Source organism: Agelaius tricolor, unplaced genomic scaffold (assembly GCF_023055355.1).
Source record: "Agelaius tricolor isolate 1412-34295 unplaced genomic scaffold, bAgeTri1.0.p SCAF_2, whole genome shotgun sequence".
Taxonomy (NCBI): Eukaryota; Metazoa; Chordata; class Aves; order Passeriformes; family Icteridae; genus Agelaius; species Agelaius tricolor.
This window is the reverse complement of record NW_027269262.1, coordinates 94,725,590-95,203,623: the sequence shown is the minus strand read 5'-3', so window position 1 is coordinate 95,203,623 and position 478,034 is coordinate 94,725,590. Positions and strand designations below refer to the sequence as shown.

At 49.7% G+C, this 478,034-nt stretch overlaps 36 protein-coding genes, 1 long non-coding RNA gene and 3 pseudogenes across 49 annotated transcripts; 33 read left to right on the top strand and 7 right to left on the bottom strand.

Moving 5' to 3' along the window:
* Positions 1–1,282: 1,282 nt before the first annotated feature.
* Positions 1,283–1,661, bottom strand: LOC139601079 (feather beta keratin-like). The gene has a single exon (XM_071449810.1). It carries the CDS (start codon positions 1,628–1,630, stop codon positions 1,283–1,285), a length of 348 nt encoding a protein of 115 aa, XP_071305911.1. The 5' UTR covers positions 1,631–1,661.
* A 3,917-nt stretch (positions 1,662–5,578) lies between these two features.
* LOC139601074 (feather beta keratin-like) lies at positions 5,579–5,923 on the top strand. The gene has a single exon (XM_071449797.1). The coding sequence runs from the start codon at positions 5,579–5,581 to the stop codon at positions 5,921–5,923; it is 345 nt and encodes a 114-aa protein (XP_071305898.1).
* Positions 5,924–9,301: 3,378 nt separating this feature from the next.
* LOC139601069 (feather beta keratin-like) lies at positions 9,302–10,409 on the bottom strand. The gene is made up of 2 exons (XM_071449784.1): positions 9,850–10,409; positions 9,302–9,657 (listed from the first exon to the last, which is right to left on the bottom strand). Exons 1-2 carry the CDS (start codon positions 9,974–9,976, stop codon positions 9,302–9,304), a joined length of 483 nt encoding a protein of 160 aa, XP_071305885.1. The 5' UTR covers positions 9,977–10,409.
* A 1,550-nt stretch (positions 10,410–11,959) lies between these two features.
* Positions 11,960–12,601, top strand: LOC139601063 (feather beta keratin-like). Its single transcript, XM_071449775.1, has 2 exons — positions 11,960–12,086; positions 12,258–12,601. The coding sequence occupies exons 1-2, from the start codon at positions 11,960–11,962 to the stop codon at positions 12,599–12,601; spliced, it is 471 nt and encodes a 156-aa protein (XP_071305876.1).
* Positions 12,602–15,590: 2,989 nt separating this feature from the next.
* On the bottom strand, positions 15,591–16,267 carry LOC139601054 (feather beta keratin-like; annotated as a pseudogene).
* A 1,559-nt stretch (positions 16,268–17,826) lies between these two features.
* On the top strand, positions 17,827–18,497 carry LOC139601047 (feather beta keratin-like; annotated as a pseudogene).
* A 2,529-nt stretch (positions 18,498–21,026) lies between these two features.
* LOC139601039 (feather beta keratin-like) lies at positions 21,027–21,854 on the top strand. The gene is made up of 2 exons (XM_071449743.1): positions 21,027–21,368; positions 21,496–21,854. The coding sequence occupies exons 1-2, from the start codon at positions 21,191–21,193 to the stop codon at positions 21,852–21,854; spliced, it is 537 nt and encodes a 178-aa protein (XP_071305844.1). The 5' UTR covers positions 21,027–21,190.
* A 1,952-nt stretch (positions 21,855–23,806) lies between these two features.
* LOC139601031 (feather beta keratin-like) lies at positions 23,807–24,437 on the top strand (annotated as a pseudogene).
* A 2,864-nt stretch (positions 24,438–27,301) lies between these two features.
* LOC139601026 (feather beta keratin-like) lies at positions 27,302–27,680 on the top strand. The gene has a single exon (XM_071449725.1). It carries the CDS (start codon positions 27,302–27,304, stop codon positions 27,638–27,640), a length of 339 nt encoding a protein of 112 aa, XP_071305826.1. The 3' UTR covers positions 27,641–27,680.
* A 1,581-nt stretch (positions 27,681–29,261) lies between these two features.
* Positions 29,262–30,816, top strand: LOC139587566 (feather beta keratin-like). Its single transcript, XM_071422004.1, has 2 exons — positions 29,262–29,268; positions 30,488–30,816. Exons 1-2 carry the CDS (start codon positions 29,262–29,264, stop codon positions 30,814–30,816), a joined length of 336 nt encoding a protein of 111 aa, XP_071278105.1.
* A 2,808-nt stretch (positions 30,817–33,624) lies between these two features.
* Positions 33,625–33,933, top strand: LOC139587565 (feather beta keratin-like). Its single transcript, XM_071422003.1, has one exon. The coding sequence runs from the start codon at positions 33,625–33,627 to the stop codon at positions 33,931–33,933; it is 309 nt and encodes a 102-aa protein (XP_071278104.1).
* Positions 33,934–36,672: 2,739 nt separating this feature from the next.
* LOC139587564 (feather beta keratin-like) lies at positions 36,673–36,981 on the top strand. Its single transcript, XM_071422002.1, has one exon. The coding sequence runs from the start codon at positions 36,673–36,675 to the stop codon at positions 36,979–36,981; it is 309 nt and encodes a 102-aa protein (XP_071278103.1).
* Positions 36,982–40,093: 3,112 nt separating this feature from the next.
* LOC139587563 (feather beta keratin-like) lies at positions 40,094–40,402 on the top strand. Its single transcript, XM_071422001.1, has one exon. The coding sequence runs from the start codon at positions 40,094–40,096 to the stop codon at positions 40,400–40,402; it is 309 nt and encodes a 102-aa protein (XP_071278102.1).
* Positions 40,403–43,177: 2,775 nt separating this feature from the next.
* On the top strand, positions 43,178–43,486 carry LOC139587562 (feather keratin-like). Its single transcript, XM_071422000.1, has one exon. The coding sequence runs from the start codon at positions 43,178–43,180 to the stop codon at positions 43,484–43,486; it is 309 nt and encodes a 102-aa protein (XP_071278101.1).
* A 2,746-nt stretch (positions 43,487–46,232) lies between these two features.
* Positions 46,233–46,541, top strand: LOC139587561 (feather beta keratin-like). Its single transcript, XM_071421999.1, has one exon. It carries the CDS (start codon positions 46,233–46,235, stop codon positions 46,539–46,541), a length of 309 nt encoding a protein of 102 aa, XP_071278100.1.
* Positions 46,542–49,508: 2,967 nt separating this feature from the next.
* On the top strand, positions 49,509–49,817 carry LOC139587560 (feather beta keratin-like). The gene has a single exon (XM_071421998.1). It carries the CDS (start codon positions 49,509–49,511, stop codon positions 49,815–49,817), a length of 309 nt encoding a protein of 102 aa, XP_071278099.1.
* Positions 49,818–52,809: 2,992 nt separating this feature from the next.
* On the top strand, positions 52,810–53,118 carry LOC139587559 (feather beta keratin-like). Its single transcript, XM_071421996.1, has one exon. The coding sequence runs from the start codon at positions 52,810–52,812 to the stop codon at positions 53,116–53,118; it is 309 nt and encodes a 102-aa protein (XP_071278097.1).
* A 2,938-nt stretch (positions 53,119–56,056) lies between these two features.
* On the top strand, positions 56,057–56,365 carry LOC139587558 (feather beta keratin-like). Its single transcript, XM_071421995.1, has one exon. The coding sequence runs from the start codon at positions 56,057–56,059 to the stop codon at positions 56,363–56,365; it is 309 nt and encodes a 102-aa protein (XP_071278096.1).
* Positions 56,366–59,164: 2,799 nt separating this feature from the next.
* On the top strand, positions 59,165–59,473 carry LOC139587557 (feather beta keratin-like). Its single transcript, XM_071421994.1, has one exon. It carries the CDS (start codon positions 59,165–59,167, stop codon positions 59,471–59,473), a length of 309 nt encoding a protein of 102 aa, XP_071278095.1.
* Positions 59,474–62,427: 2,954 nt separating this feature from the next.
* LOC139601022 (feather beta keratin-like) lies at positions 62,428–62,736 on the top strand. Its single transcript, XM_071449710.1, has one exon. It carries the CDS (start codon positions 62,428–62,430, stop codon positions 62,734–62,736), a length of 309 nt encoding a protein of 102 aa, XP_071305811.1.
* Positions 62,737–65,470: 2,734 nt separating this feature from the next.
* LOC139587556 (feather beta keratin-like) lies at positions 65,471–65,779 on the top strand. The gene has a single exon (XM_071421993.1). The coding sequence runs from the start codon at positions 65,471–65,473 to the stop codon at positions 65,777–65,779; it is 309 nt and encodes a 102-aa protein (XP_071278094.1).
* A 2,732-nt stretch (positions 65,780–68,511) lies between these two features.
* LOC139587555 (feather beta keratin-like) lies at positions 68,512–68,820 on the top strand. The gene has a single exon (XM_071421992.1). The coding sequence runs from the start codon at positions 68,512–68,514 to the stop codon at positions 68,818–68,820; it is 309 nt and encodes a 102-aa protein (XP_071278093.1).
* Positions 68,821–71,551: 2,731 nt separating this feature from the next.
* On the top strand, positions 71,552–71,860 carry LOC139587554 (feather beta keratin-like). The gene has a single exon (XM_071421991.1). It carries the CDS (start codon positions 71,552–71,554, stop codon positions 71,858–71,860), a length of 309 nt encoding a protein of 102 aa, XP_071278092.1.
* Positions 71,861–74,341: 2,481 nt separating this feature from the next.
* On the top strand, positions 74,342–75,088 carry LOC139587553 (feather beta keratin-like). Its single transcript, XM_071421990.1, has 2 exons — positions 74,342–74,366; positions 74,760–75,088. The coding sequence occupies exons 1-2, from the start codon at positions 74,342–74,344 to the stop codon at positions 75,086–75,088; spliced, it is 354 nt and encodes a 117-aa protein (XP_071278091.1).
* Positions 75,089–77,886: 2,798 nt separating this feature from the next.
* On the top strand, positions 77,887–78,195 carry LOC139587552 (feather beta keratin-like). Its single transcript, XM_071421988.1, has one exon. The coding sequence runs from the start codon at positions 77,887–77,889 to the stop codon at positions 78,193–78,195; it is 309 nt and encodes a 102-aa protein (XP_071278089.1).
* Positions 78,196–81,147: 2,952 nt separating this feature from the next.
* On the top strand, positions 81,148–81,456 carry LOC139587551 (feather beta keratin-like). Its single transcript, XM_071421987.1, has one exon. It carries the CDS (start codon positions 81,148–81,150, stop codon positions 81,454–81,456), a length of 309 nt encoding a protein of 102 aa, XP_071278088.1.
* A 2,730-nt stretch (positions 81,457–84,186) lies between these two features.
* Positions 84,187–84,495, top strand: LOC139587550 (feather beta keratin-like). The gene has a single exon (XM_071421986.1). The coding sequence runs from the start codon at positions 84,187–84,189 to the stop codon at positions 84,493–84,495; it is 309 nt and encodes a 102-aa protein (XP_071278087.1).
* Positions 84,496–87,217: 2,722 nt separating this feature from the next.
* On the top strand, positions 87,218–87,526 carry LOC139601017 (feather beta keratin-like). The gene has a single exon (XM_071449697.1). The coding sequence runs from the start codon at positions 87,218–87,220 to the stop codon at positions 87,524–87,526; it is 309 nt and encodes a 102-aa protein (XP_071305798.1).
* A 2,834-nt stretch (positions 87,527–90,360) lies between these two features.
* LOC139587549 (feather beta keratin-like) lies at positions 90,361–90,669 on the top strand. The gene has a single exon (XM_071421985.1). It carries the CDS (start codon positions 90,361–90,363, stop codon positions 90,667–90,669), a length of 309 nt encoding a protein of 102 aa, XP_071278086.1.
* A 3,950-nt stretch (positions 90,670–94,619) lies between these two features.
* On the top strand, positions 94,620–99,987 carry GFUS (GDP-L-fucose synthase). Of its 3 annotated transcripts, none has more exons than XM_071421948.1 (11): positions 94,620–95,096; positions 95,938–96,087; positions 96,783–96,897; positions 97,102–97,230; positions 97,307–97,380; positions 97,576–97,715; positions 97,834–97,898; positions 98,072–98,138; positions 98,210–98,289; positions 98,420–98,519; positions 99,444–99,987. In XM_071421948.1, the coding sequence occupies exons 2-11, from the start codon at positions 95,948–95,950 to the stop codon at positions 99,497–99,499; spliced, it is 966 nt and encodes a 321-aa protein (XP_071278049.1). In that variant the 5' UTR covers positions 94,620–95,096; positions 95,938–95,947; the 3' UTR covers positions 99,500–99,987. The 3 variants fall into 3 exon arrangements, with proteins under 3 accessions (XP_071278049.1, XP_071278050.1, XP_071278051.1); XM_071421949.1 differs by having other exon boundaries at positions 94,620–95,157; XM_071421950.1 differs by having other exon boundaries at positions 94,680–95,096; positions 97,576–97,709.
* LOC139587548 (protein brambleberry-like) lies at positions 99,945–103,567 on the bottom strand. Its single transcript, XM_071421984.1, has 11 exons — positions 103,506–103,567; positions 103,201–103,309; positions 102,724–102,808; positions 102,537–102,644; positions 102,297–102,440; positions 102,049–102,219; positions 101,862–101,961; positions 100,975–101,054; positions 100,684–100,793; positions 100,349–100,419; positions 99,945–100,239 (listed from the first exon to the last, which is right to left on the bottom strand). The coding sequence occupies exons 1-11, from the start codon at positions 103,565–103,567 to the stop codon at positions 100,113–100,115; spliced, it is 1,167 nt and encodes a 388-aa protein (XP_071278085.1). The 3' UTR covers positions 99,945–100,112.
* Positions 103,568–103,832: 265 nt separating this feature from the next.
* PYCR3 (pyrroline-5-carboxylate reductase 3) lies at positions 103,833–107,509 on the top strand. Of its 2 annotated transcripts, none has more exons than XM_071421946.1 (6): positions 103,833–103,979; positions 104,845–104,909; positions 105,174–105,353; positions 106,166–106,318; positions 106,409–106,501; positions 107,161–107,509. In XM_071421946.1, exons 1-6 carry the CDS (start codon positions 103,847–103,849, stop codon positions 107,341–107,343), a joined length of 807 nt encoding a protein of 268 aa, XP_071278047.1. In that variant the 5' UTR covers positions 103,833–103,846; the 3' UTR covers positions 107,344–107,509. The 2 variants fall into 2 exon arrangements, with proteins under 2 accessions (XP_071278047.1, XP_071278046.1); XM_071421945.1 differs by having other exon boundaries at positions 106,106–106,318.
* A 1,196-nt stretch (positions 107,510–108,705) lies between these two features.
* Positions 108,706–111,790, bottom strand: TIGD5 (tigger transposable element derived 5). Its single transcript, XM_071421944.1, has one exon. It carries the CDS (start codon positions 111,481–111,483, stop codon positions 109,738–109,740), a length of 1,746 nt encoding a protein of 581 aa, XP_071278045.1. The 5' UTR covers positions 111,484–111,790; the 3' UTR covers positions 108,706–109,737.
* A 338-nt stretch (positions 111,791–112,128) lies between these two features.
* Positions 112,129–127,340, top strand: EEF1D (eukaryotic translation elongation factor 1 delta). Of its 4 annotated transcripts, XM_071421940.1 has the most exons (9): positions 114,961–115,117; positions 116,633–117,789; positions 119,491–119,614; positions 121,296–121,367; positions 125,622–125,718; positions 125,812–125,915; positions 126,130–126,366; positions 126,933–127,127; positions 127,239–127,340. In XM_071421940.1, the coding sequence occupies exons 2-9, from the start codon at positions 116,633–116,635 to the stop codon at positions 127,275–127,277; spliced, it is 2,025 nt and encodes a 674-aa protein (XP_071278041.1). In that variant the 5' UTR covers positions 114,961–115,117; the 3' UTR covers positions 127,278–127,340. The 4 variants fall into 4 exon arrangements, with proteins under 4 accessions (XP_071278043.1, XP_071278044.1, XP_071278041.1 ...); XM_071421942.1 differs by lacking the exons at positions 114,961–115,117; positions 116,633–117,789 and adding an exon at positions 112,129–112,270; XM_071421941.1 differs by lacking the exon at positions 121,296–121,367.
* A 139-nt stretch (positions 127,341–127,479) lies between these two features.
* On the top strand, positions 127,480–135,231 carry NAPRT (nicotinate phosphoribosyltransferase). Of its 2 annotated transcripts, none has more exons than XM_071421939.1 (13): positions 127,480–128,998; positions 129,960–130,042; positions 130,574–130,656; positions 131,111–131,241; positions 131,319–131,434; positions 131,985–132,178; positions 132,315–132,455; positions 132,595–132,679; positions 132,809–132,889; positions 133,716–133,818; positions 133,896–134,053; positions 134,217–134,324; positions 134,489–135,231. In XM_071421939.1, the coding sequence occupies exons 1-13, from the start codon at positions 128,173–128,175 to the stop codon at positions 134,546–134,548; spliced, it is 2,169 nt and encodes a 722-aa protein (XP_071278040.1). In that variant the 5' UTR covers positions 127,480–128,172; the 3' UTR covers positions 134,549–135,231. The 2 variants fall into 2 exon arrangements, with proteins under 2 accessions (XP_071278040.1, XP_071278039.1); XM_071421938.1 differs by having other exon boundaries at positions 129,960–130,087.
* Positions 135,232–135,395: 164 nt separating this feature from the next.
* LOC139587508 (ubiquitin carboxyl-terminal hydrolase CYLD-like) lies at positions 135,396–147,743 on the bottom strand. 3 transcript variants are annotated; one of them, XM_071421936.1, is made up of 15 exons: positions 147,586–147,743; positions 145,262–145,728; positions 144,887–145,171; positions 144,614–144,683; positions 143,759–143,979; positions 143,079–143,232; positions 142,593–142,731; positions 141,866–141,976; positions 141,372–141,463; positions 140,573–140,639; positions 139,411–139,540; positions 139,064–139,172; positions 138,794–138,912; positions 137,970–138,189; positions 135,396–137,226 (listed from the first exon to the last, which is right to left on the bottom strand). In XM_071421936.1, exons 2-15 carry the CDS (start codon positions 145,715–145,717, stop codon positions 137,042–137,044), a joined length of 2,358 nt encoding a protein of 785 aa, XP_071278037.1. In that variant the 5' UTR covers positions 145,718–145,728; positions 147,586–147,743; the 3' UTR covers positions 135,396–137,041. The 3 variants fall into 3 exon arrangements, with proteins under 3 accessions (XP_071278037.1, XP_071278036.1, XP_071278038.1); XM_071421935.1 differs by lacking the exon at positions 147,586–147,743 and adding an exon at positions 147,400–147,573; XM_071421937.1 differs by lacking the exon at positions 147,586–147,743 and adding an exon at positions 147,400–147,573 and having other exon boundaries at positions 143,759–143,949.
* Positions 147,744–149,452: 1,709 nt separating this feature from the next.
* On the bottom strand, positions 149,453–168,114 carry LOC139587507 (1-phosphatidylinositol 4,5-bisphosphate phosphodiesterase gamma-1-like). The gene is made up of 32 exons (XM_071421934.1): positions 167,895–168,114; positions 161,967–162,116; positions 161,772–161,865; positions 161,611–161,658; positions 160,805–160,889; positions 160,594–160,674; positions 160,468–160,502; positions 159,867–159,939; positions 159,671–159,772; positions 159,472–159,590; positions 159,309–159,394; positions 159,003–159,123; positions 158,744–158,912; positions 158,441–158,560; positions 158,155–158,262; positions 157,873–158,060; positions 157,491–157,691; positions 157,253–157,372; positions 156,798–156,981; positions 156,451–156,528; positions 155,182–155,285; positions 154,881–154,977; positions 153,868–153,934; positions 153,421–153,584; positions 153,209–153,305; positions 152,879–153,103; positions 152,115–152,263; positions 151,808–151,922; positions 151,529–151,690; positions 150,809–150,897; positions 150,524–150,708; positions 149,453–150,444 (listed from the first exon to the last, which is right to left on the bottom strand). The coding sequence occupies exons 1-32, from the start codon at positions 168,112–168,114 to the stop codon at positions 150,393–150,395; spliced, it is 3,888 nt and encodes a 1,295-aa protein (XP_071278035.1). The 3' UTR covers positions 149,453–150,392.
* A 69-nt stretch (positions 168,115–168,183) lies between these two features.
* LOC139587515 (uncharacterized) lies at positions 168,184–176,255 on the top strand. Of its 2 annotated transcripts, XR_011678418.1 has the most exons (3): positions 168,184–168,322; positions 170,531–171,184; positions 176,241–176,255. It is a non-coding gene; the product is annotated as an uncharacterized lncRNA (long non-coding RNA). The 2 variants fall into 2 exon arrangements; XR_011678417.1 differs by lacking the exon at positions 176,241–176,255 and having other exon boundaries at positions 170,531–174,193.
* Positions 176,256–178,308: 2,053 nt separating this feature from the next.
* Positions 178,309–305,617, top strand: ZC3H3 (zinc finger CCCH-type containing 3). 3 transcript variants are annotated; one of them, XM_071421932.1, is made up of 13 exons: positions 178,309–178,416; positions 180,117–181,419; positions 183,076–183,269; positions 228,578–228,728; positions 262,948–263,141; positions 273,826–273,907; positions 275,493–275,648; positions 277,348–277,417; positions 282,204–282,335; positions 294,193–294,371; positions 295,935–296,143; positions 304,115–304,189; positions 304,346–305,617. In XM_071421932.1, exons 1-13 carry the CDS (start codon positions 178,371–178,373, stop codon positions 304,375–304,377), a joined length of 2,823 nt encoding a protein of 940 aa, XP_071278033.1. In that variant the 5' UTR covers positions 178,309–178,370; the 3' UTR covers positions 304,378–305,617. The 3 variants fall into 3 exon arrangements, with proteins under 3 accessions (XP_071278033.1, XP_071278032.1, XP_071278034.1); XM_071421931.1 differs by having other exon boundaries at positions 304,115–304,198; XM_071421933.1 differs by lacking the exon at positions 178,309–178,416 and adding an exon at positions 178,506–178,562 and having other exon boundaries at positions 304,115–304,198.
* Positions 305,618–308,633: 3,016 nt separating this feature from the next.
* On the top strand, positions 308,634–311,049 carry MAFA (MAF bZIP transcription factor A). The gene has a single exon (XM_071421930.1). The coding sequence runs from the start codon at positions 309,397–309,399 to the stop codon at positions 310,261–310,263; it is 867 nt and encodes a 288-aa protein (XP_071278031.1). The 5' UTR covers positions 308,634–309,396; the 3' UTR covers positions 310,264–311,049.
* The last annotated feature ends 166,985 nt before the right edge of the window (positions 311,050–478,034 follow it).

Genomic DNA, 478,034 nt, shown 5'->3' with positions numbered 1-478,034 from the left:
GCTGTAATTGGACAATTAACTCCAATAGGGAAATGGACCAGAACTTTTATAAGTGTGAGACCCCGTGACCTGTCATGCATTTTGTGACCATTTTGGGTTTATCTTGGGTGTAGCCCTGTCTGGGCTCTTGTGCTGCCCAAGGTGTGTCCATTGAGGCCTTCCTATAAATCCCTACTTTATTTTTTAACTTCATGTAGTCTCGGTTCTAGGTCAGCCTTCACAACGCATCAGTCCCAAACATGCAGGATACAGGATGGGTGATGAGGGGATTGAGAGCAGCCCCAAAGAGGAGGACTTTGGGTGTTGGTGGATGAAGATTTGGATGTGCCCCAGCCATGTGCACTCACTGACCAGAAACTCCTCCTGTATCCTGGGCTCATCCCAACAGCGTGGGCAGCACAAGAGAGTGGGGGAATCTCACCCTCTGCTCTCCTAAAAGCAGAACTCTGCATTGAGCTCTGAGCCCACAAAGACAAGGAAGACGTGGACCTGCTTGAGCAGATGGAGGCCTGGAAGATGATGAGAGTCAGCCTAGTTGGTGTCCAGCCAAAGGGAACACACAGCCTGGAGGAGGATGAGGGGCTTGTGTCAGAGGCAGGGATAGATCTCCATTGGTGTATCCAAGCCTGTGATTCAGTAGCTGAAGGTTTGATGGAATGCACTGGAAGAATCAAATGTGCCAGTGGGTAGTAGAACTGGGGAAGTAACACATGAAAGGGGTGTTGGAGCATGTTTTCACCTACCCCCACTGGTCTCTACAACCCTGGTACAGAATTGAGCAGGGATTGGAAGCATCTTGGGAGAAGAAAGAAGATGGACTCATCTGAAGCTATGATGCAGGAAAACTTTATTGAGGTAGAACAGTGAAAACTCAGGAGCAGCCAGAGGAAGGGAGCTGGTCTGAGGTGCAAGTAGGGCAACCATCAGCCGAGCTGCTTTGTTTGCAGGAGTTTGTGTCAGAATTTCTGCCTTACAGAAGGAGCAGCCCAGCAGAGGTGCTCAATGGTCTCTGGCTTGGGAGAAGGGGTTTGCAGCAGAGGAGACAGCCCACAGACAAAGGGGCAATGCAGAGCAGGGAATGGAGGAAGAGGAGGAGGCAGATGGGCCATGTTTGCAGGCAGCCTGCGCTGGGCCCTTGGCTGCTGCCTTGCTTGGTGCCCGGAGAGCAGGAGCTGAAAATGCTGAGCCCCATTTGAGAGCCTTGGCACAGGGATGTGTCTTCAATGCCTGAGATGTGTTCCAGGGAGTGGGTGGTTGGTGTCAGGGGTGGTGCTGAGGGCCCTTAGCAGTTGTAGCCATAGCCCCTTCTGCCATAGCAGCCCAGGCCTCCCAGGCCATAGCCAAATCCACGGCCATAGCCAAGGCCGTAGCCAAAGCCACCAAAGCCACCAAATCCGCCAGAGATGGGCTGTCCCTGCACACTGAGCTCAGTGCCCACGGCAGCCGAGGAGGTGGATCCGACGGCGGTGCTCTGGGGGAAGGAGGTCATGATGGGTCCTGGCAGGGTGACCAGCACAGGGGAAGGGTCGATGATGACGCGGGAATCCTGGCATTGCAGGGCACAGGGCTCGTTGCAGCTGTTGGCCAGCGGGGTGGGTCCGCAGGGACTGCAGCGGTTGTAGCAGGCCATGGGTGTGGTGTGGAGGGTGCCTGGAAGAGAGGGGGGTGAGGCAGGGCAGGGGTGTGGGAGTGCGAGGCGTGGTGATGGGAGAGGGTGAGGGAGTGTGGAGGCTGTTGTGGGGCCGTGGGGAGGCGTGAGGGCAGCCAAGGTTGGGGCTGAGCATGATGGAAGAGTGAGGCGAGAGGTGCAGGAGCAGGAGGGTTGGGGGTTTGAGACTCACCTGGTTGTCGGCAGGAGCAGGAGGAGAAGGATTGAGGAGAAGTGTGTGAGTGTGAGAGGCTCTGGGACAGCTTTTATGCTGCTCCTGGAAGGGTGGGACATCCTTGTCCTATGGCCTTGGGGCATTCACCAGCCAACAGGTCTTGCCTGGCCTGGTGAGTCATGAGGTGTGGAGTGTTTTCATTCCCACAACACTTCAGTGTCATATCCAGCTCTTGAGGCCATACCCATCTGACCTTGTCGGCAGCTTTAGGAGATGGCATTTGGGCGGATTTGATTGTTAGATGTGTGTCAGGAAGGGCTGAATAAACAACCAGAGCCCAGCAGAAACGCGATGTCATCAGCAAGGTAATTTTGTAGCACTCGTGTTCTGTGGTTTGTGGGTGCCTTGTGAAGACTGGGATTCTGTTCTGTGCCTCTGGATGTCCATCAGTCACTGTGCTGCACCCAGGAATGCTGAGGGAGCTGCTGATGTCCGGGGGAGGTCACTGTGTAATATCTAGGAAAGGTTCTGGTGCCTGGGAGCTGCTCCTGATTTCTGAAATATTCTTTGTTCTCTTGTGTCTTCAATGTGAGCAAGAGGGAGAACCTGGAAAACAAGAGGGTGTTTAGGCTGAACGTGTTCCATCATTATGGTCCATTTGGATTTCTGAAATTTACTCAACCATGTACTCTGTCAATTAAAGTGTATTCCATGGCCTCATTAAGAGATCCCATAAATAAAAACAAACCAGTCTTGATCCCTTTCTTCCCCAAACTGATCTGTGACATCAATTCACTTATTCCACATTCAAGCCACAAGGTGTCATAACTTATAATCATTAGTCCTAATGTTTTGTTCCTGTAAGCAAAACCCAATAATTAGTAATGGACACCCAGCAAGCTCCTCTTTCCTTCTTTGCATGGTTTGGCTGTTCCTTTTGTGGAATTGTGCAATTTCACGTTCTGCTCCTGAGGCCATCTCCACCTGACCTTGGTGATACTTTTTAGTTGCAAGAATTAAAGACCAAGGTGTTGTTGTTGATGGTGCATGCCAGGATATGTAGAAGATTCAAGCAAAGCTTACAAGCACTGAGGTGTCATCAGTGAGGTCATTCCATGGCATATTGACAACATGTCCCATTTGCATTCTTGCCTCCTGCCTGGAAGAACTCCCAGCTCTCTCAGCTTCTCCTCATCTCAAGGATCCTCCACTCCCATCAGTGTCATGGTGGGCCTGCACTGCTCTTGGTCGACCATGTTTGTGCCCATGCAGCCTCACCTGTGGTGGGGAACAGGATGTTTAACTCCCTCAGTCTGCTTTATTTCTGTTCCTAATCCTGTCCTGGTAACTGCTGGATTTTTTTTTACCATAAATGGTACATGGTCACCTCAAGATCCATTTATGCTCCACCAGGAACAGAAGGTCCTTCCCTGCTGGAATGCTTTGGTTGCCAAGGGAAGGGCAACTGGTGTTGTCCTGAACTTCTGTCAGGGCTTTTACACAGTCCCACATAACATCTTTATCTCTAAATTGCAGGTATGTGGGTTTCAAAGGTGGTCTAATGAATGGATGAGGAACAGACAGAGAGTGATGGTCAATGGCTCTCTGTACTGGTGGAGAGCAGTGATGAGGTCTCCAGGCCCCTGCCTTGGACTGGTGATTTTGAATGTTTTATCATGGAGATGAGCAGTGAGATTGAGACCACCCTCAGCATGTTTGCGGATGCCACAAAGCTGAGCGTTGCAGTTGACACAAGAACATGGAGGGATGCCAGCAGGAGGGACACTGGGAATGTTGGGAACATAAGAACCTCTTGTGGTTCAACAACTCCAAGTTCAAGGTCCTGCACATGGGTTGGGACAGTCCCAGACGTGAGCACATCTTTGGAGAGGGAATCCTCAAGAGCAGTTCCACCAGAGAATGACCTGGGAGTCTGGTGGACCAAAATCTTCAAAGGAAACAGCAACGTGAATTTTCAGCCCAGGCCACCAGCCATTTCCTGGGCTGCATAGAAAGAAGTGTGGCCAGCTGGAATAGCTGGAGGTTAATTGGAGATGTGAGAATGTCATTATTGTCACCAATAGGTGACAATAAAATAGGGACCAAAACAGGGACACCAATAGAGACCAAAATGTTCAAGAGATGGCCATGCATCCTTGCAGCAAAAGAACTTGTGGAAAAGGGTTTCTAGCAGATTGATACTTCCTCTCTCCTCAGAGATAAGGATATGGATAAGGATATCTGATTTGGGGTGATGAGCTGGGCTTTACAGTAGAAGAAAGACTTGGACTTAGTGAAGCAAGAAGAGTGCAGAAACAGGAAGAGGTTGAGGCGACCAAAGAATCCTTGTGATTAGAAATGGGAGACGTGCGAGGTTTATTTTTGTGAGAAGGGAAGAATGGATAAAGGAGATGTTGCGAGTGTTCCATGGCATGACCTCACTCATAACACCCCAATTCTTGTAGGCTTTGTTGTTGTCTTCTACGTGCCTGACACAAACCAATAATGCCATATTCCAATACCAATACCAATATTTGGCCTCTACTCCTCAAAATTACAACCTGCTGTGAAGGTCAGATGGACACAGCCTGTAGAGAAGGACACAGAATCAGAGAATTCCACAAAGACAAACCTGCACCATGACAGAGGAGGAAATAGGCTCACAGTGACCACCCAGTAGCAATTAGTGCTTTTTCATAATAGCAACAAAATATTACAACTGACAGGATATAAGTTGTGAAACCATAGGGTTTGAATGCCAAATAAACAAATTCACATCAAAGACCAGCCAGGGCAAAACCTGATCAAGCATCATTGGTTACTTGTTTATTGGATTTCTTAAAGAGATAAAGAAATACCTTAAATGAACACTTTAAAGGACAGAGTATATTTCCACGTAAAGTTGAGAAATCCAAATGGACCGCAGCATTGGAACAACAAAGTTCAACCTATTAAGGCTTTATTTTCCAGATCCTTTCTCTTGAACCTAAACAAGAAAAAACTGCATGGGGTCGCTTTCATCCATCAGGAAGAACTCCCAGGCCCTGGGACCTTTCCAAGCTCTCGCAGAATGACCTTCCCAGGACATCAGCAGCTCCCTCAGCATTCCTGGGTGCAACACAGTGACTGATGGACATCCAGTGGAACAGAACAGAGTCCCAGTCTTCACAAGGCACCCACAAACCACAGGATGTGTGCCACAAAATTACCTCACTGATGACATCGCATTTCTGCTGGGCTCTGGTTGTTTATTCAGTCCTCCCTGACTCACATGGAACAATCAAATCCACCCAAATACAAATGCAATGAAGTTGCCTCCAAGGTCAGATGGAAATGGTTTCAAGAGAAGGACATGGAATTGAAAAACTACATGAAAGAAAACATTCCCCAGCTCATGACTCCCTAAGCTGGCCCAGGCAAGAGCTGCTGCCTGCAAAATGCCCAAGGCCATGGGACAAGGCTGTCCCACCCCTCCAGAACCAGCATAAAAGCCGGGCCAGCACCTCTCTCCCTCACACACTTCTCCTCAAGCCTTCTCCTCCTGCTGAAAATCAGGTGAGCCTCAAAGCCCTGATCCTCCTGCTCTGGCACCCCTGAACCCTCTCTTCCAGCATGCTCTGCCCCAGCTGCAGGAGCCCTAATGCCTCCCCACAGCCCCACAATAGCCTCCACACTCCCTCACCATCCTGCACCCCTGCTCATACCCCTGCCCTCCCTCACCCCTCTGTCTTCCAGGCACCCTCCACACCACACCCATGGCCTGCTACAACCGCTGCAGTCCCTGCGGACCCACCCCGCTGGCCAACAGCTGCAACGAGCCCTGTGCCCTGCAATGCCAGGATTCCCGCGTCATCATCGACCCTTCCCCTGTGCTGGTCACCCTGCCAGGACCCATCATGACCTCCTTCCCCCAGAACACCGCCGTCGGATCCACCTCCTCGGCTGCCGTGGGCACTGAGCTCAGTGTGCAGGGACAGCCCATCTCTGGTGGCTTTGGTGGCTTTGGTGGCTTTGGCTACGGCCTTGGCTATGGCCGTGGATTTGGCTATGGGCTGGGAGGCCTGGGCTGCTATGGCAGGAGGGGCGGCTACATCTGCTAAGGGGCCAGCCCAGGCTGCCTGCAAACATTGCCCATCTGCCTCCCATTCTCCCACTCCCTGCTCTGCATTGCCCCTTTGGCTCTGTTCAGCCTCCTCTGCTGCAAACCCCTTCTCCCAAGCCGGACATCATTGGTCCCCTCTGGTGGGCATTGGTCCCACTGTGGGGCAGAATATTCTTGGTGCTCTGGAAAAACCTCCTGAGAGCGAAGGACCTTGGCTGATGGTCACCCTACTTCCTCCTCAGCCTGCTCCTTCCTACTGGATGCTCATGACCTTTTCTTCTTCATCCTCAATAAAGTTTTCCTTCATCATAGCCTCAGATGACTCCTCCTTTTTTCTTCTCCCAAGACTTTTCCAGTCTCACTCAGCAATAAGCCAGGGTTGTAGACATCACTGGGGCTAAAAAGTGCACCAATACCTCTTTTAGCATTTATCTCCCCACTTCTACCACCCACTGGCATGCTTTGGTCTTGCATCCAGTGCATCCCACAAACCTTTCTGTTTCTAGAACACAGGCCTGGATACATTAATGAAGGTCTATCCTTGCTGCTGGCACAAGCCCCTCTAGGTGGTGTGTTCCCTTTGGGTGGACACCAGTTGCTCCAGCCCCTCATCATCTCCTCAGCCCACTAAGAGATCTGCTTGAGCAGGTCTGTGTCTTTCTTATAATGGCTATGCATCCTTGCAGCAAAAGAACTTCTGGAAAAGGGTTTCTAGCAGACTGACACTTCCTGTCTCCTCACAGATAAGGATATATGATTTGGGGTGATAAGCTGGGCTTTACAGTAGAAGAAAGACATGGACTTAGTGAAGCAATAACAGTGCAGGAACAACAAGAGCTTGAAGGCACCAAAGAATTCTTGTTGTGATTAGAAATGGGAGACATGCAAGGTTGATTTATTGCGGGGGTCCTACACTTGAACAAACAATTCCAGTCTCCCCAGAGATGAGTAGAGACTATGAATCCCCTGCTCATCTGCCGCCCACACTGTGGGGAAGAGCACAGGACACAGGGGGTTTCTGGTCTGCGAGTGCACATGGTCTGGGCATGTCCTATTTTTCCATCCATCAACACCTCAAATCCTTCCCTTTTGGGACTGCTCTCAATCCCCTCATGACCCAGCCTTTATCCTGCATGTTTGGAATTGCTCCAGTCCAGGTGCAGCAGATTCTGCCCCTCTGCTCCTCTCTGGTGGTATTGGAGAACTCTTAATCTGTAGGTTACTGGGAACAAGGAAGACAAGATTCTGGTTTAGAGGATACAGGGCACAGCCTTGAGGACGATCTAAGGCTGGAGGTTTGGGACAGCCTTGGCCGGTTATCCCCAGGGCATTTTTCCAGGCAGCAGATTTTGTCTGGCACAGCCTGGCAAATCATAAGGTTGGAGGATTTTTCTTCCCACAGCTCTGCATTGTCATGTCCTGCTTTTGAGGCTGTGTCCATCTGACCTTGGCAGCAGATTTGATGAGTTTGTTTTGGTTCCAGCACTGCTGGATGAGGGAAGAGGGACCAACAACATGTACCTGAACCTGTGCACAGTATTTGTTCCTTTGCCAGAAAACATCCTTGTCTCTAGGCTGGAGAGACGTGGATGTTAGTTGGACCATTTGGTTAAGAAGGAAATGGGTGGGATGGTTGCACTGAAAAAAAGTTATGAAAGAGTCAATGGCTCCATGTGTGGGTGGAGAAGAGGGATGAGTGGTGATCCTCAGAGACTCATGATCAACCATTATCAATTCCCATTTTTGTGAGGGACATGGAGAGTGCAATTGTGTGTCCCATCAGCGAAAATGTGAATAACAGCAGGATGAGTGGTATGCTTGATTGTCTGGAAGGAGGGGATGGCATCCAGAGTGTTCCGGACAGGCTGTGGAGATGGGCTGGTGTGAAGCTCATGAAGGTCAACATGGCCAAAAGGAAGGTCCTGCACCTGGATTGGATTGATCTCAGTAATGGGTGTTGGATGGGCAATGAGTTAATTCACAGCATCCCTGAGGAGAAGGACTTACACAGTTACACACCCATATAAATAAACTAAGCCACCCTAAAACTCCAAAAATAATTACAAATTAACCAAAAATAAAAACTTTATTCTCACTAATAAAAAAAACCCCAAAATAAACAGGTACTAAAAACCCAGCACCATATAACCAACTACCAACCAAAACTCCACAATATATTCTTTTTACTACTAATTCTAACAACTTTATAAAAATAAAAAATTAAAAAACATAAAACCCCATACAACAAATCATAAAAACCACTAAAAAAAAAAATCAAACCAACTTACTAAACTCAAAACTATTCGACTAACCCGAAACATTACTAAAAAAAAAAATAACCAAAACTCTACCTCTACACTAATTATTAAATAATAATCAATACACTATAAAAATAACTAAAATAATTTTAAAAATCCAAAGGATGAAGAATTGGACATGTCCTGGCCACATGAATGAGCTGAGCAAAATCCCCCATGTCCTGGGGTTATCCCCACAGTGAGGGCAGAGCATTCTGCCCCTCTGCTGCACTCTGATGAGACTGGGCGTGTGTGTTCCACTCTGAGGACACAACAAAAGGGAAGACATGGACCTCCTCGAGCAGATCTGTAAATGGCCTTGGGAGATGATGAGGGTCTGCAGGAACTGGTGCCCAGCCAAAGTGAGCCCACCAGCCAGGAGGGCCTTGTGTCAGAGTCATGGATAGACCTGCATTGGGGGATCCAGGCTTGTGTTCAAGCAACTGAAAGGTTGCTGTGGTGCACTGGAAGAACAAAGTGTACCAGTGGGGAGTGGAATTGGGGAAATAAACCCTACAAGAGGTCTTAGAGCACTTTTTCAACAATCCAAATAGCCTCAACAACACTGGCTTAATCTCATAGTGTCTGGGGAGAAGAATGAAGAAGGAGTCTTGTGAGGTTATGATGCAGAAAACTTTATTGAGGTAGAACAATGAAAACTCAGGAGCAGCCAGTGGAAAGGAGCTGGTCTGAGGTACAAGTAGGGCAACCATCAGCCAAGGCCCCTTGCTTGCAGATGGTTTGGTCAGAGCACCAAGGTCTTCCTGGCCCACAGTGGGAGCAGCCAGGCAGAGGCACCCAATGGTGACTGGCTTGGGAGAAGGGGTTTTCAGCAGAGGAGCTGGGCAGAGCCAAAGGGGCAATGCAGAGCACAGAGAGGGAGAAGAGGAGGAGGCAGATGGGCCATGTTTGCAGGCAGCGTGGGCTGGGCCCTTGGCTGCTGCCTTGCTTGGTGCCTGGAGAGCAGGAGCCGGAAGAGCTGAGCCCGTTTGAGAGCCTTGGCCCAGAGATGTGTCCTCAATGCCTGAGATGAGTTCCAGGGAGTGGGTGGTTGGTGTCAAGAGTGATGCTCAGTGCCCTTAGCAGATGTAGCCGCCCCTTCTGCCATAGCAGCCCAGGCCTCCCAGGCCGTAGCCAAATCCACGGCCATAGCCAAGGCCGTAGCCAAAGCCACCAAATCCTCCAGAGATGGGCTGTCCCTGCACACTGAGCTCAGTGCCCACGGCAGCCGAGGAGGTGGATCCGACGGCGGTGTTCTGGGGGAAGGAGGTCATGATGGGTCCTGGCAGGGTGACCAGCACAGGGGAAGGGTTGATGATGACGTGGGAGTCCTGGCATTGCAGGGCACAGGGCTCGTTGCAGCTGTTGGCCAGCGGGGTGGGTCCGCAGGGACGGCAGAGGCTGTTGCAGGCCATGGGGGTGGTGTGGAGGGTGCCTGGAAGAGAGAGGGGTGAGGGAGGGCAGGGGTGTGGGGGTGTGAGGGGCAGTGATGCGGGAGGGTGAGGGAGTGTGGAGGCTGTTGTGAGGGCTGTGTGGAGCCATGAGGGCTGCTGAGGCTGGCGCTGAGCATGCTGGAAGAGAGGGATCAGGCGTGCAGAAGCAGGAGGGTCGGGGGATTGAGGCTCACCTGGTTGCTGGTGCAGGAGCAGGAGCAGATGGAGTCTGGAGAAGTGTGTGAGGGAGAGAGACTCTGGGCTGCCTTTTATGCTGGTCCTGAAGGGGTGGGACAGCCTTGTCCCATGGCCTTGGGGCATTTTTGAAGCATCAGCTCTTGCTTGGCCCAGCCTGCTGAGTCATAAGTGGGTCATGTTTTCCTTCCTGATGTTCTGTGATTCCATGCCCTCTCCTTGAGGCTGTGTCCATGTGACCTTGGCAGCAGCTTTTAATTGGGATCAATACAGGCCAAGGTTTTGGTCTTGTTTTGTCTCAGGAATGTAGAAGGTGCAAACAAAGCCCAAAAGAATTTGGGTGTTTTCTCCTGTCTTCAACTGACCTTCAGCCGTTCCTGTTGGCCACACCTATTTTTATGCAGCCCAGGATATGATTGCTTTTCTGGGCTAAAAATTCATATTGTTGTGTCATTTTGGTCCACCAGAACCTGCAGTTCTGCTCTGTGGAACTGCTCTCAAGGAGTTTTCTCCAAAGCCATGCTTATGTCTGGGACTCTCCCAACCCATGTGCAGAACCTTGAACTTGGAGTTGTTGAACCACAAGAGGTTCTTATGCTCTCAACATTCCCAGTAACCCTCCTTCTCAGGTTTTGTGGTGCTGAAATGGCTCCTGAGGTATTAAAGAGTCCTTTTTCCCAGCCACACAACCACAGAAGAAGTCAGGATTCCTCGGCTCTGATTTTCAAGGTTGTTTATTTTCTCTTATCTAATACATTCTTTTTCAGACCCACTGAGGTCTGTCTGGCAGGTTGCTTTGCAGCACACTGAACTCCCTTGGGGTGGTGTTAGTTTTTTATACTAAGAACTACGTGTACTTTATTTACAATAATTTTCCAATACCTATCACCTATGTTAGACAGACTGTCTCTACTCTAAACCAACCCAGAAGTGTCACTATCACAACAGAAGATGGAGGGGAAGAAGAAGGAGGACAGGACAGCCTCAGATTCCTCCATCTTGCCTCTTCAACCCCCATTCTAAATCCCCAAAATTCTACTTTTTCACCCTGTGACAAGTTAGCTATCTTTCTACTCAAAATCTTGTGGCTTGTAAATCCTCACACAATGTTGGTAATTGTTTCCATGGGTTAAAATCCAAGGCACAGGTGCCTTTGACTCCTGTCAGAGGAATATCCTGGGTTCCGACACCTCCTGATGGCATCCTTCATTGTTCTTGTGTCGAACACAAAACTCAGCTTCCTGGCACCTGCAAACATGCTGAGGGTGTTCTCGATCTCACTGCTCATCTCCTTCATAAAATCTTCAAAATCATCAGTCCAAGGCAGAGGCCTGGAGGCCTCATCACTGGCCTCTACCTGTACAGAGAGCCATTGACCATCACTCTCTGTCTGTTCCTCATCCATTCATTAGACCTCCTTTGAAACCCTTCTGTCTGCAGTTTAGAGACAAGGGTGTCCTGTAGGACGATGTTAAAGCCCTGACAGAACTTCAGGGTGACACCAGTTGTCCTTTCCTTGGCAACCAAACCATTTGAGAAGGGAAGGTCCTTGTAGTCCTGCTGGAGCTTAAGTGGATCATGAAGTAGACATGCACTCTTTGGAATAAAAATCTCCAGCAGTTACCAGGATAGGTAATGTAGGAGAAGAAATACAAGCAGGCTGAAGGAGTTGACCCTCCAGCCCCCACCACTGTTGGGGCTCCAGAGTGGAACAAGGACATGGACATGCTTAACCAAGAGCACTGGAGCGAGGCCATGACATTGACAATACTGGAGTATCATCAAAATGAGGCGAAGCTGAAAATTTGGGGAGTTTCTTGAGGCAGGAGGCAAGAATGCAAATGGGACATGTTGTCAATATGGCATGACCTCACTGATGACTCCCCACTTCTCCTTAGCTTTGGTTGCAGTTGCATCTTATACATGTCTTGATAGATACCATCAAAAAAACCCCATGCTGGTCTTTAATTCTCGAGTTATGAACCGCTGTCAATGTCACATGGATACAAACAGAAGAAGAAGACATGACACTGCAGAACATCAGGAAGGAAAACACTCCCCAACTCATGACTCACCAGGCTGAGCAAGGCAAGAGCTGCTGCCTCAAAAATGCCCCAAGGCCAAGGGAGAAGGCTGTCCCGCCCCCCCTTGGACCAGCATAAAAGCCGGCCCAGAGCCTCTCTCCCTCACACACTTCTCCTCAAGTCTTCTACTCCAGCTCCTGCAGACAACCAGGTGAGCCTAAAGGCCCAAACCTCCTGCTCCCGCACCCTTGAACCCTCTCTTCCAGCATGCTCAGCCCCAGCCTCTGCAGGCCTCATGCCTCCCCACTGCCCCACAACAGCCTCCTCATTCCCGCACCCTCCCAACCCATCACCCCTGCCCTCTCTTCCAGGCACCCTCCACACCACACCCATGGCCTGCTACAACCGCTGCAGTCCCTGCGGACCCACCCCGCTGGCCAACAGCTGCAACGAGCCCTGTGCCCTGCAATGCCAGGATTCCCGCGTCATCATCAACCCTTCCCCTGTGCTGGTCACCCTGCCAGGACCCATCATGACCTCCTTCCCCCAGAACACTGCCGTCGGATCCACCTCCTCCGCTGCTCTGGGCACTGAGCTCAGTGTGCAGGGACAGCCCATCTCTGGCGGATTTGGTGGCTTTGGCTACGGCCTTGGCTATGGCCGTGGATTTGGCTACGGCCTGGGAGGCCTGGGCTGCTATGGCAGGAGGGGCGGCTACATCTGCTAAGGGCCCTGAGCACCACCCCTGACACCAACCACCCACTCCCTGGAACACATCTCAGGCATTGAAGACACATCTCTGGGCCAAGACTCTCAAATGGGCTCAGCATTTTCAGTTCCTGCTCTCCAGGCACCAAGCAAGGCAGCAGCCAAGGGGCCAGCCCACGCTGCCTGCAAACATGGCCCATCTGCCTCCTCCTCTTCTCCCTCTCTGTGCTCTGCATCGCCCCTTTGGCTCTGCCCAGCTCCTCTGCTGAAAACCCCTTCTCCCAAGCCAGTCACCGTTGGGTGCCTCTGCCTGGCTGCTCCCACTGTGGGGCAGGAAGACCTTGGTGCTCTGGCCAAACCATCTGCAAGCAAGGGGCCTTGGCTGATGGTTGCCCTACTTGTACCTCAGACCAGCTCCTTTCCACTTGCTGCTCCTGAGTTTTCATTGTTCTACCTCAATAAAGTTTTTCTGTATCATAACATCACAAGACTCTCTTCATTCTTCTCCTGAGACACTTTGAGATTAAGCCAATGTTGTTGAGGCTATTGGGATTATTGAAAAAGTTCTCCAAGACCTCTTGGAGGAATTATTTCCCCATTTCCACTCCCCACTGGTACACTTTGTTCTTCCAGTGCACCACAGCAACCTTTCAGTTGCTTGAACACACGCCTGGATCCCCCAATTCAGGTCTATCCGTGACTCTGACACAAGGCCCTCCTGGCTGGTGGGCTCACTTTGGCTGGGCACCAGTTCCTGCAGACCCTCATCATCTCCCAAGGCCATTTACAGATCTGCTCGAGGAGGTCCATGTCTTCCCTTTTTTTGCATCCTCAGAGTGGAACACACACGCCCAGTCTCATCAGAGTGCAGCAGAGGGGCAGAATGCTCTGCCTTCACTGTGGGGATATCCCCAGGGCATGCGAGATTTTTTTTCAGCATATTCATGTGGCCAGGACACATCCAATTCTTCATCCTTCAGGTTTTTCAAAATTTTTTAGTTATTTTTATAGAGTATTTATTATTTATTAATTAGTGTAGAGCTAGAGCATTGGGGTTTTTTTTTAGTAATGTTTCGGGTTAGTCGAATAGTTTTGAGTTTAGTAAGTTGGTTTGATTTTTTTTAGTGGTTTTTATGATTTGTTGTTTGGGGTTTTATATGGTTGTTTTTTATTTTTGATTTAGTTTTATATTGTGGTAAGAATTATTAGTAAAAAGTGTATACTGTTGTTTTTTGTTGGTTGTTGGTTATATGGTGTTGTTTTTTTAGTGTGTGGGATTTTTTGGTCTTTTTTTATTAGTGAGATTAAAGTTTTTATTTTTTGGTTAGTTTGTAATTATTTTTTGAATTTTAGTGTGATTTATTTATATGAGTGTGTAAGTGTGTAATTCTTTCTCCTCAGGGATGCTGAATTAACTCATTGCCCATCCAACACCCATTACTAAGATTGATCCAATGCAGGTGCAGGACCTTCCTCTTGGCCCTGCTGACCTTCACAAGCTTCACACCAGCCCATCTCCACAGCCTGTCCGGAACGCTCTGGATGCCATTCCTTCCCTCTGACCATAAACCACACCACTCACGTTGGTGTCATCTCCAGTCTTGCCAAGGGGGCACTCAAACCCACTCTCCATGTCCCTGATAAAGATGGAAGTGACAATGGTTCCATTATCAGTCCCTGTGGATCACCACTAATCCATGTCCTCCACACTGGGACATGGATTGACCACAACGTTTGAGTGAGACCATCCCGCCCATTTTTTATCCAGCCAGAGGTCCAACTATCAACTCCAGCTTAGAGACAACCCTGTTGTCAGGCACAGGAACAAGTTTTGCACAAGTCCAGCTACAGGATACTGTTTCTCCCTCTCTTCATCCATCCATAGTGGAAGCAATACCAATCCACTAAAGCTGTCACCAAGGTCAGATGGACACGGCCTCAAGAGCAGATCGTGGAATTTCAGAGCTGCTTGAAATAAAACATTCCCAATCTCGTGCCACACCAGGCTGTGCCAGGCAACAGCTTCTGCCTGGAAAATGTCCCAATGTCATGGGCCAAGGCTGTCCCAAACCTTCACGCATAGATCATCCTCAAGGCCATACTCTTGATCTTATCCAGCAGAGTCTTGTCTTCCCTGATCCCAGTAACCCAGTAATCCAGAGATTAAGAGTTCTCCAATAGCACCAGAACAGAGCGGCAGAACCTGCTGCACCTGGATTGGAGCAATCCCAAACATGCAGGAAAAAGGAGGGGTGATGAGGGGAGAGAGCAACCCCAAGGAGGAACACTTGGGGTGTTGGTGGATGAAGAATTGGATGTGCCCCAGCCATGTGCACTCACTGACCAGGATATCCTCCTGCGTCCTGGGCTCATCCTACAGGGTGTGCAGCACAAGAGAGCGGTGGGGATCTCACCCTCTGTTCTCCTGTACTAAAATCCGAGTTCTGTATTGAACTCTGAGCCCACAAAGACAAGGAAGACGTGGATGTGCTTCACAGGATCTGTAGAAGGGCATGGAGGATGATGAGGGACAGAAGTAACTGCTGTCCAGCAAAAGTCAACACACCACCCAGAGAGGCGTGGGCCAGAGGCATTGATAGATCTGCCTTAGGGTATCCAGGTATGTGATTCAGTAACTGAAGGATTTGTGGGATGAACTGGAAGAGCAAATTGTGCCAGTTGGTAGTAGAATAGGGAAATAAATGCTAAAAGAGGTCTTGGAGCACTTTTTCAGCCAACCCAGCGGATTCTGGAAGCCTGGCTGAGAGAATTAATTTGCATGAGACTGGAAGGGTCTTGGCATCAGAAAGAAGAACTCAACTTAAAATGCAATGCAGGAAAACTTTATTGAGGTAGAAGACTGAGAGGCAATAAGCAGCAAATGGAAGGGAGCCAGGCTGAAGTGCAAGTAGGGTGAACATCAGCCGAGGTCCTTTGCTAGGAGGAAGCTTTGGCAGATCATCAGATCCTTCCTGCCCCACAGAGGGAGCGTGGTGTGCCAAGGGCCCTTAGCAGATGTAGCCGCCCCTTCTGCCATAGCAGCCCAGGCCTCCCAGCCCATAGCCAAATCCACGGCCATAGCCAAGGCCAAAGCCACCAAAGCCACCAAATCCGCCAGAGATGGGCTGTCCCTGGGCATTGAGCTCAGTGCCCACGGCAGCCGAGGAGGTGGATCCGACGGCGGTGCTCTGGGGGAAGGAGGTCATGATGGGTCCTGGCAGGGTGACCAGCACAGGGGAAGGGTTGATGATGACGTGGGAATCCTGGCATTGCAGGGCACAGGGCTCGTTGCAGCTGTTGGCCAGCGGGGTGGGTCCGCAGGGACGGCAGAGGCTGTTGCAGGCCATGGGTGTGGTGTGGAGGGTGCCTGGAAGAGAGAGGGGGGTGAGGGAGGGCAGAGATGTGGGGGTGTGAGGGGCAGTGATGTGAGAGGTTGAGGGATTGTGGAGGCTGTTGTGGGGCTGTGGGGAGGTGTGAGGGCTGCTGAGGCTGGGGCTGAGCGTGATGGTAAAGAGGGGCCAAGGGGACAGGAGCAGGAGGGTCATGGGCTTGAGACTCACCTGGTTGTCTGCAGGAGCAGGAGGAGAAGGAGTCAGGAGAAGTGTGTGAGGGAGAGAGGCTCTGGGCCGGCTTTTATGCTGGTCCTGGAGGGGTGGGACAGCCTTGTCCCATGGCCTTGAGGCATGTTGAGGCAGCATCTCTTGCCTGGCCCAGTCTGGTGAGTCATGAGGGAGTGTTCTTCTTCATCCCTCCTACAATTTCATGTTCTGCTCTTGAAGCTGTGTCCATCTGACCTTGGCAGCAGCTTCTAATTGGGAGTTGGTTTTTGGGAGTATTTGACTGTTCCATGTGTGTTGGGGAGGGGTGAATAAACAGCCAGCACCGAGGAAAGGTGCAACGTCATCAGTGAGGTCATTTTGTGGCAATTGTGTTCTTTGGTTTGTGGGTGCCTTGTGAAGACTGGGACTCTGTTCTGTGCCACTGCATGTCCATCAGTCATTGTGTTGCACCCAGGAATGCTGAGGGAGCTGCTGATGTCCTGAGTAGGTCACTCTGCAATGACTTGGAAAGGTCACTGTGCCTGAGAGCCCTTCATGATAGAGGAAAGAAAGCTCCTCCATTCTGTGTTTTCAGTGATATCAAGAAAGAGGATCTGGGAAAGAAGACACAATTCAGGGCTGAACATGTTCCATTCTACTTGTATTTTGAAATTTACACAATTTACACAACAATATACTCTGTCATTTCAAGTGCATTTCTTGACCTCATTCAGGAATCCAATAAACAACAAACGGGGCCCGATCCTTTTTTTCCCAGGCTGCTCTGTGACATCAATTCCTTTTTTCCGCATTCAAGCCACATGTTTTCATAACTTATAATTAGCAAGTCTTAATGTGTTGTTCCTATGAGCAAAACCCAATAATTACTAACGGACAGCCAGTAAGCTTCTCTTTCCTTTTGTGTCATTGAGCAGTTGTTCCTCTGCGGAATTGTGCAATTCCATGTTCTGCTCCTGAGGCCATCTCCATCTGACCTTGCTGGTAGGTTTAAGTTGCAAAAATTAGAGACCAAGGTCTTGTTGATTGTGAGTGTCACGACTCGTAGAAGATTCAACCACAGCTTAGGAGATTTGGGGTGTCACCGCTGAGGTCATTCTATGGCATATTGGCAATGTGTCCCATTTGCATTCTTGCCTCCTGCCTGAAAGAAATTCCAGCTCTCTCAGCTTCTCATCTTAAGGATCCTCCACTCCCACCAGTGTCATGGTCTCTTGGCCAACCATGTCCATTGCCTTGTTCTACTGAGCAGCCCCAACAGTGGTGTGGAACAGGATGTTCAACTCCCTTAACCTGCTTGTATTTCTTTTCCTAATCCTGTCCAAGTGACTGCTGGAGCTTTTCACAGCCAAGGGTACATGGCCACCTCATGATTAATTTACGGAATTTCACTCCAGACCAACAACCAGGCTGCAGAGAAGTAGGTTTGGACAGAAAGAATGGCTGGGGGTTAGGTGAAGACATGAAATAACACCCAAATTCCTGTAGGCTTTGTTTGCCTCTTCAACATTCAAAACAAACCAGCTCCAATCCATTGACCTCTGTTTCTCTCAATTGAAATACGCAGTCAAGGTCAAACGGACACAGACTTGATGGAAGAACGCAGAATGGCAGAAAATCAGGAAGGAAAACACTCCCCACCTCATGACTCAACAGGCTGGGCCAGGCAAGACCTGCTGCCTCAAAAATGCCCCAAGGCCATGGGACAAGGCTGTCCCAGCCCTCCAGAACCAGCATAAAAGCCGGCCCAGAGCCCCTTGCCCTCACACACTTCTCCTCAAGCCTTCTCCTCCTGCTCCTGCAGACAACAAGGTGAGTCAAGCTTCTCACCCTCCTGCTCCTGCACCCCTGGCCCCTCTCTTCCAGCATGCTCATCCCCAGCCTCAGCAGCCCTCACGCCTCCCTACAGCCCCACAACAGCCTCCTCACTACTCCCTCACCCGGCTGACACTTCACCCCTCGTGCACTCCCACACCCCGGCCCTGCCTCACGCTTTTTCTCTTCCAGGCACCCTCCACAGCCATGGCCTGCTACGACCGCTGCAGTCCCTGTGGACCCACCCCGCTGGCCAACAGCTGCAACGAGCCCTGTGCCCTGCAATGCCAGGATTCCCGCGTCATCATCAACCCTTCCCCTGTGCTGGTCACCCTGCCAGGACCCATCATGACCTCCTTCCCCCAGAACACCGCCGTCGGATCCACCTCCTCGGCTGCTGTGGGCACTGAGCTCAATGTGCAGGGACAGCCCATCTCTGGCGGATTTGGTGGCTTTGGCTACGGCCTCGGCTATGGCCGTGGATTTGGCTACGGCCTGGGAGGCCTGGACTGCTATGGCAGAAGGGGCGGCTACATCTGCTAAAGGATCTCAGCGCCACCCCTGACCACCAGCTCTGGCCTCTGCAAAAACTCCTGCAAGCAAAGCACCTTGGCTGATGGTCGCTGTACTTGCATCTTACACTGGCTCCCTTCCACTTTTTTCTCCTGCCTCTTCATTCCTATGCCTCAATAAACTTTTCCTGTTTTGAAACCTGAGATGCCTCCTATTCTTTTTTAATTCAAAGGGTCTGACATCCTCACTGAGTACATTCCACAGCTCAGCAGGACATTGGGGTACATGGATTGGACCAAAAATACCTTCCCTTACAAATATGTCAAAATAACCAATAACAGAGTCTTGCATGGGAAGCAGAGGAGGGAACACCTTCCACAATCTGCCACACACGTCTTAGATGATACACCAAAGCCTTGGACACATCAATGCTCTCCTGGGTACAGCTCTGGTAAAGCCTTTCCATGCCAGTGAACAGTTGTGAAATTCTCACCAGCAGGTCTCTTGAACCCTTGCAGCAAACTGAGGAACTACATCAACCACTCTGGCAGGAAATCTGGAGCGCAAGTGCTTGAACTCCCCCACTCCAGCAGAGCCAGCAAGAGCAGGATTTACAGCACCATGGACAGTTCAGCATTCGCCCTCTCATGACAGACGCTCCAACACCTCTCCACTCTGTGGCCACCCTCACAATCAAAGATTCTTGTATTCTTTGCCCAGGAATTCCATTTGTTTTCACTTATGCCCTTGCTGTGAGCAAGCCCTGCATGTGAGCACTGCTGTGAACAGCCAGGCTCCTTCACTTCATTGCTGCCATCAGGGATTTGCACACACTGACAACACCCTCCATTCATCCTTGTCCACTGTGAGTCCCAGCTGTCTCAGACTATCCTCTAGGAATGATTCTCCAACCCTTTTGGGGTCTTGCTGTCCTGAACTGGTCTGGATTCACTAAATCTACTTCATTTTCACACTGGGGAGCCCAGGACTGCCCACAACACCTCATGTGGGACCTCACCAGTGCTTAGCACACAGATCACTTCTCTCTGCTTGGTCATACACTTTTCCCAATCTTTACCTGGACACTTGGGTTCCCTTTTCCCACACAGGGACACCTGCTGTTCCATTTCTTTGCAACCACAACCACAAAACAAAGGCTTTTTCATAGAAGAAAACAATTGTTCTGACAGATACCCAGGCATTCCTTCTTACCTGGGCTGACTCCTCCCAACAAACAGCCCTTGGCAGAACTCCATTCTGCCCTGGCAGAACTCCATCAGATGTCCAGCACCTGTCAGGTTTTCTGTGTTGGCCCAATGGATGCAACTCCTGGACTACAGCACTGGGGGCTTGCTGCCATCTGGACTTTGGGACCCTGACCACAAGCCTGTGGGTCCAGCCCTTCAGACCTTTCTCAGATGTCCACGTTGGGCACTGACACAACCTGGACTTGCCTGGGTTGTTTTTGAGGATCATGCAATGCTTGCCTCCAACAATCCTGGGCAGCCTTCAAATCCTCCTTCTGATAATCACAAGCGGCCTCATGTTTTGGCAGACAGCCCACATAAAAATCCAAAAGGCCCCAGATATCGAAAGCTTAAAAATAAGAGGAGCACCAAGACACGCACAGAGCACAGTCAACAGGAAAGGCCAGGTTTAGTGTCAGGCTTAGCCAGATGGGATCAATGTGGGGAGGGATGAAATGTGAGGGAAGGGGCAGCACCTCCAGCACAGCTGCAAGTTCCAAAGCAGCCTGGCAGGGTTGGGAGGGAATGGGGCCCCTCTTCAAAACACATCCACAAACCACAGCACAGGAATGTCACGCAGTGACCTCGCTGATGACACCCCAGCGCTCCAATGCTTTGGTTGTGTACTCTGCCTTCCCTGACATGAACCTTCCATGCACATCCCCACTCACACTTAAAAGCATCTTCCAAGGTGAGAAGGAAAAGGAGTCAAGAGCAGGACATGGAATCATAGAATTCCATAAAGAAATACCTACATCATGACAGAAAAGGAAAAATGAGTTTGCTGAGCATCAGTTAGTAATTATTGGGTTTTGCTCACAGGAATAAAATATAAAGACTTACAAGTTATACATCATGCCTTGAATGTGGAACAGGTGAAGTCATGTCACAGAACAAGCTGGGGGAAAAAGCGATCAGGCCAGGTTTACTGATTGGGTTTTTTTTATTTCTGAATGAGGTCAAGACATAGACTTTAATTGGCTGAGTACATTGTCATGTAAAGTTAAGAATTCCAAATGGACTTGAAAAATGGAACAAGTTCAGCCTGAACAGCCTCTCCTTTTCCAGATGCTGTCACTTTACCCCATTGAAGGCACAAGGGGATGGGCTCCCTTTCATCCATCAGAAACTGCTCCTAGGTATGAGGACCTTTCCAAACTCTTGCAGAGTGACATTCTGAGGACATCAGCAGCTCCCTCAGCATTCCTGGGTGCAACACAATGACTGATGGACACCCAGTGGCAAAGAATAGGGGCCCAGTCATCAGAAAGAACCCACAAACCACACAGCACATCAGAGCCACAAAATTACCATTCCTGATGACATTGCAGTTCTCTGTGGTTCTGGTCATTTATTTATTCCTCCCTAACACACATGAAACAATCACATCCTCCCAAATACTAACTCTCCCTTTAAGCAGCCACCAAGGTCAGATGGACACAGCCCCAAGGGAAGGACACAGAACTGCAGAATTGCATGAAGGAAAACACTCCCCACCTCAGGACTCAACAGGCAAGAGCTGTGGCCTGCAAAATGCCCCAAGGCCATGGGACAAGACTGTCCCACCCACCCAAGATCAGCATAAAAGCCAACCCAGAGCCTCTCTCCCTCACACACTTCTCCTCAAGCCTTCTCCTCCTGCTCCTGCAGACTACCAGGTGAGTCTCAAGACCTGACCAGCCTCAGCAGCCCTCACACCTTCCCAGAGCCCCACAACAGCCTCCACACTCCACCACCCCCGGCACCCCCACATCCCTGCCCTGCCTCACCCCTCTCTCTTCCAGGCACCCTCCACACCACACCCATGGCCTGCAACAGCCTCTGCAGTCCCTGTGGACCCACCCCGCTGGCCAACAGCTGCAATGAGCCCTGTGCCCTGCAATGCCAGGATTCCCACGTCATCATCAACCCTTCCCCTGTGCTGGTCACCCTGCCAGGACCCATCATGACCTCCTTCCCCCAGAACACCGCCGTCGGATCCACCTCCTCCGCTGCTCTGGGCACTGAGCTCAATGCCCAGGGACAGCCCATCTCTGGTGGCTTTGGTGGCTTTGGCTATGGCCTTGGCTATGGCCGTGGATTTGGCTATGGGCTGGGAGGCCTGGGCTGCTATGGCAGAAGGGGCGGCTACATCTGCTAAGGACTGGTTCACCACCTTCGTGCTCTGCCAACAGCTCCTGCAAGCAAAGCAACTTGGCTGATGTTCGCCCTACTTGATACTTGCACCAGATGCCTTACATAATTTTCTCCTTTTTCTTCAGTCTTTTACCTCAATAAAGTTTCTTGCATCAAAGCCTGAGAAGTCTCTTCTTCTTTTTGATTTCAAATTATCTCATGTCCTCACCCAGCGGGGTGTGAGGCCTTAACAGGCTGTTGGCATAGGGGGAAAAGGGCTGGAACAACTTTCTTAGGACATACCTTCCCACCAGTAATCACAAGAATTGCACAGGAAGCAGGGTTGAAGCAGGACCTTCCAGAATGTGTCACAAGCCCATCACCTGCTACACCTAAGGCTTTGACACACCAATGCTCTCCTGCTCATGGCTCTTAAAAAGCTACTACATGCCAGTAGACACTCAACAAACTGTCTTCCTCAGCTGGATCTTCAAACCTTCCCAGTAAACAGTCACAAAATCATACATTTTGGGAGGAACACTGGAGAGCAAGTGCTTCATTCCCTTTTGCTCAAGTCAGACCAACAAGAGCAGGAATTCCAGGACCATGGGCAGTTCCAGTTCTGGATATCCCATCACAGACTCCCAACACCTTTTCCATTCTGCGACCACCCTCACACCAAAACATGCTTCTCTTCCTTGCCCATAGAATTACATCTGTTTTCACTTGTGTGGTTGCCCTGTTATCCTTCACATGTGCACTGCTGAGGACAGCTGTGATCCCTCATCTTCATTCCCTGCCATCAGGGATTTGCACTCACTGATGACAAGCTTCTCTCCATCCTTGTCTCTGGGAGTCACAGATCCCTCATTCTCATCTGTGAACAATCTCCCAGCCCCTTTAGAACCTTGTTGGCCACAAACTGGTTTTGTTTCTAAGTCCATGATTATTTTCCACTGGGGAGCCCAGAACTGCCCAAACCACACCACATGGGACCCAGTTAGTGCTCTAAAGAGAGGATGGGCCACCTCTCCCAGCTTCATGGCAAGAATTGCCTGAAATCTATCTTGGACACTGATGATGCCTTTTGAACTAAAGCTTCATTGAGATCCTGTGGTCTCTTTGTTCTCCACCAGCCCCACAGGGTCCTGCTCAGCAAAGCAGCATTCCAGATTCTCAGGCCACAGCATGACCCAGGGCCAAGTCCAGATGCAGAACTTCTCATTTTCTGCTCTTGAAATGCAGGAGATCCCTTTTACCCTCAGTCTCCAGGACTCTCTGACTGGTGGCACAACCAAGTGGTGCCTCAGACACTCCATCACCTGCCAGCTTGCTGAGGTGGCAACTCTCCAACTGCCCACATGGAATGGAAGAGTCCAGGCACTCACACCTGGCACAGATGCAAAGCAAAGACCAGCCTGACTGACCTGGGGTAATTTGGGGCCCCTCTTCACAATGCACCCACAAACACAAAACCATGAGTTCCACAGGCTGACTTCACTGATGACACACACATCTACAAAATATTGCAATTGTCTTCAGTCCCCTTTGACACGTACCATCAACACCAGCCTTTGGTCTCAAATACTGACACTTTAAAGGAGGAATGATCGTGATGGAAGGGGCAGTTCCTCATGCACAGCACAGCTGCAAATCCCACGCCAGCCAGAAAGGGCTGGGAGGGAAAGGAGGCCCTCTTCACAACACACCCACAAATTAAACCACACAAGTGCCACAAAATGACCTCACTGATGACACCCATTGTTTTCCAAGGCTTTTTTTTTCATATTCTGGTTTCTCTGACACACATTTTCCATGCCAATGCTCCCAAATACCAACTCTCACTTTAAAGAAGCTGCTAAGATCAGATGGGCATGGTCTCCGTAAAGGACATGACACAGCAGAGTTGTGGGGAGGAAAACACATCTCACATCATGACTTGCCAGGCTGGGCCTGGCAGAACCTGCTACCTCCAAAATGCCCCAAGGCCATGGGACAAGGCTGTCCCACCCCCTCCTGGACCAGCATAAAAGCCAGCCCAGAGCCTCTCTCCCTCACACACTTCTCCCGAAGCCTTCTCCTCCTGCTCCTGCAGACTACCAGGTGAGCCTCAAGCCCCTGAACCCCCCTCCTGCTCCTGCACCCCTGGCCCCTCTCTTCCAACGTGCTTGGTCCCAGCCTCCACACCCCCACAACAGCCTCCACACTTCTTCATCCCTCAGATCCCCACACCCCTTCCCTGTCTCACCCCCTCTCTTCCAGGACCCTCCACACCACACCCATGGCCTGCTACAACCGCTGCAGTCCCTGCGGACCCACCCCGCTGGCCAACAGCTGCAACGAGCCCTGTGCCCTGCAATGCCAGGATTCCCGCGTCATCATCGACCCTTCCCCTGTGCTGGTCACCCTGCCAGGACCCATCATGACCTCCTTCCCCCAGAGCACCGCCGTCGGATCCACCTCCTCGGCTGCCGTGGGCACTGAGCTCAGTGTGCAGGGACAGCCCATCTCTGGCGGATTTGGTGGCTTTGGCTACGGCTTTGGCTATGGCCGTGGATTTGGCTATGGGCTGGGCTGCTATGGCAGAAGGGGTGGCTACACCTGCTAAAGGCACCGCCTTAGGGTTCTGGCATCAGCTCCTGCAGCAAAGCACCTCGGCTGATGATCTTTCTACTTGCACTTCACACTGGATCACTTCCACTTCTTTCTCCTGCCTTTTAATTCTTTTTAATTAATAAATAAAGTTTTCCTGCATCAGAGCCTGACATGTCTCCTCATCTTTGCAAATTCCAGTGGTGTCACATCTTCACCTCACACAGTGTCAGACAGGGCATTGGGGTCAATGGAAAAGGGGCACAACACATTTCTTAGTAAATATGTCACCACCATTAACAACCAAGACTGGCACAGGAAGTAAAGGATTGGGAGGACTCTCCAGAACATGGCATAAGCCCATCACCTACTACACCAAAATCTTTTGTCACTTTGATGGTCTCCTGAGCACAGCTCTGATAGAGTGTCTCCATGCCAGCACACACTTGACAAACTCTCTTCCCGGCAGAACTCGAACCCTCACAGCAGAATCACAAAATCATCCACTTGGCCAGGAACTCTGGGATGCAAGTGCTTCGTTCCCCTCTGCTCAAGAAAGACTAACAAGTGTGGGATTTCCAGAACCATGGACAGTTCAGGTTTGACTCTCCTAGGACAGACACCCCACCATGTCTTCCATTCTCTGTCCACCCTCACACTGAAAAATTTTTCCCTTATTTGCACATTGAATTGCATCTGTTTTCACCTGTGTCTTTGCCCTCTTTTCCTGCATGGTTGCACCACTGTGGATAAATGGACTCCCTTGACTTCATTCCCTACCATCTGGGATTTTCATACATTGACGACACCCCGCTGTCCATCCTTGTCTCCTGGAAGTCCCAGCTCTCCCAGCCTCTCTTCTATGACAGATTCTCCAGCCCTTTCAGTATGTTGGTTGCCCTGAATTTTTGTGAAGTAAATTTCCCTAATAGGAAACTAAACCTCCACTAGGGAAACTAAAATTCATTCCCTCTTCTCCACAGCTTGGTGAAAGGGAGACAAGACTGGTGTTAAAAAATTTCCATTCTGACAATTTCAGAAAGCAATAAGGTCAATCTTCTTCCTCTGAAAATTGAATATCCCTGTTTTTTTAGCTTCTCCTCACCTGTCTTGTTCTCCTTATCCTTCAGCTGCTTTCCTTTCCATGTGTCAGTCAGAACCTGGCACTGTGACCCCATAGAGTGACCTTGCTGGGCCCAGCTGAGACGACTGCTATGGATCAACCAGCACTGGACTTTGGGGAGTTTGGGTGACCTTCATAAATCTCAGAAATTGATTTCCCATCTCCATCGAGAAAGGCCTGGCATATAGACTGGGCAGGAGAGATGGAGCCAAGGCAGGCAGGAATGCAGTGGAAGGAGCAGCCCCTCAGCCCCAGAACGCCTGCAAAGCCCAGACCAGCCTGATATGGCTGGCAGGAATGCACTGGAAAGAGCAGCCCCTCAGCCCCAGAACGCCTGCAAAGCTCAGACCAGCCTGACATGGCTGGCAGGGAATGGGGCCCCTCTTCACCACACACACAAAAACCACAGCACACCAGTATCCCAGGGTGACATCAGTGATGCCACCCCACCTCTCCCAAGCTTTGGGAATGTCTTCACCCCACCCTGACATGCACCATCAACACCAGTTTTTAACCTCTAATAATCACAGTTAAAAGCTGATGCCAAGGTCAGATGGACACAGACTCAAGAGAAGGACATGGAATAACAGAATTCCAAAAACAAACACCTGCACCATGACGGGGAAAGGAAGATGATGTTGCTGACCAGAGCTAGTAATTATTGGGTTTTGCTCACAGGAACACAATGTTAAGCCTTAAAGGATACAAATTATGAAACTATATGACCTTAATGTGGAATAAGACAACTGATGTCACAGACCTGCCTGGGCACCCGTTTCTTGTTTGCTTAATGGGTTTCTTAATGAGGTCGAGGAATACAATTTAAATGACAGAGTACATTATCAGGTACAGTTGAGGATTCCAAAAGGACAATAACACTGGAACAAGTTCGTCCCGAAGAGCCTCTCCTTTTCCAGATGTTCTCCCTTCATTGCATTCTCCTCCTGCTCCTGCTGACAACCAGGTGAGCTTCAAGGCAGAATGTCACAAGGTCTCTTTAATCCTTCAGGCACTCCCAGGCACTGTGACATTTCCAAGCTATAACACAGTGAATGCTCCAGGACATCAGCAGCTTCCTCAACATTCCTGGGTGCAACACAATGACTGATGGACTTTCAGTGGCACAGAATAGAGTCCCAGTCTTCATAAGGCACCGACAAAGCACAGCACACAAATGCCACAAAATTACTTCACTGATGACATTGTAGTTCTGCAGTGTTATGGTTGTTTATTCTGTCCTCCCTTACAAACATTTAATAAATAAATACTCCCAAATACCAACCCCTGATTGAAAGCTGCTGCCAAGGTCACATGGACACTGACTCAAGAGCAGGACATGGAATTGCAGAGCTGTGGGAAGAAAAACACTCTGCACCTCATGACTCAGCAGGCTGGGTCAGCGAAGAGCAGCTGCCTCAAAAAGCCCCAAGGCCATGGGACAAGGCTGTCCCACCCCTCCAGAACCAGCATAAAAGCCGGCCCAGAGCCTCTCTCCCTCACACACTTCTCCTCACGCCTTCTCCTGCTGCTCCTGCTGACAACCAGGTGAGCTTCAATCCCTGACCCTCCTGCTCCTGCACCTCTCACCCCTCTCATCCATTACACTCAGCCTCAGCCTCAGCAACCCTCAAGCCTCCCCACAGCCCCACAACAGCCTCCACACTCCCTCACCCTCCTGCATCCCTGCCCCTCGCACCCCCACACCCCTGCCCTGCCTCACCCCCCTCTCTCTTCCAGGCACCCTCCACACCACCCCCATGGCCTGCTACAACCGCTGCAGTCCCTGCAGACCCACCCCGCTGGCCAACAGCTGCAACGAGCCCTGTGCCCTGCAATGCCAGGATTCCCGCGTCATCATCGACCCTTCCCCTGTGCTGGTCACCCTGCCAGGACCCATCATGACCTCCTTCCCCCAGAGCACCGCTGTCGGATCCACCTCCTCGGCTGCCGTGGGCACTGAGCTCAGTGTGCAGGGACAGCCCATCTCTGGCGGATTTGGTGGCTTTGGTGGCTTTGGCCTTGGCTATGGCCGTGGATTTGGCTACGGCCTGGGAGGCCTGGGCTGCTATGGCAGAAGGGGCGGCTACATCTGCTAAGAGCCCTCAGCACCACCCTTGACACCACCAGCTCTGGGCTCTGCCAACAGCTCCTGCAAGCAAAGCACCTCGGCTGCTGGTCTTCCTACTTCTACCTCAGGCTGTTCTTTCAAATACTTTGATCTATTCTTTTTCTTTTTTTTTAACTTAGTAAAGATTTCCTGCATCAAAGCCTGACATGTCTCCTCATCTTTCTGAATTCCCGTGGTGTCACCTCCTTACACAACACAGTGCCGGGAATAAACAGACTATTGGACTGAATGGAAAAAGGTCTCAAACCTTTCTTAGAAAATAGATCACCACCAGCAGCAATCAAGCCTGGTATGGGAACCAGGGATTGGGGGGAGGCACAAACCCTTCACCTACTACAACAAAGGCTTTGACGCTGCAAATCTCTCTTGCTCATGGCTCTCTTCACGTCTCTCTGGCCCAGTACACACTTGACAAACTCTCTTCCCAGCAGGACTCCCTAACCCTCCTCTAAAAAATAGGAACAACATCATCCAATTAGGCAGGGACTTTGAAGCAATTGCTTCATTCTCTTCTGCTCAATCATAGTCAGCAAGACGCAGATTTCCAGGACCTTGGACAGTTCAGAGTTGGCTCTCCCAGAACAGATACTCGACCACCTCTTGTACTCTGAGACAAACCTCGTATTGAAAAAGGCTTTTCTGCCTTTCCCAGGGAATTCCATCTGTTTTCACTTGTGCCTTGCCCTCTTGTCCTGCATGTGCGCACTGCTGAGAGCAGCTGGGCTCCTTTGACTTCATCCTCTGCAATCAGGAATTTGTGCACACTGATGACACCAGCCTTGTCCTCTGGGAGTCCCACCTCTCACAGCCTCTCCTCTGGGAAAGATCCTCCAGGCCCTTTAGAATCTTTTTGGCCCTGAACTGGTGTCAATTCACTAAATCTACTTCATTTACATGTGGGAAGCCCAAAACTGCTCAGAACACCTCACATGGGATCTCACCAATGCTCAGGAGACATCAAGAGTCACCTCCCCCTGCTTCATCACAACACTTCTCCCAATCCTGACCTGAAGACTCATAGTCCCTTTTCCCACAATGATACAGGGACACTTCCTACTCCATTTCTTTACCCAGAAAAAACAAGGGCAATTTCTCAGAAGAAAATTCTTCTTACCTTTGATATTCATACATTCCTTCCTACCCGGGATGATTCCTACCAACAAACAGCTCTTGGCAAATGCCCTTGCTGAGCTTCAGCACCAGATTTTCAGGGTTACCCCAATGGATCCAACTCCTGGCCTACAGCACTGGGGGCTTGCTGCCATCTGGACTTTGGGACACTGACCACAAGCCTCCAGGTCCAGCCCTTCTCAGGCCACCCTGCTGGGCCCTGACACAACCTGGACTTGCCTGGTTGTCAAAGATCATGAAATGCTCACATGCAACAACCCTGGCTGACTTCCCAAACCTCTTTCTGACAACCACAAGTGGTCTGAGCCCATTGCACCCAGCCCAAGTTGGGAACTAAATCACCCTGGATAGCAAAAGCTTAAAAGCAAGAGGATCACCAAGATATCCACAGAGTAGAGTGAACAGGAAGAGTCAGGTCTAGTGTCAGGCTTAGCCAGGTGGGATCAAAGTGGGGAGCAATGGAATGTGAGGGAAGGGGCAACACCTTCAGCACATCTGCAAATCCCAGAGCAGTGAGACAGGGCTGGGAGGGAATGGGGCTCCTCATCACAGCACACCCACAAACCACAGCACAAGAGCATCACGGTGTCATTTCACTGATGACACCATGCCTCTTCTAAATTTCAGCTGTTTATTGAGCCCAGCCTAACACCCGTCTTCCATGCAAACCGTCTCAAATAGCAACTTGAGCTTAAAAGCTGCTGTCAAGATTAGATGGACAAGGCCTCAAGAGAATGACATGGAATCAGAATTTAATGCAGAAATGCCCATACCATGACAAAGAAGGAAAGAGGAGCATGCTAACAATCAGGCAGTAATTATTGGTTTTTGGTCATAGGAACACAACTCAATTAAGACTTAAGGGATGTAACACAATATTAAGACTGAAGGGATGTAAAATATGAAACCTTAAAGATTGAATGAAGAATAACAGAACTGGAGTCACAGACCAGCCATGATAAAAAAAAGATCAGACACTGTTGACATGCAATTTTCTGAAATCGAAAGGGACCTTAAAAATGAAGCAAATCCATCCTGACCAGGACCTGGTTTTCCAGTTAGTCTCTCTTGATCTCATTCAAGACACAAAGGCATGAGTCCAGTCTTCACAAGCACACAAGTGACACAAAATTACTTCACTGATGACATCACAGCTCTCCTGGGCTCTGGCTGTTTATTCAGCTCTCCCTGACACACACGGAACAATCACATCGTCCCAAACACCAACTCTCACTCTAAAGCTGCCGCCAAGGTCAGATGGACACTGACTCAAGGGAAGAACACAGAATTGCAGAACTGCAGAAAGGAAAACACTCCCCACCTCATGACTCATCAGGCTGGGGCAGGCAAGGGCTGCTGCCTCAAAAATGCCCCAAGGCCATGGGACAAGGCTGTCCCACCCCTCCAGGACCAGCATAAAAGCCGGCCCAGAGCCTCTCTCCCTCACACACTTCTCCTCAAGCCTTCTCCTGCTGCTCCTGCCAACAACCAGGTGAGCTTAAATCCCTGACCCTCCTGCTCCTGCACCTCTCACCCCTCTCATCCATTACACTCAGCCTCAGCCTCAGCAACCCTCAAGCCTCCCCACAGCCCCACAACAGCCTCCACACTCCCTCACCCTCCTGCATCCCTGCCCCTCGCACCCCCACACCCCTGCCCTCCCTTACCCCCCTCTCTCTTCCAGGCATCCTCCACACCACCCCCATGGCCTGCTACAACCGCTGCAGTCCCTGCGGACCCACCCCGCTGGCCAACAGCTGCAACGAGCCCTGTGCCCTGCAATGCCAGGATTCCCACGTCATCATCAACCCTTCCCCTGTGCTGGTCACCCTGCCAGGACCCATCATGACCTCCTTCCCCCAGAACACCGCCGTCGGATCCACCTCCTCCGCTGCTCTGGGCACTGAGCTCAATGCCCAGGGACAGCCCATCTCTGGCGGATTTGGCTTTGGCCTTGGCTACGGCCTGGGAGGCCTGGGCTGCTATGGCAGAAGGGGCGGCTACATCTGCTAAGGGCCCTCAGCACCACCCCTGACACCACCAGCTCTGGCCGCTGCCAACAGCTCCTGCAAGCAAAGCACTTCAGCTGATGGTTGCCCTGCTTGCATCTCACACCACCTCCTTTCTCACTTCTTTCTCCTGCCTTTTAATTCTTTTGCTTCAATAAAGTTTTCCTGGAATATACCATCACACGTCTCCTCCTTTGTTTTGCCATGGCTCTTGCAACTTCCCCTAGCTCAAAGTCAAGGGTCAACAGCCCATCAGTGTGTCTGGAAAAGGGGCCACAAGACCTCTCTTGGGATGTCTGTCAACAGCAGAACCATCCACTGGGCTTCCAGAATGCAGCACAGGCCCTTCCTTTTCCTAAAGCCTTGGACACACTGATGCACTTGTGCCCATATCCCCAGCACAACCTCCCGATGGCAGCACACATTTGTCCAACTGTTCCCCACCGGGACTTTGTGAACATCCCAGCACTGGAATCCAGGAGTGCACAAGGAACATGGGGAAATCCATTAGTTCAAGCCAACCTAGTCCCCAGACAAAGCAACCACCCTTCCCTCAGCAGCTGCTCACAGAAATGGTTCTGTAGATTCTTCACCAACATCCTTATTCTTTTTTGGACCTCCTCAAGCACCTCAATGTCTTTCTTGCTGTGAGGGGTCTAAAACTGAACTCAGATTCAGGGTGTGGCCTCACCAGTACCCAATGCAGTGGGACAGTCACTGTAGTGGTCTTGCTGGCCCCACTACAGGGAATACAAGCCAGGATGCCACTGGTTTTTGTGGCTACCTGGGAACACATTGGATCATGTTCAGCTACTGTCAACCAGCACCCCCAGATCCTTTTCCCACAGGCACCTTCCTAGTCACTCCTTCCCAAACCTGAAGATTTAAGTCTTTACCAAATTCCAAGTAAAAATCACCCACAGCCTTTTCCTCACTTACTAAGGAGGTCACATTGACACCTCAGGTGATGAGATAGGTCAAGCAGGACCTGATTTTCCTAAAGACAGGTAGGCTGGGCCTGATCACCTGCTGGTCCTGCAGGGGCCATTCAATACTCTCAAGATGATCTGCTCCAGCAGCTTCTGCAGGACTGGACTCAGATTGACAGGCCTGGAGTTGCCCAGACCCTTTCTCTGACCCCTCTTCTAGGGAAGAGTCCCATTTTCAAGGCTACATCAACTGGGACCTCCCCAGTTAGCCAGGACTGCTGGCAAAAGATAGCAAGTGGTTTGGGAGCACTTTCACCAGCTCCCTCAGAGCCCTTAGGTGGATCAATTCAAGTCTGTCACTGACTATCCTCACTGGATTAGGAGGGATTGAACTTTGCTCCCTGGGAAGGAGCTTCCTCCCTCAATAGGATGCTGTGCCCATCCCAGGAAGCAGAATCACAGCAAAGGCAATCATTGGTGCTCAAGGAACCTCTTGGAGGTGACCAAAGACTCATTGTAGAATGGTTTTGCTTGGGAAGGACCTTGAAGATTCTCTTGTCCAAACCCCTGCAGTGGACAAAGACACCTTCCACTATCCCAGGTTGCTTGAAGCCCTGACCAACCTGGCCTTGATCATTACCAGGGTTGGGGCAGTCACAGCTTCTCTGGGTGACCTGTGCCAGGCCCTCATCACTCACACACAGAAGAATTTCATCACAATATCCCATCTAACTCTACCCTCTGGCAGTGGAAAGGCATTTCCCCCTGTCCCATCACTCTCTGTTTGTGTAGGAGATCATGGAGTTAAACCCAACCTGCTCAAGGAAGGACAGCTCAACAAGGCTGCCCATGACTTTTTGTCAACTTGAGGTTTAGTAACTTGAGGCCATTTCCACTTGTCCCATCACTTGCTAAAAGGGAGGAAAGAGCAACAATAGTCTTGCAAAAGAATTCCTTTCAGACAGCTGAGGAAAGGGAGATGATTTCTTCTTTGGCTGCCTTGTCTGCATCTAAAAATCTGCAGTTCCTAAAACTACTCAAAATCTTGTTCTCCAGATCCCTCAGCAGCATTTCCTAGGGTGTGTCACACCACAGGAGAACCATTGTAACACTAGGGGGGCAAAGCCAGGGCAGAACCAAGGAGAAAGGCAAGTCTGAAAGACAGGTCTGGTGACCAGGTGGTGATGTGAGGAAGAATGACCATGATGGAAAGATCAGCTCCTCACTCATGGCACAGCTGTAAAGACCAGATCATCCTGACAGCGCCCCTTTGCACAACACACACACAAACTGAACCACATGAGAGCAATAGGGTGGGGACTCCGATGACACCTCTAACTTATTGCCTTCTATTCTTCATTCTTGGACACACATCTGAAATGCAAATGCTCCCAAAATAAAAACTGTCACTTTAAAGCTGCCGCCAAGGTCAGATGAACATGGACTCAAGAACAGGACATGACACCGCAGAGGTGGGGGAAAGAAAACACTCCCCACCTCATGACTCACCAGGCTGGGCCAGCCAAGAGCTGCTGCCTGCAAAATGCCCCAAGGCCATGGGACAAGGCTGGACCGCCCCTTCAGAACCAGCATAAAAGCCAGCCCAGAGCCTCTCTCCCTCACACACTTCTCAATCCTTCTGCTCCAGTGCTGACAACCCAACCAGGTGAGCCTCAAGCCCCTGACGCTCCCTCTTTCCCTGTGGCCCTGCTCTTCCAGCAAGCTTAACCCCAGCCTCAGCAGCCCTCATGCCTCTACACAGCCCCACAACAGACTCCTCACTCTCTTGCCTCCCTTGCCCTGCAGACAAACCACACCTTGAATTCCCCCACCCCTGCCCTGCCTCACCCTCTTCTCTTCCAGGCACCCTCCACACCACACCCATGGCCTGCAACAACATCTGCAGTCCCTGCGGACCCACCCCGCTGGCCAACAGCTGCAACGAGCCCTGTGCCCTGCAATGCCAGGATTCCCGCGTCATCATCAACCCTTCCCCTGTGCTGGTCACCCTGCCAGGACCCATCATGACCTCCTTCCCCCAGAACACCGCCGTCGGATCCACCTCCTCCGCTGCTCTGGGCACTGAGCTCAATGCCCAGGGACAGCCCATCTCTGGCGGATTTGGCTTTGGCCTTGGCTACGGCCTGGGAGGCCTGGGCTGCTATGGCAGAAGGGCCGGCTACATCTGCTAAGGGCCCTCAGCACCACCCCTGACACCACCAGCTCTGGCCTCTGCCAACAGCTCCTGCAAGCAAAGCACATTGGCTAGTGTTTGCCCCACCTGCTCTGCCAACCCTCTCCCTTCAATCTCTTTCTCCTTTCTCTTCCATTTTATTCCCTCAATAAAGTTCTGTTGCATCAAAAGCTGAGATGCCTTCTCTTGTGTTTGAATCCCAGTGGTCTCACCTCCTTACTCAGTACAGTGCCAGGAGTGAACAGGCCATTGGATAGATGGAAAAGGGGAAAAACATCTTTCTTAGCAAAGATGTCACCACCTGTACCAAGCAAGACTGGCAAGAGATGTGAGGGAGAAGGGGGACAAACTTCCAGAACATGAGACACAACCCAATCACCTGATAACACCAAAGGCTTTGACACATCAATGCTCTCCTGTGCATGGCTCTGGCAAAGATGCTCCATGCTGGAACATTCTGGACAAATTCTCTGTTCCCAGCTGGACTCTCAAACCCTCACTGCAAACACAAAAACATCCACTTTGGCAGGAACCCTGGGGAAACTTCCTGCCCAAGTAAGAGCAGCATTTCCAGAACCATGGACAGGTCAGCTTTGGATTGCCAAGGACAGAGACTCCATCATATCTTCCCCACTCTGACTGCCCTCACAATGAGAAGTTATTTCTTTCTTTGACGAGGAAATTCAATCTCTTTTCATTTCTGCCCCCTGCACTCTTCTCCTTCATGATTGAGCAGCTGAGATCAGCCAGGCTCCCTCGATTTCATTCCATGCCATTAGGGATTTGCACACACTGATGACGCTCCCTGGTCCATCCCTGCCTCCTGGGAGCCCCAGGTATCTCAATCCTCTGTAAAACAGCCCTTAGAATATCTTGGTGGCCTTGTGCTTGGTTTTGTTTCAGCAAGCCCATGAGGTTCTTCTGCTGGGGAGCCCAGAAATGCCCACAGCAACCCACCTAAGTGCAACCCACCTAAGTGTTGAGGATGTTGAACAATGTTGGCTCCATGGATACAACTCTTTAACTACTTCTCTTGAGACTTGACTTCACCTGGACTTTGGAGCTTACCCAGAATGTTATATATGATAAAACTCTAGCAGTCCAATCCACTGACCCTTTACAAAACCCGTTGATTCTGGGATAGTCTGGGATGATGCCGTAGGAGACACAGTAAATATCCTAGGTGAAAAATAGAGGTTAACACCAGCCATGTCTCTCTCCTAATCCCCAGTTTGCTGTTCTTCTCTGTAGCTAACACTGAGGTCACTAATTTTTGATTTTGCCTCCCAAAACTAATCCTAATGTTTTCCTCATTATCCTCTTGTCCGATCTGCTCTTGGTAGTGCTTTACAGTACTATTTACAAAATTGTCCCATACGTGTCTGCGGGAACAAGGTCCCTGGAAAGCCATTAGCAAAGTCAGAGGGAGAACAGAGGGAGCACCTGTCAAGGGGCAGGTGCTAATGCCCAGCACAGCTGCAAAGCCCAGAGCAGCCTGACAGGGTGAAGAGGGCTTCTCTTCACAACACACCCACAAACTGAACCACACAGGTACCACAAAATGACCTCACTGATGACACCCATATTATTCTTAGGTATTCTTGGATATTCTGGTTTCCCTGACACACACGTTCCCAGCAAATCTTCCCAAATACCAGCTCTCACTGAAAAGCTGCTGCCTAGGACAGATGGATACAGACTCAAGGGCAGGACTTGGAGTTGTACAGCTGCTGGAAGGAAAACACTCCCCACCACCCCATCACTGGCACAGCTGCAACAAGCAGAACTGATGTTATGATTTCCATCCAGGTGCCTCTAGAGAGTAACAAGGTTACTCTCTTTTTCTGAAAATTCAACATCTCCAGTTCCTTCAACAGCTCCTCACATGCCTTGTTCTCCTTATCTTTCACCAGCTACGATGAACCAACACAAGACTTTGGGGAGCATTTGGGCATCCCTAAACACCTAAATGGGAGAGCCTGCCCATTTCCAGTGGATAAATCATGGCATATGGACAGGTTTAGAAAGCTGGAAACATGGTAGGAGAGAGAGAATGTAATGGAAGGGGAGACTCCTCACTGCCAAAAGAGCCGCAAAGCCCAGACCAGCCTGATGTGGCTGTGGGGGGAATGATGCACCTCTTCTCAAGACACCAACACAGCACAGCACACTGAGTGACTTCACTGATGACACCCCAGTGTCCAAAGCTTTGGTCATGACTTCAGCCTTTCCTGAAAAGCATCATCACCACCAAACTTTGGTTTCTTAAACTCACACATTAAAGCTGCCGCCAAGGACAGATGGACACGGAGGAGTGAGTAGGATATGACATTGAAGAGTTGTGGGAAGGAAAACATTCCCCTCCTGAAGATTCACCAGGAGGGGCCAGCTAAAAACGGCAGGCTCCAAAATGCCTCAGGGTCAATGGTAGTGCTTTCCACGCATCCAGGATGAATATAAAAGCCGTCCCAGAGCCTCTCTCCCTCACACGCTTCTCCTGACTCCTCCTGCTCCTGCTGACAACCAGGTGAGCATCAAGCCTTGACCCTCCTGCTCCTGCACCCCTGACCCCTCTCTTTCAACATCCTCTGCCCCAGACTCTGCAGCCTTCATCCCTCCCCATGGCCCCACAACAGCCTCCACACTCTCTCACCCTCCTGCACGAGCGCCCCTCACACCCCCACAGCCCTGCCCTGCCTCACCCCTCTCTCTTCCAGGCACCCTCCACACCACAACAATGGCCTGCAACAACATCTGCAGTCCCTGCGGACCCACCCCGCTGGCCAACAGCTGCAACGAGCCCTGTGCCCTGCAATGCCAGGATTCCCGCGTCATCATCAACCCTTCCCCTGTGCTGGTCACCCTGCCAGGACCCATCATGACCTCCTTCCCCCAGAACACCGCCGTCGGATCCACCTCCTCCGCTGCTCTGGGCACTGAGCTCAATGCCCAGGGACAGCCCATCTCTGGCGGATTTGGCTTTGGCCTTGGCTACGGCCTGGGGGGCCTGGGCTGCTATGGCAGAAGGGGCGGCTACATCTGCTAAGGGCCCTCAGCACCACTCCTGACACCACCAGCTCTGGCCTCTGCCAACAGCTCATGCAAGCAAAGCACATCCGCTGATGGGAGTCAGCCTCGCACATCAGACCAGCTCTCCTCAATGTCTTCACCTTCCCTCATCATTCTTTTGCCTCAATAAACTTCTCCTGCATCAAATCCTTACATGCCTTCTCTCCTTTTTGAATTCTGTCTCACATGCATACCCAGCACAGCGCCAGAAATGTCATTGGAGTAGATGGAAAACGGCACAACACATTTGTTTGGAAATATATCCCTACCCGAGGGGAGGGATATATTTCCAAGACTGATGCAGGAAAATAGGTTGAGGGGGGACCTTCCAAAACATGACACAGAGCCATCACTTGCTACACCAAAGGCTTTGACACATCAGTGCTCTTGAGTTCATCAATGATTCTGCTTAAGTCTCTCCATGCCAGCACACACTTGTACAAAGTCTCTTCCCAGCAGGAATCGCAAGCCTTGCCAGCAAAGAGGGGAAACTATTTCACATCCATTTAGGCACAAACTCTGCAGTGCAAGCGCTTCAACTCCCCTGTTCAAGTAGATTCAGCAAGAGCAGGATTCCCAGAACCATGGACAGTGCAGATTTGGATCACCCAGCCCAGGGACTCCACCGCCTCTTCCCCTCTGTGACCACCCACACAATGACAAATTCTTTCCTTCTTTGCCCAAGGAATTCCATCTCTTTTCCCTTTTGCCGTTGTGTCTCTGTCCTGGACATGCACACTGCTGAGAACAGCCAGGCTCCCTCACTTCTTTCCCTGCCAGCAAAAATTTGCACACACTGATAACACCCCCGTCAATCCCTGTCTCCTGGGAGTCCCAGCTTTCTCAGCCTCTCCTCTATGAAAGATCTTCCAGCTGCTTTAGAATCATTCTGGACCTAAATTTGATTTGCTTTGCTGAGTCTGGATTTCTTCCAACAATTTTCTGAAACCTATCTTGAACACTGGTGACACCTTATTGAACTGAGGCTTGATTGAGACCTTGTGGGCCCTTTATTCTCCACCAGCACCACAGGATCAGGCTCTGCCAAGCTCCTACCCACCCAATCAGCCCCCAGCATGACCTGGGGCCCATTGCCATTCCTGCCCAGATGCAGAACTTCACATTTTCCCCTCCTGAACCTCAGGAGAGGCCTTTAACCCCCAGTCTCCAGCTCCCTCTGACCAGTGGCACAACCAAGTGGTGCCTCAGCCACTCCATCTGCTGCCAACTTGCTGAGGGGACAACAGTCTCACTGCCCACATCCTTCTTGAGGAGGTTGGAGAGGGTTGGCCTCATGGATACAACTCTTGATCTACTTCCCTTGAGACCTTACTCCATCTGGAGTTTGGGCCACTGATTAACAATCTCTGAGCCCAGCCCCTCAGCCACTCTCAGGCCACTCATGCTTTCTTAGCAAACACAGACACTCTGGGAGCATGGAATGGGAAGGAGCCTCAAGGGCTTCACAAAAGCCTGGAGTTCAACAGCACCCACAGCTCTCTCCTCATGCCCAGGCTGAGTCACTGCGACAGAGCAGACACACAGCTCAAACACCATTTTCTCATGGAAAACCTCCATGAGAAGTAGCTTCACCCCTTGGCACTTGACACAACCCAAGACCACAAAGCCCAGGCTCTCTTCTGTCCTGCTGCTGCTCCACTTTGGCCTCTGCTGCATTGCACAGCAGCCACCAACACTTGTGGAGTTGGTTCAGCTGGAAAACATTTTGGACATATAATCCGGATGTTAACCAAGCAAAGCCAATGCCACCAATGTTTAAAAATTTCATTTGGTAAAGACCTAAATGTAAAATATCAAGTACAACCCTTCCTAACAGCATTGCCAAGGTCACCTCTTGGCCTGTTCCCAAATGACACAGCTCTAAGACATATAAATCCCTCCTGGCATGCTGACTGCACTACTATCCTGGGAAGTCAGTGCCAGAGATGGAAAACAGAGTCCTGAAGGAATTTTCCCCACTTCCAAACTCAACCTCCATTCGGGCAACTTGACTCAATTCCCTCTTCTCCTATGGCTAGATAAAAGGAAGGCAAGAATAATGTAGAATTATTTCCATTCAGGTAACTCCAGAAGGCAACAAAGACAACCCTTCTCTGAAAAACTAAACACCCCAGTTCCCTCAACTTCTCCTCATTTGTCTTGTTCTCCTTTCCCTTCACCACTTTCCTTTCCCTTGTGTAAGAGCGCAGCTCTGTGATCCCACAATGTGACCTTCCTGGGCTCAGGTAAGATGAGCGCTATGAATGAACTAACACAAGGCTTTGGGGAGCTTGGGAGGCCATCCCTAAATCACAGGGATTGGTTTCCCATGTCCAAGAGGAAAGGAAAGACATGGAGACAGGCCTGCCGGCACGCAGCCCAGGTGGGGAGGGAGCGAACATGATGAAACATCCAGATCTATCACCCTGAGTACACCTGCAAATCCCAGAGCATCCTAACAGAGCTGGGAGGGAATGAAGCCCATCTTCACAAGACAGCCACAAACCACAGCACACCAGTGTTCTGGAGTGACTTCATGGATGACACCTCACTGTCCAAAGCTTTACTCATGTTGTCAGACCTCCCTGAAAAACAACATCATCACCAAACTTTGGGCTTTATAACTCGCATTTAAAAGCTGCCGCCAGGGTCAGATTGACACAGACTCAAGAAGAGGACATAGAATTGGAGAAATGTGGAAAGGGAAACATTCCCCACCTCACCACTCACCAGGCTGCGTCAGCAAAGAGCTGCTGCCTGGAAAAAGCCCCAAGGCCATGGGACAGGGCTGTCCCGCCCCTCCAGGACCAGCATAAAAGCCGAGCCAGAGCCTCTCTCCCTCACACACTTCTCCTCAAGCCTTCTCCTCCTGCTCCTGCCAACAACCAGGTGAGTCTCAAGCTCCAACCCTCCTGCTCCTGCACCCTTGGCCCCTCCCTTTCAGCACGCTCAGCCACAGCCTCAGCACCTTCACACCTACCCACAGCCCCACAACAGCCTCCACACTCCCTCACTCTCCTGCCCCTCAGACCCCCACACCCTTCTCGTACCTCATCCCTTCTCTTCCAGGCACCCTCCACACCACACCCATGGCCTGCTACAACCGCTGCAGTCCCTGCGGACCCACCCCGCTGGCCAACAGCTGCAACGAGCCCTGTGCCCTGCAATGCCAGGATTCCCGCGTCATCATCAACCCTTCCCCTGTGCTGGTCACCCTGCCAGGACCCATCATGACCTCCTTCCCCCAGAACACCGCCGTCGGATCCACCTCCTCCGCTGCTCTGGGCACTGAGCTCAATGCCCAGGGACAGCCCATCTCTGGCGGATTTGGCTTTGGCCTTGGCTATGGCCTGGGAGGCCTGGGCTGCTATGGCAGAAGGGCCGGCTACATCTGCTAAGGGCCCTCAGCACCACCCCTGACACTGGAAATTGGACACAGAGCAACAGCTCCTGCAAGCAAAGCACCTCAGCAGATGGTTGCCCTACTTGCACCTCACATGGTCCCTTCCACTTGTTTCTTTTGTCTTTTCAATCTTTTGCCTCAATAAAGTTTTCTTGCATCAAAGCCTGAGACAACTCTGCTTCTTTTTGAATTCCAACACTCTCACATCCTCCCCCAGAACATTTCTAGGAATGAACAGGCCACTGGGGCTAGATGGAAAAGGGGAACAAAATATTCTTAGCAAATACCTCACCAACAAGAACCACCACGATTATTATGTGAAGCAGAGACTGGCGGGGACACCTCCTAAAACATGACACAAGCCCACTCCCTGATACAAAAAAGCATTTGACGAAATCCTCTCCTGGGCATAAAACTGGAAGAGTCACTCCGTGCCAGCACACACTTCACAAATCTCTTCCCAGCAAGACTCTTGAATCCTCACCACAAAAACAAAAACAAAAAAACCCAAAAACCATCATTCACTTGGGCACAAACTCTAGAGTGCAAGTGCTTCCACTCCACTGATCAAGCAGAGTCAAGCAACTGCGACATTTCCAGCACAATGGACAGATCAGTTTTGGATATACCAGGACAGACTCCATCACCTCCTCCACTTTCCGACCACTCGAAGAATGAAAAATTCTTTCTTTCTTTGCCTATAGAATGGCATCCATTTTCATTTGTGCCCTCCTCCATTTTCCTTCACTGCTGAGAACAGCCGGGCTCCCTGCACCTCATTCCCTGCCATCAGATATTTACACACACTCATGATACCCCCATCCATCCTTGTCTCCTGGGAATCCCAGCTCTCTCAGCTCTCCTCCAGGAAAGCTTCTCCAGCCCTTTCAGGATCTTGCTGGTCCTCCACTGCTCTTCTTTCACACTCCACTGCCCCCATCATTGCTGAGGATCTTGAGCAGGGTCAGCCTCATGGATACAACTCTTAACATCCTTCCCTTGAGACTTGACTCCATCTGGAATTCATGCCACTGATCCCCAGCCTCTGGGACCAGCCTCTCAGCCACTCTCAGGCCACAAACTGCTTTCCCTGGCCACTTGGGCTTGTTCGGATGATATGGGATTGTAGAATAGGAAGGAGAATCCAGGACTTCACAAAAGGGTTGAGTTCAACAGCAGCCACAGCTCTCCCCTCATGCCCAGGCTGAGTCACTGGCACAGGGCAGACACACAGCTCAGCCAAGCACCATTTCCTCAAGGGAAATCCTCCAAGAGAACTGGCCTCATCCTTTGGCACTTGAAAAACCTCAAGACCCCAAAGGCCTGGCTCACCCCTCCCCTGCTGCTGCTCCCATCTACACTCTGCTGCCTTGCACAGCTGCCCCCAACCCCCATGGAATCCCTTCAGCTGGAAAAGATGCTTGACATTCGATCCAAATGTAAACCAAATCTGTTAATGCCACAAATCTCAGAAATGTTTCATTTGTAGAAGACCTAAATGTAAAACGGCATCAAGTCCAACCATTCTAACATCACTTCTAAGGCCACCATGAAACATCCCTAAAGTCCAAATCTCCATGGCTTCCAAATTCCTCCAGAAATGCTGACTAAACCACTGTCCTGGAGAGCCATGGACATGGCTTGAAAATCCATCTTCCAAACTCAACCTCCCCTGGGGTAAGTTGACTCCATTCCCTCTTCTCTGATAGTTGGATAAAAGGGAAACAAGACTAATATAAAATTATTTCCTTTTAGGTAACACCAGAAGGCAAAAGGGCCAACCTATTTCTGAAAATTGAACATCCCCAGTTCCCTCACCTGTTCCTCATGTTTCTTTTTCTTATCCATTACCACTTTCCTTTCCCTTGTGTAAGAGCCCTGCTCTGTGACCCCACAGTGTGACCTTCCTGGGCCCAGGTAAGATGAGAGCTATGGATGAACCAACACAAGGCTTTGGGGAGCTTGGGAGGCCATCCCTAAATCTCGGGAGCACTTGCCCATGTCAAAGAGGAAGGAAAAGGCATGGAGACAGGCCTGAAGACATGGAGCCATGGCGGGGAGGGAGAGAACATAATGAAAGATCCAGATCTGTAACCCCAAGCACACCTTCAAATCCCAGATCATCCTAACAGAGCTGGGAGGGAACTGGGGCCGTCTTCACAAGACAGCCACAAACCACAGCACACCAGTGTTGTGGAGTGACTTCACGGATGACACTTCACTGTCCAAAGCTTTGCTCATGTTGTCAGCCCTCCCTGAAAAAAAACATCATCATCAAATTTTGGTCTTCATTTAAAAGCTAACCACAAATGTCAAATAGACATAGACTCAAGAACTGTACACATTTCTGACACTGCAGAAATGTTGGAAGGAAAGCATTCCCCACCTCATCAGTCACCAGGCTAGGTAAGCAAAGAGCTGCTGCCTGCAAAATGCCCCAAGGCCATGGGACAAGGCAGTCCCGCCCCTCCAGAACCAGCATAAAAGCCGGCCCAGAGCCTCTCTCCCTCACACACTTCTACTCACAGCTTCACCACCTGCTCCTGCCCAAAACCAGGTAAGCCGCAGGCCGCTGACCCTCCTACTTCAGCACCCCTGGCCCATCTCTTGCAGCACAATCTGCCCCAGCTTCAGCAGCCCTCATGCCTCCACACAGCCCCACAACAGCCTCCACACTCTCTTGCCCTCCTGCCTCACCGACACTGACACCCCCACACCCCTGCCCTGCCTCACCCCTCTCTCTTTACCAGGCACCCTCCACACCACACCCATGGCCTGCAATACCCGCTGCAGTCCCTGCGGACCCACCCCGCTGGCCAACAGCTGCAACGAGCCCTGTGCCCTGCAATGCCAGGATTCCCGCGTCATCATCAACCCTTCCCCTGTGCTGGTCACCCTGCCAGGACCCATCATGACCTCCTTCCCCCAGAGCACCGCCGTCGGATCCACCTCCTCCGCTGCTCTGGGCACTGAGCTCAATGCCCAGGGACAGCCCATCTCTGGCGGATTTGGCTTTGGCCTTGGCTACGGCCTGGGAGGCCTGGGCTGCTATGGCAGAAGGGGCAGCTACATCTGCTAAGGGCCCTCAGCACCACCCCTGACACCACCAGCTCTGGCCTCTGCCCACAGCTCCTGCAAGCAAAGCACCTCCGCTGATGGCCACTCTACTTCCACCTCAGTCTGGATCCCTTCAAGTTCTCACTCTTGCCTTTTAATTCTTTTGCCTCAATAAACTTTTCCTGCATCAAAGTCTCACATGTCTCCTCTTCTTTTTGAATTTCATAGCTCTCACACCCTCACCCATGGGCTGGATAGCAAAGGGGCACAACACCTTCCTAAACAAGTAGAGACCCACCAGGAACAACCAAGACTGGAACAGGAAACAGGGTTGAATGCTGACCATCCAGAACATGACAAAATCACACGGCCTGCCATACCAAAGGCATTGATACAACAATGCTCTCCTGCTCATTCGTCCGGCAAAACCTCTCCATGCCAGCATTCCCTTGACAAGACCCCCTCCCATCACAACTCTCAAACCACACAAACAATCACAATAACATCCACTCTCACAGAAACTCAGGAGGTGCTGCAAGCCCTTCCATTCTGTCTCAAGAGGATCAAGTATGCCTCCCCAGAGAAGGATTTCCAGAACCATGGAGAGGTCAGGTTTTCATCTCCCTTAACAGAGAAAGTCCTGCACCTCTTCCACTCTGTGACCATCCTCACAATAAAAAAGCCTTGTCTGCCCATCCCATGGAATTTCATCTCTTTTCACTTGTGCCATTGCTTACTTGGAACAACCCCCCCATCCAGCCATGTCTCCTGGAAGTCCCAGCTTGCTCAGTCCTCCCTGAAAAATCCTTCCAGCCCTTTAAAGATCTTGGTGGCTCTAAACTAAACAATGGCCTTGATTCACTGATTCTGTGGTCTTCCTCCCCTGGGGAGCCCAGAACTGTTCACACCTACTTACGTCAGTTTTGAGGATGTTGAACAGTTTTGGCCTCATGGATACGACTCTTGAGCTACTTCATTTGAAGTTTGACTTCAGCTTGACTTTGCATCACAAGGCTCCAGGTCATGTTGTTTAAATATTATATAAATAGAGCAGTCCACCTCACTGACCCTTCACACCACCTGTACATCCTTGCATAGTCTGCAATGATGCAGTAGGAGAAAGTGCCAAAGACATTGCTAAGAGGTGGAGGTAAACACCAACCATGGCTCCCTCATCACCCACAGGAAGATTCTTTTTTTCTGTAGGCAACACAGAGGTCACTAAGACATGATTTTCCCCTCCATAATCAACTCTAACTGCTCCTACTCACCTTGTATGAGCTGAACTTGGAAATGCTTTGTAGGGGAAAAATTGTCCCATCCTTGTCTACAGGAACAAGCTCCCTGGAAATCCATGGGCAGGGTGGGAGGGAGTAAATGCACTGGAAGGGGCAGGACCTGATGCCCAGCACAGCCACAAAGCCCAGCACAGCCTGACAGGGCTGTAAAGGAATGGGATCTCTCTCTCAAATGCAGCCACAAACCAAAACACACCTGCTGTCCAATGGGTTGAACTCATTGCTGACATCTCGATTTTCATAGGCTTTATTGGTTTATTCTGGTTTCTCTGACACGCACCTACCAAGCAAATCCTCCCAAACACCAACTCTCACTTTAAAGCTGCTGCCAAGGTCAGATGGACACAGTCACAGCAGCAGGATTTCACATTTTAGAGTTGCAGGAAGGAAAACAGTCCCCAGCTCATGACTCGTCAGGCCTGGCCAGGTAAAACTGATGTCATGATTTCCATTCAGGTACCTTGAGAGAGTAAAAAGGTCAACACAGTGGTTCTGAAAATTGAATGCATTCAGGTTCTTCAAGGGCTCCACAGACATCTTCTTATCCTTCACCAGTTTTCCTTTCCAGGTGTCACTCAGAGTCCAGCAGTGGGACCTCACAGCATGAACTAGCTGGGGCCACCTGAGATGAGTGCTATGAATGAAAAAATCACAAGAATTTGCAGGACCTGAGAAGAGTGACCAAACCACAAGGATTGCTTTCCCATGCCCAGCAGGAAAGACTTGATACATAAACAGGTTTAGAACTTTGGCAATGGGACAGAGAGTGAGAGAATGTGATGGAAAGGGACACCCATGACCTCCAGAAGAGCTGCAAACCCCAGATGAATCTGACATTACTGTAGGGGAATGAGGACCCTCTCCACAAGACACCCACAAACCACAGCACACCAGGGACATTGCGTGACTTCATTGTTGACAGCCCACAGTCCAAAGCTCACATCCACAGCCCTCCACAAAAAACATCATCATCAACATGCCTTGGTCTCTAATACTTGCATTTAAAAGCTGCCGCCAATGTCAGATGGACATGGATTCAAAAGTAGGACATGACACTGCAGAGTTGAGGGATGGAAATCACTCCTCACCTCAGCACTCACCACTCTGAGTAAACCAGGAACTGTGGCCTGCAAAATGCCCCAAGGCCATGGGGCAAGGCTGTCCCACCCCTTCAGGACCAGCATAAAAGCCGGCCCAGAGCCTCTCTCCCTCACACACTTCTCCTCAAGCCTTCTCCTCCTGCTCCTGCCCAACAACAAGGTAAGCCTCAAGCCCTGACCCTCCTGCTCCTGCACCCCTGATCCCTCTCTTCCAGCATGCTCAGATCCATCCTCAGCAGCCCTCACACATCCCCACAGCCCCACAACAGCCTCCACACTCACTTGCCCTTCTGACACTTCACTCCTTGTACCACCATGTCCCTGCCCTGCCTCACCCCTCTCTCTTCCAGGCATCCTCCACACCACAGCCATGGCCTGCAACAGCCGCTGCAGTCCCTGCGGACCCACCCCGCTGGCCAACAGCTGCAACGAGCCCTGTGCCCTGCAATGCCAGGATTCCCGCGTCATCATCAACCCTTCCCCTGTGCTGGTCACCCTGCCAGGACCCATCATGACCTCCTTCCCCCAGAACACCGCCGTCGGATCCACCTCCTCCGCTGCTCTGGGCACTGAGCTCAATGCCCAGGGACAGCCCATCTCTGGCGGATTTGGCTTTGGCCTTGGCTACGGCCTGGGAGGCCTGGGCTGCTCTGGCAGAAGGGGTGGCTACATCTGCTAAGGGCCCTCAGCACCACCCCTGACACCACCAGCTCTGGCCGCTGCCAACAGCTCCTGCAAGCAAAGCACCTTGGCTGATGGTTTCTCTACTTCCACCTCACACCTGATTCCTCCAGCTTCTTCTTTCCCATCATTCTTTCACTTCAATAAATTTTTCTTGCATCACAAACTGAGTTGCTTTCTGTTCTTTTCGAATTCCAAGAATCTCACCTCCTCATCCTGTGCAATGCCAGCACTTAACCATTATGTGGGATGGAAAGGGAGCAAAGAACATTTCTTAGCAAATATGTCCTCACCAGGAATAACCAATGTTGACATGGGAAACAGGGGAGAGGGGAAACCTTCCAGAACATGACACAAAGCCATCATCTCATCTGCCAAAAGCTTTGACAAACCAATTGTCTCATGGGCACTGCTCTGCCACAGTCACTCTATGCCAGCATACACTTGAAAAACTCCCTTCACACCAGCACTCAAGTCTTCCCCGTCAACAGAGGAACAAGAACATCCACTTGGACAGGAACTCCATAGTCCAAATGCTTCCATCCCCCTTACTCAAGCAGGCCCATAGCAAGAGAAGAATTTCCAGGATTATGGCCAGTGCAATTTTTGACCACCAAGAAGAGGCACTCCGTTCTCTCTTACAGTCTAGGACCATCCACACACACAGAGAAATTATTCCCTTCTTTGCCCATGGTATTTGCTTTACTTTCTAATGTGCATGTGCCTTCTATTCCATCATGTGTGCAGTGCTGAGAACAGCTGGGCTCCCACACACTCGTCTCACCACCCTGCCCAGCCTTGTCTCCTCAGAGTCTCTGCTCTCTCACCTTGTCCTCGAGTAAAGATCCACCAGCCCCTTTAAGTGTCTGGTGGCCCTCAACAAGTCTCTGTCCACTACCCCCTTCTGCTTCTTCACATCTCGAGGCCAGAACTGTCCACATCACTGCACATGGGATCTCACCAGTGCTCTAAAGAGAGGAAGGGCCACCTCTCACAATTTCATAGCAACAATTTCCTGAAATCTCTCTTGTACACAGGTGACGCCCCACTGAAGTAATGCCCCACTGCAACCTATTGAGCACTCTGTTCTTGATCAGCACCACAGGGTCCCGCTCACAAAAGCCACTTCTCAGACTCTCAATCCACAGCATTATCCCGGGCCCAGTGCAATTCCTATCCAGTTGCAGAACTTCACATTTCTCTTGTTTGAACTTTGGGAGGTTCCTTTAAACCCTTAGTCTTGAGGTCCTTCTGAATGGTGGAACCGAAAAGTGGTGATCTAGACACTCCATCACCTGCCAGCGGGCTGAAGGGGCAATACTCCCACTGCTGACATGGAATGGAAGAGTCAGGGCACCCACACCTGGCACAGATGCAAAGCCCAGACCAGCCTGACTGACCTGGGATACTTTGGGGCGCCTCTTCACAAGACACACAAAACAAAAACACAGGAGTTCTACAGGCTGCCTTCACTGATGACTCCCCACCTCTCGAAATCTTGGTCTCGTCTTCAGTCCTCTTTGACACACACCATCAACACCAGCCTTTGGTCTCAAATACTCACACTTTAAAGGAGGAAAGGCCACAATGGAAGGGGCAGCTCCTCATGCACAGCACAGCTGCAAAGCCCAAACCAGCCTGACATGACTCTGGTGGTGTCAGGCCCCACTTCACAACACACCCACAAAGAAACCGATACGAGTACCACAGAATGACCTCAGTAATGACACCCATATAATTCCAAGGCATTTCTTGTATATTTTGGTTATTCAGACACACATATTCCAAGTAAATCCCCCAAATACCAAATCTCACTTAAAAGCTGACACCAAGTTCAGATGGAAACGGCCTCAAGAGCAGGACATGACACTGACGAATTGTGGGAAGAAAAACATTCCCCACATCACAACACACAAATCTATGACACACAAAACCGATGTTAAAACTTCTGTTCAAGTACCTCTAGTGGGGAATAAGGTCAACCAATTTTTTTTTTGAAAAATAAAATCCACAGTTCCTTCAATTGAACATCAAGTCTTTCTATAGCCTTCAAACATTTTTCTTTCCATGTTTCTCTCAGATCCACGTAACAGGACCGCACAGTGTGACCATGCTGGGCCTAGCTGAGACGAGCATTACGGATGAACCCACACAAGACATTGGACAGCAGGGAAGGTGACACAGGGATTGTTCTTCCATATCCAGCAAGAAAGGCCGGGAATATGCACAGGTTTAGAATGTCAGAAATGGGACAGGGAGGGAGAGAACATGATCAAAGGGGACATCCTTCATCTCCAGTACAGCTGCAAAGCCCAGATGAGCCTGACATGGCTGTGGGGGAATGAGGACCCTCTCCACAAGACACCCACAAACCACAGCACGCCAGGGACATTGTGTGACTTCACTGTTGACACCCCACAGTCCAAAGCTCTGGTCACATCCACATCCTGCCAAAAAAACATCTTCATCAACAGCCATTGGTCTCTAACACCTGCATTTAAAAGCTGCTGAGAAGGACAGATGGACATGGATGCAAAAATAGAACATGACACTGCAGAGGTGGGGGATGGAAAACATTCCCCACCTCAGGACTCACAACACTGATTCAACCAGGAACTGTGGCCTGCAAAATGCCCCAAAGCCATGGGACAAGGCTGGACCGCCCCTTCAGAACCAGCATAAAAGCCGGCCCAGAGCCTCTCTCCCTCACACACTTCTCCTCAAGCCTTCTCCTCCTGCTCCTGCCCAACAACCAGGTAAGCCTCAAGCCCTGACCCTCCTGCTCCTGCAACCCCTGGCCCCTCTCTTCCAGCATGCTCAGATCCATCCTCAGCAGCCCTCACGCCTACCCACAGCCCCACAACAGCCTCCACAATACCTCACTCTCCTGCATCCCTGCCCCACGCTCATCCACACCCCAGTCTAACCTCATCCCATCTCTTCCAGGCACCTCCAAACCACACTCATGGCCTGCAATACCCGCTGCAGTCCCTGTGGACCCACCCCGCTGGCCAACAGCTGCAACGAGCCCTGTGCCCTGCAATGCCAGGATTCCCGCGTCATCATCAACCCTTCCCCTGTGCTGGTCACCCTGCCAGGACCCATCATGACCTCCTTCCCCCAGAACACCGCCGTCGGATCCACCTCCTCCGCTGCTCTGGGCACTGAGCTCAATGCCCAGGGACAGCCCATCTCTGGCGGATTTGGCTTTGGCCTTGGCTACGGCCTGGGAGGCCTGGGCTGCTCTGGCAGAAGGGGCGGCTACATCTGCTAAGGGCCCTCAGCACCACCCGTGACACCACCAGCTCTGGCCTCTGCCAACAGCTCCTCCAAGCAAAGCAAATTAGCTGACGGCCTCTATACTTTTACCTCACACCTGATTCCTTCAGCTCCTTCCTTCTCATCCCTATTTCAATTAAATAAATTTTTCTTGCATCAAAACATGAGTTGCTTCCTCTTCATTTGTATTCCAATTGTTTCACATCCTCACCCTTTGCAATGCCAGCGCTCAACCATTATGTGGCATGGAAAGGGAGAAAAGAACATTTCTTAGCAAACATGTCTCCACCAGGAACAACCAGTGCTGACATGGAAAACAGGGGAGATGGGAGACCTTCCAGAACATGACACCAGGGCATTACCTCAATCTACCAAAGGCTTGGACACAAAAATTCTCTCCTGGGCACTACTCTGCCAAAGTCACTCTATTCTAGCATCACTTGGAAAATTTTCCGAAGCACTCTTGAGTCTAGCCTGTGAAAAGAGGAATAACATGCTCTATTAGGGCAGGAAGCCCTAATAACATACTGTATTAGGGCTGAGTGAAAATGATTCATCCCCCTTGCCCAACGAGGCCAAACAGGAGCAGGATTTCCAGGATTATGGCCAGTTCAGTTTTGGACCTCCAAGAAGAGCTTCTCATTGCCTCTTACATCTGGGACAATCCACACACACTGAAAAATTCTTTCTTCCTTTGCTCATGGAATTCCATCTATTTTCACTCATGCAAGTGCCCACTTTCTCTCCATGTGTGCAGTGCTGAGAACAGATGGGCTCCCAGACACTGGTGACAGCCCCTGCCCAGCCTTGTCTCCTGAGAGTCCCAGCTCTCTCAGACTCTCATCTAGCAAAGATCTACCAGCCCATTTAAGTATCTGGTGGCCCTCAACAGGTCTTTGTCTACTGCCCTCTTGTGCTTCTTCACCAATCAAGGCCAGAATTGTCTACACCACCTCACCCAGGATCTCACCAGTGCTCTAAAGAGACGAAGGGCCAACTCTCATGACTTCATGGATACAATTTTCTGGAACCTGTCTTAGAAACAGGTGATGCCCCACTAAAGTGATGCCCCACTAAAATAATGCCCCACTGCAACCTGCTGGTCTGTGTTCTCGATCAGCACCACAGGATCCTGCTCACAAAAGCCACTTCTCAGACTCTCACCCCACAACATGACCCAGGGTCAAGTGCTACTCCTGTCCAGATGCAGAACTTCTCATTTCCCTTGTTTGAGCATTGGGAGATATCTTTAACCCTTCGTCTTGAGGTCCTTCTGAGATGTGGAACAGCCAAGTGAGGCCTCAGATATGCCATCACCTGCCAGCTTGCTGAAGGGGCAAATCTCCCACTGCTGACAAGGAATGGAAGAGTCCAGGCACTCACACCTGGCACAGATGTAAAGCCCAGACCAGCCTGACACACCTAGGATAGTTTTGGGTCCCTCTTCACAACACACACATAAACCCAAAACCAGGAGTTCTACAGGCTGACGTCAATGATGACTCCCCACCTCTCCAAATCCTGGTCACGTTTTCAGCCCTTTTAGACACACACCATCAACACCAGCCTTTCATCACAAATACTCACACTTTAAAGGAGGAATGGCCACAATGGAAGGGGCAGCTCCTCATGCACAGCTCAGCTGCAAAGCCAGACCAGTATGACATGGCTTTGGTGGAATGGGACCCATATTCACAGCACACACACAAACTAAACTATGTAAGTGCCACAGAATGGCCTCACTGACGACACCCATATAATTCTTTGGGCTTTTGTTGCATATTTTTGTCTTTGTGACACACATCTTCCAAGTAAATCGTCCCAAATACCCACTCTCACTTAAAAGCTGTGGCCAAGGCGAGGTGGACACAGTCTCAAGGGCAAGACATGACACAGCAGAATTGTGCGCAGGAAAACATTCCCATCATCACAAATCACAAATCCATACCACACAAAAGAGATGTTACAATTTCCATACAAGTACCTCTAGAGTGGAATAAGGTCCACCCTTGTTTTTTCAAAGATAAATGTCCACAGTTCCTTCAACTGCTCCTCAAGTCTACTTATCCTGCACCAGTTTTCCTTTCCAGGTTTCACTCAGAGCCCAGCAATGGGACCCCACAGTGTGACCTTGCTGGGCGCAGTTGAGATGAGTGCTACTCGATGAATCAACAGAAGACATTGGAAAGCAGGAGAGGGATCACAGGATTGTTCCCCCATATCCAGCAGGAAAGGCCTGGCATATACACAGGTTTAGAATGTTAGCAATGGGACAGGGAGGGAGATAATGTGATCCAAGGGGAAGCCCGTCATCTCCAGTAGAGCTGCAAAGCCCAGATGAGTCTGAGGTGGCTATGGGGGAATGAGGAGCCTCTCCACATGACACCCACAAACCAAACAACACGAGGGCCAGGGGGTGACTTCATGTTGAAACTGCATTGTCCAAAGCTCTGGTCACATCCACAGCCCTCCACAAAAAAACATCTTCATCAACAGACTTTGGTCTCTACTACTTGCATTTAAAAGCTGCTGCCAATGTCAGATGGATACAGATGCAAAAGCAGGACATGACACAGCAGAGTTGTGGGATGGAAAACACTCCACACCACAGGACTCACCACTCTGAGTAAACCAGGAACTGTGGCCTGCAAAATGCCCCAAGGCCATGGGACAAGGCTGTCCCACCCCTCCAGAACCAGCATAAAAGCCGGCCCAGAGCCTCTCTCCCTCACACACTTCTCCTCAAGCCTTCTCCTCCTGCTCCTGCCAACAACAAGGTAAGCCTCAAGCCCTGACCCTCCTGCTCCTGCACTCCTGGCCCCTCTCTTCCAGCATGCTCAGCTCCATCCTCAGCAGCCCTCATCCCTCCCCACAGCCCCACAACAGCCTCCACACTCACTTGCCCTTCTGCCACTTCACTCCTTGCACCCCCATGTCCCTGCCCTGCCTCACCCCTCTCTCTTCCAGGCACCCTCCACACCACATCCATGGCCTGCAACAGCCGCTGCAGTCCCTGCGGACCCACCCCGCTGGCCAACAGCTGCAACGAGCCCTGTGCCCTGCAATGCCAGGATTCCCGCGTCATCATCAACCCTTCCCCTGTGCTGGTCACCCTGCCAGGACCCATCATGACCTCCTTCCCCCAGAACACCGCCGTCGGATCCACCTCCTCCGCTGCTCTGGGCACTGAGCTCAATGCCCAGGGACAGCCCATCTCCGGCGGATTTGGCTTTGGCCTTGGCTACGGCCTGGGAGGCCTGGGCTGCTATGGCAGAAGGGCCGGCTACATCTGCTAAGGGCCCTCAGCACCACCCCTGACACCACCAGCTCTGGCCGCTGCCAACAGCTCCTGCAAGCAAAGCAAATTAGCTGACGGCCTCTATACTTTTACCTCACACCTGATTCCTTCAGCTCCTTCCTTCTCATCCCTATTTCTATTCAATAAATTGTTCTTGCATCAAAACCTGAGTTGCTTCCTCTTCTTTTTGAATTCCAATGGTCTCACATCCTCACCCTGTACCATGCCAGCACTCAACCATTATGTGGGATGGAAAGGGAGCAAAGAACATTTCTTACCAAATATGTCCCCACCAGGAATAACCAACGCTGACATGGGAAACAGGGGAGAGTAGTGGACCTTCCTGAACATGACACAAGTCCATCCCCTCATCTACCAAAGGCTTGGACACAGCAATTCTCTCCTGGGCACTGCTATGACAAAGTCACTCTATGCCAGCAGACACTTGAAAAATTCTCTTCCCAGCAGCACTCTTGAGTCCTCCCCGTGGACAGAGGAACAAGAGCATCCACTTGGGCAGGAAATCTCGAGAGCAAGTGCTTCCATTACCTATGCTCAAGCAGACCTGGCAGGAGCAGGATTTCCAGGATTATGGCCAGTTCAATTTTGGACCTCCAAGAAGATGGACGCCTTTGTCTCTTACACTCTGGGACAATCCACACATACTGAACAATCCTTCCTTCCTCTGCCCATGGAATTCCATCTATTTTCACTCGTGCACGGACCCCCTTTCCCTTCATGTGTGCACTGTTGAGAACAGCTGGGCTCCCGGACACTGGTGACAGTCCTCTGCCCAGCCTTGTCTCCTGAGAGTCCCAGCACTCTCAGCCTCTCCTCTAGTAAAGATTCTCCAGCCCTTGCACTACATGATGGCCCTCAACCTCTCTTCGTTCACTACCCCCTTGTGCTTCTTCAGCTGTTGAGGCCAGAACTGTCCATAGCACTCCTCACAGAAGCTCACCAGTGCTCTAAAGAGAGGAAGGGCCACCTCTCACGACTTCATGGCAACAATTTCCTGAAATCTGTCTTGGACACAGGTGATACCCCACTAAAGTAACTCCCCACTGCAACCTTCTGGTCTGTGTTCTTGATCAGCACCACAGGCTCCTGCTCACAAAAGCCACTTTTCAGACTCTCTGCCCACAGCATGAGCCAGGGCACAATGGAATTCCTGTCCAGATGCAGAACTTCACATATTCCGCTCTTGAAATGCAGGACTTTCCTGTAACCCTTAGTCTTAAGGTCCTGCTAACTTGTGGAATAACCAAGTGGGGGCTCAGAGACTCCATCATCTGCCAGCTCACTGAGGAGGCAACTCAAATCTCCAACTGCCAACATGCAATGGAAGAGTCCAGGTGCTCACACCTGGCACAGATGCACAGCCCAGACCACCCTGACACACCTGGGAAAGTTTAGGGCCCCTCTTCACAACACAAACAAAACCCCAAAACCATGAGTTCCATGGGATGACCTCACTGATGACAACCCACCTCTCCACATCTTGGTCACATCTTCAGTCTCTTTTACACACACCATCAACACGTTACAGGAGGAATGGCTGTGATGGAAGGAGCAGCTCCTCATGCAAAGCACAGCTGCAAAGGCCAGACCAGTCTGACATGACTGTGGTGGAATGGGGCCCATATTCACAACACACACACAAAGTAAACAACACGAGTGCCACAGAATGACCTCACTGATGACACCCATATTGTTCCTAGGCTTTTGTTGTATATTCTGGTTTCTCTGACACACATCTTGCAAGAAAATCCTCCCAAATTCCAACTCACTTAAACGCTGCTGTCAAGGTCAGATGAAAACAGCCTCAAGAGCAGGATCTGACACTGAAGGATTATGGGAAAGAAAACACTCCCCACATCACAACGTGCAAGTCTATGCCAGGCAAAACCAATGTTAAAATTTTTCTTCTACGACTTCTAGAGAGTAACAAGGTCGACCATCTTTTTCTGAAAAGTGAAAGCCTGTAGTTCCTCCAACTGCTCCTCAGATCTTCTTCTTATCCTTCACCACGTTTCCTTTCCAGGTTTCACTCAGAGCCCAGCAATGGGATCCCACAGTGTGACCGTGTTGGATCCTGCTAAGACAAGTGCCACAGGAAGAACAAACAAAAGACATCGGAGAGCAGAACAGGGATCACAGGGATTGTTCTCCCATATGCAGCAGGAAAGGCCTGGCATATACACAGGTTTAGAATGTTGGCAAAGGGACAGGGAGGGAGAGAATGGGATGGAAGGGGACACCCTTCATCTCCAGTACAGCTGCAAAGCCCAGATGAGCCTGACATGGCTGTGGGGAAATGAGGACCCTCTCCACAAGACACACACAAACCACAGCACACATGGGATATTGCGTGACTTCACTGTTGGCACCCCACTGCCCAAAGCTCACGTACACAGCCCTCCACAAAAAACATCCTCATGCACCGCCCTTGGTCTCTAATACTTGCATTTAAAAGCTGCCGCCAATGTCAGATGGACGTGGAGTCAAAAGTAGGACATGACATTGCTGAGCTGTGGGATGAAAAACACTCCTCACCTCATGACTCACCACTATGAGCTAACCAGGAACTGTGGCCTGCAAAATGCCCCAAGGCCAAGGGACAAGGCTGTCCCGCCCCTCCAGAACCAGCATAAAAGACAGCCCAGAGTCTCTCTCCCTCACACACTTCTCCTCACGCCTTCTCCTCCTGCTCCTGCCAACAACAAGGTAAGCCTCAAGCCCTGACCCTCCTGCTCCTGCACCCCTGGCCCCTCTCTTCCAGCACGCAAAGCCCCAGGCTCAGATGACCTCATGCCTCCCCACAGCCCCACAACAGCCTCCACACTCCCTCACTCTCCAGCATCACTGCCCCTCGCATGCCCACAACCCTGTCGAAATTCATTCTTTCTCTTCCAGGCATCCTCCAAACCACACTCATGGCCTGCAATACCCGCTGCAGTCCCTGCGGACCCACCCCGCTGGCCAACAGCTGCAACGAGCCCTGTGCCCTGCAATGCCAGGATTCCCGCGTCATCATCAACCCTTCCCCTGTGCTGGTCACCCTGCCAGGACCCATCATGACCTCCTTCCCCCAGAACACCGCCGTCGGATCCACCTCCTCCGCTGCTCTGGGCACTGAGCTCAATGCCCAGGGACAGCCCATCTCTGGCGGATTTGGCTTTGGCCTTGGCTACGGCCTGGGAGGCCTGGGCTGCTATGGCAGAAGGGGCGGCTACATCTGCTAAGGGCCCTCAGCACCACCCCTGACACCACCAGCTCTGGCCTCTGCCAACAGTTCCTGCAAGCAAAGCACCTCGGCTGATGGTCCTTCTACTTCCACCACACTCTGGATCCCTTTAATTCTCTCCCGTGCCTTTTAATGCTTTTTCATTAATAAAGTTTTCCTGCATCAAAGCCTCACATGTCTCCTCTTCATTTGAATTCCAAAACTCTCATACCCTCACCCTTGGCTGGATGGCAAAGGGGCACAACACCTTCCTCAACAAGTAGAACCCCAACAGTAACAACCAGGACTGCCACAGGAAGCTGGGTTGAATCATAATCATCCAGAACATGACAAAATCACATCTCCTGCCATTCCAAAGGCTTTGACAAAACAATGCTCTCCTGCTCATTGCTCTGGTTAAGTCTCTCCATGCAAGCATATGCTGGACAAAATCTCCTCCCATCACAACTCTCAAACCACACAAACAATCACAATATCCTTCACTCTCAGAGAAACTCAGAAAGTGCTGCAAGGGTTTCCATCCCCTCTGCTCAAGGAAGGCTACCCAGGGAAGGATTTCCAGAACCATGGACACTTCAGGTTTTCATCTCTCTGGACAAATAAACTCCTGCACCTCTTCCACTTTGTGACCAACCTCACACGAAGAAAGGCTTGTCTGCTCAGCCCTTGGAATTCCATCTGTTTTTACTTGTGCCATTGCTGACTTTTCCTTCACATGTGCGGCACTGAGAAGAGATGTAATCCCTCGGCTTCATTCCCTGCCATCCGGGATTTACACACACTGGTAACAAGCCCCATCCAGTCTGGTTTCCTGGAAGTCCCAGCTATTTAAGTTCAATATGAAAAATCCTTTCAGCCCTTTATTATTAATATTTTGGTAGTCCTGAACTGACCTTGATTCCCTAAGTCTGTGGGCGTCCGCCTCTGGGGAGCCCCAGAACTTCTCACACTGACTCATGTCATTTTTGAGGATGTTGAAAAGAGTTAGCCACAGGGATACAACTATTGAGCCACTTCATTTGGATTTTGACTCCAGCTTGACTTTGCATCACAAGGCTCCAGGTCACATTGTTTCAATATTATATAAATAGAGCAGTCCACATCACTGACCCTTTACACCATATGTATGTACATCCTTGCATGGTCTGGGATGATGAAGGAGGAGACACTGCCAAAGACATTGCTAAGAGGTGGAGGTAAACACCAGCCATGGCTCCCTCATCACCCACAGTAAAATTCTTTCTTTCTCTATGGAAAACAGAGGTCACTAACACAGGATTTTGCCCTCCAAATTCAACTCTAACTGCCCAACATCACCTTGTATGATCTGCACGAGGAAACACTTTGTAGGGGAAAAAATTGTCCCATCCTTGAGTTCAGGAACAGGGTCCCTGGAAAGCCATGGGCAAGGAGGGAGGGAGTAAATGTACTGGAAGGGGCACGACCTGATGCCCAGCACAGCCACCAAGCCCAGAGCAGCCTGACAGGGCTGTAAAGAAATGGGGTCCCTCTCTCAAATGCAGCCACAAACCAAAACACACCTGTCCCATTGGTTGAACTCATTGATGACATCCCAACTTTCAGAGGCATTTGTGGTTTATTTGGGTTTCTCTGACAGGCATCCACCAAGTAAATCCTTCCAAATACCAACTCTCACTTTAAAGCTGATGCCAAGGTGAGATGGACATGCTCACAAGAGCAGGATTTGGAATTGTAGAGTTGCAGAAGGAACTCATGACTCGTCAGGCTGGGCTACAAAAAACTGATATCCTGATTTCCATTCAGTAACCTTGAGAGAGTAAAAAGGTCAATACATTTCTTCTGAAAACTGAATGTATTCAGGTCCTTCAAGGGCTCCACAGACATCATCTTCTTATCCTTCACTAGGTTTCCTTTCAAGGTGTCACTCAGAGCACAGCAGTGGGACCTCACAGAGTAACCTACCTGGGACCAGCTGAGATGAGCGCTAATGATGAATTAACACAAGATATTACAGGACCAGACAAGAGACCTCAGACCACAGGGATTGTTTTCCAATATCCAGCAGGAAAGGCCTGATACATAAACAGGTTTAGAATGTTGGCAATGGACAGGGAGGGAGAGATGACATGGAAGGGGACACCTGTCAGCCGCAGAAGAGCTGCAAAACCCAGACGGTCCTAACGTGGCTGTGGGGGAATGAGGACCCGCTCCACAAGACACCCACAAACCACAGCAAACATGGGACATTGGGTGACCTCACTGTTGACACTTCATTATCCAAAGCTTTGGTCACATCCACACCACTCCACAAAAAACATCACCATCAACATCCTTTGGTCTCTAATACTTGCATTTAAAGTTTCTGAGGTCAGATAGACACACACTAAAAAGCTGGACATGACAGTGTAGAGCTACAGGATGAAAAACACTCCCCACCTCATGACTCACCACTCTGAGCCAACCAGAAACTGTGACCTGCAAAATGCCCCAAGGCCATGGAACAAGGCTGACCCACCCCTCCTGAACCAGCATAAAAGCCAGCCCAGAGCCTCTCTCCCTCACACACTTCTCCTCACGCCTTCTCCTCCTGCTCCTGCCAACAACAAGGTAAGCCTCAAGCCCCGACCCTCCTGCTCCTGCACTCCTGGCCCCTCGCTTCCAGCATGCTCAGCCCCAGCCACAGCAGACCTCATGCCTCCCCACACCCCCACAACAGCCTCCACAATACCTCACTTCCTGCATCACTGCCCCTCGCATGCCCACAACCCTGTCTAAACTCATTCCTTCTCTTCCAGGCACCCTCCACACCACACCCATGGCCTGCAACAACATCTGCAGTCCCTGCGGACCCACCCCGCTGGCCAACAGCTGCAACGAGCCCTGTGCCCTGCAATGCCAGGATTCCCGCGTCATCATCAACCCTTCCCCTGTGCTGGTCACCCTGCCAGGACCCATCATGACCTCCTTCCCCCAGAGCACCGCCGTCGGATCCACCTCCTCCGCTGCTCTGGGCACTGAGCTCAATGCCCAGGGACAGCCCATCTCTGGCGGATTTGGCTTTGGCCTTGGCTACGGCCTGGGAGGCCTGGGCTGCTATGGCAGAAGGGGCGGCTACATCTGCTAAGGGCCCTCAGCACCACCCCTGACACCACCAGCTCTGGCCTCTGCCAACAGCTCCTGCAAGCAAAGCACCTGGGCTGATGGTCTCTCTACTTGCACCTCACACCTGATACATTCAGCTTCTTCTTTCCCATCATTCTTTCACTTCAATAAATTTTTCTTGCACCACAAACTGAGTTGCTTTCTGTCCGTTTTGAATTCCAATGGTCTCACATCCTCACCCTGTGCCATGCCAGCACTCAGCCATTGTGTTGGATGGAAAGGGAGCAATGAACATTTCTTAGCAAATATGTCCTCACCAGGAATAACCAATGCTGACATGGGAAACGGGAGAAGGGTGAAGTTTACAGACCATGACACAAGGCAATCCCCTCATCTACCAAAGGCTTTGACACAATAATTGTCTCCTGGGCACTGCTCCACCAAAATCACACTAGGCCAGCATACACTTGAAACATTCTCTTCCCAGCAGCACTCTTAAGTCTTCCCTGTGAACAGAGGAATAACATCATGCACTTGGGCAGGAACTCCACAGTTCAAATGCTTCCATCCCCATTACTTGAGCAGGCCCAGCAGGAGCAGTATTTCCAGCATTATGTCCAGTTCAGTTTTGGACCTCCAAGAAGAGGGACCCCAATGCCTCGTACACTCTGGAACCATCCACACACACTGAAAAACTCTTGCGTCCCTTGCCTATGGAATTCCACCTAATTTCAATGGTGCATGTGCCTTCTATTCCTCCATGTGTGCAGTGCTGAGAACTGCTGCGTTCCCACACAGGGGTGACACCACCCTGCCCAGCCTTGTCTTCTGAGAGTCCCAGCTCGCTCAGTCTCTCCACTAGCAAGGATCCACCAGGCCCTTGAGTATCTGCTGGCCCTCAACTGCTCTTTGTCCACTAACCCCTTGTGCTTCTTCCCATGTGGAGGCCAGAACTGTCTACACCACTGCACAGTAGGGATCTCACCAGTGCTCCAAAGAGAGGAAGGGCCACTATTCCTGACTTCATGGCAACAAGTTTCTGAAATCTTTCTTGGACACAGGTGACACCCCACTGATGGAATTCCCCATCACAACCTGCTGTTCACTCTGTTCTCAATCAGCACCACAGGGTCCTGCTCACAAAAGACACTTTTCAGAATCTCTGCCCACAGCATGAGTCAGGGTCAAGTGCAATTCCTGTCCAGATGCAGACCTTCTCATTTCTCTTGCCTAAACTTTGGGAGATTCCTTTAAACCTCAGTCTTGAGGCCCCTCTGAGTGGTTGAACAGCCAAGAGAAGCCTCAGACCCACCATCATCTGCCAACACGCTGAGGAGGCAACTCTCCCACTGCTGACAAGGAATGGAAATGTCCAGGCACTCACACCTGGCATAGATGCAAAGCCCAGACCAGCCTGACTGAACTGGGAGAGTTTGGGGCCCCACTGAATAACACACCCACATACCCAATACCATGAGTTCTACGGGCTGACTTCACACATGACACCCCACCTCTCCAAATCTTGGTCACGTCTTCAGTGCTCATTGACAGACACCATCAACACCAGACTTTCGTTTCAAGCACTCACACTTTAAAGGAGGAATGACCATGATGGAAGGGGCAGCTCCTCATGCACAGCACAGCTGCAAAGCCCACACCAGCCTGACACGTCTACAGTCAGGAATGGGGCCCCTCTTCATAACGTACCCAGAAATTAAAGGACAAAAGTGCCATAAAATTACCTCACTGATGACATCCATAATTTTCCTGAGCTTTTGTTGTGTATTTTGGTTCCTCTGACACACATCTTCCAAGAAACCATCCCAAATATCCACACATTTAAAACCTGACACTAAGCTCAAATGGACACGGCCTCAAGAGCAGGACATGACAATCAAGGATTGTGGGAAGGAAAACATTCCCCACATCAAGGCTAAAAAGTCCAAGACAGACAAAGACGATGTTACAATTTCCATTCAATTACCTCTCGAGTGGAATAAGTTCAACCCTTGCCATTTAAAAAAAATTTCCAGAGTTCCTTTAACTGCTCCTCAAGTCTACTTTTCCTGCACCAGTTTTCCTTTCTAGGTTTCACTCAGAGCCCAGCAATGGGACCCCACAGTGTGACCTCATTGAGGCCAGCTCAGATGAATGCTACAGATGAACCAACACAAGACACTGGGCAGCAGGTGAGGTGTCACAGGGACTGTTTTGCTATACCCAGCAGGAAAGGCTTGGCATATAGAAAGGTTTAGAATGTTAGCAATGGGACAGGGAGGGAGAGAATGTGATTGAAGAGGACACATGTCACCCCCAGAAGAGCTGCAAAGCCCAGATGAGGCTGACGTGGCAGTGGGGGAATGAGGAGCCTCTCCACAAGACACCCACAAACCACAGCACACCAGGGCCAGGAGGTGACTTCACTGTTAACACCCCAATGTCCTAAGCTTTTGTCACATCTACATCCCTCTACAAAAAAAACATCATCATCAACATCCATTGGTCTCTAATACTCACATTTTAAAGCTGCCACCAAGGTGAGATGGACATAGACTCAAAAGCAGAACATGACACAGCAGAGTCGTGGGATGCAAAACTCTCCCCACCTCAGGACTCACCACGCTGAGACAAGCAGGAACTGTGGCCTGCAAAATGCCCCAAGGCCATGGGACAAGGCTGTCCCACCCCTTCAGGACCAGCATAAAAGCCAGCCCAGAGCCTCTCTCCCTCACACACTTCTCCTCAAGCCTTCTCCTCCTGCTCCTGCAGACTACAAGGTGAGTCTCAAGCCAGGACCCTCCTGCTCCTGCACCCCTGGCCCCTCTCTTCCAGCCTGCTCAGCTCCAGCCTCAGCAGAGCTCACGCCTCCCCACAGCCCCCACACTCTCTTGCCCTTCTCAAACTTCACACCTCAAACTCCCCCAAACCTGCCCTTCTTCACCCCTCTCTCTTCCAGGCACCCTCCACACCGCACCCATGGCCTGCAACAACATCTGCAGTCCCTGCGGACCCACCCCGCTGGCCAACAGCTGCAACGAGCCCTGTGCCCTGCAATGCCAGGATTCCCGCGTCATCATCAACCCTTCCCCTGTGCTGGTCACCCTGCCAGGACCCATCATGACCTCCTTCCCCCAGAGCACCGCCGTCGGATCCACCTCCTCGGCTGCTCTGGGCACTGAGCTCAATGCCCAGGGACAGCCCATCTCTGGCGGATTTGGCTTTGGCCTTGGCTACGGCCTGGGAGGCCTGGGCTGCTATGGCAGAAGGGCCGGCTACATCTGCTAAGGGCCCTCAGCACCACCCCTGACACCACCAGCTCTGGCCTCTGCCAACAGCTCCTGCAAGCAAAGCACCTTGGCTCATATTTGCCCTACTTCCGCCTCACTCTGGATCCCTTCAAGTTCTCTCTCTTGCCTTTTTATTCTTTTGCCTCAATAAAGTTTTCCTGCATCAAAGTCTCATGGCTCCTCATCTTCTTGAATTTGAACGCTCTCACACCCTCACCCATAACGTGGATGGCAAAGGGTCTCAACAGCTTCCTTAACAAGTAGAACCTCACCAGTAACAACCAAGACTGTCACAGGAAGCAGGGTTGAATTCTGGCCATCCAGAACATGGCAAAATCCCATCTTCTGCAATACCAACGGTTTTGACAAAACAATGCTCTCCTGCTCATTGCTTTGGCAAAATCTCTCCATGCCAGCATACCCTTGACAAGATCTCCTCCCATCAGAACTCAAAGCACACAAACAATCACAATAACTCCCACTCTCAGAGATACTCAGGTAGTGGTGCAAGCGCTTCCATCCCCTCTGCTCAAGGAAGCCTTTCCAGGGAAGGATTTCCAGATTCACAGACAGTTCAGGTTTTCATCTCCTGGGACAGAGAGACTCCTGCACCTCTCCTACTCTCTGACCACCCTAACACTAAATAAAGTTTGTCTGCTCTGCCCTTAGAATTCCATCTGTTTTCACTTGCCCTTGCTGACTTGTAAAACCTGCCACCAATCCAGCCTTGTCACCTGAAAGTCCCAGCTCTCTCACTCCTCTCTGAACAATCTTCCAGCCCTTTAAATATCTTACTGCCCCTGGACAGAACAATGGCCTTGATTCACTACCTTTTTGGGCTTCCTCCCCTCGGCACGCCAGAACTTTTCCCACTGATTCATATCATTTTTCAGGATGTTGAAGAGTGTCGGCCTCATGGATATGACTCTGGAGTTACTTCATTTGACCCTTGATTCCAGCACGACTTTGCATCATAAGGCTCCAGGTCATGTTGTTTTAATATGATATAAATAGAGCAGTCCAACTCACTGACCCTTTACACCATCTCTACATCCTTGCATAGTTTGCGATGATGCAGTAGGAGACAGTGCCAAAGACATTGCTACAAATGGAGGCAAACACCAGCCATGGCTTCCTCATAAGCCACAGTACAAATTTTCTTTCTGTATGTAACACAGAGGTCACTAAGACAGGATTTTGCCCTCCAAATTCAACTCTCACTGTCTCACATCATCTTGTATGACCTGCACTAGAAAATGCCTTGGAGGGGAAAAATTGTCCCATCCTTGTCTGCAGGAACAAGCTCCCTGGAAATCCATGGGCAAGGTGGGAATGAGTAAATGCACTGCAACGGGAAGGTCCTGATGCCCAGCACAGCCACAAAGCCCAGTGCAGCCTGACAAGGCTGTAAAGGAATGGGATCTCTCTCTCAAATGCAACCACAAACCAAAGCACACGTGTCCCATGGGTTGACTTCACACATGACACCCAATTTTCAGAGGCATTTGTGGTTTATTCTGGTTTCTGTGACATGTACCTTCCAAGTAAATCCTTCCAAACACCAACTCTCACTTTAAAGCTGCTGCCAAGGTCAGATGAACACAAGCACAGGATGAGGACATGGAATTGCAGAGCTGCAGGAAGGAAAACAGTCCCCAGCTCATGACTCGCCAGGCTGGGCTTGGAAAAATTGAGGATTTTCATTCACGTCACTTGAGAGAGTAAAAAGATCAACACGTTTGTTCTAAAAACGGAATGTACCAGGTCCTCCAGCTGCCCTTCTCATGTCGTCTTCTTATCCTTCACCAGTTTTCATTCTAGGTTTCACTCAGAGCACAGCAATGGGACCCCACAGTATGACCCAGCTGGGGCCAGCTGAGAAACACACAACAGATGAAAATACCACAAGACATTGCAGAGCATAAGAGGAATCCCCCAATCACAGGGATTGACCGGCCATATCCAGCAGGAAAGGCCGGGTATATAGACAGGTTTAGAAAGTTGGCAGCGTGACAGGGTGGGAGAGAATGTGATGGAAGGGGACACCCATCATCCCCAGAAGAGCTGCAAGGCCCAGATGGGCCTGACATGGCTGTGGGGGAATGAGGAGCCTCTCCACAAGACACCCACAAACCACAGCACCTATGGGACATTGGGTGGCTTCACTGTTCTCAACCAATGGTCCAAAGCTTTGGTCACATCTACATTCTCCAAAAAAACCATGGTCATCACCATCAACAGCCTTTGTTCTCTAATACTCACATTTTAAAGCTGCTGTCAATGTCAGATGGACACAGAATAAAAAGTAGGACATGACACAGCAGAGTTGTGGGATGGAAAATACTCCCCACCTCAGGACTCACCCCTCTGAGCCAGCCAGGAACTGTGGCCTGCAAAATGTCCCAAGGCCATGGGACAGGGCTGACCCGCCCATCCAGAACCAGCATAAAAGGCAGCCCAGAGCCTCTCTCCCTCATACACTTTTCCTCGCACCTTCGCCTCCTGCTCCTGCCAACAACAAGGTAAGCCTCAAGCCCTTGACTGTCCTCCGCCTGCAACACTGGCCCCTCTCTTCCAGCACGCAAAGCCCCGGACTCAGATGACCTCATGCCTCCCCAAAGCCCCACAACAGCCTCCACACTACCTCACTGTCCTGCATCACTGCCCCTCGCATGCCCACAACCCTGTCTAAACTCATTCCTTCTCTTCCAGGCACCCTCCACACCGCACCCATGGCCTGCAACAACATCTGCAGTCCCTGCGGACCCACCCCGCTGGCCAACAGCTGCAACGAGCCCTGTGCCCTGCAATGCCAGGATTCCCGCGTCATCATCAACCCTTCCCCTGTGCTGGTCACCCTGCCAGGACCCATCATGACCTCCTTCCCCCAGAACACCGCCGTCGGATCCACCTCCTCGGCTGCTCTGGGCACTGAGCTCAATGCCCAGGGACAGTCCATCTCTGGCGGATTTGGCTTTGGCCTTGGCTACGGCCTGGGAGGCCTGGGCTGCTATGGCAGAAGGGGCGGCTACATCTGCTAAGGGCCCTCAGCACCACCCCTGACACCACCAGCTCTGGCCTCTGCCAACAGCTCCTGCAAGCAAAGCACCTTGGCTGATGGTCTCTCTACTTCCACCTCACTCTGGATCCCTTCAAATTCTCTCTCTTGCCTTTAAAGTCTTATGCCTCAATAAAGTTTTCCTGCATCAAAGTCTTACATGTCTCCTCCTCTTTTTGAATTTGAAACCTCTCACACCCTCACCCATAACGTGGATGGCAAAGGGGCAGAACACCTTCCTAAACAAGTAGAACCCCAACAGTGACAACCAGGACTGCCACAGGAAGCTGGGTTGAATCATAATCATCCAGAACATGACAAAATCACATCTTCTGCCATACCAAAGCATTGACACAACAATGCTCTCCTGCTCCCTGCTCTGGTTAAGTCTCTCCATGCAAGCATATGCTGGACAAGATCTCCTCCCATCAGAACTCTCAAACCACACAAACAATCACATTATCATCCACCCTCAGAGAAACTCAGGAAGTGCTGCAAGGGCCTCCATCCTCTGTGCTCAAGGAATACTAACCAGAGAAGGATTTCCAGAACCATGGACACTTCAGGTTTTCATCTCCCTGCACACAGACACTCCAGCAGCTCTTCCACTCTGTGACCAACCTCACATTAAGAAAGGCTTCTCTGTTCTGCCCATGGAATTCCACCTTTTTTCACCTGTGCCATTGCTGACTTGTAACAACCCCATTCAGCCATGTCTCCTGGAAGTCCCAGCTCTCTGAGTCCTCTCTGAAAAATCCTTCCAGCCCTTTAAATATCTTGGTAGCCCTGAATTGGCCATGGTTTACTAAGTCTGTGATCTTCCTCCCCGAGGGACCCCAGACCACCTCACAGCAACTCATTTATGAGGATGTTGAAGAGTGGTGGACTCATGGAAATTACTCTAGAGTTACTTGATTTTAAGTTTGACTCCAGCTGGACAATTGGATCACAAGGCTCCAGATCATGTTGTTTCAATATTATATAAATAGAGCAGTCCACCTCACTCACCCTTTACACCACCTGTACATCCTTGCTTAGTCTGCGATGATGAAGTAGGGAGACACTGCCAAAGACATTGCTAAGAAATGGAGATAAACACCAGCCATGGCTCCCTCCCCATCTACAGTGAGATTCTTTTTTCTTTCTGTATGTAACATAGAGGTCACTAAGACATGGATTTTGCCTTTTAAAAGGCAAACTCTAAGTGCTCCTCATCATCTTCTAGGACCTGAACTCGGAAATGCTTTGTAGAGCAAAAAATTCACCCATCCTTGTGGGTCCCTGGAAATCCATGGGCAAGGTGGGAGAGAGTAAATGCACTGGAAGGCTCAGGTCCAAATGCAAGGCACAGCCACAAAGGCCCAACCAGCCTGACAGGGCTGTAATGGAATGAGATCCCTCCCTGAAAAACAGCCCCAAACAAAAGCACACCTATTCCATGGGCTGAACAGATTGATGACATCCCAATTTTCCTAGGTATTTGTGGTTTATTCTGGTTTCTCTGACATGCAACTTCCAAGCAAATCCTCCCAAATACCAACTCACTTTAAAGCTGCTGCCAAGATCAGATGGACTCGAGCACAAGAATAGGACATGGAATTGCAGAGTTGGAGGAAGGAAAACAGTCGCCAGTTCATGACTTGCCAGGTTGGGTTCAGAAAAACTGAAGTAATGACATTCATACATGTACCTTGAGAGAGTAAAAAAGTCAACACTATTATTCTGAAGACTGAATGGACCCAGGTGCTCCAAATACTGATCACATGCAATCTTCTTATCCTTCACTAGTTTTCCTTTCTAGGTTTCACTCAGAGCACAGCAATGGGACCCCACAGTGTGACCTAGCTGGGGCAAGCTGAGATGAGCACTAGAGATGAATAAAACACAAGACATTGCAGAGCATAACAGCAGACACCAAATAAAAGGGATTGTTTTCCCATATCCAGCAGGAAAGGCCTACATAAAGACAGGTTCAGAATGTTGCCAATGTGACAGGGAGGGGGGGAATGCAATGCAAGGGGACACCCGTCATACCCTTGAGGAGCTGCAGAGCCCAGACGAGACTGACATGGCTGTGGGGGAATGAGGAGCCTCTCCACAAGACACCCACAAACCACAGCACATATGGGACATTGGGTGGCTTCACTGTTGCCAACCAATGGTCCAAACCTTTGGTCACGTCTACAGTTTCCAAAAAAACCATCGTCATCATCATCATCAACAGCCTTTGGTCTCTAATACCTGCATTTTAAACCTGCCGCCAATGTCAGATGGACACGGACTCAAAAGTAGGACATGACACAGCAGAGTTGTGGGATGAAAAACACTCCCCACCTCAGGACTCACCACTCTGAGTAAACCAGGAACTGTGGCCTGCAAAATGCCCCAAGGCCATGGGACAAGGCTGTCCCACCCCTCCAGAACCAGCATAAAAGCCGGCCCAGAGCCTCTCTCCCTCACACACTTCTCCTCAAGCCTTCTCCTCCTGCTCCAGCAGACTACAAGGTGAGCCTCAAGCCCTGACCCTACTGCTGCTGATACCCCTGGCCCTCTCTTGCAGCACGCTCAGCCCCAGCCTCAGCAGCCCTCACACCTCCCCACAGCCCCACAACAGCCTCCACACACTCTTGCCCTTCCTACACTTCACCACCTGTACCCCAACGAAACCTGCCCGCTCACAAGCCTTCTCTTCCAGGCACCCTCCACACCACACCCATGGCCTGCAACAACCGCTGCAGTCCCTGCGGACCCACCCCGCTGGCCAACAGCTGCAACGAGCCCTGTGCCCTGCAATGCCAGGATTCCCGCGTCATCATCAACCCTTCCCCTGTGCTGGTCACCCTGCCAGGACCCATCATGACCTCCTTCCCCCAGAACACCGCCGTCGGATCCACCTCCTCCGCTGCTCTGGGCACTGAGCTCAATGCCCAGGGACAGCCCATCTCTGGCGGATTTGGCTTTGGCCTTGGCTACGGCCTGGGAGGCCTGGGCTGCTCTGGCAGAAGGGGCGGCTACATCTGCTAAGGGCCCTCAGCACCACCCCTGACACCACCAGCTCTGGCCTCTGCCAACAGCTCCTGCAAGCAAAGCACCTTGGCTCATATTTGCCCTACTTCCACCTCACTCTGGATCCATTCAAGTCTCTCTCTTGCCTTTTTATTCTTTTCCTCAATAAAGTTTTCCTGCATCAAAGTCTCACGGCTCCTCATCTTCTTGAATTTCAAAGCTCTCAAATCCTCGCCCTTGGGGGAGATGGCAAAGGGGCTCAACAGCTTCCTTAAAAAGTAGAACCCCACCAGTAACAACCAAAACTGTCACCGGAAGCAGAGTTGAATGCTCACCACCTAGAACATGAAAAAATCACATGGCCTGCCATACCAAAAGTTTTGACAAAACAATGCTCTCCTGCTCATTGCTCTGGCAAAATCTCTCCATGCCAGCATACCCTTGACAAGATCTCCTCCCATCAGAACTCAAAGCACACAAACAATCACAATAACTTCCACTCTCAGAGATACTCAGGTAGTGGCGCAAGCGCTTCCATCCCCTCTGCTCAAGGAAGCCTTTCCAGGGAAGGATTTCCAGATTCACAGACAGTTCAGGTTTTCATCTCCTGGGACAGAGAGACTCCTGCACCTCTCCTACTCTCTGACCACCCTAACACTAAATAAAGTTTGTCTGCTCTGCCCTTAGAATTCCATCTGTTTTCACTTGCCCTTGCTGACTTGTAAAACCTGCCACCAATCCAGCCTTGTCACCTGAAAGTCCCAGCTCTCTCACTCCTCTCTGAACAATCTTCCAGCCCTTTAAATATCTTGGTACCCCTGGACAGAACAACAGCCTTGATTCACTACCTTTTTGGGCTTCCTCCCCTCGGCACGCCAGAACTTTTCCCACTGATTCACATCATTTTTCAGGATGTTGAAGAGTGTCGGCCTCATGGATATGACTCTGGAGTTACTTCATTTGACCCTTGATTCCAGCACGACTTTGCATCATAAGGCTCCAGGTCATGTTGTTTTAATATGATATAAATAGAGCAGTCCAACTCACTGACCCTTTACACCATCTCTACATCCTTGCATAGTTTGCGATGATGCAGTAGGAGACAGTGCCAAAGACATTGCTACAAATGGAGGCAAACACCAGCCATGGCTTCCTCATAAGCCACAGTACAAATTTTCTTTCTGTATGTAACACAGAGGTCACTAAGACAGGATTTTGCCCTCCAAATTCAACTCTCACTGTCTCACATCATCTTGTATGACCTGCACTAGAAAATGCCTTGGAGGGGAAAAATTGTCCCATCCTTGTCTGCAGGAACAAGCTCCCTGGAAATCCATGGGCAAGGTGGGAATGAGTAAATGCACTGCAACGGGAAGGTCCTGATGCCCAGCACAGCCACAAAGCCCAGTGCAGCCTGACAAGGCTGTAAAGGAATGGGATCTCTCTCTCAAATGCAACCACAAACCAAAGCACACGTGTCCCATGGGTTGACTTCACACATGACACCCAATTTTCAGAGGCATTTGTGGTTTATTCTGGTTTCTGTGACATGTACCTTCCAAGTAAATCCTTCCAAACACCAACTCTCACTTTAAAGCTGCTGCCAAGGTCAGATGAACACAAGCACAGGATGAGGACATGGAATTGCAGAGCTGCAGGAAGGAAAACAGTCCCCAGCTCATGACTCGCCAGGCTGGGCTTGGAAAAATTGAGGATTTTCATTCACGTCACTTGAGAGAGTAAAAAGATCAACACGTTTGTTCTAAAAACGGAATGTACCAGGTCCTCCAGCTGCCCTTCTCATGTCGTCTTCTTATCCTTCACCAGTTTTCATTCTAGGTTTCACTCAGAGCACAGCAATGGGACCCCACAGTATGACCCAGCTGGGGCCAGCTGAGAAACACACAACAGATGAAAATACCACAAGACATTGCAGAGCATAAGAGGAATCCCCCAATCACAGGGATTGACCGGCCATATCCAGCAGGAAAGGCTTGGCATATAGACAGGTTTAGAAAGTTGGCAGCGTGACAGGGTGGGAGAGAATGTGGTGGAAGGGGACACCCATCATCCCCAGAAGAGCTGCAAGGCCCAGATGGGCCTGACATGGCTGTGGGGGAATGAGGAGCCTCTCCACAAACATACAAAAACCACAGCACCTATGGGACATTGGGTGGCTTCACTGTTAACACCCCACTCTCCAAAGCTTTGGTCACATCTGTAGCCTCCAAAAAACCATGGTCATCATCATTATCAACATCCTTTGGTCTCTAATATTTGCATTTAAATCTGCCATCGATGTCAGATGGACATGGAGTCAAAAGTAGGACATGACACAGCAGAGTTGTGGGATGCAAAACACTCCCCACCTCAGGACTCACCACTCTGAGTAAACCAGGAACTGTGGCCTGCAAAATGCCCCAAGGCCATGGGACAAGGCTGTCCCGCCCATCCAGAACCAGCATAAAAGCCAGCCCAGAGCCTCTCTCCCTCACACACTTCTCCTCAAGCCTTCTCCTCCTGCTCCTGCCAACAACCAGGTGAGCTTCAAGCCCCTGACCCTCCTGCACCTGCACCCCTGGCCCCTCTCTTCCAGCAGGCTCAGCGCCAGCCTCAGCAGCCCTCACGCCCCCCCACAGCCCCACAACAGCCTCCACACTCCCTCACGTGGGATACACTTTGCTTCCTGCAATCCCACACCCCTGCCCTGCCTCACCCCTCTCTTCCAGGCACCCTCCACACCACACCCATGGCCTGCAACAACATCTGCAGTCCCTGCGGACCCACCCCGCTGGCCAACAGCTGCAACGAGCCCTGTGCCCTGCAATGCCAGGATTCCCGCGTCATCATCAACCCTTCCCCTGTGCTGATCACCCTGCCAGGACCCATCATGACCTCCTTCCCCCAGAACACCGCCGTCGGATCCACCTCCTCCGCTGCTCTGGGCACTGAGCTCAATGCCCAGGGACAGCCCATCTCTGGCGGATTTGGCTTTGGCCTTGGCTACGGCCTGGGAGGCCTGGGCTGCTATGGCAGAAGGGGCGGCTACATCTGCTAAGGGCCCTCAGCACCACCCCTGACACCACCAGCTCTGGCCGCTGCCAACAGCTCCTGCAAGCAAAGCACCTTGGCTGATGGTCTCTCTACTTCCACCTCATACCTGATTCCTTCAGCTCCTTCCTTCTCAGCATTCTTTCACTTCAATAAAGTTTTCTTGCATCACAAACTGAGTTGCTACCTATTGTTTTTGAATTCCAATGGTCTCACATCCTCACCCTGTGCAATGCCAGCACTCAACAATTATGTGGAATGGAAAGGGAATAAAGAACATTTCTTAGCAAATATGTCCCCACCAGGAATACCCAATGCTGACATGGAAAACAGGGGAGAGTAGTGGACCTTCCTGAACATGACACAAGTCCATCCCCTCATCTACCAATGGCTTGGACACAACAACTCTCTCCTGGGCACTGCTCTGCCACAGTCACTCTATGCCAGCAGACACTTGAAAAATTCTCTTCCTAGCAGCACTTTTGAGTCCTCCCCATGGACAGAGGAACAAGAGCATCCATTTGGGCAGGAAATCTCGAGAGCAAGTGCTTCCATTACCTATGCTCAAGCAGACCTGGCAGGAGCAGGATTTCCACAATTATGGCCAGTTCAATTTTGGACCTCCAAGAAGATGGACCCCTTTGTCTCTTACACTCTGGGACAATCCACACATACTGAACAATCCTTCCTTCCTCTGCCCATGGAATTCCATCTATTTTCACTCGTGCACGGACCCCCTTTCCCTTCATGTGTGCACTGTTGAGAACAGCTGGGCTCCCGGACACTGGTGACAGTCCTCTGCCCAGCCTTGTCTCCTGAGAGTCCCAGCACTCTCAGCCTCTCCTCTAGTAAAGATTCTCCAGCCCTTGCACTACATGATGGCCCTCAACCTCTCTTCGTTCACTACCCCCTTGTGCTTCTTCAGCTGTTGAGGCCAGAACTGTCCATACCACTCCTCACAGAAGCTCACCAGTGCTCTAAAGAGAGGAGGGGCCACCTCTCACGACTTCATGGCCACAATTCCCTGAAATCTGTCTTGGACACAGGTGATACCCCACTAAAGTAACTCCCCACTGCAACCTTCTGGTCTGAGTTCTTGATCAGCACCACAGGATCCTGCTCACAAAAGCCACTTTTCAGACTCTCTGCCCACAGCATGAGCCAGGGCACAATGGAATTCATGTCCAGATCCAGAACTTCACATATTCCGCTCTTGAAATGCAGGACATTCCTTTAACCCTTAGTCTTAAGGTGCTTCTAACTTGTGGAATAGCCAAGTGGGGGCTCAGAGACTCCATCATCTGCCAGCTCACTGAGGAGGCAACTCAAATCTCCAACTGCCAACATGGAATGGAGGAGTCCAGGCACTCACACCTGGCACAGATGCACAGCCCAGACCAGCCTGACTGACCTGGGATACTTTGGGGCCCCTCTTCACAACACACACACAAAACCATGAGTTCCATGGGATGACCTCACTGATGACAACCCACCTCTCCAAATCTTGGTCATGTCTTCAGTCTCTTTTACACACACCATCAACACGTTACAGGAGGAATGGTTGTGATGGAAGGGGCAGCTCCTCATGCAAAGCACAGCTGCAAAGGCCAGACCAGTCTGACATGACTGTGGTGGAATGGGGCCCAAATTCACAGCACACACACAAAGTAAACAACACGAGTGCCACAGAATGACCTCACTGATGACACCCATATTGTTCCTAGGATTTTGTTGTGTATTCTGGTTTCTCTGACACACATCTTGCAAGAAAATCCTCCCAAATTCCAGCTCACTTAAACACTGCTGTCAAGGTCAGATGGAAATGGCATCAAGACCAGGACCTGACACTGAAGGATTATGGGAAAGAAAACACTCCCCACATCACAACGTGAAAGTCTATGTCAGGCAAAACCAATGTTAAAATTTTTCTTCTAGTACCTCTACTGAGTAACAAGGTCGGCCATCTTTTTCTGAAAAGTGAAAGCCTGTAGTTCCTCCAACTGCTCCTCAGATCTTCTTCTTATCCTTCACCACGTTTCCTTTCCAGGTTTCACTCAGAGCCCAGCAATGGGATCCCACAGTGTGACCGTGTTGGATCCTGCTAAGACAAGTGCCACAGGAAGAACAAACAAAAGACATCGGAGAGCAGAAAAGGGATCACAGGGATTGTTCTCCCATATGCAGCAGGAAAGGCCTGGCATATACACAGGTTGAGAATGTTGGCAAAGGGACAGGGAGGGAGAGAATGGGATGGAAGGGGACACCCTTCATCTCCGGAAGAGCTGCAAAGCCCAGATGAGCCTGACATGGCTGTGGGGAAATGAGGACCTTCTCCACAAGACACACACAAACCACAGCACACATGGGATATTGCGTGACTTCACTGTGGGCACCCCACTGCCCAAAGCTCACGTACACAGCCCTCCACAAAAAACATCCTCATGCACCGCCCTTGGTCTCTAATACTTGCATTTAAAAGCTGCCGCCAATGTCAGATGGACATGGAGTCAAAAGTAGGACATGACATTGCAGAGCTGTGGGATGAAAAACACTCCTCACCTCATGACTCACCACTATGAGCTAACCAGGAACTGTGGCCTGCAAAATGCCCCAAGGCTGTCCCGCCCCTCCAGAACCAGCATAAAAGAGAGCCCAGAGACTCTCTCCCTCACACACTTCTCCTCAAGCCTTCTCCTCCTGCTCCAACAGACTACAAGGTAAGCCTCAAGCCCTGACCCTCCTGCTCCTGTAACACTGGCCCCTCTCTTCCAGCATGCAAAGCCCCAGGCTCAGCAGACCTCATACCTCCCCAAAGCCCCACAACAGCCTCCACACTCCCTCACCCTCCTGCATCACTGCCCCTCGCATGCCCACAACCCTGTCTAAACTCATCCCTTCTCTTCCAGGCATCCTCCAAACCACACTCATGGCCTGCAACAACCGCTGCAGTCCCTGCGGACCTACCCCGCTGGCCAACAGCTGCAACGAGCCCTGTGCCCTGCAATGCCAGGATTCCCGCGTCATCATCAACCCTTCCCCTGTGCTGGTCACCCTGCCAGGACCCATCATGACCTCCTTCCCCCAGAGCACCGCCGTCGGATCCACCTCCTCCGCTGCTCTGGGCACTGAGCTCAATGCCCAGGGACAGCCCATCTCTGGCGGATTTGGCTTTGGCCTTGGCTACGGCCTGGGAGGCCTGGGCTGCTATGGCAGAAGGGCCGGCTACATCTGCTAAGGGCCCTCAGCACCACCCCTGACACCACCAGCTCTGGCCTCTGCCAACAGTTCCTGCAAGCAAAGCACCTCGGCTGATGGTCCTTCTACTTCCACCACACTCTGGATCCCTTCAAATTCTCTCCCGTGCCTTTTAATGCTTTTTCGTTAATAAAGTTTTCCTGCATCAAAGCCTCACATGTCTCCTCTTCATTTGAATTCCAAAACTCTCACACCCTCACCCTTGGCTGGATGGCAAAGGGGCACAACACCTTCCTAAACAAGTAGAACCCCAACAGTAACAATCAGGAGTGCCACAGGAAGCTGGGTTGAATCATAATCATCCAGAATATGACAAAATCACATCTCCTGCCATTCCAAAGGCTTTGACACAACAATGCTCTCCTGCTCTCTGCTCTGGTTAAGTCTCTCCATGCAAGCATATGTTTGACAAAATCCCCTCCCATCACAACTCTCAAACCACACAATCAATCACAATATCATTCACTCTCAGAGAAACTCAGAAAGTGCTGCAAGGGTTTCCATCCCCTCTGCTCAAGGAAGGCTACCCAGGGAAGGATTTCCAGAACCATGGACACTTCAGGTTTTCATCTCTCTGGACAAATAAACTCCTCCACCTCTTCCACTCTGTGACCAACCTCAAACTAAGAAAGGCTTGTCTGCTCAGCCCTTGGAATTCCATCTGTTTTTACTTGTGCCATTGCTGACTTTTCCTTCACATGTGCGGCACTGAGAAGAGATGTCATCCCTCGGCTTCATTCCCTGCCATCCGGGATTTACACACACTGGTAACAAGCCCCATCTAGTCTGGTTTCCTGGAAGTCCCAGCTATTTAAGTTCAATATGAAAAATCCTTTCAGCCCTTTATTATTAATATTTTGGTAGTCCTGAACTGACCTTGATTCCCTAAGTCTGTGGGCGTCCGCCTCTGGGGAGCCCCAGAACTTCTCACACTGACTCATGTCATTTTTGAGGATGTTGAAAAGAGTTAGCCACAGGGATACAACTATTGAGCTACTTCATTTGGATTTTGACTCCAGCTTGACTTTGCATCACAAGGCTCCAGGTCACATTGTTTCAATATTATATAAATAGAGCAGTCCACATCACTGACCCTTTACACCATCTGTACATCCTTGCATGGTCTGGGATGATGAAGGAGGAGACACTGCCAAAGACATTGCTAAGAGGTGGAGGTAAACACCAGCCATGGCTCCCTCATCACCCACAGTAAAATTCTTTCTTTCTCTATGGAAAACAGAGGTCACTAACACAGGATTTTGCCCTCCAAATTCAACTCTAACTGCCCAACATCACCTTGTATGATCTGCACGAGGAAACGCTTTGTAGGGGAAAAAATTGTCCCATCCTTGAGTTCAGGAACAGGGCCCCTGGAAAGCCATGGGAAGGTGGGAGGGAGTAAATGCACTGGAAAGGGCAGGTCTACTGCCTTGCACAGCCACAAAGCCCAAAGTAGCCTGACAGGGCTGTAAAGAAATGGGGTCCCTCTCTCAAATGCAGCCACAAACCAAAGCACACCTGTCCCATGGGTTGAACTCATTGCTGACATCCCAACTTTCAGAGGCATTTGTGGTTTATTTTGGTTTCTCTTACAGGCATCCACCAAGTAAATCCTTCCAAATACCAACTCACACTTTAAAGCTGATGCCAAGGTGAGATGGACATGCTCACAAGAGCAGGATTTGGAATTGTAGAGTTGCAGGAAGGAACTCGTGACTCGTCAGGCTGGGCTACGAAAAACTGATGTCCTGATTTCCATTCAGGTACCTTGAGAGAGTAAAAAAGTCAATACATTTCTTCTGAAAATTGAATGTATTCAGGTCCTTCAAGGGTTCCACACACATCATCTTCTTATCCTTCACTAGGTTTCCTTTCAAGGTGCCACTCAGAGCGCAGCAATGGGACCCCCACAGTGTAACCTACCTGAGACCAGCTGAGATGAGCACTAATGATGAAGTAACACAAGATATTCCAGGGCCAGACAAGAGACCACAAACCACAGGAATTGTTTTCCAATATCCAGCAGGAAAGGCCTGATACATAAACAAGTTTAGAATGTTGGCACTGGGACAGGGAGGGAGAGATGTGATTGAAGGGGACACCTGTCAGCCGCAGAAGAGCTGCAAAGCCCAGAAGGTCCTAATATGGCTGTGGGGGAATGAGGACCCACTCCACAAGACACCCACAAGCCACAGCACACATGGGACATTGCGTGACTTCACTGTTGACACTTCATTATCCAAAGCTTTGGTCACATCCACGCCACTCCACAAAAAACATCATCATCAACATCGTTTGGTCTCTAATACTTGCATTTAAAGTTTCTGAGGTCAGATAGACACACATTAAAAAGCAGTTCATGACAGTGTAGAGTTACAGGATGAAAAACACTCCCCACCTCAGGACTCACCACTTAGCCAGCAAGGAACTCTGGCCTGCAAAATGCCCGAAGGCCATGGGACAAGGTTGTCCCACCCCTCCAGAACCAGCATATAAGCCAGCCCAGAGCCTCTCTCCCTCACACACTTCTCCTGATACCTTTGCCTCTTGCACCTGCCAGCAACAAGGTGAGCCTCATACTCCTTACCCTCCTGCTCCTGCACCCCTGGCCCCTCTCTTCCAGCACACACAGCCCAAGGCTCAGCAGCCCTCACACATCCCCACAGCTCAACAACAGCCTCCACACTCCCTCACCCTCCTGCATCCCTGCCCCTCGCACCCCCACACCCCTGCCCTGCCTCACCCCTCTCTCTTCCAGGCACCCTCCACACCACACCCATGGCCTGCAACAACATCTGCAGTCCCTGCGGACCCACCCCGCTGGCCAACAGCTGCAACGAGCCCTGTGCCCTGCAATGCCAGGATTCCCGCGTCATCATCAACCCTTCCCCTGTGCTGGTCACCCTGCCAGGACCCATCATGACCTCCTTCCCCCAGAGCACCGCCGTCGGATCCACCTCCTCCGCTGCTCTGGGCACTGAGCTCAATGCCCAGGGACAGCCCATCTCTGGCGGATTTGGCTTTGGCCTTGGCTACGGCCTGGGAGGCCTGGGCTGCTATGGCAGAAGGGCCGGCTACATCTGCTAAGGGCCCTCAGCACTACCCCTGACACCACCAGCTCTGGCCTCTGCCAACAGCTCCTGCAGGTAAAGCACCTGGGCTGATGGTCTCTCTACTTCTACCTCACACCTGATACATTCAGCTTCTTCTTTCCCATCATTCTTTCACTTCAATAAATTTTTCTTGCACCACAAACTGAGTTGCTTCCTCATCTTTTTGAATTCCAATGGTCTCACATCCTCACCCTGTGCAATGCCAGCACTCAGCCATTGTGTTGGATGGAATGGGAGTAAAGAACATTTTTTAGCAAATATGTCCTCACCAGGAATAACCAATGCTGACATGGGAAACAGGGGAGAAGGGTGAAGTTTCCAGAACATGACACAAAGCAATCATCTCATCTACCAGAGGCTTGGACACAATCATTCTCTCCTGGGCACTGCTCCACCAAAATCACACTAGGCCACCATACACTTGAAATATTCTCTTCCCAGCAGCACTCTTAAGTCTTCCCTGTGAACAGAGGAATAACATCATGCACTTGGGCAGGAACTCCACAGTTCAAATGCTTCCATCCCCATTACTTAAGCAGGCCCACCAGGAGCAGTATTTCCAGCATTATGTCCAGTTCAGTTTTGGACCTCCAAGAAGAGGGACCCCAATGCCTCGTACACTCTGGAACCATCCACACACACTGAAAAATTCTTGCGTCCCTTGCCTATGGAATTCCACCTAATTTCCATTGTGCATGTGCCTTCTATCCCTTCATGTGTGCAGTGCTGAGAACAGCTGCGTTCCCACACAGTGGTGACACCACCCTGCCCTGCCTTGTCTTCTGAGAGGCCCAGCTCGCTCAGTCTCTCCACTAGCAAGGATCCACCAGGCCCTTGAGTATCTGCTGGCCCTCATCTGCTCTTTGTCCACTAACCCCTTGTGCTTCTTCCCATGTGGAGGCCAGAACTGTCTACACCACTGCACAGTAGGGATCTGACCAGTGCTCCAAAGAGAGGAAGGGCCACTATTCCTGACTTCATGGCAACAAGTTTCTGAAATCTGTCTTGGACACAGGTGACACCCCACTGATGGAATTCCCCATCGCAACCTGCTCTTCACTCTGTTCTCAATCAGCACCACAGGGTCTTACTCACAAAAGCCACTTTTCAGAATCTCTGCCCACAGCATGAGTCAGGGTCAAGTGCAATTCCTGTCCAGATGCAGACCTTCTCATTTCTCTTGCCTAAACTTTTGGAGATTCCTTTAACCCTCAGTCTTGAGGCCCCTCTGAGTCGTTGAAGAGCCAAGAGAAGCCTCAGACCCTCCATCATTTGCCAACACGCTGACGAGGCAACTCTCCCACTGCTGACAAGGAATGGAAATGTCCAGGCGCTCACACCTGGCACAGATGCAAAGCCCAGACCAGCCTGACTGACCTGGGATACTTTGGGGCCCCACTGAATAACACACCCACATACCCAATACCATGAGTTCTACGGGCTGACTTCACTCATGACACCCCACCTCTCCAAATCTTGGTCACATCTTCAGCCCTCATTGACAGACACCATCAACACCAGACTTTCGAGTACTCACACTTTAAAGGAGGAATGACCATGATGGAAGGGGCAGCTCCTCATGCACAGCACAGCTGCAAAGCCCACACCAGCCTGACACGTCTACAGTCAGGAATGGGGCCCCTCTTCATAACGTACCCAGAAATTAAAGAACAAAAGTGCCATAAAATTACCTCACTGATGACATCCATAATTTTCTTGAGCTTTTGGTCTATATTTTGGTTCCTCTGACACACATCTTCCAAGCAAACCATCCCAAATATCCACACACTTAAAACCTGACACCAAGCTCAAATGGACATGGCCTCAAGAGCAGGACATGACACTCAAGGATTCTGGAAAGGAAAACATTCCCCACATCAACGCTAAAAAGTCCAAGACAGACAAAAACGATGTTACAATTTCCATTCAAGGACCTCTAGAGTGGAATAAATTCAACCCTTGCCATATAAAAATAAATGTCCACAGTTCCTTTAACTGCTCCTCAAGTATACTTTTCCTGCAAAAGTTTTCCTTTCCAGATTTCACTCAGAGCCCAGCAATGGGACCCCACAGTGTGACCATGCTGGGCCCAGTTGAGATGAGTGCTACAGATGAACCAACACAAGACACTGGGCAGCAGGTGAGGTGTCACAGGGATTGTTTTGCTATACCCAGCAGGAAAGGCTTGGCAGATAAAAAGGATCAGAATGTTAGCAATGGGACAGGGAGGGAGAGAATGTGATTGAAGAGGACACATGTCACCCCCAGAAGAGCTGCAAAGCCCAGATGAGCCTGACGTGGCAGTGGGGGAATGAGGAGCCTCTCCACAAGACACCCACAAACCACAGCACACCAGGGCCAGGAGGTGACTTCACTGTTAACACCCCAATGTCCTAAGCTTTTGTCACATCTACATCCCTCTACAAAAAAACATCATCATCAACATCCTTTGGTCTCTAATACTTGCATGTTAAAGCTGCTGACAAGGACAGATGGACACGGACTCAAAAGCAGAACATGACACAGCAGAGTCGTGGGATGCAAAACTCTCCCCACCTCAGGACTCACCACTCTGAGTAAACCAGGAATTGTGGCCTGCAAAATGCCCCAAGGCCATGGGACAAGGCTGTCCCACTCCTCCAGGACCAGCATAAAAGCCGGCCCAGAGCCTCTCTCCCTCACACACTTCTCCTCAAGCCTTCTCCTCCTGCTCCTGCTGACTACAAGGTGAGACTCAAGCCCTGACCCTCCTGCTCCTGCACCCCTGGCTCCTCTCTTCCAGGCTGCTCAGCTCCAGCCTCAGCAGCCCTCACGCCTCTCCACAGCCCCCACACTCGCTTGCCCTTCTCAAACTTCACACCTCAAACTCCCCCAAACCTGCCCTTCCTCAACCCTCTCTCTTCCAGGCATCCTCCACACCACACTCATGGCCTGCAACAACATCTGCAGTCCCTGCGGACCCACCCCGCTGGCCAACAGCTGCAACGAGCCCTGTGCCCTGCAATGCCAGGATTCCCGCGTCATCATCAACCCTTCCCCTGTGCTGGTCACCCTGCCAGGACCCATCATGACCTCCTTCCCCCAGAACACCGCCGTCGGATCCACCTCCTCCGCTGCTCTGGGCACTGAGCTCAATGCCCAGGGACAGCCCATCTCTGGCGGATTTGGCTTTGGCCTTGGCTACGGCCTGGGAGGCCTGGGCTGCTATGGCAGAAGGGCCGGCTACATCTGCTAAGGGCCCTCAGCACCACCCCTGACACCACCAGCTCTGGCCTCTGCCAACAGCTCCTGCAAGCAAAGCACCTTGGCTGATGGTCCTTCTACTTCCACCTCACTCTGGATCCCTTCAAATTCTCTCCCTTGCCCTTGAAGTCTTATGCCTCAATAAAGTTTTCCTGCATCAAAGTCTCACATGTCTCTTCCTCTTTCTGAATTTGAAACCTCTCACACCCTCACCCATAACGTGGATGGCAAAGGGGCACAACACCTTCCTCAACAAGTAGAACCCCAATAGTGACAACCAGGACTGCCACAGGAAGCTGGCTTGAATGGTGATCATCCAGAACATGACAAAATCCCATCTTCTGCCATACCAAAGGCTTTGACACAACAATGCTCTACTACTCACTGCTCTGGTTAAGTCTCTCCATGCAAGCATATGCTTGACAAGATCTCCTCCCATCACAACTCTCAAACCACACAAACAATCACAATATCATTCACTCTCAGAGAAACTCAGGAAGTGCTGCAACGGCCTCCATCCTCTGTGCTCAAGGAATGCTAACCAGAGAAGGATTTCCAGAACCATGGACACTTCAGGTTTTCATCTCCCTGCACACAGACACTCCAGCAGCTCTTCCACTCTGTGACCAACCTCACATTAAGAAAGGCTTGTCTGTTCTGCCCATGGAATTCCACCTTTTTTCACCTGTGCCATTGCTGACTTGTAACAACCCCACATTCAGCCTTGTCTCCTGGAAGTCCCAGCTCTCTGAGTCCTCTCTGAAAAATCCTTCCAGCCTTTTAAATATCTTGGTAGCCCTGAACTGGCCATGGTTTAGTAAGTCTATGAGTTTCCTCTCCTGGGGACCCCAGACCACCTCACAGCAACTCATATAATTTATGAGGATGTTGAAGAGTGTTGGAGTCATGGAAATGACTCTAGAGTTACTTGATTTAAAGTTGACTCCAGCTGGACAATTGGATCACAAGGCTCCAGATCATGTTGTTTAAGTATTTATGAATAGAGCAGTCCACCTCACTGACCCTTTACACCACCTGTACATCCTTGCTTAGTCTGCGATGATGAAGTAGGGAGACAGTGCCAAAGACATTGCTAAGAAGTGAAGGTAAATACCAGCCATGGCTCCCTCCCCATCTACAGTGAGATTCTTTTGTCCTGTGTCTAACAGAGAGGTCACTAAGACATGGATTTTGCCTTTTAAAATCAACTCTAATTGCTCCTCATCATCTTCTAGGACCTGAACTTGGAAATGTTTTGAAGAGGAAAAAATTGACCTATCCTTGTGGGTCCCTGGAAATCCATAGGCAAGGTGGGAGGGAGTAAATGCACTGGAAGGCTCAGGTCCTAATTCCTGGCACAGCCACAAAGCTCCAACCAGCCTGACAAGGCTGCAAATGAAAGAGATCCCTCTCTCAAACGCAGCCCCAAACAAAAGCACACCTATTCCATGGGCTGAACAGATTGATGACATCCCAATTTTCCTAGGTATGTCTGGTTTATTCTGGTTTCTCTGACAGGCAACTTCCAAGCAAATCCTCCCAAAAACCAACTCTCACTTTAAAACTGCTGCCAAGATCAGATGGACTCGAGCACAAGAATAGGACATGGAATTGCAGATCTGCAGGAAGGAAAACAGTCACCAGCTCATGACTCGCCAGGCTGGGCTCAGAAAAACTGAAGTAATGACATTCATACATGTACCTTGAGAGAGTAAAAAAGTCAACACTATTATTCTGGAAACTGAACGTACCCAGTAGGTGCTCCAACTACTGATCACATGCAATCTTCTTATCCTCACTAGTTTTCCTTTCTAGGTTTCACTCAGAGCACAGCAATGGGACCCCAAAGTGTGACCTAGCTGGGGCCAGCTAAAATGAGCACTAGAGATGAATAAAACAAAAGACATTGCAGAGCATAACAGCAGACACCAAATAAAAGGGATTGTTTTCCCATATCCAGCAGGGAAGGCCTACATAAAGACAGGTTCAGTATGTTGCCAATGGGACAGGGAGGGGGGGAATGCAATGCAAGGGGACACCCGTCATACCCTTGAGGAGCTGCAGAGCCCAGACGAGACTGACATGGCTGTGGGGGAATGAGGAGCCTCTCCACAAGACACCCACAAACCACAGCACATATGGGACATTGGGTGGCTTCACTGTTGCCAACCAATGGTCCAAAGCTTTGGTCACGTCTACATTCTCCAAAAAAACCATCAACATCATCATCAACAGCCTTTGGTCTCTATTACTTGCATTTTAAAGCTGCCGCCAATGTCAGATGGACACGGACTCAAAAGTAGGACATGACAAAGCAGAGTTGTGGGATGAAAAACACTCCCCACCTCAGGACTCACCACTCTGAGTAAACCAGGAACTGTGGCCTGCAAAATGCCCCAAGGCCATGGGACAAGGCTGTCCCGCCCCTCCAGAACCAGCATAAAAGCCGGCCCAGAGCCTCTTCCCTCACACACTTCTCCTCAAGCCCTCTCCTCCTGCTCGTGCTGACAACCAGGTGAGCTTCAAGCCCTGACCCTCCTGCTCCTGCACGCCTGGCCCCTCCCTCCAGCACACATCCCCAGCCTCAGCAGCCCTCACACCTCCCCACAGCCCCACAAAAACCTCCACACTCCCTCACTCTCCTGCATCACTGCCCCACGCACACCCACATCCCTGTCTAACCTCATCCCTCTCTCTTCCAGGCACCCTCCACACCACACCCATGGCCTGCAACAACATCTGCAGTCCCTGCGGACCCACCCCGCTGGCCAACAGCTGCAACGAGCCCTGTGCCCTGCAATGCCAGGATTCCCGCGTCATCATCAACCCTTCCCCTGTGCTGGTCACCCTGCCAGGACCCATCATGACCTCCTTCCCCCAGAACACCGCCGTCGGATCCACCTCCTCCGCTGCTCTGGGCACTGAGCTCAATGCCCAGGGACAGCCCATCTCTGGCGGATTTGGCTTTGGCCTTGGCTACGGCCTGGGAGGCCTGGGCTGCTATGGCAGGAGGGGCGGCTACATCTGCTAAGGGCCCTCAGCACCACCCCTGACACCACCAGCTCTGGCCTCTGCCAACAGCTCCTGCAAGCAAAGCACCTCGGCTCATATTTGCCCTCCTTCCACCTCACCCTGGATCCCTTCAAGTCCTCTACCTTGCCTTTTTATTCTTTGCCTCAATAAAGTTTTTCTGCATCAAATCCTCACGTCTCCTCTTCTTTTTGAATTTCTAAACTCTCACACCTTCCCACATGGGGTGGATGGCAAAGGGGCACAACACCATCCTAAACATGTAGGGCCCCAAGAGTAACAACCAAGACAGCCACAGGAAGCAGGGTGGAATGGTGATCATCCAGAACATGACAAAATCACATCTCCTGCCATACCAATGTTTTTGACACAACAATGCTCTCCTGCTCATTCCTCTGCTAAAATCTCTCTATGCCAGCATTCACTTGACAAGATCCCCTCCCATCAGAACTCTCAAACCACACAAACAATCACAATATTATCCACCCCCAGAGAAACTCAGGAAGTGCTGCAAGGGCTTCCATCCTCTGTGCTCAAGGACGGCCACCCAGAGAAGGATTTCCAGAACTATGGACACTTCAGGTTTTCCTCTCTCTCAACAGAGAGACTCCTGCAACTCTTCTACTCTGTGACCAACCTCACACTACAAAAGTCTTGTCTGCTCAGCCCATGGAATTCTATCTGTTTTCATTTTGCCATTTCCAACTTCTAAAACCCCACATTCAGCCCTGTCTTCCAGAAGTCCCAGCTCTCTCAGTCCCTTGTGAAAAATCCTCCAGGCCTTTAAATATCTTGGTGGCCCCTTAACTGGCCTTCATTCACTAAGTCTGTGGGCCCCCTTGCCTGAGGACCCCGAACCTGCTCACACCAACTCACATCATTTTAGAGGATGTTGAACAGTTTTGGCCTCATGGACGCGACTCTTGAGCTGCTTCATTTGAAGTTTGACTCAGCCTTAACTTTGGATCACAAGGCTCCAGGTCATGGTGTTTCAATATTATATAAATGGAGCAGTCCACATCACTGACCCTTCACACCACCTGTACATCCTTGCATAGTCTGCAATGATGCAGTAGGCAACAGTGCCAAAGACATTGCTACAAGGTGGAGGTAAACACCAGCCATGGCTCCCTCATCATCCACAGTAAGATTCTTTTTTTCTGTAGGCAACACAGAGGTCACTAAGACAGGATTTTGCCCTCCATAATCAACTCTAACTGCTCCTCATCACCTTGGACAAGCTCAACAAAGAAAACAAAAAATTGTCCCATCCTTGTGTGCAGGAACAAGGTTCCTGGAAATCCATGGGCAAGGTGGGAGGGAGTAAATGCACTGGAAGGGGCAGGACCTGATGCCCAGCATAGCCACAATGCCCAGTGCAGCCGGACAGGGCTGTAAAGGAATGGGATCTCTCTCTCAAATGCAGCTACAAACCAAAACACACCTGTCCCATGGGCTGACTTCATTGATGACACCCCAATTCTCATAGGCATTTGTGGTTTATTCTCGTTTCTTTGAGACGCACCCTCTAAGTAAATCCTCTTAAATACCAACTCTCACTCTTAAGCTGCTGCCAAGATCAGATGGACATGCTCACAAGAGCAGGACATGGAAATGTAGAGTTGCCAGAAGGAAAACAGTCTCCAGCTCATGACTTGTCAGGCTGGTCTTGGAAAAACTGATGTTAAGATTTTCATTCAGGTACCTTGAGAGAGTAAAATGGTCAAGACATTTCTTCTGAAAAATGAATGCATCCATGTTTTTCAACTGCTCCACAGACATCACCTTCTTATCCTTCACTAGTTTTCCTTTCCAAGTGTCACACAGAGTCCAGCAATGGGACTCAACAGTATGACTAAGCAGGGGCCAGCTGAAATCAGTGCTACAGATGAATAAACCCAAGATATTTCAGGGCCTGATAAGTGTCCCCAAACCACAGGGATTGTTTTCCCATCTCCATCAGGAAAGGCCTGACATATAGACAGATATAGAATGTTGGCAATGGGACAGGGAGGAACAGAATGCAATGGAAATGGACACCCATCATCCCTTAGAAGAGCTGCAAAGCCCAGATGAATCTGACGTGGCTGTGGGGGAATGAGGACCCTCCCCATAAGACATCCACAAACCACAGCACACATGGGACATTGGGTGGCTTCACTGTTGACACGCAACTCTCCAAACCCTTGGTCACATCTGTAGCCTCCAAAAAACCATCATCATCATCATCATCATCATCATCAACAACAGCCTTTGGTCTCTAATACTTGCATTTAAATCTGCCATCAATGTCAGATGGACATGGAGTCAAAAGTAGGACATGACACTGCAGAGTTGTGGGATGCAAAACACTCCCCACCTCAGGACTCACCCCTCTGAGTAAACCAGGAATTGTGGCCTGCAAAATGCCCCAAGGCTGTCCCGCCCCTCCAGAACCAGCATAAAAGCCGGCCCAGAGCCTCTCTCCCTCACACACTTCTCCTCAAGCCTTCTCCTCCTGCTCCTGCCAACAACCAGGTGAGCTTCAAGCCCTGACCCTCCTGCTCCTGCACCCCTGGCCCCTCCCTGCAGCACACAGCCCCAGACTCAGCAGCCCTCACACATCCCCACAGACCCAGAACAACCTCCACGCTCATTCACTCTCTTGAATCATTGCCCCACGCACACCCACACCCCTGTCTAACGAGATCCCTTCTCTTCCAGGCACCCTCCACACCGCACCCATGGCCTGCAACAACATCTGCAGTCCCTGCGGACCCACCCCGCTGGCCAACAGCTGCAACGAGCCCTGTGCCCTGCAATGCCAGGATTCCCGCGTCATCATCAACCCTTCCCCTGTGCTGGTCACCATGCCAGGACCCATCATGACCTCCTTCCCCCAGAACACCGCCGTCGGATCCACCTCCTCCGCTGCTCTGGGCACTGAGCTCAATGCCCAGGGACAGCCCATCTCTGGCGGATTTGGCTTTGGCCTTGGCTACGGCCTGGGAGGCCTGGGCTGCTATGGCAGAAGGGGCGGCTACATCTGCTAAGGGCCCTCAGCACCACCCCTGACACCACCAGCTCTGGCCTCTGCCAACAGCTCCTGCAAGCAAAGCACCTCGGCTGATGGTCTCTCTACTTCCACCTCACACCTGATTCCTTCAGCTCCTTCCTTCTCATCCTTATTTGTATTCAATAAATTGTTCTAGCATCAAAATCTGAGTTGCTTCCTCGTCTTTTTGAATTCCAATGGTCTCACATCCTCACCCTGTGCAATGCCAGCACTCAACCAGGATCTTGGCTGGAAAGAGACCAAAGAACATTTCTCAGAAAATATGTCCCCACCAGGAACAACCAACACTGACATGGGAAACAGGGGAGAGAGGAGACTTTCCAGAACATAACACAAAGCCATCATCTCATCTAGCAAAGACTTTGACACAACACTTCTCTCCTGAGCACTGCTCTGACAAAGTCACTCTATGCCAGCAGACACTTGAAAAATTCTCTTCCCAGCAGCACTCTTGAGTCCTCCCTGTGAACAGAGGAAAAAGAGTATCCACTTGGGCAGGAAATCTGGAAAGCAACTGCTTCCATCCGCCTTCCTCAAGCAGGCCCAGGAAGAAAAGGTTTTCCAGGATTATGGTCAGTTCACTTTTAGACCTCCAAGAAAAGGGACCCCATTCTCTCTTCGACTCTTTGATCATCCACACACTGAAAAATTCTTCCCCCCTTTGCCCATGGTATTCACTTTATTTTCAAATGTGCATGTGCCTTCTATTCCATCATGTGCGCAGTGCTGGGCTCCCACACACTTGTGACACCCCCTGCCCAGCCTTGTCTCCTCAGAGTCTCAGCTCTCTCAGACTGTCCTCAGGCAAAGATCCACCAGCCCCTTTAAGTGTCTGGTGGCCCTCAACAGGTCTCTGTCCACTACCCCCTTGTGCTTCTTCACATCTCGAGGACAGAACTGTCCACATCACTGCACATGAGATCTCACCAGTGCTCTAAAGAGAGGAAGGGTCACCTCTCACAATTTCATAGCAACAATTTCCTGAAATCTGTCTTGTACACAGGTGTCCCACAACTGAAGTAATGCCCCACTGCAACCTATTGAGCACTCTGTTCTTGATCAGCACCACAGGGTCCTGCTCACAAAAGCCACTTCTCAGACTCTCAGTACACAGCATGACCCAGGGCCCAGTGCAATTCCTATCCAGATGCAGAACTTCACATTTCCCTTGCTTGAAATTTGGGAAATTTGATTAACCCTTAGTCTTTAGGTTCTTCTGAGTGGTTGAACAGCCAAGTGGGCCTCAGACTCACCACAATCTGCCAGCTCCCTGAAGGGGCATCTCTCCCACTGCTGACACGGAATGGAAGAGTCCAGGCACTCACACCTGGCACAGAGGCAAAGCCCAGACCAGCCTGACACACCGAGGATACTTTGGGGCCCCTCTTCACAACAACTCTCAGAAACACAAAACCATGAGTTCTACAGGATGACCTCACTGATGACTCCCCACCTCTGCAAATCGTGGGTCACATCTTCAGTCCTCTTTGACACACACCATCAACACCAGACTTGGGTCTCAAATACTCACACTTTAAAGGAGGAATGACCACAATGGAAGGGGAAGCTCCTCATGCACATCATGCAAAGCCCACACCAGCCTGACATGGCTGCAGTGGAATGGGGCCCCTCTTCACAACACACCCACAAACTAAACAACACAAGTGCCACAGAATTACCTCACTGATGACACCCATAATCTCCTTAGGCTTTTGTTGTATATTCTGCTTTTTCTGACACACATCTTCCAAACAAATCCTCCCAAATACCAACTCTCACTTAAAAGCTGACACCAATGTCAGATGGACACTTCCTCAACAGAAGGACATGACGCTGCAGACTTGTGTGCAGGAAAACATTCCCCACATCATGACTTGTAAGGCTGTTGCAGACAAAACTGGTATTATGACTTCAATTCAGGTACCTCTAGAGAGTAACAAGGTCAATCCACTTTTTCTGAAAAGTGAATGTCTATAGCAACATCAGTTGCTCCTCAAACAAGTTCTTCCCCTTATCCCTCACCACCTATGGATGGACCAGCACATGACCTTGGGGAGTATGGGAGGCAGCCGTAAATCACAGTAATTGCTTTCCCATCACTAGGGGAAAAGGCCTGAACTATAGGGATGTTTAGGAATTTTGCAACATGGTAGGGTGACAAAAAATGTGATGGAAGGGGAGCAGTCCCGTGTTACCCGCAGAAGAACTGCAAAGCCCAAATGAGCCTGACGTGGCTGTGGTGGAATGAGGCCCCTCTTCACCACACACCAACAAACCACAGCACACCACTGCCACGATGATGACATCCCACTTCTCCAAAGCTCTGGTCATGTCTTCAGCCCTCCCAGAGAAAAAACACTAACAGCAGCCTTTGGTGTCTAATACCTGCATTTAAAAGCTGCCGCCAAGGTCATGTCCTCAAGAGTAGGATATGACACTGCAGAGTTGTGGGGAGCAAAATACTCCCCACCTCAGCACTCAGCAGGCCTGCAAAATGCCCCAAGGCCAAGGGACAAGGTTGTCCCGCCCCTCCTGAACCAGCATAAAAGCCAGCCCAGAGCCTCTCTCCCTCACACACTTCTCCTCAAGCCTTCTCCTCCTGCTCCTGCCCAAAACCAGGTGAGCCTCAATCCCCTGACCCTCCTGCTCCTGCACCCCTGGCTCCTCTCTCCCCACACGCTCAGCCCCAGCAGCCCTCATGCCTCCCCACAGCTCCACAACACCTTCCACACTCCATCACTGCCCCTTGCTCCCCCATGCCCCTGCCCTGCCTCAGCCTTCTCTCTTCCAGGCACCTTCCACACCGCACCCATGGCCTGCAACAGCCTCTGCAGTCCCTGCGGACCCACCCCGCTGGCCAACAGCTGCAACGAGCCCTGTGCCCTGCAATGCCAGGATTCCCGCGTCATCATCAACCCTTCCCCTGTGCTGGTCACCCTGCCAGGACCCATCATGACCTCCTTCCCCCAGAACACCGCCGTCGGATCCACCTCCTCCGCTGCTCTGGGCACTGAGCTCAATGCCCAGGGACAGCCCATCTCTGGCGGATTTGGCTTTGGCCTTGGCTACGGCCTGGGAGGCCTGGGCTGCTCTGGCAGAAGGGGCGGCTACATCTGCTAAGGGCCCTCAGCACCACCCCTGACACCACCAGCTCTGGCCTCTGCCAACAGCTCCTGCAAGCAAAGCACCTCGGCTGATGGGTGCCAACTTGCACCTCACCTTGGATCCCTTCCACTTGCTGCTCCTGTCTATTCATTCTTTTGCCTCAATAAAATTTTCCTGCAGCAAAGCCTAAGATGCCTCCTGTTCTTGCAGCTACATCCAGATACTTTGCTCCCAGTCTAAATAGCTGCAGTCTTCCTGACACCATCTTCACTTTCAGAGGGTGCCAGGACCACCCAAGGAAGGTCCCATTTCCTTGTCCCCTTTTCCTGCAAGGGGCTTGGTTTACCAGGGTTTCCAGGCTGTCACACTCCTTTCTGTGAGTTCCTCAGTGGACCCAGGTGATGGTCATTTTTGCATTGTCCACCTGGCTGGACTGTCCTCATTCCACCTCCCTGGGAGTCTCCAGGCCAGAATCTCACCTTGTTACGAGGTCCTCAACTGATCCCTGATGGAGATCCCCCTTTCCCTCTTCACTGCAGGGTCCCATTAAGGGAGCCTCCAGGGCACCTTCCTCCCTTTTCAGGGTCTCTGGATCATCTGTGCTGGTGATCCCAAGCCACCAACCCTCTGCTCTGAGGTCACACATCTCATCCCCATTATGACTTGACTCCCACCAAGTCACTGTGGATTCCTGAGGTGCAGCATGGAGACCTGGCAACAAAGTACAGGAACGAGCCTGGGACCCTGCTGAGAAGATGTTGCCCCTTGTGCCACCTTCCTGCCTCTTTGCCTCCCAGTTTTGACACTCCAACCTGGATTTTTGGATCATAAAGATCTTTGGTCTCCCCAAATTGCTCCTCACCAGTGACGTTCACTCTTTCTTCTCCTTTGATGTGTTTTTTTTTCTCTGTACAAAGGCTCCCGGCAAACAGGTGAGCTCTGGGCTGACACACGAGTTCAAAGTCTCCAGGGCTATTGGCAGTACTAAAATATTCATCAAAAGCAAATTAAAATAACATCTCTGGAGCAGCTGGAGCCCAGAGAGGCAGAGAACTCCATGTACAGCTGGATTCAGATTTGGTTCAAAGAGGAAGAGTTTGCTGAGGAACAAAGCCCTTCCTTAAAACCAAAACTATACAGCCCCTGCAGCTGAGCTGGGAAACGAGAGAGGGAATAGGTTTGGAACTGTTTGGCCTTTTTATTTCTCTAGTTAAATAGTGCATCTCCCCTGGGTGGCCTTGAGGCACCAACTTCAGCTCATCTTAAAATAAAGTCGAACCCATAAAAAGACAAATTTAAGTAATCCCTGCTCTTATACTCATTCGCCTTGGAGTTAATCCAGCTTGACATCAACACTTGGACTGAAACAAGAGCAGGATTTCACCTTCCCAAGGTCCTTGGACATGCCCAAGCAGCCAGGCCCAGCGGGATGTCTGCCTCATCCCAAACCTGCGCCAGAGACGCTCTTTTTGGGCACAGTCAGCTCACGTGGGTTCCAGGGAACACTGGGAGGAGGCTCAGATCCACGTCCACAGTGCCCTGTGCCCACATTCCTCTCTCCCATCCACCCTGGGATGGGATCTTGGGTCCTGCCCAGTTCTCTGCACTCCATCCCGAGGAGACCCCAAACAGATGGGAAGGGCTGGAAAAGGTGGCATCTCTTCCAGTGCTTCTCCTGATGGGATTCACACCCACCTAGCCAAGATCCCACTCCCAGAATAATCCCAAGCCCCATTATGGAGCAGTGGCAGGTTCATCTCCCTCCTCCAGAGGACTGGGCTCGACAAGACCAAATCCAAAATGATGGTGGAAAGGACATTCTTGTGCAGCAGCTGCTCCCAGTCCCATGAACGGGATTTCTTGGAATATCTGTGGCCACCACCCCCATCCCAGTCTTCCCCCTCCGTGCTTTTGGATCATTCCCACTCCCAAAGGGCTGCACATTGTGGGGAGCAACCCCCAATCCCTATGGAAACTGGCACAGGCCATCCTGTGGGACAAGGCCTGGAAAAAAAGTTCACTGCTGGTGTGCTGCTCCCTAAAAAAGAGCCACAAAGCTGGAATTTTAGCAGGGAAGGGATGCTTAGAGCTGTCTCACCTGAGCTCCTGGAGCTTGGCTGCAGCCATAAAGCATCATCCTCGGACAGCTTCCACCTGGGATAGGCTGTACCTGGGAATCTCATACCCATCTGCCCCGCTTTCCTGGGAGGCATGGGGAGGGCAGAGCAGGGAGTGGGGCTGGACCCAGAACCGGGCCCATTCCAGAGAAATAGGTCACCCAACAAGGAAGCTTCGTTACGGAAACGACGCCTCACACCAAGCAGCGGTTCTCCGACAGGACCTGGCCAAGCCACCCAAGCTTTATCCTGCCGGCTGGAAGGTCCTGGGATGTCCTCTGGATCGTGTCACGCAGACGCCCTGCCCAGATGAGCTAATGGGCCTGCTGCAGGCTTTGATCCTCAAATCCCAAAGGCCTTGTTAGATAACATCAGGAGCCTGGGTGATATTTCATTAACAAACGAGTCCGTCCCATGTGGTCGCCGCAGCTTTATCCCTTTCCCCTGTGATCTTCCCTCATGCTCCAACATTTCTTTCGTAATTAGACCCAGAATTAGCATATTTAAGCTCCAAAATTACTGCATTTAATGCAACACCGTGGTTATTCGAGTGCTGTCACAGCAGCTCTTGGGCTGCGCCACCTCCCAGCAATTCCTTGGCTAAAGCATGGTTTTATCCCTAATTAGTCTCCCAAAACTTGCAGAAGGCAGCAGGAAGACCTTATTCTCCCACCAGCACGTGGAAAATATTCCTTGGCTTTTCCCCCTAATCCCTGAGAGTGTTCAAGGCCACGTTGGAGCAACTTGATCTAGTGGAAAGTGTCCCTGCCCATGGCAAGGGATTGGAATGGGATGATTTTTATTTATGGGAATGATTTTATTCCAGCCCAAACCTTTTTATTCTATAATTTCACTGTGGAGTGAGGTGGAAGCGTGGACGCAGCTGGATCTGACTCATCCCAACATCAGCGTGAGGTTTCTTCTTGCCAAACCTAAATGTCTCGTGGAGGATGCAGGGCAGACATGGAATTATCTGGCATGGAGAAGGAGCTCCAGTGTCCATCCCTGGCTCCGTGGGTGAGATCAGCCAGGGAATCCTGTAAAACATCAGGTGGGAACAACACCAAGACCCTTGGGAGTGGGATTCTGGAGCTGGGAAAGGCTTGGAAGGGCTGGGCACATGCTGGGACTCAGCCAGCTGGGAGAGGGGATGGGCACTTCCAGGGGACAGAGGCACAAGGACACATCTTTAAATATGCAAATGACCCCCCCCCAACTCTCAGCGAGGAGGTCCCCAAGGATCCAGCATTCCCTGGGACTTTCCCAAAGGAAAAGGACACATTTCCAGGTCTCAGCCAGAAGAGGAAAGAAAAACTGACATTCTATTGCTCCTCGACACTGGGGCTACCCAGGGCTTTAGCAGGAGGAATGTGGGAATTCCTGGCTGGGTCGCCCTTAATTCCACTTTCAAAATTTTAATTTAGAGCAAAGCCCTGCCTTTGCCTCGCAAAAATCCCGAGGGAAAAGCCAGCTGGATGTGGGGGTGGAGGGGGTGCCTTCAAAACCATCCCCCACACGCAGTAAAGCTCTGCTCATTTTTAATCTCAGCTTAAGTGTATTAAAAGTGATTAAAACGTTTTCACATCGAAATCCCTTTTGATGAGCCCCTTTGAGGGGGCTACACCTAAGAAACCCCTTTCCTTGTCCCCCTTCCTTTCCTGCACCCCTTTCCTTGCTTTTGTAGCCCTTCCCATGAACCCCCTTAAAACCCCTGCACCCTCTTCCCTTCTCCTTTCCTTTCCCTTGCACCCCCTTCTTATACACCCCCATTCCCTTCCCTGCACCCCCATTCCCTTCCCCCTTCCTTTTCTATGCACCTCATTTCCCCACCCGCACCCACTTCTATTCCCTGCACCTCTTCCTTCCTTGCACCCCTTTCCCTTGTCCCTCTTCCCTTCCCAAAATCTTCTCCCCTGCGCCCTCTCCTTTCCCCTGCTCCCGGGAATGGACTACATTTCCCGACGAGCCAAGCGGCAGCGCCCGGTGACGGCAGCGGAAGAAGCCGAGCGCAGCCGAGCCCTCACCAGGCCGAGACGAACGAAGCCGAACTCAGCCGAGCCTCCAACGAGCTGACCCGAGTGATTCCGAATCCAGCCGAGCTGCCAACGAGCCGAGAGCAACCGAACCTAGACGAGTCGCCACGAAGCACCGCCGAGCAGGACCGAGCACAGCCGAACTTAGCCGAGCCCATACCGAACCGAGCCGCGCGAAACCGAACACAGCCGAGCCCCTACCGACCCAACCCGAACTCGCACCGAGCCGAGAGCAGCCGAACTCAACCGAGCGACTCCGAGCGCACCCGAGTGGCCCCGAATCCAGCTGAGGGTGAGACGCGCCCCTCATCCCATTAAGGGACATTTGTGGGAACCGGAGCCACCCCAGACCGGTGGGGAGGAGAACCGGGGGATCCCCAAAGTGGGGGGACAGGACGGTGGGGAGGGCAGGGGGGCGGGAGGTTGTGGGTTGGGAGAGGGGACGCGCTACGGGACGGGAGGGGGTGAGGGGAGATGAGGGAGCAAGAGAGAGATTTGGGGTGCAGAGGAGGTGGGCGGGTTAGGACTGGATTCAGAGCTGGGATTTGGGGTGCAGTGCTGGGGTTTGAGGGGCAGGGAGGCGTGGGATTCAATCCTGGGTGCAGAGCTGGGATTTGGGGTGCAGGGAAGGTTTAGGTTGCAAACAGAGGATTTGAGGTGCAGGGGGGAAATTTGGGGTACAGAGGAATAACTGGGGTGCAGAGGGAGATTTGGGGTACAGAAGGAGATCTGGGGTGCAGGAGGAGATATGGGGTGCAGACACAAGACTTGGGGTTCAGGAGTAGATCTGAGGTGCAGCCCCTGAGGTGCAGGGGGAGATTTGGGGTGTGGGAGGCGATTTTGGGGTGCAGAAGGAGATTTGGGGCACACACCTGGGGGTGCAGGTGCACCTCCCTTTCCAGAGGCTGGGCAGTGCCACGTGGCAGGTCTGGCCCTGGCCCAGGTGGCCTCCAGGTGAGGAGTTTCAGCCCTGTCACAGCCAAACACGCCCCTTTTTGCCCAGAAACGCAGAAATTTCCCCCCAAAACCCCGATCCCACCTGCATGGGGTGTGGGGGATCCTCATGGGTGCCCACACCAGGGTGGTCCATCCTGAGGTGATCCCAGCTTGTCCCCCCCGGCTCCTCCCTGCAGGGTTTTGGCCATGACGGAGGTGACCAAGCGCATCCTGGTGACAGGAGGCACTGGCCTGGTGGGCAGAGCCATCGAGAAGGTGGTGGCCGATGGAGAGGGGCAGCCGGACGAGGAGTGGATCTTCGTGTCCTCCCGGGACGCCGACTTGACGTGAGTTGGGGTTTTTCCTTGGAAACCCTGGAATTTGCTCTATTAACCCCAAAAAAACCCCATCCCCAGACTTTGTTTTTCCTTGGAAACACCCCACTCTGCTCTGGTGACCCCAAAATTTCCCTTCTTGGGATTTTGCTTTTCCTTGGAAATGCCTCAATTTGCTCTGTCAACCCCACCAAATCCCAAATTTTCCCATTCCCATGTTTGATTTTTCCTTGGAAACAGCCCAATCTCCTCTGTTGACCCTTACAAACCCCAAAATTTCCCATCTCAGGGTTGAGTTGTTTCCAAGGAAAATCCCAGTCTCCTCTGTGGACCCTGACAAACCCCAAAATTTGCTATCCCAGGATTGGGTTTTTCCTCAGAAACACCCCAATGTGCTCTGTTGACCACACTGAATCCCAAAATTTCCCATCCCAGGACTGTTTTTTTCCCTCAGAAACACCCCAATGTGCTCTGTCGACCCCACTGAATCCCAAATTTTTTGATTTTTCCTTGGAAACAGCCCAATCTGCTCCGTTGGCCCTGACAAACCCCAAAATTTTCCATCCCAAGATTGGGTTTTTCCTTAGAAACTCCCCAGTCTGCCCCCACCGAACCCCAACATTTCCTCTCCTAGGATTGGGTTTTTCCTTGGAAATACCTCAATTTGCTCTGCTGACCCCACTGAATCCCAAAATTTCCCATTCCAGGAGCAGCTCCGAGACCAAAGCCCTGTTTGAGAGGCACAAGCCCACCCACGTCATCCACCTGGCCGCCATGGTCGGAGGCCTCTTCAAAAACATCCGCTCCAACCTGGATTTTTGGGTGAGCACCCACGGAATTGGCACTGCCGGGATCCCTGTGGGTGCTGCACTCCCTAAATTGGGATATGGGCACACAGGGATGTGGTTTGCTCTGCTCCCAGTGCCAAACCAGAGCTCCAGTGGTTTCTGGAGTCATTATGAGGTGTTGGTGAAGGAATCTGGGGATCCCTGACCCCACGATCCTGATAAATGTCCCTTTTCCCAGAGGACAAACATCCACATCAACGACAACGTCCTGCACTGTGCCCACGAGTCAGGGGTGCAGAAGGTGGTCTCCTGCCTCTCCACCTGCATCTTCCCAGACAAGACCACCTATCCCATCGATGAGACCATGGTGAGAGTCCCCATTCCCACACAAAATCCAGGCAAAGTCCCTCCCCTGCTTAATTTATCTGCTCTGATATTCCCAGATCCACAACGGGCCACCTCACAGCTCCAACTTTGGCTACTCCTACGCCAAGAGGATGATTGATGTCCAAAATAGGTGAGCTGGGGACATGGGAGCAGCCACTGAATTTCAAGGCAAGGGGAATCGAGTGGGAATTCCAGGTGGAAACTGGGGAGATACCTGGGCTCAGCAGGTGAAGGTGCTGCTGGCTGGGGTTTTTTGGGGGCACACCAGTGCTGGAGGAAGGGGCTTGACAGCCCACCCACCATCCCCTTCCCTGCTCTCATCCAGGGGTTATTCCGAGCAGCATGGCCGACACTTCACCGCCGTCATTCCCACCAATGTCTTCGGGCCACACGACAACTTCAACATCGAGGACGGCCACGTCCTGCCAGGGCTCATCCACAAGGTCTACCTGGCCAAACGTGAGGGTGGCAGGACTTCCTGGGATTTTTTCTGGGGAGAAATGAGGGTTTTTTTTTTCTTTCCCACCTGCTCTGTGGGGTGGTTGGAGGTGGCTCTGGTGGTCATGGCTCCTTCCTCCTTCAGAATCTGGCTCTGCTCTGACCGTCTGGGGAACAGGCAAGCCCAGGAGACAGTTCATCTATTCCCTGGTAGGTGTGGCCTTGGGAAGCAGGGAATGGGGCTGGAGGACCCACTGGCAGGACCCCAGAGGGCTCTGAACCCCCCTGGCTTCTCCTGGGACATTCCCAGAGTTGTGTCCCCTTGGGATGGGAGGGTTGGGGGACATCAGTGACCCTTCCAAGAGTTTTCTGCTCTTCCACAGGACCTGGCCCGTCTTTTCATTTGGGTGCTGCGGGAATATGATGAGGTGGAACCAATCATTTTGTCAGGTAGGCCCTGGCTGTCCCCCAGGATCCCCCTCTCCATGAGGGAACAGCCATGATCCTTCCCTTCTCCACAGTGGGAGAAGAAGATGAAGTCTCCATCCGGGAAGCAGCAGAGGCCATCGCAGAGGCCATGGAATTCAGGGGAGAGCTCGTTGTATCCTTTACAAAAGACTAAGCCCCTCTTCCCACCAGCTCCCCATGGAGATTCCATGATCCAGAGGATCCTTCCCACCAAAGGAGCAAAAGCAAGACGTGTTTTTCCTCCTTAATCCTTCCCGTCCCAGTTTGACACCACCAAGTCTGACGGGCAGTTCAAGAAGACGGCCAGCAATGCCAAGCTCCGGCGGTACCTGCCCGAATTCCAGTTCACACCTTTCAGGAAAGGTGAGATGGGGGAGTCTCCAGGAGACACCAGGGGTCCTACCCCGTGCCATCAGCCGTGGTGGCATCAAGGTGGTCCATCTTTTCCGGATGAGGAATGAGGGTGGTGAAACACTGGCATGTGTTATCCAGGGAGATGGTGGTTTCTCCATCACTGGAAATGTGCAAGGTCAGGTTGGATGGGGCATGGAGCAACCTGGTCTCTTGGGAGGTGTCTCCTTGCATGATGGTTGGATGAGAAGACCTAAAAAAGTCCCTTCCAACCCAACCTATCCTATGATTCTCTGACCAAAATCCATTCCCAATCCCAAAACTCGTTCCATGATTCTCTGACCAAAATCCATTCCCAAAATCAATTCCCAATTCCAAAACCTGTCCCATGATTCTCTGACCAAAATCCATTCCCAATTCCCCAATTGTCCCATGATTCTTTGACCAAAATCCATTCCCAATCCCAAAACTTGTTCCATGATTCTAACCCATCCCATGATTCTCTGACCAAAATCCATTCCCAATCCCCAAACCCATCCTGTGATTCTGTGACCAAAATCCATTCCCAATCCCCAAACACATCCTGTGATTCTGTGACCAAAATCCATTCCCAATCCCATCCTGTGATTCTGTGACCAAAATCCATTTCCAGTCCCCAAACCCATCCCGTGATTCTCTGACCAAAATCCATTCCCAAAATCCATTCCCAATCCCCAAACCAATCCCGTGATTCTCTGACCAAAATCCATTCCCAGTCCCCAAACCTGTCCCGTGATCCTGTGACCAAAATCAATTCCCAATTCCAAAACCTGTCCTATGATTCTCTGACCAAAATCGATTCCCAAAATCCATTCCCAATCCCCAAACCCATCCTGTGATTCTGTGACCAAAATCCATTCCCAATGCCCAAACCCATCCCATGTTCTCCCTCCGCAGCCGTGAAGGAAACCTGTGCCTGGTTCAACGCCAACTATGCCAACGCCAGGAAGTGACAGCACCGGGACCGCCTGGCACCGGGATCATCCTCTTCAACTCAGGGTTGTCCTTTGCTGGGGCAGAGGACGGGGCTGGGGGGGTGACAGTGACATTTCCAAAGTAAAAATGGGAGCGTGGGGAGCAGCTCCCACATTCCTGCCCCACTGCTGGGAGCGGCGCAGGACGCCCAGGGCAGGGGGGAGGGAAGTTGGGGCATCCCAAAAAGATCCCAAATCAAGTGGTAGGAGCCAACTGGAGCCATCGCCGTGGCTGTGTCCAAGAGGGTGGTGGCTCTGAGCTGTTAATGAGCTACATTAATTACCTGCAATTAGGTGTAATAAAGGGAAGGCAATCAGGAATCCAGGGCATGGAAATGGCAGCAGGGAATTTGCTGCTGCTCTTGGCACATGGGGATGATCCTACAGCCCCCTATCTCAGGATAGGAATGGGAAAGACTCCAGCTGTAATTGTGGCATTTATTAAAATATATGCAAATAGCATAAAACTGGTGGGATAATGAACATTTGCCCTGTACCCACATCCAGTGGCATCCTTAGGGTCCATGTTCTCCACCAGGATCTGGAACAGCCATAAAAAGGGGTTAAAACCCCTTAGGGAGGGGGTAGAGGGTCAAAAATGGGGGGATGAATCCATGGCCAAGCTACTGCTGGTGGTGTGGATGTGGCAGAATTCCAGCCCGGGAATCGCTTTCTTCCGGCACCGCTGCCCAGCCCTGGTGAGGCCCTGGCACAGGGAACTACAGAGGAGACACCCATCAGCACCCCAGGAAGCCACCAGCACCTTGGTGTCCCCCTGAGGTGACACCAAGCCATGGAGAAGGGACATTCTGGGTGGTTGGTGCTCACATGTTGGCCCTCGGGCTGCAGAGTTTGGGCTCACGGAGCTTCCCAGCATCCATGACCGGCTCCGGTGTCACCTGGTTTGGGAAGAAGGCGGTTCCTGCAGATGTCCCTTGTCCCCTGGGGTGCCTTGGCAACCTTCAGGACACCCTCTTCCACCCCAAATTCCTCCCTGTATGTCATGTCCCCAGCCCTGTCTGTCTGCCCCATACACAGGGGTGCCACCATGGTGAGGACACCCCAGCCTTGGAGGACTTGACCCTCAGTGAGACCCAGCTGGCCCCCAAGAGCAGGTTTTGGGGGACAACACCAACGTGGGGACATCCCACCCAGCACCTTACCCCACACGAGCTCCGTGTTGTCCTCTGGACATCTGGGTCAGGTGACACCTGCCCTGTGAATTTGGGAATGTCCCCGACCACCTCTTGGGGCTGCTCCAGGTGTGAAGGCTCTGCAAGAACATGGCAGGGGTGGAGATACCCTCCAAGGCGGAGGATGGGGACACTCTGGGGTGGTGGCACATGCCCTGGCAGAGCTTGGGGGCACTGGGATAACACACATGTCCCAGCACAAGATGGGGATGTGGATCTGTGGACTTTGGATCTTTGTCCTACAGCCACCACGCCTCCCACCTTGTGGGCACCTCTCATTTTGCAGGCAGCTCATCTCCATCCTGTCCAACTCCTCTTGCAGCAGCTCCATATCGCATTCCCTGTGTGGGAAGAAGGAAAATCTGACTCCTGTCACCTTGGTGGCTTCTGTGTCACCACCACCATGGAGATATGCACCTCTCCAGCCTCTCCACACCCTTCTCTGAGCAGAAATAGATCAGGGAGTTGGTCAGGGAGTTGGGAAGAGGTGCCCAAAAGCCATAGGAAAGCCACCAGGATGTGTCCTGTCCTTTCCTGGAGACGTCTGCCAGATGGCTTCAGGATGGGACACCCAGGGATGGGACATTGACCAGAAACAGGACATGGAGTGGGGATGAAATGCCCAAAATCTGTAGAAAAGCCATCCAAGATGTGTCCTGTCCTTCCCTGGAGACCTCTGCCAGATGGCTCCAGGGTGGAACATCCAGGACGGGAAATTCAGGATGAGGCACCAAGGATGGGACATCCAAGATGGAGCATCTGAACAAAAATGGTGCAAGGAGTTGGGATGAGGTATCCAAAAGCTACGTGTGTCCTATCTAGGGAAGCTACCAAGATGTGTCTTGTCCCTTCCTGAGACCTCTGACAGATGGCTCTAGGGTGGAAAATCCAGGATGGGAAATTCAGGATGAGGCACCAAGGATGGGACATCCCAGATGGAACATATGAACAGAAATGGTGCCAGGAGTTGGGATGAGGTATCCAAAAGCCATAGGGAAGCCACCAAGGTGTGTCCTGTCCCTTCCTGAGAACTTGTGCCAGATGGCTCCAGGGTGGGACATCCAGGGTGGGACATCCAGGGTGGGACATCCAGGGTGGGACCCAGCAGCTCCCAAGGTTTCCATGCCACCTCCTCAACCATCTCCTACCTCTCCGGGGTGGAGGTGAGACGGTACCGAGCCTTTTCCCAGGAAACCCCTGGCCGGATCCTTCTGGCACCACGGCAGCCGGATGCCAGCAGCCAATGCCCTGTGGGACAAGGAGAGGGTTGGAGAGGACAGACCCTCCCCCCCAGGGTGGTGTGTCCCCAGCCACTGTCCCCACACTTGTCCCCACCTGCTGCAGCAAGGACCAGGAGAATGGAGATGGCTGGAATGCCGAGGGCGCTGGAAGCGAGGAAGAGGAGGAGAAAGATGGCCTGGAATGATGCTGGCACCAGTGGGAGAGCCAGGAGCGTGAAGTATGAGCTGTGTGGGATGCAGGAGGAGGTGACACTTTGGCTCTGACCTGTGGGACAGGGAAGAAGAGCCTGGTGTTGGCATCCATCAGCTCCCATTGATCCTCCAGCCCCCATTCCCGCTCACCACCCAGGTCAGGGATGGCTTTGAGGTGCTCCAGGTGCTTTTCCAGATGGCTTTGTGCGTCTTCCAAGGCTGTCAGCATCTGCTCCAAGCTCTGGTTGACCTTCTGCAGCTTCTCCATCACCTCCTGAAGGACCAGGATGCTCTCTGCATATGGAAAAGATAGAAACAACAGTGGAAAGAGCTGGGGAAGATGCACCCCAGTGTGAAAAAACCTGTGAATGGGATTTGCTGTGTTCCCACCTGGTTGGGAATGAATATCCTGACGTCTTTCCTGCTCCTGATGGAGGTTGGATGGGACAGCTTGGTGTCCTCCCTGGACCTCTGCAGCCCCACGGCTGCTCACATTCCCTGTGGGGTGGGAAAAGATGTTGGATCAGTCCCAAAGTGGGATATGGGAATGTTGCAGCATCCCAGCCCTGGCTCATACCCATCCGGTGGGCGATGTCCTGCATGAGCTGGGCCACGGGGGTCTCATTCAGAGGCGACCTCATCCAGGCCTCCCAGAGCTCCTCCTGAGGTGAATATTTGGGGGGGTGATGATGGGGGAATGCTGGTTTTCCCCATGGACACCCCAAATGCACCCCTGGGTGCTCCCAGCACAGGATGGGGGGATGGAGGAGGGGATTTGAGGATGTAAAATATGGAAAAAGGTGGTGTAACCCCAGAATTTGGCCTTCACCCCCCCCCCCCAAACCATCCCTACACCAAGCAAAGAGGCTGCCCAGAATGGGGGATCCCAGAATCCAAATTTCCCAGCCAGAGGGAGTCCCACAGCCACCAGACAGTAACAGGAGTCCAGGTGTGACATCTCCTGGGATGTGGCTTCATCCTGGAACCGGCTGTCACCCGTGGTTGTCTTGAGGGGGATTTGTGGGGGAACCCCAGCTCTGGGGGGGGTCCCCACCTTCTCTGGGGGGACGGCAAGGCCCAGCCACCCCAAAAACCCAGCAGTGGTGCAGAGGAGCAGCACAGCCCAGGAGCTCTGGAGCAGCATGATGGGAATGGAGAGGGTCCTGCGGGGAAAAGAGGGTGGGGAAAAGCCCCCCATACTCATGGAAAAATTGCAGGATCCCCCTCCCCAAATTTCAGGGTCCCCCTCCCACCAGGGGAACCTCCCCTAGTCCCAGGAATGCTGGTGGGTGTGGAGCACCATGGAATGGGAAGCAGCTCCCACATCCACCGACAAATTAGGGGACACCCCCCACAAACCCGTGGACGCCGGCGGGTGGGGGGACCTGTGGGGCCAAGAGAGTGGGAAGCACCTCCCACATCCACGGACAACTTTGGGGACCTCCCCCACGCCAAATTTAGTCCCCACCCCCGCGATGGGGACCCCCTCGTGGCCCTAGGGGTGCCGGGGCTCCGAGGAGCGCCGCGGGGAAGGTTCGGAAAGGTTTTGGGAATGGTTTGGGAATTCCCTCCAGGACCCCCACGCGTGGACCTGCGCGAACCACGTGGCCCCGGCGCCTGCGCAGTTTCCCCTCTTTACGCCGTTCACCCCGCCCCTTAGGGGCGGATCCACCAATAGGAAAACGGGGTGTGGCTGCCCGATGCCAATCAGCACCGGGGGTGTGGCTCTGGGGGCGTGGCCTCGCGTAGCGATGGAGGCGTCCGAGCTCTGGGTCGGGTTCGTGGGCGCCGGGCGCATGGCTGGGGGGCTCGTCCGGGGGCTGCTGCAGGCGGGTACGGCACGGGGGGCGACCGGAGGCTCCGTGACACACGGGCAGGGGAGGGGACACGGCGACAGTCCTGGTCTGGCGCCTTCCCGGCGTCCCTGCGCGTCCTGTGGCGAGGGGAAGTGCGGGGGGACATGGGGACAGCGCTGCTCTGGACGCTCCATGCACTCCTTTCCCTGCTGTCCTGACCCGTTCCTAAAGTGCCAGCCCGCCCCCGGGGTCCCTGTCCTCCAGTGCAGGGACGTGGGGACAGCCCTGTCCTGGCTTCTTCCCAAGGTCCCAGCCCTTCCCCAGGTCCCTGTGCTCTATTGGAGGGACATGGGGACAGCCCTGTCTTGGCCTGTTCCAAAGGTCCCAGCCCCTCCCCGGGTTCCTGTCCTACACTGGAAGGACATGGGGACAACCCTTTCCTGCCACTCTTCCCCAGGGACCGTTCTGTTCTCTGGTGTCCCTGTCCCACAGATAAGTGTGGGGACATGGGGACAGCCCTGTCCTATTCCAGTCCCCCAGGGTTCTTGTTTCCCAGATCAGTGTGGGGACATTGGGACAGCCCTGTCCTGCCTCTCTCCCTGACATCCCAGTCCCACAGACAGTGAGGGCACAGCCCTGTCCCTGCTCCCCGTGTGTCCTGGATTATCCCTGTCCCATAGCACAGTGTGGGGACAGCCCTGCCCATTAGGGCCACCTCCATTGTCATTGCACCCTGACACAACTGGTGCCGGCCACACTTGCTCCATGTCCCCCTTTGGGATCGTGCTGGGATTGGAGGAATCACATCCCAGTGGAAATTGGAGTGTCTGGGCTGTGCTGGGGTGTCCCCCACAACCCTGGGGCCACCCTGGCCACTCACCCCATTCCCTGTGTCCCCAAAGGAAAGGTTCCAGCCAGCAACGTCCTGGCCAGCGCTCCCTCAGACAAAAACCTGGATGCTTGGCGGGTGAGTGGGGCCAAGGGAGTGGGAGATTTTGGGGTGTCCCTCACTGTGGGCTCAGAGCACCCTTTCCCCCATACTCAGGAGGGGTTTGGCTCATCCTTCCCAGATCTGGGTGAGAGCCAGGCAGAGCCTCAGTGGCTTTGTGACCAGAGCAGGTCCCCAGGCCATGTCCCTGTCTCTGGACGTGCCGTTACCGTGGGGGTGCTGGTTTTGGGATGATGTTTTTGGGGGTGCTGGGCTGTGATCCCTCTCCCTGTCCCTGGGCAGGAGTTGGGCTGCCGGACCACGCACTGCAACCTGGAAGTGGTGTACAGGAGCACCCTGGTCTTCCTGGCCACCAAACCCCACATCCTGCCGGGTGTCCTGGAGGAGATCCGTCCTGCTGTGGGGTCCCAGCACATCGTCGTGTCACTGGTGGCTGGTGTCACCATCCAGACACTGCAGCGGGTGAGACTCCTCCTTTTCCTTCTCCTTTTCCTTCTCCTGTTCCTTCTCCTTTTCCTTCTCCTTTTCCTTTTCCTTCTTTTCTCCTTCTCTTCTGCTCCTCCTTTTCTCCTTCTCCTCCTCTCCTTTTGCTTGTTTCCTCTTCCTCTCCTCCTTCTCTCCTCCTCCTCTCCTTTCTTTTTCCTCTTCCTCCTTCTCCTCCTCCTTTTCCTCTTCATCCTCCTCCTCCTTCTCTCCTCCTTTTTCCTTGTCCTCATCCTGGTCCTCCTTCTCCTTCTCCTCCTCCTCCTCTCCTTTTGCTTGTTTCCCCTTCCTCTCCTCCTTCTTCTCTCCTCCTCCTCCTCTCCTTTCTTTTTCCTCTTCCTCCTTCTCCTCCTTCTTTTCCTCTTCATCCACCTCCTCCTCCTTCTCTTCTCCTTTTTCCTTGTCCTCATCCTGGTCCTCCTTCTCCTTCCTTCTCCTCTTCTCTTTCCTCCCTCTCCTTCTCTCCTTCTCCTTCTCCTTCTCTTCTCTCTTCTTTTCCATCTCGCATTCTCCTCTTCCTCCTTTCCTCCTCTCTTTTCTCCTCCATTTGCACCCAGGCCCATGCAGGACACACCTCTGTGGCCTTGTCCCCTCCCAGCTGCCCCTCCAGCTCCCTCCCCGTGCTCCTCCTTTCTCCGCCAGCCTGATGGGTGACACCCCCTGGTGTCTCTGGTCACCCTTGGCTTCTTCCCATGGCTGGCACCCCTTCTCCCATCCCCATCTTTCCCCAGCTCCTCCCGCCCGGGACCAAAGTGCTGCGGATCATGCCCAACCTGCCCTGCGTGGTGCAGGCAGGGGCCATGGTCTTTTCCCGGGGCAGCAACGCGGGTGACGAGGAAGCCGCGCTCCTCAAGAGCCTCCTGTCCTCCTGCGGCCTCTGTGAGGAGGTCCCCGAATCCTACATCGACATCCACACCGGGCTCAGCGGCAGCGGCGTGGCCTACGTAAGCCAGAGGGACAGGGGATGCTGTCCTGGGATTTGGGGCTCCCTTTCCTTGCTCCAGGCTCACCCCTGGATGCTCCCCTCTTCCCAGGTGTACCTGTTTGCCGAGGCGCTGGCCGAGGGCGCGGTGAAGATGGGAATGCCGGGTGCCTTGGCCAGCAGGATCGCGGCACAGACGCTGCTGGTGAGTCCTTGGCATATACTGGAATCTCCCCCCTTTCCTCCTGCCCCTGGGCTCCATTCCTCCCTTGGGATGAGGGAGGAGGTGCTGGAAGCCACTCTGCCTCAGTTTCCCCTTTTGGAACCAAAAATGAAGCCACCAGAAGGACGAAGGGCATGGCGGTGGGACAGTCCCTTGCCATGGGGGTGTTGGGATGGTGATGCCATCTGTAGCCATACTATTTTCTGAAAAATCCTTTCCTTAGGATTTTTGCTCCTGAGAAGCTGAGAGGCCTCAGGAACAAAATGTAGACAATGATTATCTGCTGCTGTGGAATGCAACGGGTGGATCTGTGATTGGTCTCATGTTGTTTCTAATTAATGGCCAATCACAGTCAGCTGGCTCAGACAGAGAGTCCAAAACACAAGCCTTTGTTATTCATTCCTTCTTTTTTTATTCTTAGCTAGCCTTCTGATTAAATCCTTTCTTCTATTCTTTTAGTATAGTTTTAATATAATATATATCATAAGATAATAAATCAAGCCTTCTGAAACATGGAGTCAGATCCTCGTCTCTTCCCTCATCCTCAGACCCCTGTGAACACTGTCACAGCCATCCAACCGTGGAAAGGGGAATTTGGCAAGTCCCAAATCTGACCTTCTTGGTGTCCTGGTGTCCCGTAGGGTGCAGCCAAGATGCTGTTGGAGACAGGGGAGCACCCGGCGAAGCTGCGGGGGGACGTCTGCACACCTGGGGGCACCACGATCTACGCCCTGCACCAGCTGGAGAAGGGAGCGCTCCGGGCCACCATCATGGATGCCGTGGAGGCGGCCACCAACCGGGCCTGTGACATGGCCAAGGACTAGTGGACGAACCCCTTCTGGGACAGGAGGGGTGATGGGGACCAAAGCAAGCTCCTCTGAGGAGTAGGGGGATCCTGAGGTCTTCAGGAGAACGTGGGTGAGGGTGGGAGGTGGTGTGGACACGTGTTACCTCTGCAGGGCTGGAACCAAATAAACGTGGCCAGAGCAACGGGGGGTGTGGCTTGTTGTGGTCCCTGTGGCCCTGGGAGGCCACCACAGGGTCACTCTCATGGGGAGGTGACATCCATGATGTCCAGGGATGGAGCTGGTGCCACGCTGGCTCCGTGCTCACTGGGGATGGTGCTGGCACCGAGGATGAAGCTGATGTGGGATGTGCAGCACTGGGAAGAGACTTTTGGGAATGAGGTGATCCCAATTTAACCCTTCTGGGGCTGGGAGAATGGCTGCATCCCTATGGTCAGAGCCACATCCATGAGGATGCTGCACACATTCCAGAACTGTGGGCAAGAGCTCAACCAGCCAAAAAAACTGCACCATGATCCCTCCCTGGTGCCAGGGAATGGGATGGAAGCCCTGATTTCCTCCCATCTCTAGGAATATTAAGGGGATAGAAACTCAAACTTGCCCATCAGGAGAGGATCTGAGCCTTTTCCATGCCCTAATTAAGCTCTGCTTGCCTCCCCGCACCTGCACAGATGCAATTAGAGATGATTTGGGAACTGCTCTGAGGATGAAAAGGTTTTTTCCGGACAAAACATCGCTGGTGGGAACATCTGAATGCTGAGCCCTGACTTTGGACAGGGGCCTGGAATGCCAGAACACAGGGAATGGCTTCCCACTGCCAGAGGACAGGGTTAGATGGGATATTGGGAAGGAATTCCTCCCTGTGAGGGTGGTGAGGGGCTGGGATGGAATTCCCAGAGAAGCTGTGGCTGCCCCTTCCCTGGAAGTGTCCAAGGCCAGGCTGGACTGAGCTTGGACCAACCCGGGATAGTGTAAGGTGTCCCTGACCACAGTAGAGGTTTGGAATTTGGTGGCCTTGCAGGTCCCTTCCAACCCAAACCATTCCATAATTTTATATTCTCACCCCCACAAACCAGTTCAAAGACCTCCAGCCCAGCACCCTCTGCTGATCTTTGCAACATTTTTGTCACACAGCTGAAACTTTCTTTCATTCACAAACTCCTGTTTGAAATGAGCCACGTTCCCAAGCTCCAGAATCTTTTCATGGGGTGATTTTGGTGTAAAAGATGATAAAGAGAAATGTGATTTTACATTATTACAGCCCACTGGTGTGGAGAAAGCCACACGGAGAGGACACAACCCCATGAAGATCCCCCTGGTGCCACCCCAAATCCCTCTGGGATGGCTCCACCTGACAGTTGACAGACGACAACCTCCATGTGGGAATAAAAATCCATTTAATTTCCATAAACTCTGCAGCAAGGAAACAAAGAACCAACAAGTAAAAACCCCCACCCACCCGCTGACATGGGGCACGGCAGCATTGAGGAGATAACTTCATTTCCCTCTTCCAGTAATTCGGCTAAACATCCTAAAATGTCATCCAAATCAGGTCAGGAGCTGCTAAATTCCCATCAGATGTCTCAAATATTCCAAGGCAGTGCCAGGAGCCCAACCTCAACTCACCCAGATGTGTCCTCCAGCCCTGACCACCCCACAAACCCCCTGAGGAACACCTCGACCCCCATTCCTGGAGCCTTCAGCTCCACAGGGATGCTTGGATGATGGTACCTGGATCAGCAGGTCTCTGTGGTCCAGGTGTTCCCAGCTGTGATGGGAATGATGGAGGTGCCTCCTTCTCATGGATGCCACCCAAGTGTCCCTTTCCCAATCCAGTGCCTGAAGGAAATTGTCTTAAACCAGCCCCAAACCATCCTGATGTAACAGGATTCTGTTTTGGCAGCGGGAAGGGCGTCACCAGCCTCTTCCAAGATGGAATATTTCCCCTGCAGCACCTCAGGAGTGGCCCATGTCCAGCTGGCGGTGCCCACCTCAACCCTGTTCTGGGATGTGGGGATTTTTCAGTGTAACATCCCCCAATTATCTCATGGACACTGAGCAGGTCCTTCCCTCATCCCTTCTCCCCATGGAATTGGGGAAACTGGGCAATTTTGGGGGGGGGGGGGGGCATCCACCCCTTTCTGGCAGTGCCAGTGACCAGGGGCCACAAGGGATGTAAAAAATAGCACCTCCTAAATATATTTAGGTAAGGAACAACCCTGGAATTCGAGTTGTTGCACAAAAATCCCCTGAATTGTGACCCACAGGCATCTGGGCTTCCTGATCCCCAGGGAGCCACGGTCACAGAGGGGCAAGTGGCACCTCTACCACCCCCTGGGACAACCGGGGTGTCCCCACCTCTGTGGCCAACCAGGGGTGGTTGGTAGCCAAAAAGTGGCAGCTGCCCCTGCCCTAGGATTGGGGGCTGTGGCCACGGCGCAGCCGCTGGGCCATGGAGATGAGGGAGCGGAGCTGCACCAGCTTCAGCGGCCCCACTTCCCGCGGGTCCTGTCCCTCCAGCCAGCGCAGCGCCGTCTCCAGACCCTGGATGGCTTCCCCAGCCGTGGGCAGCAAAGGATCTCCTCCTTCCCCACCCCTTTTGCCACCAGCTGCTTCCTCCTCCTCATCCTCCTCCGCCCCGCAGCCCTCGGCGCCTTCCTCCTCGGCATCATCGTCCTCCTCCGCACCTGGAGCAGCATCATCCAAGTGCAACCAGTCGGACACTTCCTCGGGAGCCAAGCACTTGAAGGCCAAGGCGGCCAGGTGGGTCAGGTCACTGAAGACCTTGCTGTCCCCTCCGCCTTCCTCCCCTCCGGGTGTGTCCCCATGCTCTTCCTCGCCGGGCTGAGGCTCGAAGGCGGCGCGCAGCCCCAGCAGCCAGCACTTCTCGATGGATCCGGGCGGGATGAGATCCCAGGAGAGCCCAGCCAGGTACAACATGTCCTTGAGGAGGAAGGAGCGCACGAAATCCGCGGGACTGCCGGGGCCGCCGCAGGACACGGCCAAGCGCAGCAATTCCCGCTTGTAGAGCTGCTTGAAGGCCGACACCACCCCTTGCTCCAGCGGCGCCGGGATTCGGCCTCCTGCTCCGGCCAAGCCGCTCCCAGAGGGACCCTTGGAGAGGAACAGCGCACGGATGGACCCATCCGGAGTCTGGAGCGGCGGAGAATCCTCAGTTCCTGCTCCAGAGCGCGATGGAGCGGAGCTGAGCAGCAGCACGGCCTTCTGCTGCAGGCAGCTCCGCCGCAGGTACCGCTTCACCCCCGGCACGAAGTCCTCAAAGAACCAAGCCCGCAGAAGCGCCGGCGCCAGCCGGGCCTCGGGGCTGTAGCGGTAGCAAGCCGGGAATTTCTCCTGGTTGTGATGCCGGAGGCTGGCGGGGTCACGGAGACCCCCGACCACCAAAGGCTTGAGTTTGTGGGAGCCGGTCAAGTTGGCGGCCAGCAGCACCGTGACGCGCTCGCCGCGGGCTGGGCGCCTCGCCGTGATTCCAGCACTGGGGAGAAGCTTCCAGAAGAGCCTGGTGATGTTGGCGTTGTAGATCTGCTCATCCCCGTAGCCGCCGGCATCGGGCAGGACCTCGGCGCGGGTGGCCGGGGTGCGCTCGGGCTCGGCGGGGAGGCCGCCCTCGCCGTAGATGCGCTGGCTGGAGATGCCGTGGCGCTTCTGCCAGCGCCAGAACCAGCCGTGGCTCGCCTTGAAGGTGCATTCAGGCCCGTAGATCTGCCGGGCGAAGGCTTCCGCCTGCGCTTGGATAAGGGGTCCGGAGAGCGGCACGCCGTGCTGGCGCAGGGCGAGGAACCAGGCGTAGACGGCGCGGTCGATCTCCTCCTCGTTGGCCAAGCGCATCTTCTTGCGCTGGGTGCCCACCTCGCCGCCGAGCTGCTCCAGGAACCAGCGGAGCTTCGCCTCGTCCTTCAGCCACCCCCGGAGAGTGCCCCCTGGCACCCCGAAAGCACGGCACACCGACGCCTGGCGCTCGCCCTTCTTCACCCTCTCGATGGCCTGGAGCTTGTCCTTGATGGAGTAGGCGCGGCGAAGCGACATCTTCACCGACACCCCCCCGGGTGATGCGCTGCTGCCTCCACCACCTCCTCCTCCTCCTGCCCGCCGCCCTCCCGCCATTCCCCTGCCCTCCTCCGGCTCCCCCCCGGGCATGGAGCGACGCCCGCATCCATGGGTCTGGGGGGCGCGTTATAACCGGGGAGGAATGCGGGGATGGGGTGGGGGGGGCGCGGCGGCGCCTTTGTCTCCGCTCCGGTCCCCCGCATGCGCGCACCCCACCGCAGCCACTAAGTTGCGCCGCTCCCCCTCCCCCTTTTCCTCGCCAGGTTGGATTCTTCCTCCTATCTCCAGCAGCTCCTGTGGGTTGTACCACTTTGCGAAAAGGGGGGTGAGCGCCTGCCTCCTCCCCTCACGGCGCTTGCCCCTTTGAGCTGTTCCACTTGGCTTTCACGGGAGGAAGAAGTGCGCGGAGGGAGACAACGTGCCGCACGCACAGCGCGGGGATTCCTCCTCCCCGTAACACCCCCCGTAAAATACAGGGGATCATCCTGTGGGAGGCAGGGAAGTAGCGTGGGGGTGTCGCATCCCCCTTTTCTCAGAGTGGTACAACCCACGGGCGCTAGCGGAGGCACTAGGACGACTCCAACTTGGCAAGGAAAAGGGGGGGCAGCGCATCCTAATAGTTACAGAGGAGTGATTCGCGCATCCCGCTTCCATCCCTCCGTGATGTTCCACATGTCTCTTTTGTTGTGAGGGGGACAGGCCCCGCTCTATGCGTGTGACACGTTGTCTCCCCACAGCGCACCCCCTTTGCCACCCCCCCGCGCGCCACGTGTGGTACGCGCCTCCCCCATAAGCCTCCGCGCGGCGCACGCCGCCCCTCTCTATCCCGGCGGCGGCCAAAGGGAGCGGAGGGGCCCTGAAGGGGTCAAAGCTGCTGGTGAGTCCTGGTTTCCAGCCCCTAGGAAGCCTTATGTCCCCAGTTAGGGTCCTTTATCCCTCTCCCTGAGCCTCGGTAGGGGGAGTTTCGGGGGTCTCCGGGGCGTCCTTTATCCCTCTAGGGCGGGAGGTGGGGGGCCGCCTCATGATATATGGGGGGAAGGGACTTAGGGGGCCTATCAGGGTGTGTAAGGTTCCTTTATCATCTAAGAATCCCCAAGAAGGAGGTTGTAGTCACCCCTTTTGTTCTCTTTAGGGCACTTTTCATGCAGAAAGAGGGATTTGGGGGTTTCCTCATAGGGGATGGGGCTCCGTCCCTCACAGTGGTGGGAAGAGGGGAATTTTGGGGGTCCTTCCTTGGATGTGGGTAGGGGGTCTCTTTCCCTGTTAAAGCCTCAGAAAAGGGAGTTTGGAGGGATTCTCCCCGTGTCTTTAGGGTCCATTCCATTCCCCCAGAGTCCTGAGGGAGAGGATTTGGGGTGCTTGACTTTTGGGATAACTTTTCCATGCCTAGCATCCTATGGAATATTAGAGTGATCCCCCTTTCCCCATGTTCAGTCCCTTTTCCCTTAGAAGGTCTGAAAAAAGGGGGTCATGGGAGTCCCTGACAGTCCTGAAGGAAAGGATTTGGGGATGCCCTTGTTTCTTGGGATTACTTTCCCCACTTAAAATCCCGGGGAATCTTGTGGTGTCACTCCCCACTCCCAATGTTTTAGGTTCCTTTTCCCTTAAAAGTTCTGGGAAGGGTCATGTGGAAATCCCTTCCACATTCCCTGTGGGGTCTCTCCTCCCCTCACACCCCCAAAAAAGAGGATGTGGGAGATCCCCTCATTATCTGGGGAATCCCTTTCCCCTTGCCAGGCTCAGGGAAGGGGGGGATTTTAGGATTCTCCATGTCATTGTGGTCGCTTTCCTTTCCCAGGATTTAGGAACTCTCTGTTACAGGTAAGGGGTGGGTGGGGGTCTCCCTAAACCTTTGTGGTTTTCCACACAATGTGGGGGCATATTCCTTGTTTTTTGGCAATATTCCTCATGTATTAAAGCCTCACCTCTTCAAGTCTGGATTGGGCGTGGTGGGGAAAGGGATCAATGTTATTCCTGCCCTGGTAAGGAAGAGAATTTAGGGATCCCACACTTCCCCAGCTGCTCCAGGTGCCTCGAGGATCTGCTCCTCCCCCAATTCCTGGGGTTTTTTTTTGTCCAGTCACTTGCTGCAAAGGGAAACTGGAGCTGCTGCCGTGTCCTGGCACAGAGCAGCCAATCCATCCCATATCCCAACCCCCTTGGCTGCTTTTCCAAACTTATCCCGGAGCTGGGAAACCTGGAAAATCAACTCCAGGTGCACCTGGGCTCTGCTTATCTCACCCATCCCTCTTTCCTCCTGCTGCTGTTCCCGGATTTCCGTCACCTTGGCGGGGTTTGTCCTCTCCCTGTTTTTTGGATCTCGATGCTCAGGAGGGAGGGATCTATTTCCAAACTATTTTGGGAACGGGCAGAGGCTGCTGCTGTTGTGCTCCATGGGGTTTTTGAAGGATTACATCCCTGACTAAACTTGCTGAGGCTGCCGCATCGGCGTTCCCAGAAATCCCCGATGGATTTGTTCTGTCGCATCCAGGTCAGCGACGATTCGTGATTGATTGGGATCCTGATAATCACAACCCTTAGGGATGAGGAATTCCCTTTTCTGAGCTGTTTTGCTGGAATTCTTTCCTCTCCTTATCCAGGTTTGTCCCATTTCTCCCTGACCTTCAGGTAGGATTTTTCCTCACCCGAGCTGTTCATTCCCAACTCCTTATTTTTCCCTATTTTTCTTGAAGGTGACACTTTCCAAGTCTTTCCTTTCTGCTGATTTCCCATATCCATGATTGTCTCATTAGGAATTTTCAGCTTGGAGCGGAAAGCTGTGGTTTTTAGGTGATCAGGGATGGGAATTGTGGTGTTTTCCTGGAATGTGGAGCTTTGTCTCATAGCAAAGGTGATGATGAGATGATGATGATGATAAGGATCTGACTTAGGGAAGAGCCAATTTTAGGGAATGAAATCAGCAGGAATTTAGGAACAGCCAAATTCCAGCTGAATTGGAAAAACCAGCAGAAGACCTAGTTTTAAATGGATAAAATATTAGATACAAGTGTTAATATTTTGATTTATTTTGATTTTCCTGTTGTTGAACTCATCCTGAATTTCTGGGCTGTGACTTTTCCCAGTGGAGAACATTCCCAACGCCACAGCATGGTTTTTAATCCCAAAACTTGGTGTGTGTGGAGGTAAAAATGGCAATTTTGAGTGGAAAATGTTGAAAGTTGATGGTTTGTATGATTAAAATTCCTTTTCCCAGGTTCTTCCAGGAATACTGATGGACACAGAAGAGAAGTTACTTTTTTTTTCCCCTAATTTTTCCTTGTTTAGAAGCTTTATTTCCTTGGAAATTTAGGGTTTTTCAGGACTGGACAAAAGGTTTGGCTGCTCATGGAAGCAAAAAGGTGCTGCAGGAATGTTTGGAATCACCCAAAAATTTGGGATCCTGAATTCCATCAACACGTGCCAGGACTGGGATGGCAGGTTGGGAATTCTCAGGCTGCTGGGATGGGAAAATCCTTTTAGGTAACATCACAATAATGTTCCTTTCCTTGTTACTAAAATGAAAATAAACTCATTTTCTGTGGTGTTGGTTCACAAACTTCATGGAGTTCTGAAAAGTTAATGAGCTCAAATTAATAATTAATTAATGCATTAATTATTAATTTAATTTTTTTGGCTGAGGAGCCACTGCATCCACAGAAATTGGAATTTTTCTCTAAATTTATCCTGTGTTTCTCTTTTTAATGCTGTCATAGGAGCAAAAAAAGTAAGTACCTTCTAATTATTGTGTGGTTTTTTGGGAATTCTGGAAAATCCGGGAGTATCAGCACCCGTGGGATATTTATTAGACAAATTCCTGCAGAGTTTTCTTGAAAGGAATTAATTTTGAAGAGTTTTTTAAAATTAATTTCAGCTCTGTCAGTGGGAGGGAATCTCCTGGGAGTTCCTCATTATGGAATTCCTACTCCATAATTCACCTCATCCATGAAGGCTGCAATTCCAGGGCTTGGAGCTGCTTAAAAACTGGAGCAAAATCATTTAAAAATTAAAACAAAACAAAATTAATTTTTTAATTTAATTAAAAAATATCGAATTTTAAATTTAGTTTAAAAAAAAAGAAATTGTAGGAATTTTTTGTGCCAAATCCTACAAATTTATTATTTTACTCATTATTACTATAATAAATTTAATTCTATGTAGAGGTCCTAACAAGAGTTTATTGCTCCATAAAAGAGAAAAACATAAAATTCCAAATTAAAGATTATTTTGAATTTATTTTTTCTTTAAATTCAGAATTGAAATCTTAATTTTTAAGTGGTTTTAGCTGTATCAAAGTTTCCCAACTCCAGGGGGAAAAAAGAAAAATCTCCTTTTTCCATTCCTATTAATTTGTCTAATTGGAATCTAATCAATATTTTAAACTCTATCAATTTAAATGTTTGAAGGCAAAACTTGAATTTAGTAATATATAAATTTAAATGGAAGTATTCAAGACCCGAAAAAAGCATTTATGTGTAAATTTTAAATTCAAATCAATAAATTTTAAATTAAATTTTAAATTAAAAGCAATAATTTTTAAATTAAATTTAAATGACAATTGAGAATTAAATTGAAATTTAAAATTAAGCCGTGGACTTGAGGCTTCCAAAATCTTCCAGGAATTATTGGAATTATAAACTTCTGAGGATATTTCATCTTTCTGGGAATTTTATTTGGCAATCTGCCACAGGTCAATTGTTATTAATTAATTATTGAATTAATCATGAGATTCCCTGCTCCTGGACAAGTTTAATTTGCCAATAACTTGGATTTTATCCCAAAATTAAATCTCAGTTTTTCAGCAGCTGCCTTTTACTATGAAGGCCCAATCAGGAGTAAACAACAACCTCCAAAAACTCAAAAATTTGAGCCAGTTTTCCCAAAATTTTGCCTAATTGGCAATAAGTAACATTTAATTAATGACTAATCCACTAACTTGGAATAATATCCCCTAATTCCCAAGGATTTGAACAAAATCCTGTGGGGTTTTTTTTTCCTGCCTTAAAATTTCAAATAACGGGGGGAATTCTTGGCAGGAATATTTTAGGAGGAAGGCGGTTTTGGCCGCGTTGAATTCCTTGGAATTCAAACTTACCCCAGCAGGGAGAAATAAATGGAATATTTGTGCCTTTTCCCGGGAATATTAATGGATAAAAACATCTCCTGCATGCCCTTGCTTTGCTGTGCTGCCGCTACATTTGTTGTGCTTATCTCTCCATGCTGCCCGTTTATTTTCGGGAAGATGAGGACACGGAAAAATCCCTGCTCCGCCGACAAAGTTTGGCTGGAAAAGCCCCGGAACGACGAAGCCGAGCGGGAAGCGCCGGAGCGGGAAGCGCCGGAGCCCGAGGCCGTCAACGGGATCTGCCACGAGGATTCCATCGAGGGGGAGCTCAGGGGGGACCCGAAAAAGCCCAGGAATGGCAAAAAGCAGCGGAAGCGGAAGCGCTCGCCGAAACCCAAAGCGCAGGATTCCAAGCTGGAGGCGATCCTGGCGGGAATGTCGGCGGAGCACGTGTGGTTTGACAAGCCCTTGTACGACCGCGCCGAGAGCGCCTACAGGATAAGACTGGCGGGTTCCCAGAGCTGGGAATCACCTGAGACTGGGAAAACGGCTCAGGAATCTCCTGCCGTGGCCAGGTCGAAATCCAGCCAAGACATTCCCAAGGTGAGGATGCTCCCGGCGTGTTCCCATGGAAGCCTGGCTGCCTGTCACCACATTGTCCAAGGGGTTTGGATCAACAAGCTTGACTTCGATAAGGCCGAGAGGGCGTTCATGGAGAAATCCCAGTTTTTCCTTCCTCCCAACGTCCTGGCCATCCCATCCGTGTGGGCAAATTCCAGGCTGGGAACGCCGGACGAGGGCTACGGCACAGCCTTGCCCACTCCTGCCACTCCAGGCTTGGCTCCCGGCATTCCCAACTCTCCCGTGGCCTCTGTTCCCAGTTTGCCCAGCTCTGACCAGCAGACGGTCAATGGGAAGCCGCAGATTTCCAACTGGGAAGTTCTGGCATCCGAGGTGTGGCTGGAAAAGCCTCTCTACGATGATGCGGAGAAGAATTTTTATGAGAAGATGTTGGATGGGCACCCCTTGGATAAAACCCAACAGCAGCAACGTGGCTGCCCGGAAGCATCCAAGGACCACAACCCTGGGAAACAAACAGGAATCGCCTCCACCAACCCTGAGCTCCCTGATATTCCCAAGGAAAATCCCACCTGCTTTTTCCTGCACAAGGACAGCGAATCCGTGTGGCTGAATAAGGTGACCTACGACAGGGCTGAATCCAGATATTTTGCCCTGGAAGCGGCCAGAGCAGCAGAGAAAACAGGGATCCAGGAATCTGCTGCAGAAAATCCCTCCCATCCAGCTGCTCCAAGCATTCCTGCTCCAGAAACGAAGTAGGAGAAGTTTCTTTGGGGGTAACACCCATGGAAAAAAAAAACAAAAAAAAAAACCAAAAAACCAAAACCACAAAACAGCCAGGTCGGGATTGAGCTGGAAGGAATTTGCATGTGGAGAAGACTGGGTGGACTTGGAGATAATCCTGGTGGGCAGGGAGCAGGGGGGAAAATCCTTCAAGGAATTTCCCCTTCTCCTGAGGAATTCTGGTGGATAAAGGCTATGTTTGTGTGGAGCTAGAGGTTGAATGTTTAAAGGCAGGGCTGGGAAGTGAGCTCATTATCCCCCCTTTTTGCATGGATTCAGCACCATCCTCCTTTCCATCCTCTCATTCCATGTGAAAATCAGCATCATAACCAGGATCCAGCTTGAAGAAGGTTTGGAAGCGACCGGAATACAATTTAGGGAATCAGTCTGGAGCATGTGCTGTAGTTTGGTTTTTTAAGGGAATTTATGTTAAGGTTGTTGATTTTTGGAATGCCCTTGGATCTTCTCCAAAGGCAGAGCTAAGGTAGAGACGGATATTCCGGGAAAAAAAGACTCTTGGAGCATCCATCCTTATTTCTGACACTTCTAATCCATTAATTTTATTGGGATTTATTGGAAAGCTTTTAGGATCTTTGTGTCAAGGGATTTAGGGGTCAAACACCTTTTCACCTGGTCCTGTTTGGGATCATTTCCTCTTTAGTTGGTCATAACTGGGTATTTGGGAAAATCCACATGTCTCTGTAAAGAAGTGGGATAAATTTGTCTGTATTTGAGATTTTCTGCGAGTGATCCTGGTTGGAATTCCAGCAGGTCCTGGAGATTTGAGTGTGGAAATTGGTTTTGGTGCAGCTCCTGTGTCTGGTAGCCTCTGGTCTCTTCCAAGTGGGTAGATAAGATAAGGAGGGATTTGATTTTGGGAAAATCATCTCTGGCTTCCCTGGAAGTGTTTTATGGGGTTTGGGATGATGAGGAAAGTTTTCTTGTGCTGTGGTTTTCTTGTGCTGCTCTCCACCTCTTCAAACTTCTGCTGGCTCTGTCCCTGTCCCTTTCTGGAATTCAGGGCACTTCCTCTTTTCCTCTTTTTTGAGGGCTCTGTTTCCCTTTGAATTAAGAATTTAACCCACCTTTGCTCCATAAAAATCCCCCGTTTCCCAGCAGGATTTGGAGGTTTTTGCTGTTTTTCCATGTGGCGCCAGGTCTGTCCCCTCCAAGTGTTGCTGATTTTTAATCAGGATTTCCCAGTGAACTTGTGGATGTCCCATCCCTTGAAGTATCCAGGGAAAAGTTGGATGAGGCTTGGAGCAACCTGGGATAGTGGAAGGTGTCCCATGGCAGGGGGGTGGAACTAAATGATCTTTATGGTCTTTTCCAACCCAAACCATTCCATTATTTCAATTCCCTTTCTGTCCTCCTACACAAGACATTTTCTTTAGCATAAACAAGAAAATCCTGGGGTTTTTTGATTTTTTTTTTTTTTTTTTTTTTTTTTTTTTTTTTTTTTTGTGGAATAAAGTCAGGATCAGCTGATTCATCCCATCCCCACTCCACACCAGGTCAGGCAGGTGGGTGATTAATCTGTCCTGCTTTTTTAAGAGGATCCCGGATACTTAAATCCGCAGCCAAGCCCGAGCTGCAGGCACAGAACCCGCTCCTGGCGAGCTGTTAACCTTCAATCCTTGCAGGAATTCACTTTTTGTGGATATTTTTCCCAGGAAAATGGCTGTGGATTACTTCCTGCATGACAAGATCTGGTTCGAGAAGTTCAAATACGACGACGCCGAGCGAAGGTTCTACGAGCAGATGAACGGCCCCGTGGGTGGCTCCTCCCGCCAGCAGGTAATTCCCAATCCCAGGAATTCCAGAGTAAGTCAAAGTACATGATCCACCTGGATTTTTTTGGGGATTTCTGCTCTTTTTTCCCTGTTTTTTTTTTTTCCCCAAGTCTTCCTGGAGCTCTCTAAGCTGTTTAAGACCCATTTGGGGTTTTGGTTTTTTCCCACTGTTTTCTGTGGAATTTGAAGGATTTGATTCCAAGGAACTGGGAGATGAAGTGCCTTTCTAACAGATTAATCAGTCCCAGCTTCCAGCAGTTATCCTTAATTTTTCCAGGCTACTGGGATCTGTGGGGGCACAGTTTGAGCTGGAATCCCCAAATCCCCAATTTTATTGGCAAAGAGCATCCCTGCCCCTCTTCATCCAGGGAAAATTCTGCTTTGCTTCCATTTTGGGGCAGTCCTTTGGAATATTCCAAGGGAATACAAACCTAAAGTTTGAACAGAGGCACCACAGCTGCAAAGATTTTGGGGGGGATTTTTTTATCCTTTTCTTTGTGCTCCTGGAAATATTCCAGGTGTTCCAGTGGAAGACTCTGTTCATGGTACCGGTGAGTTGGGGAGGGGAAGGTGGAGGGGGAAGCATGATCCTGCTGAGCTGAAATATTCCCAGCTTCAATATTATCCCAAAATTATTCCTGTTCCAAGGTTCAGAGCTTTCCTAACCTCTTCCTGCTCCTAACTGCTTGTGCCTTTGGAATGCTGAGTGTTCAGTGCCTCTTTCCAAGTGTTCACGGGGAAGCTTTTTGCTGAAATTATAACTTTTAGGCACATTCCAGCTATTCCTGCTGCCCATCCTGGCTTAGGTGCTGGCACAGCACCTGGGAGACTGGGAATAAAAAAAATTGGGAGCTCTGGATGAGTGCTGGAAGTAGGATTTGGAGTGAAAACCTCTTGGAACAGTTCAACTGTTTCAGGGCACATCAGGAGCTTGCAGTGAAGGAGTTTGGCCTGGGAGAGGTGGTTTGAAGGATGTTTTGGGGGAATTTATCAGCCACTTCCCCCATGGAAAAATATTCTTAAAACCTCCTTGGACGTAGCAGGAAGTGGAACCCACCTGGATGTGTCCAGGCTGTTTCTCCTTTATTTTCTGTTTAACTCCGGATTTGGGGGTTTGTGGGAAATTTCACATCTTGGGTCTTGCTGGTGTGGGGGGGGTGTTGCAGTCTGGCAAAGGCAAGGAGTGAATGGATGATGGAATTTCCAGGGAGGGAAATTTGAAATCCAGGCTAAGGCATGGCAGCAGGAGCACAGGGAGAAAATTCCTGGTGTGCTGGGTCCCACCTCTCTGGATAGAGCAGAGTCAGGGTTGTCACTTCCTGCTTGAGCTCAGGTAATAATATGGAAAAATCCTGCCAGAGGCTGGGTTTCTAAGGAGTTCTGGAGTCACTCCAACCTTCTGGCAGCATCCCAAACTTTTCAGGGTAATTATAGGGAATTTAAAAGCTCTTTGACTGGATGATCCTTCTGAACACGTGACCAGGGATTGCCCGATTTAGCCCAAATCCTTACGGCAAAAATCACTGAATCATGAAAAGGACAATTCCCAATTTTCCCAATTCCCTTTCTCCTCCTTCCTTTCATTGTTTTTTTTTTTAACTTCCCTGATGATTTTTTTTTCCTCCCCATGTTTTAATATTTTTTTTTAAAAAAGAAACTCTTGGTTCTTTCTGCGCTGTTTGCAGGAGAACGGAGCCAGCACGATCCTCCGCGACATTGCCAGAGCCAGGGAGAATATCCAGAAATCGCTGGCCGGAGTGAGTACCCAAGCTCTCACCAGCTGGCTGCCTGCATCCCATTTTTTTTTTTTTTTTTTTTTTTTTTTACTTTTTATGGAATTCTAAATCCCATAAATCATTTGCCTTCTTGGTTGGGAGCTAGAGGAGAAGACCAAGGTTTGCAGCGCCGTGTGCCACCAGCTCCGCCCCATCCCCACACGCTGCTCACCTGCAGCGCTGCCAAAACTGGATTTGGGTTAAAAGAATTCCCTGAATTGGGCTTTTCCTTCCCTTTTTTTTTATTTTTTTTCCCCCTTTTTGTTTTTTTTTTTTTCCTGGTGGGATGTTCCCATGGGTCTTAACTAACAGGTTCCATCTTGCTGAGCGTGTGGCTCTTTTTTGGGATACACTGGGCTGCCACCTTCTCTTCCCTGTTTTGCTTCCAGTTTAGGGGATGTGCAAAAAAAAAAAACCACCAAAAAAGTTGTGTTTTCCATCTGCTGCATCCAGGGAATTCAGCTTGGCTACAAGCTCTGAGGCTGGAGCATCCTGGAGGAGCTCAGGAATGCACTTTGTGGAGGTGTTTTTGTGCTGAGTGCAGACAAGAGCATTTAAAAAAAAAATCTTCATTTTTGTAAAAGGAAGTTAAAATACTAATGAGTGGTTTTATGGGAAAGGAAAATCCGTGGAATACAGCCCAGGTGTCTTTGATTTCCTGCCTCTACAGTGGGACTCCCAAAGTCATCCATCCATTATTTGGCCTCAAAATTCCCAAGCACCCTCAGTTTCTATCTTTGATCAGTCCAATATCAGGCAGTAACAAGGAATTCCCCTTTCCCAAAGGGAATATTCCATATTCCTCCTTACACCCACAGAAAGGAGCCAGACATTTGGGATGAATATAAGGAATCAGGATTTCAATCAACAGTTTAAGGAAAAATTTTCCAGAACTGGCTCATTTTATTTAAAAAAAAAATATGGCTAAAGGAGGCCACCATCCCAAACAGGGTAAAAAGTTCCTTTGGGAGGAACTTTTGGAATTGGGCAAGGGGCAGGGAATCTAAACCCAAACCACCTGGAAGTGCTGCTCATCCTCACCTTCCAGAGTGTTTTGCCAAAATGAGGAATTTCTTTCCTGACTCCTGTTAAAGAGCTTTTTTTGGGAGAGAATCCCAGAAGTTTGGATCATCCAGGTGCCTGTAACAGGGAATTGGTAAAGCAACAGCCCAAAGCTAGGATAGGAATTTTGGGATATAAATTGTTTGGAGATGTTTTTGGAGATTAGTGCTGGATGTAAAAAATTGCTGGATATTTTTTGTTCCTGGGAAAGGGGTTGGATCTTCCACGTGGCTGAAAAATAGTTGGAATATCCCTCAAGGATTATCATTAATGTTGGATAATCAGGCTGGACTTTAGGACATCCCTAAACTTCTTCCTTGCGTTCCCAAACCCCAAATTTACACTGTGAGAAAAGTGGGAAGAGCAGAAATCCCAGGATTTTTGTCTTTCCTTCCTCCATAATTATTGTCAGGGGTCTTAGGATGTGGCAAGGGAAGAGCTGGCTGTGAAAAACTGGGAAAATGGGAGTTTAGTGCTTTTTTGCTGGGAATTTCAGGCTGGGATTGTGTCATAAAACATAGGAATGAGCACTTGGAATATGATGGGAGTCTGGAGTTCCTTGATTATGAGGAAAAGCAGGAAGTAGAACAGGAAATTCCACCTGAATATGAGAAAAAAATTTACTGTCTCTGATATTTAAAATGTATTTTAGGGATTCAAGCTTCAGGGAATAAGTTTATGTACCAAGGTGTTCTGCCAAAGTCCTGTTTTGTACCCTTCGTAATTCCCAGGGATTTTATTTGTTTGGATAATTAAGTTTATGCACAATTCCAGCTTTCCCAAGCACTCCAGCTGTCCAGAATATTTGAGATAGGCTGCAGCTTTAAGGTGGGTTTAGCACAAAAATTATGGCTTAAAAATAAAGGATTTGAGGGCTTTATACAAGAGTGCAGAGGAAGGGAGGGAAGTGGAACTCCCCACCTTGGGAATTTTGAATTCTTATCCCTGATAAAATTCATGGATGCTTGTGTGGAGCTGGAAGAAGGAAGAGGGTTGGAAGAGGGAATGGGTTTTGTCTGCCATAATGGAGGTATGGTGTCCACATTCCCAAAGCTTGGAGCATCTTCTCCTCAGGGAAGATCTCACAGTCTTACAAAGGCAAATTTTCCATAATTTTTGAGGATCTGGGACGTGGTTGTGCCTCTTGCATTGTCTTATGGTGGGTTCCAATTAAGATAAATTAAGATCTCGTGGTTGCTTCAGCTTGGGACAGGTATCCCTTGCTCTTCCCTCTTTTTTTTTTTTTTCCTTTGAGGAATTTTTATTGACAGGGAAGGGGAATCTCCTCTCCCTGTGCTGGCACTGCTGGGGCACCTCCAATCCTGGGATCAGTTTTGGGTCCTCGTGACAAGAAGGACATTGAGGGACTGGAGTGTTTCCAAGGAAGGGAATGGATTGGGAAGGGTCTGGGAGCAGCTGTGGGAGCTGGGAGAGCTCAGCCTGGAAAAAACCATGAGGTTCAGGGGGGACCTTCTCACTTCCACAAATCCATGACAGGATTTCCAGGTGGGAATACTCGTAGGGAATGACAGGATGAGAGGAAACCACCAGAGGGGAAATTTAGCTGGAATATTAGGAAAATTCCTCATGGAAAGGGCTGTCCAGCCCTGGCACAGAGGTGGAGTCCCCATCCCTGGAGGGATTTGACATCCCTGTGGATTTGGCACTTGGGGACGCGCTCAGTGGTGGCCTCGGGGGAACCGTTGGACTCCCATGGGCTCAGAGGGATTTTCCCACCTCTGCAATTCCATGATTTCCATCCTTGGAGCGTCAGGGCTGGCATGGTGTGATGAGCCCACAGCGCTGCACGAGCTCCCTGCACGCACCAAGATGTTCGTGGAGAAGGCCCCAGAATTCCTGGGGGAATGTTTGCAGTGCGAGGCTGTTTCCCACCGCTCCCTAACTTCCCCTTGCATGCGGCTCTTCCCTGTGCTTGAGTTCCCTCTGGAACTGAGAAACCTTTTCCCATCTTCCCAACCTTTTTCCCACCCTGCAGCAGAAGACCCCTGCTCGGAGCAAGGAAGCTCCTTGTGCCCGTCCCAAGAAACAGTCGGGACGCTCCTCTGTAAGTGAGCTGTGCATGGATGGAGCCTGTGGAAAAACGGGAGAGGATCTGGTGGGATGAGGATAATGGAGCAAGTTCTCCTTCCTCAGGGTTTGTCCCTTGGCACTGGGATAAACCTGGATAATGGGATCTCATCCCAGCTCAGTGTCCTGGGATCTGCACTCTCCTTCCTGAGCCTGAATCCACAGCCAAGGTGTCGGAGATGGAATTTTTTCCTGTCCCTTTGATATTTTCCAGCCTCATCCCTGGAAGTGTCCAAGGCCAGGTTGGACAGCTCTTGGACAGCTTGGGATAGTGGGACATTGTCTGGATGATCCTTAAAATCCCAACCTAAACCATTCCATGATTCAGACCTTTCCTTGTGCCTTGTATTCTTCATCTTATCCCTGCTTTTCCCTCTTTCCATCTTATGTGGCTGCTAAGATTCCACACTGGAATAAAAGAGAATAAATTATTCTCTCTTCACTTAGAAATGACAACTCAGGGGCAAATCCTGTCATTTTCTTTCCCTTTGTTGCCTGAAGCTGATGGATAAGGAACCTCCTTAGCATTAAAAAAAAAAAAGAAAAGAAAAAGCTCTTTTCTTTTTGCTGTCAAAAAATCCATTGAAACCAGAGTTGGAATGATTATTCCCTCAGGATGTGTTAAAGCAGATTGAAATTGTTAGGAATTTTTGGCTGGGCTGGGGAAGGTGGGAGTGTAGAATTCCTGGGATCTTTCCAGCTTTCCCAGTGTTACCTTAGGCAGGTCATTCCTGTCCCTCAGTGGGTTGGGAGAGGAGACCAAGGGTCTCCAAGATTTTTAAGGGACTTGGTGTGAAATTTTATATAAATTTTATGTGGTTTTAGTGGCATTTTGGGATCTGAGAGTGGGAGAAGTGATTTTATCCTTTGCTCCTTGGTGCCAGCTGAAATTCCTTGGGATTTAGTCCATGCTTCATTTTATAGATCTGCTCCATTAGTTTCTATCCTAATTTAGAGAAAATATCCTTGGTTTTAGTTCAGCTCCTGAACTTCCTCTCTCCCTGAAGACACGACTCTGCTTTGCTTCATGGATTTCTCAGGAGGAGGGGAAACAACTCAGTTTCATCCTGGTTTTCCTCGTTGCAGAGTGCAAGCACAACCTCCCCTGGAGCTGCTGGTGACCAAAATGAGCTCCTGTCCCGAATTTCCCACCTGGAAGTGGAAAACCAGAACCTCCGCAGTGGTGAGTGGGAGAATTCCTTGTCCTGGCTGGAGACCTGACATGCAACTGGGAATTTAAGGTCATTTTTCCTATTTTTCCCTCTTTTTTTCCCAGTTGTTGCAGACCTCCAGATGGCCATTTTCAAGCTGGAAAGCCGCCTGAACGCTCTGGAGAAATCCTCAACTTCCCACCAGCCCTCATCTGTTCCTCCAACCCAGGTGAGCCTTGGAAAAATGCTGGAATTTTTCTCTAGGAATTACAGCCTAAGATCCATGTGGACAAACATCCTGTTTTGATAAATCCATGTAAATTCCACAGTGTGTCCTGAGCAGTGGAGATCCCCATTCCTGAGCTTTTCTTGGCTGCTCTGCTCCATCTCCAGGTTAATCTTTTCCCTCTTTTTCCCTTAAAAAAACCTCGGATCCGGTGAAGAAAGTGGAACCGTTCAGCATTCCCTCCAAAAAAGTGGAGCTCCCGGCCAAGAAAGCTGAGCCAGCTGCTGCTGAGGAGGATGAGGATGATGACATTGACCTTTTTGGGAGCGATGATGAGGAGGAAGACCAGGAAGCTGCCAAAGTCCGGGAGGAGCGGCTCCGGCAGTACGCGGAGAAGAAGGCCAAGAAGCCGGGACTCATTGCCAAGTCTTCCATCCTGCTGGATGTGAAGCCAGTGAGTGGCTTTGGGAATTTGGGAGCTCTGGGAGTGGGGCTGGGAATCCTCTCTTGGTGGTGGCACCTGTGGAATTACAAACAAGGCTCGGAGCCAGGTGGGATTTGTTGCCGTGGAAGCCTGGGATGGGTTTGGATGGATGGGACCTTAAATCCCATCTCATTCCATAGGTAGGGATACTTTCCACTATCCCAGGTTGCTCCAACCTGGCCTTGGATACTTCCAGGGATGGGGCAGCCAAAGCTTCTATGGGAATTCCATTCCAGGGCCTCACCACCCTCCCAGGGAGGGATTTCTTCCCAATATCCCATCTAATCTTGCCCTATTCCAGTTTAAAACCATTCCCACTTCTCCTGTCACTCCACCCTGGTCCAAAGTCCCTCTCCAGCTTTCTTGGATCTCCTTGAAGCACTGGAAGGGGCTCTGAGGTCTTCTGGAGCCTTCTCCAGCCAAGAAAGGGCACTTTGTTCAGTTGTGACATTCCCAGAGGTGTCACCTGGATACCCCTTGGAGCTGCTGATGATCTCCAGGAAAACCCTAAAACCTCCCAATTCCCACTTTTCCAGTGGGACGACGAGACCGACATGGCCAAGATGGAGGAGTGTGTCCGGTCCATCCACATGGACGGGTTGGTGTGGGGAGCCTCCAAACTGGTCCCAGTCGGATATGGCATCAAGAAACTCCAAATCCAGTGCGTGGTGGAGGACGAGAAAGTCGGGACAGACATCCTGGAGGAGGAGATCACCAAGTTTGAGGACTACGTAAGTCTTGGAATGGGATGTGGGAAGGGCCTGGAAGCCATGGGAGGGGGTTTAACTCAGGTGTGTTTTCCTGGGAACACCTGGATGACTCCAGCTTTTGTCCCCTTCCAGGTGCAGAGCGTGGATATTGCTGCTTTTAACAAGATTTAGAAGGGAAAACTGTATCCCCCTCAACTGAACCTGGAATTAATAAAGATGAACATTGGGAGTGCACGTTGGGTCGTGGGTTTTTCCCTCAGATGCAGCTTCTCCAGGGGGATTTGATGGGAGATTTTGGGATATTGGAGCAACCTGGGCTGGTGGAAGGTGTCCCTGCCCATTTCAGGGAATTGGAATGAGAGATAGTTAAGATCTCTTCCAACCTAAACCATTCCATGATTTCCCCATCCTTCATGGAAGGAGCAATCTCAGGACATGGACTTTAATTTTAGGGCTGGAATGAAGGTCTCAGGGTGTTTCCAGCCACCTTTCCCAAGGTTTAGAGATCCCAGTCACTCCCTACAAAAAACCAGGATGCATAATCCAGGAATTGCTGATTTGAGATGGATTTCATCCCTCTTTTCCCACTGACTCCCTGCCCAGGTCACTTTAGCTGAGTGTGGCCTGGCAAGGGGACAGGTAACATTCCTGAGCATGGTCTGGTGAGGCCACTCCTGACTTTGGGAACACGAGGTCTGTCCCAGTGCCAGAGTCCAAGGTCTGGGGCCACCAAGGGACACTGGAAGCTCCATGGGACTGTGCTGCGAGGGGACAGGTGACATTCCTGGCTTAGGGAACACGAGGTCTGTCCCAGTGCCAGAGTCCAAGGGCCACCAAGGGCCACGGGAAGCTCCCTGGGATTGTGCTGCCAGCCTGTCCCTTGTCCTGCTGGGGCCAGTCATTTGATATGTGACACGTGTCCCTCGCAGGGTCCTGCCACTGCCTGAGCGCTGCTAGGAGTGCCCCTTGTCCCCTCTGCTGCCATCCTGAGTCCCTGCTGGTCCAGGCGGTGCCACGTGTGCCTTCTGTGTCCCATTTCTGTCATGTCACCACCCCTGTGTCCCCCATGGGCCACCATCCCTGTGCCATGTCCCCCATGTGCTGCCACCCCCTGTGCCCAGTGTCCTGCATCTGTCGCCATCCCAGTGTCACCAGTGTGCTGCCATCCCTGCTGCCGTGTCCCAGTGTCCCTGTATCCTCCCTCTGCTGCCATCTCGGTGTCCCCCTTTGTGCTGCCATCCCGGTGTCCCCCTTGTGCTGCCATCCCCGTGTCCCCCTTGTGTTGCCATCCCTGCGCCAATGTCCACTGTGCGCTGCCACCCCGCGTGTCCAGCTGTGTCGCCAAACCTGCCCCGTGTCCCCTTTGTGCTGCCATCCCTGCTGCCCTGCCCTTGTCCCCCGTGTCCCTCTGTCCCTGTATCCTCCCTCTGCTGCTATCCCGGTGTCGCCCTTGTGCTGCCATCCCTGCGCCAATGTCCACTGTGCGCTGCCACCCCGCGTGTCCAGAGAGAGATTTAAGGTCTCGTGTGTCACCAACCCTGCCCCGTGTCCCCCTTGTGCTGCCATGCCCGCGTCCCCCTTGTGCTGCCATCCCTGCTGCCCCGTGTCGCCATCCCCGCGTGCTCCCACCCCGCGCTTCCGTATCCCTCCTATTTCCCCGCTCCTCCCCGTGTCCCCACCCCTGTCCCCTTGTCCCCGCCCCGCCATGGCGCCGCTGGCGGACCTGTACCAGGTGTCCATGGCCTACGGGCACTGGCGGGCCGGGCGACACCGCGCCCCGGCCGCCGCCGAGCTCTTCTTCCGCCGCCCTCCCTTCCGCGGCTCTTTCGCGCTCGGCGCCGGCCTGGCCGAGGGGCTGCGGGGGCTCCGAGCCTTCCGCTTCTCCGCTGCCGGTGCGTGGTGACAGCGAGGGACAAGAGGGGGACACGTGTTGGGGTTGTGGGGAGGAGTGGTGGGCGAGGGGAGCGTCCCAGTGGGACTTGGAGGGACAGGGGAGCAACTCCAGGGGGGCAGGGCGGGATGGAGGAGAGGGTGAAGAAGGGACGGGAGAGGGTCAAGGGGGAGGGAGGGGGGAACAACTCAAAGGGGCAGTGGGGACAGGAGGGGACAGGGGGGAGAAGCGTTGTGGGGAGCGGTGGTGGCAGAGGGAGAAGGGGAACCTTCCCAGGGAGGCTTTGGAACAGCTCCAGGGGATAGGAGGGGAAAGGGCAGGGGATGAAGGTGAGAGGGACGTGGGGGAAGGAGGGGAAATTCCCCTCGGAGGAGGATGGGAGAACAACTCAAGGAGGCTTGTAAGCCATGGGACAGCATCCAGGGATTTCTGGGGACGTTTCAGGGGGACTTAAGGGGGGCAGAGACATTTCTCAGAGTGATCTGGGGATGGGGAATCCCTCAGGGGGACTTGGGGAGGACTGGAATCCCTCAGGAGAACTTGATGGGGACAGGGACACCTCTCAGAGGGACCTGGGGGGCCTGGGAACCTGTGGTGGGGGAGAGGGACGGCATTTAAGGGGGACTTAGGGGACAGGGGAGCCCCCCTGGGGCACTGCAGGGGATCAGGACAACTCATAAAGGGACGGGGACTTCTCTCAGATGAACTTGGGGGACAGAGAGACTCTTCAGGGGACACAGGGCAGGGGTGGACACAAAGAGCCCTCAGGGAAACTTGGGCGGACACTGGGACACCCTCCAGAGATGTCCCTCAGAGGGACTTGGGCCACCCCACCCTGTCACACTCCGTGCTGGGGGTGCTGTCACCCACCTGCTGTCACTCACCTGTCCATGGGAGGCTCGGTGTTCCCCCCACCTCCCCCTGTGCCCCTTGTCCCTGGTGTCACCGTGCTGTCCCCACAGATGTCGCGTACCTGCGCTCTGTCCTGCCCAGCACCATCGACGACGCCTTCTTTGACTACCTGGCCACCCTGGACGCCTCCGAGGTGACCGTCACCGCCATTCCCGAGGGCTCCGTCGTCTTTGCCAGGGTGGGAGCCCCCCTCCATCTTCTTTCCTGACCATCCCACCAGCTCCCAGACCTCCCCTCTTCCCTGACCCTGGGAGCCCCTGGACCGCCATTCCTGCCTTCCCACCCCCCAGCCTCCTGCCTCTTTCCTCAACACCATGGACCCCTTGAACCCCCATCTTGGCCATCCTTGTGTCCCCATCCTGTGGGCCCCCTTTTCCTTCACTCTGGGAACCCCTGGAATGCCTTTCCTGGGCACAGGGACAATCTGGACCCTCATTCCTGGGCAACAGTATCCCCCTGCGTGCCCTTCCCTGGCACTGGAATCCCCTTGTACCCCCTTTTCCTTCACCAATATCCCTCTTCAACCCCTTTCCTGACCACCCCACCTCTCCCAGGCCCAGGCCTTCCCTTTTCCTTCACTCTGGGATCCACTGGACCCCCATTCCTGCGTTTCCCAGCTCCTCCCTGCTCCAGAGGGACCAGGATGTCACTTCTCTTCCCTCAGGTGCCGTTCCTGCAGGTGAAGGGGCCGCTCCTGGTGGTGCAGCTGCTGGAGACCACCTTGCTGTGCCTGATCAACTACGCCAGGTATTTTGTCATGGGGATGATCCCAAAGCTCCCCTGGAAGATGGAGAGGGGCAGGGAAGGGAGTGCAGCACCCCCCAGTCCAGAGGCACACCCCAGTCCTGGGGGTACCATGACCCCACGAGTCCCCTACTGGGATTTAACTGCTGGAATTCTACCAGTTGAATTTAACTACTGGAGGGTGTCCCAGTGTCCCCCCAAGTTTTCCTGAGGGCTTCCTGTGTCCAGCCCGCCCTGAAGAGTCTCCCTATCCCTCAGGTTCTCCTGAGAGATGTCCTGGTCCCCCACAGGTCACCTTTAGGATCTCCCTGTCCCCCAAGTCCCCTCGGTCAACTCCACCACATCCCTGTCCACCGAGTCCTGTGGTAATCCCTGCCTTGTCCAAACAGGGAGGGTCCTGGAGCCCATTCCCCTTGGCTGTGCTGGCTCTGTGTCACCTGTCCCCTTTGTCCCCCAGCCTGGTGGCCACCAACGCTGCCAGATTCCGTCTCCTGGCCGGCCCGGACATGAAGCTCATAGAGATGGGGCTCCGCCGTGCGCAGGGGCCGGATGGAGCCCTCTCGGCATCCAAATATTCCTACATTGGGGGTGAGTCCCACCCCACGGTGCCCAGTGCCACCGCGGCCCTGCCATCACCTGGGTGTCCCCCCTGTCCCTCCTTGCAGGCTTCGACTGCACCAGCAACATCCTGGCGGGAAAACTCTACGGAATTCCCGTGCGTGGCACCATCGCCCACTCCTTCATCATGTCCTTCAGGTGCCTGGAGGAGGTGCAGCCACGGGTGAGCAGGGCCTGGGATGGGATGGGAATGGAGAAGAATATTGGATGGGGACGGGATGGGATGGGATAGGGATCTCATGGGGATGGGGATGTAGAGGGGGATAGGAATGGAGATGGGAATGGGTTGGGAGGGGAGAGGGATTGAGTGGGGTTGGGGATGGGATGTGGATGAAGATGGGATATGGGTGTAATTGGGATGGGCAGAGGGAAGTGGGATGAGGATGGAGTTTGTATGGAGTTAGGGATGGGAGGAGATGGAATGGAGATGGGATACGGATGAGGTGGGAATTGGGCTAAGGTGGGATGGAGATGGGGATGGGATGAGAATGAGGATGTGGATAGGGGTGGGAATGGGATGTGGGATGAGATAGGGGTGGGATGGAAATGCAGACAGGGATGAGAGTGGGATGGATGGGGAATGGAACACTCCACCTGTTCCCACACTCCTGGAACCTCGGATGATGCCACGGGCTGTGCAAATCCCATGTTCCCACACTCCTGGCACCTTGGACGATGCCACGGGCTGTGCAAATCCCATGTTCCCCTGGCAGGAGCTGCCGCCTCGGGCCGGAGGAGATCCCGTGGATCTGGCAGACCTGGCTGTGTCCTGGCTGCAGAGGGTTTGTGACCTGCTCCAGACTCCTCCCAGCAAGGCCAACCAGGGCGAGCTGGCCGCCTTCGTGTCCTACGCTGTCACCTTCCCTTGTGACTTCCAGGGATTGCTGGACACCTATTGTGTCAGGAGGTGGGGACACCATGGCATAGGGGATGGATGTGGCCCTGAAGTAGAAATGTTGGCTGGTGCAGGGCTTGGAAATAATGCTGGATCCACCCTGGATCAGTTTGGCACATGTCATTAATGCTTTCCTTGCCCATGCCAGGAGTGGTTTGCCCAATTTCTGTGCCGTGGCCTTGGCACTGCACCAGCTGGGATACCAGGCCATCGGAGTGCGCCTGGACAGTGGGGACCTGGCCCAGCAATCCAAGGAAATCCGGGGAGTGTTCCAAGCCTGCGGAGCTCAGTGAGTCCTACACCAGCTCTGGGATGGATGTCACTGATCCCTGTCATCCTCACCAGCATCCAGCCAGGATTTGGGAGCCCTCATGGCTCTGGGTGCTGTGGGTGGATCCGTGGATCCTCCCAAATCCTGCTCCTTGCAGCTTCCAGGTGCCCTGGTTTGGGACCATACCCATCGCTGTCAGCAATGACATCAGCGAGCAGAGCCTGGAGGAGTTCAGGAGGGAGGTGAGGAATCTGCTGGCACGGCTGGGATGTCACCTGGATGGTGCTGGCAGGGCTGGGATGTCACCTGGGCTGTCCCTGGTGCTGGCAGGGCTGGGATGTTGATGGTCTCTGTCTTCTGTGCTGCCTCAGGGGAGCGAGATCGACATGATCGGCATCGGGACCCACCTGGTGACGTGTCCCCTGCAGCCATCACTGGGCTGTGTCTACAAGGTAAAGGTGGCACCTAAATCCCAAATATCCCTCTGAGTCCTCACTGAGCCACTTCCAGATGGTCCATGCCTCCTCCATGGCCATCCAGCCCCAGTGGAGTCAGAGTCACAAAGAGTTTGCCTTGGAAGGGAGTTTTGAAGGTCCTCCACCACCATGGACAGGGACACCTTCCATTATCCTAGGTTGCTCCAAGCCCCATCCAATCTGGGCTTGGACACTTTCAGGGATGGGACAACCACACATTCTCTGGGAATTCCATTCCAGCCCCTCACCACCCTCACAGGGTGGAATTCCTTCCCAGTATCCAATCCAGCCCTGCATTCTGGCAGTGGGAAACCATTCCTCCTCATCCTGTCACTCCATCCCTTGTCCCAAGTCCCTCTCCAGCTCTCCTGGAGCCCCTTCAGGCAGAGGTCATTCCCAGGCTGGTCATTCCCAGCTCTCCCAGCCTGGCTCCAGAGTAGAGGGGCTCCAGCCCTTGCAGTATCTCTGTGGCCTCCTCTGGACCTTTTCCAGCAGCTCCACATTCTCCTGATGTTGGATCCTAGGGCTGGAGCAGCTCTGCAGGTGGGGTCTCTGAGAGGGACAGGAGCAGAATTCCCCCCTCTCCTGCTGCCCACACTGTGGGATCAGCCCAGGACCCAGGGAAGTTCTGGGTGCCAACGCTGGGTCATGGCCCGGCAGAAGCCCCAAGTCCTCCACAGGCAAGAGGAGGCAGAATGCCCAACTTTGGGAGGTTTTAGGGTTTTTTAATTGTCTTTTTTCAGCTGATTTGCATCAGTTGCCCCCTCAGAGGGGTCACAGGTTCCCTTCCCTTCTCCCACAGCTGGTGGAGGTCAATGGCTGCCCATGCCTGAAGCTCACGGAGGATGAGGAGAAGATGACAATCCCAGGGATGAAGGCAATCTATCGGCTCTATGATGCTGCTGGTGAGTCTGGAGACCCTTCCCAGAGTCCTGGGGGAATGTCCTGCTCCATAATTCTCTCCCTGATGTCCTCCTGGCAGGTCACCCCTTCATGGATCTCATGGCCTTGGAGGAGGAGCCATCACCCAGTGCGGGGCAGGAGCTTGGGATCCGTGTCCTGGGGCGGCTTGAGGAGACCACCAAGGTCATTCCCAGCACCGTGGAGGCCCTCCATCGCACCTACTTCAGGGATGGCCAGGTCAGGGGTGGTCCCATCTCCTGGGAGGGCTCCTCTTCCATGCAGGAGGATGGATCCAGGGCAGCGCTGGCTTCTGCCAACAACTCTGGTGCCAACCCAGATGTGGTGGCTCGGGTGGTGGCTTCCCACATGGATCTTCCCACCTGGATCTCCATCCCTGCAGGTGTGTGAGCCCCTGCCCAGCCTGCCCGAGGTGAGGAGCCACGCCCAGGTGTCCCTCAACCTGCTCAGCCCTGCTCACCGCCGGCTCCACGAGCCACAGCCCTACCCGGTACGTCCAGCGCTTCCCACATCCCACCGGCACACACCTGGGAATGCCGCTGGATCTGGTGGCCTGAGCAAATCCATTGGCATTCCACTGGATGCTGCTCAGGCCACCAAACCCAGTGGCATTCCCAGGAGCTGCTCCCTGAGCCCTCCTGTTCCCATTCCCAGGTGGCCGTGACGGAACGGCTGCACCAGCTCTTCCTGGAGCTGCGCCAGGGCAGCCTCTGAGGGGCTCCCTGATCATCCCCAGCTCCTGCTCTGCTCTTTTTTGGGAAGCCCAGGTGCCGCGTTAGGAATTAATGGCTCTAATTTAGACCTTTCCACTGCCTGATGCTAACCTGAGGAACCTGCAGGAACTGGGAGAGAGCCCTGGGCTCCCAATAGGGAAGCTGGGAACACAGGGATGGGGAAGGCAGAGCTGTGCCTGCATCCCCTGGAAGTGACTGTCCTGTGGTGGCCCTGCCAGCCTTGTGCCTTCCTTGGTGGCCCTGCCACTCCTGTGCCTTCCTTGGTGGCCCTGCCACTCCTGTGTCCAACTTGGTGGCCCTGCCAGCCTTGTGCCTTCCTTGGTGGCCCTTCCACTCCTGTGCCCAAGTTGGTGGCACTAGACCAAAGTCTGGAGTGCCACCAAAAGGGTGACAAGGGACACGCGTGGGGTACCCATGGCAGACGCTCTTTGCTTTGGCAATTCTAAGCTTCATCTCTGTGGCCACATTCCAACTCTTTCCACTCTGGCCGAATTCCCTGGGATGTGGAGGCTGGCTCCAGGTTGATCCCAGCTCCAGGTTGATCCCAGCTCCAGGTTGCCACCTGCACTCTCTAACCCCTGTTCCCACAGGAAACGTGGCTCTAACCCACACTGAGCTTCACACTAAGCAAAAAATTTCAAATAAAGGCCTTTTCCCACCATGGCTCTGACCCTAATTCCAGTGAAAAACCCTTTGGAGCTCCATTGGGAATGGGAAGGTGAGAGGGAAATCCCCAAGGATAAAACCTGTGGCTTTGCTGTCCTCTCCATGGTTTGGATCTTGGCAGAAATTACAGGGAAGAAAACAATTAAGAGCTTAACAAAGCATGGCCTGATGGTGTTGTATTTCTGGGAATTCCAACAGCATTGTATCCCATTTTAAGACAGGAAAAAAATACTCCAGGAAGTCCAGGATCAGTTTGCTAAAAATTAGATTTTTTTTTTAAGCAAAGCACCAAAGATAAGGAGTCCATTGTACCTGAGTAGAGATTTTCCTCAGTTTTTGGGAGAGGAGGAATGAAGAACAAGGAGAGTGACCTGGGCCAGCATTTGTCACCCTCAAAGATGCAATTCCTGACGTTTAGGAACCATTTTGGTGGGCAGAGAAGCTCCTGGGTGGCTCTGCACATTCTCCTCAGGTATTTATGGACATTGAGGAGATTTCCTGAGCCTTTTCTTCTCCAGGCTGGGCAATTCCAGCTCCCTCAGCATCTCCTCACAGGAGATGCTGCAGTCCCTTCATCATCTCTGTTTTTCCATCTCCATCTCCAAGGTTTTTCCTTGGATTTTGTCTCTGATGTACTGGGGAGCCCCAAATTGGACCCCAATATTCCAGGTGTGACCTATCAGAGCTGAGCAGAGGGAAAGAATCCCTCCAGGACCTGCTGGCAACACCTGGAATGATGCCAGAAAGATCCCAAACCACGCATCCCAAGCCACCAGGACCGATCCAAAGCTCCAGGCTTTGTTAAAATTACTTCACTCCGCGTTAAAGAGGGGAGGAAAAGAGAGGGACAGGGTTAAACCTGCACATCCGGGACTCCTGGATGCTTTCCTTGAGGTTTTTTTATGGAATTTGGGCATCCCACTGACTCAACTTCCCACTTAATAGCAGGGAACCCCCAAGTGTAGAAGTTTATTTAACTTGAGGAACACCAGTTCCCACCCAAATCCTAAACCCTCCTGCAGAAAATCCCAGAGTGCTCTTTTTTTTTTTTCTTTTTTTCTATTTTTGCCCTTGGAATTCTGGTGTTTACCCCAGAACTTGGAAGTGGATGCAAAGATGGGACAGAAAGTGCTGAAAGTGAGGTTGTAATAACACTGAATTCTGTGCAGACTTTGCCAAAAAGAGGAAGCAGCAGGAGCCCAGATGATGTTCCTCTGCTCCCATCCTCCTTCCAGTTTTGTTCTTGGAAAAATACCTGTTTTTAAAGCATAGCTTCAGCTCAGGATATCCATGATTGGAAATAAGGGATGGTGGGTAAAAGTGCCAGTTAGTGCCGGATAAGGGAAGTGCAGGGAATTTAGGGACACAGGTGAGGAAAATCAATCCTGACCTGATTTTCCTCACTCCACAAATCTGGGTGAGGATCTCTGAGGAAAGGTTGTGGTTTCTTGGTAGACCTGTGGATAGTTCCTTGTGTTTTGATTTCTGCTGGTCCCCAGCTTTGGAGGGAAGGGAAACAAGAATGTGGGGATGCTCCAGCTGCAGAGTACCCAGAGAGGGAGAATTGTGGAATGTGGGGAATGAGAATGAATTTGAGCATCAGTAATTCCAAGTCCAGCTGTGCCCAAGGACCAACTACCACTGGATAAAGCCAGGATTTAACAAACCCAGCCTGGCTTGGATAAATTGACACCAAGAGAGGCGAGAAGAGGCAGCTCAGAGCATCCAGACTTGGCTGCTTCCACCTTCTGGGACGATCCAAGCTCCCATTCCTGACGTTGCTCCTTGCCATCAGCTCTGGATGGTGTCATTTGTAAAGTGCCATTTTCCTGCTCTGGTACAGGTACATGTAGGCGTCACAAAAGAGGCGTTTGGCCACCCCATCCATGTCCCGAGGCTGCTCCAGGGCCAGCACAGCCAGGGGCAAGTCCAGGTATTTGGCAACTTCTGGACACAGCATCACCGTGGGAATGTTGAAGCCATTTTCGCCACCTGAGGTGGAAAGGAGGAGAAAAGTCCCAAACCAGATCCCAAAGGGATGAGTTCCTACAGCTCCAGCAGATCCCAGCACACTCAGGAGTCATGCAGAGCCTCAGCTGGGAGATGTGGAGGCCAAAAGCACTGGAAGAGGCTGGATTAGGGGAGCCCATCCAACCTAAAGGGGATTCAGGAGAGCTGGAGAAGGGTTTTGGACAAGATATGGAGGGACAGGACACAGGGAATGGCTTCCCAGTGCCAGAGGGCAGGGACAGATGGGGTTTTGGGAAGGAATTCCTGCCTGTGAGGGTGGTGAGGAGCTGGAATGGAATTTCCAGAGGAGCTGTGGCTGCCCCACTCTTGGAATTGTCCCAAGTCCGTGTTGGATGAGGCTTGGAGCAGCCTGGGATAGTGGAAGGTGCCCATGGCAGGGGTTGGAACTGGATGGGTTTAAAGGTCCCTTCCAACCCAAACCATTCCACGATTCTGTGATAAAAGCACAGTGGGGAAGGACAGGAGAACCAATCTGTGCCCACAGGCTGAGCCAGCTGGGATAGGATCCCAAATCCCTTGTTTGACCCCAACCAGAAGCTGGAACCACCTGGAAAAACCCCCTTGCAATCTAATTAAAAGAAAACCAAATCCACAGAAAGCCCAATAGGGGGACTTGAGAGGAAGAGGTGGACTGAGCAGGCCCAGGCAGCTTCCCACATCCCATTCCCAAATCCCATTCCCACATCCCATTCCCATTCCCTCACCGTGCCGGTCGGCCATGCTGTCGAAGAACATCCAGTGCTCGTTGCCAGGGCCGTATTTCACGAAGGACACGTAGTGACTGGTCTCGATGCAGAGCACTGCAAACAGCTCCAGCTTCTCCCGTGGCACCTGCTGGCAGCCCCGGGCGCTCCAGCTCTGGAATTCCTCTGGAACGTGCAGCCTCCGGGGTTTGTGCGCTTTGCGCCGGTGATGGGAGTGAACCTGAGGAGAGGGGACAGGGTGGCATTGGCAGAACTGGCCTTGACGTGCCAGGAAGGGGGGACAGAGGTCACATTCCCAATTTATTCCCAACTGATGTGATTCCCGTGCTCCCTGCTTGCCTGGGAATGGCGTTGTGGGAGCAGCCTGGCAGCAGGAAGCTGAGGTGGGAGATTGTCACCCTGCAAGAGGCAGAAACTGTGGGAATGCTCATGGAGAAACAGCAGGGAGGGATCAGCACTCAGTTCCTGCAGGATTACACCTTATTTATGGAACAGGTTGTTCAGGGAAGCTGTGGATGTCCCATCTCTGGAATTGTCCAAGGCCAGGCAGGACAGAGCTTGGAGCAACGTGGGATAGTGAGCAGCATCCAGGGGGAGGAACTGGAATGAGCTCCAAGGTCCTTTCCAATCAAAGTTTTTCTAAGATTCCATTATTATTTAGGCTCTGTGCAAGCAGAGGGTTCACAACCTCTGGCTCCTGGTGGGAATGACCCTCGGGAAAGGGCTGAGCAGCTGCAGGGACAGCCAGGGGAATGTGAGGATTTTGGGAGGGTTTGTCCCACTGACAGCTTCCAAGGGGAATTTTGGGAATAGCCATGGAATACCTGTTTGGAGCAGGAGCTGCAGAACTGCTTCAGGCCTGTGGCTGCAAACACTTTGTCCTTGAAACACTCTGAGCATTCCAGAGTGGCAACATCCCCACACAGGCAGCATTCCCTGGGACCTGCCAGGGAAAAAAAAGAGCTCAGAGGGACTGTCTCCTCCAGATCCCACCTAAAATCCAGCTTGTCCTGCCAAAATTGGGATTCAAGGAAGAAGAATCCCACTCCAGAGAGCCCAGAGCTGGTTGCTCACAGCCCATCATCATCACTCACTGTCCAGCAGCAGATCTGTTATATCCAGCTCCAAGGAAGGGATGATTTTGCTGAACATTTTATATTCCTTCCCAAAACGTGGCATTTGGATAATGAAGCAAGATGGGATCTGGGAAAAAAAAAAATAAAGGAGAAAGGAGTCACCCTGCCAGAAGAGCCAAATCTCAGAGATTTTTTTGCTCTGTCTCAATTTGCTGTCATTATCCACAGGACAAAAGGGAAACAGGGAAAGCAGAGGCCTTTTCCTAAGTCATGCTGGGATTCAGTGTTGGATATAAAACATCCAAGGCCTCACAGGTATCTTGGGAATCAAGAAAAGCAGGAAAGCAGAAGGAAACTGGACTCACCTCCACCAGCTTCAAATCTGAGGAGAGGAAGGAGCGTTCCACCAACTGCTGCACGTCAGGAACCACCAAATCCTCCTGTTTATCCATAAATATCTGGTAGCAGTAACATTCCTGCTCCTGGCCTCCTGACCTGCAAGGAGAACTCATGGGATTGGGGATGTGATGACACAAAAATTGGAGTTTCCCAAAGTTTGTCCTGGGAGAGCTCCTGGGCTCAAGGCACCGAGGGTGGTTTGGTGCAACACAAAGCCCTTTTTCCACCCAAAAATACCAAATTTATGCCAGGGGAGCAGTAGATAAGTAGGAGTTTTGGCTTCATTATCCCTTTGGAGCAGCACATCCTATAAGCAAAATTCCATTTCCCCTCGATATAAATCTAAAAGATAATTTAGTATTAGCAAATTTAGTATTTAAATTGACAAACGGATGCTTCGATGAAGGATTAAGTAAAAAAAAAAAAAAAAAGCATCCAAAACTCAAGGTGAGTTGTGTACAGATCTCCCACAATTCCTAAAGAAAGCAGGGAAAGGATTTCCTTGGGATGACCCCGTGCAGGGGAGCTGCAGCACAGAGTCCTCTTTGTGCTCGGCTCTCCCAGCACTCCACGATCCACGGCTCGAGCGGCGGCTCCACAAAGGAGCCACAGAAATCCAACAATTCCCTTTCTGTGCTCACAAACAGCACAGTTATTTTTGGCTTCCTCCAGCCTCTCATCCTTTTTGTAGAGTCCCCAAAAAAAACTGGGACTGCATCCATGGGCTGCCTGTTTTGAGAGGCTGTGGGAGCTGAGCCAGCCTGGCAGCCTGGACACATCCCAAATTCATCCAAAGGCTGTCGGATAACTTCTGGATCTGCCCCAAAGTCGGACATCGCCTTTCTCAAACCCCTTCTGGCTCTCCCTGAGGATGGCAAAAGGTTTTTATCCCAATTTTCTGAAGGCAGCACCCTCCAGGGAGGGCTAAGAAGTGTCTTTGCCCAGATGGGAAGATCACAACAAGTAGGATCAGAGTCTGTTCCTAAGGAGCTGCGAAAAACTCAGAGCTGTGATTCCAAAGAACTTTGGTGGAAAGGGACAAGTGACCCTCATCTGCCCAGGGATTCTGAGGTGGAAAATTAATGAGCCTGGCTCTGGGAATTGTATCCCTCAGCTGTGGAAACTTACTGGAGTTTCAGTAGTGGCTCAATTCCCAGGATCTGCTGCATTATGAGATTGAGGAACTCCTCAGGATCTGGAAAATTAGAGGAAAGGATGGATCAGACCACACCAGGAACTGCCTTGTCCCACTGCATCCAAGAGCTGCCAGGTAAACATGAGCCAGTGTTCCAGGGGCCTGGAATTCGCTCTTCAGGTTAGGGATAAAGGCTGAGAGCACATGGGTAAGGCAAAAATCCCAAAGGGAACATGGAAAATGCCAAGCAGCCTTCAGAGACTGCACTTCCATGGAATTCCAAGATGGTTTGGGTGGGAAAAGACCATCAAGATCATGAAATTACAGCCATTGCCATGGGCAGGGACACCTTCCACTGTGCCAGGTTGCTCCAAGCCTCATCCAACATGGACTTGGACAATTCCAGGGATCCAGGAGCAGCCACAGCTTCTCTGGGAATTCCATTCCAGCTCCTCACCACCCTCCCAGGGAGGAATTCCTTCCCAAAACCCCATCTGTCCCTGCTCTCTGGCAGTGGGAAGCCATTCCCTGTGTCCTGTCCCTCCATATCTTGTCCAAAATCTTCCTCCAGCTCTCCTGGAGCCCCTTTAGGCACTGGATGGGGCTCTGAGGGTACTGAAAGAGAGATTTAAAAACTGAAAGAATTCTACAAGTGAATTTCTACACCAATCAACATCAGCACCTAATTAAAGCACATTCCTGGGAGAAGCACAGAGGGAAGTTGCCAGCTGGTGCCTGGAGGAGGCGAAACACAGGGAATCAGCTGGGGAAGGGCCCCAGGGAGCTCCTTACCTTTCTCAGCGTTGGTAAAGCTGGAGCACTGGCCCTTGTCCGTGAGCTGCTCCCGGAGGTGCATCACACTGCTGGCCCTGACAAAGCCGGTCCTGGGAACAACAACCAGCTCCAGGTGAGGGAAATCATGGAATGGCTGGGCTTGGAAGGGATCTTCAACTTCATCCAGGTCAACCCCCTGCCATGGGCAGAGATGCCACCAACAAGGCCAGGTTGCTCCAAGCCCCATCCAACAGGGCTTGGGACACTTCCAGGGATGGGGCAGCCAAAGCTTCTCTGGGAATTCCATTCCACCCCCTCAGCGCCCCCACACGGAAAATTCCTTCCCAGTATCCCATCCCAATCCATGCTCTGTCAGTTTAAAACCGTTCCTCCTTGTCCTGAACACCTTTGGATGTGGCTGCCAGGTTTCCCTGAGTGCCAGGTACCACCTTTAGGGCAGCAGGGAAGGAATGAAGGCAAATGGGACAGATTCCAGCATTCCCTACACTCACCTACGGAGGGGATTGACGATCTCATCCCGCAGAATTCCCTGGACATTCCTGTCACACAGCGGGTAGGGCATGAAGAGCATGGAGTCCAGCACGGAGGTACAGGAGAAGAGGCTGTGGGAAGAGTGGGATGGGTTTGAGTTTGAGGGTTTGGAAGCAACAGCTGGAACCAAAAATGTGGTGGCTGGTGACAGTCAATGGCTTTGATGCCCAACAATCCATGCATGGAATTACAGGGAGGTGAGGGAAGCACATCTGCACAGTGAGGCACATCTGGAACAATGAACACTTGGATAAAGCAAGGGAACAGCTCAGGGAGAAGGAAATTCCTACTTTGCAGCCAAAACTGCTCAGAGAAGGGCACCACTGAATCTTTTTCCTCTCCAAGCAGGGAAGTTGGGACCTCCTGGGTGGGTTCTTTGGAATGATTCCAGCCAGAACTTCCAGGGACAGAATCAGCACAGTCCAAATCCGGGAAACTACGAGCTCTCAGCACCCTGAATGACAGACACAGGGGTACAGGGGGTCTTCAGGGCTGAAAAATCTGCTGGATTTGGGAAGGAGATCCAAAAGCACCATGGAGGTTGCATCTCCACACAGTAACACCTTGCTCTACACCAGGTAAACTTCCACCCACCTTGGAAATCCAGGGAAGTGCTGCAATTTGGGGCTTAGCTTAATTAAAAAGCCATTCATTTGAGGAGCCTGCACCACCCAAGCAGGTCCTTACCTGAAGAGAGCTGCATCCATGTAGCAGGAATTACAATGGCCTTGGATGCCCTTCATCCGCCCTTGGAGAACACGGACTGCTGCCTCATTCCTGAGGGGAGGAAAACTCTCTGGACCCTCTGGAAGAACTTCTTGTCCTCCTGCAAGAAAAGGAATTGCCTTCACCTTCTCATCTGGGTCAACTCTGCCCTTTCTTGATGTCTCAAAAGTCTGAGGCGAGTCTACGACTCTCAGACCTAAGGTGGCTTCTCAATCCAGCTTTTCATAAATCACAATCTTTCAGACTTGAGGGATATTCCCTCAGGAACCACTTAAGCTGGAAAACACCTCTAGGACTGAGTCCAACTGTTAATCCAGCCAAAGATGCGGCGTGGGATAAACACCAAAAAACAACGCTCGAAGGAAGGGAAGAAACGCTGCCCACGGGGTTTTTCCACATCCTTCTCCCATCACAGCCCCATTTTTTCCTGCTTCCCAGAAGACTCACTGTAATCCTCCAGGGATAGGTCAGAGTTGGGGAAGCTCTGGAAGCGCACGTCGGGCTGGCAGGAGTTCAGCCTCACGAAGAGGCCGCGCTTCGGGGCGCAGTGGAAGTAGGACTTGCCCAGCCACTCTCCAGCTGTGACCCCCTTGTCTTCATCCTGGGAAAACAGCACCAGAGACGAGCCTGAGAGCGGGATTTATGGAATTATGGGTGGAAAAGAGGCCTGAGATACAGTCTAGCTATGCAATGCTGCTGAGGCCACCATTGGATCGTGTTCCCAAGTGCCACATCCACAGGGATGGGGACCTCACCCCTGCCCTGGGCAGCTGTGCTAGGGCTGGACAACCCCATCCATAAAGGAATTTCCCCAATATCCAACCTAAACTCCCACTGGAGCAGTTTGAGGCTGTTTCCTGTTGTTCTGTCCCTTGTTTCCTAGGAGCAGAGCCCAATTCCCACCTGGCCCCACGTTCCTGTTAGGGAATTGCAGGGATCCAGAAGGTTCTCCCTGAGCCTCCATTTCTCCAGGACGAGCCCTCCCAGCTGCTCCTGGTGCTCCAGACCCTTCCCAGCTCCATTCCAGCCCCTCAATATCCTGTGCCTGGGGATCCCAAAACTCCACCCTCCATATCCAGCCACTGCTACCAGCACTCCCAGGTCCTTTCCCAGCTTTCCAGCCTCACCAGTTCAACTCCAGCCATTTTGTCCTTGATTTGGGGCAGGTAGCCCAGCCAGCGGATGATTCCTGAAACTTGATTCCCCTTGTCCAAGGTAATCTGGACCATGGAATTCACTTCCAGGGGTGAATTCCCACCTTCCCCTTCCTCGCCACTCTCGCTGATCTCTCGTTTCATTTGGTTTGGTTTTCCAAAGCCTGCGTCAGAGTTGAACATTGGGAAAAGACCTGATGGGCAACACGAAACATCGGGAGAGCTGGGAATTGGATCCTCTGGATCTAATTCCAGGTCTATTTTGGAAATTCCAGGCTACACACACAAGCAGGAAGCTGAGCACCAGGGACACAAGGTGTAATTCCCAGTGTGTCCAAGCTGGTCTGACAGGATGAGAGGGAATGATCCTGCTCCTTGTTTCCCTGCTCAAAGCTTCACATTCCAACTCCTGGCTGGCCATGGAGCTAATCCAGCCCTTCCCAGGATACTGGAATAGCAGCAAGGGGCTTATTTCCTAGTTTTTCCACTAATTCCTTGTCTAGTCCAACAATTCCCACCATTGCTGCTGGCACCTGAGCCTTTCCCACCAGGATGAAGCTCCTGCTCCATATTTTACAGCTGAGTTAAAGACTTTTAACCAATGGTGCCTCTTCCCTGAGGGAATTCTCTGCTACCATCAGCCTCTCCTTCCTGACAAATGGGATTCAGCTTTAGCTTTGTGTGGAACTTGAGATTTTTCCATAAATCCTGGCCCATTAAGACAAGCTGTAGGTTTTATTGGAATTTCAGCTCCTCAGTGCAGAGAGGGACTAAATTCCGAATTCCCCCAGAAGAGGATCAGGAGAGACACATCCAAAGATCACCTACTTTGCAAGCTCTCCTTCACAACATATTCCATGGGGATTTCCCTGAAAATGTCAGTCGTTCCTTCTTCTTCCTGAAAGGAGTGAAAAATCCATCAGCTAGGGAAAAACCCATCAGCTAAACACTGGAATATGAAGGACTTTTTTAAACAAAGTTTGCACAGAACCTCACGTCCCTTTTGGATATTCCTTCTACTTCTCTTGCACATCCAACCATAATGTGATTTTTTTTTCTTTAAAATCCCAAAAAAAAACCCCATGGAAAAGCTGCTCTTACCGGGCAAACCTTCACAAACCATTGGCTCCCTTCCCTGTAAACTGCCATGGCAATTCCTTTGGTGGGGATCTCATCCACGAAGAAGCTGACGGCGTCTCCCACTTTCACGGGAACCACCTCTTCTGTGTCCTGTTTTCCCAGCTTCTGCTTCCCATAATCGTTGCCTGATGTGGGGATAAACTGGATTTTGCTGAAGGGCAGGAAGATCCCGCAGTTCCTCTTGCACTTGAAGTACTCGGTGCCATGGTAGGACCCGTCGCTTCTCCCTCTGTTTTCCCCCTCTCCCTGGAAACACACCAGGAAGGGATGTCACACACACAGAGAAATTTCATGGGAAAAAACGAGGAATTCTCTGCTTTGGGCCCCGCCCCTTACCTGCAATTCCACCCCAAAAAACACCGGAGTCAGCACAGCCAAGCTGGGCTTGTAGATGCTCCCGACGTAGCGCACGACTCCCGGGAAAAATTCCCTCTCCACCTCCACCATCACATTTTGACCCGGCACGGCTCGGAGAGCTCCTTCCAGGCTCTGCCTCTCCAGGAAAAAATGCAAGCGCTCGCTGTGGCTCCCGATGGCCAGGAGGAATCCGGCGGCTTCCTGGCGCACGGGCTGCAGGATTTCCAGGTTGATGGTGACCGTGGAGCTGTCGTCCAGCATGACAACCTTCAGGAAGCAAGCTGGAGGCCCATCCTCGGAAAAATTCCGCAGGTAGCTCCTCTCGCTGCAGAAGCACAAGTTCCCAGCTTGGAAGTACTTGTTTCCATAGGCACAGTCCTCTGTCAGGATGTAGAAGCAATTCCTGTCGGCTGCCAGAGGCGGGAGGTTGGACATGGCAGATTCCCCTGGGTTGGGAGAGTCACAGCAATGGGGATTTGTGAGTGATGGCGAAGAATTCCTGAAGAGTCCGGGGGTTGGAAGAGGTTTTGGACCAAACCCTGCACTCAAAGCCTCACCCAGGTGAGTTTGAGCCTCTCCCAGAGCTTCCCTGCTCCCTTTTCCCAGGTGTTTAATCACCCTCGTGGTGATTCAAAATTCCATCTAACCCGGTTTCCCACATTCCTGCTCATCCCTGTTCCCTCACTGTGTTTCCATGGGAAAAGTCCAGCTCTGCCTTCTCCACTAAACCCTCCCGGGATGAGATTTCACAAAAAAACCCCCAAAGACATGGAATAATTTGGGTTGGGAGGAACCTTAAAATCATCTCATTCCATGAGCAGGGACACCTTTCCCTACCCCAGGTTGCCCCAAGCTCCATCCAGCCGCACCTGGAATAATTCCAGGGATGGAGAGGCTGCTCTAGCTGGTCCAACCTGTTCTGACCCTGTCCAGCCTCATTAAATTCCATGTTTTCTTTCCTTACTCACAGGACTAAAGCAAAGGATCAATCCTGCCTTTTAAAATTCCTTGGAAAAGGGATTCCCGTGCCTCTGTGTTGCTACAGCTCATGAATATTCACAGATATTTTGAATATTCATTCTGAACACATGCAAATCACCCCTTGAGATATCAAAGATCTCCAGCTTTCCTAGCAAATATTTATTTATTATATATTTTATATTAAAAGAAATACAAGTATCTGGAAGCTGGAATATATTTTGGTGCTTATTTTTTAGTTCAATTCTGACAAGTGAAAATTCACATGGTTAAAATTCCAGTGTGGAATTCCATTTAAATTCCAGTGGTTACATTCTAATATTTAAATTCCAGTAGTAATTAAAATCTAGTCATTGAATTACACTTTTTATCCTCCCTTATCTTCTCCTTTGATTATCCATGGAAAATCAGGATCCAAAAATTTTTGTTTCAACATGAAGAAAGGGTGAATAAAAAAATAAAAAATAAACCATTTTCCTCACTAAAAGCCCAAAATAAATTGATTTTTCTCATGAAATTCCTAATAATAAACTATTTAATTATCCAAAAACCCAAGAATAAATTTTCTCATAAATTAACCAAGAATATAAATAAAATATAAGAATATAAGAATATAAAATAACCAAGAATAAACTTTCCTTATTGAGCCCATTTTCCTCACGAAAACTCCAGAATAAACCACATAAGTAAACCATTTTCCTCATAAAAAGCAAAAAACAAACACATATTTATCACAAAACCCACAAGACTAAACAATTTTCCTCATCAAAAAGCAAGAATAAACAATTTTATTAATCAAACCCCAAGAATAAACCATTTTCCTCATCAAAATCCTCTGACAATAAGTAATTTTCCTCATAAAAACCCACAAACAAACAATTTTCTTCCTTAAAAGCCGAAAATGAACTTTTTTTTCAAGAAAAACGCAAAAATAAACCACTTTCCTCATCAAAAGCTACGAATAAATCATGTTCCTCATTTTCAAAAGAACCAGAACTAATTTCTTTTCCTTATCAAAACGTCGGAATAGACCCTTTTTCTCATTAAAAAACCCAGAGAATAAACAATTTTATTCGCCAAACCCCGAGAATAAATAGCTTTTCTCACAAAAATAAACAAGAATAAACTAATTTCCTCACCAAATCCGCCAAATAAACCATTTTCCTGACGGAAACACAGCAATAAACCCTTTTCCTCATCAAACCCAAGGGCAACACAGGTATTTAAACCAGAATATTCCCAATTTCCTCCGATTTATGGGAATAAATGCCCGTTCCCAGAGCTCCGAGAGGGACTTGGGCTCGACCCCTCCCCCCTCCCCTCACCGTCTCCGCCGCCGCTCCGGCCCCGGCACTTCCGCGTCCGAGCGCGCGCGGCCCGCCAACCAATGGGAAGCGGCAGGGAGAGGAGGACGACCAATAGGAGTGAGGGGGCGTGATCACAAGATGGGAGGGGGCGTGGCGCCGCAGCAGGCTCCGCCCCCTCCCGGCTGGCCTGGGGGGAAGGCGGGAACTGCGTGAGGGGCGGTGGGCAGGGGTGTGCCCATGGGCCCAAATCCCTGTGGATTTGCCTATTTTTCCACGGTCCCAAAGCCCTGTGGATGCTGGAGTGTGTGTCCCCATGGACCCAAATCCCTATGGATCCCTGAATCTGTGTCCCTGAATCTGATCCATGAATTGTGAATACACAAGTCCCTGTGTATCTGGGGTGTGTGTCCCCATAGACCCAAATCCCAATGGATTCACATGTGTTTCCATGGACCAAAAATCCCTATGGATCTGTGTCCTAATGGGCCCAAATTCTACTGAGTTCACGTGTTTCCATGGGCCCAAATCCCTTGGAATTCACGTGTGTTTCCACAGACCCAAAGCCCTATGGATCCTGGAGTGTGTGTCCCCATGGACCCAAATCCCAATGGACTCGTGTGTATCATAACGGACCTAAATTCTAATGGGTCTAATGGGTTTTTCCATGGGCCCTCTGTGGATTTGTGGTTTTTTTCCACTGTCCCAAAGCCCTATGGATCCCTGAATCTGTGTCCTCATGGACTCAAGTCCCTGTGTATCCGTGGTGTGTGTCACCATGGATCAAAATCCCAATGGATTCACATGTGTTTCCATGGACCCAAATCCCAATGGATTTATGTGTATCATAATGGACCCAAATTCTAATGGTTCTTTCCATGGGCCCAGATCCCTGTGGATTTGTGTGTGTTTCCATGGGCCCAAATCCCTATGGATCCCTGAATCTGTGTCCTCATGGACTCAAGTCCTTGTGTATCTGTGGTGTGTGGCCCCATGGACCCAAATCCCAGTAGATTCACATGTATTTCCATCAGCTCATGTCCCTATGGATCTGTGTGTGTTGCCATGGACCCAAATTGCTATGGATCTGTGAATTTGTGTCCCCATGGACCTATGGTCTGTGTGTGTGTCCCCATGGACCCAAATCCCAATGGATTCATGTGTGCATCCCCATGGACCCAAATCCTAGTAGATTCACATGTATTTCCATCGCCCCATGTCCCTGTAGATCTCTGTGTGTATCCCCATGCACCAAAATCCCCATGGATCTGTGAATTTGTGTCCCCATGGACCCAAACCCCCATGGATTCATGTGTGTCCTAATGGACCTATATCCCAATGGATTCACATGTGTTTCCATGGACCCATGTCCCTGTGTCCTTACAGATCCATGTGTGTGTCCCCATGGACCCAAATCCCTGTGGATCCACGTATGTGTGTGTGTCCCCATTGCCCCATGTCGCTGTGTCTCTATGGATCCATGTGTGTCCCCGTGTCCTTATGTCCCTATGGATCCATGTGTGCGTTCCCAAGGACCCAAATCCCTATGGACCCATATGTGTCCCCATGGCATGGCCCTGTGATCCTACATAGCTGTGTGTCCCCAGGGTCCTCTGACCCCATGGGCTCATGCCCCTATGGCCCTGTGTCCCCACAACCTTGTACCCATTGTCCTGGTGTCCCTCTGCCTTGTGTCCTGTGTCCCTCTGCCTTGGGTCCTTCCTGGGTGGCCCTGCCTGCCACAACACACCCCCAAGTGTCCCCATTGCTGCTGGGACAAGGGTGACACACTGGATCTGGGACTACCAAGCCGCCTCCCCCACCCTGGGGACCTTGAGGTGGCAGCAGAGCTGGAAGGGGACACCAGGTCACAGCAGCAGGGTATAAATATTGGCTAAATAGATTTATTTTCATACAAAGAATACACAGGTCCCCCCTGCTGGGACACCCCAACTCCAGGGGACACCCCAAGATGTCCCCAGCCACCATCAGGCTGGCCACTACCTCAGCTGGCTTTACTGTCAGGATCTGTCCCCACTCCCAGAGTTTGGTGACAACTCTGGGTCACCTTGGGGACATCCCTGTCCCCTCTGGGGCCACCTTGCTGCCTGTATTTATTTACCAGGTGCCTACTCAGGGCACCCTGTCACAGGCCACTCTGCTTTGCTGGACAGCCCCAGACATGGTCCCCTGCTCCCTTGGTCCCATGCTGGGACATCTCTGGACATTTTGGGGTCCCCTTTGTGCCCTAATACTGTGGCTGGTACAGACACTCCCTCCCCCCACGCCATATGTACACGCTGGATAAAAGAAGAAAATACAGGTATTTATAGCAGGGGAGCAAAATACTCCCCTAACCCCCCCAAAAGTGTCCCCTGTGTCCCCATCCTGGTGCCTCACCACCAGCCAGTCCTGACACCTGTGCCCAGGACGGAGGTGACTGGTCCTGCCCCATCCTGGGCCAGCTGGGCCCCTGTGCCTCAGTTTCCCCATCGGTCATGGGGCTGCCATGGGATGGTGGGACATTGAGAACATTGGGTGAGGAAGAGCCACTGCGGCCACCTCGTGGGGACAAGGATGCGGCCATGAGCCCCAGGGAATGTGGGATGAAGCTGGAGGCACCTGGGATTGAAGCCAGAGCATCCCACCTCCCGCCTCACCCCCGTCACAGGCACAGCTACCCAAGGCCCCCTTTCATCCCCGAATTTGTCACGCTGCTGTCACCCAGCCCTGGGCGTGGTGGGAGGTCCAGATGTGGCCACCCCACCTCCCTTTGTGGCAGGAGAGGAGGTGGCTGGGGGAGCTCCTCAGCTCTGAGTCCCTCCAGCTCAGCTGCGTTTGGTGACCATCTGCCGGTCCCTCTTCTTCTTCTCCATCAACCTGGTGGGGAGCAGGGTGGTGGCCTTAGAGACCCTCCCCAAGAGGGACCTCCTGAAACCACAGGGAGGGGACAACTCACTTGCGGTTGCGGACTTCAGTGAGCTCCATGAGCCGCTCCTGGGCCGCCCGGAGCTCGTCCAGGCGCTGCTGGTAGCGGGAATCGCAGCCGTTGGTGCGCTCGTAGCTGGAGACCTGGCTGGAGAGCTCGCTGGCACGGTCCCGGAGCTGCTGGATGGACGAGTAGAGGTTCTCCTCATCTTCCTCCTGCTCCAAAACAAGCGTGTGAGGATGGTGTGGTGGGCAGGACGCACCAAAGATTTGGTTCCCCTTGTTCCAGGTTTCCCAAACTGCCTGGGCCACCTGCCTTGGCATTGATGATTTCGATGTGGATGAGTAGGGAGGCGAGCTCCAGGTCCTCGGTGTAGCTGTTCTTCAACGGCACCGACCGATAGCCTGGACACAACATCACAACACGAGCTCAGCACCACAGCAGGGTCCAAGCCCCTCACCATGGCCAGGACCCCAGGGAGATAACGATGATGATTACAGGGGTTTGCACTAGAAGAACTTTAGAGGTTCTTTCAACCCAAACCCTTCTATGACTCCATGACTTAATGATGGAGGTCATGATGATGACAATGCAGGAGAGTTGGACTCAATGACTTTTAGAGGTCCCTTCTAACCCAAACCCTTCTATGTTTCCGTGATCTATGACGGAGATGATGAAGGTGATGGTTGAAAGGGATTTGGACTGGATGACCTTTAAAAGCCCCTTCCTGCCCAAACCCTTCCATGATTCCATGACTCAGTGATGGAGACCACGATGATGACAATTGCAGGAGGGTTGCACTAGAAGATCTTTAAAGGTCCCTTCCAAACCAAACCCTTTTATGACTCCGTGACTTAATCATGGAGATCATGATGATGATAATGATGGAGATAATGATGATTGCAGGGGGGTTTGGACGAGATGACCTTTAAAGTCCCCTTTCAACCCAAACCCTTCTGTGATTCCATGACTATGAAGGAGATGATGATGATGATGATGATGATGATGATGATGATGATGATGGAAAGACCATACCTGTTTTGAGGCCCTTGACAGGGAAGGTGGCTTGTGCCAAGAAGTTGGGGTCACTGAACATGTCCTCCTCATACACCACGAAGCGGAGGAAGGCAAACTCAGGGTTGTTGATATCGAAGACGAACTGCTTGAAGAGCCAGACGGGGTTGAAGCCGTTGTCAGCTGTGGGAGAGAGCACAAAATCCGGCCCCATCACTCACATGTCCTCTCAAGAGGATGACAGAAGGCAGAGTCAGGGCTGTCCCTGAGGGTGGGGACATCACCTGTGTGGTCTCTCACCTACGACATCTGTCTTGTTCTTGCTGTTGTCATACTCAGAGCCGCAAACCTCCACCTCCACAAAGGGGCACACGATGCTCCTCCCGTTCTTGGGCAGGTGCCGGGCACCAAGGATCTGTGGGAGAAAGAGGAGGAAGAAGAGGATGAGGTCTGGATGAAGAAGATCTCCCAAGAGTAACAAGCTCTATGGAGCAAATATGTAGCTGGAAAAAGTAAAAACTGCCCCTGGTTGACCCAAAAATAAGGAAGGAGTTCCCATCTTGATGGTGACCTCCTCAAGGTGGTCTTGCTATCCTTGCACACTTGCCTGCAGCTGGACTGTGATGGGCTCCACAATCTTCAGGCTGTTCTTGTCGAAGGGGTCGAAGGTCTCGTCCCTCATGATGTCTGGCTGCAGGACGTAGCCGCTGCGGCCACCGAGCATGAAGAGAGCCTGGTTCAGCTGCATCGGTTTGTCTGTGGCCGTGGGGACAGAGCAGATCTGAGTGTGGGGCTCAGGGACCTCCCCCAGGTTCTTGGTTAGAAGGTCCTACCCTGCAAACCCAACTAAGAGCCCCTGGCTGTGGTTGGAGGAGGGATGCAGCTGAATTTTGCATGAATCACCCAAGGATTGCATGGAGATAGCCCCATCAGGATGAGGACAAAGACTTGAGAGAATCCAAACCACCTTTGTCCCCACCAGGATAAGGACAAAGGTTTGAGAGATCTTTCAAACCACCCCCTGCATCCCCATCAGGATGAGACACGGGATGGAGAGCATCCAAACCACCTCCTTTCCATCAGGATGAGGACAAAGCTTGGAAAGATCATCCAAGCCACTTCCTCTATCTCTATCAGGATGAGGACAAAGCTTGGAGAGATCATCCAAACCACCTCCTGTGTTCCCATCAGGATGAGGAAAAGGTTGAAGAGCCTCCAAACCACTCATGTCCCCACGAGGATGGAGACAAAGCTTGGAGAGATCACACAACCACCTCCAACAAGACGACCCAGGGCAGAAGCATTGGGAATGGGAATTTTGAGACAACCTTTGGGAATGAGCTCAACAACAACCCCAGGAGCAGGATTTACCGGGCGTCTGGAAATTGAGGGCCACGAGTTGGCTCCCACAGATCCACATGGGCAGTGGGTCATAGTTGGAGGAGTCCAGGCGCTGTCCCTTGGGGTAGATGCGGCTCAGCTGCCGGCGGTTGTACTGCAGGAACTTCTTGCCCTTGCTGCGGTTGGCGTATTTCTCCGCCTTGGTCTCGGGGAAGGAGGACATGTCCCGGTAACATGCCTTGTCTGTGCCAATCTCTGCAAGCACCAAGTGGCCATCAGGGAAGGAATGAGACCTGGATAGTTTTTCCCACCTGTCTCTTTCCACGCTTTATGCCTTTATACCATTTCTCCAGGACTTACTGTCCTCATCAAATGGCACCGGGCGGCAATACACGACCAGCTCCGAGAGCTCCAGGGCGATCTTCTTCCTCCGTTCCATGATCTTCCCCTCTTGCATCTGCACCAGGAAAAACAGGAGCTGCAAGTCTTCCCCCAGACTCTTCCTTTGGAGATATGAGGAACAATCTCCAAGAGAAAGGGACCATCCAGCCCCATCCTCTGCATCCCCTCACCCTGGCGTCGGCGTTCTGTGTGGCCTCCCGGATCTTGGCCACCCACTCGCTGAGTTCCTCCTGCGTGTCTGCGGCCACGTCCAGTGACTGGGCTGCGTGGGACATCTGCTGGGAATGGATGGTGAAGACAAATGGTTTGGAGCTCCTCCCGTCTTTGGAGATAACTATAAGGACATCAGAGGGGGGCTTTACTCGAAGACATTCCCAATGGATGGCTCTGTGGAGCAAACGAAACCTCAGCGGTCCCGCTCCCGGGCCCCCACCAGCCCCTCCTGGCACCCCACCATCCATCAGGATGCTCCTGTGTGGATCCCATTTTTTCCAATGTGTGGCTTCAGCTTTCCATGCTGAAACATGCCCTTGGAATCAAGGGAAAATGTCCCCTGAATCATCTGGACATCCCAATTCCTCCAAATTCCCCCCAAATCCATAAGTAGGGACACTCACCGACATGGCAGGATGGGACATCGATGAAGCCCTTCAGGAAGTTCCCCAGGGGGCTGTTTTCTGATGACTGCAAGAGAGGAAGGAAGAGGTAAAATGGGAGAGACCTGTGGGTTATAGGCAGCCACCACCCAGCCCTCCGAGCTGGACAAATCTGAGGAAAAGAAGGAAAAAAACATCCAGGAGCATCACCCCAAGAGCTGGGTTGGAGTACGACCAGGAGCATCCCTCAGCCTCTGGATAAGGGTCATGGCTGGTACAGGGCTGGGAGCATCCCCTAGATTCTGGATAAAGGTCTGGGTTGGAGCAGGACCAAGAGCATCCCCTGACTCTGTGGGACCAGGAGCATCCCCCAGATTCTGGATAAGGGTCTGGGCTGGTGCAAGGCTGGGAGCATCCTCCAGTTTCCAGGCAAGGATCCAAGCTGGAGTGTGGCCAAGATTATTACCCAGCCTCCAGACAGAGATCAGGGCTGGAACAGGACTGGGAGCATCCTCCAGCTCCTAATAAATTGTCTAAGTGGGAATGGGGCCAAGAACATCCCTCAGTCTCCAGATAAGAATCTGGACTGGAGCAGGAGCACAATCATTCCCCAGCCTCAGGGTAAGGGTCTGGCTGGAGAGGACCAGGAGCATTCTTCAGCCACTGGATAAAGATCTGGGCTTGTACAAGATTTAGAGTATCCTGCACCTTTCAGAAAAGGGTCCAAGCTGGAGTGGGGCTGGGAGCATCCCACAGCCTCTGGATAAAGATATGGGCTGTAAAAGGACCAGGGGCATTTCCTAAGTCCCAGAAATAGGTCCAAGTTGGACTAGGGCCGGGAATATTCCCCAGACTCTGGATAAGGGTCTAGGCTGGAGCAGAACCATGAGCATCCCCTAGCCGGTGGCTAAGAATCCAAGCTGGATCAGGATTGTGAGCATCTCCCAGCCTCAGAATAAGGGTCTGGATTTTGTCAAGGCTCTTGGGAGCCTCCAATGTCCTCGCTCCCAGGATCCCAGAGAGGTGACACTCACAGCCTCATCCTGCTCCTGCGCCTGGGTGCCGACGATCTCCTCCACATAGTTGGCCGGGAACCAGAGCTGCTTCTTGCCCCCGTAGTCCCCCCGCCACCTGCAAGGGGTGAGAGGATCAAGGCGAGCGGACAGATTTTGGGGAGGGGGGGACAGGGGTGTCCCTGCTGCATGCGGTGCCAGGGGGTGGTTGGAGAAAGGGTGGGGGGACAAAGAAGGAGGCTGAGTTAAAACCCGCTGTGGGAATACCCGGGGTGTCCCCTCCATCTCCCGCCCACGGTGACACCCAAGTGACAGCCCTCACCAGCCACCGTCCTGCTTGTCCACGTTGTGGATGATGGCCTGCTTGCAGAATGACAGCTCGTCCTCCCGTTGTGCTTTGTAGTCATACAGAGCCTTCACCGTGCACTGGGGACACCGGGAAGAGGGACACGTGTGTCACCACCCAGCCCCTGGTGACACACTCAGCCCAGCCCCTCGAGCCCCCATTGTGGAGTGTGAGGGATCCTGACCCCAATTCATGGCATCACAGAATGTTAAGGGGCTGGAATAGACCTTAAAGGTGATCACATTCCAACCCATCCCACCATGGGCAGAGACACGTTCCACTAGATGCTCCAAGCTCCGTCCAACCTGGCCTTGGGCACTTCCAGGGAGGGACCATCCACAACTTCTCCATTCCAGTGTCTCACCACCCTCACAGTAAAAAATTTCTTCCTAACATCTAACCTGAATTTCCTCCATTTTGTATCTATTACTGCTTGACCTATCTGCCGTTCCTGACAAAAAGTGCCTCTCCAGCTTTCACTGGATAGGTTAGAGGGGACAGGAGGGCTGGAGGTGCCTGTGGTCCTTCAGGATCACCACATTCAGAGCCGATCAGGTTCCTTTTTTGGGATCCCCAGTTGTCTCACCTGGTGCACTGAAGGGTTAATCCTCTGATATTACCACATTCCCTGGAAAAAACCCCTCTGGGTTAAGTTTTCCTCTGTGTGGTCATACCTTGCAGCAAAGGGACAATTAAGGCAGCAGCAGTGCTGGACCATGGGATTGTAGGATCACAGGAAAGGAACCTTAGGGCTCCAGACCAGCCTCTTCCAAGATTAACTCCAAAATATGTCCAGTTACAAAACCCCACAAGGGTGGAGACTTAGACAACTCCAAGAACAACCAAGTCTCAAAAACCTCTGAGGATGGAGACTGTACTACCTGGGAGCTGACCCTAGAACTGCTTTTTAAGGGTTTCCCAGTGCAAAGGGACTTCCTTGCTGTTGGGGCAAACTTCTATGAGGTCCCTGCTCCAGGCTGGGGTCTCTCCAGCCCTGTCCTCCACCACACTGTGACAATGCTGTCACTGGATCTCAGACTGTCCCCAGGTGATGGTGATGTTGGCTGGGTCCAGCTCCAGCATCACTTGAGGGTCAAAGAAACGGAGCACAACTCAACCATTTCTCTGGTCAGCGAGATGCTGGGAGGTGTGGATGTGAGGAGGGACCATCCAGGAACCCTGGCACTCGGAATTGCCATATCCCACCACCCACCACCTCCCCAGGACACCAGCTTGGCCCCTTACCCTGGCCATTGGCATCTTGTTGGCCTCTACGTAGAAATGAGGGGTCCGCACCTCATACAGGGCTCCATAGTCCAGTTCCTGCAAGGAGAAATACCTGAGGGGGTCACCTGGCTGTGGGCAGGGCTATGAAGAGATGAGAGGAGGTTGAGTGGGATGTAATATCCCCTTGCAACTTGTTGGAAAAAGGAATTATGGTGGAGTTTTAATGCTGGGTGATGACAGTGTAACGAGCTTGGCTGGTTCTGGCTGGGCTCCAACCAAAATTCTGGAAGATGGTGGAGCTGAGGAGGGGGCTTGGTTTCCTATGGCACAGAACCCCCACCATCCCCACTGCTGGGAGAACTCACAGTGGTGCCCATCTTCTCGAGGGTCTCCTCGTTGATGGGGTAGCGCAGCTTCATCTTGCGGTACAGTGGGTGCTTCTCGTAGTAGCTGATGAGGTCCACGAGGCTCTCAAACTCAGCCGAGCTGCCCAGCATGAAGAGCCGCCCTTCCTGCTGGATGCGGCAGTGCTTGATCTTCCCCTCCGCCCTGGGGCCAGGAGAGATGGGAATGGGATGGGTGAGGGGTGGCCGAATCCTGGCTCCATGATGGGGATGGGCAGGAACTGATGCTTGGGGATGCCACCAAGGTGAACACCCCGAGGACGTCACAGAGAGGGTTTCCCCTTCATGACACCATCACGTGTCCCACTGTGTCACCCACAGCAAACCCCTGCCACCTAGCTCGGGGTCACAACAGACAAATTATCACAAATCCTCAGCTTAGCCAAGCCCAAGTGGCCTCGTGTGGCCCCACTCACCGGAAGGAGATGGCATAGGAGTTGGGCTCGCTGCGCTTCCGCACCAGGAATGCTCCATCCCGTGGGACCCGCATCAGCATGTGCTCGGCCTGGAGACGCGTCAAACTGGCGTGGTACCACCTGCCCAGGGAGAACATGGAGACAGGGGGCTGGCATCGGCATCTCCACACCCTGCTGGGGCTGGAGGAGGCCGGTGGACCCATGGGATTGAGGGGATGGGGATTGGAAGGATCCTCACTCTTTGCTCTCGTGGGCGTTGGGTTGGGGGACGGGGTCGGTGAGGCGCATCTCGAACTCGTTGCAGCGCAGCGGCACCTCCCGGTAGTGGCAGATGAGGCTGTAGAGGCTGTCGAAGACCAGGTTGTCTGTCAGGTAGAACTTGGTGGCGCCAGCCTCCTGCCTCGAGTGGATCCGGCAGTGCTGCACCCGGCTGGACCTCCTGCCATGGGGGTGGGAGAAAGCCAAGTCAATCTGGGTCCACATCTCCACCATCCCACACTTTGGGGTCTGCACAAAAAGGTGACATTTCCCCAAAAAAGCCATTCCAGCCACCAAACCAGGCACTGACTGGAGGGTCACCCAGGGAAGGTGGGATCCTGCCTCCCTGATGGAGCTCCTACCAGAAGGAGAGGGTGTAGTCGCCCACGAAGGTCTCGCTCTCGCGCACCAGGAAGGTGCCGTCTTTGCCGCCCGTCTCGGTGCAGTACTCGTGCAGCAGCTTCTCTGCAATCTGTCGCCCGTCACGGCCACCCCCGAGCTTGCCGTGGAACCACTTCTCCGTGAAGTGCAGCTCGTTGTTGTTGAACTCCTGCAAGTTCATCCCAAAGTGGGTGTTGTCACCCTGTCACCCTCCCCACAGAGTTGTCACCTCGCCCTGTGGGCGTGTCCTGCCCCTCACGCACCTCCTTCTGCTCCACCTCCTCTTCATCCTCGTTGAACTGGTAGCGGGATGTCTCCTCTGAGTAGTAAATCTTGTTGCTTGTCAGGACAAAATAATGAGGGCTCCAGGTCTGGGAAGGAGGAAGAGCATTGGTGGGGTGAGGAAGAGTATGACACGAAGGGATGGAGCTTTGGGATGGGGTTTTTAATCCCTTTCTTCCCCTTTACAGCATAGCAGTGGTCTAGGAGAGCCCATCCCAAACCCCACTGTCTGACAGATCCCACTCAGCCCCTGAGGGCCTTCCTTACATGGTCGATGGGGTCTTCAAGGTAGAGAATTCCATTCTTGATGGAGTTGCTGATGTCGTTCTCTGAGTAACTGGCGGTGGAGACCTCCTCATACAGGTTCCCTTCAACCAGTTTCTTGTGCTGGGGGACACCAAGGGAGGGGAGCTCAGTGGTGGCCATGGGTCACACTGACCTCCCAACCCTCAGGATCAACTTCCCACAGGTGCCTTCCCACCATCCCTTGCTCCCCTTGACCATCTCTTGGTGCAGAACCCAACACAATCTGTGTCCCTCCTGCAAAGAGGGGTTTTGCCTGCTCCACACCTTGATTAGGATTTTTTTCTTGAGCTGGGTGGGTGAGGGCAACTCATCGGCGTTGATGTCCACTGGCTTGGTGAGGAGCATGTCCCCAAAAACCTTCTTGAAGTGACAGGCCATGTTCCTCTGCTGGACAATGCTGCAGTGGTCTTCAATGGAGAGAATGATGGGGAACCTGGAGCAAGCAGGTGGGAATGGTGGCCTCAGATGAAGGTGAGGGAGATTTTCCCAGAATTTAGAGATCACTGGGGGAGCTGGGGCTTACTCAGAAGTGACGAAGGCGTGCTCCTTGATGGTGTGCAGCACATCCAGGAATTTGATCTTGGAGGTCAGTGTGTGGCCGTGGTAGATGATGGGGAGATCGTCCGGGCCGTCCCAGCAATCCACTGAGTAGGAAAACACCTTGGTTAATTCATGTTTGCCATCAACTACATGCTGAGAACTATTTTTTGAGCACCCAAATTACAGGGAAAGTTCCTGTGCCCTGGTGGCATGGGATGGGACAGGGAATAGTCTGTTTGATGGGACATGAGGGGTTCCAGCATCCCTGTGAAGGGCTGGTGGGACTCACACTCGATACAGCGGCAGCCCATCCGCAGGCACCGGGCGTACGCCTCCAGGGAGGACTCACTGGAGAACTGGTCTCCTGTCAGGTACCTACAGAGGAGAGACAAGGATGATGGGATGCTCACGGATGTCCCTGAGGAACGCCCACGAGAGGGAAAATTCCTTACGTGTTGTGGGATGAGGAGATCCAGTACTGGGACAAAGGGTGGTTCATCTCCTCAGGCACCACACGCTCGTACTTAGCATCCATCACCATGTTTTCCTTGGAGAAGAGGTATGTGAGGAACTAGGTGGGGAGAAGCAGAGAGGTCAGAGCCTGATGGTGCCGGGGAGATCCCTGTGGGGACACTGTGTGGGGCCACCCACCTCATCCAGCTGGAAGGAGGGCTCCGACGCGTCGTTGGAGCTCTCCTTGAGGTAGGAGCACATGTAGTCCCGCACCACGCCCACGTCACTGGCCCAGGATTCCTGGGATACAAACACGGCTGTTGTTAGGGGGGGAACTGGGCTGGAGCATCCCATGTGGGCTCCTTAGGCTGCAGAGTTCTCAGGGAAGCCCCACCTTCTGGTCATGCAGCAGGAACTTCTGGAAGTCGTAGAGGGACACTTGGCACAGCTCAGGGCGGTCCACATTCCTGGGACAAGGAGCAGCCACCAGTGAGGAGCAGGAGAAGGATTTGGGATAGATCCCATGGCAGAGTTGAGGCCATCAGTGCCCATCTGCAGCTCAGCCTCCCCATGACCCCCATTCCCACCAGTCCCTCCACCCTGTGACTGGGAGAGGCTGGCACCAGCTGGAACGTGCAGTGTTGTCCAAGGATACTGGGAGAAGGGGAGGGTGAAATGTCCCTACATCCCTGGCAGCTGCTCCATCTCCCATCCCTTCCCACCCCTTCTCCCATTTCTGCTCCTATCCTTGCTTCTATCCCAGCTCCCATCATTGCTCCCATCCCTTCTGCACCCATATTCCCATTCCTTCTCCCACCCCGGCTCCCATCATTGCTCCCATCCCTTCTGCACCCATATTCCCATTCCTTCCCCCCTACCCTCTCCAATCCCTTCTCCCATTCCCATTCTCTGCTCTGCCCCACAGCCTGGCTGTATTTCCCACTCTATGGATCCAACTCTTGGAATATTGACTGGGGTGGGAGCTGGGAACTCACCGCAAGGGGAAGGAGAGCTCCAGCTGCTCAATGACCTGGAAGGCAGAGAAGGAGTCTGGGCTTAGCTGGAGGGGGACACATCCCTCCAGAATGAGGACATTTGGGAGGCCAAAACATGGATCTTACCGATTTCTGGGCATCAAACATCAGGTTTTTGTAGAACTGGATGAAGTGGGAGAAAGTCATCTCATTCCTGGCTTCCACTTCCTGTGGGAAACGGGGCTGGATGAGAGTGGGTCCACTCAATTGGAACCAGGGACACCATGGTGGCCCCAGCCCATGTGGGGCAGGTTGAAGAGCATGTCCCTCCTAGCTGGGGTGTCCAGAGGGTCCTTACCACGAGTTTATCCCGCAGGAATCTCATGTTGGGAACGCGGTAGTTGACCTGGGGTAGCATTGCCTTCAGGTCCTTCACTGTGATGCTGAAAACCAGAGGGAAAACCAGAGTCAGGGTACTGCCAGATCCCTGGATGAGTCTCAGCTCCCAACACCAAGGGTCCCACCCCAAATCTTGGTGCCTGGCATAGGGATCCCACCCTCCTGGCCTGTGGATCCCTGCTATGGCACAGGACCCAGGGAAACTGTAGATGTCTCATTCTGGGAGGTATCCAAGGCCAGGCTGGATGGGGCTTGGAGCAACCTGGTCTAGTGGAAGGTGGAACTAGATGATTTTTAATGTCCTTTCCAACTCAAACCATTCCATGATTCCATGTTTCTGAGATTAATTACGTGGTGTCTGGCATGAGTGTGAGCAGAGGGACAAGGAGAGGAAGTGCATCCAAGAACCAAATGGGCATTCTTAAGACATCATCCCACTTGGAGGTGATGCCCATTCCCATTCCCATAATAATTTAAGTCCAAATTCTCTTGGTTTGGGAAGATAATTATGGGCTGCATTAATGGCCTGGCCCCTCTGGCACTGGTGAAAATGTGTAACTGGGGATGGATCCCAGTGGTCCTCACAGTCACAAGGATGTGACCTGCACCCAATCTCTGATTTTTGGTGCCCTCAAGCATCTGAAAAACCCTGGTGCTCCCTTGTCCCACAGACCTCTCCCCCAGCCTGGCTCAACTCCAGATTTGGGATGCAACAGGGGGAATATGGTTCTGTCCAGCTGAACTCACTGTGCTGGTGGCACTCACCTGCCTTCCCTGGCCCGGTCCATCCCATCAAACTGTTTCCGTAGCCACCTGGGAAGAAAAGGATGGACAGACAGTGCTCAATCCCAAAGAGGCCCAAGCCCAGGGCAGGTTTTCTTCCCAAAACAGGGACCAGGAAATGGGATCTGCTGGTCCTTCCTCACCTCTCAATCTGCAGTGGGGTCTGGGCTCTCTGGGTGTCAGCCACCAGCCAGTTGAGCCCTGTTATCCATAGGTTGATGTCCTCCTCGCAGAAAGCTGTTGGAGGAAGAGGAGGGCGATGAGGTTAGGATAGGGATGATGGGATGTTGGGAAGGGGGTGGGACAGGACACAGGAAATGGAGAAGGATTCAACTCACCAGCCACGCTGAGTGTCCGCAGCCTGAAGTCCATCCCATAGAGGATGATGAAGCACATGGTGAAGTCCAGCTTGCGAGCATCCTCTGGGTAGCGCTCGAAATCCCGGGAATTCTTCCCCAGGCGGATCTCCTTGATCTCCCGAATGTCGACTGCAGGGAGAGAGGAACGTGAAACTGTCCCCTGCCACCACAGCCTCATGTGAGTGGTTCAGGGAAGTGGGAATTCCAGGAGGACATGAGTCCTCTGGAGAACCTTGTTGCCAGGATGGGATACCCTCAGGAGTGTGTGATGGAATTACGGGTGCTGTGGCCACGTGTCTTTGAGGGTGACACGTCCCCAGTGTCCTCTAGTGATGTGCAATGGCATCATGGGTATGGCATGTCCATTAAGGGAACCATGATCCCAAGATGGGATGTCCCTGTGGCACTGCCTGCTGGAGTGGGACAGCACCAGGGTGTCATGGCCTTGTGTCCTCCAGGGATCAGTATCCCAGGATGTCCCCAGGACGGGGTGTCCCAGGATGTCCCCGGTATGGGGTGTCCCTGGAGTGCTGCTGCAGCTGAGTGCACCACCATGGATGCCACGGCCACATGTCCTCCAGGGAACTGTGTCCCCAGGATGGGGTGTCTCCATGGCACTGCCCATTGGAGTGGGATGGCACCAAGGTGTCATGGCCTTGTGTCCTCCAAGGATCCATGTCCCAGGATGTCCCCAGGATGGGGTCCTTGCAGTGTTGCTTCAGCTGTGTGAGAGGACCAGGATGACACAGCCACGTGTCTTCCAGGGATCCGTGTCACAGGATGTACCCAGGATGAGGTCCCTGCAGTGCTACTACAGCTATGAGAGGACCAGGATGACACAGCCACATGTCCTCCAGGGATCTGTGTCCCAGGATGTCCCCAAGATGGGGTCCCTGCAGTGTTGCTACAGCTGTGTGAGAGGACCAGCATGACATAGCCACATGTCCTCCAGGGATCCGTGTCCCAGGATGTCCCCAGGATGAGGTCCCTGCAATGCTCCTGCAGCTGAGTGACAACACCATGGATGTCACAGAAAGGTCTCATCCAGGGATCTGTGTCCCAAGGACAGGGTGTCCCTGCAGCCCTGCCTCCACGTGCTTGATGGCCCCCATCCCTGTGTGTCCTCCAGGAACTCATGTCCCCAGGACGTGGCATCCCAGCAGCGCTGCCCACTCTTTTCCCAGCTTTGTGGCTGCCACGCATCCTCCAGGCTCATCCCACCCCATCCCAACCAGCAAACCTCCAGCCACCTTGTCCTCCCCAAGCCAGACCCTGCGCTGGGATAGGCTGAGCTCATGTTTTCCTTGGAGAACTCTTCCCAAAAGTGGCAATTTGGAGCCCCAGCAGCCGGGACCGCAGGGCGTTGCTTTCCTGCTGCTCTGCTCCCTCATTATCCCGCTAAATAAAGCTCCAACAGCGGCGGCAGGGCCGGGTTTCCGGACCACGCTCTTCCTCACTGCTACTCCACCAAGGGACATTTCCAATTTTCCCAGTGGACACATCCCACTGGGAGCAAGAATAATAACATAATATTAGGAACAACACACAAAGTTGTTCTTGATCCCACAACCGTCACCCCCCAGGCAGATTTGTCCTCTGGGAAAGAGCCACCGACACCGGAAAGGGCTTTGTGTGACCCAGGGCGGCCGGACCACCCCGCCAGGGGTATTGTCCTGCCGAGGAAATGGGTCATTTCCCGGAGAATTTCCAGCCCGGCTGCGTTTCCGATGTGGTGGTGGGGAAGGCTGCAGACGTGCCTTGGTGGAAACCCTCAGCCGAATCCAAAGAGGGGATCCAAAGGGGAAAGAAAAGCTGAATGCAGGGAGGAATAAGGGATGGGGGGAGGAATTGGGCTGATTAAGCAAGAAAAGAGGGGAAGAATAGTTTTTCTTGGCGGAAAAGCTCCAGAAAACAGTGGAGGCTTTATCCAGCCTTCTTTTGCTGGATGACTGCAAGCCAAATTTCACGGATCAGGGTGGGATTTTAGCACAAGTGACACACAGGAGCTCTGCACTCCAGCACGAGCTTTGTTTTGGGACAAGATCTCAAGGAAAGAAACTCTGTTGTCACTGGTGGCTCTGGTGGCTTGGAGCAAAGTCTCTTCCATAAGAACAGGCAGATTTTGGGGATAAAAACGGGTTTATAGGTTAAAAAGCAGCCACTCGACCCCAAACCTGCCCATCCACAGGATGCCAGGGAGTGGTGAGAAGCCAGTGGCTACCATGGCTTTGCTAACAAGTTGCAATGCTGCTACTCCTTGGATTTAACTCCTCCAGGATCTGGCCTTGCACCTGAACTCTGAGAGCTGTTCCTAATTCCAGGAATGGTTTGTATCAGAAGGGACCTTAAAGATCATCTCATTCCAACCCCTGCCTTGGGTAGGGACACCTTCCGCTAGACCAGGTTGTTCCAAGCCCTGGCCTTGGACACTTCCAGGGATCCAGGAGCACCCACAGCTCCTCTGAGCAATCTCTGCCAGGGTCTCACCACCCTCACAGGGAAGAATTCCTTCCCAATATCCCATCTATCCCTGCCCTCTGCCAGTGGGAAGCCATTCCCTGTGTCCTCTCCCTTCATCCCTTGTCCCAAGTCCCTCTCCAGCTCTCCTGGAGCCCCTTTAGGCCCTGGAAGGGGTCCTGAGGTCTCCCTGGAGCCTTCCCTTCTCCAGTATGGACATTCCCAGCTTTCCAGAGCAGAGGGGCTCCAACCCTTGGAGCATCTCCATGGCTTCCTCTGGACTCACTCCAGCATCTCCATCCTGCTCTTGGACCCCAGAGCTGGAGGCAGCTCTGCAGGTCTCAGGGGCAGAGGACAGAATTCCCATTTTCCTGCTGCCTATGCTGTGGGATGAACCGAAGACATGGGGAATTTCTGGGCTGCCAGCAGCAGTTTTTCATTCACCAACACCCCAAAATCCTTTTCCCCCCTAGGGCAAACAGCCCATTTCCATGGAAAACCAGGGGAAAAGGGAGCGGCGAGGGGCTGCACAATGCACCCGAGCAGCAGCTTCCTGGAAACCACATCTGCAGCGGATTTGCCTCGATCCTGTCAGAACTCTGTCTCCAAACTCCTCCCCGCATTGTCTCCATTGTCCTGGGCGATTAAAACACTCTGGAAGTCGGTTCCAGCTGCGAAAATCCCTTTTCTTTTCTAATGCAAAGCGAGCAGCGTGGTGCAAAAAAAGATTTGGAATGGTGGGGAGATGATGGAGGAGCAGGTTCTGCCCAGTGGGATTTTAGGGATGCTGAGAGCCTGGGAGATTTTTTTTCAGGCATTAGGAGGGAAGCAAAGGGGTTGGAGGGAATGGCTGTGCTGGGAATTCCTGTTGGCCTGGGCTGGGGTCATCCCTTTTTGCAGGATGCGGCAGCTCAGACCCTCCTGGACAGGGGAAATTGGAAGACCATATCCTGCCGGGATCCTGTGGTGTGGTTTAAAACCTGGAATAAAATATTTCCTCCTTGTCCAACAGTGATAAATCCCAACGGGATTTTCTCCTCCCAAAAAAGTCCTGACCCTAATTATTTGCCATTAACTAGGCTGGAGGTGTCATCAAACTACCTCTCCAAAATCCTCTTGGATTTTTCACACTGCCTTCATCCCCCTTTCTTTTAATTTCTTGTAAAGATCCCATTTTGGGGCTGTTTTTCACCAGATTCCTTGCACTGGGAACTGGGGTCTGCTGAGGGTGACTAGCTGGAAGCCCTCCAGGATAAAGTTAATTTTGGAGGCCACACTCCAGGCATTCCCAGGCATGGACACGATCCCAGGCATGGGCACATGGACACGTGTCCAGAGGCTGCTTAACAAAGCGTGTAATTATCCTGGGGGTCCAGGGGAGAGCCAGGATCCGTGTCCTGCCCCTGACAGTCCCTAACAGAGACATCAGCACTTCCCACTAATCCCTCTCCAAGCAGGATGCTGGCTTGAAGGGGGGGATTTAAAATGGTCTGGGCAGGCATGAGGTCTGGGAGATCCTGGTACTTCCATAAAATCACAGAGAGTGGGAAGAGAGGGATGGACCAGGGGTTGAGGATGCTCCAGTCCAGCACCAGGATGGGGATTTCTCCCACTCCAGACGAGGAAAAGTGAATGGTGGGATGGGATGGCCGGATTGCACATTTCCAGAAGGATTTTCATCCTTTTTTCATCCTTCTGGATGACCTTGGAGGATGCCTAGTCATTCCCATGGGCGAGATTGAGCTGTCGTATGGGAAAAGACAGATCCTAAGGCTCCAGAGGGGAAACTGAGGCACAGCATCTGAGCAACCCAAGATCCTGACCTGGCAGTGCAGAGAGCTTCCGGAAAAAACAAGGAGCTGGAAATGCATTATTCCGTGACTGGATAACAAGTTCCTCTCCATGAGGACCTAAAATACCTCTCCAAAACTGGGTGCCTTCCTCCCATCACCTGCTCCCACAGATCTGCTCCTGTATCCAGAAAGTCTGGACAAGCACGGATCCTGCTCATGCCTGTGCTCAGCTCTGAGTGCCACCCTCCTTTTCCTGGCTCAAAGCTGGAATTCCACCTTGGGATCAGCACCTCCAAGCAGGAGCTGAAGCTTCCTGGGGATTTTCCTGGATCTTGCAGATAATCAGCAGTGGGTGGTGATTTTAGGGGGGGGGTCATTGGTGATTTTGGAGGAGCCTCTCCAGGAAAAAGGTACCGCCCAAACCTCTGGGGTGGGTTTTGCCATCATGCAGGTGAGGTGATATCCCAAAACTGATTTCCTTCCCTGCACAGAGATGTGGGATGAGGTGATGGTGTAGCTCCATGGCACCCCAATCCCAGCTTCCTTCAACTGGATTTTTTTAGCTCAAAGCTTTGAGGTAATGAGCACCAAGACATGGAGCCCCAACAATTCCCACTGTTGGGAGAACATCCCAACAACCTCCTAACCACTGGTGAATCCACATGGAAGGGTGATTTTTATGGATGCTCCAGTGGGGTTTTGGGGTTAAAAAAGCACCATGAGCAGGAACAGGGATGGCCATTCTTTTCCCTCCTTGCCAGGGAGGATATAAATCCGTGGGGATGAAACAGAAGCAGCTTGATCCCACAGAACAACTTCCAAGGTGGGATGGAGGAGGTGAGGGATGCTCAGCCCCAGCAGCTCCTGCTTTTATGGGAATCACCCCGTGGCCAGGCACCCTGACAAAGTAGGACATTCCACAGGGGTGGGTATCCCACCGTGGTAGGACATTCCATAGGGGGAGCATCCCACCGTGGTAGGACATCCCCCTGTGGCCAGGAATTCCACAGCCAGTCACCCCACCATGGTAGAACACACCACCACATCCAGGAACCCCCACAAACAGTCACCCCACCACTGTAGGACATCCCATCAAGACCAAGCACCCTATAACCAGTTACCCCACCATGGAAGGACATCCCACCACAGCCAGGAACCCCACAACCAGTTACCCCACCACTGCAGGACACCCCAACACAGTCAGGCACCCCACAAACAGTTACCCCATCATGGCTGGGAAACCCAGCATGCCCAGAAACCCCCCCAGCCAGTCACCCCACCACTGTAGCACACCCCAACAGACCCAGGCACCCCACAACCAACTACCCCACCACCGTAGGACATGCCACAAAACCCAGGCACCCCAACACATCCAGCACCCCACAATCAGCCCCCCACTACATCAGGACATCCCAACACATCCAAGCACCCCACAACCACTTACCCCACTGTGGCAGGACACCCCAACATGTCCAGAACACCCCCAGCCAGTCACCCCAATACAGCTCAGCATCCCACCAGCACATCCCCAGCCCCCCAACACCGCTGCCACTGATACTCGCCAGTTCTCCCCAATCCTCCCAGTTCCCCCCCAAACCTCCCTGTCCTCCCAATCCTCCATGTCCCCCCCAATCCTCTTTGTCCCCCCGATACTCACTGTCCCCCTCCACCTTCTCGGGCGTCCGGCTCCAGATGATCTGGCGCGTCTCCAGCTTCACCTGGAAGGTCCTTCTCTCCGGCCTCTGCGACTTCTTCTGGTAGAACAAGGTGAGGACGGTGCCCATCTCCAGGCAGCGCAGGATCCTGCCCATGTCCCCCGGCTCCATCCTGGTGTCCTCCAAGAAGCCATTGACGCTGTTGAGCCTGGCCATGGACATCTTCACTGCTCGGCCATCGCCCGGCGGAGCCGCACAGCCGGGATTGTCTCATGCAGGAGAGGACGGAACCAAAGGGCCGAAAGCTTCCCCTGGGGATTTTTCTGGGATCGCCCCGGGCGTGGGTTTTCCTCTACGGACGAGCGGAGCACGGCCAGGACACGCAGCCTCCGGGATTGGCGACAGCGGGGAGGAAAAGGCCGGGCTGGAGGTACCGTGACCTTCGTGTCACCAAGGCTGGATCCGGCCCTGGCGCTGGCATCCAGTGGCGGTGGGAAAAGACAACGCCGGCCTTGCTTGCGGATGAGTTTTTGGATGTGGGGAGGAGGAAAAAAATCCAGCCCCAGAAAAAAAAAAAAAAAAGGAAAAAAAAAAAAAGCCAAGTCACCCCAAAAGTGATGGTGGTGAGGTGGCAAAAATCCTCCTCCTCCTCCTCCCTCTCTCCCCGGCCTCCGGGCCGAGCGGGGCCGGGGTTTGGGAATGGGGTGTCGGAAGGTGTTTGGGAAGGTTTGGGGAGCAAGCGGGATGGCGGTGGGAAGGGATGTGGGATGCGGGGTTGGGGTGGTCGGTGGTGGGTGGGGAGGTGGGATGGGGGGGAGAAGGGGAGGGGGTTCCCACCGCCCGCCCGCCCGCCCGCCGCCCCTTTTTTTTTTTCCCTGCTGCTCCTTAATTTCGGGCTGATGAAATGGACGCCCGGAGGAAACTGCAATCACACATGGCCGGAAAGAGATCAGAAAGGAATTTAAAAAAAAAAAAAAAAAAAAAAAAAGATCTTGGAGAAAGGAAAATGCGAGCCGGGGGAGGAGGGGGGGGGGGGGTGTTTGTGTGGAAAAGATGGCTGAGGGTGACATCTAGAGGAATTCCAGATGGGAATCGCATTTGGGGGTGGGGGGGTTATCCCGGCACAGGGGGCACCCTGGGATGGGACTGGCACCCTTTTCCTGGGTGGAAAAGTGGGGGTTTTTTTTGGGAAAAAAAGGGGTTAAAGGAAAGCAGCTGCCGTGGGTTTAGTTCCTGGCTGTCCCTTAGCTGATCTGGGAATGAAGCTCCAGGAGGGATCGGGATTGGAATCACTTCTGTCATGAGTTTTGTCCAGCCTCAGCTCGATGGGAAGGGGGTGGGAAGTGCAAGGTGGGGAAGGAACATATGGGAGGCGGGGGGGGGGGGGGAAGGCAGCAGGGCACAGGGATTGGTGTCACAGCCCCTGTTTTGTCCCTTTGATGGATTCTGGGTGGGAAAAGACCAGCTGGTGCTCTGGGAATTGCGCAGGGATTTGGGGGAGGCAGAGGGTGAGAGGGGATCAGGGTTGACAGGGGATTCTTTCCTGGCTCCACCCTTTGGGAATTTGGACCAGAAGGGGATTTTGTGGTGCTGGCTCTCCCTGGGGAATATTTGGGATCCTAGTGATGGATGCTATAGGAGTGCCAGTGATGGATGCTCAAGAACTTGGGGATCCCAGTGATGGAGGCTCAGGAACCCAGAGATCCATGTCCCAGGCTCATCCCACAGTGTGGGCAGGAGGAAAAGGGGGAATTCTGCCCCTCTGCCTCGCTCAGGTGAGACCCCACTTGAAGAGCTTCCTCCAGCCCTGGGTTCCAAGAGCAGAAGGATGTGGAGCTGTTGGAGCAAGTCTAGAGGAGGCCACAGAGATGCTCTGAGGGCTGGAGCTCCTCTGCTCTGGAGCCAGGCTGGGAAAGCTGGGAATGTCCAGCCTGGAGAAGGCTCCAGGTAGACCTTGGAGCCCCTTCCAGTGCCTGAAGGGGCTCCAGATGAGCTGGAGAGGGATTTGGGACAAAGGATGGAGGGACAGGACACAGGGAATGGCTTCCCACTGCCAGAGGTCAGGAATAGATGGGATATTGGGAAGGAATTCTTCCCTGTGAGGGTGGTGAGGGGCTGGAATGGAATTTCCAGAGCAGCTGTGGCTGCTCCTGGATCCCTGGAAGTGTCCAAAGCCAGGTTGGATGGGGCTTGGAGCACCCTGGGATAGTGGAAGGTATCCCTGCCTGTGGCAGGAGGTTGGAACTGGATGCCCTTCAAAAATCCCTTCTAATCCAAATTGTTTTGTGATTCCATGACTCCAGTGGGGCTGGATGGCCATGGAGCAGGTTTGCACCACCTGGCAGTAGCTCAGTGAGGATTGGGATATTTAGGATTTTACCTCCATGAGGATTGGAATTGCAGAGAGACAGAGAAAAATATCTCCATCTTTCTACTGTCTGCCTGCAAATCTCCACTTCCCCAAAGAACTTGTGGACATACAGGGTGGAAAGGAGATCGTGAAGGGATTTTATTTTCCTTGCTTTATCCATGAATTAACTTCTGTTTCCCCCTCCTCCTCTGGAGCAGAATAAGCTTTTGTTCAGGGCAATAAGCTGCAGAGATAGTGGCTGCTTGTGTTTATGTTTTCCATTTCCAGGCAAATCCCATTTCAGAGCCCCCCTGAACGCCAGGCTGGGAACTGAACATCCCGATCGGAGCGAGCTGCGGTGGATGGAGGATCAGAATAGAAGATTGTTTTTCCACATGGGGCTGAGCAGCCAGGGTTTGGCTTCTGATGTCCATCCAAAACACGTGGGTGGGGAAGGAATGCTCTGTTTTCAGTCAGCAATGGAATCACTGGTTTAATTTTAGCCTCTCCGGAGCAAAGCTTGAAGAAAGGAGTTCCCAGAGCAAAGCACCCTACGGAGGCTGGAGGGGGAAGAGGAGCTGGAGTCTCCATGAGGCCCCCAGGAACAGTGGTGTGCCCCCAAGCTGGTGCTGCTGAGCACCCAAAATTCATGGATCTTCTTAAAAACCTGGATGTGACTCATCTGTGCAGGTCAGGAGAAGCGCTGGGACATCCTGGAGCTGTTGGGAGGACAAGGAGAAGCCATGGATGTGCCAAGCTCCATCAAAAGGTGCCCCACCAATACACAGGGAGCTTCAGTGGGTGAAATGTCAGGAAAAATTGGTCCCAGGAGGAATCTAGCAAATTTCATTCCCTCTGTGACTTTTGGATGTGCATCGACCTCTGTTTTGCTGAGTGGTGCTGCCCACAGAACTCCAGAGATCCAGCTGGGAGAGGAATCAGGTAAAAAAAATGCCAGGAAGGTCTGGAAAATTCACTTCCTTCTTCCTGAACATCCTTCCCTCTCATCCAGGGCTTGCAAAGGAGCATCTGATGCCACTTTGCCCTCAGCTTTTCCAGCAAAAGCCACGGCTCAGATTGTCAGGAAGTTTGCTTCCCCTCTCTTTCGTGCTGTTGTGAAATTTCCTTAAACCAAAAGGATTTGCAAATGTTTTTTGACAGGAACACTGGAGCAGCAGGTCCTGCAAGGTGGGAATTTTGCAATGGCAGCTGGTGGTGTAACTGCATTAAATTGGGATAAAACCAGATCCCTGGATGGCCACATGCTCCTGGAAGAGTTCTGCTGGGCAATGCTGACCATCCAAACCATATTCCCAATCCAAATATTTACAATTGGCAGTGTATGGATTTTTTTCCCAACCTTTCCAAGCAGGGAAAAGTCCAAGGCCCAAGCACTTGGGGAGCAAAGTCCTCTCCCCTTCACAGCTGAAGTTGGATCAATACAAATGTTTTCACATGAACAAATATTTTTGGGAATTCTGCCACGGTTTCCTGTTGGATTGATTCTATCCCTCTGAATTGGCAAGGGAAAAGCCATGATTCCATTGCCAGGCTATGGTGGAGTCATATCACAATCATGGAATGGTTTGGGTTGGAATGGACCTTCAAATTCACCCAGTTCCACCCCTTGCCATGGGCAGGGACACCTTCCCCTGTCCCAGGTTGCTCCAAGCCTCATCCAACCTGGCTTTGGACACTTCCAGGGATGGGGCAGCCACAGATTTTCTAGGAATTCAATCCCAGCCCCTCACCACCCTCACAGGGAGGAATTTCTTCCCAGTATCTCAGCTATCCCTGCTCTCTGGCAGTGGGAAGCCATTCCCTGTGTCCTATCACTCCATCCCTTGTCCCAGGTCCCTCTCCAGCTCACCTGGAGCGCCTTCAGGCACTGGAAGGGGCTCCAAGGTCTCCCTGGAGCCTTCTCTTCTCCAGGCTGTACATTCCCAGCTTTCCCAGCCTGGTTCCAGAGCAGAGGGGCTCCATCCCTTGGAGCATCTCCATGGCCTCCTCTGGATCTGCTCCAGCAGCTCCACATCCTTTTACTGTTGGGGACCCCAGAGCTGGGTCCTGTGAATCTCTGTGGGTTCCTTTCCTCACTCAGTAAGGGAAACTCATTTTGCCATTGGATGTCACAGCCCCCACGATCCCATTCCCAAAGAGCAGAGGATTTAGGATATTTTTGGATTAATTGATTTGTAGCTGAGGTTTTTGATCCATGGTTGGTCCTTCTGCCTCCATGGAATTGCCAAATGAGCCATCCAGGATTCAGTGGTTGAACAAAGAGGAGAAAGAAGAGGATTTGCTCTCTCTCCCCACTTGAAATACCTTGGAAGAGAATTCCTACTGGGAATGACAATGACATGGAAGCACAGAGATCATGCCTCTGGTCTCTCCCTTTCCCAAACATGTGGATTCAGGTCTGCGTGCAGCTCCTGCCTTGGCAGTGCCACTGGAGGCAAGAAACATGCCCAGAAAACAGACACCACAACACAAAACCAGCACCCACTCAATAAATGACAGCAGCTTTTCCTTTAGGATCCTGCAGCCATTTCTTCTCCCATTCCTGACATTCTCCTCTCTGTTTTCCATCTAACTCAGGAGACATCTCCTTCCCTTGAGCCCTACTCTGGAGTCTTGCTGTTATCAGCAAAAAAATGTGAGTCGAGAGTTTGTTTGCCCTTGGGAAGCACTTTTTTTTTTCCCCATTGGAGTTAAAATAGGAAAAACATTTTGTAGAAGAAGCAGATTTCTTCAGTGTTAAATAATTGCTGAGCTCCTCTCAGAGCTGGGGCTGTGTCCATGGATTTCTGCAGGAGTGGGAGGAAGGGTTTTTAGTAGGGCCTGGAGCGACAGGATGAGGGGTGATGGATTTAAACAGAGAGGGGAGAGGTTTAGATTGGAGATGAAGAAGAAATTGTTCACTGCAAGGATGGTGAGAGGCTGGATCAGGCTGCTCAGGGAATTTGTGCATGCCCCATCCCTGGAAATGTTGAGAAGAAGAAAGGGGAGAAGGGGAAGGAGAAAGAAACAAAGAAAAGGAGAAGGAAAAGGAGGATGGGGAGGAAGAGGAGGAGAGAAAGACGGGAGGGAGAAATAAAAAGGAGAGGGAGAAGGACGGGAGGAAGAGGAGGAGAAGGAGAAGAAGGAAGAGGAAGAGGAAGAGGAAGAGGAAGAGGAAGAGGAAGAGGAAGAGGAAGAGGAAGAGGAAGAGGAAGAGGAAGAGGAAGAGGAAGAGGAGGAAAAGTCCTGCAGCCAGATCACATCCCATGAGTCCATGCCATGGATGGTGCTGGCACAGCAGGGAATGGGTCACTCACCTCCAGACTCTTCCCAATCCTTCAGGAAAAGGATGCAGGGAACAACCACTGACCTTGGGACTACGCAGGTTTTAAACCTTCGGTCTCTTGATTTCCCACTTCCTCCTGAATTCTCTCCCATTTTTTTTACACTTTAATTAAGGCATCTCCCTGAAATCTTGACACAACAATCACAGAGACTCAAGAGTGCTGGAAGACATTCCAGGAAATCTGTGGCTGCCCCATCCCTGGAATTGTTCCAGGCTGGGTTGGACAGGGCTTGGAGCAGCCTGGGATAGTGGAAGGTGTCCCTGCCCATGGAAGGGGGTGGAATTCCATGACTCTGAAGGTCCCTCCCAACCCAAACCATTCCATGATTCCATGATGTCCCACACATGCTGTTCCTGCAAATGGATCCCTGGGTGTTTCAGGATCCAGGGATCCTCTGGCACACTTGTCACTGGATCTGCACTGGGATAATATTTGAGGACATTGAAAGGATTTATTTTTGGGCTAAATTAGATAATTTAATTCCTCTTCCCTGTGTTCCCTTCCCTGGGATGTTTACTCACTCAAAACCCTGCACTTGTGTTTTTTTGGGTTTTTTTTCCCTCTTTAAAAAAAATTAAATTAAACTTCCAAAGTGTCATAGAAACTTAGTGCTGTGAATTAAAAGTGCCATGAATTCTTTTTGAATATCTTGCTTGTGACAGGAATGGGTTGGAAAGCCAGAAAAAAAAAAAAAAAAAGAAGAAGTTTCTTTTAATATTTTAACATCTTCATCTGTCCTTTGCCCTCTGCACAAATCCCAGGGGAGATTTCTGCCAGCTGCTTGTCCCGAGGCAGGATGCTCCTCTTTATTCCCTGGAGAAGATCCAGTTCATGCTTAAAATGCTGTTTCTCCTCTGGATACCCCCATCCCAAAGCTCTCCCGATGGAAAACATCCAAAGGATGACCCCAAGTGGTCCAAGATCCTCCAAAGTTTGCATTTTCTCCTTACAAATTTTGGTGTAATTGGTAAAACAGCTTTGAGTTTGCCTTTTCTCAAGGCTGGATTTTGTGGGAGTGGTGGATCCACGGCTTCCCTGGGTTAAAAATGAGCTTTTCCTCCACGTGTGCTGAATTAATTTCAATTCAGAGCAGCTCGTTCTGAGCTCTTTTATGCAAAGCACTCGACTCCCTGTGCCAGCACAAGGGAGGGAAGGAGCAGCTGGGAGTGGAGGAGGATTTTTTTTGGTACAAGTGCCAATTCCTGTCAGTTTAAAGCCATTATGAAACTCTGGGTGGGATTTGGGATCAATTGAAGCTGATCTGAGGCCGCCCAAAGGGAGGAGATCTGTCATTCCTGCCTGCCTGGCTCCCAGCCTGTTCCCATGTGTGCAAGGCTTGGAAAAAAGAGAGGATTTGGAGTATTTTTTAGCAGTTTTAGGGTCAGACTCCCTAAATTCTTTGTACTTTAAAGCCTTTTCTCCCAGAATAGTTTATCCCAACAAGCTGGTTCTTCCTATATTCCACTTTAAAACATCACAAAACACCAAAAATTATTTACTTAATCTCCCTTTTCAAGCAGGGAAAATGTGGGCTCATCCCAGAGATGTGATTTGATCAGAGCTGGGACAGGCAGAACTCCCTGGCTGCATTAGGAGGTGAGATATCCCAAGGGACAGTGTCTGATTTAAAGGATTTGAGGCTGATAATGGGTTGCTTTTCCAAATGTTCCATCCTGGTGTCGTGTTTCTCCAGCTCCTTGGCTCGGCTTTTTGTTCCCTGAATAATTTTAGGCTGGAGTTTTATCTCCTTTACACACTTGAGGCTCTGCTGCTCTTTGTTTATGGGCTTTATTCCCTCGGGGAAGAATGAAATTATTTGGAAAATCAGCTCCTTAAGGATTTTCTTCACTTCCACAGTAAATTTGAAGTTTTGAGACTGGTTTTCCTGTGAAATATTTTATAAATGACAGCCAAAGTGTGGGAAATAGGGAATCACGAGGCTGATGGGTGGAATTAACATTTCCTCGCTGGAGATTTTCCTTTGGATCAACAGGAAAATCTTCCCCTCATGCCTGGCTGCGGGAGGACATTGGTGAGGGGAGAGGGGTCAGGGAGTGGGGACAGGGAATGGATGGGGACAGCTGGGAGAGCTGGATAAGGCTGAAAGGAGGACAGGGAACAGGAGTCAGGGAGTGGGGAGAGGGGCTGGGGACAGGTGGACCGGGTTAACCTCAATACAGGAGATCCCAGAATCTGGGAATGGTTTATGTTGGAAGAAACCTTGAAGATCATCCCATTCAAATCCCTGCCACGGGCAGGGACACATTCCACACTCCCAGGTTGCTCCAAGCTCTACCCAACTGGCCTTGGGCACTTCCAAGCCCCATCCAACCTTCCTTGGGCAGCCACAGCTTCTCTGGGAATTCTATTCCAGAACCTCACCACCCTCCCGGGGAAGAATTTTTTCCGATATCCCATTTAACCCTGTCTTTTGTCAGTTTGAAGCCATCCCCTGTGTCCTGTCCCTCCATCCCTTGTCTCAAGGCCCTCTCCAGCTCTCTTGGAGTCCCTTTAGGCACTGGAAGGAGCTCTGAGGTCTCCCTGGAGCTTTCTGTTTTCCAGGCTGAACATTCCCAGCTCTCCCAGGCTGGCTCCAAGATTTCCAGTTTCCAAGTAGATAAATTGTGTTTCACACGTTTTGGTAATTGCAGCCTTACTGAAGCCTTGGGAGCTGCAGACATGGAGAAAGGAGAGAAGAAGAAACTTGGGATAAAATATCACCCAAACCCCAACCCAACTGAACATGGAAGCAAAGGACCAGGGAGAGGTGGAGAAACAACCAAGGCCGGGAGAAGGAAAAACTGGCTCCCCCTTTTCTGTGCAGAACTGTAAATAATTCCAGTATTTTGGCTCAGTTTATGGGTCAGGCTCTTGCCTGAAGGTGTAAAGAACCTTGTTTGAGACAACAGTCATGGGAGAAATGCTTTAGCCATCTGATTGTGAAAAATGCCAATCACTTGTTTTTAAAATTTTAGAAGTTTAATAGTAATAAAATGGTTATAAAAATAGTGATATAATTAGAGTAATAATAATTTGGACAATTTGGATTAGGACAATATTAGACAATAGAAACAAAGAGTTACGGACATCCGGGTACCTTTTTCTGGGCAAAATAAGCCTGAAAAAGGACACACGTTAACAGAGGATTAAAAACCTTAAAAAACCCTTAAAAACATAACTTGTTGCATATTCATATACCTCATACATGATGCATAAATTCCATTTAAACAAAGGAGTCTCTCTGGTCAGCATCAACTTCTTCCTCTTAATCTTAACGGCGTCTTCAAGACTGAGCAAGGCGGGAAGTTGTTAATTTCTTCTGATAATGGAGCAATAAATTCTCTTTCTCTGAAAGATTTAGGTGTCCTGTGACTGCTATCTTGCTGCGAATCCTTTCTTTCAAAAGTATCTTACATAGCATAGTTTCTATTTTAACATTATGTTATAACCTAAAACTATATTTAACACACTACTTAAGAAAAATAATACAGCACAACTTTCTAACATAACACATATAATATTCATTTTAATATTTGCGAAAAAATCAATCATAAAATATGCATTTTTCACATGATCATTGGAGATGGAGACAGCTGGACCAAACAGGCAGGGATGGGGACAGGAGAAATGGGGACAACTGGGCCGGGCTGGGATGGGGACAGGAGAAATGGGGACAACTGGACCAGGCTGGGATGGGGACAAGAGAAATGGGGACAACTGGGCCAGGCTGGGATGGGGACAGGAGATGGCTGGGTGAAGTTGTGGAAGGAACAGAGGCTGGGAACGAGGAGAGCCATGGTGGCACAGGCTGAGGACAGGAGCTGGGGACAGCTGGTTCAGAATAAGATAGTGTGAAAAATGTGTATTTTGTGATTGGCTTTTAGCAAATATTAAAATGAATATTATATGTGTTATGTTAGAAAGTTATGCTGTATTAATTTTCTTAAGTAGTGTGTTAAATATAGTTTTAGGTTATAACATAATGTTAAAAGAGAAACTATGCTATGTAAGATACTTTTTTTAAAAGGACTTGCAGCGACATAGAAGCCGCAGGACACCTAAATCTTTCAGAGAAAGAGAATTTATTGCTGTCTTATCAGAAGAAACAAACTTCTTCCTGCTTCGCTCAGTCCTGAAGAAGCTGTTAGGATTAAGAGGAAGAAGCTGCCGCTGGCCAGACAGACTCCTTTGTTTAAATTGGATTTATGCACCATGAATGAGATGTATGAATATGCAACAGGCTATTGGTTTTTAAGGGTTAATCCTCTGTTAACGTGTGTCCTTTTTCGGGCTTATTTTGCCCAGAAAAAGGTATCCGGACGTCTGTAGCTCTTTGTTTCTATTGTCTCATATTGTCCTAATCCAAATTGACCAAATTATTATTACTCTAATTATATTACTATTTTTGTAACCATTTTATTACTATTAAACTTTAAGTTTAAAAAAAAAGTGATTGGCGTTTTTCACAATAGGAACAGGGGACAGGGTCTGATGACAGCTGGACCAGGCTGAGTTGGGAACAGGGGACAACGGGGGTTCTATCCCAGGCCGGGGACAGAGGCCGGGGACAGAGGCCGGGATCAGCCAGGCCAGGCTAGGTTACCCCCAATCCCAGGCCTAGGCCCGGGCTCAGTTTAGGCCGCGCTGTCTCGTCCCCGTTGCCTGGCGACGGTCGCGGAGTCACGTGACCGCTCAAGACCGCTCACGTGGGTCCGTTGGCGTCGGGCGGCGCCGGTTGATGACGTCACAGCGCCGTGGAGCCGTCCGGGAGCTCTGCGGGAATGGAGGAACGGGAGCGGCTGTGCCGGGAGATCCGAGTGCTCCAGGGTGCGGGAATTGGGGGGGAATTGGGGGGAATTGGGAACGGGAGCGGCTGTGTCGGGAGATCCGAGTGCTCCAGGGTGCGGGAATTGGGGGGAATCGGGAGAATGGGTAATGGGAGAGGCTGTGCCGGGAGATCCGAGTGCTCCAGGGTGTGAAGGGATTGGGGAGACACCGGGAAATGAGAGGATATGGGGAAAAAAGGGAGGGAAGGACGAGGAAAAGAGGCCGGGGTCTGGAAACTGGGAGCGGCTGGGAGCAATGTGAGAGGACCTGGAGTAGGGATGAGGGGAAATCTGGGCATCTTGGAGGACAGCATGGTATTTTAAGGGAGTTTTGGGAATCTGCTTTGGGGCAGGGACAGGTTGTGATGGGACCTGGGGAGTTTTTGGTGGAGGTGGGACGTTGGATTTTAGGGGGGGGGGGGTGGGCAGTTGAGGGGAATGTGAGTAGGACGGGGATGGAGAAGATTCCAGAGTGTTGGGAGAAAGAAGGAAAAGGGGAGAAGAGAGGAGTCAGGAGTTTTGGGAGAAGACGGAAGTGATCCAGGGAGTGCTGGGAAAAGGGGAAAGGGAAAAGACTCAGGAAAGCTGAGTGGGCCAAGGCAGGGAGGGAACAGAGCTCATGGAGTGCTGGGGGATTTTGGGGTCCACACACCAGGGAATTCCCACAATTCTGCTCTCAGCAGGATCTGGAACTCTCCTGGCTTCGGGAAGGGGCTTTTCCCTGTCCCACAGCCCTGGGCTGGGAGCACAGAGGTGGGATGTGGATCCATGTGCCTTTCCCAAGCTCTGGAAAGCACCAGAGCTTATTTTAGCACTGAATCTCTCTATTTTTGTCCTTCAAAGTAAATTTTCCTCATTAGTGAGGCCACAACCTCCACTCAGGACTTGAGATTTACCTCTCCAGGAGTTCCTACATGTGGGAATGATGAGAGGGAGGAAAACAATCCCTGCTTTTCCACGAGGAATGTGCTGACTCAGCTCTCCTGGCAGCACCGTGACCCCGGTGAAGGAAAAGCTCTTCCTGAAATACCAGGCTCCAAATTCCTCTGGGAATCACTCATGGGAAAGGTTTTCTAAACACTGAGGCTGGACAAGGGCAGGAATTCCCAAATTAACAAGGATGTTGCCTTCCAGAGGGACACAACAGCAAAGCCTTGGAGTATCCTTGTTGCTGCTTTGGAGGGAAGCAAGGAAGGGTACTTGGGAAGGGTCTGGAGCAGCTGAGGGAGATTGGGGGCTCATCCTGGAGAAAAGGAGGCTCAGGGGGAACCTTCTGGCTCCCTAAAGTTCCCTCACAGGAGGGTGAAGTCAGGTGGGATTGAGATCTGCTGGGACACAGGGAAAGGCTTCCCACGGCCAGAGTGCAGGGATAGATGGGATTTTAGGAAGGAATTCGTCCCTGTGAGGGTGGTGAGGGGCTGGGATGGAATTCCCAGAGAATCTGTGGCTGCTCCTGGATCCCTGGAAGTGTCCAAGGCCAAATTGGATGGGGCTCAGAGCAACCTGAACCGGATATTCTTGAAGGTCCCTTCCAACACTGACCATCTCTGGACGCTGTGATTCCATGACTTTTCCATCCACCCTGGCTCATCATCCAAACCCCAAGTGATGGTGTAATTCCAGCACAAGGAAGAGCAGCTCTGTGTTGCTCTCAGATTCCTGTGGGATCAGGGAATTAATGCTCTGTCTTCTCTGCCACAGGTCTCATAAACAGCCACAGGAACATGCACGGGAATGTCCCACGTCCGGCGCCTCCGAGGTGGAACAACCCCCGCCAGCCTGGCTACACCAGGAGAGGAGCTTTTTCCACCAGGTACCCCCAGCAGGCTCCCAGGAATTTCCACCCACACCAGACTCACTCCTGGAGGAAAAAATACTCCCTGGACAACCGGCTGCCGGGATCGGGGTATGACTCTGGAAGTGCTTCCAGCACTTCCCAGGGTTTTGGGAGCCTTGGGGACAGCCAGACTCCTGAGGCACCGGAATCATCCCCAGAGAGACACGTGGACTTCACCACGGATGGGAACATCGTTGTGGATATCCAGGTGCCACAAAGGGCCGGCCAGGAAAATGTGGGTCCTTACGGAGAGTTTTCCAGGCGGGAAGTGGCGGTGGCTCCTTCGGCGGATGGAAACATCCAGAAATCTCTTCTCCAGGAGGAAGAGAGAAGACCTTCCCTATCCATTTCCTTCAGTTCCACCTCAAGGACTGTGTGCCTGCCTGGTAGCGGAGCCGGGAGCTCCTTTTCTGTCTCTGGAAGCACCAGTGAAAGTGCCGTGGCACTGAAATCAGAGCCACAAAAACCTTTGGAATTTCCAGGTCAGGAGCCAGCGCAGCACTCGGTACGGATCAGGGCAGAACCACTCTCTCCAGGGCAGCCGAATGGTGAGGAAGTCCAGGATGCTTCCCTACATCCCAAACTCTTTGGGAACGCCGAGACGCTCTCTCGACCTGCTCAGGCTGGGGTGACTCTGGTGAAGAGCAGATTTCCCGTAATTCCCAAAGCTCCCGCTCTCCAAAAAGCTGCCTCAGCACCCATCTCCAGCAAATCTCAGAAATTCAGGAAAAACAACTACACCTGGGTGGCAAACCCTGGGAAAAGCTCCCGGATTGTGAAGAGGTGGGCGAGCCCTCGAGCCGAAAATTCCAAGAAGGGCATTGGGGGAGTGGACAAAGGTGCTAAAATCTCCCCCAAAGCGGATTTGGGAGCAAAGATAAAGAAATTGGGATTGCAATCCAAGCTGGGGGTTTCTCCCAGTAAATATAAGTGGAAAGCCTCCAGCTTGCAGACTTTGCCTTCCACCTCCAAGTCAGCATTCCAGTGGAGATCTGAGGACCAGAAGAAGGCTCCAGCCCCAAATATCCCTCGAACTGTCTCTGTCCCACCGGCTCCGAGCGCGGCGTCCGTTGTTCCCAGTGGGATGAAATCCTTTGGAGAGGCTGCACTGTCCAGTTACAAAGTGAAGAGTCGGACAAAAATCATCAAGAGGAAAGGGAATGTGGGGTAAGTTGTTGCTTTGGATTTTGTGTTTTGGATTTTGTGGGTTTCACGTCAATTTGTGGCTATGGGAGAAATTCCAGTGAGGACTGTTGTGTGCTGGAGGATTTATGGAATCATGGAGTGGTTTGGGCTGGAAGACCTTAAAAATCATGGAATTACATACCTCTGCTATGAACAGGGACACCTTCCACTAGACCAGGCTGCTCCAAGCCCCATCCAACCTGGCCTTGGACACTTCAGGGATGGGGCAGCCACAGCTTCTCTGGGAATTCCATCCCAGCCCCTCACCACCCTCACAGGGAGGAATTTCTTCCCAGTATCCCATCTATCCCTGCCCTCTGGCAGTAGGAAGCCATTCCCTGTGTCCTGTCCCTCCCCTGCATCCCTTGTCCTAGATCCTTCTCCAGCTCTCCTGGAGCGCCTTCAGGCACTGGAAGGGGCTCTGAGGTCTCTCTGGATCCTTCCCTTCTCCAGGCTGGACATTCCCAGCTCTGCCAGCCTGGCTCCAGAGCAGAGGGACTCCATCCCTTGGAGCATCTCCATGGCCTCCTCTAGATTTGCTTCAGCAGTTCCATGGTCTCCTTTGGATGTTGTGTGATCTAGAGCTGGATCCTTTGAATCCCTGTGATCACTGAAACTTCCTCACTCAGCAAAGGAAGCTGCATTTTCCTTTATTTTGTATCAAATTCTCATAATTGTTGTGTTGATTCCTGCTTCTGTTTCCCACATCCTTTCAGTGCTTCCCAGCAGGTTTCCATCCTTGCTTTGCCTGGAAAACTATCAGTGGGCGGATTGTGCTGGGAAAATCACTCTCGAGCAGCCTGGAGAAGCTGGGAATGTTTGGGATTTTTTTGGCAGTTCAGGGAGACCTCCCACACCTTGGTAAATTCCAGCAGAACCAGGGAAGGGATCATCCCCCTGTTCTGGGCACTACTAAGGCTCCTCAAATCCTGGGGGAAAATTATTGAGGGTCTGGAGCATGTCCAGAGTTGAGAATGGAGCTGGGGAAGGGTCTGGAGCACCAGGAGCAGCTGAGGGAGCTGGGAGAACTCAGCCTGGAGAAAAGGAGGCTCAGCGGGGACCTTTTGGCTCCCTAAATTCCCTGACAGGAGGGTGAACTCAGGAAGGATCAGGATCTCCCAGGGAACAAGGGACAGGGTGTGAGGAAACAGCCTTAAACTTCTCCAGGGGAGGTTTAGTTTGGATATTGGGAAAATTCCTTCCTATATAGGATGGTCAGGAATTAGGAATCCCCGTCCCTGGAAGGATTTAAGATCCCTGTGGATGTGGAACTTGGGGACATGGTCAGTGGTGTCCATGGCACTGCTGGGAAATGCTTGGACTTGATGCTCTCAGAGATCTTTTTCAACCTATACCATTCCATGATTCCATGATTCAATCCCTCACATCTGTTGAGCAGAAGGCAGTGAGTAAGTTTGGCTGTCAAACACCTCATTCTCCATCTGTTCCTTGCCAGGAACTCCTCACATTTGCCCATTTCCTTGATTTGCTTGGAATTTTCAGAGCTTCTCCTCCCTCCCTCACCCAGAGGAGAATCCTGGTGGGATTTGACTCCTCTTGGAGCCCTGGAGAAGAACACCAGGAGCATTTGGGTCACTTCCCTGCTCCCTCCTAACCATGTGACGTTCCCTTTCCCAGTTCCCCCACGGATAAGAAGAACATCTCCCCCACCACAGCTCTCAAGAGCCTCTTCCACCTCCGGAGGAAAAATTCCACGCGGGGAAAACCTTTGGTGACGGTGAAGCGCTCCTCGCCCCGGGGCCTGGTGCAGATTTCCAAGCACTGCCTCTGCCGGGTGCCAGCAACCAGGACACAGGCAGCCACCAAGGAAGGTAGGAACGGGCATTCCAAGGGCTCACTGGACTCAGTGGAGTGATTCCAAGGGTTCTTGGATTTGGGGATGTGTTGCTGAGTCCTCCTGGAGCAAACACTGAGGAGAACTTTGACTCCACATCAGTGTTGTGCTTTTGGTATTTCCACAAAAAAATCTGTTTCCTGCTTTTCCTGGAGTTTCCCTGGATTTTCAGGAAGGTTTTCCCAGGAGGAAGAGGTTGGCAGAGGCAGGAATACACAAATCTCTCACCTGTATCCCAGTGTGGTGTCCAGTTTTGGATCTAATTTGCTTAAAACACCAGTAATTAGTGGAATACTGAATCCATCACGTTTGGGAACAGGAAATTTGCATCCATGTCCTGCTGCCTTGGAGCAGAACTCAGAGCTCAGAGTGTCACCACCACGTGTCTGGAATGTTGTTGGGCTGTTGGTGGCTCCAAGTCTGGTTCTTCTGTTCCCTAGGGATATTTTTGTGGATAAAAGGCTTCCCCCACCTGGGATTCAGTTGTTTTAGGTGGATATGAGGCACATTTTCTCCATGGCCCTGTGAAATTCCCTGTGGAAATTGCTGGAGCTGAGAGAGGAGTTTGGATCACATTTAGCTGGGATTTGTCTCCCGTTTTATTTTGGGATTATTTGGTGTTCAGCAGTTGAGATGTTGAGTTTTCCTGTGTGAGGGATTTTGGACAAGCGGCTGGAGTGCCAGGACAAGGGGGAATGGCTTCCCACTGCCAGAGGGCAGGGTTAGATGGGAAATTGGAAAGGAATTCTTCCCTAGGAGGGTGGTAAGGCCCTGGAATGGAGTTCCCAGAGAAGCTGTGGCTGTCCCTGGATCCCTGGAAGTGACCATGGCTGGCTGGGATGGGGATTAGAGCAACCTGGGATAGTGGAAGGTGTTCCTGTTCATAGCAGGAGTGTGGAATTCCATGATCTTTGAGTTCTTCCAACCCAAATCATTCCATGATTTCATGAAAAGACAGAAAGCTCTGGAGACACGGGACAATTTAGGATTGCTACAGCATTTTGATCTCGGAGGGAATTGAGGCAGTGATGATCCCAGGGATATCAGCTTGTTTGGAATCCCAGTTCCTTGATTGAAGGGAATGTTCCTGCACTGAAATCTTTATTTTAGCTGGATAGGAATGAGAAAATAAAGCAGGAATGTGGTTTTGCTCCAGGCTTTGGGAATTTGGCAAATAGAAAAGGTTGGAAGTATGGAAGAAAAAAAAGGGAATAGGTCTGGAAGTGACCTTGGGAAAGCAGGGAGTTCATTTTCCCCTCCAAAAGTGGATCCAATTATCCAGCCTTTCCTGGCAGATGCTTCTCTTTGTGGCACCTTCTCCTTTGCAGAGAAATTCAGGAAGAGCCTGGATTTCCTTGAAATTCCCTCGGTGAATTTTGGATTTGCTCCCTTTGATTAAAATTGACTTTCTGGATTTGAATCCTTTTGTACTTCAAGATTTTTCTTGGAGAGCTTCAATCCCAGGCAGAGGATTTACAGCTTCATGTGTTGGAATAGTCTTAAACTCTGGGTTTGGAAAGCTGTGGAATTATTCCAGGGCTGTTCCTCTGTGTACTTCAGGACTCCTGTGTTTTTTTTTTCCCCCCAGGTTTAGTAGGTGAAGATTATTGGGTGGTGGATGGGGCAGGGATATTCCCAAGTCTGGAATGCTCACAGGGATTGGGACAACTCCCATGCTCCCTGTAAATGTATAATGATGGATGTGGTGCCAGTGTTTTTGGTTCCACAGGGAGCTGGGAATAAGTGAAGTCTTGTGGATTCAATTCCTGGCTCCCAGGTTATCCAAGAGGTTTTGGAAAGGTTGTTTTGGTTTCTTTTGGGGTGAAGTGTGGATATTAATCCCAGCAAAAATATTGTGGATATTAATCACCACAAAGGGATGGCATTTCCAGTCTTTTCCATTTCTCCTTGGGCAGGTGTGAGGGAAGTAAATGGGGTTACTGGGATGCACTGGGAGCAGAGTGGAGTAGGAATGGAGCAGGGACATGGAGGGAAAGACAGAGGAGAGGAATGTTCCCAACTTCCTGCATGGCAGTGTGGCTGGAAAAGCTGGATCAGCCCCTTCCGTCCCCATGGATGTGGGGCTTGTGGTGACACAGCCTGGCTGGTTTCCTGTTTGTCCTGTTCCACAGGATTTTGGGAGCTGTGGCACAGCTCTGTGGGCTGTACAGAGACATTGCTCCTGCTTTTCCCAAGTCCTGGTCTGTCTCCTGACTTTCCAATTCCCTTCTTGGACCCAAATGGATCTGTTTGGTCTTATCAGTAGGGAAGCTCTTATAGCCATTGCTGAGTCTTGAACTGGGATTGGTGTTTTCCAGTGCTCTGTTTACTTCTCTCCGTGGGAATTGCTGTTTTTTAGGGATCAGAGAGCCAGTGGAAAGTGGCAGATTGGCAGGAATTTTCTTGGGATTATTTGGGCTGTTCTGTGAGAGATCCAGCTGCAGCTCTTATCAATTAATTCCAAAATACTTGATTAAGTGGGATGTTTAATAACAGCTCAGATATTGGAGCGTGTCCCAAATGGAAGTTTTTCCAATGGGATGGTGGAGCAGGGAGAAAGTTCCAGGTCAGGCTGCCTCCCTCGCCTCTGGGATCCTCGGGGAAGTGATGGAAGAGGGATAAAAGGTGTTGGTTGTTTCTCTTCTTATCCAGGAAAAAGCTGGAGGACCAGCAAGGATCATCAAGGTCTTGGGTGCCACTGTGTTGGATAAAACCATGGAATGATTTGGGTGGGAAGGGACATTGGAGATCATGGAATTCCAATCCCCACCATGGGAAGGAACACCTTTCACTATCCCAAGTTGTTCCAAGCTCCATCCAAGCTGGTCTTGGACACTTACAGGGATAGGGCAGCCACAGCTTCTCTGGGAATTTCATTCCAGCACCTTCCCAATCTCACAGGCAGAAATTCCTTCCCAAATCCCATCTGTCCCTGTCCTCTGGCAGTAGGAAGCCATTCCCTGTGTCCTGGCACTTCAGGTTCTTATCCAAAGTCCCCCTCCAGCTCTCCTGGAGCCCCTTTAGGCACTGGAAGAGGCTCTGAGGTTTCCCTGGATCCTTCCCTTCTCCAGGCTGGACATTCCCAGCTCTCCCAGCCAGTCTAAATGCCCAAAGAGCTTTTTGTCCATGTCCTGTCCCATCACCTTGGGAATCCTTTATTGGCTTTCTCCAGACTGAAGATGGAATATTCCCAAAAGTTCAAGGATGGCATCTTTTTCTCACCAGTTTTGGGGGAAAATGTCAAGTTTTAAGTGAGGTTTGACTGATCCAGGTGTGATGACAGCAGGATATTCCTGCTTTTCCCATCTAAAAATCCCATGCCAGAGGATGTGGGAATCCCACACTTTCCCAACAGTGTTTTCCTATCTTTATCTGGGATTTCTTGCAGGATGAGGCTTATTCCCAACCTATTTTTTGTCAACAGACAAGTGAGTTCTGGTAGTTGGGAACTTTTCCTCAACATTCCTTGGCTCATCCTGCTTGGGCATCTGAGCTGTCATTTCTTATTTCCTGGATTTTTTCCTTGGAAAAAACTAGTAATAAGTGCTTCAAAGGAAGATTTCTTGATTTTTTTCTCATTCATTTTAATGTCAGAGATGTGGAAAATGTATGGACAAGGAGAACGGGAGTGACAACTGCGTGGTCCATGTGGGAAAACTGGGATTTTTGCAGGAGAGTCGGGGGCTTTTCCAGGAGAACTGGGGATTTTGGGAAGCACACACAGCCCTGCAGAGGGCACTCGTGCCTCTCCCATCTCCTCAGTCCACCTTTTTCTGGTTATTGATGGCCTAATTTCGTCTTTATGTGAAAGAAAGCAGATCTGGAGTAATTTGCAGCAATAACCTGCTAATGCCGGGCCAGTATCAAAATTCCCATGTTCATTCCCGGTGGCAGATAAAACACTAATATATAATTATCCTTGCAAATTGGATTGTTTTAAATAACCAAAAGGCTACGGCCGGGGAGAAAACCATCCCATTTCCCTGGAGTTCGTATTGCGGGGTAATTGCTGCGTTCAATCAATTTCCTTGGCATTAGAAATTCCATCACAATCAACATTAAGCTTTATTCATTGTGATGGCAAAGAGCCGGATCATTTCTCCTCTTTTCCTTAACTGGCAAAATTAATCAGGGAAAAGATTTTAAACATTTACCCGTGCGAAAGAGGTCAGCTCTGCCACTATATTGCTCAGCAGATAAGGGGGCTAATAAAAAGAAAATTGAATTACTAATGATCGCCAGGAACAGAGTATATAAAACCTGGCAATCGCCCGGTGCAGGAAAAAAAGGGAATCAATTTTCTCCGGACAAGGTGCGCTCGTTTTTTATTTTGGCTCATATTATCAGCAATTTAATTGGAGAGAGCATAAACAGGAGGAAACAGTTAGGGAATAATGAGGCTGGAGGTGTAAAATCCTGCAGGATAGATGCTGGACACAATTTATTTGGCACAACAGATAATCACTTTAATTGAATCCAAAAGTGCAGCGTTCAGCAGCGCCGGCTCTGCGCCTTGCCCGGGGGGATCATGGAATATTACAAAGAGGCTCCTCCGTGTCTTTTCCACCTCTGTAATGTCCCCTTCCAGGCAGGACTGCTCCGGGATTGCTTCGGCACAGTCACAGCTGGCTGGAAGCAGGAGATGGAGAAAGCAGGAGGGAGATTCTCCGGGGAATTTTCCTTATTTATGTTGTGTTTGTTCCTTAAATAATTCGGTGCTTGCCGGGTTGGATGGCTCCATGTGAGAGCAGTTGTGTCCTGCTTGAGGTGAACTTGGAATCGTGGAATGGTTTGGGCTGGAGGGGATCTCAAAGATCAACTTATTTTGCCGTGTCCTGAGTTCAAAGCCTGGCTCCCTCTTCCCGCTGTGACCTCCAGTTGTGGATATTAAAGGAACTTGTAAAGAGCTTTTGGATTTTTTTTCCTGGGAGAGGTGGGTGGTTCATTGTGGAATTTAGATCCCAGAATGGTTTGGGTTGGAAGGGACCTTGAAGTTCCACCCCCCTGCCATGGGCAGGGACACCATTACCCAGGTTACTCCAAGCCCTGTCCAGCCTGGCCTTGGACATTTCCAGGGATCCAGAGGCAGCCATAGCTTCTCTGGGAATTCTGTTCCAGTTCCTCACCATCCTCCCAGGGAAGAATTCCTTCCCAATATCCCACTAAACCTTCCCTCCTTCAGTTTAAGTAGATGTGGAATTGTTGCAATTCCCCATCTGTGGCTGTGCAAGTCCAAGGCCAGAGGAGTAATTTGGGAGCACATCCTTGTCAGATCCCCTACATCCAACCTGGATTCGTGTTGCTTTCCTTGGAAATATTCCTTCCCTGCTTATCTTCCCCTTTCTCCTGCTACAAACTGAGATAAGCCAGTGGTTTGTGTTGTCAGCTTCCTGCTTTTCCTGTGTTGCAACCCCGCTGTTGAAACTGCCAAACAGAAGGAATCCTGTTTGCTTTCCCATCTTCCTAAATAGAAATTCCATAGAATTCAGGAAACCTGCTTCAGTCTGCATCTGCAGATGAAGCCTTTCCAACTCTTTCCTGCCAGAATCACCCTCCAAAAAATTCCCTAAACCCTCATTTCTCTCCTTGCTCCATAGGGTGTGACATGAGGGGCTTAGGATGGGCAAGGAGTGTTTGCTTGGAAAAACGCTGGAGGCAAAAGTGGCAGGAGCTGCTTTGCATTACTTGGGCGAGTAAAGGGGGTGTAAATGGTGAGGAGCAAGTTATGGGTGGCATCCAAATGCTCAGCTGCTGATAATTTTATTGACACCGGGTGTTCGGATCCATCTGGCAGCTCTGAAAATCTCAGCCCTGGATTATATAGCCTCTCCTATTTTTTTTTTTTTCTTGAAGCTTCCAGCAGGTTGATTCCCAGTGGGACAGCAATTGAGGGAATTTTGGAGGGTTTTTTTCCTTGTTTGGTGTTTTATTGTATAATTATTTTATTTTATTTTTCTTCTGAGGTTTTGCGTGAGGTTTTGCCGCTCTTCGAGGCGACGCCTCTGATCACGTTACAGCCAAGTTAAGCTCTTGATCCCTTCCCTCAGGGAAGCCCTTGGATCACACACGGAACTCCTCGGAGTTCATCACATCTTTTTCTTTGCTCCATCATCACTCTCGTTTTCCCGAGTTCCTTCCAGCTGATCCAAACCCTCCCAAGATCGCCGCTCTCTGTTGTTCCTCTGTCCCACCTAGGTTTGACCTTGCTTGGAAATCATTCCATTGCCAGCTCTCTCTTCCCTCTGGCTTGTCCTTGGGAGCCAGGGGTGGAGCGTGGCTGACGAGGTGGCTCCTCACTCCTTCAGGAATTGGGAAAAGTTCACATTCTTGGCTCTTTGCCGGGCCCGGTTACGTCAGTGGTCGTAAGTAACGGTTTTGGGTTTCCGCCTTGACTTGGCATTTCCAGGTGACTTGTCCCGAGCTGCAAGAGGAGCTGCAGGCCTGGAGCCAGGATTGGGAATTCTCATTGCAGAGCCCTCTTTTAAAAATAACAGCCTGCTGGGAGCGAGGGGATGGGCCTTGCTCAAGGAAGTGTTCCCGTGTAGACATTGGATTTGGGATCGGGGAAATCGACGACTGTGACAGAGGGACATCTAGAGGGAAGTGGGGATCCTGAAGGTGACAATTCCTGGGTGTCTCTTTCCCTGTGGAATTCGACCTCAATTTGTACACTCAACTTGTTGTGAAAGCCACATCCCTGGAAGTATTCCAGGCCAGGTTGGATGGGACTTGGAGCAGGCTGGTCCAGTGGAATGTGTCCCATGGAAGGAGATGACCTTGAAGGTCCCTTCCCACGCAAACCATTCCATGTTTTAATGAAAGTCACCTCTCAATCCCTATTTTAGGTAGTTTTACTTCAATATTTTTGCCTCAGTCCCTATTTTAGAGCCTCTCCTGTGCAGGTCCAGCTCTGTTGGATTGGGAAATTCCATTGGTAGCCAGCAGCACTTTGGGGAATAGTCTGTTTATACACTAACAGGAGAAATATTTGGCTTTGGGGATGGATGGGATCCTTCCATTGGTCTGACCCTTGATATTTCCAGGTCTGTGGGGGGCTTTGTGTAAGACTCCAAACCTTTCAGGGATGGCACAGTGTGGAACTAAAATAGACAGGGAAAAAAAATCAGAAAAAAAAATGGGAAACAGAGCAATAGGTCCTAGACTCCTCATTTTGCCTCCTGGGGCTTGGCTGGCCTTAAATATTTCCAGGGATGGAGCATCCACAAATTCTCTGAGCAACCAGGACCTCACCACCCTTACAGGGAAGAATTTCTACCCAATATCCCACCTGAACTTACTCCCAGTTTGAAGCAAATCCCCCTTATCCTGTCATTCCATGCTCTTGGAAATAGATCTTTATCTTGGAAATAGATATTTATTTGTCCATGGAATGCTTTGGCTTGGAAGGGACCTCTAGGAGTGTCCTAATCCAACCAAAAAGGAAGCTTTTAAACCAGCTTTGGACCTGCTGCTTGGAATTGGGTGGAATTTCAGTGCTGATCCCTCTTATCCCTCTACTTGTCTTTTCTTGGGCTCCTAAATAAAAATAAGGAAAATAAAAGTGGGTTAAGGCACTTGTAAAATCCCATAACCTGAGAAGTGACAATGAGTCCCCTTTCCCTGTTTTATTTTCCCTTCCTTTTGCTATTTTCTCCCACTTAATGAACTGTCTGATGGTATTCCCAGCACGGTCACAGTTGGAATTACTGATGCCGGTGTGGATGATCGGAGTATCCTCCACTGCTCTGTCAGGATTCCCAAAATCCCCCCCTGGCAGATGCTCAATTCCCCGTAAAACCTGTGTAGGTTTCTCTGTTCTGCTTTCTGCTTCCAGTTCTTTCCCAAATCCCGGTTCACACCCTTAGTTTTTAAATTTTCTCATGGAGATCTTCCCATTTGATTTTCCTTGTAACGACTCAGAAGCGTCGGAGGGAAATTCCTCTCCCTGGCTGCTGAGTCGAGTTAAGGCGTTCATTCCAAGACTTGCTGGATCGCTCCGTGTGCTCTACAAAGCCCTGAAAATGAGCAAAAACCCCTTGGAATACGGAACAGATGCCAGAGTGCACCTGGAATAAGGGATTTGTGGACTCGGCAGCATCTCCCGAGTCCTACAAAACTCTGCTGTTCCAGCAGCTTTGCTGGAGTTTCTGCTTCAGCCTGAGGGGTGGGGAAAAATGCCTTGACTTCGCTTGTCAACGGGAATTTTGCTGTCATCCCTCAGGAAATCTGAGTTCAAGGAACGTTTCCTCCTCCCCCGTGCCTCTGGATAATCCCCACTCGTGCGGTTTTCGGGGGGCTGTTTCTATTTTCGATTGTTTGGAGCGGTGTCAAGTGGGGATTTCGTGTGGAGGTGTGGACGGGATCGGCTCCAAAGCTGATCCCACATGTTATCAGCCCTTAAGCTGCCCTCAGGGGCTCTCTGTTGGAAAAGGGCAGGGGAATTCTTGGAGGTTTAGTGTGGGCTGTAAACTCCAGTGTTGGTTGCGATGGGAAACCCCATGTTGTTCCTCACGGCACCAGCAAATGTCCTGGGACATCTTGTCCTTGGATTGGGGCAGAGGGAGCCCAGGGAGGGGTGAGAGGGTGGGATGTGCCATCAAACTATTTATTTTTCCCCCCACGGAGTCATGGAATAGTTTGGGAAGGATCTTGAATATCATCCAGCTCCAATCCCCTGCCATGGGCAGGGACATCTTCCACTATCCCAGATTGCTCCAAGCCCCATTTAACCTGGGCTTGGACACTTCCAAGGATAGGGCAGCCACAGTTTCTCTGAGAATTCCATTCCAGGGCCTCCCCACTCTCCCAGGGAAGAATTCCTTCCCAATATCCCATCTGTCCCTGCTCTCTGGCAGTGGGAAGCCATTCCCTGTGTCCTGTCCCTCCATCCCTTGTCCCAAGTCCCTCTCCAGCTCTCCTGGAGCTGCTTTAGGCACTGGAAGGGGCTCTGAGGTCTCCCTGGATCCTTCCCTTCTCCAGCCTGGACATTCCAAGCTCTCCCAGCCTGTCTCCAGCCCTTGGAGCATCTCTGTGGCCTCCTCTGGATCTGCTCCAGCAGCTCCACATCCTCCTGATGTTGGATCCTGGAGCTGGGTGCAGAATTCCAGGTGGAATCTCACCTGAGCAGGGCAGAGGGGCAGAATTCCCCCCTCTCCTCCTGCCCATGCTGTGGGATGAGCCCAGGATATGGGGAATTTCTGGGATGTGAGCACACATGGATGGGGCACATCCAGTTTTTCATCCACCAAAAACCCCAATCCTTCTCCTTGGAGCTGCTCCCAGTCCATTCTTTATCCAGCTTTGGGGTGGGAAAATCCCAGGGCTCAGGTGGATCAGTGTCAAACGTTCCTTTTGGGATTTAAAAAAGCAAGGAATTCTTTCCTTTTGACGAAGAGCCCAACCTGCCACCCAAATAATATTGGTTCCTGGCTGGGTCGAGGTGTTTGCAGTGATTGGTGACCTTAATTTGGCAGTGATGACTTCCAAATGCTTTCCCTGTTATCAGGAATTAGGGAGTGGAGCCCTCCCTTATCAGGAAGCAAATCAAAAGGGAATTTGATGGGGTGAAACGAGTCCATCAGAGATCCCTCTCTGTTTTTAAAACAAGATTTACTCTGCTCTCTCCACATTAACTGGGGCATTTTACAGTGCTCCCCTTTCTGTGAGCTTCCGTGATCCATCATTTCCCGGCTCGCCTGCCGGAGTGGCTGTTAGATTTTACTACAGCAAACACTGTAAAAGGGCATTAGAGCAGTTAAATCTGGAGTCTTGCTTCCATAAGGAAAAAGAAAATGCTGAATTAGGCACCAGAAAAGGCAACCACAGCGATACTTTAATCTTGCATAAATTATCAGAAGAGTCAGAGGCGAGTGATTTTATGTATTGTTAGAGCTTTGCTAATTAATTATTCCGGAATAATTGATGTTTGGAAGCACCAAAGTTGGGTCCTTTCCTGGCTTAATGGACTTTCAATATGGCAGCTGGATTTTTATTTCTTTCTTAATTTTAACACTCCCGTCCGTGGGGTTAATGAAGTTGCTTTCCTAAATATGAAGAGTCTAAATAATAATTAATCAAGGAAATATCGCTCCACAAATTGTGGGTCTAAGTCAATGGTGGTTTTGGGGACATTCCTGACATCCAGGGAAGCTGAGTCCCCAGTGGGAATATTTGAAGAAGGAAATGCCCTAAAGAAATGGATAAATGTAAATAAGCTGAAGAAGAGCAGGATTAGATGGGATATTGGGAAGGAATTCTTCCCTGGGAGGGTGGTGAAGAACAGGAATGGAATTCCCAGAGAAGCTGTGGCTGTCCCTGGATCCCTGGAATTGTCCAAGGCCAGGTTAGATTTGGCTTGGAGCGGCTTGGGATAGTGGAAGGTGTTCCTGCCCATGGCAGGGGGTGGAACTGGATGGGCTTTAAGGTCCTTTCCAGCCCAAACCATTCCATGATTCCCTTTGACAGGAAAGGATGGCCTTCCTTGGATCTCTGGGATTGGAATGACCTTCTCATCTATTTCTTCATCTCTTTTTGGAGAGTTTGGATTCATTGTTTCCAAAGGATTTCAGATCCTGGTAAACCCAGAGCCCCGAAATGGGGCTTAGGGATCACAGAATTCCAGCTGGCTCTTTGTGGCACTGGTGGGGCCATGCTGGTAACCAGTGGCTGCTTTGGGCCCTCCCAGTTCAAGAAGGATACAAAGAGATGATCCCAGTGGATTTTGGGATTCCCTTGGGAATGTGACATGGGATGCAGTGACAGGATGCAGGGAATGGCTTCCCACTGCCAGAGGGTGGGGATAGATGGGATACTTAGGAAGGAATTCTTCCTTGTGAGGGTGGTGAGGGGCTGGAATGGAATTCCCAGAGAAGCTGTGTCTGCCCTATCTCTGGAATTGTCCAAGGCCAGGTTGGATGGGAATTTGAGCACCCTGGGATAGTGAAAGGTGTCCCTGCCCCATGGCAGGGAGTTGGAATGTGATGATCTTTAAGGTCCTTTCCAACCCAAACCATTCTGTGATTCCATGATCATGACCCCACAGGGATCCTGCCCCTTCCTGCTGCCTCTGGACATGGAGGAATGAGTGATAAAATCCAGCCAGGCAGATTGGACTTGGCAGTTTGTTTCCAGAGCTTGGGAATCATCTTCTCCTTCTTCTTCTTGGCCTCCATCTTCTGCTGTGATGTTGGCACTTTTCGATTGATTTTGAATAGAAGCTCACTGTCTAACATAGGTGATAGGTATTGGAAAGTAATTGTAAATATTGTACACGTAGTTTTTTAGTATAAAAAGATAACACCACCATGGGGGCAGGCAGAGTGCCTCTGACTGTCTTGCTGAGTGGACCTCAGCAGGACAGGAGAAAGAATTTTATAGATAAGATACAATAAACAACCTTGAGACCGAGAAATGAAGAGCCCTGACTCCTTCTTCAAGCACCGGGCTGGGCAAAGAGACTTTCTAACTTTTCTCAGGGTCACTCTGACCAGCTAGACACCCTGACACATCCAGTTTTTTGGGATCAGGGAAGATGGGGCCTGCAAAGGACAGGTGAGGACAGGGCATGAAGTGAACAAACACTTGCTGAGCCAAAGGGGTTTAGGAAAACAATGTTGTTTAGGACATACAATGCCGGTAAAGCGATCCCTGCTCCTGAGCAATTCCAGCCCCCGGAGCAGGGGGATGCCCAGCCCCAGCGACTCTCCCACTGTCACCACTCTCCTTGTGGGGCCGGGCAGGGCGTGGGTGACAGACATTCCATGGCCTGGACACAACGTGGGGGAAGCAGCTTTGTGGAAAAGCGTCCTAAACTTGATATCCTTGTTTATCTCTTCCCAGGCCCTGCCTGGCCCCTCGAGATAAACAGGTGCCAGTGCTTGCGATTCCCAACAGCCGCTCCGCTGCCTCAATAATTCCAGAAGGAGCTTGTGTTTACGTGGGGAGTTATTCCTGCCTCCCTTCAGGCCTGGAGCATCCCTGTAGCAAATGGGCTGGGAGTGGACACAGCCCCAGGACCTGGAGTTGCTCCAGCCTGGCCTTGGGTGCTTCCAGAGATGGGGCAGCCGCAGCTTCTCTGGGAATCCTGTGCCAAGGCCTCACCACCCTCACAGGGAAGGATTTCTTCCCAATATCCCATCTAATGCTGCCCTCTGGCAGTGGGAAGCCATTCCCTGTGTCCTGGCATTCTATCCTTTATCCAAAGTCCCTCTCCAGCTCTCTTGGAGCTCCTTTAGGCACTGGAAGGGGCTCTGAGGTCTCCACAGAGTTTTCCCTTTTCTCCCAGCCTGTCTCCATCCCCTGGAGCAACTCCTTGGCTTTGTTTGTTTCCCTCACTTTCTGGACACATCCATGACATTCCAGCCCCTTGGACTCATCGATAACTTAAACCTCAGGGTCCCGTGCCTGGATTTTTTTTCATTTATTTCCCTTTTTCCGCTCTCTCCCTGCCTAGTGGGATCCCTGCTCCTTCTCCCTGCCCTGGCCCAGCTCTCTCGTGCCTTGGCTTAGCACAGGGAATCCTCAGCTCCTCTCCTGGGAGCTCCCAGCATTGCTGTCATTCCCTGTGGGAACACTGTGCCTTGCTCCAGGGCTGTTTAGTGTCTCGAGTTAGAGACATTATTGAATGGAACGTCCTTAATTCCCACACAGATGCTGAAGGAACAGCATCAAGCCCAGCAGTAAAATGTAGTGAAGAATTCCAGAGTGAAATCGAGATGGGAAACCTCTGCTGCTGCCAGACTGGAAATCTCCAGCCTGGAGTTTCCCTGGGCTTTTTAATGGAAGCAGGAGCTTGTTTTATGTTGTTTTATGTCATGGGCTCTGAAGTGAAGCTGGGATCGGTTCTGGAATTCTGGGATCAGTTCTGGCCCCTCATAACAAGAAAAACATTGAGGGTTTGGAGCATATCCAGAGAAGGGAATGGAGCTGGGGAAGGGTCTGGAGCAAGCAGGAGCAGCTGAGGGAACTGGGGAGGCTCAGCCTGGAGAAAAGGAAGCTCAGGGAGGACCTTTTCACTCTCCACAATTCCCTGAGGGTGGAATCAGGTGGGGATTGGGCTCTGCTTCCAGGGAATAAGGGACAGGACCACAGGAAACAGCGTCAAGTTGTGCCAGGGAAGCTTTAGTTTGGATATCGGGAAAATGGTTTTCATGGAAAGGGTTGTAAAGCATTGGAATGGGCTTCTTGGGGGAGTGGGGGAGTCACATCCTTGGAAGTGTCCAAAAAATGTGTGGATGTGTGGATTTGGCACTTGAGGACAGGGATTAGTGGTGGACTTGGTGGTGGTGCTGGGCTGAGGTTTGGACTCGATGGTCTTGGAGCTCCTTTCCAGCTTTCAATTCCATGATTCCAGACTTTGCTCTGTGTTGTTCCTCTTGCTCTCACTCTCTGCCTTGACCCTGTGCCTGACAGCAAAGGTTGGGAATTTGGACAATGAATTTGATTTCTTTTTTGGAGTATCCCGGAATCCCAGGATGGTGTGAACTGGGAGGGACCTTCAAGACCATCCAATCCCACCCCTTGCCATGGGCAGGGACACCTTCCACTATCCCAGATTGCTCCAATCCCCATCCAGACTTGCCTTGGACACTTCCAGGGATCCAGGGTCAGCCACAGCTTCTCTGGGAATTCCATTCCAGCTCCTCACCACCCTCAAAGGGAAGAATTCCTTCCCAGTAGTCCATCTGTCCCTGCCCTCTGGCAGTGGAAAGCCATTCCCTGTGTCCTGTCCCTCCAGACCTCATCCAAAGTCCCTCTCCAGCTTTCTTGGAGCCCCTTTAGGGCACTCGAAGGAGTAATTCAGATTTATTCCTGTTTGCTTTGTTTGTTTTTTTTTTTTAAATTTAATTCCTTAACACATTCCCAGATATTTCTAGTAATACATGGCAGGAAACATCAATTCCAGTTTGTTTTTTTTTTGCCATGTTATTCCATCCCCACAATTCCCAGCCAGTTTTCCCTTTCAACTGAAAGGACATTTTCCTCTTTGTTGCATTTCCATTAATGGATTCTCACCATGGATCCACTTCCCATCGTGTGTCAGTCACTGCCTGTTCCGAAGGGCTCATTCCACACTAAGTGGTGTCAGAAAAGACTTTTCCCTTCCCATTCCATCCTCTTAAAACCCAATCCTGGACATCACAGCGGCCACTTCGGCTGCGCTGACACTTCCTTTGTCCTGTCCCCTCTTCACAGGGATCTTAGTGCACATTCCAGGCTGCCTCGTTCCCTAATGCTTTGCTTTTCCTCCTTTAAATATTCATGGGAGCAGAGTGGCCGGGTTACTTAATGGAGCAGCATTATCCTTGGAAGTCAAAGCAGGAGTGTGCTTGTTGTCAATAGGTTTTAAAAACTTTTCCCAAATCTTGAATCCTTTAGGATTGAGGTATTTTCCCAATTTTTAAGTGAATTCTGGAGTTGATGGTTGTGAATGTGCTGTGTTGGGAGGAGGAGAAATTCCATAAACTTCCAGTTTCTCACTAGACAAGGATGTATTATCCTGACATTCCTGAGGGATTTTTAGTGGTTGGCTTTTCCTGTAAGCTTGGATAAGAAGTACTCAGAAGGAATTTAGAATCACAGAGTAACGGTATGGTTTGGATTGGAAGGGACCTTAAAGATGATGGAATTCCAACCCCTGCCATGGGCAGGGACACCTTCCACTATCCCGGGTTGCTCTGCGCCTCATCCGGCTTGGAATTTTGGCTCAAGTCAGGATTTGCAGCTCCAGATGCTCCTGGATATCCTGTGGATTACTGCAGAGTAAAATAAAGGAATGCCAGAGATTTTTCAGGGAATGATTTTTTCCTTCCAGCTTTGCCAACCAGTCAGCTCCCAGTTCATTCAGGTCACTCATGGGATGAGGGCTGGAAGTTTGGCTCTCCTGGTGCTTCAATATTCCATGTATTTAGGAGATGGTTCCTGACACATTGCCTAGAGAGAATAATTGGATGTGGCAGCTGAATGAAAAAGGCTGGATGGGATTTTTCCTTCCAGTGCATAAGGATGGATGAAGTTTGGGGTGATTTGTTTTATTTTTATTTATGGAAAAAATAAAGGGAAATGAAACAAATAGCCGCAAAACCACCAACAAAACCTTTTATGTTCAAATCAACTGGGATCCAATGGGGATTCAGCCAAGACAGTGGGAGACAGGAGGGATTTCTTTTCCCAGTTCTCGAATTTCTGGTAGCCTAGAAAGGGGTTTACCATTTGGAAATAATTTTAAATTGGAATACCAGCAATCCCTGGAATACCTGGGGAATGTCCTTCAAATCCATTTGGAGTTGATTGAAATCAAAGAATCTTTACTGTTGCTGGACCTCTGTAACCTTGGGACAAATGATTTTACTGCTGTCCCTGTGGTTTTTTTGCTTGAAGATGGGAGCAGATCTGGGAAAAAGAGATCTGGGGAAAAAAATCTTTGGCAGATCCCAGTGCTGTGGGATCTGGGCAAAAATCCCACCTATTGGGCAGGAATTCTTCCCTGTGAGGGTGAGGAGGCCCTGGCTCAGGTTTTGCAGAGAAGCTGTGGTTGTCTCATTTCTGGAAGTGTTCCAGGCCAGGTTGGATGGGTCTTGGAGAAATCTGGGATAGTGGAAGGTGTCCCTGACCATGTCAGGGGGGTGGAATGGGATGAACTTTAAGGTCCCTTTCAAAGCATTCCAAGATTCTGTTCTCTGTGCTCTCACTCCCTCCTGGATGTGGCTGGTGATCCTTTAGGTCCCCATTCCTGTAGGATCAGAGTGGTATGGGGAGATCAAGCAAAAGAAAATGAGGAGAAAAATCAAAAGGGTTTGGAGATGTCAGAGGGAAGTGGATGAGGGCCAAAGAAATAATGGAATCATTGAGGGTGGAAAAGGCCTCTAAGATCATCAAGTCCAGCCATTAACCCAGCACCAGCCCATGTTCCAAATTCCACATCCACATGTTTTTTGAACCTTCCAGGGACTGTGATTCCACCACTGCCCCGGGGATGCCATGCCACGGCTTGTCAACTCTTCCCGTGGAAAATTTTTTCCCTGATATCCAAGCTGGACCTCCTCTGGTGCAACTTGAGATCATTCCCTCCCATCCTTGTTCCCTGGGAGCAGATCCCAACTCCCACCTGGCTCCACCTTCCTGTCAGGGAATTGCAGAGTGAAAAGGTCCTTCCAAAGCCTCCTTTTCTCCAGGCTGAGCCCCTTTCCCAGCTCCCCTCAGCTGCTCCTGGTGCTCCAGACCCTTCCCAGCTCCATTCCCTTCTCTTGGACTCACTGACCTTAGAGAGCTTTTCCAACCTTATTGATTCCATAAAAAGGAGGGACTCAGGATCAGTGCTGGGAAGAGCTGGGTCAGTGAGAAAGATGCTGAGGATATTTTGTGACCAGGATTTTAAGGAATGAGAGGAAACCTGGAGTTGCCACCCTTTTCCCTCAGGAGTGATGGAGGGATCCAGGTGAAAAGGAAAAGCATCAAAGCCTGGCTTGTTTCTCCTCCCCTCCAGTTTTCTCCGAGTTTGGAAAGTTTATTTCTGAGGGAGAAGAGTGGAGCAGCTTTTTTCCAGCCTGGAGTGGTGTTAATTGGTTTTTGTTTGAAATATTTACGGGATGGGAACATCAGGGATGAAGTGCTCTCCCTCTAAGTGGCCTTGACAGGTGACATTCCCTGGCAGCTCCAAGTCCCCACGGTGCAATCGGGTGGATTTGAAAAGTGCTGACTCTCCAAATAAACCAGGTTTATGGATTGGCCTCGGTCTTGTCCTAAATCCTGTTTTCTTCTGGATTTCATGAGAATTTTGTGTGGACTGGTTGTGGTTTGGGATCTTTGGAAGTTTTTTTGTTCAAGTTGGTTCATCTAAAATACGGGACTAAATCATAGAATTTAGGGAAAGGTTTTAATCTGGGAAGTTGAATCTGAGGATTGGTGGTGGGATCTCACTATCCCAGCACAAGGAGAAGGTGTGGTTTTAGGGACTGGAATGTGTTTGGAATGTGGGGTGGCCCTGGAAACAGCTGGGAAGTACCAGAGGACCACAGTGAGCCAGAGCTATGTCTGTGACAGCAAATCTGCACCTGAAAATGTGGGAATCTTCTGGAAAAGGATGTTAAAGGAATCTCTGCTCTATCATTTATCCTTTTTTGGCCTTTTTCTGGCCAGGTTGGACAGGACTTGGAGCATCCTGGGATAGTGCAAGGTGTTGCTGCCCATGGCACAGGAATTGGAATGTGATGGTCTTGGGGCTGCCTTCCAACCCAAAGCCATTCCATGATTCTGTGAATTTTAAATTTTTTTTTTCTGTGGAATATTTTCGTCCTGGAGTCTCCAGAGGAAGTGTGTCCCTTCTCCAAGGGAAGTGTGTCCCTTCTCCCAGAAATCTGAAAATTGAGAGGCTTGGCTGGAGGGATATCCTTGGAGCAAACTTCCCTGTGTGTCCACCAGGATATTTCTTTCCTGTGCTCTTGTGCTGCCCGCGTTGTTTCCAGCCCTGGGAAGCTGCTGTGTGTATCCAGCACGTTCCTCTGGAATGTGGCAACCCCATTCCTTGGGAATACAATTTGAGCTATGACATAATCCCTGGCACAAGTGAGGAGCCATTAGCAGCTTCTTCCTTACGGCAGTTGGTGGAGCGGAGCTGTGCCTTGGGATTCTGCTCATTCCTGGGTATTTTCTCAGGCTCCAAACTCCGACAGGTGGCACCCGGGAATGACTGGGCAGGGAATTCTGTTTTAAATCATTCAGCACCTTGGAATGGCTTCCCCTGTTTGTCTGAATTATAGCATTGACCTCCAGAATTTCCTAGGAATATGCCCTTAATCAGCTCCGTGCAATGGGGGAATCCCAATCCGGAGCATGGCCTTAGGTGTATCCCATCCCCTATCCAAAGGATCCCATCTTGGGAAAGGGAAAATTGGGATAGATGAGAAGGAAAAGGAGCTTGAGGTGGTCCCAGCTTGGATTACAGCTGGGTCACAAGTGTTGGAAAGCATTTACGGAGAAGATCGGGACCATGTGGAGTTCAGCACATTCTGGGGCCTATCTCCCAAGATGACACATCCTCAATCTTTAACATCTGTTGAGATGTGGATGTGATCTGTGGCTGATCATCTCCTCTCTCTGCCCAGCTTTCCCTTTGAAAATTGGAGGTAAAAATTAAATAATTAGGGATGTTAACGAGGGATCTTGGAGCACTTAATGGGAAAAGCTGCTGGTGTGGGAGTGGGAAAAAAGGACTGGAAGGAGCAACGCTGGCATTTCGCTTTCTAACTGTGAATTAGGGAACTGTTGGATTGATGTGGCCAAAATGCTGCTTTTCCCAGCTGTCCCTGCTGCCAGCCAGTCTCTTTCCTGGGATTTTCTCTGAATTTCCATGTCTGGAAGGAAATGCACATTTGAATTCCATGAAAATCTGTGCTCAGTCCTTCATCATCCCGTTCCTGTGGGATTTTTGGTGGCTTCTTCCACAGCTCCAGAGAAAGGGACAAGATGAGGTGGTGGTTTGGAAGTTTATCCCTGAAGTTCTTGAATGTTGAGTCCTGAGAGAATGGGAATTGCATGTGGGAAGTAAAAAGCTTAAGGTGAAAGTCAGGGAAGAGAGAAAAATGAGATATCCAACTGTGGGATGTTCCTGGCATCCTGGTCATGGAGCATCACTTGGAGCCAGCATGGAAAGCAAGAGTTGGGAAGTGGCAACATCTCCACTTTTCTCCCTCCTTGCTGTCTCCAGGAGCTCCTTCCACGGGTGAAACAAGAGGGAATGGATTAAAAATTCCATAATTAGCACAGCCAGGGCTCTGCTCCAGGCTGCAGCCGGCATTAATTAGTTATCCGAACAATTATGGCATTGTTTGGAAAAATCAACTCATTCAAGCTCTTTGTTTTGGGTTTGTTTGGCACCTCCTGGGATGGGATCCTGGACAGTGACTGCGGGATGCTGAGCAGCTGCCAGTGGAGTGATCCCATTAAAATACAGAGATCTCATCTCCGATTCAATTCTGGCTCCAAAGAATATCCTGGGAAGTCGTTTTGTTGCTCCCAAGAGCATCTCCAGTTCCAGCGTCACGTTGTCACCCCTTGGAATAGGCTGAGTTATTGCTGTTGTTATTTAAGGAGAAATATTAATGGAGCATTTCCTTTTAATCCCATAACTCTTCCTTATTTTCCCTACCGTAAACCTGCTTTTCCTTCTGCTCTTCCTTGCAGCATTCCCTGCTGGATTTCAGTGCAGGAGCAGGAAATTCACCCCTCTAAAATGCACTTTATTATCTTTATTTGCTCTCAGATTCTGGGTCACTGCTCCCTTCCCTCCCTGATATTTCCTGGGGACAAATGAATCCTTTTGTTGTTCAGCAGCTCTTGGGAATTGTTGGGAATGCTCCAAGTATTTTTTACCTGTAGTGGAAAATAATAAGTGCTACTTTCCTGGGTTTTTGTGGAATTTCAGGGAATTTTTATGCAGTGGAGGAGCAGAGGTTAAAGTAGTGATTCCTGTGATTCCTTGGAATGCTGCTGATTGCATTGCAGCCAAGCTTTGACATTGGGAATACTCAGCATTTGTGGGAATATTTGTGTCCGGATTTGGTCCTGTAAACAAACCTCCTGTGAATAATTGTCCTGATTTAGTAAAATTTAGGGTTTATTTCCAAGTGTCAGTTTATCAATCCAGGAAAATAAAGCCCTTCCTCATCCACGGGATGGACAGAGGATGGTTTGGGAATTTTGAAGGTTATCCAGTTCCAACCCCTGCAGGGACACCTTCCACTATCCCAGGTTGCTCCAAGCCCTACCCAGCCTGGCCTTGGATACTTCCAGGGATCCGGGAGCAGCCACAGCTTCTCTGGGAATTCCATGCAAGCTTCTCAACACCCTCATAAGGAAGAATTCCTTCCCAAATCCCATCTATCCCTGTCTGCTGGCAGTGGGAAGCCATTCCCTGTGTCCTGTCCCTCCATCCCTTGTCCCAAATCCCTCTCCAGCTGTCCTGGAGCCCATTTAGGTACTGGAATGTGCTCCAAGGTCTCCCTGGAGGTTTCCCTTTACCAGGCTGTACATTCCCAGCTCTCCCAGCCTGGCTCCAGCCCTTGGAGCATCTCTGTGGTGTCCTCTGGATTTGCTCCAGGATACCCACGGATTGGGATAGAGCTGGAATTAGAACCAAGGTTATGACCCCACATCCCATGGTCCTGGCAGGTCCTTGGGCTCAGTGGGCCCAGAAAGGTCTGGAATGATCCACCTCCATGGCTGTCATGCTCCAGGATATTCTTCCATCCAATTTTCCCATGTAACGGGAATATTTGCACGTGTGAAGTGCCAGAGTGCAGGTACAGGAAAGTGTAGGAGAGGAAAGATTACTCTCTTTTCTCTAGGATTACTTAGAGGAGTTAGAATTCCTGCTAATAAAGACTTATTTCCCCCCTGTGCTATTCCATATATTATTATTTTCCAATGGAGGAAAATTAATGGATTTTTTCTGTATCTGCGAACAGAAAAGAACATTCCAAAAGCATCCCACGGATTTGTGAGGAGACGCTTGTGGTTCTTATTCCTTTTAGTGACATTTGCACATCTCCAGAGATTGTCTCATCCCTCAGCTCCAGAATCAGCCCATGGAAAAGGAACCAGGAATGTCCTGAGCTGCTCCTTTCCAGTGCTGTGCCTTGGGTTTTTACTCCTGGAAGTTGGTTTTGGCAGGCTGCGGAAATATTCCCGCTGAAATCCTTAACGAAAACGCCTGTTCCAAGTCATCATCTTTTCCCTTTTCCATCTCTTGTGTCCATATATAACAGCGGGAGTGATGAAAATTCCCAATTTGCTGCCTGTGAGAAAACGAGGCAGTGCCAGCTGTGAGCAAGCCACTTCTCCCTCCCTGGGGATAGAGTAACCTTATCCCATTCCCAACTTTCCCCCCAACACTCCCAAGCGGGAGGGGTCACTTGTGAGGGAGAACAGGGAGATGGCGCATGAGGAAAAAGGGGGAAAACTGGGAACAAGAGGAACTCCAACCACGGGTTTGTCCTGGTGTGCCGGATCTATCTTTACCCTCCTTGGCTCGGGACAGCCCTAGGATTTGTCGAGTCCCTACGGAAACATCCAGTTTGGCATCCGACTCCCGCCAGGAACGTCGGCCCTGGCTCGGCCCGCGCTCCGCGGCCTCGGGAAGCTCCTCGCTCCTTTCACAGGTGCCTTTCCAATTTTAAGATTTGGTTCGAATGTGTCGGATTGATGGGATTCGTCATGGAAAGCTCCGGGCAAGATGTGATTCCCGTAAATTAAAAAAGCATCCCGAGCTGGAGAGGGTGGGAGATCAGGGGCTCTTGAGGCCAACAGGGAATAGTGTGGGATTTGATTCCCGACACCTCCCGGGGTAATTTTTGTGGATGATCTCATCCTGATTCTGTTGTTGATTTGCCACTTGGCTCCTCTGATTCCTTGTGGATTGACCCCCCTTCCCTCATCATCTGTCATTCCATGAGGGCTGGGAAGGAGTTGAGGAGGTGATGGGAAAAAGGTGTTGTTGCTGTGCTCCCTTCTCCTTTTCCTGGGATAAAACCCCTGCTCACTGTCAGCCCTCACCTTCCTAAAATCCTGGAATAGTTTGGGTTGGAAAGCACCTTAAAGCTCATCCAGTTTCACCCCCTGCCATGGGCAGGGACGCCTTCCACTATCCCAGGTGCTCCAAGCCCCATCCAACCTGGCCTGGAAAATTCCAGGGATGAGGGGTCCACAACTTCTCCAGGTTCCTGTGTATCTCCCTCAAAAAGCACAGCTGGCTTTGGGGAAAATCCATGGAAGTTGTGTCACCATTGTATCCAATCCCAGAGCTCCTTTTTCCTTTCTTCCCCTTGAATGTAGTGGCAGGACACAGGGAATGGCTTCCCACTGCCAGAAGGCAGGGGTTAGATGGGAAATTGGGAAGGAATTCCTCCCTGGAGGCTGGTGAGGGGCTGGAATGGGATTCCCAGAGAAGCTGCCCCATCCCTGGAAGTATCCAAGGCCAAATTGGATTTGGCTTGGATCAACCTGGGATAGTGGAAGGTGTCCCTGCCCATGGCAGGTGTTGAAATTCCATGATCTTGAAGGTCCCTTCCAACCCAAACCATTCCATAATCCTGCAATTTGGAGTCTGGATGTTCCAGTCTGGCTCTGGTACCACCTTGCTCCCTGCAGTGCCAAGAACTTCCCAGGTGCCACTTCCCAAAGGTGTTATTCCAATACACACCCACAGCTGCAAATCCCCTTTTCCCTTTTTTTTTTTCCCCTTGGACCTTTCCCAAAGCTCCCAAACAAATGGGAAGCTCTCGGTCAGAATCTGCAGCTGTCCCTGAGCTCAGGCTGGTGGTGAAACAAGTGGGGTGGGGTTTATTTCCCCTCCCTTTTTCCTGCTGGGAATGCCACAGGGCTGGATAATTCCAGGTGTCTGATTAGCCACGCTTAATTAAGAACCAGGGATCTTGGAACGAGCCTGATGGAGTCAGCTGAAGGAAGCCTGGAGGGAAGGCTCAGCTTGTTCCCTGTGGGAATGTCAGCTCCAGGCTACCCAGTGCTTTAGGATTGCTGTGTCCTCATCTTCCCAGTTCCATGGTTTTCTTGGAATAAACCGTTGGGAAAGGTGTCCTGAGAGCTTGGGGAAGTAGCAGAGTTGGAGGAGGACATTCCTGTGCCCCATGGGAAGCACGGTTTGGGATTTGGGATAAACCAGGGCTGCTGCCTTGTGCAAAATCTGGGGTTTTTGGCTCCTTAAATTCCACCAGGAAAACACTCCCCCCCACTTCCAGACAGTACATTAAAGGAGGAGCAAACATCCCCCTCCTCATCTGTGGATGCTCCTCGAGCTCTATCCCCTGTTGGGATATTCCCTTTCCATCCCTTTCCCGGCATGGATCCTTCACCTTGGCAGCTCCCTGAGGCAGGAGCAGCCTTTTCCTTGTATTTCTGTGCCTCATTGACTCCCATCTGTTCCCATTCTCCAGCTTCAAACCTATTCCTTTTGGCTTTTCCCTGTTTTTCCCCTTCCACTTTCCCGTTTAATCGTAGCTGTGTTGTTGGACTCAGCATTTTCCCAGCGCTGAAATGTGGGAAGAGACTTGGGAATGGGAGATGGGTGGGTGAGTAAACCCCCCCTGACGCTTTGAGCAAGACCACATCCCAAAGGGATCCTTTTGGGATGATTTTTAGGGATAACTGGACTCAGCCCAGCTTCCCCGGAGAGCTGAATTCCATGTGTGTCGCTCCAGCGAAACAAGAAGGGATCTCTTCCCTGTATTCCTCGGTTTGGGATAGATTTTTTTTCCCCTATATTCCTTGGTTTGGGGTTTAATTACACCAATTTCCCAGCTGGAAAGGAAAATGTGGGGGGATAAAATTTGAAGCCTGTACTGCAAAGTTTAAAATTCCTGGATGCATTTCTCCCTTTCTTTTCCAATTCTTTATAAAACATATTCAGACACAGGTGTGGAAATCTGTGGGAATAAATTGATTTTTCCTTCCATCTTTTTCCCGTTGGGATACTGAGAAGCAGGATCTGACACCAGGACCTGCTCTGGTACCCTCTAGGGGGCACGATGCCTCTGCTGTTTTTCTGGAGAAAGGATTTTTTTCCCATAGGGAAAAACGAACTGAGAGTTACAAGAACCAGCAAAATATCCGTGTGTTCAGCAGGAATTGTAGCCAGGCCGGAGCTGCTTGGAATTTCCCCGGCAGTGTTGCCCTGCCTTCATTTTTGTGGAACTTTCAGGGTAAATTTGGGTTTAATCCCTAATTCTGCCCTTCAGCCCCAAATAAAATGAGGCGTATCCCGGCTCCTCTTTAGTTAAAACCTCTGGAGTCTTCATGAATCCTGGATAATTTGGGATATCCTGGATGAGCTGTGAGGTGCAAGAATTGAATTTAAACACTGTGTTCATTTTTTTAACTCCTTCATTTCCCCTATTCCTGAACCATCGGGAGTGAGAGTGGAATAAGACGCCGAGAAAATTATGCTCTGTAAAAAACCCCTTTGGGAATAAATCCTGTTTTCCAGTGCTCCTGTAATTACCTTTTCCCACTCCGTGTGGGATTCCTGCCTTAGGGACAGAGCTGGGGTTGCTTTTTTGCTGCCTCTGGGATGTTTCCCACATGGAGCCGATTCCTGTCTCATTAATTGATTCCCAAGAACGGTGAGTTAACCGGGAATTTTTTATTGGATCAGATTATTTTATTTCCCTGCCTTCCCAAAACTTTCACCCTGTCCTTAGCCACAATTAATTAATTAATCGCTGCTTTAATTGCTCCACAAGGGGAGGGAGCGGGGTGCCATCACCTCCGGACCCTCTGGAGCAGAACAAGAGCGCAAAAGGCTCCGCCGGAAAATCAAATCTACCTTTTCCAATCGGTCCCTGCTGACCTGGATTGTCTTGGATTTTCTGGCAAAGAGCTTTGTGCCAGAGTGACCAAATTAAGGAGTGAGGGCATCCCTGTAAAGGATAAAAATGGGGTGTGCATCCCTGGCTTTTCATGGACAAAAATTCGGGATTTAAAAAAAAATCCCAAACCACCTTCAGTTATAATTTGAGTAAATGGGAAAATTCCCCTTTTTTATGACATAAAATTCCTGCAAAATAAAAAAACAACCTCCAAACCTATAACCTCATTTTTCCATTAAATATCCTCATGCTGGGAATTTTTTTTTCTCCTCTTTTTTCCCCTCTTTTATACATCTCCAGAAGGATTTTGTTCCAGGGAGGGGAATGTTGAGGCACAAGCTCCGTGCTGGAACTCCGCTCCAGCCCGATCCTGCTGCATCTGCTTCCCTCTGCCTCATCCTTCTCCACTTTTCCTGCTGGGTCAGGATTTTTCCAGCTCGTAATCATTCCAGCAGATGGTGGGATAAAGGGATGCTGACCAGGAAATTACCTGGGAGCCGGGAGCAGCGGCACCTTTATGTCACAGAGTGCCAAAAATCCGTTTTCAGCGTGGCTGGGCTTGTCCAGGGAGGGCATGGAATTATGGAAAAGAGTGGGAAAAGCTCTCCAGCTCTTTTCTGGGGATCAGGATAAGGGTTTTTTTTTGGGAGAAGGCTGAATTGGTAATTTAAACCTTCTGTGATGGTTATTTAAGGTGGGGTTTGTTGATGTCCTGCAAAGTTTCCACTGGGAGAATCGACTGCTCCTGTGACGTGAGACTCCTGAAATTTCGTGGGGGAGAGTGGGATCTCCAGGAAATTCCTGGTGGAGCAGGGCAGAACCTTTGGGATTTGTTGTCCAGTCAGGAAAATTGGGCTATCCTGTGGATTCAGGCATTTGGTGTTCGGTGTAAGAGGGTGGGATCTCCAGAAGATTCCCATAAAAGTAGGGCAGACCCTTTGGGATGTATCATCCTGCCAGGAAAACTGCATTCTCCCGTGTTTTGAGGCTCCTGGTGTTTGATTTAGGGGAATTGGATTTCTAGGAGATTCCTGGAAAAGCAGGCAGAGCCTTTGGGATGTGTTGTCCAGCCAGGAAAACTGAGCTGTCCTTGGATCCTGGGATTCAGGCATTTGGTGTAGAAGAACAGGATCTGCAGGAGATTCCCAGAGGAGCAACACAGACCCTTTGGGATGTGTTGTCCTTCCAGGGAGCACATTTCTCCCAGGATTTTACCACCCAAAAAGAGGAAAGTGTGAAACCATATAATTCCATAAGATGAATCCCTTTTTTCCTCCTGCCTGTGCCCCTTTTTAAGGAATATCAACGAGGCAGGTGCTGCTTTGGGAATACAAAGCTCCGCTCCCATTTTCCCGGTGCCTTCCCCGGAGCTCAGGAAGTATCCGGTAAATCAGACACTCCCGGCTCGCTCCATCCAGTAATGAAGTGGGAATGAACTCTGGAAAAGGGAAGGGGGAGCAGGGGGGGATGAACTCCCCGGAGATTGATGGGATGTGCTGACGTCGGGGCCCAAACACGACCATCTCACTTTTCCAAGCAATCCATCTGGAGCTTCGGTGATCTGTCATCCCGGCGAGCCGGGAAATTCGTTAGGAGACTTGGAAAAGAGCTCCCACCTTTGCGGTTTTTCCGGCCGCTCCCTCCCTCCCTCCCTTCGGGAAAGAGTTGAGGGGGGGATGCAAAGGAATCTTGGGAGCTTTTTCCCGGGATTCTTGAGGGTGTTAATTTTGTGGCACGGGAGTTTAATTGTGCTTAAACACTTGGATAAATCAAGGAATTCCTTGATATTTGGTTTATTAAAAATTGGTTTATTCCCGATTTTTTTTTTTTAAGCAGAGCCAGAATGGAGAATGGGAAGGAGATTCCTTAGGATTTAGGGCAGTCAAGGAAGTGTTCAGGCAGCTTTGGAAGGAAAGGTGATTTGGGAATTTTTTTTTAATTTTATCCTTGTTTTTGTTGTTGATCATTCTGTCTGCTCTAGGAAGAATCTATTTGTCATTCTGCTTCCTGGTTTTCTTGCTTTTAAATGAGGAAAATTGGGATGTTGAGGGCTGTGTTAAAAAATTCCTCTGAGGTATCCTAAGGGAAGAGCAAAGTATTCCCCATTGTGCTCATTCCTGCCTGGATTTGCATCAGAATTAATCCCAAATTCCATGTAATGATCCAGATTAACCACCTCTTAAATGGAGAGAGAACAATTCCTTGAATCTGAGACCTGGGATGTGACAGGGTCTAAAACCCTTTTAAAACTGAATTTGAGATTTTCCTACAAGGATTCGCAGGAGAATTAATCCCAAATTTTGTGTAAAAAATGATCCAGATTTTTAAGGATGAATCTCTGGAAGTGAAGGGCAGAATGATCCCTGGAATCTGAGACCTGGGATGTGACAGAGGATAAAGCTCCTTTAAACCTCATCTTGAGAATTTCCTGCAGGCATTTGCAGCAGAATTAACCCCAAATTCCATGTAAGGATCCAGATTAACCACTTATAAAGCATGAAATTTTGGGAAGTGGAGAGCAGAGCAGTCCCTGGATCCTGAGACCCGTCCCTTGATTCTGACACTTGGAATCTGGCCAGGGCTAAAGCTCTTTTAGACTTCAGCTTGAGGTTTTTCTGCATGGATTTAGTGAAATTCCATGTAATGATGCAGATTATTAACCACTTTTTAAGGATGAATTTTGGGAATTGGAGGGCAGAGTTACCCCTGGATCAGTGATGATCAGTGGGATCAGTGCTGGGGCTGGGACTGGTTTTATGGAAAGGGCCACACAGTCCTTGGTCCAGACTTCCAGCACGCAGTTGTTCCCAATCCAGAGGCACAGCTGGCATGCCATGGCCCTGTCCCAGCATCCCAGGATGTATTAATAGCCCCACAATTTGGGAATTCACGGCTGGACCGAAACCTGACTCCAGCCACTTTCCCACCCTGCACATGGACACAATTATCTTGGAGACTCCAACCATTTCCAGCACCCCTGCTGGAAAAGCGCAGCTCTTTGGTTGACATCCTGCTTTTATCCTCTCTCCTGAATTCCTGGAGAAGGGATCAGGTGTTAATTGAAGGGAGGGAAATCCTGGGAAGTCAGGGCAGCACTGATGTCTCCTTTGCTTTTCCAGCAAAGTATCCTGGACACTGCCTCAGTTTCCCTACATGATTCTCTCCCTCCTAATCCTCCCACTTGGTTGCTCCCAGGAAGCTGCATGGGGAAAGGAATTTCTCCTTCCTTCCATGAAAAGTGGTGGCTGGAGCCCTCAGGGACAAATCTATGTGGAGATGGGTGCAAATATCAGGTGGCAAAGTGCAAAGTCCACAAGATAAAATCATGGAATCATTAAGGTTGGAAAAAAACCTCGGAGCCCACCGAGTCCAGGTGTTCCCTCAGCATTTCCAAGGCTACCACTGACCATGTCCCTAAGTGCCTCAGCCACATGGATTTTAAATTCTTCCAGGGATGGGGACTCCACCACTGCCCTGGGCAGCTGTGCCAGTGCCTGACCACCTTTTCCATGAGGAAATTTTCCTAATATCTGACTTAAACCTCTCCTAGTGCTTCTTGAGGCTGTTTCCTCTCATCCTGTCTCTTCTTCCCTGAGAGCAGAGCCTGATCCCACCTGGCTCCACCTTCCTGTCAGGGAGTTGCAGAGTGAGAAGGTCCCTCCTGAGCCTCCTTTTCTTCAGGCTGAGCCCCTCTCCCAGCTCCTGTTTGTATTCCAGAGGTTTTCCACAGAAATTATCCCTGCAAATCCACCCTCATTCTCCTTATTTTTCCCCTGCAAATCCTGTTAATACCTTGAATCCCAGAATGGTTTGGAATGCTTTTGGAAGGGACTTTAAAGACCACCTCATTCCAACCCTTTCCATGGACAGGGACAGCTTCCACTAGAGCAGGTTTCTGGGATTCCCTTTTGTGGGAGCAGGAATTAGAATATTTATGGAATAAACACACCCATGGTGTCTTTTGGTAGTGGTGCTGTCATTCCTTTGCATTCAGTTTGCTGCAAATTCCTGATCCCTGTATCAATAATCACTTCCCAGCTCGTTATAAATTTCCATCAGATAAATATTGATATTCCACTCCAACTTTATGGATAAACAACCTCCCTGGCTTCCATATTGTCCCAGGTTTTATGGATAGGAAAAAAATAAAAGGTGGTTAATGATTTGAAACAGCCTCGAGTTGGTTTGGGTTGTTTTATGTCCACTTGTGTTAATCAAGGGGGAGGTTTGGGATTTGTTCCAAGAGAGGTTTTGGTGACATTTGAGGTATTGGATGGTGTTATCCATGAGGGAATCCAGAGGAATTCTGGGAAGAGGCAAGTTAACAGAGAAGTTTTGGAGTTTTGAGCAGGACATGGATATTTTTTCCCACCTGAGAGCCACTTTGGGAACTTCCCGGGAGCCTGCGGTGCTGCTCGGTGTTAGCGTCGCCCTCGGATCCGGAGGAGCTCCTGGAGGGGCTGGAAAATCTCTGGCTGCAAATGAAGCTCTGATGGAAGGTGCTGCTCCCGGGGTGCCTCTTCCCGTGTTCCTTGGGGTGGGAAGCAGATCCCACAGGCACCTCCTGTGCGATGTCTGTGCCCAGCAGGAAGGGAAAAAACTGGAGACAAAGGAGAAGAGGAGGTGTGCCATGTGCTGCTCCTCTGGCTCTCCCCAGCCTCAAATTGCTTGGAGACACACGGCACTGGCTCCGTGGATTCCTGGGAGCCACCACCCTGAGGGAAGCACTTTTCTTCCCCTAAGAGCTGAAGGATGTCTGGGGACTTTTCCTGCCACTTGTGGGACGTGCACAGGTACATCAAGAGGAGAAAATCTGCCTGGAGAAGCCTCTTCCTGAGGTTTGTGCTGAGCTTGGAGGAAGATTTTGCTTAGCTGATTGGCTTTTGTTATCCTTGAGGGTATTTAGCCCCCTCTGGAAGACACATTCCTTGTGCTGGAGCTGGTGGGAGGAGGAGTTGGGGGGACACTGGGGACAGCACGTGTTGAACTCCTGGTGAAAAACAGCTGGAATGTGTAATCCCAGAAATAAGGATCTAAAGCTGTCCCAAAGGCACATGATGAAGGGCCTGGAGGGGAAAAACCTGGAGGAGAAGAGGGAAGAATCATTGGGATCTTGAGTTTCTTCAGGAGTGGCAGCTCCAATCTCTGCTCTCTGTGACCACGGCCAGGACCTGAGGGAATGGCTGGAAATGTGTCAGGGAAGGTTTATGTTGGGTATCAGGAAAAGGTTCTTTCTCCAGAGGGTGATGGGGTGCTGGGACAGGATCCTTAGGGAATGGTCATGGCCCCAAGGCTGCCAGAGCCATTGGAAAAGGCTCTCTTGCACAGAGGGGGATTTTTAGGGATGTCCTGGAGGCCAGGAGTTGGACTCGTTAATCCTCGTGGTTCCCTTCCAACTCAGGATATCCTATGAATCCAGAGGGTGTTTTGGCTGGTGGACAAATCCTTTTGACCCTTAAGTCCATTCCCTGTCAGGCACAGCTATCCCAGGAATATTTTAACGTGAGATTCAGTCATTTTCTGCCTTGAACACCTTAAAACCCATGGTAAAATCACCACCTGCTCAGCTATTTTCTCCTCAAGCCCATCTTTTCTACGAGCATCTGATTCCCAAGTTCTCAGCTTTTTTTCCCTCCTGTTAATTATTATAATTACTTTTAAAACCTGGCCCCTGATTAGGCACTAGGTGGACACGGTGGCTGGGTTTTATTGCAGAACCTGCTCCTGCTCAAGGAGTTATTTTTGCTGAAGGCTTCCCCGGAATTGCTGAGTCAAGACAACGCTTTGATGGGATAAACATCTTCCCGCTCCCTTCTGTTCAGACCCTGGAGCCCCATTTGCCTGAGTAAAGACGTTGAGTTTCTTGGAATGCAGTTCCTGTTAAAGGAGCCCTGGAGCAAACACGGCGAGCTCTTGCTGTAATTTAAGAGTTTATCCCAAATCCATGAACCATGGGCCCAAATTTGGGGGCTGGAAGTTGCTTCCTTGTCTTGACCCTGTCCCTCCCAAGACCTGCAGGTGGGATTGAATTCCCACTGATCTTGGAGCTGGTCAGTGCTTTCCTCATGGACACACCACCTTGGAGCCACTGGTGGTCACCTGCTCCTAATGTGGCTTTTCCAGAAGGGTTTGGCCAAAAGGTCAGCGCTCAACTGCTCAATGGAACCATTCCTGATGGATGCACAGAGAGGCTTCCAGGGGGGAGCACGTGGGGTTTACACAGAAATAGTCGCTCATCTGACTGAATCGTTAATGCCCGTTGCCCGCGGAGACTAATTAAGGAGAGCTGCAGCTGTTTTGGGAAGCACTTTGTGGGGATTACAGCACGGGCTGGAGGAGCTCTCGGAGTGTGAAACATTAGGAAAGGCGTTTTGTGCCGCTGCGCTCCGAGGAGTTAAGGGAAGGAGGGGGTTGTGGGGACAGAGTTTTCCAAACTGTTTTGTTGGAGATGGTTTCAGTTTGGCCAAACAACGGGATGTGAGTGGTGACAGCCTGGCTTTGGTGGGGACATGTCAGGAACCCTGGGAGAGAAAGGTTAATAGGGTGTTCCTGCTGCCTTTCCCTAAAATCCTGCTGCCTTTTCCATGTGCTCCTTTGGGAATTGGGGCAGCTGAGGGGGGGGGGGGGGGGGGCAGGGGCGTTGGTGCTTTCCTCTGTCACTTTGGTGGCTCTGAAGAGCTCATGGGAAAGACCTCAGGTTTTTTGTTGTCCAGAGAAGAGAGGGGAGCTGGGAAGGGTCTGGAGCACCATGAGCAGCTGAGGGAGCTGGGGGGCTCAGCCTGGAGAAAAGGAGGCTCAGGGGGGACCTTTTGGCTCTCTACAACATCCTGCTCCAAGCCCCATGTCCAACCTGGACTTCAACAAGTCAGCCACAGCTTCTTGGGAATTCCATCCCAGCACTTCCCCACCCTCCCAGGGAAGAATTCTTTCCCAATATCCCGTCTAACCCTGCACTCTGGCAGTGGAAACCCTCTACCCCATTGTGCTAAATTTGTGTGATACAAGACTTCCTTTATTCGTCCTTTTGAATTTTCCAGTGGTTTTATTTGGCCATTTAATTTATGTATCTTCATTAACATAAGAACAAGTTTTCCTGCACATGGGACATAAATTCTCCAAGACCATGGAGCACTTTGGGTTAATGTAAAAGAAAATATTGGGACACTTTGTAAAACCTTGATTTTGTGGAACTCCTGAGCCATCCTGCAAATCTTTGATTCCTTGGTCGTAAACCCTCCTGAAGGGTTTGCTGTACTGGATTAAATCCTAAGGCCCTGAGAAGCAGCCAGTGCATGGATCTTCTGGGAGCCAACGGGAAAACTTTGGGAGGCATTACTGCAGTTGAGATTCAGGCTGGGAGTCTGTCTGTTCACACTCCCAGTGGCATGTGCAGAATCCCTGGAGCTCCAGGGATTACGGCTTTATGGTTCGCACGTGGGATTTGCTGTGAGCTCCTGGTTCTTTTTATAGAGACTCTATTCCGGGGGGATTTCGGAGAGGGAATTTCTGACCTTTGGACAAGAAGCCATCACGCTGTGAACCAGCAGGAAATCCAAAGTGATTTAGCCCATGGTCCTTTTTAAAATCCAGCTGTTTCCTGGTTTAGGATGTTGTTTGTTGGGTGATTGTTGTTGCCAGGGGCTGGAGCTGTGCTGAGGCAGGGTCTTGGTGCCCTTGCCTTGTGTCTTCATGGAATCTGGGAATGGTTTGAGTGGGAAGGGATCTTTTAAGACCATCTCATTCCATCCCCTGCCATGGGCAGGGGCACCTTCCACTATCCCAGGGTGCTCCAAGCCTCATCCAGCCTGGCCTTGAATTTTTCCAGGAATGAGGCAGCCACAGCTTTTTCTCTGGAAAACCTGTGCCTCACCACCCTCACAGAGAATTCCTTCCCAATATCCCTTCTATCCCTGCCCTCTGGCAGTAGAAAGCCATTCCCCCTTTTCCTGGCACTCAATCCCTTGTTCCAAGTCTCTCTCCAGCTCTCCTGGAGCCCCTTTAGGCATTGGAAGGGGTTCTGAGGTCTCCCTGGATCCTTCTCTTCTCCAGGCTGGACATTCCCAGCTCTCCCAGCCTGGCTCCAGAGCAGAGGGGCTCCATCCCTTGGAGCATGGTGATGGAGTCACCATCCCTGGAAGTGTTGAACAAATGTGTGGATGTGGCACTTGGGGACGTAGTTTAGTGGTGAACATGGCAATTCTGAGTTAACAGTTGGACTTGATGTTCTTGGATGTATTTTCCAACTTCAACAATTCCATGATTCTGGGTTTATCTTCCCTCCATTGTCCCTCCTGGGTCAGGGGGCATGAACCGGGCTCCCACCCGGCTTGTGAGATGTATGGAATTCTGCAGGACTCATACCTGGAGGATTTTTTTGGAGGAGGGGATGGATTGTAGCCTTTTCTCCATCCAAAATATGTATTTGGTTTAATAACAAGCAAGCAAGAGTACGTGCCCTTTTCCCTGACACTATGGGAAAAACCCTGGAGCGCTGTCAACAAAAAGATTCCCTGATAGCTTCGGAAAGGAAATTAAAATTTATCAAATATTTCCCCCCCTGTCTGGAGCAGCTTGTCAGATGTGGAGGCTGGAAAAGGGAGATTTGTTGTTCTTTCCCTCTCCCACACTGACACCCCTGGGCAATCCCAAGGGTGTGACAAAGGGAATGCTCTGCTCACCTATCACTCAGCCTTTGGAAAATTAATTTTTTGTTGGAATAGAATCCAGGTGCCTCTGGAGGTTTGGAGTCACAGGAAAGGCTTGAAGGAAAGTGATTTGGGTTGAGAGAGGCCTCAAAGATCATCTCATTCCAGCCCTCTTCTACGGGCAGGGACACCTTCCATGAATCCAGGTTGCTCCAAGCCCAGTCCAACCTGGCCTTGGCCAGATGCCGTTTCCTTCAAGCTGTGCTGTTGGAGAGCCACATGCTCCAGGATGATGCTCAGGGATGCAGGAGTAGCAACCTGAATGTAAAGCACTGGATCAGATGGTAGAGATTGGGATTATGGACATTTTGAGTAAAAGAGCTTTTGCTTTACACCAAAATTAGAATTTTTTCTTTGTTTTGCTCCCTTCTTGGTTAGCAGCCTTGGATGTAGTGAAGTTGATCGGAATCAGGTGACTTGCAGGTCTGAGCTTTCCTTACTATGATGTTGTTGACCTTGGGAGCTGAGGAGCCACCAAAGCCAAAGCTTTCTTCTTTTCCTTTTCCTAAGAAATTGATGCAAGCTCATCTTTCTACCTTTATACTTCAAAACCATGTCTGAAAGGAATAATGGAATATCCTGAGTTGGAAGGGACCCACATGGATCATCCAGTCCAACTCCTGGCCCTGCACAGGACACCCCATGAATTCCACCATGTGCCTGAGAGGACCTTGAATCAAAATTATTCCGAAGTTTTGTGGTGTGCTGCTTACTTGGGATTTTCTAGGGAGGATTGGCTCTCCTGAGCCATCCAGGTAGCCAATGGGAATTTCCTTCTTGTAATGCTGTTTTCCACATCATAAATTTCAGTGACCCTCGTCCCCATGTGGATTTGATCCAAGAGAAAGTCTTGGCATTGTGTTTCCATGATTTAAGATCCCTCTCACTGCACCCCATCCTGAAGAGGATGTTTTTTAGGATCAGACCTATGAGAAAATTCCATCTCTGGTGCAGGAATGGTGGTTTTGGGTCATCTGGTCCCATCTGAGCCCTAGTGGTCAATTCCTTAAGTTCTGCCCATAGAATGGGGTAGTGGGTAGGGTTTGGGTGCCTCTTGTTGCCATCCAACCCCATGCTGAGCATGGAATGCTGTTGGATTCTTTCTCCTCCAGCACAGCTGAAGCCGTGGTCTTCAGGGAGGTGGGAGAGGTGGCTGAGTGCCAAACCCATCCAGCTGGATCACCCAAATGGGCAATCCAAGGAAATCAACCACATGCCCTGATGCTCATGCACAGCTTAGGCTGTGAAATTCCTTATTTATAGGAACTTAACGGATGCTGTAACAGCTTCAAGCAGATGAACACATTTCTTTAAAGCAACAGCAACGTTCTTCCTCCTCGAGGGGGAAAGTTTTAACTGAAAGAGGGAAGATTTAGAGCAGAAATAAGGAAGGAATTCTTCCTTGGGAGGGTGGGGAGGCCTTGGCACAGATTGACCAGAGAAGCTGTGGCTGCCCCATCCCTGGAAGTGTTCAAGGCCAGGTTGGACAGGGCTTGGAGCAACCTGGGATAGTGGAAGGTGTCCCTGCCTGTGCTGGGGCTTCGGAACTGGATGATCTTCAAGGTCTCTTCCCACCCAAACCATTCTGGGATTCTCTGAAGTTCCTTTGAAGGGAAAGAGCTGGGATAGAAACAGCACTGAAAAGACCGCACACGTTTTCCTCTTCTTCCTTCCCATCCATCCCGAGCTTTGTCGAGCGACGGATAAAAAGGGGGGAAAAAAAACAACCAACCCACCCACAATAATCTATAGCAACTGTCAGCCAGCAAACTACTCCCATTTCATAGGGATAGGTTGGATGTCAGCGCGGGATCGATGGCTCTCGCGCCGTAATTATAAAAACTCGTGGGTTGTGTTGCTTGAGTGAGTTTGGGAAGAGTAGGGTCTCAATCTTCCCTCTAATGGGGCTTTGGCAGTCGGTGGCGCAGCGGCTTTGTCTTAGTCTGACAGTGTTGTCATTAAACACCAGGTAGTGTGGAACAACAGGGAACACGGCTCCGGAGCGGCCGGGAACACGCGGCTTTGACAGGAGTGATTTGTCATCGAGGAGCTGCCCAAACTCCTGAGCCTGGAGTACGGGCGGCTGCTTAAAGTGACTTATTGCCCCTGTCGGCGGCTGCAGTTGTGATTTGATAATCGGTAAATGTTTGTCAAAGATGAATTCCCTCCTTGATGCAGTGCAGTGCTGGAAAAGCAAATGAAAAGCAGGAGAAAAGAACGTATTGGATGGATTAAAGACTAGGGCAGGATAAGGGTGATGGAAACAACAGGTTTCCCTGTTAACTTGGCATCCTTCCTTCAGGGAGGTGAAGTGTTGAGGTTTGGGATACTGAGATGGGGACTCACTGTCAACACGGGTGCTGGGGGATTGGGAGTGCTGCAACATTAACTCAATTTCAGGAAAAATTTTGTCATGGAAAGGGTTATTAAGCATTGGAAGGGGCTGCCCAGGGAGATGGTGGAGTCGCCATCCCTAGAGGTGTTGGAGGAATAACTGGATGTGGCACTCAGGACTCTGGTCTGGGTGACAAGGTGAGGACCGATCACAAATTGGACTCGATGATTTTGAAGGTCTTTCCCAACCTTAATGATACTATGATTATAAGGAGTGGGTTTTTTTCCAAATTTCAAAGATCCTGGAGCTGTGCTTGGTCTTGAGGGGCTGTAGAGTGATGTGGAGCAATGGTTCTCCTTTTCTTAAGCACAGGGAATCATGGAATGGTTTGAATTGGAAGAGACCTTGAAGATCATCTCATTCCATGGTCGGGGAGCCATTGTGGTGTGTCTGACTTCAGCTCTGTTCTCTTCTCTCTGGGAAGTTTCAAGAGTTTTTTTGCTAAGGAAAACAACATCCTGGTTCTTTCTTTCCATGGATGTGATGCTTTTCTGGCTTTTTGGCAAATAGTTCCCTCGGCAAACCCGTGTGCACCTACTCAGTGGTTACAACTTGTAGTAGAATCCCTTTGTTTCTTGTAGGGATGGATTTTGAACCTGTCTATTGCCTGCTTTATATCAAAGTTTAGAAAGGAGAATTAAAAGAATCTTAATGAACCTTCTGCCTGCAAAGTTTTCCTCCCATCTCCCTGAGTTTATCCAAGTTCCTCTGCTGAATGCCAGAGTCGGGTCAGGTTCTTTTTAAGTGGATGCTTAGAAATCTAAAAGCTGGCCTTCTGTTGGATAAGTGGCTTTGAGGGTGGGGAATACCTAAGAGATTCAAATTTTTCCTTGTTAAATTTAAATAAAATAAAATAAAATAAAATAAAAAAAAAATGAAGTCAATCCTAAAGCATGAATGCAAATGGAATTCCAGCCCGCCGAGGGCTCCCGTCGTTTCCCGAGGCAGAGCCACCTCTCCCCGTGCCACGGTGAGGCGTGAACACGAGATCCCTGAACCCATTTGATTATAGCCGGGGTTTTTCTGGTGTCTGAAGTGCTGGAAACGATCAAGAGCAGGAAAAGTGGAGTGATTTATTAGACTCATAAAAATTCATACTTTGTTATTCCAGTTGTCTTCCATCTGCAGCTTGTTAGAACGAGCACCCCTGGCAGCTCCCGCCGTGAGGCCGGGGGGGAGGAGGGCATTTATCAGCTTTCCTCCTGCCATCCCGCTCTCATTTAGAGGAATGGATCCAGCTCCTGGAAACACATTAATAATCATTCACCGAGGGAAGGGGGGAAGGAAAACCCACCACCCTCTTTTGTTATAATAATAAGGGTTGTGTTTGAACAAGGGCCGATGCTCCAGAGACCCATTCAGGCTCTTTAGCACGGGCTGGAGCTGGGAAAACGGTGTTCAGAGCCTTCCGTGTGACCTCTTCTTGCCAATCCTGGTGGATAATGTTGGGTCTCCTCATCCTTGGAAGGCTCTTCTGCTCCTGTGACGTTCGGAAGGGCCGTCCTGGGGCTTTTTGGCACTGGGGATGGGAATATGACAGAGCTTGTGGGGTTACTGGGGTTACTGGGAGGTTGGTGATGTGTCCTCCTGTCCCCACCAAGACCTTGTTGGACCCCTCTGTCTCTGCCTCTCTCTATATTTTGGGATTTGAGGGAATAAACCAAGATACTTGCTGGTGTTTCTGTTGCACTTGGAATATTGGTGTTGGAATTGTAGGGCTGAGTCAAAGGCATGGTTCTTCCCGTTATTTTCTAAGGCTTCCCAAATCACCTTCTGCCAGGGGCTGGTGGAGCTGAAGTGACCCAGACCCCTTTGGAAAATGATACAGATTTGGATAAATGTAGGATGGCTTTGATTGGGAAAGACCTCTGAGATCATTGAGTCCCAGACATTCCCCCAGCACTGCCAGGGCTACCACTGATCCATGTCCCCAAATGCCACATCCACACATTCTTGAACACTTCAGGGATGGTATTCCACAAGGAATGGGAAGGGTCTGGAGCACCAGGAGCAGCTGAGAGTGCTGGAGGGGTTCAACCTGGAGAAAAGGAGGCTCGGGGGGACCTTCTGACTCTGCACAACTCCCTGACAGGAGGGTGCAGCCAGATGGGGGTCAGGCTCAAGGGAAAGGACAAGAGGAAAGGACCTCAGGTTGTGCCAGGAGAGGTTTAGATTGGATATTGGAGAAAAAAATTCTTAATGGAAAGGTGGTCAGGTGTTGGAATAGCCTCCCTTGGCAGTGATGGAGTTACCATCCCTAGAAGGCTTCAGAAAATGTGTGGATGTGGCACCTGGGGACATGGTTTAGCAGTGGCATTGGCAGTGCTGAACAGTTTGACTCAATGGTCCTAGTGCTTTTTTTCAATCTAAACCATTCCATGATTCCATGCTGGATATTGTGGTATCCTGGGAACACCCAAACCCCAAAGACACCACATCCACTGAACCAGATCCACTAAAATCCATCCTGTGCAGCATCCCAGCTGCAGATTGAAGTTGGGATTGCACCAGTGGGCTGGAAAGGGAGAACAGGTCCTCAGCCTTTAGGGAGGCTGATCCTGAGTGTCTCCTGCAGCAGCATTTTTCCAGGGAGTTTCTTGTAGCTCCGTGACTTTCACGTCTGCTGCTTTTCTTTTCCTGTCACGCTTGCTGCCAGTGTTTCCTCGCTGTCGGATTTCTCCTGGCTCTGCTATCCCCAGCTTTTCCAGATGCTCTTCTCCTCGCTCCCCTTCTTTCTTCTCAACAGCTCAGGCATCACTTTGTTCCCCCATGACATCTCCATGCATCGTGGGGCTTTCCTAAACATTTGGATTTTTGAAAGGCTCTAATAAGGTCTGCTTGGAACCTTCCCTTCTCCAGGCTGGACATTCCCAACTCTCCCAGCTGTCTCCAGAGCATAGAGGGTCCAGCCCTTGGAGCATCTCCATGGCCTCCTCTGGACTCACTCCAGCAGCTCCACATCCACATCCATCCACTCCAGAGCTGGGTGTAGAATTCCAGGTAGAGTCTCACCTGAGTGGAGCAGAGGGGCAGAATCCCTCCCTTTCCTGCTACTGGAATTTTTCTCTTCAGGTTGGGAGATGTTTTCCCACTCTGTATTTCCTGGGAACAAAAGTTCTGTATTTTTCACCTTAACGCAGGAATTCTGGATGCAGACCCAGACCCATGGAATTTATTTGAGCAGGATATGTGGATTTGCCCAGAGAGGTTGTGAATCCTCACACCTGGAAGTGTCCAAGGCCAGGTTGGAGAGGGCTTGGAGCAATCTGTTCTAGTGACAGGTGTCCCTGCCCGTGGCAAGGGTTTTGGAATAAGGTGGTCTTAAAGGCCCCTTCCAAGCCAAACAATTCCATGAATTTAATACTTTGCCTGATAAAATGAGTGTTTCTTTACAGTTCATCTCCAAGTGCCAGTGCCCAACGCAGCCTCGCTCCTGGTGGATTCCATGAACTTCCTCTTTTCCTGTGGTCCAATTGAAATAACGGAATTAGCCAAGCAGATTTGGTATTAATTTCCCAAATATTCCCAGCTGAAAGCAGCTGCCATGCTGAGCAAATTTTCCAATGAGTTTGGAGCTCTCTAAAATATTCCAACTCCAAATCCTGCCCTTCTCCCATCCTCTCAAAATGTGACAACCAGAGCAGCTGTCGTGCTCTGGGTCCCAGGTAAAGCAGTTTGGATCAATTGGATTTATTTCCTATTAAGCAGCAGTTCGTGATCATAAAGCATCGTTTACACGCTGGCATAAAGAGCCGTCGCTCTTGAAAGAGCTCGGAACTGAATGAGTGTGAAAATTAAATTCCCCTCTTAAACCCAAGGATGGTCCTTTTGGAAGCTGATTCCAGTCGCAACATAATTAACCTCTTGCTGTGCCATTCTGTGGGAACATATTGAACCTGCTCCGGGATAATCATCCCTAATACTGGTGTCTGCTTTCACACTGAATTCCTAACAGCATTACAGTAATCCCAAAGCTTTTGTTGACTCCAGGGACTTGGCCAAGTTGGCAGCCAGGACAAAAGGTGTCAGAGCCACGTGGCTCAGGGGTGATGCCATCGAGGTGTGATGGGATGGGAAACACCAGAACCATTTGCTTTTGGCTGGAGGAGCTGTAGTGGAACTTTATTCAGGTTTTCCATGGGTTTATCCCTGTTGAAGGTCTTTTCCATTTGCTTGGAGCAACCTAGTCTAGTGGAAGCTGTCCCTGCCCATGGCAGAAGGTTGGAACTTGATGGTGTTAAAGGCCCCTTCCAACCCAAACCATTCCATGATTCTTGTTTTAGTCCTTGTTTTTTTCTCTCCATCTTTCTCAGTTTTTCCCTCCATTGCTCTTCCCTTCCCATCTACAGTTTTTCTCATCCAGAGAAGCAAGTGGTGTTGGGGATAATCCCCAGGAGGTTTGGGTGTATTCCCACCTCTGCACCCAATGATGAGCTGAAATCTGAGACTGGAGAAGAGGAGGATTCAGGGAGACCTTTGAGCCCCTTCCAGTGCCTGAAGGGGCTCCAAGAGAGCCAGAGAGTGACTTTGGACAAGCAAATGGAGTGACAGGACAAGAGGGAATGGCTTCCCACTGCCAGAGGGCAGGGACAGATGGGATATTGGGAGGGAACTCTTCACTGGGAAAGTGGGGATGCCCTGGAATGGAATTCCTAGAGAAGCTATGGCTGCTCCATCCCTGGAAGTGTCCAAGGCCAAGTTGGATGGGGCTTGGAGCATCCTGGCTCTCAGCTGATGTGAAGGGCAGTGATTGGGATTCCCAATCCCTGTAATCTGCTGTAGCAGCAGGAGTGAGGCTGATCCATCCTGGCCATCAGAGCTTCCCATGGTGCTTTTGCTGTCAAGGTTGCTCCTGGCTGCAAACTCCTCTGCTGCCCCCAAATTTGCCCTTGGACCTTCTTACTAAAATCCTGAAAAGCTCCTACACCACCTTCCCTTCATCCACGAGGTGGGAGACAGTGCGGAAGGATCAAATCCATTAGGAAGTGGTCTTGCAGGGATTTTACAAGGATCTGATGTGGGGGCCTCATTCCATGCCTTGACATTGGTGATCCCAAAATCCACATAATAGAAGCCAGCAAATTATTTTTAGTCAGGGATGCCTTTTCCCATGGAAAAGAGGGAAGTTTGATCCCATACCATGCCACAGCATCAGTGGATGTGTATGATGGTCCTGCTGTAGCCTGGGATATCTGGTTGAGTGTCCTCTTCCTTCTGGGATTTGAGGGTAACAGTATGTTTTGCTGAATCTTCCCTTCCTGACCTGGAGCAAATCCCATGGCAAGGGATTCATCTTCATGTCGGAAAGGGTCTGCTTCCAGAAAATCCTTTGGCAGAGATTTTCAATTCTTTTTGGAGATGCTTTGGGTTCCAAGTGGGAGTTTTTTACCCCCTGTCAGGAGCTGGAACATGCTGGTGGCTCCTTCACTCATGTCCTAATAGTCCTTAACCCTTTTAATTTTTTCCCTCATGCCTGTTTGGAAAGAGCAGTTTGGTTTTATCAGAGTTTTTTGGTCTCTGCTTTGCTTTTTTCCTTGGGATAGTTCTGCTTCACCCTTTGATCTCTGAGGTTTTCCCTGGCACTGGGGACAATCCTGGCTGTGAATCCAAGATTCAGCTTCTGCTCCCCAATTTGCATTCGTCCCTGCTCCCGTCTCGCTTCCAAGTGCTGGAAGATCAATGTACCTGTCACTCACTGCTTCCCATCTCGCCTCCGATCGGGATTAATGGCACAGCTCGGCGCTGAGCCCCGATGGAGACACACGGGAGGGGTCCTGGTGGCAAAGGATTGACAATGGGTGACCTTGTGGTGCCCAGGTTATGACTTAATTTAATTCTTTTCTCCATGCCTGCCCCCATACAGGAAGCTTTTCTATCCCATATCCTGTTCCTAAAGCAGCAGTAATCTCTTGGATTTGGGAATGTCCGCTCCTGAAGTTCCCCTTGCTTATTTAACTTCCTTTTTCCCATCAGTGTCTGAACAGGATTTACTTTGCCATTATTGTCGTTTCCCTAATCCATCCTGAGCAGCATCATCTTCCTCTTGCCTCATGGATTTAGAATCACATAATCATGGAATAGTCATTAAGGAAAAGAGCTCTGAGATCATGAAGTCCAAATGTTAATTCAGCACTTCCAAGGCCACCACTAAATTCTGTCCCCAAGTGCCACATCAACACGGCTTTTTGGGACATGTTTCACTAGACCAGGTTGCTCCAAGCCCCATCCAATCCATGGATGGGGCAAGCACAACTTCTCTGGGCAACCTGTACCAGGGCTCCCCACCCTCACATAGAAGAGTTCCTTCCCAATATTCCATCTAACTCTACCCTCTGGCAGTGGGAAGCCATTCCCCCTTGTCCTGTCACTCCAGGACCTTGTCCAAAGTAATTTCTCACCTTTCTTTTAAGCCTCTTTTAAAAGCAGGTTTCTCCAGACTCTTCTCCAGGTGAAATATTCCAGGAGCAAACTCTTTTTGTGCCCTCCCTGCTTCAACTTCCCCAGGGGGCCAATTCCTGGTACTTCTCTCAGGAAAATAAGAGAAGAAATAAGGACCCTTGCATCCATCCCCTTTCCTAAGGGATGCATGTGTGGTGGCTCCTGGATCCTACCTGCGTGAAGCACCCTTGTGGGATAATTTGGCAACAAATTCACCATCTCAAGGTCAGCATTGGATAAGAGGAAACAGCTTTAAGTTGTACCTGGGGAAGTTTTGTTTGGATACGAGGAAAAATTTCTTCACTGAAGGGATTGCTTGAGCTGCCCAGGGAAGTGGTGGAATCATCATTCCTTGAGGGGTTTAAAAGCCTGTGTGGATGTGGCACTTGGGGACATGGTTTAGGGGTGGCCTTGGCAGCACTGGGTTGATGACCTTAGAGGTCTTTTCCAACCTTAACAATTCTACATTTAGAGTTTACACCAGGATTTTTTTTTCTTTTCCCTGGGAACAGGAGGCGCGAGTAGCGCCCGCGGGATTCGCGGCTCTGCAGAAAGCCCCGAGCTCAGCAGCGTGCGGCCCTGGCTGATAAATGATGCTCATATCCCATTCGAATATGATGCAAGCAGTTTTTTTGTAGTTTGTCTTCCATGGCGGTAGTAAAGTTTTTAATTAGGAAAGCTAATGAGATCGATTAGTCATTAGAAGTGACCTCTGGATCGCGGCGAGGAGTGGGGATGTGTGCGCCGGGCTGATAACGGGGGACGCTGGGGTATTGTTTGTAATAAAAGCGTGAAGTGTTTGATTTGAGTGAAATGTGCCACGGGGAATACATCACGCGGAGAGGAAAAAATTACAACCCTGGGAGCCTGTAATGAAGGGAATTAAACCAACATCCTGTCTAAATAACATGATTATCTACACAAAACCCCTCAGCTAGCAAGTAATAATAGAAAACGGAGCTCTTCGGAGAGGCTCTTTGAGGAGGTGGTTAATGCTGGAGTCGCGCATCAGGCACTTTCCAAGGAGCAGCTTCGGAATGAATACACCATCCAATTACCTCTGGGAATAGAGTTTACCAGGTGCCAGCCTGTTTTGGGGAAGGAGGAGGAGGAGGGGGATGCCTGCAATAATTTGGGATCTCTCTTTCTTGTCAGGCAGGAGTTTGATGCAATTCTGGGTTGATTGGTGGCCGCTCAAGCTTGTGTGGGGGGCAAAAAGATGTTAATTATGTATTCAGCAAATTCCCAGCTTAGTTATTCTGTGAGGTTGGAGTGGAGGAGGGAAAGGGGCAATTTGTGCTGTTGCTGGCTGGGGAGGATGTAGGATTGTGGCTCTCATCCCTTCCCCAGTGGGGTGGAAGTGATTTGGGTATGTGGTTGGTGCAGTATCCGTGCGAGGTTGGGTGTGTCCACATGTTCTGGGTGACAAAAGTGACAGAAGGTAGATTTAGGTGGGATACTAGGGAGAAATTCTTCCCTGCAAGTGTGGTGAGGCCCTGGCAGACATTACCCGGAGAAGCTGTGGCTGCTCCATCCCTGGATGTGTCCGAGATCAGGTTGGAAAGGATTTGGAGCAGTCTGGGGTAGTAAAAGATGTCCTTGCCCATGGCAGGGGGTTGAACTGGATGGTCTTTAAGGTCTTTTCCAACCCAAAGCATTCCATGAGTCCATGATTTCAGGTCAGTCCCACCATTACCATAGCTGGGGTTTCATCATGTGTGTGGTGTTGGTCCCTGCAGGAGTTAGCACCTCTGTTGTTTTGTTGTCCCCATTTTCCTGTCCTAAATGCAGTTCCCTGAAGGAAAAAACTCCAAGTTTGCTGGTACTTGGGAGCAATTTTAATTGTAATTGGAGCTTCAACTCTGCAAAGGCTTTAAAAGCCCACGCAGAGGTTTGGTCACTGCGCTGAAGAATTTGATCTGCTACCAAAAAAATCCTGAGATAGGAAAAGAGCAGTGAGATCCCATTTGCTTTCCATGTTCTTTCCTCTCTCCTTTCTTGCCTCACCTCTAAAGTGACCTCTGAAGTGCCTCACCTCTAAAGTGGCTGCAGTTCCTCTAAGTCATTGAAACATCAGATGGTTTCTACTGGAAGAGAACTTGGAAGATCCTTTAGTTCCATGATTTATCCCATGGGTTCAGATTGCGGAATGTTGCAAGCATCATCTTTACCACAAAAAATTCCAGTGATTTTTCTGTCATGGCAGAGCCTGGTTTTTGCCTTTTTCCACCACCAGGGGTTATAACTTTTTTTTTCTGAATTTCTGAATGGAAATCTGTGTTGCCTGATCCCTCCCAAAGCCAACACAAGTCATCAACTTGTTGGGAATGCTCGAGAAGGAAAATATTCCCTGTATGAAACTGTAAAGCTGTGAGTTGATGTTGCCACTGTTGCAGGGCAATGGGGGAGCTGTTCCCTCCTTTCTAGGAAATGGTGTCAGATCTAAAATGTATTTCCTTATTTTTCCTAGTTTACCTGGCAATCCACCTTATTTTCCCTCCTGTCATAGAGACAAACATGGGGATGGGTGGAACGCTTTCAGTGAAAATAATGCTCCCACTTTTCCCCTCCCAACCTCTCCATAATTTTAATGAGAGGATCTCCAAGAAAAACAGCCAGCCCTTTAAATCAGTTATAAAACCCAGAGACCGAGGCTCAGCATGGAGTGTCAGCTTTAATTATCTGGGCAGTTACAGCTGTATGTTATAAAAGTCGGGCAATTAGGTGCATTCCTGAAAGCTTGGGAAAAAAAAAAAAGGCTCATGGAGGAAAACCACAGTCAAACATAGAACTGTTAATTGCACGAAACATTCTGCAGAATAACCCGGGATGTAGATCATCCTGCAACATAGAGAATCCAGGAATGGGTAGGGTTGGAAGGGAGCTTAAAGCTCATCCACTTCCCGTCCATGGAAGGGATTTTTCATTATCCCAGGTTGCTCCAAGTCTTGTCCAACCTGGACTTCAACACTTCTTGGGATTAAAAGTATTATGAAAACGCCAAGGATTAAAGTCATACATTTATTTCCAGTGTGGATGTTGGGATCAAGGTGTTGTTGGTGAATCCATGATTCCTGTGGTAGTGTTTTGCTGATGGGCTGGTGAAGCCAGTTCCAAGCACATCAATACCTTTCTGTTACCATCAGCTATACTGGTCCCATTCCTGAAACTTCACCCCTTTTTTCAGGGACTAAAATGTTGGATATAGGACTTAAGTTGGATGTGGGACCAATGGCCATTGAACTTGATGATCTTAAATGTCTTTTCCAACCTTAAAAATTCCATGATTCTGTCAGAATGTCGGTGAGATCCCCACTGTGCCCATCCACACCTGAATTTCAAGCCTGTTTTTCCATGTTTTTTCTCCTAGGATCCAACTTCCACGATGTAAGGAGCCCCCCAGCCAACAAGGTGATAAAGACGCGCTACAGGATCGTGAAGAAGAACATGGTGCCTCCAGCCTTATCATCCTTCACCAGCCCCATTCCCACCTGGAAAACCAGGCGTCCCATTACATCCAGGTAATTCTGCCATCCCTGGAATGAGCTGCTTGGCATGTGGGAGCCATGGGAACTCCCATGTTGGCTCAGTGTTTTTCTGTCGCATCTTCACTGTTTAATTTCTCTTTGTTTGGCCTACTCTGAGTTTATTGACTTAAAGTGTAAAATCATATTAGGAATTGTGTTATCCTGAGCTGGTGCCAGCAGCTTACGCCTTTGGCTTCCTATGTATTCCCTCTTGGAATTAATTGTTTCCATGGAGCAGTTAAATAAGCTGAAAAGAGGATGAATAAACGTGTGGATGTTGGTGATGAAGGGGACCATGCTGAATGCTCCAAACTTCCACTAGGATATAGGTGCTGTCCCAAACTCATTTATTCCCAACTATCTGGATGGGTGAAACATCCAGAAATATTTTGTCACTGCCTAGAGAAGGCACTGAAGGTGCCATAACCTTGAGTTGGAATATTCCTAAATCCTTAGAAGTGGAGATGTTTCCAGGGAGTGTCTCAGAGACCAAGAAAAGACCTGGAGCTTAAAGCAGAAAGGTTGTTAAAATAATCGATTCTTTAGAACAAGGTGCATTTAGAAGCAATGGGTTTGGTGAAAATACAGATTTTGGCTATTTTTAGGTCAGGAATAGCTTGTCCTCCCACTGGAATGTCAGGAGTCATGGGCAGTATTTTGGGCAAAGAGAGTCTGTTCTGCTCTTCTCCGACTTTGTTCTCCCTACTCCAGGTGGATTCCTCCAAAAGTCATTCCCCAGCAATGCCCTGAGGATTGGTGGCTTTTATGGTAGAGCTGTGGAGGGACAAAAATGGTGGTGATTGTTTTTAAAGCCTGATTTTGCCTGATATTTCCCTTTAAAAGTGAATTTTGGGATTCCCAAATTGGTATCTGAAGGGACGGTTGGTTTTGGAAGAGTTCAGGGTGATGAAGCAAAGTATGGGATGAAGAGAGTGATTGGTAAAAAAGGTTGGGTCAATTATTTTGTGTATTTTCCAAGCTCTTGGTTGAGAAACTCCTCCTCTCCTGTGTTCTACTGGTCTCAAAGTATGAAACCATTCCACTCTTCCAGTATGGAAACTGGGATCCTTTTGGGCTCATGGTCAACCTTACCTACACCACCTCCTCCTTTGTCTTCACATTCTGCTTTTGCCTGTGATATTTTCCCACCTGGGCATCATCCCTGAGATCCACAGGTTTTGTTCTGGGTTACCACCTCCATTTGCACATCCTTGGGATCAAATTCTTGCATTTCCCTGTCCAGAAACAAACCATGTACTTTTTGTCTGCTCCACAGCTTCTCTGGAAAACCTGTGCTAGGGCCTTACCACCCTGGAACTGTCCAGGGCCAGGTTGGATGGGGCTTGGAGCAAGCTGGGATAGTAGAAAGTGTCCCTGCCCATGGCAGAGGGTCCCTTCCAACTCAAATGGTTCTGTGACTTTCAGCCTTAATTAACAGAAAACAGCTCATCCTCCAGCTGTTGGGGTCAGCCTCTTCCCTCACACCTTGTTACTCCAGATCTGGATGTTTGATGGATGGAGGATCCATGCTTAGAATCAAGGCAGGGATTAGCTTTGGGCATGGAATTCAGAGCAGGAGTGTCTGGGATCTGTGTGGTGGCTCTTGCTCAACCCAGTAGTGATTTTCCACGGAATGACCTCGTTCTGCTGCGATTGGCTGAGAGCTCCCACTTGTAGGATCATTTTCTCTGTATTAATCTCTGACTTCATTAAATTGGTGTAGTTTAGATCTTACAGCTGCTTCAGACAAATCTTGATAAAATGCCATCAGCAAATTAAAACAATTATGTTTTAAAGAAGCCATAAATCTCCATCTCCCAATTACCTTTGTTGGGGGTGATCAATCATCTGGCCTGTCTGGAGAAAGCACATGGCAAATGCTTCTCCTGGAATTTTTACGGGATTTTTTGCTTCATCGTTCTTATCTTGGATCTGTCACAAGCAAGATGCCAGGATCTGCTTTTTTCCTGATTTTCTTTGCTCTTCCCAAAACAAGGAGAAGCTCTGACAACTGTGGGACACCCCTTTAGTCACCTCAGTTTTATTTTTCATACTGAGTAGTCAATAATTTTTAATATTTCTGGTTTTTATTGTAATAACTGCAATGTTTTTACAATAATTTGGTATTTTTAATATCCTCATCCCCTTAAGCCAGCAGTGGGATGTCAACTGGTGGTGCTGCCCTCCAGTCCTACTCCCAAACTGGTTCCCAGCTAGCACCAAGGAGCAATTACTTCCATGAAGTCCAGTTTTTTGGGTATCTGGAAGTAATGTGCCAGGGTTTTATTTTGCTGGGACATCCAGGATGTCACCCTTTTTGCCAGTAAATCCTCAAATCACCAGACTAAGATGCAGAGGGATGTGGCTTTGAGAAATGAGTGACAGGGAGAGTTGCTGGAGGTACCTGATGTCAGTCCCTTGGGAATGAATTCCATCCTCCCCTTTTTGCTGGGTTGCATAAAACTGGGCCCTGCTGCTGACTTTTCTTTGAGGCGATAGGTGGGAGTATATTTTAAATTAATTTTACTCCACTTTTTGTAATATTTTTGTTTTAAATAGATTTATAAGCAACTGGGGGCCTATTTCTCCAAATTTATGAAGATAATTTTCACTCTCTTGATAAGGTGAAATTTACACCTGCTATTTCCATATTAATTCACATTGCTAAGTGGATCTAATTTTCTTCCGTTCTTCTATCTGGTGAGTGTGGCCTTTCCTAATGCAATTTCCCCCTCACTAAATCACTGTGATCGGGAGTCATGATCGAGTTAAATTAACTTAAATTAATTTACTTAATAAGAGCTCCAGATCATTGTGAATGAGGTTAAGATTTATTGATTCTCCTTTTCACTCCTCCCCCTTATCTCCCGCAGCTTTGCTGGGAGCGCAGCTCACAAGGTCTGTGATTTGCTGGCTTTAAATTTTGGTCGCTCCTGGTGACATTGAGGTTGATCATCTCTTAAAAATCCTGGAGGGAGATGTCCTCTCTCCTCACAGCCTCCCTCTGCCTGGAAAGGGATGAGGGATTTGCCATGGAGGAGTTGGGATGGATGAAATGTTGTGCTGAGATTGGAGAGTGATGCTTCTCCTGCTTCCAACATCTTTCCATGGTCCATGTGGATGTGGCTACCAAAAAAATGGGATGTCCACATGTTATAGACCTTGCACAGAGGCAGCAGAAGTCTTCTGGGGTTGGTGGTCAGAGGGATGGACCACCTTTCCTACAAGGAAAGGCTGAGAGGATTGAGATTGTTCAGCCTGGAGAAGAGAAGCTTCAGGGTGACCTCAGTGCAACCTTCCAGTGCCTGAAGGGGCTGACAGGAAAGATGGAGAGGGAATTTTTGTAAGGAGTGACTGGAGAAGGGGGAATGGCTTCTCACTGAAAGTAAGTAGTGTTAGACTGGATATTAGGAAGAAATTCTTCCCTGCGAGAGTGGCGGGGCCCTTGCACAGGTTTCCCAGAGAAGCTGGATCCCCAGGGAAGAGGTCACAAAGCTTTTAGAGCTCAAGGAGCATTTGGACAACACTCTCAGGCACAGGGTGGGATTTTTGAGGTGTCCTGTGCAGGACCAGGAGTTGGACTAGATGATCCTTGTGTGTGTCCCTTCCAACTCAGAATATTCTAGGATTCTATAAACTCCTTCAGGAGACTCCAGTTCTCCCTCTGGAGAGCCAGAGCCACTTTTAAGACATTTTTGGGAGCAGAGAGCCCTTTGAGTTGAGTTTATAGACCCCCAGTGGGGGAATGAAACACTGACCCACTTTGAAGAGTTTTCTTCTCAAATCCTGCTGCAAGTGTGGAAAACAAAAGTCACCTGTCTGCAAATAATGAGTTGTGTCTGGCACTGCTGGGGAAACTCTGATATTTCTTCCTGAAAACTTTGCAGCGCCTCTTGAGGGAGAATCCTACCCCTCCAGCACTATAAATAAGTAAAGAACAAGATAATCCAACATTTGTCAGAGAAATGCCAGCTCAGGAGAAAGGAGCTCGTCAGTGGAGGATTCGCTCATGTAGTTTAGTTTAGTTTTATTTTTTCCTTTTATTTTCTTCTCTTTTGTTCTATTCGTGGCCTGGAGCGCATTGAGCAGATTAAGATGGAAACAGTTGTCACCATCACTGGGGGTGTTCAAGAAATGACTGGATGTGATACTCAGCACTCTGGTCTGGTTGACAGGGTGGTGATTGGTCAAAGTTTGGACTTGATGGTCTTTTCCAGCCTAAATGATTCTGTGATACGGTGATTACAAGGATTTTTCCTGCAGGTTTCAAAGATCTGAAGCCTTTAGGGATTCAAGCTGAAAGATAAAGAGGATGATGCAGGTTTTGAAATGGGGCTCAGCCACACTGGTGGTGCAATGACCGCTTCCCTGGGAAAGGGGAGGTACAGCTGGGCATCCAAGAGGAAGAGGAGCCACCATCCCTTCCAGTCGTCCTCTGCAGGAGGTTGGGATATTGTGTTCCAGGTCACTTGGAAACACCAGCCTCCTTGTCCCATTCTTTCCTTTCCTTCACAGTGGGTGGTTTTGGGTTTCCAATTTCCTTTTGCTCCCCTGACAACGTCTTTTAGACACCCAGCTCATGATCCAGTTCAAAAAATCATGGAATGGTTTGGCTTAGAAGGGACCTTGGAAGAGCATCTGGTCCAACCCCCCTGCCATAGGCAGAGATGCCTTCCACTAGACCAGGTTTTTCCAATCTCTATCCAGCCTGGCCTTGAACACTTCCATAGAATGGGATGATCCATTCCATGCAGCCCCTGTCATCCATTCCCAGAGAAGCCTTCCTGATTTTCCTTTCCATTTTTCTGGCATTCCTTAAGTGCTGTTACAAGTTTCCCTGTGGAAGTGATTTCACTGTCTTGAGATAATGGGATGGCACCAGGTGCCAGTCCTGGTGTGCTGTTAGTGTGTAATTAACCCTTTCTCCCTAAATCCATGGGAATCTAGTGCGAATGGGAATCTTGGTTATGGATTAGAGTCATGGGTTTCCCCATTGGATGCATTCCAGTTCCTGTGCCTCATTCCTGCAGAACGGTGTGGTTGACTTGCCATGGATGAAATGAGTGCTAAAACTCAATATATCCCCTCTCTTTTGGGGAGGAGAACGTATCCTTGGGAATGCCAGGGAAGCTTTCTCATCCTTTCCATCTTCCTCTTGTTGTGTTGGAGACTGGGGCAATCAGGGTCCGCACCGACTCATCCACCATAATCCCACTGATGGACAGTAATGGGTTAAACCAGACTAAATCCATCACTTCTGAGCTTTTTGGTTGCACTCTGAGGGTCCCTAAGAAGTCAGTCCATTCAGGAAACAGGATGGGGTCACCCAACATCTGTGACTCCTCTGGGAGCGGTTGGGAAGTGCTTGGGATACGTTGGTTGCTCATTGTGCAACCCAACAATTTTTGGGTTGGGGTGGTGGTGAGACCCTGGCACAAGGTCCCCAGGAAAGTTGTAACTACCCCATCCCTGGAAGTATTCCAGGGTCAGGTTGGATGGGGCTTGGAGCAACCTGGGACAGTGGAAGGTGTCCCCTGTCCATGGCTGGAACTCGATGGTTTTTAATGCTCGTTCCAGCCCAAACTGTTCCGGGATTCTTTGTTCACGATCCTGGAAGGTCAGCAGCTGGAGCTCAGAACAGAGAGCAGAGTGTGGGGCTGTAATTCACAGTGGATGGAGCAAATCCACATTTTCTGGGGTGTCATCTCAAAAGTTGCAGAGAAAACAGGGAAAACTGTTAACGTCGGCTTCCACGGCAGAAAATTGCCGAGCGCTCCGACGGGAGAGGCTTTAATCGACGTTCCCATATATTGTGAGCAGACAGGGATGGGCATTTTAAAGATCTCAGCAAATGCTGTATTTTCTCCTTGATCCATTTCTTTTTTCCACCAGCCTATACTTTCTAGGGTCCAAGAGGTGGGATCCCAACCTCCCAAAACCAGTTTGGAGCACAAACTGGACAGATGTTCTGAACCAGATGCTGCTTTAAGTAGTGCAAGTGGTTCAGTCTCCCAGTTTTGGGGGATTTCAAGCACAGCTTTTTACGTTGTTTATTGAATTGGGATGATGCTCCAGTGGGATTTTACCTCTGGGTGCTGATTGCTCTGGGATATTCCCGAACAGAGGTGAGGGAATCGTGAGCAGAGGGCAGAGGTTGGGACACCGGGAGTTAATTTCCTTTTATCAAGATGATAAAATCCCCCCTCCGCCTTCCCGGCTTTTGCCGCGTTAATCTGCGAACGGAGTCGGAATGTGACGAATGGCCTTAAAGTTCCTGTCAATTTTTTTCTTCCCAAATTCATTTGACATGAAAGTGAGAAGTAAACAGAAAGCCTGTGGTTAAGCAGATAACTTGGAAAGCCTTTTCCATCACATTTAAAAACGGCCGTGTCATGGATTCTGCGAATTGGCGGCTCCTATTTTGTTTGATTTTATTTTGTCTGTGTGGTAAATTTTCTTTTAATAATCCCGACGTGGTTTGACGAGGTTTTAGGCCTCGGATTTTTTTTGAAGGGATGTTAAACCATTCTCCAAAATGACATCTCATTAAAGTGAAATTCATCTGCTGGGATTGGAGCTGTTACAGGCAGGAGGGAACAGTAACTCCCATTTGGAAATCCATATTTTTTGTTTCTATAGGAAATACTTTTAATCCTTTTAATGAGGCTGGGATGAGATGCACAACCCGGATTGTTTCGGAGCAGCCCTGACATCTGGCCCAGCATAATCCAGTTTCTGTTCTGAACTGGTTTAGAGGCTTTAAAAAACAATGGCACCTCTTTGGGGCAAAGCTGAGGATTAATCCTCCCTGTTACTGGTGCTCCCTCCTTCCCAAGAGACAGACACTGGGGAAAAGTCACTCCTCTCTTCTGTCTTCCTTTGCTTTTTATTTATTTCTTATTTCTTTTTTCTGTTTCTTCTTCCCCATTTTTATTTTCTTTTCTCTTTTTCCTCTTTCCCTTTTTCTTGTTATTTTCTCTTTCTTCTTCCTTTCCCCCTTTTCCTTTTCTTGTTTTCCTTTTTAAATTGTTTTGCCTTTGCTATCTTTTCTTTTCATTTTTTCTAGATTTTCCCCTCTTTTACTTTTCATCTTTTTCTTTCTCCTTTTTTTGTCTTCTTCCTTTTTCACCTTCTTGCCTTTTTTCTCTTTTCCTTTTCCCTCTTTCCTTTTCTCCTTTTTCCTTTTTTCCCTTTTCCCTTTACTCCTTTTATCTCCTGCCCTCCTTTCCCTTTTTTCATTTTCCTTGTGTTTTCTCCTTTGCTTTATTTCTTTTTTCTTTTTTATTTCTTTTTTATTTTCTTTTTTGCTTTATTTTTTTTCTTTTCCCTCTTTCCTCTTTCCTTTTTTCTTTTTCCAATTGCATCCTTTTTACCTTTTTTCCTTTTTCTCTTTTTTCTTTTCCTCTTTCTTCCTTTTTTTTCTTTTTCATTATTCGTTTGCCTTCTCCCTGTTTTTTCATTTCCTTTTTTCCTTTATTTCCCTCTTTTAACTTTTTCTTTTTCCTTTTTTCCCATTTTATCTCCTTCTTTCCTTTTCTTTTTCCCTTTTCTTCTTGTTTTTCTTTTTCTTTTCCTTTTTTTCTTCTTCTTTTTCCTTTTTTCCTCTCCCCTTTTTCCCTTTTCCCATTTCTTCCTTTTTTTCCTTTCTCTTTCTCCTTTTCTTATTTTCCCTTTTTCTCATTTTTCCCTTTTCCCCTTTCCCGTTTTCCCATTTCCCCTTTTCTCATTTTCATTTTTTCTATATTTTCCAGCCTCCCCTTTAAATATTTTTCATATTTTCTTTAATTTCTTTTTTTTCTCCCTCTTCTTTTTTCCTTCTTCTTCCACTTTCTTTCCCTCTTTTTTTCCCTTGTCCTTCTCCCAAGCATCCCTCCCAGCCGGTTGCTTTCCCACCTGGCAAACTCAGCAGCAAATCCAAGTTATGCAGCTTCCAGCAGGATTCAGGGACTCCACCACTCCTACTTCCTCCCCTGACCACCCCCATCCTCCCAGTCTCCCCAGTCCTGCCCCGTTCCTGGGCAACCTTATGCTGGGAGGTTGGATTTTTCCTGCTTTTCCACGAATTCCAGGCTGCTGGCGCTGGGGGGAAGCGCTCCCGTTTCCCTCCTCCTGGGTCAGCCACAGTAATCGAGCTCCACTTCGGAGGAAGTAATGAAACCAAAATAAAAGCGGGACTCAGGGGTTAATGACCAGCTCTAAATGCACATGAACATCCTTAGGAATAATGGGATTTTCCTTTTTTAATTTTGGTTAATGGAGTCGTCGCGTTTCGAATGGATTCCATTAAAAAGAAAACTGCCACATCCGATCCCGGGGACAGTGAGGGGTTATTTACTCGGCAGGGTGTTGTGTGGATCTTGGATCAGCTCTTCCCTGGAGCCTGGAGCATCCTTGTTGGGAAGCACAGCATTCCATAAACTGGATCTTCCTGGGAAATCTTTCAGCTTCATCCCGTGCTGGAGCTGTGTTGGATTTGATGATCTGGAAAAGCTTTTCCAGCTCAATCCATTGAGAGCCCCCAGCATGGCACTGGTTTCCTGCTGCGTGAAATACTGGATTTGCTGCACCCTTTGGCATGAGATCACAAAATCCTAGGATCTTTTAGGTTGGAAAAGACCTCCAAGATCATCAAGTCCAACCTGAGTCTGATCTCCACCTTGTTACCCAGACCAGAGCACTGAGTGACACCTCCAGCTGTTCCTTGGACACCTCCAGGCATGGTTCATTTCACCACCTCCCTGGTGGTCCATTTCAATTTTACTCTTTTTTTGTGAAAAAATTCCTTCTAAGATGCCCAAGTTGGGTGGAAATCATCTGGAAGTCCTCTAGTCCATAACTTGGATGACATAATTGGAGTGTCTTTCTTCTGCCTCATTTCCCCCCATCCCAAACCAACTTTGATGGTGCAAAATCACTGTTGGAGAGCACGGCGCCACCATTCCCAACTGGAATTGGTGGCATCCTCAGTAGGATTTTCACCTGGGTCAGGACAGAGTTTCGAAATTGGTCTCCTGAGTGAGACATCTTCAGTTGTTGGGCTTCACAGATCAGTCTTGGAGGTTCAAATCAACTCCTGGTAGATAAAACCATTCCTGAAGATATTCAGCAGCTCCTGGTGGACTTTGGATTATCAAGGCCAGGCGGGAGCAAAGCAAGGGATGTGGTTTTGTTAGAATGTGTTTGATTTGCAGTGTGAATTTCAGATCCTCAGCACCAGGTTGGCTCTCTAGATCTACTCTGAAGGGTCCCCACTACATTTGGGATGCTATGGGTCAGGGACAAGGAGATTCTGGAACCCTGATGGAATTAGCAACGAGAGGATCCTAGGAAAAAGATAAACTGAGATGATAAATGAGATAAAAAAAAGGAGACTCTGCATTCCAGGAAATGCTTGTTTGGAGTGGTGCAGGGACTCATGAGTGGTTTGGGATGAGGAACTGTGTCCCAGTTCCTTCAGGGTGCTCCACAAGCATTCCCAGCCCCCAGGGTTGGACAAACCAAGTGGAAGGAGATCCCACAGGGCCTAAAACCAGGCTGGAGGTCATCACCTCTGTTGTGTCACAGAGCAGAGGTGGTCACGGTGGTGCCACTTCTCAATGAGCTTCTGGGCAACTCTTCCTGCCTGGCTGCTCCCACCATTCCATCCCATGGAATTTTGGGTTAATATGTTTTCCTTAGTGTTTCTAGTAGGCTGAGAGCACCTGCAGGGGTGGCTCGAGGAGGATTTTCTCAGGAGCAGTTTTCCTTAGCCAGGATTTCTTTTCCTCTGCTTTCATGAGGCCTTTCTGTGTTCTCAGAGTCCAGCAGCTGTCAGAGAAAAGCTGAACATCCTTAGCAAGGAGCTTTAGAGGGATTAAAAGTTGGGAGTTTGCAGCTGTGGATCAGCAGTTCTGGGTTGGGGAGGGATCATCTGGTGCAGGAATTCAGGTGGGAGAGGTAAAAATGTTGGCTCAGGTGACTCAAGAGGTCTTCTCCAATGTTGGGTGCCATCTCCAGGTGCTGGGACACCAGACTGGAGATGGTCCTGCCCATCCTATGGTGGAAAAAGTCAAAAACTCTCTTGAGTGTTCTGGAGCCGGGCTGGGAGACCTGGGTGTGTCCAACCTGGGGAAGAGAAGGCTCCAGGGAGACTTTAGAACCCCCTCCAGTGCCTGAAGGGCTCCGGGAGAGCTGGAGAGTGACTTTGGACAAGGGATGGAGGGACAGGACACAGGGAATGGCTTCCCACTGCCAGAGGGCAGGGACAGATGGGATATTGGTAAGGAATTCTTCCCTGGGAGTGCGGTGAAGGGCTGGGATGGAATTCTCAAAGAAGCTGTGGCTGCCTGATCCCTGGAAGTATCCAAGGCCAGATTGAACCTGGTTTGGAGCAACCTGGGATAGTGGAAGATGTCCCTGCCCATGGCAGGGGTTGGAACTGGGTGGTGTTGAAGGTCTCTTCCCACCCAAAGCATTCCACAATTCCATAAAAAAAGTTAATTATGTCTGTAATGCTATTTTATGTGAATTTTTGCTCAGGGTCTGGGATGGACTTTGGGCAGTTGGGGCAGATGCCCCAGGAAGGAAGCAGAGGATTGATCCTTCCCCTTCCAGTCTTGGGATTCATCTTGTTCAAGGTCCCCCAGGGACTGAGCGTGGTTCTGTTGGGATTTGGAGCCTTTCTCTAAAATCCTTTAACCCTCTTGGTGCTGCTCCCTCTGTCCCAAGGCATCCATTTATTCTACCCAGGTACTCCAGGATGAAATCTCTCATGGGTCCATGAAGTTCCAAGTTCAGCTCTTCGTTTTCTCTATCCAAATTTACCAAACACCAGCTGTAATTTTAAATAAGATAAATTTCATGGGATATTATTCACCTTTTCTAACCGAGGCTTCAACAGCAATGGAGTAGCTTGGCCAGATGAAATTTCCCTGTGGATAAAGTTTTCCAAATTGGCCACATGCTGTATTTAAAACTAATTTTGAAGTTGTTTGGACCCTTTGGAAGTGTTTTTTTTAAGGCTAATTATGCCTGCTAACAGCATCCCATTCAGAATATATTTTCCAGTGCTGTATATTTACACACTCCCTGTTTTTTCACCTGACAGGGACAGCTGTGGGAGTGAGGAATGTATTTAATTCCTAAATATCTACTCTAATAAGAGATTAGTAATGGCAGAGCTGCTTTTTTTCCACCCTTTTCCCAGATGGTTTTCCCTACAAAGGGTCGTAACTTCTCCAAGCTTTCAGCAGATCGAACCCCGATGTTTTCCTGTGCCAATTCCAGTGTGAAAGTTGGGATTTAAAAGAAAAAGCACCCAAAAAAGGAGGAAGAGGGATGCAGACCATGGCTGAATGGCAGCTCCACCAGGCACAAATTCCCTGAATTACTTCTTATCCTGATAAAATTGGGATAAATTCCTTTAAACTTTTCTGTGAGCTGTTGCACTGAGCTGTGTCCAACTGGTGCCAGCATCTGGGCTGAGCTCCGGGCTGTGCCCGGGCAGGTCTCATAGCTCAGGAATGAGCAATCCGGTTTTTGGGGGCAAAAAAGGTCACCTGGCAAGTGCTGGAGCATCGTTCTCCGCTGATTAATTCTGTCCAGGCTAAGTAAACATTTAGGTTTCTTTCAGGCCGAAGGATGGATCCATCTGTTTCATCCTGGTGGGAGAAATCAGGGAGTATCCTGAACTGGGAGGATCATCAAATCCAACTCCTGGTCCTGCATGGGAACATCCCAAAAAATAAAAAGTATAAAATACTCTAAAAAATCTGGAGAAGACTCCTGGATTGACAAATGCAGAGGGATCCTAAATAAGATCTCTGAGAGCTTCACTGGGCATCAGGATCCGTTTTCCAGGAGCTGGAAAGGGCTTCATGCAATGGAGGGAAGGAAAGGAAGGAAGGAATTTGTACATTTCTCCCATGGGTCAAATTTCACCCTTGGGCTCAGTTAATGAAATTTCCTGTTGAGTTTGTGTCTGTTGTAATAAACATGGTGAAAAAAATCATAAATAATTATTTATTCATATCCAAAACCTACATAATGTTTGGAAGATCTACTGGAAGGTTCCCTGCCCGTGGCAGGGGGTTGGAATGAGATGATCTTTAAGGTCCCTTCCAACTCAAATTATTCTGGGATTATGTAATCAGTTTTCTCAGTCCCTGTGTGTTTATTTCCTTCTGCTGCCTTGGAAATAATTGGAATTAGCTCGTTAATACCAACTAATATCCCTCCTACCAGGTCTGGTCTCTCCCCAGCAGAGCACTGAGATTTCCTCTTTCTACACCCAAATTCTCTGTCTGACGGAGCTTCCTTTGGGATGAAGCCGTTGTGTTCACTTCCAAACCTTGGTTTTATTCCATCAGGGAATGTGTGGATGATGCAGGACCATCCAGCCTCTCCTTGGCTCTTCCCGGGCTGGATCCTGGCACCTCTGTGTGGATTTCAGCCTGAGGCCGGATCTGCCGCCGCCCTTGGCATCGGCAAAGCCGACCATCTGCATCCGGCAGCTTCCCTGCTCCCGGTCCATCCATCCATCCATCCCCAGGTGCCAGTCGGGCTCCGCAGCATCTGCAGCTCCTGCTGCCCTCTGGGCTGGCCTGGAAGGAGGATTTGCAGGAGGATACGGGGAGGTCTGAGAGGTCACAGCTGTTAAAGCTGGGAAAGTGGGAAAAAAAGAGCAGAGGGATTCCTGAAGTTGGCACGGATCCCGTGGCCACCTGTCTGTGAGCAGGAATAGTTTTCTGAGCTGAAATTATGTTTTGATTGCAGATAATTTCCTTTAATGCTGCCCCCCCAAATTAGTGGTGATTTAATAATTGCTTCTGGAATTGTTGGTAGTGAATCCAGGTCTGTGTTCCTGCCATCCTCTGGTGTGGAAAGGAGGATGTAAACATAGGCAGTGAGGGGTGAATCTCCAGGGAAACCCCAAAGCTATTCCAGTTCAGGATATTTTATACGGAAAAAGGTTTTATGGCTCAATAAGGAGGAGCAGGGAGTGTTGAAGGTGATGTCTCTGCTGCTTTAAATTCCTTTTTAAACACAGGGATAAAAGAGGGCAAAGGGAAAACATTATTTGTGTCACGGGAAGGAACTTTGTGGGAGTTGTGGGAGACAGAGGGAATGTTTTTCTGTCCCCTCCCTCTAACAAATTCCTGGTCTCTTCTGCATCTAAAATAATTCTGTTTCAACTCAAATCAGGGTGTGGAATCATGGAATCATTGAGGCTGGGTAAGCCCTCATTGAGTCGAACCATTCATTCAGCACTGCCAATATCATCACTAAACCACGTCCCCAAGTGCCACATCCACATGGCTTTTAAATCCTTCCAGGAATGGTGATTCCACCCCTGCTGGGGGCAGCTGTGCCAGGGCTTGATAACTCTTTCCATGAAAAAATTCATCCTTATGTCCATCCCAAACCTCTCCTGGCACAGCTTTGAGGCCATTTCCACTTGTCCTGTCCCTTGTTTCCTGGGAACAGATCCCAAACCCCACCTGGCTGTCAGGGAGTTGTGGAGAGCCAGAAGGTCCCCCCTGAGCCTCCTTTTCTCCAGGGTGAGCCTCCCCAGCTCCCTCAGCACTTCCCAGTGCTCCAGACCCTTCTCCAGCTCAGTTCCTTTCTCTGGACACGCTCCAGCCCCTCTATGTCTGTTTTTCTGAACTCACAGATTTTTTAAGAGTAAAAAGCTGAGGATAAGGAGGAAGGGAAAAGGACTTCTTTGTACAATGTGTGAAGATGTGGGATTAGAATTGTGGAATCATGGAATGGTTTTGGTTTGAAGGGACCTTTAAGACCATCCAGTTTCACCTCCTGCCAAGGGCAGGGACACCTTCTACTATCCCATGTTGCTCCAAGCCCTGTCTAACCTGGCCTTGGAAACTTCCAGGGATGGGGAAGTCCACACCCTCTCTGGGCAATCTGTTTCAATCCAATAGGATTGACTGGATGTGCTGCCCCTGTTTGTAATCCCTGACATTAATCCTGTGTCATCCATGAGTTTGTGGATGGACAGGGAATTAGGCAGGACCTTTTTGGTCCCAGGGTGGGCAGCTCCTCATGGATCTGCATCATTCCCACCTGTGCACAGATGACACCAACCAACTTGCAAACATGAGGGAGGGCAGGGGTTGCATTCGCCACATCCAGAGCTGTGACAAAATCCTGTGGAGGCTGGGATCCATGTGGGAGAGCATCTTGGCAAATCCTCTGTGTGAAATCCAGTAGAAAGCACTTTGTGGAGCATCCAGGAATGCTCTGCTTGCCCAGCTTTGGGAGCCTTTTTGCCTGAGTTGGTGAAACTCTCGCCTCCTATTTTTCCCCTCTTTTTTTTCCCGTCGGCGCTGCTGAAGTGAGGCTTCCTCAGGCAGGTTTTTTACAATTTGGATTTGATGAGAACAGTCGGTTACAACTCCCCGAGTGCCGTAAAAGTTGATGCGATGGTCGCTCCGAGCCTGTGCTCATTTTTATAATTTTTTATTTTATGAAACAGGACAGGGAGCTTAGTGACTTATTACTATTCATTTCGTTTCAATGCAGTAAATATTGATTCAGTTGGGGCTTTTCAATTTAAACCACTTGCCGATTATATAAAATATTACCAGCCTGTGGAATTATGCTTACGGATCCCTTCGGCTGCTCATTAGCGAAGGAGTGCAATTTTTAGATCCCTTTGCTTTCATCATCCAAATAAATGGGCTGAGCTCCCTCTTCCCAGGGAAGGTGCTGTAGACTCAGCTCGCAGGGGCTTGACAGCCTCGATGGAGCTCTTAATTTGGAGCCGCTTTCAAAGGATTTTGTACGTGGGGATTTTTTTTCATTTTGAGACATTCAGGTCTCTTCCTCTGATTTTTCAGAAACAGAATGACAGCTGGGATAAATGGAGCTGGTTCATCCTGCTCAAAGCAGCTTCTCCTACCTGTGGGTTGTTGGATGTTGCTTGAGCTCCAAGGATCTGTTTACATGAATTGAGAGAAGCAGGATCAGAGGTCTGGGAAGAGGGAGATGGGTGAAATTCCACTGGTGGAAAGGTCTTGTTAGCTGTGGTCACTTGGGGTCATCTGTGATGGACATTCCCATGGCAAAACTTCCCACAGAACCAGGTCGGACAACTCACAAAGTGTTGCTTCAACATTGTGGGAAGGTGTTGGAGCCCATCCGTGTAGGGATGGGGTTAAATAAGCTTTGGGAAAATGCTGTTGCTGCCACCAGAGCTCACGGTGGTTGGGATGGCCACCGTGGGCTTGGGATGTTGCCCATCCACAGATGAGCCCATTTCAGGTGTTTTCCCTTCCCATTGTTGGACCTTTCCATCCCCACTGTCTCCTATTGAGCCCTTTGGAGTGTGAGCTCCTTGCCATGCTCCTCCTGGCATCTCCTCATGGAAGGACATGTGGGCAGGATCATGAAAATCAGGACAAGCTCCTTCTCCGACCTGTTTGTCCTGAGGACACAGAGAGTGGGACATGGGCAGATCCAGGATATTCTGATGGGATTTGAAAGAAATAAAACAAGTCATACCTGAGGGAGCATCCTCACAGTTGAGAATTGTCACTTTTGGGGGTTAATTATTGGGGAAGGGACCACCTGCAAGTGGTTTTAGGCACCATCAAGATGAAAAGAGAGAAGAGTTGGGATTGACCTCAACTTCTTGGCCACTTTTAAACCCAACCAAGAACACGCAATGCTCAGGAGGAGACTCAGAAATTGTCTGGTTTAGCAAGAGCTGTATTAATTGGATCAATGTTAAAATGTGATTTAAAGCACATTGTCAGTGCAGCAGGGGATTTGGCCGAGGACCTGGTTCCAAGGGTGAGTTATGACGCTGGATCTCGGGGGCCAAGATGTTCTTCATGTTATTCTTTGTGCAGCACTTAACCCGTGGTGGATTTCCCCCAAAATAACTAATGATGTGACCAGAAAGAACCTGGATGAGGCTTCAGACTGGAAAAGGAAGAGCTAAAAACTGCACTGCTGTGGAGCCAACTTACATAATTAAATACTGGTTTAAATACCGCTTTTAGGCCAGGTTTAAGGGTGGTAGTAAACCAACTTTGCAATAATCAATAGTTTTTAGTCTGCCTGCATAATTCAAACTCATCAGCCCCTTTCCCTGCAGTGGTTCAGAGCTAATCTCACCAATTGGTTGCAGTAGGATGTCATGGTGAAGGTGACCTGGAATCCCTTTGTGTGAGTGGGTTTTTGTCAGCTAAATTCAAGGAATTTATCCTTTTTAATGCAAAACCTTCGTGTAATGTATTCATCAGGTTGCTGGCTCACCTATTGCTGGAGATGAATGTGTATTATTTTAATGCTAAGATTAATAAGGACTTTCTGAAGTCCTGCTTGAAGTATTCCCTGATGGTATTTGAGGACTTAATTTGAGTGTAAAGCTGGGATAATTGTGTGGCATCGCAGCTCATGGAAAGCACTGGGAGTTGTGGAGCAGGGCAGAGCTTCCATGGGAGACTGGCACAAATTGGGTAAAGGCTTCCCCAGATCCCCTTGGAGTCCCTGTGTACACTTCAACCACTCTGGGATTTTTAATTGCTTTGAAAAATCATAGAATCATCAGATGATATGGGTTGGGAAGGACTTTCTTAGATCATCTCTTTCCAAGCCCCTACCATGGGCAGGGATTCCCTTCCACTATCCCAGGTTGCTTCCAGCCTCATCCAACCTGGCCTTGGACACTTCCAGGGATGGGGCAACCACTGCTTCTCTGGGCAACCTGTGCCAGGGCCCCACCACCCTGACAGCAAAGAATTTATTCTCAATATCCCATCTAACTCTGCCCTCTGGCAGTGGGAAGCCATTCCCTGTGTCCTGGCACTCCATCCCTGTCCCTCTTCTGTTCTCCTGGAGCCCCTTCAGGCACTGGAAGAGGCTCTAAGCTCTCCCTGAATCCTTCCCTTCCCCAGGCTTGACATTCCCAGCTCTCCCAGCCTGGGTCTAGAGCAGAGGGACTCCATCCCTTGGAACATTTCTGCAGCCTTCTGCAGCTGGAGGCAGCTCTGCAGGTGGGGCCTCACCTGAGTGGGGCAGAGGGGCAGAATTCTTCCCTCCCTTTCCAAACTGTGGGATGAGCCCAGGACATGGGGGAATTTCCAGGTTCCAGCACACATAGCCAAATACTGGGGTTTGTAGTATCATCCCATTCCCATCACTGCATTCTGGTGGTGTGGGTTGTCTCATATGCTAAGGAGCCACTTTGGGGTTCCCAAGGCAAAGCAGAAAGCTGGAGATTTTCCTGCATTGCCAAGCCAGGTGGTTGCTCCCATTGTGCCACCTAGGAGAATTTCTTCCCAATATTCCCTCTAACCCTGGCAGTGGGAAGCCATTCCCTGTGTCCTGTCACTCCATCCCTTGTCCAAAGTCCCTCTCCAGCTCTCTTGGAGCCCCTTCAAGCACTGGAAGGGCTCTGAGGTCTTCCTGGAGCCTTCTCTTCTTCAGGGACAATTCCTTTTATTGCGATGGAGATGCAGAGTCATTTGTCCTTGTTGACTGAGTATTTATGATGGGAGCTCTGGATGGCGTTTCCCTCAGATTGGATTTCTGCAGCTGGCAGCTGCTCCCGTCCTCCCCAAAGGTCCCTTTTCACCTGTCAGGACATACTGCAGCCTTTTACCTGTTTATTCTTGTCCTTTGATTTAATCCCTGGCCATTGGTGTGGCTGTAACACCGTGATCTTCAGAATTTTCATTCTGCCCTGTATGTATAGGTTGGATTTCTCCTACTCTTTTTTTTTTATTATTTTTTAAAATCCTGCTCAATATTCAAGGACTGTAAAAATGTTCCCCACTTATCATGAGCTGTTATCTCAACGACTCCTCACCATTATTAATAATCACTCTCAGTGTCGTGTATTGCTCTTCCTTATGGCTCCCGAGGCAAATCACGGATGCAGGGAAGGATTTTTAACGGTCAAGTCGCAGGCTGGGGAGGAGCAGAGCTCTTTTGCCTCTTTCTGAAAGCAGGACAACAGGTTTGGAGTAATTTCTGTGGTTCCTGGTGGCCACCTGCTGAAGGGGAACCTCCTGAATGTGGTCATGCTCTGTCCTCCTGCAGACGGTGACATCCATGGAGATGCTCCATGGGCATTTTGGTACCTTCCTGGCATAGGGATGTGCAAATGTGAGCTGGTGTCCAAGATGCATCCGAGGTGATGGAGCCTAGCCAGTCCCACCAAGATACTGGGGAACCCCAGAACCTCTCAAGCTTTGGTGTGAGATCTTCCCCCTTAAGGTATTTGAAAAACCATAGAAGAGTTTGGGTGGGAAGGGACTTTCAAGATCATTGAGTTCCACTCCCTGCCATGGGCAGGGACACCTCCCATTATCCCAGGTTGCTCCAAGCCCTGTCCAACCTGGCCTTGGACACTTCCAAGGATGGGGAAGCCACAGCTTCTTTGGGAATCCCATTTCAGGGCCTCACCACCTGCCCTGGGAACAATTCCTTCCCAATATCCCATCTAATCCTTCCCTCTGCCAGTTTAAAGCCATGATCTAGACCTGGTGGTTGGCAACTGGTTCTGGAGGGCCCTGCTTGAGCATTGGGTCAGACTTCCAGGGATTCCTTCCAGCCTCACACATTCTGTGATCTCTCCTGAAAACCTTTGGGCATTGCTGTTGTTGATCATTGCACATCCTGTCTTGGGACACTGGGACATCCAGAGGAATTTGAGATTTGTCCAGAGAAGCTTTGGCTGTCCCATCCCTGGAAGCGTCCAGGGTCAGTTTGGATGAGGCTGTGAGCAACAGCCTGGTCTAGTGGAAGGTATCCCTGTCCATGGCAGAGGGGTTGGAATGAGATGGTCTTTAAGGTCTCTTCCAACCCAAACCATTCCTGGATTTTATGATTTCACATCAAAAATTAACCCTGGGCAGGTGGTTTGACTCTCCTACAAACCTGGAGACAACTTGATCTTGCATGAACTCTGGGATACCTGGAGCTGCTGGTCAAAGAGCTCCCATTCCCACCTTCAGTCTGCCAGATAGATATTTCCAAACCCACTCTTGAATTCCCAATCCAAACCAGGCAGCTCCTCCTTCTGCCTGGTTTTCATTGCTGGGTGATGGCCTGAAAGCAATGACCCCCCCCCCCAAAACTTGACTGATGAGCACCATCCCACTGGGAAAGGCGACTTCCTTCTTTCCTTCTCCAAGTCAGTGGCGGATTTTATTTTTCCCCGTTGTTTTGGGGGTTGTTTTTGTTTTCTGTTTTCCCAGCTCGGCACGGCTCAGCGCTTCGGCCTTGCGAACTTGAACGCCCGGATTAATTTGTGGTTAGATCTCTGTTAAGATTGCATCCACTTCCCCAGTCAGCACTTAATTGGCAGTCGCTTGATTTAACAGCGTGGGAGCCGGCTCCGGAAAAATGGCCTGGATAAATCACTGCCTGACGCCAGAAAATAGATATAATCTCAACATTAACTACATTAATAGTAGCAGGAGCCGAATTAAGAAAGCCATAAAGTAGAGGCAGGAGAGTATAAATTACGGCCATCTCGCTGTCTTCTTCTCCAGGCTCTGCTTTCCGTCCTCTCCCTGCCGGTGGGATGGGGTCGGTGCCGGTCTTGGGTCCAGTTGGGTTGCATTCAGCTCTACTGGGGACAGGGAGAAGAGCAATTCCCACAATTCACACCATTCCCAGCTCATGGGATAGCACCAGAGCGGGTCTAATCAGTTTTAGTGGCTTAGTTGATTACAGGGATCCAGAATGTTCAAGTCATGGATTTGATTTCTTCCCTCCGGAGTCCTGACCTGGGATATGGGGTCTTTTATGGCCCTCTTGTCACAGGAATTTATTTGGGGTTGGATAAGGGGAGAGAAGACGTTTCCTAATGATATGGATGGAAATCTATGCAGGCCATGTAGTGAGGTGGCCAACTCCCAGCGCCTGGAGAACCCTCAGCAGATTCCCCGCTTGTGGGTGTCCATGCTGTTCTTCCCAGGAAAAGCTTTGCCTTTATTTCCTGTCTGTGAAAACCAGGGAAATCAACTCAGGATAAATGCTGTGAGGGCATGTTTTTCCCCATGCTCTGGATAATGGTGAACTTCACAACTTCTCCTGCCCTTCAGGAGCCCAGGAAAAGTGTTCCTCCAGCTTTGGTGTGCCATGGGATGACAAAAACTTTCCCAGCTCTTCTAGCTGTTGCTTTATCCATTTGTGCTGGTGTTGACTGTTTATAAATTCAGAAGCTCATCTGGTTGGTTGTTCCTCTTTTCCCTTCAGTCAGGTGTTAGATCCAACTTTGGTTCAGAAAGTGACAGTTTAGGATTTGCTGTGGACATATTGGAGTAGAGTTGCTCCACATGGAGATATTTGGGAGTCCTGGGATGGAGGTGGAGGCTGAACAGCTTTGTGAGGACCAAACCCTCAGTGGGAACTGAGGTGCTGGTGGTACCTCCCTGCTGGTGAGAGGGGTTCCAGAGCACATAATGATGGCCTAGACCATCATAAAAATCCTTTTCCATCCACTTCTCCATGGAAAAATGAGAAGAGGGGAATGATAATGCCAAGGAAGTCACCTTGGAAGTTGCGACTCACCATCTGGAGGGTTGGGTCAGTACTATAAGCTGGAGGCAAGTTTTGGGTTCATTTAGGAAGGTTTCCCCATTTTTTTGGTTGTCCTGGAGATTTTTGGGAGTTTGGGGATTGCTCTGGCTCTGGTGTCAGCAGAGTGAGACAGCTCTGTATGAGTCTGGTGTGGGAAAGGCTAATTTGAATTTAATGACAGAGCAAGAATTAATTTGTTTGGTCTTTGGGCACATGTTGAACACAATATGCCAAATTTTGATGGAGCCATCAGAATCCTATAAAACCCAAACCTTACCCAAATTTTCCCCCACAATCCCTGATTAAAAGCATCTCTGGTCTGTTTGGAAGTGCAAATGCTGCCAGGGCTTTTATTTTATTTATTTTTTTAATTATTATTTTATTTCTTGATAAATTAATTTTCTTACTGATAAATTATTTTATTTATTTATATTTATTTTATAAACGTAACTTGTTGTCCATCTCAACGAGGCATCCACATTATAAAATCATGGAATAGTTTGGGTTGGCAGGGAATACCATCTCATTCCAAACCCCAGCCATGGTCAGGGACACTTTCCACTGTCCCAGGTTGCTCCAAGTCCCATCCCACCCACCCCAAACATTTCCAGGGATGGGGCTACCACAGATTCTCTGGGCATCCTGTGCAAGAGCCTCACCACGCTCACAAGGAAGGATTTCCTCCCAATATCCCATCTAATTCTGCCCTCTAGCAGCGGGAAGCCATTCTCTGTGTCCTGGCTTTCCGTTATTTGTCCCAAGTCCCTCTCCAGCTCTCTTGGAGCCCCTTCAGGCACTGGAAGTGGCTCTGAGGTGTCCCTGGAACCTTCCCTTCTCCAGGCTGGACATTCCCAGCTCTCCCAGCCTGGCTCCAGAGCAGGGGGGCTCCAGCCCTTGGAGCATCTCCATGGCCTCCTCTGGACTTGCTCCAGCAGCTCCACATCCTCCTGATGTTAGCCCCAGTGCTGGATGCAGAATTTCAGGTGGGATCTCACCTGAGCAGGGCAGAGGGGCAGAATTCCCTTTTTTTCTCAGGTTTATCCTGACCTTTTCAACTTTATTTCCAGCTTTTTGGTTCAGTTGCACCCCCCTTCACCACGTCCCGTTTTCTCCCCTGGAAATGGATTTTTAAAAGCGTCATCTTCCAGTGAATTTTCCTTTCCATCTTGTTGTTTATTAGGCTCTTAAAGGCAAAGCTTGTAATGCATCCATTGATCCAAATTCCAATTGAAGAGATGTGAGCACATAAAATGGTCTCGACCCTTTAATAATGGAGTGATATCCTTTGGAATGTAGGCGATGCAATTAGGACAAGGAACCAACCCCCTGCCCCTTGATGGGGGCCTTTGAATCATTTTTATCCTTTGAATATATTGTTCCATATATTCAGAGTCGGAGCTGAGTTCCTTTAAGTGTCTTCCTGGTGAGTATCTGATGGACTGGCGCTCTCAGAAGTGTTGGGCCTTTTTTTTTTTTTTATTCCTCCTTCTCTTGGAAGCAGATCCAAATTTTTATAGATCTGTGTTTATTAATTATGCATGTCTACATTTATAAAATATATATAATATGTATTTTATATGTGTATAGAAATTGCGTGGATGGGCCGAGTCCAGCGGTGTGAAGGTCAACAAAGCCAAGTGTTGGATCCAGCACTTGGATCACAACAATTTCATGGAATGCTCCAGTCTTGTGGATAAAGGGCTGGAGAGATGGAAATGGACTTGGAGGTGCTGGTGGCAGTGTCTAAACATGAGTCCAGGTGGGCAAGGAGGCCACTGGCACCTGGCTTGTAGTAGCCATGTTGTGTCCACAGACCCAGGGCAGTGTCCAACCCCCTGTTCTGGTAGTGCTGGGACACCTTCAGTCCTGGAGGGAATTTTGGGTCCCTCAGAAGGCAGACATGGAAGGGTTGGAATGTGTTCAGGAAAGGAAATGGAGGTGGGAAGAATCTGGGGCACCAAGGAGTGGCTGAGGGAGCTGGGAGGGCTCAGCCTGGAGAAAAGGAGGCTCAGGAGGGACCTTCTGGCTCTCCACAGCTCCCTGAGAAGAGGTGGATCCAGCTGGGAATGGGAATCTGCTCCCAGGGAACAACAGACAAGACCAGAGGAAATGGCCTCAAACTACACCAGGAGAGGTTCAGGTTGGACATCAAGAGGAATTTCTTCATGGAAAGGGTTGGAATATGCTGCCCAAGGAGGTGGTAGAGTCCTCCTCCCTGGAGTGTTCAAGGAATGCCCGGATGTGGCACTCAGTGCTCTGGTCTGGGTGACAAGTTTGGGACCAGTCACAGGTTAGACTGTGATCATGATCTTGGAGTTCATGATCTTCACGATCTTTTCCAATGTAAATGATTCCATGATTCCATATGTGTTATGTATACACTTATCCAGGTATAGACAGTGTTGACATTGAATATTTACTGGATCATGGAATTACAGGGATGCCGAGAATTCACACCAAGGAATCAGAGCTGACAACACTGCTCCAGTTGTTTTGTGGGTCAGCTTATAAATGGTAAGGAAACCACCAGACAGATATACAACCACCTGCTTAAAATTTGGAGAAATAAGTTTGAGTCAACATCAGAATTTCTTATTTACTCCTTAAGTTTAATATAATGTCAGGCAAACCAATTCTTTAAGGGGAAAAAAATAATTTTTTCACTGTTTTCTCTGCCTTTGTAGCTAAATTTAATTTAAATTTTAATTAATTAATCAAATTTAAATTTAGTTTTCAAAATGCATCACCCGTGCATGTATCCATCCTCAGTCCAAGCTGTGGGCATGGGGTTTTCCAGAGGCAGACAGTAGCTGGTGTTTTCCCAGCGGATAATTCCCTTTAGCACAGCGCCACTGAACTTCTTAACCTCTTCCATGCTGAGTTCCTGCTTTTCCATGGAATCCTGCTCTTTGTCCGAGATATTTGCTTTAATTAAAATGTATCAGCTGTTCTGGCTCTTCATAATATTATTGCTGTTTCCTGCGTGAGGAAAGGAGCATTTAAAGGGAAAATATCTTTGGAAAAAGCAATTATCCCAGGTATTTTTGGAAAGCAGGCAGAAGGGAAAGCCTCCAGTGGGATTTGGCTCCGTGTCTGAGTGATTATTGTGATAAATATTCAGAGTTGGAACCGTTTGGGTAGGGATACGGACGCAGCATTGGAATGATCCTCGGCAATTAGCCTTCCTGGGATATTCCAGTGCTTGGAGCACATCCAGAGCTCTGAAATGGGATTTACAGGGATGAGCAGAGGGAGGAATATCACTTCTGTGCCAGGACAGGGGAAGGTCTAGGAGCTGCTCTCGCTTTCCCTCTGGTTTTAGCCCATCACTGAGGGTGGTAGGACACTGTCTGGGAGGGATTAAGGATTAATCCACGTGGACACAGGTCCTGGAGCTTCCCAAAACGGAGCCACTGAATCCGGCAACACCTGCGTGGAGTGCCACGAGCTCCATTTCAGCTAATCAGAGTTAAACCCTAATGAACTTTGTCCAATCGCCTGAGCTAATGGGGGTAAAAGGAATCTAATTAACGGGACAATAGTTCCTGGTCTTCCCGGTGTAATCACTGATCCGCCGCCAGCATTAGAGCAGCGGGATGGAAAGCTGAGTATTAGGGACCGTCAGCATTTCCATTCTCAGGCTCAGCCTAAGCGGTTTAACGGGACCTTGGCAGGGGGGTTTGGGCTGAGACTTGACCTACCTTGAAAACAGCTTTATGTTGGGAAATTGTCTTCTCCAGAGGGGGCTTTTGTCTCATCTCCAGGGAGGTGCTCTCATAGCGCAAACTTTGCTGGAGAAGTTGGAATTGTTTCCGAGGATCCTCCTGTGGCTTGCTGTTGGTGGGATCAGGCCCAGGGCTGGAGGGAAATCCAAGGAGATGGTTTGGAGTTGGGCTGTCAGGGACTGGGGAGGACAAGAGGAAATGACCTGAAGTTGTGCCAAGGGAGGTTTAGATTGGATATCAGGGGGAATTTCTTCATGGAAAGGGCTGTCAAGCCCTGGAACAGGGCAGTGGTGGAGGAAGGAAGGCAGGATTAGGTGGGATACTGGGGAAGAGTTCATCCCTGTGAGTGTGGGGAGGCCCTGGCACAGACTTAAAGAATTGTTTGGGTTGGAAGGCATTTTGAAGGTCCCAACCCCCTGTCATGGTCAGAGACACCTTCCTCCATCCCAGGCTGCTCCATACCCTATCCTAACTGGCCTTGGACTCTTCCAGGAATGAGACAGCCACAGCTCCTCTGGACAACCTGTGCCAGGGCCTCCCCACCCTCAAAGCCAAGAATTCCATCCCAATATCCCATCTTTCCTTGCCCTCTGGCAGTGGGAAGCCATTCCCTGTCCCTCCATCCCTTGTCCCAAGTCCCTCTCCAGCTCTCTTGGAGTCTCTTTAGGCACCGGAAGAGGCTCTGAGGTCTTCCTAGGTACTTCTTTCCTCCAGGCTGGACATTCCCAGCTCTCCCAGGACAGTTCCATCCCTGCTCTCCTTACCTGGCCACACCAATCCTTCAGCACGGCTGGTCACAAGGCAAATTCTTTCCCTGTTTTTCGTGCTTGGCACATGGAGCTGGGTTTGTATCCAGGCTCTCCATCTCCCGCAGGAATGAATTGGGTTACAAACAATAGTAAGGATTTAGGAAACAGGGGCAGGGAAAAGAGCTCTCCTCTCCCACTGCTCTGAGCTCCTCGAGGTGTTTCTGGATCTTGTGTGTTTTTTGAGAGGTTTTGGCAGGATTTTAGGGCTTTCTCTGGCCTGAAGTGGGATCATGAGCCCTGCAGGAGCTGCCAGGTTCCATCTGGAGCTTTGGCTTTTCATGGACACAGTGGAGAGATGAAAGGGGATGGCAGCTTGGGGATGAATGGCTTTCAGAGGGAAATGGCAGTAAATCCAGTGGGAGGGAATAATGACATTTGAGGGAAGAGATGGCATCCAGAGAGACTGTTACAGGCTGGGCCAGTGCAAACCTTGGGAAGGCCAAGGCCAACATCCTGCAAGTAGATAGGACAATCCCAAGGACAGACCCAGGCTGGATGGGGAATGGATTGAGAGCAGCCCTGAGAAGGATTTGGGGGTGTTGGTGGATGAAAAACTGAATGTGTCTCATCCACGTGTGCTGGAACCCAAAAATTCCCTGTGTCCTGGGCTCATCCCACAGCAGGAGAGGAGGAATTGCTGCCCCTCCACCCTGCTCAGGTGAGATCCCACCTGCAGAGCTGCCTCAGCTCTGGAGTCTAAGAGCAAAGGGATGTGGGGCTGCTGGAGCAAATTCAAAGGAGGCCATGGAGATGCTCCAAGGGCTGGAGCCCCTCTGCTCTGGAGCCAGGCTGGGAGAGGTGGGAATGTCCAGCCTGGAGAAGGGAAGGTTCCAGGGAGTCCTCAGAGCCACTTCCAGTGCCTGAAGGGGCTCCAGGAGAGCTGGAAAGGGGTGTGGGACAAGGGATGGAATGCCAGGACACAGAGAATGGCTTCCCACTGCCAGAGGTCAAGGTTAGATGGAATATTAGGAAGAAATTCTTCCCTGTGAGAGTGGGGAGGAGTTGGAATGGAATTCCCAGAGAAGCTGTGGCTGTCCCATCCCTAGAAGTGTCCAAGGCCAGGTTGGGTGGGGCTTGAAGCAACCTGGGATAGAGGAAGGTGTCCTGCCCATGGGGTCAGGGGGGTGGACTGGATGATCTTGAAGGTCCCTTCCCACCCAAACCATCCCATGATTCTGTGGAATGCCCCCCCTCGGTTTAGTCCACAGTTGCCTGTAAATTTTGCAGCCCTTTGAGAAGCCACTACAAGGAGATCAGGCAGGATATTTTGTTCATACCTGGGTCTTTCCAAGCGGAGTTATTTGAAAAGTTATCCAGTCTACGTAAGGACTGGCAAGAGACTTCCTGCTATGGGATCTGGAAACTGGGGAAAACCATGCAAATCTCCTCCACAACACTTCATTGCAGGTGTAATGCCATGTTTCTATTTTTTTGGTTTTTTTTTTTGTGGAGGAATCTCTGTTCTCATTGGTTGATAACCATTAAATTTATTTGCAACTATTTTCCTTTCCAGGTCAGGGGGATTTATTGGGAAGGTACGTCTTTATTTAGGTAATTAGGGGCTTAATAGGTGCTCATTGAAATTCATAATTTTTCCCAGGTTTTGAAAATGCTAAATGAGATCTGGGCTGGATTATTATTTTTTTTTTCCTTGAGATTAACATTAAGCTGCATTTGAATGGAAATTCAGATTCAATTGAACCAAATTAAAATAGGGGTTTTTTTTAAGTGTTTGTTTCATAATTAGAACTAATTATTGAAAGGAGGGAATTGTTTATGGGTAAATTAATGCATTTTTGCCCATCACTGTGTATTTTAAACTAGTGGATCCTCTGTATTTATGGATGTATGTGGGGAAAAGACATATCCCTTTCTATTTTTAATTTCCAATCACTTTTCCAACCTCAAATATCATCAACAATGGACTGAATGATTTGAATTATCCCAATCAGGTTCTTCAAATAAATTAAATCTTAATGTAGAAAGTGTTTATTTGAGGTTTGACCTTTATTATTTTAAAGAGAAAACATCAATGTTGATAAAAATGCCATAAATCAAACATTTTAGTGGAATTACTTGCTTTTAGCTGTAGGTTTGGGGTCTTCAGGCATCTGATGGGTGAGGATAGAGATGGAGAAGCTTACAAGGGGCATCTTGGAGCATTCCTGGTGTGTTTGAGGAACACTTCTAGCCCTAAATCCTGTGTTGTTTGCTAAGGAATGATGAATGACTGAGGAAAATGCGATTTTTGGTTTTTTTTTTTTTTTCCCTCCTGAATGAGGATTTTCCATTGCCACTTTCCAGGCTTGTGGCAGACAAGCTCCCTCCTTCCTCACCTCTCTCCCTGTTGCTTTCCGTAACCATTGCCCCCGCGATGATCCGCTCTTTCCTCGGGATTCAAATGCCAGCATGCAAATGTGATTTCTGACTATGTAAGGATTACTTTAAAAAAAAAAATATATATATATATAAGCTAAGCCCAAAGAAGAAATCCAGTAGTAAAAGAAAACCATTCTTTAAGAGCCACTTGTATTGCCGCCAGTGCCAGGAAATCCTCTCCGTTTCAGCCGGCTGGAAACGCCGCTGGGGTGTTCCTGCTCTGCTGGTGGGGTTGTGTTTGACTTAGAGACATCAAATACTCTAAAAATGTTACATTTCAAGTGTAGGGAAATTTTGGTGGGAGTTTGGGTGGGGTTTTTGGATCACATGGTCTTGTGTTGATGAGGGGTGGGGGTGTTAAATCTGAGCAGGCTGGAGCGACTCATCCTTGTTTTTAACCTTCATTTTCCATGTTGGCTTGGAAATCTCCCAGTTTTTTTTCTTTTCTTTTTTATTTAGATTACTATATAAAATAATAATCTTAAATATAGATTATTTGAAGAGGGAATGTATTTTCCCTCTTACTAGCTCCTTGCTGAAGTTTTGGTCGTTTTACTCCATTCTGAACAGGTTTGGAGCTCCATTCTGAGAAGGGAATGGAGCTGGGGATGGGTCTGGAGCACCAAGAGCTGCTGAGGGATGTGGGGAAGCTCAGCCTGGAGAAAAGGAGACTCAGAAGGGGACCTTCTGGCTCTCAGCAACTCCCTGACAGGGTGGTGGATCCAGGTGGGGTTCAGGATGTATTCCCAGGGAACAAGAGACAAGAAAAGAGGAAACAGCCTCAGGTTGTGCCACGAGAGGTTTAGTTTGGATATTGGGAAGCTTTTTTCATGGAAAGGTTGGGCAGGCTGCCCAAAGCAGTGGTGGAATCCCCATCCCGGTAGTTTGGAATGTGGCTTAGTGGTGGCCTTGGCTGTGCTGGGGGAATGGTTGGGCTGGATGATCTTTGAAAATTTTTCCCACCTAAATGCCTCCGGAATTCTCTGAAGGACACAGCTGGGTGGTGCTTAATCATGGGAAATCAGACTTGGTCAACACAAGCACGTACTAAGCAACAGCATGAAATGTTCTGAGTGAGGCAAAGTTGCTGCTGCTTCAAGAGATGCACTGGAAAAGCCTGAACCTCATCCTACAGAAACATGGAATGTTTTAGGTTGGAAGGGACCTTAGAGATCATCTTGTCCAAACCCCTGCCATGGACAGGGACACCTTCCACTAGCCCAGGTTGCTCCAAGCCCCATCCAACCTGGCATTAAGAGTTCTATCAGCCTGGAACCTCCCTTTGTAACATTTTTAGCATCGGGCTCTGATTTTCCCGTAGTTGACGTTGAACCTGCACCAGCTACGCTGCCGTTTTTAAACATTTTTATATCGTTCCTCCACCCCCTCTTCATTAAAAATTTTTCTTCCGCTGTCCACCCTGGGGGTGGGGGAAAGACAACCCTCAACCTTGTGTAGTCAAGGTTATGGCGATAAATTCCAGAGCATTGTCACTTCTATTCGGAGTAAATTGGCCGGCCGCTCTTGGGCTGAAGGGGAGATAATTTGCTGTAGTATTTCAAATGGATTAGAAATGGATTTGAAGGGAAAGTTCATGCCTCCCATTACAAAGGCTAGAAAGAAGACTATCTTAAGGCACTGTTCACACTCTAGCCTTCATTATCCACGCTTAATACCTTTCCTATTTTCCAGCGTTAATGAAATTTCCTGCCAGAGCGGGGCCTTGTGGACGGACGGGAGGACTCTTTAGATCCGCGGGATGCGCAGCAGAAAGGGAATTACAAGGCCCTCGTGTCGAGGGGCCCAGTGTATTCTTCAGATCCTTGGCCCAGCTATTATCTCGTTAATTTTATCCTCTTTTGTCAATACAGTTCATTTCCAAAGGCCGTCCTTTCCATTAGGGTAACAATTCCACGGAGAGCTGGGATCCCGCCGCCGATGAAAAGCGGTGGGCGTTCGGCTCCGTGCCCTCGCCGGTGGCTTTTCCCTGCCACCACCAGCTTGGATGTCACTAAGAGGGAGGGGGACACACACAGTGGTGGCTGTGTTGGGGCCACACAAGCACTTGGGAGCAACAACTTGGATTCAGAGGGAAATAAAGGGTTCCTGTAGGTGAAGTTTAAGGGAAGTTTGGGAAGTTGAGTTCCCTCCCCGCTCTTCTGTGTGGACGCAGTTTTTCCATATAAAGCATAACTTGCCTTAAATTTTAAACCTCTTAATCTCCTATAATATAATAAATGTCCTGCCTAATATAATAAATAATAAATACAGTAAATATTCTAATAAGTATTACTTTATATATATATAAAAGAATGAGGAGACATCACTGCTTGGACATTTGCACTGCCCACAAGTTGGAAATGGAGGTAGCCAAGCCTCCAGTGAGTTCAAACTGAGCTCCTGGTTGGGACTCCCTATCCCTGGAAGTGTTCAAGGTTGAATGGGGCTTGGAGTGACCTGTTCTACTGGAAGGTGGCCCTGCCCATGGAGGGGGATTGGAACTTGGTTTCCAGCTGATTTTGAAGATGCCTTTCAACCCAAAGAATTCTGTGATGATTCCATGGCTTCAGTTTGGTGACCCTTGGGGCTTCGGCAGCCTGAGCAGATGTTCTGCAGAAGCTTTGCTTGAAGACCACCCAGAGGTCACTTGTCTCCTCAAAAATACAACAACTTTAAATTAGAGGAGGTTCAGCCCCACTCCCTTTGGGGAATGAGATGAGTTTTGATGTTGTTCATCAAAATCCTTGAAAAAAATCATAGATTTGTGGAATGGATTGGAAGGAACCTTAACAATCATCCTGTTCCAACTCCCTGCCTCAGTGGGGATGTTCGGATGCTGCGTCTGCATTTGGAGGCTCCCTCAGTTTGGAGCTTGGCCATCCCTAGGGAATTCTAAAGATGAGAGAGGTGTGTGACCACTTTGGTGATCTGAGAGCAGGAAGGCAGGAAAATAAATATCCTGAGGATTTGAGGGATTCAACCAACTGGGTGTTAAAATGGCTTAAACCAGTGAGTCAGGCCTAGGGGGTGTGAGCAGCCCCTGGGGCTGTGCAGTGTTTGGGTGGGTTGAATTTTATTGACATTGCAGCCAAAAAAGATTTAATTTAATGTATTAGCTCATATATGTGTGTCTATGTGATAATATAATGTATTAGGGCATACATGTAAATTTATATTCAATAGATATTGAATGTATCTCTAAAGATATAGAATATTTTTATCTATATGAATATATCTACATATAATATATAGATATAATTATATAGATACAATATCTATTTAAATACATATATCTATTTAAATATGTTTATCCTTTATGTATATATATGTCTGCATGTAGTTTGTATATATCTACAGTGTATCTATAGATCTATAGATCTGTATATCTGTGTATCCATGCCCTGATTGCTTCCACAGCTGTGCCACATCCCAACCTTTCCCTACAAACCATAGTGTGGAATGTTGGATGAAACCCTGACTTCTTCCCTCCTCTCTACTAGAGTTAAGAAAAATATGAAATGTATAATATATAGAAAACAATATCTATATATTATATGTATTACCTATGTATTAGTGAATATATGTAATTCAACATATATTCTATATATTCAATAATATATGAATAATATAAAGTGCTAAGAATAAAAACAGTATCTGGGCCTCATATAAATTATCTCTAAGTATTAATAAATATATATATTGAACATATCTAGATGTCATTGAATATATATAATTCAATATATGCATTCAGTGCATATATTCAATAGTATCTAGAGATAATTGATGGATATAGGAGGCCCAGAGAATACAGGTGATAATATATAGATTTGTGTATGAAAGTATCAATATTTGTTATTCTATATAATATATAGATCTTGTATTTCAATACATACACTCAGGGTATATATATTCAATTTTGCGTGTATCTATATGGAAATAGATGTGTGTGGATATCTCTATGTATTACCCAGAGATAACATACAGGGAATATATATGGAATTACAGAAGTCCTTAAAGGGACTGATTCAACTGGGAAAAAGGAGCCCCAAATCCACTGGCACTACAGCCCCTGTGAATGGAGGAATGGAGCATCCTGGGATCCCCCCAGGGATGTGTCTCTGTGGAGGAAGAGGAGATGGATGGAGCTGGGATGGGTCTTGTCACAATCATGGTGGTGTTTTGCAATACCTTCGTTAGAATCCCAGAATGACTTGGGTTGGAAGTTTAAAGCTCATCCAGCAGGGACACCGTGACACCTTCCAGTATCCCACGTTGCTCCAAGCCCCATCCAACTTGTCCTTGGACACTTCTAGGGATGGAGCAGCTGCAGCTTCTCTGGGAATTCCATTCCAGCACCTCACCACCCTCCCTGGGAAGAATTCTTTCCCAGTATCTTACCTAATTCTGCCCTCTGGCAGTGGGAAGCCAATTCCCTGTGTCCTGTCACTCCATCCCTTTTCCACAGTCTCTCTCCAGCTCTCCTGGAGTCCTTTTAGGTACGGACAGGTCTCCCTGGATCCTTCCCTTCTCCAGGTTGAACACCCCCAGCTCTCCCAGCCTGGCTCCAGAGCAGAGGGGCTCCAGCCCTCGGAGCATCTCCATGGCTTCCTCTGGATCTGCTCCAGCAGATCCACATCCTTATACTGCTGGGACCCCAGAGCTGGACACAGAACTCCAGATGGAATCTCAGAAAAGCAGAGTAGAGGGTGAGAATCATCTCTGTCACCCTCCCGGCTGTTTGATATTTGATATTATTTTTATTGCCCCTGCTACGGCCACATGGCCGTTCTTCAGGTCCTGCAGCCACTGCTGGATATCCTTGGCCTTGCTAGAGTTTTCTGGGATGTGCTGGGTGATCCACGAGTGACCCAAGTGTCCCTCATGCCATCACCCCCTTCACCCAACAACACCACCACCGTGACTCCTTTGCAAGTCAGTAAGATGTGATGCTCCTCTCTGGAGCAGTGCCATGAGGAGGAAACCCTGGGGGAACTAAAATGAGGAATTTATCCAATTCCCATCCCCTTCCACAAAAACTAGGCAGCAAATTTTCCGAGCTCGGTAGCCAGTGGCAACAGCCCTCCGGAATGAATAGGCTGTCACGCTCAGCATTAGGAAATGTAACTATTCCATTTTCCAGCTCTCTTTTTCTTTGGAGCACATGTTCATTTAAAGGAAATGCTCATCGGGGTTTGCATTCCGCTGATAGGATAGCGGGATCTTAATTTACGGATATTCTCCGGTAATGCGCGGTTTATATACGTTCTGCTAATAGCATTATGAGCATAGTTTGGGCTAATACAAAATTAGAGCTCTAATTTGCATAAACAAATTACTGTTTGGATTAGCGCTAAATGAGGAAGGCGACTGATATTGGAGGAGATTTGATTTGGCTGCAGTGGCTCTGTTTGGATAATGGAGGATGGATAGGAATGAGCTGGGAGGCTGCGTTGCAGATTGGGAGGGGTGGGATGATGCAGGAGGTATCAGGTCATGGAGTGGACAAGATTTTGGGTGACAGAGGAGCCTCTCTGAGACATGTGGCAAGGTGGGGGTTGGCCTCTTTTCCCTGTCAACCAGCAACAGGATGAGAGGAAATGGCCCCAAGCTGTGCCAGGGGAGGTTCAGGTTGGGCATCAGAAGGAATTTTTTCATGGAAAGGGTTGTTAAACATTGGGATGAGCTGTCCAGCGAGGTGGAATGGAGTCCCCATCCCTGGAGGTGCTCAAGGAATTCCTGGATGTGGCACTCAGTGCTCTGGTCTAATTGACAAAGTGGTGATCGGTCGGTCACATGTTGGACTTCATGGCCTTGGAGGTCTTTTCAGACCTAAAAGATTTGGGGATTCTCTGACATTTATCCCTCAGGTGTCACTTCAGAACTTACTGGGGCCTTCAGAATAACGTTATGGGCAACAGTAACTGGATTGTGATTCCTGATCCGTTTCCATCCCACTGACTCAATACTGGGTTTGTGAATTTAGGGAGAGTTGAGGAGGTGGGAACAGGTCCCCAGCCCCACCCACTAGACCCTGCTGAGGTCCAGCATCAGCTCCAGGTGACTGGTGGGGGATAGAAATGCTCTTGGGTGATTTATCCCATGCATGGATTGAGGAAAATCCTTCCAAGAGCCAAATTTGGGGTCAGAATATAAATATTAAAGTTGTGGTATCTGATTCATAACAGGAATAATGATAGCAAAGATACAGACTCATGGAATGTTTCGGTTGGAAAGGACCATAAATACCATATAGTTCCAAATCCCTGCCATGGACAGGGATGCCACCCACTGGATCAGGTTGCTCAGAGTCCCAACCCACCTGGCTTTGATGTACTTCCAGGGATGTCAAAGTTTGTAGAGCTCCATAAAACTTGGCTAAGCTCAGTGAAGGTCTCATCTTGCTGATTCTCTCATGGGATTGCATCCACATTTCCTTGTTTCTTCTGGGAATAGAGGTGCAAGCAAGCGTGGGAGAAGTTGGGGGAGAGTCCCTGAAGGTAATTTTTTTGGTATTAGTCATGAGGAATCAGAGCTTTTCCTCTGTCAACAGGAAGAACATCCCTGCTTCTTCCATACATCTCCTTAATTCTAGTGGGAACTGTCCCTGCTCTTGGGAATGGGGTTGAAATGAGATGATCTTGAAGGTCCCTTTGAACCCAAACCGTTCCATGACTCTCTGATCCCATGGTTCACTCATGAAGTAACACCTCTTTGTGACATGATCCCAAATTTGGGCTGACCTTGAATTTATTTTTCCTGCAGATCCCCATTGTTAAACCAGATCCGACCCTCACTCCAAGGTGACAAATCCCAGCTCGCCCAGCAGCGCTGGAGGAACAAAGGCTTCCGCTGCATCGGCGGCGTCATGTACCAGGTGTCAGCCAACAAACTCTCCAAAACTTCCAGCAGCCCTGTCCGGGCCAGGGACCTGGGCACCAAAACTCCCATCAGAGCAGGTGAGCAGGAATTTGTCCCAGTTCATGTCCAAAATCCATTGAGTTCGGTTTTTCGTTGTTTATTCCAAGCCTGTGGGTTGTGACTCATCCTCTGGCCTCATAGAATTCCAGATGTGAAGGTGGTGGACATCCCATGGTGGCAAGTGCTGTTCTTGCTTTATAGTAGCTCTGAAGGGGAAATTAAAAGTTTAGGAGAATTGGAGAAATTAAAAGTTTAGGAGAATTGAGGTTTTCTTAAGTCAGACTTAATTCAAGCTTGTGGAGATGCGCCGTTAAACTTGGTTTAACAGGCAAAGTCTTGGATAACTTCAAACAGCACCACAAGGTTGAATGTGCTTGAGATGCTCATCAAATTACGTTCAATATGGACCTAAAAATTTGGGAGGATCATTCTGCAAATAACTGTGGAATGATGCCCCATTTTGATGAATTCCCAGCTTTACATCGTGGCTTTGATTAAATCTGTGCTTCAGTTCCTCCTGTGTTTGACGTCTCAAGTGTGACTCTTAAAAAAAAGCAGATTTTAACTGTGTTTAAAGTATTTTTAAAACGTCTTGGTCTCAAATTAGGGAGCAAATATTTTTGCTCCCTAACTGGTTTTTCGAGAATTTTTGGGAATAGTTAAACTGGAGAAGGTGGATCAGAGTTTGGAGACTCATAAAAAGTAGCCATAAAACAGCTCAGAGGTTTGTAGGAAAAAATTTTGGATTTTTTCCAAGAGCTTTGCTACTGGTACTGGATCAGGATAATTGGCTGCACAAAACCAGCTCGAGGGTGGTTCTGCCTTAAGCACCATCTCTGGACATTGAAGATGTCACTAAAGACAGAAAATATCCTGCAGGAATGGAAGAAAAGGGGTGAAACCCCAGGACATGGACAGGGATGTTGTTGGATGGAGCAGGGGATGTATTTCAGGACAGAGTTGGATCACTAGGAAGAGTCCTGGGGAAAAGTGATGGCTGGAAGGACTGGAAAAGTGGAAGATCTGGAGCTGCCAGGCTAAGGAAGGATATCTCTCCATGGCCAGGTGGAGCAGCCAAAAACCAAAGGGCGTAAATTGGTGGGAGAGCTTTCCAAGGACAAGGATGATGAAATGCTGGACTCATTTGGCTCTAAAATCACCATTATTTTAAAGATTTTTTTTTTAAGAACAGGCCTAATGACCTTCTTCTTGGGGAGGACATGGTGGAAAAGGTCCTGCCTCCCAGCAAGAAGGTGAATTTTTTTATTTATCCAAGTGCAAGGAAGTCTCTAAATTTGTCTGGAAATAGACAAATGAGCAAAGTCTCATTTGGGCAACTCAGCAAAGGCTGATAGATTCGGCCTGTCCATGAATATCCATCACTGGATTGGGACCAAGCAGAGAAACACCAACTTAGAGGCAAATTTCTGGAAGAGGGATGAAGGCAAAGGTATCATGGGAGGATTTCTGCTGATTCGGGCCTTGGAATTGCTTGTGGGGGGTACCTGAGGGGATTTGGGGTGACAGGGCATGGAAGAGATGTGATTCCCGTGTTTTTCCTTTCTCACTGAAACCACGTCTTCTAGTGAGGTCTTATTCAGAGAACTGGGTTTAATTAGTCCCACTTAGGAGGGATATCTGTTCCAGGGTTATTCCCTCATAAATACAGTCCCATCTAATTATTGTTTTGAAGGTGTTCCTTATTTTGCTGTTGCCCCTTTCCCCCTTCCACATAGGAAGTTGGCTTTGTAACCACAAAACCTGAGGAGCTGCTGTGAATCAGTATTTTCATGTCATCTTTCATCTCTCCCCACAATTCATCCTCCTTCCCAAGGATGGATTCCACAGATTCCTCTTGCCTTAGGATAACTGGGCCTGGCAGGGCGGAAGATTTGTGTGTTCTCATCGGCTGCGAACGTTTGCTCAACGTTCTGTGTTTTCAACACTTGACAAAGTTTATTTAAAAGATGGAAAAAAACGGCTTTTCCTTTCCCTTTCAGTGCCAGGCACCGTGTGTTTGGAATAGGGGAGAGATGGGAAATGCTCCTGACAGTTTAATAGCTTGGAGTTTACTTCCAGTGGGTTATAATTCTGCTCTTTCCCCGGATTTATAGGGTTGGGGATTTTTATCTCTACTGTACAAAATCTGATGCCAGGCACTGGGGCCGATCCATCCACACCATCGTAGCATTCCCAAGTGATTTATTGATGGATGCTGGTGGTGAGTTAGATTTGATCCTGGACTGCATTTCCTGCATCCTTGTGCTGTATTGGGATCAATCTTGAGGCTACCCGGAGCAATGGGAAGAGCAGTTTTCCATGGCTCTTCTGGAATCAGCTTTGTTGGTGCTGGAGAGGCGAGGAGGGTACATGGCTTGAGGACAAGGAAAGTGTCACTGCAGTACCAGAAAAAATTTTTGGAGGTGGTTTGAACATAAAAAATCTCCCTGGAGCAATCACAGCATCACCACAGCCTGTGCAGCTGCTGAGAACTTTGCTCTCATCCCATATGTGGCTCTGCTCCCAAAGGATTTCTGCACCTTCCACACTTGTGTCTGGAAAACTGCAATTAAAATATAGAAGTAAGAAGACATTTTTTTTTTGTCTTTCCAGCTGGATAGGGATCTTGCATGTGGCTTAATTCATTGCTCAAGCAAGGATGGAGAAGAAAACCCAGAGCTTAAACACTCTCTGCTCATCCCTGGGCAAGACAAAAATGTGGAATCACACATGGAAAGGCTCTTTCCCTTTGGGATAACTGGTATTTCAGCACCCATGTATTTTTTCACTTTGCAGAAGTCTTGGAAAATCATCAGTGGGATGTTGTGGAAAGCATTGGCTACTTGACAATTAATTAAACAACCAGAATAATTAGGTTTCTCCTCTCACAAGGAACTTTTCCTTCATTTCTTTCTCCAGCTGCTAAGGCATTTTCCAGACTCTTGAGGAATTTCCATGAAATCAGGGAGAGAAGCAAAAGGTCCTGGGCGATGTAGTGTTTCACAAAGAAATACAGAAGGGGAAATACAAGATTGAAAGTAGCAGAAAGCAAATTAAGGTTTGACATTGTCCGGAAACCAGCCCTGACCCCAATCTCTGCACGAGCCGCCGCTGCTGCTGAGAGAGGAATTGCACTCTGTGAGCTGGGGCTGACTCCAGCAGGGTTTTCCAGGAGTCCAGGCTATTTTTCTATGGGCAAATCATCACCTGCATGATTTCTTCATGCTGAGGTTTTAGCTCTTGTTTGGAGAAAGGCTGTTGGCTTTGGGGACTCCAGAGGTGACAGCCGGACCCTTAAACAACGTGATTTTATTTATTGGGAGTTTCAAATTGTCTCCATGACCATAGATTCCAGAGCCTCAGAGATAACCAGGAGTTTGAGCTCCCAAAGGTGGAGGCTTAAGAGGAGTTTCAAGTCCTCTCAAGCTGAGGCGTCTCCCACACATTGTGTTGGTGGCTCTGATCCCAGAGAAACAAATTATTAATTAAAACGTGGCTGAGTTCAGCCTTCCAGAACTGGGAGGGACTTTCCCTGCATCTGGATGCACTTCCTATCTCCATCCTGCTGTGTAGCATCCCCTCCTACCTCAGTTTCCCCTCTCTGCTGCAAAGGTAATCAGCTGCGGAGATGGAAGGTCATGGAATCATGGAATAGTTTGGGTTGGAAAGGAGCTTAAAGAATCTCATTCCAACCCCCTGCCATGGGCAGGGACACCTTCCACTATCCCAGGTTGATCCAAGCCCCACCCAATCTTGCCTTGGACACTTCCAGGGATAAGACTACCACAGCTTCTCTGGGTAACATGTGCCAGTGCCTCCCCACCCTCACAGGGAAGGATTTCTTCACAGTATCCCATCTATCCCTGCCCTCTGGCAGTGGGAAGCCATTCCCTGTGTCCTGTCACTCCATCCCTTGTCCCAAGTCCCTCTCCAGCTCTCCTGGAGCCCCTTCAGGCACTGGAAGGGGCTCTCAGTTCTCCCCAGAGCCTTCTCTGCTCCAAGCTGGACATTCCTCACTCTCCCAGCCTGGCTCCATCCCTTGTAGCATCTCTGGACTCCCTCCTCCACTGCATCAGGCTGGGGACAGGTGACGGATGCTCCTGAACACAATTTGGGCTGCAGTGGGAGAACTCCACACTCCACAGAGCTGGAAGAAAGTGCTCTCTGGCCTCCCTGTTTATCAACTAATTTTGGAAGTGCTGAATGTCATGGAATCATGCTTCCAACTTTTTCAGGGATGATGAAATGCTCAGCGCTGCCGTTGGCCCAGTGCTTGTGAGAATGCTCCTTCCACTGAGCCACTCTTTTTTACAGAAGGAAAAGAGGGATTCTGGACTGGAATGTTTCCACCATCCATCACCTGTCTCTGCTTTTAATTTTAAGAGGAATTAGGGAGGATTTGTTCCGCTGTGCCAGGCTTTGTCTTTTCCCCATGTCCATGGTAACATCCCAAACTTCTTGTTTGTTCATCATGACCCTGTCTTCTGTCTTCAACGCATGTTGAGTGTGTTGGGATCATACTGGAGGGATAAGGAAGACTTTGGTGGAGGAGAGACCAGCCCAATGCACCGAGGTGTGAGAGCAGGGAAATTTGGAATGTTGCTGTCCTCAGGTTTCCACTGGTTTTGGTGTTGCTGGTGCCAGGATCCCTTTGTGCTCATTCCCTTGGAGGTGAATTCCTTGGGTTTGGGATTGCTCAGTCTGTTGCCTCTTTTTGAGCTCAATTCCTTGGCTTCTCCAGGATCAGTCCCTTGTTTTGGGATTGCTTAATCCCTCGGACACTTCAATCTCAATCTCTTGGTTTTGGGATTGCTCTGTCCCTTACCCATCTTGAATTAAATCCCTTGTCCTCTTTGGAAGTCATTCCCTTGGTTTTGGGATTGCTCAGTCCCTTACCTCTTCTGATCTCAGTTCCCTGGCTCTCTCAATCTCAGTGCTTTTTCTTTGGGATTATGGGATCCCTTGGTCCCTTTTGATCTCAGTCCCATTGCTCCTTTTTTACTCAGTCCTTTGCCTTTGGGATTCCTCAATTCTTTCCTCTTTTCAGATTAGTTCTTTCTCTCTGGGGTTGCTCAATGCCTTGGCCACTTTTGAGCTCAGTTTCATGGTCCCTTCAATCTCAAGGCTTTTTCTTTGGGATTGGGGAATCCTTTAAATCTCAATCCATTCAATCTCAATCCCATGGTTTTGGGATTTTTCAATCCCTTACCCATTTTGAGCTCAATTCCTTTGCACCTTCATTCTCAAAGCTTTCCTTTGGGATTAAGGGATCCCTTGGCCCCTTCAATCTCAATCCCTTGTTTGTGGAATTGTTCGGTGTCTTTGAGCTCAGTCCCTTAATTTCTTTAAACTCAATCCCTTGTTTTTGGGATTCCTCAATCCCTTACCCTTTTTCACATCAGCTCCATGGCCCCCTCAGTCTCCGTGCCTTGTCTTTGGGATTGTGGGATCCCTTGGCCCCTTTGATCTCAATCCCTTGATTTTGGGATTGTTCAATCCCTCACCCCCTTTGAGCTCAATCTCTTGGCCCCTTTTGAGCTCTATCCCTTGGTTTTGGGATTGTTCAATCCCTTTGACATCTTCACTCTCAATCCCTTGATTTTGGGATTGTTCAATCCTTTTATCCCTCTGGAGCTCAATCCTTTGGCCCCTTCAATCTCACTGCCTTGGCTTTGGGGTTGCTCAATCCCTTTCACTTTATGAGCTCAATTCCTCAACTCTGGAATTGCAGGGATCAGATCCTGCTCCTGGCCCACATCTGCTCAGACAACATCCAACCCAGGGCTGCTTCAATAATTGAAGCCGATTCATTAATTGAAGTTGCTTTGTTAATAAAACACTTGTGACCATCTGACTCAGGGACATTCATAGGATGTGGGGACAGTCAGGCAGGAAAACAGGAAAATCTCTGATTGTTTAGAGGCAGCTCATCCCTTCCTTTTCTGTTGTCTTCTCTGGAATGAGGACTTGTGCTGTCCAGTGAAGGAAATAAATGACCCCCAGCAGCTGCGAGTGCTGATCCTCGAAATCCGCGGAACCCACTTAAATGAATAATAATTAAAGAAATAAATTTCCCCAAGTGCAGCCTCAAAACTTTCGGTTCAGCAATAAAGCCAAGGAGAGACTCGGAAAATGAATCGCTCGGCTCTTTCCGAAGGAGGCTGTGGTGGGAGAGGTGGGATGATAATGGAAACTATTAAAGGAGCCAGTGTGGTTTAAGGAAGCCTTTTCCAGGTCGTGTGGGAACAGGCTGAGGAGAGGTTGTGCGGTGATGCTGACACCTGAGGGATAAAAGGATTGAGCAATCCCAAAATCATGGAATTAAGGGGGAAGGAGCCAAGGGATTGAGGAATCCCAAAACTAAGGGATTGAGCTCAAAAGGGACTAAGGATATAAGAAACTGAGTAATCCCAAAGAAAAGGCACTGAGATTCAAGGGGCCATGGAATTGAGCTCAAAAGGGATAAGAGATTGAGGAATCCCAAACCCAAGGAATTGTACTCAATGAGCCAAAGGACTGAGCTCAAAAGGGATAAGGGACTGAACAATTCAAAACCATGGGATTGGTGAGCAAAAAATGGGATGACCCTGCTGTGCTCATCCCCAATTTGGAGCACTGGCCATCAGAGCTGACCACCTGCCTGTCGTTGCTTGGGCAAACCCCTGGTTGGTTCCCTCTGTGTGTAAGATTTCCATAAATTTTCCTTTACTTGGGATGGTGGAAGTACATGGGAAGCAATGGGCTTGAGACTCAACACTCATCATTCTAACAATGTTCCCACCCATGCCTTGGCCCTACCACACCCCAGCTCTGAATTTCTTCCTTTTTCTCTGCCTATTTCAGTTTTGTACTGATTTTTTTCCCTCTGTGGGGAAGATTTCCACAAATTATCCTTGATTTGGGATTGTGGAAGTAGATGGGACGCAATGGGCTTAATACTCAATACTCATCATTCTAACAGTGTTCTCACCTTCTTACCCATCACCCCTTGGTCCCAGCTCACCCTAACTCTGGATTTCTCCCTTTTCTGGATTTCTCCTTTTTTTTTTTTTTCAGTTTTTTACAGCTTTTCCACCATTTAAAAAAAGTAAATTATTGGATAAGATGCTCCAACAGACTTTCCATGAGATGAGGTCCTGATCCTTGAGCTGCACCTCAGAGCAATAAAGTCCTTCCTAAATAATTAAGCAGGTGATAATTAACTGTGATATTTGCAGCCAATTTTTAACTCACAGGAATATTTGGAATATTGTTTTTGGGGTGTTTTTTGCATCCCAAGCTCCTGGGTGATGGGGAGCTGAGCAGGAGTGTTGGGTTGGATAGGAGCATCCTGATACCCATGTGGGAATGCTGGAAAGCACTGAGTGTTGCTCCTGAATGCAGTTCCTGGGCTGCTAAGGAAATCTCTGCCAACCTTTCCCTGGAGGAGAAGGACCTTGAGTCTTGAGCTGTGTTTTGGGGTTATGGAAAAAAAAACCACCCAGGATGCTGGAGATGGACCTGGATCTGCTTGAGCTGAGTTTTAGGATTAAGGATATGAAAAGGTCCTAATAAACCTATAGTTGGTGCAGGGGTGCAGCATCCAACCCGCTCGTTTTAAACATTTTTTTTCTTTGACAAGGATAAATTGTGCCTTTTCCCCCTTTTCCGTCAAAAGCTGGAATTCCAAACATCAAGCCAAACACTGCGGAAAACACCGCGGGACTGCTTGGCTGTGGATTCCTTCCTAGGAGCAGGGGAAAAAAAAAAAAGAAAAAAAAAAAAGGAGTTAGGCTGTAGCCCCCGCTATTAATCATAGCTGTAATCATGCATTTAATGAACATGACAGCTCCCGCTCCCTCCGGAGAGACGCGCCGAGTCTCCCGGCTGGATTGGGAACAACAATCACTTCTCACCGCGAGCCACCGGAGCCGCCAGCGTCGGGCTGGGATGATGCATTAAGAGGAACAGCCCTGTTTGCACGGGCTGTGGGTTTCCTTACGGATGATGCTCTTGCAAGTGACTGAATCATCAGGAAAGGGGGAGAGAAATTCACCTGTCCCTTCCACTGGGTGGAAAATATCCCGGCTGACTCCGCTGTGCTAGGTGTAATCACTTCAAAAGCCCTCAGTGTGCAGTTCTTGATGCTCTCTGTGGCAGCTTTTCTTACTTTCTTGTTTTTTTCCCCCCTCTCTGTTCTGTTCCCACTGCTTTGGAGCATACACATGGAAAGAATTTACCATGGCACCACTTTAAATTTCCATAGTGAAGGACTTGGGCAATGCCAAGGATGTGGGAGTCACTTTCCTGATCCGACAGCACTGCTGTGTCCCGATGTTCTCCCCGGCTGGGAAGTGATTGAGGAGAAAAACGGGACAGATCTGGTACTGGGATGTGCCCAGTGTTTTGTCTGGACCAAATGAGACTCCCAAAGTCAAGCCCTGGGGGCATCATTTCAGCTTTTTGTTTAATTTAGGCCAGACTGCAGCAAATTTTGGCTCCTGATGTTGGAATTTAACCCTTATCCCATTTTTCAGTGTCTTTTGATGTCCCAGTTTCACCCCAGTTTCAATAATACACTCTCCAATGCCAGGAATATTTATTCATTAATGTATTTATTAATACAAATCTCTTGTCGTGACCAGTTGGGAATTCCAAGTTGAAAACTACCCTAAAAATCCAAATTTAGGCTCCTTGGACCTCCTGAAAAGTCAGGAACATCCAATCCCCTCTCCTGCACCCCCTTCTTGTTACTTGTATGTACACAAAGCTTTTATTTTTATTTAAACTTTTTTTCCACGATGCAGCAGCTTCAAAAAATATCCTCATGACAGAGCCTGAGTTTTCTCTGTAAATCCCAATGGATGGGGAAATGTTTAATTACAGAGCTTTCTTGGCTTGGCTCCTCCTGGAGAAATATTTGGGCGATTTTCTAATAGTTTGGGGAGGATTTGCACATGGGATAAATAATTAGGGAATGGGAAAATGTGGATGGGGATTTTATTTGCCAGCTTCCAGGTGCTTTGCCAGACCTGGATGGATTTCACATGGATTTTGTCATGGATGGGACAAGCTCTTGGGTAGTTAAACTCCCTCTGGGATGCAAGTTAATTCCTGGAATGGGAGATGCACATCACGTTATTGCATGGCTTCTTGCTGGCAAAAGAAAACTGAGGAAAAAAAGCCCAATAAAATAATTCCATTGATGTATTTTTGCTGCATAAAAATTCCAGCCCACGGGCAGGAGGCTGTTGAGCCTTTTATTTATCCTCTATCTCTTTAGTGATTCCTCCTTTCTGGCCAAGATGACCTTTAAGGGCCCTTCCAGCTCTAACCATTCCATGATTCTGTGATTCCAAACTTGTTCATCCCTGTGTATCTGCTTTTATCCCCAAATATTGAATATTTAGAAGGACTGTGTGCTGCCTTCAGGAGCTGATTCCTGGTGTAGGTTTAAGGAATATTAAACACAATTCCAGAGGGCTGAGGATGCTCCAGCCCTATCCTAATGGATTTTCATTTGGGGCTTTCTCCCCACATTGTTTGGGAAGTCAACCTTGCCCTTTATGGAGGTTCTTCAGCAGAGTCTTCGGAGCATCCCAGAGTTGGCAAATGTTTATTCTAGCACAAAAAAAAAAAAGATGCTCCTACAGCTTGGGATGAGAAGGAATTTTAAAAAAACAGGGGAAAAAAACCCATCTCAGTGGTGGCTCAAACGCCCTGTTGATGGAATTTGATGTGCAGAGGGAACAGATGGGGCTTTGCCGACGCCGGCAGCCGAGTGACAGCTCGCGGTGCCGCGCAATCAAATTCCACTCGCTCAACTTCCCAACACGCCCGGGCTGGCAGGTGAGTGACTGAGCCGCTCTCATCCCACCTGGAAGACTCAAATCCAGCCTTTCTTTCCCATTCATTCTTCCCTGCACCAGTCAAGGATGATTTAATTCCATGCGTGCATGGATGGGAGCGGGCGCTGGGCTTCCCTGTCCAGCTGCGGGGAGCGGCCAAGCCAAGCGTGGAAATTTGTTGGATTGATGGTGGAAGCGTGGGATTTGCTTGGAGAAGTGTTCTGGCATGTTTGGGTGCTGAGGGGAAAAATTCCTGCTGTGTTTGGGGCTGGAAAAGGAGCACTTCTGCTGGGGCTGCTCCAGAAGTGGGAAGTCCCTGAAGGGCTTCTTTGTCCTTTGGTTCTCTGGGAGCTCTGTGCTTTGGGTTAAATAAGATCATGGAATCATGGAATGGTTTGGGTTGGAAAGGAGCTTGAAGATCGTCCGGTTCCAACCCTCTGCAAGGGCCAGGGACACCTTCCACTATTCCAGGTTGCTCCAAGCCCTGTCCAGCTTGGCCTTGGACACTTCCAGGGATGCGGCATCCATAGTTCCGCTGGGCAATTTGTGCCAGGGCCTCCCCACTCTCCCAGGGAAGGATTTCTTCCCCATATCCCATCTGTCCCTGCCCTCTGGCAGTGGGAAGCCATTCCCTCTGTTTTGCCACTCGAGGTTCTTGTCCAAAGTTCCTTTCCAGCTCTCCTGGAGCCCCTTTAGGCATTAGAGGAGGCTCCAAGTTCTCCCTGGAGCCTTTTCTTTTTCAGTCCAAATAACCCCAGGTTTCCCAGCTTTTCCTCACAGCAAAGGGTCTCCATCCCTCCAATCATTTTTGTGGACCTGAGGTACTTAGGGCTGTGTGAATTCCTGTGAAATTTCTCTATTCCAAGCAGTGATCCATGTTTTTCTCTCTCTCCAGCACTGAGATTGCACTCCACACCCAGTCCTGGGGTCTTTACACCCAGCCTGAGCAGATCCTCAACGTGCCGATACATCGCCAGGTCTGTACTCACGGGAAGCAGGAATGACGTGCTGCATCTTTGGAATTATGCTCATGAGGGAATCAGGAGCTTCAGGAGCAGCTGTTGAACTGGAGGATAATTTGGTGAAGCTCAGACTTCTGCTTTTCTGCAGCTTCTACTTCGAGGTGGTTTTAAGCTCAGCCAGAGCCTCCACACCCTCACAGGGAAGAATTTCTTCCCAATATCCCATCTGTCCCTGCTCTCTGGCAATGGGAAACCATTCCCCCTTTTCCTGGGACTCCATCCCTTGTCCCAAGTCCCTCTCCAGCTCTCCTGGAGCCCCTTTAGGCACTGGAAGGGGCTCCAAGGTTTGCCTGGACAGCCAGGCTGGACATTCCCGGCTTTCCCAGCCTGGCTCCAGAGCAGAGGGGCTCCAGCTACTGGAACATCTCCAGGGCCTCCTCTGGATCTGCTCCAGCAGCTCCACATCCCTCTACTGTTGGACCCTAGAGCTGGAGGCAGCTCTGCAGGTGGGATCTCACCTGAGTGGGGCTGAGGGGCAGAAATTCCCCATCTCCTCCTGCCTACACTGTGGGATGAGCCCGGGACATTCTGGGCTCCCATGGCTGGATCATGTGGAGCTTCTCATCCACCAACTGCCCTGAGTTCTTCTCCTCAGGGCTGCTCTCAATCTATTCCCCAGCCTGCCTGGATTTGTGCTTGGGATTACCCACTACACATCCAGGACCTTACACTTGGCCTTGCACCTCCTTTTAATTCAGGAGCTGCAGACAACCAACAATTACAGAGGTTAAAATGTGCATTTCCTCTGAAAATAATTTCCTTGAACCTGTGTTTTTCATGGATAATGCACTGCATCCTCATCAAACTGGATCTTACTGTGCCCTACCACTGAATTATCCACTTGGAGAGATCTGATGTGCCCCCCATGGTTTGTCTTCACCTGGATCTCAACACTTCCCCTCTCCCACCTGGTCCCACACATCCCAAGAGCTGCTGGGTAATTCCCTCTCCAGCTGGAAGCTCATGGAAAACATGTGCTTAGCAACTTCTGAGCTCCTTAAGTAGCTTCTAGTGGGACCAGGCAATTAAAAAGGAGCTTTTCTGCTCATTGGTGGTACTTTTTGTTCCTATGGCCATCACGTAGGTGCTCATTCTTTGAGGTTCATGAGCAGGTGCCCACTTGAAGGCCATGAATACCATCAGGCCCAGATGGTGGGACATGTGCTGAAGAGCCCTCCAAGTCATTCAGCCTTGGCATCCTGTGCTGCACAAGGAGAGGATGTTTCCTTCCTCACCATATTCCCCAAAAATGTGGGAAACCCTCTCCATGCTCATAAATCTGAGGAGAGAATCAGAGTTATGGGAGTGGGAAGGGATCTTACTGGTGACTTTGGTGTAACCTTGCAGATATTTAATGATTTGGGGTAAAGTCAACCAAAAATTGAAAATATTTAAGGACTTATGAGCATGAACTTCCTAAATTTCACTCTGCAAAGATGGGCTCCTCTGTGGTTTCAGGTATTGTTGAGGTGTCTTCTCCATGCCATTGTGGTGTTGGAGCTGGAGGTTCTCCCTGACCTTGTCCCTCTTTCTCCCTCAGCCGTGCTGTGCAGAGGAGCTTGGCCATCATCCGTCAAGCCAAGCAGAAGAAGAAAAAGAAGGAATATTGTATGTACTACAACCGCTTTGGGAAGTGCAATCGGGGTGACAGCTGCCCCTACATCCATGATCCAGAGAAGGTGGCCGTCTGCACCAGGTAGGGATGGACACGGAATTGTGGTGAACTGGGACATTGGGTGGCTTGGGTGCTTTCTTGTGGGGTATTGCTAAGGGAAACAAACTGATAACAGAGCTGTAGAACAACAGGAATGGGAGCTCTGGGTCAGGTGTAGGTTCTGCACTGTTGGGTTGGAAGGAGGAGGATGAGAAGAGGCCAGAGAATCATGGAATTGTTTTGGTTAGAAGGGGCATCAAGGATCATTGAATTCCAAACCCCTGACATGGGCAGGGACGCCTTCCACTGTCCCAGGTTGCTCCAAGTCCTGTCCAGCCTGGCCTGGAACACTTTCAAGGATGGGGCAGCCACAGTTTCTCTGGGAATTCCATTCCAGGGCCTCACCAGCCTCACAGGGAAAAGTATCTTCCTAATATCCTATCTGTCCCTCTGGCAGTGGGAAGCCATTCTCTTTCTCCTGGCACTCCATCCCTTGTCCCAAGTCTCTCTTTGGCTCTCTTGGAGCCCGTTTAGGCACTGGAAGGGGCTCTAAAGTCCCTTTAGAACCCTTTTTTTCTGGGCTGGGTGACTTTAGCCCCTGCCCTGACCACACTCCAGGTTATTCCTTCGGGAGCATTCCTCAGATCCATTTAGATCAGTCCAGCAGATTTGAATCCCTCAGCCTGTGACGTTGTGCAGCTCCGAGACTTGGTGATTTATTCCAGGAGAACTGATCTGTGTTGGCAGTTCATTAGACCTGCCCAAGAGTTGATTAAACTCTATTATGAGTCATTTAAAAAGTGCAGAAGAGCCAACTCCACTGATGAACTCCTGGAGTAATTTTTCCATAAAATTGCTGCTGTGCTGGAATCACTTGGAAGTTGCTCAAAGCTCAGTGGAAGACGATAGAGGAGGGGAATGTGATTTATTGGTTTTTTAACTGATTTTACTCCTTCTCACTCATGCTCCCATAACAAATCCCATAACTCCTTGCCTACTTTAGGAATTGTGCTCCTTGAAGTCTTTTGGGTCTCCAACCTGTCTCATTTCCATCAATCATTGGAGGACAGCACTGATTTCTCCCAGTTTTGTGTCTCCTTATCCTTGTTCATTTATCTCTAATTCTATTCTTTAGCTTTCCTTTATAATTTTGTTAATCTGATCTCAGAGTGGTCAATCCTAGGAAAACTCTTGACATCCTCATGTGCTCTGGGATCTTGGTTCCAGTTCTGGGCCTGTCTTTGCTCCTCCTGGTCATTGGCCACTCCCACCTGGAGCTTCATCCAGCATCTCTTGGAATGGGATCATAGAACCCTGGAATGGTTTGGATTGGAAAGGACCTTCAAGATCATCCAATCCACCCCCCTGCCATGGGCAAGGACACCTTCCACTATCCCAAGTTGCTCCAAGCCTTGTCCAGCCTGAGCTTGAACACTTCCAGGGATGGGGAATCCACAGCTTTTCTTAGCAACTTGGAATAATCAGGGCTCTAAAAAGGACCTTTCTTCTTCTGGGAGCATCATGTCTGAATTTTGGGATACAAGCCTTGCTCTACCTACTAATGAGCAGCCAAATGTGATGAAAGAACAAAATCTAGTAGGAATCATCATCTGCTCTTCTGACAGGGGGGATCTGTACTAATTTAGGATGTGAAATGGGTTTATGGATGAGCTCGGCAGCAATTGTGTGGTTTTTTGTGACCCACCTCGTGTCCAACCTGCTCCATCTGCTTTATCTCCAGGTTTCTCCGTGGCACGTGCAAGAAGACGGATGGGACCTGTCCATTTTCCCACAAGGTGTCCAAGGACAAGGTCTGTGTGACTTCCCAATGGGAATATGGCTCTGTGTGCAAAGGGGTGGTTGTAGGAAGGTTCTTCCTTACTGAGTGCTTCCAACTGAGTTTGGAGTTTCCTTACTGAGCTCTCCAGGCTCCTGAATCATGACAGAGGGATGGTGGAATGGTTTGGGATGGATGGGACCTTCAGGATCGTCTCATTCCTACCCCTCTGCCATGGGCAGGGGCACCTTCCACTATCCCAGGTTGCTCCAAGCCCTGTCCAACCTGGCCTTGAATTTTTCCAGGGATGGGGCATCCACAGCTTCCCTGGGAAACCTGTGCCAGGGCCTCACCACCCTATGGTTGAGGTCTAAAAAAGACCTATGAGGTCTTAGAGATCTAAAAAGGACCTCCAAGATCATCAAGTCCATTTAGATGCGTCTAATTCTTCCCTACTTCCTTAAGATCACATTTCCCTGGAAATCCCTCTGTGCTGGGGTTGGAGGATGTTTTAACAAACATAACTTGGAGGTATAAATTAATAAACATCAATTCTAAAATGCCAATCAGCAAAATCAGGTTGAAACCATGGCAAAATAATTCTGGAGTTCATTGCTTTCCACCTTCTTGATGTATCTGGAGCTCTGTGGTTTTATTACACAAGGTGGAAAAATAATCCAGAGTTTTTATTTTGGGTTTATCAGTGATGATTTAGCACCTCAGCCTGTATTTAGTGGCTGGGATCTCTACTTGGATGTAGCTTTGGAGACTCCAGCACGGAAGCTGAGGTGCCTGAAGCACGTTCCTTGTCCATGGGGAGCTCATAAGTTATCTGGGAAGTCGCTCCCAGTGAGACACGGAGCACCAGATGTTTTTTACATGGATTTCTCTTCAGAGTCACTTAATCACGAGTACATAAAACAGGGATGGGGACAGCTGCATTCCCTGGCTCGTGGCACGTCAGAGTAGGAATGGGGATGAGGATTGATAGATGGAAAAAAAGTTTGGGTTTTTTTTTTTCATCCTGTAACAGCGTCATGCTTCAGAAGTAAAGAAGCTAAGAACGAAGGAAGCTTTACAGGTGGATTGGCTGTTGGTTTATCCAAAATTATTGTAATTAGCACTGCCAGCTACTTCTTGTCATCCAAGTGAATGAAGTGTAACCCTGTGTCTGCATCCCTGAGGTGAAGGATTGAAATTCATCCACAGAACCATGAACTCCAAATTAAATGGAATTTCAGGAGATGGTGAAGTCTTTTTTGGACCTAGGGCAAAAAAATCTAGATGAAACTTGGGAATTGGACATGTCCCAGGAGCTGTTGCAGTTGGTGGTTTATCCACCAAAGAATGTGATGGTTGGATGTGGATGAATTTGTGGTCTCTCTACCCAGGAATATTCATCGACATGTTCAAATTCCTGATGGAAATGTGGCCTCAGTTTCCCCTCTAGGAACACTTGGTCCCTCAAGGAGGACCTCTAGATTTGGCTTCTGGGCTCTGTTTTGGGTGAATAAATGGAGAATGAGGGAAAACTCAACCTTTAGCAGCACCTCTCCAGTTTGAGAAGAATAACAGTGATATTGTGGTAATAAAACTGAATTGAAAAGGAGTGACCATAGGAGCTGTTTGCCAATAGCATTTTGGGGACAGAATCCATGGGATGCAGTGACCTCACCTTTATCCTGAGCTACTGAAGCATCACCTAAACTCAAGATGAATCATTAATTAACAAACCAAAATCATAGCAGGCAGTACCAGCTCTGAAAAGCTTTCGGAGCACATTTTTCCTGCCATGCTCTGTTGGGAAGGGGAATTATTTTTCACAGGATTAACCAACCTGAGGGTGGTTCAAAGGTCTCCCTGTTTGCCACCTTGTCATCAGCAAGGGCTGGAAGAGAAACAACCTCCTCCATGGAGTTCAGACTTGTTCCAGGGTGATTTATTGCCATGGGAATGCTGCTTCCTAAAGCGGGAAGCAACTTCACTTTCCAAGTCCTGGAGCTCCCCATTAACCTGAGTGGTTCTTGGCAAAGGTGGCATTTCCCTCATTTATCAGGGCTGGGAAAAGCAGGTGGAGGCACTCAGCAGAGGAAGGAAGCAGTTTTCCTCTTGCTTGTGGAGTTTTTGGAGTAAATCCCATCTTTTCCTCAGGTGAAGGATTGTGCCTCGTTGGTTTTTGTCTGTTTGAGTTGAGGTTTTAGTGCAATCCCTGTTTTTTTTTTTTCCATGTGGTTTGGGAATTCCTGATTTCGTTGGTCCCGTCGATTTCACTGTGTGGTTATTGGAGAGGGACACCCCAAAACCTCCTGATCAGAGAAAGTTCAGGTTGTTGTGTGTCTCAGCTCGGTGGGATTTCAGTGGGATGGGATATCCAGTCCAGGAGGTGAAGGATCAAAGGCTGGCAGGGCTTGGCTCTTGGTTTCAGGACAAAACTGTTTCTCAGCCTTTGTTCACTCCCATGCCTTAGTTTCCCCACTGAAAAATGGGAATAATCACTATGTTCTATGGGAAAAATTACTGTTTTCTATGGAAAACTGCATGGATTCAGCTGTCACAGCAGCAGGGAGCTTTTCTCCATCCTAGAGTAGCAAACTCCTTGCTCCAAGCAGGGAATGGTCTCCAGGATGGAGGATGGCTCCATATTGTCCCTGAGCTTTGCAGATCCAAACTCCAGTGCTTTCCATCACCCTCTGGTAATGGAAGAAAGAGCCTGGGGAAGAGGGAAAGCTCTTCTTGTTCTGCCATGGGCAGGAACATCTTTCACTATCCCAGGTTGCTCCAAGCCCTGTCCAACCTGGCCTTGGGCACTTCCAGGGATGGGGCAGCCACAGCTTCTCTGGGCAACAGCTTCTCTGTGCCAGAGCCTCACAGTTTAAAGAATTTTGCTCCACAGGAGATTCAGGCAGAGCCTTTGGTGAGAAGCACCTGCTGAAGTGACACACAGGGAATTTTTCCACCGTGGATCAGAGCCACTGACACATCCCAGCAATGGGGAGAAACCAGGAAATCTGAAGGAAGCGGAGGTTGCGAGAGGCCGGGACTCGAGAAGCCGCCCGCTGCTGTTCCAACAGCTTTTCCCCTTGAGGAACTCGGAAAGAATCAGCATTTTTCTCCCTAATAGAGCTTCAAAACTCAGTTGTGAGCAATTTGGAGGCTCACGTGGAGTTTCGGGTTCATTTAGCTGCTGCCTCCAGAGCTTGGAGAGAGTCAAAGCTGTCGAAGGCGGCCGCAGCGCCCCAGTGCCTTGAATTAATGTTATTGTTATTTGTGTGGACGTGCTGGGGTGCAAACAAGGTTAATTGAAATGAGAGCGCTGCTTCCTCTTGATAATGGCTCGGGCTTGACAGCGAGGAGGAGTTTATTTTTGTCGGAGAGCTGCCTTTATTATCCCTTTTTATTAGAGCTAATTTGGGCTCTATATCAAAAACTACATTAAGGGAATCGTTTACGGTCACACCACCAGCACTGCCAAAGATCGCCCCAGAGCCCTGTCCTTTATGTTAATGTCTGCAGTTAAAAGACAATTAAAAATAAACTCTCCTCTTTTAAAGCACCCTTTGTTTTCTTTCCTCTCGGCCTCCAGCGAGGCAATTTAGTTCAACCCTTAATGTGCCCTTCAGGGATAAGGGATTTTTCCGGATAGCCCCGGCCGTGGTTATTGCAGGATTGTAAATATTACTTGGGGATGCTTGAACTGGTGGGACCAGGATGCTGCTGGTGAATGGGGTGATCAATACCACGCCAAGCAGTGAGGAAATTCGGGATGTAGGAGCAGGAGGAGCCGGACCTTTGGGAAGTGCACATTCCAGGTGGCAGCTGCCTGGTCGGGGCGGGAAGCGGGAAGCTGACGGCGGTTGCCGGTGAGTTAAGTATGCTGAAATATGGCAGCAGGCTGGTAATTTGTTTTTAATGATAACAGCTGGCAGAAGGTGAAGTTTGTGCTTTGAGGACGATGAGGAGAATCCTTGCTCCGTCGGTTTTCCCCATCGGCTGTCGCGCTGCAGAAACTCGGGAATGCGGGAGCGCGGGATCAGGGATCTGCTCCATGTATCCCTCTGCTCTCCTTCTCCAATGCTCAGGGCAGGAGCTGCTCTCCTCCTCATTTCACTCCCTCCTGGAGCGTCCCCGCCTGCCCCAGTGTGCAGGGACAGGCATCACAGCCCTGGGGAATTCCAGGATAATGCCTTGGAATGATGCAGCCTCCCCAAAATCCTTGTGGAGGGGCTTTTTCCCCCCTTTCTAGGAGCCACCTTTTGGAGCCTTTATCAAACCCCCTTCCAGCCAGCTCTGTATCCATGGAAGAGCCAAATGGGAAGCACCCCAGGATGCTGTTTTGGCCTTTGTGATGGCCAAAATTTCCTCTGGGATGTTGGGATTCCCTCTGAGAATTCCTTGTGGGATGTTGCAGCCGGGCTGGGTGTGTTCCCTGCAGCAATGTTCCCATCTTCATCACTGCATCATTCCTTGCAAAAGGTGTTCCCAGAATTTATGACATTTTCCCATCCCTTCCCTACACTGTCCAGAGGGAATTTTCTTCCTGGTGGCAGTTTCCATCTTTTCACCCTTTTCTCCAGCATCCTGAAGGATGCTGAGGGAAGCGCCTTCGCTCCCTGCGTATCCAAACACCGGGAACACGTAATACCAGGGAGCTGCCTTGCAGGAGACCAATGGAAGAGCTAAAAACACTTCTGGGATTGGTGGCTGGCAAAAGATTTCTATTTATTTTATGCTTGTCACGCTTTCATTTCAGGTCTGGGGGTTGCAGTGATTCCGAGTCACGGGTTTAGGGAATTGCTGACGGATTTCTCCTCCTCTTGCAGATGCCGGTGTGTTCCTACTACCTGAAGGGGATCTGCAGCAACAGCAATTGCCCCTACAGCCACGTCTACGTGTCCAGGAAGGCAGAAGTGTGCCAGGATTTCCTCAAAGGATATTGTCCCATGGGAGAAAAGGTAAAGAGGGATTTATCCCAGCTGTTGTGGGCCAAAGCCAAAGCCATGAGCAGCGTCCTGCACCAGCTACGGCACCACAGGGAAGAGCTGGAAGCTGCTCAGCACCCGGATGTGATGAAGAACAGTCCTGTGCTTTTCCAAAGGGTTTTGGCGAAGTGGTTTGGTTGGGAGAAAAGGGAAAGAAATCAAAGGCTTTGGCTCATCATGCTGGTGTTTCCCTGGTAAGAGCCTCCATGGGGTGTTCCTGTTATCAGTGTCTGAGCTAGAAGCACCTCCCCTGAAAACCCCTCACTGAAACAGATGAAAAATGCAGGAAAATATTTAGGATTCCCTGTTTTACCTAGAAAATCCATAGGCATTAATGCTTGTTTTCCACTCTGGCTCCGTGACGGGTTTAAACTTGAGCCTAAATCCTGTGGCTTAGTTTTAGGAGCAAGACCAGCCTTGTTCAGCATCCAGCTGTGCCTGGGGGATTCATGAAGCCACCTCCAGGTCCTGGGGATGGTTTGGATCTGTGCAGTGAAGTCCCTCATGGACTTCATGTGCACCCTGGGGAGAGTTGCAACCTCATCCATGAGCTTTTGGTACCTGATGTAACGTGGAGATTGTGGGAGCAGTTTTCCTGGAGCAGGGCTTGGAGCCAGCTGCCATTTGCTGTTCCAAAGGAATTTGGAACACACAGGATCTCACCTTTCTGTGTCGTGGCTAAGGGAGAGGAGTTGGCTCTGCTGGTGTTCCCTTGAGAATCCAAGTGACTGTCCTGACTCCTCTTAGCTGTTTTCCAAATGGGTATGGGTTATGGTATGGGATTTCTGCTCATATTTGGACAATTGTGACCAGCAGGAAAGGGAATTCTGCCCCTCTGCCCCACTCAGATAAGACCCCACCTGCAGAGCTGCCTCCAGCTCAGGATCCAACAGAAGAAGGAAGATGTGTAGCTGCTGGAGTGAGTCCAAATGAGGCCATGGAGATGCTCCAGTGGCTGGAGCCCCTCTGCTCTGCAGCCAGGCTGGGAGAGCTGGAAATGTCCAGTCTGGAAAAGGGAAGGCTCTGAGGAGACCTTAGAACCATTTCTAAGGGGCTAAAGGGGCTCCAGGAGAGCTGGAGAGGGTCTTAAGACGAGGGATAGAGTGCCAGGACACAGGGAATGGCTTCCCACTGCCAGAGGGCAGGGATAAATGAGATATTAGGAAGAAGTTCTTCCCTGTGAGGGTGGTGAGGCCCTGGCACAGGCAGTCCAGAGGAGTTGTGGGTGCCTCAGAGGGCTCTTCTTCTCCTTTTCTCCATCCTGGTAGCACTTGTTTGCAGAAGTACAACCCATCAGGAGAAGTCGTAGGTGCTCAGATCCCACCAGTGTGGCCACCAGCCTGTCCCAGAATCCAAACACAACGCTGGATGGAATCCTAGGATCATTTAGGCTGGAAAAGACCTCTAAGATCATTGAGCCCAGCTTTGAACCCAGTACTGTCAAGTTCCACTAAACCCCATCTGGTCTTTTCTCCATCCTTTCCCCAGGAGAAACCACCAAAGAGCAAAAACCAGGGAAAAAAAAGCCAAAAGTGAGAGTTTTAAGGAAAGCAGGACATCAGCAGCAGCAGAGGGAAGCTCTAATAAATTAGTCTGGGCCTAATTACTTTTTGTGGCAGCGCGTGGAGGGGGACTTGATGCAGGATAAACATTCCCTCAGAAGGAAAACACAGGCATCCTGCCACCTCCCTCCAGCGCAGCGCCAGCCACGCAGGCAGGGTCCCGACAATTATTTTTAAAATATTCCAATTTAAATGAAAATATAAAAGAGATATTTAGAATATTTATTCTATTAGGAAAAGTGCTTACGGCGTCACTTTTGGAATGTCGGGAAAGCATTCTCCTCCAGATGATGGATAGCAGCCTGTAATTATATATGGGGAGAAATTGCTGAGCGGGCCATATTTAACTGGGGAGGAGAAATTCCAGCTTGGGCCATTAAGGGTTAATTTTATTCTCTAAATAATATAAAAAGTGCTGAGTCCGTGCCTTTGCTCCAAGTAGAAAGTCCTCAAATGGACCCCGGAGAGTTTATAATATTCTACTGAATCAAGGAAAAATGTTAACCTTGCTTCATAAAACGATGGCTTGTTAAAGATGCGCAGTCCCTTTTCTTGTGAATTATTTAGGATGGGAGTAAATCTTCCCTCGTTCTGCCTTTCCCTGTCCGAGCAATGTTGGTTTGAAGCACAAAGAGCACGGAATGTGAAGGTGTGCGACTCTGGTGGAGCATCCTGGGTGGATAAACTCTGATGAGGCTGGTCCATAATTAGGAATTGAAGTTGTTTTGTGATGATTTTTGGCACGCTGGGCTCTTCTTCCAGTTGCATTTTCCTATTTGTGCCCTCCCAGACAAACACAATTCCTGATTTTTAGTAGACCTCCATCAAAAATGTCCATTATTATCCATAATTTATGACATGTCGTTGGCAGTGTTGTCTCTTAAGGACTTCCTAGGATGTGTTGCAGGATTCTCAGGATAAGTTGATCCACCTTTGACCCATTCCATGGACTGTAATTCCAGCTGCTCTTTGTAAAGATGACGCCAGGACTGACCTGCTCTGGCTTCACCAGGAATTTAGAATTAAGTGAGAAAGCTTTAATTTTGCATTCCCAAGTCCTTTTTTCGGGAATGTGGATTGTAGAGGGTCTAAATCCACCCTTGAGGAAGGGGACAGCTCCTGTACAAGACCATGATCACATCCTTCTTAAAGGGAATGTTACCCCCAATATTAATTAATTAGTCTAAAGTTGGACCTGATGATTTTGGAGAGCATTTCCAACCTAAATGATTCCAGGATTCTGTTTCCAGGAGGGAGCTGATGGCAGAGCTAGGACCTTGGTTTCCAGCATTCCTACAGGTTCCTTGGTCATGGGTTGGGAAGTTCATCCACCATTTGTGCTTCCTAAAGGGATCATCCCTAAACACAACATCATACGAGTCCCTTAAAGCCATGGAGTGACTCCCACCTCAGAGATCTCTGTCCCAGTTTTCCTGGAGCTCCCTGCCCTTCCCTGGCACCCTGACCTGGTCATGCTGGGATGTCCCTCTGGGCTTGGCCACCTGCACTGGAGGAAGCCTCAAGAGGGAAGTGGGGAGAGAGGGAGAAATGGGGCCTCTTGCAGGTTCTTCCCAGGGCTTTTTGGAGATGTTTTCATGAGCTGCTCTACAGTCAGAGCTCCTCTGTGCTTCTACATCCCTCCTCCCATATGGGGCCTTGTGCAGGGGCTTGGAGGAGGAATTATCTAGGAGAGATGAGGTTGGTGGGTGTGAGGGATGAGCCAGCAGCAGTGGGTGAAGTGTCTGTGGTGAAGACCCCAGAGCAAGGGACAAGCAAGAGGAGACATTGGGTGGAGACACTGTGGATGGCCCATCCCTGGGAGTGTTCAAGGCCAGGTTGAATGGGGCTTGGAGCAACCAGGGATAGTGGAAAGTGTCCTTGCCTGTGCCAGGGGGTTGGAGCAGCATAGGCTTTAAGGACCTTTCCAACCCAAACCAGATGTGATGGCAAACCATGAGCTGGGATTTCTGTGAGGCCAAGAGCCTGGAGCTGGGAGCTCATCCATAGATGGTCCCAAAGAGCACCTGCCTTGGGATTTGCTTTCCAGGCACAAAAGATGAAGAAGGAAAGATTTAGATGGGATATTGGGAAGAATTCCTTCCTCTGAGGGTGGTGAGGTCCTGGCAGAGGCTGTCCAGTGAAGCTGTGGCTGCCCCATCCCTGGAAGTGTCCAAGGCCAGGTTGAGCAGGGCTTGGAGCAACCTGGAATACTGGAAGGTGTCCCTGCCCACAGCAGGGGTTTGAAATGAAATCATTAAGGTCCCTTCCAACTCAAACCACTCAATGATTCCATTGCTGCATCTGGAAGATTGTTTTGTATTAAATAATCTTCCCCCCTCTGTGCCCATTAGCGCCAGAGCCGCATTAAATCCCTCTCTCCGGATTGTTTCCATCGCCTGCCTTGGAGCCTGTGGGTAAATTGTTCCCTCATGAGAGCTGTTAAACAGTGAGACACAGTGAGATTAAACAACGAAGCTTCCCTGGAAAGGCACGGGGAGATGTGCTGGAATAAATCATGGGTAAGAGGAGAATCTGTTCCCATCCCTCTGGAGTCCCAACTGGCACAACCAGCCCTTGTGATGGTTAGGCTTGACATGGGGACATGCCATGGCAGGAGGGTTGAGCTGTGCTGGGATTGCTCATCCCAGCTCATCTTATTCCTAAAATCCATCTTTTTATTGGACCAACAGCTTTCACTAAAGCTCTAATTTCTGCCTTATCTGTGTAAAAAATATGGGACAGGGGCAGCACTGCCTGAGGAAGTGCTGCTTCCTTGGGAAGAATAATTTTCCTCCCCCAGGTGGAGCTTGGTGTTTTTTTGCAGTGGCAGCTGCTGCATTTTGCTGTAGAAAATCAAAATGTGGGGATTTTTTCTCGGCTGAAACCTCGTTCTTGTATGGTTTTTTATGTTTGGTTGGTTATTTTTTCTTTTTCTGGTGGAAGTTCAGCAATTTCCCACCAGAAATGTAATGTTTTTGTGTGTCTGATACATTCAATTTAATACATTTCTTTAGAAAAAGCCACATGAGCTGTGTTACAACAGTAAATATTAAATGTCTATGGTGTTTTCTCTTAATTATCCAGTGATGGAGAGCAGCAGCCTGGGATCCTTGTTTTCCTTCATCTTTTATCATGGAAAGGTGAAGTTCAACACTGTTCATGCTTTCTGCTCTCAGCTGACTTTTCTGGTTGAACCAGCATTTTTCTTTCCTCACAGCCATCAGATCTTGGTGTTTCTGGGGTTTTTTTGCTCCTTCTTTGATCCCAGGTTGACTCCCAACCAACTTGGCTTTTCCTTGAAGAACTCTCTAACAAAAGGTTGTCCAACCCTGGCACAGGCTGACCTGGCAAGTTGTGGAATACTCATTCCTGGAGGGATTTAACAGCCCTGTGGAAGTGGCACTTGTGGACATAGTGGTGACCTTAACAGTGCTGAGGGAATGGGATTTTCCCACCTAAATGAGTCCCTGATTCTGTAATAATTTGGAAATAGCTGATGGTGAGCTTTGCCTTTGATAGCTCTTTTATAGTCCACTGCAGCTGTATGAAAATCAACTACAAAAGCAACTTAATTTTGTTTATCCTTAATTTTGGCTCTGGCTGACAGATGTTTTCTGGGAGCTTGATTTGGGATTTTTTCCCCCATAATGTGTAGCAGAAATCTTCAGTCACCAAACTGATGAGCAAGTGGAATTTTTATTTAAAATAAAGTATGTGTAGGATTGGTAATGAGGCTGTTTTTAAGGTCATCAGTAGTGTCCAGGATGGATTTGAGCTGGCTGAAATCTCTCCAGGTTCATCCCATTGGTTTACTGGGGATATTGAGTCCTTGTCCACATCCTCTAGCAACGAATGCTGCTGATAATGAATGATAAATCCCAGTTGTGGCAATGGGATCTTCCCTTTGGAAGCACTTTGTAGCCTTCAGAAGAGGTTTAAAACCGATCAAGATTCTTCCATGGCCAATCCTATCTTCGTATCTCTATGGAAATCTTGTGGGTTTCCAGTTGTATCTCTTGGTTTGTAATGGGATAATGAGGGTTCTTATTGCCTCTTTAATTTAACTGTAGCATCTCCAATGGAATTCTGATCCTTACATTAAAGATGGGGCTTATCAGGATGCACTGGAACTGTTTAATAGTCTGGGATTGTTGATAACAGCACCAAGATAAATCCCAGGCTGAGATTTTCTCTTTCTTACACTTTAATATCTTTGTAGAAGGAGGTGGGGCACAAAATGTGTAAATTGGGAAGTTTGGGAGAAGAGCAGCCACAGAATCACAGCTCTAAAGTGGGAGTGTAGTGATGAGGCAGAGACTTCCTGGTTTCAACCTGAACTTCTGTAGAGATGAACACAAAACCTGGCAGATTGGGGTTTCGCTTCTTGTCTGGAATCTCCCCTTGATCTGATCTGTTCTCTGTCAGAAAATCCCCACATCCTGTGAACAGTAGGTGATTCCCAGGGTCACAGAATGGCTCAGGTTGGAAGGGACCACAATGGGGCATCTGGTCCAAGCAGGGACATCCCAGAGCACATGGATTGTGTCCAGAAGGCTCTGGAATATCTCCAGTGAGGGAGACTCCATGCCCTTCTCTGATCTCTGCTCAGGGCTTGGTCACTGCACAGGGAAGAAGTTCTGCCTCATGTCCAGGTGGAATTTCCTGGGATCAGTCCCTGCTGTTCCTCTTGTGCCACTGCTGGGCCCCCCAGAGCAGAGCCTGGGCCCTGCTCTGAGCCCTCCCTGCAGACAGGGACAGACAGGGATGAGGTCCCCTCTCAGCTGTGTCTCCTCTTGAGGCTGAACAGCCCCAGCTCCCTCAGCCTTTCCTTGGCAGAGATGCTCCAGACCCTTCATCATCCTTGTTGTCCTCCTCTGGAGCTGCTCCAGGAGCTCCATGTCTCCAGCGCTGGACAGAGCACTCCAGATGTGCCCCATCTGTGCTGAGGAGAGGGGCAGCATCACCTCCCTCAACTTGCTCTTCCTAATGCACCCCAGGATCCCATTGGTGGTGCCCTGAGCCACCTGGAACCAGGCATGTGGTGGAGCCCCAGGATCCCTGATGGAAATGACACCATTGGGAATGTCCAGTGAGTGTCTGCCTCACTCCACACCCAGCAGTGATGATTTGGGGTTGGGAATTACCATTGATGGGTAGGCCATGTGAAAGTGGCTCTGTTGTAGCTTTAGTGTGGGATGGATGGGATCGTGGAGGTAGGTCCCTGATGGAAATGGGGTTCCTCAAAGCATTTGAGGGGATGGTTGAATTCCATAGGCATTGCCACAAGAGGATGAATGCCGGGTTCAGAATTCACCTTCTGGATGTGCAAAAAGGCAATGACTCCATTTCCAGTGGAAACCAGTGACAGATGGTGGCCCTCAAGGGTCTGTACTTGCCCCCTTGGCAAGTTTGCAGATGACACCAAGTGGGTGTTCTCGTTGTTTCACAGAATCCTGGGATTGCAGACTGGTTTGGGTTGGAAGAGGCCTTAAAGACCATCCAGTTCCAACCTCCTGCTATGAGCAGGGATTCCCTCCCGTCTCCTTTGCTGCCTCTTAAATATGATTTTCCCAATGATTTTCAAAACACCATCTTTGTCTTCTCCAGCTTGAGAGGTATTTTAGCTCAAATGTTGTTTTATTTCCTGAAAATACCAAGTGAGAGGGTTTATGGATTTGCAGTGGATTCTGGAGAGCTTTTAGATCCCAAATTCCTCTAATCATTTGGAGATGACCATCAGGAATCATCCCTTCACTACAGGCATTTTGCTGGGCAAACTGTTTTGAGGGCAGAAACTTGTTTTGGAGCAAATTCCTTCAGATAACCACATCGGTTAAATTTCTCCATCATTATTCCAGTCTGGATGATGTTTGGATGTATTGTCCTCCAGGTTTTAATGACAGGGGGCTGAGATTTTTTTTTTTAAAGGCTGTTTCCATCTGCACCCAATTATAAAAAAGCAATCGGAAAAACCATTTACTGGCTGTCACTTCGGAGCGGCGTCAAAACAGCTCCAGCACCTCCAGCCATCACATCCCAACAACCACTTAGACAGACATTAAAACAGCCTGACATCCATCCAGTCCATTAATCCCACTGCTTGGCCATGGGGATACCTGGAATAGCTTCGGCAAAAGCTGCGTGGATGCTCAAGAGGGCTTTAAAAAGTAGGGAACAGTGGAGTTGAGGCAGTTGAGTTTTGGGGATGTTAATGCTTCCCTTCCCCTGAAGGTCTGGTTGGTGGGATTTGTGTCTGTCATGATGGATGGACATAGAGGGATGGACATAGATCCCAAGGAGATGGGAAGAGTGCTTCAGCACTTTGTCATCTCTTCACAGAATTACTGAATGTTTTGAGTTGGAAGGGACCCACAAGGATCATCCAAGTTCAGCCCTTGTCACCTGCTGTCCTGCAGCACTGGGAAAGGATTAAGTCTGGAGATACTTGAGAAGTTCAACCTGGCCAAACTGCTGCCCAGGAGCCAGGAATGGGAGGCTGGGTGGGATCTCTCCTCCCCACCCCATACGGTCAGTGGGTTGGTTGTTGGTTGGCCCAGTGACCCAGCTTCACCTTCCTCCCACCCTCCATCCCTTCCTGCCAAGCTTATTCATGGAAAATGTTCATTAACATCATTCCCAAGACTGAGCCAGGACTTTCCACCAGTTGCTGCCTCCTCCTTTGCCAGCTTTGTGCTAAAGAAGGCTGGGCTCTGCAAATCTCCTCATCCCTGTCTCACTCCTGGAGCACACTGGGCTCCGTTGGACCATTTAAGGCCTTGTGGATGCTTGACAGCACCTGGAATTTCACCCAAGGCTGTCCTGGCAGCCAAGGAGGAGTCCTGGATATGAGATCTGCCAGCTGGGCACCATCCCAACCCTGGGCACCATTGCTGGACAGGCTGTGGGGGGAACCCCACAGCGGGGAGACTGGGACTGGGACATGCCCATGGGGATGTTGGCAAGGAGCCAGAGTGGGGTGAGATTCCTCCCTGCGGCTTTTTAGGGATTCTCTGGGGTTTTCTCATCTCTCTGGTGGAAGGGACCAGAGTTTTTTCCCTTTTTATGGCCCAACCTGTGGTCTGGCGGGGGTCCCGGGGGGGGTATAATTAGCCACCCCAACAGGTGTCAGGGATCAGATGACCCCCAGCACCACCCCACAGCCCCGCTCGGCTTCACCCCAGCTGACGCGTGGCCGGCAGCAAAATTCCCTGTGGAAACCCAGCCCCGGCACGTCGGATCTGGCAGGAGCAGGAGAGCTACTGTAAATAAACAGAAGGGGCTTTTCCAGCCTCCAGAGGCAATTCCAGCCTCACCAGCCCAGCTGTGGGACAGCGAGGATGGACGGGGCCTTGCGGAAGAAGGGACGGAGCGCTGGGAACGGTGTGGAAAAGCCATTAGAAACCCGAGCTGGGGAAGCAGCCCCGGGATTAGTCGCACACGGTTTGTTTTCTTTATTAAGTATCTTTTTACCATGGAGCCAATAAACATGGGCTGCTCCAAGGATTCACTTGGAGGTTGGGGCTGGGTGGAGCACTGGGGACATGGCACATCCTGATCCCGGTGCCCAGTTGGGATCATGGCACTGTCCCACCCTGTAATTGGTGCCCTGCTGGGAAGGAACAGTCTTGGCCTTTTCCCAAAATAGCATAATTCCTCGATGTAGCAGGGATGCATCCATGTGGCTTTTTGAGGTCAGGGCTCTTTTTTTCCTGCTCTTCTCCTTTTCAAGTCGATTTTGTGCTGGAAACCCCTTTACAGAAGAGGATTTCACATCCTTTTCAGGGATCATGCAGGGCAGAGATGGAATTTGGACTTGATGATCCCTGGGAGTCCCTTTCAACTCAGGATATTCTGTGATTCCAGGAACTGTGGATGGTCAGACCAGGACCTGGCACCAAGGACCATCCCACAATCTTGTGCTCCACTGGGATTGTCCCTTCCAGGTGGGCTTGGAAGGTCTGCCCACGCATTCATCCCAGTCTTCAATCCCTAATAGGGTGTTCCTTTATTTTTTTCTCTTCCCTAATTTTGTCTCATTTATTTTAAAAGAGGTTATCAGATTGAGGGATTTGCTTTTCTTCTTGCTAATATTTTGGGAGAAATTCCTGTGTTTGAATTCCTGTCTGGTTGCTGCCTTTTCCAAATGTTCCAGAATGTATCCTGTCTGCAGGTAAAATGAGAAAATGAAGAAAATATCTTGTGGAGACAGTCTGGGAGAGCTGGGAATGTCCAGCCTAGAGACAAGAAGGTTCCAGGGGGACCTTAGAGTCTCTGCCAGTGTCTAAATGGGCTCCAAGAGAGCTGTAGAGGGACTTTGGACGAGGGATGGGGTACCAGGAAAAGGGACAATGGTTTCCCACTGCCAGAGGGCAGGGTTAGATGGGATATTGGGAAGAAATCCTTCCCTATGAGGGTGATGAGGCACTGGCACCGGTTTCCTATAGAAGCTGTGGCTGCCCCATCCCTGGAAGTGCCCAAGGCCAGGTTGGACAGGGCTGGGAGCAAAATCTGGGATAGGGAAGGTGTTCCTGCCCATGGCAGGGGGGTGGAACGAGATGATTTCTAAGTCCCTTCCAACCCGAAGCCTTCCACATTCCTATAAAACACAGGATCTGGGAGTAATGGCAAAGCCAGGCACTGTTCAGACCCAACTCTACTTCCAGGTTGCCCGTTGGTTGTAGAGTTACTTCCCATTCCAGCTCCTTGAAATAAGAGGTGCAAAATCATAGGAATGGGAGTTTTAAATGTCTTTTTTATGGAAAAGCAGCACTATCACTGAGCTGTCCCCCACATTGAGCCCATATCCGTGTGTCCATGTGGATCCCAGCCCTCCTGCTGCTCAGCACCATCCCCAACCTCCAGCACACGAGCTCCTTGCTCCGCCGCCGACTTCAGCGCTCAGCCTCGGGTGATGGAGCTGCCAAATCCTTCTGCTTTTCAAGGAGAGAGCTCGGCAGGAATCCTGCTTAATCCCAAAGGTCAGCACGGGGAGCTGCTCCTGTGTCCCCAAAGAAAAGTTGCATTAAAAGGGCAGGAATTGACCTCCATCCCCCATTGTCAGCAGGATGGATTTTTATAAGCAGGCCAGAACGGTGGTGCTGAAACCCTCCCTGTGTTTGTTTCCCCATGGATTTATCTCGTTTTCCCCAAAATTTGAGTGTCTGTAGCATGAAGGAATGGGATGCTTGGGCATCTGAATGTGGAAGGACCCACATTTCTCCTGGAGGTCTACAAGGGAATGGATCTTGGAGTTGGGAATTTTTGGTTGCGCCACGTGTGTTGGGTTGTCTCTCCATGGATGTCACAATGTGATGCAAAAGCCAAACTGGTTAGGATGGAGCATCCTGGGTGGGAGTGGGTCCACATGGGACTAAGAAGGGCCCAGGACTTGCTCCCACCTTTCATCCCTTGGGATATGCTGGGATGAGCTCTCTGGATTGCTGGGAACAGAGATTAGAGAGAGTCTGTTCTTTTTCCTTCCTCCCACCTTCATTCCCAAGAACCCAGATAGAAATCCCAGCTGAAGGCATCTCCTCTTCCCTGCCTGCCTTTCCCACTGCCAAAAAGTGCCATTTCCCAGCAGAAAACCTTGTGGGAAAGCTCTGGGACACTGATGACACCTTGCTCTCACCAGAACCACTGGTGGCTGCTGGGAGCTGCCAAAATCCAGAGCTGGGAGTGCAGGAGCATTTTTAGGGATGAACATCTCAATGCTGCTGTTTTAACAGCCCCATTCCATGGGCACACTGAGCTTCCCTGGATGGGGACCATCAACCAAGCCTTGGGAAGAGCAGGTTCAGCTCCAGCCCTCATCCATCCTCCTCAGAAAGCTGGTCCAGGCAGCAATCCTTTGGGATAAGTCCTAAAAGGATTTTGTTCCAGCTCTTTCCTGCTCTTTCCCAAGTCCCAAGCATGTCTGGGACAATAAAATCCTGTGTTGTCTCCAAAACCAGCTTCTCCAGCCCAAATAACCTCCTTGGGACTTCTTCAGGGGTAAATCACTGCTGTTAAGGCTTTGGTGGTTTGAATCCGTAAAATCAAGCACTTGGAAAACCGTGGGCAGGTGTGGAATGTACGAGACTAGAATATTATTTTTAGTAGTATTTTTTCTTGGAATATTGTTTTGATATGGAGAAGGAAACGCCAACACATCCCTCTCTCCCTTTAGCAAGGTGTTGGTGCCACCTGAAGGAGCTCAGCTGTGGATTCCTGTGCTCCCACAGGGTTTTCTCTGCCTTTTCCAACTCTGCTTCCTCTTTCCTTGGTAGTGCAAGAAGAAGCACACGCTGGTTTGTCCCGACTTTGCCAAGAAAGGGGTCTGCCCCAAGGGTGCCCGGTGCAAACTCCTGCACCCCCAGAAGAGACGTCACCCACAGCAGGTTGGAGGTGATGGAGACCACAACAATCCCCCTTCCAAGTGGAGACGGATCCAGGAGGCATCAGGCAGGTAGGAAAGAGCTCATTTTGCTTCATTTAACAGTTTGCTTCCCAACCTGCTCCATATTTTTCCTCTTCCAGGCGTGTTCTGTCTGTATCCTGGTTTATTTTAAGATGCGTTGGTGTGGGTCACTGTGGTGTTTTCTGATGGAGCCACCTCTGGGATGGGCAGTGTCCATACTTGAGGAAGAGCTGATGGAGAGGAAAGAGGGAATTCACACTTAGGAATGTGCCATCCAGGGCTTTAGCACCTCCAGGAACCCTTGAGGCTTTTGTAGACCTTCCTCTTGGAGATGGAGGAGTCCTGATGGAGATTCCACTGCTGAAAGTGGGTCCAGGTTATCCATAGTTATGTGGGAAACTGGAAAACATCATCCCTCTTACTTACATCCATGTTGGAGAGCAGAGCTGAGCCCTCTCCATGGCATGGAGGGGCTGGAGAATCAGAAATGGGGATGGACATGGAGATAAGCGGCTTTGGAAAAGTTTAGTGCTGAGCTGGGCCCTTGGTTAATCCTTGGAAGCTCTCTCAGCTCTTCCTGATGTTTTTGGGTGCTGGGATGGAGCCACAGGCTGATGATGGATGTGTCCATCCTCATCCTCACAGGGAGATGGATTTTCCTGAGCTTGGCACACCCTCTGCCCTCACTCTCAAGTCCTGCGTGCAGGACAACAACATCCCAATGGAATTAAAACTAAAGCCAAATGGAAATTTGGCTTTAAAAGCCAAAATCTCCAAGTTCTGCTCAGTGGGAGGAGGAAAAATGGATTTGGGTGTGTGGCTTCTCCATGGCTTTTTGCAGTGGGAGATGGTAGTGAAGGTGGGATGGAAAGGGAGGGACCTGGGAGCTTTGCCAGGCTGGTCCATGCTCCTGGAATCCTCCATGGTCTGGGCCTGGGCCTCATCCTGGCCCTGCCTTGTAAGGTAGCAGAGGGGGACGAGCAGCTCCGCGGGTTCTCCGAACTTATCCCTGGTGACAGAAGAGCCTTGGAATGACACCCAGCTCACGTTCCCGGTGTGAACGAGGTGTAAAATAGCTCCTTGCTCTTTTTAGGGAAGGAGGAATGAGTGCAGGCCTGCCTGGTTGGGAGGCTCCTGGCGTCCTCCGCTGGGAAGGGAGCACGCCCCAGCTTGGAAGCTGCTCCAGAGGGTTTTTTTTTCCTTTATTGGCACCGTCATGGGAGATGTCAAAGGAGCTGGAGTGTCAAGTTAGCTTGGAAGAGAGTGGCAGGGCTGGGAATGAGCCAAGCCCAGCAGGACACCTCCAAGCCATCCCAGCTCCCCACGCCTTCCATCTCCCCTTCCCTCTGCTTGATCACAAACAGGAGCTCAGCACCTCCACAAGAAACTGAGGAGCTGGGAACCTTGCAGGGAAGTGCAGGACAGGGAATCCAGGTGGGGAGGGAGAAACTCCAGCTGAATCTGTGCTGGCTTCAGGGAAATCAGGGATACAGCATGGCCTTGGATGGGGACCTGGGAGCTCCAAGCCTCTTCCATTGCATATGATGCCCTGTCCAGCATTGCCAAGTGGGATTGTTTTACTTTTCCTTATTGTTTTTCCCATTCCTGCAGGAATGATCCAGCTCAGCTCCAGGATGATGGGGAAATTCCTGGACCCTCCAGTGCAGAGCAAGAGGTGAAGTTGTGGAAAGAGGAGGAGCCCAAGCCAAGTAGCTGCCTGCAAAAGCTGCCATCCTTCATCTCCCTCCGATCCCCAGAATCTCCTGGTTCCCTGGGCTGCAAAGAGGAGGGGGATGAGGACGAGCCAGAGGATGAACCAGGTAGGAATCACATCCTCTGCTTGGAGCTGCTCTGGTTTTCCAAGAAAAAAAAAGTTATTCTCTGTTGTTCTCCATGGATTTTGATGGGATCCATGTTCTTTGTGAGTCACCAAACCAGTTAAGACTGGGAGTCCAAACTGGGATGGCAGTCAGGATTCCCATCTGGGCACAAATCCTTGTGTCTGTTCCCAAAATTGTGTATCAGGACTTTGTCCCCTTATTTTATCAACTCCTTCCTTATCGTGTAAATTATCCAATGATGAATCTGCTCTCATTTCCATGATGGAATCGCATCACTGCCCTATAGAGAAGGCGTTTAGTGGGATGCAAGGATACTCTGCCTCTGGAGGACCTCTGGACCATCCATCACACCTGTTTCCCAGCAGGAAATAGCTTGGAAGTTTTCCAATAAAAAAACATTCCAGTGGGAGGTGAGGAGGAGTGTTTGCAGGTTGGAAATTTGAAAGAAGAGCTGTTAGTCTGAGATTATTCACTTTGGAAGTCAGTAAAATTTTTGGAAAATGTGGTTTAGGATGAGCAGAACTTTTTAGGAATTCTGCCACGTGAGAGCAAGTAGCTTCTGCTTCTCCAGTGTTCTCCTTGGTTCCTTCTCTCCTCTTTCAGCTCTTCCATGGGAAAATCCCTAAAGGGATGGGATTTTGGGGTCCAGGGATATACCCCCAGCAGCAGAGGTGATGGAGATGGTGAGGCCGGGATTGTGCCTGATTCTTCCCAGCTCTGAGTGGGAGGTTTTTGGCTGGATGATGCTCCACATTTCCCTTTTCCTCTCCCATCCTTCTCCAGAGAGATGTGCAGCTTCATCTCAGAGCACCATCCAGGAATGGTCTCAGAAATCACAATATTTTGTGGGAGTAACGATGAAATTCCCGTTGCCAGCTCTGCTGGCACAAGATTTGGTTCAGTGTGAGCCTTTCCCATCTTTGATCCCTGCTTTCCATGCAGCCGGAGCAGGATCCCACTGGGGTAAGGGATGAATTCCATTGCAAAAGCCAGGCTGAAGCATTTACAGGATCATCCATAAGGATCTGCGAGGCTGTGCCTGGCTCAGCCGCTTCAAGCCAGGGAGGGCTGAGATGCCTTAATGCTGTTGGAAAGAGAATTCCCAGGATTAGCAACATATTCCCGAAGTCAGAGACGAGCGCGGGTGCTGTTGAGCCACAGTGTGGTGGACACAGCGAGGGGACCATCCCAGCTGGGAATGTTCCTCTCCACAACACGGAGTGAAACACTCAGCTTCCCTTTCCAGGGATTTCTTCTCCCCTTCTTCCTCTTCCTTAGCCCTGGTTCAACTCCTTTTTGATCTCAGGAAGTATTCCCAAAGCAGCAACTTAACCAGGATTTTTGTCTCCATGATGAAGTTGGAACAATTAATTAATGGACAAGAAGACTGTTAAAATGCCTTGGAATACACTTGGCAGCCAGGAGTAACTCAGGAGCAAGGGCATCCTTTTCTTCTTAATTCTAGTGTGTGCATCCAAGGGAGGATGATTTCCAGGCGTTTTGGGTGGGAGAATGAGGAGGAGGACCTGGTTCATTTGGAAATGTCATCAGGAAGGCTGGCTGAAGCTGGCAGCTACGAGGTCTGGGCACTCATCCCTCTGTGCTCCTTTGCCCAGGGAGGCTCATGGAATTGGGAAAACAGATGCTGGAGGATCCATTAGAAAGGAAAACCAAAGAAATTGCAGATGGCTGTAAAATCATCTGATAATGAAGCAATTTCCCTGCCAAAGAGATGACGTGCTGAGTCTGGACATGGGAATGTTGATCCATGGGTTTTGCCCATCCTTGGGGTTTCATCTTAATCCCAGCCAAGGGATTTCAGGTCACAGCAGCCCCCAGAAACACCCAAATCCAATGGGATAAGAGGAGCCCTGGCCACCATCCTAAGAGAACATGGGACTGATGCTTCTAAAGGACCAAATGCTTTGTTGTGGCCATGTCACTTGGACTGGACTCCATGATCCTTGTGGATCCCTTCCAATATTCCTGTATTCCTTCAGAATATTTGGTGATCCTGAGATTGAGTTTGGAGCTGAGAGGGTGGTCAGGATGAGTCCTTGCGTAGCTCTTTTCTTCTAGAAAATAGCTGGAGTCTGTGGTGGGATTTGGGGGTGGGATCTGGGCAGCTGTGCCAGCGATAACATTGGGTTTGTGCTTGTGAAGCCTGAAGTTGACACACAAATTATGGGGATGGTAAATAAGGAAGAGGACAGGTTGTCATTAAGGAATGAGATTAATTCCTTGGTTAAACGGTCACAATTGGAGAAAATGCCCTTTTAATCCTGGGAAATGCAAGAGGAACGAGTAAAAACACGGGAGGGGAAGGGAGGGAGTTTGGAGATGACCTTTAAGGACCAGCGTGGGCAATAGCATGTGCTTGCAGGGTCTCAGTGGGGGTCTGGGTTCAGGATATAGGGAAAGGGGACTGGAAAGGAGGGATGTGTTCTGCGTGCATGGAGCAGAGCCACTGGCGTGTTCCCAACCCTCCAGAGGAGCCTGGAAATCGGGGTTGGAAGAGTGATTTGTTGACAAGGTAGCGATTGGGTAAAGGTTGATCTCGGAGGTCTTTTCCAATCGAAATGATTCTGGGATTCTGTAATTTGAGGGCGCTGGTACTTTCCAAGCATCCTCCAAAAAGCCAATCTGTGCAGCACGGGGACAGCCAACTGCTCCCAGCCGAGCATCCCAAATGGGAAGAGTGGGTTTGGTGGCATCCCATCCTTCACCTTGTGTTATCCACCCAGGAGCATGGAGCTGGAGGGAGAACAGGCTTCCCTGCCCCTCCAACTCCTGTTTTCCAGGTAATGGGCTTTTCCATATTTCACCTTCCAGTTAAATCGCCTGTGCTGGAGCCTAACTGGCCTCCTCGCGCTAATTGCACCAATGCAAACCATTCCAATCGAGTGCTAATTTAATTAGAAAGCACCCATTTTAGTTAATTTGTTCGAGAAGATCACTGCAAACTCCTGGAGAGAACAGATGTTCCCCTCTCCCCCGATGAACATTCCGGGCTTTGTAAATGGCTCCGCTCAGCCTTGTTTAGGAGAGAAAAGAGGATTTTATAGCCGCAAACGACCCTTTCTGTAAACATTTTACAGCTCTCTGCACGTTTGAGTGACGATAAACCCCGAGCAGCTCGGCGGGCTGCAAATTTGGGACCATACGGCCGTCATTTTATTGTCATATTTCACGGTCGTAACGTTAATGGAAGATGCTCGCTCCAGTCTTTTTTAACGGCTCCGCTGAGCACGCTCAACCGCCTCGGCTTCCGAGGAATTCGGGGAGGTGTGGCGGCGGCTTCTGGGTTTGTTTACGGCTTCTACTTCAGGAGGGATAAGTTTGGGGATTTTGTGGATTTTCACCTCTTTCCTCACTGTGGTTGAGATGATCCCAGCACGGAACTGCCACTGTCCCCGCTGCCTTGGTGGTGGGGCTTGATCCAACCACTCCCAGCTCCAGGAATCTGAGAATTGGAGAATATCTCAGTTTAGAAGGGACTGTCAAGTCCCACTCCTGGTCCTGCACAGGACAATCCCAATTTAATTTGGGAGATATCCAGAGCTGCCGCTATCCATGTGGATGTGGCCAGTCCCCCTGGGATCTTCATCGCCATGATGCATCTCCTTTGGTGCTTCTTCTGCCAGCAGATCTTTGCTCCAGGACTTTTTTTTGGTAGCCAGGTGAGGCAACCAAGCCTTTGATCAGTTGAGTCAGTGGCAGAAGATGCCCTGGAGCTTTCCCTGCATGGTTGGGGTTGGAGGGCTTGTGCATGAGGGGATTGTCCTGGAATAACAGGAGCTGGCATCACTTTGACCCCAGCAGGACTTGGTGCAGTTTGTTCCTTTTGGGAGGAAGCAATGGGGATAAAAAACAGGGAATTGATTTCTCTGTGTGGTCACAAACATCTCCAGGGTGGTGAGGCCTTGACACAGATTTTCCAGAGAAGTTGTGGATGCCTCATCCCTGGACGTGTTCAAGGCCAGTTTGGATGAGGCTTGGAGCAACCCGGACTAGTGGAAGATGTCCCTGCCCATGGGAATTGGTCCTTAAGGTCCCTTCCAACATAAACCCTTTTAGGATTCCATGAAAAATTGGGCAAAAAATCAATATGGAAGAAAATTACTGCAGTTTCTGGTAAAGGAGTGAGACTTGGTAGGTCCTAAATTGGACACTTTGCAATGAGGAAATTAAATCACAGTGAAGTTTCTAACTTTGGGAGCTACTCAGGGCCACCAGGACATGAGGAGATGCAGTCCCAGCCTCCAGCAACACTTGAGTCATCTGTGGCACTCCAAAGGCTGTAGGTATCCCAAGCCCAGAGGTGTCTGGTGGATGTAGGGGATGGAGCTGGAGGGATCACAGAATCATTAAGGTTGGAAAAGACCTCTAAGATCATCAAGTTCAACTTGTGACCAATCCTCACTTTGTCACCAGACCAGAGCCCTGAGTGCCACATCCAGCCAATCCTTGGACATCTCCAGGGACAGGGAGTCCAAACCTCCCTGGACAGCCCCTTCCAATGTCTGACAACCCTTTTCCATGAAGAAATTTGATGGATCTGTGTTGTCCTGTTTGAGGGATGGGTGCATTTAGACTCAGTTTTTAGGGTCTCATTCACCTGTGGCAGAAGGTTGGGGTGGAAGAGCAGCAGGATGAGTTTCTAGTGCAGGTTGTCACCACATGGATTCAGTGCAGGATGGAGCCAAGGAGATCCAACCCTCCCCATATGCTTTTTCCACATGAAAAACCATTTGTGAGAAATTCTGGGATGCAGCCCTTGCTGCTGGGCTTTCCATCCCATCTTCTGTTGTCAAGTTTTATTTAATTAAAAAAAATTAAAAAAAAATATATATATAAAGGCATCTCCCAGCTCAGGTTTCTCCAGGAGACTTTGGCAATGAAAGGAAAAGACCTTTCCAAGGCAGATTCAGCCTCTGGACTCCCCTAAGGTGTCCCGGAAAGGGTTAAGGGATATTTTTCTTGGAATAAGTAGGGAAAGTGTGTTGGAAGGGAATTTCTCCTCATGGTGTTAAACCTTGAGCATCCAGCAGGGAAATACTGGGGTTCATCTCGGTGCTCTGGACCTTCCTGGAGGAAGATGAAGGACAGGATGAAACCCTTTGGTGGCATCAGGAGAACAATGGAGACCAAACATTCCATCAGGCCGGAGGTCGTTGAGGAAAGGAAACCAACAAAAATTCCAGCTTTTCTCCTGCTGGGTGGTAAAGTTTGGAAAGCTGCAAGGGAGTTGTCTTTCCCTATATCTCACTGATTTGGGGTTTGGGAATCTTCACCCCTGAGGTGGGGCATCTCCAGCTGCCTTCCACCTCGCCACCTTGTGGAGAAACCCAATTTTTAATCCCTCATGGATCAGGAATGATGAGCAGGGAGAGGATTTCGGCCCCAGGCCCAGACCCACCTCCTTTCACCCTTCATCCAAGCGGATTCCCCACCTTGAAATCCCTTTCAATCCCTCTCGGATCAGCATCTGGATGAAACAAATTTGGTTTTAACTTCCCTGTTGGATGCAGCTGGAGCCTCTCGGCTCCGGCTGGGGGAAAACCAGGTTTTATTGAAAAATCTAATGGTGCCACCTGAAGTGTGATTTACTGCACTGTCCACTCCTCAGACTTGATAATATATTTCTATTAGATTTCCTCCTTTCCCCTCTTTTTTCCTGGAGAAGAGTGGCAAGTTTCTCCATCTGCCTGACACCTTCTTAGGCTTAGGCAAAATAAATGTTGATTTCTATCAGGAGGAAGAGCGCTGGAAGTCCTAATTCTCCGACGAGCCTGACAAGCTCAGCGAAAACCGCCTGGGTTTCGATGGAAAACTCGTGATCCAGCTTCAGTTCCTCTCCTTCGGAAGCCGTTCAATCTTTGGAATGAAAAAGGGGTTGCTTTCACTAACTAGAAATTATATACCTGGTTCCTTGGAAGATGGATTGTGCCGCTCCCAGAATGCCGGGAAAGGCGGCACGGGGGGAGAGAGTGAAGGAGCTGGAGATGCGACCCAAGATTGATCACGCCATTTGCAGGATCTCCCAAGCAAAAAACTGGAAAAATATCTTTTCCTTTGCCAGGGTTGAGTGGAGTGACACCCCCGTTTGGTCCAGGTTTTCCCTCCCGGGGGTTTTTTGGGATGTGGTGTTCACCCCTTGGCTGCGCCATCCTTCCTCCATCTCCTTCCATCCAAGGGGAAAAAAGGAACCAGTTTAGCCCTCTCAGGACCTATTTTGGGTTCATTTTCTCATTCCTGCCTTGATTTTTTTGAGGAATCTGTTGGAAATCAAGCATGGATACTTTGGAAGTATCTTGGCCCCGTGCGCTCTGTACCAAAGTCAGGAAGTTAATTATGGTCAATTTAAAAAGCACCTTTTTCCTTCTTCTCCCAAAGAAATAAATCCATATTTCTACTTCTGTAATCAAACCTGCTTTGAGCTGCCTCACGGATATCAGCTAAGGAAGTTTTCCCTGGCTCATCCAAAGGGAATTCAGCCTTTCCCACCATTCCTATTGAACTCACACCATGGGGCAGGAATGTGGAGTTGTTGATTTTGACCCCTTGAGGTGACAACCAGCAGCTCCGGACCCTCATTCCAGCAACCAGCCTGGGACTCACAGATCCCAGGCTGGAAAAACCACCTGGCTGGATGCCAAAGGGAAAAATTAGGAGGGTGGGGATGCAAGGGTGTTTTGCTCCATGTCACCATTCCCAAATCCCAGCCAGATTCGGCTGCGTTGCCGGTGAGGAATATCCTGATCCGCCGTGTCTGCCATGCATCCCGCTGATGTATGGGAGTTATATTAAGGGTGGAAAGGTGCTAAATGAGCCCTCTTTATTTTCCATAAATTAACTCCAGAGCGATGAATCACTGCCAGCGCGGCTTCGACTCCCGGCAAGTTTGTTTATCCAAGTTGGAAAGCGAAGGAAAACTCTTGGAGACTCCCTGTTGTTGGGTCGTCACCTGTCCTGCCTCCCCTGCCCCAAAAACTTTCTCCTTTGGGCTCTCAAGGTTGCTTGAAGGTGTCCTTGGTCCCACCTCCAGGTTGGGTTCATTGTTTGGGAAGTGCCATGCAGAATTTTGCAGGAGCACGAGCAACAGAACATCTGGAGGGGGTTTGGGCTGGCTTCCCTCCATCTTCTCCACGACCTTCTCCATCTCCATTAGTCCCAAATGAAGGGGAACTTTTCCCACTAAACCTGTGGGTCCTTTTTCTTCTGGGAAACCTCCACTTTTTTCCACCCTCATTCATCTTGGTGGCCAAGTGGCCACCACTTTCCTTTCCACCCATCACTCTGGTACGTGGAAGCCCATAAACACCTCTCCAAACCCTTTGGAGAGGGAAAATAGGAGAACCTGCAGAAAGGTACTCCCAACGTTGTGGTTGAAATGGAGAAGGATTTCACTCTGTCCACCTTGGTCCATGGGACAGTGCTGGACTTGTCCTACATGGAGGTCACCTCCCAGAGGCACTTCATGGTGTTTTGGCTCTACATGAGCATCCAGAACCCTCTTTGGAGGAAGCACCATGTTCCAGCAAGCAGTAGACATCACCTGGATCATCCTAAATGGATGCTGGGAATGCTTGGGGTGATGACTGCTGACGCTCAGCTCTTTACAGCTCCATCCCAGCACCAAAGCAGGTCCTGATGTTCACCAGTGGGAAGGTTTGGATCCTTTTTAATTCTCTTTTTCACCCATAACTTGGGAATTTTGCAGCAGATTTGCTGCTCCATGGTGGGAAGCGACCTCTGAGTGCCACTTGCAGGGAGCTGAGGATGCTCAGGGATTTGGGGAATGAGCCACCTCCATCCTTGACATGGCCAAGGGGGATGTGAAGCACAAGAGGAACTTAGGACACTCCTCCACCTGCATTCCAAGGTATTCCCAAGGTGACCTGAGTCAGCCTCAATGACTTTCTCCTCTTTTCTTCCTTTTCTTTCCAGGCAACGCCAAAAGGAGGAGAATGTTCCCCAGGGCATCCCTGCAGGATTCCGAGAGCTCCCTTGTGGGTGGCAGCGGTGAGTCCAGTGAGTGCTGCCAGGGTGGAAAACCACCCACATTCCCGATTTCCCAGCGGTTTAACCCCCTCCCATGACCAGGCAAGGGGAAGCCTGGGAATATCCAGCTGTGTTCCCCCCCTTTCCCACCATCACCATTCCCTTCCCTCCCTCCAGGGAAACGGCTGCAGATCAAGCCCCGGCTGTGAGTCCATCCCAATCCTGTGACAGCCGACCAGCTCAGGAACTGGAGAGCCAGGGAACGACCTGGCACCTACCTCAGGATGCCATGTCCAGACATGGCACCCCTCTCCTCCTCCTCCTCTTGCTTTCCCGGGATGTCACTGGGACACGGAGCCGTGCGGCAGCGTGGGAATGCACCGCTCGTTCCTGCAGGGGAGCAGCTTTGTTTGGAACCTTTGAATTGACCAATAAATGACCTTTTCAGATAGTTTGTTGAAGGAAAGTCCTGCCACCTCCTTGGATGCTTGTGGGGCTGGGAAGAGGTTCCCATCCCCATCCATCCTCGGGTGCTGTCCCAGCCACAAGGACAGGACAGGGGGACCTGGGGTGGTTTAATGCCATCAGGTGACATTTCCACATCCAGGCTGGGATGTATCAGGGACAAGTCACTGTGATGGGATGTAATGGGTGTAAAGCCCCCACAGCCTTGATCCCACCATTCCAAGAGCCCATCCCTCTCCATCCCCTTGCTTTTGGGAGGAGATTTCCTGGAGCTGAGAGCATCCCTTGTGGAAATGTGTTTGGAGTGGTGCTGAGATCACAATCTGCATTTTGGGGTCTCCCTGAATTGCACCCAACCCCCTCCTCTCCCTATCCTAGCAGGGATTGGGGCTCCATTGGGAAAGCCAAGCCAACTCCTCCAGGGTTTGGGGGTTTTTGGGGACTCTCCAAATCCAAGCAGGAACAGAGTGAAGGAACACTGGAACAATGGGGTTTTGCATCCATAGGTAAAATTTCCAAGGGATTTTGTTGTGGCAGGTGCTGTTCTCCCACACAGATGTGATTCGTGGGATTTGCTCATCTACAGCCCCTCAGGCAAAATCCTGTGGGGAAAAGGAATCAGAGGGAATTGGGAAGGACTGGGGCTCCCTGGGGATGCAGGATCCAGGTATGATCAGAGACAGGGTAGGAAATGCCAATGGGCGGTGGCTTTGCCCCCCAAACAGGTCCCCACAGGGGGGTTCCCTTCACCAAGTGACCCCTGTGGAGGGGTTTTGTCACCATCCCAAATTCACAACATCCCCCAGGCACTGGAGGACCAGCAGATCCTCACCCTGGGATGTCACTTGTGCCCCAGGGTGTGTCCAACGAGTTGATTTTTAATAAAAACATCGTGGTTTTTGTTGATATGAAAATGTCTTTTGTTAACTCCTGTGTTTTGATATGTAAATAAAAGAGTTTCCTCCCCTGGGATGGAAAAGCCTCCCTGTGGCTTTCCTCTTTTTTCAGCAGTGCATGAACATCCCATCAAATATCCATACAAATCCAGTAGAGGAGTCACTCTGATCCCTAAATCCTTAGGTTTTTTAATCATTAAAACTTTTCATCCAGAAACAATGATTCCTCATGTGGTGGTATCCTAAAAAAACCCAACTAAATTCCCTAAAAACCATCCTGGAGGAGACGGTGCTGTTGTGAATCCTCAGGGATGTCCAGCGGTGGCCGGGAGCTTTGGTTTTCCCTGGATCCCTAACGAGGATAATCCTTGTGTTGCACTAATTAAAGGAGGCAATGAGGAGCGGTGGCTCCTCCGCCCACCGGCACCGCTGCTCCCTTCCCGGGGAGGACTGGAATTTCCAGCCGGCTGTCGTTAAAGCTCTGCTTGGGGGTGATTAATTTCCAAGCAGGGATAAACGCGGCCCCTGGAGAGGTGTCACTGAACTCCGGTGGGTTCCCCCCTCTGTCTCCAACATCCTCAATTCCCCGGCAATGGGTTCCAATGGGATTTATCCCTCCGCGCTGTGAAGCCGGGGGTGCGCTCTTTGGCTCGGGGACATTGCCCGCCAAGGGCATTCCCTGGGGGGTGCCACGACTGGGAGGTTGGCACAGGGTGGCGTTTCTGGAGGGCTCCATAAACATTTCCCGGAAAAACCTTCCCGTGGCGGGTGCTGCTGGCAGCGCTCTTGGTCCCCTGCCGGGGAAGCAGGTGCCGGGTGAACGTCACCCGCCAGGATCAGTTTTCTGCCTGTCATCGGGGTGGCTGTTCCCTGCCCTCCTCCTTCTCCACCTTCTCCTCCTCCTCAGCCTCATCCTCATCCTCCTCCCAATGCGATTTCCCCCCCTCCGCCCCAAAATTCCTGAGCCTGCAGCAGCACTGGGTAGTGAGGCAGGTGCTGGTGGAGCATCACCAGGATGGTCCCACCCTCTCTCCATGGGGTGCATTGTGGTGGATAACACCCTCCCGCGGGGTGAGGTCACTGTCCCCAAGCCAACAACACCTCAAGTGGGAGCCGTGTGCCATCCAGGGAAACTGAGGCAGCCCCAGGTGGGCACCCAGCCCTGCTCTAAGGAGTGATGGGGCACACGAGCTCTAAAAGTGAAAGGTGACGCCATCCTGCCACCATCCCGAGGCCACCAACCTGGTTATGTCACTTGACCGCCTGTGAGTAAACTTAGCTGACGGGCCCGGCGTGGCCGGGAGGGTTGGGGACATGCCATGGGCATTTCCTAAAAATACCCCGGGGGTGTCACCGGGGAGCCACGGCCCCATTGGAGCCCGGCCCGGTCCTAATCCCTTGGTGGCTCCTGTCCCAGCTTGGGTGGCAGCTGCTGGTGGGGGCCAGGTGCCCCCAGGGTGGAGCAGCTCTGGGGAGGATCATAGTGCCAGGAGAAAGGAGGTGGCACCCCATCTTTTCCCAGTGTGGGATCCCGGTATCCTGCTACACAGGTGGGATGATGATGGATTTAGGGTGACACAGTGAAGCAAAAAGGGTTAAAACCACCCCACAAAAAAGGATTTTTGTTGTCCACTTCTTTGCCCCCTCCCTCAAGTCATGCCCAAGTTTGGGGACTCCAAAGTGGCATGTCTGTGTCCAATATGGGATAACATCCAGGATCACCAGGGAATGGGGGTCATGTTTGGGGCTTTGGTTGCATCCATGACCCTTCCCAAGGGGAATAAATGCCCCCTCTGCCCTGACCCACTTAGCAGCAGAAAGATGGACCCTCCCCAGAGGCCAGATCCAGCAAAAGCAACAATTTTAATTGCTGGAGTTGCATCAGGATAAAGGTTTTCATCCTCAAAAAACACCTTTTTTTGCATTAATTTGATCCTATATCCAAAGAGTCAGTTAGCAGTCATGGAGAGCAGTGTCTCCTGTCCCCAAATCCTCATTCAGGATTGGCTGGATGAGGAGAATGTCACCCCCCACATCCCGAGGAGCTGCCTGTGGGTTCCAGTAGGGTGGGATGCAGCTGGGTTGGGATGCAGTGGGACCCAGGATGCATCCTGTAGGTGACAGAGACAATCCTGAACCCCCAGGGGATGAGTGGGTGGGTGTTTCCAGACTCTGTGGGATGGACCTGCTCATCCCTTGGGATTAGGTGGGACCACTCCATGGCAACTCCCCCGTGCCTCAGTTTCCCTGTTCCCACCAGGCTGCAGCAGCTGTGAGGTTGCAGATGGAGCAGCACGGCCACATCCCAACCAGGACCTCATCCAGGGGTGGCATGAGCACCCCAAAAACCCCCTGACCTGCTGCCTCTGTGTGCCATTGACACCTTTTCCAGGAGCTGGGCTGGCAGTCCTGGTCCTCCATCTGGTGACACTCCCGTTCATGTGTCAGGTGTGGATGTCACCTGTGCTAGGTGCGATGCCACCTCCGAAACCAGGTGCAGCCTGACCACCAATAGCTTATGGAAAATCGAAAAATCCCCAAAATTATATTTATTTTACTTTCTGCAAGGATGGAAGTGCTCCGGGAAGGATCCTGGTCTGTTCCTGAGGTGGGGAAGGGGCTGAATTCCGATGCTGTGATCCCTCAGCGAGGTGGCACCAAACCCGATTTTAGGGTCAGTAACTCCTTTTCGGATATTTCCCCTTTTTGGGGAGTTGGAAATCAGGATTTCTAGGATGTTTCTCCCGACTCCACACTCAGTTCGGGGCGGAGGGTGGGAGCTGAAGCCCCACCTTGGGATGCGCAGGCCGAGAGGGTCCAGGGGGTACCGGGAGCCTTCCCCCCCTCCGGAGATTGACAGCTGCCCCGGGGGCGTTGCCATGGGGATATGAAAATCCAAGCGAGCTCTCGGGATGCTGATAGGCTGGAAGCGCTTAGCCTCGCCTCAGTAGGCGTGGCCGTGCCTCGTTTTCCCCGTATAAAAAGCGGCGAGTTCCATTGAGCTCCCGGCGGCGGCGGCGCCGGTCGCGGGCAGGGGCGGGCAGGGGAGCGGCCCCCGCCCCCAGGGCGCCGTGTCCCGGCGGGAGGAGGAGGAGGCAGGAGAAGGCTCGGAGCCCGGGGAGGTGGGGCCGGGGCAGGTGCCAGGGGAGGCAGGAAGGGGCGGGCAGGGCGCTGCCCGCTCCTCGCCATTGGGAACCGGCCGCAGGCAGCGGCGGAGCCCGCCCGGCCCGAGCGCAGAGCCGTGGCGGTCGGAGGAGGGTCCCGGAGAGCAGCAGCAGAACCGAGCCCCGACGGAGAGAGGTGGCTGCCCCGCAGCCCTCAGCGGAGCCCCGGCTGGGGGTCCCGGAGCCCGGCTGAACCGCAGCGCAAAGTCCGTCGGAGGCGAGCACCGGAGCCCGGCTGAGCCCCGCAGCAGAGCCCCGGTGGAGGGTCCCGGAGCCCCGCAGCAAAGCCCCATCTCGGACGCCGCTGAACCTCCCCGCAAAGTCCCCGGAGCCCGGCTGAGCCCCGCAGCGGATCCCGGTCGGAGCGTCCCGGAGCCCCGCTGAACGCCGCCGCAGAGCTCCGTCAGAAGGTCCCGTAGCCCGGCTGAATCCCACCGCAAAGTCCCGCCGGGAGTTCCCGGTCCCCGGCTGAGCCCCGCAGCGGAGCCCCGCCGGAGGGTCCCAGTGCCCGGCAGCAGATCCCCGTCCGAAGGTCCCGGAGCCCCGCTGAACCCCACGGCAAAGCCCCATCGGAGGGTCCCGGAGCCCGGTCTGGGCAGCCGCTTGCGCCGGAGCCCGCTCGGAGGAGGCTCCCGGAGCCCGCGGGACCCTCGGTGAGCGGCGGTGCCCGGGGGATCCCCCCCCGGTCCCTCCATGGACTGAGATGGCCTCGGAGCTGGCCATGAGCGCGGAGCTGCCCACGAGCCCCCTCGCCATCGAGTACGTGAACGATTTCGACCTGATGAAGTTCGAGGTGAAGAAGGAGCCGGCGGAGGCGGAGCGGCTGTGCCACCGCCTGCCCGCCGGGTCCCTGTCGTCCACCCCGCTCAGCACGCCCTGCTCCTCCGTGCCTTCCTCGCCCAGCTTCTGCGCTCCCAGCCCCGGTGGGCAACCGGCCCCTGGCCCCCCGGCTACCACCGCCGCTTCCCTGGGCTCCAAACAGCAGCTGGAGGAGCTGTACTGGATGTCGGGTTACCAGCATCACCTCAACCCCGAAGCTCTCAACCTGACGCCGGAGGACGCGGTGGAGGCGTTGATCGGTGCCCCTCACCATCATCATCATCACCACCAAGGGTACGAGCCCTTCCGACCTCAGCCCTTCGGGGGTGAGGAGCTGCCGCCGGCCGCGCATCACCATCCCGGCCATCACCATCATCATCATCACCACCTACGCCTGGAGGACCGGTTCTCCGACGATCAGCTGGTGAGTATGTCCGTGCGGGAGCTGAACCGGCAGCTGCGGGGCTTCAGCAAGGAGGAGGTGATCCGCCTCAAGCAGAAGAGGAGGACCTTGAAGAACCGGGGCTACGCTCAATCCTGCCGCTACAAGCGGGTCCAGCAACGGCACATCTTGGAGAACGAGAAATGCCAACTGCAGAGCCAGGTGGAGCAGCTCAAGCAGGAGGTGACCCGCTTGGCCAAGGAAAGGGATCTGTACAAAGAAAAATATGAGAAGTTGGCCGGCCGGGGCTTCCCGCGGGAGCCCTCCCCATCCGCCGCCCCGAAAGCCACCGCTGACTTCTTCATGTGAGCCGGGCTGGTGGGATGGGGTGGGATCCCCTTTTTTTGGTTTTTTTTTTCCTCATGCGGGGAGAGAGCAAACCCGCCGCTTATATTTAAAAAGAGAAAAAAAAAAATATTATGAAGTCCCCACTGAAATTTTGGGGAGGGGAAGTTGAAACTCCCTCCCTCCCACCACGCACCCACCCATCGGGACTCGGGGTGGGGGTCCCGGGGTGGGGGAGTGGGGGGCAGCCCTGCATGCGGGACGTGTACGGCCACCCGCCCCCCTTCCCGGGAGCATCGGCGCCATCCAGGTGGCTTCTCCCCACCTTTTCCTGCGGGTTTTCCCCTCCATTGGGATTTTTATTCTTCGAGGGATCCCCGCGGATCGGCCGGGGGGTCCCCGGCAGCGCTGCGCCCTGCCCGGCCCCTCCGCCCACCCCCCATTCCCGGCCGGCAAACCTGAGCCACATTTAACTTATTCACCCTTGTAAATATGTAGAAAATTAGTTCGTTTTTTGCCTTTTTTGTTTTTCTTTCTTTTTTTTTTTTTCCTTGAGCCTATATTTTGCTTGGTGATTTACGAGAAAAAGAAAACGAACAAAAAAAAGAAAAACCAACAAAAAAACCCTAAAATCCTTTAGAAAAGAGAAAAAAAAATTACACGAGTCTTAAAAGTTTGTATGTAATAGCATGCAAATAATATCCGAGTTAATTTAATGATGTTGGGAAGAAGCCGAATGCACTATATACAGGAATCGATTGGGTGAAATAATACTGTTTTATAGAGATTTAAAATTATCTATGCTCTTAAAAATAGTGGGGAGGGGCGGGAGGGGAAGAGGTAACAATTTTAGGGCGACCTGAAAGGCAATATAGTAATATATGGACTGCAAACGGTTGGCTGCTATCTCACTATGCACCAGATTTATTTATTAACCCTCGGGAAACGGAAAATCTTATTTTAACCTCGATGTTTGGAGAAAAAGAAAAAAAAAAACAGACGGCAAGAAAATGCACATTATTTGTTGTGGAAACAAGAGGAAAAAAAAAGGATTAAGAATTCGTGCAATCGTTGGAGCGAAAGCGGGACCGATCCTGCGCGGAGGAGCGGGGCGGGTTTGTTTGTTTGTTTTTTTTAAACGAGTTGCTTATTTAAAAAAGGAGAAAAAAATTTAAAAAAAACAAATTTTGGGGGGGAAACAAAAGGGTCCTGCGGACAAAGCGAGCTTGGGAACCTGGTGCATTTTAGGGACTGATCGTGCGAAGCGTTTTTAACGACCTGTTGTTTCGATTTGTGACGGTTTTAATGATGTTGCATCAAGATAAAAACTTATATTCAACTAGAGCCTGGGTCGGGTTTTCTCTCAACTTTTGGGGGGAGTCCCCGCATCGTCGGGGTTTTGTTTGGGGGTTGTTTATTATCCCTTTGATTCCCGGTGCTGGTGCAAAACCTTCCCTGAGCTCCCGCTGAGATAAGTCCGGTGTTGAGCGTCGCCTCTGCCTCATTGAACTCTGGCTTTTCACTTTTCCTGCCTTTTTTTTGTTTTGTTTTTGTTTTGTTTTGGTTTTTTTTTAGCCGGGTTCTGAGTGTTTTTGGTTTTCTTTCCCGGCTGGAGGGTCCTGGAGACCTTCATCCCTGCAGCTGCTGGGAAGTCACCGGATCCAGTTTGGTTCCAGCTTGCCCGACACCGTCCCGATGAGCCGCTGGCTTGATTTTCAACGGTAATAAATTATTTTTCTTTCCTCCTTTGGCTTCTCCCGCTTGAAATTTTAATTAAAGAAGGACCCCTTAACAAACCAAGCCCACACCTTCCCTAATCCAAGCTTTTGGGCTGGTATTTTACTGAGATTTTGTGGGTTTTTGGGACTGTTTTAAAGGATGTTTCTCCCTTTGCCGCAAACCCCAAGCGCTGGTGCAGCTTTTCCTGGACTCAGTGGGACAAATTCCAACACAACCCTTGGTACAACACATTTTTTCGGCATTCTATGTGCTTTTTAAATACTTTGGTGTATTTTCTGTCCTGTGTTTTTGCCCAGGCTCAGCTGTGGCAGGTCCCCAAGCTGTGGCGTGTTCCCTCCTGCTACTTCCATAAATCTCTGCCGTGCTCATGTAACCCCCTGGCTTTTCCTTGGATTTGTGGGGTGCCCGCAACTCCACAACCCTCTGGTCATGCCTTTTCTGCACACCCAAACCTCACTCCCCTTTTTCTTCATCTTTTTATGGCTTTTTGGTGTCTTACTGTGTGACCAGAGGATTTTTGAGCAGCCTGAGCTTGGCTCAATATCAGACTTGGATTTTGGGATGGGAGCTGGGATGCAAAGAGGGAGATTTGTCCCAGGGCTGGACAAAAGGGGGTGTTTGAAGGGTGGGGGATTCACCCCTTATTCCTGTATTTATTTAGATCCAGGGAAACTTTGCAAACCTGGCTCTAAATAAAATGAACCCATGCAGCCACTTGCGGGACGTGGCGTCCTTGAATTTTTTGGAGGTGAATCACAGCTTTCTGGTGGGTAATTCCCTAATTTTCCTCCCAATATCCCTTTCTCTTGGCATATATTTTTGGGGGGAGAACACATCCAGCTGCGTGGTCATGATCAAACAAGAATTTGGGGAGGAAAAAGTATTTGGGGCTGGTACCTTCCCCAAACCAGCCTGGAGATCTCAGTCCCCGCTGTCTAAATCCTCACTCCTGGATCTTTCTGTGATCCCCATTCCCTGTTAGCACATCCTGGGGGTCACTGCCCCTTTTCCCAGCTGGGCTGGGGCTGGCTGGGGAAGCAGAGCTGACTTTGGGGTCTGTGTGGGGTTTTGTGGGAGCGCTGTCCCATGGGGTGTCACCCCAGGACACGGCGCGATGCCCGTGAGGTGGCCGCGATCGTCTCCAGCTCTGGAATCCTTTCCCTGCTTCCATGGCAGAGCGAAGGCAGCAATTTAGGATTCCAAATTTTCCCCTTTGCCCTCTCCTTTTGCTTTTGTTTTGGGGTGCAACAACCTGGGAAAGATCCCAGATTATTTTGGCAATCCAGGCATTATCCCTTCCTCTTTATCCCAGAGGGATCCCCAATTCCATGTGCCACTTTGATTTATTTTTTTAGTTCCTTGTTGATTTATTTTTTTCTCCAAACCCTCCTTGAAATCGCCTAATAGCTGGAGCAGGACACAGGGTGTTGCTGCCACCCATTAATGTTGGTCCTCCATTGGGGGACCCCATCCCACAATTTTTCTGGGAGATTTGGGGGTGGAATTGCACCTTTCTGCCCCATCATCCTGAATTTCTCCATGCTCCTGAAGCTCCCAGCTTTCTGAGATTTGGGTTTGCTGAATAAATAATAAAACCTAAAGTATTTTAAGCCTAAATTTGGCTGGTTTATGACTTGTCTCCTTTTTGGGGCTGAGCCCCTCCTGCACCCCGGGCTCTGGGGGCTGTCTAGGTGGTCCCTGCTTGGGTTTGCAGCTTTTTTTGGGATGGCTGCAATATTTGCAGTGTCATGTGTGTGCATTCCAAGCATGTTGGCACATGTTTTGGGATGGGGATGTGGCGGGACAGGGTCGTGTGTCACCCGTGTGCCGCAGGACTGCGACATCCGCAGGTGCCACCACGTCTGCTGCAGGAGGACGTGTGGTGCTTGGGGTCACTCTGACCTGGTTTCAAAGCTTTCCCCTCACTTTTCCCGATCCCTGAGCAGGGCTGGAGCCTCCTTCTCCATCTTCCTGCTGCTTTTCGGGGGTTGCAGCAGGACCTCCGGACACCACGCTGTCCCTCCTGTGAGGATCTGCAGTCCCTCTGCTCATCCTGGGCATCTCCTGCATCCTCAGCTCCATACTCAGCCTTTTCCAGGGGTGGAAACAGCAGCCCAGTCCAAAAGGATGCTCCAAGGGCTGCCTGGCACTTGGGATGGGGACATGGGGACAAGCCCCGGGGGTCCTCTTCATGTCCCCCTCCTGCAGAGCTCCTTAATCCCGTTTCCAAGCTTTACTTGCCCGCTCAGTGGGCATCGCTGAGCTGGGAAATGACTGGAATTCTTCCAGCTTCCCAGCCTGTGGGTTTCCCACAGGGCAGAGGGGTGATTTTGGGGGGTGCTCACCCCCAAACACAGCAGTACCCTGGAGCACCTTATCCATGGATGCTTGGGATTGGGCACAGCCCCTGGCAAAGTCCCCTTGAAGCGGTGCAGGGTGCTCCGTGCCGCCTCCAAGCAGGAATTACCGGGATCGCCGGAATTGGGTGGAACACCACAAGAAGATGATCAGTGCGGCATCTCCAAAGTGTCCCCTCGCTCCCTCCTCCTCAGTTACTGATGCTCCCACACCACAGGTTTGTCCCAAAACTGCTCTGGTGTTCACACAAATCCCGACATCTCCACAGATCCTGACATCTCCGTAAGGTGAGAACTCCAGTCCTGGAGTTCAGTCCTGGGGTGGAAGCAGGTTGGGCTGCTGGGCATGGAGGAATCTGGGGTAATGTTCACTTAAAAAGCAGGAATTAATTCAAATCTCAGCCAAATTAATCCTGGACCAAAAAAAAAAAAAAAATCTTGGATTTGGCTCCAAGCTCAGGGCTGAGCCACTGTGAGCAGAGCCTGGGCTCAGTTTGGAGCTGGAATTTTTTGGCTCGAGTGGATCTTTATATTCTGGCTCGGCCAGAGTTTGATTTTTGCACATTCCTTCCTTTCCATGCTCTGTGTCGGCCTGCCTCCTCAATATTCCTGCATCCCTGGGACACAAACACTGCCCTGCCCATGTTATGTAAAAATATATTTATATAAAATAAATTTATCTCCATTTATCACCTTGGTAGAACAGAGCTCTGCCATGGGATCATGACTTTGGCACTGCACAGCTCATCCTGGGGGCTGGAATTTTTTCCAGCTCTCCGCCTTCCCCCAGCCAGCACATCCCAGTTCCACTGATGTAATCCCTAAAGTCAGCAGGAAGTGAGGTCCTTCCCAAAATCCAGGACACGGAAAACCCCCCTGCATAGCATGTACAGCACCACAGGTGGGATTTTATCCCAAATTCCTCGGGTTTGGGTGGGTTTGCTCCATCCAGGCATGCTGCTGCTGCTGTGGGAATTAGGATGCAGGTAGTTGGATCTGGAATATGGGTGTGGGATGCAGGAGGTGGGATATGGGATACAGGAGGTGGGATGCAGGATGCACAGATACAGGACAGCAGGTGTGGGATGAAGGGGATACAGGGATACAGGACATTGGGTGTGGGATGGAGGTTGTGGGATGCAGGAGGTGGGATGGAGGAAGTAGGATGCGGGATTTAAAATGTGGGATGCCAGATATGAGGATACAGGACAGTGAGTATGGGATGCAGGAGGTGGGATGAGGGATGCAGGTATTGGGATGCAGGATGCAAGGATACAGGATTTATCATTGGATGTGCGATGCAGATGGTGGGATATAGGGTACAGGATGCAAGGATGGAGAATATTGGATGTGGGATGCCGGATAAAGGACATGACAAATAGGATATGAGAATTGGGATGCAGGCTATGAGGCATGGGAGATGGGATATGGGATGCTCCCTGCAGCAGGCTGTGTGCTGGTTGTCACTGCCCCTTGATCCAGGAGGAAAGGGAAGCTCTGGATTGTGAGGATCAAGAAGGAGCCCGGCACTGCCCAGCCCACCCTTCCCTGACTGGATAAACTCCATCGAGGATGCAACACCAGCAAATCCCAGGAATTCCAGCTCATGCCCATCACTGCCTGTGTGTGTGCAGGTGGTGGGACAAAGCAGGTGGGATATGGGATGCAAGCTGTGGGATGCAGGACGCAAATCCATGTGTGTGCAGGGAGAACAGCTCACTGCCAAGTGGGAAACATTCCAGGACAGCGTCAGTCCTCAGATCCAGACGTGATCAGATCCTGCCAGCCAATGCCCTTTGCTATCTCAGCTGTCTGGGAAGTGCTGTTTTCCTTGGAGTCGCCATCCCCAATGCCTGGGGATGCCCTTGTTCCCCTCTCCATCCCCACAACTCCGTATCCCTCCTTGCCAAGCTCCCAATTAAATCATCTGCTCAGTGTTTAATTACCCACACCATAAAACCCAAAGGTTCCCTGGGTTTTCACCCCCCTCCAATCCTCCCTTTCCATGGATGAGAGTGGAGGGAAAGCAGAGGGAGCATCTTCCCACCCCCACCAGGTTATTTATTCATGGAAAAGGCCGAGGCTGGAGCGCAGCTCCGGCACAGCCCTGGCAGCTGGCGGCTCCCTGGGAGCTGTAATTTGCACAAGCAAAAATAAACTAATTGTTATTTTCCATTTACATAAAGGGAAGGGAAGAGAGGTTGGAAGAGAGGGGGAAGGAGGCCGGGAATGTAAAGGGAATGTGCTGCCAACTCCTTCTGGGAGGGCTGTGCCAAAGTACTGGCTCATTCCCTGCTCCCGTGGGGCTCATCCTGCCTGTCTGGTTTGCTGGAGGAGTTGAAATTTATGGAAATGATGGCACTGGACCATCATCTTCCTCACCACAGAGTCAGAGCCCACTTCCAGAGGTGTGAAGCCCATCCTGATAAAGGTGCAACACAACAGGAGAGAGAGGACAGCCACTTCCATCAGCTGGATGGGAGGAAAAACCTACTGGCATCAGGACAGATTTGAGGGATGGATGGATGGAGATTTATTTGCAGTTTTCACTTTGGCCATGCTGTGTGGATCCAGAAGAAGGGCCTGGGCACAGAATCATGGAATGGTTTGGGTTGGGAGGGAACTTAAAGATCATCCAGTTCCAACATCCTGCCATGGGTGGGGACACCTTCCACTATTCCAAGTTGCTCCAAGCCCTGTCCAACCTGGCCTTGGACACTTCCAGGGATGGGGACAGCCACAGCTTTTCTGGGCAACCTGTGCCAGGGCCTCCCCACCCTCCCAGGGAAGAATTTCTTCCCCATATCCCATCTAACCCTGTCCTGTGGCAGTGGGAAGCCTCAGACCTTTGAGACTTTAACCCTTTTCCCAAGTGACTATTGCTGAAGGTCACCTGGTGGAGATGTGTTTGTGGATCTGGGCTTGGGATGGAGGTGGGAGTGAGGATAAACAGCAGAGGGGGATGGGAGTGCTCCTCTCTCATCAACTCTGCGCAGCCCAATGATTCCTTGGACCAGGGAGGAAGAAGAAGAAGAGGTTTCCCAGCGAGGCTGTGGATTCCCCATCCTGGGAAGTGTCCAAAGCCAGATTGGATGAGATTGGAGAAACCTGATCTAGTGCAAGGTGTCCCTGCCCATGGCAGTGTGGTTTGAACAAGAGGATCTTTAAGGTCCATTCCAACCCAAGCCATTCCAACAATTTTATGAGGAACACATCCACAACCTCACGCACTGGATGGAGTGGAGACTGGAGATACTGTTGCCAGCAGTGTCAGCATGGGAGAGACCCCTTCCATGCTGCCACATCTTGGGAACCTTTGTCATAACACTTGGAACGAGACGTCGCGGGCGTTTAATTCCGATTTACGCCGACAGGTTCTGTCCGTTAATTAAATATCCATTGATTGTTCGGAGAACACTTCCTTGGGTTTATCGCGTTTCTCCGAGACAAATCAAATTGCCACGTCATTAACTTCCAGCTCTCCAATCCATACATAATTACTACCTTATTAATACCTCCGAGTTACGAGGAAGTTTGAGGCAATTAATATTTGTGGGATAGTTTGTATCAAGTTAATTCCGTCAGGGTTATGTTAATAACGCGGACATCTAATAAGCTGGATAATTAACGTCTTTCTCGTTAGCATCTTCTCAGGTGCCAGTTAAATGTCAGGACAGGCTTTGCGGCCGGGCTGTGTTTAATTAAACTCGTTATTACAGAGGGATTCATGGCTGTTACATGTGAACAGAGCCAGGTAGGACCAGCATGTGATTCCTGCCCTGTCTGGGCTTTGGATACAAAATGAGTTTGGGGATGGATTGGAAATGGGATTTAGGGGCTGTTCCAAGGCTGGACACAGGAGAGTTTTTTGCTTGGCAGGAAGATCAGGATCTGGTCCTGGTCAGTGTTGGTCTTGCTTGACTCAGAGCAGGGTTTGGATTTAAGGGATGTTCTTCCAAGAAAGTGGAAAAAACCATGGGCTCCCTGATGTGGACACAATAAGTGGAGTGGGGAAACTGCTGGGAGCATCTGTGACCACATTCCCCAGCAAGCCCAAAAATGGTCCAAAACCCATCGCCATATGAAAATTCAGGCAAATTTTAGGCTCAGCTTTAGACCAAATTTGAAGCTTTGGGTTGGGTTTCTTCCTGAGCTGGCAGGAGTTTTTCCAGTGCACCCCAGCCCTGGGATCATCTCACTCCATGCTGCTTCCCTGGGTTTTTCCTGCTGCCTCATCCCTGGAGCCGGTGCCATGGAGTTCTTGGCCATAAGAACTTCTCCACGACCTGACTGAGCCTGCATCTCCCTGCCCACAGCTTTCCCTCCCCTGCTGCTCATGAATAAAAAATGGACCCCGTCTACCTGGCCTGTTTGTCCTTGTGAAAAATTCATTGGCTGCTGATTAAGTTTTAAGGAAGGGCCGTGTTGCTCAGGTGGGTCGATGTTCTCCGGCTGCCCAGAGGGGTGGGAAGCCGTGGAGTTGGGATTTGCCCCGTCTGCTTGCTCTGGAAAAGGAGTGGGGGAGAGTTTTGCTCCTTCCCTGCTTCTGGCTGGGATCCCGGCAAGAAATCCTGGAATAGTGGGAAGAGAAAGACCCAGGCTGGGCTCGGCTCATATTTGGGAAGGTGATGATCCAGAGCAGCTCCAGAGCACACCAGAAATTGTGGAATTTGGGAAAGGAGACACACGCCATGACCACAGAGAGGAAGAAGGCCCCAGGTGACCTGAACAAGGTCTTCCATCCTTGGAGAGTGTGGTGACCACTGAGGTTCTGCCTCAACAGAGGGACAACATTTGCACTGGAAAAAAGAGAGAATTAACCAAAATTAAAATACTTTTCCTTTCTGATTATCCATAATCCCTAAAATAAAGGCTCTGCTGCTTAATTTCTCCCTCCCCTCCTCTTGTCTCACTCCAAGGGCCCAGAGGAGATGCTCAGGAGCTCATTTTTAATTGTATTTAGGAGCTCATTTAATGTTATCCCTAAAAATGTTCCTGCTGGAGATGGCTCCTCATGTTCCCTCTTCAGGGACAGGCTGGGGAAGGAGACGAGGGAAGGATCCTTCACCACTCCATGTGTGGGGGCTGTTCTCATGCTGGCACCACAAAATTGCCTCCCTGGTCAAAGGTTCCTGCACCGTAAATATTTCAGGAAGCAGCGTGGGGGTCCCAGGGGTCTCCTGGGATGGGTCATTAGTGCAGGATGAGGAAGCATCGGACAGAGAGCAGAGGAGGAGGGGAAGAAACAGCAATGAAAACCAAGCAAAAGCTGCCAAAGCCACAAGGTCAGGGATGAAATATTGATGGAGCCATCCGTGCTGGAAGACAGGTGTGGAGGTCCTGGGGAGGCTACGGAAACCCCGCTCTGGCTTCCTTCTCTCTCGTCATCAATGCTCAGCTGGCAGAGTTTGGGGCAGTGGTTAAAGATGTATGAGCCCAGTTGTGCAACAGCTGGACACATCTGGCACCTCATCCCCCTGGTGCTCCTCTCCCGTGCTCTGTAAAAGGTGTGTGGGGGGATTGGGAGGGGACACTTGGTGGCCACAGTGTGGGCTGGGCCCTTTGGGAATCACAAGGAGAAATGGAATTTGGGATGGAGGTGGTTGGATGGGAGGGATGGGGAGTGGGATGGAGGTGGTTGGATGGGAGGGATGGGCAGTGAGATGGAAGTGGTTGGATGGGAAAGATGGGATTTGGGATGGAGGTGGTTGGATAGGAGGGATGGGTTTTGGGATGGAGGTGGTTGGATGGGAGGAATGGGCAGTGAGATGGAGATGTTTGGGTGGGAGGGACGGGCTTTGGGATGGAGATGGTTGGATGAGAGGGATGGAAGATTTACCAGAAGGGATGAGCAATGGGAGGGATGAATGTGGTTGAGTTGGAGAGATGGGCAAAGTGTTGGGGTTGGCTGTTCTGCAATGGATAGATGGATAGATAGATGGATGGATGGATGGATGGATGGATGGATGGATGGATGGATGGAAGTGGTTGTGGTGCAGTATGAATTGGCAATGGAATTTAGGAGTTTGGATTGGAGGGATGAGCAATGGGAGGCAGGTGGGCTGTGGGAGGAATGGGTAATGGGATGGAGGTCGCTGGATGGGAAGGATGGAGCCTTGGAGGTTTTTCCCCACATTTCCCTTTTTGGGAAAGTTGTGTGTCCTGCTTGGCCCCTCCATCTCCTGTCAGAGCATCCCACAGGCTCTACACCAGGCAGCCTTCCCAAATCCCATCTCCAGCTGGGAATTCAGCCCCATGCCCATGGACCATCACCTTCCTTCCTGGTCACCACATCTCCTGCCAGACCCCGACCACCCTAGAGATGAAATTCCTGAGCCAGGTGTTTCTTCCTAGAAATAACACCCCATTTTCTTGCACAAATTATTTCCTTTTGCCTCCGTGGAAGCTCATTAGAATTCCTGAATGCGACCACACGGATCGATGACGTGCCAGGCCAGCACACGGCAGTCGATTCCTGTTTTCCAGGAGACTTTTCCTCCCTGTCTAATCAGAAAAGGCAACGTCTTTCTCCCTGATTTTTGCTCTGGTATTGGTCCCCCGCTGATTAATTTCCAATGGGTCACCTCAGCAGGGAAGGAGGCTCTCCGGTTTAATTAGGAATGGGTAATATGAGTGTGGATTATCCCGCAGCTGTCCAGTGTTATTGTGGATGAGTGCCAGGAGTTTCAGCCTCTCCTAAAATAAAATTCAAAAAGAAAATACTTGAAATAAAAGTATTTTATTTGTGCTTATCAGGACAGTGTCCGGCTCAGGAGCTGATTAAGCGGCTTCATTGCCACCTGCCTGAGCCCACAGGCAGCTTATCCCAGGCCTTTCCACAGGGAACTGAGGTCGGGATGCTGTTCCCAATACGGTGAGTGCCACCTTATAGTAGAGGATGGAACAACTCTTTGCCTTATGGGAATTTACGGGATGGGAGAGCAACATCCTTGCCTTTCCCGTGTGCTTTGTTGTCCCCCAGGAGCACTGTGGCACTCGGATCCGTGCACACACACTTGCTCCCGTCAGTTTTCCCGGCTCCAGGTCTCCTTGCTGGGAGCTGCCGAGTCAGCAGGCCGCACATCTGCGGCGCGGGATCCACCGGAGGACGATATTAATCAGGATTTTTTCCTCTTGGACTTTGGCAGCTTCCCGGCGCTCGCAGCTGTGCCTGCGCCCTGGGAAATCAGCTCTGGTGATTCCCGCGCTGCCGGCTGGGAATGTTCCTCATCCCCAGGAGGTTTTGGGGCTGTGGGGACAGATGTGTCCCCTGCTGTGGATGAGCAGGGAAGAGGGGAGGAGCTGTTAATTCCCTAATCCTAGCAGTGCTGTCCTGGCACCCTTTTCCATGCAGCTTCATCCCTATCCCTTCTCCTTGGTGCTCTTGGAACATCTTTGGGTTTTGTTTCCATCATGGAGAATATTCTGCACCAAGCAGCATCATCCTGGTCCCAAACCCTCCCTGTGATGCTCAGAGGGGGGAATAAGGTGTTATGGAATATGGGAAACCCGTTAGGATGGGGACCTCCCTTCCAAGCGTGGGATCCCGTGTGCCACTCCTGACATCCCACATTCCTCATCCAGAAGCTGGATGAGGCCTGTCAGGCGGATAATTAGGATAATGAATTGCCCTAAGGAAGTGCTTAGCCTCGGTGGGAACAGTGGGAAGGCTGGAGGAGAATCTCCTCCCACTAAGAACCTCTGATTCCATCCTGGGAGAATAAATTGTCCCAGTGCCTCAGTTTCCCCCCTAATAGGGATGTGTGGGGTGGATTGGTGATCCCTGATGGTCAAATTACATTTTCCAGGGGATTTTTGAGGCAGGGACTGACATTTTCCTGTTCTTTCATCCCTATTTTCCATCACCTGGATCTCCAACCTCCTTTCCCTGACATCCTAACAGCACTTGTGATTAGGGGCAGATGGGAAAATGGGATCTGGGAAGGGATTTTGCTCAACCCTTGCTGGCCCTGCTTGTTTTGTTTTTGTGCTGTGTTCCCTTCCCCATGGACATGGGTTCTCCACAGGGGTTGGAAGCAGGAAAGGTGCAGGGAAGGGGGGGAATTCTCTCTCTCTTGTGATCCCTTTGTGTCCCGGTGTAATCAGCTCTGGTTTATTCTCTTTGATTTTTTTTTTTTGGTCCTTTTTGTTGTTATTTTTAATTTTTCCTCAGTGTCAGCATTTTTCCCCCCAATCTCTCCCTTCCCCTGGGATTCACCAGAAACCTGAGACTGGGAATTATTCAGGATGCAAAGGGCTGTTAGTGGGTCACTGGTTTCCTTCTGTGGCATCTCCCAACTTCCAAACCCTTAACCCTTCCCAAGCCACAAAAGGAATCCTCCACACATCCCCCTTTCCCCCACACAGATCCCCATGGAAAAATCCCCATCGAGCCTGAAATCCTACAGGCAGAAGGGCCAGATGGGATAGGTTTGGGTGAATTTGGGCTGGAAAAAAAAAAAGACTTTGTGGCCATTGGAATGCTGGATACTCTGCTGGGACATGGCATGGAGAATTATCACACCTTTGGGAATTTGGAATACCAGTTGTGTGTGGAATGGGGTTGGGATGGGGATGGGGCATTGGAAGATGCTTGGATAGGTTTGCAGGCAGCACAGCCCTATGGGCAAAGCCAGAGCAACAGGAAATTTTGGGGCTTTGGGAAGAGTTTTGAGCACTTAAAAACTGGGATAATGGGGAAATTTGTGCTGCCAGCAGCAAATCCTCCTGGGATGTTGGGGACAGACTCGAGGGCACGAACAGAGTGGGGAATATTGGAGCAGGATTTGGGGCAGAAGTCTTTCCAGGGATGGAGATCTGAGGATCTGAGCATCAGGGAGGTGTTGAGGGGTTGGATCATGTCCAGAGAAGGAGCTGGGAAGGGTCTGGAGCACCAGGAGGGGCTGAGGGAGATGGAGCTGGAGGAAAGGAGGCTCAGGAGGGACCTTCTCCCTCTCTGAAATTCCTGGAAAGGAGAGCGGAGCCAGGTGGGGATCAGGATCTGTTCCCAGGGAACAAGGGACAGGACAACAAGAATTGGCCTCAAGTGATGTCAAGGCAGGTCTAGGTTGGATATCAGGGAAAATTTCTTCATGAAAAGCATTTTCCAGCCTTGGCACAGCTGCCCAGGGCAGTGGTGTCACCGCCCTGGAGGGATTTAACATCCATGTGGACGTGGCACTTGGGGCATGGTCAGTGGTGGCCTTGGCAGAGCTGGACTCGATCTTGGAGAGCTTTTCCAGCCTAAATCATTCCATGATTCCATGATGGATGGACGACTGTGAGCTGTTGGCCACCACGTGTCCCCACCAAGCTCCTCTTGTCCCTCAATCCTCACTACTCCTCCTGCCCACGTCCATTCCTTACAGTTTTGTCACCACTTCCCAAAATGAGAAGGAATAAATCTATGAGGATATGGAAAAGCAGGAAAAAAAATTCATCACTTTCAAAGGCAGCCTGGATGTTTTCCCAGCATTTGGGATGTGTGTGTTTCTCTCCCGACTTGTTTGGCACCCAAGGCTATCGGGAGCACTCAATCTCAACCTTTTTGATCTGCTCCCAAAAAATTCATCAGAGGATGCAGAAAAGTGGATCAGCTCTTAAGCGCTGCATCAAGAAAGTTGCAGTTTAAACAGGTTTTATATTATTTTTATTTTTTTTCATCACCAGAGTTTCTAGGAAATTAAAAAAAAAAAAATCCATGGAAGTGAAGAACAAGGCAGATCTCCTGATAAACAAATAAAATGATATGAGATAAGCCCCCAAGGCCTCTTTAGCCACCGCAGCTGAAATATCAAATTTTTAGGCTTCCCTAGCCTGGATTGTGAGGAAAACAGAGGTGGAGGGACTGGAATATTTGCTGGTGGTTTTAAAAGCAGCCACTTTTTATACTGAAGGCTTCTGTGCACCTGGTGGTGACACAAGTGGTGTGTGGCTAAAAAGTCACTGGGGTTGCCACTCTAATGGAGCTAAATTTGCTTGGAAAAAAAGAATGAAAATAAAAATAGCCATGAAAATATTTAAGAAAAAAAAAAAAAAAGAAAAGCAAACCTGGCCAGAGTCCATAAAGCAAAGAGCTGAGCAAATTGGGGCAATTGTCAAGGGAGGTCAAAGCTGTCACCTGTCAAGGCTGGCAGTTTCCTCTAGAAAGGACTTGATGTGAATCCTCCCCCCAGAACATGGGCAGTGTCCAGGGGCAGCTCTGCTCTCCTGATGTGCGTCTTTTCTGTGGGATGAGTTTTGCCTACGCAGCCGTGGCCGATTTTACATCACAGTGAGCATCCAGCAGCTCCTCTCCTGCTCCTTTTCCTGGTTTTGTTTGGATCCAGTTTGGGTGATCTTTGCTGGCGGGGTGAGAACGAGGAATATGGGATATAGGATCAGCAGCTGGCTCTGTTCCAATGTGCCAGAGAGAGGCAGGGATTAAAACAATCTCCACCCCCAAAAGGAGCCATGTAGCTCCTAAGGGCACCTAAAACTTCCCCAAAAAGGAATTTTTGAGGAGACCACGGAGATGCTCCAAGGGATGGAGCCCCCTCTGCTCTGGAGGCAGGCTGGGGGTGTTCACCTGGAGAAGGGAAGGCTCCAGGAGACCTCAGAGCCCCTTCCAGCGCTTAAAAGTGCTCCAAGAGAGCTGGAGATGAGACTTGGAGTGGAAAGAAAAGAGGGAATGGCTTCCCACTGCCAGAGGGCAGGGTTGGATGGGATATTGGGAAGGAACAACCCCTCCTGGCAACCTCAGCAGAGAGGTGGAGGGAGGAGGAGGAGGAGGAGGAGGAGGAGGAGGAGGAGGAGGAGGAGGAGGAGGAGGAGGAGGAGGAGGAGGAGGAGGAGGAGGAGGAAGGAAACAATTCCCCAACTGCTGGAGACATTTCCTCCACGTGAACACTGCCGTGGCTCCAGGGATTTGTCTGGCATGTCATTTTCCTTGGCACTGGAATGACCTCAGCTCCCTCTTGGCTGGTGCTCCAAACCCACTGCTGGTCTGTGAGAAAATAATAAAGAATTAATTAAGACCCAGCTCTCATCAGTGTTAATGCTTCAGAGCCCCTTTAGCCACCGTTCCAGGGCATTCCAGGTGCTTTTGCCTTATGAAATAATCAGGATGGAGATGCAGCCAGAGCAGTGGCCTCAGCCCTGAGCACTGGTCACAAAAAGGGTCCGGAAAAAATGGATTTCAAAGATTTCAGTCCTCCATTTTCCTCATCACCCTGCTCTTCTCCCTTCCCTGCCAACATTTCCTCTTCCTCTTCCTCTCCCCCAAGGAATTCTGGTGTTTCCCTGCTGTTTAAACTCCCACAGCACAAATCTTCTCCAGCACAGACCTCAAGGGTGTGACAGCTCCAGTGACATCCTCTGGGAGACATTCCCAAGCTCTGATAACCCTGCAAACCTGCTTCAGAAGGTCACAGCATTCCCATGGCATCTCTATCCACAGGACCCCCACCACAGGGAAATCTCATCCCAACAGATCCCACCCATCACTGGGAGAAGCACCAAACCTTTGGACCATCAGGACAACTCTGGATTCATGGCTGACCCACCACGCCTGAGCCCCTGGAGCATGTTTGTGGCTCTCTGCTTCCATGAGGTCACTGGAGAAGGCCTGAAGGATTAGTTTAAGGGAATGTGAATTCCTGGTGGATAAAAACTCCTAAAAGATGTGGGAAATTGTTGGCTGTGGATCCAAGGGGTGCCAGTGTGAGTAACCACCAGGAGCATGGGAAGGGGTTCTTTTTCTCCTTGGTGGTTGTTGTCCAAGGTTTCCAGTTCTTCTCAGAAGAGGCCATGCTGCTCCAAAGGGTTTTCTGACTGAAAAAAATCCCTCTTTTTTTTTTTTTTTTTTTTTTTTTTTTTCCTATTGGGAATTTTAAGGGTTCTGCTCCATGATGAGGCTTCCCACGGGCTCTTTCAGAGGGCTGGAGGGGATGTGGGCTGGGGAACATGGATTTTCTTTCCATCAGGGATAGCAAGATAACTCTTGGATTAAAGAGTTGTCTGGACTTGAAGTCCCCATGTCCTTATCATGGACTGAGAGGGAATGAGGACTGGGACTGAGAAGGTCAGGAATTCAAAACTGTAAGGCAAAGCCTTAAGACCCAGTGCAGCCAGAGCTGGTTTCTCATCCCAGCAGAGCAAAAAGGGCTCGAGGACCTTTCTTATTCCCACCAGGGACTCCAAGAATGAGGATGGAATCAGGCTGTATCCTCAGAAATGGCTGTGTCCGCAAGATCTTTGGGAATATTCAGTGCAGCAACTGCTGGTGGCAAGAGGCAGCACAAAGAAACTCCATGGGGCATCACGGAACAAGCTGAGCTGGGGGAAATTTCTGAATCCCTCTCCTTACTCAAAGGCTGGATTTTGCCATCTCCATCACTCCGGAGAAAGGAGCCCGAGTGCTGCTGGCTTGGGATGGGACTTGGAGCCAGAGCCTGGTCTCTGAACACGAGCTCAGCTTTGAGGAGGAGAAACTGAGAGCTGGGAAATGCTAAAAGAGCCATTTAATCATCTGCTCCATCCCCAGCAGGGCCGGCGGGATTGTCCCCCCGAGGTGGCTGGCATGGAAATGCTGCTGGGGTTTTCATGGAGATCCTCCGGGAACGGCTCCCTGCCAGTGTTGGAAACTCTGTGAAATCTCTACCTTTTGCTTCTCGTTAGTGCAGCCTAATCATCCCCCTTTCCCCAGGGGGATTTCTGCCCTCCAGGCACACGAGACCTTTTTTCCATCTGCCTTCCCAGCTGTCTGCCTGCCCAGGTCCCTGCAGGTCGGTGCTTACCTGGAAGGGATTTTTTCCCAAGCCTTTGGGTCCTGGCAGCCCCCAGGGCAGGACAAGAGGCAGGAACAGCAGTTGAATGATCGAGCAGGATGCAAACAAAGGGAAATGGTGCCCAAGGAGGATTGTCCTGGAATTCCCCTGGAACAGACCAGGCAGTTTCATGTCTTGATGCCTGTGAGGCTGTGTCCTCCAGAGGCCCGGCACTGCCTTTCCCAGGCTGTGCAGGAACTGGAAGCCAGGATTGTCTCATTCCCTGTGGGACAGCAGAGGTGTTCATGTATTTCCTTCCCAATGGGCAGCTCCTGCCACTAAAGGCATCAGGATGCAGAGCCTGTGTCAAAGTGGAGGGCTGGGAATGGGGACTGGAAGGTTCAACCCAATTTCCAGTGGGGAAATTTGGGATGAGAAGGTTTGTGGCTCCTCTGGATGAGCAGGAATAATGGATTCTGTGTAAAAGAGGAGGGAGAGGAGCTGTGAGGACTCAGGTGAGACGCGATGGGTCTGCAGTGGGTTTGCCAGAGGGTTTGGAAAGCTGTGCAGAGCCAGAGAAACAGGGAAAGGGATGTTGGTGCAACACCTCTGGTTATGGGCTCACCATGACTGGAAATAATCCAGTAGCCACCCCCGTCTGGGAGAAAATTTTCTTCTAATCATACCCAGAGCTGGCAGAGCTGGCAGGGGTCTCTCCTCTGAGGGAAAAGCTGCTCCCATCACACCTCCTTCCACCTGGGAAATGACCCATATTCCTCGGAGCATTGCTTTGCTTGGGCATAGGAACCATCCCCTGGTCCAGCAGCTCCTGTGCTGAACAAAACCAGGAGTGAAAGCTCCAGTTATGGAGTCTGGCAATAAAAACACAATCCAGAAATAACCAAGGTGGATTTAGACTGTGAACGTGTGCTGTGAATCCAATTTAAATTGTAAAATGTTTAGGAAGCTGCCTGCTGGTGACAAGGACCTGCCCTGCCCTGCTGCACGGGGAGCACTCCAGGGGATGGCCAGGTGCTGTCACTCCACCTGTGACAAGGACAGCAAGAACTGACCAAAACACTCATGAAAAAATCAGAATGGTAGCTCTGAGGGGTCCAGAGGCTGTTTATGTCCTGGAGAATGTGTATCCAACATGGGGCAACAGGGAGATGCAGAAAACAAGATTTGGCTGTGCCCCAAATCCCTGGAGCCACTTCCTCCTGCTGGTTTGGATCCTGCTCCATCACCTGCTGGCACCACATTTATCCCTTCCCATATCCCACAGCAGGGGAGTTGGAACTGGATTCTCTTTCAGGTCCCTTCCAACCCAATCCACTCTGCAATTCTGGGATCACTTCACAGGCCCACAAGGGGTGAGGTGAGGCCAGGACGCCGCGGTTCCAATCCCAGAGGACTCCCCACGGCTCCCAATCCCTTTATCTCGGGATCAAGAAGCTTTGGGGCCGCATCTGCCAGCCTTGTGCTGGTGGCATCACTCTGCTGCTGAAGCAGCAGGATGGGGCCGCCCGTGGGAGTGGGACAGCACTGATCGTCCACCCCGAAAAAAACATCCTGGGATCAAACACGCTGATGTTCCTCCCTGTCCCGTGGGGTGCGGTCCCCACGGCTTCCACCATCCCACGCCAGCATTTTCCAGCCTTGCAGCCCCCCCGGGTTAACCCGGGAGCATCCTCCTCCCTTCCTTTGCCTCCCTCCCTTCCCTCCCCTCCTCTCCCCGTCTCGGCGCTCGCCCCCGCCGGCATCCACCAGCCTCTTTCAGGTACCTCGGAGCTTTTAATTGAAAGCAGCCGCCGCTGCTCACAAAACACGCCGAGACCCGGGAGCCACTCTGAAGCCTGACTCAGGATGGGGACCCTGCCGGCGCGACGCGGGGCGACAGATAATTAAAGTGACAATCGCGGGGGATGCAGCGATGCCTCCCCCGAGGATGGCGCGGCAGCATCGGGCGAGTCGTGCCGGGCCGGTGGCTCCTTTTTTGGCCACCTCCAGCCCGGCTACGCGGCCACCTCCACCTCCCGAGCCGGGTTTGAAGTCCCTCGGGTGCCGTCGGTGCGGGACAAACAGGCAGGGCTTGATCGCTGGAGGCTCGGGGTGTTTAAACGCGGGAGTAGAATCGAGAGCCGTGTGGGAGCGTGAAGACAGATGGGCTAAAATTTCTGAATGCTCATGAAAGATTCAGGGGCGTCACTTGTTAAATTTAATTGGGAGAAACCCGACTCGGCGCCTGACTGCACGGTTTGGTGGCTTTTGCTTAAGAAGTCAAGTGACAAGCTTGTCGTCTGTGTTTTTCCCCTTCTTTCCTTCCCTTCTCTTCCTCCCGCCTGCTTTTCCCAGCTCCTGCCGCCGTGAATAATTTGGGGAGGATTATCTCCTGTCTCCTGTTGGGGCGAGCATCACTCCAGGGAGGAGAGAGGTGGGATTTTGGTGATGCTGTCAGCTTGGGATGCAGGAGGTGGGAGTTCAGGTGCTGCTGGGTTTTGATCCAGATCCAGGAAGGGAAGTAGGGTCTTCAATAAATGTCATTTTCCAGCAAAAATTTGGGATTCAATCCCTCTGCCATGGGGCTGGGACACTTTTCTTCCCCACATGAAGACCTGGTGGAAGAGGGAGAGGTGACAAAACCCCTCTCCTAGGCAGGATCTCCTCTGGAGCTGAGTTTTCCAGAGGCTGGAGGAAAGTTGTGTGCGAACAGGGGTGACAATAAAATTTAATGGCTTCTTCTCCTGGGGGATTTTCAAAGTGATGGGTGTTTTCAGTGACTGATTCTTCTTTTTTAAAAAAGGAGATTCCAGGAGGGAATCATCCCTCCAAAAGCCGATTTCTGTGCTCGTCGTGGCTGCCTCTGCTTCCAAAGAGAAAAGCAGTCCCTGCTGGGGGGTCAATTCATCTCCTGTGAACTTTGATGTCTGCAGGAAAGCAGATGAATCACACTTGAAAATTCCTGCTTCTCCCAGATGACTCCAAGAGAAGCTGGAGTGACTCCCCAAGGTGTTCTCCTGCTCCACAGATATCCTCGGAGAGGTGATGTGGACCCTCCCCACTCAGCTGTGTGGCATCCCGGTTGTCACCCCTGTTTGCACACAACTTTCCTCCAGCCTCTGGAAAACTCAGCTCCAGAGGAGATCCTGCCTAGGAGAGGGGTTTTGTCACCTCCGCCTCTCCCACCAGGTCTTCATGTGGGGAAGAAAAGCATCCCAGCCCCATGGCAGAAGGATTGAATCCCAAATTTTTGCTGGCAAATGACATTTATTGAAGCCCCTACTTCCCTTCCTGGATCTGGATCAAAACCCAGCAGCACCTGAACTCCCACCTCCTGCATCCCAAGCTGACAGCATCACCAAAATCACACCTCTCTCCTCTCTGGCTGGGTGGGAATGGGAGCTCCTGGATAAATGATGGGAGCAGTTTGGACCCTGCCAAGTGGCCTGGTTATCGCTTCAAATGCACCAACCATGTGGGCCTTTTTAATGGGATTTGACCCATATCCCTTTTAATGGGATATGACCCTTTTTAATGGGATTTGTCTGGTGGGATCTTTGAGCCTAAAGGGGAATTATTCCTGGTGTTTTATGCTTTGAAAAGTACAAAATACACTCATCTTTCCATGTAACTGTCCGTCCATCCATCCATCCATCCATCCACAGAATCATGGAATGCTTTGGGTTGGAAGATACCTTCAAGATCACCCAGTTCCAACCTCCTGACACGGTTCCAAACCCTGTCCAATGTGAACTTGGACACTTCCAGGGATGGGGCAGCCACAGCTTCTCTGAGAATTCCATTCCAGGGCTCCCCACCCTCACAGGGAATAATCCTTTCCCAATATCCCATCTCTCCCTGCCCTCTGGCATTGTGAAGTCATTCCACCTTGTCCTGGCTTTCCAAGATTATGAAATGGGTTTATGGAATGAATTTCCTCTTTTATGAGTCTCAGTCCACAATTCCAGGGCCAAAAAAGTGGCTTTGGATGAACATTGGGATGTGCTGGAGTGCCCCTGTGTGGAGAGGCTTGGACAGGAGCCTGGAGTTTGGACACAGAATTGGATTTTTGCTCGGCTTTAGGTGCTAAATTCTCACATGCTCTACTTTGAGAGATCAGACTTGGTACCAAAATCTTCACACCAGGTTTGTGGGACAGCTCAAGTCACCCAAAATTTCACCTGAATGGCGCTGATTTGGGTTTAGGGAAACCCCACAGAGTGTTCACTTAGTGAACATCTCACTAAGCTGGGTCAGGGGAGGTTTAGGCTCAGTATTAGGAAAATTTCCTTGCCCAGATGGTGGTTGGACACTGGAATAGGCTCCTCAGGGGAGTGACCACAATCCTAAGCCTGATGGAGTTCAAGGAGTGTTTGGACAATGCCCCCAGGCACAGCGTGGGGTTTTTGGGATGTCCTGGAGGCCAGGAATTGGTCTGGGAGATCAGTGTGAATCGCTTCCAGCTCAGGATGTTCCATGATTCCATGAAATAATTTCTTTTTGTCATTTTCCTTCACCATGAGCTTTCCCTTGAATGCATTCCTGGCTCCTCAGGACCATCCCATGAACATCCAGCATCCTCAAAAGCTGAAGGGACAGAAATTAAAGTGCTGCCTCCTTCTTGCCACTGTTAATTACCCCTTCATTAACGACTTGCATTTCCAGCATCCACTGGTCAAGCTGGTCAAGCTTTGCATTTGGATTGTGGAGATGTGGTTCTGCTCTGAGAGAAGTTTCATCAAACCCAGATGTCAGCACAGAGCCAGATTCCCACAGCTCCAGGATGACTCAGGTGCAGTTTCACAGGGATCCGAGTTCTGGCTTTGAATTTCTCAGGATGAGGATGCACATTTGAACAAAATAAAAGGGTGGAATTAATTTATCACGGCTACCCCAGTGAGGAGCGGGGAGTTTGTAATTAAAAAAAATCTGTCTTCTTGTGCTCATCCTGCCACAGGTCTCCTCTCTCCACGGGACCTCCTGGGGAGCCTCTCCGAAATCCTTGGAATGGCTCCTCAGAGGGAATTCCCAACACATCCTCATGCAAAAACAGGGAGGGGATTCTGCCCCTCTGCTCCCCTCTGGTGAGATCCCACCTGGAATGCTGCCTCCAGCCCTGGATTCCCCAGCACAGGAAGGACATGGAGCTGTTGGAGTGAGTCCAGAGGAGACACCAAGGTGATCAGAGGGATGGAGCAGCTCTGCTATGAGGGAAAACTGGGAGAGTTGGGTTTGTTCAGCCTGGAGAAGAGAAGCTTTGGGGGTGACCTAATTCTGGCCTTCCAGGACCCAAAGGAGGTGACAAAAAAGATGGAAAGAATTTTTTTACAAGGGATGGAGTGACAGCTTCAATGGCTTCCAATGGCTTCCAGTGCCAGAGGGTGGGTTAGATGGGACATTGGGAAGAAATTCTTCCCTGGGAGGGTGCTGAGGCCCAGAAATGGAATTCCAAGAGAAGCTGTGGCTGTCCCAATCCCTGGAAGTGTCCAAGGCCAGGCTGGATGGGGCTTGGAGCAACCTGGGATGGTGGAACTTGTCCTTGCCCATGGCAGGGGGTTGGACTGGAAGATTTTTAAGGTCGTTTCCAACCCAAACCATTCCATGATTTCATAAAAAAAAAGGTTCAGTGCAGTGCAGAGAACATCAGAGAACATCATTGCCTTTGGAGTCAATCCCAGCAGCAGCCAGGGATGCTCCTGGATTTGAGTTCTGCTGGCAAAAGGGAAGAATTTCTGTGCAAGATCCCAAACAAAAAAAGCAACTTTGTCTTTTGAACACTGCCAGGGATTGTCTCTGTACCTGTCCTTTGTTTTCTTTTTTTAATTCTTTGTCCCCCAGAACAAGGAAAAACAACCTTCCTTCTTCTCTCCATCAGCAAAGGAGGGGCAAAGGGAGGAAAATAATTATAAAAGGAAGAAAAATGCTCCCCATAATTTTTTGTGTTGACAGTGCAATCTCCAAAAATCCCCTGCTTTGCTTTGATGCAGAATAAAAGAATTTTGAGTGACACAGAGACTTTTCTGTTGTTCTGCTCTCCATTTTTCATCTCAAAAATGCAGCAGTGAAGAGCTTTTTATTCCTGAGTCTCCACCAGGATTTATGGATCTGGAATTCAGGTTCATCCGGTCAGAAGTCAGGGAAACACGGAATTATTTAGGTTCGAAAAGAGCGATTCCAACCATTCCCCCAGCACTGCCAAGGCCACCACTGACCATGTCTCCCAGGGCCACATCCACATGGATTTTAAATTCCTTCAGAGATGAGGACTCCACCACCTCCCTGGGCAGTCCATTCCAATGGCTAGCAACCCCTTCCATGAGGATATTCTTCCTGAAATTGATTTAGGAGATGCTTCCAACACAGCTGGTGCTTTTCAGGGATGTTTTTCTTCTTGTCTTTCGGGGCAAACTACATCCTTTAATTCCAAGGGTGTTTGGTAGAGGAGTCAGGTTGTTGGAATGGGCTGGAGCTCACAGAGGGATGTTCCAGGGATCTCTCCAGGTCAGAAGAGTCCCAGTCTCCTCCCTGCACTGCTCTGCTTCATGGAATCATGGAATCACACTCCAGCTCCCTCATTCCAAGCCCTGCAGTGGGCAGGGACACCTTCCACTCCCCCAGGTTGTTCCAAGCCCTTTGCAGCCTGGCTGTGGACAATTCCAGGGGTGGGGAGTTTCCTACCAAGCTGCAATTCTTGGTATGGGAGAGGCGGGAGTCCTGCTCCAGGGTGTGTCTGTTTTGGATTAATGTCCAGCAGAAATTGGTGTCCAGTGACAGGCAAGGATTCTGCCCCTCTGCCCCGCTCAGGTGAGACCCCACCTGCAGAGCTGCCTCCAGCCCTGGGATCCAACATCAGAGTGGCTGGAGCAGACCCAGAGGAATCCATGGAGATGCTTCAAATGCAGGAGCCCCTCTGCTCTGGAGCCAGGCTGGGAGAGCTGGAGGTGTTCACCTGGAGAAGGGAAGGATCCAAGGAGAATTTGGAGCCCCTTCCAGGGCCTAAAGGGGCTCCAAGAGAGCTGGAGAGGGACCTGGGACATGGACATGGAGTGACACAAGGGGGAATGGCTTCCCCTTGCCAGAGGGTAGGGATGGATGGGATATTGGGGAAAAAATCTTTCCCTGTGAGGGTGCTGAGGGGCTGGAATGGAATTCCCAGAGGAGCTGTGGCTGCCCCATCCCTGGAATGTCTAAGTCCAGGTTGGATGGGGCTTGGAGTGACCTGGTCTATTGAAAAGTGTCCCTGCCCATGGCAGGGGGTTGGACTGGATGGTCTTGAAGGTCCCTTCCGACCAAAATCATTCCATGACTCTGTCACCACCAAAGATGGGACTTAAACCCTTTTCCTGGGAGCACTCATTGAGCAGGATCTGTGGAAGGCTGGGAAAACCTGTCAGGGAGCAGGGCCTGAGCCAGCCCAGGGTCCAGTTTTAAGTTACTGCTGCTTAGGGGCAGAAATAGCTCCTATTAAGTTGCATTTCGGGATTTGGAGCCAGAAGATTGAGGTCACATCCACAGAGCGGGACCTGGTATTTCGTGTCCTCTGCAATTCCAAGATCCCTCCCCAGGAGCCATCCTGGGAATGGCATCCCCCTCCTCCTGCTCTATTGGGACACAGCCTTTTCCAAGGGGGATTTTGCTGCCTGACCTGGCAGGAAAATGTGGATGTGGGAAATGGAAAATTTATCTCCTGCTTCAGTTTCTCTACACGGAGCAAGGGAAGGTTTCCCCCATCCCATAAGGGCTGGTACATCCCACCAGGAGCTGGAGGCAATCTCACTGAACACCAGCATGGAGTTGCTCTTTGAAATCACCCTGTTCTGCATGGAAGGAGAATTCCCCTCCATGGAGAGGGGCCAGGCATCCCTGGAAAGGGATGAGTTTAAAGGTCAGGGATGTGTGTTGGACCCAGACCAAAATCCTTTTCCCTCAACCACCTGCTCTTGCTAGAAATTGTCTCCCTGCCTCCCTGGTTCTCATCCAGCCTCACCCCGGAACCCAATTCCAAGGGCATTCTGGGATATCTGAAACGTCAGGCCAGGATCCTCCTGCTGATTTCTACGTGGATGAATCCCACTGCAAAAACCCCTCTGGAAGTGCTTTTCCCACCTCCCCAGCCAGAAGAAATGATGGCAAAAATTTCCAGGGTTTAAAGGGTTCAGGGAAGTCTGATGTCCTCAGACTGTGAGATTCATCTCCACAAGGAATTGATTTCAGGCAGGGATTGGAAGATCCTTGTCAGTGGACAACGTAGCAAAAGGGGAAACCTTAAAACCATGGAATGGTTTGGGTTGGAAAGGACTTTGAAGATCATCTTATTCCAACCCTCCACCACGGGGGACACCTTCCACTACCCAGGTTGTTCCAAATGCTGTCCAGCCTGGCAATGGGATGGGGCAGCCACAGCTTCTCTGGGAATTTTGTGCCAGGGCCTCAGCACCCTCACAGCCAGGAATTCCTTCTCAATATCCCATCTATCCCTGCCCTCTGGGGGTAGCCATTCCCCCTTGTCCTGTCACTCCATCCTTTTTCCCAAGTCCCTCTCCTGCTCTCCTGGAGTCCCTTCAGGCACTGGAAGGGGCTCTGAGGTCTCTCTGGAGCCTTCTCTTCTCCAGGCTGGGCATTCCCAGCTCTCCCAGCCTGGCTCCAGAGCAGAGGGGCTCCATCCCTGGGACCATCTCCGTGGCCTCCTCTGGAATTTCTCCAGCAACTCCACATCCTCCTGATACTGGAGGCTTCTTGCTCATCCTCTGCTTTTTGGGCTCATTTCCACACAGTCACAACAATGCTTTCCTCATCCAGACATACCCTGGGATCGCTTTTCCTATTTCTCACTGCTCCTGAAGGGATTCTGATTTTTGGGAATTGCACTGCTGTCATTGCTCTGCCCAGATTTCTTCTCTTTGCTCCCCTCATGACACATGAAGAGAATTTAGGGTGTCCTGGGAATTGTGTCCGTGCATCTCTGTGGCTGTGATGCAGAAGGATGGATAATCCCTCTCCTAATCATCCTGAGGTGAATTCATGCCATCCATGGAGCTCTGTGTGCCCATTCCTTGGTTTTCCAAACCTCTTTTACAGGGAAGAGGATATCCAGAGCTCCAGGGAGCTCTCGGGAGCTCTGGGGAGCTTTGGGGACTTCCAGGCATCAGTAACAGCCCCGAGCTTCCTGAATTCTTCCCTCTTCACCTCTTGCCATCTTCCTCTCCTTACAGCTGTGTCAGAGGGCTCCAGAGGTGGCCATTCCCGTGGAAGCAGCCACTTGAATTTCCCCCCTTTCCCTCAAAGTGATTTTTCTCCCACTTCCGCGCAGCGTGCGGAGGGAATTTTCGCACCCGTAAACACTTTGCGCCGCTGGCTCCCGGCTAATTGAGTCTGACAGTTCGTGTAGTCAGCAGCTGAATGGTGTCACTGGGAATTAGGCTGCCGGGATAGACTGCCAGGAGCAAATTACTTTGTCACTTCTCAGCTGACTCGAAAATATGGGGCTTTTTTTTTTTTTTGCCTTTTTTTTTTTTTTTTTTTTTTAATTCTCCTTTTTATTTTTTGATTTTGTTCCCCAGGTTTCAGTTTAGTTTTGGGGGTTTTGTGTGAGAGCGTTTGAAGCCCCCCCTAAACCCCAGCCTGGTTTGTTTAAGGAGCATTTTCTTGTTGGTAACAAACTCCTCTCCTCCTGAACCCCCCCTGGAAATGTTTATGGAGCGGGTTCTGAAAATGATTTTTAAAGGGAATCCAGGGGGATTGAAGGGAAGTGACTCAGAGAGTGGGAAAGGGATTAAACAGACCCCTCCTCCTCGCTGTGGTATCCATCCAATGTCATGGATCCATCACTCATCCCTCCACCTCTACTGGGCAGCTTCCATTTGTTTGTTCATCTCCCTGACGTGTTCCTTTTGCTGTGCAGTATTCCAGGATTGTGTCCAGTTGCCAACTGGTTATCCATCATCTGTCTGTGGGGTGTCTCTGGTCCATCCTTATTTGTCTGTTTGCTGAGTTTATCCCTTTACCCTTTCCCAAATTCCTCCCATGGTGCCATGATCCCATGTTGGGACAGTTGTCAAGCTCTCCAATCATCCCCTTTCGAGGTCCTGTTGGAAAATTGTTTGTTGGAAAGTTGTTGGATGTGAAAAGCTGTTGTTTGGATATTCTGCATCTCCTGGTGGCAATGCAATTCCAGCCTCTCTGAAAAAAACAAGAATGGGTGGGATTTTAACCACTCAAAACCAGGTAACTCCTGAGGTGACAGAGCCAAGCCCTGCTTCAATGTCACATTGATGCCAGCCCGGGCTCTCGCAAACTCTGTCGCCTGCCACAATCATGTCCAATAGGTTGTTTCCCTGAAGACATTCCTCTGCTTCCATGCCAAGCCTTGGAGTGCCACCCAGACCAGCTCAAGGCCAGGGGAGAAAGTCATGGAGCAACTTCCCAGCTCCACGTGACTGGAAGTGAAGAAGAGCCCTGGACCAGGTTCATCCAGCTGGAACACTTTTCTGGGGAAGATCCAGAATTTTGGTTCTATTAAATTAATCCTGCACTGGAATGGCTTTTCATCCAGGTGGGAATGAGGGAAGGGTTGTTTCATCTGATTTTTGGGGATTTTTTGGTGATGTTTTCATAAAAGACATTTCCACTCCCTGATGTTTCTTCATCCTTAGCCCAGCACCGCTCGTGCATCGCTGCTCCGGGGACAATTTGCATTTTTCCAAGTGTGATCCCACTCCCTAAAAATCGTGACTTCACATTTACGGTGACAAAACCACACTTTTTTAATGATTATCACCAGTGCAACATCTCCCCCCAGTCTCCATTCCTGTCCTCCTGGGGCTGAGGGTACTCTAAATGTTCCTGTCTTATATCCTCCAATACTTTGGATTTGTGAGTCACTGTTCTAAATTTTATAGGAATCTTTTATTAAAATCTTTAATTTAAGCTGTCAATTAAATTTAAATGCTGTTAAACCTTTAGGCTTAAACTGCTGGTCAAGCCCAGGGCTCAGTTTAACAACAAGGTTTGGTCTGAAGCTTGCGCCTCAATGGGATGGTTTTCCTTATTCCTTTTTATCCTTACCCTTTTCCTTGCACTCCCCAACACCTCTCTTTGCTCTTCCAGGGAGTCATTTCCTATTCCTCAGTTCCTATTCCAAAGCCTGGAGCACCTGAACACCAATATTCCCTAGCAGAGAGGAACCCAGTGGGCAGAACCTTGCAGCCAGGTCCTGCTGCAAAACAAGGAAAACCGGGATAATCCCACCTGGAAGAGACTTTGCACAGCCAGGCTCATCCTGAGCACATGGCAGAGATGCTGCAGGAGGTAAATCCGCCATGGAAACACCAACTCTGGCTCTGCTTCCCAACAATAAATCCAAGTTTAATCCTCAAATTGCCTGGGCCTCCTTCCTGCCAGGCTCTGGCTCCTGCACAAATTGTCCATCAACCCTAAGTAGGATTTCTTGGCCACATGAAAAAAGAGGCCCCACAGCTGCCATGGAATGATGCAAATAAATAAAAGGATGGTGGGCTCCCTCTGGATGTTTTTGGCCAGGTCCTTTTTCATGGATGCTTTGGGAAGAGGCCACTATCCACCCAGCCTGTCAGGATGGATCCTCTTGATCCCATTTAGCTGGAGCTGGGAGCTCCCACCCTTGTTTTGGGGAAGAAACCACAATTTCTGCCCATTCCAGTGGATTGTGGACTCCTGGCTGGTTAGCTGGGTGTTCCAAGATCTGGAACACCTAAAATCCTGGAATGGTTTGGATTGGAAAGGACCCTAAAGATCATCCAACCTCCTCCCACTATCCCAGGTTGCTCCAAGCTCCATCCAACCTGGCCTTGAACAAGTCTGGATTTGTTTCCCAGACCAGACAGTTTTGTTGGAGTCTCAAAAGGAGCTGGCTGTCCTCCAGGATGCTCCAAGCCTTCCCACTGGTCCTTCAGGTGCAAAGAATCTTGTCTAGATTGCTGGGAGAAGGGAAAAACCGGGAAGATCATCCCATCCAAAGCAGGAATTTTGTCTTTGCCCACTGCCTGCCCAGGCAGGAAGGTCATGGTGACCTGATCCCTGGGAATCTGAGAAGGTGGATAGGGATTCTGCCCCTCTGCTCTCCTCTTGTGGGATCCCATCTGGAATGCTGCATCCAGCTCTGGTGTCCCAGCACAGGAAGGACATGGAGCTGTAGGATTGAGTCCAGAGGAGGCACCAAGGTGATCAGAGGGATGAAGAGAATCTGGAAAAGCTGGGAGAGTTGGGAATGTTCAGCCTGGAAAAGACAAGTTTCAGGGTGACTTAACTGTGGCCTTTCAGGACCTGAAGGAGGTGACAAAAAAGATGGAAAGTGTTTCCAATGATTTGGAGTGATGGGACAAGGGGAAACGGCTTCTCACTGACAGGGAGTAGGATTAGATGGGATACTGGGGAGAAAGGAAGTTTGACAGATGGAAGGATGAGCCTGATGGCTCCAAAATGGAGAAGACATCCCTGAAAAGCAGCATCCTGAGGGATTTGTGGGCGCTGACCTTGTTTATGCAACTGCCATAGGCAAATCCAATCGAACCATGAATTTTGGTCTCTAATTCCTCTTGGAAGGGGTGGAATGACATGAGGAGAATGAAGGATATTTCACAAATCCGGCAAAGTTTGGGTGTTCCTCAACTGCTCCTACAGAGCAGAACCTTTCATCTTTCCAAGATTCCTTCTAATTTTGTCGGCCACATTTTCCTTTCCAGCGCTCAGGGATGGAGGCACCTCTGGCTCCAGGGAATGCTGACGTGAGTGGTGGGTGCTCAGAGCTTCCTGGGACCCACGGAAGGGATGGTTTGGAGATTGCATGACCTTGGAAGGGGAAGAACAACTCCTGTCAAGAGGAGGGCTGTGTTTTTTGGGAAAGAGCCAAAGGAAAACTGATCAACGGAGCACGGGAGAGAAAATGAGACACCCAGAATAGCTCCGTGTCTGGTTCTGTGCCTTGCTGGGAAAGCCTGAACATCCACAGGATCTTCCCTCCTTCCTGGCTGCTTCACCATCCCCAGGGGCTCTCCTGATGTGCCAAGGTCATGGGACCCTGTGACGAGGCCGTGGTCCCTGGCAGATGCAAGAGCCTGGGAGAGCAATCCCTGGGGAAGAACCGAGCCCAGGCCAAGCTTTTAAATGGTATTTTTCTTATCAGGAGGATTGATCCTCATAAATTTGTGTGGAGGGCAGTGTGGAATCTGCATCTGGGTTTTAAATGTGCCCATCCTTGTGGTGTTCTGCCCCACAGAGCACCTGATTTTCCCTCTGCAGGGGAGCAACCTCTCCACATGGAATTTTCTCCCCCCTTTTTGCTCCACTTCCCCTATTTCTCACAAAATCCTTGTAGTGCCCTGCACATTGCAGGGAGTTTTGGGGCTCCGTGTCCTGTTAAACTCAGATTTTGCAACAAGCCTTGTTCCTTCCACTCAAAATAATTCCCTGTGCACCAAATGAATTGGGGAGGGATGGGGGGAACAGGGACTTCGTGGGACAGAGCCAACATCAACCCTGGATAAAAAGTCCTGCCCAGAAAGAAACAGGAAGTTTTGAGGAATGATTAGCAGGGAAAATTAAGAAAAAGTTACCCCCAGGGCAGGAATGGGAAGCACCCCGGGGCTGTCTGGGCTCCTTGGCTTTGTTTATTCCTGGGACTCTCCCGGCTGGGGCCTCCAGGCGATGAGTTCCTCACTTCACAGTTTTGGGAGCACATGTCATGGTTGAGGTTCATTAATCTCCCCCTGCCAGCGTCCTTGATGAGTGATTTTAATTTTGCTGCCTCTCGGGTTACCCTGAGACGTGTGGAGGTTTAAAAACATCCCCGGGTTGGGGCATTTTGACTTTCCCGTTTAGGACTGAGGTGCAGCCTCTCTGAGGGTGGATCCTACTCCTTCACTCTGCGGCTGTGATGGCAACACAGGGAGATCTCAGACCCCTGAGAACCAGTTTTTGCATAGGAGCAGCCTTGGAGGAGACTTAAAGGTCACATCTGATGGAATTCTGCCCTGTTTGCCACCGCTGATGGCTCTGAACATCCTGTTCGGAGTGAGGAAAGGGCTCTTACACACGAGAAGCAGCAGCATCCTCTAAAGACACAGCAGAGCCAGCCCTGTCCCAGAAAACTTCATCCTTGTCCTTCATCCCCTTGAATTACAAGCACACATGAATCCCTGTAGGGCCACAGCCACATGCAAAAAACCAGGAGCCGTCTCTCTCTCTCCTCCCTCTGCTCAGGCACACTCGTTTTCCTAGGAAAATCCCTCTCTTTGGGTTTCTTCAGCCTCGCAGCCTTTAGGGGTCACTCCTAGCAAGATTTCCATCATTTCCCTGCAGCCTCACGAGGTGGAAATGTCCTGGAAGAGCCAGCGGTGGCATCAGGACTCCTGGTGTCCCAGAGTGCCTTGTGCTGAGTATTCCCAGTTTCCTGTGGCTTTACCTGGGCATGATCCTGCCCTTCTCTTCTCCTGAGGAAGGAGGAAGATAGAAGCTGCATCCTCCCTGGCTCCAGAAGGTGAAGGATGAACAACCCAGGGTATTTAACGCTGGTGTAATTTTGGGATGAAAAACCTGGCAGTGCCGCTCTAAGGACATCCCAAATTCCATCTCCGTGCTGCGCAGCTTGAGATGGGCTCAGTGAAGAGGGATGAACTGGCTGGGAATGGGAATAACAGCAGGGATCATGCACCTTTCCCAGCATGACATGAGGGCAGGGATTTGTCTGCTTTATCCCCTCTGTGGCTGCCATTTGCTACAGCCAGAGTGACGATTCCAGCAGTGGGAGACAATGTTCCTGGGCAGTGGAATTTGATCACCTGCTCTTTTCCACTGGGCCCAGGCCAGAACATTCCATCTGTCTCCAGGAATTTGGGATGAGGGTTCTGCTCTGAACTGCCTTATCTGGTTGAAGATATCCCTGAACTTGAAGGGGGACCAACTCGTTCCAAGCCCCATCCAACATGGACTTGGACACTTCCACAGGTGCAGCAGCCACAGTTTCTCTGGGAATTCTATTTCAGAACCTCACCATCCTCCCAGGGAAGAATTTCTTCCCAATATCTCATCTATCTCTGCCGCCCTGGCAGTGGGAAGCCATTCCCCCTTGTGCTGTCACTCCAGGCCCTCATCTGAAGTCCTTCTCCAGCTCGTCTGGAGCCTCTATAGGCACTTTAGGGTCTTTTCTTCTCCAGGTGAGTATTCCCAGTCCTCCCAGCCTGTCTCCAGGGCATTCTCTATCCCTGCACATCCTCCCTCCCGAATCATAAAGAAAGAAAGAAAAAACCAGGAAGTTTTGAGGAATGATTAATGGAGAAAATTATGATTAGTGGGAAAAACCCGCTAATCCCATAACCCTCAGGAAATGGTTATCACCCTTGGAAAAGCAGTTCCCATCCTGGGAAGGCAACATTCCCAGAGGCACAGCCCTCAAAACAGCCAGAGGTCCCCTCCAGCTCCCAAACTTCTGGCTCCAGTGATGTCAAAGGGGTTGTCAGGCACAGAGGGATGGCAGGAGAGGAAGAGGATGCAAAGCCAGTGTTTGCCTTGGGATCCCCATTGACTGGATTTCCTGGACAGCCCAAAAGCCCAAATAAAGGGAATTGTTCAATAATGAGAAACAGACAATTGGACTCTACCAAGTGTCAGAGCCAGACACTTCCAGCAGCAGCCAGTGGCTGGCTCAGGATACCTACTTGCTCCCAGAGGAGAAGTGGCTGTGGAACAGGGAAAGGTCAGGAAAACTGGTGCTGGCAACAGTTTGCCAAGGATAATTTGGGCTGCCCCAGGCCCTGAAAGTGAGACAGTGGCTCCTGGCAGAGCTCCAGGCCTGGCACAGCAGCACTGGAGTGTGAAGGCTCTGGCCGGAGGGATATCCAAGGGCTGTCCATGCATCCTTGATGTGGGATACAGGATGGTGTAGCCATGCATGTGTAGGAATGGTGAGATGGGAGATCCAGCAGCCTGGAAAAGGGACAGGCAGCACTTAAAACCCCACTGCCACATCCCTGGAAGTGGCCAAGGCCAGGCTGGATGAGGTTTGGAGCAACCTGGTCTAGTGGAAGATATCCCTGCCCATGGCAGGAGGGTGGAACTCTGTGATTTTGAAGGTCCCTTCCAACCCAAATCATTCCATAATGATTATATGGAAAGCAGGGAGATGGAGGGACGTGGTGAGCTCTGATTTTCTGTCTCCCAGTGTTGCAGTGACCCTCAGTGCCACTCAACTCTCCCCTCCAGATGAGAGATTTTTGTCCTGATCCCACAGCCCTCTGCTGTTGAATGGCCCAATCAGGTGGAATTCCTGATGCCAGCCCCACCTGTCTCTCCTTAGCTCGGTGTTGGACCCTCTGGCTGTGCTCCTGATAGATTTTGTCCCCCTGGCTGAGCAGGGATCCACGGCTGGAGCCTCGCGCTTCCCTGGGCCAGGTCCCGGCGGTGTAAGCGGATCCCTGCAGCTCAGGGCTTGTTATGTTTCCCAGCACAGTCTGTGCCGGTTAATTTGTACCTCCAGGAATTTGGAGATGCTCCTTCCAGCAGGGAGGCCCCTGGGTAAGACATGGCATCTTCTCTCCATGACGTAAACCCTTCCCGAGCCAAATAGCTCCGCGCTCCAGCACGGATCATGGAATCACTTAAGCTGGAAAACTCCTTTAAGACCATCACGTTTCCTGCTGCAAAACTGCACCTTGAAACCTTCACCTTTCTCTACCCTGGGGATGTAAAACTTCATTATGGAGGTGCAGGAATGGTGGGAATAATGCGAGTGGCTCGTGGTTGGGGTGCTTCCTTTCGGATAACTCCGTGCTCTAGTGGATCTCCCTCTGCAGGACCACGGGCAACCCTGGGGGAAGCCCGTGGGTGGGGGCTGAGGTCCCAGCAGGAGGTGGGGATGCATCAGGTGTCAGCCCTGGGTGCCAGCCAAGGTGTCTTCTAACAGCACCCCGGGGACCTGGTGCTGCCCTCGGGGCGAGGGAGCCAAGCAGTCCCAGGGTGAGGTGACCTCAGGAGGGGAGGAGCAGCTGGGGGACAGGCAGGAGACATTTGAGAACCAGCTCCCTGCACCCCAGGAGGCCCTGGCCGAGATGCAGCTGCCAAGCAGGTCAGGAAGGATGGGCACCTCCCCTCTGCAGCACTGGGAAAAGACCAGAAGGGTTTTTGTATGGCTTGGATTAATGTGCGGGGGTCTGGAGGATGGTTTGGAGCAGCTTTCCCCCTGAGGTCAGGCACATGTTAGGTTTGGAGCCTGGGTTTCCCTGCAAAGTCCCTCAGATTTCCCCACAAATCTGGGATAATCTCCTGCTCTTTGCAATTCCCTGAAAATAAGACCCGAATGTTCCTCCTTTTTCTGTTTTCTTCTCCCGCCATCCCTGACTTGTGTGTGTTCAACAGGGTCCACCTGAAGTGCTGATGTTTCTCTGCCAAGGCCTTTCTTGTCACTCCAAAGGTTTTTATCCTCATCCCATTTCCTGTTTTTCTCCCAGTCAGTATTCCTTCCTCCATGAGATAAATCCAAAGTTTCTGTAGAATCATAATAATGGAATCGTTTGGGTTGGAAGGGACCTTTAAAGTTCATCTAACTCCAAAACCCAAACCCTCTTGGCCTCAATTAAGTTGTTCAAGAAATCATGGAATTATTTGGGTTGGAAGGGACCTTAAAAATCATTTTGTTCCATCCCTCTGGCATGTCCCCCTGCAGGAACACCTTCCACCCTTCCACTATCCCAGGTTGCTCCAAGCCCTGTCCAGCCTGGCCTTGAGCACTTCCAGAGATCCAGGGGCAGCCACAGCTTCTCTGGGCAATCTGTGCCCGTGCTTCACCACCCTCACAGGAGGATTTTTTCCTGATATCCAATCTAAACTTACTTTCTGACAGTATTAAACCATTCTCTCTTTTTCTGTCATTCCAGGCCCTTGTAAATTGTTCCTTTCTGTCTTTTTGTAGATCCCTTCAGGTACTGGAAAACTGCAATTAGGTCACCCCAAAATCTTCTCATTTTCTTGTTTTATGATTATCCAGACCCTCCCATTCAAGATTTCATCAGGGTTAAACCAAGCACCAGATGAATTACTCCTGTCTCCTTCTGCAGGAGCATCCCCATCATCCCATCCTCAGACTGGAATTCTGTGGAGGTTGTTAATTATGGCTACAATTCCCCCTGGAATAATGACTTTTCCCTGTTCCCTCAGCGCTCCTTTGTGTTCCCACATCACCCTCCACCCCAGCAGCATCTCTCTCCAGCAGGGAAGTTTAAAATCCAGGTCTCCTGAAGGAAGTGGAATCGCAAGGGTCATTTTCGCCTCTGCAGATGCTAAATCGTGCTCTGCTGACTGCTGGAAAACCTTTCCCTCCCCCTCCCAATCCATGCAGAAGTTTTGCAACAGCAGCAAATCCCTTGATAACCCGCCTGTGCTGGAAGCAAAGCCCTCCCCAACTCAGCGCACCAAGAAGTGCAGAACATCAGCTTCCCTGATATCCCTCTGTTTCCCTCTTTTTCTCGGGAGCTCCAGGCAAGGGACAGACTTCTGAGCCGGGCTCTTTCTTCAGGTCCTAATTCAGGGCCCTTTGCAAAAGGATTAGTTTCTGTTTGAAGGGGTTTTTTTCCTGCTCCGGGGTAGTATCCAGGCAGGAGAAGCCAGCTAAGGGAGAGAGGAGCCTCACAGAGTCCATTTCTGCTCCCTTTTCCCAGTTAAACTGTCAGCCTGGGATGGATCTGTGGGGCCAGGATGTTGGACCCAAGATGTTCTCTCTACTCTTCTCTGAGGGTTGATTTGGGGCAGGTGTGAAGAAAAGTGGGGACTCAACATATCTGTACCTCACCCACTTCCTGCTGACTTTCAGGTCCCTCCACACCCTCTCACCCTTCATTTTTCCCTGGATGGGACTAATCCATCCCCATTGTTGCTTTTCTATTTCCAGCCCCTATCAACAGTTCCCTGACCCTGGTGCCAAGTGCATGGTCCAGCCCATTTCAGTGCTTCCAAACTTCCTCACATCCCAAATCCCAGTGGCTCCATCCACATGGCCTCTTGGGACAGCTCCAAAATCCCTTTTGGGAACAGCACCATCCAGCCGTGGTGCCAGAGATTTTATCCATAGTCCCTGCTGCCCAAGCATCTTCCATGCTTTGCAAGCCAGGCTTCTCACTTCTTCCAGCAGAGAGAGATCTCAATGTTCTTGGGCACAGCACATGGTCTCGTGTTAGTTCTCCACGGATCTCCATCCACAAGATTAAATCCAGTCGTGAATCCATAAGTTGATCCATGAATCTGTAAGTTGATCCATGGCTTGTTTTTCCTCATTGTTGGCTTCTGGTGGAAACTCCTGGCTCGAAGCCTTACATCCAGACCTTGTGCTAGTTTAGGATAAAGGGTTGAATTTCCAAGGATAGGCCTGTAGATGCTAAACTGGGTGTGAGAAACTCCACTTCCATATTTTCCAGAGGCGTCTTCATCTGGTCTCTTATGTTTAGTGCACGGACTGTTCTTATCCAAAGGAAAGTCCTGCAGAAGGGTTTGATGGAGTCTGGGATCATCATCCCAAGGATGAGCTTGAAGGAGCAGGAGAGAGAGACACCCCTCTCACAACAATTCCATGGATTCCACAGTGGAGTGTTGCTTGTGCTTTCCTGCTGTTTTGTCCCGGATCCTCTGTCCTTCCACATTGTCCCAATGATCTCAAGCATTCCCAATCCCACGGAGTCCTCCCAAGGAGGGAGGGCTGTCTGGCTGCTATTCTGGCCTTGCCACTTATGGATCCATGGTTGGACTCGGTGATATTAGAGGTGTTTTCCAGCCTAAAGGATTCAGTGATTTCCATGGTGATTCCTGTTTCTTCTCCCACATTGTTCCCAGGTTTTTAGTGCTGGTGGGAAGCAATTGTTACAATCCCAAAGCTTCTCCAGGGTCACCACCAGCCATGTCTCCACTCTCCCACATTCACACCCTTAATCCATAGCACAAAATCACGGAACCTCCTGAACGGGGAGGGTCCCACAAGGATCACTGAGCCCAACTCTTGGCCTTGCACAGGACAACCCCAACAATCCCACCATGTCCAACTCCATTATAATCTAAATTGCTGGAAGTTTCTGAACTGCCTAAAAGGTTCTACCTTTGGCCAAAACTGCTTTAAACTCTCAGCTCAAACCTCTGCGGCCCCACAACAATTGAGTGGCTCCATCATCAGGTGAATGTTTTCCCATTTCCATCCTGCCCAAAGGGAAGAAGCCTCCGGCTCTTATCTTTGAACAAACCTTCCAACACCCTGTGGAATTTCCTTTCCTCCCTCCACAGCTTGTGCCTGGCTCTTCCTGCTCTCCAGCTGAGGTGAGTGCAGCCTTGGGTCAAGTGTAATCATTTTTATAGAGCTGGGGATCAATAACTGCTGGAGAGAAATGCTGTGTGTCAGAGTCCCCTCGGATCCTGGAAAACCAAAGGAGCACTACATGGAAGAGCACTTACTGTATTACTGCTGCAGGGAGATGGAGCTCCGTGCCAGAGGCTTGGCAGGGCTTTGGAAGTTCTGGAGGGATTCATGCCCAGCTTCTCTGGGAATAGGCAGAACATCCCTACCCTGCACAGCCCTTCCTTCTTCCCATCTTTCCCAAGGAACATCTGTGTTTTACAAACACCAGCTGCAAGAACACCTGGGAATCAGTGGCTTTATCCCAAGCTGATGGATAAAGCAAGGAGAACACGGATACACATAGGTTTAACACCATTCTGCCCCAAAACTTCTCTTTGGGAAGTTTTTTTTTTATGGTTTCTGGTTTTTATTGCCTTTTTGGGTCTGCTCTGTTGCTGTGGGCTGCTGGAAAAGCTGGAATTTCCAGGGATAGACACCTAGATCCAATCTCTGCAAAACCCTTTGGGACAAGGTGTTGGATAAATGTCAACAGAAAAACTCTGGGAATAATCTAAGCTGGTGAAAAGTTCTCCTGGGGTGGAACCAAACTTAATTTGGGTAATTGGTGGCTTGAAGAGCAGGAAGTGGGGATGAGATGGAAATGCCATCAGGGGACAAGTGTCCCTGTCCTCTCACATGACACTTCCTTGGTGCACCATGGGTGATCTGGGGGGTGTTAAGGATGTGTGGGATTTGTCCAAGCATTCCCAGAGCCTTGCCACCTGTGTCTTTTGCCTCCCTCTCCTTTTCCCATCTCTGTCCCCTCTGTAGTTATTCCAGTGGAGCCGGGCTCAGGAGATCACTGAGGGAGATTTCCAAGAGATTCCTGTTCTGCACGGAGAGGAAGAGCTTGTATCCCTTTCCCCACCACATTCATGGATGTGCTCTCCAGACTATCCTGAGGGTGAATCCAGCTTTAGCCCTCCCATGGCCTGGTCCAGCTATATCTGGGAAATGAAAATTGATGCTTGGCTTGGTGAGATGCAGCATCATCACCTCAGTGCAGGAATCCAAGGAATGAGCAATTAGTCACGGATGGGACTGTCACCCATCCCTGGGTACCTTTCTCTCTCTTCCTGGTTTTCCATGGTGGTGGTTTGGTGTCCCTGCAGTGAGAGGGGAGGCACTGGAGAAGCAGAAATCATTTCCAGGTATATTGAGTCTCTTTGGGTCAATATAGGGTTTGCACAAGGGGAGTTTTATAGGACCATCCTTTGGAAATGGAAATTCTTCTCCATACTAAGAGAGATCAGTTCCCAAGCTTTGTCTGCTCCTATCCTGTTACTCCACATATCAGAATCGGGATAGAGTCCTAAAATCCTGGAATAATTTGCATTACAAAGGAACTTCAAAGATCATCTGCAAGAAGCAAAGAGACCTTCAACCAGATCAGGTTGCTCAGAGCCCCATCCAACCTGACTCTGAATTTTTCCAGGGGTGGGGCATCCACCCCCCTGGAATTGTTCCAGTGTTTTTCCACCCTTTCAAAGCAGGAAAGCTTTAGGCAACCTTAATGTTTCAGGTCTGTCTGAGAACTGAATGCACTGACAGGAGTCGAGGTGGGATTGGGAACCCATTGATCCTGTCTCCATCCATTTCTGGAGAGTTTTTCCATTCACCCATCCATACATCCATCAAACCATCTCCAATCCATCCTCTCGGTGCTGCACAGGAAGTTTTGACAGGCGGAGACGGGAAAGTGCCAGATCATCACTTCTGTTACTGTTGCAAATGAATTTTATGGATGGATATTTACATCTGACTTTATGACCCACTGCTTTCTACTAAGGAAAGACATTTCAATCCATAGGAAAGATCTCCAGGGCCATGGTTTTATCAGACAGAAGAAATCTGATCAGAGCAGATCTTCAAGGCTGGAGTTCCACTGGTCCTGTTTCCTTCCCACACCACCATGCAGTGATTTTGGAGGAATTTCCACGCAGATTCCTTGTGCCAGAGGTTTAGCTCCATTAACATGCTTGGATCACAACTGGGAAGGTGCCTCCTCTCCCTCTTTGGCCTCATAAGACCCTTTTAGGACACTTGAACCCTGTACCTGCTCTGACCAAGGCTGGTGTCAGCCATGGATTCATGCCCATGGGATATTTTGCCCATGGGATATTTTGCCCATGGGATATTTTCCCAATGAAATCTTCCTCCCCACCTCTCCCTCTCCTGCTGGATTGGCAGGTAAAGATGGGATCAGTTCCTCCACCTGTGTCCCTAAGCCCCCCTTTCCACCTGGATGGGGCTTTCTGAGTCTGAATCCATCTCCTAAGCACAGGGTGGGTTTCTCCTGCTTGTTCCTCATTTGGTCCTGATTCCCTCATCCCTAGTGCCAATGAGCTCCATATTCCATCTCATCCTTACCTGAGAGAATTTGGTTCTTCCATGATGAAAAAAAAGGAGTAAACTTCATCACCTTCCCTTCTCCTCCTCCTTGCTGGAGCTCAGCTAATGGACATCCAAGTCCTGGCCCCAATCCTGATGGATTCTGGTTGTCCTGAGGAGATCCAGGCTGTGTCCAGGATCCAAACCAGGCTCTGGAGTGGGAGATCTTGTCCCAGGGCATCCTGCCCACACAGTTGTCCCCTCACCTGATGTCCCCAAACCACAGTGGCATTGAGCAGCTCACACCATCCAGCTGTGCTGCTTTAGCATCTCCTCAGCCTCAGTGAGGCACATCTGGGTGCTGTGTCCAGTTCTGGGCTCCTCAGGACAGGAGGGCCATGGAGCTCCTGGAGCAGCTCCAGAGGAGGACAACAAGGATGATGAAGGGACTGGAGCATCCCTGATAAGGAAAGGCTGAGGGAGCTGGGGCTGTTCAGCCTCAAGAGGAGACACAGCTGAGAGGGGACCTCATCCCTGTCTGTCCCTGTCTGCAGGGAGGGCTCAGAGCAGGGCCCAGGCTCTGCTCTGTGGGGCCCAGCAGTGGCACAAGAGGAACAGCAGGGACTGATCCCAGGAAATTCCACCTGAACATGAGGCAGAACTAATTCCCTTGTGCAGTGACCAAGCCCTGAGCAGAGATCAGAGAAGGGCATGGAGTCTCCCTCACTGGAGATATTCCAGAGCCCTCTGGACACAATCCTTCTGCTGGGTGCTCTGGGTTGACCCTGCTTGAGAAGGGAGGTGAGACCAGATGATTCCACTGTGGTCCCTTCCTGCCTGACCCATTCCGTGATTCTGTGGCTGGACATCACTCCAAATCTGGCATGAGCCAGCAGTGACCATGGCCACACCACGGGCAGCTTTGGAGCTGGTGGGGGAGATCCTGACCAGGCTGGGACAGGAATACCCAAACCCACAACCTGCTCTGCAGGCACTGGAAGCAGCAGGAAGCTGAGCACGGCCTCTCCCCCTCGCAGCCTGCAGTTAAATATTGACAAGGGAGGGCTGTTTTTAAGGGATGACTGATTTTATGAGCAATCATCAAGGAACGCGGGGATGCCACGAGCTCATCCAATATCCTGTCTCTGAGAGCATCCCCTCCCAGCTGCCTGGGAGGAAGGAGTCAGCCCCTGTAATGGACACTTATCCAATAATTTGCCAAAGGGGGCAGTTTCTCGCTAACGTCAAGTGGTTTCTGTTTGGCATGTGGCCTGAAACACAGCCCTGACATCGCTCATAAATATTTATCCCAGCTGCCGAAGCAGTGGAGGAGATGTTTGACCACATCCAGCCTTTGTGGGAGTTTTCCAAGCACTTGTTTCAGAGTGCCCCCCCCCCCCCCCCCTCCCCGTGCTCAGGGCAAAGGGCAGCTCCTGAGTCAGCTCCAATCTCCTGCCAGGGAAGCCTCCCAGGAGGAAATGCACCTGGGAATGCATTGGGGTGCAGTGGACCCTCTGGATTTGAATAGCAATCAGGATCAGGGCATGGAGTATTCACTCACTCTGGCCCTAATTGTCAGCATAGGGTTTGACACCTTTTCTACCTGGCTGCTCCAGACCCTGGTGGCTTGAGGACACAGAGGCTGGCAGAGGCCGGGGTGATCTCTCCAGCAGTGGATGATGCCACCATACCACCAAATGCCACCCTCCAGGGCTCCACCTGTGTGTGTGTGTCCAGGGATCAGGATGGGGATTGCCCACCATGACTGGGAGGCCAGGGAGCAGGGATGAGGCCGGGGCTCCAAAGACCCTGCTTTTCCTGTGTTACTGGTTCTTTTGGCAAGGTGTGGGAACACCCTGGGCTCCATGGCAGTGCTCTGTCCTGTCCCAGACCCTGCTGTGTTTTGTAACACCCAGGCTGAAGGACCTGGGATGATCCTCGCATTCCCATCTGCTGACACTTTGTGGGAATATTGCTTTGGTTTCTGCTCCCTGTTTCCCACCCTGGGGTGGTCTGAACCCCCCCTCGAGGGACACACAGTGGGGAGCCACAGCAGAGCCCCAGGGAACCCTGGGCAGATGCCAGCCTTGCCCATGTCCCAAAGCTGGAGCCTCTCCCCTCCTGTTTTTGGACACATCCAGGCTCATTTGAGGTGTGGGGGTGCAAGGGTTAAGCCCTTGTCCTTTAGGAGCAATGAATTTATCTCATCACTCAGTGCAGGTCCTCCACCCCCGGAGCAGCATCCAAGGAAAGCCTCCCTCCCCCAGTTCCTGGGGGCAGCCAAGCCTGAAGGCCCCTCTCGCTTCCCACCAGCGGGAACAATGTTATTCTGCACCGAGGCAATTACCGCCACCTAATTAAAACCGAGGCGCGTGCCATCCCTCAATGACACGGCGGGCGGAGGTGGCAGGGATCAGGGAAGGCGGGGAACAGGGAAAGCGACTGCTCTGCTTTATCCCCCCCCCTCTTTTTTCCAGACCTCTCTCCTTACTTCCCCGTGGGACTTTGCGGTGGGGCCGTTCCCCAGGAAGCTCAGGAAGGTGGGGAGGAGGGAGGGGGAATGGGAGGGGGGACAGAAAAGAGATGGATGCTCTTGGTGGGGGCTTTGTCCCATCCTCTCCTCCCACTCCTCCCCTCCAACCTTTTACATTGCCACTCAGCTCCAGAGGCTCTTGATTGACTTTAAATGTAATTAAATCACAGGCACGCCGAGGATAATTCAGGGAGGTTTCATTGCCCGTCGGAGAGAGCGAGGCGGCGGAGACAGAGGGCTGTTAATAATGCACTTTTTATTGCCGAGCAGTTGGAAGAGGTTCAGGGAATTTGTGGAGAGGGAGGAGCCTTGGACCAGGCAGGGGAATTTAGATCAGGGTGGGGGAGTCTGGGATTTTTAGATTTGATCCCAAAAGTCATCAGAGGGATGGGGGAACGCCCCGTGGTCAGTCAGCTGGGGCTTCCCTGCCACATTATCCCATGGGAGGGCTGCACTTTGGATCAATCCCCAAGGAATGCGAAGGTTCTCCCAGGCAATTAGTACCTGGAAAAGAGGAAACAGGCTCACGTTCTGCCAGGGGAGCTTCAGGCTGGACATCAGGAAGAAATTCTTCATGGGAAGGGCTGTCAGACATTGGATTGGGCTGCCCGGGGAGGTGGTGGAGTCACCATCCCTGGATGTGTTCAAGGAAAGACTGGATGTGGCAGGGGATCAGTCACGGGTTGGACTGGAAGATCTTGGAGGTGTTTTCGAAGATTCTGTGAGAATTCTCTGAGAAAAGCATGAATTCACCTTGCACAGTCAGGAATGCCCAACTTGGGATGAGAACTCCTGTTTCTTTCATGGCATCTTGTGGATCCTTGCTGTGTCCCATCACATGGGGGGACAATTCTGCTTTAGGTCCTCTGGGTAAACCCGGTTTTTCTGAACACCATATTGGGTGATTTTTCCCAAACTGGTCTTTCAGCTGATGCTGATTTTTCCCACTTGTCTATTTTATTTCTCTCTTTTTTTTCTTTATTCCCCCAGAAATCACTTCTGCTGCTTCCTCTGGAAGATAAACTGAGCAAATACGTCCCTTGAGAAGAAGTTCTTTCATGAGTTTAGCTGGGCTTCAGGCTGCCCCAAATCCAGGTCTGACAGCTCCATGCTTGGCTCAATCCAGGGAATATCTGGAGAACTCCTGCATGGCAAGGAAAGCCCCAGGGGTTCACTTGGTGTGAACCTGGTGGCACATCCAAAATTCTGGCTGGAGAAACAAGAAGAACAATCTAGATTTCATCAATATGGAAAAATTCCCAACAGAAGTGAAGTATGATGGAGGTGAGTTCAAGTCCATAAATGTTGGAGGCTTTGCTGTCACTGCCTTGTTTGGGGATGATGTTGGTTGCAAAGAAGGGTCCAGTGGTCCCATGCCACCCTCCTGTCTCTAACTGGTTTTGCAAAAGCCTAGCTAAGTCTTACTAAGCTATGCTTAACTCTGGGCCTGGTGAAGCCTGAGGAATGTCTTGTTGGTCCAGACTGGTGGACTCTGACAATTGCATGAGACAGAACCTCCTCTTCCACTTAATTTTTGTCCTTTGTCACATCAGGCCATGATGCCTCAGTTTGAGATTCAGAGGTGAAAACATGGGATGGGGTTGAGTATTTCCTTGGAAAGAGGGCATGTCTGAAAGGTTTGGGGGTAGAGGAGGTCTGGCTTTCATCAAGGAGGTATCTCAAGTAGCATTTCTTGTGGTGGAAGCTGGTTCAGGGGCTGTTTCCAGAGGAAGGAACATTTCACAATTTGTTGCATGAGAAACTGAAGTTGCCTGCAAGGGGGATCTCTGACCCCCTGCAGAATTAGAATTGTCCTTCAGAGGGAGCCCACAGGGTGTTGAGACCCAACCAGTCCATCTCCTCTCACCTGCTGTCTGGTTTTCTTCCTAAATTCCGAAGTTGGGACGCCTGGCTGGGCCAATGTGGCACCTTGCATGGTGCTTTGCTGTTTGCAACAGTAAAATCTCTTCTCCACTGGTGTCTTAATTTGGGCGAAGACCCTTAGACCAACTCAGAGCAATCAGATGAACTCCCTCAAGAGTCATTACCCCTTGATGCTCTTGATATTTTGTTCCTCTGGCCACCATGGGACCACCCACAGCTCATGGAGCAGAAGGTGGGAGCTGCAGCTCCCATCTTCTCCCAGGTCCCAGAGAGCTGGTCAAAGGGTCCAGGAAAAGCAATTCCAGGTGTGGAGTGGGTCCCCATGCCTGGTTAGGCCAGGCAGAGCCCGCTGGAGCATCTGATGGGGCAGGGAGGGGGTGGGGAGCGGATTAAAATTCTCGTTTCTTCACGCTGGGTGAGAACGCTACAGTGGATTAGGCCGGGAGCTGCTCCTGGCTGCGGTGCTGTGCTGAATTAGCAACATGTTTGAATGAGATAAAAGGGGCAGCTTTACCCCAGCGCCCTCGTTCCGCTAATCCCACTACAGCTGTGAAATGAAGAGCAGCAGATCGGCTTTACTCCCTTCCCTGACTATTTCCTACCCTTGAGACCGAGGCAGCTCCGCACAGATTTACCAAACCTGGCCCTGCAGGCGGATTCCTGCTCTGGCTGGATGCTCCCTTTGCTGTGCTGGGCCCTATCCCAGGACTTCTTGGGATGGGAAACTCTTGGAAAATCAGAGAGTGGGGTTGGTTGCCCTGGGAGGGTTTGGCCACCTCGCCAAGCTCTACAAGATTCCGTGTCGCCGTGGTGTGTTGCCATGGATGTGCTGGAGGAGGGAAAACTCATCCCTCTTCCAGTAGGTCACCTCAGCAGCATGGAATGGGTGGGGTTTTCTCCTGCTTTTCCCTGGGAATCTCTCAGACAATTAAATGGAGGATGCTCTTCGGTCCTGCAGCTGGGGCTGCGCCCACCCAACCTCCACTTCACTGACGACACTTTGCCCTGTGGTGGCACCTCTTGCTTGTTCCTGGATGTCCCAGTCTGGGACTGGTCACAGCTCACATGGACAACATCTCCTGGTGCTGGGGGTGATCCCATCAGTGCAACTTCATCTTTCAAGTGGGTCCCAGTGTGGTTCTGATCCCTTTTTCACACCAGGATGTTGCAGTGTTGGGATAACTTGGGACCATGAGTCCCATCTCCTCTCATGCAAAGCTAAGTTTCTAGAGGGACATGAGAGAAGGAGACTGTAAATAGCCAGGTAAAGATCTGAGAGGTCTTTAAAAATAATCTTAACATTGTTTAAAAAGGATCTTGAAGGTCTTTTCCAACCTCAATGACTTGGAGGTGATAGAACCTGGAGGAAAGGTTTGAAATCAGTGTTTGGGTCTGTTGACCTACTCCTGAAATGAGTTATCTCCTTCTTATCAGTGACCCAAGAGTCACAACAGCTGGATATCACTTCCCTGGAGATGGGGAGCCCAGATGTGTCCTTGTCGCAGTCACTTAAAGGCTGAAATTCATCCCTTCTGTTTTGGGAGTTGTCACACAGGTGTAGCCATTGGAATGGTGCTTCTATGCTCCTGCACATCCAGGAGTTTAAATCTGTGCCATCCACGAAGCTGAGGGAATAAATTGTCCACTTGGATGGAGTTTTCTGTCTTAGGAAGAGTAGAACAATTCCCTCAGCTCTGCTGACTGGATCAGCTTGTTTTGCAGCCATGGGAAAGAGGAATCTCCACTGTACACACCCTGTTTAATCCCATCAAAACACCTTTTACCCACATCTCCATAACATGGGTAGGAAAACAAACCTGCTGTAGGGTCAGATCCATCTGTTTGCACAGGAATCACAAAGATTTGGAAGATGAATTAAGTTTGGTGTGGTTTTCCTCAAAAAATCTGTTCGTGTGGACGCAGAACTTGTTCAGCTAGAAATTGTTCTTCCAAAGGAAGGTTCAAGAGAGCGCACAAGGAATCTCATGGAGCTTCATCCTTACTTCTGACAAATGTGAGACTTGACCTTTCTTGAATCATTCCTCTTCTGCAATAACTTCAAAATCCAAAGGTTTTCATGTTCCACATCTTCAACTCTGGAAGAGCCCTTTCCCTTCCTGTCTCTTGATCACTGTTCAGAAGGCCAACCACAACAATTGGAGCTCCATCCCCATCTCTGCTTCAATCTTGGCATTTCCCAACAGGATAATTGTGCAGAGAGGATTAATTCAGGTGATCTGAACATCCAGGACATCTCTTGGTGGCTCATTTCTCTCCTGTGGGGGACGCTTGAGTTTCTTAACCTCCAAACCAGCAAATCCGACTTGTGAAATGAAAGTTGAACTTCTCAACCTCCAAAACCTCAATTCCCACCTGGGAAGTGGGAGTTGAGCTTTCTCCAAAAACAGTTGAGCCTCCAAAACAGTAATTCCCACCTGTGAAGGTGGAGGTTGAGCATCCCAGAATCCAAGACTGCACAAACCAATCACGTTTTCTGACCCAGAGCTGGAATTCGTTGATGGTTTCCTGAAGTTGTGGCCTAATTTCAGCACAATGAGTACCAAAAGGTTTCAATGATAAGGAACTCTGATCCCACCTTCTCCAGGTGTGGCTGATCCCAGATGGAGCCATTGAAAAGCCTCCTCACAGAAAAGTGAGGATGATGAGGGTGATGTGGCCCTGACCTGTGTTTGCATTTTGGGTTGGATTCATAGAGTCATGGAATCATTGAGCCTGAAAAAGCTCTCCAAGATCATCAAATCCAACCTTTGAATGAATACCACCACATCAACTGCCTTAACATTATTTTGGTGCTGAGTTTAAAGCTGAAGGTGACACTGGATCCCTTGGGATGAAAGGATGGTGCTATGAGGGTGTCCTGAGCAGAGATGACTCCTTGCACAAGAATCCCAGCTCCTCATCCACTGCTTGGATAATCAGATGGAAGGCAGGGATCTGAATTTCCACTTCCATCCCAAAAGATGGAGCCTGTTTGTGTGTGATCACCCGCAGTTCCCGTCTGCATCCCACATTCCTGGGAGAGGTGGAATCCTTCACATCCTCCATTTCAAAGACGTCTCTATTAACAGGACAATGGGAGAATAAGCACTTTCCTTTATTCATTTCCCCCGCTGTCTGATAAAATCATATTGATGATAATTTTCCTTTAATGGACCATTTGCAGTAATTATGATGCAGAGGGTGAGTAATTGGAGCTGACGCTGGATCCCTCCTATGGAACTCGGCAAACTTAATTCACTCCATTGTCTGGGAGAAAGGGGGAGAGAGGAGGGAGACAGGGGGGGAGAGGCCAATCCCACAGGCCCCTCTCCCCTCCCAAATGGTCAGCAGAGCAAATTATTGCTTATTCTGCCTCTGTGGGATTTGCTTCAGTGCATCAATTTGTGCCTTTCCCTTTCCTTGCCTCTCCAACCAGTTCCCAAATTTGCATTCTCTGTCCTGATGTCTCCATGCTCCTGGTTTTCAAGCTCCAGAATGATTTCTTCTGCGTTGTCTGTTAAGTGCTTTTCCCCATTACTTACCAGCACATTCTTCTCTTGGATGTGTCCTGGAATAACAGAATTATTTAGGGTTGAAAAACTCTCCAGGATCATTGAGTCCAACCATTCCCCAGCACAGCCAAGGCCACCACTTAACCATGTCCCCAAGTGCCACATCCACGTGGCTTTTAAATCCCTCCAGAGATGGTGTCCAACCTGTGCCAGGGCTGGAGAGCCTTTCAGTGAGGAATTTTTCCCTAATATCCAGCCTAAACCGGCAATGGCACAACTTGAGGTTGTTTCCTCTTGTCCTGTCCTTTGCTCCCTGGGAGCAGATCCCAACCCTCACCTGGCTCCACCCTCTTTTCAGGGAATTGCAGAGTGAGAACCTTCTTTTCCTGATCCCTCTTTTCTCCATGCTTTTTCTCCCAGGTCCCAGAGCTTCTCCTCATCAGGTTTGTGCTCCAGACTTTGTCTTCCTTTAAAAAATTCAAATATCCTTGGGATAGGCCCATACATGGACTCCCTGCACCATTATCTCATCCTGAAGGTCCTTCCCTCTGGGTCCTTCTCTACAGGCAAGAGGAATGAGCCTCTGGAAAATGAGCCTCTTTTCCACCTTGGTGGAAAAACACGTGGTCCAGCCCTGGATTCCATGGGAAAGTTCTGGCTGTGGCCAGAACAAGGAGCTGTGCTCCAGGGAAAAGTAAGGCATGGAATGATCTGATTATCTGTGAGTAGAAAGCATCCTTGACTGGGAGAAGGGAATTGGGAAACATTCCATCCTGGGTTTGAAGCTGTGGGTATAAGTCTCTTTGGAAGTGTCCTGGTTTAACCTGTCAGTGTCACACAGGCACTTCCTCAATCCCCCTCAATTCAATTGGATAGGGAGAGAATTACGGGAAAAAAAAGTAAATTTGGTCAATTGAGATAAAAACTGTTTAATAGGACAGAAAAAGAAGGGAAAATAATGACAATAATCCAAGAATTCCAGAACGGTTTGGGTTGGAAGGGACTTTAAAACGCATCTGGTTCCAACCCTCCATGGACAGGGACACCTTGATCCCCTGAAGCTGGAGATGGGATGAAGTTGTGGAGGGATGAACCTGGATCGTCCTGGTAGTGATGCAACCAGCCAGCCCAAATCCATGGGATCATCCAATGGGATGTGGGGCTACAAGGAGAACAGGGAAATTTGGACAGGGAGGGAATCCGTGTATCTCCATAAAGCAGAACAGATATAAAAACAGTTCATCAGTATTCTTGGAACTGGACTAGGATGGAAATGAACATTTCTCTATGCATTCTGGCAGGTTGACTCCTTGGAAAAAAATGATGGAGGCCAATTGAGCAATTGGCTCCCAACAATTGGTTGCAATATTTTGTTTCAGTCAGGAGCTCTCCAAGTTGGCTCCAAGTTTGGTCTTTTTTTTTTAAATTCAAGATGAATTTCAAGAGCTGTTCTCAGCTGCAAAATGAAAATGTCTCTTTTAATGCATTTCCTTCTATTTTTAATTTCTTGGAATCAGGAAGGCATTTTAAGCACCAAAAATTCAATGGAATTGAAATGTGGCTGAGAAATGCTTCAATATTGTTAAAACCCCCTTTTTTTTTTTTTTTTTTTTTTTTTTTCCTCTAAGAGATTTTTCAAGAGAAAACTTCTCCCCAAGCTCTGCTCTCTGGGAAATTCGGAGTGATAAATTTTGTAGTTACGAAAGACCAATGGATGTCTTTGTGGAGAAATCTGGGAGAAGAGCAACCCTCCTCCCATCTTCTGATTTCTGCCTCATTCTCACTGAGTCACTGAGGAATTGCCTTCGAGTTCTGCGTTTTCTCCCAGGTTTCATTTCTGGAAATTAGCTGTTAAGAGGAATGAAACTCTTGGATTTTCTCCTGTGTGTGGATCCAACTCTCTGCCCATCCATCTCTCTCCATTTCACAGAGCTAAAGCAGCTGTTTTGTCCAGCTTTCCTTATCCATGGGAAATAAATAATGGGAAAATGAAATGTGGTGCTCTTGGAGACAGTGGTTGAGTTTTTGCCTCTGTTTTTTGGGGAACAAATCCTGAAACAAGGAGTTTTGGGACTTAGAGTGGGGTCTTCATGGTTCAGAGATTTCCTGGAAAACTGGGCATGGATTAGGCCTGACGAGTGTCCTCTCCACCTGGGACAAGCATCTGCCAAGCAGGAGTGGCTCGAGCTTGCCAGACTCAACTCTTCATCCCTGGAAGTGATCACAGAAAGGTTGGATGGAGTTTGGATCAACCTGGGATAGTGGAAAATGTTCAAGGTCAGGTTGCTCCAAACCCCGTCCAACTTGGCCTTGGGCACTTCCAGGGGTGGACCATCCCCAGTTCATCCACTCCTCATGGGAGAGGCAGCAGCTGATGTTTGCTTTGGAAACACATCTGGCTTTCCCATCCCATGCATGGGATATGACCAGTCCCTCCCAAATCCCAGTGCTTGTTCCGTGGGAACCAGCAATATTTCCAAGAATTAATAGGAAACCTGTTCATTAGCCCAGGAATTTAATAGGAATTTATCCTGGTGTTGGATGTCAATTATTTTCATCTTTGCCCTTGGTGATGTTGATGGAGAAATGTGGATCTGGACTCTCTGTGAATGGCTGAAATTCCATTCAAAACTGGGCATGTGTTGTGTTGGAATAGGATTTCTTCAGGATTAATGGCTATTCCTCCTCCTCTCCATTACTCTTTATAACTGGAAGATTCTCCTTCAGGGAAGGCTGAAGGATACAGCCTTTTCCAAGGCTCCTTTGTTGTTTCTGACAGGACTAAAGCCAGCCCTGCCTTTAGTCCAGAGTAATTTTGAAAAAAAAAAAAAAGATTATGGATGCCCTTTATTTTTCCAAATGGGACCAAGCCATTCACAACAAAAGGGATCATCACCTTCTCCCACGGGATTGTGGCATCAGTCCTAAAATCCTGTGGAAGTTGGCAGTGGATATCAGTAATTATGGGAAAATAAATTATAGGGATGGTACAATTATCCCAGAGCCAAAGGCAATAAACCCATACACGCAGAGTTAATGTGAAACTTTAAAGAAATCCAATATTTTAAGGTGGTATTTCCCAGGATCCAAAGAGCCCTTGGCTAGCCCCTCTGCAGTTCCAGTCACATTTCAAATAATTGGAAATTGGGATACAATCTATGTTTGCTTTTGCAGGATGAATAGGAATATTCTCCCTCTCTACTTTTTCACTTGGAAAAGCCTTTTAAAAATAACTAAGTTCATTTTCTTCTCTGATTTTTAGGTTCCTGATGAGGGAACATAAATGTTTCTATTTTTTTATGACAAATAATGGAAATCCTGCGGTAGCAAATCCATCCTGTGAGTTCAAAGGAAGGAGCCTTATTCCATTCATTTCTTGATCCTGAGGAAAATTATCATAGAATCATGAACCAATTTAGGATGGAAAAGCCCTCTAAGATCATTGAGTCCAACCATTCCTCAGCACAGCCAAGGCCACCACTAAACCATGTCCCCAAATGTCACATCCACGTGGATGTTAAATCCCTCCAGGAATGGTGACTCCACCTCTACCCTGAGCTGGGCCACCCTTTCCATGAAGAATTTTTTCCTAATATCCAACCTAAAGCTCCCCTGGTGCAACTTGAGGCCATTTCCTCTCTTCCTGTCCCTTGTTCCCTGGAATTAGATCCTGATCCCACCTGGCTCCACCCTCCCGTCAGAGAGTTGTGGAGAGCGAGGAGGTTCTCCCTGAGCCTCCTTTTCTCCAGGCTGAGCCCCTTTCCCAGCTCCCTCAGCCTCTCCTGGTGCTCCAGACCCTTCCCCAGTTCCATTCCCTTCTTGGGACATGCTCCATCATGTTTCTCCAGTGGGAATATTGTGGGAAATGCATCAAAGGCTTTCCTAAAATCCAGGTAGATTCTATCTGGAATTTCCTAAAATCCAGGTAGATTTTCCCTCATCCATTAAATGTCACCTTGTCAGAGAGGAAGCATCATGTGTTACTCTTTTTGGGACACTGCTATTTGCCACAGATTTTTTTTTTTTTTTTGGGAAAAAGGACTTGCCTTCCCAAGGGATGCTTGGACACGGTGAACCCTTTTTCCACTCTGGGCTTTTCTTTTGGAAGGGGCAGGATCCTTACTGAGAGAAAACCCAAACCCTCCATGTCACACCTTGTTTGGGACCCTCTCATCTCAAAGCTTGGCTGCCTCTCTCTTCCCAAAATCTTCCCATTCCTGCCGTTAATGAGGATGGAGCGACTCATTTGGGATCCTGGATGTCTTTATAACCCGAGCCCACGGCTCAGAGCTGCTTCTCCTGATGATTTTAATCTCCTCATCCATCTTTTCTGGTCAATAAACTCCCTCTCGAATCAAATTGTTACCGAACATATCCCGACGCTGATGTCCATCGGACTCCGGGCTCCAGCGGATAATGGAGTTTGTCATAATTAAGTGTCCTTCTTAATTAATTGAGTGGTCAGGATGCTAATTAGCCAGGTTTATTGAGACTGGAGGAGTATGAAGGGCAATACTGCAGCTCATCAAAAGCATTGGGACTAGGAATAAAGTGCAGCTCCCTTCCCTCTCCAGACAAATCTGTGGCTCCAGAGATTTATGGATTGGGAGATGGGGATGAGCAGGGTTGTGCTGGGCTTTGTTTCAGCGTGGCCAAGGTTTCCCAGCCTTTGCTCCCATTTTCCACACGTTCCTGGAGCTCATCCATCACTACAGCCCTGACTCAGGTGTCTCCTCATTCCTTCTCCCATGCTCGTTCCTGCATTCCCTGCTCAGACAAAGCAGGACTTCCTATAGGAATTTGGGACACCTGATGGCTCATAGTTATGTAGGAAATTCCCTGAATGGGAGTTCCTTGACTTTTCCTGCCCTATCTGGTTTCTATCCTCTAATTTTTTAATTTTTTTTTTTGAAAGTGTTAACCTGACCTGAGTTCTTGAACTTCCTGGTCTATCCCCATGATCCGTAAAAAAAAAAGTTTGTCTCTTTATATCCAAAACCAGGACAGGGATTTTCATAAGGAATCAAGAAAAAAGTTGAGATCATGCAGCTGAAGGAGGATCTTCATCTGGGATCTGGAATGAGGTCCTGCCTCTCTCACTGGGTCTCTGGATTATTTTAGGGAATAATCCTGAGGGAATTTGACTGTTGTATCCCAGTTCCTCAACAAACCAAAGCCCAAGAAATCTTTCAGGATCTCCCAAGCTGGTTTACATGAGTGGCAGGATTGGGAAGAGAGTGAGTGCACTTAGGCAGTCAAGGAATATTAAATAAGGACTTGCAAGTCTCTTTTTTGCAGCATGAGGACTGGAGCATTCCCAAGGGGATTAAAGTGAGAATTCCCCTTGGAGACACCCAAGGAGAACCAGGCCAAGCTCAGTACCTGTGTAGGGAGTGAGGAGTTTTTATTCTAACTTTGCTTTTCTTTGGGAGTGTTTAAAACTAGAGGAGTGGGATCTGTGGAGGCCAAAAAAAAGTGTTGGAAGCACACCTGGAAATCTGTGAGGAATCCTGGAGTTGAGGATGCAAAAATTCCTCAGGATTACAGTCTCCCATATGATAGAGGTGGACTTTGGCATTCCTCTCGGAGGTCTTTTTACAGAATTCCCTACATTTCTGGGCTCAAGGAACAAAGAACCAAAAGTCTCTCATGCCTTATCCCATCTTGTATCCTTTGTATGCCTAAAAACGTGGAATTTTCCCCATCAAAACATTGTTTTACATCCCATTTTTACTCCAAGTGATGAGATTTTGGCCCTGTTTTGGCTGGAATAATTCTGTGCCCAGGAAGGAGTCATCTATCCTGCCCTGATTTTGGGCTCAGCATCCATAAAAGCCCATAACTCCTCTCTCCAGTATTTATTTCAGTGGCTTTGGCATCGGAGTTTGGCTGTTCCGTGGGGAGAGCAGGCAGGGATGAAACCTCTGGAAGGAAACTTCCCATGCCTGGCTTATTTTGGGGAATTCCTGGTGGAGGTGGCTGTGCAAGACCAAGATTTTCAAGGAATAAGAACAGAAGGAGGATGTGGAGCTGCTGGAAAAGGTTCAGAGGAAGCCACAGAGATGCTCCAAGGGCTGGAGCCCCTCTGCTCTGGAGACCAATTGGGAGAGCTGGGAATGTCCAGCCTGGAGAAGGGAATGCTCCACGGAGACCTCAGAGCCCTTCCAGTGCCTGAAGGGGCTCCAGGAGAGCTGGAGAGGGATTTGGTACAAGGGATGGAGGGACAGGACACAGGGAATGGCTTCCCGCATCCCGAGGGCAGAGATAAGTGGGATACTGGGAAGGAATTCTTCCCTGTGAAGGTGGTGAGGGGCTGGAATGGAATTCTCAGAGAAGCTGTGGCTGTTCCTGGATCCCTGGAAGTGTCGAAGGCCAGGTTGGACAGGACTTGGATCAGCCTGGGACAGTGAAATGTGTCCCTGCCCATGGAACCGGATTATCCTGAATGTCCCTCTGATTCCAAACCATCCAATCATTCCATGATTCCACGATAATCCCTAACTCGCAGAACATTCCTTGAAAAAAGGAATAATCAAATTCCTCATAGTAAACATCCTCACTTTTTAGTAGAACAGTAGGAATTTGGCTCCATGTCCCTGAGAACTGAAGGGATCAAAGTGATCCAGTGATCCCTAATCCACACGCTGAATGAAGTTGGAATGATCTGTCCAGACAAGGATTGCTCTGCATTTCTCCTGTTCCATATATTCTCTCCCAAAATATCAAAACCTAAAATTTTGGGGGATTAGACATAAGATATTTGTATTCTCCATGTTTTAAAATTTAGGGGAAAATTAGTTGTGTAAATTAGGAGTTAAGAGGGTTTCCTGGTATTTTTCCTTCTTCCTAATGGGATAGGCAAGATGAGGATGTAAATCCTGGTCTTAGACATACTAATGATATTTATATTTATTTATAAATATTTCTAGATTTTTTTAATATCTGTTTGGGCCTAATAATGCCACAATTTGTCCAGATGATCCTGATTTCAGCATTTGCCTTAAAATCCACCTGGATGTGTCCTGTTCCACTTTTCCCTTGTGGGAAGCCAATCTTAGACAGATAAAAAAATAACATTGAATAAATACATTAAATAAATAACAAAAAATACATATAATTTGCATTAATTGAACAGAGCTTGCAGAGCATATTCCAGTGGGAGATTTCCACTGGGACAGGGCAGCTTGATAGAAATTAGGGAAAATCCAGATTTTGCCAGGACACATCCCTGTATTTTTATGGCTTTTTGGTGAGTCAGGAACGTTCCTTTTGATTTTATGATTTCCAGGACATTTTAATGGACAGAAACATCAAAGCAGAGATGGCTTGAGTGGTATTTTTAGAAATGTGCCTTCCATAAGAATTCTATGTATTTCTATATATACACACCTAAAAATATAATTATAAATGCATTTCTATTTCTCCAGGTCCTTTTTATAAAAATAAATATAAATATATTGGACTTGGGATGAAGCAGGAGAGGGAATTTGAAAGTGTGACCCAGCCTAATTCCAAAGTATCCCTTTCTTGATGTATTTTCAGTCCTAGATTTAGTAAACCAGCTTATTCCTGGTCAAATTCCTGAGGTGGTATATTTTGGGATTTTCTTTTCTTTGCTCTGCAATTCAGCTCCTGACAAATAGGTTATACCTGGATGCAGGAGGCTGTTGGAAGTGAATTCTGGGAGTGTTTTAAAGGGGAATTATCCCATTCTGAAATCCTTTAGTTTGTTTTATTTGCCCAAAATGAAATGCCAGTTTTATTGGAATATTATTGTGCATTTGGGAATGAAAAATTTCTTCCTCTTCTTCCCAAATTCGTGATTTTTGGGATCAGAAATAAAACTGGATCTAGCAGTGGATTCCTGATAGCCCTCAGTTCCCAGCTGGTGGGATGAGATCCGTTTTGAGGGATAATTTCCCCACCTGATGGATGCTTTTTTCCCTGGTAAAAACAGCTGAAGATGACACCTCTCCCCACTTCAGGGGTGGCTGGGTTTAAAAATAAATCCCAGCATGGCCAGAGGATCCCAGGATGGAGAGAGGGTGGAATTAAGTCCTCAAGAGATGGATTGAGGAAGGAATTTCCAGCACCTCACACTACCCTGGTGAGGTGAGAGCTGCCCTCATGGGGGGAATATTTTTGGGAATATAGTTGCCATTCCAGGAAGGAATGTCCCTAAGCCCCCTCCAGCATCCCGGTGGGGTCCCATCCTGTCCTTCCATAGGGAGGGGGACATTTTTCCAGTGGCACTTCCTCACCGCTGTCACCTCCAGCCAAAAAGGTGTTAAAGGGCTCTGCAGGACCTCCCACCTCCCTTGGATCCATCTTCCCTGGAATCGCTGCATTGCAACCAAACAGGATTTGTTCCACTCCAATTTGTCAAGATTGGACAAGGCCTCAAAGTTGGTGGAGATGTTTATTAAAGGTTTTCCAGGGCTTGGAGCAGGGGAGGCGATTTCCTTCGTGGGCTCAGAGCACAGCTCCCATTCCTGTTCTGTAGTGTGGGAGGGATGAGGGGGTTTCTCTTTCTTTTCTGCCAGTAAAAACCAGATCAAATCCCTCTTCTCCATCCCAAAATCGCCAGCCAAGAGGGATCAATATTTGTTATCCTCCTTTTCCAGCTGCAGAAAAAGGGGAAAGGTGATGGAGTGGGGACACGGGGATGCATCAGGGAGGGATGAGCCACATGTGCCACCCCGGGATGGTGCAAACATCCCAAAGCTTTTAATTTCAGGGAAGAGAGAGATGTCTGCAAGGACCCCCTCAGGAGGCAGATTTGGGAATCAGACGGGGCAGTTCTGGGAAGGTGGCGGGAATGAGATCATGGCTCTGGAGGGATGCCAGCCCCCTCGGGATTGGGATGGGGCATTTTGTGCCAGCTGAACCACTCTGCTCCACTGTGACACTTTTAGGGGAATTCTGCTCCTTAGAGCTCCCCTCCTCCCTAATTTTTTTTCCCCCAAAAATTAATTTCCAGAGTTTTCCCACCCTGGGAAGAGTGGGAAGCAGGGGAAGGTTACTCCAGAAAAGAGGTTGTGTCTGAGGGAAGGTGACTGACATTGCCTCCTCCTCATCCAGGTGAGTCTTCCTGGGGCTGACTCATTTTGGATAATCTGGAATAACTCCAGGGAAGTCACCAGGGATGGCAGAGGAGCAAACCCAGCAGGAAGTGAAACAGAAATTAACCCTTGGCACATGCCCATGGATTTATCTGAAGGCAAAGGATTTTATTACACTGGCTTAAGTGGGCTTTGGATGGAGCCTCTGGAAAAAGCAGGGAAAGGTTGCTAGAATCCTTCTTGAGCTAATTAATCAAATATATAATAAATAAATCACCTGCAGTCACAGCCAGGTGCCTGGAATGGAGGCAGCACAGCTTTAAGCAGAATTTCAGGCTTTGTATCTTCGGGATTATTGTTATTTAATTATATTGGAGCTGCCTTTGGAAGCTGGTGGGCAGCAGGTATCAGGTGAGAGCTCCCTGCTTTATTCTGAGGCAAGATTTGATCTCTCTGTTCCAGTGATCAATTTTCCCTGGTGAAATTAAACTTATTTCAGATTAAGAGGGGGGGGAAAAAAAAAAGTGTTTTCTATTTTGAGCTGCGAGAGAAGCGAAGAAATAACTCCCTACTGAGATTAATTCTTATCATTTTAAGATATGATGACAGATAAAAAAGAAATTCAGAGCTGATATGAAATGAGATTCTGAGCTTTGCAGGGGAAAAAGGGCAAATATTTTGGGGAAATTTTCATGGAAATACCTTCCTGTATTTTTGTTGACAAAACATGGATTTGAAAGGCTTTGATTGCCCCACTCACATCTGACAATTGTACAACTCCCGGGGTTAATTTTTAGGGATTGTCAAGGAGAACTGAAAGCCAAACCCATCACCAGGACAAGAGGGAGAAAGATGAGTTTAACTTCCCCTTTTATTTTGTTTATTAACGTGGAATGTTTCCCTTCTTTGGATTCTGGCTGGAGATTGCAATTCCTTTCTCTCTGAGCGCTGAACTCCTGCTGACTTCCAGGCTGAACTTCTTTTCCAGCCTCATTTCAGCACCCTTGGATGCAGGAAAATGAGGATTAGAGCGCCAGAACTGTGAGGATTTTGCTTTTTTGGGTCATTGGAGGCTCTGCTTTTCCTGCTGGTGTGGCCTCCATCTCTGAGCATCCTCATGCGAGTGATTTTTGGAATGTTACAGGTCCAGACCCTCTTCCCAGGCAAAATTTTTAAACACTTGGTAAAATTGGAATTACATCCAGGACAGGATTCCCTCCCTGGCAAGGTAAAGTCAACCCCATTTCCTAATTTTTCACATTTTAATTTCACTTCCCTGGTGCTGCTGGGTTTCCTGCTAAAGGAGGAGAGCTTGTCCCATGGTTATGGAATCAATGGGGACTTGAGAGACTGGATGTGACACCTGGAGCACCTGGAAAAGTCACCTAATCGCCTTGTGACAATAGAAAAGGGAATTGAGGCTGAATTTCCAGCAGCTCTGCCTGATTGGAGTTTCCCAGGTGCCTGAATTTGTCTCTTACCTGTGCAACCAAGTGAGGGCAAGAATCCTCCTCTCTTTGCAACAAATGCAATTAACAGTTCAGATTAATTACCTGCACCAAAGGTGTGACCTTGTTCATGACACGTGATCTCAAGGCTCACATAAAATTCCAGGTGGTGTCTCAATATCTCCATCAGAATGAAGGCCGGTATCCCATTAAGTCTCCTCTCCCTCGCTCCAGGTCAGGCTCCAGAGGGGGATGAGGGTGGGATGTTTGAGGGTGGAATCACAACTAATGGGGAGGTTTGACACTCCCAGGTGAAAATTTGGCTGGATACAGTCTGGGAGAGCTGGGGGTGTCCAGTGTGGAGAAGGGAAGCCTCCAGGGAGAACTTAAAGCCCCTTCCAGTGCCTAAAGGGGCTCCAAGAGAGCTGGAGGGGCACTTTGGACAGAGGATGGAGTGACAGGACACAGGGAATGGCTTTAAACTTCCAGAGGGCAGGGCTGGATGGGATACTGGGATACTGTGAAAGTGGTGAGGCACTGGAATGGAATTCCCAGAGAAGATGTGGCTGCCCCATCCCTGGAAGTGTTCCAGGCCAGGTTGGATGGAGCTTGGAGCAACCTGGGAAAGTGGAAGTTGTCCCTGCCCATGGCAGGATGTTGGAACTGGATGATTTTTGAGATCCCAAACCATTCCAGGATTCCTTGATTCTGTTTTGGCCCAGGAGGAGATGGGAGCAGAATGTACAAGCAGCAGCCCTTCCATTCCCATTCCCAGAAGGAAAATTCCCAGAGCAATAACCAGGAAGGGGAATGCTGGACAAGCCTCCCGTGAGGCTGGGTCTCTTTTTCCACTTCTGCTCTCCTCCTTGGTGCACAGAGAGTTTTGGGATGAAAGTGGAGGTGATGGAACCAGAACCTGGGAATGACTGAGGCTGAGACACGATCCCAGGGAAGATCCCACAAACTCTGCCTGTCTTCCCTGCCTCCTCCAGTTCTTTATCACTGCTGTTTTCCCTCTCTGCTTTCCTTGAGCTCCTGGCAGCATTCCTGGCTGCCTTTCCCTGCTGGTGCCCAGCCCTGGCTGGATGAGGTCAGGGACAACAAGAAGGGAAACAGGAGGAAACCAGGCCAATTTGTCCTGCTCATCCCTGTCTCCCTATCTGTCATCCCCAGTCCAGATCCGCTTGCCCTCCTTAAACAAGATCTCAACTGACCGTAAGGCTTCTGTCACTCCACCAAAATCAAACCCCTTCCCTCATCAAATCCCTAATCAGCCGGAACGGCTCCGTTATCCGTGCGAAATTGACTCCTCTCCGTTCCTTCTGCTGACCGCTGCCCTTCAATGAGCCGGCCCCGGCTCTGACTCCGAGGGCAACATCTCGTCTAATTATATTTCCCCTGCCTTTTCCAAATCCTCTCAGGCACCCGGACGAGCCCAGGTATCGAGGAGAGTGGGAGGATTAATGGAGAAGCCGGGCGTGGATTGCAGAGGGAAAATTTGCAGCCGCGCACTCCCGGCTGGTTTGGGAAGGGTGATTTTGAGGCAGGAATGGGAGAGCTCCTGCTCCAAGGTGGAGGTGGTGGCATGGCGGGATCTTGAGGGTGAATGTGGCAGCCGTGTTCACCACTTCCCCGGAAAAATTCATTCCCTTCTGGCCACTCAAAAATTTCATTCCCTTCTGGCCACCCCAGTTTTGAGCTCTGGTGGCACCACACATCCTCCATGATCGAATTTTCCAAGAGAAAAGAAATATCCCTGTGTCCACAACGTCTTGGACTTGGCTTCGTGTTTATTGCCTTCAGATTCCCAAAAAATATTCAGAATGAGGGGCGCAGGTTAAAACTGGGAAATAAAAAAGGACCAACCACGAGCAGTGGTTTGGGAATGCCACAGGGATCTGCTTTCCCTGGAGAAGGATCCTTTGGCCAAGAGACACCAGGAATTCTGAGATCATGGGAAAACCTGTGAGGATGGGCAGGTGTACAAATCTAGGATGATATTCCAATCTGTATGGATGCCCTCGAATCAGGGCAAGAAGCTCTGTGGAGGTGCTGGGAATGTGAGGGGGCAACACTCAGCTAATCCAGCAGGAAAATCCCATCCCTGAGTGAGTCAGGATGCAGGGAATGATGCCATTTATTCCATTCTCCCCAGTCCACAGGATTTTCCCTGTGATGCCATGTTCCTGCCAGGAACATCTCAGTGTCAAATCTTGGGGCTGCATTTTTCAGCCAGGAGATGGGAATGGATTAGTGAGTGAGGGGATTTGATTCTGTGGAAATAAACTCGCTCTTTGGAAATGGAATTAGTGTGGGATGTTTAATCAAAGGAAAAGATGGATTGGCAGTGGGATAATGCCAAGACCTGGCCACAATAACCACAATTTATGGCTTGTGTTGCCACAAAGTCAATTTGGGTTTAATTTCTCTGCTTTACTCCAGCTCTGTTTTCCGGCAGCTCTGTCTGATGGAAGGTGGGTGATGGGAAATGCCTCCTTTTTGGAATTTAGAAGATGGAGGTTGTTCTTGCCTGGGATATTCAGGATTTTAGTCTTTTTCCTGCTGTCTTTGGGGTGACCTTTCAGAGGTGAACATCTTTCCTGGCTCCAGGGGAATTTTCTGGGATCAGGGAGTTGCTCCTTCAGGTGATTTAAGATCAAAGCATGGCCTAGCAGAGCCCACCGTTGAAGGCTTTATTCCCTCTGTTCAGCCCTTCTGGAGAAGAGGAATGGAGAAGGAATGGAGGCAAAAGGATGTGTCACCATGAATATGAACCCACTGGGAATTAAGCTCTAATGGGAATTCTAATCCCTGCCTTGGGATTATGCACCGCCCAAGTGTGCTTTTATTGATCCTCCCAGTTCCAAGAGTGGCATGTGGTGGGGATGAGCAGCCACTGTAATCCAGGGAAAGCATTTCTGGGTCCAATCCTTGAGCTCAGACCAGCTTTCCTCTCCAAAAATCCTTGGATAAGTGAGGTTGGAAAAGAGCAAGAGGCCTCTGGGCAACCTGTTTCAACTTGTGGCCACCTTCCTCATTCAATCACTTTTCTTTGTGTCAAGTTGCATCCTCTTCCATGTCAACTTGGATTTTCTCCCTTGAGGATGGTGACAATGGGACCTGGCCTTGGAATGAGTCAGTGGGGCTGGAACCCATCCCAGTTTCTGATGTGGGGACCAACTGGTCATGGATATCAACCTCAGCTCTGACATCTTTCCCTGGATAACTCCAGAAGTTGTGGCCTCTTCTTTAGCTATAGAATTAAATTTGGTCCCACATCTTTGGGACTTTGTCGTAGCTCACTTGCAGAATTCCAAGGAAAGAAGATTCCTTCATTCCTTTCCCTTCTGGCTTTTCCTGCCCTGGTGCCCAGCTCCCTGCAGAGGAGGGAAATCCGGTTCATGCCTTTAGGAGCTTTTCCATTAGTGCAGATTTGAAAAATAACAGGAAAATAAAGAAACCAATTCCTTTAATTCCATGAATTCCAAGGAGAGAAGATTCCTTCATTCCTTTCCCTTCTGGCTTTTCCTGCCCTGGTGCCCAGCTCCCTGCAGAGGAGGGGAATCCGGTTCATGCCTTTAGGAGCTTTTCCATTAGTGCAGATTTGAAAAATAACAGGAAAATAAAGAAACCACTTCCTTTAATTCCATGGAACAAACCCAGTGAGTTCCAATCCATAAAATTTTATAGACAACAATAAACCAAAAACGTTGGCCTCTCTACTGAGTTGTTTAAGAGGCTGTTGTGGCATTTTCCTGCTTTGTCATTCCCGTGCTCTGCAGTGGGAATATAAATCACCTGGAACAAGTGTAGGACTCATTCTCAAACACATCCCAGATAAGTGGGAAAGGGAGAAAAAGCAGAATAATCCATGGGCTGAACAGCTCATGGCTCTGGACACATTTCTTTGGAAGTGAATAAAGGATATTTGCCAAATATTGAACCAGTGTGGTTGGTCCCTGTTATTCCCCTGTGGGAATTTATTACTGATGCTGATCCTACAGGCATTGCTTACCTCGATCTGATCAAGGATTTATGGGAGCAGGAGGCAATGTTCTACATAGTGGGAGATCAAGTGTGAGGTTTGCCTTCAAAAACGGAAATTTTCTGGCAAAACAATAATTTCATTAAAAAGAAAACCAAGAAAACCCCACCCACAAAAACACAAAACAAACAAACAAAAAAAACCTCCCTAAAAACTATTCTTGACCAGCTCTGCTTGTAATTCCCTAACATTTTTCACCTTTTAAGTTGAAATTTTTGACTCTGCTCTCATCCCAACAAAAATACTCCTGAACCACTTAAAAAATGAAGATATTTTCAAGACAGTAGCAAAACTCTATGTTTTTTCTTTATTTCTCAAATTCACATGAAAAAATAGGATTCTTTTCCTCTGAGAAGTTGCAGAGTAATACTGGATAATGGAAGCTGTTGTTCCAGGACATCAAAACATGGCATGGGATGAGCCTTCCAGGGGAAGACTTAAATCAATAAGCTTTGAGCCTGGGAAAATAGGACATTCATTGGAGACATTTACAGCCAACATGTTTTGGGTTTTTTCCCCCCTTTCCAATGTTTTGCATGTGAGGGGGGATTTTTTCATCTGGATTATTCCCTCATTAAAACCAAGGGCTGTCAGATTTGCTGCCAGGATCAGGGTTCGGCTTCCTAAAATGCTCCCATGGGAAGCTGTTGCTTTGTGAGGGTTTTAAGTAGGGCTGCGCTGAGATTCCCAACATTAGGGGGACAATTCCCATTTTTAAAGTGGATTTGAAGTTTTTTTTAGGAAGTTCTACCTCCCAGTCTGCCCAAGATAAATTGAACCAGAATCTCCATCCCTGAAAAGTGTTCAAGGAAAGCCTGGACACGGCGTTTAATGCTCTGGTTGGTGATGGCCAAAGTTGGACTCAATGATCTTGGAGGTGTTTTCCAACCTTAATGATTGAAGGATTCTTGGAGCACCCTCATAGCTTTGTGCTGGGAAGGCAGAGAAAACCCAACTTCATCTCCACCCTTGGACTTGATAAAGAACAGCAAAACCACCCTGGAGATGTTGCTGCTCAAAGGATCATTCCCATGAACACACCTGGAAATTCTTCCACTGCCTCAATATTTCCCAAACTTTTTAGTGGATGAGGAAAAGACTCTGGATGCGTCTGCCTCGACTTTAGTAAAGCCTTTGATGCTGGAATTCTCCTGGAAAAAAAGTGGCTGTTCATGGCTTGGATGGATGCACTGTTTCCTGGAAAAAAACTGGCTGTGTCCAAGGAGTGGCAGGGAATGGAGTTAAATCCATTTGGGGCTGGTGTGGTGTTCCAGAGGGTGAAGTACTGGGAACAATCTTGTTTAAAATCTTTATTAATGATCTGGATAAGGGGATTGAGGGAATCCTCAGGGTTGGAGATCACACCAAGCTGGGTCATTGATCAGCAGAGGGATCAGGACAGGCTGGATCCATGGGCTGAGGCCCCAACCCAATGAGGTTCAACAAGGCCAAATGATGGGTCCTGCACTGGGTCACAACAATCCTGTGGAATGCTCTGGACTTGGGGAATAGTGGCTGGAAAGGTTCCCATTGGAAACCTTTCCATTGGAAAATTGGGAATTGGGAATTTCCCATTGGAAAACTGGGAAGGATCTGGAGAACCAGGAGTGGCTGAAGGAACTGGAGCTGGAGAAAAGGAGGCTCAGGGGGGACCTTCTGGCTCTCCACATCTCCCTGGCAGGAGGGTAAAGCCAGGTGGGAATCAGGCTCTGCTCCCAGGGAATGTGGGACAGGATGAGAGGAAATGGCCTCAAGTTGTGCCAGGGGAGGTTTAGGTTGGATATTAGGAGAAAAATTCTTCATGGAAAGGTGGTTAACCCTGGCAAAGGCTGCCAAGAGCAGTGGTGGAGTCACCGTCCCTGAAGGGATTTAAAAGCCATTGGATGTGACAGTTGGGCACCTGGTTTAGTGGTGGCCTTGGCAGTGGTTGGACTCAAGGATCTTAAATGTCTTTTCCAACCTAAATGATTCCATGATTCTCTTTTTGCACCACCAGTGAAAGGGTCAGGATGAGACCCCTTGAGAGGTTATGTGGAGAAAGATCTTCACTGATGGATTTATGGTGGAAACCTGGAATGCTCTTCCCACATCCCACCCTCTCATTCATACCCCTCATGCCTGACAGTTGCTGGGCATTTATTCCCAGAGATAATTCCTAAATCCCAAATCTCCTAAGAACAGAGGGTAGATCCCAGGAATCCCAAACCATTCAACCCTGCTTCCAATGCCCATTTTCTGTATTTGTTCCTTTTCTCAGGATCTGCAAAGGGAACCCCCAGATTTTTCTTGCCTCTGGGAAGACCATGTTAGGGGAAAAATCCAGGAATGTTGTCCCCCCATCCCCATATCTGCAGTAATTCCTTGAGCTAAACTTTTTCCGACTAATTTGAGCAGTTGGCAGATTTGGTGTCTAATGAGCTATGGAGGGCACAGGCAGTTAAACATTCCCAAAGTGCTTGGAGAAACCCATCCCATCATCACAACAATGGGGAGATTAAGGCTCCAATTAAAAGGAGACAGGGCAGTGACCAACCGTGATCAGCCTGGGTTCCTGAAGAGCTGATTTAGGGAACGATTGAAGCAGGAATGGGGTGGGAGCAAGACAGGAACTGAGGGAGGGAATTCTGTAATTAGTGGTGGGATGGTGTTGTTTATCTGTCCCTGTTTCATGAAGGATTTTCAAAGTGGACAAATGGGAGGGGGAAAAATATCCTGCAACATGTTTGCTTTGGTGACATCAGATCCCTGTGGAAGGGATAGGCTGTGTTTGGCATCATCATTCAATTCCAGGAGCTCCCCTCTTTCCTGAAAATCCACTTTTCTCCTTCCCCCAGCATCAGCACCAGTTTCCCCTCTGTCTCCCATCGCTTTTTCCCTCCCTTTCCCTTTCTTCCCAGACTGGTCCTGTGCACTGCCAGTCAGGAAAATGCAGCGCCCTGCATTGTGAGAAAGCCTTGAACTGCTTTTTTCTAAGGACAAAACAGTGAGAGGAACTCCTGACTGAGATTTGCCTGGAAAACCCCAATTTATCTGATGGGAAATTGGGATGAGGAAACTGCCTGTGGTTGTTGGGACGTTGGAATGAAGAGTAGCACTGGGAAGCTCCGGGAGAAATTAATAATTCTGTTTTCAGACACAGGGGAAGTAATGGATGGGAGAAATAGACACAAGAATATTTCCTTCTCCAGTGGTTGCAGTCCAGGCTCTGCGATCTGGGAAGGAGAAGGTCTGGACAGGGATTGGAGCTGTCCAGGAAACCTGGGAAGCTGCATCTCCTGTGCCTGTGCTGTTGGATTGTGGCAAACTCATGGTTCCCTGATGTTCACCCAAACCTTTGCAACCTCCCCTGATGCTCTTGTTACTCTGTACGGAATCCTGGAATGGTTTGGGTAGGAAGGGACCTTAAGGATCGTCTCATTCCACCCCCTGCCGTGGTCAGGGACAACTTCCACCATCCCAGGTTGCTCCAAGCCCTGTCCAACCTGGACTTGGACACTTCCAGGGATCCAGAGACAGCCACAGCTTCTCTGGGAAACCTGTGCCAGGGCCTCACCACCCCCCCAGGGAGATATTTCTTCCCAGTATCCCATCCAGTCCTGCCCTCTGGCAGTGGGAGGGCATTCCCTGTCCTTCCATCCCTTGTCCCAAGACCCTCTCCAGCTCTCCTTGAGCCTCTTTAGGCACTGGAAAAGCTCTGAGGCCTCCCTGGAGCCTCCTCTTCTCCAGGCAGGACACCCCCAGCTCTCCCAGCCTGGCTCCATAGGACAAATTCTCCAGCCCTGTGGTAGAATTAGTGGCCTTCTCTGGCATTGCTCCAACAGGAACATCTGTACCTGCCTCAGGTTCCTTCTGCTGTTCCATGAGACCAGAAGCAAAGGAAAAGTCCAGACAATACCTGCTTGGAGAGGACGGACAATAGGGATATTTCTAGGATGTAAGAATTTAAAGGGAAGTTTCTAAGGGAGGCAAGAAAGGTGGGAAAGACTCAAAAGACAAGTCATTCTTGATAAAAATGTTGATCAGTAGAAATCTCTCCAGCTCTTCAGCCACAGCCATGATGATCTGCATCCAGAATTTTGGAGCAGAAACCTGCCTGGAAAACAGGGATCAACTGAAATGTCAGCAGCCATGTAGTTTTCCAGGGATTTAGTTCAAAGTTAATCCCATGCAACTTCGAAAGCCTCGCAATTCACTTACCCAGCATTGTGGGTATTTAACATCGTGGCATCACCTGCTCAGGGAAAATCCTGAAGCAGTTCCTAAGATGGGATTGCATTCCCTTGCCAGGTAGCCTGACTGGCCCATTTGCTGTGTGAATGCGGAGGTGAGTGAGTGTTTTTGTCCCAAAACTTAGGAATTCCTCTCCTGGCTGAGCTCCTGACCTTGAATGTCTCCAGGGATGAGGCATCATCCATCCTCCAATCCCTCATTTTACGGGCTCTTGTAAAAGGAATTTACAACCAAAATTTAAAACCAAAGTTCCCAGCGCTTGTGACCCTGCAGGAGAGGAATGTGAAGCATCTTCAGGGACAGAAATGGAGACCATGGAAGTTTTCCCATGGGACGCCAAGGGACAGACAGTTTATCCACAAAGTCCTGATGTTCTGGTGGCGAATTGTCCCATCCTGGCTTAGGGAGGGATCTGGGGTTTCCCATCCTGTCAGACCCTGAGGGCTGGGATTTCATTCCTCACCATCAACACTGGAAGGGAAGCAGGGCATTTCACCTCACCAGGAATAGCAGCCATTCCTTATCCTCCAGGGATTCCATGCTCAGTGAGTGCTGGAAACCTGAGGCCTCCATCGAGATGGGTGAGTAGTGTGAGAATCCACAAAATCAGAGGGTTTTGGGAAAGCTGCAAAAGGCAGGCTTCAAAGACAGCAGAGCTGTGATTAGAGCTAAGCAGTAGCCACGAGATAGGTCAGCATAAAAATTATTTAAAAAGTAGAAAAGCAAGGATAAATAGAACAATGGTCTGTGTATTAACACTTGTCTAGAATAACTTCTTAAGGAAAAGTTTATCTAGCAAGATATCAGGAAGTTTGAAGCTTAATAATGGAGCTCTGTGCATTGTGTTTTAAGGCTTTCAAGCAGGTATTGTATTTGAAATAAGCAAGCATTGTTTTAACCAAAGGTACGTGTGCTTATAGTTGTTAGATAGAACTACTGTCAATGTGCTTTTGCTTTGTGTGATTGGTCAAAAAACTTTTCAAGTAAGTTGTAACATTAAGTTCTTGGTCTGGTGCCTGAGATGTGAGCTGATGGCATCTTCCCATTGTCATAACCATGTAATGAGACTGATGCTGGAAAATCAAACAGCTCAAGGCAAGTTCCACAGCAGTCCTGCACGGTTTGTGATTTGTACAGAGACCCCCAGCAGGTGATAAGTAGCTGTCTGGAAATGCAACTTCTTTGGAAATTCCAGCCCTCACCACAAGCCAGAAGGAGGAGAAAACCAACCTGGGGCTACCAGAGACACAACTGAATACCTTGGTGCAAGATCTGCACATCTGAGCCCATCCCTTTCCCTGGATTCACTCCAACCACAAACACCTTTGCTGTCCCCCTCTGGAATCAGAGGTCCTCAGCAGCTGAATCCATGAGTGATGGAGAGCAGCAGCCTGACTGTCCTGAGCCTCCCATCCCTGCCCGTAAATCAGGGAAGAGGGGCGGATAAATCAATCCCAGAAATCGACAGGCTGGCACTGGAATGTATTGTTGGTTTATCAGTCAATAGTTATTGACCAGGATCATGTTCCCAGGGTGATAATCCTGCCCTCAGGAGGGAGCCCACACCCCCATGGAAATGTTGGCTGTGGAAGCACTCAGCAGACAGAGAGGAAATTTGGGAAGAGAGGCACCTGGAAAGGATCTGTGGGAATGTTACAGAAAAGGAATGATGGTGGAAGAGGAGGAGAGGAGACAAGGACGTGACAGTTTGTACTTGTGACACAAAGACAACAAGAAGAGTCCACACAAGCTTCACACACCCTTTCCCAAAGCCAAGGAGGAATCCAGGACCCCCAGTTCTCCCAGTCCCCTCCAGACAGATCAAAAGGACAGGCCTCAAAAGCTGGGATTTAAGGGCGGTATCCCTGCAGGAGAGTCTACACTAGAATTGGTCCCATGCCCTTAAATCTACCATGGCAAACTGCTCAATCCCTGCCAAAATTCCCCAAAAAGGCCAGCTCTGTACAAACTGGTTGAAATCTTGCTGGGGAAGGAGCTCTCAGGACTAAATCTCTTCTCATTGTCCATGGTTTTGAAAGTCCTCTTGACAGGCATGAGGACATCTCTTTCCAAGAGGAAATGGCCTCTGGGACTGGGGGCATTTCCAGGGCTGACAGCCTCATTTTAATCCCAAAGAAATTTGGTGGCATTGTCAGGTTAGAAGTTGCTACCCTATTTCCATCCTGGTTGGGAATGGAAGAGAATCCAGTTTTAAATGAACTTCCTGCTCTGGTATCCAGAGAATCCCAAAATCATTATGGTTAGAGAGGACATCCAAGATAATTGAGTCCAACCAACTCATTGCCCAGCCGAGAGCACTGAGTGCCATGTCCAGTCTTTTCTTGGACATCTTGCATCCTTGGACAGCCTCTTCCAATGCCTGACCACCCTTCAGTGAAAAAATTCTTCCTGATGTCCAACCTAAACCCCCCCGGCACAGCTTGAGGCCATGTCCTCTTGTCCTGTCACTGTTTGGCCCCCACCTGGCTCTACCCTCCTGTCAGAGAGTTGTGGAGAGCAATAAGGTTCCCCCTGAGCCTTCTTTCCTCCCAGTAAAAAGCAGCAGTGATGGATGAAGTTGCTGAACTAATGCAAAATAATTTCCTCCCTCCCTTCTCTCTCTTTGAAAAGAAAAAAAAAGCGAAAAAAACCCAGAAAAAAAAGGAAAAATAAAAAAAGGGAGAGGGATGAGAGCCTGTCAAGTTGTTGGATGCGACACCCCCAGCCCATGTTCACCTTGGCAGATGGCAGGAGATCATTGCTTAGCGCTGCATGCTTGACATCCTGTGGAAACAGCGAGGATGAGGTGGTGGATCCGGAGCCGTCGGCAGCTGCTGCGGTACCTGCGCTGGGAGACGGAGGCGCAGATTCCTTTCACACCTCCCCATGCACAAACACATTTTTGGGAAGCAACCCGTGGCACATCTGCTTGTCCCCACCACCCCCTTCCTCTCTCCCCTGGTGTCTCGCGGTGCTGGCTGGCGGGTTGGGGGGTGTTGCTCGTCTTGTCACCAGCTCGTGTGACAGGTGAGGAAACGCGGAGTTGTGGAGGTGCCAAGGAGGTGCTCCAGGGCTTTCCCGCTTCAGCAAGGGGGGACTGGGGGAGGTGGGTGGGAAAACAGAGCAACAGAGCAACATCTGTTCCTGTCTCCACTTTGCAAAGAACGGGAAGATGAGCAGGGAGGAGACAGTGGGACATGGGAGTTTTTCTTCCCAGCAAACCAGGGAAGTTTGCCCTATCCAAGTTTCCAAGGGTTAAGGTTCACCCAAGCCTGAAATGACCTCTCCATGTCCTCTAAATACCTGGAGTAAGGAATGACCCAAGGACTTCTTTGCTCAGGGAGTTTGGACATTCAGGTGCTGCGATTGGATGCGCAAGAGCTGAGATTCCAGGCGAGCCCTCTGGATGTGTGTCCTGTCTTTCCTCAGAGCTGGGATTCTGTGGGCAAAATCTCCTGCTGGACGTTCTGGTGCCAAGGCTCCTGCTAATTCCTTGTTTAATCTGGTGCTGTGAAGGGTGGATTGCTGGGAATGCTGGAAAACACATGTGCAAGGAAGCCAGAAAATCCTGGGAGGAAAATGACAAAATCCCGAATCCATAGGCAGCCCTCTCCATCACACAAAACTGAAAGGACTTTTTCTCACATCACCTGTTGCTGCAAGAAAATCTCAGGGATAAATCCTGCTGCTGGATTATAGGGAACATAACTGACATCACCACGTTCTCTCCTGATCACTGCATCCATGAAGTTTCCAACTTCTTTAGGGACACTACTCCTGAAATATTAACTGTCTCGGATCAAGGATTATGGAAAAAGCTTGAATCCATGACAATTCCCAGTCTCCAAACCACTTCAGTCCCAAGCCGGAGACCTTTAACTTTGTTCCTCACCTGGAAATAAGCACACAGGGATGTAGAGATTGTTTCTCCAACATGTTGCTCAACTTTACATTTTTGTGGGTTAAAACAATGCCTGGAAGTGAATCAAGGGATGAACTAAAAACTTGCAGGGTGGAAAGGAGGAAAAGGAATCAAGAAATGATCCTGGAAGTGTTCAAGGCCACATTGCAAGGGACTTGGAGCAACTTGGTCTAGTGGAAGATTCCCTGCCTGTGGTAGGGGGTTGGGATGATCTTTACATTCCCTTCCCACCCAAATTATTCCATGATTTTGTGAAACAGCCCTGCAACATTGGTGGTCATGGTCTTCAAATAGCTAGAAAATCAAAGTAGGTCTTCAAATGTAATTTTTTTTTTCCTCTGGAATTATCCAGTTCAGGGGCTGGATCTGACTAGTTAAGGATGATTCCTACTGACATTTGAGGTATCCAAGATCATGCAAGTCATCAGGAGATTTCCCAAGGATCCACTGGAGACCTGAGTCCTTTGGGATTTGCAAATCAACAAGGATAACTTGAAATATCTCCAAAGACACCTGTGCAGACAAAGGGGTTGAGTTGCTGAAAATAAAAGGCATGAAAGTCCAGCAGATCCAACGGGAATGGTGGGAATATTTTCTCTTGCCACTCTGGACTGAGATCAGAACAACACCAGAGCTCTGGTAGATTTGAATAAATCCACTGTGGTTGAAACTGTTCCCAGTCCAAGGTGACTGGATGGAAACTGGTCCCCAGGATGGCACTCCCTAAATGTCCCTACCTCTGTCCCATGGGTCTATCCTGGCTCATTTTGAGATGAGAACAAGGCATAGGACAGGATTCATGGCTGATATTCCAGCCCCTCTCAATAGCCCAGCAGGTGAGGAAGAGGATTAGAGAGGGATTTGAAAAGTGCATTGAGTTTCTTCTTTGTCTCTGTGTGGCACTAGGAAAATTCCCTTTTGACATCAGGAAAATTCCCTTTTAGGCTCATGATCCCAATATTTCAGAGCCCCTTTGCTGCATCCTGCCTTTGAACTGTTGGCAATTACAGGAGCCTTTGGTTTAGCAAAAATCACTGGGACAAGAAGGCCTCCCGAAGCAATCCCAAAGTGCTGCTCCCTGGGAGAGCATCATGGAGAGGGCAGAAGGATACAGATTGTGTTGAAATGTGTTTCACAGCTGGTGGGCTGCACGTTCTGCCCCTCCAACTGTGGCTCTGGCTGGCACCACTGGTTGTCCTGGTGCTCGGTGGCACTGCTGGCCAGGATCTGCTGGGAGGTCACCGTGAGAAGGAGCTGAGGTCACCAAGCCGTGCTCGGCTCCTGGAGCAGCTGTCGGTGTTATTTGGTTTGGCAGCCTCTTCTTCTCCCAGCCGGAAAAACTGAAACCTAACCCTTCAATGCACGCTTTGTTTTGGAATTAGCTGCTGGAAGTGGTGGTTCCTGGGGGCGGTGTGGGATATAAGCTGCTGTCCATCAGGATGATGAGGCTGGGTGACAGCTTGTCGCTCCCACTGGCACAAGTTGGGAAGGGCTGGAATGTTGTTTCCAAGTGTTTTGCCATGTGGGAGAGGAAGGATGGTCCTAGATGTGATCTCCAGAGGTTTGGAGGAGATGCAGAGTGATGCAGGCTCTGTGAAATGGCCCTGGCTTTCCTTTGGGATTGTTTATTCCATAGGCTTTTTCCAGGGATGAATTGGGATTCGGCAGAGCTGGCACAACAGGATCTGCCCATCTCCAGTCCATGATCTCGTGGGTGGACCTGGATGGGGCTTGGAGCAACCTGGTCTAGTGGAAGGTGTCCTTGTCCATGGCAGGGATTGGAACAAGATGATCTTTAAGGTGATTTCTGACCCAAACCATTCCGTGATTCTATGTAAAAAACCCATCTTTGTTGTGTAAATCATTGTAAATTACGTTCCTCTGGAGCATTCCGGGATCCAGACCATGCCAAGGTCATGGATAACAGATAATCCCATGGGAGAGCTTTGAAATCACCCATCCCAATACTCCATGGGGGTCAGTTTCACTGGAGCCTTCACACACAAGGTTTGTTCCAAGTGCCAGTGGCATGGGATGAGTCCTGTTTTCCCAAGTGCCTCCCAAGATTCCATGGAAAATGAGCACATCTAAAATCCCTGCGTAGTAACCATGTCTCACGCCTAGATAACACTTCCAGGATCCCCTGAAATCCATATCATTCCTCTTACTCTGGAGATGGAGCATCCAGGGGTTGATGTCACTGCTTGAATGTGAGTCACCAAGAAGATGGAGTAAGGAACAGCAAACAGCAACGTTCCCAAATATTCTGGTGATTTTAACTTTTTTTTTTTTTTGTGGAAAGGAGAGCTCTCAGAGATTTAAGAGCCCACTCATCTGTTCCTTTTCTTGTCCACCAATATGGATGGTGGACAAGAGAAGGAACAGAATAAAGTGAAGGATCCACCACTTTATTCTGTTTTTATCTTCATTTTCCAGAGGTTTGATAGAATCCTAGGAAGGTTTGAGTTGGGAGGGATCTTCAAGACTGCCTGGTTCCAGCCCCCTGCCATAAGCTGGGATTCACCCACTATCCCAGGTTGTTCAGAGCCCTGTCCAGCCTGGTCTGGGACTTCCAGGGATGGAATAGCCACAACTGCTCTGGAAAACCTGTGCCAGGGCCTCACCACCCTCACAGGGAAGAATTTCTTCCCAGTATCCAATCTAAATCTCCCCTCTGTCAGTTTAAAGCCATTCTCCATTATCCTGTCACTCTGTTCCTCACCCCAAGTCCCTCTCCAGCTCTCCTGGAGCCCCTTTAGGATCTAGAAGGGGCTCTAATTTCTCCCTGGAGCCTTCCCTTCTCCAGGGTGGACACTCCCAGCTCTCCCAGCCTGGGTCCAGCCCTGTTTCATTTAAATGGTTTTAACTTATCCCCCAGCCTGGCAATTTATTTAAATTTCTCTTTTCCCTTCCCCACCACGGTCAGAAGCAGAGCTATAAAGTTGAGATAGGATCTACCTGGGACTTGTCAAACACTTGTTCAGGCAGCAATGGGAAACTCCAAGTACATTTGTTGGATTAAAAGGAATATGAGTCCCAGGAGAGCTTTTCCTAGTAAATTTTGCAGTTCGCTAAACAATCAATTTCCTCTGCGCACCTTCCCTGGATTCCACGGAGCAGGAGCTTGATTCTCTTGTGTTATGCCTTGATTCTCCAGCCTACTGGACCCTTTTCCCTGTGCACCAGCCGTTGCTGATGGTCGGGTATCCGGGCAGGGATATGGATGGCAGCAGGATGTGCTAACCCTGTACCTCTTCCCACAATCCTTATTTCTTGGTCATGCCTAGTTAGAGCCTCCCACCATGTGAGTTTGGACAGCTGCTCCCTGCGTGACTCAGCCCTTCACCCCAGCGGCCCAAGGAATTCCTGGGAAAATGCAGCAATCAAGAATTCCTTATTAATTTTTTTTTTTTTTAATACCAGTTTCAAGTAACTTTTGCTTCCAATGTGGTGTTCCCAGGGAATCTTTCTTCATGGTCAGCAGTCAAGGGATCTTCATTCTCTGCCAGTGAGTGAAATTCTTGTCCCTTCAAGGAAAATGTCCCTCAGGGGTGGTGAGGCCCTGGAGGAGGTTTCCCAGAGAAGTTGTGGATGCCCCATCCCTGGAAGTGTCCAAGGCCAGGTTGGACGGGGTTTGGAGCAACCTGGGATAGTGGAAGGTGTCCCTGCCCATGGAAGGGGTGGAACAAGGTCATTCTTATGGCCTCTTCCAGCCCAAACCATTCCATTATTCTGTGATACTTGATAGTCACTGGAGATAAAGAGATTCCTGCAGGAAGTTTAAGATGTGTCCTTTGGCTGGGATGAATCATTCTCCAAAACTGCTTCTATCATTGCCCTGACTCCATGGAGAGTGTATGGAGAGGGATTCAGACGGATTCAACCACTTAACCAAGAAATCCACACCTGGATTTTTTCCACGCTGCCTGGTTTCAACCAAGATCTAATTCCTTCACCTTGGAAGTAAGGGCCATGTGTGTTGCTACATCATTCCCAGACAAAGACTATTCCAAGGATATTGAAATGCTCCTGTGATGCTGCCAAAAAGCCATGGAAATGCTCTCCTTAGTGTGTCCTCAGTGGCTGGACTGGACAATGTCCTTCTTTGGGGAGAACCTTGGCTTTCCTGCTGGATTTTGTTTCTGCTCACTTCAGCTCACCTCTTCATCACCTTTCCTGTTCCCACACTGGTCACCCACAAATTTCACCAGTGACCTCATTCCTTTTTCCTGCCTCTCCAGGTCCTGAGTGAGACCACTGGGATGTTGCAGATGTCACTGACATCAGCTGATCCCTTCATCCCTCTGCTTCCTTCCTATTCCAGGCTGCCAAGGGATGCTCCGCTGGCTCTGCCTGGAGTCCTTCATCATCCTGGAGTTCCTCATGTGGTGCAGGGAATGCAGCTTGGAGGCTTTGCCAAAACAGTTGAAGATTAGGGACAATCCAGCTCGATGGTGCCACCAGTCTTTGAGCAGCCAGAATTACCTCAGGATGAATTTTTCTCCTCTTGCTCTTCCCCAAAAAAACCCCCATTTTTCTGTAAGCTGAGAAAGGCTTCCAAACATCTGGATCTTCTCAGCTGTTCCACTGATTTCCTAAGGAGGCTTTTTCCCAACTCACATCCCAAGATGTACAATCCCCTCTTCTCCAAACGAAGTGGGAGGGATGGGAGGATTGCAGAGCCGGGAGTGACTGGTTTTGGGACATCAGGATAAATCTTGATCATAGCCTGGGTGGGATCTGTGCAGCTGGGGGTTGATCCAGGTCACGGAATAATTTAGGATAGAAGAGAATGCTGGTATTTCCATTTCAACCCCTTGCATGGCCAACCTCAAAGTTAGACCAGGCTCAGCTCCTTGGGATCTTGTTGAGCTGAGGATGGAGATTCCACAGCCTTTCCCAGGGTCTGCCCACCTTCATGTTGGGAATTTTCCCTTGGTGTCCCCTGTGATTGTTCCCTATTTGTCCTTTTGCTGTGGTACTTGGAGAAGAACCTGACTTCATCCTCTCCATGAACATCTCCTGTGAAAAGGGTGGAAAAAGGGATGTTCCTTTACTTTCCTCTTTTCAGTTGAGCTCAGACACTTCATACACTTTATTCCCCAACCCATCTTGGTGTCCTCCCAAAACCCATCTTGGTGTCCTCCCAAATCTCATCTCGGTGTCCTCCCAAAACCCATCTTGGTGTCCCCTGCCAGATTTGCTGCATTTTGTCACTGGGGCCCTGAAATTGAGCTCATTACTCCAGATTTGTTCTCCCAAGTGTCACATCCAGAGGACAAATCCCTCCCCTTCCCTTGCAAATAAAACCTGGGATGCAGCTGCTGACAGGGATGGAGCTGATGGGGGCAATTGATCCAAGCTGGATCTTTATTGTGTGCTCTGAGGGAAATCCACAGCCTGGGGCATCACCTTGTTAACATCTGGAATGAGGAGCCACGGAAATGGGTGGGGAATGGAGCATTTTACTGTGGGGAATGCCCTCGGGGATTTTTGGGATCATGGTGAAGGTGGTTGTCATATCCATCATGTTATTTATGGACAGGAAAGGAGCTGCATTCCCAAGTTTTGTTCAGCTGGTGCTTGTGAAGAACTCAATTATTGGGTGATGCTCTGTCAGCCTCATCTTCAAGACCAGAGGAGGAAGGAATATTAAGATCACCTTTCCTAACTTGAGGAAAATCCCTTTTGGGATGTGACGGAAAAATCAAAAGGTAAAACACAAGTTCTACGTTTTCTGTTTGTGTTTTGGCATTTTTGTTTTGGGGGTTTTGTTCATTTGTTTGTGGCTTGTTTTTTTGTTTTGTTTTGTTTTTTTTAATTATTATTTTTTTGATTGAGAGTATGAACAGCTCCTATGTCCTGGCAAATGGATAATCCCAGGATAATCACCTCTATCATAACAACTGGATCCAGAAGGTGTCAAGCTGGAGCTGCAAGGATGGAGACAAGAGGGACATTTAGACACCCTGACCTGTTTATTTATTTTAATCCAATTGTGGGAATCTCTTCCTGCCTTCTCCACTGCCTGGGCCAATGTCACTCATTGTGACAAACATATCCAGGGACACTGAAATGGAAAAGGAGTCAAGGATGTGGCTCCTGCTGAGGGACATGAACAACCTCTGGGTTTGCAGGTAAAAACCTGTCACCTGCTGGTGGCTGGTGGCTGGGTATGGGCACCTTTCCCTCCTTTAGAGCAGGACATGGACAAATCCAGGACCTTGGACAGTCCAGCACTGTGCACCGTGCTGGAGGAACTCCTCAAGGTGTGTTAGATCCCATTTGTGTCTCCTCCCTGCTGGAATCCCAGCTCTGCAGCCCTGCCTGAAGGTGAGGACTTGGATGTCCTTGTCACTGAGCTTTTAAACTGAGGGAGGGGGCCAAGAGCTTTTCCCCAGGAATATCCCACTGATTTTGAGCTCTGCACCTTCCAGCCCATCTCCTGTCCCAAATTTCCTTGGTCATCCCTGCTGGTAGAGAAAGGGAATCATTTTTACATCAAAGCCTCCTTATCTCAGCCCTGTTCTCTCACCTCACCCCCAAGAAGCTGCTCCAGCTCCCGTGGCCTTTTCCTTTTAATCTTCCTGCCTTCTTCCCATCTTGGAGCTGTTGCCAATTAAGAGCAAACCATTTGATCATGCCAGAATCCCAATGCCAGCAGGCAGAGCTGTTGGAGCATGGGAAGGGAGGGGAAAAAAAGGGAGAGAGAGTGGGGAATAATAATAATAAAAATAATAATAATATAGAGGAGGGGAAGAGAATAAAAAGCAGCCTCTTCTTCCAGCTCTCTGCTCACAAGGTAAAGAATCAAAAAGTCATTTGATGCATAATTGATTGCTTTGGAGTGACTCACAAATTGCTCAGGAGCCTTGATTCTCGGGATAATCAGCACATGGAAAACACAGGGACGTTTTGACCGTGGGGTTGTGGAGAGGGGGGGTCTGGGGAGGAGGGAAAAATAAACACCACAAGAGCACGGCAGCACCAGAGCGAGTCCCAAATATTTTAATGAGCGCCAAGAACAAGGGATTTCAGAAGCTCGAGCTCAGGACAAAACAATAAATTAGCAAACAAAAAACGGGAACAAAACAAAAAGGGGCTCTTTAGATTTTTTTCTTTTTTTCCCCCTGACAGAAAAGCACAAAAGTGCTGAGCTGGCGGGGCTGGGGCTGCAAGTTGCTCTCCCCCTCCCTGTTTCTCTGGAATGTGTGGATGGGAAGGGAAAGGATGCAGCCTTGAACCTTTGTGTGTGGATTCCCTCATCCTGCCTGCCCCATCGTGGGTCATCCCGTCTCCCAAAATACTCCAAGAAAACCGATGGCTCATTGTAAATTTCACTGTGACTGGAAAACAGAGGTGTTGGAGCACTTGGATTTCATAATCCTGGTGATTTATCTCCAGAAAAAGAAGGGAAGAGAAAAGCTGGACTTCCATTGATCTCCTAACTCAGTCCTTTTCCCTAAAAAGAGGGAATTTTACTGACCCGGAGTTCCTGGACCTTTTGGAAGCTGGGAAACGACAACAGCAGCACCTCAATCCAAATAGGATTAAAAAGCCTCCAAAGGACTATCTGGCTCTAAGAGCCTTGCACAACCAAAATGTGGGATTTTGGAAGCTGCTCCTTCTTCCAGCATCATCTGATCCCTGCTGTCCACTCCCTATGGATGTTGTGATTGCTTTTCCTTGGGTCTGACCACACCTTTCTTCTCCAACCTTTCCCAATTTTCTGCTGCAAGGGATGGATCCCTGGGGATGTTGTTGCTGTGTAGTTCAGGCCCGGATATTGTCATCCCCAAAATATCCAGCAGAGCACCTTCCCAGGGTTCCTGGATTGAGGGTTTTGCGCAAGTAACTCCTCCCAAAACCTCAGTTTACTTTTCCTTCTCTGTCCTGATCCCAGCCTTTGGAAGCAGACACATCCCAGCTCTGTTTTCCCCAAAATTAACTCATGGAATGCCTGAATGCACCACGGAGTTTGGAATTCTTTAGGGAGAAAAGCTGTTTCCCAGTGTGAATGGAGAGTGCTGGAATCCCTGCAGGAACTGGTGGGATGAATCCATCTCCAACACATGGATAAGTGCCTTTTCCTGCTTCCTTACAGTCTGTCATGTTGGGAAGCAACTGCTGGATGCCATTAGCCCAGCTGGAGACTGGATTTCAGCTTCTGCTCAGGGCTCAGAATGTGCTGGAAGCATCGAGAAGCAGATTTTTCCATGGATTTTGGGACTTTCTTGGTGCCTGTGCCCACCACGTCCTCAGGGTCCCTGACCTGGAGCCTCACCCCAGGTCATTGCAATCCTGGAATGTGCTCCAGGCTCATTCCAGGCTCCAAGCCCAGGGGGATTTCGGGGTGGGAAACATGGCTGTGAGGTAGATGTTCATCCCAGATTTTTTTCCTCTTGAAATACGTGGGAAAAGGTGAAGTGCATCCTTTGGGTCAGGCAGGGAATGTGAGTGCTCCCAGTGAAGAGTTGAGATGTCTTTGTGGAAATGCCTGGCTGAGTTCAACAGTGACAAAATCCCAGAGTAGAAAAAATAACTTGAGGAGGGAGAGACCCTTCCCCTTCCCCTTCCCCTTCCCCTTCCCCTTCCCCTTCCCCTTCCCCTTCCCCTTCCCCTTCCCCTTCCCCTTCCCCTTCCCCTTCCCCTTCCCTTTGTTTTCTATCTCTTTCCCATTCCACCTCTTCTCTCCAGGGATTGGGAATCACCCCTGCACCCCATGGGCAGCCCAGTGACACAGGAAGGACAAAAGGGACCTTGGAGGTGGCCAGGGGCTGACAGAAGTTGCCCAGGGAAGTTGTGGATGCCCCATCCCTGGAAGTGTTCCAGGCCAGGTTGGATGGAGCTTGGAGCAACCTGGGATGGTGGAAGGTGTGCCAGGAAGTGGGTTTGGAATGAGATGAGCTTTAAGGTCCTTTCCAACTCAGACTGTTCTGGGATCCCATGATCTTTCTAGCCCCAAATCTTGTCTTATTCCACTCCGAACCCTCCGCTGGCTTTGAAGCCAATCCTTGGAATCACCCATAGTAACTCCAGATGAACATCAGCCATGGGAAACAACTCTGCTGCTGGTTGTCCCAAAAAAATCCCCTCCTGGCAGCAGGGATGAGGAAAGGTGATGGGATGGTGACCCTGCAGCACCCTGGGACACCCTGGGACACCCAGGGGACAAACGCCACCCTCAGAGCTGGTGGCAGAACCGCCCTTTCCTGCTTCAATCATAAAACCACGATGCCTCCCTACGGATGGGTGACGCCTGTTGGGAAGGGGGGTGACACATCCTTGGCATTCCCACATAAATCCATCCACCCTGGCTGGGATAAACTGGTTTAACTCAGTGCTTGGCACACCCATTTAACACCAGCCCTGGAAGGCACCATCCCAAAAACCTGCACCCCTCCACCACACGGAGCTTCCCGATACCGCTGCCGGATTCCGGATTCCGGCGGCAAGAGCTCGTTAATATTCCGACAGCTCCGATGTCACTCTCTAAACGAAGGCTGCTCTTAAAGAGGGGTTTTTATTTAATTGGGCCCCAACTCCGCCGCGTGTGGCCTTGTCAAGCACCTCGGCAGCGCTCCTCAGGAAAAAAAAAAAAAAAAACAACGGAAAAATGGAAAAATTGGGAAAAGCAAAGGAGGGAGGGGAGGACGGGAGAGGGAAGGGTGGAAGAGAGCGACCCCGAGCCCCGCTTTGAAAGGGAGGGGATGAGAAGGGACCTGTCAATGGGATCAAGCTGGAGGTGGCCGTGAAAAGCCTGGCAGCTCCCGCTCCGTGAGGATGGGGAGGGGAAGCGGTGGGAATCCACGGGGCGATCCGTAAGGAGATGAAGGAGGAATGACAGCCCCTGAGGCTGGCAGGGTTTGAAAGGAGAACACACAGGAGCCAAAACCTGCGGAGAGACACTTGCAACTTTTCACTTATTCCCTTTGACAAGACAATGGAGTTTTCTTTCTTTCTCCCCCCCAGCTCCCCCCTTCCTTGTTTTTTAAAGTGGGTCCCATAGGGAGAAGCAGAGAGTTCTCAAAGGATGAAACAACTGGAGTGATTCGGAGGGGAGGAGGGAAACGGGGAAGAAAGGAGGGAGCAGCAGAGCTCATTTCCACATGGGACTCTGCTTTAGCCAGGAGGAGGAGGAAGGATTGAGCTGAGAGGGGCATTTCCCTCCCCTCGGACTCCCAGGATTCCCACTCAAAAGAGGGGATCAGAGACTGGGAAGGCGGACAGTGGGGTAGGATGCAGCCAGAGACCTGATTCCATAGTGATGGGAAGTTTCCCTGATTACCTGGGAACAGGGAAGGTGGCAGGTGTAGTTAGGGGAGCAGAGCAGAGGGACCGAGTCCTTCTCTAAGCTGCTTCTGTTCCCATTGGTACCAGGGAAGGGAGGTTGGATTTCTGTGCTTGACACAATTCCAAGGGAAAATGGGGATCAGGGCACTTAGCAATGCCACCTTCTTGCTCCCAGTCTTCATGCCATGAAACTGGGAAGACTGGGAAAATGCCAGTAAGGACTGTCAGGCTGTGTCCCCTCTGTCCAAACCCTGCAGTGACATGAGGTGTGGCCAGCCCAGGGTGTACCCCAGCTCCAAGGCTGCTCCAGGATTTAATTTTACTCTGGAGAAACCCTCTGTCCCTCCCTCCATCTTGCTCTTAAATTTTCCAGGTGAGATTCCCCAAAGGAAGAGCTTTGAGTAGACCTAATAAACAAAATAACATTGGAGGAGAGTTTTTTTTCCCTGAATATCTCTGCCTTAACCTCATCTCTGTCTGTCAGAGATGGTGGGAGGGAAGGATGGGAGAGGCCCAGGCCAAAAAAAAGGATCAAGATGCTGCAGCCTTGGGTAATTCCAGGGGGAAAAAATTCTGGAAGCTCTTCACTGTCCCTTTGGCTTTCCCAGAAAGGAAACAGGAGGGACCCAGAGCTTTGCAAAAGATCCTGGGAAGGACAAGGAGCTGTTTTCCAAGCAGTCAATTCCAACCTTGTCTTGTTGTGCTCAGGTTGTCTCCAAGGAGAAGAGACCTCTCAGCCTCTCTGGGATCCTGCTCATTGGGAAAAAACTCCTCTTATCAGCCATGACTTCCCATATTCCGGATTGTCCCTGTTGTTCTCCTGCTGTGACACTTCAAGACGAGTCTGCCTTTCTCTCCTCTACTCTCTCCCTCCAAGGATTAAATGAGTGGCACAAAAAATTTGGGAAGCATTAACCAAACAATTGGGAATGGCCACATGGTCACATTCCTGAATCCCGAGATCTCACCATTTATCCTTCTGCATGAGCATCCAGCAGGAGCCACCATCAACCTCTCCATCATTCCCAAGCACTGGATGAAGGAGATCAACACCATAACCCCCACTTTAGAGGGACTGGGAATGAAGACATGGAAAAGTGAGTTATTGGAAGAGAAGGAACCAGGGTGGGACTTGCTCACTGTCCTTCAGGGACCTGATGTGTCCCCACCACCCCTTTGTGGTCACTGGGGTTTATCACGGAATGGTTTGAGTTGAAAGAGACCTTAAGGATCCTCCAGTTCAAACTCCCCTGCCATGGACAGGGACACCTTCCACTATCCCAGGTTGCTCCAAGCCTGTCCAACCTGGCCTTGAACACTTCCAGGGATGGAGCAGCCACAGCTCCTCTGGGCATCCTGTGCCAGGGCCTCCCCACCCTCACAGGGAAGAATTCCTTCTGTAAATCGAACCTAAATTTCTCCTCTTTCAGTTTGAAGCTGTTCACCCCTGTCCTGTCAACCCAGGCTCCTGAAAATTATCTCTTCCCATCTTTTTTGGCTTCTTCAGGCACTGGAAAGCCACAATTACATCACTCCAGGATGAACAATCCCAATTCTCTCCGTCTTTTCTCACAGCGGAGCTGCTCCATCCCTCTGATCCTGTTGGTGCCTCCTCAAGACTCACTCCAACATCTCCATGTCCTTCCTGAGCTGGGGAACCCAGAGCTGGATGCAGCTCTGCAGGTGAGGCCTCACCTGAGCAGGGCAGAGGGGCAGAATCCCCTCTTTTAATCCTGGACTGAAATCCATGTCCCCTCCCTTGGGGAGTAAAAGTGTTTGGAAAACCAGGGGATTCATCAGGCGCTGCTGATGAAGAGTGGCATCCAGGAAGGGAATGGCCAAGGTGGCCTCTGGAATTTTCTGCTTCATGTCTCTTTGAGGAATGAGAGAACGTAGGGTCAAATATGGGACCCACCACAACCTTCCCATGGTGGGACATCTTCCAGAGCTTCTTGCTTGTCCTGGTCTGTCCAGACTCTCCCAAAAGAGACCCAGTTGCTAATTCCAGGACCTGCTCTCTGGGTCCTTCATGGATCCTTTGGTGGTGGCATCTGAATGTCACCTGGCCCAAGGCCTGTGAGCCCTGGACCCTGTGTCCAGGAGCTGTTGGAGATGGGACTGGAAAAGCTCCTTTGTTTTTCCATTGGGAGCAGTATGAGAAGTGGGATAATTGATGCCAGGTAGGGAAGATTTGTCTGAACAGGGTTCCCTTTAAGACCCCAGATTTCCTTTTCTGGTCTTGTTAGGAAGTAAAAAGGGTCTTGGGGTGCCTGTCTCGGATGAAGATGCCTTAGAAGCAATGTTCACATGGTGGGTGTGAGGCAAATTCCATGAAAAACAGGATTTTTTGTGCTTTTATTCCTTTGGTGGCTCTAGGAAGGACACGTCCTCTGCCCAAAGTGTCCCTGAGTGCTGCTTTTGCATCACCCTGAGATCTGACCTATTTTTGACTCCTTTTTTATCTCTCAGAGCAGAGATTGAACACCTGGAACCTGATGCAGGTGCTGACCCTGCAACTGGGAGCTGCCAAGGTGTGGAGAGGGGAATAGAGGGAAGGATATTCCCCTAGGACAGGTGACATTCCAGCCATCACCACTGCCCCACCTGCAGCTGGGAGGGTGCCCTGGAGAACATCTCAGCCATCCCAGCACCAGGGACCATCAGCTGGGTCCAGATTTGTGCGTTGATGTCCTTGGGACACACCCTGCTCTTGGCTGAGTGGGAAAGGTGGATGTGCAATCCCTTGGGATAACCGTAACAGGGAGCACCATCAGGCTGGTCGGAGGATGGGGGTCACAAACAATCCCACCTCCCAAATTGTCCCAATTCTCTGCTCCCAGGACTGTGGGGATCACCCTTTATCCCCACCCTCACCTTTATTTTCTCTCCTGGCTTTCAGCCTCCCCCCTTCTCTCTTTGTCTTTCCTTTCTCTCCACCCCTCCTGGCTTTGCCACTCCTATTTCTCCCTCTTTTCTCCCTTTTTTTTCCTGCCCCTCTCGGGCAGGCCCGGAATTCACATGGAATCTCACCCAGCTCACACATTCCCGACGCTTTGTACCAGCTTTGGCCTCCACATTTCCATAGGCAGCGGCTTAATGGGTGCTTAGCGAAGAACTTTTTGTGTTATTTTTCCCTGTGTGAATTACCTGGCCCGCAGCGTCACCGCGGAAGATTGGAAATGCTGGAAATGCTGGAAATGCTCCTGCCATGGACCTTTACACGGCACATTTTAGGATCCCCGCTGTGTTTTCTTTCCAAGAAGAAGAAAGACCTGTCAGCATTAAGCAAATCAGCCGCGCGTCTCGCCGCCTTGAGCTGTGTCACACATGAATATCTGAGGGCTTTTTTTTTTCCCCCCTCCACCTTCTCTTTCCCTTCTCCCCTCTCCTTTCCCTTTCCCATCCTCTTGGTTTTTAACGAAAGAAAAGTTTAATGCTCTCACAAAGGAGGGAGAGGGAGAAATATCCATAAAACTCCAATTTAAACCCCTTTTACCCGTTCCTTTGCTTTTCCTTTCAACCTGAGAGCAAACCCTTTTTTCTTCCTAATAGGAAGAAGGTTTGAATTTCTCGAGCAGCTGGAGGGAGAGAGAGAGGAGGAGGAGGAGAAGAAGGAGGAATGTGGAGGGGAAGGAAGAGTTTCTGCATGAGGGTTTCAGGGAATGGAAAAACGGGGATGAAGCAGGACACGATTTTCCTTTCACTGTCTTGTCTTGCCTGCCCAGGCTGCAAATTCAGTGTACAGGTGCCCCCAGACAAGGGAAATGTAGATAAATAAAACACTAAATCATTAAAAATCACAGATATTTTAAATCCCCTTATCTTGGGAATAAATTTAGGGCCAAAATTAGGACCTTCCATAGAAAAAGATGGTCAGAAACTGCTGAACTCAGGAGTGACACCAGACACCCAAAAAGGCTCTTGAATAGGATACCTCATTGAAATTGATGTAGCTGAGTTATGGGGTCACTAGAGCTGCAAAATTTGTCCCCAAAAGGATTCAGGAGTTGGTGTTCCCATCCTGCCCCAATCCTGGGGATCTGTGTCTGCACAGGCTTGGAGCAGCGATGATCCCATGAGGTGGGAAAAGGCAGCAAAGCACAGGGATTTGTGCTGTGAGTGGAATTCTTGATGGAGATTTCTTTTATCCTTTCCACCTGACCTTCCCCCTTCAATCTCCCAATTAGTAAGGAATCCAAAAGTGGAAACTCATTCCAGACAGGAAAGGACCGTTTAATATCCAAATATCCACATGGAAATTAAAACACACATTTCCTTGTCTGGGCTTTCATTGGAAAGAGCCGATGTGGATGAGCATCTCCAAATCCTTGTCTTTTGGGGTCAGAAAAGCAGGAATGGGTTCAGCTTCTTTTCGCCTCATAAAGCTTTTCCTGATCTGAAAAATTGCCGGGAATGAGTTAGGGAGGATGTGGAAGAGGAGAGAAGGGATCAAATGTGTCGCCTCATGGAATCTGAATGAAAATCAGGGAAATCATGGAAAATCAGCCCCACCGCAAATTCCATGGCACCTTGGACCTAGGTCAGGCATCCAATCAGGCATGAAAAAGAGGAGAATCCATGTGAATCAACACCAGGGAATTTCCGCTTCCAAACCCTGGGGTTGCCCATCCGAGCCATTTATCTCCCTTGCCCATTAATGCTTAATTGATCCACGGCTCTAATTGACTGCATGGGAGACACACCATGCAGAAAGATGGAAACAAAAGCAGGATCCAAGGAAATCCGGGAGTTTCCTGGGTGTGTTGAGAGGAGCTTGTGCGAGGGGATGCCGGGATAATTTCTGGGACTTGGGAATTTCCATTCCCTGCTAAAACAAAAGCTCAGTGCTTTCCTCTCCCTTGTCCTTGTGGTGATCCCCAAGCCAGACCTGCCTCTTATCCTGCATCACCTCGAATTCCTCATTCCCTCTTTGGCTCCTGAGTTTCCTTCACCCCCACAAAGCTTGGATTGCTTGGTCTCAGTTTCCTGGACAGATCCTTCCTGGAGTCTCCCAAAGTAGTGGCCAAGAAGGCCAGTGCCACCTGCCCTGTATCAGCCACAGGGTGACAACACAACCAGGGCAGGGATTGTCCCCCCCTGTGCTGGCACTGCTGAGGCCACACCTCAAATCCTGGGATCAGTTTTGGGCTTCTCAGGACAATAAAGCCATGGAGGAGCTGGAGTGTGCCCAGGGAATGCAACAGAGCTGGGAAAGGGTCTGGAGAACCAGGAGTGGCTGAGGGAGCTGGGGGAGCTCGGCCTGGAGTAAAGGAGGCTCAGGGGGGACCTTCTGGCTCTGCACAACTCCCTGACTGGAGGGTGGAGCCAGGCAGAGCTCTGCTCCCAGGGAACAGGGACAGGACAACAGGAAATGGGTTCAAGCTGTGCCAGGGGAAGTTTAGCTTGGATATCAGGAAAAAATTCTTCATGGAAAGGGTTGTCCAGCCCTGGCACATCTTCCCAGGGCAGTGGTGGAGCTCCTGGCTGGATTTAACACCGTTGCTGATGTGGCATGTGAGGACATGGTTTAGTGGTGGCCTTGGCAGTGCTGGGGGATCAGTTGAATCTTTGGGATATTTTCTAATGGAAATGATTCAATGATTCCATGACTATTGAGAATGGCCTCTTGTCCCATGGTTTATGCAGAGCTATTCTTAGGAACATTTGGGAATCAGCTCGTGGGGCTGCTCCGTGCCTTCCCAGGGACTGCACTGATGATTGAACAGCGACTGGATCCCAAATCCTGAACCCATTCCCTGCCACTGCCTGAACCCTGACAGAGCCCTGTGTCAGGGTTCACTTCCTTCCCTCAGGAAGTTCGGTGAAATTATTTTCCAGTGGGAGAGCATGAAACCTTCCCAAAGCCTTGCATGGAGCCGAGTGAATGAGTTGCACATCCCGTCGCAATTCCCTGCCCGGCTGGGGCTGCCTCATGCAATCCCAGCTTCCCACTGTGCCCTTCCCGACTCCTAGGGACTTCCTGCCTCTTGGTTCTGGCTCATCCACGCTCCAGTTCATTCTGGCTGCCTCCAGCTCTCAGCACATCCATCTGCCCCCGCTGACTTCATCCCTCCAGTGCCTGGGACACGCGCCAGGGCACGGGAATTGCGCATCCCGCCTTCCCCAGGGTGCACTTCTTGGAGCTGCTGAGCTGAGCAGAACCACGCAGAGCTCTCAACCTTTTCCCCTCTCCCCCAAATTTAGGGGAAATGAGGGGAAACGCTGGGAGAGCTGCGCTGCCGTGGAGTTATTCCAGAGCTTGTGCTGCCTCCCTGCATCCCAGGATGATGAGAGCTGGGATTTGTGCTGTGCTGTGCTGTGCTGTGGAGGTGGTGGAATGATTTAGGGATGCGACGCTGCCTTTAGATGCAACAGGTCCCGACGGAGGCCGCGATGCCTGCAGCAGAACAGAATCCTCTAAATCCACAGATGAGCTCATTAATTATTAATTGCATTACACACTTCATTCATCAGCTCAATCCCAGGGCTGCAGTGCAGCTCCAGAGTGGGAATGGCATCGTGGCTCCCTTGATGAAGGAGCAGAGGGCTCGGCATAGAATTAGGATGGGACAACTGGTTGGAAGCCCTGGATTGTCACCCCAGCCACAGAAACATCATCCTGTATGGCGCACATCCAGTCCCAGAGGATTCTCTGTGGATTCTGCATGCCTGGAAGTGTTCCAGGCCAGGTTGGACAAGGCTTGGAGCAACCTGGGATATGGGAAGGGGTCCCTGCCCAGGGGTTGGAGTGGGGTGATCTTTAGGGTCTTTTCTAACACAAACCATTCCATGATTTCTTGATTTTCTGCTGTCTCTCACTGACATTTGTCTTCTGGTGGGGGCAAACCAAGCACTGAAACAGCCAAATCCCAATGGAGACAGAGGTTTGGAAAAACATTTGCCAGCTAACTCCATCTTTCTTGGGAATATAGGTGGCAAAAAGATTGTATTTGGGGCTAACATCCACTCTAGGTATTTCTCCATTAAACATTCCCAGTTCCTGCTCCCAAAGCCAATGGGCAAGGAATGGATATTTTGCACCGTCTAATCCTTTTCCCCTGTAAAACAGGGACAACCTGGAACTTCCCAATCTGGGTGGATCTGGAATCTCTTTTATGGAAGCTACGGCTGGATTTCCATGGTGTGAAGCACCACAGATCCCCAACATCTCAATGGAGAGGAAACACATCCCAAAACCCACAAAAACGTGTGGGGAATAAATCAAACCACCCTGGATGCTCCAGGGAGCATCTCCCATGTGGAATGGAAAGGAAAGGTGGGAGGGAGGATGACGGGGGTGAGCTCTGCGCTTCCCGGGAAGGGCTTTAATGCATCAGAAAGTAGACGGTTTCCCATCTGATTCTTGTCACGGGCAGCGGGACTAATTGGAGAGATGCCATTTCTGGGGGGAAGGAAAAACCCCAGGAAAGGGCAAACCACTTTGCTCAGAGGGGGCTGCTGCCCTTAAGAGGCTTTTATTGCCAAGGCTCCTTGGCTTGGCAGAGGTGCTGTCATTAGAGTGACACTAAAAGTATCCAAGGATTAGCGGTGACGGACGGACTGACCTGTCCCTGTCAAGCTTGGAGCAGCTGATGGGGGGAGGAAGGGGGAGAAAAAGAGGAGGGAGAGGCAGCTTTTCCTCCGAAATGGGGTGATTTCCATGAAAACCAGGTACTGCTGGTATCCAGCTCAGTAATTATTCCAATTATCACCTCCAATCTGTCCATAAATCCCAAAAGATTTGGAGACTGCCCTTGCTGGGAATGCAGAAATTCGGTGTTTTCCCTGCCTTCAGCTGGGCTGGATGAAGGACAAGCTCCCAGCTTTGAAGATGCTGCCAATCCACCCTTTCTGCCAGGGTTTTTTGAGGAATTGAGGAAAAGCCATGGCCTGGCAGTGACATTAATGTCCCTGGGTCCCACCAGCAAACAATCCCCTTCCTGATCTCTTATCCCTGCTCATGGGCAGAGGGCTTGGGATTAGATGATCCTTAAGACCCCTCCCAATCCAAACCATTCCATGATTCGTTATCAATCCAGCTCTGATTTTAGGGGATGTTGCTCTTGTTTATCTCTGGACAGAGCTGAAATTTTCTCCTTCAGTGACAGAGTTATCTTTGAGGAGAGCAATCACTTTGGATAAAATCCTGCTTCCTCCCCCCACCATTTCATGGAAACCTCATCCCTTGAGCTTGAAATAGGAGTACCCCTCATCCCAGGAGACTCTGTGACCCTCCCCATGGGAAGAGCCCATCCCCAGATCCCCACATAGTGGGAAAACATGGAAAAAATGGCTTTTTAATATTTCTTCTGGCTGTGGTTAAATTTCTCCTGTATTCCTTCACTCCCTGCCAGGAAATCTTACCAGAGCCTCCCCCCAGATTTTGGATTTTGACCTTGGCCAGGGCTGACCTGGGAAGATGCCAAGTTTCCTGCTGGAGTCTTTTCCCTAATCCCAGCATATCTCACATCCCTGCTCCCTGTTTTACCTCTCCTCCCTGCTCCTTCACAACAGAGTATTTGCCAGCCACAGCTCCATTATTCTGCTCCCGAGGCTGAAATTTTCCTTTTAATTCTTCTCCTCGTGGAAAATGGATCTAATTTCTTTTCCCTTCCGCCTCCCCTCCTCCTCCTAAGCCCCTTCCTGGCTGCTTGCAAAGAGAGGTTTTAGACACCAATTTCAAGGTGGATTCAGCCCTGGGAAATTGGGGAATTGAACATCAAGAAGTTGTTTGAGGCTGTGGAGTGGTCTGGGCTCCCTCCTGAGCTGGAGGAGTCCAACAAAACCCTTGGAAGTGCAAGTCCAGCTAATCAAGCTTTTGGAGAGGTAGGAGGACTCCTGGGGATGGGGGGGCTTTCTTCAAACACGGCTCTTTGGGAAAGGCAGGGAGACTCAGGGGAATGGAAAAATGGGGGATGAGGGAAGAGGATTTGGGATGTGCTGGTTCTGCTGTTTGAGTCCTTGGTCAAGCCACCCTTGAATCCCGGTTTTCCCACCTGTTTAGTGATGGTGAGCTCTTCTTATGGACTGTTGGGAATCTGCTCCAGATGGCCTGGAGGAACAATACATTTTCCTTAAGGATTTGCTGGAAAAACCAGGAAATGGCAAAGCCAAAGGATGTCAATGAGATCTGACCAACTCCCTCTCCAGAGAAATTGTGGATGCCCCATCCCTGGACCTGCAGATGTCCCACTGGACATGCCAGTGTTGCATCTAAAAACTGGATTATATCAGGCACAGCTGAGTGGAAACACATCCAGAGACTTAAAATTAAGTCACGGAATGGATTTGGTTGGAAGGGATCTTAAAGCCCATCCAATCCATGGACAGAGACACCTTCCACTATCCCAGGTTGCTCCAAGCCCTGTCCAACCTGGCCTGGGATATTTCCAGGGATGGAGCATCCACAGCTTCTCTGGGAAACCTGGTCCAGTGTTTCTCCACCTTTGTTGTAAAAAAACCTTTTCCTTCTTTCTAGTTTAGGGATCATATCCATGTATTTAGCGGCTGTGGGAGCTCTACTTGGCTCTGTGGAGTCCATCACAATCCAGGGAATGGCATGTTTTGGGAACAGCCACTTCTCCTTCTGCATAATCCGAGCCCATCTAAGCTGCCCAATGGCATTGATTAAAAGCTCAGCAAAAGACCAATTTTTTTTCCCAAGTCTGGGAATTTAACTCAGTGCAGCAATAGAAATCCTGGATTTATGTAATGAAGAGAATTGTGGAAAGGGGAAAATCCCTTTGGCCAGGGGAACAAAAAGGTATAAAGGAATTCCAGGTTGGGAATGCTGAATTTGTCCCACTGTTGCTGAAGGATTTGCACCAAACAGCAAATCCAGTGGAAAAATGACCTGGGAGTATCCAAAAATGCTTTGCTGTTCCAACATCCTTATATTCCAACTTTTCCTAAACTATTCCATGCACCTGAACAGTGGGATAAACAGCTCAGGACAGCAGGGTGAATCCATGTTTTTCCATACTCCACCTGCATGAGAAGAAGAATCTGGACCCTCAGAAAAATCCTGATATTTAAATGGTATTTAAGAAAGATCAAAACATTCCTGAAAGCTAGGAAAGCCGCAAGATCTGGGGCTATGGGAAGACCAAAATTCCTCCAGGAACAAGCAGGTTTCCTGCCTCTGAGCTAAACGGGAATCATGTTTGTGTCAGGGATTCCTGCTGTGATCATAAATAACCTAAATCCCAACTTCCCAGTTTACCTGAAAAGCTCCAAAGACTTTTCCTTTGCTCCATGTTCCCTGGAATAATTCAGAGCTTGCCCAAACAGCATTTTCCTGACGCTCCATGAAAAATATTTGCTCAGCTCTTCTGGAAATCACAAGCTCCCGGGAAGTTCAAGGCAAGGGATTCACCTTGCCCTGGGCTGCTGGAAATTGCTTTGCTCCACAGCTCGTGATGGAAAAGAGGGAGATCAGCGGGTAGGAGTCCAGTAAAGGTCGTGGAGGATGTGGAATGACAGTGGAATTTGGGACACGGGGTTGTCTCCCTGCCATGGTCTAAGCACGGCATCTTTCCCAGTAATTTGGTGGAGGGGAGATTTAAGGGATGGAGAGGAGGGAAGGGAGGATGGGGAAATGGAGATGGAGAGCTCTGGAGATGGTCCCACGTTGTGCCAGCAGCGGTGGGCAGAGGTCAGGGGGTACCACTGCACCCTCTTATTGTGGAATCATGGAATGGTTTGGGTTGGATGGGACCATAATTATTATCTCATTCCAGCCCCTTCCATGGGCAGGGACACCTTCCACTATCCCAGGTTGCTCCAAGCCTCATCCAACCTGGCCTGGAGCACTTCCAGGGATGAGGCAGCCAAAGGTTCTCTGGGAATTCCATTCCAGGGCCTTGCCACCCTCCAAAGGAATAATTCCTTCCCAATATCCCATCTATCCCCACCCTCGGGCAGTGGGAAGCCATTCCCTGTGTCCTGTCTCTCTAGCCCTTGTCCCAAGTCCCTCTCCAGCTCACCTGGAGCCCCTTTAGGCCCTGGAAGAGGCTCTAAGTTCTCCTGGGAGCCTTCCTTTCTCCAGGTGAACATTCCCAGCTTTCCCAGCCTGGCTCCAGAGCAGAGGGGCTCCAGCCCTTGGAGCATCTCCATGGCCTCCTCTGGATCTGCTCCAGCATCTCCACATCCTTCTGCTGTTGGACCCTGGAGGTGCTTCCAAAAAATCTTTCCTGCAAGTGACACCAGGAGAATCCAGGATGTCCTTTCCTGCAGCAAGGACAAGGAGCATTGCTTCAAATTTAAGGATAGGAAGCCTAGAGATGGGAAATTGGGAAGAAATTCTTCCCTGTGAGGGTGTTGAGGCACTGGAATGGAATTCCCAGGGAAGCTGGGGTTGTCCCATCCCTGGAAGTGTCCAAGGCCAGGTTGGACAGGGCTTGGAGTAGCCTGGGATAGTGGAAGGTCTCCTTTCCCACAGCAAGGAGTGGAATGAGATGATCTTGAAAGTCCTTCCCACCCGAACAAAAATTCCACGATTCCATGATGAGCAACCATTGCAGAGCTTCCTCAAAATGACTGGCGACTCCAGTTCAGGAATTTCCTGGATTTGTGAGGAAAGAGAAGAGGAACTCAGGCAAATCCAGCTAACAAACGCGAGGAAGGGACAAGGAAATTCTCCTTGGCCCCTTCCCCAGATCCACCACAATCTGGCGATTTTCAGGATGCTCCCCATCCTCATAACTCCTTCTGGACCATGATGGATGAGTATGAACCTCTGTCTGACTTCCTGGAATTGCTTTGCCACTGGAAGCCGTGTCCGGGGGGCTCCCAGGGGGTCGATGAGGATGGGGAGGAGGGGGGTGGTGGCCAGGGGGATTTTCCTGGTGTGGGGTTGCTGTGGATGGAAGTTAATGGAGCCAGGAGATTCAGCTGCTGCCGGGGAAGCATCCAGGGATTCTTTTCTCTCCTGCACTGCCGGCAGGAACATCCTGGAGCCTCAGCAGCACATAAGTAACTACAATGGGTGATTCCTTAATAATTAAAGATATGCAGCGCTTGGATTGTCTCCCAGAGCCCGAGCAGACCAGGGAGAGCAGGGAGGCAAACTTCCCGTCTTACAGGAAATCTTCCCGTGCCGGAGCTCCCCGCGCCTGCCGGGGGATTTGGTTGGAATCAATTCCCTCCGCCTGCAGTTGCAGGAAGCTGCCATTGGGATCCTGCCATGGATTAACTAAGCGACCTTGGAGTGCCGCTTCCCTCCTTGCCATGCCTTGTTTTCCTCTCCCAGATTTGGGATGCTGTCTGGGGTGTCTCATGGGAGAGGCTGGAACCTCCAGAGCTCGGAGCTGAGAAATCTCAGGAGAAGGTGAGGGTGTTTAATGGGTGATCCCAGAGCTCTCTGAGACAGCGAATCTGCCTTTTTCATGGAATTTTGGAATGGTTTGGGTTGGAAGGGACCTTAAAGATCACCCCCTTCCAACCTCCTGCCATGGGCAGGGATACTTCCCACTATCCCAGGTTTCTCCAAGCCCCATCCAGCCTGCCCTTGGAGGTGCTCTGCTGCTCCCACCTCTGTTGTTTGTCCTTAAGCCACTTGGAACTTGAGCTAGCATAGGAAAAAACACTATATTCCCACCCTGGAAAGAGCATCCAGGCGGGACAGCTGGAGATCACACCCTGCTCCCTGTGGCCAGGACAGCTCAGACACACCAGGGATGCTGAGGAGCCCTCTGGCCAATCCCTGACAGCTCCACTTCATTCCCAGCGCTGATTCCAGGCGACACGCGAGCGGATTGATGAACTCCGCTCTCCCGCTTTTCCGAGCCTCGGAGAGAAATGGCAGAGCCCGGGGCCAAGGCTAAAAACCTCAGTTAACATTAAAGTGAAGGATTTGCCGGTGCTTCTGCCGGGGGCAGAGGGGAGCGGATGCGCTTTTCTCTGCAGCCAGACGCGTGTCGGCTCGGCGGGAGGGGGTTTGCCTTTTCCCGGGATGGATGTCACCGGCTCAGGGAGGGCGGGATGGGGATGCTGACTCAGCAGCCGCCGCTCCATTGCCTGGAAAGGCGCGGAACGGCGTTTGGAGCATCGCGTTTTGCGCTCTACGGGGGCTACGCCGAGCTTCCTTTGCCTCCCGCCACCCCCAAGCGCTGATCCCGATCCAGGCTGAGCGATGTGACAGGAATTTGTGCCCGGGCCTGGCTTTTATCATGCAGATTGCGCATAAATCATGCTAATTGACCCTGGAGTCAGGGATGGCTTCAAGGTCAGCTTGGATTAGGCTTGGAGTGTCCTGGTCTGGTGGGAGTTGGCCCTGCACACGGCAAAGGGGTTGGAATGACATAAAATCCCCTCTATCCAAAACAGTTCTAGGGTTTAAGGATATCAAAGTGGTGTCAAATTGGTACAAGAGGAGAACTCCTCTTTAAATCCTGCTTTAAATCCCTCACCCCTATATTTAAGTTGCCATTCCCTCTGCGTAACAACTCTGAGTTGGATTTTAACTTCCCAGGGGTGAAAATCCTCATTTATTCCCGCAATGAGGGTGGAAGGAGAGATCAGGGAGCAGAGGGACAGCTTACAGCAGGATGAGCCAGCTGTGACCCAGCATTCCCATTCCTCTGAATCCCCTTTGCCTCCCTCTGGAGCCCTCAAATTGTTTTATCCCTGCCTGGGCTTGTGCCTGGAGCTAGCACGATTTTGCCCAGATTTCCGGGCTTGCATAAGGTTTTCCCGCTGGGATTAACCCATTGGAGAGGCAGGCACCGCCTGGAACCATAGCCCAGAGCTGATCACCTGAATCCCTGCAAAGTTCAGACTGTGGGGATTCAAAGGATGCAGCAACGGGGCTCTGGATTTGCCAGCAGCTTTCTCAGGGCTGAGCCAAAGCCTCCTCCTCTTCCTGAATTTTATGCTTAACTGGGGAGTCAAAGAAATTCAAATTTACACAACACTTGATTTGAGGAGCAATGTGTCATTTTCTTTCTGCTTGGGGTGAAAAATTGCTTGGGCTTGGACACTGAAAAATTAGGGAATGTGTCCTTAAACATTCCTGTTCCTTACCTGTAGGACCCAGGGATGAGGATTTCTGGGGGGGTTCTGGTGGATCAGGAGGCAGGGAAAGGCTCTGGATGCCCCTGCTGCGTGTAGGGTAATTATGGATTACACAGCCAGGGATGCTGGGATATTTCCAGGGATTTCTGATGTTGCTTTCTAGGAAGGAATTCTTCCTTGTGAGGGACTGGATGAGGTTATCCAGAGAATCTGTCCCATCCCTGGAAGTGTTCAGGGCCGGGTTGGATGGGGCTTGGAACAACCTGGGATAGTGGAAGGTATCCCTGCCCATGGCAAGGAATGAAATGAGGTGCACTTTGAGATCTCTTCAACTCAAAGCTCTCTGTGGCTATGAAATCCGGGAGATGCCGCTTGGAATTCACTCCTTTCTGTGCCTCAGTTTCCCCAGCAGCCGGAGCTGTTCCTCCTTCCCCACCCGCGGGGGAGCCTGGAATTGCTCAGGCTTTGCTTCTTTGGCCAGGGCTGGATTTTCCGAGCTCAGCGCTTCTGCAGAGCCAATCCTTGGAGCTGGTGAAGTGCTGTGGGAGTGAGGATGTGCTGGATACCCGAGCCTGGTGGGAGCAGACAGCTTTTCCATGTACGGGCTGATCCTGCAGCCGGGCCGGGGCAGGGGGGAGCGGATCAATGCCGCTCGGTTACGGGAGAGAGCTGGAATAAGCCGAGCTTTGTAAGTGAAGCCTGAGCTCTCAGGGCTCCCGGTAAAGGCCTGTTATCTCCAGACATTCCCGGCTGTCTGGATCCTCTCACAATACAGAGACATTCCAACCAGGATATGAGTCAGCTCGCAGGGATCTCTTCCTGATCCAGCCCAACACCGCTTCGCGCTGTAGGCTGGCACTGCCTGGTGTGGGTGACGCCTCTTTTGGGGACAAGGACCAGCCAGGGAGTCCATCCCTACCCATCCTTCCGAATTTCACCTGCATCCCATCCGGAACTGCAGACACTGGCATCCCTGTGCTCATCCCAAAGTTATGAGGAAAATAGCCAGGGAAAAGGCATGTGGATTTATTCCTTGATTTCTGGGCTCTGAGGGCGACTCAAACAATTTTCCTGGTCCACAGAGCTCCTGGCTTTATCCGTGAAATCCATAGAGGAGGAGAAGGAAGTGGAAAACCCCTCCAGATCAACTGGTTTTTGCCCAATAAAATCCAAGGAAAGCTGGAAAAGGTTTGTGCTCCCCAGTTATGCCCCATCCAGGTCTCCTGGCCACATTCCCATGCTTCCCAGTGGCTCCAGTTTGGGTATCAGCCCTAGCCTTGTCTAACCAGTCCAAGGTGGGATTGGGAGAAGAAAACAGCTGGATTTTGAGCCTTTATCCATGCCCTGTCTCCTGACCAGGAGAAATGCAAGGCAGGATGGACCAGCAGAGAATTCCCAGAGTTTTCTCTGGGAACCCATTTGTACCCTTGAACCAGCATTTTTTCATCTCTATTATGGTACTGGATGGATTTTTCCCTTATTATGTGCCTGTTATCCATGCAAAAAAACATCCTGGAGCAAGGAATTCCCTGGCTGTGGAATGCAACAGCCAAAAAGGGAGGGAGAACTTTGCTGAGACCTGGAAAAATCAGTCCAGTTGTGAAAAGGAAAGAGCTGTGAAATCCAAGCTGTTTATCCCAACAATCATTGGGAGGGATCCACACAGGCTCTTCCCAAATTAGGAGCTCTCAACTCTTCCCCTAAATGTTGGTGTTTTGGATCTTCCACAACATTTGGCGATAAACAAAATCCAGGCCAGGGGATTTTTTTTTGGCGCACCATTCCAGCCATTTCCCTGCTCCTCCTTTCTCTCCCCCCTTCCCATCTCATTTCCTCCGGAGCCAAAGGAATCTGTCTGCCTGATGGATGGCTCCTGACAAGCTGAGAAGCCAAAGATCACATGTCAATAGGGCCATAATTAGGAGAATTGAGCCCTGTCAGGGCCTCCCGGAAATTTATCTGGAATCAATGGCCAATAGGGTGGAAGGAATGAAGATGTGGGAGTGTTTGCTTTGGAGCTGCCATGGATTTTTACACCCTGTCTGCACGGGGATCCTGCTGGCCAGGCCTTTCCTGCTGCCTGAAAGAAGGGAGGATTATGGAATTAGCCATGGAGATCTGCCCTGGCACCCGCTGACCCTTCTGGGGATGTGGCTGCACCCCTGGAGCAGGCACAGCGAGAGGGAAAAGTGGGATAGAGGATGGAATTCAACGTTTTGCTCTTCCTTCCAGTGGGAAAGAGCACGGCAATCCCAGGCATGGGCCAGGATCATGAAGGGAATCTTAGGAAATGTGGCCAAATCCCCCATGTCCCCAAATTCCCTCAATGTTCCCGAATCGCCCCAAACAGCCTCCATGTCCCCAAACCTCCCCTATGTTTTCAAATTCTCCCAATGTCTCGGAATTCCCTCCCCATCCTCAAATTCCCCCAAATCTCCCCAGTGTCCTTAAATTCTGCCCCCATGTCCCCAAATCCCCCTCATGTCCCCAATTCCCAAGTTCCAAAGCTCTCTCACATCCCTAAATTCCATCCCAAATCCCCATGTTCCAAACCCCCCCAATGCCCCCATTTTCCCACATCCCCAAATTCCCACTCCATGTGCCACACTTGGGACCCCACATCAGGGTCTTGGGTCCACCCAGGGATGCAGGATGGGAGAGGCAGCAGCTGAGGGGACAAGGACATCCTCACCTCCCATCCCCAGCTGAGACAGGGCTGGGGTCTCATCGCTCACAAATTAAACCTGGATTAAATCTCCAAGTGAAGCTCAGACTGTCACAGTTTTCCAGGGATAGTACTGCCAAAAAAAGTTGTGATTTAGGAATTCACTTCCTCTGGAGGCTGCTAAAGTCTGGGCCACTGCAGGGATTTTTTCTTACTGCTTTCCCCACACCTGTGGCACTTTCAGGATGTCCCCGAATCCCAAATTTCCTGTAATGTCCTTGGCACTGGTGAAGGACTGGGAGGTTTGCACTTCTATGGGCTGGGGCTGAATCCTTTCTGCAATTCCAGGGTTTACAGGCAAAGAAAAGCTTGGAATGCCCTGGGAAACCCTTCGGCATCTGCTTTTAATGCTTTGTTGGTGCAGGGGTCAACAGCCTGGCCCCAAAACTGTTGAACCATGAAAACAGCTGAGGTTAAAGCCAGAAATCCTTTGGAAATGCTTTTGGATACCAGGCAGGATGGAGCTGGAATCACACAAGCCAGAGAGAAGCAGCAGGCAGGGGGTGATCCCTCCCTGCCCGGGGAACGACGCTGGGATTGGGATATTGGGGCTCCACACTGTGGTGTCTCTACCCGAGGGTTGAAATAAACTAAATAAAATATTTGGAATTCCAGCCTTGTGCATTGCTCCAGGGGTTGACTCCACTTCCTATCCATGGATTTCAGCCCCAGGGTGCAGCAGGCATTCCAGGCACCCTGGACTGAGCTCACCCAGTTTGCCCATCCCACAGACTCTGCTCACCCAGCCTGCAAAATCAAAGCTTGGAAAAACTCCCAGGGATTAGGGCTTCAAATCAGTGAAATCATTGATTCCCTGCTGGGAATTAGGGATCAGAAAGGCTCTCCCTGCCTGTTTTTGTCATGGCAGCATCCTCATGCTCCCTCCATGGCCAAAATCCCAACTTTTCATCACATCCCAGTGTATCCACCAGTCCCCACAGCCCTCACTGAGATTCATTTCACTTCTGGAAACCCCATAGGATTGTAGGACAAGAATCAAGGAAAAGGGAAGGATCCAGAGCTTTCCAAAGGCTGTGGATACCACAGAGCTCCTAATTTATTGCTTCTGTAATTGGGGTTAATTACTGGTGACCAAATTTATCTTCTCGCCTCTCATTAATCCCAAACACAAAAGAACCCTGTTTGCAATCAATTGCTGTTTAATTACAGCACAATAGCTGCCTCCTGAGATCGAAATCCCGGCTGGCTCCAGGTCTTGAGGAGGATGGGAGTGGAAAAATGGAGGATGAGGGTGCCATCTGGGATTGGCATTGTGTACTCCAGGAACTCGTGAAATCCAGGGAGAGGAATGGGAAGTCTCCTTGTCCTGGTTGAAGGATCAGGGAGTGGCTTTCAGCTGGGGAGAAATGAGAGGGAATGACCTCAGATTCCATCTGGGCAGATTTAAGTTGGATATTTGGGAAAAGAATATCATGGAAAAGGTTGTCAAGCCCTGGAAAAGGCTGCCTGGAGAAGTGGTGGAGTTCTCATCCTGTGAGGAATTTCAAAGCCACAGAGAGGTGGGATTCAGGGATATGGGTTAGTGCTGGAATTGGCAGTGCCGGATTAATTTGCCTCTATGAGGATTCCAAAGGATTCCATGATTCTGAGATTTGGATGGAAAACATGTTCCATGCGAAACCTCTCTGGGAATATTTGGTTCACTCTCAACCTGAGAAAAGTGGGAATGGAAATTCCTTCCTCAAGGAGTACAAGGAAACAAGGTCCCAGTACTTCCCAGGGCTTTGTAGCTTGGATTGAAGGTGTTTGAGGTGACCAAGAGATTCCCCAAAGGACATGGAAAGGGAGGAAGAAGGGGAAAAAATGGGAACTGTGGTAAAGCTCTTATTTCTGCAGGCAAACTCTGGTTTCCTATCCTGGATCCCCCATTTCTGGGCACAGAACTCACCAGCTCCAGGACCTGAAATCTCCAAATTGTTTTTTTTTCCAGGAGAAACATTTCCTTGGCACTGGTGCCTGTCTCACCCCCTCATTTATCCCAATAAATGTTCTGGATTAAATAAACTCCCCTCCCAGCCCATCCCTCCCTCCCCATTCCTTAGGAGCCATCAATCTTCAGGATTATTGAGCCCAGTTTGGGAGTTAGTGGGGTGTTGAAAACGCTCCAGTCTTCCCTTTATCACTTTCAGATCAGTCCATTGGATGGGAATCCATCAGGGAAAATTATGGGAGAGGCTGTGTTGATCTATGGCTCCCTGTTCCCAGATCAATCCAGCTCTTCCCCTTCCAGCGTGGGGGTTGTGAAGATCCAGGGCTGGCCACACTTGACTCCCTTCTCTTAAAACACCACATTCATCAACACTTCCTGCTCCCACAAGGATTTTGTTCTGGGATGTGCTGGAGATGGGATAAAATACCCACTGAGTCAAACAAGGTGGAGGCTGAATTCCTCTTGGGACCTCAACTCCTGACTGGAGCCACTTTTTGACATTTATTGCATTTAAGATTTGAGTGGATTCAGGGATTACGAGCAGCCAAAATCTGGACTGTGCTGGAAATTCACCATATCCCAAAATTTAGCTGCTCTCAGGATGGTGGTTCATCCACCCTGGGGCCAGGAGTCAGGACCAGGAGCTGGGTTTGGATCTGTTTTTCCACCTGGGCATTCCCAATCACCCTCTTCCCATGCCCTGTGCAGATCCAGAGGGAAGAGCACCACCTACTGAGTCTCCCTCACTTCTTCCTTCCTTTTTTTTTTTTTTCTTTTCTCAATCTATTTTATTCCTATTTGTGTTCCTTGCTTCTCCCTGAGAAAGGCAGGAGCGCGTTTAATTCCAAGGAACCCTCCTGATCTCTCCAGACGTTTCTGCTTGCTCTGATTTTCCTGTGTTAATGAGACTTCCTTGGGGTCTTTCTGCTTCCTGCCTTTGGGAATTAACAGCACCTCCAGCCTGATACCTCCCCAGATCCAGGTTTTCTCTTGAAAAAAGTGTGGGAAACAAAATAAATTGGGAAAATTTTGCCTCAAAATCGGAATTTAAGCTAAATATTGAAGAATTTGCTAAATCAGAAATAGATGCAGGAATGTATTCCTCTGGATGGATTTTTCCATATGTGGGTGTCCATTTGTAGTAGGAACATGTCCCTGGATGTGTTTTGGCTAAGGATTTGAGGAATTATCCAGAGACTTTCACATCTGGGTTCAGTTCCCACCCTGGCACAACCCCTTAATATTGATTAAACACTGAAAAATTCCTTGAAAACAGATTGGGAGAATCACAGAGAAATCTACTCTGGTGTTCCCTGAACATTTTCAATTGGGAGATGATCCAACTTTTTAAGGATAAGACCTCAGCCATGTTATCCCAAAGCCCTTCATTTGCATCCAGTGCCAAATTAGACTTATTAAATGTCCTCTTGTTATTTCTTCCTGCTTGGTTTGTTTGTTTGATCCATGAAAGTGTTTGTGCTTGTCCCAAGGGAATTGGCACAGGATATTTTGTAAGGATTTACAAACCCCCGAGTTCCCTCAACTGCTTCCAAAGGTCTCAACACTGTGGATATCCCAGGAAGAACTTGGCGGGAAGTGGGAATGAGGAAATTCTTGTCAGTCCTCAACATTACCTATTTTATGCTTCATGTCCCATGTAAAGCTGAGGGATCTTTTCACTGGGGGGAAAAAAAGTCAAATGTGGCATCCCTATGGATTAAATACAGTCTGTGAGGAATGACTGGGGAAAACAGGGGATTGTTTGTCCCAAAGAATGAAGGGAGATGGGATAACAGCCGGCAATTATGTAAAAAGCTGCTGCAGGAAGGGGAGGGACACGTTTCCCTGTGTATAGGACAAGGAATAAGGAGCTTAAAAACCAGCAAAGGAGATTTAGAGCTGTGGGATAGAGGAGGGCTGGGATTAATTGCTGGGAGGAGGGGAAGGGTGGGATCTCCAGGGATGGAGTTTGGAGGACAAATGTGTCAAGAAGGGCTTAAAGAGAGTGGATTCATCCATGGGACAGGAGGCAGGGAAGATAAACATCCACCTGGATGTTTTTCCAGTGTTTCAGGTGGCTCACAAGGCAACGTGAGTGGATTCTGGTATTTCCAGAGTGGGATGAGGGCTTTGGCAGTTTGGGAGTTTCTCCTCCATGAGGCTCCTGCTCATTCCTTGGAAGGAGCCATGTGGTGCCACGAGGAGCTGCCTATTCCGAAGATTTCCCTGCCATCCCTTTTCCCAGCTCCACAGTTCCCAAGGTGACCTGGGATGTGTGTTCATTGAATCTTGGAATGGTTTTTGTTGGAAGGGACTTTAAAACTCATCCAATTCTGACCACCTTCCATGGCCAGGAACAACTTCCACTATCCCAGGTTGTTCCAAGTGTCATCCAGTCAAGGCCTCGGGCACTTCCAGGGATGGGGCATCCACAGCTTTCTGGGCATCGCATCTCAACCTCCTTCCCATCTTTCCACCTTGGAAATGGTTTTTTTTGGTGGGAATCATCCAACCAAGCCGAGGTGATCCCCTCACCCCGCGGAAGTAAATCCGCTGATGGAGCAGAAGTCGGAAATAACCCAGCAAAAACTTGAGACAGCTCTCGCTTCCAGTAATTCCCAGGGAGGGGTGTCAGCCATGATTTCTAGGAGCCACACGCAGCAGAAAGCAGGGAATTGCTGGCAGCACTAATGAAGTTATGGCCATCCGGTGATTGGGTTAGGAGATCCTCCGGGAGCGGCCGGCGAGGTGATGGACGGAAAGCAGAACGGGAATTAAATTGCATTTCATTTCAATTTGGCCATAAATTTGATGATTTCGTCAGATAAGGAATAAAAGGGGGAAGGGAGGAGGGGGAGGAGAGGGAGGGATCTGCAGGCAGGGAGTGAGCAGGACACGAGGAATTGCATCGTCCCAGTTTGTACCATTGTAGGTCATTCATCAGAAGTGCCAAAGGTTTTATGGATAGGACATAAATCACCTGCTCCCTATGGATTATTCACTCTGGTAATAAAGGTTGGGGATACAGGTTATCGAACTGTCCTGGGATTTATGGGAGAGGATGCAGGGGGTGAAGGGAGGAGATGGACCCAGCATGGGATGCTCCACTTGGCAGCAGTGGTTTGTGTCACCTGAGTCATCTGCTGAAGTGTGGACGTGTCACCAGGGGTGGAGACACTGTCAGGTTGCAAGTGATGCAAGAGCCAATGAGAATTCCCAGTTTTGGATGCATCCAGTGGGACCTGGACAATCTTGAGAGATGGGAGGCCATGGGAATCTCATGAGGTTTAACAGAACCAAGTGCTTGTGCTGCAACTGAGGGAGAGAGAGTCAATCCCAGGGTCAATCCAGGCTGGGCATGAGCAGATGGAGCAGCCCTAGGGAGAAGGGCTTGGAAGTGCTGGTAGGTGAGAGGCTGGACATGATCCAGCAATATGTGTTCCAGTCCCAGAAATCCAATTGTATTCTGGGCTGATCCCACAAGGCTTGGCAGCAGGAGAGTGGGGAATTCTACACTTCTGCCCTGCTTAGGTGAGATCCCACCTGGAATGTTGCATCCAGCTCTGAGGTCCCAGCCCAGGAAGGACATGGAGCTGTTGGAGGAAGGTCATGGAGCTGTTGGAGAAAACACTGAGAGAATTGGGATTGTTCAGCCTGGAAAAGAGAAGGCTTGGAGGGACCTAATTGTGGCCTTCCAGAACCAGAAGGAGATGAAAAAAAGATGGAAAAAGATTTTTTTTCCAAGGGATAGAGTGACAGGAAAAGGGGGAATGGCTTCAAACCGATAGAGAGTAGAGTTAGATGGAATATTGGGAAGAAATTCTTCCCTGATTTGGGTGGTGAGAATCATGGAATCGTGGAATGGTTTGGGTGGGAAGGGACCTTAAAGATAATCTCATTTCAACATTTCCACTATCCCAGGTTGCTCCAAGCCCTGTCCAACCTGGCCTTCAACTCTTCCAGGGACGGAGCAGCCACAGCTTCTCTGGGCAGCCTGTGCCAGAGCCTCACCACCCTCCCAGGGAAGAATTCCTTCCCAGAGAGAATCAAAGATCTCCAGCGCTGGAATCTAATATTGGAGACCTTCCAATATTGTTGGAGGCCTTCCAGAAACGGTCACAATTCATTCCAGTTTGGTGACACTGCAGTTCCAGGCCCTGACAATGACACCAAAGTAACTCCTGGGAATGAGGAGCATCCTCAGGGCAATATTGCCCTGAAATGTTGCACGGGATCACTGGGAAGCATTCAAGGGACAGGCTGTACCACATTTCCTTAGCACACTGATATCTCCATATCTCCAATCCTTCTGGCCTCACAACATTCCAGCTGGGTGTGTCAAGGCTTCCATGCCAAACTGGTGACATCCTTGGATGTCTCAGCAAGTTTCAGCCTTATTTTACTGTGCCTTGCTGTGCAGAGGTTTTCATCCTTACTGGATGAAGGATTTGGTCAGGGATAGGACTAGAAGCACTTTTGGTGGGATACCTGGCTATCCCAAAATTTGTGGGATATCTGGATATGCCGTAATTTGTGGTAAAGCTTGCCATTCCTTGAAATAGGATGGATGGACTCAAAAATGTGACTGGATATGAAGTGACTCTGTGTCCAGCTCCATCATTTCCCCAGTTCAGACTTGGGAAGCTGAACAATTTCTGATGGAGACTTTCTCCATGGATCCTTCTCCTCGTGAAAGTGAGTCTGAGACCCCTCTGAGAACTTCAGACATGGAATGGAGCTTCACAGCCCTCTGGGACTTCACTGGATGACCACACACATGCAATCTGCAGGAGCATCTACTCCTGTGAAGGTTGGATGGTGAAAACATCAGCAACACTGGACTGGTGGACAAATTTGGAATCAGTCACAGGTCATACTCAGTGATCCCGGAGGTGTTTTCCAACCTCACAGATTCTGGGATTTGGTGGTTGATGCTGAAGTAGTCTGGGACAGTCCCAACTCCTGGATCCACATGATTAAAGCTACAAAGCTGTGCTCTGAATGAGGCCTCTTGGATCTCTGGTGGCATCCCTGATCCCATGGGACACACCACCACGTTCCCACATTCCAGCTGCACCTGGCTGCCACGGGGAAGGGATATGGATGAGCTGTGCTGAGCCTGGGAGCTGTTTTGTGCTGGTCCAGCAATGCCAAATGTGACAGGAGCTTGGCCTGCCCTTGAGGCCAAAGCTTTTAAACTCGTCGTGAGAGAGAGGCCAAAGATATTCCCCATCAATCTCGACCCTGGTGCTCCAGCTGTGGCAGGAATGGGAAGGAATTGGATTCCAGCAGTTTGGCAGTTTTGTGAGCATAATTAATACACGTCATTGCCAGGAATTCCCGTGTAGTCGTACAGATTTTGACCCATATTTGGGATATTCCTCTGGAGAGCACAGATGGGAGTCTGTTTCAAAAGGAATCTTTAGTGGAGCTTCCACATGTTCAAAGTGAGGGATTACAAGTGTTCCCAAAATAATGACTGGGAGGTACAAGGGGAAAAAAATGCCGGAATCTATTTCACATGCACAATAATTTACTTTTAGATGTGCAGTAAAGATTTTATATGCACAATAATTTACTTTTACACGTGCAATGATGTTTTTACACATGGAATCATTCATTTTTATGGATAAAAGCCGACCAATTAAAAACCTGGGTGTTAAACATCCCTCCCACCAATCCTGAAGGATTTGTTTTGGAGTAAAACTTCACTCAGGCCTAACATCAACACTTTTGTGCAGGATTATTGTTGCTTTTCCAGCTGGTTCCATGTGCTGCACCTGATTCTTTTCCAGTTCACCCTCATGGGAAGTAGGAGCAGCTCCATGGGCCATTGGAAAGGGATGTGAGGGCCTCATCACCTGGATTGTCGCCTGGTTTGTCACCTGGTTTTTCCCCATGATCTATTCTGATCAACTCCCTGAATCTGTGTGAGGAATATCAGCTCCAGCAGGAAGAGATGAGAAAACATTTATGGGATCACAGAATCATGAAATGGTTTGAATTGGAAGGGATTTCCAAGGTCCTCTAATCCATGGGCAGGGACACATTCCACAATCCCAGGTTGCTCCAATCCCTGCCCAGCATGGCCTTGAACAATTCCAGGGATGGGGCAGCCACAGCTTCTCTGGGAATTCCATTCCAGGGACTCACCACCTCCACATGGAAAAAATTCTTCCCAGGATCCCATCTTTCAGTCTGAAGCTGTAGTGGTGGGATTTTCCATCAGTGGCACTGATCAATTGCAAGAACCATTTAAAGACTACGAAGGGTCCATACAGCTCAGAGGTAAAGAGATAAGGCCATGAGAAATTCCAGCTGTTGAAGGATCAATGGAAAAAAATTGTTCAGAGACTTCAGATCTGCTTCCATCTTTTTTTTTTTTTTTCCATGAATCTCTTCACTTGGCCAAGCCAGATGAGGTTGGAGCTTCCATTTGTCAGGCGAATCTTTTGATCAGACACTGCAAGTTTAGGGGTCGGTGTTCCCTCAGTTTTTCCTGCATATTTAATTCCATATTTAAACAGGATACACTTCAGAGACCTCTATCCAGGATGGATTAATAATCTCCAGGAAGCTGAATAGAAAGGGAAATATCTCCTTGTTGTCCCTGAGGCTTCATCTCCATGGAAAACCTTCTGCTGCAGTGAATGGGCAAATTCATTGTCCATAGATAATTCCAGGGTGGTCTGAAGGAATAAAGGGACTGAATAAACTAAGAAATGCTTCCCAATATTCTGGAATCTGGGGGATTAAATGGCCCAGCTCAGGCCAGAGGGTCACCTCCAAGCAGGGCTGTCCTGGTCACGCTGAGTCTTTGCCAGTGGCGACTCAGTTACTTTGAATGGGAATCTCAAATTACTGCAAACCTGGCAGATTCCAGGGAAGAAGAGGTGGAAGGGACTGGAAATAAAAATAATAGTCCCCAGTTTGGGAAAAAAAGAGGTTCACAGGACCTTTTGTTTGGACAATCTGGGAGAAGAGGGAAGGAAAAGAGGAAAAGAGGAAAGTAGATGGTCAAGAAACAGCACAAACTGAAACACTTTCCCTTGGAGAAATCCCAGTCCTGAAAAATAAACTGGTTTTGAGTTCATAAATGTTCAGTGGCAGCCTGATGCTGCAGAAAGTGGAAAAATTTATTTTCATCCAAAATTTCTATTTTTTTTTGACAGAAAAAAATGCTTCCATGAAAACTTTTTTTGGAGGATCCAGTTCCACCAGCTTTGGTTGCTGCAGTGCTCAAGACTCTGGTTGTGGGGTATTTTGAGCAAGGAAATGGGGAAAAATTGGTGAAAGTGTCAAGCCATTGGGAAATCCTATGGAAAAATTATGTGGAATGGTTATGGATCAATGTTCCAATGGAGAAGGTGGGAATTTTGCTGGTTGGTGATGTCTGCATTTAACAACACTTCCCAAACAAAAGGGCGGAGAAGCAACCCAAGGATTTACCTGCAAACGATCCTAAAAATCATCTTGTTCCCACTATCCCAGCTTGCTCCAAGCCCTATTGTGGAGCACTTCCAAGGATGGGGCAGCCACAGCTTCTCTGGGATTCCCATTCCAGGGCCTCACCACCCTCAGAGTTAGCTCAAACCAGCTCCTTGATTATTTTTCAAGGTTCATGGAAAACGAAAATCTCCTGAAGGACAATTCAGCTGATTAAAAAAAAAAAAAAAGAGGGAACGGTAAAATGAGAATGATGAGGGGATGGTTAAAAAAAAAACCCAAAGTACCCCCAAAAGGGTAATTCCCCCCCACACCAAGAGTGACACTGGTTTGAAAAACTGGCTTAGAGGCAAAGGGACAGTGACAAGGGACACATCAAATGGGGAAAAAAAAAGGAATAAAGGACATTGGATTTGCACAAAAATGGAGAAAATCAGTGAGATGAGCAAAAAGCCAGGAGAGGCTCTGGCCAGTAGAGCTGAGGCCAGCAAAGAGTTGAAATACTTTGGGAACAGAAGGAGCTATAATAACCCCAGTATTGATTCCTCCTTGGAAGGGAAATGTGCAAAGCAGGCATTTTCCAGGGATATTTGTTTTGTATTTGGAGGGAAAGGCAGATTTGTTCCTGATTAAAGGGAAGGGATGGTTTACAGGCCGGCATTTAGTGGGGAACATTCCAAATAGCCCCTCTTAGAAAACACTCAACGTGCTAAAAACAGGGATTAACTCTATCCAAGTTTTTTCTAGGATGTGGCCAAGAAGAGTCAGGGTTGGTTTTCAAGATTCCAAGGCAGGGAAATCCAAGGGACAAGAGGAAATCTGATGTCATGTCAGTCTGTTAAGGAATGGGAATGACTTGGTTAATTATTGCCTGCCATTGATTCCAGGCAAAATGAGGGAATACCTCACTAGGACTCGATTAATAAGGAATTACAGGAACATGATGCTAATCAGCAGGGGGTTATGGGAAATCGGTCTTGTCAAATTAAGCAGCTTTTATAAACACAATTAGAAGAGGGAGGATAATTAACAAACTTGCAGAGGGTTGGGATTGGGTTGCTGGGGGAGATGTTGAAATCCAGAAGTTTTGGGTCAAAAAAAGGCATTTGGGAAGTGGGAGGAACAATGGGAGTTGTATCCATTCCTGGAACCCCCCACCCTTTAACCACAACATTCACACAGCACAACGATATCCAAGCAATATCCATGCAGGCTGTGAGATCCAAAACCTTGGAAAAGTTAATAGTTTTTGACACTCAAGTCCATACATTGATAAAGAAATAAACTCCAAGGTGGCTCCTCAAAATGCAGGCAGAAGATGGCCGGGTCTTGTCACCAAAAGGGACAACAGGGACAAGTTTTGGTACTGGAGATTTGCACCTAAATAAATTTAGAATAAATTTGCTTTGTGTTTCCCTCCTCTCCCTGTTGTCCCATCAAGTCCAGAGGAAGTCGCTCAGTTGATCAAAGGACTGCAGCTCCTTTGCTCTTCTGGGAGAGTTGGGAATGTCCAGCTGGAGACAGGAAGGCTCTAAGGAGACCTTCCTGTGCCTAAAGGGGCACCAGGAGAACTGGAGAGGAACTTTGGACAAGGGATGGAGAGTGGGACAAGGGGGAGTGGCTTCCCACTACCAAATGGAAGAGTTAGATGGGATTTTGGGAAGGAATTCTTCCCTGTGGGAGTGTTGAGGCCCTGGCACAGGTTTCCCAGAAAAGCTGCAGCTGCCCCATTCCTGGAAATGTTCAAGTCCAGGCTGGATGTGGCTTGGATCAACCTGGGATAGTGGAAGGTGTCCATGCCCTTGGCAGGGGGGTGGAACTGGTTGATTTTTAAGGTCCTTCCAATCCAAACCATTCCCTGATTCCGTGATTCTGTGACTGAGCTGTTGGAGTCTATTTTGGGTGGTGACTGATGGGGTCACCTCTGTGGTGTTGGGCAATGTCCTCCCCAACCATCCCAAATGGAAAAGTCTCCTTTCCCCAGGCTTCAGGAGGAACATGTTCCATGAATTTTAACCTCTGAATTTTGGCTGCGGGGAGAAGTGCCTGCAGACTGCGCTTCCTTCTTGGAATCATGGAATAGTTTGGAAGGGACGTTAAGGATCAGCAACTTCCAACCCCTTGCCATGGCCAGGGACACCAGAATTCCTCTAGAACTGGATGCGACTGCTGGACCGCATCCTAAGGGATGATCCTGATGGGGAAATCAGGAATGCCAGGCCATGTCCCTGATTTCTGATCGACCTGCTCCATCCCCTCTCCCATTCCCATGCATCTTCCCCTCCCACACTCCATAAAATGCATCCTCTCAATTGAGATGCTCTGGTTTATTTGGGCTGCGAAATCTACTTAAACCTTTTTAATTTGTCTTGTTTGGATATGGGCATCATTTGGATCGTGTTTTATGGGCACCCAGATCATTTTCCTTCCTGTAAATCGTCCCTTTAGTTACTGAGGCTTCTGGGAAGTTGTAAATCCTCCCTCCCATCTTTTCCATGGAGTTTACGTTGTTTTACAGCTTCATTAATAGGTTCTCTCCCGGCGAGGTTGATGAAAGTTATTGACCTAATCATAACCTATTAATTATGACAGTAAATCCCACTCTTGGAAATGTTTTACTGAGCAAATGTTACTTGGAAAATCTGCGGGTTAAACTGCAGATCCAAGAACTTTAAATCTCCCGTTCACTGCCCCAGTCATGGAGCTTGGGAGAAGCTTGTGGAGTCCTGCTGGCTTGGGAAAGTTCTTGTTTAGGGAGAATTCAGTTTTCCTGAATATTGGCTCTACGTGTTTGAATTTAACATGGAAACTCAGGTGCATCCATTTCTCCTTCTGGCTCTTAGAATCATGGAATAGTTTAGGTAGGAAAATCCCTCAAGTCCAACTGTTCCCCAGCACTGCCAAAGCCACCAGGAAAGCAAGTCACCAAGTGCCACATCCACATGGCTTTTAAATTCCTCCAGGAATGGTGACTCAACCACCACCCTGATAATCCTTTCATTGAAGGAATTATTCCTGATACCCCACCTAAACCTCCCCAGGTGCAAGTTGAGGCCATTTCCTCTTTTCCTTTTGTTTTTTACTTCTGGAAAGCACAATTCATAAGCAACTTACTGACTTCGATCTGAGGCCCATCATAGGTAGGGTAATATTCCGAGTGTTTTCCCAGAGAATCTGTGGACTCCTCATCAGTGGAAGTGTCCAAGGCCAGGTTGGATGAGGCTTGGAGCAATTTGGGATAGTGGAAGGTGTCCCTGCCCATGGCAGGGTGTTGGGATGAGATGATCCTTGAGGTCCTTTCCACACAAACCATTCTAAGATTCCATGATTTTCCACTATCACATCCAGGTTTTTCATTGGAAGAATCCAGCTCCAAAAACCCAGCATTCTTAAAGCTGCACCGGGATCCCCTAAAACCAGGCAAGGAATGTTTCTCTTCCCTAAATCTCTCCCTTCCAGAGGCAGATTCATCGCTCCTGTTGGAAGTGCTCCTTTAGGCTAGCACAGCTCCCCGTAGCTCAGCTGCTGAGTGAGCGGCTCCCTTCTGCATGCTCAAATCCCTCGGGAAAACCACTTTGCTTATGAGGCAGAGAGAGAAAATTCTCCCGGGAATCCAAGTGCTTCCATCAGCCTTTCGGAGTAGCCATCCGTGGTAGGAACTGCGAGAGGTCCCAGCTGGGCTCCAGGGTCTGGATTAAATAAGCATTAAAAGTTCTGATATGCACAGGGAATTTATTGGAGAGACACACACGGGTATCCATTTATCCAGAAACTTCCACAGGATCCCACCTCTGTGTCCTGATGTGTGTCCACATATTCTGAGTTCATGACCTGAACATGCAGTTGAAGACAATAAAAACGCTCAAAGAGCTTTTTCCTGCCAGATACCCCAAATTCATGGATGAGCATCCCACTGTGCAAGTGGGGAAGCTGCAAGGAAGTGGCGCAAAGGGAAGGGGGAGATGGGAGTAAGGGATGGATGTTGGATATTGTTCCAAATCCCATGGCAAGGTCACAGCAGCACTGAGGGTTTGGAAGGAATATTGGGAAGAAATTTTTCCCTAGGAGGGTGCTGAGGCACAAGAATAGATTTCCCAGAGAAGCTGTGGCTGCCCCATCCCTGAAAGTGTTCAAGGCTAGGTTGGATGGGGCTTGGAGCAACCTGGGGTAGTGAAAGGTGTCCCTGCCCATGGAAGGGGATGTGATTGGATGGTCTTTAAGTTCCCTTCCAATTCAAACCATTCCATGATTTTATGATTCCATGAAGATCAAGCATCAGGAGATAAGAAAGAGAAGATGAGGAAGGAATGCAGAGGAATGTGGTGAGGTGGAAGCAGGAAGCTCATTTTCAAGGCTGTTTAAAATGAAACTGAAATGGCTGTTTGAAATGAAACAGGGAAAGGTGGAGATGATTGCAATAATTTTGTTGGGATTTTTGGTTTATTTTAAACACATTTCAGTTTCCCAGAGGATTCCAATAATTTTAATATTCTTTTGGAATGATGAACATGCATGGACATAACAGTTAAGTTGCTCTTGTTTCTTGTTGTGTCCCCATTTCTGTTCCTGCCATTCCTTATATAAAAGTCAGCTCCTTTTCCACCACTTCCACAATTTTACCTTTTAATTCCCACTGAAACTTCCAAGAAAATTTCCTTTTGGAAATTGGTGAGGAAATTGGGCAAAAACAATGTGCTGAATTCTGCTGTGTTTTCTGCCCCTGGGCTCAGACCCACACAGCTCGTTGCATGTAATTCATCAAAAAATAGCTGGATGGCCCTGGGATGGAGGAAATTCCTGTTGTATCCTTAATTAACTGCATCTTCAGCACCTCTGATAGCTCCGCCTGACCCGGTGGGATTTCTCCATCAAACTCCATCCATGCCAAGTGATCCAGGTGGGTGACAAGGAGGGAGCAAGTCAACCATGTTTTTCCATCCAGCATCCAAGGGGGGCTGAGGATGTGGCTGGAGGTCACGGCTGATCCTGGTGCTGATGCCACAGAGCTCTGCATTCCCGTCCTGGTGCCGCCGTTCGTCCCCGTGAGGCTCATTCCCTTCCGGAAGCGGGACCGGCCGGCGCAGCCGAGCGCCAGAGCTGTCGAGAGATGAAATCAGAGCTGGCCCAGCTTGGGTTGCAGGGATGGCTTTCTGTTCCCATTAATAATTCAGGGATTCCCTGAGGGCGGGAAGATGACATCATATCCCACCCTTTTCCCATCACCACCCTGCCTTTCCCTTCCCTCTTTCCCATCGTTCCTCTGCATCCAAAGAGTTGGGGACACCTCGGCACCATGTTTTGTTACCACCAAAGACTATGTCTCCTAGAAATAGAATTCCCAATCCTTGTTTGCCAGAGATTTGGTCTGTTTCAGCCACCCAGGGGAGGAGAATAAACCCTGGGAATAATTCTCTGCCTCCAGCCTTTCCCTGAAGAGTTTGGTCATTCCAGGATGGTTTTACCGAGTTGGTGGGAGCAGCTCGGTGTCGTCTCTTTTTGGGAAGGATTGTAGGGAAAAAATAGAGAAAAGTCCTAGAAAAATTCTGAGTAGGAAAGAAGGCCTGAGTTTGACAGTCAATTGGCAAGGAAGGATCCTGCAGTGTGGAATAATGCTGGAATTTTTTCCTGCTGGCTCATGGTGGTACTACAGCTTGTGGCTGTGGTTGTGGAAGTGGAGATTGTCGCTCTGAGGGTGACACCTGTCACCACTGAAGGAATCCTTTCCTTCAGATCCTCCTTTTCTTCAATCCTGGAGCTCAGCCACCTGTGCAACCAAACCTGAGGCTTTTTTTTCTGAGCATCCCTACATGGCCCCTCTTCCACAGTGAAATTCATCACCTTTGGTGTCCAAGGCCACCCTTGTGGTGGTATTGGCAGTATTGGAAGGAGACAGGGGTTGGAAAATATCTTGGAAGGATCCAGAGAAACCAATAGATCATGGAATCATAGAATGGGTTAAGTTGGAAGGGACTTTAGGAGTTGCCTAATTCCAACTCTCTCCATGAACAGGGGACCTTCTACTAGACCTGGACACCTCTTTAGATGTCTAAATATTTTCTGGATACTTTGCCAAGATTGTGTGAGAAACACAACAAGGAGGGAACAACAGATTTCCTGGGAGGAGGCCAAAAGTCCTGTGTGTGACTTGTGGAACCCTTCCTGCACTTTGTGGGACACTCAGGTATCCCGAGTTTACTCCTTATTTTCCTCTTTTATTTTTTTTTTTCTCCTCTCTGCAAAGTACATTTTTCATATGGAATCATTCCTGGGGAGCTTTGGGATCAGCCTGGGTCAGTTCAGTCCCACTGTAACCACCCTGGAGAAATTTCAACCTAAGGCGTTGTGTCACTTAGAAATTCCCAACAACTGGATTTGCCCCAGGAGATGGACACGAAGGATGGAATTGAGCCCACTCCACCATGAGCATGGGGTGTGCTCATCCCCAAGTGCCCAAATCACCCATGGTTGAAAGGAGATGGGGACTTCAGTTGCTGCAATGTCTCCATTTGTATCTTAAAAATATGGATGAGGAATTTCTCTGGATTTGCAAAAGAGTTTGTAAGTTCCAATAAACATCTTCATCCCTTCCTTCCCCAGATTCCTTTATTTAAAGCTTTATTAAGGGGAAAAGGGCTTTTCTGGACCTCTGCCATGAAGCGTCTCTACCCCTCTTTCAGCACAGCCCAGAGGAATTCCCTGCAGACTTCAAACCAGCTGAACATCCCTAATCTCCTCTTATCCCATGTTATTCCTCTCCTGAGTGTCTCCTGGTTTGGAATCGGGCCCTGCATAGTTCATTTTCCCCCGTTTAATTTCTCGACCTCCTCTTTTTCCTCAAGGATTCTGAGTGTTAACGCAAAGAGACTCTGGCTGAGCTGCCTGATTTATCCATCTCCTCACCTTGACTTTATTTCCTGGTCGCAATTCCAAGTGCTAATGTTACATTCCTGGTTTAAGTATCTGATTTATCCGCCCTCACCTCCCCCATTACTTCATGGTATGGGTTTGAAATGTTAATTTTAATAATAAAAGTTTTACACCCCTGGTGCTTTCTGTGCTAACACGGGGACATTATTTCCTAGGACGGGGGTTTTAAAAGCTAATGTCCTAATGCTGCTTTAATTGTGGGATTTATTCCTGCTAAGGCAGCTCCTGGAAGCGTGTGGGGGTAGGAGGAAATCCGTGGCCAGTGGCAATGTCTCTCCTGGTGTTTGGTGGGAAGAGCAGATTCCTGAACCCAAGCTGGAGAAGGAAAAGGGCTGATTTTCCCAAAAAGGTATGCAAGGCTTCAAAAAGGGTGATGGTGCATTTAATGTAAGAGTGGTCTTATGGGGGAAAACAGAATCATGGGATTATAGGATCATTTAGGTTGGAAAAGCCCTCTAAAATCATTGAGCCCAACTGTTAAACCAGACCTGCCAAGGCCACCACTAAACCATGTCCACAAGTGCCACATTTATGTCTTTTAAATCCCTTTTAAATTGGATGGTGACTCCGATACTGCTCTGGGAAGCTGTGTCAAGGCTGGACAACTCTTTCCATGAAGAAATTTTCCTGATATCCAATGTAAACTTCCCCTGGCAAAAATTGAGGCTGTCTCCTCTTGTCCTGTCCTTCATTCCACAGGAGCAGAGACCCAACCCCTCCTGTAGGGACTTGAGAGAGTCGAAAGGTCCCCCCTGAGCTTCCTTTCCTCCATCTGAGCCCCTCCCAGCTCCCTCAGCCCCTCCTGGCTCTCCAGACCCTCCCAGATTCTGTTCCCTTCCCTGAACATGTTCCAGCCCCTCAATGTCATTCTTGTTGTGAGGAGCCAAAACTGATCCCAGAATTTGAGGTGTCAGTGAAGCCCTGATCGTGCAGATCCAACTTCTCCTGGGTCTCTCTTGATCTCTTCCAACATCTTCCAGTGGAACACAGCTCCAAGAACCTGGCAAGCTCCAAACTGGAGTGGGGATGTGGTTTAGGATGTGGCAAGGCAGCCCATCCCAGCTGGAGATATGGAAAACATTTGGGAACTGGAAGAATCTTTCCCAAATCTGCCACTGTTAGGTTTATGGGATGGAGGGAGGGTCAGTTCTCCATGGGCAGCACTGTGGCAAAGGTGGGACCAGCACAGTCAGGCAGTGCTGGGAAGTTCTGGTCTCCCTATGGCATAGGTGGGATGAGTGGAACCAAAATTCCTGGATGTTCTGCACCACCAGAACACCAAGAAAGGAAATCTGAGGCCGAGGAGAAACTCCACATTCTGTTGAGCTGTTGAGTTGCGCATCAATATCCATCTTTCTGGACTGACAGCCCTGCTGCAGAATGGGATAAAGGATAGGGTTAGATTAGATGGGATTTTAGGGAAAGGTTTTTCATCCAGAGGGTGGTTGGGCACTGGAACAGGCTCCCCAAGGAAGTGGTCACAGCTCCAATCATGGCAGAACTCAGAAAGTGTTTGGCTCTCAGCCACATGTTGGGATTTTTTGGGTGTCTTGTGCGGGGCCAGGAGTTGGACTCAGATCCTTCCAGCTCAGGACATTCCATGAAATACGTGGCTCAAGGCACAGCTGGGGCAAAGCATGGAGTTGCTGGGCTGGGGATTGGGATCAGCACTGGAGGTGTTGGTTGGTGGCAGCAAGACTTGTTCACCTTTAGTGGCTTGACCCAATGATCTTCTCCGGAACTGCTGCCGAGGATGATTGGATTGCTCTGACAGGAACTGGGAAGTTGCTGATGCAGGGAACAAAGGTCCTAAAGCTGCAGTGGCAGCAAAACGCCATCCTGATGTGTCACAGGGACAGCCCCGGCGGCAAGGAGAGCTCCTGCCTGCCCATTGTCACCCAGTGGTCAGGCTGAGGACGACCTTCCTGCGCCTCCAAACCAAGCCTGGACTTTAATTCCATCAGGGAGAGAACGCAGACTTAGTCTGGCCAGGGAGGAGGGATGAACTTGTACACCTGTGGTGTTTTTGGGAATTCAACTTGACCTGACACCCTCAGTCATGAGGGTGTCCAATGTTCAGCTCTTTTCCTGCTCATCAGATCCTGGGGACAACACTGAGCCACCTGGATGTGACCTGAGTGTGTCACCTGCTTCTAAGACCTTGCCTGGCCTCTTTTCTTTTGCTGCTGTGGGGACAGAAAGTACATGAGGCCACAGAGGGGAAGTGACAGGAGCGCAGGTGTCTGAGCACCTGCAGATGTGACACCACAAAAAAGGGGTTGTGCCAATTTCTCAGGTGGCACAGCTGGACCCCATGCCCGAGCCCCCACCTAGGCACCAATAAATTAATTAATGAAAATTAAGCCCGAGCTCTTTGCCTTCTGGTGACCTCTGTGTGTTTGCTGTCAGCTTTCTTATGGATCCGATTTCCCTTTTTCTTTGTTTTCCCTTGGATTAAGAAATTCTCCCATTACAGAAGTCACTTAATGTGGAGGGAAAGAAAGTGAAAATTCAATTGAATAAACAGCGAGGGCACTTTTTTTTTGCTATCTGTAAAAAAAGGAAGAGCCCAAGCAGCAGAAATTAATGTTCAATTGAATAAATACCAATAACACTCCTTCTTTTTGGCTCCTCCAGCTTATGGTGCAAAGATAGTGAAAATTCAATTGGATTTTAATAACAACATGCCCCATTCCCAAAAATACAACCAAAAGGTGAGAAAGGGACCCTGACTTAAAATCAATGACAGAAAAGATAGGCGACATCATCAAAATTATATTAGCTTTAATAGTCAATCAATTAATGAAATCTCCCAGTTATTTAAAAAAATAAAAAGCCTGTGGAGGGTTGTTTTTTTTTTTTTTTTGCTTTCCTGATGAAGTTTTCTGGCGGGATCTGAAAGCTTTTTGTCCCACCTTCTCTGCCCACCATTAGGGGCCGTTTATCGAAGTGACAGTTCCTTTATCTGGGAAGGAGGGGGGGAAAAGGGAGAGTGCTGAGGCCACTGGGAATGAAATGTTGCCGAGATATGAATTTTGATAGGTCGTCAATACCCTCTGTCCCTTCCAATTAAAAAAGAGCAGCAGCCACCAAGGGCAGATGGGCAACATTTCAGAGCCCATAAAATCAAATGGGGGGATAGAGGAGAGTCCAGCCGGACTTCAATCTCCTCACCCTCTTTCCCTTCTGGAATGGGGTGGTTTATCTTAACACTTTGCCTGCTGGATTACTCTTCTTCTCGCTTGATGTTCTTCACCACTGAAAACTCATTGGATGGGGTTTTTGGGTGTAGATGGACCTGTCCCTGAGGTCTCCATGTGACACCAAAGTGTCCATGGGGGGGACAATCAATGTGGTTGGCACCTGTCCTTGTCTGAATCCAAAGTTCTTTACCAGGAGATGCTTTGGAATCGTGGGATTGTTTAGGGTGGAAAAGCACTCCAAGGTCATAGGGTACAGCCCACCCCCAGCACTGCCAAGGCCACCACAAAACATTGTCCCCAAGTGTCACATGCACATGGCTTTTAAATATCTGCAGGGGTGGTGACTCCAGTAGTGTTCCTGTGCTCAACCACCTTTCCTGTGAAGGAATTTTTCCAGTATCCAACCTAAACTTCCTGTAGTGAAACTTGAGGTTGTTGCCTCTCATCCTGTCCCTTGCTCCCTGGGAGCAGAGCCTGATTCCCACCTGGCTCCACCCTCCTGTCAGGGAGCTGTGCAGAGCCAGGAGGTCCCCCCTGAGCCTTCTTTTCTCCAGGCTGAGCCCTCTCTTTTCTCCAGACTGAGCCTCCTTCAGCTGTTCCAGGTGCTCCAGACCTTTCCTCAGCTCCATTCGCTCCATTCCCTTTCCTGGACATGCTCCAGCTCCTCAATGTCTCATTGTGAGGGACCCACAAGTGACCCCAGGACTGGAGGCGCCCCAGCAGTGCCAGAACAGAGGGACAATCACCGCTCTGGTCCTGCTTGGCCACTTTTCAGGCTGGTGGGGTCATCCAGCAATGGGTCAAACAAACGGCCAGAGGTTGCATGACCGTGCTGATGCCACCTTGTCCCTTCCAGCCCTCTGGATCCACCCTCTCCTTGGGCTGCTCCTCACCTCCTCCTCTCCCAGGAGAAACCCAATCTGGCCTCCTCAGTGTCACCTGAAAGCGGGGATCTGCTTTCAGCCCCATCCCCGCTCCCGACAGCGGCGCGGACTAAGTGGCTCTGTCGCCCTGCGGAAAACCTCAGCAGGATTCCTGGCTCCAAGGGAGCTGCACCCGGAGAAGCACCTGGATAACCACAGAGGAGGGTTAACTCTTTGGGATCCTCCCTGCTAGGTTCCCAGAGGAAAAGTCTGTCAGGGAGATGTGGCAAAATCAGTTGGAAGAATGGTGAAAAGCGGTAGGGAAACCCCCATGGATCAGAACATTCCAGATGTAGGAGGAAAAGGGGAGGGAAGGGCCCCTCAGAACAAGAGATGGAGGTCCAAGAGGGTTTAATGGAGTGAGAACAACAATGAAATTCAATTTAATTTTAGCAGAAGACACTCAAGGTAAGGAGGTGAAGGGATTGTCTCTCACTTGGTTCCAGAGCACAATTGACTCCAGTTGTTCCAAGAAAGATTGTGTGAAGCTGTGAAATTCCTCTTTCATGGATTCCTGAGGATCTCCTCTTTTCTTGGAGCAGAACAAGCATTGCCTTCATTCAAGGACTCCAATTAGCCCAGTGTTGCAAGTGTGGGTTGACCAGGGAATCCAAAGCAGGATTTGAACCCATCTTGCAGGTGAGACAGGAGCGTCAACCAGGATCCACTTCAAAATGGGATGCAAACAGAATGGAGGAATCTTTGTGATGTCACAAACCAGCTCACCTGGATGTCCACAAGGACTAAAGTGTCCTTGCCACCCCCTCCATGCCATGGCCAGGGTCACTGACACACAGGTCCATCAGCCTTTGGAATCTGAATTCCTGATCCCGAGGAGCAAAACAAGAGGTCTCTGTACAGGTCTGGATTCCAGGAGATCATCGAATACAATAATGGACTGGAATAATTTTGGCTGGAAAAGACCTCCAAAGATCTTCAAGTCCAACCTGTGACCAATCCCCACCTTGTCACCAGCCCAGAGCACAGAGTGCCACATCCAGTCCTTCCTTGGACACCTCCATGGATGGGGACTCCAACACCTCCCTGGGCCCATTCCAATCCTTGACCACCCTTTCCATGAACAAATTCCTCCTGATGTCCATCCTGAACCTCTCCTGGCACAACCTGAGGCTGTTTCTTCTCATCCTGTCCCTTGTTCCCTGGGAGCAGACAGAGCCTGACCTCCCCCTGGCTGTACCCTCCTGTCAGGGGACAGAGCCAGAATGTCCCCCCTGAGCCTCCTTTTTTCCAGGCTGAGCTCCTCCAGATCCCTCAGCCACTCCTGGTGCTCCAGTGTCTTTTCCAGCTCTGTTCCCTTTTCTGGACATGCTGCAGCCCCTCGTCACGAGGAGCCCAAAACCGATCCTGGAATTTGTGGTCCCTCAGCACTGGGGGATGATCCCTTCCCTGGACCTCCTGCCCATGCTACTTTTGTTACAAAAATGACAGAAAAGTGACATGATTATCCCAAGGAGTTTAATCCAGATCTATGGAATTCAATCTCCATATCCACCCCGTCCTGGGAAAGAGCAAAAAGCTGTCACTCACATCTTGTCAGTGACAATCTGAACAAGCTGTCAAGATCCATTGAAGACCCTTCACTGTCACTTCCCCTGCTCGAGGATTTGAGGTGGCTTCTAATCTTGGTTGTCCAAAATCCTCCAAGACCCCCTTCAGTACCCAAATTAATGTTTTTGGTGTTCCCAAAATTCAGTGGATGTGGCTGGAAATTCCAGGGAGGGCACATTTGGGGTGGGTGGATCTGGAGCATCTGGGTTTGATGGGAAGTTTCATTATGGTTCCAGTTTGAGTAAGACGGGGGCTTCTGGGATGGTGACAGTGGGAATGGACATCTAGGAGTGCTCACCTTGCGTGTTCGGGTGATCTCAAGCATCCCAAAAATTCCCATCCCATTTGTCTGCTAAACTGGCCTTTCTGAGGGATGTGCTGGTTTCCAACAGCTGGATTTCTAGCTGGATAACAGTGAATCCAGGGCGCAGAGCACAGCTGGAACCCATGCCCAGGATTCACCCTAAAGCAGGGAATGGGGTGTGACGAGGTTTGGGAACTTCAAGAATTCCCATATTCCACAGATTAGAAGTAACCGAGGGTCCCAGATGGAATCTGGAAGGGAAAAAGCAATCCAAAAGCAGCAAGAAAGTGTTGGCTCAGCACAGCAGGTGGATTTTTTTCCATGGAGGATTTGTTTTGGTCACGGAATTGTATTGTTGTGGATATTCCTGGATATTTTTAGCTGGAGTGTGATGCGGGTGTGGGGTTAAGAAAGCTCAGGGTGCTGCAGTGCTCATCCTGCAGCCTTTGCCAACCCAAATACTCCAAGGATAGGAGGGAAAACAAAGATGTGCCTTGGCTTTGGGCCTGGAAATGAGGAAGGGAATTAACTTGGATGTGTTGGAGGCGGGGGCTGGCACAGGGAATTTTGTTAAGTAGTTAATGGACACAGAATTTGGTCAGCTCCATGGCACCGGCTCCTGCTAACTCAGGGATTTTAGGAACCCTGTGGGATGCAGGCTTGGATAGGAGCGCTCTGAAAGGAGACACCCTCTGGATGAGCACCGGGATGGGTGTGAGGAAAACCTGGCTGCTGGAGGGAGCAGAGTCCCCTCTCTGGGAATTCTGTCTTGCTCATGGCAGCATCCTTGCTCCACAAACGTCTCAATCCTGCAGCATCCTTGGCTGGCATCCCTTTTCCCTTAGCCTGGGAATGCTAATGAGGTCACAGCCCTTGGTGGGGAGCTGATAACGAGCATGAAATTCCTTGGATCCCGACTCAGCAGAGCTTGGTGCCACTGGGAGAACAACACAGTTCAAGGAAAACCCCGTTTGTGGCCAAGATTTTTAAGGATTCCCCCATCCTGCTTTGCCCTCCCTTCTTATCTCTCTCTGCCCTGAAATTCCCAACATGGAGCAGCCTGGGAATAACTTCCCCGGTTTGGTCTCCCAGGCTCTGCTGGAGGCTAAGTGAGGTTAACAACCGAACATGTTGGGAATTATTGAGGGAAGAGACCTGGGAAAAAGCTCAGTCCCTGATCTGATGGTGATAAACGATTGGAGCCGGGATATCTGATTCCTTCTCTCCGGTGGTCCCTGCAGGAACAGCTTCCAGGCGAGCGTGTCAGGCGTTCATTAAAGGAAAAACGGCAAAGATTATCCCTAATATCTTGAAGATTAGTTGGATAAATACGCGCTGGAATATGCTGGTCCTGGGGCTGCTGGGAAACCCTCCGGCTTCATTGACTGAGTTTATCCAATTTGCATCCACCAGCATTCCCAAGGCTGCTCGGTGGTGCTCGGATGTGTTTGTAAACACAGCAGGGATGCACTTAAGGCACATCCTCAGGACTCCTTTTGGGATTAGAAAATGTTATTTGTGAGCAGAAATGTAAAGTCGTTTTCTATATGATTCCCAGAAAATTCTGAGGGAGATTGGGAATGACACAGATGAGTGTGTGAATCCTGGAATCCTAAAACATCCTGGATGGAAGGGACCCACAAGGATCCGCAAGTCCCACCCCAAGCCCTGCACAGGGCATCCCAAAAAATCCCACCCTGTGCCTGAGAGTGTTTTCCAAACATTTTTGGAACTCTGGCAGCCTTGGGGTTGTGATGATTCCCTAGGAATCCTGTTCCTGTTCCCAGCCTCTGGAGGAAGAGTCTTTTCCTGATACCCAACATAAACCTCCCCTGACAGAGCTCTGGCTGCTTCCTCAAAGTTATCCAGGATGGTTGTTCATGGAAATCCTCACCAGGATAACTTTCAGATGCTTGAAAATACTGGGATGCTTAAAAAAAAAAAAAAAAAGCGCCAAACAACCTCCCTCAAGAACAAACAAACAAACAAAAACTAAAAAAAACCCCAAAAAACCAAAAAAACCAAACCCAAAAACCCCAATAAAACCCAAAAAACCAAAGCAGGACCGGAAGAGTCTTTCCCATGAAAATTACAATTAAAAATCCTCAGGATTTCTTTATTAAACTGAAAATTCCTTTTTTTTTTTGTTGTTTTTTTTTTTCCTTCCCAAGTACAACAAAAATTCCTTGAACTTCCCCTCTTTGAGGAGAGGAGGCAATGGGGCAAAGAGTTCCAGAGGTCCCACCAATCTAAATCCTTGCAGGGAATGTGAGCAGGAAGTTTTGCTGCAAAGCAGCTTTGGCAAAGACAGGAATTCCCATCCCTGACTATCAAAAGTTGTTTTGTTCCCATTTCAAAAGCAACAAACAACGGCAAATCCTGATGTTTTATTGGATTGACCCAAATGCCACCTCTGGATTCTCTTCCCTTAAACTTGAAAGCCCAAAGTCACATTTCAAGTCCAGAACAGAGGAAAAAATTCCAAAGGATGCTGGAGAGGAACCAGAGCTTGGAGCCACCATTTTGCTGTGCAAGGAGAAACCTGGAAAAGCTCCAACCCTCGCTCCATCCTTTAGCTTGGATTGCTGTGGGAAAAGGGGGGGGAGCACATCAACCTTGGTCTGGGCTCACCTGGATTTGGGATGTGGTGTCCAGCACCCACCAAACCAAGACATTTTGTCCCCTCTTCATCCCCTTCATCCTAAAGGAAAATTCTTGGGAGAAGGGGACATTGCTGTGGTCATTATGAGCGGCTAAATGATGGAGAATCCATGAAAATTAAAAAAAAAAAAAATTCCTCAAACAATGGGATTGGCTTTTAAAATTATCCTTTTAAAGGTCCCCTCTCAATTTTTTTTTCCATTTTTTCGCTCTTCCTGCCTGATCTCCTTGGAAGTGGGGCTGGAATGGTGGGAAAACCCCATTCCAGGAGATCAGCAGGAATCTAGGATGACCCCACATCCATGTGGAACTCAAGGCAGTGACTCTGTTGTCATTTGACCCTTCCGGGTGAGGATGAAGTATCCTAAAAATCCAGGAGAAACCATGGAAAGAGGAATTTTATCCCAACCCACCCTGTCTTTAAACCCATCTTCCCCAGGACATTTAAATATCCCAAAATTACTGCAACATATTGATGGATTTCTACCAGATCCAGGAAAAGCAGTGGGAATTGCAGGGAAGGAAATTATTTTTCTGCCAAATTTGAAAAAAAAAAAAAAAAAAGAGGGATTTGGGAGAGAAGAAGGAGAATCCAAGGGCACTCAGAGGGCACTTGGAGACATCCCAGGTGCAGGGAGGATCCGGTGGCCTCCAGGGAATCAAAATTGCTCCTGTGCAGGCACAAAAAAATTCCAGGAAAACAAAACAAATCCACCTTTCCACAGCAGGAATTTCCACTGGAGCAGGCAGGGCTGGAGTTAATAGGAAGGACAAAACCCAGAAATAAGGAAAAAATCCAAAAGAAGGAAAAAACCAGGAATGTTCATGTGAAATAAGGCAGCTTTTATCCTTTTTTTGCCCCTATTCCTCCTTTTTTTCTTTTTCTTTTAAATTTTCCTCTCCTCAGTTTTTCTCCTGCGGAATAAACGGGGATGGCTGGAAAACAAAGGGTTTGGAATTTATTTATTTATTTATCCATTAATTTATTTATTTTCCCCACCTCTGCATTCAGCTGGAGGTGGGAATGCTCTGTGCCTGTGTGGGATGAAATCCAGGCCGGGCGTGCGGAATTCAGCCGCCCTCAGCAGGAAAGAGGAGCGGGAGCAGCGGCGGGATCGAAAGGAGATGGGAAAAGAAAGGAATTCCACACTCCACCTCCAATTCCCGCTGTGGAATTCCAGCCCTGGGCCCTGCCGCAGCCCCAGGGAGCTCTGCCAAATTCCCCGGGTCCATCCTGCCTTGGGATGAAATTAAAAAAAAAAAAAAAAGCGGAATAAAAATCCGGGCTGAAGTCAGGTTGTTTAATATTTTATGAGGTTTTTTTCCCCCCCTACAGGAATCATAAAATCATGGAATGATTTGGTTGGAAGGGGGTTAAAGATCATCTCGTTCCTGTTGGGAGCAGGGACAGCTCCCACTATCCCAGGTTGATCCAAATTGGCCTTGGACACTTCCAGGGATGGGGAAGTCACAGCTCCTCTGGGAATTCCATTCCAGGGCCTCACTACCTTGACAGGGAAGAACTTTTCCCAATATCCCATCAAAATCTACCTTCCATCAGCTTTTTGGCTTCAAACTCAGCTTCTGGATTCTTGGGATTTTCCTTGTGTTTTCCTAATCTCCTTCTTCTGTTTGTTGTTTGCTTCCCAGCCAGCAGCAAAAACTGTCAGCAAGACAGGATGGGAAATTTTGGGATTGCAGGGCTTTCCTGCAATTTTTACCCTAATATCCCCCCCTTTTTTTTTTTCTGGTGGATTGGATGATCCCGTGCCAGAACTGCCAGACCCAATCCCCTTTTTCTTATTTATTTTTATCTTCTGACCTCTCTTCACTGAGCCAAAAATTCCCTTTTCCAAGCACAGTTTCCTTCCCTGCTCTTGCTTTTCCAACCCCAAACTCAGATGCATCCCTGGCATTTGCATCCACAGAATAAAGAGCAACAGGGAAACTGAGGCTGAGTTGGGAACCTCCCAGGAATCTCTGCAGCTGGGAACCCACAGCAAGGGCGGGGATCCTTGGTTTAGGCTCATCCGTGGTTTTGGCTCACCCAGAATATTCCTGGAGATCTGTCCCAGGTCAATCTCTCACCCTCCTCTTCCCATGGATTCATTTCCCTCCTTAATTTCAGATTTGGGAGCTGCTCCTTTATTTTAAGCAGCTTTTTCTGCTGCTGCTCCTCAGCTGGATCCCAAGATTTTGCCTGGCTCTGATCTCTCCATGCCCTAAATCCCCCTCGGGTACCTTTTCCTCCCCTGGAGCAAAACCTGGGGATATCTTGCAATTGGGAAGATGCATTTTAGCCCCAGCCATGTGTGATTGGAAGCTGTGCCTTTGGGATAATCCTACAAAATGCTGGTCAATGCTTTCTGCAGAGTGGAATTTTCTATAGGAAAACATCTCCTCCTCCACAAAAAAAAAAAAAACAAAAAAAAAAACAAAAAAAAAAACAAAAAAAAAAAACAAAAAAAATCAGGCTAATTGTGGGATTTTTTAGGGGGTTTTGTTTTTGGGGATTAAAAATATTGAAAATATTGGAATGAGTTGTTTCAAGTGTGCCACAGTAAAATATTTTGTAATTCCAGGGGAAAACTTCCTGCTGCTCCTCTGCCTGGTTTTTCCCAGTGTTCAGAGTTAAACCTTGGATTTGGCAATTTATTGGATTAGGAAGTTGAGATTCCTGCTGCGTTTTGTTGCTTGGGAGATGGAATATTTTGATTTGACTGAATTAAAGCAGTGTAACATCAGATGAGAATTTTCAGGTGGATTTTGTTCAGAGGACAAATCCCAAATTCTTCCCTGTATTTTTTGGTGTTGGAATTCCAACCCCATTTCCAGGCATCAGGATTTTCAGGCAGAGGAAAATGTCATTTGCCAGCAAAATGATAGGCTGCACACTTAAACAACAGCTCCAAAAATAATTCCAGGTTTCTCTGAGGGTTTTCCCACTTTTCTTTTAACAGGATATTTTTTTTTAGGATTTTTTTTCCCTTGTTCACTTAGGGATAGGAAAATAATGCCATAAAATAATCCCATGGAAATGTGATTTATGATCATTGAATGGGTTAATTGGGGAGAAACACATCCCTGCTTCTTGTGGATCTCAGCTGGATCCTATAGTCGCTGTCCTGGGGATCTTGGACACCAAAATTCCTGGCTAGAAGTAAAAGGACTTCACATTCCAGAGGGTTTGGAGTCGTCCTACATTGCAAAAAGAAATTATTAATTTCATATTCCTTCAGAGGGGATATCAGTTTTTTGGGTTTTTTTGGGTTTTTTTTTGTTTGTTTGTTTTTTCCCCCCTAATATCATCTAAATTCCAGAAGTTTTCCAGAGGTTATCTCTGCTTGTGCTAAAGGAGAATTGGGAGGCACAGGCAGAAACCAGCCCAGAACTCCATAAGAAAATAAAATCTCCTGGGATTCTGCACCTTAAAGAGCTGGAGCAGAGGGAAGAGAGCACCTTCAGGATGTGTCCCTCTCTCCACGCTCTTATCCCAATGTCCTCTGGAGCCAAACCCGCTGAGGGAATGGAAAATAAGAGCCAGACCCTGCCTCAATTCCCAAGAATCGATTGGCACTGGCATTATTTCCCTCCTTGGCAGAACAAATCCGATGGCTCTTCCCGGGATTGTCACAGAAAGTCCCCAAATGCAGATGGGAGAAGGATGCTATGGATTCAATAAAATGAGCCCCAAAATCAAGATATTCTTCAAATGTTGATCGTAAAATCCCTTGGAAAATCTGGTTCCAGTGAAATATCAAACCCCATAATTTTGCTTTTTTGGAGGAGGAAAAACCTGGACTTATTCCTAAGGCAGGGATAATTTTATTATTTCAGTGCAGGGTGTGGAGCAGGATTTTTACCACCTCCCTTCCTTAAAAATGAGGAAGAGACAAAGATTTAGGACAGATTTTCCTTTTACCTGTGATGCTCGAGATTTATCCCGGGTTTTCACGTGCATGTCTGCTATCCAGGGTACGGGGATGTGTGGAAAAAGAAAATCAGGATTTCTCTGCAAGAATTGTGTATTTTTATTAAAGGCTTATTTTGTCTCCCAAATTCCTTTCCTGTGACAGCAGAATTTAAAGGGAAGAGTTTTCCTGGCAGTGAATCCCTATTTCTACCAGTGTGGCTTTGATGGAATCGGGGGAGTGATTCCCAATTTCCAGCCACTTCTCCTTCCTTTCTCCCCAGCCACGAAACATTCCATAATTTAAAAGGCAGAGGGAAAAGGCTGGATATCAGCGTCCCATTCCCAAATATCCCTCCTGGACCGGTGAGAGACACCCAGCTACGCTGGGGGAAAATCGGGAACGAATCCATCAATGTCAGCACTTTTCCATCCCTATAAATAAAGGGATCCGGCTCAGCCCCAGCCCAGCCCCCTCTCTCCCGCTCCCTCTCCCTCTGGATGTGCCCCTGGAATGCCGAGGGAGCCGGAATTTTAAATCACCGCTCCTATTAAATCAAGTTTACTGCACTCAGCGGCTCCTGAGCTCTCCCATCTCCTCCAAACCCCACAGCATCCCTTTAAGATCCCAACTCCAGCCTAAGTTTTATTTAAGGATGGAGCCCGGAAAGCTTTTTCCAGGTGTTTTCCAGCCTCTTTTCCAGCCCTGCTTCCCTGTTGATGTGCTGATCAATTACTCATCAAATCTTAATGAGCGCTTTAACTCAACTGTGGCATCTTAATCAGAGCCTTTGACTGCCAAGTGTCAGCTCCATCGACTCGGGAGAGCTGGGACAAATGATCCCAATCGACTGGAATGGGCTCTTCCCGGCTTGGGAAGAGCCTTTCCGCGAGCCTCATCTGCCGTCTAGCGGCTGCACGGGAAGAGGACGAGCGGAGAGGGAATTTTGAGGGTGGAATTTCGAGGGACGTGGGTTGGGGATGTGGGGTGGGATCCTCTCCCGCTTGGTTCCCGCTTGGAGCGGATTTGGGATGAGTTTTCCTTGTGGAAAACGCCGCGTGTTCTGTGTGTGGGAGTGGAGGATCCATAGGGTGGCAAATCTGTCCCTGTGGGGCTGTGGGATCCCAGGAAAGGAGGGATCTCGGGACAGGAGCTGCCTGGGATTGGGGACACAAGGCAGGGCTGGATATATGGAAACAGGGAATTCTCTGTGGATGCTCTGGGACCTCATCCCACAGCAGAGTCCAGCCTGCTTTGGGACAGTCCCCACAGGCCGTGCAAACCTTTCCTGGAAAGGTTTTTTTAGCATGTTCTTTTTTTTTCTTTTCTTTTTTTTTTTTTTTTTTTTTTTTTCAGTAGCATCTGTTGGAAAAGCTGCTTAAAGGAACAACAAAGAAAAAGCTGACACAGACCTGAGCCGGAGAGAGGGAGCAGGTCAGGATCGCTGGAATCCTCAGGGATGCTTGTATCCGAGCTTTTATCGTGTTCTAACGAGCCCTGTGCCCTCCAGACACCTCTCTACAAACCTGGGGACCCTTTTTTTGGGGGGACAGGGACAACCAGGCAGCAGATCCAGGTCACCCAAAGCTGCTGGGAGCATCCCCTATAACCGGGAAGCTGCAGGATGTGCTGGCTCCCTGCCTGACCCTCTTCCTTGGATATAAAATCAGCTGAGGGCAAAAAAGACTTTGGAGCAGGTATTCCAGTTCGGTGCCGACGAGCAGGAGGGATGTCTGGGATTCTGCGGGATGTAATGCCTGGAAGAAGGATTTATTATTTTTCTTTAAGGCTGAGATGATCCCTGTGGGATGTTCTGGGGAGATCACAGGGCGAGGCAGCTGCTGCTTCAATCCAGAGGGGTTTAGGGGATTGGGACAGCACCGTATGGACACCCCTGTGCCCTGTCTGGAGCCAGCAGAGCCCTGCAGGAGGCTTATTTTTGTTTGTAGTGGTGTTCCTGACCCAGTTCTCAAATATTCCCCACTCCCTTTGCCTTCCCAAGCACCCAGGAGAGGCTCAAGGATTGAAATCGTCTGTAGGAATTTTCCTTTTCCACCCACCAGGGTCACCAAGCATCCCTAGGAAGGTGGAACAATTTTTTCCTCACTGGTTTCAACCACCCCATGGGATTCTTTCCTTGACTGAGGCTGGCAAGGATGTGGGATGGTGATATGGAAGGAGGAAAACCAGGGAAAGCCAGGATCCATATTGGATGCAGGCAGGGAGTTGTAGGTGATGGGGATGATGTGAACTTGGGGCCCATCACCGGCACCAGGGTCTGAGCATTCCGGAGCCTGGGAATTTTCCCTGTGGAGCAACTCCAGAGCTCAAAGATCCATTTGAACAAAGAAGGGGAGGTAGAAAGAGTTAAAACAAATCAAATTGCCAAAAAGCAAACACTTTCTATGGCCTCGTTGATTCAGTCACTCACCAAAAACTTTGGGAAAAGGGAATCAGGCAGAGGAGATCCTGCCTGGACCTGACACAGAAGGGAAACAAATCCCTTTGGATGCCTTGGGCTGGGGCTTTCTTGATTTAATGAGATTAAGGCAGTTCTGCTTTGCTGACTCAGATTCCCACTTCCCAAATCCAAAGGGCTCAAACTCCCATTAAAACCAGTTTTAAGTGGATGAGGAAATGATGTCAAAGGGCCAAAGGCAATGTGGCCAATTCTGACACTAATCCATGGCCTTACAACATCACTGCTTTATTGAGGCAGATTCCCAAAATTATGGAATGATTCAGGTTGGAAGGGGCTTTCAGGATCATCTCATTCCAACCCCTCTGCCATGGGCAGGGACACCTTCCACTATTCCAGGTTGCTCCAAGCCCTGCCCAACCTGGCCTGGAACACTTCCAGGGATGGTGCAGCCACATCTTCTCTGGGAAACCTGTGCCAGGGCCTCACTGACCTCAGAGGGAAGGATTTATTCCCAGTTTCCCATCCAACCCTTCCCTCTGGAAGTCTGAAGCCATTTCCCTTTGTCTTGTCACTCCATCCCTTGTCCAAAATCTCTGTCCATCTTTCTTGCAGGATCCCTTCAGGGAAGGCCACAATTAGGTCACCCCAAAGTTTCTCTTTTCCAGGCTGAACATTCCAAATTTTCTCAGCCTTTCCTCACAACTAGAGCTGCTCCATCCCTCTGATCCCCTTGGTGTCTCCTCTGGATTTGTTCCAGCAGCTCCACATCCTTCCTGTGCTGGGAAACCCAGAGCTGGATGCAAAATTCCAGGTAGAAACTCTCCAGAGCGGTAAGTGTTCCGATAGTGTCCTGAAGCTCTTTCAAGGAAAAAATCAGGGAGAAGCCAAACCTCTCCTAAGAATCTCCCAGGCTCCAGCTGCTCTTATCACAGAGAATTTCCTGACCCTGCTCTCACCTCTCTGTAAAACAACATCCAGCAAATCTCTTTTCCAAGGGTGTGCTCAGCCTCCTCTTAAAACTGAATCCACAACATCTCCTGGGAATCAATACTGCAGCTTCATGATTTGGGATGTCAGGAGAATCATCTTTGTGTTTATTGGCAAATTTTTAAAATACTGATGATTTTTATAAGTTTTGTGTTCCAGACCCAGTTGTTTAATTGACCTAATTTGGAATAAACACATTAAAATACAGAATGTCCAGACTCAAAGTCAGGGAATAAAGTAAAAATGAGCTCAATATTTATTTCCTTTGGAAAATATCCTGGTTTTTTAGGTAGATTCACGATTTGGACAACTCATTCATCGATTTGGAGGCCATTGGTTGGATTGTCAGGACTCTTTGTTGGATTAATTGGCAACTTGGGATGGTGTTATCCCAAAAAATATCCCAAGGTGCCAGATCCTGGTAATCAGAGCAGGGGAGAGACTGGGAAGACTGCTGGAAGCAAAGGCAGGTTGTATCAGGAATTCTAAGTGTAAAAGTGTCCCCCTTCCCCAGTTTTATGGTGGAAAACTCAGGGAATGGCCATGATGACATTTGGGATCTCCACGGCTGAAAGTTGCAGGAAGGGATATTCCAATTATATAAAGGAAAGAGGAAAACAAACAAAAGCGCCACGAGTGGTCAGGCAAAGGAAAAAGGACTCAGAAAGGGAACTGACCCCACTTCCATGGATTTCTTTTCACGCATTTTGTTTGGAATTACAGGATCTTTAAGGCCCCTTCCAACTCCAACCCTTTTGGGATACATTTGGATTCCTATCAGAAGATGTAGACTCAGGAGGGAAGTATCCAAATTTTTTCCAGGGAAGCTCTGGATAAAGAAGCTCTGGAAGAAGGGTGGAGCCAGGTGGGGGTTGAGATCTGCTCACAGGGAACAAGGGACAGGATGAGGGGACCTTGGCTTAAGCTACTCCAGGTGAGATTCAGATTGGACATCAGGAAGAATTCCTTTGTGGAAAGGGTGATCGGACATTGGAAGGAGCTGCCCAGGGAGGTGTTGGAGTCCTCATCCCTGGAAGTGTCCAAGGAATACCTGGAGGTGGCACTCAGTGGTCTGGTCTGCGTGACAAATTTGGGATCAGTCACAAGCTGGACTCGATGACCTTGGAGGTCTTTTCCAAGTGAAATTACTCTGGGATTTTGGGAAGCTCTTCCTGGCTCAGCTTGATGTCTGGAGATTGAGGCAACTAGAATAAAGTTGGAGAAGAATATTGAGGCAAGAAAAATTCCAGCTTGTGGAAGGACTTCAGTCCTCCTTGGTGGCTTGATATGGATGCCCTTCTCCTGGGATGGGGTGAGAAAAGCAGGATAAAACTAGGGAAGTGGCAAAAGGGTCCATTCCTTGGAAGAACATTCCAAGCAGAGCAGAGATGCAGTAATTCCACTGCTGTGGAGCCTGTTCAAAATGGGATGAGAAGACACAAACCACGAGCAAAGGAAGACAAATCCCACCCTGGTGACCTGTCCCCTGACAGAATTCCATGTCTCCAGCTCCCCTGATAAATGGGGATGTTCCCTTGATAAATGGGCCCCTCGGACCCAGCTTGTCCGGAGCCATTCCGGCAGATGGATGTCTCCCAATCCCAGCCAAAGAGCTAATTTCCTTCTGCTATAGATCCTGGAGGCTCCTGGCAGCAGAGAAGGATAAGTGCACTCAGCAGGGTCCTGGGCTGGCTGGGGTGGAGGGGAGGCACTCAGGATGCTCCCATGGGAAAGAAGCAATGGATCTGGAAGGAATCCAAGTGGTCAACGTGAAAAGCCTTTCCCCCTGGGAATGGACCTGCAGTCTTCATCCAGCCTCATCCAAGGAGACCTCATTCCTTACAGCCTAGGGAAGGAGGAAAGCAGGGAAGGCAAAATGGTGGGAGCTGATTCCATAAGGATCTGTGTGTCCAAGCCATCCATACCTCCATAAATCATGGAGTCATGGAACCACTGGGGTTGGAAAAGACCTCCAAGATCTTCGAGTCAAACCTGTGACTGATCCCCACCAAAGCACAGAGTGCCCCATCCAGGCATTCCTTGGACACTTCCAGGGATGGGGACTCCACCGCTTCTCTGGGCAGATCCTTCCAATGCCTGACCACCCTTTCCATGGAGAAATTCTTCCTGATGTCCAACCTGAACCTCCCCTGGCACAACTTGAGGACATTCTCGTCCTGTCCCTTGTTCCTTGGGAGCAGAGCCTGACCCCTACCTGGCACCACTCTCTTTTCAGGGAATTATTTAGAGAGAGAAGGTCCTCCTGAGGCTAAACATTCCCAGTTCCCTCAGCTGCTCCTCACAGGACTCACTCTCCAGACCCTTCACCATGGAATATTTTGGATTTGAAGAAAGGGTTTGGTTTTACCCAGGGAATGGTGGGAGAGGGGAAATTCCGTGTGGAACTGGGCTGCCAAACACCTTCTTGGCACAGGGAAAAATACAAACAGGAAATTGGGATTCCAAGGGAAGTGTGGGGATTGTCTGGAATTCTGCAGAGTTCAAAACCACTTTGTTCCTGAAACAAAAAAAATGATGGCTTCCACTCTCCAAGGAAACAAATTCCATTTTCTTCTCTTTGTTCAGGTGTTTTCCCTGAAGCTGAAAAGTCCCTTGGATTGACAGGACAAGTCTGGACAAATAAATTATCAAACCTTGCTTGGCAATCCGTTATTTGCATTAGTAAATCTGCAGGGCTCTTCCCAAGTGTATCCATCAAGATCCCCTTCTGGACTGATGGAATATTGGATGGCTCCTCCTGTTTGTTTTCCCCAAGTTCTCCCCTTTCCATCCTCCTCTCCTGTTTTCAGTTGGTTCTGTACCTTGTACAGTCCAGAGAGGAATTCTGGATTTTAACAGCAGCAAATATCACAAGACACCTGGAATTCCCAAATTCACCTCCTTGGGAGGAGGAGCTCATCCATTCCATCAGGAGAGACGTCAGGAACTCTCACCTACCCCCACTCAAACCTTCAAGCTGCTGCAATTAACAGGACAGATTTTAATTGGCAATTACAATTCCATTAACTGGAGCTGGTGGATCATTGGATCTGTCAGGAAAGCCCTGGAGCAGGGAAGATTGGTGGATGGATCCGAAATCCTGCTCTGGAGCTGTGAAGGAAGAGACAACAGGAAACAGCTGGGCTTTCTCAGACAGAGAATTGGAAGAGGACTTGCTTGAAATCCGCTTTTATTCCTTATCCAGGGATGGCTGCATCCCTAAAAAGTCCTTGGGATGAAAGCTGAGCAGCACCAGGGATGAGGGAGGCAGGGATTGGATCAGGAACAAGCTCCAGCCCAGAGAGCCCCTGGGAAACAGAGCCTGGGTCTCCTGGTTGGAGGGAAAAATGTATGGCTCCAAGGGAATTCCATTGCTTGAAGATTTGTGAGGTCTGGATAAAACATCCAGGCACCTTCAGGACACGAGGAATTTATCAAAGAGGATTGTTCAGGAATTTTCCAAGTTCTGTTCCTGGCTTTTCAGCGGATGTGAGATTCCTCCTCTCTACCTACACTGGTGGGAATTCCATCCTCAGCTTTGCACAGCCGATCCCAGCATGGCACAATTCCCAAGCCAGGATTTGCAGCACCGTGACACTGATCCTGACATGCTCCATGAATCCCCCTAATCCCTCTGCCAATGGATCTATGCTCTCCTCATTCTACCTCATCCTTATTCCAGGAATATTTTCCATGAGACACCGGAATCAGCCAACACATGAGGTGTAATGTCTCTGGATAATTTGAAGGGATGACTTGGAATAAGATTCACAATCCTTCAGAATTTCTCTTTAATGACAAATATTCCTATTCTTTTATCTGTGTACTGCCAGTATTTCCTCGGATAAGAGCTTTTTCCTACAAATTTCTTGGGAAAACCCAGTTGTGATCACTTTTTAACAGGCAGGTGTGAATATTGCCCATCATGAGGGCTTGGGGAATGCCAGAGGGAAATCCCATTCCAGATACACCTTTCCAGACAAAACACTGACTTAAAGGAAAGGTTGGGAAGAAGAACAATCCTTAAAGTTGGGTCCAGGTCTTTTGGGACAAAATCCATCTTCATGTGGAGACTCAGGAGGGCTCTTGGCATATTCAGAAGGAGGGAGGAGTTTCATTGCCAGCACAGTTTGTAGGAGACAGACAGGAACTGGTTGGTTGTTTGGATTTATTTCCCTGTTGGCCATTCCCAGCACCTGTCAGCTCTGAATTTCATCAGGTCTGACAGGAAAAGTGGGCTGTAAATAATTAAATTCCTGAAAGATTTGTGAAGACACAAAGCAGGGCAGAATAATCTGGGGTTCTCCATGGAGCAAAGGCTGGACAGAAAGGGATGGGGAAGAGGAGGTTGGAAAGCAGAGGGACACCCATGGCCACATGGATATTCCAGGCTCCCAAAAACCCCAGCAGAAGGAAAGACACCACAGAAGAAAACAGACATTGTGGAACTGTCTGTCAATAAGTGACTCTTTCCACAAAGGCATCCTGGTCCTGGAGCCTCTGGACAGAGTTTTCCTGCTTTGTTTGGGATCCATTTGCTGCATCAGCTCCTGGTTTTGTCTGTCTGAGCTCTGTCTGTCTCCATCTCTCAATCACAGCCAGAAGTTCCCATCTCCGATGGACCCACGAGCAGGATGTTATTGCTCACGGAGCAGTTTTCCCTGCAGACGGATTGATGCTTTCCCAGACTTGGATTAAACTCCCATGAGCTCCTCCAAAGTGGCCTCTTCATATTCTTTTCATCCCAACATCAATTTTCCCTTTGATGGGATATTTTGAGACTTCCCTGATTATTTTTGGTCCTTATACTCCATGTTTTTTGCTGTTGCTTTGACCTTTCCCACCTGGAATTTTTTTCAGGGCCGGAACCTACAGTCCCTCATTTCCCCTTTGCTCCCAGGGTGTCTCTCCATGCTAGAATATTCCCATGTTTAGATCCAAATAAATAACATCACCAATGATTTTCTCTGCTGTTGGCAGCTCAGACTCCAGAGATGGATGTAAGGAGGAATATTGAGCAAGAATTCCATTTTAATCCCTCATCCAATAATTCTGGGTGTCTCTGGTGCTTCCTTACCTCTCCGACACAAAATTGTGCATTCCCAACCTTCAGATAATATCCGAATATGCAGATTTTATTGACTTCTGCTCGAGTCAGTTTGGAGATTTATTGACATGGGAAGGGAATATTGACCTGAGATGAAACCGAGGTCAATGTGAGCATCCCATGGGAGCATAAATTTCCAAACTGACCCAGCAAACAGAAGTCAATAAAGGAATGGTTCATCCAAACATTGTCTTACCAAAATTAATTCCCAGGGACGTGGCTTCACCTGCAGTTTTGATGGAGAAATATGGGAGGCGAGATCGGGATGAATGGGAGTTGTTGTCTGATTATGGAGAGTAATGAAACTGCTGGGAATGGGGGGAAAGGAATTGGATTTGTTGATAATTTAATTTCCAGTCAGTGATGGAGCAGCCTCCTGTTAGCTGGGGATGACTCTGGAACGTGCAGGGCAGGATCAGGTGTAATCCTCAGGGATAAAATTCAGGGAAGGTGGCAGCTCATGATGTCAGTTCTGTGTTGGGGCTCTTCACCTCCACAAAGCTTTTGGGGGATCCTTGATGGCTTTCAGGCAGCTGTGATGGAGATCCTAATTTGCAATTTGGCTCCAAATTGATCAGTTTTTCAGTCTTAATCCAGGTAGGAATGGGAAAAAAAGGTGTTTTAGGTCTCTTGATATCATTTGGGATATGTGGGGTGGGGATGCTGGGATCTGCAGGGTTTCCTGGTCTCAGGTGGCCACGAAATCCCTTGGAAATGATTGAAATCTCTTGAAATCCTTTGTTCCCAACCCCAAATTCCCTACACATACAAATGCATCCTGTGTTTTAGTTGATTCCAACATGGATTTTCAATGTGAGCATTTCCAAGTGTTTTTTGTTCTACAGAAATGACTTGCACATTTTTATTTATTTTTTTTTTTAAAGCATGTGTAGTGGGAGAACCACAGGTTTGATTTCTTCATCTTCACCACTTCATGATCCCAAACCTCTGCCTGTGTGCTGGAAAATCTTCTCCTGTTGCCATAGAGAAATCTGCTCTTTCCCTTTGGAATTTCATTACAGGCGTAACCACATTTTTGAGTGTTGATAAAAAGATTTGGTGACAAAGGACAAATTCAAGAGTTTGTTTTTCTTAGAGTTAATGGAGAGAAAACTGGAATTTGGATGGAATGTCTTGTCCCAGCTGAGGGATCCGGAGCACCAGGCTGGGCTGAGCTGGGAAAGGGCCTTGTCCTGGAGAAAAGGAGGCTCAGAGGGAACCTCCTCACTCTCCTCAAATTCATGACAAGAGCCAGATGGGGGTCAGGCTCTGCTTCCTGGGAACAAGGGGCAGGATGGGGAAACTGCCTCAAGTGGCACCAGGGGAGGTTTAGCTGGATATCAGGAAAAATTCCTTCACTGAAAGAATCGTCCAGCCTGGGGCAGGGGTGGCGTCCCCATCCCTGAAGGGATTTAACATCCCTGTGGATGGGGCACTTGGGGACATGGTTTAGTTGTGGCCTTGGCAGTGCTGGGGTGACAATTGTACTCAATGATCTAAATGTTTTTCCCTAACTTAAATCATTCTCTAATTTTAACAAATTATCCCTGAGATGTTTCTGAACCACTGAAGCCACTCGGGTTTAGAAAACCACAAAGTCATTTTTCCCAGCAGAGAAAGCTGAGATTTGTCAGATTTCAGGTGAAGCAGCAACCAAAACTAATCCTAACACCTCTTAGTCTCTGCTTACCCAGTCTGGACTTATCCCTGTCAATATCCTTGCATCCCACTCCACTTAATCCCTGTTTCATCCGGACATCCCTGGAGATTCTCAGTGCAAAGTGATGTCAGGTCCTCGGCCTTCCAGGTCTGCAGTGCGCAGCCAAATTGAGCTCATCCATCTTCCCTTTAAATCGCTGTCCACGTTGAACTCCTTCCCAATGTTTAAACCACTCCGAGGATTTGTATTTAAGAGGAACTTAAATTATTCAAGCCCTTAATGTTCGGGGCTTTTTTTGAAGATGCATTTTGGAGCTGTCAAGCGAACAATCTTAAATGACAGATTGATGAATTCATTGTCCCTTCCCACGTCTCCGGGAGGAGAGGGGGATATGGCTCCCAGGGAAAGCAGCTTTGCTAACGGAGATAGGAGTTTTGCCCTTAATTCCCAGATTTTTCGGGTGTTAACACCCTTCTGGTGCATGTGGAGTCAGCAGAGCAGGGTCAACATCAGCCACAGACTCAGATTCAACCTGGGGATGGAAGAAATATTGGGAAGTTGCCTGGTTTTTGTTGGGATAGGGTCAGGAATGCTGAGGTGCAGCTGGAGCTGAATATGGCAAGGGAAGCGGGGAATAATTTGAAGGATTTCTACAAGCCAGGAAAAGGTCATAGGATCCCTTTCCCCCTGAAAAACAAGACTGGAAGACTGATAACAATGGATGACAGATGAAATAATCAACATTTTTGCCCCAGTTTTTATGGAGACCTCTCTTCCCACACCTCTCCTGGGGATGGAGAATGATGTGGGGACAAGAAGAGCAAAATCCTTCCCACCATAGAAGAACAGCAGGTTCCAAAACCCCTGAGGAACATGGATGTTCATAAGTCTGTGGGACCTGATGGGAGGCATCCCAGAATCCTGAAGGAACTGGCTGATGTTGCTGTCAGGATATGCTCTGTGACATTGGAAGAATCAAAGGAGAGAGGTAAAATTCCTTGTGACTGGAAAAAGGGAAAAGCTGATTAACCAATCGAGCAGATTTTTATGGTGGAGTGACTGCAAGGAACAAGGGAATGGCCCACATTTATTCCTTTATCTGGAATTCTGTAAGGTCTTTGATGGGGTCTCCCTGATAAAACAAAAATTCAGATCCACACGCACCCATCATAGCCTACACATCATCCTAAAAACCCAGGATAATCAGCCCTTTCTCAAATGCTTCCCAGGAATGAGGAATTGTGACCAAGCACCAGCCATTACCACCACAGAGTATGTAGAATTTTGGAATGGCTTGGTTTGGAAGGAAACTTTAAGATATGGAATTCCAAACCTATGCCGTGGACATTTTGGGAAGGGGTTTCAAAAGTGCAGCTGGGACTGCCTGTACAATCCAGGCACATTTATTGTGTAACAACAGACTGAAAATCTGGGAAAAGCCCCTGTTTGCCTTTTTTTTTTTTTTTTTTTTTTTTGCCAATCTCAGCTCCCACTTCAAGGCAGAGCCACCTCCCACAGCCTCCTGGAAACTGGAAATAATGAACAGCGAAAAGATCCAAAATCCCGGAGGGACAACACAGCTCCAACGTTAATGCACATGGAAAGTTGTGCTCGTTCCTGGCCTTTTCCTTCCCAGACAGATTTTGTCAGACGGCAGCGAGTTCATCTCAGAACAAATGACTGAAGGCTGCAGGGATTGATTTCCAAGGGCAGGAGGGAAAGAGCTGAATCAGGACAGCCGAGATCCAGACGTGATGTGACAGCTCCCGAAGTATCCGAAGGGTGGAAATGCTGCGGAAACAGCGGCTTTGTGGGAAATGTCTTCATGGACATGTCTCAGGCTGCTTGCTGTCTGTTGAAGAAGGGCTTCTGGACCATTCCCAGGGTATTTATGGGGGGATTTGATAGCTTTAATAAAGTGGGAATTGTGAAGGTAAGGAGTGGAGAAATCAAATTCCCAGATGAAAGATTCCCAGCAGCTTTTTACACCTGACGGAGCTCTGGGATGAGGTTCTATGGATGCAAGCAGGCCAAGAAACAGACTTGGGAAAAGATGCCTAATATGGGGAATGTCCTGTGGGAGAATTCTTCACTCTCCTAGTCATCCATAAATGCCAGGCTTTGTATTCCAAATTCTTGGTAAAGCAGGGAGCTGCCTCTAGGAGCTTGCCGGGTCTCATCTGAGACCACCTTCCCTTCTTTCTGAGTCGTGGAATTACACTTCCCTAATTTTCGGTGCTCAGCAATCCACTAACATGGATTAATGGGTTAATCCATGAATTAAACTCCTTGGTTTGAGTTCTCAGTGGGCATTGGGGTGTGACAGTCTCATCCCAAGGTTCCTCCTTGGATCAGAGGGGCCCTGACCATATTCCACTGACTATCCTGGGAATCCAGACCACTCTGTTGGACATGGGTGCTTGTATTCCTGAAAATTAAGAAAGGCAAACCCAAACATCCAAGGAGAAGAGATTTCCTCCAGCAAAGGAAATCCTGGATTTCCTTTGCTGGAGGAAAGGAAATCCAGGAAAGGAAATCTTTTACCTGGTAAAAGGAAATCTTTTACCTGGATCACCTGGCTCAAACCTCTCTTTAATGCATCCTCCCTGCTTCCCTGCAGGATTAGGAGTTGGTAAGAACAGGAGTGGAAGCTAATGCCCATCCCTGGGAAAGGGATCAGAGCTAAGGTTGTTCCTGACAGGCCCATGGATTGAGGATCCTTTAACAGCACTCAGAGGGTGCTAATTCCCTCTGGGAGGTAAAACTCCCCTCCTTATTTTCCCTCCTCTATCCTTAGCTCATCCCTGGGCTTTAAAGAGAAGCCACCTGGCCGTGCTCCTCTCCAGCACCTGCTTTTCCTTGGATTACACATCCAGAGCCGAGACAGGGGTAACTTAAGAATGCTCCCTAATGGAGCCTGTGCTCTCCTTATCTCCCTATGATAAAGGAGGGAGAGGGATGAAATGCAATTCCCAGTTTGCCGCCAGTGTGACCAGAGCCCGAGTGGGACCGGGCTGGTGGCGGCAAGGAACTGCTGACACACACAAGAGCCAAGGGCATCCCGATTTGGAGCTGTCTCCAGCTTTTAAAGGACCAGGAAGCGACAGCAGCTCCCTCAGGCTCAGGTCGCAGGGAAATGAAGCCAGCTGGGGTTTCTGAGCTGTTTTCCAAGCCTGGAGCTCTCCTAAAGGACACCCAGCTCTTTGCTGGGATGAGCTGGGTGGAAATATAGAGGAATGGTTGGCTTGAGAACTCTGGAAAAGAGAGGAAAAAGGGAAACGCTGAGAAAATTGGGATTGTTCATCCCGGAGAAGGGAAATCTTTGAGGTGATCTATTGGTGGCCGTCCAGTGACTGAGAGTGCCAACAAGAAACATGGGAAGGACTTTGGATGAGGGCATGGAGTGACAGGAAAAGGGGGACTAATTTTAAACTGACAGAGGGCAAGTTTAGATGGGATGTTGAGAAGAAATTCCTCCCTGGGAGGGAGGTGAGGCCCTGGAATGGAATTCCCAGAGAAGCTGTGGCTTCCCCATCCCCACAAGTGTCCAAGGCAGGTTGGGCAGGTCTTGGAGCAACGTGGCCTAGTGGAAGGCATCCCTGCCTGTGGAAAGGGGCTGGAATTGAATGATCTTTAAGGTTCCTTCCCACCCAAACCGTTCCATAATTCCCTGATTTTGTGATTCTCTGGTATGTCCTCAAGTGTATAATTTATCTTGTGCACACCCCATTTTTTGGGGGTAAGGGGGGCAATTATCCCATGAACTTTGATTCCACCTGTTCCCACAAGAATTGTGGGGATCAGTTCATTGTCCAACCATGAAATGCTTTCAAAAAACCTGGAGCCCTTCTAAAATCTCACCTTCAGCTCACTAAAATCCATTAAAAACATTTAAAGTTTGATTGGTGATGAAATCCCAGGATTAGGAAAGGCAATTTGGTCTTTTCCAAGCCTGGAACTGAAGAGGAAATTCACTCAGTGAGTTCCCTGCTCCTGTTCCAAGCACATCATGGGACTGATCCCATTTACATTCCCGAGATGAATCTCAGGGATTTTGAACTCTCCAGATGCAGAGAGAGGCTCTGAAAATCCATGTGGAAGAGCCTCAGGTCTGTTTTCAGCACTTTAGACTTGACTCTTTTCTCAGCCACTGTGCTGGAAAGATGAATTGAAGATGAATTAAAGTTGGGATTAAAGTGGGAGCTGCTTTTCCCTCAAAAATCCATTGTCCAGATCTCTTTCAGATCCATTCATTCTTACCTCAGCTTTGCTCAGAGCTGCCAGATGGAAGTTTAGGGAGTGGAGGTGAACCTTGGACTTGATGATTCTCATCGTTCTTTTCAAACCTTGATGATTCTGTGGTCCCTTATCAACAGTTTCCTCAGGGATTTTGAAAGGATAAATGAGTAGGAGGCTTGTGTGACCACCACTGGCTGGTGGAAAGATTAAGGAGTGGGGGTCAAATGTTAAAGGGAAAAGTGAGGTTTAATTCTTACCATGGAATGGCTTGAGTTGGTTGGGACATTAAAGTCCATCTTAAAGTTTAGATAGGATATTGGGAAAAAATTCTTCCTCGTGAGAGTGGTAAGGCCCTGGCACAGGTTTCCCAGAGAAGCTGTGGCTGCCCCATCCCTGGAAGTGTCCAAGGCCAGGTTGGATAGGGCTTGGAGCAACCTGGGATAGTGGATGTTCCTGCCCATGGGGGCAGAGGGTTGGAATTCCATGATCTTGAAGGGCCTTTTCAACACAAATTTTATGATTCCTGGACCCACCCCATTCCTCTCCTGCCTGATGCAGCATTGATCCATTAATTTCTCCACCTGATCTATCCTGTCTATCCCATTTTTCCCACTTCTCAAGCTCTGTCAGTGCATGAAGAGACCCTGGTACAGTACTTAGGCCTGCGCCATCTTCTTCCAGTGCTGTCCCATTTTCCACTCACCCTAAAATCCTACCCACCCCTCTTTTCCCTCCCTTTCTTCCTCCTTGTCATTCTCATCCTCTGTTTCCCAACCATAGGGCAGGAGGAGTGTGAGGAATGCTGAGGAAAAGCTGGGAAGAGCAGAAACATTCTCTCCACCCCAAATCTCTTCGGAATCTCATTTCCAACCTCCAGGCCGGATTTCTCCCGTCCCTTTTGCTCCAAGTTGGGTGGCTGAGGGGAATTTGCATCGCCAGCACCTGTGGAACACCAGGTGTGGAATTTAATGGTCACTATGGGGAGAGAGGTACAGGCTCCCCCCCCACTCCCTTTTCCCTTTAAGGGAACATTATCCAAACAAACGCGCTCGGAAAGTGCTGAAGCGCAGGCAAATAATGACACGGGAGCAGGAGCCAGGCATTAAAAATTCATGGAGCTGGAATATTAAAACTTTTAACTTCATCATGTCAAGGCACCAGGCAAATGCAAACAAATGAGCCCCACTGAGCTCTGCCTGCGTGGGCCAAGACAGGGACAAGCTGGGGACAGAGCTGCAGTGCGGTCCCTGTCGCTCCCGAGTCGTCAGGCTCTGAGGGGGACAGGGAATCAGCGGTCCCTGTCTCTCCCGAGATGTCAGGCTCCGAGGGGGACAGGAATTCTGTGGGATCTTTAATTGCTCGGTGCCTCTAAATGAGCTCTGCTGAAGTGACAACTCCTCTGCGTGAACTGGGAGTGGGAATGTGGAGCCTGGGAGAGGCCCCGGCCCTTCCCACCTGCTGTGCTGTCAAAATGTGGGAAAAGGGGGAATGTCTGGCAGCAGGAGGGGGGGATTCCAACCCCCCTCGTTAATTCGGGGCTGTCTTTGCTAATTAAGGCACCGGGCCCTGTCTGCTCCTTGCTGTGCTGCTGACAACAGGGGCTGGGATGTGATGACATCCAGCCAACTCCAATCACGAGCTCTCCTTGGGATCCTGGAGGTGATGACTCCACAGGCCGTGGGAACAGTTGGAATCCCCTCCTGGACATGGTTATGTGGAAGAGGGATCTATTTTCTGGCAAGGTGAGCGCAACCACCCACTCATCCCCTAAAACGAGGTTCTGTGAGCTCTTGTGCTCCTAGAGCAGACCCCAGAGCCCTGTTCTCTCCTCATCCTCTGCTGTTCATGGTCCAAACCACTTCTGCAGAGCCACAGATCATCCTGGAATCATGGAATGGCCTGGATTGAAAGGATTAAAAATCAACTTTTTACACCCCTTTCCAGGCTGCTCTAAGCCCCATCCAACCCGGCCTTGATTTTCCAAGCAAGAAATAGATCAGGCTGAAGAAAGTTGGTGGAAAGTGCTCCTCAATTAATCTGTTCCAGCCCCATCTATCATTAATTAAGTAATTTTCCTCATTAAGCTGCGCACACTTTTAACACACCCTGTTTATTTAATGACTCCTGTGATCCTCTGAACACAATTACTGGGAATAAGGAGGAAAGGATTAGCTCAGGAATCTCTGGCTGGATGAGGCTTTATTGAAAGTGCAACGAGCGTCACATTTGGATTTTTAATAGATAACTCCTCTAAGTAATTGATTAAGTAATTGATTAATCATAAACTCCTAGACTGTCAGAGCCAGACTTAATTTTATGGCACTTTAAAAAAAAAAAGGGAAGGATGGAGATGATGTAATAACCAGCAATCAAGAGGCAAATAAAGGAGGGGAATGTTTGATTTAACATTCCACAGATTTTTATCGCTTTGGGTGTTATGGAAGTGCCTTCCTTAGGAAGAAATATCTTAATAACAGCCAAGGTTTTCCTGGAGCTTTCCATGAGCAAGGTGGTGATGGTGGGGGGGGGGGGGGGGGGGTGATTATGAGGAATATTTTGAAAAATGAAGCTTGGAGCAGGATGTGATTCCATGTCACAGGTAACATTCCAAAGCCTGGCTCCCAACAGTCGTGGCTCCAGCCCAGAATTTGGCAGCTGGATGCCCTGTGGAGTGTCCTGAACAAGGTTTACTGAATACTGGACCAAAAAATGTGGGATATTGGCCAAGGAATTTTTAAATATTTGGGGTAAAGTGGCCCAACTTTGATGAGAAAATGTAAATCACGGAATCATGGAATGGTTTTGGTTGGGAGGGACCTTGAGGATGATCTCATTCCACCAGGGACGCCTCCCACTATCCCAGGTTGCTCCAAGCCCCATGCAACCTGACCTTGGACACTTCCAGGAATGGTGACAGAGGTGACAGCAAAGCTTGGACTCAATCAGTGCAGGCTAATTAAGGCTGAAGTGTTCCTGGGCATGTCCAGAAGAATTCAGTGAATCTGGAGATCACCAAGACTGGAAATTCGGATGAATCCAGAAAATAGGATTTTTCCCTAGACCAGGCAGGGGCAGGGGTGGGGTTTGGAGAGCACAGGTGGGATTTCTCCATGGCCTAATGTAAAACTTTCAATCTTGAGAATCTCCAGTTGACTTCAGCAGGCCGCAGGTGGATCCTGTGGTGAATTTCCATGACTGTATGGATTTCCTTAAAAAAAGAACTAAGAATAAATTTTAAAAGGAATTATTTTTTGGGGAATAAGTTCCCTCCACTCTGGTTTTGCTGCCTCAGACCTCAGGTCCTCGGTGTCCACACCTGGAGAGAGAAGGATCCAGCCTTGGCCCAGTTGATGATGATGGAAAAGAGGAGCCCTAAAGGTGTCATTCCAGTCCCACATTCCAGTGCTTCCAAACACATTCACAGGACAGGGCAATTCTGGTCTGAGCCAGCTTCCATAGGGCTGGAATATCCATAGGATTTTCCTGGATGGTTTCTGATCACTGCTGTGGTGGCAGAGGAGCTGAAGTCTCACCTGTAACTGCTCTGCACAGGTAACAAAGTAATTCATGGCTCCTGACACTCCTCTTTTCCCAGGAAAACAGAGTTGGGTCAAGGAGAAATGGCCTCAAGTTGCACCAGGGGAGGTTCAGGTTGGATATTGGGAAAGATTTCCTCACTGGAAAAGTGGTCAAACATTGGAAGTGGTGAAATCACCATCCCTGGGACTGTTGGAAAACCCCATTTGCAGAGGGCAGGGTTAGATGGGATTTTGGGAAGGAATTATTCCATGTGAGGGTGGTGACGCCCTGGAATGGAATTCCCACAGAAGCTGTGGCTGCCCCATCCTTGGAAGTGTCCAAATCCTGGTTGGATAGGGCTTGGAGCAGCCTGGGATAGTGGAGGCAACTGGTCAAAGGTCCCTTCCAATTCCAATCTTTTTATGATTCCATTATCCTATAAAGAGGGAATAAAGAAGTAGCAGGGAAAATTTCCATGGAATCTTCTCACACCATCAGGGGTGAGAGGTCCAAGGCGGCAGATTTCATCAGTCCAGGTGTGAATTAGGGAAACCCTCCCCTGGATATGGATCCAGGCAGGAACTGATCCGCCTGACACAGTGCAATTTCTGTGTGGCACGTGGATTTTTTTTGCTCTTTCCATACCAAAATTCCGCAAAAAAACTTCCTTAGAGACTGCTCTGCACTTGGAAAGACGCTTTGGGGCCAGAAGGGTTGGGCATAAAACTGGTCCTAGGTCCTGCAATGTCCCCTCTTTAACCTTGCACCAGGGCTTTGGGGGCACATCTGATTTTCTTCAGGAGCCTGATCCAGCCAGGATTAAAAAAAGCCTGGAAAAATCCACGTGCTGGCTCTGGGAGCTACAGGTAGGAAAACAGCCTGAGGCAGAGGGGGAAGAGTTAAGGATGGAGGGTTCAGGGGGAGAGAAGAAGGGGCTGAGATTGCAACACAAATAAAAGATAAATCAAGCAGCAGGAGAGAATCCCTCCAGTGCCAGTTTATTTATCATCGTTTTCCCCGGACACTGATGGGCCCGGGAATGTGGGGTGGGCAACCAGCAAATCGGGCTTGATGGATGAGGCGTGGAGAGGGAAGGAGCCTCTGCCAGGGCTGGGAGAGGAGGGAGGCAGGAGGCAGCAGGGCAGGGATGCAGGGATGCAGTGGGGAGTGCTCCGTGCTTGGCACTGGGGGGCCTTTCTCCTTCCCGGCCTCCATCAGCTCCATGGAAAAGGGAGCAGCTGGCGCAGCAGCAGAGCCCGGGAATCAAGTCCTTGTCATTCCCAAAGATTCCTTGTGGAGTGAGGTGCGAGCTGGAAGGATCCTCGGAGCCAGGAGCAGCATCCATGCTGCCAGGGAGCTGGGTTTTCCTACATCTTTGCTGCATCCCAGAACTCTTTATCCGCTTAAATTCCTTTCTTTCCCATACGTTTTGTGACATTCCCATGAAAAAATAAAGTGCTGTATTGAATCTCCTGTCTGCTGGGAAAACACAAGAGCCCAGATCACTGAAAGTCCTTAAATCCCCTGTGCTTTTTGTGGATATTGCTCTTATCCAGGCTTTTCCAGAGCTCAGCTCAGCTGCCATTTGATTCCTAACGTTCTTAAATCCCCAATCTCCCAACATACTGTTTGAGCTGCTTGGAGCCCTTGCTCTCCAAAAATCCTTGGAGGTCCAAGATCTGCTTGACCTAGGAATGGGCCTCTGGCCTGTGGTGAAGGGTTTAAAAGTGGAAAGTGAGAAGAAATCCCCCAGAAATCCAGGTATGGAGCAGGGACTGGAGAAAGGCAGGAAGGAGAAGAAAAGGAAGGTGGATACAGCTCTGAGGGTCCTGACTACGTGACTTCCTTCGTGGCAGGAGGCTTGGAATGAAATAGTCTTTGAGGTCCCTTCCAGCCTAAAGCATTCCATGATTCTAAAAAAGGCTTGGGATGCATAAAAAAAGTCTGTCTGGAAAAATGCGTGAGGATTTCACCCATCACCTTAATGCCAGTTAAGAACAGACTCTTTTATCTGTGTCCATGTTCATAAACTCCTGCAATAATTTGCGTTGGAATGGATCTTAAAGATTGTCTGGTTTCAGCCAAGGGCAGGGACACCTCCCACAAGACCAGGATGCTCCAATTCCCATCCAGCCTGGCCTTGAACACTTCCAGGGATCTACACAAACCTCTCTGGCTTTTGTCAGTCACCCAAAATCCTCAGCTTTTTCCAACCAATTTTTGCTTAATTCAGTTGATGATGAGGTGGATCTGCTCCTCCAACCTTCTCTGGTGAGGTTCTACCTGGAATTTTGCATCCAGCTCTGGGATTCCCTGCACAGGAAGGACATGGCTGAGAGAATTGGGAATGTTCAGCCTAGAAAAGAGAAAGTTTGGGGTCACCTAACTGTGGCCTTCCAGGACCCGAAGGGATCCTGCAAGAAAGACGAGGAGGGACTTTGGATGAGATGGAATGACAGGTAAAGGGGGAATGGCTTCAAACTTCCAGAGGGCAGAGTTAGATGGGAAATTGGGAAGAAATTCTTCCCTATGAGGGTGGGGAGGCCCTGGCACAGGTTGCCCAGAAAAGCTGTGGCGGCTCCAACCCTGGAAATGTCCAAGGCCAGGTTGGACAGGGCTTGGAGCAACCTGGTCTTGTGTGGGGCACATCCATGCCCGTGGCAGGGATGGGTTGGACCAAGATGATCCTTAAGGTCCATTCCAACCCAAACCATCCCATGATTCTATAAAATTCGGCTACAATGAGATTTTGGCCACAAATCTCAGTTTTATAGATAATTTCTGGGGTTTCACAGGTCCTTGTGCTGCCTTTGGCAGGCGAGGTCTCTGTGCCCTGATGAACAAGGACAATTTTCCTTCAGAATCAGGGATTTTGTCAATTCCCTCTGTCTGTATTTCCAGACCCCAACAAAACAAAACCAATCCCTGTAAGGGACAGCAGGAAGGGATGGGATGGGATGGGATGGGATGGGATGGGATGGGGATTGCAGGAGCTGTGTGGAGAACCTTCCAGGCTCTTCCACAGCTGGGAGGGGAGTGGGTTTTATTTATTTAGAGCAATTCCCTTCCCTCAGTGCAGCCCCTGGGATGCATCCCTTGGCCATGTTTGCCTTTCCCATCTTTGGGAAGGAAGCAAATCAATGCAATCCCTGGATGGAATTAAAAATAACAGAGAGCTTTCTTTTAATGTCCCATTAAAGACTGAGGCAACGCTGCCTGATTTTCTCTTTTTTTTTTTTTCCCTGTTTTTTTTAGCTTTTTGGTCAGCTCTGAGGAAGCTGTGGGAGTGAGGAGGGATTTCAATAATTACCTCCTGATTCCACCCTGGATACGGTGCCCTATCCCTAAAGCGCAGGCCCTCCACGCCTGCCCTTCATCTGCAACTCCAAGGGAAGCAGTTTTACATGGAGCCACATTGATATTCAAATAGATTCTCGTGGAAGCAGCATTCCAGCCAGGAGCGTGTGAAAGAGCAACTAATGGATTAGTATTTATGGTTGGGTTTAATCCACATTTTAGGATATTGCAGCTGGAAAGGGACAGATGATGAACTCGGTTTTTTTTTGCAGCCCCCCTCCTCCTCCTCCATCCCTGTTTTACCCACTCCATCTTTCCTTCTTTTCTGCATCCCCCTCCTCCTCTCCAGCCGGGATGCAGCAGCCTCCTGGCACCGCTGAGCTTGGCAAAATTGATGACAGGACTTTAGGATCCATTAGAAAAACAAATTCTTAAACAGTGTCTTCTAAAATCAATCACTTTTACCTTTAGTGGGATTTATGGCTGCCCTGCCGGCCCTTATTGCAAAGATCCATGGCTGCCAAGAAGGAAAAAAAAAAAAATTCCAAGTGGCTCAAATCAGGGCTGGAGGCTCTGAACTCGCCTCTTCTCCCCATGGAGGTGACCCTGGGTGAATCCAAAGGGAATGTCTGGGTTTGAGAGGGAGTAGATCTGGTTCATGGGGACAGAAATCCTAAGGGAGATGTGGAACATCCCTAAGCCAGGCTCTCCAGGAAGAGGTGAGAACCAGGAACGCTCAGGAACAGGAAAAAGGTGCTCCAAAGGTTATAAAAATATAGGGGTGGGGACAGAACAAGTGAATATTAACAGGGCAGGATTAGGAGCATTTCTTCTGGGATTAATTCCTGCTTGGATCCAAGGATTTCTTTTATATCCTGGTGTGAAATGTGCAAGAGATGCACAAAGATGTGGAATCACATCCTTGGAAGTGTCCAAGCTCAGGCTGGACAGGGCTTGGAGAAACCTGGGATAGTGGAAGATGTCCCTGCCCATGGCAGGGAGTGGGAATGGGATGATCCTTATATCACAAAAACCCAAACCATTCTGGGATTCAATGATTCCATACACAAGGTGATGATTCCATGGGGAAGGAGGAGAAACGTCCGTTTAATCCGAGCAGGATGGATCAGAGCAGCAGGAGGGAGCTTCCCTGCACTGGGTGTCATTCCAGGAGTAGGGGCACAGAGTGGCAAACTTCCTAAACATGGAGACATGCACAGGAGAGGGGAATAATCTCCTCAGGGATGGATTGATGGATATCCAGCAGCACAGGGATCCGATCTGAGAGAGGATTTTGGAGGTTCTGTTACGGCTTTTCCCTTGAACTGTTTTTGCTCAGGGTTCAGAAAAGTATGGGGGGAAAAAATCTCTTCCAGGGACCTATTTAAAAGAAAATATGCAAAATTTATCAAAAATGTGACATATTCTTGGAATTTTTAAGGAGTTTAGTTGGTTCTGGGTATCCCAGGTTTAATTTAAATTAGATTCACTAGTGAGAGAAAAAAAAAAGGAAAAACTTTTTTCACAGATATGTTGTGCCTCCAGGTATTTAATCCAAGCTGGGCATGGAAGAGAGGGGAATTCTTTTGGTTTGAGCCCCCTGATGCTTCCCAGAGCCTTTTCTCCTTACTTTGAGGAGACTGGGAAGACTGAGCTGGAAAATCAAGGAGGTAAAAGTGGGATAAACAGGGAGGGAAAAGGGGGAGCCATACAAGAAGCAAATCCAGGTCTCTGAGCTCCTTCCCTGCCTTGTCTCCAGCGCCAGGAGGGGCCGATGCCAGGACATGAGTAAATCCAGGGAGAAGCTCGTAATTCCTATCGATTCTCCAGGAGGCAGCACGAGGTGGATAAAAATGCTTGTTCTATCATTTAGAAAAATGGCAATGTTATGATAGAAGGGATTGATTTTCCTCTTTAGGAATATTCATAAACACCGGTTCCAAGAACTGATAAATCCTTCCCCTGCGCCGAGTAAATCATTCCCAGGGCTTCCCAGAGCGCCGGGGGCAAGGGAGGATGTGATTTTTAATTCCTTCTGGAGGAGCTGGGAATGGAGGGGAGTCTGGGGCTGCAGGTCACCCACAGCCAGACTTTCCTTCTCAGGGACTTCAAAATCCCAAATTCCCTGTTATTTTCCTGTTTTGGAAAGCTGGGAAAAGAGGCTGAAGTCCTCCCTCCCCGGCCCTAGTTTTGATCCCACTAAATCAGGTGAATCTGGGTTTTTTTCTGGCTGCAAATTCCAGTTTTCTCCCCTTTTTTGTGATGATATGGAAATGTGAACTCTAGCTGGGATGTAAATCTTGATCCCTTCAGGAATTTTCCCTGGGATGATGCCATCTCATCGTGGCTTTTGTTCCTTCCCTTCACCCATTCCCAGGGACAGAAACACATCCCACATGCCTGGTGTGAGCCAATTCCTGTTTTCTTCCCAGAAAGGGCAGATAAAATCCTCCAGGATCAAGGAGATCCCCTCTGAGCCCATCCAGAAAACCTTTGGCACACTTGGCCTCCCCTTCTCACTTCTGGTTTAAGGTGGGATCCTTTCCCACTCCATGAATTTACAAGCCACCTCCAGGATGCTGGCATCAACCAAACCCCACAGTTTGGCCTCTGGGGTGGTTAAGGAAAGCTGGAGCCACATTCCAGCTGCATTCCCACCTCCTAAGGTTGTCCAGGAGCTCACCAAGGAGTGTTCACATCCCTGGAAGTGCTCAAGGCCAGGGTGGATGGGTTTTGGAGCAACCTGAGATCGTGGGAGGTTGGCCCATGGCAGGGTTTGGAACTGGATGAGCTTTGAGACCCCTTCTAACCCCATATGTCTGCAAGAAGGATTTATCCCAAGAAAATCTGGAAAAGCCTGATCCTGCTGTACAAAATTTGGTGGGCATGGGCATACCAAGCTTAAATTAGGTTGGAATAGCTGATGTGGAGCTTGCCCATCTTCTTCCCTGTGGGAACACTGATCCCTTTCCTGCTGGTGTTTCCAGGATTGTCCTGGCTCAAGTGCCCCTGGATGTGGCCTTAAATCCCCACATTTCCTTGTCCCTTTTCTGCTCCATCACCTGTGGTTATGATCCAAAAAGGAAAACTCCTTGGAGATATCACTGGAAATTACCCCAAAGGATCCATTTCTGATGGAAGGAGCAAAAAAAACAATGAGGCAAATTAAAAAATTCCTGCCTGTCTTTCATCCGGGTACTTCGAGCACTAGAAGTGTTTGTAGGGACTTGATATAATTAATAAAACCAGGAACATTTTCATGGAGTGTCCACAGGAATTCCACCTTTTCGTAAGCTTTACCTCATCTCACATCACCCCATTGCCTGTGGAATTTCCTGGAACAGGAAAAGAAGGAAAAGGCAAAGCATCCTCCCTTCTCCAGCTCACTCCTAACATCTTGCCTGGAGGGAAATACTGAAAATGTGGACATTTGCGGGATATTTGGATACCTGAGGAGGAGCTTTATCCACTGAGGAAAAAAAAAAAAAAAAAGAAAAAGGAAAATCCATGTGTGTCCTGATAAAAAATATTAGCAATTTTTATTACCTTTTAGATTTTACTCCTGCACTAATCCATTTTAATGAGGTCAGCCCGCCTGGCTCCAGGTACCCGGACTAAGTGGAGCAGTTTAATGTCGGGATCAGGGATGAGGAGCACAAGGAAGGGGGGTCTGGATGTTGGACTTTATATCACCCAAAATTACGGCGTAAAAATTGACTCCGTTTGCACATTTTTAACTGGATTTGAAATCGACACCATGTGTAATTATAAAAAGGGATATATCTGCTGGGAATGGGATGAAGCACAGGATTTTCTGTAGGAAAAATTTGCTTATTAGTGCACAGGGAAGATTTACGGGATGATATAATTATTTATTGGGATGTATTTTGTGGAGAAGGGATCATATTATCCATATATTTCCTGCATTATGGCTCTGGACAGTCAATATTAATATTGCTGGAATTTACGATTGGATTTTAGAAAACCACTTTTCCCTCTGTTGTTTCACTCCTTTAGGGAGTAGTTACATGGATTGGAATATGGGAATATCAGGGAGATCTTCCTGAAAAACTGGAAATTTACAGCAAAAAAAGGTTGGAAACAACCTGGAGACAGGGATTGGGGTGAGCCCAAATCGTTCCCTATGACAGGAACCCACCTCTCATCCTGTCCTGGATGTGAAAAATGATCCATAGAATCATGGAATGGTTTGGGATGGATCATCTTGACATGGGCAGGGACAGTTTCCACTATCCCAGGTTGCTCCAATCCCCATCCAGCCTGGCCTCGGACACTTCCAGGCATATTGAATCCCCAGTCAGGACACACTCACAGTTCTTCCATGGTCAAGAGGAACACCGGAGCTCCTCTGAGGGATTCCTGCTTCTCCTTCCTCCTCTTTTGCTCCCAGTTTTTGGAATCACAACTCCTGGGGTCAGGCTTGGCTTTGGGGTCCACCTTGGGATTTGGGAACCACCTGAGGCTTTCCAAGCAGCTTCTTGCAGACCTTGTGGGACAAGAAGAGGGTTTATTGTCATTGTAACATGGCATTTGTTGATACATCGGGCTGTCCCTCACCCTTGTCTGGTTGATGTCTTGTGGGAGGGAGGGAGCCTGACAGACATCAAATTTGATAGGGAAATTGATAAGCATCGATAGTGGAGATGGGAAAAGGCCTGGAGGGAGATCTGAGGATGGATAAATATGCCGGGGAGATGGATTTGGACAGAGCCCATCCGTCTCAGATAAGGATCAATACATCTATACCTCTTTTACACCCATCGGTTGTTATCAATGGCCACCCGACTTATTTGATCTTTTCTGTTTTGCAGGATGAAAGAAACATTTTCCCTGGATCCACACACAGGAGGAGGGAAGGGAGAGTGCCGGATATCCAAGAGATTGATGGTACAGAAGCCCTAAATTGCATCTTTTACCCTCTCTCCTCTTTGCTCTGCTCCCCATCACTCTGAAAATCACCCTGAAATTCCACTGTCAGAGAGGTCCCCAAATCCTGGGACTGGGAGATGGGATCCGTCTGTGCAGTTTTATCTGGGATTCTCAACCCTGGCAGCACCAAGTCTTGTTTTTCCTGTAAATCCCGCCTAATAAACCCCTGGGAACTGTGCAACAAATTGCTTAAGTTGCTGTTTTCTCTCCTGCTCCCTATCCATGATCCTCCCCCTGGCTTTGGCTGTTTATTGCCAGCGGAATCGATTCGGGATGGTTCCCCCCCCTCCTCCTCTTCCCTCTGCCCCCATCTCCCACCCTCTCTCCTCGCTCCCATCACCTTTTCCCCCTCCCTCCCCACCTTCCCGGAGCTCCGGGGAGCCCGGTCAATCCATCACCGTGTCCCAGGCGTGTGACAGCCCCTCATAAATGTGCCACAATGAGCCCAAATCAGCACCAGCCCAACCAATTTCGCAGAGCAGGAAACATCTGAGGAGCTGAATCCCAGTGTGCCGGAGATTGGAATTGGGAAATTGGTTCTACTCCTCTTCCGTGGTGCTTTTTAATATTTTTTTTTTTTTTTAAGCTTACCTATAGATTCTCTCCCTCTTTAGATACATATTTAAGGTAATTCTCTCCCACTTAAATCTCCAGTGCTTATTTCACACGGACAGCGTGGCCCAGTTGCTCTCTCCCTCTCTCCCTCTCTCTCTCTTCCCTCGATTAGGAGAGGGTTTTATTGGGAAACTTGCTTAGGCTGCAGGAATGTGCTGCCTTCAGCAGATTGAGGCTGCAAGCGGGGCTGGGCTCCAGCTCCCCCCCTCAGCCATCCTGGGAGTCCCTGCTCTCTCCTTTCGGGGGCTCAAAATCACGGAAAGCCATTTTTCCCATGGGATTGGTCCGTGTGGGGTGTGAGTGCTCATTCCCACCCAGAGAGGGTAAAGAACGGGGTTAATGCACATCCTCATGGAGTTATGGATGTGTGACCTCACTCTGGGAGCACTCAGTAGCCAGAGGGCAGCGATTCTGTGGGGATTTTGTCATCCCAAAGAACATTTGTCCCGCTCGGGTGAATGATGACCCGAGCCCCAAGGACCTGGCAATGGCAGGGATGGATGTTCCCTTTTTTTTTGGAGGCACTTAGGGGACATGAATCCCACAAGGAATTTGAAGGGGGAGCTTTTCAGAGCTGGGAAAACCTTCTGAGAGTGCCTGGCAGGAAGGGACTCCTGATGTCACCTTCTGGTCACTGCTGGTGGGTGATGCTGAGGTTTTTGTGGTGCCAAACTGGGAGGTGTTCCCTGTTCGTGGCATGGATGGGGTGCAGATGTTTGGGTTGAGGCAGCAGAAATGTGGAAAAGTAAAATCACAGGAAAATTCTGTCTGCAGTCTGGAAAGCTCAAGATTAAACCCCCCTTAGAGGTAGAACTGTCTGTGGGCTCTTCCAGTGGAGGGACTGGAAACTGGGAGAGAAAAGGGTTGGAAAAAACAGGAAAATGAGGTGGAGCTTCAGGAAACACTCAGTTAATGTTAGATTATTGTGAGTGCTTCACAAGGGTTAAAAAACAGGGAAAAGAAAAACTGGATGGATGAAGATGGGAAAAATCTGTGAAGGGCTGTGAAATACGAGACTGCCTCTGGCTCTGGAGTTGCAAACTGGACAGTTTGGAAAACAGGGATGGTATTTTGGGGAGTTTTCATTAAGATCATCTTGTGTTTTAGAGATCATGGTGGGAGATGAGTTCACAGGCCAAGCTGGTCCAGCGTTTCTTAGGGAATGATGTGAATGCCATGAAATTTTTCTGAAGGGATCCAATAGGAAAGGTTTATATATATATATATAAAAACTATTTACTAGGGCCTGGAGTGACTGGAAAATGGGTGAATGGCTTCCCACTGCCAGAGGGCAGGGATAAATGAGATATTGGGAAGAAATTCTTCCCTGTGAGGCTGGTGAGGAATTCCCAGAGAAGCTGTGGCTGCCTGATCCCTAGAAGTGTCCAAGGCCAGGCTGGACAGGGCTTGGAGCAGCCTGGAATAGTGGAAAGTGTTCCAGCCTGTGGAACTTGATGATCTTTAAGATCCCTTCCAATCCAAACCCTTACAGGATCCCATGAGTTGCATCCGAAACAGGATGGAAAAGCCTCCATCCAGCTTTTCCCTCAGGTGGCTGGCACCAGCTAAAAACGAACCAAATCATTTTGCAAATCATCCTGGGAAGCTGCTCCCAAACCAGTGGGGAGAAGATCTTGGATCTCCTTAGATCCTGGCTGACACCTCCAAGAAGATTCCTGACTGTGCACCTGCTTAGGTGTCACCTGAGTGGTTTTCCAGGGATATTTAGGGGTGACCTTGGTGGTTTTCCAATAGCACATTCATGTGTGACCTGAGTGGTTTTCCAAGGATATTTAGGTGTGACCTGGGTGGTTTTCCAAGCACATTCATGTGTGACCTGGGTGGTTTTCCAAGCACATCACAACCCCAAATTCCAGAGCAGCCTCTCACCCAAACTGCCGAATATTCTCCCTTCACCTCTTGCCACTTGAGCCATTACACTCAGAGCTTCCCTGAGTGCCCAAGGGCCTCTCCCTGGTGATCACTCATCCCGGGAAATTGTTACGAGGCAGATAATTAATTGTTGCGAGTCACTAAAAAAATGATCATTCTTTGCAGAAAATTACCCCGATGTTCTGCAGAAATGTTAATGCTCGCAGCCATAAAATGAATGGGGAGCTACAGCTCCAGCTGCCAGGAGAGCTGTGAGTTATAATCCCACCACTGGATGCGGAAAGCCTGAGCTTCCAGACGTTTCTGGAGGGAGGGAATGCATTTTCACTGGATAACAGTTTAATTTTATGATTATTTTTTCCTGCCCCAGAGTCCTCAGTTGAGTATTAATGACTGAAGCGGGGATAGGATCGGTTTTGCTGATCCCAGCTTGGCGTGGAGTGAGGCTTCATATTTATTTCCATCTGGCTACTGGGATTTTACTCCAAACAGTTGGATAAAAGGACTTGGGAAGTAATGGCAAGGCTGGTCAGGCTTTTAGGGCTGTATTCCATTCCCTTCTGGGAATAAAGAGCTGTGATTTGGGAACAGCAGGGAGACAAAATGAAAATTAACAGGTTAATTGCTGGGAGTTAAAAAGTCTTAATTTGCTTCCAACCAAAATCCAGTTGGGAGCAGCTGGAAAGGTGGTCTGGACACAGTCCTTGTCCCCATATCCCAATAAATCCAGCCTAGCAAGCCTCAGGATCTCTAAAGGTTTGGCTTGGGAGTCAGGATAACTCCTGACAGTGCATCCAGCAGAGTTCCTGCGGCTCACAATGCAAACGCTGCTGATTCCAGAGCCCAGCTGAGGTGGGCAGGTGTAAAGAAGGACACAGAGTGGTTTTGGAAGGAATTTCTCCCATCCCTCTCCAAGATAAGACCTGACATTTTTATCGATTTCCATTTGTTCTGGAGCAGCATTTGCATCACTCACTCCACAAATGGAATGAGGAGATGACTCAGATCACAGCTGCTTTCCCAAATGTGGTTTGGGGCTTTTTTTTTGTTGCTGTTGTTGTTCAAGAAATGTTAATTTCTCAAAGGATCAGCTCTTGGCTTTCTTCTTCCATGCTTGAATTCCAGTGACTTCACCTCCAAGAAATGGGGTGGGTTTCCCGGCTGCAGGGGAGTCAGCAAGTGAGACAAACACCTCCTCCCTCTCTTCCAAGCTTTTGTTTTCCCTGTTTTTCATGCAGCTGGGTTGGAATCCATCTGTGGACAGCAGGGTAGGAGAAAATTTTCTTTCTCTTCCAGCAGGAGTCCAAGATCCAACAGATCCATGTCATATTCCAAGGAAAGACACTAATCAGGGTATGTTGTTGGACAGATGGAATTTGCTGGATAGAGCACCGGGGGTGAGAAAAATACAGGGAGCAGAAATGTTGGTGGAGAATCCAGTTTGGGGCAAAGGGGATGGATACCAAGACAAGCAGTTGGAATCAAGGAGCGACAGGGCAGGAATTGCAGGGAAATCCTGCAGGAATTCGGGTTGTTTCTGGCTGAGAGGAGAAATCCAGCCTTGGAATCCAATAAACAAATCAACCAGAGGGAGGGAAGGGTTTGGTGGGAAGGTTTAGAAGCTGACACACCAGGAAAGATTTGGGTTGGACATTAGGCAAATGTTCCCAAATGGAATGAGTGAAGGAATGTCTGGGAAGCAGAAGGATCTCCAAACACTGGGAGAGTTCGGGACCAGGTCAGGCAAAACCTTGGAGGGGCAACATGGATCCTGCTGCTCCTGTCCTGAGGAGAGGGGACAACTCCATGGACTCATGGAATGGTTTGAGTTGGGAGGCACCTTTAGGACCATCCAATTCCAAGGGCAGGGACACTCTTTATTGCCCCAGCTTGCTCCAAATCCTGTCCAACCTCTCCTGGAACACTTCCAGGGATGGGGCAGCCACAGCTTCTCTGGGAATTCCATCCCAGCCCCTCACCACCCTCACAGGGAAGAATTTCTTCCCAATATCCCATCTATCCCTGCCCTCTGGCAGTGGGAAGCCATTCCCTGTGTCTTGTCCCTCTATCCCTGTGTCCCAAGTCCCTCTCCAGCTCTCCTGGAGCCCCTTCAGGCACTGGAAGGGGCTCTGAGGTCTCCCCAGAGCCTTCCCTTCTCCAGTTTGAATACCCCCTGTTCTCCCAGCCTGGACTGAGAGCAGAGATATTTCAGCCATCTCCACGACCCTTTAGTGACTATTCCATCCTCTTTTCCAGGTTTTTTTCCAGGCTGTTTTTCCCACATAACCAAAACCCAGCTAGAGAGCAGTCACACCTTTGGTTTCTGCTGATCAAAGCCAGGCTCAGAGGGCTGATGGAGCTTCCTGACTCCAGGACTGATCCCTCCTCAGTGCTTCCAACTCTAATGAGCTGTCTGGGAAGAGGGAGGGGAGACAGGAAGGTGCTTTGCCATCCTGAGGTGACATAAACTTGTCACTGATGCCCCCTTTGATGGCCTCTCGCCAGGGAATGTTCCACAGGGAAGCTCAGCTTGTTTGGGATTTGTGTTTTTTATCCCTCATCATTATCAGGCTTTGATGAGTGACAGCAACCGGTGCCACCCTTTGGAAAGAGAAATCATGGAAAGCTGCACTGGCAGAGGATTCATGCAGCAAGAAGCCCCCGTGAGATGGACTTGTGATCCATCCAGCTTCATTCAGAGCAGGCAGGAATGCCCAAAAACCAGGGATATCACCCATGACATCCAATTAGAACAGACCTACTAAAAAGGAGTTTCTCTGCTTGTCCCGTTTTCCCTGTCCAGATCTCTTCCCCCATATGTGGCAACATTCCATGCGAATGTTGTATCCCCCTCTACCCGCACAGATCCATGGATATTTTCCAGCTCTGGATGCAGAGTCCCTGCTCCATCTCCATCCAAGGATAAAGATACGTTTGGCAGTGGAGGTCGTGTCTTCCACGAAATCCAGGAGAGACACCACTCCCAAAAACTCAGGATATGCCACAGGGAATTCCCTCTGGAACACACCAGAAGCATTTGCTTGTGAAGGTGATCAGATGTTGGACCAGGGACTTGGAGAAGGTGTGGGATCTTCATCCCTGGAGGCATCCAGATCTCAGCTGGAAAATCATGGGATTATTGAGGTTGGAAAAGACCTCCAGGATCACTGAGTCCCTCCTGTGACCCAAACTTGTCACCCAGACCAGAAGTGCCACATCCAGTTGTTCCTCAGACACCTCCAGGGGTGGGGACTCCATCACCTCCCTGGGCAGCCCCTTCCAAAGCCTGATCACCCTTTCCCTGAAGAAATTCCCCCCATGACCAGCCTGAACCTTTCCCAGTGCAGTTTGAGGCTGTTTCATCCTGTCCTGTCCCTTATTCCCTGGGAGAAGAGGCCAACTCTGAGCATCCTGTTTTAAGTCTAAAACTGAGTTTATCTTCAACGTTGAGGGGCTTTAAGCAGAGCTTTGGACAGGAGGTTGCCAGAGGTTCCTTCCAAATGTTTTTGGATTCTACAACTTAGACAAAAAACTGTGGAAAATTAAAAATTGGCTTTTAGCTGTGAGATTAATGAGGATTTTGAGTGCTGGTCCTTTTCTCGATCTCTGGGGTTAAAACCCATTCTCAAAACTCCTGCCTAATGCCACGTGTGATTCTGTTCATCAGTTTCCATTTCCATGGGATGCAATCCCATTTTATTAATTTTAAATTGCCCAAATAATCATTACCCTCTTAATCGCCTGCTTAATGAAGACCCTGATCCCCAAGGGCTTATTGAGGCTTATCTATTCCTGGGTGACCTGGTGGGTATTGATTATTTGCTCGTTAGTCTTCATTAAGGATGGGTTTTAATCAACCATTGGAAGATAATCCAGAAGCCAGCAGAAGCTTTTCTTGGGAGACATTGCTCACCTCTAGATAGGACATCTCTAAAAAAAAACTATGTTCATTTGCAGATCTTTTTGGGGAGAAATCTGGATCTTGGATTTGATTTCCTGAGATTTTTATGATCCCAGCTTGTTTCTGCTTTGTGGTGTCGTCAAAAATGTGCCAAAATCAGGAAAACACCCTTAAAATTGGACCTAAATTGTGGAGATTGCAGCCTCTCAGAAAATTCCACTCACTTTCAGTGGGATCCCTGGGTTTTCCCGGCTGGATGTGACCAGAAATCACTGATTCCCTGTGTCCACGAGCTCTGCTCCAGTATTGAGGGAATACCAGTGCCCTTGGTCCCAGGAATGTTGTGGATGTAGAAAAATTTCCACCCTGGGGGAAAAGAGGAGCTGCTTTTCTGGGTCTTCCTTGGTCCCCAGATGGTGGCACAGGACCAGCATCCCTGAATCCATGGGACATGGAGGGAGGGAAGAGTCTGGATAGGATTTGGGATGGTGAACACAGCTCCTGCCTCTGTTTTTCCTCCCCAAGGCACCTCTTTCTCCTTTCCCCCCCAGGATTCCAGTGTGGGCTCAGTACAGAAATACCAGTGTGAGATCTTTGTGGAATCTGGGACACCCTCCTGAGGCTGCCAGATGTTTTATAGGATCTGGAGGGAATTCTTTCTGGATGAGAAGCAGGAGGTCAGGCTGGGGAATCAGATTTTACCCAGGTGAGGCTGCCGGGGAGGACCTGGGCAGGTGTGGAGGTGTCTGAGGCCTCTCAAGAGAACCTTGCCAAGCTTGGTTTCCCACCTGGAAGAGCCAAAGATTTCTGGAATGTGGGTTTACCACCCTTTCCTTCCCAATGGGAAGCACTGCCTTGCCTTGCTGCATTGGGGGGGTGATTTTAAAGGCAGAATGACGAAGGGGTGGGTGGAAAAAAAAGAAAGATTCCTCTTTTTCTTGGGGGCCAAATTAATGGAAAATCAATCCGGCCTCAAAAATCCATTAACGGTGATAATGCACCGGTGACGTGGCAGGAAATCCAATAGTGGGAATTAAAGTGGGGCTCTCCCACTTTCCTCCAGCCACGGGAATTTGTGGGGATCGTGCTGGGGGCAGCAGATTCCGAAGAGTGCAGAAACCACTTGACCTCTTTCCAAGATGTCCTGGATTCCCAGCCTGGCTTCCCGTGGCAGCTCCCTCCATACCCAGAGCATCTGCTTGGAGTGTTGAAAATCCCTCAGGAATTTATTCCATGGGTCACTCGAGGGAGGATGTGATTAATTTTTAGGGAGAATCTCCTTCTGGATGAATCAGGATAGAGACAAACCCATCCTGACCTCAGTTTGGGGCTCCTTGGAATTTGGATCCAAGATCTCAGAGGCCCAGAGTATCCCAGACACCTTCAGGAAAACAGATCCTGAACTGCCTCTTCTCCTCTGCTTGGCTGCCTTCCACAGGGATTGGATACAACTTTGGGAAGGAAAAAACCTTGGATCATGGCTGCCCCTCCACAAAGAGGTGAAACCACACAGGGAAAAGTCAAAATCCTTGTCAGGAATCTCTGGGATAAATACCACATAATGCCAGGAATTCCCACCCCTCTGCCAGTTTTGGGACCACATGGATCAGTCTCACCAGGGGGCACAAAGCAGATCCCAGTGTGTCCCAGCACTGTCCTACAAACCCAAGGCTTGGGAAGATGAGGTGGCCTCTGGAATCCACTCCTGGATGAACATCAGCCCCCACAAACATCACATCCACACTCCCGCTCACTCCGTTGCTGACGGATCTTTCCTGTTCCACATGTAATGGAAGCTGCCTGGCAGGTCCATCCAGCCCCACGGAGGTTCCCCCTTTCCCCCTCCTTCCCCCAGCTCCGTCTGCTCCCCCACAGCCCTCAGATCCCGGGATTTATGAGCCAGCCTTGCATTATGAGGTGAGTGACTTATCGCTCTGTCAGGGCCGGCGTTTTAAGACAGAATTATATGGGAGAGGGAAAAGATTTTTACCAAATTAATGAAAAATCAATCCAGCCTCAAAAATCCATTAATGGTCATAATGCACTGGTTCCAGATAGAGAGATAGCAGAGAATCCAATAGTTCCTGTTAAATACCTCTCCTGGAATGGAGCGCCTGGGATATAACTCATTCATTAGGCTGCCGATGTTTACTTTTTAAAGTGACACCAATCCCTGTCCCTGCAGGATTCCATGAAGAATTTATAAGCCCACATTCCCCCAGTGCCCATCTCCGGGGCCAGCCGGGAGGAATTGATCCTCTGATCCCTTTTCTCCCCCTCCCTGGGACGATCCCTGCTGAGGCAGGGCTGGGATGGCTCCATTCCTACAGCTGATGGTTTCCAGCCTTCCCTAAACCCCAGCTTTCACCCCAAATTGCTCTCCCATGATCTAACCTGAGCTGGGGGGGGTGTCTCCTCTCCACTTTCCAGGTCTTAGAGTAGAGCTTGGCTTAATCTCCTCCCTGCTCAGCCTGGGACTGATCCTGCTCCCTGCCCAGTCTCATCCAGCTGTGGGGAGTGGGGGTGGCTCCAGGGAACTGGGAATCAGTGCTGGTGCTTCCCCATTTCCCAGCTTTCTCAGGCTGAATTGGGATTGTTCAGCCTGGAAAAGAGAAGCTTTGGGGTGACAAAGTTGTGGCCTTCCAGTTCCTGAGGGGCATTTACACGGAAGATGGGGCCAGGCTATTCCCAAGAGCGAGGAGTGACAGGAAAAGCAGGGATGGGTTCAAGCTCAGAGTAGGTTTAGTTTAAATATTGGGAAAAGGCTTTTTCCTGGGAGTGTGGAGAGGAACTGGAACAACAGTAAAAACCTCAAAACCACCAGTTCATGCCATTCCTCCTCCATTGCTGATTCTCCATGCAGTGGTCCAGACTTCTGGAGAGGACTGGCTGTGGGAATTACATCCCACTGTGGTGTGCCCTGGAATCTTTAGGATGCTGAGCCCAGAGATCAGAGAAAATGTTTTCATTCTTTAAAGTGCCTGATATTCCAAGGAGAAAACTTGTCTGAGGGATTGCTCAACATGAGGGGGGTCAGATGGACCATTCCCACTGCCCAGCATATCCTGATAGTGCACTGGAGTGGATGGGAATTCTGCTTTTCCCAGGAAACTGAACCAAAGTCCAAGTGTTTGGCAAAGTGAAGTCAAACAAGAGAGAATGAATTTATAGCTTTATAACAAAAATATTTCCCCTGAAGGGGGTCTCAGCTGTTGCTCACTAGGAGGATCCTTGGAGATCATCAGATCAAACTAATCCAGCTCCAGCATCCAGCACTGGATGTTCCTGTTCTTTATCAGGCCTGGGAAAATCTCCCCCTCATGGAAAAGTGCAGAACATTCAGTCTTGTCCGGGAGCCAGAGCTGAGTTGTACTTTTGGAGCTGCTCTGATCTCACCTCCCTTTGCTTTGCAGCTTTCCCAATCCCTGGGATTCCTGCACTGCCACAGATTCCTTCCTGATTTACACTGGGCTCAAGAAAGGTGGGATCAGGACCTGCCACATTGGGATGCAGTTCCTGGATATGGAGTCAGGTCCACACATCGACCCTGCTAAATGTCATAATGCACCAGGCTTTTGTTTCCTTGGAATCTTTTAAAAAGCAATAAAAGGCCCCAGAATCCCGGGAGCACCAAACATCCAACAAAGTGACAGCCTGTCAAAGCTGCCTTCCCGAGAAACCCTGGGCCCAGCAAATTTTAAGCAGGAAAATTTATTCCCGTGTCGCTCATCTCTCTGAGTGAAAAATGGCCAGGGCTCCTCTTTTGCATGAGGGCTGGAAAACTCCACGGTGCTCAAACAAGCGGAGCGGCCTCCAACAGGACCATTCATCATCCGGAAAAGGCAGCGGTGACAACCCCAGCGCCAAAAAAAAACCGGGAAAAAAAATTAAGTTGTGGGTTTTATCCAAGCTTAAATGATCTCGGCCATTAATATGACACGACAGGCAGAGCACCACGCTTCCCTGGCTTCCCTGGTTTCCGTGGGATCTAACAGAGGTCTCCAGGACAGCGGCTCTATTACCTGGTCACCTTTGCTGCTGTGGTTTCCTGGTTCCAGGGAGGTTTTTCCAGGGAATTTTGGTCCCAATGTTTGTGTTGAGCTTACGTGGATTTCTAGGATGAGCACAGGGCAGGAGGGTGGGATGAGGAGTTGGGAAGGAGATCAGGGAGCAGTTTCTGAGCAGAGCTTTCCACCCAATTGGGAATGGATATTTTTCTGGGGATAGTTTGGAGTAGGAAGATTACAGATTTGCTAATTTATTTTTTTTTCCACAAGCCACACTTCCAGCTTGAATTCTGTTGAACTGTCTGAGCTTTGGGATGTTCCCCCATCGCCAGAAGCGCTCAAGACCAGGTTGGGCAGGGCTTGGAGAAGCCTGGGACAGTGGAAGATGTCCCTGCTCATGGCAAGTGTTTGGAACGAGATGATCTTGAAGGTTCCTTCCAACTCAAACCATTCCAGGATACTCTTCATCTTGGAGGGCCCGCTCCTTATAAAGCAATCAGCTGTCACAGACCTCTCTGTTTTCCATGTTTGTATCCCGTGGGATTAGTCCAAACAATCCTAGATCTTCTCCCCAAATATCCACAACTATTATCCTTCTGTTTGTCTTGTTCTTTTCCCTCAAGATGCAGAATCCTGGAATTATTTGGATGGAAAACACTTCCAAGATCATTGGGTCCAACCTGGGGACCAATCCCCACCTTGTACCCAGCCCAGAGCACTGAGTGCCTTGTCCAGTCATTCCTTGGATACCTTCAGGAATGGGGACTCCAAACCTCTGTGGGCAGCCCCCGAACACCTTTTCTATGATGAAATTCCTCCTGATGTCCAACCTGAACCTGCCCTAAATGATCCTGTGATCCTGCATTTGGGAAAGTGAGCGCACAGACTTTTCCAGGAGGTGACAATGACACCTCCAGATGGTCCCAGCTGCATCCTGAAGGCCTGACCTTCCTCCTGAGCACAGGTGGGATTCTCCCTCCTCCCGCCCTGCTGGGGCTTTTCCAGGTCCTCACACGGGACCCGTCACGTGGAGCACATCCGTGACCACCCGTGGAACAATTCCATGTGTGGCAGGAGGATGTGGATCAGGATTTTATTTAGCAGTGCTGACTGATAAGGAGCTTAGATCCAGACCCTGTGGATCTTAATCCTCTGGGAGTTTTGAACACAGAAACGAAATCAAAACCAGAAGAGGAAACTTTCACTTTCTTCCCTCTCCAAGAGGTCTTGGAATGGGTGGGACTGGTCCCTTGCCAGCATGAGGAAGGTGAGTTGATGGGAATTTCTGGTCACTCTGTGTCACCCTCACCCAGCTGGTGTCATCACCAGGTCAGGGAGACTTGAGTGGACCTTCCTGGCCTCAAAATCTCTTCCCAAACTTTCCTCAATATCTTGGGCTAAACCCAGCCCTGAGCTGTACCTGAGGTTGCCCAAACCCTGGGTCCTGCCCTTGTGACTCATCCTGTGCCTGGTGACAGCGACCTGAGGGGCTGGCAGGAGATTTGTCACCTGCAGGGCTACGTGCAGTGGATCTGTGGTGACGTTTTGTCCCCAGGCCGGCTGAGCTGCCCCACATTTGCAGCTCCACGTGGTGACACCACCCCTTCCACAACCCCACGTGAGCCTAAGACGCTTTCAGGGGCTTGCAGGATGGTGGAAATCCCAACAGGAGCCTGAGGATCAGTTTTCCCCACTGGGAAAGTTTCCTCTCCCTGGGTGCACTTTCCCACCATTCCAAACATTCAACTTTCCCACTTCTTCAAGCCCAGGGTGGTCCTGGAGAGGTACAAAAGTTGCAGCCCAGGCTTTGATGTGCCACTCACAAGGGTGGTAGGAGAATCATGGAATGGTTTGGGTTGAAAAGGACCTTTAGGATCATGGAATTCCAACCCCCAGCCATGAGCAGGGACACCTTCCACTATCCCAGGTTGCTCAGAGCCTCATCCAGCCTGGCCTGGAGCAATTCCAGGGATGGGGCAGCCACAGCTTCTCTGGGAATTTAATTCCAGGGCTTTGTCACCCTCACAGCCAAGAATTCCTTCCCAATATCCCATCTAATCTCACCCTGTTCCAGTTTAAAGCCATTCCTGTCCCTCCATCCCTTGTCCCAAGTCCCCTCCAGCTCTCCTGGAGCCCCTTCAGGCACTGGAAGGGGCTCTGAGGTCTCCCTGGAGCCTTCTCTTCTCCAGGCTGGACATTCCCAGCTCTCCAAGCCTGGTTCCAGAGCAGAGGGGCTCCAGCTCTTGGAGCATCTTTGTGGCCTCCTCTGAACCTTTTTCCAGCAGCTCCACATCCTCCTGACATTGGAGGTCACAGAGCTGGATGCTCCAGGTGGGATCATCAAGGCTTCAACACCTTCAGAGCAGATCTCCAGATCTCTCTCCCCCTTTTCCCAAGATTTTATAGCTCAAACCCACAAAGGATTCTCTGTAGTTCAAGGTCTTTTCTTTGTCTGTCCTGATGTTTTTGATCCCAAGGGTTCCCTGATTGCTGGGAGGGGTGAACAGGGAACACTGGGAATGACATCATGATGAGATTGATTTTATATTTCTCTTCTGTTCTCTCAGATCACACAACAAAAAAACTCCAAAATCTAGTCTAGATTTTTTATTTTAAACCAAATATCTACCTTGGGTTTAGCCACACTTGAGAACACCTCATAATTTTCCTTTAAAACATAAGTGGAGCATTTGTCAAGGCAAGAAAAAGAGGGGAAAAAGTCAAAAGTATCAAAAATCAAAAGTATCATCCTAAGGTGTTTGGGAAGCTGTAAAGTTCCTCATTACTCAGTCATGGTATCAAACAGCCTTTTCCCTATCCATATAAAATAATTCCCTGGATCTAAATTTAAACAATTTTAGGCCATTTTGGGGGAAATCTTGGGGAAAAAAAATTAACTGGTGTCTTATGAAAGTCAAATTGAGTCAGGTCTTTTTCTTTTTTTTTCTTTTTCTATTTTTTTTTCCTTCTTCAAGGTGATTTTCCCCTTTGGATTTTATGGATCTTGGTGTTCTTCCTAAGGGAAGCAGGGAACAAAGTCCTTGGGAACAGACAGAGCTCTTCCTTGTCTGCTTTCATACTGAGCTTAAATCTGAGGAGGAAATTCAAATGGAAATACATAAATTTATAGATAAGGATATGGGTAAATGCACAGGTATGTGAGCAAAACAGACTTAAGACAGGGCTTTGCTTTGCCTGAAAATATTAATATTTAAGCTGAGCTCCCTCTCCCATCAGCCTCATTCCCAATTCAATCCACTTTAGACATGGGGGAAACTGAGGCACGGCCATTCTGCCTGCATTCCCAGCGACCCTGATTGCTCAGCTCTTGGCTTGGCACCTTTTGGGGCTGGATCCTGGTCTCCTGGAGGATGAGCATCCTCCGATGATGAGGAACAGACCTCGGGAATGTCACGAGGCAGAACCGCTCGATGATGCTGAGCCCATGCTGGGAAGTCCCTGTGGCTCCTGAGGTAATTTCTAAGCAATTCCTGACCACTCAAGCATTTAAATCCTTTGCAGACTCAATTAAAAGGTTTTGGGGGAGTTGCTGGGTGTTTTGGGAGGTGGGTTTTTTGTTTTTTTTTTTCCCCTAAAAGCCTTTTAAACACCACTAAAAAAGTCTTTCCTCATTTCTGCTGCGGGATTGGCGGAGTGAGGACAAGAAAAGCCTGGGGTCATTCCAGGAGTCATTAATCCTGCTGGACAGGAGCTTTGTTGGCAATATTTCCCTCTCCAGCTGGGTGAGATCCCACTGTTCCCGAGAGCCTGGAGGAGTCAGACCCAGCTTTAGGGTGGCCTAGGCTGGAGCAGCAAAGCCTAAAGTCATCCTACAACACTAAACTGGGCTTATCTTTATCTCGTGCTGTGATGCATGAGGGGGTAGAGACAGAAATTTCTCCTTGCTGAGGGTTTTGTTCTCTTTTCATCCATGGTTGGAGCAATCTGGGACAGTGGGAAGTGTCCCTGATAATGGAAGGAGGTGGAATGAGACGGGCTGGAGGTCCTTTCCAAGCTGAACTATTCCATGGTTCCAAGACTCTTCCCCTTGCTGGTTTAACTGGCCCCATTAAAATGGGATCTTTCAGCTGCTCTGGTTTTCCTTCCAGGCTGTCACATCCACATGGGAAATTCCCTGCAGATGGCAGAAGGCAGGACACACATTGGAATGCTCTCAGAACTGGCCAAGCATCTCCTGGCTTGGAGAGGAAGATAAAGCCTTCCCAAATCTCTGCCAGTCCATCCTGGTGACCAGGCTGCTCCTTCATCCCCCTCCTGGGACCAGTCCTGGAGCACTTTCCAAGTGGTGGGAAGATGCTGTGAGTCCCCCTTTGCTTCCTCTTTCCCACCTGTGGGATTGTTCCTTGCATTCCTGGCAGTTTTGGACCATCTTTAGGAAAAGCAAAGCTTGATCCTTCTCCTCTTTCCCCCTGTCATCCCAGTCCTTCCAGGAAGCTGTCCAGAGCAATTCTCATCCTTGTCAATACTGCCTGGGTCAATCTGGTCAGAATCCACCCCGGAATAATTTCCAGGGGTTTTGAGGGATAAAATCAATCAGTCCATGAATGACTCATTCCCAGCTGGCACAGGCCGGGCCTCCTGCATCCCATTGTGGGGTGACTTTTTGGGATAAATGAATTTTGCCTTTTCCTTGCTCCACCTCAGTTCCCCCCCACATCCCCCCCTTTCCCTCCAAACATTCCTATTTTCCATCCCAAGCCCTGGAAGGTGCCTCTAAGGAGCCAGCTGGGCTCCATAAGCCTTTAAGCAGCTCGGGGCCATGCCCACGTCACTGAAGGCACGGCTGGGATGGCCGAGGTGAGCAGGACAGATTTTCGGGAGCTCATCTCCCACCAGGATGCTCCAAGGCTGGGACAGACGTTGGATTAGGGGTTATTATCCCTCTCCAATTATAGCAATGCCTAATCCAGGGATGATGCTTTTGACAGGTGGAGATGAGGGATGGATCCATCCCTCCTGACATTAAGGAGCTTCCAGTGGCTCCGGTGCAGTCCAGACTTCCCGTTATCCACAGGGATCCCAGATCTGCTCCAGGTGAGG

Coding starts and splice junctions, on each gene's coding strand:
- LOC139587548 (XM_071421984.1), bottom strand. CDS start 103,567: ATGTGGGAGGTGCTTCCCACTCTCTTGGCCCCACAGGTCCCCCCACCC. Junction 102,645..102,723: donor GGACATCGCCCACCGGATGG/GTATGAGCCAGG, acceptor CCCACCCCACAG/GGAATGTGAGCAGCCGTGGG. Junction 100,240..100,348: donor TGCAGCCCGAGGGCCAACAT/GTGAGCACCAAC, acceptor TCTCCTCTGTAG/TTCCCTGTGCCAGGGCCTCA.
- LOC139601069 (XM_071449784.1), bottom strand. CDS start 9,976: ATGCCCCAAGGCCATGGGACAAGGCTGTCCCACCCCTTCAGGACCAGC. Junction 9,658..9,849: donor GCTCCTGCACCAGCAACCAG/GTGAGCCTCAAT, acceptor TCTCTCTTCCAG/GCACCCTCCACACCACCCCC.
- LOC139587558 (XM_071421995.1), top strand. CDS start 56,057: ATGGCCTGCAATACCCGCTGCAGTCCCTGCGGACCCACCCCGCTGGCC.
- LOC139587560 (XM_071421998.1), top strand. CDS start 49,509: ATGGCCTGCAATACCCGCTGCAGTCCCTGTGGACCCACCCCGCTGGCC.
- NAPRT (XM_071421938.1), top strand. CDS start 128,173: ATGGGCCACCATCCCTGTGCCATGTCCCCCATGTGCTGCCACCCCCTG. Junction 130,657..131,110: donor TGCCTGATCAACTACGCCAG/GTATTTTGTCAT, acceptor TTTGTCCCCCAG/CCTGGTGGCCACCAACGCTG. Junction 132,680..132,808: donor TGGAGGAGTTCAGGAGGGAG/GTGAGGAATCTG, acceptor GTGCTGCCTCAG/GGGAGCGAGATCGACATGAT.
- LOC139587551 (XM_071421987.1), top strand. CDS start 81,148: ATGGCCTGCAACAACATCTGCAGTCCCTGCGGACCCACCCCGCTGGCC.
- MAFA (XM_071421930.1), top strand. CDS start 309,397: ATGGCCTCGGAGCTGGCCATGAGCGCGGAGCTGCCCACGAGCCCCCTC.
- LOC139587555 (XM_071421992.1), top strand. CDS start 68,512: ATGGCCTGCAACAACCGCTGCAGTCCCTGCGGACCCACCCCGCTGGCC.
- LOC139587508 (XM_071421936.1), bottom strand. CDS start 145,717: ATGTCCAACCTCCCGCCTCTGGCAGCCGACAGGAATTGCTTCTACATC. Junction 145,172..145,261: donor TTTTTGGGGTGGAATTGCAG/GTAAGGGGCGGG, acceptor GTGTGTTTCCAG/GGAGAGGGGGAAAACAGAGG. Junction 138,913..139,063: donor AACAGATCTGCTGCTGGACA/GTGAGTGATGAT, acceptor TTTCCCTGGCAG/GTCCCAGGGAATGCTGCCTG.
- LOC139601079 (XM_071449810.1), bottom strand. CDS start 1,630: ATGGCCTGCTACAACCGCTGCAGTCCCTGCGGACCCACCCCGCTGGCC.
- LOC139587549 (XM_071421985.1), top strand. CDS start 90,361: ATGGCCTGCAACAGCCTCTGCAGTCCCTGCGGACCCACCCCGCTGGCC.
- LOC139601022 (XM_071449710.1), top strand. CDS start 62,428: ATGGCCTGCAACAACATCTGCAGTCCCTGCGGACCCACCCCGCTGGCC.
- LOC139601026 (XM_071449725.1), top strand. CDS start 27,302: ATGGCCTGCTACAACCGCTGCAGTCCCTGCAGACCCACCCCGCTGGCC.
- GFUS (XM_071421948.1), top strand. CDS start 95,948: ATGACGGAGGTGACCAAGCGCATCCTGGTGACAGGAGGCACTGGCCTG. Junction 97,381..97,575: donor ATGATTGATGTCCAAAATAG/GTGAGCTGGGGA, acceptor GCTCTCATCCAG/GGGTTATTCCGAGCAGCATG. Junction 98,139..98,209: donor GGAACCAATCATTTTGTCAG/GTAGGCCCTGGC, acceptor CCTTCTCCACAG/TGGGAGAAGAAGATGAAGTC.
- LOC139587507 (XM_071421934.1), bottom strand. CDS start 168,114: ATGTCCATGGCCAGGCTCAACAGCGTCAATGGCTTCTTGGAGGACACC. Junction 161,866..161,966: donor GCGGACACTCAGCGTGGCTG/GTGAGTTGAATC, acceptor TTCCTCCAACAG/CTTTCTGCGAGGAGGACATC. Junction 158,061..158,154: donor AGGAGGTGGAGCAGAAGGAG/GTGCGTGAGGGG, acceptor ATGAACTTGCAG/GAGTTCAACAACAACGAGCT.
- LOC139587557 (XM_071421994.1), top strand. CDS start 59,165: ATGGCCTGCAACAACATCTGCAGTCCCTGCGGACCCACCCCGCTGGCC.
- LOC139601039 (XM_071449743.1), top strand. CDS start 21,191: ATGAAGGAAAACACTCCCCACCTCAGGACTCAACAGGCAAGAGCTGTG. Junction 21,369..21,495: donor CCTCCTGCTCCTGCAGACTA/CCAGGTGAGTCT, acceptor CCCTCTCTCTTC/CAGGCACCCTCCACACCACA.
- LOC139587553 (XM_071421990.1), top strand. CDS start 74,342: ATGTCAGATGGACATGGAGTCAAAA. Junction 74,367..74,759: donor AGATGGACATGGAGTCAAAA/GTAGGACATGAC, acceptor CTTCTCTTCCAG/GCATCCTCCAAACCACACTC.
- ZC3H3 (XM_071421931.1), top strand. CDS start 178,371: ATGGAGGAACGGGAGCGGCTGTGCCGGGAGATCCGAGTGCTCCAGG. Junction 263,142..273,825: donor CAAAACTCCCATCAGAGCAG/GTGAGCAGGAAT, acceptor CTCTCTCTCCAG/CACTGAGATTGCACTCCACA. Junction 304,199..304,345: donor GGGTGGCAGCGGTGAGTCCA/GTGAGTGCTGCC, acceptor CCCTCCCTCCAG/GGAAACGGCTGCAGATCAAG.
- LOC139587565 (XM_071422003.1), top strand. CDS start 33,625: ATGGCCTGCAACAACATCTGCAGTCCCTGCGGACCCACCCCGCTGGCC.
- LOC139587562 (XM_071422000.1), top strand. CDS start 43,178: ATGGCCTGCAATACCCGCTGCAGTCCCTGCGGACCCACCCCGCTGGCC.
- LOC139587563 (XM_071422001.1), top strand. CDS start 40,094: ATGGCCTGCTACAACCGCTGCAGTCCCTGCGGACCCACCCCGCTGGCC.
- LOC139587554 (XM_071421991.1), top strand. CDS start 71,552: ATGGCCTGCAACAACATCTGCAGTCCCTGCGGACCCACCCCGCTGGCC.
- LOC139601074 (XM_071449797.1), top strand. CDS start 5,579: ATGGCCTGCTACAACCGCTGCAGTCCCTGCGGACCCACCCCGCTGGCC.
- EEF1D (XM_071421940.1), top strand. CDS start 116,633: ATGAGGACACGGAAAAATCCCTGCTCCGCCGACAAAGTTTGGCTGGAA. Junction 117,790..119,490: donor ATTCCTGCTCCAGAAACGAA/GTAGGAGAAGTT, acceptor TATTTTTCCCAG/GAAAATGGCTGTGGATTACT. Junction 125,916..126,129: donor CATCTGTTCCTCCAACCCAG/GTGAGCCTTGGA, acceptor GATCCGGTGAAG/AAAGTGGAACCGTTCAGCAT.
- LOC139587556 (XM_071421993.1), top strand. CDS start 65,471: ATGGCCTGCAACAACATCTGCAGTCCCTGCGGACCCACCCCGCTGGCC.
- LOC139587552 (XM_071421988.1), top strand. CDS start 77,887: ATGGCCTGCAACAACATCTGCAGTCCCTGCGGACCCACCCCGCTGGCC.
- TIGD5 (XM_071421944.1), bottom strand. CDS start 111,483: ATGCCCGGGGGGGAGCCGGAGGAGGGCAGGGGAATGGCGGGAGGGCGG.
- LOC139587561 (XM_071421999.1), top strand. CDS start 46,233: ATGGCCTGCAACAGCCGCTGCAGTCCCTGCGGACCCACCCCGCTGGCC.
- PYCR3 (XM_071421945.1), top strand. CDS start 103,847: ATGCCAATCAGCACCGGGGGTGTGGCTCTGGGGGCGTGGCCTCGCGTA. Junction 106,319..106,408: donor GCGGCAGCGGCGTGGCCTAC/GTAAGCCAGAGG, acceptor CCCTCTTCCCAG/GTGTACCTGTTTGCCGAGGC. Junction 106,502..107,160: donor TCGCGGCACAGACGCTGCTG/GTGAGTCCTTGG, acceptor GGTGTCCCGTAG/GGTGCAGCCAAGATGCTGTT.
- LOC139587550 (XM_071421986.1), top strand. CDS start 84,187: ATGGCCTGCAACAACATCTGCAGTCCCTGCGGACCCACCCCGCTGGCC.
- LOC139587564 (XM_071422002.1), top strand. CDS start 36,673: ATGGCCTGCAACAACATCTGCAGTCCCTGCGGACCCACCCCGCTGGCC.
- LOC139601063 (XM_071449775.1), top strand. CDS start 11,960: ATGCCCCAAGGCCAAGGGAGAAGGCTGTCCCGCCCCCCCTTGGACCAG. Junction 12,087..12,257: donor AGCTCCTGCAGACAACCAGG/TGAGCCTAAAGG, acceptor GCACCCTCCACA/CCACACCCATGGCCTGCTAC.
- LOC139601017 (XM_071449697.1), top strand. CDS start 87,218: ATGGCCTGCAACAACATCTGCAGTCCCTGCGGACCCACCCCGCTGGCC.
- LOC139587559 (XM_071421996.1), top strand. CDS start 52,810: ATGGCCTGCAACAGCCGCTGCAGTCCCTGCGGACCCACCCCGCTGGCC.